At 46.1% G+C, this 421,361-nt stretch overlaps 25 protein-coding genes, 2 long non-coding RNA genes and 2 other non-coding genes across 59 annotated transcripts in view; 19 read left to right on the top strand and 10 right to left on the bottom strand.

Moving 5' to 3' along the window:
- Positions 1 to 10,426, top strand: part of hdac8 (histone deacetylase 8) — an 11,896-nt gene extending 1,470 nt beyond the window's left edge. The window contains exons 5-11 of one of the 2 annotated variants that reach the window (XM_003966848.3): positions 19 to 131; positions 204 to 281; positions 357 to 465; positions 611 to 783; positions 1,176 to 1,270; positions 5,704 to 5,809; positions 9,705 to 10,426. In XM_003966848.3, coding sequence (XP_003966897.2) covers positions 19 to 131; positions 204 to 281; positions 357 to 465; positions 611 to 783; positions 1,176 to 1,270; positions 5,704 to 5,809; positions 9,705 to 9,727 — 697 coding nt within the window. In that variant the 3' untranslated portion in view covers positions 9,728 to 10,426. The remainder of the gene's footprint in view (positions 1 to 18; positions 132 to 203; positions 282 to 356; positions 466 to 610; positions 784 to 1,175; positions 1,271 to 5,703; positions 5,810 to 9,704) is intronic. The other variant, XM_011606621.2, reaches the window with a different exon arrangement.
- A 3,328-nt stretch (positions 10,427 to 13,754) lies between these two features.
- cited1 (Cbp/p300-interacting transactivator, with Glu/Asp-rich carboxy-terminal domain, 1) lies at positions 13,755 to 18,403 on the top strand. Its single transcript, XM_011606623.2, has 2 exons — positions 13,755 to 14,144; positions 16,147 to 18,403. The coding sequence occupies exon 2, from the start codon at positions 16,197 to 16,199 to the stop codon at positions 16,716 to 16,718; it is 522 nt and encodes a 173-aa protein (XP_011604925.2). The 5' UTR covers positions 13,755 to 14,144; positions 16,147 to 16,196; the 3' UTR covers positions 16,719 to 18,403.
- A 2,091-nt stretch (positions 18,404 to 20,494) lies between these two features.
- rps4x (ribosomal protein S4 X-linked) lies at positions 20,495 to 23,380 on the top strand. The gene is made up of 7 exons (XM_003966850.3): positions 20,495 to 20,569; positions 21,100 to 21,177; positions 21,370 to 21,550; positions 22,166 to 22,263; positions 22,366 to 22,537; positions 22,614 to 22,771; positions 23,221 to 23,380. Exons 1-7 carry the CDS (start codon positions 20,567 to 20,569, stop codon positions 23,320 to 23,322), a joined length of 792 nt encoding a protein of 263 aa, XP_003966899.1. The 5' UTR covers positions 20,495 to 20,566; the 3' UTR covers positions 23,323 to 23,380.
- LOC115250873 (small nucleolar RNA SNORD61) lies at positions 22,817 to 22,889 on the top strand. The gene has a single exon (XR_003889436.1). It is a non-coding gene; the product is annotated as a small nucleolar RNA SNORD61 (small nucleolar RNA).
- Positions 23,381 to 25,380: 2,000 nt separating the features above from the next.
- Positions 25,381 to 80,232, top strand: nhsl2 (NHS-like 2). 3 transcript variants are annotated; one of them, XM_029839854.1, is made up of 10 exons: positions 25,381 to 26,213; positions 57,818 to 58,057; positions 66,690 to 66,826; positions 67,936 to 68,158; positions 71,981 to 72,172; positions 72,567 to 73,653; positions 73,737 to 74,901; positions 74,980 to 75,280; positions 75,417 to 75,534; positions 75,796 to 80,232. In XM_029839854.1, exons 1-10 carry the CDS (start codon positions 25,919 to 25,921, stop codon positions 76,127 to 76,129), a joined length of 4,092 nt encoding a protein of 1,363 aa, XP_029695714.1. In that variant the 5' UTR covers positions 25,381 to 25,918; the 3' UTR covers positions 76,130 to 80,232. The 3 variants fall into 3 exon arrangements, with proteins under 3 accessions (XP_029695714.1, XP_029695715.1, XP_029695716.1); XM_029839855.1 differs by lacking the exon at positions 25,381 to 26,213 and adding an exon at positions 44,400 to 45,059; XM_029839856.1 differs by lacking the exon at positions 25,381 to 26,213 and adding an exon at positions 48,944 to 49,196.
- On the bottom strand, positions 28,939 to 30,789 carry LOC101074118 (serine protease 27-like). Its single transcript, XM_011606624.2, has 6 exons — positions 30,699 to 30,789; positions 30,445 to 30,459; positions 30,193 to 30,355; positions 29,828 to 30,090; positions 29,575 to 29,708; positions 28,939 to 29,510 (listed from the first exon to the last, which is right to left on the bottom strand). Exons 1-6 carry the CDS (start codon positions 30,754 to 30,756, stop codon positions 29,091 to 29,093), a joined length of 1,053 nt encoding a protein of 350 aa, XP_011604926.2. The 5' UTR covers positions 30,757 to 30,789; the 3' UTR covers positions 28,939 to 29,090.
- A 1,449-nt stretch (positions 80,233 to 81,681) lies between the features above and the next one.
- Positions 81,682 to 106,871, top strand: arhgap36 (Rho GTPase activating protein 36). Of its 4 annotated transcripts, none has more exons than XM_011606626.2 (15): positions 81,682 to 82,187; positions 94,736 to 94,892; positions 97,089 to 97,157; positions 99,621 to 99,931; positions 100,498 to 100,705; positions 100,783 to 100,838; positions 101,154 to 101,304; positions 101,374 to 101,522; positions 101,686 to 101,862; positions 101,966 to 102,054; positions 102,158 to 102,375; positions 102,614 to 103,990; positions 104,102 to 104,203; positions 105,786 to 105,934; positions 106,093 to 106,871. In XM_011606626.2, the coding sequence occupies exons 1-12, from the start codon at positions 82,092 to 82,094 to the stop codon at positions 102,919 to 102,921; spliced, it is 1,989 nt and encodes a 662-aa protein (XP_011604928.1). In that variant the 5' UTR covers positions 81,682 to 82,091; the 3' UTR covers positions 102,922 to 103,990; positions 104,102 to 104,203; positions 105,786 to 105,934; positions 106,093 to 106,871. The 4 variants fall into 4 exon arrangements, with proteins under 4 accessions (XP_011604928.1, XP_029696335.1, XP_029696334.1 ...); XM_029840475.1 differs by lacking the exon at positions 81,682 to 82,187 and adding an exon at positions 83,730 to 83,825; XM_029840474.1 differs by lacking the exon at positions 81,682 to 82,187 and adding an exon at positions 83,827 to 83,913.
- usp12b (ubiquitin specific peptidase 12b) lies at positions 104,256 to 111,945 on the bottom strand. Its single transcript, XM_003966851.3, has 10 exons — positions 111,794 to 111,945; positions 109,091 to 109,171; positions 108,918 to 109,001; positions 108,200 to 108,329; positions 107,656 to 107,897; positions 107,377 to 107,453; positions 107,222 to 107,305; positions 106,941 to 107,138; positions 105,834 to 105,912; positions 104,256 to 105,388 (listed from the first exon to the last, which is right to left on the bottom strand). The coding sequence occupies exons 1-10, from the start codon at positions 111,839 to 111,841 to the stop codon at positions 105,287 to 105,289; spliced, it is 1,125 nt and encodes a 374-aa protein (XP_003966900.1). The 5' UTR covers positions 111,842 to 111,945; the 3' UTR covers positions 104,256 to 105,286.
- A 772-nt stretch (positions 111,946 to 112,717) lies between these two features.
- On the top strand, positions 112,718 to 117,471 carry rasl11a (RAS-like, family 11, member A). The gene is made up of 8 exons (XM_003966852.3): positions 112,718 to 113,273; positions 114,439 to 114,495; positions 114,623 to 114,705; positions 115,408 to 115,448; positions 115,524 to 115,653; positions 115,851 to 115,926; positions 116,143 to 116,219; positions 116,456 to 117,471. Exons 1-8 carry the CDS (start codon positions 113,114 to 113,116, stop codon positions 116,600 to 116,602), a joined length of 771 nt encoding a protein of 256 aa, XP_003966901.1. The 5' UTR covers positions 112,718 to 113,113; the 3' UTR covers positions 116,603 to 117,471.
- Positions 117,472 to 117,848: 377 nt separating this feature from the next.
- On the top strand, positions 117,849 to 130,646 carry gc2 (guanylyl cyclase 2). Of its 4 annotated transcripts, none has more exons than XM_029840472.1 (24): positions 117,849 to 120,116; positions 123,514 to 123,679; positions 123,806 to 123,934; positions 124,036 to 124,215; positions 124,324 to 124,441; positions 124,513 to 124,814; positions 124,891 to 125,022; positions 125,212 to 125,315; positions 125,389 to 125,507; positions 125,612 to 125,696; positions 125,772 to 125,868; positions 125,961 to 126,083; positions 126,205 to 126,285; positions 126,387 to 126,563; positions 126,651 to 126,807; positions 126,895 to 127,047; positions 127,296 to 127,444; positions 127,534 to 127,697; positions 127,787 to 127,979; positions 128,058 to 128,232; positions 128,373 to 128,471; positions 128,582 to 128,676; positions 128,770 to 128,855; positions 130,010 to 130,646. In XM_029840472.1, exons 1-24 carry the CDS (start codon positions 120,100 to 120,102, stop codon positions 130,152 to 130,154), a joined length of 3,246 nt encoding a protein of 1,081 aa, XP_029696332.1. In that variant the 5' UTR covers positions 117,849 to 120,099; the 3' UTR covers positions 130,155 to 130,646. The 4 variants fall into 4 exon arrangements, with proteins under 4 accessions (XP_029696332.1, XP_029696331.1, XP_011604933.2 ...); XM_029840471.1 differs by lacking the exon at positions 117,849 to 120,116 and adding an exon at positions 122,022 to 122,543 and having other exon boundaries at positions 123,251 to 123,679; XM_011606631.2 differs by lacking the exon at positions 117,849 to 120,116 and adding an exon at positions 129,089 to 129,189 and having other exon boundaries at positions 122,022 to 123,679; positions 130,010 to 130,142.
- LOC105416838 (uncharacterized) lies at positions 124,914 to 133,418 on the bottom strand. The gene is made up of 3 exons (XR_964748.2): positions 133,172 to 133,418; positions 131,330 to 131,439; positions 124,914 to 125,025 (listed from the first exon to the last, which is right to left on the bottom strand). It is a non-coding gene; the product is annotated as an uncharacterized lncRNA (long non-coding RNA).
- A 71-nt stretch (positions 133,419 to 133,489) lies between these two features.
- irs4b (insulin receptor substrate 4b) lies at positions 133,490 to 146,750 on the top strand. The gene is made up of 2 exons (XM_011606632.2): positions 133,490 to 137,960; positions 142,783 to 146,750. The coding sequence occupies exons 1-2, from the start codon at positions 133,829 to 133,831 to the stop codon at positions 142,785 to 142,787; spliced, it is 4,137 nt and encodes a 1,378-aa protein (XP_011604934.2). The 5' UTR covers positions 133,490 to 133,828; the 3' UTR covers positions 142,788 to 146,750.
- Positions 146,751 to 153,068: 6,318 nt separating this feature from the next.
- Positions 153,069 to 177,980, bottom strand: col4a5 (collagen, type IV, alpha 5 (Alport syndrome)). Of its 4 annotated transcripts, XM_029840525.1 has the most exons (52): positions 177,660 to 177,980; positions 168,938 to 168,994; positions 168,607 to 168,696; positions 168,489 to 168,533; positions 168,207 to 168,251; positions 168,026 to 168,088; positions 167,874 to 167,927; positions 167,765 to 167,791; positions 166,989 to 167,069; positions 166,803 to 166,865; positions 166,681 to 166,716; positions 166,519 to 166,560; positions 166,322 to 166,414; positions 166,052 to 166,105; positions 165,876 to 165,932; positions 165,637 to 165,681; positions 165,476 to 165,529; positions 165,360 to 165,401; positions 165,042 to 165,135; positions 164,671 to 164,955; positions 164,499 to 164,588; positions 164,330 to 164,400; positions 164,025 to 164,216; positions 163,784 to 163,952; positions 163,567 to 163,659; positions 163,371 to 163,475; positions 163,178 to 163,275; positions 162,934 to 163,084; positions 162,721 to 162,834; positions 162,090 to 162,098; positions 161,690 to 161,857; positions 161,446 to 161,535; positions 161,152 to 161,298; positions 160,951 to 161,049; positions 160,775 to 160,864; positions 160,553 to 160,692; positions 160,353 to 160,479; positions 160,056 to 160,235; positions 159,893 to 159,943; positions 159,618 to 159,803; positions 158,248 to 158,256; positions 157,441 to 157,449; positions 156,789 to 156,922; positions 156,644 to 156,716; positions 156,468 to 156,539; positions 156,235 to 156,363; positions 156,012 to 156,110; positions 155,717 to 155,929; positions 155,430 to 155,607; positions 155,234 to 155,348; positions 154,952 to 155,124; positions 153,069 to 154,864 (listed from the first exon to the last, which is right to left on the bottom strand). In XM_029840525.1, the coding sequence occupies exons 1-52, from the start codon at positions 177,732 to 177,734 to the stop codon at positions 154,783 to 154,785; spliced, it is 5,058 nt and encodes a 1,685-aa protein (XP_029696385.1). In that variant the 5' UTR covers positions 177,735 to 177,980; the 3' UTR covers positions 153,069 to 154,782. The 4 variants fall into 4 exon arrangements, with proteins under 4 accessions (XP_029696385.1, XP_029696386.1, XP_029696387.1 ...); XM_029840526.1 differs by lacking the exon at positions 162,090 to 162,098; XM_029840527.1 differs by lacking the exons at positions 157,441 to 157,449; positions 158,248 to 158,256.
- On the top strand, positions 169,959 to 171,695 carry LOC115250741 (homeodomain-interacting protein kinase 2-like). Its single transcript, XM_029840528.1, has 2 exons — positions 169,959 to 171,353; positions 171,528 to 171,695. Exon 1 carries the CDS (start codon positions 169,996 to 169,998, stop codon positions 171,325 to 171,327), a length of 1,332 nt encoding a protein of 443 aa, XP_029696388.1. The 5' UTR covers positions 169,959 to 169,995; the 3' UTR covers positions 171,328 to 171,353; positions 171,528 to 171,695.
- Positions 177,981 to 179,456: 1,476 nt separating the features above from the next.
- Positions 179,457 to 238,189, top strand: col4a6 (collagen, type IV, alpha 6). Of its 7 annotated transcripts, none has more exons than XM_011606634.2 (50): positions 179,457 to 179,564; positions 179,709 to 179,830; positions 179,973 to 180,018; positions 212,973 to 213,050; positions 219,743 to 219,877; positions 220,009 to 220,053; positions 220,176 to 220,295; positions 220,405 to 220,467; positions 220,811 to 220,846; positions 220,938 to 221,000; positions 221,084 to 221,119; positions 221,208 to 221,249; positions 222,558 to 222,647; positions 223,493 to 223,546; positions 223,641 to 223,703; positions 223,793 to 223,837; positions 224,057 to 224,110; positions 224,351 to 224,420; positions 224,506 to 224,616; positions 224,747 to 224,893; positions 225,266 to 225,292; positions 226,163 to 226,252; positions 226,342 to 226,499; positions 226,585 to 226,767; positions 226,850 to 227,033; positions 228,757 to 228,801; positions 229,746 to 229,817; positions 229,936 to 230,043; positions 230,174 to 230,392; positions 230,459 to 230,617; positions 231,007 to 231,015; positions 232,009 to 232,179; positions 232,259 to 232,402; positions 232,483 to 232,605; positions 232,677 to 232,858; positions 232,930 to 232,993; positions 233,106 to 233,180; positions 233,359 to 233,466; positions 233,535 to 233,642; positions 233,722 to 233,793; positions 233,948 to 234,067; positions 234,153 to 234,269; positions 234,348 to 234,509; positions 234,599 to 234,697; positions 234,801 to 234,947; positions 235,148 to 235,264; positions 235,356 to 235,547; positions 235,687 to 235,858; positions 235,935 to 236,049; positions 236,180 to 238,189. In XM_011606634.2, exons 2-50 carry the CDS (start codon positions 179,820 to 179,822, stop codon positions 236,438 to 236,440), a joined length of 5,112 nt encoding a protein of 1,703 aa, XP_011604936.2. In that variant the 5' UTR covers positions 179,457 to 179,564; positions 179,709 to 179,819; the 3' UTR covers positions 236,441 to 238,189. The 7 variants fall into 7 exon arrangements, with proteins under 7 accessions (XP_011604936.2, XP_029696380.1, XP_029696382.1 ...); XM_029840520.1 differs by having other exon boundaries at positions 226,169 to 226,252; XM_029840522.1 differs by lacking the exon at positions 222,558 to 222,647 and adding an exon at positions 223,134 to 223,208.
- trnan-guu (transfer RNA asparagine (anticodon GUU)) lies at positions 192,130 to 192,203 on the top strand. Its single transcript has one exon. It is a non-coding gene; the product is annotated as a tRNA-Asn (tRNA).
- Positions 238,190 to 238,323: 134 nt separating the features above from the next.
- ankrd46b (ankyrin repeat domain 46b) lies at positions 238,324 to 240,800 on the top strand. The gene is made up of 4 exons (XM_003966853.3): positions 238,324 to 238,447; positions 239,172 to 239,514; positions 239,612 to 239,770; positions 239,848 to 240,800. Exons 2-4 carry the CDS (start codon positions 239,204 to 239,206, stop codon positions 240,062 to 240,064), a joined length of 687 nt encoding a protein of 228 aa, XP_003966902.1. The 5' UTR covers positions 238,324 to 238,447; positions 239,172 to 239,203; the 3' UTR covers positions 240,065 to 240,800.
- Positions 240,801 to 240,980: 180 nt separating this feature from the next.
- Positions 240,981 to 242,829, top strand: LOC105416841 (butyrophilin subfamily 3 member A1-like). Of its 2 annotated transcripts, XM_029840530.1 has the most exons (4): positions 240,981 to 241,123; positions 241,200 to 241,559; positions 241,636 to 241,695; positions 241,777 to 242,829. In XM_029840530.1, exons 1-4 carry the CDS (start codon positions 241,036 to 241,038, stop codon positions 241,848 to 241,850), a joined length of 582 nt encoding a protein of 193 aa, XP_029696390.1. In that variant the 5' UTR covers positions 240,981 to 241,035; the 3' UTR covers positions 241,851 to 242,829. The 2 variants fall into 2 exon arrangements, with proteins under 2 accessions (XP_029696390.1, XP_029696389.1); XM_029840529.1 differs by having other exon boundaries at positions 241,636 to 242,829.
- A 119-nt stretch (positions 242,830 to 242,948) lies between these two features.
- LOC115250705 (butyrophilin subfamily 3 member A1-like) lies at positions 242,949 to 244,413 on the top strand. Its single transcript, XM_029840437.1, has 4 exons — positions 242,949 to 243,087; positions 243,159 to 243,518; positions 243,596 to 243,655; positions 243,737 to 244,413. The coding sequence occupies exons 1-4, from the start codon at positions 243,000 to 243,002 to the stop codon at positions 243,808 to 243,810; spliced, it is 582 nt and encodes a 193-aa protein (XP_029696297.1). The 5' UTR covers positions 242,949 to 242,999; the 3' UTR covers positions 243,811 to 244,413.
- A 2,017-nt stretch (positions 244,414 to 246,430) lies between these two features.
- Positions 246,431 to 250,332, top strand: tmem185 (transmembrane protein 185). Its single transcript, XM_003966854.3, has 7 exons — positions 246,431 to 246,658; positions 247,163 to 247,339; positions 247,442 to 247,649; positions 247,738 to 247,821; positions 247,928 to 248,104; positions 248,199 to 248,322; positions 248,547 to 250,332. Exons 1-7 carry the CDS (start codon positions 246,621 to 246,623, stop codon positions 248,795 to 248,797), a joined length of 1,059 nt encoding a protein of 352 aa, XP_003966903.1. The 5' UTR covers positions 246,431 to 246,620; the 3' UTR covers positions 248,798 to 250,332.
- Positions 250,333 to 250,489: 157 nt separating this feature from the next.
- mus81 (MUS81 structure-specific endonuclease subunit) lies at positions 250,490 to 254,869 on the bottom strand. The gene is made up of 15 exons (XM_003966869.3): positions 254,777 to 254,869; positions 254,364 to 254,515; positions 254,040 to 254,169; positions 253,882 to 253,964; positions 253,576 to 253,779; positions 253,388 to 253,476; positions 252,989 to 253,297; positions 252,786 to 252,913; positions 252,587 to 252,699; positions 251,640 to 251,759; positions 251,457 to 251,552; positions 251,249 to 251,377; positions 251,074 to 251,177; positions 250,823 to 250,906; positions 250,490 to 250,711 (listed from the first exon to the last, which is right to left on the bottom strand). The coding sequence occupies exons 2-15, from the start codon at positions 254,502 to 254,504 to the stop codon at positions 250,645 to 250,647; spliced, it is 1,797 nt and encodes a 598-aa protein (XP_003966918.2). The 5' UTR covers positions 254,505 to 254,515; positions 254,777 to 254,869; the 3' UTR covers positions 250,490 to 250,644.
- A 503-nt stretch (positions 254,870 to 255,372) lies between these two features.
- ovol1a (ovo-like zinc finger 1a) lies at positions 255,373 to 261,408 on the bottom strand. The gene is made up of 5 exons (XM_003966870.3): positions 261,002 to 261,408; positions 257,396 to 257,622; positions 257,135 to 257,317; positions 256,915 to 257,059; positions 255,373 to 256,824 (listed from the first exon to the last, which is right to left on the bottom strand). The coding sequence occupies exons 1-5, from the start codon at positions 261,099 to 261,101 to the stop codon at positions 256,496 to 256,498; spliced, it is 984 nt and encodes a 327-aa protein (XP_003966919.2). The 5' UTR covers positions 261,102 to 261,408; the 3' UTR covers positions 255,373 to 256,495.
- Positions 261,409 to 266,296: 4,888 nt separating this feature from the next.
- cmasa (cytidine monophosphate N-acetylneuraminic acid synthetase a) lies at positions 266,297 to 268,793 on the top strand. The gene is given in 8 exon segments (NM_001078593.1): positions 266,297 to 266,511; positions 267,063 to 267,205; positions 267,322 to 267,477; positions 267,600 to 267,736; positions 267,881 to 267,975; positions 268,093 to 268,264; positions 268,338 to 268,503; positions 268,579 to 268,793. Coding segments are annotated over 8 exon segments (1,299 nt in total).
- Positions 268,794 to 269,764: 971 nt separating this feature from the next.
- LOC101075897 (E3 ubiquitin-protein ligase TRIM21) lies at positions 269,765 to 274,849 on the bottom strand. The gene is made up of 15 exons (XM_011606636.2): positions 274,717 to 274,849; positions 273,956 to 274,097; positions 273,621 to 273,843; positions 273,353 to 273,531; positions 273,144 to 273,248; positions 272,876 to 272,965; positions 271,515 to 271,748; positions 271,290 to 271,437; positions 271,084 to 271,131; positions 270,969 to 270,995; positions 270,819 to 270,883; positions 270,629 to 270,739; positions 270,434 to 270,552; positions 270,219 to 270,315; positions 269,765 to 270,131 (listed from the first exon to the last, which is right to left on the bottom strand). Exons 2-15 carry the CDS (start codon positions 274,094 to 274,096, stop codon positions 269,979 to 269,981), a joined length of 1,740 nt encoding a protein of 579 aa, XP_011604938.1. The 5' UTR covers position 274,097; positions 274,717 to 274,849; the 3' UTR covers positions 269,765 to 269,978.
- Positions 274,850 to 277,820: 2,971 nt separating this feature from the next.
- Positions 277,821 to 283,897, bottom strand: LOC101073657 (circularly permutated Ras protein 1). Of its 5 annotated transcripts, none has more exons than XM_029840854.1 (18): positions 283,813 to 283,896; positions 283,151 to 283,202; positions 281,256 to 281,417; positions 281,099 to 281,185; positions 280,935 to 281,020; positions 280,637 to 280,834; positions 280,504 to 280,548; positions 280,318 to 280,407; positions 280,098 to 280,249; positions 279,934 to 280,015; positions 279,728 to 279,852; positions 279,478 to 279,562; positions 279,290 to 279,396; positions 279,064 to 279,176; positions 278,713 to 278,824; positions 278,487 to 278,627; positions 278,231 to 278,324; positions 277,821 to 278,130 (listed from the first exon to the last, which is right to left on the bottom strand). In XM_029840854.1, exons 2-18 carry the CDS (start codon positions 283,200 to 283,202, stop codon positions 278,026 to 278,028), a joined length of 1,836 nt encoding a protein of 611 aa, XP_029696714.1. In that variant the 5' UTR covers positions 283,813 to 283,896; the 3' UTR covers positions 277,821 to 278,025. The 5 variants fall into 5 exon arrangements, with proteins under 5 accessions (XP_029696714.1, XP_029696712.1, XP_029696710.1 ...); XM_029840852.1 differs by adding an exon at positions 282,875 to 282,973 and having other exon boundaries at positions 279,290 to 279,562; positions 283,813 to 283,876; XM_029840850.1 differs by having other exon boundaries at positions 279,290 to 279,562; positions 283,813 to 283,897.
- Positions 283,898 to 284,055: 158 nt separating this feature from the next.
- tkfc (triokinase/FMN cyclase) lies at positions 284,056 to 290,771 on the bottom strand. 5 transcript variants are annotated; one of them, XM_029839704.1, is made up of 18 exons: positions 290,634 to 290,767; positions 289,609 to 290,445; positions 289,002 to 289,191; positions 288,824 to 288,928; positions 287,236 to 287,423; positions 287,047 to 287,125; positions 286,879 to 286,968; positions 286,695 to 286,729; positions 286,544 to 286,628; positions 286,365 to 286,454; positions 286,150 to 286,266; positions 285,787 to 285,906; positions 285,342 to 285,479; positions 285,138 to 285,244; positions 284,951 to 285,057; positions 284,801 to 284,834; positions 284,609 to 284,701; positions 284,056 to 284,528 (listed from the first exon to the last, which is right to left on the bottom strand). In XM_029839704.1, the coding sequence occupies exons 2-18, from the start codon at positions 289,612 to 289,614 to the stop codon at positions 284,217 to 284,219; spliced, it is 1,896 nt and encodes a 631-aa protein (XP_029695564.1). In that variant the 5' UTR covers positions 289,615 to 290,445; positions 290,634 to 290,767; the 3' UTR covers positions 284,056 to 284,216. The 5 variants fall into 5 exon arrangements, with proteins under 5 accessions (XP_029695564.1, XP_029695565.1, XP_029695567.1 ...); XM_029839705.1 differs by having other exon boundaries at positions 289,609 to 289,728; positions 290,634 to 290,763; XM_029839707.1 differs by lacking the exon at positions 289,609 to 290,445 and having other exon boundaries at positions 290,634 to 290,771.
- On the top strand, positions 290,755 to 336,728 carry exoc6b (exocyst complex component 6B). 2 transcript variants are annotated; one of them, XM_029839702.1, is made up of 23 exons: positions 290,755 to 290,887; positions 293,718 to 293,883; positions 293,970 to 294,017; positions 294,095 to 294,185; positions 294,306 to 294,351; positions 294,923 to 295,127; positions 299,259 to 299,417; positions 300,577 to 300,645; positions 305,230 to 305,313; positions 305,546 to 305,592; positions 306,790 to 306,910; positions 306,995 to 307,066; positions 307,587 to 307,684; positions 308,502 to 308,607; positions 308,793 to 308,902; positions 311,472 to 311,583; positions 312,009 to 312,143; positions 312,286 to 312,471; positions 318,590 to 318,731; positions 321,254 to 321,327; positions 334,434 to 334,546; positions 334,714 to 334,725; positions 335,642 to 336,728. In XM_029839702.1, the coding sequence occupies exons 1-23, from the start codon at positions 290,796 to 290,798 to the stop codon at positions 335,766 to 335,768; spliced, it is 2,415 nt and encodes an 804-aa protein (XP_029695562.1). In that variant the 5' UTR covers positions 290,755 to 290,795; the 3' UTR covers positions 335,769 to 336,728. The 2 variants fall into 2 exon arrangements, with proteins under 2 accessions (XP_029695562.1, XP_029695563.1); XM_029839703.1 differs by lacking the exon at positions 334,714 to 334,725.
- A 382-nt stretch (positions 336,729 to 337,110) lies between these two features.
- LOC115250713 (uncharacterized) lies at positions 337,111 to 419,832 on the bottom strand. The gene is made up of 5 exons (XR_003889281.1): positions 419,748 to 419,832; positions 419,333 to 419,538; positions 418,590 to 418,736; positions 367,857 to 368,008; positions 337,111 to 337,161 (listed from the first exon to the last, which is right to left on the bottom strand). It is a non-coding gene; the product is annotated as an uncharacterized lncRNA (long non-coding RNA).
- Positions 342,010 to 361,114, top strand: cyp26b1 (cytochrome P450, family 26, subfamily b, polypeptide 1). 3 transcript variants are annotated; one of them, XM_029840452.1, is made up of 8 exons: positions 342,010 to 342,375; positions 342,898 to 343,188; positions 352,359 to 352,583; positions 356,587 to 356,705; positions 356,788 to 356,944; positions 357,021 to 357,176; positions 357,932 to 358,216; positions 358,352 to 361,114. In XM_029840452.1, the coding sequence occupies exons 2-8, from the start codon at positions 342,985 to 342,987 to the stop codon at positions 358,742 to 358,744; spliced, it is 1,539 nt and encodes a 512-aa protein (XP_029696312.1). In that variant the 5' UTR covers positions 342,010 to 342,375; positions 342,898 to 342,984; the 3' UTR covers positions 358,745 to 361,114. The 3 variants fall into 3 exon arrangements, with proteins under 3 accessions (XP_029696312.1, XP_003966921.1, XP_029696313.1); XM_029840453.1 differs by having other exon boundaries at positions 342,012 to 342,163; XM_003966872.3 differs by having other exon boundaries at positions 342,010 to 343,188.
- Positions 419,833 to 421,361: the final 1,529 nt, after the last annotated feature.

The raw sequence follows: 421,361 nt of genomic DNA on the forward strand, positions 1-421,361 counted from the left end.
GAAGTCCCTTGTCTGCAGGGACGAGGCTTCAGGCTTCTGTTACGTGAATGACGCCGTACTGGGAATTCTCAGACTGAGGGAAAAGTACGAGAGAGTCCTTTATGTGGACGTTGACCTGCATCATGGGGATGGTGCGCGCCTAAATAAACTCCTAATCAAATCTAGTTGACAGCTTTTGTTCTAAAACCTGTTGTCTCCTGCAGGCGTAGAAGATGCCTTCAGCTTCACATCCAAGGTCATGACCGTCTCCTTGCACAAGTTCTCTCCGGGGTTCTTCCCAGGTGAGTCTTGGGCTTAAAGATGAAAGTTTGTAGCCTTTAAAACGGTTGTAATACTGTGAATGTGTGTGTTTGTAGGTACAGGTGACGTGTGTGACACAGGGCTCGGTAAGGGCCGCTGGTACGCCGTCAACGTGCCGCTGGAGGACGGCATCAAGGATGACCGATACTACCAGATTTTTTGCAGGTACCCAGGTGTTTTATGGACCAAACCACTAGTGGCCAGAGCTGGAACTGCAGTCTCCACACGACACCCTGCGCAGTTCACGCCATCGTTAAGAAGCTCAAATGTGCACAAATCACATCGCCGCGCCTTTCTGTGCTTTCCACAGTGTGATGCAGGAAGTGTACGCACACTTCAACCCAGAGGCCGTCGTGATGCAACTGGGCGCCGACACCATGGCGGGCGACCCCATGTGCTCCTTTAACATGACCCCAGTGGGCGTGGGCAAGTGTCTGCAGTACGTCTTGGGGTGGCGGCTGCCTACGCTGCTGCTGGGTGGAGGTGAGTCTTCGAAAAACGAGCTTTAGCGAGCTCTCTAACGATTGACAATATATGTTTGTGAGGGTTTGATCCAGAGCTTTATTAAAATTACAGCTGTTAAACACACACACACACACACACACACACACACACACACACACACACACACACACACGACAAGGATCCAGACCCACCCCAGGCCTTGGCCAGATGATAGCCGTTACCTCTACGACACAATAAAGCCATTTTGTTCAAATACAATCCCAGCTCTCTTCCTACATACTTTCCCTCTATTATGTCCTCTCTTTCTTGGCTCTGTTCATCCTCTTCCTCCTTCACCATTTCCTTCACTCTGTCGCGTTGGACTTTGTCTTATCAGTGGTTTTGGGCTCATGTCTGCTCTTCGTTACCAGGGGGTTATAACCTAGCTAACACGGCGCGCTGCTGGACCTACCTGACGGCGGTGGTGCTGGGAAAGTCCCTGTCCTCTGAGATACCAGACCACGAGGTAGGATGACACACACTTCGCCGCTGTTTGAGCCAGTCACACACACGGTCCCACGCGAGCACAAGCGAGCTCATTCATGAAACGGCCAACACACATGAAAAACACAAACATACGCTCTTGTGTTCTCCGTCTGCTGAGTCACTCCGTCTAATCAAAGATGGCCGCCCGCTTCTCAATAAAGGCGTTTGTCTCTTGATGACGACCCGTGTGTGTGTGTGTGAGGGAGGAGGCTAATAGTGTTGACAATTCCTCTCAGTCGGCCTCATCCAGCACAAAGTCCCATTTATCCCCCCTTATTTGGGATTAAGGTGAACTTTTGAGACTTTGTATGTCAGTTTCATGCAGGTTTTGAATCCTGGATGAGACTCGTCTGATTCTCACCTGAAGTCAAACGATTCATCGGGGGGAGATTAAGTTATTTTCTTCATATAGACACACGTAGCAGAGAATACAATCTGCTCCAGACTGGCTAATTAAAGAAAGGAGAGGCCGTTTTCCCTCATTAAGTGAACGGCTTGATCAAATACACCATCCACGTGCACAGTGAAGGAGGGCAGGCGCCACGTGGTGCACGAAAGCGTAATAACGGTATTTACCTGGTACCCGCAGAGCTGCTGTTTCACTCAACCAACCTGTGGAAAGTTGGGTAAACGCATTGAAAAACCTCCGTTTTTTTAAGGATCTAATGTCCTTTTCAGATCCCCGATCAGTGGACCTGTCCTCTCTCTCTCTCTCACACACACACACACACACACACACATACACACACAAAGGGTCTCTTTCTTGTCTTTGTCAAATGTAATGAATAACTGTGTGTGAGTGTGTGTGAGACCACAATAAAGGTACCTCTTGTTTCTCTTCATCAGTGTCCGACGGCCCTAAATAGCCTTTAACCTCATTAAGAAGCACTCACTGAAAACAAGGCATGTATCCGTGCGGGCAGCTGCCACAGATGATGAAAACGAGAGGACACCCACACACACACGCACACACACACACACACACATGCGCGCATGCGTGCATCTACACACATACTCATATTCGGTCCCTGAAATTACTAAAGAATGACACCGTTACTCTCTTGGCTGTTCTCAGGCTTAGAATATGTTGCTCTCTGTTTGATTTTTGTGGTTAACTCTCAGTGTGTGTGTGTATGTGTGTGTGTGTGTGTGCGTGTGTACGTGCGTGTTCATGGCTCCATCTGTGCCCGTTGTGCTAGATAAGAGGGGCATTTATCCATGATGGCCAAGTAAAGCTGAAGTTCCAGCAACCCAAAAGAACAAAACCTACCTTTGTGCGCCTGTTTTCTGCCTGTGTGTGTCCCCTGCTTTGCTCCGTACCCACATGAGTGCGCACGTTCGTTTTCGGGGGCCTGTTTTACAACATTTTTCTATTTCATTGGATGATAAATTTCCTTCATTGGGGAGGAAGAAGGTCGTGTTTTTGGGAACTGGTCGGTTAGCATCTGTGCTAGCTGGTGTTGCTCAGCTCGACTTGGTTTGGGATCTTTTGTAGTTTTTCTGAGTGCGCCGGCTCCTTTTGGGGAATGCACAATTATAATATTTGTTTTCCACCTCGACAATCGTGCTGCGATATTCACTGATTACTAGACAAAATATAATAGATGTGTCAGATAACCAACACAATAGCTTTGCTCCTGTCGTGCTCGTGAAACAATATCTGAGAAAACACGGACACCTCTCGGAACGGAGCCCGCCGATCAACAGCCGCTAACCTCTCGACGCTGGTTGCATTGTCTGTTAGCGTCTAGCTGACCTCGGCCGACCTCTCATTGTGACGACGGTGGAGGTGATCTTTGTGCAAATCAGACGGCAGCCACGTAGCGCGTGCTGAAAATAACCACAGGGGTCAAAGGTTAATTGGCAGTAACCACATAGGTGTAGGAAAGAGGAAAAAAGTGATTCCCACGCCCGTGCGGCGCTAAATGTTAGCGCGCTAATCAAGAGATTGTTTCCAGCGACTACCATGCTACTCTACTAGCGCACCGATGAGTGGAAATGTAACCAGGGTGGGAAAAAAAAGCCCTAATAGGTGCGAACAGTTTTCCACGCCGGTGGTCTGTTTAACAGAGACGTCTTTGGTAAACAGCCGTCCATTTAAGCGTCTTCAGCCGCTCGCTCCGCCCCAGACACCCCTTCGCCTCTAATTTTCTCCCCCTGGCAGCTGAGTCCCTCCCAGCCGCTTTGCTTCAATAAAAAATAAACCACGGATTTAGACTTCCTGCAGCAGCCGCTGTGCTACACACACACACACACACACACCAACACACACGCACAAGCGCAGTAAATCGGACCTTCCCATCATTGTCTCGGCGGTCTTCGCGCACGGAAAACTGTTTTTCCGCCCATCCTGGATGGTTTTGCATTGTCTGTTGTGGGTCGGTTGTCCTGTCTCAGAGCTGCGGATCAGGCTCTGGTCAGAACTGCGTCACGATCTGCCCGCCGTCCAATGGCTGACAGCGCCGCCGCCCGTCTGTCATCGTAGAGGCACGTGTCCGTACAAATGCTTCCGTCTCTAAGCGGCACGGGAAGGGAGGACGTCACTGGTCCCAGATTGGCAGCGGGGAAGCGCTCCGTCTTTCTGCTTCCAACTTCCACTTTTTCCTGTCTGCAGCCACTTCCCGTCCTGCCCCTCGCCGCCGTCAGGGAGGCGTTGGCTCCCACTGCCGCGGCCTGAATGGCCGGAAACGTCAGCGCAGCCGAATGCGCTCGTCCTGGCAGAGGGAGTTGACGAGGCCCCCAAAACGCTGGAGAGTAACTGACGGCCGCGTCAGTCCAGTGTGTTTTCCAAACACCTGCTCTCGCTGGCTCCCATCTGAAATCCTGCCACCTCTCCTTCCTAAACGTTGAAATCTCCTCATCAGGCCATTTTTCACAACCCGTTGAAAATATTTACGGTCTCAGACACACATTTGTTTCCCGGGGACGTTTTCCTCTCCGCCAGGCTCCGGCATCCTTAGAGCTGTAGGTCCCTGTTCACGTCCACACATCCCACTGGGTGATCATCCTACAGTTCCGGTAGATGTTAAATGTCAAAGATGGTGCTCCTGAGGTAGATGAAGACGTGTTCCCCCTTCCCACTTCTTTAAAGAATGATGTAACGTCACCTGCGCCGTGTTTTCCATGTTAGTAGAACCAGCGACTGATCGCTGGAGCGTCCGTGTCAAAGGTCACGGGAGAAATTAGCCTTCCGTCTGTCTCCATCCCCGAGACTCTGGCACATCCCGTCCAGGCGACGCAGGCGGGCGGAGCCAAACGTCTGCTCTGATGTAATCCACGTATGTTGTGGGAATGTTGGCGTTTCTCCCCCGCGTCCTTTGGGAACGCATAGAACCTGTGTAGTACCGCGCTCTGCCTGTGGAGGCGATGGAGAGTTGCTGCTCCCGCCTTCGTTGCCCTGTTTAAACATAAACATTCCGTTTTCGGGGCGTCGGCGCCGAGTTGCTCGGCTTCTGCAACAGTCGCTGCGATTGGACTGACGCACGTGTGGTCGGGCCCGGCGTTCCAGTTTGTTTTGCCGTCACGGCGCTAAGCCGCGGCCAGACGGAGTCTGGGGGAAAGTGTTTTCTCAAGCGCCGGGCCCTCCTGTCTATCTCCCGCTCCAACTGGATTCCCACCTGTTTTTCTTATTCCGTCTGGTTTTGCTCCCTGGAATTTGCCCGATGCTGCAGGGAATGCCTTGAGGCTCTGGAATTCCAAAATCGTCCCAGACCATCCTGTGAGCGTCTTCTGTGTCGTCTTTTTACCTTTTAGGATGCGGGTTCGGCTTTGTTGCTGGGTAAATCCCCCGAGTGGAACATTTGAGGTCTGAAAACCTGCTTTTGTAGCGACTCGTTCCAGGAATGTATTTGTGGGAATCATCCACCTGGGAAACTCCCAGTTTCCTCTGCTAGCATGCGCACTGTGGGGGTACATTAGCAGCCAACAAAGATGTCTTCTCCTGCGACGGCTCCATTGTTATATGGCGTAATTACCTTGTTGTGCTAACGTCTGCAGGCCCGGAGGCCCCGCGGCTGCTCGCACATATGTGGGTTTTGCTTGATCTCTGCCCAGAGGTGGATTCATCCCTGCAGGAGGAACCGTAGCTCCCAGTTCAGGGGTGGGAGCTCGCCAAGAAAGGGGGAAGAATCCACTTTCTTTGGCTTCGTCGGGAGGAACTAAAACTCATTGTTTCCTGGTTTTGGGTGCTGTTTGAATGGGTTTGCACTTTCTGCGACCCCCGGAAGGCCAGTGTACATATTCCAAACCCATCCCGTCAGGTTCAACCGGAGTTTTCCCCATTTTGTGGGGAAACGAGTGCATTCTTCAAAAAGGAGGGAGGGAAAAAAAAAACCCCTGGAATTGCACCGAAGACTGTAGAGATGCTGCCTTCAGATGCTCCAGCTCGCCCTAAATCGCTGCCGTGTGTGCCAGTTTTTTACAGAGTACGGACCAGACTACTCGCTGGAGATCAGCCCCAGCTGCCGGCCCGACCGCAACGACCTCAAACACCTGGACCAGGTGGTCAGCACCATCAAAGGTGTGTGTCTGAGTGACGCGTCGGGACTTGCATGGATGCCCACGTGTGTGTGTGTGTGTGTGTGTGTGAGTCTCTGCATGGTTCACAGGTCCTTCCGCAGGTCCTCCCCGTCTGTTCCCTTTTTGTGCGTCCGTAGCCCGGCTGTGGGCCCGGCGCCGCCAGACCGCGGGACCCAGGAGAGATCCTCCCGCGGGGTGAAACACAGGTGAAGAACTGAGAGCTGGGGGAGTGATTCTAGGACGGTGAGGTCAGCAGCACGCGAGGGGAGGGTCTATGTTTAGGAACACGGGCTGTTTATGTGAGCAGGAGGCTGAAATCGTTGTGTTCCCCTTAAATATAGAATATGTGGAGCGTTGTGGCGTTAACCACAGGGCAACAGGAAATTCCCTTTTCTCTGCGGGTGAAACCTGATCCTGTGAGTTTGATACAGGAATTATCCTCCTCGCCTTCCTCTGTGGCATTTTTAGCAACAAGCGCTTGTTTGTTTGGCAGATTCGTCCCACTGCTGAGCGTGTTTTTACCCACAATACCTCAGATCGCCTGTACATTAGACGACGCTGATATAATCAGAGATCATCGGGAGTTTCCGATTCTCTCACCCTGCCAGGGAAAAGTTCCTGGCCCGGGCCCAAGTTGCAGCCAAACCCTGTTTTTTTTCCCATTATTCATCACAGGCATCGCTAAACTTTCCCTGCAGATTTGGATGTTATGCTAACATCCTCGCTTCGCAGGCCGAGATAAGGGCCATCTCTACTATTTCTTCTGTCAATCTGCGGTATCGGAGAAATTTGGGCTCGGCGGCTGGACTTGGACGCTCAACATTTAGCATCGGTTCTGGCCTCGGCTGCAGGTTGTAGCAGCGGTGGCTAGATGCTAAACTAAAGGCAGCTCTTGTGTGAAATTGGCCGTGTTTTCCTGAAGCCTTCCAGGTCAGGGTGAAGATATTTGGCCACAAATTTGAGCCGACACGCTATCAGTTAGCAACCGGGCCCGGATGAACTCAGACAGGCCGAAGGTCACCTCACTGTGGCCTCTAAACGGCGGTTTATCCCAACAGCATTGAGCTTTCCGCTCTGAATCCCGGGAAACAGGGGAGTTTATTTGCTGAAATTCAGTTGGTATGTTGGCTCGTATTAAATCATCACAACCAGAGGGTTCGCAACATTTTCCAGTCATATGGCTTTTATTAGAAAGGACAGGGAATAGTTGGATGGAGGAAAGGGGAGGAAAAAAAAAAACTGTCGGCTGCTCTCCGTGTGTTTTCCTCCCCGTCCGTTGATTTAAAAGCTTTATCAAGAACTTTCCTTTCGCGTTTCTGTGGCGTCCAGATCCGCGGACGCACCTGCCCGCCCACGCCAGTCACACCTTCCACATTCCTTCTTCACTCGTCCCGTCTCCCACTGGAAAAAAGACACATTTCGTCTCCTTCTCACACCCCGACTTAACGAGCGCACGCAGATGCCGTGGTAGCCTGGAACACACGCGCGCCTCCAGGCGAACATATCTGCGTGACATCATCACCAGCGCCACGTCCAAACAGCGGAGGCACGCGGCGGCGGCGGCGGCTTCCACGCCGACGGGTGCCCAGTTGCGGCGCTCGCTGCTTGGCGTGTGAGTACGTGCCCACATCTGCTGTGGGCTGACACCAACGCACTGCTGAGAGTTGTATCTTAAAGTGGTAACCCCCCCCCCCCCCCTCCCGAATCCTTCCTATGTTTCATTCTCGTTAAGCGAAGCGATGCCATATGGTTGAGCTAACACAAAACACACACACGCTGTGGCCGTGTATGAAACGCGCCCAATCTTGGGACACTTCACACGTGCTTGTATGTCTGTGCCATGATGCTGAATTCGTTAGCTGGGCGGTAGGGGCCTTATTTCCTTTCTTTGGACTCCCCTACTTTGATGACGGGTTCTTCTAGCATTCTAGCATTAACGATGCATTTTTAGACCCGTCTCTGCGCAGGTGTTGATAGGCTTCTGTCTGCTAACAATTAGCACACAAACGTTGCGTTCTTTGTCTTGATTTATACAAGTTAAATGCTGAACATGCATAAATAAATGTAGTGCTGGCTGCATTATAATGCTAAGTAATGCTAAATCCTTTCCATTTTATTGTAATGCTAACTGTGCACAGCAAGCTTAGCATGCTGTCAATAGCCTTTGTTGACAAAAGAGTAAATAATAACTTGGATCTCTCTTAAGAATTTAGTGTCTCTGCATGAGCAATAATCACATTTTTACTAAGTTCTAGCTAAAATCTGGTATTTAAGATCACATACGAGGCATCAGGTTCCATTTAAATATATTTTCCTATCAACAAAAAAGCACCAAATTGCTTGTGCACCTCCCCACGTCTACGACAAGCATTTATTCAACGCATCAGACACCTGAACGCCAAGAATTGCTCAGTGTTTCCTCAGGGTTCCTCTGTCATTCACGTGCGCCGAGGCTCGTTAAGAGGCGCGTTAATTAGAAATAGATTTTTATTGGGTGACTGGTAGCTGCGACTGCAGCCGTCTGCGTACTGTTTTTATGAGAATCTGCTGGCATGATTTCCCCAGAGGCCGCTCGTGTGTGTGTGTGTGTGTGTGTGTGTGTGTGTGTGTGTGTGTGTGTGTAGAAAGGCTGCCTTTCTGTGAGACTTCATGTTATTTGTGTCAACATGGAAATACAACCATATCTTTACACCCCCCCCCCTCCCCCGAGCTGACGCCAACGGCAGCACACAATAAATAACACACCGTCGCACACAGATATACAGCCAACGTGCGCAACAGGGGAAAATACACACACACGCGCTCACGTGGTCGCCGTGCGGGCTGTAAATATCAGACACCCTCGCGTGTCCTTGTCAGGCTGCCACAATTTACCGTCTGTAACTGTAGAACTGAGAGCTGGGCAGAGCTGATAAGGGCCGGAAGATCAAAGGAAAGTCAAAGCGGCGGAGGTGTCGCTTCAAAGATCTTTTGAACAGGTATCGGCTGGATGAAGGATGAGCAGGAAAAGCGAGGCGAGGAAGAGGAAAATGAGGAATAAAGAGTGCGCCCCCTCTTCCTCTTTTGCTGAAATAGTTTTCCTGTTTTTCCACCCGTCTTTTTTTTTCTTTCGTTTTTTTCTGTCCCGCCGTTGCCTTCAAGATCTTTGAATTTCCTGCGTAAACACGGAGACGCAGGTGACTCACGTTGCGCTGGAACTGCCGATTTCCATTGTGGCGCTGCCAGGGAAAGTCTGGGCGCAGACAAAGAGAGGATTGTGCTGAGCTGCCGTTGGCATTGTCGTGGAAAGTCCGCTTTTAGGCCGCGTTTGTGCTGCCAGTGGCGGCGAGTTCAGACTCGGTTCGGGCAAAACCGGTAATTCTTACCTGGGAGTACACGAGCGCTCCGATGAACTGATGACTCGGCTCCAAGAGCAGCAGGTTGACACGAAGGAGACGGGACGGGCGACCCTGCACCTGCCCCGATCGAGGCCCCCACGTCTGCCCCCCCCAGTCGCTGGCCGGAGGTCGCCGCCGGTGCTCCGTCGGTTTCGTGACTGCGCGGCGCGTGGACCCTAGCGCCACCTCCTGCTGCTGCCACACAGCAGGTCAGAGGTTCCGAAATAGACCGAGGTGTCCTCCAGAACCCCTCAGCGCCCCACTGGTCAACAAACAGGACATCGTCCCGCCCCTGCGTCACCTCGTCCCCGCTGCGCTCGCCGCGGATTTGCTAGCGGTTTAGTGAAGATGCTCAGCAGCATGCTAGCAGCTAAAGGTTGTAACCTCTGATGCAAAGGTTTTTATCTCCATCCGTCCACTGTTTGCCATGCCGCCATCCCCTCCTCATCTGCCCAGATGTGCTGCTGTGTCTTCAGCGTCTCCCCTCACCTCCGTCCTCTCGCTCTCTCTTGTTCACAGGGAATTTAAAGAATGTGGTTTAGCGCGGAGCCATCGGTCCCCAACCAGGTCGATGCTTCGGCGGCTTTCTAACCAGGACAATCTGGAGCGGACCCCTCCGGTCCCCCCGAGGCACGACGTGGAGGAGGGCGCAGCGGAGGCAGGAAAACCGGAGCGAGGAGACGGGGTTTGGAAAACATTAGCCGAGTGTTTCCAGGGAAAAAACAATTTAATAAGCGGAGGATGTGGTCGCTGTACAGTGGTCTTGGGGTTCAAACCTTTGTGTTTTATAGGAAAAGGTGTTGTTCGGATTGGTTTATGGCGAGTTCAGTGTCAATTAGAGTATTTTGGAACAGCAGTTGTTGGAATAAAGGGATGTGTTGTGCATCCCTGGAGTCTTTTTTTTTTTTTTTTTTTTAAATAGAAAAACAGATTTTTTCGAGGGTCTGGTTTCACATTTATAAAAGATAAAAAAAAACCAAGAGAAGAACCAGGTTTGTGCTCGTAAAAGCTCCGTGGATGAGAAACAAACCTATCACACTTGAGCAACTTGGGAATTGTCACAAATAACAATGTGTTTGTGAGGTTTGGAGACTAACAGGATGCACATTGTGGAGCTGGGATTTGGTCATCCGCACTGTTTGGACCTCTGGGCAGAGTCTGCAAATGAAGCATCTGGACAGAGTTTGGAATTTTAAATGGAAAGTATGCAGGGGGAAAATTAAAAAAGGACTTTTAAAAGATCACATAAGCCCCTTTTTTATTTTTTTTATTTTTTTGCATGTTTTTTTTCTTACGTTCCGTTAACGCAGACGTCTTAAATTGGCATGACGGGAGAAGAAAGAGGAATTCCCTGAAGGAATGGCGGCCGCCGACGTATTGTTCCCAGCTGGAGCGTCATGTGTCTTCTCATGTTTAACGGGGACTTATGGCTGAAACCTCAGGAACCTGGAGAAACAGATCATTTCCACCAAATTCACCTCAACTCGGCCATCACTTAGTCCTCTTTGATTTAGTCCCGTGGAACATCGTGTTTTATCCGGGATCTTTGGCAGCCTCCTGAAAAGAAAAACAAGGATTTCGCCACCATTTTTTTATTTATTTTTTGCTTCCAAAAGCCTGCGAACTCGGCGCGATTGGAACAAAATCATGTCCACCTGCTTTTGTCGCGCGTCCCGGCGTGGTTCTTAAGCGGTGATTTATGTCGCGCGGCCGGGTTAATAACGGGTTTAATGGAGAGTGTTTGAAAGGGGAACCGCAAATGTCGGCCGGCTTCCTTCAGAAGTGATGTCCTCCCAAATTAATGGCCTGGAAATTCACACCGAGCGCCGGAGCCGCTGGTGGGGGCCCGGCATGTGCTCGACAGAAGGATCCTCTGTGATCTGCGCGAACAGCGCTGCGGTCGCCCCGGCGGTTCCAGCCCCACGCAGCCAGAGCAAATGAAACCCATTAGGCCCTTTACGAGTCAGGAAAGGCAGAGACGATTGAAATTCTATCTCATAAACTGGGTGGAGGGAGAGGAAGGTCGGCGCGGCGGTTACACCACACCAGGCCCGCGATGGTAAACATGACAGATGTGAGAGATTTGTGTGTTTATGTAGGTTTTTTTTTTTTCCTCCTCCTCCTTCGTTTGCCTCCCTGGAGTCAAATAAGAAAAACTTTGGGGCCCCCGAGAGGCTTCAAAAGCTCTGCTGGAATTCATAGATTGCATTTTTTTGCGGGAGGTGATGGAGTTAGAGAAGCTCCCAGCCCCTTTCTCTCCAGCTGAAGCTAAGATGCCGATGAAAGCTAATGCTAATCTATTTCCTGGCTTCTGGAACCCAGATCCAGCAGGTGAGGATCCAGGTTCCTCACAGTTGGAACCCGGTGAAACGTGAGCAGGGACCGGTGCACGCTGTGAGCGCCACGCTTGAATTTGACACCAACGGGCTCTCGTTACGACCGCGGCGTTCCTTGATTATTGCCGCCGCGATGTCGCCGTCCCTTGAGGACGCCTGGTCAACAGCTCGCACCCCTTTATTTCACTTTTTCGAACCTTTGGAAGAGGAACTATTGCCCCGCGTTGCCGTTTTCTGGCCCCCGTGACCGACCGGTTTGGCGTCAGCCGAACACGCCCTTGTTGCTCTGCGGTGAAAAGATTCCAACAACTTTTAGGCAAATCAGCGCCGGTTCGGCTGCCGGGCGCGGCTCCTCTTCCTGCTTTTCTGTTTCCTCCTGTCAAGAGAGCCTGTTTGCATAAAGCGTCTGTGTGTTTAGGAAGCCCTCCAGACGCTCGCTTGTTTGGAGAGCGCCCAAACTTTCTTTTTTTCTTTCTTTCTTTAAAGAAGTCGGCGGTTTCCCAACAGTAAAAATCCAGTTTGCAGCCTCGATGGTGTCGACCAACGATCCATCACGATTTTACCTACACAGGCAGAAATCGCAAACGGTTTGTTTGATTTGCATAACGTCCCCCCCCCCCCCCCCTTCCCTTCCCCAGGGGGGAACAAAGCAGCAGGGGCCCTCCGTCTCCACACCCTCCTCCTCATCAACATGTGAAGTGTCTGCAGTCAGTGGCGGCGGGGATTTGGTTGCACAATAAAGACAGATGCGGCCTTTTATCCGCCTAACGGAAGAGGGGCCGAGCGCGTGGCACTTGACCGGGCCGCTGCGCCTTGTTGCTGCCTGATGACGTCCCCGGACTATTGAGAGAAGGGCCGCGGTTTATTTTAGACGCGGGGGTGGGGGGCAGCGCTCTTTTTGCGGGTATGAATCAATGGACTTTCCCCAACGACTCTTTTTTTTTTTTTTTCACCAAGCGGCTTCCTTATTTTTAGAAAAAGACTGAAAAAATGCTGCTTCGGTGACTTCAAACCACTCAAACAGTCATCAAATGTTTGCAATTGGGGAGTTGTAAGATTCCATTTGGGGGGGAAAGGAGGGGGTCTTACTTTTTTGTTTCAGTTTGGGGACCAATTACATCCCCCAATAAACCTAAAATTCTGTGTTTTTACACGATTTATTCTTTCAAAAGTCGGGCGAGCTTTTGTTTGAACGCAGTCCCACATAATGGCCCATTGACAGAATGCTCATCAGCCTAATCACAGGAGGACAGAAGAACCTGTAGTTATGCTAATTAGTCCCCTCTCTCTCTCTGAGTGAGAGACATCAAGCCAGAACGGGTCCATTCGGTGCCGCTGCAGAATGAGCAACATCTGCCTCACAGGGTGGCTCCAGCTAAACTCTGGAAAACGGATCCCCCCACGGACTGGAGCGGGAGAGCGAACGCTTTCTTCATGCTGCAACATTTAGCAGGCAGGCTCTTTAGCTTCCACACTCCGTATTTATCTAATTACTTTAATAAATATAATTTATTGCAAATTGCTCCTCAACACTGAGCAGGTCCCGACACAGTTGCGCAGGTTTTGACAGGCTTCTCGCTAGCTTGTAATTGCTTTAATTGCCCGGTGGTTGCAGAATCACAAATGCACCGGCTCCTTCGCCCTCATAAAATCTGGTTTCAGGAGGAATTTTTCTTCGCCACCGTACACCAAGGCTCCCACGATAATAAGAAGTGACTCGCGGTCCAGGAAGTGGTCTGTTTCCACTTTCAGTGCAGTTTTGAGGTACTTCACTTGAGTGATTCCATTGTTTCCTGGCGAATGTCTGTTCCCACTGACTTACAGGGGCATGGTCCCCAACAAATGATTCAATAAAGCAGGAAGAATTCTGCACGTATTCACTTTATATGACTGGAGAAAAATCATCCTTTCTGGGACACAAGAGAAAAGGTTCACCAAAAACCATCAACTATATTTTTATGCATCATTTTCCCTCGAAGACGCTTCTGGGAATTTTTTTTCATGCAAAATACTGTAAATGACAGCTTTTATTGTTCCTGAGATGAATGATCTGTCGAAAGTGCAGCGCTGGAATCCCCTATTTTGGAATCTCCCCAAACTTTATTAACAATACTATTATGATTAAAGTAAACGGTGGTAGCCAGTACATCCTTTCTTTAAACACACGGTAAACTAAAGTAATGGTTAATGGTTATCAACAGGGCAAATGTGCTTTAATGCGGGGGGGGGGGGGGGGTATTTATTCGGTTAAAACAACAACATCGTTTCCCGTTTTGTTTAATTCATGTCTGGCCCCGCCCACAACTGATTCCCTCTACCAATCAGATTGAACCTTGCCGGCTCGAGCTCGGATCCTCGAGATCCACATCCTGGTTTTCTGACGGAGCTCAGCCCGCTCACACACACTCACACACACGCTCGCACACACTCGCACACGCCGAACCAGATGAGTTTTAGTCGGTAACGAGCTCATCGGGGAGCGCACGCACATCCGACGCTGTCCGTCGGCTCAACAGGCTTCACTTGCCCGGCCCTCAGCGTCCTCTTTCCCCCCACATCAGGCGCCCTGTTCGGAACCGACTCATCACAGGGGTCCGCTGGTGGAGCCGCTCTTCCTCTCCAGGTTTGTCCAGTTCTGTTCATTCTGATCGAATTCTGCTGCATTTCCAGCCACTTTTCTACTCTCTTGACATGACTCGAGCGTTTCCAGACGAACTGCGTCGTTTTTGCAGCAACAAAGGTTAAAAAAAAATCACTTTTAAAGTAGATTGTTTTGGTTTTTAAACTATGCATATAGCTCCTGAAATTAGCCTCTTAGCCAAAAACTAAGAAATGTGACTTTGGAGTCAAGAAGACAGAAAAAAGAAACACTGGCAAAGCACCTGAACTGGTGTTTTTTTATTTGTATGAGTGGCGTGCTTCAGTTTCTGGACTGTTTATTTTAAATGGGAATTCCAGTTCATGAAGCGGTGCGTAAAAAGCAGGTTTCTGGGGGATTCGGTTGATAAAGAAGGGAAATCGATTGTTAAACTATACACGGAAGTGTCCCCTTTGTATTCAAACGCTGCTTTTACTCAAATGACTTCTGTTTAAGAGTAAATCCCCACAACATTTACACAGATTAATAGCAATTCAGGTCTAGTCCTGTTTAAAGAAACACTGGTAAACAATTAGAATTCTGCCATTCCGTGTCACGACAGGTCATTATTTCTGTAAATGACAATCCACAATCTCAGATATGCACATGGAGATGATCCCTAATCTGGCAGCAGCATTCAGAACGTCTGGTAATTAAAGTCAATGCAGACTCACAGGCTGCTAATGAAGTGGCCGCGGACCGATTTCGCAATCTCATCAACGCAGGAGGAGAAGACAATGAGTCAGGTCAGCTGTGAACAGGAAAAAACATTGGGCCTCCTCCAGCTCTCCAACACATGCATCCTTCCTCGGTCATGCAAGCGGAGGAGCCAACGTCCAGAGCAGCTTTGACTCCGATCCAGGCGATGAATTCGTCTTCTCCGGCAGTATTTACCCTCTCCTTGGGTTCAAGGACGCCCGGGGCTCCGTCCAGGTCACACGGAGACATGTATGTTTGGATTTTGGGGGGGGGGGGGGTGTTAAAATAAAAAAAAAAAAAGTTGATTACACCTCAGATGCGGCTGTGTTTGGGGTTTGTTTCTGTCCCCGGGGCGCGGCGTGCTGGAGAGCTGCAAACGCCGTGTGCGAGTCTGGTCCTGACAGTAATCAGTCAGTGAATAATGAACACACACACACACACAAAGACAGACACAGACCTGCCACTGACAGCTGTTTGGTATCTTTGTGCCTGTGTTAACTCTATCAACCGAGTGCAGCTGCAGGCCTGCCTGTAGCAATTATGTTCCCACTAAATAAGACCCGGTGTGTGTGCGTGCCTGTGTGTGTCTGTGTGTGTTTGGGGAATGAGAGTATTGGCAGATACCTGTGTGATGAGTGTGTGTGCATGTCTAAAGCGCACACGTTGTTTTTAACGGTCATTCGAGCCTGCTCGGGGACCCCCGCGGGGGTCTTTTTACAAGATGGTTTCAGTCTTCACTCGCACGTACTGAGTTTCACTATCCCTTTCGCCTCCGCCTCTATTCACACACACTCACACACACTCGGAGGCAGACATATGCTCTGTTCTCAAGGCCCAGTTGTATTTATCCTGCCTTGTGACCCGATCAGTCTTTAAGATCCTCAAAGGCTCAGTTGTGTGGACTCTCACACACACACACACACACACACACACGCACACACACAGGGACCTGTAAACAGTTACTAACCCCCTCAGTGCCCACGGGCCTTCTCCCCGCAGCCCCTTTCACGGTTAATTTGGTGCTCAATAGGTTAAGAGGAAAAGCAGACTTCAAATAAGCGCATGCTAAATCGCTCCCAAACGGGGCGAGTCATGCGGCCGTCCGGGGACGGAGATCAGCGGCGTCATTGTGTTTTCCCAGACAAGTCTGACTTCAGAGGTTTAATGGGTCGCTAGAAAGAATCGGAGTGGAGCCACAAGCGAGACCGACGAGGCGACTTTTTGGTGGTTAGCTTCGCCGTAGCTAACGGGCTAATGGTATGGTAACATTTCCGCTCTTTCCTTCCAGGATCTGGGCTTTCCTGGTGATGACCTCACTGTTGTTACCCTGCCAACACAATGAAGGACCTCTCTTCCTCCTCGCCTCTCAGCTCCCTGCTCCATTTCCCACCCTCCAAGACCTCCGTGGTTCCCTTCTCCCCGTCCGCCGGCGCCGTCTCCTCGCCGTCAGCGTCCCCCCTCTCCAAACCTCAGCCCTTCTGCCTGCAGACGGGGCCGCACCTCATCGCCAGCATGCAGCTGCAGAAGCTGAACTCCCACTACCAGAATCTTGCCGGTGCCTCTGCCGGACACCCGCCGCCCGGCGGCGCTCAGCGGGGCTTCGGGACCTCGCCGATGACCAACGGTAACCAGCTCCTGGGGGCGGCCGGAGGCCTGGGCGGAGCCGGGATGAACGTGGGCATCAGCGTGGGGGGCCAGGCATCAGGGGCAGGTGGGATTATTGACTTTGAACCCGTGGATGAGGAGGTTCTCATGTCGTTGGTGGTGGAACTGGGTTTGGATCGGGCCAACGAGCTGCCAGAGCTCTGGCTGGGCCAGAACGAATTTGACTTCATGTCAGACGTGCCGGCCGGATGCTGACGTCAAATCAGATCCGTCGACTTTGCGGAAATAATCAAAGAGGAGACGGAAGTTTGTTTTTCCTCCGACAGATTGATGTAAAAAGAAGAAAACGTTGATTTTTGCTTCTCGCTGGAGTCTTTAGTTCCTTTCGATCATTTTTTTTCTTTTTTTTGGATCCCTTCTGGGATGGCGAGACCCGGCCTGAGGAGACGCTCCTCCAGCCCGCTGCTGCCCGGCGAAGAGCAGGTTTTTGAGGCCCTTCTGCCTCCGGAGGAACGCGAACACGAAGGAACGTAATGGGAGATCTGCGAGGGATGACAAACAGAGCGCTTCCTGTTTTCTTAATGGACAATATTGGACTCTGGTCTCACGGGAAAGAGGCGTCTGCCCCCCCCAACAAAGAGCGAACTGTTATCTCAGCGTGCCTCCGCTGTTCTCTCCCCGCCGTCCTTAAATGAAGTCCCAACGTTGGTATTCTTAGAACATGTTATTTAAGACAGTGGCTGATTTCCATCACGGCCGGTGGACAACGGGGTCTTTTGTGGCGCGGCTGTGTAATCGGTTCTACTTTCCTGGACCTAATGAATTAGATCAAGTGATGGGGGATCATCTGGAGCATGGGACCGAGGTGGAGTAAATAGTCCGGGGGGGGCTCTGCAGCAGCTTCTGCTCCAGATCTTTTGGGTTATACAAGTCGGCGTCTTGTTATCTGGCGCAGCGTGCGACGCCGCCGAACGGCCAGAGACGCGTGGAGCCCAATCGGGTTTTAATGAAGGAGTTCTGCCACAGGATGTCTTTTGTACCAGGGATTTGCCAGGGTTGTTTCCCTCCCAGCGGCGGGGCCAAAGAAAGCCTCCTCATCGTCTCTGAATCCAGCAGACAGACGCCGATTCTTCTCCTCCTCCTCCGTCTGGCCACAGAAGTGGGTCAGAACTGCATTCCTCAGGTGGAGGGCGGCCTGGTGTTTGTTGCCATCTGCTCCACATTGTTGTCAGGTCCCCCCGTTTTTCTGCGTTCCTGGGTGAGCTCGGTCACTTCATGACAAAAAAACATGGGGCATTCTGCACGTCTCACAATCCATTTAAATGTAGATTTAGCATCCGGTTACGTCAAAACTGGGTAAAACGACCAGATTTCCTGCACCAGGAGGACGGTCTCCGGGCCAGGCGTGAGCCAGCCAGGGGACTGTTTGTGGGTTAAAAAAACATCCCTGGAACTTAATGTCAGCAGTGTAGTTCCACCAGCGTCCCAGGAGAAATGTTTCAGGAGTGGAAAAGGACAGGGTGGAAACCTGCAAAATCTGCCTAGCGACACCTCACAGATTGCCCTAATCTACACTCGGACCGACTCTTCCTGCTTGTAAACCTTTGCAGCCTGACCGTGGAAGAGGATTTGCAGTTTCCACGCGCAGGCGTCACCTCTGAGCTTCAGAGCCGTGAAAAATGTTCTACACTGATTTATGCCTTTTTTAAAAATAAGACAAAAAATTTGCCTTCTTTACTTCAAAACTTAAAATTCTTATTTTTTTCTTTTTTATGGTGAAATTAATACTATTTTCAGATAACATATTTTCCTTGTTCAGCACTTTTGCTCACCGACTGTATCTATATAAATATGTAAATGACTGAAAACATTGAAGGGGAAAAATGTATTTTTTGTTGTCATGGGGACATTGACGGTAAATAAAGACAGTGAAAACTGAACTCGAGTGAATGTTTAAGTCATGCACACTTGTATTATGATTTAATTTTTTTTTTTTTTAAAGAATAATCTCTTAAACATCGAATGATTGTACTTACGAAATTAATTGGTTCCAGAAGTTGTTTCATAACCTGAAAATTACGTAAGTAGAGACGCGCTTTCCATGTAAATGCCCTAATCCGTTCCAAGACCCCAAAAATCCGGACATATGTTTTTTTTTATAAATCATAAAAATGCATCAAAACATGTAACAAATACATGTTACAATTAGATTACCGCACAATAAATGTAGGAATTCAGTGCAAGGCTTCTCCAGGAACAAAATTAACTTTATTACAGGCTAATCTTACATTAGCCGTCATTGCTAGCAATGTTAACACTTGTGGTAACACCGCCATCTAATGGACAAACGTACGAACACCCACAGTAAACGAAAGCGACGCTGTGATACACACAGACTTTACATATTGACGTCCCTGCTAGCCAATGGGATGACAGGAAGATGCTAGGCGATAACCAATGGCAGAGTAGCTACAAGCAAGTTTGTGTTCGCTAAACTCCGCAAGCTGCGAGTAGCAGCGGTAGCGTATTTTCGTAACCTGAAATTTCCTTCGTAACAAGAGGAAATATTTTCCCTTGAGACGCTTCGTAACCTGAAAAATTCCCTGAAAAATTAGAGGTCCGCTGTATAATCTCGATGTACGAAAATTAATCCAATGCCGCCATCTGCCGGCAGATTGTTGGAATTACAAATTATGTGGATTTAATTTCAGGTTTGTCATTTTTACATTATTTATAATTTTTATTTTATTACTTAGATTGATTACGACAGATCTATTAATAAACCAATTAAAATAATTGAATTTCTTTAAAAAAAATGTTCTAACCGAAACAAGTAGGGCTCGATGCACACCTTTCCCTACTTAATCATCTGAATTGGGGCTTGCGAGTAAATCGAATCAGTGCATTTTAGTCAATCATTTTATAGGATGAATATATGGCTCAAATGGACCTTATTGTTAAAGGCTTAAAGTTTGGATTTAAAATATGACATTTTTGCAACATCAAATCAAACATTTTTTTAGTTGTACCTGTACGTGGGACGTTGTTGTGCTGCTGCCGCCTAGTGGCCATATGTATTATGGCGTATGTTTAAACAATAAAGCAAAAATACGCAACAAAACAAAATAAAAAACCCTGGAAACTCTTGTTGGTGTTTAACATTGAGCTCAGCTCAGTTCAACTCTTGTGTTACACGAGAAAAACATTTGCCATATGACAATACAAATAACCACACTTTCGGCCACGAAATTAAATTCGTGGACCTTTTTATGTGAAATACACTAGTTATTGCTCGTGCACAAACACATTAAAAACACCACAGACTGTCCCCAGCGAGTTCAGAACTGAAGCCTTCTGGATAGACGGCGAAATGTCTTCAAAAGAGAAGAAAACAGTCCAGCTGACACAGAAAACTACCTTGGACCACAGACTTGCAATTCCAGGGACGTAAAAGGAATTCAGGTGCATCCTGGGGCTGATATGAAATCCCCAGGAGGGTGGGGATGGCCTCGGGGGGAGAGGACAGTTGGTATCATTTCTCAGAGGAAGTTGAGGCCTCCAGCAAGTTTTATCTCCAGATATGTAAACAGGTCTAAGCTCTGGGTTACACTGGCATTTCCTGAAGGACAGACTGAGACAACAGACAAGAGAGCTCTGTGTCTGCAAACATGATCTGGCTCACATGAATACTAATTTACTTTTATGGATTTTGGTCTTTTAATTGGTGTTCCTAATTTCCAATCTTGACTTATTAAATTATAATATTCCATGAGGAAAAACCTAGTAACTTTTTGCATCTTTAAAACTGACTGGGGGGATCTACTCTTCTTAAACTAGCTAGAATCATCATTTCAATTGAATATTTATGCATATAATGGCCAGGAACTGTTTAAGGAACACAATTCAGGACATTTACACAGTGTAATAATTTATGAAGTCATACTTCCCACTACTTATTTACTAACTCATGTTTGAGACCAAGAAGTGGCAGAGAATTAAATGAATAAAAAGTTCGCTTTTCTTATGTCCCTCCCCGCATGCCGTAGTCCTGCTTATCATTCCATACCGGAAGCGGGGAGGTCCTTTCCCCCGCAGACTCCAACATGGTGAGCTTGTTTCCCTCACGATTCCTTTCTGAAGTCATCAATAAACATCACCTTTATGCGTGGTTATATTGAATATCTACTTAACCTGACGAGTAATTCTTCTTCTAATTGAACATTTTATGTGAATATTGAATATTACGGCAGCGATGCGCGATGTTTATCTACCACTTGAATTTGGTGCACTCGCTTCAAAATCTGTCGCTCACCGCTTGCTTGCTAATGCCTCTAGCGCCGCTAATGCAGTTAGGAGTCGGGTGTTTGCATTTGACCCGACCGATTTGATATCTCTGGTTCTGAGATAAGCTTGGAAGTATTTTAAAACTATTTAAGGGTTTACTTTGAGGCGCTGACAGTTGTGGTTAGGCCGCGGCCGGCTGTGCTCGGTCCTACGACGAGCTAGCATGCTATGCTAACGTGGTGGCGAGAATATGCTCCGTTAGAATCGCGGCACATTTCGTTTCGAAAATGCGCATTATTGGCGGACTGACGTTTTCCCCAGACGTTTACCGAGTTTGTTCTCTCCCATTCAGGCAAGAGGACCGAAGAAGCACCTGAAGCGCGTCGCAGCGCCGAAGCACTGGATGCTTGACAAGCTCACCGGAGTGTTCGTAAGTAGCACGTTTATTTCCTCAAGTTAGTCCGGGATCTTAAAGGTGGCGAGGTGTTTCAGATAGGCTCGAGGTGGCTCATCTAAAGCTACTTCAGAAACAGCTGGATCGAGACGTATATATGAGTCGTCTGGTAAATGATGATCAGGTCGACTGTTTCTGGAACCACGACATCCCCTCTGGTCCTTTCAGGCTCCCCGTCCTTCCACCGGTCCCCACAAGCTGAGGGAGTGCCTGCCCCTCATCATTTTCCTGAGGAACCGCCTCAAGTACGCCCTGACTGGGGATGAGGTGAAGAAGATCTGCATGCAGAGATTCATCAAGATCGATGGCAAGGTCCGCACCGATATCACCTACCCCACTGGATTCATGGGTGAGTGGGCCCCCGGAGAGGCGGGGACCGGGTGGATCAAGCGCAAATATATTTGACGTGGTTTAATCACCGCAGAACCGATGTTCAGTGAAACCCACTTTTGTAAATGAGACGTGAGGAACAAAACATGTTGATCATTTACATTAATGCCAGGCTGCTGGCTTTACTGGCGGGAGCCCCAGTTCTACATGTTTAACTGCTGCTTGTTAAGATATTGTTTTGTGTTGGAGTTGTTGACCCAGGCAGGTGGTGCTGTCACCTGGTTTTTAAACCCACCAGGGGTCGGTAGTTTTACAAAGTCTGGCTGCCGCAGCACATTTTTGTTCTGCGTTTACTGTCCGAGTGTGTGCTAAAGTCTGCTAAAGGTTGAAAACGGACGCTTTTTGATCCAAATTAATGTTCTGCCCGCTCCGGGACGTCATACAGTGGTGAGCTGTCCTTGGGTCAGTTTCCCCTCCAGAAGCTTCTTGTCATTGTTCGACAAATCCAGAATCAGAGGGATTTTATGTGCTCGGAACCCAATCGTTCCAAAATGGGCCGGAATGGCAGCGCGCACCAGCTTGGAGTTGTATCATTTCCATTGTTGTAAATAAAAGGAGCTTCCTCTTCCCCCAGATGTGATCAGCATCGATAAAACCGGCGAGCACTTCCGTCTGATCTACGACGTGAAGGGGCGCTTCACCGTGCATCGCATCACAGCTGAGGAGGCCAAGGTGGGGGCACTGGTGCACCTGCGGACGAGTTCGCTCCTCGCCCCAACAGAAACGGGCCATATCCGTAAAACTGAGATTTAATTGCTCCTTGTTTTTACGCAGTACAAGCTGTGCAAAGTCAAGAAGATCCTCATCGGCACCAAGGGAATCCCCCACCTGGTGACCCACGACGCCCGCACCATCCGCTACCCAGACCCCCTCATCAAGGTCAACGACACCGTCCGCATTGACCTGGACACCGGCAAGATCACCGACTTCATCAAGTTCGATACCAGTGGGTTCCTCGTCACGCCCCCCCCCCCCCCCCCTAGTGTTGCGGATGTGTTGCTGACAGGTGTTGTTCCCCTCAGGTAACATGTGCATGGTGACAGGAGGCGCTAACTTGGGCCGTATCGGCGTGATTACCAACAGGGAGCGTCACCCTGGCTCCTTCGACGTGGTGCACGTCAAGGACAGCACAGGCAACAGCTTCGCCACCAGGCTGTCCAACATCTTTGTCATCGGCAAGGTGAGCGGCTTCAGAACCAGGTCGGGCTGGTGAACGTCTGCGGGGGCAATGATGACCTTCAGGTTTTGAGGAAGTGATGAAAAAACCTCCAGCTATTCCTCTAAGAAGTTCTGAGCTCCCCGTTCAACCATCCAAACCAGTGGGAACCGGACTAACTTGGCAGGAGCAAGCGAAGCATGACTTGTTTTTCCACACTCCTGCCGAGTCCAGACTTTAAAACTCTGCTGTTCATATGGCCGCATCCTGAATATAGAACGTTTAAGGTGTGAAGGAACTTGGCGAATGTTCTCCGCAGCGCGCGGGGGCTGTAGGGACAGTTGGTGCAGCGGGGGGAGACTTTTGTTCCATTGAAATTCCTTCAGATTATCGAAATTCGCTCCCTCCAGTAGAGTTCTAAGATTGCGTAACTCGGCTCTAATTTTTTTTTTTTTCTCCATCCCCGTTTCCAGGGCAACAAGCCGTGGGTGTCCCTGCCCAGAGGAAAGGGAATCCGCCTGACCATCGCCGAAGAGAGAGACAAGAGGTTGGCCGCCAAGCAGGCCAGCAGCTAGACTGGTCAGACGTGCAGGCCGACATCTGGTTTTCAAATAAACTGTTATTTCCCAAATGCTCCCGTCTCCGTCATCAATCGGTCCATCGTCAGATCTTTTGAGTTCAGGTGAAATTGGAGCAGGTTATCACCTTCATCCTCTACGTCTAATCCCTCGTTTCCTCTCTCCCATCACCCATCTGTTTATACTGGTAATCCTCCCCTGCTGGCCTGAAAACCCATTTTCAGGTTCCCCACTTCCCCCCGGTTTCGTTCCTCCACCCTCCTCCCCTCCGTGTCCGTTACCGCGTCGTCCTCCCGTCCCCGCTCCGACTCCAGTGCCGGTCCATATGGCAGCTGCTGGGACGCAGCCTGCTCCGCTCTGCAGAAACCTGGACCGGTGCTCGCTGACGCTGTGCGTGTGTTGATGTTCTGGACGTCCTGCCGAGCCTGTGGGAGGCGGCCATGATCACCTCGCCGACCTCAGAATTACCCTGATTTTGCACCCGCCTCCGAAAAAACAGATTTTTGAGAGGTCTTTGTGCTCTGATTATTGAGACATATTAATGACCTTTGACCTCTGGCTGCGACACAATTGACACCCCCCCCCCCCCCCCACATCCCCTCCTGAGAGCAACAGCAACCTTATTTGCAGAGTTGGTTTGGGCGGTGGCAAAATAGAGAGGGGGGGGGTGGGCAGGACAACGTAAGTAAAAACTTGTTGCATGTGCCACGGCTGGCCTTTGTTTCCATGGAAACGTGATCGACAGCTTAGCCGTGCCGCCGATTGGGCGTGGTGGGGCCCTGGTTACACTGGCAGGAAGGAGGCGGAGCAACGCGCGGCGCGAGCCTCCAGCCGACGTGTGCCGAGCCGGCCAGAACAACTGAAACAAAGAAGTCAGTCTTTTTTGGGAGGGGGGGGGGGACAGCTGTTTCTCATCAATGAGTGAGTGACGCGCCGGGGGTCTACCTGCGGGAAGGTGGCCTTTTCAGGTTGAGGTTATTTAACTGGCTGTTGTCATGGCAACAGATTGACATGCTGCTCCATCGGCTAACAAGAGAACACAGAACTTTTTCTTCTTTGTGTTTAAAAGGTGCTTGTTTATCTTTAATTTCCCCCCCCTCCCCTCCCATCCCCTCTCCCCAAGACAACCAGTCTGCAGGAACAAAAACATAAAGGTAGGCCAAGTTCACTTCTGGGAGGGGTTCCTAAAGGGGGGCCCAGGGGGCGTTTTGAGGGCCAGATGTGTGTGTTTAAAGGAGGGAGGAGGGGTACGTTTCAAGAGGGAGGAGGAGAACTGGTGGTTTGCACAAAGCTCCAGAGGAACTCGAGTCCTGGAAAGTGTTAGAGCTCAAAATGGCGAAGTGTTGTTGCGCCGGCGAATGCCAAAAATGCTTCGTGTCCACATCCAAACTCTCCCAAACTGCACGACGGATGTGTTTTTCCTCATCCAGCCTTTGGGAAATCCCTCTGCAGAACAGATCAGAGATGCTCCAGGATACCCAGCGGCCCCAAAGGTCAAAGTTCAGAAACTATTCGCAGCTCCAGCTTCCCGGCCGATCGCTGGCCGACGTTCGTCGACCGTTGACTCGCCAATTCAGCGAGAACAGACGCGCGAAAACTAATAAACAACTCAGACGGGGCTCTGCAACCATCTCCATCGGGACACCCGATGTGACCTTGGGACACTCCCGCTGGCCGGGCATGATGGGATCAGATTGGGGATGCGTTCAGGGTCAGCGGTAAAGTCAGGAAAAAGGGACGGATATCTATCTGGAGCCTTGTGACCCCCGGAATGTGACATGAAGTCAGGCCATGTGAAAACAATGACATGCGAAGAAGCTTCAGAGCCTCAACGCGAGCAAGAGGGAAATCTGCCCAAATCTCAGTAGTAACCGGATTCTTTTCCCGATTTTTTTCCTGCACATTCCCCCCTCCCCCCAAAACGCGCCAACAGTGTATGATGGGAATGATATTTGTCAATCCTGTGTCGGCTCTTCCCAACATACTAATCGTGGAATTCGCGCGTCTAAAAACTCGCGGCTGGCGGGAAGAGTGAGAGAGGGAGTGTGCAAAAGTGCACGACTGGGATAACAGTCGCGCGTCAATCTCGGTAGACGTGCTCGTCTGCGCGTCCGCGTGGAGGAGACGACCGCGGAGGAGCCGCTTCCGGTACAAATAAAAGCACAGGCGACTGAAATGTCGCCGCGTTTTCCAACAAACGCAAACACCCCAGAAAAGTCGTTCAAAGGTGCGTTTGGGTGTCAAATGTTGCAGAGGAATTTGGAAATGTATCATCGTTAGCCTCGGTTATATCAAATCCGTCTCGTATTGTGAAGATTTGACCGGAAGTGCTGTGTTCAGCTCACTGGCGCAGCTTCGGTCTGCACAGCAGCAGCGGAGTCTCTCTTCTTCACCAAAAAAAGCAAGAAAATCTCGGGAAAAAACAATGACGACGCACGACGCGCAACTCGTCCCAAGCGCGTCCGGCAGCGGCGGAGTTTCCCCCCCCGGCGGAACCGTAGCATGCGTCTGTGCGCCAACCAGAGGGAGAAGGACCAGAGGAATATAACTTGAACATCTGCGGAGTTTGTTGTCGCTTTCGCCGCTCCTCGTCATGCCTTTCTGCAAACGGACGATACTTCCCAGAGATGTTTGCAAGCCCGCGGGCAGGAGGCTGCAACAGGAGGCGCAGCGGCGGGCGGCTCTGGAGGACCTGGTGGACGTGTGCGGCGTCAGCCTGTGCTCGCTGCTCCGACAGCTCTCCGATTTGTCCCGACACTCAGTGAGCATCCTGGAGGAGCTGGAGGGGGACCTGGCGACTATCTGTCACCGGTCCTGCGTGCTGGAGGGCAGAGTGGTCCGGCTGCAGAGGCGCGTCACGGACCTGATCAGCAAGCCTCCGCCGAAAGGTACCAGTGAAAGAGTATTTTAATCACGCACACGCCGGGAGTCTGCTGAGCGTGTGCGTGGTGGCGATGCAAAACTTGGTGGAAAGAATCCCTAACGCGCGGCCCCACGTGTTTATTTACGACTTTGTTTGTCGTTTGCGGTGTTTTGATGCGCAGCGGGGAGTCGGGGAATGTCGAACCGGAGAAGAGCTCTGATACTGCTGGTGGAAGTGGCAACTTTAGTCGGCTCTTGCTCTTCCGATTAATTATGTCATCAGTTAACTGTTTCTGCTTGGCGAATTTCCACAATTCGGCTTTTCCGGATTCTCCTGAAGGCAGCGCGAGCTGGGTCTGAGGACTGGAATGTGCGCTCCCAGAGTTTGTTTTTCTAAACTCGGTTCATAAACGTGTCCATCTGTGTTGTCATCTCCTTCGGTCCCGCTTTCTGCTTGGCCGTGTAGAAACCGCCTCCAGGTGTAATTGATTAAGTTTATTGAAGGTCCGAGCTGAACCTGAATGCGACACAGCCTTAATTAGCGTCACCTGAAATTCCCTGTGTTGTGCAGGGGGTTCCTGCAACAAACCAACAAACCAGCCGACCAATCACAGAGGGATTACTTTTGCTGTACCACCACCCACCGCTGGGTGGCATCGGTGTCCTGCTTTGGCTAGGCTTTTCCTCTTCTTTGGCCTCCACCGGAAACAATGGTGCTGTCAGGTTCAAGATATGCACGTTGTGCATTATTGAAACAGTAGACTGACTATCAATACCGCACCAATAGACAGGGATTGAGCGAAATTGCTTTTCAATGTGGCGCATTGTTACTTGTTCACCTCAACGTCCGCCTGACAAATTCCACTGCCCCCAGTTGCATGATGGGAGACTTTGGTAACGTGACATCTGTGGGATTCTGCGGACGTTGCGGCGCAGGATCGACGGTTCTTCCAACTTTGTCTCGCAGCTCAAGAGTAAACGAACACTGGAAAGCAAACCGCCTGTGGAGAGGTTTGTGCCAAGCCGCGTGCATGTGTGTGTGTGCTTGCACGTCTACATATTATGATAAGAGAAAGTCCCTCTAAACACAGAACAGATGTAGAGCTGGACGTAGGAGAGGAAGTGAGATAAAACACAGCTTGCTGTCTAGTTCGGTTTACAGTCAAGAACTTATCTGAGGGCCCCACCCCCAACACCACCACCTTCTTCTCCCCCCTCTCTCTCACTCTCTCACTCTCTCGCTGAAGAAACACACATGTCCATCGGCATGAAATATTCTCACTCCAACGTCTGTGTGGGTGCTCCTCTACGTCGTGGGCTAAAGCACGTGGCTAAAGTGGTCGATAGGCACTGGGCATGCTGCCGCCCTCCTCCTCCCTCTTAGGATGATGATATCTCAGTTGAGGTCAGATGAAGTCATGGCGATGACCTCCAGGGAAAATTAAACCTTAAACCTACAATGATATGAGAATACCCAGCTCATTTCACCCGCTCCTTGGACGTCCCCCTCTCCACCTGCCAAAAAAATATGGGAAACTCGGTCAGAGTTGCGTAAGACCCTGCTGAAACACATGTTCCTGGCTGGGAGCGGGGAAGGTGGGGGATTTTCCACCAGAGTATCAACTCTGGAGTCAGATCTCCGGCCTCTCCCGGACCCCAACGCAGCGAATGCTCCAGAGAGATCCCAGCGGGATTCTTCGGGGAGGAAGGTGGGGAAGCCAAGATCGGGTTGGCTTTCCTTTTGAAGCTGTCGCTCAGGGTTGCCTGAACTGGAGGAGTTTCTCCTCTGGAATTTTTTTTTGTTTGTTGAACACCATCACTAAAAATCACTAAAATCACTGAAATTTGTTTGAACTCCCGGAAATAATCTTCCAGCCGTTTACCTAAAGTTTGGTGGAAAACCAAACGTGTGGGATCTAGGTGCACACAGTTGCCTTTGGTGATGTCACTGGACCACGTGGAGATATTTAAAAATAAGCTGAAATCTGTGGGTGTGTGGTGAGAAAAAGTGAGTTTGCCAGCCCACCGTCTCTGCTTCTGTTTTCACAATGCAGCCAAATCCCTCAGAGCTTCTCCTACACTGTATTCTTTATGATTTAATTCAACACGTGTGCACAAGTGTTGCCAAGTTCCTCGACTGTTGTCTGCACACAGCAGCGTGATTAGTCCATCGTAGGACCTTTTCCTCCTTGCTTTGGTTCTCTTACTTTTAAAAAGCAAAAAAAGTTACTCATCAGCGCCCCCGGGTGGCGCGAAGTTATACCGCAATGGTGGCAACTGCACAGGACCAAACCTGGAGGTTGCTCTCCTACAGTAACTCCACTGTTGCTATAGAACAATAGCAACAGCAACCCTATGCAGAAGCCACACCCCTTAATTTGGATCTTGGTCAAACACATTACAGTGGGAGATATTAACACGACAAAAACAGAATATTTCTTGTTCTTGTGGTCTGTGTCTGCACAATCGCCTCGCAATCCCAGAAAGTTCTGGTTTTCATCCCTTGTCAGTGCAGGCTTCCTCCAATTTGCACTCGGCACACATGCACAGTGGAGACTCTATATGGCCCAGTGTGTGTGTGTGTGTTTGTATGTGCGTGCGTGCGTGCATGTGTGTCTGTGTGTGTGTGTGTGTATCTGTGTGTGTGTCCAGGTTAGGACTAAGTCGAGGCTCACAGAAGATATAAAGTTGGTTTTGGGTTTCAAATTTAAATTTCTGTACCAAGTAAGACAAAAAGGGACTCAAGATGCATTAAATATGACACATTTATAATGGTGCCAAAACATCATAGAGTTTAATACGTGCTGATTAGTCACCCTTTTGACACATTACCATGATAATCAATCAAGAGTAGATACTTGATCATTTCGAACAAGCCCCTCTTCAGATGCGGAGCGGTGCCTTTACACCTTGTCGCCGAGAACGAAGAGCAGCAGAACCAGGAAGCAGAGGGCGGTGAGGTTGGCCAAAGGGGTCACGTTTTCACTGCCGCCAAATATGCTGTCATCATCCGTGGTCATGACAGGTGGCCAGAACGTGGTCATCGGTCCTGGTCCCGGACCTTGGCTTGGCGGCGGTTGTGTTGGAGGAGGTTGTGGCGAGCAGGTGTAGGTAGCGTCGCCATCAATTCCGAAGGAGTTAAAGGCAACGAAACCTGGCTGACTGCTGCCAGTGACGCCACTGATCCAGTCCTGGAACTGGGACACACGGGCGTAGACCCCAGGAACCATGGGCAGGGCGCAGCCTATTCCAAAACTCACAACCCCAAGCTGGACCCAGACCTTATCGTCGCCGGTGGTCACCAGCGGGCCGCCAGAGTCTCCCTGTGGAGATGAGTAAGAAAAGGAGTATGCTCTTGTTTTGTCCCGGTTCCCCATAAAAACCTACCTGGCACGAATCCTTCCCTCCGGATGCATATCCAGCACAGATCATGTTCTCCGTAAGTTCAGCGTAGGTGCATCTGCACTGGTTGTTTCCCACAATTGGAACCTCCACCTCCTGAAGGATGTCTGGGAAAGTTTCTGATTTCAACAAGAAACATCAATGGGGGAGGAAAAATTACTTTAAATTCGCAGCGTACCGATGGAATAACCTGTGATGCGTGCGCACGGCAGCCCCTACCCCCCCAGTGTGAGCCTACCGTTATCAGCTTTACCCCAACCAGTGATCCAGCTCCTAGTCCTGGTGTAGACGGTGCTGTTCGCCGCGGCCAGGCAGACGGGATATATGTAATTTGTGAAATTCACAGGGGCCGACAGCTTCAGGAGGCACACGTCGTTGTCGATGGTAATCGTGTCGTACGACGGGTGACACGTTGCCTGGATGACCCTTCGGGACACTTCGTTGGGGTTGGGTCCCGCCTGGTTGATGCGACCCAGAAAAACCGTGATGGCGCTGGGGTCCCTTTTTTAACCAAAAACAGGGATTTCATTCACAATTTATGCAGATAATGTCTTCTGATAACTTTTTTGTTGTTCTCTTGAAATGTTTTTTTCGTCATCTCACCCTGTGATGCAGTGAGCGGCCGTCAGCACCCACTCACTGCTAATGAGCGACCCTCCGCAGAACTGGCCCCCTTCCCTGTTTAAACTGGCTTGCCAGGGCCAGTTTCCTGGAGCTGCGTTCTGACCACCAATAATTCTGTGTCTTACAAACACCCTGCCACAGCCTGAGAGATGGGGGAGGGTTAAGAAGTCAAGAAAGGATCGATTTGCCACCAGGCGCATTCATGATGAGTTGGTGAAGTGGGATGCTTACTTTGTGCGCGCCCTCCTGGAAATGAAAGCACCGAGAAATCCGTTAAGCCACATGACAAAAAGAACCTCACAACCGCTGCCTCAATTTTTAAACTCAATTTCACTTTGAATTAATCGTGAACATATTACAATCAATTGGTTTCTCAAGGATTTCACCCGGAACACATTAAAAAAAACAGTTGGTTGTTCACAAACGGTCTTTTTTCCAGAGCAAAAACCCAGACATCCTTCAGAGATTCCTCTTTTCCGTCTTACCTTCGGACGACAGAATGGCCACCGCGGCCAAACTGTACAAAACCTGGGAGAGAGCCATGTCACCTGTGTCTCCTTCATCTTGAACTCCACTTTAAATACTATATTTCTGACGGTCGGACTCCACCCACAGGCGCACCTGGCTCTGAAGGTGCCTCGCTCACTGACCCTTGTTCACACTTTTAAGGTATTGGTAAAGAGACATCAAGTCAAACATGTTTTTCATGTTGGCATTTTGGGATTCCACATACCTGTCTAGGAGGTAGTGTAAAAGTACATCTCTGTTGTTTTTGCCACTTAGATGCTTTGACTGGTGCTTTTGACGCATCGGTGCACCCATAAGCTGGTAAATAGCATGAGATTAAAAGGGACATTTTAGTCAAGAAGAAGTCAACGCAAGGAGTGTGTTGAGCCGAACACGGTGCTTTGTGTTGCGAAAAATGGAATTTTGTGGGGGGAGGGGGGGCAAAAAGATTGCATCAGAGAGTCCAACTTGTGCCAAAGGCCCAAACTCTTCCCACAGTAACGATGCGTTCAATACCGTTTTACAGCGAGTCCCATTTGGGCAACCTTAATTGCTTCAAACTGAGAAAATTCATTCTTTCTTCCAGCCTAAATTTTACAAATTTTATATGTGTTTTGACAGCTGTCCATTTTAGCTGTAATTTCTGTCCTGTCTGACTCTGGTCACATGACCATGTATAAGACTCTGACGAGAATAGTTTCTGTGCAGACAAGTCCTGTTTCTGACCAGTCAGTCCACCAAAGACAATGGTTCATGCATACATCTCCAACACCAGCAGGTTCCACAAATATGTTTCTGTTCAGAACTTTTTCTCCTGGACAAAAGGCTAGCTGTCAACACCAACATGCTCGACGTCTGCTAAGGCACGTTGTACTGGTGGACGCAGTCTCTTCCAGATGACAGCACGTGTGTGTGTGTGTGTGTGTGTAGCAGGTGCTGAGCCTGAATCAGAATGCGGAAATGCGGAACATCAGCTCAGAGTTATCTGGCTAATGCTACGTTTCACGATTCTATCGTCATGAACATTAAACGCAGCGCAGCCCGAACAAACAAAGCAAGGCTGAACTGATTTGAGGAAAGTTTTGTTAAACGCAGTTTCGTCTTAAGTCGGCACAGAGGGAGCTTGATCAGTTGTTGGGGATCTGTCCAAAAATGTCAGAATTTCATGGGCACCAACCTCATTGGTGGTTGAGTGAGATTTATGTGAATCCTGCGCCTCAGGTGAGGAACGTTCTCCAAGAGGCTGGTTCCGAGACAGGGCTCCTAAAGAGAATAGAGGAGGCAGAGCTGGAGGGGAGAGATGAAGATGCTGAGGTTGTCTTTGGGAGTAATGAGGTCCAGGATGGAACTGCCAGGCAGGAGTCCTAGAGGAAGACCTGAGATGAGAATATGCGCGTAGTTATCAAAGACATGACATCACTGCGGAGACACCTGAAGGAAAAAACCCAAAGTAGAGGGATTGCACTTTAAAATTCCCCTTTATATCACAAAAGTGGGGATTATGGTTGCTAGGTAACATTAGCAAATGCTAACACTTATATTTACCATCTTATAGCTAACATTTAGATTTTGGATGTTTTATATCCGACATAACTGCTTGCAACCTCAGAAACATTGTTATGACATTTTGAAATATAACAAAAGCTCAGGGAGAGAGATAAAGGGTCTGGCTGGAGTTTATCATGCTGTTAAAAAAACACAAGCAAATATGACTCCAGCCATTGGCTCCTCTTCACTGTCACTGAAGGTGAGAATTCCACCGTCAGTTTAGGTGTTGATGTTTCAAACAATGACCGTTCGCATTCCTCCGATGAAGGAACCCTGCCTGTCCTTTGGAACGACCGTATCAGCGATACCAACACTGCACGAGGGAGTGGCATCTTTAAACAAAACGCCAAACCAGAAGATCCAGTGCTGAAGTAGAAAATAAAAAAGTAGCAGAATTTGAATGCGGTATCTTTTTGTGATACTCACCACGGGCTCATTGTGCAGCCTGTTGTGGCAAAAGTTTCCCCACTCTAATTCCCCACAGCCTGTCGATGGAGGAAAGGTTGTTTCTATGGTTACAGGCTGCATATATACCTATACATATGCCATTGCTCCCAAACTTGCATAGACACTATAAAGCTTTAATTGTGTTATAACCATATTCCAAAACAAGCTTTGTGTGCTGCCTGCTAGCCAGCCTGCGTGTGTCACATCACGTCCTCTACGTGTCCTCCAGTTTCATTAGCGCCCTGCGTGAAGCTGGAACTCTGCTGCATCACACCGATGACTTGACGTTGGAGACCTCACTGTCCACACTGTCTCTTCAATTAATCCACGTCTAACATGCACTTTAAGCCACCCTGAACTGATATTTGCTCCCCCAGCTACTGTAATGTTGCAACTAGTACTGATTTTTGGCCCATTTTTTGGCATCTTTTAGGTGCTGCTCCCAGTGATGGCATGATTCCTTTTCTTTTGTGCCGATGTGAATGTTATTCATTGTTCCTGACAGAATGACTAAAGATCAGCTGGTGTTTCAGACTATTTTAGCCTGGGTCTCTCCCTCACTGACCTTTAACCTTCAAGCCGATCATAAAGTGTACCTGTTTGATCACGTTGACACGTGCGCGTTAGGTTAAATTCACTCATCGGTGGTCTTCAAGCAGGACCTACACGGCCCACAATCCAGCCGGGTTTTCTGTCCCACCAAGTTGAGCCCTGCTTTCTCCTGGGATCCCATTTTCCTTTGTAAAACATGGGTGGATCAGAAAACCCGGCAGGATAGAGGGCCTAGAAGGACTGGCTTGAGGATCCGCTCACCTATCCCCCCTCCCTGTTGGTGCAACCCTAATTGTGACTGGGAATAAACCGTCGCTTTGCTTCACCGAGTCATCTTGAAGCCTTAGAAAGTGTAGAATCGATGCGTGATTGACCTAATTTCAGTGTCCTTCTGCAGCATTTGTAAGATGGCAGACTGGAAACATGAAGGTTTGACTGCAACATCATAGATGAGAAGACTTCAGTGTTTTTATGTTTTCGAAACTGTCTGGTTCAAGCACTGAGAGTTTAATATTTAATATTTAAATATTTCATCTGCTTCACTCGGTGTGAGACTCTGATGATAAAATACATTTTCCTTTAACAGCCACCTGGCAGGTTGGTCTGGTTTGTCATGTGTTCTTCCCTCCGTCTTTGTTTTTGCCCGGTTTTTTTTCAACTCTGGTTTACATCCTCTTTCTCTGTCTTGTACTGCGAACTACTGTGTGACAAAAGAAGCCCGCCTGTCTTCGACAAAAGATGGCGGCCTAACAAAGGGCAAAAAGACAGAACTGGCATTGAAGTAGAAGTTTCCAGGTCCAATGTGTTGTTTTCAGGTCAATTCCACAGTTTTCCACCTGCTTGCACGTAGCGCAAACATTGCTGAGGATTTGCTGCAGATAAAAACCAGGCCTGTCGTAAACGTTGCATGGTTGGCAGCGATGTGACGACATCAGCGCTTCACTGCTGACTTCCTGTGACTTTCTTGTCCCACTATTTTGTCAAGAAATCTTAACCAGTCGAATAAAAACTTAAGTGAAAGTAGTGCTGAAGTCTTCTTTTTGTTTGTGTATGTCATCCAGAAAGTCAGATGTTATTTGCATGACCATTTTTTGAAGCAGCACATTGCTAATGAAAATCAAGTCAGCTTCAGAAGGCGGGACTTTTTATCATGTCCTGGCCCACCAGCAGAGGGCAGCAAAGAGGCCTTTTTGGCTCACTTTCAGAAAAGTTTCCAAATCTTGGAGGTTTTTACATTGCTTCATTTTTCAGCTTCTTTTGAAAGTCAAGACACCTTCTCTGGTTTCTTTGTTCTTTCATTAATCATGCATTAGTTGTTTAACTAAAATAGTTCTCAGAGAGTCAAATTTGGCCGCCACTGTTGTCACACACTATGATGGGACTGTGTGTGTGTGTGTGTGTGTTTGTGTGTGTAAGCGCCGGGTTCTAATCTGACCTAAATTAACTGAGGTGGACAGAGGTTATTCACAATATATCCGCCAATGGAGTGACATGTGCAGTCCGATTTAGATGCACATGTAAGTGCATTTATTGAGGAGTTTGGATCAAGTTGGAATCAGCTAAAGGACATTTTTCTGCATGTAGAACTGAAAATGTTGTTGCCAACACTTGACATGTGTGCAGCCACTTGTTCTGCAGTGCGTATGGAGTGATGTGGTCTTTTTGAGCCGTGTTAAGCTCTCTTGGATTCATGCATATTCGGAGTTCTTGCTTGTCCTTTATGCTTGTAGCAACCACTGATGACACCCACTCAGTTGGCTCAGATACCAGGATAAGACTGTTCTATAGAGACACAGGAATGTGACATGCAGCACAAACAACACGTCTCGCCTGTGACATGGAATAAGTCACAGGTAGTTTCCCAAGCTCATCTGAGAAGGCGCCGCTGGATTCCATGTGAATTTGCTGGAAAAGATCACCATCACCACCAGGGATGACCACCTTGCAACAGACAAATCTGTCCCATAATTAAACATGATAGGGATGCAATAAGACCACACTGATACCCCGCACCCCCACCTGGTCACCCGTATAAATAAGTGTTCCCCGGTACGGTGTCTGTAGTGGCTCAATAATCATCAGCAGTAACACAGTGACTGATCTACAGACAGTCATTCATTTCACAGCCTTCATCCAGAAGCTGATGTGAAGATCCTGTGCACAGGATCAGTGGTTTCTGCTCCAGTCAACATTGAGTGTTACAGTTTGGGATGTGGCCACCAGGGTGCAGCAGTGTTCAGCTGTTAGAATAGATCTGTTCACTTAATACCCTCTCGTTCATCATTCTGCCCCATCTCTCCTCAGTTTTCTTCACCACTTGCTCTGCCTTTAAATACCTTTTTGCTAAAACCATCCTATAATCTAGACCAGGGGTGCTCACAATTTTTCAGCATGCGAGCTACTTCTAAGTCAAAGTGATCTACCCACCACAAAAATGCAAAACATCTAATTAGTTTCAAATGTATTGAGGATTCTTTGTATGTACAATGTATGTTGATGTATCTTGCATAACCGAATGAGCCAATTTTGCAAAACACACATAATAATTAACTATTAGCATTTTTAGTAATTGCCTGAGTTTACTTTGATGACTTGCACTGAAGTGAATCAGCCAGGGATGCATAGGGACAGGAGCTGCTGACAGCCAGCCTCACGCACACTTCCAAATGTTCATCAGTCATGGTGGAACGGTATTTGGGCTTAATAATCTTCATTAGACCGGCTGATGAGGCAAACGCACTTCGAAAATGACATCGTGAAAATAAAGTCCACCTCCCATTCCGTATGAAAGTGATATGTTTTTGTCTTCTTGGTCCCGCTCCCTCATTCATTTTGATGACCAGAAGCTTTAGCGATGGCTTCAAATCAGAGGTGATTCGCTGAATAACTTAGCGCTTCTGACTGGCTGCCCTGTATATCAATCAAGTGATGGGACATATGATAGGCTGATAGTTTTTAATGCCACGCCGCGATCGATCAGTAGATCGCGATCGACGTAATGAGCACCCCTGATCTAGACTGATTAAGAATCTGGCAAAGATGATAAAATGATGCAACTGCATCCAAAAATTTGCTTTTAATGTACTGATAATTAGAAAGAATTAGGTTTAATCCAGTGTTGAAAGACTTTGTGGGCATCGTTGATGTCTGAAAGGGACAAATACCATGATTATTCTCAGTGAGACCAAAGCTAGCAACCAACAGGTGTGCTCCATTAAGCCTTAACATAAATGGTGTGAATCCACCCAAATTCTAATTTAGTCCACCACTGAACTCCTCAGCTGATTTAGTTGGGAGTTTGTACGTAACCATGGTGATGACAGTGTGATTTTGCTGGACTACACATGTGACTGATACAATTGGTGAGCAAAGGCTGGCCCAGGCTGAGCATCTGTGATTAACATCTCGGTGCCCCGTCCCACAGCGCCACCTTCAGGAGCCTTGTGAAGGTCACGCCGCGGTGGGTCGGGGAGGTTTGGCAGCAAAACGGGGATCAGCACCTTCCTAGGCAGGTGTTCAGTGAGAGAACATCCAAAATGGGTTATGTTGGAATTAAATGTGACCATAAGAACATGTAAACTCCTCTCTTCCTCCTCACCTTCGGTCATATTTAAACACGGCCCTCCACGCAGAAGCTCCCATATAGGGCCTTTGACACTTCCACATGCTTCCCACCCCTCATCTGGTTCTACTTTAACAAGTCAGAGCCCATTTTTCTCTTGTCACGAGAAGGTCGAGCTTGTTTTTGCTGTGTCCAAACTGTTTGTCAGACATCTGACCATCCATCCACAGCCCGTTATGACACAGGTGTCGTGGGATCCACTCGCAACACAGCAGTTCTGGACAGTTTAAAAAAAGGCTTTATTAGGTGTCAGGTAGTTTGCACTAACTTTCTGACATTTTTGGCGTTAGCAGGAAGACACCTTCCTGTCAATAAGGACCTGTGATGGGTATGGTATGGACCCAAGTGCAGTACAAAACAGGACCAAACGCATCTGTCCGTCGCCCACGGTTCTCCAAAGGTTCTCTGTATGTGACTGAAGAACTCCTGCATTAATTCATACAGTTGATGGTTTCTGGGATAAATTAAGCCTCCAAAATGTGAAATTTGGAACAGTTGGATTTGTTTGGACTGGAAGAAGATGTGAGGACGCTGGGGAGGAGATGGACTGGTCGAGTGACATTGAGGAGAGAGAGGAATACTCCTGGTTAGGAGCAGAAGAAATCAGGAGTTGGGAGGACACACACACACACACGCACACACACACACGCACACACACACAGCTTCATCTCTTCACATTTCCCTCCATTCGCAGGCTGAATGACGCTACGTAACGCTACGTTAGGGTTAGAGTGTAGCCGAGCTAAAATTGCAGCTTTTGTTGTTGGAGCAGAATTGGGTTTAGCCTGCTTCTGCACCGTTCCCACGCCTGTGAAGGTGTTCCCAAAGAAGCTTCAGTTGATGCGAACCAACATATGACTGAAGCAGGCGTTCCATCGGTCCCTCTGAAGACACAAAAGAGCAGAAACACGCAGATGGAGCGTCAGTGTTCCAGGCCAGGATGAATGCGTTTTACTCTGGAAGTCTTCGTTCGCTCTTCACCCGTAAACTTCCCGGTGTCTGACGGCAGCGCGTCCAATCAGATGAGGTTATCTGCTTCATGGGGATTAGATGATCTTATGTGGTCTGCTGCAATGTGTGAGAGCCAAGCGGCTCCGGAGGATCAGAGAGCGCTCGCGGCGCCCGACAAAGCGCAGGTTTGGAGTCAGCAAGGAGTCTATGAGTTACCATAGCAACAAAGTCTACATGCAGTGATTAACTTTAGCTGTTGCGTCTGGATTCCGGGCTGTTGTTGACATGTTTTAGACCAACATGCACACTTTAATGTGGCGTTTGGGTCTACACAAGTTCGTCTGTGCCATAATAAGTGCTCCATTCAGCCTCTCTGTCCCACTATAAACAGTCCATTTACCCTCTCTGTCCCACTATAAACAGTCCATTTACCCTCTCTGTCCCACTATAAACAGTCCATTTACCCTGTCTGTCCCACTATAAACAGTCTATTTACCCTCTCTGTCCCATTATAACTGCTCCATTCAGCCTCTCTGTCCCACTATTCAGCCTCTCTGTCCCACTATAAACAGTCCATTTACTCTCTCTGTCCCACTATAAACAGTCCATTTACCCTCTCTGTCCCACTATAAACAGTCCATTTACCCTCTCTGTCCCACTATAAACAGTCCATTTACCCTCTCTGTCCCACTATAACCAGTCCATTTACCCTCTCTGTCCCATTGCAACCATTCCATTTACCCTCTCTGACCCATTGCAACCAGTCCATTTACCCTCTCTGACCCATTGCAACCAGTCCATTTACCCTCTCTGTCCCATTGCAACCAGTCCATTTACCCTCTCTGTCCCATTGCAACCAGTCCATTTACCCTCTCTGTCCCACTATAAACAGTCCATTACGCACTAAAACCTGTCTTTTTATACATGTTATATTCTATCCTATTCGCCTTTGGTTGTGGGCCAAAACTGTTCTAATTTCCCAAAACAACAGTTTTATTTGGGTCCTTCTAAAAGTCATTTTCCTTTATTTTTTAAGTTAAATCCTTGGGCAGAGTGTCCTCCAGATTATTTTTTTTATCTTCAGACACGGTCCCCTCAGTAATGTAATGGGGATTACTCCTCACTGTGGAATTCCTTCTAAATAATGACTCCGGGCGTGACTCGGATTCCCACGCTCCTCATCTGCGGCCTCAGCGGTGTCATCAATCACCAAGCCGATGACATTGCGTGCAGGCGATGTCATCGGCTGCTGCCAGTTTGAAGTGATGCGAGCGTGTTCTTGGTCGCATGGAGCACACCACTGGCCCATGCAATTTGCAGCAGAGGATTAAAAACAAAATAAATCAGAATTCCAAGCTTTCCTTTCCAACTTTCCACAATCTTTAGCACTAGCTGGAAGTTCTCCCCACCGTAGCAACATTGCATCAAGTGTAGGGACACGTAGAGATGGAGCCTGCTGTTGCGTCAGCGTTGCCTTCGGGTTCTTCCTGCCTCAGACAGAAGAGGTGGCTTAGAATTCCGAACTCTTCGTGAAAATCCCCGTAAAGGCTCAGCTGTTTATTCCCATGCAGCCCTGTTTCCATCATCCCATCCATCCATTTTACCTCTATCTTCTCCAAGTTTTCTATCCCCTTTTCTCACCTCTTCCTCCTTATGGACATTATATAATCTAATTTCCCACCTCCTGTTGTGGCCCCTGTAGTTACGCCCCCCCCCCCCCCACACACACACACACACACACACACACCATGTCCACATTATCTGTCCCAAACCAAAGTTACATAATGCAAATGGGGCTCTGAACCACAAAATTCTTATGTAACCCCTTTTGTTTCACACCACAGCGCAGAGTCCCCAAATATGGGAAAAAATAAAACAACTTTTGAGGATGATGCGACGTATTTTTGGTGAAACTCCCCTGTCAGACTGCATCGTGCGCATTGCTATAACACCCTTATGCAACATTAGCCCAAACGTCTTGCGTTCACTCTCAAAATTAAAGCTCTTTCTGTCACTGGCAGTTGACGCTTGATTTAATATTTAGCGCTCAGAAGCATATGGTGCATCGTCCGCCTCACAGCAGGAGGGATTGGCTCTCTCTTGGGGGCGAGGTGGACTAGAGCTTGGGTGTCCACAATGTATTCCCCTGACCACTGGGTTTAGCACCACATGCTAATCTAGTCAGCAATGAGTAGAAGGTGAATAAATGATGCTAATTCTATGCATTTGGGGTAAAAATGATTTTCTTTAATGCAACACAGGTGCATTGATGTTGCCAAACTTGGTTCCACATGTTACTGTCGCCTCAAGTGTGGGAATGTTTCTGTGGAATTGCTCCCGCAGATGTTGCTATCGGTCTAACCGGGCCACCTGTTTATTCCTCACGGCGTCCAGCATCTCCGGTGTCAACACACACTGCATTGGCTGCAGATAAGGTTCATTATTGTGAGAAAATTCCGGATCCCACTGACGATTCGGACATAGCAGATGTGCGTGAGCAGCTAATGGTGGGAAAGTCCGTTGGAACGGCTCAGTCGAGCCTGTCTCCCAAAAGGGAACTGCAGTTTTAGGTATTGTTTTGCTCTCGTCATACACAACTCGCTTGGATGACAAGGTTTGGTTATAACTCTTGCCTCTGTGTGTTGTGTTGAAAAATGCCAAGCCAATGTGTCTCCGAAAAAAGTCAAGTTGTCTCCCGGAATAAATGAAATAAAGGATTTGTTTCAGCCAGACTGTAGATACCAGAGGGACACTCATATATTTAATACCTCCCACATTTTCTTATTAAACTAGCAGCAGTAATCTCTGCAGGGTCAGGATTAACAGCTTAATGGTCTCTGACAACACACACATAACAATACACACACTTACATGTGATGCATACTTTCTCACATGCAGACAGGATGGATGTCATCTCACTAATTTATATATATACTGTTTCACCAACTCAAGTTTTCAGGATGCGGGTCCATCAAGAAGTCAAATCTCTGCAATTTCTTCTGCGCTTCTTCCTCCCTGTGCGGGATTTTCCACACTCGTTTTATAATTTAAAGGCAGAAGTATCCATTAGATGGAGAGCAGCCACAATTGCGTCCATTATTGATCAATCTGCAGAAAAGTGCAGCTTCTATAAACTTGCCCAATGACACAAATCCAAAAATCTGACAGATTTCCAGACGTTGCCACAACTCAAACCTTCACCAATTCATCCAGGAATAAATTCTAGACACCCCAATGCTGAAGTGCTTACAGATATTAATCATGTCGTCATTTGTTGTTCTTCTAAAAGACAAATTTATGGCTGTGATTAAAGTTTTATGCGCTCAGACAATCAAGTATGGATTGTATGTGTGTGTGTTCGCATTTGCTACACATGAGGTACCAAAAGACTCATTCTACGAGCAAATTGAGGCCATGTTTGGGGATGTGGGGCTATTTTTATGGGCCCCACAACTTCAAAGGAAGGTTAAGACATGATTTTAAGGTTTGGTTAGGTTAAGGCTGTTCTGGACAGGATATGTATTTGTCTTAGTATTTTTCAAAGTTAGAAGGTGTGTGTGTGTGTGTGTGTGTGTGTGTGTGTGTGTGTGTGTGTGTGTGTGTCAGGCAATAAACACATTTTCTGTGAGTGTAATCCAGTCAGAAACCTCGCTCAGCTGGAATTATTAAAGGGCCGTTAATTACCCATAATCCACCTCGTACCAGATGTCTGCTCTGCTGGAGTGGACAGGAAGTTGTGTGTGTGTGTGTGTGTGTGTGTGTGTGTGTGTGTGTGTGTGTGTGTGTGTGTGTGTGTGAGTGTGTGTTCAGTGTGGCCTCTACACATCCATATGGATGCATTTGTCCTTTTTCCCATCATCTGTTGCACTTTTCTCCAAACCTGGCACTCCTCCTCTCCTCCTTTCCTCCTCTCCTCTCCTCCTCTCCTCCTCTCCTCCTTTCCTCCTCTCCTCCTCTCCACCGCTCCTCCTCTCCTCCTCTCCACCTCTCCTCCTCTCCTCTCCACCTCTCCTCCTTTCCTCCTCTCCTCCTCTCCACCTCTCCTCCTCTCCTCTCCTCTCCACCTCTCCTCCTTTCCTCCTCTCCTCCTCTCCACCGCTCCTCCTCTCCTCCTCTCCACCGCTCCTCCTCTCCTCCTCCCCACATCTCCACCTCTCCTCCTCTCCACCACTCCTCCTCTCCTCCTCTCCTCTCCACCTCTCCTCCTCTCCACCGCTCCTCCTCTCCTCCTCTCCTCCTCTCCTCCTTCCCGGCCCACAGATCTGTTCACGCCTCCCTCCCTCTCTCAGTTCAGTTCAGGATTCTGCCGCTGCCTCCACAATAATGGACAAAACCTTCTGTCTGACCCTCCTGCAGGTACCGTTTTGAATTACTACTAATTTGTGGCTTTTCTGCATTTTTCCATGGATTTTCCTTCAAAGAAAACTAGTTCAATAGAAGTTTTTGCTAATTTGTGCTCAGACTGTTATAATATTGTTTGTTTTGTTGGCCTAAAATTGACAGTATTGTGTAAATGTTGCAGTTTTTTCACTCAGTATCTCTTTAGTTTGCCAGTTTCTTTGTAGGGTTGTTCACTAACTCCATGCTTTGAAAACCCAGAGTTAAAATCAGCTGTGCTTTAACACCACTGATTTAATGATTAGCAGCACTTAACAACTGAAGACTAAATAAAAATGCACTGAAATGGCCTCCAGCGAGATTTACCAAAAGTAAGGCAAGAGTCTTCACCCCTTTTTATCTGTATATATTGTTTAAAAATGCCCAAAACCTTTTTTTTTTTTTAACATTATCTTACTTTTCTGGGGCAGGTGAATTCAGTTTAAGCGTTTAAAAAATGCACAAGTTTCATCTGAAGAACAACAGAGCGTGCATATGAGCACGTGTCGGGATTTGACGGCGGCTCTGACAGCAAATAACGGCGGCGTTATTCGGCCCGATGGCTGATGCGACGCGGCTGCTAGCGTGAAATCTTAATAGCAGCTGCCAAAGTGGCAAATCAGCAAGATAGCGAACAGGATACACTTTCATTGGCGTGGCGCGCCCTTGTGCTGCCGTTATGTAAGGGCCGGGTTTTCACGGGCAATCTTTGCGGGAGGCCCAAGGATGAACCTGGATTAGAGACAGTTAGAGGATCTTTGTCAGGAATCCCAGCAGATTTGGCATGAACGGAAAAGGAAAAGAGGGGAAATAAATTTGCAGCCTTCAATTCCCCCTCCACCTGCGGTGTTTTTGTTAGCATTGCTCTGTCAATCATCTCCTCCCTGGGACTCAAACTTCAGATTAGAAGGAAATCAGGTTCTAAATCTACCTGAACCACTCTGGTGATCTTTGGACCCACTCAGTTTACCATTTTAGCATTAGCATTTGCTGGAACCCAGCTCGTTAGTGTAGCTTTTCAAGGCGGACTAGGTTAGTGTTCTCTTTACATGACAGGGTATTTATAACTCTTTTAAAAGAACTGGAAGTTAAAAAAGAAAAAACTCATGAATTTATATGCAAGTGTGATACCTCAGTTGATGTTTTAGGTGAAAATCACCAATGGAAAGGCTGTTTCACAGGATGGGTGTGAAGAGGAGAAGTGAGACTGATTAGTGATATCAGCAGGGACGCACGCGGGGGTTATAACAGGTCAAACATTGAGCATTGAAATTCCATTACTGATGGCGGGGGAGGACCCATGCACTGGGCCAAACTCTTTAGTGTTCCTGAGACGCATCCCTGTGGTACACCGATTGACGCTCTCAAATTAAGATGACAGGTTATAGTGGATATCGCGTGTGTGCGTAGATCTAAATTAAAGGTGGTAAAAAAGAGGCAAAAGGTGGCATCACACTCGTTCTGTAGCGCGCGCTCTCTCTCTCTCTCTCTCTCTCTCTCTCTCTCTCTCTCTCTCTCTCTCTCCTCATCCTGTATTCTGTCCTCCCCCCAATCTCAGTCTCCCCAGCTCGCTTCACTCTCAGACTTCACTTTCAATTTTGTCTGCCCCGATCCCGGCCCCGCCCACTCCCACCACCTTCTTTTATGCGTTTTGCCCGACTCTCATCATCACCGGCGGACGCAGACTACTGACAGATCCTCACAAACAATGGCTGAAAACATGACGCAGCAGCATTAGAATCCTTGGATTTCACCCATGACACTTAATTGAAAGTCGCCCATGCAGAATCCGGATTAGTATCATATTTCATAGCATATGTGGCAATTAAGGAATAAAATTTTTGTTCTTTTCTCCCACTTTTTGCAGCAAAATTTCATTAAAAAAATGTACGTCACTGTTATTCGTTCTCAGCTTCGTTGTCCAAATGATGTTTTCTTCACCTCCAATTCTTCTCTGTCTCCGTCTCCCTCAGTCTTTCCAAATCTACCTCTGTCAGACGCTGGCTCCTGATTGGCTGTTTTTCTGCTTTGCTCTTTATGAATTGAACAGCAGAGGAAGGATATGACTGACTGAAAGCTCATCAACATGACAAATGGTCCCTATCCATCTCTCCCCCTTTCTCCATCTATGTCTCACACACACACTCTCTTGCTCACTCATATATTCTTTCCCATGCTCACTTGCACCAGCCTGACCTTCCATTGTAATATCCAAGTGTTCACACACACACACACACACGTTCCGTCTTTCTCTCTGTCACACATCCATACTTGCACGCTCACATCTCCCCCCACCCCCCATAAACGCTCGCTCTATAATTCACCCTCAGCCACAGTCACATGCTCTCTCTCTCTCTTACACGCACACACACACACACACACACAAGTATGCTCTGTTTTGTGAACAGCTCACGTAGCGCACTGCTCAACCCTCACATACATGGTACAGGACCCACGCTCGCTCGCTCGCTCGATAATTCACCCTCAGCCACAGTCACATGCTCTCTCTCTCTCTCTCTTACACACACACACGGCCAGACATGCAGCCAGAGCGATGGTGTGACCCACTGTCCTCTCTCTCGCTCCACACACACTCCAAGACAGTTTCTTCCTTGTCTCATCCTGCTCTAGCACACACGCATACACACACACACACACACACACACACACACACCGCCAGCCTCTCTCCGTGTCCGTCGCTCGCTCATCCAGCGCGCTTGTGCGAGTGTGTGTATGTGTGTGTGCTGGTGGAATGAAGCGGTGATGTTTTGGGACAGGAAGAATAGCATGGGCAATTCCCAGCGCCGGCCCAAAGGACGACACAGACCCAAATCGGCAACAGGTACTCTGTCGTTGTCTTGATCCTCCTTTTGTCGCATCACATTTGTCTCTCCATCATCTGCGCCTTCTCCTCGCCATCCCTCATATTCAGGTGTGTGTGTGCGTGTGTGTGTGTGCAGCCGCTCCATTCATTCACGCGCTCCCTCCATCCGCTCATTCATACATGGTATTCCTGCTGCAGTCCATCTCCTCCTCACGTCCAGTCCTCCCTCCTCTGTTTTTTAATCCAACAAACGAACAACCGGGCTCGTCTCCGTGTTTCGTGCTCTTGCAGTCCGTCCGTTAGGTCGCCTGTCCCTTTCCATTTTCAAAAACCACCGTCCTTCCCTCTGAAAAGTCATCCACGCCTCCAAACCCTCATGTCTTGTTCCCCATTCTCTTTCTTCTCTTCATCATTACGCACCAGTTTCTCCATCTCGTGATAAAAAGGGGATTATATCATCAATAACATCAAACATCAGCACGTCACGTTAGAATACTGCCGCTGATTTTCACTCCTCACGTATCTCGTTAAGTCTAATTTGTCCTTTACACATTCTTCTCTGCCAGGCACCACCCTTTTGGCACCCAGCCAACCATAATCCATTGTTTTAGCAGCTCATCCATCCATCCATCCATCCATCCATCCATCCATCCATCCATCCATCCATCCATCCATCCATCCATCCATCCATCCATCCATCCATCCATCCATCCATCCTCCAGTTAGTTGCCAAGTTGGATGAATTGGGTCAATTGGTCTTCTGCTCTTGGTGTGCAGCTGAGCTGAAAGTGTGTATATGTGTGTGTCTGTGTGCCGCCACATCCCTGCCGATACGTGCGTGTCAGAGAGTGTGACCGCTGGGCCACGGCGTCTCGACCGGTGGCCGACGGACGGGGTTACTAGCAGGCTATAATGTTGCGGTGGGCAAACGAGATAGAGATGAAGGGCAGCACCCTTAGAGAGAGCAAAGAAGGTGGAAGTCAGCACTTGTAAAACCTTGTCAGACAATAGATGGCGGGGGGGGGGGGTTGTTGGGGGCAGCAGGAGGTGAGGAATGGGGTGTGTGGAGAGCTGCAGGTACTGGAGACACATGATGGACGGCCAGGTGTGATGAAAGGGTGAAAGCAAAATCAGGGTTTCTGCTGCAGAGCTGCGCACATTTGCAACCCAGCACCAGCCTCCCTGTCCAGGTGTGTGTGTGTGTGTGTGTGTGTGTGCTGTCGTGCAGAACTCACGTAAGCTCTCACACACCTGCCATCGTGCATTGACCAGCGCAGGTCCCCGCCCTCCCGCACACTTGACCTTGACTTCAGTCGCTCATCGCCTTCAGGTGGTGGCAGTGACGTCGCCGGGGGTTACGCGGCTGTCGCTCACACAGATCACGGCTGTGGTGACGATGCGTGGCTGAGAGGCGATCCATGCAACGTCGGGCAAAACGCCAGCCCTCGTATTGCTGCTAATGATTCCTCAGCTGTGAGAATACAGGAAGGGTTCCAGCTTTTCCGTCATTGTAGCTGTCAACGAGCGATCGTTGCCTCATCTGTGCCATGATGTGCTTTGGGGAATCAAGCAGCATGTTAATGTTCGGTGTGATCCTATAAATACAACGATGACCATTTTTGTTCAGTGTTTGCTGGGTTTTGCCTTCTTCCCAGTAGCCGTGAAAACTTGAACGTGACTGTCAATTGCAGTATTTGCACATGATCACCTGGCAACGTGGAAATGTGTGGCTCACCGGATAGTGCTTGTTGACTCGTCCATTAGTTTCCTCTTATTTTAGCCCATAAATGGCAGCGAAAGGAGGTTGACAGGAAACCAGGGAGTGTTGCTGGCTGTCTGGCCTCTGTGTGTTGCTACACTGTTAACAGTTCCTCCATTAATTAGGCGGGAATTGTGCCATAAAACTCTCAAAAGCCAATTACAGCAAATGCAGCATTTTTTTAATCAACATTTATGCATCACAATTGTCACCTGCAGGATTTCTGTACAGGTGTTGAGCGCAGATTCACCCTTCTCCTGAATGTAGCGAAGCTAAATTATTTCAATCCGAATTTTAATGATACAGCTTTTTGTTCCAAAAGGAGCGCACAGACCACCAAAATGAGGTCTAAGGAGGGATTTTTGATTCCCTTTCTCCTCTTTAATGCTCTCCTTTTGCCTCTGTTAGTTTGGATTTTCAGTTTTTCCTCTTTGTGGAGGTGCTGAAACCTGCTTCCTAATTTAAATCCCTGTTATTCGCATCAAATCTATTTCAGTGCTCATCTGCTGCTATGCAACTGATGTGCTTGTCATTACCCAGTAACACTTGTCTCTTCACACTTGAAAATGCAAAAGAACCCAAACAAATCTTGTTTCTGAGACCTTCCTCCTGCGTGGTTCTTAATCCATTCCCTCGCTAAGCCTAACAGCGATGACCAGGTGCATATGCATCCGCCAACCACGTTCATTCATACATGTTCAGATGGATGATGTCATGTTCAGCAAAACCAGCAGCACTGCAGCGGGAGAGAGGGAGGAGAAGAGAGGGAAACAGGAAGTGTGTGTTGGGATAATTGGATAGAGGCAATAAGGAGGAAGGAGGGCTATACAGAGATCAGACGGAGGTTGATGATGGGAAAATAGGCGCCGGGAGAGGAGGAGTGGCGAAACGAGAAGACCGAGAGAACAAGCAGAAGTATCGGAGGAGACAGGAAACACAAGGGACATATGGCTACAGCCGCTGCCATGGTAACCATAGGTGTGGTAAAGCAAGCGGGTCAATTGATTCATAGGCATGAGCGTCCGAGTGCACGTGAGGCTGCATGTTTGTTAACAAACGGCTGGTTTTCCATTTCTTCCTTTAGGGGGCGCCATTGCGCCTGTTCTATAAAAAGCAGTCTGTTTGAAGTTCAGAGTTTCATTTTGATGACTGTTTGGATGAACGGAACATCTTCAGGTTTATCTCAACTTCAAATGCCATCGTAGCCACCGTGGAACACCTGTGTTTCTCTGTTGGATTAGAGCAGGAGAGATGTATTAAACCTTAATTCAACGCCCCCCCCCCATCAGCTTTTGTGCTTTATTCACTTTCACATCAACCCTCAAGCCATCACGACCGATTACCTCCTCCGTCAGGAATTTAGTGCCTTGCTGAGAGGAACCTCGGCATTAGCGGGAGTGGAAGGCTGATTCATTTGCTGTCTGTGCCGCAGATCTGCAAAGTCAGCACTGCTCCGACTCCGTTTGCTCCCAGACATCAGACTTTAACCCTCATTTTTGTTTTGTCAAATGATTGAAATGTTTAAAGAGGAAAATTATTCTGGTTTTATTTTATTTTATTTTGTTGGAGCCACTCATTAGGTTACGCGAGGGTGGATGCCGTTGACGTGGTCTCCTAGTTTAAGGGCTTCGGTTCAAGACTGTGTGAACCAGCAGTCGTCCAGCCTGAAGGGCTACCAGGCCCAGACCCAGCCTGGGTGCACGGAACTCCCTGTTCCTCAGGCCAACGTCCCAAACGAAACAATGGTTTTAAACCTCTGAGGTGGAGGCAGAGTGCACACACACAAAGCCGCTGCTGTGGGTCACGCTTGACACTTCCAGTGTTTACAGGAAGTCGGTGTTGAGCTGGGGAAGGAAAAGGAGGCGACCAGTGCTGACAATAGCCCCCACGGGACAGAAGGATGAAGAGTTCGAATGCACCCATGCCGAATATTAGACTAAGAAAGAGTATTACAATTTGAAATAGGTGGGTCCTCCATTTGGATGCAATCCAGGCCGCTATAAAACACATAAAATAGCTTGAACTCTGCGGCGACTCCTTTAAGGTGCGAGGTGGGGGGGTTGGGCATTGTGTTTGGAGGAAAGAGAAGGAAAAGGGGGAAGAAAAAGACCTCGCACCATCAGCTTCCTCCCCTTCTCTCCCCTCTCCCACCACCAGAGGGAAACTTCTCCCCGCGCTCCTTCTCTTTCTCGCCTTCCATCGTGTCTTCCCCTCTCCCACTCGATTTCTCCCCCTTTCGGACTCCCAGCCCGAATGAGTCACAGGCTTTACCCCGGCTGGCGAGCCGGCCTCTCCTCCTCCTCCCCTTCCTCCTTTTCCCTTCAGGATGGTGTGAGAACGTCTGTGCAGGAGGCAGTTGAGGAACACAGACATGGAGGTTTTCTGGGCCAGATCAGGTAGGACAGCCTGGGAACGGCTCACGGAAGGGGGGGTTCACAGTTGTCACAGGAGTTGGGAGTCGAGTGGTACCGAAACAAAGTGGCTTCTTATCAAGATAAGAAAGGCAGTGGAGTGTTCCTGGACATTAACGTGACTGTTGGAGGGGGGTGCTACCCTGACTGTTGCTGTAGAATCTGCAGAAACGCGCACTGCGGGGGCACCGCGCTGCTTCTGGAAGCCTCAGAAACACAGGAAATCGAGTTGATTGTCAGGAAACCGGAGCATTTCACAGGTTTGTAAAGAATCCAGGTGGAAATGCGCTTTAAAAATGTCTTCCTTTATTGGCCGTCCGTGACGGGGAAAACGATCTTGTTGCACGCTTGCTGACAGCACTGGTGTTGCAATGTTTACACTGTGAAATATTCAAGCGTGGCCGCTTGGTTTGATCAAATATTCATTTCAGTTCTCCAGAGCCTCCTGCTTCCTCATTCTTGACCCCTGTGGTTGTACGGCACTTAATAAACATGCTTCTACTGACATTTGGACTGCTGTGTGTGTGTGTGTGTGTGTGTGTGTGTGTGTGTGTGCATGTGTGTGTGTGTGTGTGTGTGTAGTGGGCTCTGAAAGGCTCTCTGTATGTTGAGTTGTACATGCAGAAAACTCAGTTTTCGCACATGTCTGTTAGTGCACACCAAGGTCAAATGAGGAGGTCAAACACACACACACACACACACAGGAATGTGTATATTGCTGAAAGTGCGTTTTGCTTCTGGTTTGGTTGCAGTGTGGTTTTGTGCTTGGCTACATTTGTTTCCACACCATTATTATAGGCCTGAGATCCAACACACACACACAGACACACACACACAAACACACACACACACACACAATTCATTCTCCAGTGTGGAAAAATGAAGGCACGTCATCCCCTGATGCAGAAACATGAGCGGCGACACGTCGCCACTGAAGTGGAGCTGTTAGATCCCCCGATTCAGTCGCGTTGTCTTGCATCATCACAGGAATAATTCTACCCCCGTCCATTCCCAATCCCCAATTCCCAAATCATCCCAATTTTTCAAATCAAACTATTCAATCCGATCTTAAAAATGAACCCCTGATTTGTTTATGCCATGCCAATGACAGACAAAGAACTTAAAATAACTATTTCTGCTTTCTGGCCCACCAATAGGGGGCGATCAAGATACTTCACTCGTTTGTCCTGATGGTTAATTTACATGTAGAAATGGGAAAGTAGCATGGACAGACAGACAGACAGATGGGGGCATTCAGGTTCCTCGGGAAACATTCAAGTCAAAACAGGCGCTTTGTCTCGTGATGACGAGGAGGAAGAAGCCGGCAGGAGCAATAAATTGTCCTCTGCTGGTAAAAGGTTCGAACAGCAACAGACTTTCCCTGCTCAGAAAGGTGTTCCAGTGGGACTAAAGTGCTCTGCTAATTGATATTCTAGGCTAATTAGAGGTAGAAGTTTCATAATCCAATCACGGAATTAAATAGAATCAACGCAAAGATGCATTTTGTTGTGTACAATAACCATGGCATGATAACCACTGTTCTTTGCTCAGAATTATTTAAACTGGACTCAGGTCCCCCCCCCCCGAGGGTGCATGCTGCCCTGTAATGCTAACACAGTAGACTAAAGGGGGGCGGGGGTGAGTCAGGTATTTCTTTGTATTAGTCATATATTTCTGATGGAACAGCTTTTTAGGTTTAATAATTATCTTGTTGTCTAAATTGTGTATTTCTTGGTGAAGATCCTGTCAGCACCCTCTGGCGGCCACTCTGCATCACTGCGGCTGTTTTAATGTCTATAAAATCAGATTTTAGCCACAGAGTCGCCCGGTGAACGGGAAATAGATGGGGCGCTGCTTCCTGCCAGAGTCTCCTGGAACTAATCTAACTGCAGCAGCGCCGTCCTCAGGGGCCAATAACGTGCGCCGTAAAGGGGAAACGGCCCGGTTGGTGTTGTGGGCAACCCAGAGCCTGGATGAAAGGCAGGATGGGGAAAAAACAGTCTTGGTTTGTGAGCAGCCTGAAACCTGTAGTAGGGCCATATTGATCTAGCTACCTGGTTCAGGGAGAAAACTAGAGGAAGTGATGTCACAATGCTAACACCTGGTGAAAATAAAAGCATGAGAGGTCCCTTCCTGTTGGTACAGTGCTGCAATTTGCTGCCTAAAATATTCATTCGCTGTCGGTTATAAAATGTTAGAGCGGCATCACGCCTACGGCTGTGTTCTTTAAAAGCACCAAGAAACCTTTGCGTGACGCTGTAGTGACCATGAACCAAGGTGCGCTGGGCTGAAGAGACACAGGGAGATGAATAAACGCGCTCAATGCGGATGACGGCGAGGTTCAAGGAGACGGAGCTCATCCGGGGAAACACAGAGATAATGAATTTGGGGGCTGCTGCAGGATGGGAAACGGGCACAGGGGTTGACCTCGGTGAGCCGGTGACATCATTTCCTGCCAGTTGGGAGGGTGGAAACCAGGTTTGTGACGGCTGGGCGATCCAGCTGAGTCAGCTCTGTGGAGTCCTGTGTTTGGACCTTAGCGCTTGACCCTAGCCGCGCGTCTGACCTTGAAAGGGTGTGTGGTTAACACCGGCGGAGAGTTTTAGAGGGGATTTTGTCGATGGAGAGGAGTAAAAATGAAGGCAGAGCTCATATTTGGGCCAAGGGGGCTCAAGTAACGCCGAGTCAGAGGCTCAACCACAGCCAGCGGTAATGACATCCAAGATTAGGAATCCTGCTTTGGCGTCCCAGTCTTTACTCTTTCTTTTTAGAAGAGGGAATCATCCTTTGGCCATTTTTGAGACCATTGAGGTTGTTTTGATATGAAACACCTCTCCTGATATCCCAGCAAATCAAAGCAGTCTGGATTTCTTCACTGTCACCCTGTGTGTGTTTTATCTGTTATCCCTGCAAGAGAACAGCGACAGTGCTCTTAGCTGCAGCTGCACATGGTGAATAAGCCCCCTGCACTTTAAATGAGGTGTTACGTATTGTGCGTTATGGATTTTAATGCTGTTTAACCACAAACACATGCTAACTGCTAATAGAGGCCAGTTTTTGCACATTAGCTGTAGACAAAGAGTTTAAGGCAATGTGTATAAACTTCAACACTAATGAGCTGTGGACCTAAATTGCTTAGTCACTCACACGGGTGATGCTGTGTGACGCTCTTGTGGCGCTGCAGATTGCCGCCAGTCTGATTCAGTTGTATCCATGACAACTGTGGGATAATTAATGCAGGTATTGAAAATAAAGGCTATTAGGTCCAAATGTACAGATGACGTGTCCATGTGGTTGTTTTGGCAAGACTGTTGCCGCGTGCATGCATGCGCACATACATGCGTGTGTGTGTGTGTGTGTGTGTGTGTGTGTGTGTGTGTGTGTAACAAGGGCCAAAATTGGTTTAGCCATGTTTGTTAAGAGGGACAAAGATCCAATTTTATGGTGATTACTGGCATGGAGATGGTTCCCTAAAGATGGTGAAGAGCACCAGTACTGGGAATATGTACACACAGACACACACACACACAGATACACACACACAAACAAACACTTGACCATATACAATTCATTTGCTCCTATTTTCTTTTCTACCTTGCATTAATACACAGGAGGAAACGTCCCTCTTCTCAACAACAAGAAGCGTGTTCTTGCGGATGGAGGGAAACTTAAATGGGATCCTGAGCACAGAGCAGGTGTGGAAGGATTTGTTTGGCTCGAGAGCAGAACCGAGTTTGCTTTGTGAGCCGTTCAGACAAAACATGCAGCCGTGTTGTTTTGTTGGCACATGGCCGCAGGGAAAGGTAGAGCGGCGTGCAAGGAAAATCAAAGTCACTCATCTGGCGTGATCCTCCAGTGTCAGTTTCTTCACCAAATGGAAAAAAGAAAGAAAGAATTCCTCACGTAGTTGGTGCCTTAATATAAATAATTAGCTCATGATCGTACTACCAATACGTGTGAAAAAAAACCAACCAACTTTCTCCCTGGCTGCAGTGGCGGGAAGCAGCCACACGGGGGCGTACAAACGTGTATATTTGGTAGTTCAAGACACATATCCAGTCTGGTAAATATAAACATCAGTAAAAATAGATTTATGTCCGTACAACCTGAGAAATCTATGTCCCCCACCCACAAAAACCCCCCAAAACAAAACAACAAAAAACCCATTTGGGACAGTGATCGTTTTGTTTGTATTCAGTTCAGTCAAAATCATCCATGGTGGAGGCTGGGGAGCAGATCGCCCTCAGATCTCAGGCACTCACACACGCATGCCAGCACTCCACCTGCTCGCCTGTCCCCCATTTTACGTGAGTGTGTGTAATGAAGGAGATATGACAGGCCTAGAGAGAATGCAAAATCTCCAGGGAACCGAGGTGACTAATGGCAGAGGGAGGGAAGAATAGAGCTCGATGGGATTTGGTGGAATAAAGGATGAAATCGGGAGAGACGTGGAAAGAAGTGGTTCAGGGGAAGCGGTAGGAGCGGGATAAACGAGTCAAAGGCAGGCGGAGGATAAATTATGGCTCACGTCGGAGCAAATCACCTCAAGGTTCTAATGAGTGCAGACAGCCGGGCCTGACTGGAGAGGGGGGGGGGTATTCATCCATTAAACTGGGTGTGTGTATTGATTTAGGAGCATATTCATGTGATGGGAAAAATCTCTTAAGATATTTAAGAGGTGACTTTAGGGTTCATTAATGTGCTGTGCATTCAGTCTTATCGCTGAATAAACATCACCTGGTCACTTTAAATCTCCAAGTTACGTTTTGAAAAGCCAGATTTAGATTTGTGTGCAGGTCTTCTGTCTTTATCTTGGGGCTACTTTGCCTGCAGGGGCAGTTCTGAGCTGCAGAGAAAGGCCTGGAGGAACCTCAACGCAGTTTAAAAACTGACCCAAACCGGGGCTAAAGCAGCAACAAATGCACCCAATCACGAATAACCTGGTGTAATAGCGCAACTATCTAATGATAAATTCAACGTTTTCAGCTCGAAGATCATGAGTTTTACAGTCTGGGACTTTAAACTTTACAGTTTCCAATGAAGCATTGTGAATTTAGTGGGATACATCTAGCTAGCTCAACCTGGTCCTGGTCTCAGGTACCAAATGGGGACCCACCAGTCAGCCCTTTCAGGACCAGCAGCAGTCGGATTCCAAACCTGACACTTTATTACTTTCACAGCAACGTGACTCAAAGGTCAGATTTGATATCCTCGCTGGCATTTGTTGTTAGCTCATCATTACTCCAAAGGTCAGAATCAGACGGTATCGGTCCTGGGTGGTATTGATAACGATGTGAAGTCGGGGCCCCGTAGTTCTTGTTTGGGTCCGGGCGCAGTCAGTAAATCTGGTTTACTGCTCTTTTAAGAGTCATGTCCCCCCACCTCAGCACACACACACCCACACACACCATTAACAAGCCCTATCATATTCATACAGTCGCCTGCTAAGTGTACTAACGTGTGTTCTCTTCCTGCTAATCCTGTTGCTAATGCTAACCTGAGAATTATCTTTAAAACAATATTTACACAAGCCTCGAAACTACTTCTGGAGTTTATTTTTTTCCCATCTGACACCGACTCACAGATGTCCAGGGGCCCATACCGACTCTCCATCTGTCTTGCTCTTCCTGTCGCCGTGGTTACATTAAGTGAAAGAGAGGGAAAGAAAGCTACGTCCCCGTGGAGGATGATGTGCTCTAGATGTATCATTGTGGCACTCTGCTCAATGCTTAATCAGGAATTAATTGTTAACGCATCCGCAGAGACTCCTGTCTCATCCCCATCAAAACAAGCTTCTTTAATTTGTTTTGTTTTTTTAAATTTCAGAAATCTTTCTGTCACTGAAGCTGGCGCTGAAAAGGAGACTATTATTTTTTCTCAAAAGGTACCCCTTGTATATTTCAAACTGGCCACGATGATCGGGAATGTGTCGATTATCTCCTTTCTAAATTGTGCCTTTATGTAACAAATAAGTGATGATGCGATTATGCCGCGGTACCATCTGATTCCAGCAGGGGGCGCTACACACCCTTTTCCCACTGCAGCGACGCAGCTCCTTGGCCAAGACTGAGGCCAAGGAGCTTCTGAAATGCCCCGTTCAAGAGGAGTAAACGGCAGGAGGTCCTCAGCCCCCTCACCCCCCCCCCCCCCATTCCCCCCGGGCATCTTGTGACTCCACAGCCTTAGCCCACAGGAACAGTCGCCCACCCGCACCAAGGCGCTCTAATTCCCACGTTGTCACTGTTTGATTTTTACCACTCGACGAGCTCTCCGCGGAAGAAGTCTGATGTTTTCATTTAACTTCAAAAGATTTTTCCAGCTGAGGGGCTTAGCCATTAAAAAAAAAAAAAAAAAAAAAGCGTGAGAGAAAGTTTTCACAAATAGAACATTTCTCGTTTAAATTTACCCTCAAACTGAACAGCCCTTTACTGGATTCATCTGTTGAAAAAGAAAATCCCCAAACCCTTTAATCGGAATGATTTTGAGCTCATTTTTCTCTCTGGAACATGTTTGTGCCACTCCGCCTGGTTCCTCTCGCTGCTCTGAGTGGCCTCAAAGGCGGGTTCTTCGTTGGAGATTAGCAGAAAAGGACGCCGGCGTTTTCTAAAGATGTTTCCACTCAACCCCATGTGACATTTCAGCCAGGACAAAACAGGTCTGCCTGGCTGGAGGACAGAAACCGTGCAGTCAGCACGGACGGGCGAAGTCGCGAACATCTGGATTTTTCAGGCCGGTCTGCTCATCGCCGCGGAAACCTTATCAGCGCTGCATATAAGGCAGTCATGGCACGATCATTGATTTCACATCTTGCGTCATAAAAAGGGCGGGAAAAGAATCCATTCGCACGGGTGAAAACCAGCGCTAGCGGACGAGCCGTTCAGAAAGTGAGGTTCGCCCGTTTTAAACGCCGTTTACTCCTCTTGAACGGGACATTTCAGAAGGTTTGACTGACGTTCAGACGCCACTGACGCAACTTCCATCCGAGGTTTAAACAGTTCTAGCCAAAGAACCCTCGAGGTGACATTTTCTCTGGTCCGATGAGCAAGAATTCCAAGGCTGGTATCTGGCAGCAACCGGAATGATGAAATCACAACATTTACGGCATAAAACATCCCAACATCAGCACCAGAGAGTCAGAAAAAGAGCAGAGGTTGTTGAGGGAGCGTCCTCAAATGGGACGTGTAGCTTGCAGCTAGAACGGTGCCACGATGGCTAAATCCTGTAAGCATTATTCCCAGGATGGAATACTTTAGGAGAAGTGGACATTGACTCAAACTAAATGAGAAGACAGGAACATAAATTCGACTCCAGATTGGGAATATAACAGGTGTATCGCGCGCACGTGGCTGCATCACGCACAGTTCCGTCTGGAGGGGAGTGATTGTGTGGAAGGAGCTCAGGAGGAACCGAGAGACGGGAAGGGTGAAATCAGGATTTCACGCAGTACGGCGGGTTCCTGGCGGGGGGAGACAAACGTGACGCCATCGTGCCGGTGGATTCTGTCTGTCTCATACAACCAGTGTCCTTAAAGCACTTTCAGTGAAGTAGGGAATCTTTCCAGATGTGTGGTAGAGTCTCGGAAATGGAAATTATTGGATGAAATTTGGTTTGTTAGTTGTGACGGAGGTCTGGATTCTACATTTTTCCTTAAGATGAAGTGTTTTTATGACTTTGGAATTCCCTGTGTTCTCCTTGTTCATCAAGTGTGTCCCCTGGTGTTTCTCCCCAGTTTTCTGCTTTGATGTCCTGTTTGTAAAATATTTTTAAAAAAATATTTATACAGCGGCGCCCCTAGTGGCAGGACGGGGCACGTCCTATCTGACTGCTCGGTTGAAGTTGTTTGGACACGTCGGGGGTGTTCGTCAGTCATGTTCTGTCAGCTGCTAACGTGCGGATCGAGCTCACCGTCGCTGAGCCAAAGCGGCTCCGCTCTCACGTCCACTCAAAATGGCTTTGATTTGCTTTGATGGGGACGGAGGGACGGTGGTTCGATGCTTCTGGGGCCAATCGGTCATCCAAACTCCCGACATGCCGCCGTCTTCCAACCTCCTCCGGTTCAACGCTTCCTTTTCCCTCCTTCCGCTCTTGCCCTAATGAAACAATTTGTCTAGTTTCCTCCCTCATACCTCCCTGCCCTAATCCCCCTCTCTCTCCCTCTCCCTTTCTCTCTCTCTCCCACTGCTTTCCCCTCCTAATTAACTGCTCCCCGGCTCTGATCCCCTTCCAAATCTCTTCTCTACCTCTCTTCATGTCTATCGTACCCTCCTTCCTCTCTAATACCCTTTTCTCTGTCCTTCCTCCTCCTGTTCCTTTCTTCCTGGGTCCTTGTTCTCCCTGACAACACTCTCTGTTATGTAACACACGTCTCTTGGTGTTAAATATGCAAATTCGTATGTTTTTCTAATCATGTGTGATCTTCCCCCCCCCCTCTCCTTTTCCCTCTCATCCCTCTCTCTTGATTTTCCACTTCCTCCATAATCTCATTCCCTTCCCTTATTTCTTCCTCTCCCTTGTCGTTCCTCTCTCCCTCCATCCATCACTTCCCCTCCACATCTTTCTCTCCCTCTCTCTCTCTCTCTCTCTCCCTCCCTCCCTCCCTCTCCCAGCCACCGGCGGTCTAGAGGCGGAGGGTGGCAGGCGTGGCGGCAGCAGCAGCAGCCACGGTGACGGCGGCCACAGCAGCGTCAGCGGCGGAGGAGGCAGCAGCAGCAGCAGCAGCGGCGGTGCGGCCCATTTCAAGTCTCCATGGCAACAGAGCGTGAACGTGTTCGGCTCGTGGAGCAGGCCGGAGTGTGTCGAGGAGCTGCACCAGCAGGCGCAGCTCAACCTCCAGAGCCTGCTGCAAGGTAAGAATGGGAAGGGGTGGGGGGGGGGGATGGAGGGTGTAGGTGTGTGTGTGGGCGAGAGTGTGCGCGTGCGGTGGTTTGAGTGGGTGGGAAAGGCGTGCAAGCAGGTGGGGATGTGTTTACGTGTGTTTAGCATCGGATGAATAGGGGAGTGTGTTGGCCACCTTAAAGGTGTGTGTTAATGTGTAGATGGAGAGTGTGTGTGTGTGTGTTCAGTGTTGCCCTGCTGCCTGGTGTTGTTGTTCTCCTGAACTAGTGTGTTTGTGTGTGTATGTGTGTGTGTGTGTGTGTGTGGGTGTGTGCGTGTGTCACAGTGTGTATCGGGTTCACCTTGATGTTATTTAAGATGATATTTGCGTGCATGGATCGGGCGGCTACTGTGTGTCTGCCCGTCCGTGTGTGTGTGTGTGTGTGTGTGTGTGTGTGTGTTTGGGGCTTTCAATGACATCTGCTTCCATTTCATTTTCAAATATTTTTGTAATAATATGGGTTTGAAGTTTCCTATCTATCTATCTATCTATCTATCTATCTATCTATCTATCTATCTATCTATCTATCTATCTATCTATCTATCTATCTATCTATCTATCTATCTATCTATCTATCCATCATTAGATTTTATGGAGATCACAGATATCTTTTTATCCGTCCATCTTAGTTTTCTGTTTATCTTTATTTATGATATATTACAATTGTTTATCATTTTTATCCAGCTTAATCATTCTGTTGCCTTCACTTCTCTCTGTGGAGCTGATTTTAAGTTCTTCTCTGATCGGCTCACCTTTGTTGTCGTTTGTTGATCGCGGGACTCGACTCTGCCCCCTAAGGTTTCTTGCGGTACTGCGATTGTTGGTCCACGCTAGTTATCTTTGCGGAAAAACAAAATGAGAAAATTTGGGCGATGTATCCATAAATCACTTTTCCAGAGGACCTGTTGATGAAAGCTCCAGCGTGAAAACACTCATTTGTTTACTTTATGATATTTTGGTCCAGTCTGATGTTTCCTCCTGTACAGTTTCCTCCTACGTCTGTTGTCCTCCACTATTGCATCTTTATTGTGTGTGTGTGTGTGTGTGTGTGTGTGTGTGTGTGTGTATAATGAGTCATATATTGTCTGAGTTGTTACAGTTGTTAAAAAGCTGATGGATGAATGCAGTTGTGGGTGGACGGCAGCAATAAACATCTCCCTCTGTGTATATGTGTTTGTGTGTGTAAGTGTGTGTACGTGTACGTGTGCTTGCGTGGTCATTCATCTCTTCTGCAGTTTGTGCCTGTTGTGCATGTGTTTGTGCGCTCTACCTGCATGTGTCCAGCTGTTTTGTTGTGCGCTTTATATAACATATCTAACACACACACACACACACATATGCACGCACCTTTTCTCCCTCTCTGGCCATCCTCGCTCTCCCACTGGTCTCCGTTCAGTAAAATATTCATACTTTTCTGCCGTTCCTTCAAACCCGGATTATAAATCTAGCAACCGTCCTCGTGCGAGACGGATCCGTCCACGAGAGGCAGCGAGATCTGTGTGAGGTTTATTCCAGCGTGGCTGTCAGGAGGTCAGCATCATGATCACAGTGGCCATCTTGTTGCCTCACCATTAGCAACTCTGCATCTGTAAAATCCCTTTCTTGGGTTTTTTTTTCCAGCATTTAACATAGCTTTAAAAAAAACCATTTACAACGACTGTTTGCTGATCGGCAGGACAGAATTCGCCAAACACAGTGGAGCGAATGATTCATTCAGTCTTTTCCAGCTAATGGTGTGTTGAAGAGAAACAGCTATTTTATTGTTTTTTTAAGAGGACCCATTCTTCATACTAGCCAAAAGAAAAGCAAGGGAAGATTATAAATATCAATATACTGCAGTTCCGGATTTTAAACTGCATTTTTGCTCTGCACTCTGGTTTTTCTGGTCCATTCTTTTGAATATTGTCACAATATTCTGAACCCTGGATTGCTTGTTTGAGTGTGGGTGGAGCGACGTCATCGTCAGGGGGGCTACTTTGAGAGAATGAACGAAAAATGTATTTTTTCATTTGTGTTGACTTTGCAAGTGTTTCAATTCAATGCAACTTTATTTATATAGCCACTGTTACAGTTATTAGGCTTTTAAATAGTATAATGGCGCCTGTCGTCTAACAGTGGCCACCAGGGGGCGAGGCTTTGGTTATTTTTCTTTTTTTTTGGTATACTGTATTTTCACTGAGATTTAAGGAGATCTGATCACGTCTTTTCCTGTTGTATTAAATATTCATGTTCAGCTATTTGCAGTAACATTTAATTAAAGCCCGATTTATGTACGGGTAGCAATTATTTTGCATTCTGTCCAGTTTTTAAAGGAAAGTTGCTCCACTTGTGTCTTTCAGCAGACTGGCTGTTGCAGTTGTTTGAAGTTTAGTGTAGTCCATGCAACCTAATTAAAGGCAAACCTTTGTTTTTGCACATTCTGCAGTAATTGATATATTTTAACACCTTTTCTTTACTGACAATTTTACTCCCGTGTGATGAGCCACAAACCAGTTAAGGCACTTTTGTCCATACCGGCCTGCTTCTTAAAGTCGAATTTTCTGTGATGCATGGAAGCGGAAGAGGAGTTTCTTCCCTATTCATGACCGTTCACGACAGTTACAACATTTAACAGCAGGAACGAGAGCAAAAAACATATTTTTGCCCAAGGGACGACTTTAAACTGTAGACAGAAACGGTCTTTGCATATCCATTAGTGGCCCAGTTTTGTTCCATTTTATGATTCTCAAGCAGGTTTATGGATAAAACCTGTTCAGGAATGCTAATATGCCAGCTGACCTCTGCTCAGTAGAAAGGAAAATGGGAAAAGTACACGACACAGGATCACTATACTACACTAGAACATTTTGGAAGATGGCTGCAGGGTTTTTTCCTCCCGTTCAGTCACGAAAGCATTAGTAAGATCAGTTGCTGTTAGCAAACCCACTGAGGTGTGACTGCAGGTCAGATCCCTCAGTTCCTATGCTTTTCGTGTGTTGCTAGCTTTGAGAACTTTGCATAAAATTTTCCCAATCAGGTAAAAATAACCCCCCTTGTGCTGTCTATTTGGCACATAATGTCGTTATCGAATATCCTTATGATTCAGCTTTTTTTTTTTTTTTAACTTTCTGTACATCTGCGGACACAGCTAATTTTCTGGACTGTGCAAGCCACATGTGAATTTATCTTTTGGCAACCACATGCAGAGAATGTCATTTAACCGAGCCACTCAATGTGTGATCAATCCATCAATGCCAGGAACGATGCAAACAGGCCGATAAAGTTCTCCTCGCTGCACGAACTCCACTTAAAGTGGGGCAGCAGCTCATTAACTGTGCCTGAAAACGGGCTGAGTCAATGCTAGCTTTCATCCTCGTGCGCTGATAAGGCTTGGAGGGGGTCAATAAACATTAACAAACAGGTTCAGTATTGATAAAGAGAACGCTGAAGAAGGAGAAACAATGTTGGCCATATAATCTGCAACTGCAAGATATCATAACAAATTAGGTCCGTTTGGCTCAAAGTGTCGGGCTTTTGCTCCGAGGAGCCTTTAGTTGGAACGGCATCCCTTTAAATCTGTCAAGACAAGCTCGTCTTCCTCGTTTCTTTCCCTTAAAGGTGCTGCCTTCATCTTTTCCAGCACCACTGAAGTGCAGGATGCCTGATTTCTATAATCCAGGGACATTTGCATTCAGGCCGACATGCTTCACATTTGGAATGAACCAGGTGCTCCTCGAACCGGCGGATGAGGCGACAGTCGCCCGAAGGTGCGACTCAAGAAGCCTCTGCTATTGAATCTGCTATAAAGCTGGAAAATTCAAGGTTCCGTGCAGCGAAGGGAATCTTGGCGGGTTTAGTCAGATTCTCTTTGATGAAAACACCCCCTGGAGAGTCAGCGAAGAAAGCAACACGTGGCTGAAAAAAGTGTCAATTTATACATTATTGACGACGTCACAAAAGTAAACGCAAAATCTTTTAAGTCTCCTAACAGGCACAGCAGTTTCTAGGTGCCCATTTTATTTAACAGGTACCAGTGCTGACGCACATGTCTGCAACATTAGCCAGCAATGCACACACCAGCTACATGAAAGCAGGTACCCTCAGCAGATTTGCTGGCTGGCGTCACTAATGGAGGACAAATTATGTGTTTTTGGACCTTTTCCAGGTTAAAATCTTGATTTAAGGGAAAGTAAATGTACTGTTCTGTTTCTTGGGAAACACCTGGGAACACTTGAGTAACATGAGCCAGGATCAGTGCTAATTGCGCCCCACAATGCAGATGAAAACTAAGGATCGGTGGCTTTTTGTGATCAGATAATCCCACAAACTCTGGAGCAGGACACACACATTGGACTCTCCGGCTTGTGTTACATTGTACATGTACAATCCTGCGTGTTTTCTTTGCGACAATGCTGCCTTTAGTCCTCAGGATCAACCCGTCAGTAAGCCAGTAAGGTGGTTCTCCCCCTCTACATTTGCCAGATCCAGTTTAAGGGCACAGGTGTCAGGAAATGTGCTGGGAATCTTTGGGATTAGCACGGAACAGAAATTACTACGTTAGCATTGAGCAGAGTGATACGTACCAGATGGGAGTTTTTGTAAAATAGCGGCTAACAGATTGCAGATTTCATCCTTTGATACTTTCCCTCTGCGAGACGAACTTTCAGACCAGCCGGACCTGACGGACCAGAGCAGAGGACTGGTTGGTCCAAAAGAATCCATCCCGCTCTCTCACAGCAGTTGCCTGCAACAACCAGCTTTGCTGAAACAACGTGGCGCTAAACAGAGGCAAAGCCAGTCGGGAAGAGTCGATATCGACGTCTCGGTGCTGGAGAGCAGCGGGGAATCGTCCCCGTGGTGTTTGTAGCAGGACAGGAGTTGGTTTATATTCACATACAGTCATTTAAAGTGGGACTGGGTTGCGCAACTCTTCTCCATATTCCGTATAGCAGGCGTTCGTCACCCTCCTCGACAGCACAGGTGTCTTAAATCTGACAGCACGGCCTGATGCTAGGCCCCCAGGTGGCTAGTCGGCTAGCACTGCTGCCTCACAACAGGCAGGTTCAGGGGTCTAAGTCTGGCTCACTGTCTGTCCAGAGAAAACCAAATTTTCCGGACGACCGCGAATTTTGAACAGATGCCGCCCGAACGATCCTCGCAACCAGGCAGCTAAACCAAGGAACCTGTCCTTCTAGGTCACAGCCATCCATTATGGCGGCGCCCACGTTCCGGCATCGGCGGCCCCTTCCTCCTGCAGTAATGGATTGATCAGTGGTGCATGTTAAATCCCAAGGACAAAGACATGGCATGCATACGGGCGCGCTCCAACACAAGCGCGCACAACAGACAAACAAACCCTGTGGCCGCGGTGAAAGAGGGGTATTGTTCACTTCCGACTCCCCCTCCTCCATCTTCCGAGAGGGGAGAAGAAAGGGTGACCCAAATTTGACACGAGCGGGGTGCGTGTTGTCAACGGCGTCCTTCTTTACCTTTTTCTTTTAACGAGTGAGCGCACAGTACGGGCACAGGCACAGGCACACCTGCGAGTGTTTCCGCAGCAGGTAACCAGTGCGTTTGCCTCACGTGCACGCACCTAACTCATGGACACGCCTCGCACCACACAAACACTCACAATGTGCAGGTTAGTGCCACATGAGTGCTTGGTCTGCTTGTCTGGCCGGAGTTAGGGGGGTGGGGGTAGGTCATGCTTAGCTGCCGGGGGAGTGACCGGCATACCTTTACAGGCCGCGCACCAATTGCATCCCTCCCCCCCTCCCCAGTCCTTTTCCCACCCCAGTAGGCTCCAGTCATGTAGCCAGGCTGCATTCAGCGGAGCCTGGCTGCTATCTGAAGCATGGATCTACGACTGTTTACCGTCCCTCCCGTTCCGCTTTAAGCGCTGCCTCATTTGGGACTCGACTCCTGCGCGGGCTCTTCCAGGCTTTTGGCTTTAAACTCTCAACTGGGGGAGATTCAAGTTCCTATCGTGAGTAAACGCAAACGCTGTCAACTTCTGGTGTGCTAACCAGAAGTTGTTGATAGTTTATTCTGGTGTCAACGCCAGGGCTTCGACCTCATCGCAGGCAAGGCAGATTAGCCTGGAGACCCTGGAGAGTGATGGGAAAATTAGAGCCTGCAGGTGGATGCTGAGGTGGTGGCAGTGATGGTGGGGCTTAAAATTAAAAAAGGAACACTCCCACAGGCCGATGTTGGGCACTGAACGGTGGGCTTTCATTCCAGGTGTTGGCTTATGTTAAGGGGAACTTAGCAGATTCTAAAGAGCACATGTATGTATGAGGCATTGCGAAGTTTGCTATAAACTTCTGTGTGGAGAAAGAACTCATCCAAGTCGGTGTTTCACACTTTTGACCTCTTTTTCCCTCCTCCTCATACGCCTGGATCATCAACACTTTACTTTTTTACTTTTCTGTAAATCCTAAAGTATTTCATCGTCCTTGTCTTCAGCTTCATCGCTTTCCTCCGCCTACGTCTGCTCCTGCTTCTCGTCGTGTTTCCTATTTCCGATCCTTTCGTCTTTCTCCTGCACCGTCTAACCTAGCGTCTGGCCCCCGTCGCTGTCCTCCTCCGCCTCACTGTCGCCTTCATCTCTTCCTTCTCCCTCTTCTGTCACTCCCTCTGCCCCCTGTTGACGCCGCCAAAGAGAAGTTTTGGCTCCCGCTTGTCGTTTGTTAACTGGCTGATCCTGCTGTGAAGGCAATACGGAAACATAGAGTTATTAGCCTTAATTACTGTACACAGCAAACAGACAGCGCTCTATCATGATCAGCAGGTGGCTAATGTGTTTCTGTTAATAAAAGTAGCAAGCTACCATGAATTGTGCTTGCTAAGTGGAAACATATAATAAACATGGGTTGCAACGGAGACGAGCAGTTATTTTTTTGCTGTTTTTCTTTTTTTCTCTACACTTTATGAAAGGCTGCGCCTGATGAGATGAGGCAGCACTACATCGGTGCCACAACAGCAGGACACCAGTGAGGGGAAGGAAGCGAGCCTTAAAAACTCGCGGGGGTGTGGATTAGCATAAATTAAACTCGCCATAAACATGTCCGTCTGAATCAGTCCGACGTCACAACTAATTTTAGAACTGAAGTGGCAAAGTTCCATGTGATGAGCAGAGATGGGACGTTGGATGCGGGTCCCCCCTCCGTGGGGACTAGACTACTGCTCCGCCATGTCTCCGCGATAGCCTGGATTTGCCAAACAGAGCATGAGGCTTTGTCATCTTCTATTTTGCAGCATTTCAATCATAAAACCTTGAGGCCTGTCTGTATCTTCTGAAGCTTTTTTCCATCCTGTTGTGCTCTTTTCTTCTAAGTTGCTTTGTTCCCATCGGAAAAGCGAAAAAAGCATCCGACATATGGTGGAAAATCGTCTCAGGGGCAGCCCAGGCTGCGCGAGGTGTAATCTTTTACTTTGATGCAATGTAATGATGTCTGGCATCCTTTGGTTTTATAAAAGCTCTTCAAACGTAACCGAATAACCTTTTAAAATTCACAGTGGCCGAGCAGAACAATTCAATCACCTTAATCCACTGAAAGGCACGTCAGAGTCGTTCTGTGCACAGAAGGCGCCCCGTGTTTCCTCTTCAGTTATGAGGTGGAATAATGCGTGTGGCGCTCGTTTTCCTGCCGTTGGCAGCTCCTGGTTTTGGCCCAAGTAGCATGCTAACAGCTGCAAACGAAATGTCTGAACAAACGGCGCTAACTCTGCCTGTGGGTTTACTTCCCGCCTTTTTTGTGTGTTTGGTTAGTTGTTTTTGGGGAACAAAATGCAGGTCGAGACCCAAAACCGGAAGATTTTCTATGAATTATTGATGCTTTAACCTTCAGTCGAATCTTTATTAGCGACATTAGCAGGAAGGTGATGCTAAAGAGGCAACAGTTCTGACATTGTGGGAGGCTAATAGGTCTGCTAACCAAAGGTCATCAACTGAAGAGTATGGAGCTTGAAACTTTATCTGACAGGAATGTAAAAACATCATTATCAATGCTCTTTGCCAGATAAGGAGGGGGTGCGATGCTATCTTGCTGCTCCTCCTTTCAAATCAGACTGTGTGGCCAGGCAACCGTGTACTACACGGAGGAATCCATATTATCTCCAGATGCAATGACTGCTCAATAAAGCTGCCAGCATGAGAGCGCTGGAGTATGGAGGCTTTGGGGATGAGTGGAAGGAGGTTCAGTCGAGTCTTTGGGGTAAGGTATTGGCTAAAGGGTATTTGGAGTGTGTGTCTGTGTGCGCGTGCATGTGAGACAAGGTGGGGGGTTAAGAATCCAGTCACAGTGCCCTGAGGGAGAGCGGCCTAAGCCGTCGGGGCGGGACAGAAAGAGCCGGATATTGAGAAGAAATGCGATGGAGGGAACCAAAGGCACAGAGTGAGCGGCGGGGGGGAGAGCCCTGCGAGGGTCCCGGGCAAACTATTTGGTCTCAAATTCCGTAGAGAGGGAAGCAGCAGATGAACTCCCTCTTTGCTCTTGTTTGTGCAAATAAAATATCTGCTCCAGATTTGTGTGTTTATGCACATGCAGGGGTTCAGATACACTGTTAAAGCCTCTTCTCCTGTGTGTGTGTGTGTGTGTGTGTGTGTGTGCGTGCGCGGGCAGACTTTGAAGAGCAGTTGTACGACACCAAGCTGACGGGTCAGACGTTCCGGCATCCGTCCTCTCAGGGCTCTGACGACACCTCTCTCAGCCATTCGCCGATCTCCCTCAACAACAAGAGGCCTGACTTCATCTTCCTGGTACGGAAGCGCACTCTGACTCCTGGACGCATCATTCGGTCCATAATTGTTTTTCATCGCCATTCAAGGATCCCAACCTTTCCGTTTGTGTGCATTTGCAAATGAAGGATAAGTCCATTTCACGCGGCTTTCCTACCGCGGCGCTACGTTAAAAATCCACTGGAAAAGCGAAGCCAACAGCCCCGCTCGCTTCTGCCGCCCCTATGTTTTTGCACAGACGACCGAGGCGCTGCACCGTGCAGCATATGCCAGTGCCGTTTTATATTTGTCAGGATTAGTCAGCATCATTTTCACACCCTCAGCAGGTTTCCATAAACAGCTGCCAGCTCTCCTATTGTCACTCGCAAACGTCGCTAATATCCGATCGGGGCCGCAGCAGCTTTGCCACTGATTGAACAGCGTGTTTTTAAGGCTTTAGTCGCGTTAATGTACGTGAATCAGTGCATCCTGTATGTGCTGCTGTTTCCCAGGGTTGTGTTATTGCAGCCGTTTTGACGGCCTCATGCTGTGATTTTACTCCAAAATGGCCGCACAGTTCCCTCAGGTGAATGCGCTGTTCCCTCAGCAAGCTGTTATAATGTCGGCTAAGGTTCCTTGCCTTGCTCTGCGGCTCCTGGCAGACACCAGCCTGCTGACAGATGCCGATCAGCTGGGATTACACCTCCTGAGAGGCAACAGGGCCTGACTGGGCATTCTGGTTCACTTCATTTAGCAGTTGTATCCTGTTTATTTTGGAGAAATGCTCTATGGGGCCTTAAATCCAACACAAAAACAGGAGCCTAAGTTAACAATAAGTGGAAATAAGTAGAGAAATCGACATATTTTCGTTTGTTGCCATAGCAATCACCCGTGTGATCCGAAACCAAACAAAATCCCAGCAGCGCATGACTGAGTTACAGGAACGGTCTGAAAGAACCACGCCAGACACGCTGACAACGAAGTCGGTCCTGTATCATCAAAGTTATATATCATGAAATAAAATAGAAATTAGAAATGGCCTTTATGCATCATTATAAATGCACACAAAGATGGATTCCACACACCATGGCTACCTGTCACTCCTTGTTGCTAGCTTAACAACAACCAAGTGTTCATTTTTTCTGTTCTAGCCGGCGTCTAAACAGCTCTACGAAGATGAAACCGCCTCCTCGGTGTTTGGCCTGAGGTCTCTGACCAACCCGTCCCCCTCTCCGACCCCATCGCCCTGCAGCTCGGACCGCCCCCTGCTGGGTTGGAGCAGCAACAACAGCAGCAGCAGCACCGCCACGTCCACCGCTGTCGGACCACCGGTGGCCGAGAAACCACGCTGGCACCACGGCCGACGCACGCCAGGTCACTTCACTCTTACCTCGTCAGATTCGTGTAGTATCACGTGTTTTAGACTTCAATTACTTCACCGATTCACGCTCGAGTCAATCCATCAACTGGAATAATAATTCCAAAACGTGAATGAGATGTGAAGCTTAAGCTGAGCTGGGGAAGGATGGATGCCTTCCAGAACTGTTTTTATTAGAATTTATGACTTTAATATGGAACTTCTTCGATAAATAACCTGAAATTGAACATTATAACTGCCGAGATGAGGCTTTATTGGAAGTAAAGTTCATTTTGCAGCTGTTTGATGGTTCTAGATACCTGAATTAAAATTCAAAATATGCACATAACTCAAAACAGGAAGTCTTATTGTCATGCAGCTGCTCAATTGTGGGAAATTATAGGACGACAATAAATCCAGGTGTTACTAATGTGGAGAAAAGGAAAATATCTGCATAATTTAGGGCCAGTTAATTGCAGGGCAGCCGCATAAATTAGAGCAGATCTACTCAATTAGAAATAAAAAGCATAGCCCTCTACCTGATGTCCCAGGGCATTATTATGGGATAGTTATTGTTCGACCCGTGCGAAGCTCGATCCCTGTTGTGAAACAAAACTGCTTCTACTTTATCACTGAAATCAGAGAAAATACAGCAGCGACGCTTTGTTCAGGGACCGTTTCTGCAGTGCAGATGTCCTGACAGAGTTAAAGCTGGATGATGTGGACGTCGGCGTGGGGGAGGGGGCGAGAACGGAGAAGCAACACGAGTGGACGTGGCGAACGTTTTCTCCTTGTGACGGCCGTCGCCGTGGCCTTCGCCCATCTCTGTCTGCGCGCTGTCAGAGCTGTTAGTATGCTGCGGTCCTCCTCAGTAACATCGCTCTGACACTCCAGCTCCCACCAGCCTCCCCCTTGTTTACTCTGCGTGCATGCGTGCTGCTGCGTGTGTTTTGGTGTTTTTTGGCATAGCAACTGCTTCGTCACTGGGCGTCGCTCCCCTCTCCGCTTTAGCATCTTCGCCTCTTCGCTCTTTCCCTCCCTCCTGTTCTCGCTCTGCCTCCCTCACCCTCCTCACCCACCATGTGGAGGAGTAGAAGGTCAGGTATGATGATGCATGCCTGTGGCGTCGCACTCAGTGGGTATTCACTTCCGTTTAACCGAAAAAAGAGGTGAGCCATCGGTGACAGACTTTTGAGATATTGATATATTATTGATATATTTAATATACATAAATAAATTCATGATTTATTTTTCCAGTAGTATTTTTTCCCATAACAAAACATGTAAAGTTACAGAATATTCATATAATTTTCTTGCAACTCAAAATTTTGTGCCTCCCATGGAGGGACTAGTTTCAGTCGTGGATTAACACGCATCTGGTGCTCTTGCCTGTTCTTCCTGCAGCTGCTGGATGCTTTATGAGGAATAAAACAATGAATCTATTAATACTAATGGAGGAGAATTGCCAGTGCGGCTCAATTGTGTCTCCTGAAATTATTTTTTACAACAAATAAGCATTCAGTCACAGCGGTTTGTGCTTTCAAGACTCTCATTAGATCACTCCACTCCTTGTTTTTGTATTTTTGTTGTATTTGTACATAGAGGAGTGTGTGTTTATTATTTTAAAAAAAAAGATGAGACAGAGAGACATCCTTCAACCTCTCTGTAACCCAGCAAACAGGTAGCTTGCAGCCAGCTTGCTGTTGCCATGGTAACACTCTACTCTTCCTCTCTGTTTCCTAAAAAAAGAAATGAAACTGGGGATGCAAGCGACGGGCACTGGGGAGCGGGGGGGTGGTCAAGGAGGAATGCATGGAGGATGATGGGAGAGCGTGCTTGTGTCAAGGCTCCCCTGGCTCCGCCCACTTCCTCTCTCGTCCCGGCAGTTATGAATGAATTTAGGCGAGTCGAAAATGGAGCGGCGGGTTATTGCAGTCAGATCAACAGGGAGGAACAGGTTAAATTGTTAAATTTTCAGCTTTACCTTTTCTATCATTGCGATTTTATTCTAGAAATCTCTGTTAGTCTGCATTTGATATAATTTTCAGACTCCCAAGTAAACGCTAAAGGTGCCTGTTCTTGCTAGTAAAAAAAAAGGAGGGGGGGTGAAGGCAAGGAGACAATAAGACAAACAAACCATCTTCATGTCTCTCCCTCGTGTGGGCTGAGGATAATTAAAATATCTTTTATTAATGATGACAGGAAAAATTCAGAGACTGAATGACAGCAGAGACGTTGTCAGACAATGTTAAATAAAAAAGGATATTCTACATTTGCCCCAACAATCTGAGCTGCAACATTTGTCTGTACGAACATAGAGAGCAGAGACATATTACAGAAGACAAGACATTGTATTTATCTCGCTCGGTGGCTGAAACATTCCTCAGTGTCTGCCGGATGACTGCACGAACCCAAACAGTCTTATTTATTTATGCACGAGGAACAGTAAGCAGTGGGTGAGCTAAACAGGCTGTCTGGAAAGGATGGATAAAGCCACGAAAAGATTAGAAGAAAGATTCTGAATTTTAAAGCTACAGGGCAATCTCCGATTTCGACTGAAGAACGTGTTTTTAAAGCCTAATTTAACTCTGAATCTCTTGTCATTCTGCGATTTGCAGCATTAATGTCTCGGTTGCGGGTACTTTTACGTCTAATGTGTGGTCTGTTTAATGGTTTTACAAAACATAAACGTAGAACTCCATTTCTAGATAGGCACACAAAACCACATTAGTGCTGGTTTTGAACTATTGGTTCAACAAAAGCGTGCTGTTTTTAGGGGTGTTTGAAGGGCAGATGATGAATTATTCATGAAACTAATATAAAGGTGAATCATAATTCAAAAGGAATCCTACTATTTACATGCTAATGGATTAAAGAACAATTTTTAGACAGCACATTGGGCTTATTAGCTGATTCTTTCATCTTCATCTCCCAAGTAGCTCAAACATTTGTAATTCTGTGTTGTTCGATGCTTGAATGTATAATTCATGCCAGTGTTGTAACAGGGGCACACTGGGAAATGAAATGGAACCAATGTGTGAAGTAGTTTTCGACAGCAAGAGACAACAAGACCAAATTTGAAGCTGAACAGTATGAGTCTATATGTTTAAGGGTATAACAGCGCATTTTGGCCCAAAAACCGGATGCAGTTTATGCCCCTTCAGCTCACAGCCACCACCTGACGTGCTACGCCATTGCTGCTAGCTACTGTTGCGATAGATCAAGCTGTAAAGGTCCCATACTAACAACCCGGACGCGAATGTCCACCTCCGCGCTTTGTGTATGCAAATACACTGGGGCTGCAATCACTCGCTGGTGCATTTATTCGTAAATCAAACCGCTTCACTGATTTTTTTGTGTTTGCTATAACTGTTTTTCTAATGGGAGACCACATCATGGCCCCACTGTGGAAAATGAAACCTCACTAAATTGGCATCATATTCATGCAGGCGACTGGTTTTGTTATTCCACTACGAGGGCTGCTAGTGGTATAAAATAATGCTGATGGCTTAACAGAAGCTGAGTCATGCAGCCACGTTAGCGATGACACTGAATGTTATTGAGGTGATCGCGGGGGTCCTGAACGCCTACTATGACACACTGGATTACTGTGTGTAAGATGGAGACATCGGAAGAACAGGGGACCGCAACAGCATCGTGGGTTGTTCCACGGCAGCTGTTGTGCATCAGTCCGAACTTCAAACACAACTGTATAACATCAAGAAGATGATTCATGGCAGTAGAAAAAGGGATGGTGTTTCATGTAAACAATAATCTGTAGGCTGGGCTCCTCCTGTGCTCCTCCTCCAACTGCTCAACTACTTTTGTCTCCCCTCCAGGTGAAGGAGAAGGTGGGGGAGGAGGCAGATTCCACGGCGTGGACCTCCTTCAGCACTCGACATCCCCATCCCCCTCTCTAGGGGACCCCTCCCCCCACCAGCCTCGCTCCTTGGAACCAGTCACGGACAATTGTCACCAGAACCTCCCCTTGAGGAAAACACACTCTGACCTCGAGAAAACTGCACCCGCAGGTGGCTCTGGCTAATTACCCAAACTTTTTTTGACCCCAAGTCTATTTCCTCTGAGTCGTACTTTACCACACATTTTGTTGCATTCCCTGTTACTGTTCCTTTTAACTCGACTCAGCAAAATACTAAAAAGTTGCAAAAGAACTGGGTCAACAAAAAAGAAGTCAATATGCATGCTTTTTAAGCTGAAATACTTTTGATCCCACCCGAACACTGTACCCCGCATAGCATGCTTTGTTTAACCCAATTTATTATATTCCTATATGCCTTTGCCACCATGGATTTAACCCATGTCCACAAGGGCCACGGCATTCTTGAACTGTCAAAGCTTTCCACTAAATTTTGTTCTGATGAGTTCATTTGAGTTAATTCTCCCTTTCTCCACCCTCTCTATCAGATCACACTTTGGAGCAGCATCCCTCTGACAAAATTCATCCAGAAAGTATGAACCACTCTGGGCTTCTGTACTCAAACACACCATCTGCTTCCTGGAACGGACCGAAGGGCTCTACCTTTTCTCCGGGAGCATGGAACGAGCATTGCAACTACGGCATAAACAAAGGGCCAGCGGTTCCTCCCAAACAGCACAGTGTCATCGGTAACGTGCGTGGAACGCAGGATGGCGTGATGCTGGTGAGCACAGGACAGCCAGCGAGCTCACATTCCAGTTCATTCACCTCAAACCTTTCCAGTAGAGACACAAATAACATGTCAGGGATTTCACTGGCAACCGTGATGAGGGGGAAGAGGCGTGAGACTGAAGGGGCTGCAGCAGATGGAATGGGAGGGGGAGCAGGGGAGACAGTTAGAGGGCGGGAGAGGTCTGCACGTTCCATAGCAGCAGCAAACGCCTTCAAATTTCGGGAGCGTTCGCTTTCCACGCCGACAGATTCGGACTCCTTCTGCTTTATGGAAGGCCAAACGGATGGCAACATCTTGTCCACGGGGAATGGCAATGCCATGGCAATAACAGACCACCAACAGCATCATAACTTCTTGGGATTGGCTCAGAACTATGCCCTTCAATACCCTCGGGGGAGCTCCGAGGACAGCGCCAGCACCACAGACACAATCTCTGTTGGAGCTTCAGACTACAGCACCGAGGGCCGCTTGCGCCTGCGCTCTCGCTCCATCTCCCTTAGGAAGTCCAAGCGCAAGCCACCGCCTCCTGTGAGAAGTGTCTCTCTCATGAAGAACCTTGGAGAAGCAGAGGGAAGAATACACAGAGAAGGCGGCCTGTACAGGGACGGCAGGCCAAAGAGCTTACACATACCCCGAGACCACTATGTGGACTTCCAGGCTGATTTTCTTTTACCCAGCCCCACGTGTACCCCAAAACCCATCGTCCAAGTGCAGGAGCCGGGTCATATGGGCACTGATGGACCTCCCAGCTTGGAGATCCAGGCACCGGATAGGGAAGGAGAAACAGAGCTGAACTTCCCCACTCACTGGCAACTTGGCGAGTGGAAGAATGACCCTTACAGGTAAAACCCGAAACTCCTGAATATTCATTTCCTTTCACATTGTTCAGTCATTTGGTAATTTGTTCTCGAACTCTATCCTCCAGGTCTCTATCAGGATCCAGCACTGCAACAGGTACCACAGTGATTGAATGTATGAAAGTCAGAGGTAGCTCAGAGTCTCTTCTCGATTCACCATCCACCTCAAGGGGGACCTCACCCTCACAGATTTGCATGGAAACCGATATTAAAGGTTCCTCACCTTTCAAACCCCCAGGTCTTATGTCCCCATCAAGTGGCTATTCCAGTCAGTCAGAGACTCCCACCCCAACTGTCCCGATTAGTCAAGCAGCAAGTCAGGGGACAACAGGGTACATGGGGACATCAGGGTGTAAGTTGCGCCCAAAGATCCCAGAAAGAAAATCATCGTTACCTTCACCTAAAGACCCAGCTGCAAGGTCAAGATTATCCTTTGAAATGCCTACAAATGCACATCTGGAGCTCTCGTCAATCAAGCCAAAGCAAAAGGCCAGCAGACGGCATTCTGACACCTCAACAGCACCAAAGCCAGGAAAAATCAGCCCCAATTCTTCACAAGCACTGCCTGTGGTCACCCAGAATGAATTGAAAACAGTTCGACTTCGCTCTGTCTCTCGTGGCGACCTGGAAGACTGCCCCGATGGAGCATCTGACACAATCCTGGAAGAACATGGACGAGCTCACGCTGACAATCCCAGCCCACCACCCATTTTACCAAAACCCAAACCACCTGTCGCTGTCAAACCCCCTTTGCCAAAGCGCCCTTTGAACCTCCTGCTCAAGTCTCCTTCCCCCTCCTCCACTTCACCTCTGTCCCTTGATTCACCTCCTGCCTCACCTGTAGAGCGTCCTGTTCCTCTTGGCAACATCTACAAAGTCATGAAAAAACCCAAACCCAAAAAACCACCACCTCAAACGTCAAACAGCCCGTGTGCTTTCCCAGATTCTGCCTCAGCTCTACACATGCCCTACGACCCTCCTTTACTCTCTCATTCCCAGTCGTTTTTCGATCTCCCACCCCTTCCAGAACCACAGCCTCTGCTTGAAGACCCAATGATGGAGCCTGAATTTGATGCCGACCCGGAGATCCAGCTTGGTACTGGAGGTGGAGGATCACTTCCTTCTCCCTGCAGTAACGAGGAAGCTCCAGAACTTGAGGACAAGAGCAAAACACTTCCGACAAGAATGACAATATCCTGTCTAGCAGAAATGTCAGATAAAAAGAAACCCAAGGTGAGGGGAAACTCCTTCCACATAATATGCTTGCCTTAGGATTATTGCCATGCTCACCTTGTTCTAAATGCTTTCCAGGTTCCCCCTCCGGTCCCAAAAAAACCAAATGTTCTGCTCCTTTCCTCATCCACCAGTCCATCCGCCAACGGCAATGCAGAACAACATATTCCCCCGGCCGATAGCCCAGTCGGTCTTCAGTCTCACGTAACATTTTCACCTGAAGATTTCTCTAGTACCAGTGTTCCCAGTATGCTGGAACCTGAGAATCACCTGGGAACTGATGGAGAGAGTTCAAATGAGTCATCACTTCAGTCTACTCTGCAGGATTCTGCCATCATGGAGCTTGAAGGGAAAATGTCCAGCACAATATTTGGAGAAGGTATAGAAAAATAAACTTCTAACTTGTTACTTGAAGGTTTTTAACACGAGGTTTCATTTGAAATACAAATTGAACCCGCGGTGAAATGAGCGAGACAGTGTTGATTTGTGGGTAATGATTCCTCCCTCCTGCTCAGATGACTTGGCAGTCGGTGAAAAGACAGAACTCCACATTTCCGAGGAAACAGATGACGACCTGTTGACGAGCACACCTCAAACACACACCACTGAAGACCTGTTCACAATTATCCACAGGTTTGCTCATGGTGCACACGTCTCCCAGTCTCTGTTGTTTCTCTCTTTCTCTCTCATCTAGTCTCTAAGCAACAAGTGTTCACAAGATCACCTTGCATGATGCTGAAAATAGCTTTAAAGATGTGGAGACGTGGTGGGAAGAACTGATGTTTTCATTCCTTATGTCATCAAATTTTTTCTTTCCTCAAACAAGATTTCTTGAAATTTCTTCTGTCAGATCGTGACCGAGAATTTTGCTAATATTCTCAACTCTTTGTTTAGGTCCAAGCGAAAGGTTCTCGGTCGTAAGGAGCCGTCGGACTCCTTCGGCAGCCGCCAGAGCCTGGTGTCCCCTGTCAAGCACAGTACCAGCGGCAGTGACCTGCGGACTTTGACCCTTGGGAGCAGCCAAAGGTCGAGCTCCCGCAACGAGAACTTCATGGCATTGCTTCAGAAGAAAGGAAGCAAGGCCTCCACCGGAGGAGCCAGAGTCTCTGCTATGGAGCTTCTGAAAAGCACAAATCCTCTGGCTCGACGGGTCACGGAGTTTTCAGCCACCCCTTCATCAACCGGGGAGGGAGGAGACACAGCCAGTGGCAAAGCCAACGATCAATGAAAGAAAATGGCTGTTGAAGATTCTTGACCAGGTCTTTTTGCCATTGACAAAGCTACCCTTCGATTCTACTACGATATCGCTACAGCGGATGGGGCCCTCTGACTAACACGTCCAACCGGATCGCTCCAACTATTGACTGACCATTTGCACTGTCCAATCAAATTGGAGCATGTTTTGGACAGAATGGCTGACCCATGGTCGAAGCACCATTTTTTTCCTAGCCAAACCGGAAAAAGATAACCCCATGGAAAGCTTATTCAGCGAAAAGGTCCTATGGAGATGCTTCAACATCCTTTACCAGGAATTCATCATGGCTGGTGACAGAAGAATGAAAAGTCAGCGTGGATGAGAAGCAGTATAGGATATTTAGTGGCTGTTTTGGTCTCAGTCTTGAAGAAAAGAGAGGAGAGGATCATCCTGATCTAGATGATGACAGCTTTGTGACCAGCTACAATCCACTGGTTTCCCACTTAGCAGAAGAAGGGATCTAGGAAGTAAATGGAATAAATACCGAAGGACATTTACAGGATTTGGTCCATGCTTATTAAACTGTAGCTCTGGAGTCAGCAATCCTGTAGAGCTAGGAGGCCATTGTCTGTGGTAAATGCAATAGTGACGGACACAAACGGAATCAGAACCCAGCGGATGAAGTATTCGTGTTTTCGTTCTTATTTTTTCCGGAAAGTCGGAATTTTTTATTTGCCACCAAAGACGGGGCATGTGTCAGATTTCGTCGCTCATGCTGTAAATTGAACTTTCCCAAAAGCATTCCACAGAAACACAAAACTTGGAAAGCGAGCACTTTTTCATTTCTCTTGGAGGTGGTTTACATTGCGTTGATAACTCTCATCAATAGTTTTATTTTTATTTAGAAGTTTTTTTCCCCATATATTTTTACATATACTAGATTGCCATATATTGTACATGTCTGATTGGATTGTACTATATGTATCATGCGTAAAGATAAATGTAAAACATCTATCGTCATCATTTTGTGGATAAACAAAGACTTCATAATTTGGCAAGCAGCTTGGACGACAAACTGCCTGCCGATGGAAAACACACAGGCGCGCACACGGAAAAACACACGAAACAAGCCGATCTACGCAAATATGTGTATGTGTGCATGCGTTCAAGCAGAAGAAATCTCGCCTGTGGAGTTTCCTTACGGAGAGCATGAAGCAGGCCTGGTTACTTAACAGGGTTTTTATTCGGTTTGGTCTCTGATGACGGGGCCAAAGGACAGTTCTAAACACACCAGAGGGGGCCGAACGGCGTGTGTGTCCGTGTGTTTGTGCAAAGAGAAGTGCCAGGAATCAAGAAAACCAGAGCATGTTTGGCATTTTCATGTCCTTGATACACCTGCATATTTGTGCATCCCATGTCCTCTTTTTTGGGTTACAAGCCTCCGCCATCTGTTCATGAGAGAACCATTAAGCATCAATAGAAGCGATGCAGGCAGTGATTTGTACACTCTGGCTCTGATGACAATCATAGGTTTTGACCTTGTCAACAAGACCGTGTGGCATCGTAGGGACAAGACATCAGGCCATGAATTGTTAAAGACAGAAAGGAAACCTCACGCATCTGATATTAAAACCTATGTATTTTGATACATTTACCAAAGCAGTAAACAGTACTACAGCGAGGACGAAACTTGGTCTGCCATATGTCATCTTATGGACAGAAAAGTTTATATTAATTACGCTGAACAGAATATCTTGCTGTCATTTGTCTTCTCTCAAAAGATAGGTGGCACCACACTCCATTTCATCATTCCTGTCGCTACTGGAGCATGAATTCCGTTTGTCAGCACGTAGTATCGTTTCTCTCTCCTAGCACATACAGCACAGTAGCACACGCTTCCTGTTTTCAATTTAAACGCGTAGCATTGCCTATCTCTCCTCTCCATCTTCATCCACCCTCCCCCACTCTTTCTCTTTCCCCTCTTCCTGCATCCAGTCTATGCATCTGAACTTGGTAGACGACACCAGATGAATGTCAACGAATGACTGTTCGAGAGCGCTAAAAGCATCTTGGGATCAACACTTTATCTCCTGCCTTTACTTATGCTTTTCCCCTTTTCTTTTTTAACATGCAAGAGTCGACATGGCGGATGGAATGAAAGGATCTGTATTCAGACATTAACGTTATCAAAGTGAAATCATAATTTTGGACTTTCCTGGAGCATCAGATAAGCAGCGATTCAGCCCTGACACCTCTCTTGTTCCCAATGGATGGATCTTATGGCGGGAACATGGTGCTATTGAACCTGAGCGCCCTCTGGTGGATGGAGATTGAAAAACGGCACTTATATCAGGAGAAAAAAACTCCCCATGCATCTTTCAGGTAGACTATCATCCTGAAAAAGAAGAGATTTTCCAAAAAAAAAGAAAAAAAAGCGTAAAATATCACCATTTATGAAGCCTAGTCCAGTGACGCTTGTTTTAAATATTTAGTGAATGAAAAAAAGAATAACCTATAAAACTGTATTTGTTTGCCTTGTACAAATTATGGGTGTCTTGCTGCAGCCCCAGCTGTATTTTTTTTAATCACGTTTTTAGTTTTATTTCAGATCTTATTATTGTACGCACACAAACATTTAAAAAATGTGGTAAAAAAAAACAATCCCAATATAAGGTACATTCTTGTATAAAGACAGAGAGAGAGTGGGACTCCAGGTTGCAAAAGTAAGCAAACATATGCCCAAATCTGCATTCATACCCTGTGAAGGAGATGACAAAGGGAAGGTTTGCTTTTAAATGTTAGGTGGTGTGTAGACAAAGAGGCTCATGGGAATACTGGATAAAGAACAACCTTTCCTGCAGTTTTTACAAGAACAGAAAACTCACGATGCCATAAATAATGTGGGTGGGTGGACTCAGTGGCTGTAACTCAAGATACACTCACTTAAGTCAGTGTTTGGAGTAATTTTAAGATAGGAGATGATACTTTGCATTTGTACAGCCTCCCCCCGATTATCAGGCTGCCTTATTGTTTGAGCAAAGTAATCAAATGTCATTTGAGTGCAATCATTTGGCTCTAAAGGAGCCTGAATCCTCGACCCACTGCTGCAAAAGCCATGCCAATGTGCTAGAGAATGGTGTTTTTAGCTGAGCTGATACTCAGGTTTGTGGTGAATTTTTAATCCACTATCCCTTCTCGAGGAGGGTGACAGGAAAGGAGGGGAGATTCAAGCGACGCTGCGGATTTTCCTCCCTGCAAAGTGACAAAAAAAAAGTTGCTGGATGGAGAAAAAGTAGAGCGCTGTTAATTAATTTCCATCCTCGGGAAAAAAAAAAAACTGTTACAGAAGTAACTTGGGATGATTCATGTTATCTCCGAGAGGTAGATGCAGAGTGCACGTGTCAGCTGTCTTATCAAGGGAAATGGTCCTGATAAGATAAGATTCTAGAAAGTTATTTTCACGCTATGTCAAAGTAAAGGTAAACATTTTAAGCAAGAACACAATCTGGGTTTTAAATTACTCAGAAGATTAAAACTGTCCTGATTTTAATTCCCAGCATTTCTGCCTATCTGTAGTTTATTATTTTAGACATTTATGTTGTGTATTTTAACCTAAAGGTACTTTAAGGTACTCTCTATAAAACTACACAAGTGGAAAAGTCACCAGCCATACATGTAACCTCAGTGAAATAATATCAGAATTAAACTATTATTGTTTATGTGTGTGTTGGCAGTCGAGCGGGATTGTTTGCAGATTTGGGCTGAGGAGTGTTGAAGTTTTGATGGCTTGGATATTGTACTTCGACAAAATGCCCTTCAACTGGCAAGAAACTCAATTCCAAAGGCTCAATTTTACCCCCAGTTTAGGTGTAGTACAGGCAGCTTTAAGAGTGTAATAATTAGAGAGAGTTTACAGAACAATTCTATTTTTTTTATTCCCAACTGAAAGAATTAAAGTAAAGTTGTGCATATCCTCGCTTCCCCTGATCCAGTGGTTTGATGAGGGGGGCTCACACACACACACACACACACGCACACACACACATACACAGACGACGCCTCCCTCTGCATCTCCGCAATGCCAATGTGATGAATTATCATTATAAATAAATTATTTTTCTTGCTTAAAAACAATATGCAAGTGTTTTGTCTGTGTGTTTGTGTTTCCAAGGTTGGCTTTTGAAGCCATGTTTTCCCCACAGAACAGCACAGCTCCAAAGATGCACGGTTTTTGAGTTTGTTGTTTTACACTGTTAATAACCTCCCAGAGAACAGACATCAGATCAAAATCTTCCCTCATATTAATCATCTCGTTGGAAATGCATCCATGTTTCTGCTTAATTAGTCATTGATTATTGTTAGCTATCATATGAAAGACACGTGTAATTAAAGGGTGGCTTATATTTGAATTAACAGTGAAGAAATGTTTACATTTTTACAGCAATGTAAGGCAGATGTAGCTCCAGGGGACGATGCTCGTGCAGCACTCAGGCTGCCCGGCAGTGTTGTGTGCTGCAGAGACTAACTCATGGTTACCCACAAGTCCATTTGGGGCTGATGTCTTTGGAAAGACAAGGGAGGTATTTTATTTTTTCTGCAATTTTTTTTCTTATGTTCTACTTCTCAAATGCCCCCCCCCCCCCCCCCCCCCCCTTCCAAAAAAACCAAACAAACAAGAAACAGCAGCTTAAAAACAGCAGATGTTTCTGTTTGAGCGCCAGGGTCACCTAGTGGAAGATCGTTGTTACTGCACCCACTTGCTAAACGAATAATACAAAGACATTACTTATTTAATTCAAATTTATAATAATTAACTAAAACCATCATAATTAAACATATTTGGATACTTGACTGGTTGCTGTTTCATATATGTACATATGAGCACAATTAGAGTCTCGTTAGAAAAACTATTAAAATAAATCAACTAAAAAGCACCTATTAGTAACACTTTTGTGTCATTTCTATGTTATTAAAGCTAAAATTATTTTGTTAACATGCTCATGTTGTATGTAAGACATGTTCTGTTGTCACACCAGCTTTGTACACGTCCATAAAGCTTATCTTTTACCTTAAATAACACCTCTTAACATTTCTGATCAAACTTTGCCCTATCATTATCATAAATCGTTGCTGAAGCTCATCACACAGCCTGCGCACATCACACGCACATCTTAACCTTTTCCCAACAGTAATTATATTCACAATACAGCAATTAAATCATAATATACTATATAGATATATAATGTAGCGTGAATAGATAGATTCAAGTCTATCAATGTGTGAGTAATGTTCACGTGGCCATTTTATCCTACACACAAACACACACACAAACACATACACATACACATACACTTACACTATCTATTTCTCTCTTCACTCTCATTCGCATCTGGGCCAAACTACCAAGATTCACTCTTCCTGTTTCTGACAACAGAAAGAACACCATGTTATCTATCACACACACACACACACACACACACACACACACACACACACACACACACACACACACACACACACACACACACACACACACACACAGTGGTGGCCTCAACTAGCACAGGAAGCACCGACAGCAATCTGCAATCAACAGCGCGTGACAGAAATTATGAGAAAATAAACAGCCGCTGCTTCAACACACTTTTATGGATTTTTAAAAAAGGAAATGAAGAAAGCTCAATCAAAAAGAGGAAGATGCAGAAGTGGGAAAGAGGATGGGCAAAGAAAGAGACATTAAATTGCACTGGACAGAGGGAGGGAAAAAAGAAAGGAAGTGGGACCAAAACAGAAAGAAAAAAAGGAGGGTGGAGGCACTGAAGTCATGTGGGCAGCAGAGCGGAGGAGGAGTAACGTCAAGTGGAGGGGAGAAGAGAGTGACACACTTGAAGAGAGGAGGAGGTGGCAGAAAGGTGGACAACTGTCCTTGCATTCAGGTTCTTTGGAGTACCCGTGAGGACCCCCCTACACACACAGGCACATCTAACCGTCCTGACTAATGATCCTGCTGGATGGACCCACTCCATCTCCTCCAACTCCAGCTGTGCATGCCGAAGATCGACCAGTTGGACTAGAAATGCATTTCTGCTATGTGGTGGGTAACGCGGCTCTGTTTATGTAACTAAATGCATGCAGGAGTGCGTGGATGCATGTGTGTTGTTGGTTGCTGTGTGATTCATAAGCTCTTTTATCGCAAGAATTTGGTGAGAGGCTGTTGCTGGAATCACAGCTGTTTCTGCTCTAAAACTGCTTTTTTTAAAAAAAATAAAAAATAAAAACCCTCACCCTGAAGAAATATAAAAATATAGTCACTAGGATGAACAAGTTTTGAACTTTTGCTTGTGCTTGTGAATTGTTTACTCCTTCTTGTTGTACATTTCCAGGTAATTGTGATTTTCTCAGATATTCAAAGGTAATTTGAAATTAGCTTTGTGTAAACATGATGAGTTGGTTTTAAATTACAACATCGTTCTAATCTTTTCAAGATCATACATCAACAACTAATCTTAGGTATTATCAGGTTCTTCAGGCTAACATTCTAAATTCTAATTATTAGCCATTGCACTGGAGCTAATGTGCATTTTACTGATCCTATAGTAACTGTTTATCTGTGACCTTACCAGCTGATGTCCTACCAGATTGGAGGGTCAGTATTGGTTTAATTCTATAGGTTCTGGTTTCTGAATTGGGATCGTTCAAGACATCAGTGTTAAGTTCACAATGCTGACTGAGAAGACCTGCAGGAAAAGATGAATGTTAAAACTAATTTCCTCTCAGAGATTAGCAAGCAATAAAGCTCCTCATATCAGACCCCATTAGGGTACACCCAGCAGAGGGATGAGGTCACTTCTGCCTATTTCTTTTTATCCGTGGCAAGTTTGCAGATATGCGAATAACTATGAGCTGCCAAATGCTTCAAGGGCCAAATCAAAAGGCTTTCCAAGAGATTTACTTTTAGTTTAAAGGTCAGGCTTTAAAAAGATCTTCCAATTTGGCATCATTTACTTATAATTCTGTGTTGTGTAAAGTAATGGCTTGGATGGGTGTTTCTTTAGGTGATTTTATCCAAAACATACAAAAAGAGGTCAATTGACAATGGATCAAAACCCACAAGCAATACAGATGGGAGTCCAGCGGAGGTTTGTGGAGCTGCTGACGTCACCTCAGGTTACAGCACTTAAGAACTCCCTGGCATCGAAGGGTGTGTCACCAGCACCTGACGTGGTGGTTTGCTCAGTGTTGGTTTCCACGCTGCATCTGCTCAGATGTCATAGAAGTGCCTCACACGAAGCCCTAGTGACGCGCTAAGGGCCTTGCTGGCACTATTTGACTGTAAATGATCACGACTGACGTCATTTGTCTGAGGTTGTTATGGATAATGTCCTGTGGGCCTATATTGGATTACGTTTAAAATTACGATTGATCTAAATCTAGGAGAGTCTAATAGGTCTGACATAAATCTTCTGACATCGTTCCACAAGTCCACATTAATGGATGGGGAAAACGCGATTTTTATTTTTATTTTTTTAACGGATAATCAATATTAACGAACAAGACCGGGCCTTCGTTTAAAAAAAAAGTAACACGCGGGCTGAACGCACTTCCGGGTTAATGCCTTTCACGAGGCACAATGAAACGACTTCCGCCCTACTGGAGCCAATCAGAGTTGACTACCTTAATCATATAAATTAATCTCACCTGGACTCGCTCGGCTTTCCTCGAACCAACGCGGGTACGTGATAAACACACTTGTTTTGGGGTGGAAACATCATATTTGTGTTCCAGCGTTACTCGATTATATCACAGAAACGTGGAAGAAGGTAATATGTGAGCAATTTCGCAACATTTCCGTCGATGTGTGCACGTGAAAGCAGTAGGTAACTCTGGTAGATTCATTTTTTCTTTACGGGTTTAATTCGTTTAATGTGTTAATTTGTTCATTTACAGTCGCCCAGGGTTTGTTTTGAATTCCTGCCCCCCCCCCCCCCCCCATATTGATTTTTGAAATTGATATTGTTCAAAAAAGAGTGGCGTGTTTCCTGTTCATCAGCTATTTATTCCCTCAGCATGTTGCAAGTTAACAAGTATTTTGTTTATAGATGTGGTGTGTGTGTGTGTGTGTGTGTGAGTGAGTGAGAGAGAGAGAGAGAGAGAGAGAGAGAGAAATAAGTAACTCTTTAATAACCAGCCCCAGTTTCATAAGAGGGTGGATGCTGTATTATTTGACAGTGTGGTGATGTAGGAAAGATGAGGAGTAACATGAGGCGCCACTTGCTCAGAATTGGAATATTCATCTCGGACCCCAGGCCACGGAGCCACTCGCGTGTCAGCACGCCGGATCAGGGCCACGTCTCCGGTGACACGTCTCCGGTCTGTCTCTGGTGTCACTCTGATGCCGTCAAAATTTGTTTTCTTTACCTCAACAAGGTCAGATTGAACACTCGGAACCTTCACAGCACAATGCAGGTCAGCGTAAAAGTGGGATGTGTAGCAGCTGCAATATCAATATAAACATATTCAGTGTGTGTTGAGTGATTTGTGTGTGCTTTGTGAACTCTCTCCTCAGTGGAGGATGAATCCAAACGTCCCCTTTATTTGCTCTGAGTACATGGCCCACTGGTGCTGCCTTCAAGGCCTCTGGTACATATGGGGGTCTTTGTTAACCAGTTCCTGTGCCTTCAGGGTGTTCTCATTCAACCACATGTAATTTCCATCATTTGTGCTCACGGTTATGTAACAAATGTACGGAAGGCACGTCCAGCTGCCGGCTGGCACTGCTGCGACGCAGAAATGTGGAAAATCGGTGTTTGTTCTGAGTCGCTGAGAGACCTTGAGGGTGACTGCTAATGGCCTTGACCCTGAGAATAAAATGACTGGTTAGTTTAGGGGGGGGGGTGGGGGGGTCCTTTATTGCTCGTAACGTATAAATAAAACCAAATATTTCTGTTTTCCTCTTCTCTCATGGGCCTATCTCTGCAGATATGTTTTTAAATCTGAAGAAATGTGTGGGGTTTAGCGTGAAATGTCACGTGACTCATGTTTGTGATTGCGGCTTCTCTTTGGTGGTTTGTGTGTTTACGGCTGGATTGATTGCTGTTAACGGGCAGCAGAGCTGCGCCGTTGCATCAAAGCAGCTCTTGATCATCTCCAGTGATTGTTGCCAAGATTGTGATGTAGCTTCCTCTGCTGATATTGCAAAATAGACAAATTCTTTCAGTCTTGCTGTGGTTTAGGCTGCGTTTGTTGTGTTTACCAAAATAAAAAAGTCAAGCTGTGGGGGGTGTCCTGAGAATGTGAATAGCTGTGTGAGGAGTGTGCATGGTTTCTCTCTTCTCAGATGACCTTTCCTGACTTATGATAGGAAAATATCAGGATTCTTACTTAGAAACCCTCAGAGTGTTCTGTCCTGTAAATCTGAAGCAAAGCGCAGGGAAAGAAAAACACTGGAATCACGGATGAGGAACTTCTTTTCACTCTTCTTGAGCTTTGTTTAACGTTGAGACCAGAGAGCCAGACCCCCCCCCCCCCCCCCCAAGAGCCGTGAGCTTGTTTCCGCTCTGTCAGGGCCGTTGCCGTCTCAATCTTCCTGTCTGCCTTCTTCTGTGTGGACGAACTTGCTAGCATCTGCTGTTTGTTTGCTGCCTTCTGGGGCTGGATAAGAGGGATTCAGAGAGTCCCACATTTCCTATAGATGTTCGGTCATCAGAAAGACGCTGATGGAATCCTGAAGGGACAGTTTCACCCCAACCTGCTCAGGAATAATCTTCTCCAGAGTCCCGACGTGCGTTGGTTTCACCTGTGAGCAGAACTGCCATTTTCTGGCAATATCTGTAAGGTGTGAAAATGCGTTACAATAATCAAACAAAACAAGTCCTCTGGTGTGTATTTACTTTCCTGATTGTTTAATCTGTTTGTCATGCAAGACATTATTAAACCAGCTCCTGACGTCATGTTTTAAGTGCTGCTTCAAGCGGCAAGTACCAATCTGAGTATTTTCTTAAGCAGATTTGTGCTGCCTCAATCATTAACTTTATCTATCTGGAAAATCCACACTGCTTAAACGGGACTTGCGTAAGCGGCAGGCAACTTGTCAGAGAAGTGGACAGGACTAGAACGTTCCAGGACCTTCTTATTTATAATTTACTGTAAAAGTGAAAGTTTGTGATTGTTTCGTAAGGCGTTTTTGAGATAAACGGCGCAGTAAAACCTATACATTCTATTTCGCCTCCATGTGTGCGGAAGCTGTCGGAGGCCTCGGAGCTCCGTTATCAAGGCATCGGCCAGTCATTTCCACTTTTCCTGTCATTTCCCTGCCGGCTAATCCCACGCAGAGGAAGGTGTGAGTCCTGTTCCTGCCCTTGAGTCAAATGTTGGAGGTGGCCCACGGCACACAAACCTGAGCCGACGTGAGGATGTCCAACACGTTGATCGCTGGTTGTCGTCATGCATCACATCTTCACGACAGCAAATGGAGGTTGCCGAGGCGCCAAAGCAGATGGCGGTTACATCACATCTCGTGCCGAGGCAGATATCGCTGTCCACTGGGACCACAGAACTGGGGGAAGGGGGTGTTCAGTTGTTCTTTGAAGAACTGCAGATGTTTCTCTGAAGGACCTGGTGATGGTCACACTGGGAGGCGGGTGTGCGTCTAGATGTCTAGTTTTGATTCTCAGCTGATCTCTGACCCTGACGAGGGGTCACAAGGTCACTTTCTGTTATTGTTGGAAGCAAGAGCTCATCTGTACTAAATATAAAATATTAGCCAATTGTGCCTTTTTAACACCCTCCTATTTTCCCCACTTGTTTCCAGGACCTAGTAGCAGCAGTACTGAGGCTCTTGATTGTTTTGGTGATGTTCTGTTCAGCAACTTTGCCCACAGGGTCTGTTGTCAGATGGGAGGAAAAAATAGCCACAGTGCCTGAGAATATTGAGTTTGGGAATTATTTGACCAGTCACAGTTGGGAATGCCAGATAGCGACTGCCAGAAAAGCCTTTGAACCCCTGCTGGTATTACCAGTCGTCAGCAAAAACAAGAAAGCAACACAGCGCAGCAGCATTCCCAGCAAGAGCCGAGCATTTTCGAACCCATGGATTGCAAATTTAGTTTATTTCCTGCTTAATTCTTTACGAAATAGAGCTTCAGATCACATCGTGCCGCTGCACTGCCGGTGCAGTTGGTGGAAACCAGCTGCGGTTGCACGTTGCCTTGACAGATATCAGTCATGATATCAAAATCCTTTTTTTTTTTTCCAGCCTTCTTCCAGACAGAGCAAAAACAACACGCATTATTTTTAATGATCCGTAGAAAATAAAAGCGAGCGGAACTGCACAGGCTGTTTTATTGTCACATTCGTTAGCTTGAATTGGAATATGTGCAAAAATGGCAGGACACAAAACTCTGCTTTGATTAATTTTTCCCTAAAACAACCTCGTCAAAGGATTCTTCAAATATTACCATCGCTTTGCTCTGCCAGCTTGCAGAGTTGAATTCAATAAAGAACAGACAACAACCGTCTAACTAAAGGCGCATAAATCAAGAATTACTTTTTTTATTTGCAGTTTTGTCAGCATGTGCACTTTTTTATTCTCTCATAATGGCCAGGAGTAAATGTCTGCTTTTATCAAGGGAGGAAATGGGCAGATAAAAGTATCAAAGAAACGGGAGGTAATGGTTGGCAGGAGAAAGGCTGCTGGTTCCAATATAAATGTCTCAACAGCTATTGCATGGCAATTAAGTTGCTCGGAAATGTCATCCCTGAAGTATGCAAAGTTTTCCTACTTAAAGCAACTCTGTCAGCCTTTCCTCTCAGATAAGCATAACACCAGAAACATTCTTAAAGAGAAAAAAATCGTATATAAAAAAAGCCACATTGAAAATCAACTCTTCCAGTACAGCAAGAGAATAACAAATGTTTATTGTTCTCCAGAAAGGTTTCACTGCCTGTTTGATGGCCAATAAAGAGCTCTGGAGGAGTAGTTCAGCGAGATGGATCCCCCATCGCTCGTTACCCGCTTCTGGTTTGGACCAGAACACATCATCCGTTTGATTAAATGTCAGAGAGACCTGGCAACCATGTCAGATTTATGTAGAACATCAGGACACTTGGGCCTGGAGTACGCTCGGTTTAGCCTCTGCAGACACCTTTCAACCTATCGGAGACCAGAAAGAGTTTTGCTGCTTTATGCGTCGCTGGGGTTCGAGTAACGTCGCTGACAATCAGAATTAAGAAAGAACGCAATGCTGTTGGACAGAAACTAGTGATTTCTTGTCATGCCAAGGCTATCTTTTTTTTCTTTTTTCTTTCAGGAACTTTAAATACGTCTGTTTCGAAAGTTGAAGGTCCGACGAGGTATCTTGTTGTTGGCCCTTCGTGCAGCATGGAAGCTCTCAGAATAGGACGGCAGTGTTGATCAGGGCAGCGGGTGTGGACGCCAACAACGTCCTGTTTTGAGAAGAGGGAGATTGAGGCAGAAGCACTTGTTCCTGATATCCTTGCTCAAATCTCGTTTCCTCTGACGTTGGCATTTCCCCCTTTATTTTTTTTTTTCCCCCCCTTCAAAGTGTGTCTGGGGAAACAAATATTCAGAAAGATGCAGGATGACGATGCAAAAGCACAGTAATCTGAGGCATGGTGTTTCAGGCTAAAGTGGGATTTATTAAACATCCCATGTAGCATTAGCCTTCAGCTAGAGGCTAAAAGTTACAGTGGTGGGTTCACACTCAAATCCTGCTGTTATGTAGCAAAAACTGTCATAACAAGTGTTTGTCAGTGTACAAGATGTATTCTGATTGGGTAACAGAGATGCCTGATATGACACTATCTGCCCTGCCTTGACTGAGTGTTGGTGCCCTGTTGACATTTCATGAAACCTAATCCACAATCTTTATATACTGCTGCTTCAGCGCACATTTTTTGAGGGTGCACATGCTAGAAAACATCTGTATTGCGTTTTTAACCTCTCCTGGGTGTAATTTACGGCACTTATCAGCTTGCATTAGAAGAGGCGTTGCAGGAATGTGCACCAAATACTATAAACAAATGCTTGGTAAAGATGTTCTAGCGCGTAAAGTGAGTTTAACTGTAAAGTGAGAGTTTTATTAGGCGTAATTCTTTGACGGCTATAGCACCTATGCATTGACAGGAGGAATAATAGGCTGTGTCTATGACCATTTCATTGTTTTTTTTTACATAAATTTGCCCAAATACTGCTGTAAACTCTGCAAATCAGTTTTTGATTTAGCCTGTAGGTGGAGCTGTTGAGACAGAAGTTGGACGTGGATATCCTAGTTTAACGGTGTGTGTGTATGGGGGGTGTTCATCATCCATCCTGTTTTGAAGCAGACAGCTGAGGTCAGCACATGGACACGCTTCGCACCATCGCCCTCATGTTACTGTACTCGACCTCTGACAGGGAAACATGGAGTTGTGCAACAGGAAGTGGGGAGGATCATAGCAGAGTGAGGGGGGAGAGCTGCACGCACTAACCTCTGTGATAATGAAAGGTGAGGGAGGTCGAAGGTCAGTGCTACAACTGTAGATATAAACACTTTCCAGTGACGCTCTTGTCAGTGGACCTCATGAGGGAAGATAAATATTGAGTTTGAGATTCTGGATTGGACTTTGAAGGGCGTTCCAGTCTTATTAGCAGTGGTACGGCAGAGTGAAAGCATAGGAGCAATGGCGAGTCTCGCCATTTAGGTCAGACCTGTCAGATCATTGAAAATGTCTCACACCGGCACACACAAGTATTAATTAGTTCCACACTGGAAAGCCATCAGCAGCCGCTTCCTCCCTCCTCATCTGATACCGGTGTAAATGAGTTAGTCCTGGAAATTGATTTCATGATTGAAGTTCCTACCTGTTTCATGGAGGTACGGCCATTAAGCATTTTCCATTAAAAGGAGGTGTTGCTATGGGGACTTTTGCTCTTCGCTCAGAGGGAGATGTGTTATCTGCTGCTGCCGCCTTCTGATGTGTTATCAAATTCCACTCTGGAGAGTTTTGCTGGATGGAAACAGCAGGCAGAGACTCGGAGCTGACTTTATGAAGGAAAACCTCAGAACAATCAATCCGTCATTTTTTGCCTGTTTTTGTCATCGGCTCACCGGCATCCTGGATTTTCATGTTTTCACACAATCTGCAACAACTGCAGCCGAGTTCCTGCTGATCTTGCAGAAAGGTGCCGTCGCTGTTACCCGTTTAGATTGTGTAATAGGAAGGATGTGGGCAATTTTAGAAAAATACCCTTTTGCGTGCTTGGTTTTTGGTTTTCAGTGTGTTTTTGCTTGCATCCAAAAATTGAGTTTTTACTTTATTCTAATGGGTGTGTGTTTTGTGTGTCCGTCTTTAATGTGGGGGTGACACATCTACAGCGTGTGAGTCTGCCCCCTAGTGGCAAAGATTAATACTCGCACACGTTAGGTGGCAGGTGTCGTGTCCCTTTGAAAGACATTTAGTCGTTTATTCGGCATTGTTTCACTTAAGAGGCTCAGATTTTGGCATTTTGTTTTTTAAATGATATTTTCTGAAACATTTCTGTCTCTTGTCCACTGTTTTGTTCTGTCCTTTATTTAGCTCTTTTATCCTGTTTTAATCCCACTCCTCCCACATCCTCTCTCTCCTTCCCTCATCCCCTGCTTCCTTCACTTCTCTCTCAGCCTCGGTTCATTCCTTGGTCATGTCAGAACTTATCCTCCCATTCTCCATTCATTCCTCCACATTTTCTGTCTTCCCTCTTGTGGTCTTTTTAATCTTCCCTCCCCAACTTGATATCAAGAACAATCCTTGAACACAGAGGTGGGGGGTCTCCTGGAAATCCTGGACCACTCTGGAAATGCAACATAAGACCATAATGTGGAAGTTTTTTGAAATGCATAGAAGAAATGGCTTTGAGCCAGGAGCAGGACTGTTTAGGCCCAAAGCGGAGGGAGACGGGAAGCCGTAGAAAAATAGCACGTACTCAACAACATATGGCTGATGCAACGTAAATGAAACCTTCAACTCGTACGTTATACAAGAGGGTCTAACCTTTTGATGACCCATTTCATGAAGGGCTGGGTCTGGCTGCTAACATGTATGAGAACAATGATTGGAAACGGCTCATCCGCCACTAATGGTACAGGGTTGTTATTTCACCGTTATTCCCGTCTTTGGGAAGCTGCTGCATTGTTACTTGCTCTCCAGGAGGGTTTTGTGAGTCCTTTTCTAGTCTGAGGATAGCTGCCAGCTTTATTTTAATCCCCACCTATTTCCCAACGTTCCCGTTATTCCTTTACCCTAATCATTTAGTAAATCCCATCGCCTCCATCCTTTACAGTTTAGTCTTGAGCTCTTCGCTGCTTGTAACCATTTCTTTTATTTACATTTTTTCCTTCCTAACTCCTTTCCTTCCGTCTTACATCCTGTACTCTGGACATGACTTTACAGTCTGTTTTGTCCACACTGTTGGGAATCTAGAACAGATATAACATCCTTGCATCCTCCCAAATCCTTTTTTCCCATCAACTTGTCTCATTCTTAAGTCTTCTCCACCGTTTTTCCATCTTGTGCACTTCTTTCCTCCCTCTTTCCCTCGTGTTTATGTTCTCAACTCCTGCGAGTAATGTTGGTAGCAGCTCCTCCTTTTTTCTCCTCCCCCTCTCTCTGTCTCTCTCTCCCCCTCTCTCTGTCTCTCTCCCTCTCTCTCCCCCTCTCTCTGTCTCTCTCCCTCTCTCGCTCTTTCTTCTTAAAGGCAGAGACTCATTTAAGTGTCTGAAAGTCCAGTGAGACGTTGTGGAGAGGTCTGTAAAGCTTGTTTGCGGTGGTGTCTAACTGAGGTGGTACAGGTATGTGTGTCTCATGTTCTTCACCATATCAGGTGTCACTTTTTACATCTTCACTGTTAAAATATCGAATGATAAATTTAGCCGCTAGCTTCAGTGATCCGTGATCATTGGGAGGATTTTATGTTTTTAGAAGTTGATAGTGAGCTTTTCAGTTGCTTGGCCTTTGAATTGTTTGTAACGTGCAAAAAAGTCATCATTCTCCGAATGAGCTCATATAGACATCTTGAATATAAACTTTTGAAAATGGCCATTTTTGAAAATTCACAGCAGTCAGAAATGTTCAAATCAGATTTGATTTTGATTCGAGACATGTTGAGCAGCATAGTTCTGAACATTTGTCTTGTCACGTGCAACAATCTCAGGATGTCTTCTCATTAGCCTACTTGTAGTTACGTTCCTCTTTGACGCGGGCATCGTATGCAAGGCTTTCTCTGGCTGGGTCTTCAGGGCTGCCCAGGGGCCTGTTACTGCCCGTCACTTTCCGTGTGTGTTCTTCTCAGTGGGCATAAATGATTAATCACCTTTGCATGCTAATGTCTCGGTTGTGTTCTTAGATCAGTGTGAGGACAGAGCTCAACAACACGGGCGAAATGTTCCCCCATTAAAACCAATCATGCTTTAATCAGCGGGTTGAACACATTTATGTTTGTGCTGGAATTAGGGGAGGACATGATGGATGTTGGGTTGTTTTGCTGGAAATAGATGGAAATGAAAGAAACGGGGGGTGGGGGGGCTTCAGAGTAGCAGAATTGTGCAGGTCAGTTTATTTTGTCACAGCTGGTATGAAAGCGCCTGCAGAAACTTATTGTTCCTCACCAATGAAGCGGCAAATCCTGGACGGCAGCATGAAGAGATTTGAATTGTTTCAGCTGACGGGAGCCTTAAGAAAACTCAGGGCTCTGTTTAACCTGTGGTAAACCTGGAATTATTCACGTGCTCTGTATTAAAGGGGGGAGTTGCCCAGGTAAACGGCACAAGAAAAACCTCAATCGATGCTTTTCGGACCATGCACTTATACCGGCAACAATTTCCAAATTTCTAGAATTTGACGAAAAATAAATGATGACCTGCACCTTAATCACGCTTGTCAGGTCAGGGACGGGTTGGGATTATTGGTGGGGAAAAAGCAATAAGCGCATGTCTGTAATCGGAGCACATCCTTATGATGCTTAGAAATGCAAGGTGGCAGGATCACACGTGGCATTTTCAGTCTTTGAGTTTGGAGTTCAGGCAGGTGCGAAGTCCCCAAATTCTGATTGAATCGGTGGCCCCATCATTGTGCTTTGCTAAACCAGACTGTTGCTAAACTTAGAGGCTAACGCTTGAAATATAATGACGCAAGTGCTGCATATACGCGTTTGTTCTCAGAGTTGATCTCAGACGCTCCTCGCCGCAACCTATTTTAATGATAAATACTTTGTGCCTGTTGGCAGATCCAGAGGTTTGGGCGTAATAGATCATTGATGCTGAGAGCGCATGGGTTTTGATGTGGTTCTGCTCGGCCGCAGAAATCAAAACCGAATGAGCCCGGTAACATCGGATGAAATAGAAAACACATTTGCTGTCGTAAGCGTAAACATTTCGATGCATGTGATGTTTTTAAAATGTGCTACTACTAAAAAAAGCTAAATTAAGAACATGTGGCCCATCAAATTCAGTGACGTGCATTTTTAAGTCTGTGTGCCAAGCCGCACCGATCTTTACGTCAATCCTGATCACCAGTAATGCTCCCAAAACCTTTGAATGAAGCTAACTCGCTAGCTGTGGCTACGCATAGCTGTTAATCTTGGTCAATGTAATAACTGGTGGTGTACTGGCTTATATCACTTCAATATTGTGTTGTATGAATTTTAAGAAGCTGGTGGTTGGGCTTTACTTTCTCTAACCAGGCCTTTCTAATTCCTGTCTTTGACTTGTCAACAAACAAACCCACTTTTTAGAATTCCTGTGACGAACGTCTGCTCTGAAACATCCATGTAGTCCATTTTAGGGAGGCAGACGGGGCCTCGGCAGCCTCTTTATGGAACGTTTACAGTTCAGCCGCCATTGTCTTACATTTGGTATTGAGGCAATTTTCTCCAGTCGGGCCTCGGAACGCAAGATGACGGAACAGGAAACACATGGCCAGCGACAATCCTACAAAGCCCAGCATTCAGCATAAATTACATAATGTTGCCATAATTATGTCTTGATGCATTAAAGAATGAGAGATGGATGTCGCTTGCTTACAAACGAGTGTGTGTCTGCGTGTGTGTATCAGGGTGTTCATTCAAGGGAGGTTCTATCATCAGTCACGGATAAATTGACATGGACTTGGTTCGAATTTAGGACGTATGCATTTGGTTTTCTATACCAAAGCTTTCTGATCAGCCTCAGCTGTACCTTCCATGTACTCTACAAGTTCATACATCTTGATTTGTGAGTGACTTTATTTGGGAAAACACTGCGTGTTGGTCTGAATAGTCCTTCAGACCTGATGTCGATAGTTTGTGGAGGAGGTTCTGCCGCTCTGCTCTCATCAAACAAACAATCTGCACGGTCGTATATTAAAAGCACATTTTTGTGTGGCTGCAGCTCTGGTGAAACAGGCCTCGGAGGACGAGATGGGGGGAATTTGTCTGGTTCTTGTTAACCTGTGGTTGCTGCGACCCTTCGTCAAATGCGGAGGATCAGGATCACCTGATTCGGATTTGTTTGGAACTTTGGTCTCTTAAAGGGAACATTGACAGAAACCTAACAGACAGACTGAATGGTTAATGGAGTCAGCATCCGCCCCGCGGCTACCGCTAACCCGTCTCTTTCTTCTTCATGGCAGGGGGACCACACGTGGGCCACCATGTTGGGTCAGAGCGTGCGATTGCAGCCGGTGCCGATCCAGAGCCTGTCCGAGCTGGAGCGGGCCAGGCTCCAGGAGGTAGCCTTGTATCACCTGGATGAGCGAGACCTGGGCTTCAAGATTAGCATCCCAAGAGGTACAACAAAATTGCAGGACAATTGAGACTGATGGGTTTGTGTTGTCCCCTGGAAACATCTGGAAACAAAGTTGCCCCAGCCGTGATTAGAAAACCCAAAAGGGGTCGTGGAATTTGTTTATTTAACCACGCGTCTCACTTGATTACTTAAATACCAGCGGCACATTTTGTATGGCTTATTTTTATAGCATTAAAGGTCCTCAGCAACACAACACATGTTTAATGTTGATGGAGATCGTTGCCATGTCTGCTGCATCTCTTGATTTTTAATTCTCCTTAGGTGCGCTGACGTCTGATCAGGAATGTTGCAGAGCATCCGTGGTGAAACTTGAAATCTAATATCAGTTATTTAGCCAGCATGAATAGTTTCTGTGTGTAATAAGTGGAATCCGCTCTTGCCTAAAAGCATGTGATCACAGAAAGGGAATATTAATATACACAGCGGTAGAGTCTCAGTCCTGAAGTCCATCCTGATGGTGGGACAGTCCACATCCGGCCGTGTCTGATCCTCACGGCCTTTGACCCAGTGATGCTCTCTAAACTGCTCAATATCTGCCATTCCTGGGTCAGTTTTATGGTTTTCCATCAGCACTAACGTGGATAATTGGAGGCACATATAGTCAGTCCCACATGACTCGCAACGTTCTTCCTGTGAGACCGCCGTCTCTGCCCTTTAAGGAAGTTCTTCTCTTGGTGCCTTTCATGTAAACAATGGAATATTTGGAGAGAAAAGTCGCTTTAGGTTTGACTCAAACCTGAGGAGTTGGTGAAACTGGGAATGATCTGACAGGTTTGGATGTGTGGTTAAGACCAGTTTATGGCAGAAACAAACTTTCCCAGTGTTTCAGGAACTTTCTCTTTGGGATTCAGAGGAAAGTGTGGGAGTATTCGTGCCCTGATGCTCCCCTGGGGAGAAATCTCTCCCATCCAGAGAGGGTTTGTGAACCACCTCCCTCTGTGCTCCCTGTTAGTCTTTGAGGAATTTTGTTTTTCTTTGGTGCTCACTTCTATTCTTTCTTTTCTCTTGCCTTTTTCCTCCCCAGCGTCCCCAAAAAAATAATTTTGCCGTATAGAACATGGAGGTTTCAGAGAGCCGGGTTGTCCGAGCAGTGACCTTGGTAGCAAAAGATTGATTAAAGCACTCTGATGCGTTTGTTTGAAGTAATAACGAAATTATAGGCTTCAGCTTACTGATTCACATGTTTCTTAACTTCATCATCCCAAATACAGATGGAATCAGCAAGAAAACATTGGCAGCTGTTGTTCTTGGGCTGTTTTCCCTTCTGTTTTTGTCTCTGTTTGTGGTTTCTAGTCTGTGTGAACTTCTATTATGTAATACACACACACACACACACGTGCACAGATCCAGGCAGCATTGCTAAGAGATAAGCCTCTGCAGAGTGTGGCGTGGATGGGAGGGCGTCTTTGGAAACAAACTTTAATTTCCTGCAGTCATGGGAATTTGACCCTTTTATCCCAACATGTCCTCACACATCCACGCTGTTAATCCCCCACTGCTCACCAGCGTGTGCCAACTGCATCCTATACTGTGGCACAATTGGCGAGCCGGTGAGCTCAGATCGTTCCTTAATAGGAGAAAGACGTAACTTTGAATTACTGATTTCTAAACAGCAGCTTTAGTAACCCAAACAATGGCATCTACCACATAAACGCAGGCATGAGGGGGGGACGGGGAGATTTTAAATGCGAGAGGCGACAAGGCTTTTGACGCAAAGCACACAAACGAGCACAGGAAGGATGTTGGAGATTCCTAAAATGCAAGAAAGAAAACCCTTTTTTTTTTTTTTTTGTTCTACACAATCTTTGACGCCGCTGTTTTCCTCAAATGTTAGTCATGTGACATTTATGCTAGCTGATGCCAATCGAGCCACTTTGGCTGGGAGAAATCACGAGGAGGAGGGGGTGTCATTTTTTTCATTTCAGGCCCCATTTATTTTAGTCTAGATTCAGAAAACAAACGCACGTATGAAACATGTCTGGGACACAGAGACAGTGGGAGAGATTCAAGCTAACAAGCGCTCAGATGATGAGGATGAGGAGGAGGAGGAGGAGGAAACATCTGTTGTGATCCTTTGCAAAAAACAGAAAAAGCCGAAATGCATAATTAAGAACTGCACATTCCTGATTTAACAAAAACCATTAATCATGTGATCTTTCTTCTTTCTTTGCTCTCAGAAGTACGCAAGCGCAGGAAATCTCTACGCAGGAGGTTCGACTCGTTTTCAAAGGAGAAGAAAGAGCGAGGTGGGTTGGTTGTGTGGTTCAGAGTGGTCACGAGTTCAGAAACTCTGAAGGCAGTTTCGAGCAGCAAATATCAAAAACAATGCCGCCGAACAGCAGGAGGACGGCATGAAAAGAATAAAAACGGATTCTGGGCTGCGAGGCCGTTGCTGGAAACTTAAATATTGACTGAAGTAGCCTGGGATTAGCTGCGCTGGCCTCGGCACAGCTGCTGTGGTGTTCCTGTTTAAATCCGCCGCTGGGGTTTAATTTGTTTTGGTCTCTTCTGATAAACATGGCAAATAAACAACACACCCTCTGATACCGTCGGTTCCTCTGAAATAGGTTTTCATGTCCAAGTTTTAAGTGACCCAGCCTGACCGGGAGGTTCGGCGGGGGGCAGGAGGTCACTGGTGACAACCGTGTGAAACCTGAATATTGAGCTCACCATTGGGTCCATTTTATTCATTTTCCTTTTCAGATGTACATTAATTTCAAAAATTGTTGCTGCACTGAGGAAAATGGATGTTGATCCCTAAACACAATGATCCTACAGTGAGAAATGCTCAGTTCTACCCCCCCCCCCAGGTATTACTGAGTCTTTGTCTTCCCAACAAAAGACTTCCAGATGAGATGTTTACCCATGTTTGCTGCGGCCTCTTTTTTAATTTCCCCTCTTAACATTCCTCCTCTTTCAAATTTATTCTCCATTTAAGTTACCTCCCACCATCTTTTCTTCTTCCGAGCCTCGTAGGTGCTCATCTGCAAAAAATGTGCCCCCCACCCCCCACCCCCTCCAGACTTCTCAGAGATTTTCTCTGCTCTCAGGTGATTATCACAGCAGTGCCAGAACAAACACACACTGGCACTCTCAGGCTGTCTGCTCAGGTCTTTAAATCCCACCTCTGGCTGGACATGGGGACTTAGCTAACGCTAACCCTGCTAATGAAAACACAGAACATCGGGACCTGGCACAGGTCTCCTGCTGGCACCGGTCTGCTCCTACCTGGAGCGTCACTGGGGCTAACTGTCGTAAACAAGTCGCACATTTAAGAGCATAATGATTGGAGATGTTTTGAGGTCGTTTTCTTGTGTTGAGTTCCTGATAATGCAGATTGGATCCCGAAACTGCCATTTTTCTGGCTGCAGTGGTGCAATCGTGAGCTCAGTCTGAGTTAACAGGATTCTCCTTTTTACTCTTGTGGTTTCAGCCATGTTAGTTTTACTCAGACCACTTGTGCTTCAACCGGTTCATATTCTCAAGTTCAGGACCATTGATTGACATTGTCTGGTTGCTGGGGTGATGAGGGGAAAATGTTTGCCACAACGCTGTGCAGGCCTCTAAATTAACTCCAGAAGGCTGAGAAATGACAGCGGAAGTGCAGCGAAGAAATTCCTCAACTGTGATCAACGGCGCTTGAAGAAAAGGCACCCTTCGGTCGATCCTGTTCACCTTTTCCCCATGTTCACCTGTTCACCTGCTCATGAATTTCCCATTAAAATGGGCTCGAGCGGAAATGCAACAACTGTAATGCGTTTGTTTAGGGGGAAAAAAAACAAGTGGCGATGGTGAATATTTACCGCCATCGACAAACTCCTCCCACAGCCTGCTGCTATTTCCAGCTGAGTCGATCTTGTTTAAGTACTCAGGTGGCGTCCTGCCATTTTGACCTCGCTGTCTGAGCTTCATGGGAAATTTCTTCCCCTGAGACCGCACGTGTCGGTGTCGGTGTCGGGGCCGTGCGTGTGTATTGTAAACGGTCACTGCTGCAGGTCTCTAAATTGTTCCAATCTAGTAAGTAAATGTGAAGCAGTTTCAGCAGCTCAATATGATGCACAATATACCAGACGTCAGTCATCATGACCCAATATTCTTATTTAAATCCCACTCTAATAAGAACTCGGGAGTTTTTCCACATTATTGGCCAATTTTCGGTCTGTACGGCGTTTATTGATGTGGAAAGTAATAAGACATTGGACTTTATTGCCAGAGAAAACGGATTAAACCCGCGAGGAGGAATGTTGACTTTGTTTCTACAACATTTTTCTAACCTTAGACGAGTAATGAAATAGTTTAGACTTGAGTGTAATTGTGTTTCTCAGTGTTGTGCACAGCAGGCGACCGCTGAGCTCCGATTGCTGCAGCTCCTGTTCAGCTCCTGATATCTCAGTACCTACGGTGATGGCGTGCAAAGACTTTGGTTGCAGCTGCCGGTCATAATGTGACGACGGCTGTCAGTCGTGTGGCCTGCAGACTGTTGCTGGACCGCTTTCAGGCCGCGTCGGTGGAGCAGCGCAGTGACTGTGGCCGCTCTAACAGGATTACCTGTTAATCCCTCATTTACCAGCTCTGCTCGTCCATTCTGTCTGTTCTTATACCACTTGTCTAAACAAACTTTTAAGCTCTTCTTTATAGAACCTTACACAACCTCTTGGTTTTGATATGTGCATACAGAATAATAAGTTAAAATTCATCTTCTTGCACAGAATCGGCCCCCATGGCCTTCGGGATCCCCCTCTCCCAGGTGATCGCCAACGATCGGGCCTTCAAACGGCGCCTGGACGCCCTGAAGGAGAGCAGGCGGGACTGCCTGGACCTGGAGGCCAGCGTCCTTCGCTTCAGGGCCGAGAAGAGGCAGTTCTTCAATGGGAACAAGCCGCTGGGCAGCTCCCCGTCCAATGCAGGAGGCTTACTCGGCTCGCCGCCTGCAAACTCTGTGGCGCCGGCGCCCGGTGTGGACGCCCAGAACAAACCGATGTCGCCCACGCTTCTGGACAACGCCGGTCGGCAGAGGAGGGTGAGACAGCTGAGAGCTGCCGATTACTGCTGGGATCTTCTTTCATCCTTTCAGCCTGTCATAAATATTTAGAATATAGATCCATATTTAGATAAAGATCAACCATAGGGGGCGCCAGCACTGATCTATTGAAGTGCAGCACTCTCAACAGGGTTTACAAACACTGGTAGCAGAGGAGGTGAAGGTTGCTTATCCATCTAAATGTCGGTCCAACTGACCTTTCAGCATCCGACTGGGCTGCAGCTCTGTTTACATACTTAACCCCCCCCCCCCCCCCCCCACACACACACACACGGCACGAGACATTAACATTAATTTTGACAGATGAGGCAATGGTGTCGTGTCCCCTACACTGACAGATGGTGCACAGGAAAGGTTAGTTATTGGACGCACAAGATAAATCTAGAGGAGCAGCGACCGTTGACACCAGACGAGCTGCAGGAGTGTGACAGTGCAGCTCACAAGAGGACGCGTGCTTATGCAGCCGGCCACCAGGGGGCAACCTGTTTGACAGTTTGAATACGTTATGATATTGTCACGTGAGGAAACGTCTCTGTCCCCATCAGGGCGGTCTGTCGGTGGACTCCATCTCTGACCTTGTAGAGAGTCAGTCTCGCCTCCTGGAGGCGCTGCAGCTCTCTCACCCGGCCGAGCTGGAGCTGAAAAAGGTGGGCTCGTCCGAGGGGAGGACCCAGTCCAAGCTGAGCCTCAACCCCATCTACAGACAGGTGCCTCGTGTGCTGGAGAGGTGCTGCAGTCACATCGAGACTCACGGTGGGGGAACCGCTCCACAATGGCAACGGTCCATACCCACCATGGAGAGACGTTTACGCTCCCTTTTGTGTTTGTAGGTTTACAGACGGTGGGAATTTTTCGAGTTGGAAGCTCCAAGAAGAGAGTGCGACAGGTGAGGTCACAGGCAGGCACTTTTTCCACTTCCTGGTTGCTCAAGGAGCCCCTCCTTTTGTGAAAAACAGCAGTCACATGACTGCGTGATGCAGGATATATTGTTTTCTCACCAGTTGGTTAAAGTTTTGGACAAAGTTGAGTTCATCCGGTCGGCAGGAACGCCGGGATGTAAAAATAATCTGGGAGTGCAGAGCCGATGATTTGTGGTATCCTGTTTTGGAGAAATTTTGATGATCAGGGGAAAACGAGCCCAGTTTGACCCATGTGCATTTGTCTTTTTCCTCTTTTTCTTTGTCCGTGTGCGCATCCTCAGCTGCGGGAGGATTTTGACATGGGGGTGGACGTCCAGCTGGATGAGGAGCACAGCGTCCACGATGTGGCTGCTCTGCTCAAAGAGTTCCTCAGAGACATACCTGACCCCCTGCTGCCCAGAGAGCTGTACCCCGCCTTCCTGCACGCCAACTGTGAGCACACACACAAGCGGTGGTCGGGACGGCGCCTGTACTCGCCATAGTAACGGTCTCTTCTTACAGTGCTGAGGGGAGCGGACCAGCTCCAGTACTTGCAGCACCTCTTGTACCTGCTGCCTCCCTGCAACTGTGACACGCTGCTGCGCCTCCTCAGCCTCTTACACACGGTGCAGAGCTTCGCACAGGACGCCATCGGAACAAACGACGAGGAGGTGGGAGGATCGCTGCACAGCCTGGATCTGTTAACTATGAACCACACAAATATCCACCTTCCTTGAGCAAATAAAAAAATGAGAAATTGCATTATGGGAAATGTAGTTGTATTTTAGAACACTTGAACATAGAGTATTTCCTCTCTACCCTTTTTTCCTTTAGATTCCAGGAAACAAGATGACCGCCGCGAACCTAGCGGTGATCTTTGGACCGAACCTGCTGCAGAGAGAACGAGGAGCGGACGCGAGTGCTCACATTTACGCCATGGGCATCGAGGACAGCACAGCGATCATCAGCGTGACGCTGGTGCTCATACAGAACTACAAGAGGCTGTTCACGGTACGGCGGCAACGCCTTAAAGTTATTCTTTAAACCAAGCCGTTACGATTGCTAGCATGCATGGTAATACAACTTTAATCAATTAGTGCATGCAACCCTTCAGGTTTCTGCAGAGCTACAACAGGAAGTCCTGATGAGCCTGATCCAGACGGATCCTGACATCATCGACTACCTGCTGCGTCGGAAACTCAGGTAAGCATCAGCCCGTGCTAAATTTAACCGCGGGTGTTTCCAAGCTGCTGCTGCTACTGCGTGCGCTTCCTCTCTGTGGCTAAGCGTGTTTCCTCTGTGGCAGCCATGTGACGGTGGAGAGCAGCGAGTCGGGAGGCCGTCGGGACACGGGGGCATCGCTGGACTCTGTGGGGGCCTCCAGCGGGAGTTTGTCTCCGCTGGAGCCGCCTTCACCACTATTCCCGCCACATGGCAGCAGCAGCGAGAGCAGCCTGACCAGCGAGGTTTTCCTCAACGTTCTCAAACTAAATCAGAACAGGAAGCGACAGGACAACAGATATGGTACTCTTCCCTTAACACCTGAGTTGGAGTCAGTCACTTTATTTTTACGTAAATAAGATTCCCGTTGTTTGAAATTGGTTGAAACTATAACCAAAATAGATCAAACCCTGAAGATCATTGACTCAAATATTATAAAGGGAGTGTGTTGGGTGATTAAAGTGGCTACAGCGCCATCTAGTGGTGATCGATAGGAAGTGGGAGATGTAGACGTTCCACTTTGCCTTATCCCATCCTTTAGGTGACGTCCCTCCAGGAAAATCCATCCGGCACATGCGTCAGTTCCACTCCCACCACAACCTCCTCAGCCTGGGCCAGCCGTCCTCCTCCAGAGACCACAGCCAGGACCACGAGGGCCACGACCGCAGGGGCAAGCTCAGCCTCTCATTGAGCGTCGGCAACAGCGGCAGCTGCTCCAGCTTGAGCGGCTCCACCGAGAGCAGCATCTGGGTGAGGCAGACGCCGCAGGAAGAGGTCAAATCCTCACCGGTCGCCAACTTCTGGGACTTCTTCACCGGAAAAGGGTCGAGCTCGGAGACCATTGTATGACAAACGATGGGGAAGTGAACGAGGTCAGAGGTCCCCGGAGAAACGGGCCATCGGACATACTAAAGTACGTGACTTTTGCTTTGTTTTGAGGACGTTGGCGATGGCTGCAAGCACAACTTGCTCAGATGAGCCGTTGAAGTAAAACAGATGAGTTTCATCTGCCTTTGAGATTATCTGGAAATGAAGACAGTAATTTTCCTGATACCTTGTGGAACTCCTGCCGCAGGCACTGGAACATGCCTTCTGTTTTCCCTCTAACCTGGAAGAAGATCCATCCATAAATCTGAAGACGCATGTCAAAGTATGAACAATGGACCTGGACTGAATTTGTGTTTAACTTTTTTAAATTTAATATCTCATCTGTCCTCTATGAAGCCATATTTTAAAGGTTAAAAAGTTGATCAGCTGAGTAAAGTAAAATCTCATTACCTCAGTTTTATTAATGGTTGAGACAAATTCTATGTTTTAAATTCAGTAATTTAAGAAGTTACATGGACTTGACTCTCTATTTTATCACGATTGAAAGCTGTTAAACTCTACAACAGGTGTTCTGCTCACTAAATGTACACAATTGAGAATAACGTCTCATTTATGAATTTAAAAGTTTCATTCCATTGGAATAACTGGAATTATAGTCGATGTAGAAATCAAATTCCAGGACACCAAAAGTTTCCACCTTTTCATCAGGAAGAAATTCCTAAAGAAAATACGACTTGTAGTTCTACCAATCAACCGCTGGAGGGCGATGATGACCAGGTTTTAACAGCTCTAATCCGGATTCTTGGACTAGTTTTCAGATTAGTGCCAAATTATAGTCAATGTTTCTGTGAATGTCTTTTGTACAGATATTTTTTATTTTGTCCCCCCGCATGGCCAAAGTTACAAGAGCTTATCTTGCCTGTTTGCATCGTTATTCTAGTAGAAATGTCTTCTTTTTTTCCCTCATGTCAATGTGTTTTTCATGGAGGTGTGTTCAGGACTTTACTAGAGAATTAAATCTCAAACTCATGTGAGGTGTCGGCGTTTGATGTTCCCCATCTGTGTGTGTTTGAGGGGGTGTCAGCATGAGGTGAGTCGGCAGATGAAACGCCCGCGATTCTGTTCTTTATAGCTCAACATAAAGTTACAGCAGCCTGTAACGTCTGTGCTCCTAAACATGTCTACGTCAATTATCTTTCAGGGGGAGACGTAGAGACGCCTCCTTCTTAAAGGACGTTCCCTCACTGCGTGACGCCATTTTTCTCTGGAGACCATCCAAACGTGGAGGGACGCCTCACTGCTGGTAAGTTCTCCCCTCCCTCCACATCTGTCAGAGCAAATCAAGCTTCGCATTATGGTGGAATGCTGCGCAACTTTATTGACAATAGTTGAGATCATTCTTAGAACAGGATGATTCTACAATTAATGACCACCCAACGGTGGAGACTCGTTCATGATAGGCCAGCTCCATCAGCGGATCCTCCTTCACCGTGCATCACAGGAGAGATCCGATTCGCAGGGTGGGAGGGGGAAAACCAAACCTGGTTCCATAAACCGAGCATCGCTCGGCCAGAGGAACGTCCAGTAACTCCGCTGGGGTGAGATCCCTGGGTGGAGGTTTTGGTTCAGAACCGCAGCTCGCGCTGCTAATATTTACCGGCCATATTTAGCCAGATTTGTGCTGTTACTTGAAACCTGTAACACAATCTGTTAAGATATTAATCAAATAATCTTAAATAGAACAATTAAAACCATTAGATTGTAGGTGATTACAGGTTTGTATTGTATTTTTTTTAAAGAAAAACAAAAAAAAAAACTTAATCGCTATCATCTTTTTTGGTGATTCTCAGTTCTGGGCTCGAAGGCAAATATTGCCAACCAGCAAACGCTTGTTTAACGGCTCTTAGCGATGGTGTTTATCCGTGCAAGGTTGAAGGTGTAATTAGGCTGTTGGTTATGGGATTGTTTGTAGACATTCTGTTCCGCAGGGCAGATGTAGCCGCTGTGTTAGCTTACAAGCTTAGAGCTGGCTGTAATATGCACACTAAACCACTGCTGACTGGCATGAGAAGGATTAGGAATCACAAGTTGCTCTTGCGTCCCGTCAGAAACGGCCGCTTGGTTGTGCCATCGTCCCACAAAGCAAATATTAGAGATTCGGTCGTCTTGGCTATGTTAAGGTGCATTTTGCAGTGTGGGCTCGCAGGACTGGCACAGGCCTAATCCAAGAGGCTGGCACGCAACCGTACGAAGCTCCGCCCACTGGGAATAAAGCCTGGATTCCTAAGTGAGCTGACTGGATGGTTCTGGTGGCAGCCTGTAAGTGCCATTCCCCTCCCGTCTGTTGAGTGACAGTCAGTCTTCCGGGGATTTGCTGCTGGCTGCTTCAGTCTCTGGATTGATAGAACAGGATGTATCCTGATTCAGAGTTCTTGGAAATGTCTGAAGTCAGTCCGTAGAACTCCTCGATTGCCTGTGCGTCAATTTTCTATGAGAAAGGGAGAGAGATAATGGGATTAATCATTAGGCCGACACCAGTTCGGAGCTAAAGTCCTTAGGAAAGAGGGGCAAACCCTTTTACTCCTGGCCCATTTTAAGACAAGAATAGGATCCGTTAAATACTTGGACTGTTGCTAAACGATCTTCCTGGCATTTTAGGGAAAAAGGGAGAGTAAATCTCTGGACCATTTATATAAAAAAAAGTGTTTCTACTCTGACAGCTGAATCCAGCAAAAACCGTCCAGATCCCTCCCCAGATGTCCCTGTGGGCCCCCTCGCTGTCAGTGGGATCCGTTTTAAACGGGCCGGCTTCAGTCGCAGCATATAGGTACCAGGTGGCTACATAAGCGTGGAGCTCTAATCAGTTTCCCTCCATCCTGTTGCAGCCACGCTGGTTCTGGATGTGACCCGAGGAGCTGGGAACGCCGACTCACCTCTACTATGTCGTCGTCAAACAGCAGCCAGAATCCGTGGCTCTTAACGATGGTGATGTAGTGTCCACGGTTGGGACCACTGCGGAGACACAGGACAGGAGGTGAGTGAGACCACAGCACCACACAGCAGGGGGGACACTGGGACGTCCACAGATCCTAAACTACACGTGTGGTGGTCGGTCCGTTACCACGGTGACCACAGAGCCAGTAAGTCGGTTAATAAGCGTTCATATGGTTTGGGTTTTTGTTTTCTTCACAGCATCACAAATCTGTCCTGGCCCACTTTAAATCTTAAAGGGATGTTACCAAGGGAACAACGGCCACCAGCGAGCCTCCATCGCTCAGATCCCTGCATGCTGACTCAGCAGGTGTGTTTATGGTCTGCTGCTGTGGCGCACCCCCCCCCCCCCCCCTTCCCGGGGCTGGCAGTGGACTTGTTGGACAGGTGCAGCAGCCTCTTCAGAACACGGGTCCAGTCACGTGATCAGCTGCTCGTGGACGGACAGGAGGACGGACAGAGGCCACAAACCAGAGTTACACCTACCGACTTTGGAAGAAAGACGTTCTGCTTGATGCAGTGTAAATACTAATATAACTAGTAATAAAATAACTAGTTCCAGTCCTGCACATCTTATTTTTAAACCCCTTTTCAATCCTCTCGCCTCCACGGGGTTTGGGAAACATGTTCCTTCCTGTGCTTGTTCTCTGGGATGGAGTGGACGTCTACATCTAACTGCAAATAGTTGACTCACGCTGAATTAATCAGAATATTTGAAAATACTTTTAGCCCTTTCAAAGATGACTCAGCTCAGGAGTCAGCTCAGGTGGCTGTGGAACTCTGCAGGACCGTCAGGGCGTCCCAGTCTCTCCTGTCCTCAGCCTGTCCACCTGGAGCTGAGGCCTGTCCAGGAATACTGGCTGCACTCAATGACTATTAAAGCCAACATCTACAAGTGGCAGGCAGAAATTACTGTCTGTTGTAATTTACATGTGATATTTCAAGTCCAAATAAACATTTACCTTTGTAATATTCTAAAAGAATGCATCTTGGATTAAAAGATGACTGCTCGTTAAGTAGCTGTGGGTTTCAAGGATCCATCATCGTACCTGCCACAGTGCACGACGACGGCCACCAGGTCGTACATGCGGTCTGGGTTGGTGGCGTCCCCAGACGTGTTGAAGAGGCGGAGCTCCAGGGGGAAGACCACACGGTAGGACAGTTTGGTGTAGCGATGGAGCTGGTCCATGTATTTAAAGCGCTTCAGGTGGAGGGCGAGGATCATGGGTAACTTCTTCACCCTCATCCTGACGGAAGGACAAGAATGTACAATCACACGAGGTGGAAGTCCAGAAAGGTCTTCGAAATAGAACCAGCGGGCCTCACCCACCTTTTCTGGGCTTCCTGTTTGCTGCGACACTGCTCGCAGTAGTACTTGTACTCGCTGCACAACGTCTCCGTGTTGCTGAAGCCCCTGTGGAGAAAACCTTAGGATGAACCTTTCTCTTTAAAGCTCACGCGATGGGGCTTCCTGGAGGATGTTACCTAAGGCAGTGCGTGATGGACGTGTTCTGCTCCACGTCCACCGACAGATCCAGGAAGTCCTCGTCTTTACTGCTCACCTGCAGGGGGAGAGAACATGAAAGTTCTGCTGGTTCAAACATCTGAAGAACAGCTGGTGTTCCCGTGAAGTCCGTATTTACTGAGGACACGTTCAGACGTTTACGCCGGTGGATTCTTTCCAAAATAAACAGATGGCTTAAATCCAGCATAATAGGAGGGGGTCTGGAGTGTTTGGTGTTGCAATGTTGGGATGTGACTCACAGCTTCACAGTTGAGGCAGCGCGTCTCATTTGTCAGGGTTCCTTGGAAAATCTCGTGAACCCACGTTTGCTGCGTCTCCTTCCCTCCGTCGCTTCCTCCTACCCCACCGCCCCCGTTCTGCACCAGTTTCCCGTTCTGCTGCCGCTCCTGGCTCTTCTCCTCCTGGAGCAGGTCTGCGATGGTGTTGAGGAGGTAGTTGAGAAACTCATGGGCGTCCTGCTGCATGTAGTTGTCAAAGAGCTCTGAGAGGAAATGAACACAGATCCTGAACGTCAGCAAGAAGCGCTAATTAGGAGCTTCTTTTCTCCGAGCTTTCCGCTGGAGCTCGGCTGACAGCTTTATTCCCTCAGCTGGGACATTCATTTCTCAGCTCAGATTGACCTCCCCTGCTTCCTGCTTTTTATTTTCTCTTCCTCCCTCTGAAGTCAACGACCTCAGCTGAACGACAGCGGTCTTCCCGAGTCTTTTCCAGGAAGTCGTATTCATACGTTTCTGTCAGAGGCAGCGTGAGATGCCGGGTTTGAAATGAAACGGCACCGCTCACCATTTTCCTTCCTTAGACGGGAGATGAATTTCTTGGGAGGGATGACCCCGACTTTCTTCTTCTGTGTGGCGATGCTGTTGAACAGGTCGGCCAGGCAGGTGAGGAGGGACTCTTTTCGACGAGGCTGCACCTTCAAAAACACAAGTTGCCTGTTAACACTTTCTTCCTTTAGAGGAAAGGAGCTATGGACCATACCCGATGATGTTCTCTAATGGGTAGGAATGATGTCATCCACACAGTAAATGTGTGCATGATCTCATGATGTACATGCAGGTCTGACTCACAACTTGAATTCTGTCTGAGCTTCATAAATCATTAAAGGAGTCTCTTATCTTGGACAGTTACTGGTATAATCTAGAAATGGTGCCGTTTCCATCAACTTTCTGTCTCTTCTTCATGGATTGTGGACAGTAAACGTGTTCAGCTCATGGTCATCAGAAAATATATAATCTTAACTTCAACGAGTAAAAGTGTTTTTGTCCTACAGTGAAAAAGTCTGATAATAAATCAGAGTCCAAGTCTTCTAACTGATTGACTGAATTTGTAAAGGTCAACTGTGGAGGATCTACAAGTAGCAAGGAGTGACTTTTTGGGCCCCTCCACTCAGAAAACCCTTGTTATGATCAACTAAAAGCTAACCCTGGGACACATCAGTCCCTTTTAAGAAGCATGTGCTTTTAGCCGGACAAATAAGGCGGCTCAGCAGACCCCTACTCACCTTGTACGCCAAAACCTTCTCCCTGAAAGGTCGACAGAAATACAGCGCCTGCAGCACCGAGTTGCAGTAGCAGGTGTTGCCGAACTAAAGAAAAGAAGGGTCGGGGTTAGGGGGAGAGTGAGTGAAGGCTGGTGACGGCAGACTGATGCTCCTCAAACGTGGCAAACACCTACGTTGACGAGTCCAAAGTAGTGTTCATTAACGGGAAACTGTTCCGGTCCAATCTCCTTTTCCAAGGCAGAGGCATTGGCGCCCTTACAGGAGGAGAAGAAGAGACAATCTTACTGGACGTGAAACAATCATCACATCATATCCAAGCACACAAAAGCATCTGGGGTCCGTTTGTCACAGCGGATCTGCTCAGGGCAGACGTTTCCGGCACTTCCAGGGTCTTATCCTCCACAGAGTTACATCCGATGAAGATGATTCACGAGTCCTGTAACCTAAAACGGCTCTTTGTTCGAAAATGTCTGTACCGTTTCAGCACATTACGGCTTTAAAGAGGTTTAAAACCTCATTAATGAGCTCAATGATGTCCTGGCAACAAGCCTTGGGGTTTGGTGAAGGGGACCAAGCTCGGTTCAGTGAAGACGGTCAACGGGTCCACTCTGAAAAGAAAGCATCGCGACCGGCAGAGCTTTGCACCTGCTACACAATCACATGTAGAAACCCGCTTTGACTCCAATTTCAGGCAATCAGCACCGACTGAGAAGTGTTTTTTAAAGTCTAAATGCAAATACAGCTCGATTGGGCCTGGACGTGGGTGCACGAACCCAATATTGTACCAATCAAAAGATGCTCAGGCCCCTCAAGTAAGCCATAAGAGTAAAGACAGAACCTTTCATCCATTTAAGCAGACGTGCTTTAAATGACCGGTGTCTAACCTCAGCAGGCCTTTTTCATTTTCCCTTTTCCCCTTCCCGGCCACAGCTTTTCCCATTTCAGCGCGTTTCCTGCAGCCACAACCGCGACCTCTGACCTCAAACCACCGGGACCATCTCCAACATCCGTCACCTCATCTGGAGGAAGCCGTCAATCCCTCATGTCAGTTCAAGTGGTCCAACACGAACAATTGGACCGATCTCTCTGAAACTACCGATACGCCACAGATTCAAAAATGAGCAACTAACATTAGCATGTCAGCTAAAACTAGCTGAGGCATTTCATGCAAAAAGGAACGGGACAATCAGGGTTAAAAGGAAAATTACAAATACAAATTGCGTATGCTTCCTCTAATAACTGTAAAATGCGCAATAACTTAATTTTTAAAAAAGGTAAACAGGCTAAAATGGACATTAGCAGGAGCTCGGCCGGTACCCTCAACGACCCAATTACGGTATCTAATTAACCAACCTTTGACCACAAAATCCAAAAAGGAGTGATGAACCAAATACGGGACAATATGAAAGCGTAACTTACATGTATATCTTTCGCGTAAACACGATATTTAGTCCAACAAAATGTCGCTCTGGAGTAAAATTCGTTAATTGAGGCGCACCTGTGCGCCGGGAACAGGAAGTGACATCACACTCTCCCGGAAATTACACACATCAATCAGCAATTTAATTTAACCAGGAAACACGAACCTTCCCTTTAAACCTTGACAACACCCCAGGTGACAATCAGCATCAACAACATATTCAATGCTTTGTTTTTCTCGGAACGAATGTATCCTAAAAGTTCCTGTATGAACAAACAACTACTGACAGTCAGTTTTACTGCTAAAACTGATTTTTCGGAGAAGCAAATAGTTTCCGGGCGGCTCCCCAGCAAACCCGGCGTGCGCGTCACAACCAACGAGCTGTGTTCATATTCGCTGCTGGTAATTTGACACAATGATGCTGCCTTTCACATATAAATGGGTTATACTGAAATGGCTTCCACTGCCTCACTACGCGCACACAAACACACGCACGGGCCAGCAAATGTAAATGGACTGCAGCCCACAACTCGGTGGCATCTGTTTGGCCGTATGTCAGCTCTAAAAGGTGCAGTGGTGGAAACGGGATAAGTTGCAGCCACGAGTTAATCTTCTGGCTTTAAGCTGCCCTTTCTGCCTCTGATCTGGTTGTGCTGCAAGAATCAAAAATTAGTGCAATCACAATCCAAAAGGAAGCGGGATGGCCATTTTAGCCTCTCTGGAACAACAAGTCGATCAGGTAGATGTCCTTCAGCTTGAGACCTCCATAATCGATACGGGAATCAACCGGACTGGCTGCTGCACAAAATATTCGCCATAAACGTGTTTGTCCGTAGTAAGAACAGTGTCTTGCTCATTTTGAATGGCCAAGTCTAGGGAAACATGTAGAGCATAACAGGAAATGTCGGATTTCTCCAACAGATTAGGCGATAAGGAGTGACATCAACTGTCTTCGCTGTTTTTTAATTCCTTCAGTCCACGTGTCTCCACTGAATTCGTGCCCATTTCATTAGAAGTAATTAATCACCAGTGTGAATATAATCAGTACATGATGCTGAACATAAATCAGAAAGACGGGTGAGCAAAGAACTTTGTCCCGAGAGCCACGGGGGGTGGGGGGTGTTATCAGGCTAAGCTAGCTAGTTTTCGACCGATGGTCAACCCTGCCCTTCTTGCATAAACAATTCCAAAGCCAGCCAAAGCTAACTGATAAGCTGTCAAACGGGCTTTGAGTGTACATAAATCGGTATGTTTAAGTAAAGAGAACGTCCAGGGAAAATGAAAATAATTTGTTAACATAATATGCCATACAACTTTCTGGAAAGCCTGTGTTATCATGTTGCCCTGTGAGGTTAGCAAACAGCTAGCGGGGCAGCTAGCGTCCTGGCTCGGCAGCCCTGCCAGTGGACAACACCGCAGCATACAAATACAACACTAAAGCAGAATTTTCACTCACCATCGTACAAATCGAGGCGATCTTTCGGACTGTCATCAGTATTTCCATCCGTAAGCCGCCATATTGGACCGAACCCCGGTGGTAAATTATCAGAGCCGATGCGGCTGCAGAGTTCCGGTAGCTTTCTGTCCGTCCCTATGTGTACTGTTAAGTCAGAGGGAATACTCATACATCATTTCCGGTAATGTACTTTCCACAATAATACGCAGGGAGTTCGACGAATAATGCCACGACTCAATGAAACTTTAACAGTCATTCTAACGATTCTCTGATTATGATGTAAATGATCTTTTTTCCTTTTGACTGACAAAGTTAATCATTAGGTTTTTTATTGGAAATCTTGACGTCAGAGCAAAAGATATCCTAAAACGCTTTCAATGTTGTATTTTACTTTGAACGTAAACACCAACTTCCGTAAACGTCAATATACCAGCGTTGTCTGACTTTGCGGTTTCTCTCGTCCAGATTGGAGAGAGAGCGTCGCCCCTTCACGATAACAGTGCGTTCGATTCCGAGCACCGGACCAATACGGCGGGCGGTGCTGTAGCGTCCCTGCGGTCCGGTGTAAGACTGTGACGCCCAGTGTACCTCATTTTAAACATTCAAACAAGCCAAAATAAGTAATTCACAAATTGTTTCGACTCTGTCGGGTACGTGCTTGTGAATGAATTGTTTGAGGGAACAGCTCCAAACGATTTTTTGCCTTAATGTATGATAAATTACAACTTGTACTGCCAAAGCACGTAATCATCTATTTTTCTTCAATGTTTATTTTATTTAAGGAGTTACACCACACGGAAAAAAGAGCCAGAGAAAGCATGAATAAAAATTCCAATCTCATCCCGTTTCTTTCATGATTGTTTTACTCAGGATGCGAGAGAGGAGCTGTCCATCTTCAACTGATCCCGTGGGAATATAATATGGGATGGTTTTAAGTTTTCCTTCCTCCCCCCTCACTCTCCGCCCGGTCCGCAGACAGGCATCTGGTGCGCACCGCAACCCGCCGATTTACAATTGTAATGCATTCAAAACTTCACATCGATAGTTTTGCCAGGAAAATAACGGCCTGTTATTACTCAAAGATCCACCGTCGACGCACTAAAAGTACGGGGAAACTCTAAACTGGATGGGATACCCCGGGAATATTTGGGAATTTTGAACTTTGTACGCACAGGACAAGGATCCAAAAAAAAGCAATCGAAATCTCGGGACATTTGACATTTCAGGTCACTCTCATTTCCAGAGATATTTCTGGGAATATCGGAATACATTTTTGAAGGTTTCTATTTTTAATCGAAGAGTGTTTCAGAGTAGAGCTAAATGAGGCTGACTGGCGACCCAGCGCCAGGAACCATGAACAGCAGCAGCGGGTCTGGCAACTTTCTGCTGGTCCCCATACCGGAGTATCCCCTGCTGGACTGTGTGCCCAACAAGACGGTGAAGATTGTGGTTCTGGGAGCGAGCAACGTCGGGAAAACCGGTATGGACGTGCACGGAGATCACTGGAGCGAGGGGGAGGAAATTATACAACAGCTTGCTATTTTTCTTTTCTAAACACAAGCTACTCCTCAACTGTGCGTTTCAGTGTTGGTTGCTGGGGTTTGACAGCAGTGTATTTATACACTCATATATCTTCATTAAGAAACTGGTCAATATATATTTGAAGACAACAATTAAGACTGTTGTAAATCTGGACAGCAGGGGGAGACATTTCACACTTTTATTATTATTTTGATTCAGTCTTTCATCCCCACTAACTAATGTACGCAATACTGTGCAGAAAAAATACAATTCAGTAAAATAAAATGAGCAAGAAAGCGTGTTTGATGCATATTCTGGTGGTGGTGGTGGTGTGTGTGTGTGTGTGTGTTTGTGTGTTGTGAGGGGGTCAGATTTGCACACTGCAGTTTTACTGCATTCTTCATGAGAACCTCCACTAAACCTGCATGTCAGCCTCCATTTTCCAAGATAGTTTTCTTTGTCTACTGGACTGTATTTCTTCTCTTTGAAATACAGTCCAGTTGACAAAGAAAACTACCTTGGATATCTATGACCTGGATGATTGAGAATCTACACAGACAACCTCCATTTTCCACATGCAAACCCTATTAGATTGAGGTCTGGGCTTTGACCTGGTCTTTAAACCATTTTTGTCATTTATTAATGGTTTTTCCTCAATGTCCCAGGGGATGTTTACTGACTAGGTACCTGGACCTTTTCAACATGTACTTGCACAATTTGTCTTGTTCAGAAGACAAATTAATCTTTGTGTGAAAAGGAACCCAAATAAAAACCCACAAACTGCAAATGTCAGGGGAAAACCTGTGCAGAAAGTCCCAACAACCAGAGGATGAGGCAATAATTAATCAGTAGAAGATGATCCCCAAGGTCTTGCAACACCAGATTCTGAGTATTTGGTGATTATTAGTGTGTGCATTAGTTCAGACTTTGAACCTATTTGTTCATCCCTCTGGTATGAAAGCAGTTAAAACAAAAACAATGTGGCACGGAAAAGGAAAATTCCAGCAACACATGTTAAATACACACGTGATATATAGGTCAACTGGCTGCAGCTGTGAAGTTTAACGCAGATTTTGCCCGGATTCTTTTGGCACCGAGGCACTGATGTCATGTTCTCTTTTCAGCTCTGATCGTCAGGTTTCTGACCAAGAGGTTCATTGGGGACTATGAAGCAAACACCGGTGAGTTTCCACTCATTTATCTCTCATACGAGGCAGAGGAAACGTGCTTTCTGTCCTCGGCTCCAGAGAAACGCCGTCATCGACCCCATTCATTCATCCGCCTGTCCTCCTCTTTCATTCTCCACAGGAGCGCTCTACTCCAGAAAGGTCACCCTGGAAGGGGAGGAAGTGTCACTTCAGATCCAGGACACTCCCTGTGTCGCTCTCCAGGTAACAAATGGGGGCACGGAAAAAGCCCACAGATGTTGTGTGTCACAGTCGAACAGCTGGATGGAAAAAGTAAACGTTGGCCGCTCACAAAACATCGCCGTCAATTCTGCCACGTAAGGTCACGCGGCCTCGCTTCTCATCAGCCAAATTCACCAAAACGGCCCCGAAACGGCGTCGTTACGAAACTCGCCGTCGTTTATCTCGTCAGGAATGCATTTGAAGTGAGGGGCAGCTCCTCGCCCATGATGAATTTAATGAGCGCAACGTGCCACACAGCTCACCCCACAGTTTACAAAACCAAAGCCTCGGCCGCTCATTTCCTCCACGCGGGAGAGATAACGGCGGGCAGAGGAAGTCCTTTCTGGAGGGATGATGAGCCTCCGAGAGATTAGAGAGAAATAATCGGCCTGTCGAGGCGCCGAGGTCAAGGCGGTCCAGAACGTCTGGTTGATTTCAAAGGCTGAAATGGTGCCGTGCCATTATTTTATAAATGTTTCCTGACAAGCGTGCAGCCGGGTTCGTCTAAGTCTCCGTGAGTGGGCGCCGGGGTGGTCCGATGGGTGAAGAGTTCAAACTGTAGCAGCAGGAGTGTGTCGGTACACGACCGCCAAACTCGGCGGCTCACACCGTGAAGGCAACGAGACTCGTCACACATCACGGCGTCCACCCGTCCAGACTAAATACAGTTGTTTTCTTTTTCAGGATGATGCTGAGGGCCTCTACTGCCAGGAGCAGATCAACAGGTCAGGTTCATCCAACGCTTGATCTCTAGAAACGAACCCCACCGTGAAACATCTCTGTTATGACCTCACTTCCAGGTCGATCTACTGGGCAGACGGTTACGTGCTGGTCTTCTCCATCACGGACCACAACAGCTACCGCACCATCCAGCCGCTATACCAACATGTCCGACGCATACACCCCTCCGGAAACATACCCGTCATACTGGTCAGTGTGCGTCAAAAACCCCAGAAAGGTCATGATTCAGCCCTCTGCATTTTTACTTTGGAGGCCTTTTTACTAGCTTAATATTACCATCTTTTCCAAATATTAATCTCCTTCAGCATTGGGTGTCTTTCTCTGTCTGAGGACCACCTGTTAACCCCTAATCCCCATAATCCAATCTATCCTGTAATCTGCTGCAGGTTGGAAACAAGAGCGACCTTCTTAGAGCCCGACAAGTGCCGGCAGATGAAGGCGAGACGTTAGCGTCTTCACTCGGTGAGGCCCGTCTCTTCTTCCCCTGCCCGACAGGCAAAATGAACGGGCACATGAAACCTCTATATTAGCCAGCAGGCTCATTTTAAAGCATTTTCACACACACATATACACACACACGCAGGCAGTGAGAATGTTTCGCTCTGATCTATATCCTGCGTGCTGCCTAATGAGTGAGGAATGTTATCAGAACGATAAGAAAAGTGCCTCTGCTCTCAGGCGGAGTTTATTTCGAGGCCTCGGCCAGAGAAAACCACGAGGGAGTCCACACCGCCTTCCTCCATCTTTGCCAGGAGGTGAGACAGATCATTAGAATTCTATCGATGTCCACGTCAACGTTCGTGGCTAAATGTTGAAGAAACTCTAATCTGTAATCATTTTTGATATTTTTTTTTATGAAATCAGGCCAGTATTTTAGTGTTTGCAGCTTGTTTTGGTGCCCCCAAGTGGCAAAACATGTAGAGGCAGCATTAAAGGAACCTCTTCCTGTCGCATTCGGTCGGGGTTGATTTGGGCGTCGTCTGTGCTTCAGGTGTTCCGAGCGCTGGGAGGAGTGAACGGGGAGAAAAGACGAGGCGGCCTCCACCTGGCCAGGCCCAAATCTCCCAACATGCAGGAGCTGAAGAGGAGGTTCAGGCAGGTCCTGTCCTCCAAAGTCAAGTCCGCCACGACCCTCTGAATGCAGGACGGAACCTCGCACAGTCACAGGCGTGTGACAACCGAAGGTCGGCCTTGAGAACAAACTCTTTCCATTAGATGAAAAATTCCAAAAAATGCCTGGATGGAAGATTAAAGTCTCGGAATTCTGGGAAATGAAGCTATTTGTGGTACAAAGTCACGATTGAGCCATTCGGTTGTGATTAAAGCATCAGGCGGACACTTCAGACATGGAGTTATGTCAGTCGGTTGAACTTCTCTCTGCTTTGCGGATGAAACTGGGGGACAACATGATAGAAACTCACAGTGAACCCCCAACAACTCATCTGGACTCAGAAACTTGATGTTGGACCATCAGACATCTCAGTCTGAGAGGCTGGAAATTCAACTTTAAAGAGCCCAGTAATAAAAGGATCTACTTTGTGTGTATTGTCCCATTATATTAGCACAAAGTCTGTTATTAAATTGGTCAAAGACTGACGTCATTAGGAACAAAAAAGGTGAGCTTCCCTGTCTGTTACCAAAACAGGAAGTGACCTCATAACTCAAATATTCCTGACTCCACTCCAAGAGCAACCCTGACATTTGGACAGCAGGAAGGGAACCCCAGAATAAAACCGACCCAGGACGGGAAGTCGGTGCTTGTGAATAACCCTGCGATCAGTTAATCCAACTAGAATACTATGCTGACCGTACATCATGAAAATAAAGACATCTTACTCCAGAACCCCAGAACCCTGAGGTACAGCCACGTGTCAAGCATTGGGAGCGGTTTAAACGATGGAAAAGGAAGTTGTGTGTGCGAATGCTGTTTGTGTTTGCTGCTGTTCTCATGACCTTTCCGCTCATTGACACACACTCAAAATTCCCAGTAAACACAAGTTCTTCGGCATCTGGAATCTCTTTTTCGACCACTAAACTACCACCCTTGGCCTTTTCAAATCTCACACACACTCACCCTTAAACAGAAAAAATTGTCTGCTGACCCCAACCCGCGACCTTTGGCCTTACAACCTCGAAAAGCCGCAGGGTTCCATTGCAGCCGGAGAAAAAATGTTGAGTCGAAGCCAGTCTCAGTCGCTGTGTATGTGGACCAGAGGGTAGTATTGGATTAAATAAAGGCAGGGCGAAAATACGTAATGTGTGGGGATAGTTTCCATTGTCCTGGTTTATTAGCATCATCTGCCTCATAAAAAACGTCCATCCACCAGGGCAGGTTTTCCTTCATTCTTAGCTGATTACTCCCTTTTTTTCATCAAAGGCCAGAGTCTGTTCTGACATGGCTGTTTAATGTGAGCCTTTTTGATAGATGCGGAGTTAATGTTACATTTTAAGAGGCCAAATTTAGAAAACAGTTTCCTTCAAGTGTTGCCTTTTTCGGTAAAGCCAAAGAGAGGCGTTTCCCTGTCAAAACTAATATGGATGACATTTACGCCGTCACTTAATTTCACATTTCTGTTTAAGTGCATTAATCATTTCATTTGTTTAAAGAGGATCGCACACTTTCATGCTCGCTAGCTGCTAAATTGTTCATTTATTGATACGCACGTTTCACTTTATGCCGTGAAAGCTAACTAGCGTGCTAACTAGCTACAAAAAGAAAACATTTTTAAATTTGAGATGTGCGAAGACATGAGCAAACATGACGTGGTCTCATTCATTTGATATCATTTTAAAGCCACAGGGTGCTACATAATCTTAAAAGTTCCTGTCAACTCAGCCTCGTCCGCTCTTGGCTAAACCTGACGAACCCTGAGGCCAGTTTGGGTTAAAGTGTCACGAAGTTTAACAGATGAGCAAAGACCCACGTCTGTCAAGCAAACAGTAAGCCCCATTAGCACTTCTACAGATGTCAAAGAGGTGAGCTGCTGCTTTTCATCAGACAACAGAATCCATTCACCAGCGATTTAGAGGGAAAACACGCTGTCCAATCAAACCAAGTAAGAAAATGTCAATATCATCCAATCTAAATGATTGTTATGTACAACAAATGACTTCACGTCTTTTTAGAATGTTGGGTTTCCGTCACGGATGTGAAGACAAAGATGAAAGAGTTGGTGTCATTAGTTTTAGTCGCTAGTTTTAGCCAGAAAGCTTTTGTGACAGACAGTTTACAGCTGAATGACAGAGCAAACACAGCCAGCAGCCAAAGGCAAACACGTGGGTGCTCTCGTTCTGCTCGCCGCTCTGAGAAAACGCTCGATTGGCGGCGGCGGCGCGAGGGATGTGAGCCAGCTGTAGCAGGAGGGAGTCAAACTCTCATCTGGGATGAAGGCGAGAGACGGGGAATCGTTAAAAAATGGAGAAATACGGCACAGAACGCTGTGTGAGAGGACTGTAATGTCACCGCACCAAAGGAATGGAGACAAAAGTGGGAGCAGGGTGGCTGTTGCAGGGAGGCTGAAGAACAACACAGAAAAAGAAAGGAAACTAGGCCATTATCAGTTGGTGTTCCCTAAGATAAAATAAATGTCAGCTTTCAGCACAATGATACTGTCTGACATGAAAAACACAGAATCCAGCGCTCCCTTCTGGCGGTAACAAAAAACGATGCTGATTTCTGAATAAAAAAGGTGACTTTTAGCCTTTTAGACTTGGTCAGATGGTAAAATGATCCCACCAGGAGGTCGTGTGATTCTTGGTCCCTACAGGACATGGTGTCTACTTTATGGGTCGCTTAAACACTTGACATGTCCAACATGCCCTGACCTTTCCCTTATAAGGTTCTGCGGCGCTGCAACAACAATCTCCTTCCAATTTTACAATTAAAAGGACACAGTTCAATAAACAGAAGAGTGTGTTCAACTGCTCTGCCTTAAATACATACGTAAACCGAAACTGGGGGACGCTATCGTGCTCGTCGCCCCTGTTAACAGTGTTTCCTCCTTTCATTTCTAACTACATGACTGGAAGTGTGGGGGTTAACACACACACACACACACACGTACACGCACACACACACACACACTCACTATCTGAGGTCTTACTCTATTTTTGACTCCAAATGTCCCAGTGGACAACCCATTTAGCCTCACATTTCCTCTCTCCCTCTCCGACTACCCCTATTCTCATATTTCCTCCAGTATTTGTTAATGCTAAGCCAGACATTCAAACCAAAGATTACACCAGACCAATCATGCCCGTGCTTACTTAAGCCGTCTGCATGGATTTCCAAACAGAATATCTGCCCGAGCCCTTTCGGTCCACACTTAAAACCTGTAGAATTGACACCATCAGCACTCAGCATTAGGACCACATGGAACACGTGAAGCGAAACAATGAGAAAGGAACATTTCTAAAACCACAGGCCTGGCCTCCCCAGATTCCAGAGGATTCAGGCGCTCTTCTTGTATTGCAGTGGGACCCCGGACAGAACACTCGTTCCACATTTCCACATGGGTTGGCCCGGCTTCATATTATTATTTGACAACAAGAAGAGTCTCAGAGTTCCGAAAATGTTGTTTACAGAGGAGTGTGTTGGAAACACGCGGCAGATGGGAGGCAGACGCAAGTCGGAGAATGAGTCACGCTCAGAGGTTTGGACGCCCGTCGTTATTGCGCAACATGTTTACCCCAAAAGCTGGTTTAATTGTCCTTGGTGAACCCTGACTTAGCCCGTCTGCGTCCAAGGATCCGTCCATCCTTTCTGACTTTTTAATTTGAGTTGCATTGTGAATTCCCGTTCAACTGCTGTCACCGCTGATGGAATCTGAAGACCTGCTCTGTCCCGTGGGTGGCCTCGGCGTGGCCTCCCAATCGCCCTTCAACCTCTGGACGCCGCGGTGCCGCTCAGTCTTGAGAATGAGGGGGCCCTCTGTCAGTGACAGCCAAGTGGCCGTTTCATAAAGATAAGTGATATCGAGAAATGAATGCACCCGTGATTGGTTCAAAGGGTGGCACATGGCGGACTGTCAACGCCTGGATATAATGAGGCCATTAGGATGTACAGTTACCTGTGGGTGAACCCTGCTGCACGCTGACAAACTTCCTTTCATCCAACAAAGTCAGACTTGACAGGAAATACACTGCTCAAAAGGGGAATTAATGTTTCCATCAAACCCACTGCAAGCTGGGTCTGAGGGTTCGCTAAAACTCGCTCGCAGTCCCCTCACAAACTGGCCCGGTTCCCATCATCCTCGTCACGGAAACATGGGAAATGCGGCTTGGTCGAAACCACCAAGGCCTAAGCCTGAGAAAGGAGGTAACGCTCTGGAAGGAGAGGGAGGGGAATGATGTGTTGTTCTTCCCGTCTTCACCTTTTCTGGGCTTTTATCTGCATTTCAAGGTTTTCACGGGAGAGCTGAAAAGACACTCTCAGAGTCATAGAGTTCATATCTGACAAATTGGAGCTCAACATCTGGACACATTTGGGGTTTTGCCTCTTTTTTTTTGATGTCAGCTGACTGTTGCTCCAAATCAAACAAAGAAGAGCGAGCACGACACATTGGCATGAAATGGGAAAAATTTAAATGAGAGAACTTCAGATCATTGTAGTCATTGTAGTTTAAAGTCTTATGAAAAATAAATCATAATGGCACCATCGTAACATCTATATTTGGACCTTTGTTTCTACACAAAGGGAGTTGCTCCATTCAGATTGGCCTCAACTTGCAGAGTCATACGTTGCCACACCGCTCGGTCTGGCGGTTACATTAATCCCAACATTTTGTATCAATTCCTGTCAAGTCATGCACTTTGGTATGCGTTGGAGGAAATGCACATAATCACATATACACATATACACATAGTTATTTTTGCCGCCTGTCTAGGACAATATTGGCAAACAGATGATCACATTGTGCAACGTGTTGTCACCAAGTGCGCTGGAGCTCTGGGATTGGGATCAACCTCTGTTTTTTCTCTTCCAGGAAACATGTCTGTATCATACTGCCCTCTAGCTTCGGGAGAAGGGGGAGGAAATATGGTTCGCATGATACGTGACAAGTCTGACTCACCTGACAGGCCTCTGTCACCCCACTGGGTCATGGCTTCCTCTCCCTCTCCTTTCCTTTCCTTTCCTTTCCTTTCCTTTCCTTTCCTTTCCTTTCCTTTCCTTTCCTTTCCTTTCCTCTCCTCTCCTCTCCTCTCCTCTCCTCTCCCTCTCCCTCTCCCTCTCCCTCTCCTCTCCTCTCCTCTCCTCTCCTCTCCTCTCCTCTCCTCTCCTCTCCTCTCCTCTTCCCCCTCCCCCGCCTTCTCCTCTCCTCTCCTCTCCTCTCCTCTCCTCTCCTCTCCTCTCCTCTCCTCTCCTCTCCTCTCCTCTCCCCCTCCCCCGCCTTCTCCTCTCCTCTCCTCTCCTCTCCTCTCCTCTCCTCTCCTCTCCTCTCCTCTCCTCTCCTCTCCTCTCCTCTCCTCTCCTCTCCTCTCAGCCATCAGCAGGAGGGTCCCCCTACATGAGCCTGGTCCTGCTCAAGGTTTCTTCCTGTTAATAGGGAGTTTTTCCTTGCCACTGTTGCTTGTCTGGGGTCAGGCCCTGGGATTCTGGAAAGCGCCTTGAAACAATTTTGATTGTATAAGACGCTATATAAATAAAGATTGATTTGACATGTTAGGCACATAGGACAGAAATGGTGAAACCATGTTTTTTGAAGACGCTTAAGAACTTCACTGCAAATGTCCATTTAAAGGTGACGTGCACCATTTTAGGGGGAACGGGAAAATGTGCACATTTATAAATGCTGTGCCCATAATTTCAGCTGAAAGTAAAGATGATCGTAAATACTTTCACTGCCTCTCTGCAAGCTTGCATTTACAGGGGCCCTGATTGGATTTGATATAATCTGGCAGGACAGGTCACACTCTTAGGTCACCTCACGCACAACCACATATGTGCTGCAGACCTTCTCTGAGATGTGTTCTGGAAGTTTTTCTTCTTTCTTTTGGATGCACGCAAAACAGGAAATGTGAAACTGTCCAACGCTGCGGTTGCTTAGAGTTAAAGGATCAATCCTTCTCCTCAACACATGGTAGGAAAATTAAAAATCAATCCATATGGGTATAAATAGTTGAATATGAGTTGTGTGTGACGATAATATAAAACACTTTGCTGCAAATTAATATAATTAAGTTATTTAAAATGTGTCTATTCTTTTAGCCGCAAGGCCAGAATCAGTCTTTAATTGAGTTGGCGTAATATTGCCTATATTCATAAGACAGGGATCAAATATAAAACAACTCAAAATTCAACTCAAAAATATAATATATATCTGATTATCATCTTGTACAATTTTATCTCTAAACCTGTATTAATATAAACTGCAAATCGTAATAATATAAAACCCAGAAGATCAGGTGACAATGCAGAATAATTGATGAACTGACCAAAACTCAAAATGAATATAAAGTTAATACAAATACATTTAGATTGTGGCAAACACACAATTGGATTTAGATAACGCAGATTTGACATGGTCGCATCAGATAATCCTGTTGTAGCTGAGTAATCCTGGTCATTTAAATTGCTATTGCAAGGATAAAGTGACTTAGCTATGTCTTAGTAAAGTTATTTCAGCTTTGCAATAGCAATTTTTCTCATGTTTAGAATATAAATATTGACATGTTTGTTTATATTTGCGTCAGGGTTTGTCAAACATGTTGGCAGTTGCTCCGCACTCATCACATCAGCTAGGACAGTAAAGGTGAACGTTTTTTCCTCATCTTTTGTTTTTTCCAGCCCCTTCAGCCCATCCTCCCCAGGGTATTTTGGCTTCTGGAGAAGGTCAATGCAGGAATGCAATCTAAGGAGTGGGCCTTCATCATCGTTCCTTGGATAATGGAAGCAGCCCCTGACCCATGACCTTTAGCTCCTGCTCGCTGCCATTTCTCTCCACCTCCACCTCCACATCACTCACCTCAGCCTCTCTCCTCTCCTCTGTTCCCCATGATCCTTTGCGACCTCCAGAGAGTCATCCTAGTTTCCCTGTGTCTCCTGCTCAGCCCCGCACAGGCCGCCTGGTTTCGGGTTGGTGTTGTAGGACCATGGGGATGTGATCCTCTCTTTGCCAAGGCCCTTCCTCATGTGGCAGCACAACTCGCAGTGAACCGCATCAACAGGGACCCCTCGTTGTCCTACGCTGCAACATTTGACTACGTTGTCCTGCAGGTAGTAAAAGCAACATGAGAGAAAACCTCTGAGATTCCATCAAAGATGGGAATACCTAGCTTAAACTAGGATCCCATGCAATATATGAGTGTGGGAATATGAGGGAAACTAACCTTTATTCTTCAGGAACCTTGTGAGACATCAAGGGCACTTGAGGCTTTCCTGGGTTTCCACACCAAGGCCACAGGGTACATTGGTCCTACCAATGCTGGATACTGTGATGCGGCTTCAATGTTGAGCAAAGGCTGGAATAAAGTATGAGGCATTTCTGTGTGAGCAGAATTGTTTAGTTTATGGGTAGATATAAGCACCAGCTTCCCATTTCCCTTTCTGATTGTCACAACTTCCACCTCCAGGCATTGTTTCCTTGGGGTTGCGTTGGCTACGAGCTAGATGACATTCGAAGCCACCCAACCTTTGCCCACTCCATGCCGAGGCCCACGTGGGTGCTGCTCAGTTTTGTAAGATACTTCAGGTGGGCCCACATTGGCATCATCTCTTCTTCTGATGAAATCTGGGTGGAGACAGCCACCAAGGTTGAAATGCTTTTTTGTCGCTGCACAATATCATAAAACTGACCAATGACAGACATACAATAAAAGATCTGAACCTAGATCAGAATGTGCAATCTTGGTGTCATCCAGGTAGCCGATGCTTTGAGAAGCCATGGGCTGGCAGTCAAGCTGGTCAGTTTTATGGAAAACACACCTCATGGCATCAGGCGAACTTTATCGAAGGTCCGCCAGATGAAAGAATTACGAGGTGAGCTTTTGTGCAAGTGTGTTTTTCAGATTAGAAACATAAAGATAGAGCTCGGTTGTGTCATCCCACAGTTGTCATCCTCTGCATGCACTCTGTGCTAATTGGTGGCGAAGTCCAGAAGCTCCTGCTGGAGACCGCCTACGACATGGAGATGATTGACGGCTCCTTGGTCTTTGTGCCCTACGACACGCTGCTCTACAGCCTGCCCTACCGCAACGTGACCTACCCGGTTTTGAAAAGCAACGGCAAGCTGCTGCGTGCTTATGATGCAGTGCTCACTGTCACTATAGATTCACCCAAGATGTCGTTCTACGAGTCATACAGAGAAGCTATGGAAAAGAGGGAGGTGGCGGGGACGTTGAAGCCACAAGAGGTGACACATGGAATGTTTGTAGGATCTTGAGGTAATTTCGAGTAAAGGAACTGAAATCCATCGGTGCCTCCTGCAGGTGTCTCCTCTCTTTGGAACCATCTACAACTCAATTTTCTTCATGGCTCATGCGGTGCATCATCTTCGTCGATCTGGGAAATGGATGTCTGGAGGGAATCTGGCGAGGCAAACTCGAAACCTAGCCGTCCAGGTACTATGGGATCATAAACAAGACACAGACAACGTACCGAACATCAGGTTCACTTGCTTTGGTCGAAGGAAACGAGACTTTAGGACACCCATTTCCAATATCAATCCAGATGATGAAATGTGACTTAAACATTGCCCCAGTTTGGAATACACACAGCAAAATAAAATAATAGGCTCATCCACTCTGCAGGGTTTCAGCCACCTGATCAAAACCAATGATTCTGGATCATCTCTGGTAGACTACGTCATCCTGGACACAGACGGACTTTCATGGGAGCTAAAACCATCTTACAGGTGCACAATAGATCTGATGAAATGTTTAATTTTTTTTTCCATTTCTTTAGCAATTCATTATAACAATTGACAGGATTGACATGGAGGGCGGCTTTGTGCATTTCCTGGGTCGGGATATTCACTTTCCTCATGGATTTGGACCCAGAAGAGACTCCTCCTGCTGGTTTACGCCTGGGGTCATCTGCTCGGGAGGTGAGGGGCACGCAGAGATATACCCCGAATCTTCCTTACATGATGAATGCATGGTTAACGTTTAGATTCCGCACACTGAAGAAATAGATTGTTTTCCACACCAGGGGTGGATCTGTTCTTGACCATCACCATCTTCTGCGGAGCACTCGCCACCACGGTCTTCGCTTTGGCTCTGATTTACTGTGTCAGGTACAATGGCCTCGAGAGCATCATCGCAAGTCGTAATGAATCTAATCTTCTATTTGTCATTGTGCTGCCGGCCAGGCGACGCATCAATCAGATTCGAATGGTTAGAGGTCCCAACAAGATCTTGCTGACTCTGGACGATGTCACATTTATCAATCCGTCGCTGAGCAACAAGGTCAGCACCTTTTTTTGTCTACAAATTGGCAACATAATTGAAGGGGTTAGGGCATTTTTCACGACTTTCACCGTGAACTCCAAATCTCACAGAAACTAAGTCTGGATGACAGCAGAGCCAGTGGTATGAGGAGCGTCTCTGAACGCAGTGTAGTGTCCCCTGTGTCCACCAAATCCCCAGCCACCCACGAGAACTCCAACATTGTCATTTATGAGGTGACTCAGCGACAACCCCAAACTCCGTAGAGTCTACCTGGAGTCTACGTAATTTAAATGACATTATTGGTCTATATTGGGCACACTTGAGCGCCCTGAACTACTCTTTTCTCTTGATCAGGGTGACTGGGCATGGCTAAAGAGACTTCCTTATGGGACATTCAGCAATATCAACCCCAAGACCAGCAATGTGTTTGAACTGGTAGGACGCAATGCAACACATCCATGCTAGTAAAAGAGATTATCATGGTGCTCCGTTAAAAAAGAGAGTCCAAACAGTAATGTAAGTGCTCGTTCCCACAGATGAAAGACATGCGTCATGAGAATATCAACCCCTTCCTGGGCTTCTTTCATGACTGTGGCGTGTTCGCCATTGTGACAGAGTTCTGCTCCAGAGGCAGTTTGGAGGATCTGCTGGAAAACGATGACGTGAAGCTGGACTGGATGTTCAAGTCCTCTCTGCTGCTGGATTTGATTAAGGTCAGCGCGAACAGAACGGGAACATTATTTCTTCAATTAAACACCCCGATATAAAGTGCTTGACTTCATGCGTGTTCCCTGTCTCAGGGGATGAAGTACCTTCACCACCGTGGCGTGTCTCACAGCCGGTTAAAGTCCCGTAACTGTGTGGTGGACGGGCGTTTTGTCCTAAAGATCACAGACTATGGCTTCAATGAGGTTCTAGATGCTCAGAGGTTCCCTTACACGGAACCACCTGTAGACGGTGAGATAGCAGCCATGTCTCAACCATGGTGGTAATCTGTTTGGCTGGTCTGTGATTAGCTTCAATGCCAGAACACTTTCTTTTCAGAGTTATTGTGGACGGCTCCAGAGATCTTGAGGATGCCGGGGCAGCCAGGTGTTTACGGCACCTTGCCTGGTGATGTGTACAGCTTTGCTATCATTATGCAGGAGGTGGTGATCAGAGGACCCCCTTTCTGCATGCTGAACCTCTCTGCCTCAGGCAAGAACACCACGATAAGTGTGACTATAGGATTACGCTACACTGCAGCTGTATTGAAATCAATATAGTGCATCTTTTAAGTCTGAGATTACAGTAATCTGGTGTGATCACATTTTTATGCTGTGTAAAGTCAATAACGTGTGCAATAAACCCAGAAGTATATTTGCGTGGATCAGAATAAACCTAATATCGCTGCAAAATGTGACAACAGGGCCAAGTGCACAACAGCCAGTGTTTTTGTCTCCTAGAGATACTTGAGAAGCTGTGTAAACCACCTCCACTGTGCAGGCCCGTCGTCAGTCCCGACTACGCACCATTAGAGTGTATCCAGCTGATGAAGCAATGCTGGAGCGAACAGCCAGACAAAAGACCGGCCTTTGACGAGATCTTCGATCAGGTAACCTGGCTTGAATCTTCATTTACTCGGATTAAACTAAAGTTGCTGTTATTGCTGTGTGCTTGAACAACTGCGTCATACCAACTCAGTTTAAGAACATCAATAAGGGCAAGAAGACCAACATCATTGACTCCATGCTAAGGATGCTGGAGCAGTACTCCTCTAACCTGGAGGAGCTCATCAGGGAGAGGACGGAGGAGCTGGAGATCGAGAAGCAGAAGACAGAGAAGCTGCTGACACAGATGTTGCCGCCGTGCGTGAACGCCTTCCCAACCAATTAAAGTTGATGATAAGTCCATGATGAGTTCGCCTGCGTGGCTCATGCTCCCGTTCTGTCTTCAGGTCTGTGGCTGAGGCCCTGAAAGTTGGCGGCATAGTTGAGCCTGAGCATTTTGACAGCGTGACCATTTACTTCAGTGACATCGTGGGCTTCACCACCATCTCGGCCAACAGCGAACCCATCGAGGTGGTCGAACTCCTCAACACTCTTTACACAATCTTCGACGCCATCATCGGCAACCACGACGTCTACAAGGTGTTGCATTTACCCTCAACATTTTTGGCAAAAAGATTACGTCACACCACTGAACGTGCGCGTCACGTCCGGATCTAGGTGGAGACCATCGGCGACGCTTACATGGTGGCGTCGGGGCTTCCTGTTTCCAATGGCAACCGTCACGCCGCGGAAATAGCCAACATGTCCCTTGACATTCTGAGCGCTGTGGGAACCTTCAAAATGAGGCACATGCCCGATGTTCCTGTCCGGATACGGATCGGATTACACACAGGCAAGAAGGGACCACAAAAAAGTTGATTTGATATTTGACCAAATAAACATCTGACATTTCTGAATACGATTTTAGCTTAAAATGTTAAAATATCCACATATTCTAAGCGGTGACACAGAAAACGTGTGGGTGTGCTGTAGGTCCCTGTGTAGCGGGCGTGGTCGGTCTGATTATGCCTCGCTACTGTCTGTTTGGTGACACGGTGAACGTCGCCTCTCGCATGGAGTCCACTGGCCTGCGTGAGTATTCATGAAAAGAAACAAAGGTTTTTCAATACATGCACGCAGCCAACAACAGGTTTTCTTATTCCGAATTGTCTGGAAATCATCGGATTGGTTTTTGGACGCAGCCTACAGAATCCACGTCCACCAGAGCACCGTAAAGGTCCTGCGGGACCTCAATCTTGGCTACAAACTTGAGCTGAGAGGCAAGACTGAGGTGAAGGTAGGACTCCTTGTCAAAGAAGGAATATTTTTTTCCATCCTTGACTCCGTCTCTGACCTTTTCCTCCTATTATTCGTTTTCCTGCTAACACAGGGAAAGGGATACGAGGAGACGTATTGGCTGGTTGGCAGGGACGGATTTACCAAACCTTTGCCTGTCCCGCCCGAAATCAAGTCTGGGTAGGAACAACCGACCTTGTTGTTTTGTTGCTGCTCTCCTGATACCTAAACGTTTTTTTTTTTTTATTAATATGCGCCTCACCTGTGGCAGTTTTATGCTCCACTATGCAACCTTTTTGGTTTTCCCGAACAAGCCTATTTCAGAGCGTTTGCTACGGCCCGAATGCTGCAGGAGCATTTGTGCGAGTGAGCGCGCAGAGGCTGTGTTGATGCTGTTCACTTCGTCCCAACAGGCAAATGGCCCACGGGCTGCAGATGGCCGAGATAGCCCAGTACAAGAAACGGAAAGCGGAGAAACAACAACAGGAACAACTTGCAAAGAAGAAAAACTGAGGTAATGTTATGCATTATAAAAAAATGTATAACATTACTCGCATGGATAGAAACATTAACCTATCACAGTCAGACACGTTAGCATGAACTGTCTCAACGTGTCGGTGAAGTTTGTTTGCATTTGGTTGAATTGGACCCAGAAAAATGGAACTAGCCACAGCAGGAAGCGGTTGGTAATGATCCTATGCTAAAAATGGCAGGATATTTGATCTTTACCAACCATTTCCCACTGTTTGCTATGAAGTCAGCATTCCTCACGAGATTCTGGCATGGCTTCCATTCATAGTATCAGCGAATGCAAATGAATGATGGTGGCATTCGAAGGCAGTTCGGGGGTCTCCTTATGGGATTTTGTTCATTTAAAAGAAGAAAAATGGGAGGATTTCTGATTTTCATTAGCTAACAAAACAAACTCAGTTCTTCTACTTTACAAGTTTTACACAAACGCTGACTGCTTGTTGCAAAAGGGGGGAAAAAACCCTTATAAAGCCAATTTCTTGATTTACAGCGTCACTGATGACATACATGAAAATTTTGCTGCATTTTAGCAGGTGGAAAAGGTCCACATTTTAGGGAAATATTCTCAAAATGTCTTCAACATGTGTTTGAATCTGGTATCCTATCACACGGGGTGAAGTATATCCTTGCCACAGGTGTGTATTTATGCTTTACACGTGTTTCTCAAATGCAACCAGGCTTCTCTCCTTAAACTGCTGAAATATCCCTTTAATGATAAACACTAAGCCCCTCCCCACCTTGACATCATTAATGTGTTCTTGCCTCTGTCCTCTCACCCCTTCTTGTCATCTCACCCCTCTCAGCACCAGCATCAGTACCCCAGCAAGTGAGACAAAGAACATGAAGCATATTTTTCACAAGGCCGTGAGGAAGATCTCTCACTTGCGTGTTGTGACTCACATGCACGCACATGACGACCACAGCAGTGTCATGCTGGCACACCACTGACTGACCTGCGGTTTGCACCTCTGGACGATGCCTACAGCTGGATTCTCACCATCCCTGTTCAGACTGAAAACAGTGTCCTGAGCCAAGGAAACGTTAAGGGTTTGAGCCTTTTTCCCAGATAAGATATATTCATATCAGCCATATTCTAGTGACGACAAGTAACGGGAACTAAGCAGAATTTATTTTTACTAGTTCTATTAAAATTCTGGGCATTTTTCTTATTACCAAGACGACCATGCAACAGAAGAAAGCCCAAAGCTAATCTCATTTGATAGATTAAGTAGACGGACTCAAAGCATTTATAATGTGTGACATACATACATTTTTGATTTCCTGTTTTGATGTCAATTTTCTTTCCCTCTTTTCTTCCAATTACTTTTCAGTCATTTGAATAAAACTAAATCCACAAACTATTAACGGAACATTACCCCCACTGCACAGGCTTCAAACGTTACAAAATGTGTGTCTTTTCAATAAATCTTTACGCCCCTTCAACCTGAAGATTTGTCAGTTCACTGTTCGTCAGCAGGGCCACAGTGCCCCCTAGTGGTCACCATGGAAACATACCGGAGTTTGACTACAGATGGCGTCGAGGAAACCGTGGATAATCCACTTTAATCCCCAACCGGTGTGCGTTCTATTTATAAATCAGACAGTTTCTAATATAGTTAGTTTTACAAACCACACATTTACAGATGTGGAAAAACAACACAGTTGAATAATTTGACATCGCTTTGTATCATATTACACTTTCTGATAATTGCAATTTGTAAAAAGAAACACTCAAAATGGATTAAAGATGCACATATCTGGACGGTTGACATCTACATTCTTACAGATTTGCAGGATTTTTTTTTTTTTTTACAAAGCTACACCCAAGCTGTAGTGATCTGAGATTATCAGAGGATTTATGCAGAGATTTGGGTGTTAATGGAAGTTTGTTTAGGGTGAGGCTATAGATTATGGTATAGTGATATAGAATAAAGAGGCGTGTGCATGGTAAAGATTACAGAATATTGAGGAATAGTTGTAGGATTACACATGGATTATACATGTACATAAACAGAGTACTTTTCAAATACACCATAAACCAAGACCCTTTAGATTACTGTGTAAAAAGAATACATTAATGTAGAATATTTGTTATGTTATGTTAATGTCTTTGGGAAACTTACATTTGTCTTTGTCTCCTTGTCCTTGGCCTCTGAAGCTTTGTGGTCCTTGGTTTGACTTTTTATATTTGAACATGTGTGGAGAAGATGGAAGGGGACTGGCAGGAGAACCACTGGGAAAAGAATTAAAGATTTTTTTTAAATAAAATGGGTGGGTTATTTTAGTGTGCCTGGTGTGTTTTCCACACAATCCGTGCAGCTCTTTTACTTATTTTCACAATTTCATTAAACTTAGGCGGTTTAAGTTACTTACCGCACTACTTTGCGCAAAGATTGTCAGGTAACATTTGTATTCAGCATTTTCACAAATGTCTGAGTTCAGTTTGAATTGAGGTGCAATGCAGCAGTACCAGCCATGTCGCAACTGTTCTGAAACAACAGACTGATTCCGTAACAAAGAGAGGCATGCTTTCCTTTGTGTGCGTGTGCGTGTTGCGCGTGAATGCGAGTGGGTGCTTTGTTGCCTGCTCCTTTGTTGCAAGTATAATTGCGGTGTGGAAGATTAAATGTAGGCAACCGTTTCAACCAGCAGAGGGCACTGTCACCTGAGGAGAAGGGAGTACACGCGTGGAAAGCTGAACCAGATGGATAAACTAAGACAATTTAGCTGCAAAAAGAGTTTTAAAAACTGGATGGGTTAATATAATTTAGAACTTTTCTACTGTGCAATATGTAAAACGTTTGATGGTATATTCAAGTGTATCTTGTGTGAAAATAAAATAATAAGGACCAACATAGACGGAAGATAAGATGGTGAAAGTTCAGGTGGGTTCACGTCTTCCCACCACAGAAAGGATAAAAGGTTCAGAAGCAGGACCAGCCTTTCTTTGAAAAGCAGCTGATATTTCCCTTGGGAAGAGTTGGGTTCCCTGTCATCTCAACTGGTAGCCGAGGCTGGTATTCTGGCTGTCACAATGTGGTCTTTTTTTTTTTTTTTGGAACAAGAGGTTAAAGGGGTGAGCTAATTTACATGAAGATAGGTTTGTCAACATTTCACACGATATTCTTCTGTCAATGCTAGCATTTCAGCAACATTACGTCCTGTGCAGGCAGTGACCAACAACAGCACATACTCTGCAGCCCTTGTGCAGGTGCACTCGTAGTAAAAGATCAGAATGTTGGACGGGGCATTCTAAGAGGTGCGTATGAACATAGATACCTCCCATGGGCAAAGAAGGTCCTCCTCAATTACCCCTTCTGTTCATGGAAAACACAGCCAGGGCATTGAAATTTGGCGGCCAATCTTGCGTTCTTGCACTTGGGGCTACCCTGACAAAAAGAGCAATCTTCCTCCAAGTTTGTCTGTCGTTGGCTAATTCCAAATATGGGGTCATTTGAATGAATGTGAACTTGATCTGAATGTTCACCTGTGTCAAATCATTCAGATTTTTTAATTCAACCCAAGAGGATGCGGGCCATGTCAGTTTGCGTCCAGCTGGCTTGACCCTCGCTGACATGGTGGTTGGCTGGCACCCAACCCACCAGAGGGTTCTCACATGACTGGAGCAGCAGTGTGTTTTAGTAAGCCTCAGTCCCCACAAGCATCCAGGCACAGATTTTTGAAATAAATGTGAGTATCTCTAATGCCTGGATGAACGATACACAAGAAATTGCATTTATTTATTTAGTGTTCATTTTAAATGTTTTTATTTGTAAATCACAGCCTTTTTCCTTTTTGGGTTTAGAAATAAAACACTGATTAAAAATGCAACAAGTAATGCGACGTTGCACTTATCTTGTAATATAAAATTAGTTTTTTTTGTCTTTTTGCCTACTCTCATCTTCGTAGTTTTATGAATTGAACTGAAAACACGTCTTGAGCAAAAGTTATTTATACTCACTTACGTAACTTATTCCAGGTGGCTGGTTAGTTGTTGGTGGTTGGTGGTTAACCAAATTGCTAAAATGCAGACAGGACTTGCAGTTATAAGCCGACTAATAGTCTCGAAAGTCACCGCCCAATTGTAACTTCAATAAAACTCGTGGCTATCCGATTGGTCGGGGCTATGAACGCAGCGCACTAATATCTTCAATCTATTGGCTTTCAGGCCTGTCAATAAATGTCACGCAGAGCAAGTGACCAATCAGCATCCGACTCTGTGGGCTGAGCTCCTCCTATTTGGCCGGTGACGCAGTAGGTCATGTGTTGTTTGTGCTCTGGCCCGTAGAGATGTGTACAGAGAAGGAACGGATTGCTACTCCAGCTAGCCGGATCCTCCCGATTATAGAAATATTGCTGAACGTGGTCATGTTGCACGCCGTAAGCTTCTGTCCATGAGAACGGGTCCACGCTAGAATACCCACTTCGCTGCTAAAACGGTAAACGGACTTGTATTTTTGACGGGATAAGTCAGCCGGTGTTTGGGGATTGCAAATCTGAGCCGTGCGAGTCAACGTTAGCTGGCCTAGCCGGACTCGGGAGCTCGTCTCCCAAAATAAGAATGGGGTCTGGGTCCACTCGGATTAGCTTGCTAGTAAAGTGACCTTTGATTGTATTCTCTGATGGCAAATTTCACAAATTACCAAGAAGGAAAGGCAGCGATGTTGATGGTGGAGACGCAGCAGAGGGACGTGGGGACGAAACCTGCGGCCGCCAGTGCAAACGGAGACGGTTCGGTCGGGGAACCCCCTTCCCCGTTAATAAATATCGGCGGCGGCGGCGGAGGAGGAGGCGGCGGCACTCGCTTCCATCAACAATTACCGCCCTCCAACCAGTTTCACAATCAACTCTTCAGCTACCAACAGCCGCCAAAGGATCAACAACACCAACACTACCAGCTGCCTCCACAACAGCATATTTCCGAAGAAAACACCGCTGGGTCCCCGGGCAGGAAACCCTCCTCCTCGTCTCTAAGCCAGGTACATGCCGCCGAAGACCCCGCCGCTTGCCCCACTACTAGCCGCAGCGGCAGCCACGTATTCGCGGCGGTGAACGTCACTAATACCTCGGACGTTGTGGATGATATTCGTAAGTGTGGCTATTTGAGAAAGCAAAAACATGGTCATAAGAGGTTCTTCGTGCTTCGTGCGGCCAGCCAGCTCGGTCCGAGCCGTCTGGAGTACTACGACAGCGAGAAGAAATTCAGGAACAGCCTTCGCTCCGCCGCTGCAGCGGCAGCCGCCGCTAGCGGCGGGGCCGTCGCACCTTCTCCCCCTAAAAGGGTTATTTACCTCTACCAGTGTTTCACGGTGAACAAAAGGGCGGATTCCAAAAACAAACACCTCATTGCCCTTTATACTAAGGACGAATACTTTGCTATTGTAGCCGAAAACGAGCAAGAGCAAGAGGACTGGTATGTAGCTGTCAGTGAGTTGATGAGCGAAGGGAAAAAAGGGCACCTGGATTCTGATGATCTAGATGATGGATACGGTACGGTCACCCCTGGTACTGTCTTTAAAGAGGTGTGGCAGGTCAATGTGAAACCTAAAGGACTGGGTCAAACAAAAAACCTCACAGGCGTCTACCGCTTATGCCTCTCAAGTAAAACCATTCACCTCGTTAAGCTAAACTCTGAAACTCCCTGCGTTAACCTCCAGCTGATGAACATCAGACGTTGTGGACATTCAGAAAGCTTTTTCTTCATTGAGGTGGGCCGCTCCTCCTCTATTGGGCCAGGTGAGATATGGATGCAGGTGGATGATTCGGTGGTAGCCCAGAACATGCACGAGACCATCTTGGAGATGATGAAAGCCCTGAAAGCTTTTGCAGAGTTTCGGCCCAGGAGTAAGAGTCAGTCGTCGGGCTCCAACCCCATGTCATTTATCACGACGCGGCGCCACCTGGGCAACCTGCCACCAAGCCAGACGGGTCTGCAGCGGCGGTCAAGGACAGAGTCGGTTGTTGGCACCCCCCCGTCGAGCAAGAGCTCTGGAGCGAGTGGCTATCGCTTTCGAACGTCCAGCGAAGGTGAGGGGACGATGAACCGACCGTTCCGCTCCACCACGGGAAGTCTGCTCCACCTCAATGCTGCACGTGCCCATCATGGACGCCAGGAAGCGGACGGCGGAAGTAGCGGCAGTGGCGTCGCCACCGGAAACGCCGGAACGAGCACCGGCGGCGGGCGCTATGTTCGGGCCATCCCTGGTTCTTCCACGTACCATGCCCGCTCCGCTTCGTTACCCGTATCTCATTTCCCCTCCACCACCAGCCCCGTGAGCGTCTCCTCCAGCAGTGGCCACGGTTCAGTCTCGGACACACTCACACGCCCATCAAGTGCCTCGATATGTGGCTCACCCTCTGACGGTGGTTTTAACTCTTCAGATGAGTATGGTTCCAGTCCCGGTGACTTCCGGTACTTCAGAGTGCGGAGCAACACCCCCGACTCTCTTGGCAACACCCCGCCAATCAGAGAAGAGAACTGTCTAAATGATTACATGGCAATGGGGTGGAACAGGGAGGTTTTTGGCACCAGCGTGTGCTCTGGAAACAGCAGTGGGTGCGACACACCACGGGAGGAGAGCCTGGTAGCAGCGGAGGATGAACGCTTTTCTTCATCGTCACTTAGGAGAAGGACTCATTCTTTCTCCAGACCAGCTGGCGGCGCAACAGGTGGATCTGGAGTGGCCGTTTACCAGAAAATGACCCAAACTAACTTTTCGTTGGACGAGGGGTCTGACGTGGCCTTACCTTTTGGCAGCGGGCTGCTCCGTGGCGGGCCATCGTCCTCATCTTCATCCCTCCGGTCCGACTACAGCTCCTGCTCCGAGCACAGCCAGCAGAGCCGTCCCTGCGCGCTCTCCCGGTTGGATCCTGGAGGCGAGCGCGCCCCTATTTCCTCTGCCAAGGAAGACAGCGGTTACATGCCAATGATGTGCGGTGTGGCTGCGTCGCCACGGGAGACTGCTCCTGACTACATGCCTATGCAACCCAGTTCTTATTCTCATCCGATTTCCCATTCCCCCCAGTTTCACAGTCCAGCTTTAGGTACGCAATCAGCACAGCGCCCCCAGTCCCAGTCCCAGTCCTCCACAGACTCTCATGGCTACATGATGATGCTCCCTGGTGGCAGCGGCAGCTCCCCTTCACCACGGCAGGGATCCCCCGGTCCTCCCAGTGGCTCCAGTGTGCCCAGTGACAGCGTGGGAGAGAGACCTGAAAACGGAGAATATATGGACATGTCGTACAGCAGTAGTGGAGGACGCAAGCTCTCAAATGAAGCGAGCGGTAGCTATTACATGCCCGGCACACCTGAAGGCACCTCAAAGTCTTACAGCCCTTATTTTTCCCTCCCTCGCTCCTATAAAGCCCCCACCAGACAGAGGGATGAGAAGGAGTACGGCGAGTACGTTCCGATGAGTTCCCCTGCCAAGCCAGTGTACGCGTCAGTGGCTACGGCTTCTGCGACGACACCGGAGAAACGGAGCGGCGGCGGCGGCGGCGGCACCTCCACGCCCTCTCACCCCCCGCCCCCTTACGGAGCACACCACGCGACCGCAGCGATGGCTGACCGGCGTGTGGTCAGGCCCAACCGGCTCCCTTTAGGCAGGAGAAGTTTCCACGGTCCGCTGCGGGTCAGTGAGCCATCCACGGCATCTGCAAACATCAACACGTCGGTTCCTGTCAGCTCATCTGAAGAGGCTTCCAGTCCAGGAGAATACATTAATATTGAGTTTGGGGAACATTACCCTCAACAACAACAACCTCCTGCGTACCATCTGTCTGGCACAGCTTCCACTAGATCAAATGACCATCGCCGTTCTCCTCCCCAGCCCCAAACTCACCAGGATTATATGAGTGTGGAAGTTGGAGCCAATCAGGACAGCGCAGAATGTTTGGAGAGAAAACAGTCTCCCAGACCCAGCCTCGTTGCCCCCTGGAACCCGCCCAGTTACATACGACCCTTGGCGAGCAATCCAGGAGCAATAAGCTCACCTGTCGTCCCTCCATCTGGTGGGCACTGGAGGTCAATGGGGGATGAATACACAGACATGACCTTTAACCTCAGCAGAAACGACAGGGCACAAACGAGCCCTACAGCCATGTTGCAGCACCTGTGTGTGATGGAAGGACATTATAGCCACGCGGCCGCCTCCTCCTCTTCATCGATTTCTCCTACTCTCCCTCCGACGAGCCCGAACAGGTTGCCGACACACCAAACGGAGCCCAAGGTGGTTCGCGCTGATCCTCAAGGCAGGAGGAGGCACAGCTCTGAGACCTTCTCCTCTACTTCCTCATCTAATTCAACTCCACCCGGGGGTGGAGACCCTTCATCATCAGTAGGCCACCACACAGCTTCGAACGGATCTTACGTGACAGAGGGCCAGGCTTCCAAATGGGCCACTTCAGCATCTTTTGACAATATGTGGATGTCGATGGAGGGTTTGGGCGATGCGGCCGCTCCTCACACGGCAGTTAGATCCTCAGAAATCAGCACGAACTCTGAGATCTCAGCATCCACGTCCTCATTGGCTGGAGCGGGTAGAACGTGTAGGAACTCTTCTGTTGGCTATCAGAATGGCCTGAACTATATTGCCTTGGAACTAAGAGAGGACGGGAGCAACGCGGCACCCGCGGCGTCAGGAGCTGGTAGCAGTAACGGGAGCTCGGCAGCAGGGGCGGCGCCTCCGCTGGAAAATGGAACCTATGCCAGTATAGACTTCACTAAATCTGATGTAGTTACCACAACAACCAAGGGTGAGTTCATACACGCTCGAGTATTGTGTCATTTTGCACTGTTTCAGTCACATTTTGCAGGAAGATCTTGTGCTTCTGGAAAACACAACAGCTCACATATTACACGATGCTTTGCGTGAACGAATTCCCGCATCTGAGTTAAGTTGAAGCAAAGATATTTTCCTCTCTTATATCAAAAAATAACACTAATTGCAGGAGGCTATTATTAGTTCGAATGTATCAATTTGCAGCTCCTTCGGTCAGTCTATTTTGGAGGAACTCTGTGATGTCGACAAGGCTGCGCGCCGGCTATCTTTGAAGGTATCTGTCCAGGAAGCTGAATTCTAGGCTAAATGGTCCCTCGTACAGGAAGTGGCACAAATATGCGGTTCATCTGGAGGTCTGTCTGCCTGCTGTTTACAAGGAGATGGGCAGACAACGCGCTTGCTGAATGAACGGAGGTTTATCTGAGGTCAAGTGTGGAGTGAAACAGCCCAAAAAGGCCCCCGTCTCCGTCTTTTGTGGCTGCTGATGTCTCCCTGTGCCTGTCTGTGCACGTGCTGCTGTTTTCTTTGTGCCAGAATGTGTGCGGAGTGTATTAATGCGTGGGCGTGTGGACGTTCAGAGTCTTTTGTATGCTGTAAAGCTGTCATTTGAGGCACTTTTCAACATCTGCGGAAAGGAAACTCTCGACAGCAGGAGCGCTCCAACGTACAGCGCCGGTTTAGAAACTGAGTTTACTGCCTGCTTGCTGCCTGCTTACTGTCCCTCCCAATGCAAAGCCGCTTCGATTAGCCCGATCTGGGCGACATGCTCAGAGCTGTAATGACATCAGTCATGATTTCTTTGTTGCCCCCGAGCTTTGCATGCATGTCCGTGCAGATTACCAGGAGGGGGTGGCAACATCAGCACACACTGATGTTACTATATACAGATGCTCAGACACAAAGTGTGTGTCATGCTGACGTTATGTCTGCGTTTTTTTGGGTTTTTTTTGCTGCAGAACAAAGACATTTTACTCATCCTAAACGCTCTCGTCCCTTCTTTGCCCCTCGCTTCCCATCCCCGTAACGTCCTGCTGCCGCCACGTGTGCAGGAGCGTGAGTTAGGGTTCTCTGACTCGTGTGTTCACGGCGGCGCTGAGTGGAGATGATGTTTTGTAGGTCTTGGGCGATGTCGGCGCGCTCGCTGATGCTCAATCACGTCCTATTGTCCGCATTTGTTCAACACGGTGACATTCAGACCGTTTAATCGGTTTAGTCGGTTTCGGGTCTGTGTCGGTGTGTTTATAGTTGCACTCTGTGCCTAGATAGGTGTGTGTGTGTGTGTGTGTTTTGCATGCTGATTCGCTGCAGGCAGGCTTTGATGTGGCGCCTTAATCGTGGCGTTAGCGTGTTGAGGCAGACAGCTGGGCCGGGAGGAAACGCATCATCATCATCTCTCAGGAATGCACTTCCTTTCAGCCGCAGTGTTGAATTGATTCAGGCACACCTGCATCATTGACCGAGCGGAGAAGGTTTCTTTCCAGCTGTCTGGGACCACAGTTGATTATCGAATTCCCGTTTGAAATGAATAGAAATTGCACCGTCGGCATAAAAAGACGAGACAAACTTGGATCCTTTTTGCCAAATGAAATAACTGTTGTGCCAGGTTCTTTTAAATCATTTTAATTAAAGCCACAGCTGACGTGCAAGCATTTTTCATCCCAGATTGTCTCCTGACAGACGGATATCAAATCCCACTTTAGTCGGCACGAAAGGGCAAAGGCAGGAGCACGGAGTAGTATTTGATCGGGGGGGGTTAAAGGTCAAAGTTGAACCTGGAGAGGAAGTTTTCTAATGCAAGTGACCGTGGTGGGAACCTGCCCTTTTCCCCCTCTTCCTCCCCCGCGTAGTGGACACGAGGTGGTAAAAAGGGTAAGGCCAAGTGCGATGGGGGGGGCAGAAGATGGTACTATACTGCCCTTTACACTTTCATTCCCACCTCCACAGCCAAGCCCTTCTAAATTTACACATCTATTTCCAGACTGACGTGAATTTATGGGTATGTTGGTAACAGGACCCCCCCCCCCCGTTTGTGTGTAGCATGTAGAAATCTTAAACTTAGATAACCACATGACATGCTAACAGTCACGCGTGCAGACGGAGCATTTTTATATAATCTGCAGCCCTTCAAAGGCCCAGAGAGGTGGGAGCTCTGTATGTCACACTCATTTAGCAGATTAATAATCTTAAAAATAACTTGCACTGTGGGATGAGCAGCTAATTCCAAGCCCTGACGTGCTATATGGGCTTTTACATGGGTGGCCTTCGCTGGGAGTCCTGGGACTCCATGAAGGCAGCAGCGCTAGCGTGCGCTAAAGAAGGACTTGAACCTTTAACCCCGGAGACGTTGGATGTAAGAGTGCTGAAACTGTGTTTTTTTATTGATTTATGTTTTGTAGACTGGAAGAGGTTTGGGTTTTTAACGGCTCATCTAACCATTTTGAAGATCTTCCCACGAAAGTAAACGGTGCGTTTGCGTGTTACGGGACCAAAGGGGCAGCGCTCCCTCGGCGGGAATCGTCTGATCAGTAATTAACGGACCCAAACACTGTGGGCTCTGCAGGCTGACTGTGGCACTCTGGGAGTTTTCATAGGTGGTCCCGAGCATGAGTCAGAGGCTCCTTTTCCTCTTTGTCATTCTTTCCCCCGTTTCTCTTGCTTTCCTTCTAAGCCGACAGTTCTTTTAAGTTTTTTTTTGAGGGGGGGGGGTATTTTCTCGCCTTCTCCCTCAAACTCACTGGAAAGACAAAGCTGGGTCTCACTGGGATGCTCCTTTACTTGAGGTGTGTGTCGAACACGCCGTTGTCGTCTTTGTTTTGATGTCGGACTCTTTCTCGCTTAAAAATCTGTGTACTTTTTTTTCATGCTCCATTTAATATTGGATTAGTGAAATTCCTTTGGTGGCTCTGCAGCACGTAATCTCCCGTCTCCATCCCGTTCCTGTCAATCTTAATCAGCAGCAGCCTGTACGGTGTCTACCCATGACTTATATTATGGGTCAGCCTTCAGCTGGGCTCAACTAGCTAGAACCAGCAGGTGCTCTTGTTTAGCCAAATGATAAAAGTTGTGCCTTAAACCAGGTTGTTGCTAGAGCAAAACTTGCAACTTGCTATTGCTCCGCGTTGCTAGGTCAACACGTTACGCCATCTCCTGAATCCCATGATTCCTTTCTCCTGTTGTCCCAGCTGGGTGGACAGTGTTTTGGGCCAGAACAGGGTTGTGTGTCTGAACACCTGCCCGCGCCTTGACCGACGCAGGTGTGTGGCGAAATGTTTTCGTAATCCGCCGTGACCGGGGCCGACTCGGGTCAGCCTGGCTCGCGTCCTGAAAGCGTTGTTTTGATCCTCGGCCCCGGCGGGCCGGGGGCTGCCCCCGCTTTCCCGGCTGCCAGGAGCGCATCTGGGGGAGCTTTTGGTTCACGACAGACAATCTTGTAAAGGAAGATCAGAAGGAACGTTTTAAGTATTCTGGGCACCTCAGGGGTGGAGCGGGCTAATCTAGTAGCATTAGCACGTTTAGCATCCAGAGGAACCGCTTTGACCACGGCGGTGGCGAGCGCAGCTGCGATCTGAAATGACCCAGGTATCGGTAACTGAGAAATATCCCAATAGCTCTGAAACGTGTATAGGTTTACAGCGGCCTGGACCGCTCCGCTGCCCCATTTGTCATCATCCCTCTACAGTTACAGCTCTTTATTTAGCCTTTTTTTTTTTTTTTTTTAAAGTAGCATTGTTTAATTTTAAAGTCGGCGCTGACCTCCATCTTGTTTCTCCCTCTTTCTGTTGGCTTTTGCCAGATTGCTTTTATTCCCCTGTAATTTCTCAGAATCCGATGATGCGTCCTCCGTCCGCCTGCGCGTCACTTTATCCCTCCATCCCTCCATCCCCGCGGCTTACAAACACAGGGGCGGCATTCCACCGGTGCCCTCTGCTAAAGCGTCTGCATTATGGCGTGTTGATGCTATTGTTGTGTCAGACAAAGCCTCTCTGTCAGTGGAATAACCCAACTGGACAGCAGCCACCGGCGGGGTCGTGCCGGGCCGCCGGGCCGCCACCAAAACAGCCGAGCTGACAGCAGGACGGGAAACAAACGTGTGCGTCTGCTGGCAGCGACTCCAAAGTTCAGCGTCCACCATGACTTATTTACCCGACAAACAGATTTTTTTGATTATTTTTTTTTTATGAGGGTGACGGATCAGATCTGCCACCGAGGTCGGACGTAACGTCCAAGCCCCGCGTTTTCCCGAACACACCTCCGCACCCGTTAATCCCGGGAGCATATCCGACATTTGTGCACATTTAGCGTTGTTTTTGTCTCCTCTGCAGTGGATTTTTTTTTTTTTGAAAGCTGATTGGTTCGAGGCAGAAAAACGCGCACCCCCCCCCCCCCCCCCCCCCCCCCCAGCTTCAGAATAGTACAGAACAATTAATATTGTCAGTGCAAAACCACTGTTGGTGAACCAGCCACATTCCAGCGTCTTTGTCTGCCAGGAGGGGTCAAACGAGGTGAATGGACAACCACAGCGGTTTTCTATCAGCCAGGTTTTTGCTTTTAGCGTGGGACATTTACTTGATACGTATTTGTGATTTTACAAGAAGGAAAATGTTTAGAGAATGTTTATGGTAAAAAGATAGTTGCTCGAATACTGAGCAGTTGGCGAGAGTTTCCACTGACTCATTTTCACCAGTTTTGGTTTACAGATTAAATATTAACTGTTGACGTTCATATTGTCCATCACATGTCTTGATAACAGCCCCATCAAAATGGTGGACTTACCGGTGTCTGATTTTCTTTCCCAGACTGAGCAAAGGGATGAAACGAGGTCCGCCGCTCTCCTCACCTCCTCTTCCTCCTCCTCGAACACCCGTCTCGCCTGTGACGTTCGTTCTCCCTCAACAGTGACCTCCTCACCCGAACTGAGAACCGGAAAACAACATGAGACAAGAATCCATGCAATTTTTAAGAAAAATGCATTTCATCGTTGTTGTTTTTTTGTTTTTTTTAAATATGCAGATCGTGATTTGTTTAAATAGAAAATGTTTGCCCCCAAATGATGCTGTGGGTTTGTGCTACTCCCCCTAGTGTTCAGCAGCCAGTCATCAGTAAGCTGAACCTTGGTTCTGCTTCAACCCAAAAGGGAGTCTGGAGTATTATAAAAGGCATTAAGGTACAGACTTTGTTTTTCATGTTTATTTAATTTTTTTTTTTGTTTTTACCCTATTCAATCAACCCGGTACCACCTAGCTTTTACGTTGTGGACAATGTTGTTTAGTTTTGGACTGAAATGGTACACCTTACGGCTGAAATCGATTTTCTCAGTATAGCACAGGTACCCTAGCTTTTCCCATTCTCTTCAGGTACGGTGACAAACGGAGCAATGGTACGACACCAGTATGGGTTTATTACACTGTAGTTACAGCAGCAAATCTTAATGCATTACTTTATTTATGTTTTATTTTAAATTGGTGTCTTTAACTCGTCATGTCAGTGGTGCAGATTGGGCTTCATCGGGCTAGGTCCAACTAAGCTTGCCAGAAATTCGCTTTATGTAACAGATGTCTTCAAAGGAAAACGCAAGGAAGGTAAAATTCAAAAGTATAATCAGCACCCATGCTAAGCTATGCTAACCAGTGACTGTCATTCAGTACATATTAATATTAAAGTTGCTTAGCAAGAGCTATATATGAACATATTATTGAGTGTCCCACCAAGAGCTTGACACGGGAAATCCCTGCATCGTTTTTCATTGTTCTCCAAGTTCACTGACCCTAAACATCACTGGCTAACATGCTTCCTAAGAGGTGCAGGAACCACCGCCATGTTTACACTGCTGAATTTTGTTTGACACTATCTGATGGAATGTCAGTCCAACAGCTGTAAATACTCTTCTCTCATACGTGTAACTAATGGCCTGGTTATTTCCGTACACATCGCCACAATCGGACAGTATTAACACACTGATTCAGATTCACAAGAGACAGCGGGGCCACGGTGACCTTTATTTCCGTTTGTTGAGACATTTTTGGGGGGGAGAAAGCAACAAGAAGTGTTGATCTGCTTTCAGCGTGACTGAAATGAATAACAAGGTCTTAATAGCTAGCAACTCGCTAGCAATAGCTCGCTAATTCCGGCCGACGTTCACGCAGACTCCGATGTGAACCGAAAAATAGGAAGGAGACGCTGAACGAGGCTCCTGTTGCAGTCGCGTGACATCTCGCATGCTTGTTTTTGTAAAGCATACGCACATACGGTGGTCATGCAACCCTTTCTAGTCGGGGGGTGTAACTCTTGTGTGACCCCGTGTCGCTTGACCCCTCGGCGTCTCGTGATGACGGTCAGCATTTCTCTTTCACGCACTCAGACCTGCGTGCGAGCATCCGTCATCAGCTCCGGGTGACGTAAAGAGGCTCCAGCGATTGGAGCTGCAGCCGCAGGTGCAGCGTGCTGGCCATACTTGCCCTGTCACAACTTCACACGCTCTCAGGCGCACGCACACACACACACACACACACACACACGCACGCGTTTGGCCAGGCATCAAACACCGACATCAATCGGTGGCAGCGACTCGCTGCCCTTTCTCTCTCGCTCACACTTTGACAGAGCGCTATGCCCACGTTTAGCATTTCAGCTAGCGTTGCTCTCCGAGGACACTTTCTCGTAGGAGGCAAACCGATACCCGTTTTTTTGTTCGGCGTTGGTGCATCATTGCGCTGGTGCTGATGCTTTTTCCCTTTTGTTGTCTCTGATTTGTTTGGAAGGACGGAGGCCCGTCAGACTCATTGGGCTTTTGTGCGGGACACGATTGTCGTTCTTCCTGCAGGGAAAGCGAGGTATCTCTAAGTAACGGTCGTGGTGGCGGGCTTCTTTTTCGGAAGAGAATCGGCAGTTCCGTGTCTGCACTGCAGTGAAAACTGGGTTCAAACAAGTATTTCATGATCACATAGGTTGAATTTTTGTTTTGTTTCTTTTACACATATATATATATATATATATATATATAAAGCGGATACCATGTCTCTTTGTATATTTTTATATTTGTTAGTTTTTTTTATGTCTGTTCCAGATATGACGTGCACCAAAGACTTTATTTGCGTTGCATCCTGATTACATTTGCTTTTCCCCAGCTCGTCGCCCATTTTCAGTATTACGACATCCGCAGTCCCAAAGATATTTAATTGATATTTATGTGAACCTGAAACTTAGTAGAACTTGCTCGATAATCATTGCATGAACGACTGGTGGAGCGTTCCTGCGTCAGTGGCACCAAGACTGCCCATCTCATTCAAATCTGCTTCTTTGCCTCTCCATCGCCTCCATTGCTCTCGTCAATCCAGCGCCAAAATTAGGCAAAGGCTCCTCGTGGACGTGACGTCGCGAACGTCCACGCCATGGAGGGTTAGCATGACAAAGCTCATCCTGTCCAGCAGCTCCAGTTTTAACAGGTTCGACTTAAACAAACACACAGGATGCTCTTCCTAGATTTTAAGCCTATGACGTGTCTTAATGTACATTACGAACAATTTCCCATGTTGTCCTCTCGCCCTAGCGAGCGAACAAAGAACCGAATTGAGTCTATTTTAAATTATTTTGGGGTTTAGGGGAAATAAAAGATTTGCTGTATTTTTTTTAAGTAATTGCAAAAAAAAAAATAGATATAGGATTCCTGATAATTTATTTGAAGAAATATTCAAAAGTGTCTAATGTTGACCCCTTTTGTTGATATTTTTGTCATGACTGAATTAATTTAGAGAATCTGTGTTTTTTTTTCTTTTTTTGGGCAACAATTCAACCTCAAAGTGTCCTCAATGATTACAATCTATCACTCTGTTGAAAATCAGCCATTACGACTCTTTGTTTTATATTCTTGGGGTGGTGAAATGAGAGCTATGTTTTTTATATACACATATATGTACCCATATATATGTATATATGTGTGTGTATATAAAAATCTATATAATCCTCACAGAGAAGACTTAGGGTACTGCATCGTTATGCAATCATTAGTTTCCCTTTCTAATCTTTTGGTTTGTTTTCTAGTTTACAGATGGAAAATAACCATTTTATTTTTGTTTTTGGTGTTGTATTGGGACAACGCGGTTTGTCCCAAAGCGACACGAGGGTAGTTTTTTTAAGAGTACATAGGTATTTTGCAGTTATTTGTATAAAGAAATGGGTTACGACCTCTGCCTAATGTTTATTTTTTGTAACTATATTACAGTTTATTTGCTGCTGTGTAGTACAGTTGGAAAAGGCCGCTGATGGCGGACGTTTGTATTTTCACCCCGTGGAATCCGAACGTTGGGGTGGGGGGGTGGGGGGGTTCAAACGGAGTGGGCAGGGAGAGCGCGTCCCTTCTTTTCCCCTGCTGTACCCGTGTTCTTAGTTAAAAAGTTGAATGCTGTCGTTGATTAGCTTTACAGGAAAGAGTTTTAAAGACAATGTACCGTGGAGGTGTGTATCCTTCGTATGTGCATTATTTTTCCAGCGCCGTACATCCCGTATATGAATAAAAAAGAAAACTGTCAGCAGTGGAAATCCTGTAAATAAGGAAAACTTGTCGCTTTTTTTTTTCATGTTATGATCGGTGCCACAGAAGGTGGCGCTTTTTTTTTTTTCTGTTTATAATTTTCTTTTCTTTCCTCATGGTGGGAAGGGGGGTAAGGAGGGGGTACCAGGAGGGGATTTGAACATCGGCATAGTGTTTATATTTATCAGAACTTTTTTGCTTTCAATAGAGCTATTGCAATAAAATGTGTTCATGTAACCGTGGTGGTCTCGGCTGTCTGTTCTTTCGAAATACAAAGCGGAGTTCTCGTCCAATAAGCACAAGAGTTTTGACGTCACTGAAGACAAATATCTGATGTAAATGGAGCAGAAATGTTAATCTTTGTGGGTGTTCAGGAGAGGGCTGTTTGCTTAACACACTAATGCCTAACTTCAAGTGTGTTTTGACACAGTAACTGTCAAATGTTTGGATTGGAGAAGGCTGACTTCAGAACTGTGAAGGGCTGAGAAGACATTTGGGAGCTACGGAATGGACACATTCTACCGAAAGAACAAAAAAAGGTCCAGTTTCTGCAGCATTAGCATGGAGGCTAATTCCAATTCAGTCCAACTGAGAGTTATTCTGTCACTTGATTCAAATGCTATATTGGCTCCTCGGTTCCAATAGATCTACACATTGCCTCAATGTAAATTTAGGTATTTTTACTGGAGGAAGTTTAATCAAACCCTAACTGACTCAAGCTTTGATAAATTTGAGCGATAGCTGTTTTATACCGATTCAACGTCCTGTTGTATACTAATCTCTCGTGTTCATTGATACCATTTACAGCCAGCCATAATGTCTTCAACAGGAAATTCATTATGTTGTCAGGGAAGCGTGTATGTTTGCAGTTCCTTCCCTTAAATTGATAATCATTTGTGGATTTTATAGCGTCTCCCTGACCCTTGGGCCTTCGGCGTGGACGAGGAAGCGAGCGCTTTCTTCTATCCGCTGACGCTTTTTCAGATGATGACGCGGGCTGTTTGTCCGGCCCAGGTGACCTGTCCAGCGTCTCAAAGTCCAACTGTCAAAACAAACCAAAGTTCATCGGAGTCATGAGAAGCAGTCAGCTGAGAGGAAGAGGCTTCGTCCATGTTAGGGGATGGTGCCGAGCCATTTTCTTCCCTCCTATCTCCTTCATCACCAGAAGTTCCACAGATTTCTTCAAGTTCTTTGGGCTAAACCACCGATCCGACACCAGCTGCAATCAGTTGTTTCATTACAGCTGAGTTCTTTTAAAGAAAGCAATCACAGAGTGTTACACTTTGCCCTCCACGTGCACTGGAACCGCCATTCAGTACCTTTGGTCTGATGAAATACAAGCTTCCTCTGTGCACGTCAGAGGGAGCCTTTTGGTTACGGTATCCGGCCTGAAAGAAAAGGTTTTTTTCCTTCTTTATTTCAGGAGACACCATTTTCCAGGATACCTTGCAGGAACTCACGCGCTGAACAAGCGCTAAAGCCGCAGTGCATAGATAAGACACGCGTCGCGGTCAACCTGAAATATTTGTTATGAAAACTGACATATCTACAGTATTTATCGGCACACACCGCAGATAAAAGACAAAGATAGCTGGTTAGAACATGGCCTAGAACCAATTCTGCTGATTCTTCCACAGCCCCCAGTGCAACATGGCAGCAGTGCTATCTAGGCTGTGTTCTGGCTTTTCTCTTATTTAATTGCACTCCCTCTCTTTTCTACATGACAAATTTCTCCGCTCTATCGCTTCCTTGCTGACTGACAGACCTCCTGGGCAAGAGACTGGCTGTTCACTGCGATAAGATGAGACTGGTGCACCAGGCGGGGGGGCATTTCAACGCCAGCATGTGACCCACTAGAGTTTCATTTCTGATGGATGAATCGGTGCGCCCACTGGGGATGTAGACTGGTGCTAGAGTTTCAAAACACCCTCCAGAATGTGGTGGCCTGAATGCGTATGCGATTGCGCGTGTTTATGTGAGCAAATTTAGGCCCGCGTTTAGAGTTCATCGCGTGGATCCTGCGTACGCGGCTTTTCGGCAATTAGCGCAGCTATTAGCATCTCTGTCAGTTAGTGCATCAGAACTCCCAGGAATCCCCCTGCCAACCGCTTGCCCATATAAACAGATGGTTTTCCTAATTAGAGAGGACGCGCAAAGGCTTTCACCTGATCCAATGAGAGGCCTGACCTCTTTGACACTCAAGAGCATCACTGTTGTGCCGAAAGAGAGGCCTTCAGCAGCAGTGACGTCACACGGTAGATGCTTTCCTACTGAGGTGGTGAGAGGCAGTGCTGTCCTCCTACCTTCCAGGGCAGAGGAATATAGGAATAGACTGCATTAAAACCGGCTTAGAGCGATCAAGAGCAAGCAAGCAAGCAAGACATGATCCATCCATGTATCCCTCATCTGTGAATAGCAGCTTGTGCAGCAGGAGGCTATATGGAAACACGAATCGACCTGAAGGGAATTTCCCACCATCCTACCAAAGATTGGCCTCAAAAACAGACGCATTTGACACTTATTATATGTAAAATGTTAAGGACAATGACTTTATAGTGTAAGTATATCTCCACATTTAGCAGACACTTATCCCGAGAGACTTATCCTGGTTGAGAAGGGATTCTGTATCTTGCCTAAGGACACGTTGGCAGGACACCCTGACCTTTGAGTGCAGGGAACACATAATCTGTTTTTTTGTAATAGAATGGGCTCGCGTAACACCAGGGAGCCTCCCAGCCGTGTGATGTAAGTCTTTGTTTTTTGGTTGTGCGTCCCAAGCTTACCTTTTGGTGGGTTGGACCGAGGCACACACATTCAAAAGATGAACGTGGAGTTCCCTGCCTACGAGAACTGGAACAAGAGGGGTGTATCCAAACACAGAGCCCACTTCACCTCTGACCTCTTGCTTCTTCAATGCAGTCTGTGAGAATCAGAAAGTAGATTATTCTTAATATACAGAGAATGGAATATTGTTACAACAGATTGTAAAATACGGGGTGCTGATCATTTTTAATTGTCCTGATTATTATTTCCAAACTGAGCATATTCTATCTTTCAGCTTATTCTGCTGAAAGATACTGCCATCTAGTGGTCTCAGTCAGTATTCAACACATGGTCCATTCAAAATTCTATTTTTTTCAAAGCCACAGTTAATACTGGCCCACTACAAAGCCTTGTGGAAAACTATCGATTAAAAATAAATATAATTTACAGCACCCATGAAAATATTGCAAAGCAAAACAAAAGCCAAGATCAAAGTTCATTACAACAATTTGGGCACATATTAAAGTGACATCATTGAAACAGAAGCCCTTGGAGGATTCTTCTCCATGATTAGAAGCAATATGAATAAGACATTGACACATTTTACACTTTTTCCAACTGTTGCAGAATATGTGTTGTGCTGGTCTTGCCTGAGGGGAAACCACTGAAAAGAAACAATAAGAAATACACTCGAAAGAAAAACTACGGAAGATGAGAGCGGCCACGCATATATTTTATCTTTTCTTTGTCATTTGATATCGTTTTTCAACGAACTTATTTCGTTATAATGAGATAAAGTTTGTTATCGTCATAACATTGATTTAGTGTAGTTCTCTCAATATAAAAAGTCCCGTGTTGTTGCCTTCTTCCTGATGCGACTTTTTGAATGGAATATATTTAAAGAAATAATGGGTTTAGACCATCGAAATAGCTTTGAGAAGTGAAAGAAAATGGTGATACTGTATTTTAAACTACGGTAGCTGGGCTAGTAATTGATTATTCAAAGCTGGTCATGGCACTGTTATAGTACTCTTTCTCATGTTTTACAAAGAACATAGGCTCAAGATTAAGAAAATTTTATGGCGTAAACCAAAAAATAAATAAAATGCCTCCAAAATACAAGAAAATCCCCTGAAAACTCCAGTTTTGTTCATAATCAACAATATATGACAGTTACATGAACATATATGAAGCTGAGAGACACTAGTAGCTGTTAGTAGATAACAGACTGACAAACGTGCTCTTGAATATTGTGATGCATTTTTGAGGCAAAAGAAAGTTTGATGTTAGATTCTCGGCACAATTAAATCTGTGACATCTATAGCATAGATTTTACAATTAAAGGCAATTCAGTTTGCATAGCCATAATAAATGATTATCCAGCAAACAAAAAAAATTAAAACAATGAACATCAGCAAAAACCTGGGAAAGGGTAATATCCACCGGTCGAAAGAAGAGAAAGATAATGAAGAAGAGGAGGAACAACATGGAGTTGAAGAAGAGGAGCAAGATGAAGAATTACTAGGAAAGCAACACTGTGTGGTCAAGGTTCTAGGGGGAGGTTTTGGTCAAGTTTTAAAATGTTGCAACCTTGAAACAGGAACCATGGAGGCCGTGAAGGTAATGAAGAGCCGCACTGGTGTTATTGAAAAGGCAAAGCATGAAATCCAAATCCTGAAGCAGCTGCGGCGCCTGGATCCCAACACACGTCACGTAGTCCGATTTAACAGCTTTTTCTTCAACATGGAAGACATCTGCCTGAGCTTTGAGTTCCTGGACGTGGACCTACACGCCTACATCTGCGAGACGAGGCTGTACGAAACGGGTCTCCCTCTACCAGAGGTCAGACCCATTACGGAACAACTCGTCATGGCTCTTCACCAGTTAAAAACCATCGGGATCATACATGTGGACATTAGACCAGGAAATGTCATGATTGTGGACCGCCATGAAAAACCACTGCGAGTAAAGTTAGTGGACTTTGGTGGGGCCCAGATGTCCGGCAATGTTGACTTTGAGACCTGCATTTTCTCCTGGGGCCTGACCCCCAACAAGCAACAGTGGCGAGGAAGAACTCCCGGGAAGAAACCTTGCGCAGTGTTAGGAGTCCCGAGTGTTTTCCCTCTCCCCTACCTTTCTGGGTCTTGTCTGTTTCCCTTGTTTGTCTGTTTCCAGGCTGGGCGGAGCAAGGCACACCTGAAGATGATCTCCTGTCATTATCCACACACGCTGTTCTCTTTAAAAGCCGATTCATTTCTCCCCTCTTCGCTGATTCGTTGTTAACTCCCCAGTGGTGCAGCCTGGCTCCTAAAACTCTGTTTGCATGTTTGTTTCCTCGAACCTGTTACCTGTCTGGAACTAATCGTTCGTCTTTCCCGAAGATCGTCTCTTGAATGCCTGCTCCAGTCTGACTGTGTTTGTCTCCCACCTGCACCCTTTGGCTCTGTCCAGAACTTGGACCTCAGTAAACTTGTTTTCAACCTCACACTATTGTGTGTGTCTGCATTTGTCTGCATTCTCGATTCGTGTCTGCAGATCGTAACAAGCAGGACCAGACTCATGTAGGGGGACCCTGCTGCTGATGGTCGGCTGGGTAGAGAGAGAGGAGAAGAGAGAGGACAGGTAGAGGAGAGAATAGGTAGAACACACAGAAATACATTATATTAATTAAAATAAGCTGCTGGTAGTCGAGTTGAGTGGGTCAGCGGGGTCGGAGGTCAGTAGGGAAGCATGCAGCTCTGAAGGCGGCGATACCTGTAGATTAATAGAGAAGGGGAAGGGGGGGGGGGGGAATACAAGAAATAACAATGCTGGTCTACTTGGTGAGGAGGAGAGGAAAACCATGACCCAGTGGGGTGACAGAGGCCTGTCAGGTGATCATGTTTCTGGACCCCGGCAGCCTTGGCCTATATCAGCATAACTAAGATATTAACCTAACGATTAGACGACCCCCTAGGTATGATAATTTGTTTATCTAGGATAGTAACTGGAACTACAGAATTAGTAACAATAAGCTTTTTCAAAGAGGTAGGTTTTAAGTCTAATCTTAAAAATAGAGATGGAGTCAGCCTCCCGTACCTGGACTGGGATCTGGTTCCACAGCAGGGGGGCCTAGTAGAATGCTCGGCCCCCCATTCTACTCCTAGAGACTCTGGGAACCACAAGTAGACCAGCGTTCTGAGAGTGGAGCGGTCTATTGGGCTGGTAAGGTGTCACTAGCTCCTCCAGGTAGGATGGAGCTAGGCCTCTGAGGACCTTGTAGGTCAGAAGAAGAATTTTTAAAATTATTCTAAATTTAATTGGCAGCCAATTCTATCATCAAAGTTTTGGGACAGCCACCAGCCCATGTTCTGGACAAGGGCCAGCAAACTGAACAATTCTTCAATAGAAAAACAAATGATCATCCAAGGTGGACAATTAAGACAGCAGAAGAGTACGGGGTCGGTGACAAAGAGGATGTCTTCAACTGTTTTGATGATGTTGCGGGGATGCATGCGACTGGTCTGGACCTGTTTATGGATCTTTTGAAAAACCTGCTGCAGGTCGACCCCAACCAGCGAATTATGCCCGTGGAGGCTCTGCAGCAACTTGATGCCCTTTTCCTCAGCTTTATAATATAAAAACATTCAATACTTTTTATTTATTGACACCATATCTGGTTAATTGATGACTATAATTCTTTTGTTTAAAAAAAAAAGCTGGTTAGTTCAACAAAGGTTCTGCAAATTAACAGTAAAGCATTGCATAGAAAGTGTCATAAAGTGTGAAGAAAGTGTTTTCCAGAGAACGAAATTTGGACATAGCATTTATTTGTTTTTAAAGTTTATAACAACTTCTGGATAACATAACATGAATTAAAAAAAAAAAAAAAAGTCAAGAGAAAAAAAATGTAATGGCACCCCAGATTGACAAAATTAGAATCCAAAAAGCAGTCTTGGAAAAAAAAAAAGATAACAAGTAAATCACAGGACAATGTTTCTTCCTGTTTCTGAAACAGCTCATGCAGACATACAGTATCGCAGGAGTCTGTCCACCTGACATGAAGAGGAAACCTGAAAGACATCAACAATGTTCCACCTGTGTGAAGAATGGGTCAGTTTTAGGTCGAAATTCAAAGTTGGGAAAGTGGATTTAAAGGTTTAGAGACATAAAAAAGCACAATATCTCAGGCCCTCTTTTTACAGCAAAGCCCAGCACCTGGGGAAAAAAAAAAAAAAAAATTGGGGGGCAAAAAGCTTTTTAAAAAAACCCATGGTTTTCTGAGGAGCCAGGATTCAATTAAAAACAACTTTTGTAACATTCCCCAATCACTAGACTACCTATATGAGTTCCCATGTATTTCCCATAGATTTGATAAATCTACATATTGAATACAAAATGTTTGTATTGATTGGTATTAAAATTCTAGACGACTCAAATGTTTTAGGGAAAATGGCTCTTTCTTTGCTCAGTAGTTAGCTTTATTTATTGGTGAAATGCCTGAACTTTGCACGTGAAAACAGCAAACATTCTTCTCCACAGCCAAATAAAGTTCATATAACTTTTATCCTCTTCTTTCAAATATATAATTATTATATATAAAATACTGTTTCATTCATAAAGCCTTTGTACAATATCTGAGTCGAGGTGTGTGTCAGTGAGTAATGAAGTGAATGAATGAATGAGTGCTTGTGTGGATGCATGTGAAATGTGTCAACGTGAGAATTTAAAAGAACCTGGAAAAATATCGCAAAACAAAGAACTGTTACAGATTTAAGATCTAATACACTAAAAACAAAAAAGTGTTTTACACAATATACACATTTAATTACTTACAAAAAAAGAAAGATAAAGTAGGTGTAGGCTATTCGTTAGAGGGCAGGCTACAGCAGGGTTAGTACCACCAATTGTAACATTAAACAACAGAAAACTGTACGGGAAAAGAGAACGTGTGATTGCTAAAAAAGAGATAGTAATAAAAAAAAGGCAGTCAGTCTCACTAAGGAAAGCTCATCGTCAGTGCATCTCTTGTATTGGATGTTCCGAAGTCAAAGTGCCGATTTGGTAACAGCGGAGTTCCTCCACTTATTATTATCATGGGTAAAAAAGGGGGAAAAAAAGTGATGGATTAATTCTGTCACATATTGTTGCACCGAAGACAGTAAAACTGAGTTTTGCTTTTGAGAGGAGTGGAAAAAAGACAGATTTCCTTTAAGGAGAGGAAGGAAAAACAATGAAAAATGCACTTTTGTCACATCCATTGTGGCACCATTTAGCGGATCTTTTTCTGCTTTCATTTTGAGGTACTTCGGAAGGAAAAACAGACTAACTGTAAGATTTATTTGTCATTTTTAAGCTGTGTTGCACAGTAGCACCATTATATTAAGTTGATTTTTTTCCCCCTAGGAAGACAATGCTCCAATGGAATTCAACCTTGACACCAAGACGACGGCCTATCCGTCGACGGGACAAACATCAAATTATCATCAGGTGTCCCCGGCAACTGTAGGTACGATGCCTTGTGCCGTTACGTCCTCCTCATGCAGACAACGCAACGGCTGACTCGTGTCCGGAGGTTACCCGCCTTGAGAGTCTCCGACTGGGGCTTCCTGTAGAGCCACAGGGAGGGTAGGAGGTTAAAATTGGCAGTTTATGTGGATGCTTGTTGAGCCTCATTGGCAGGAATCGATCTGTACCTGAACATCTCAGAGGGTTCTACAGTTGCCAGCCAGAAGCTGTAAGAGTTGCCGTAGTAGTTGCACGTCCCTCTTCCGTGGCACTCTATGAAAGGAGCACTGCGGAACTCCTCCAAGCAGGAACCAGGGGAGGCCAGAGCCTGACCGGAGCCCTCTGCACCAGCACTAGTGTGCTGTGGGGAAGAGGTTTAGTTAAACTCAGGTGGGATAACAGACGCAGCGCAGGGTGTAAACAGGCAAAGGTGACTAATTTAACATGTGTGCGTAAATATTGTGTCCTACCATCATGAAGGAATACCCGATCCATAGGGCTTCCCAATTCGCTGGACAAGTGGGAATCTGGATGGTCTGGCTGTGGACTGCAATCACCATGGCTGGAGCTTCACACACTGCACATCTACACACAAAAACCAGAACTCAGCACCCCACTTGCTGCTTCATCGAACTCTAGAATCCTGTCTTCCCCTCTGTACAGTACCTGCTGATGAAAGGCTTGATGCCCTCTCCTGTGATGGGGGCCATGGACATGGGCATAGGTTCCGGCGTGGACAGCCAATAGGAGTAGTCGTTGCGGGAGGCGAAGTTGCAGACGTTGTTTATGTTGCAGAACATGAAAGGCATGGTGCTGAACCTGCGCAGACAGCTGCCCGCCGTACCTGAAGCGCCAGATAGATCGGTTTGAGGGTACAATACCGTCACGTCTAAATCGTGTAATTGACTTTTCGGTATTGCGAAACTTCTAGGGGATTTCAAAACGCTTCATACCCAGGTCCTGGCCGTGCGCTCTCTCGTTGCCCTGCACGTAAAGCAGAGAGTATCCGTCGTAGATGAGATTAGTCCCATCAGGACAGTACGGGACATCCTGAGCCTGACTATGTCGGGTTATGAGGAAGCCATGAGCTGCAGCCACTGATCCTGGAAGACCAGGAAGACCTTGTGGACCATCAGAGCCAGGAGGACCAGGGTATCCACGCTGACCTGAGATTCAAATACACATATGTTTTACAAAAGGAATCAAATTGTGTTTCTGTTTTTAGCTTTGACGTTCAGTTCCACTTACCAGATTGACCAGCAGGTCCAATGTCTCCCTTTCTGCCAGGTGGGCCAGCAAAACCGGGAGGACCCTCCAAGCCTGGATTCCCAGGTTCACCTGGTTGGCCTGAGTGCATCAAGCAACAAAGGTTCTTTTAAAAGATGACCATGTTTTGATGTTCTTGCAGTAAGATTGCTTCTCATGGGCCGAAAGAGATGCACAGAACTTAAATTAGTCTATATTTGTGCACCTGGAAGTCCGTCACGGCCAGGAGGACCAGGAGATCCACGACTACCAGGCTGACCAGAGACACCAGGGGGTCCTCGTTCCCCCTTGACCACAATGGGAGCCGGAGATACACCTGGGTCACCAGGTGGGCCTAGAGATCAAATTCAAAGCAAAAGAGGATTCAAATTTGTATAATTTTTAATATTTTGCACCTGAAACTTAAATATTGAGAGAAATTAGAATTAGTTAACGCACCAGCAGGCCCGATATCGCCGGTATCTCCAGGAAGGCCACTTGCACCAGGAATTCCTGGGTCACCCTTTGGTCCTAACAAAATACAGATGAAACATTTTTGCTTAATTAGAGAATAAAATGAGTTCCTTTGTTGGTCCTTCCTTTCTTTTGAACCGTTTTGATTGTTTTGGACTGACCAGGGAATCCAGGTACACCAGGAAGGCCGATATCTCCCTTCAGACCTAGAGCTCCAGGAAGACCAGGGGAACCCTTGTGAGGAGGAGATCCAGGCAGTTAGGTCTCAGTTGTCATTTAATCTCGCCTAAATTGGGATAATCTTACCGGGATTCCTGGACCACCAGGATCTCCTTTCTGTCCGGTGAAGCCTGGCTGACCAGGAGCACCCGGGATACCCTTCTCTCCTTTGATGCCACCACTTCCTTGGGGCCCACGGGGGCCCTCTGGTCCAGGGGAACCTTTATACCCAGACATTGAAATGATATCTTACTATGTTATAATAATATAATCTTACACAAGAAAGAAGCAAAACATTTTGCACAAATTGAAATTCAAAGAAAAAATTGCAATTTGTAACACTTAATTAATGAATACAAACAGCAACAGTTTTTAGGTTTTTGTGCAACAAAAGACAACTATAAATTAAAGTGTAGCTGTATATAAAAATAAAACCACACAGCCAAAGTAATGAACACTTAAAGAAGCAGAAAAAGAAAATCCAAATATTATTAATACACAACCTTGTTCCTTTGGGTGACACAAAGTTTAAAATCTGTCTGCAAATAACCCAAAATCAAAAGGTGGATTAATTGTTATTGTTAAATTATAGTGTAAATATGTGTTTGAGTGATTAAATGCAGTGTTGTGTGTCCAGCCTTCTCCTGCGGGGTGAAAAAAAAAGTCTGCGGTACATAAAACATCGGCCTTCTTTTCAGCCATGGCACATGTCAAAACCATCAAACCAGTAGAATCTAACCTGGAAGACCTAGGGTTCCCAGAAATCCCGGGGAAATCCGAGCCAGGTTCACAACACGGGGTAAAAAGGAGAGGATGTTTAGACAGATGAAACCGTCTTTATAAAGTCTCACAAGTGATACTGGACAAAGACCAGCACAATTAAATCTGTCCATGTTTGTTAAATCACAGGCAAAGAGATGATGAACACCCAACAACATCCTCAAATCTTAAAAGGTCTGCACCTTTGGGCAGTTGGAGGTCAGGCCTTCCCCACCACAGTGGACAGTGAGAGTGGGTGTCATTATGTGGATGGACTGAAGGGGGCGGCAGAGTGGCCTCATGATGTCTAATTCCTATGATTATATCTTCATGGCTCTCAGAAGATAAGGACAAGCCCATTCAGATGTTGAAGATGCTGCTGGGTGTCATAACACTATGCTACACAAATGCTGTGTGTATTATTGGTGATTTAATTACAGTATTTCAATCTTGGAAACTTTAATTCAGTGTTGGGTGAGTTAGTTATGTGGTGTTCTTTTTTTTGGTGCTCTGAAATTAAAAGATTTTTGAAGGCTATGTATTTTTTTCTTCCACATTAGATGACATGCTAATGGTGCCTTTTAAATATTTGTGGTGCTTACTTGAAACAGGTGTCGTTTATTACCATCAGGGTGCAAGAAGAGTGAAAAAGGGTCGTCATTACAACGGAAATTCATTTTCAAAGAAGGAAGTTGAGATTCACTGATCAACCAGAGTGGTAACCGAATCAACAGGAGCTACTGTGAGGAACATGCAGGAGAAGAAGTCTGGACTCCGTTCATCTGACCTGTGGGACCTGCGGCAGTCGGAGGCATGATGTATCATCATGTGACGAGGCGGGGCCGCACCACAGCGGGTGAGGCCAGGCCAAAAGAAATGGGGGTAAATGTACATTTCATTTCATTACTTGGAAAAATAGAAACACGTTTGCATCTTCCTATCCGCCCGACATAACGCTGCCCTGTGGTCAGTGCTTTAATTTAAAGCTTTGCTGTCAATTTGCAGGATGAATAAATATCTTGTTTTGGCTTTTTCCAGGACTGTCCACTCATTTTCAGCGTTATGTTTGGCTTGATTTTAATCTGTGCCATTGGTGTAGTGGGCATGATCATGCAGATGATTGATTGGTAGGACAAAACACACTGAGCGCAGCTAAAAGCCAACACACTCAACAATATTCAACGTTTGCTTATTTTATGGTTATACTGGAGAGCTTCATTATACTGGAGAATTTCATACTGGAGGGCCACGTCATAAAGTGGGCAGAGCAGCGCTTCCAATATGACTCACACAGATCGTGCAGTGTATCTTAGCATTTATCGTTACACCCTGTTAGCTACTCAGTCGTTAATGTCAAACTCAGTGTTGAGTGGTTTAGACTCCTGCTACACTCAGCTGCTTTTTACCAACGTTTCTCACACACATTGTACATAGATGAGGTCGGGACGATGGATCGAGCATTCACATGAATGTGCACGTACAAACACGCAACTTCAGGGCTGTGGAGAAATGGTAGATTACTTCCCCCATGAGAGGACAAAGGGACACAAGCAGGCTGATGAGGACATAGGAGGACAGGTGGACGGATGGAGTCATCTCATGTGTGACGGTGGGATTGGTGAGTGTGTGAGAAGCTTCCCCGCCACTTGTGCACAGAAAACTTCATCATCTGTGCTCAGTGTTGCTGAAAGTGACCGGACATACGGTGCTCAAACAATGACCCCGTTGGTGGTGACTGGTGCGGTAATGTCCCATGCAAATCAACTGACAGATGGAGCATTTACATTTAAAGTGCAGGGTGGTTGTTTTTATTTTCCTTCATCTGCTGTCTGGTTTTCAGAGGCGAGATGAACCAAATCATCTTAATTTACAGTCCGTAGCTACTTTTTAGACTTTGTAGCAAATGTTGCCAGTGATTAGCTTTCCTACCCTTAAGAAAGCCAGAATCAGCACATTAGCATCTACAGTTAATTTATCTCAGCAAATTAGCTGTCAGATTCAAATTCATACTTGTAAAGTAAGGCGAGATTTCATTGAAATGTCCTATAATTTACTGTCCTGTTACTGGAATAAATGTTATCTGTTCACAGGATACCAAAAACCAGGCAGCAATGATGTTTGGTGTTTGTTAGCACATACTGAACCCAAGCACTTTACCTGGTCTTCCCAGGAGTCCAGGGGGTCCTGGGAGTCCCTTGGGGCCTTGCAAAGCTACTCCTGGAGATCCAGGTGGGCCACTGCTACCTGGTGGACCGGGAGGACCAGGGAAACCAGCCTCTCCTTTTGTGCCTGGGAAACCTGGAACACCAGATGGGCCGGGGAGACCTGGGTCTCCCTTTGCACCTTTAAGCACAATCAGAGGTAGAGTAGACATTGTGTCAGTGATGAGGCCCCAATCACAAATAAAAGGGATGTCGAAACTAGATGGTTACCTGGCGACCCTGGACGTCCAGATGGGCCGGGGCCACCATATCCTGGAAGTCCTGAAATAAAAATGGATCAACTGTGAAACAAACTCGAAACCTTAAAGTATTACCTGCCTATCAGATAAAAATATCTTATGTTAAGGAATTTCATGAGGAGATGCTGCCAAACCTGGCTCTCCTTTGATTCCAGCGGGTCCAGGGATTCCATCGCGACCTGCCTGACCCTTCTCTCCGGGCGAACCTGGTCCTCCCGGTCGGCCAGATTCTCCTGGTCTACCAGGGGCTCCATTTAGACCTGGTCCACCAGGTCCACCATCTTGACCTTTTGGACCGGGGATACCAGGGGAACCTGACAGGAAATGAAAAGTTACTTCTGCTGTTTTATGGTAGCACCTGGGGGTCGGTGTTTTAGCTCCTCTACGCAGATTTGCAGTCCACATTTAATAAGAGTTAAGGTGTCGGTTACCTTGAAATCCTGGTAAGCCAGGATCACCTTTAGCACCTGGTCCTCCTGGCAAACCTGGTAGGCCTGATGCTCCTGGTGTCCCCTTAAGTCCAGGACTTCCTGGGAATCCTGGTTGGCCTGGTTCGCCCTATGAAAATCACACATATATGAATACACTATTTCTTTTTTGTAAATGAGAATCATCAATGGCTGTTACCCACCTTGAGTCCGGGTGGTCCGGGTGGTCCAACTCCAACAGATCCTGGCTCACCTTTGGCGCCATTGAAACCAGGTGCACCTGGCTGTCCAGGTGATCCAGGTCTACCAGGCTGACCTGGGAGACCCTTTTGCCCGAGTGGTCCTGTGACATCATCAAAGTGCAATGTCAGGATTTACAGACCTGGAAGACCCAAAACATAGTTGAAGGGGGGATTCAACCGTACCAGGTAATCCCATTTCTCCCATGCCTCCTTTAAGTCCTGATGCTCCGGGACCACCTGGGCCTCCCGGAAACCCAGAATCCCCTTTAGGACCTGCACCCAGACAGAAACAGCATATCTGGCAGGTCATTCCTGTGTATCATGTCTGAATGCGTGATTGCCCTGACTTAAATCCATACCTGGTGGTCCAGGAAGTCCGGGGCGTCCATCTGATCCAGCAAGACCTGGATCACCAGGGAGACCGGAGATTCCTTTCTGACCAGGACCACCGGGTATACCTGTAGACGTGAAAGAACAAACATAACAAGTGTGCCGTTTTGTCACCAATTGTTCATATTTGGGTGTTTGGGGGCAACAGCCAGAAGTGTTTGTGGCAGTACCTGGAAGGCCGGCGTCTCCTTTGGCTCCCTTTGTAACCGATGGTGGCAGGGTGGCTCCTGGGGGTCCCTGAAGGCCAGGATCACCTCTTTCTCCTTTACCACCAGGAATGCCGGGTGTTCCATCTCTTCCAGGGAATCCAGATTCACCTAAATAGGAGGATAAGACACAAGTCAGCATTGTACCCTCAGCAAGATCATTTTTTTCTTCTCTGTCACATTCAATAATAAAGAGATATTCAATTTCTAATATTGTTTCCAGATTCATTGTTTTGAAAACTATGCTTAGGCGAGTACCTTTAAATCCAGGGCCACCAGGCAATCCTGGCCCTCCTGGTCCTCCAGGAGGGCCTGGAGGTCCAATGGGACCTGAGTCTCCTTTCTGACCTGCAGCCAGTCAAACATCATTGATTACAGCGACAGGATGTGGCATAAAATAAAAAAATGTAACATCATTCTTCTCCTTGTTATTGGCAAGTCCGGTGTTTGCATCCCATAATGACTCATGTCACAGATCAATGATTGTTGAAGCTTAGCCTACCTGCCCCTCCAGGCGCCCCATCCCGTCCAGGTCCCCCAGGAGGTCCCGGGATTCCGGTAGGTCCTGGAGAACCTGGGAAACCTGGACTTCCTCTATCTCCGGGCAGACCTGGGATATCTAATCCCGGAGGACCGGGGTCTCCCTTTGCTCCGTTTGAACCAGGGAATCCTGTAACAATTATGGTCAAACCTCAGTTTTCAGACAGAAGCAACATAGTTTCAAACACGAGAGACAATCTCGGGGAAACATTTCCATCAGCTTCTCGGAAGAAGGTCGGAGGCTCCGACGATTTGAGCCCCAAAACCAAATAACAAGTAAAAAAAACACGAACATGAAATAATGAAAGAACACGCGTCGCCACTAAATGGCCGCCAACCGCACCGGTACCGAGTCACCATACCTTTCTCGCCTTGGCATCCGAGTGTCGCAGGTAAGGGGATGGCGTGTTTCAAAGCGAAGGGCGGAGCCAAACAGGAGATGAGAACAGATTATAATGCTTTAAATGCATTAAAACATCTAGACGGAGCTCTTTCTCCCCCACACTCAACGTGCACGGAGGCTCGTGCTCAGAGTGCTTTCACTGGTTGTGTTAGTCTGCGTGTCCAAATACAGCAAGAGCAGCGTGAGGTTAAAGCCGCGACGCTTCGGGGAGCGCTGGGACAACCGCTCGTGAAGCCGAATCCGGTGCGTTCGTGAACAAAGCGTGAGATCTGGTGGTCAAGCTGTAGCCAAAAAAAAATAAAAAAGTAGTTCCCCGCGTCAGGAGACCGATACCGTTAGAGTTGATGCGCGTTTAGGACCAAAGCCCTCGACACAGTTGGGTGCTCATCTGCTTCACATGGAAAGTGTGCAAGGAACTGGTTTTGAATCCTAAAGCCAGACCTCAACCCTAAACCCACGTCACCTCCACAGGCTCAGAACATGAAGAATTGGGAGCTCATGCACGGCTCAGTTACATTCTTTTGATACAGTTCATGCAGATAATAACGTTATTATTACGTTCCGATTGCTATTGGCTCCAAGTGTCTTACCTGGTGGTCCCATTGGGCCAGGGGGTCCAGTTGGACCAGGTGGGCCCAGTGATCCAATGACAGGGGATCCAGGAGGACCACGAGCTCCAGGAATACCAGGTGTACCAGGGTCACCTGCTCACACACAGCAGGCCACCATCCAATCAGATTGTGCAGGGAGTTTAAATCATTGTTTTTGATCTTTAACACGCAGGAGTCGGGTAAAGAGGCTACCTTTGGAGCCCGGAGCACCATCAAATCCAGATCGTCCGGGTGAACCAGGGCCGCCGGGGAACCCGGGGTCTCCCTTCGGTCCAGACAAACCTTTAGGTCCAGGTACTCCTGGTATACCTGGAGGTCCAGGCAGACCAAAGCCAGGCTCTCCCTGTCACAGACAGCACCAGGTTCAATGTGCCTGATCACAGCCCCACTTCAGCCATTCTAAATAGCAAAGTTACTATCATCCATCCACGTTCACCTTGAGTCCAGGTAATCCAGGGGATCCTGGGCGCCCATCAACACCTGGTCTGCCTGGTCCTGCCGAAGCTCCAGGCTGTCCGGGGATTCCTGGGAATCCTGTGGGGAAGGAAAAAACGAAGGTAAAGATGGAAGAGGAACACAAGAGGAGAAGTAGGATTCAATTTGTGAAGAAAGTGTGGGAGTGGGTATACCTTTAAGTCCTGGGGGTCCTGGAAGTCCAATGCCTGGGAGTCCCGGTTCACCCTTGGATCCTGGTAAACCAGGGAAACCAGGCTGCCCAGGTTGACCGGGGTTACCTGATAACAGCACATTGCAAAATTAAAGTCAGACAACAGAAACTTATAGCTGGAGTTACAGGTTAGCAGGGGAATGTTATTACTCGTCTACCTGGTGAGCCTGATAGACCTGGCTCTCCATCTTGTCCTCGGGGGCCTGGCTGACCTTTCTCAGCTATCGACAGGCCTGGTTCACCTTTGGCACCTGCAAAGGTTGGTTCATTATACACCGAGTTAACGTTCCCTCCATCTTTTAGTTCATGCATCTATGTGGTCATAACCTTAACCTGTTTAATGAAAACTGTGAAATGTTGAAACTCTTCTCTTACCAGGTGCACCAGGTCCTCCGGGTCTTCCTGAGACACCCTGGACACCTTTCTCTCCTGAAGGACCTGGGGGTCCGAAGCCAGGAGGTCCTGGAGGACCTCTGTCTCCAGGAATACCGCGGACACCTGGTTCACCAGGCGATCCACGTTCGCCTTTCACTTGCAGAGATCCCTGTGGAGCCATTATTCATTACAAAATGGACTCTGAGTTGAGAGAGTAAAGAATGAGTGGAGGACCACTTACAGGAGTTCCTTTTGGTCCTGGGAGTCCAGGTTGTCCGTCACGACCAGGACGGCCGTCCAAACCAGGAAGGCCAGGTGGCCCAGGGAAGCCGGTGTCACCTTTCTCTCCTCTGGCACCGGGCACTGGGAGGGAATCACCCGGGTCTCCTTTTTCTCCAGGGAATCCCGGAGCACCTTGAGGTCCAGAAGAACCCTGAAGAAGAAACGGAATTAATTCCCTGACTTTCATCTTTTAATTTTTGGTGTAATTAATTGAGTGAGTGACCAAAAATAGGATTTCAGTCTGGGAAAGGAAAATGTTCTCACAGGAGGTCCAACAGCACCAGGAGTTCCTGGAAATCCTAATTCTCCTTTACCGCCTTTAACACCAGGAGATCCTAAAGGACCGAACACATCCAGGAAAGATTAAAAACTAGAATGCGCTCACACATCTAGAACAGCTGATTCAACACAATGTCTTGAAAGGAGCAGTTACCAGGGTATCCAGATGGTCCTGGAGGTCCTGGGGGTCCCGGGATGCCACTGCTACCACCAAAACAGTTCACACAGGTGGCGCCTTTCTCACCTGAAACAGCCGCAAGGCAGGAGCGATGTTATTTTTTAAAATCCTAAATGTAATTTAAAAACGGCCGTCCGGCATTTCACACCTTTCTGGCCCGTCTCTCCTGGGTATCCCCTCTCTCCCTGTACGCCAGGACGTCCAGGCTCTCCGGCAACACAATTCTGTCCGGTGGAAAACCCTGGAGGTCCGGGTGGGCCTTGTGGACCCGGGAAACCTGGGGGTCCAGAACGTCCAGGGGGACCTGGCAAAGAAATTGCTGGATTGCCCGGTTCTCCTTTCTGTCCCCTCTCCCCTGGGAAGCCTGGTGTTCCGGGTGGACCACCACCACCGATGGCTGGGAGTCCTGGTGGTCCTGGAGGTCCAGTAAAACCTGACGAGGACAGGCAGACAACGTTAAGATGAGTCAATCGCTGCTAATTTCTGTAAAATGAGATTAGAAACAAAACACATTCTTACCCGGTGGTCCTCTGTCTCCTTTGGATCCAGGTCCTCCAGGGAATCCAGGTTCACCTTTAGGACCCACTCGACTTCCTGTCGGTCCACCTATCACCTGGAGGAATAATAAAGCCGTCAGGACACCAAAGTGGACAATGCCTCCACCTGCTGGTCATAATCGTACACTGCACCAAAACGCTTTTTAACATCAAGGTTCACGACACATGTGGAGCTCAAATTTGCTTACTTGCAAAATATATCATCATTCATTAAGTAAAAATAAAAATATAAGAGTTTAATTGAGGCTTTAGTGAGGAAATTAATAAATTCACTACATACCACTCCTGGTGGTCCAGCGTAGCCACGGTCACCCTTTAGTCCCTAAAATCACATGAAATGTGTTAAACCTGTCAAAAATATATTCAAATGTATTAAAAATATATAGTTATTTGTACTCTTTCTCCATCTCTGCCTGGTGGGCCAGGAAGGCCTCCTTCTCCCTTTGGTCCCTGGTGACAGAGAAGTTAGAATTCCTAAGTAAAAGTCCTGGATTTTGTGGAGTCACCTTCCATGGTGAAATATTCTGGTGAAACATTAGGCCAGTGGCAGAACTCACAGGAAATCCTGGAGAACCAGGGTCGCCATCTTTGCCTGGTTTTCCCTGCAGATAGAACAAAAGAGGTGTTGAGCTCACGGTAGACCACAAACCTTTATATCATGGATCGAGCAAACGTGGGCCTGCAACAGCTTTGATATTGTGTCCTAGAAAGCAAAGTTTCTAATATGAGGATTCCAAGTTCTACTAAATGTTTTCAGAGGGATGCTGCAGCATGTTGGTGCTATTGGAGCACTCACTCGTTTGCCTGCTTCTCCTGGTTCTCCCTTCTCTCCTTTCTCTCCACCTGAGGGGCCCTGCAAAGACAAATACATGCATTATCAGCACGTATGGCTCTTGGACCCGGAGGGGTTGCCATCAGTACAGCAGAACCTTTACCGACAGGTTCCTGTGACATTAGCGGGCAGGTACTTACAGGGGGTCCTGGATATCCTGGATCGCCTCGTGGACCTGGAGCTCCAGGGTCACCCTAAAGAGAACGCACATGAGACCCAATCGAAAATGGTGCAAAGCGATGGATACGAGATTCAATTATTAACTCATAACACCAAAAGAGGAAGAAAAACTGCTTTAATCTGTTGATGAAGAGCGTGGGTTCTGCATGAATGTACTGTCAGAACAAGTATCGCACATCCTGCTATGAAAATAACCGATCTGAAGATCGGCACTTGGTTTGCAGCACTACCTTGTCCCCTCTCTGAATCTCAGTCTCAGGTGGTCTCTGTTGTTCCCCAACTTGTCCTGGAGGACCAGGAGGGCCTGCCAAACCTGGATCACCCTGATTTGGACATGAACATGGGAAAATAGTTCATGATCAATGAGGGTGGACAGAGAGCATCCTTGAAAGACAAGAGGAAGTAATAATAACTACAGGGAGCTTACCTTCTCTCCTTTAGGTCCTTGGAAGTTTAAGCCCATATTTCCCTGTTGGGGATAGTGGATCAACTCTGCATCATTAATCAAATCCATAGCAAAAAAAACCCGAGAACTTGTTGACTTGTTTCACAGAGAGACAGAATCCGTCCTTCTGGAAGACGAACTCACCTTTGGTCCGGGGAGACCGGGAGGACCTGGAGGACCCTGAAAAACGCCGGAGAAACAAAGCCGGTGGTAAAAACACCACATGAAAAATGACCCGAGGCACGCTGATCAGCAGCTATCTTTACCTCATAACCTCGAGGACCTGGAGGGCCGAGTGGACCTTGGAAACCAGAGTTGCCGGGTGGACCCTGACAAAGACACAAGACAAAAACAATTATTCCTATTCTTAGAAACATTTTTAAAATACCCCATAATGACCTTGAATTTTCTTTAAAAAAAAAAAAACAATGCTAAAATTGATGAATACTCACTGGAAGCCCTGGCAAACCAGGCAGCCCCACTGCTCCTTTCTCTCCAAAACGGTTGGTTATGAACACCTCTCCTGGGTCACCCTAGACGCATTTATATATAATTTAGTTAATAAAAAATGCACTAGTTTAAATTAAAAAAGGGGGTTCCAGAAAATCAAACAGGCATTATCATCTGACATGTAAAGTTTGAAAATCGGAATATTAATTCCACTTAGGAGCGCCCTCTTGTGGACGAATTTATTTGACACACTGTGTTGTGGCCGGCCACTCCCTGATAAAAGGGATGTAAAAATATTTTTACAAATTCATTTAAAAAATGCCAGTTTTGCCAAGAAGCGTGTGCCTCCATGCAATATGAATTAAATAAACTACATTTCCACAAAATGACTCCACTTCAGTGAGTTTCCACAGACCAACTCGCCTCATTTCCATAAGAATGCGGCATGTGTACGATTGCCAGGGCAACTTAATAAGTGTGTGGCCAATCAGGGTAGCAGAATTTTATGGTCTTGGGGTGCTAAAAAATGATCACCCTCCATGAAAATCGTGGTTGAAACAAAACTTGTAGGATGGCGGCGAAAATAAAGAGGACGGTGCTGCTTCCACCGAGTTCGGTAAGATCCTTATTTGTCTGATATTGTATTGTACCCTTCTTTTATGAAGCATGGAGCTTTAGGCAATGACATTGTTCATTAACTTGATATTGTTGAATTGTAGTTGTTGTCTGATTGTTAATTTCTTAAATGCCTTGTTTTTAAGCACCCTGACACACTCACTTTTTGTCCTGGAAGACCAGGTGGACCCTAGAAAGAAGAGAGGGGAAGAGAGACAATGATTGCCATGTTCATTACTGTGACAACACCTTCCTGCTCTAAAGAAGCCCACCAGCAGTCCTTGTGGTCCGGGGAATCCGGAATTTCCTGGCAGACCCCTGTCCCCCTTGAGAAGAAGATGAAGAATTAGCTTGCAGCATGGGCTTGCATGTCCAAGCAGTACTAGACAGGTCTGAGCTCAATATTTATGTTTTTTAAAGATACCTTTGTACCGTTGCATCCAGGAACTCCTCTTGGTCCTGGAGGTCCATCCTGGCCTGGCAGACCCTGATAATCAACAGGTTAAAAAAAAAGATACTTTAGATGCTACCCGGAGCATTGGGGGAAAGCCACAAGAGGAAAATGAGTTAAAAACAGGAAGATGTTGAGTGATGCAAAAACTCACAGGAAGCCCTGGTGTTCCTGGAAAACCTGGTAATCCAGAAGGTCCCTGTCAGGAGGTAAACAATGACGTCACTTAGTTGATTTGGCCTGCACCTTGACTATAGGCTTTAAAATAAGGTGACGCCTGCTGTTCGGGAAAGGTACTACAAGTCAGCCCTGCATTTACCTGTCCAGGTTCTCCTGCCGACCCACCATAAGGATGGATAGATGTCAAATATGAAAGTAAAAATCAAATGAGCTGAAGAAAACCCATTTATAAAAGAGGTTTCACAGAAATACTTACTCTTATTCCTTTTGGGCCACCTGGTCCTGAAGGTCCATCGCTACCCTACAATAATGAAGAGATTATCACTGATTGCAGTTGCGTTGCAAATATTATGATCGTGATTTTTAGAATCTACCTTCTCTCCTCTGGGTCCAATCTGACCTTCAGGCCCGGGGAATCCTGGAAGGCCTGGCGGTCCTGTGAGCCCTGGGAAACCCCGCTCACCCTGGGAACAGTCACAGATACACATGAAACATTACTTTAGCCATCGCTGCAGATTTCTGTAGTCTCATATGTGAGTGCACATTGTTATCACAAAGCTTTTGAGGAGAAATGGCCCTTTACAGGTTACAATGAAGACATTGAGGAGCTGGAGGTCTAAAAAATGCACAATAGACTGCCAATAAAATCAAAATATTCCACCATTTTTGCAGTTTGGACCTGTGTTGGTTCATCACGATTGTTACCTTGGCTCCTTTGACCCCACTGCAGTCACATTTGGATCCCACACATCCGTGGCATGCCTGCACGCAAACAAAGCACAAGTTGCCATTTGGATCTTTCAAAACATCAACCACGAGTGTTTGTCTTCATTGGGGCGTGAAGAAAGAAGCTGATTCTGAGGACATCTCTGTGTTTATTCCCAGTTTGTTCGGCAATGAGACACAAGATGCTCAACACCCCCTTTAAAAAAAAAAAAACAACCCACAATATCTGAAATAAAACAAACTCCTCAACAGGTGAGAACGCCATTTGGGATCATGGCGAAAGGAAGGGAGGTGTGGGAGTGTCAGGCCGCCAAGGGACTTTTCCCATGCCTGTTGACACAGCAGATGCCAGATGGGCCGGCATGCATGCCAGGCATCCAAGTTGTGTGAAAGACAGAGCAAGGACAGACAGCGCAGCGTTTTCCCAACTGTCCTTTGGGCTTATGAATAATGAGGTGAATGAATAAAAGCCTCGCGGCCAGGGGTCGAGCGAGGGGCAGGGCTTTGCGGCACTTTCCAGCTAAAGTGACGGGCGTTCCTGTGCGCTTCCCAGGCGCCTCCACAGGCAGCTGCGTGTTTAATTCCCACTGAAAGCGTGGCACAGATCTCAAAATTAGGAGCGGACACATGCATGCGTGTAGGTGTTTTCACAACCCCCCAATCTCCAGATTAGCCTCTGGTCTGCTTCAGCTCAATGCCGTCTGTTCTCCCACGCCCAGGTCGTCTCCTTCATCTTTCTTTCTGCTGCCGTTCCTTCCTGTCTTCTCCACACTCATCACAATCCGGGTGTTATTCATGCGAGCTATTCCTTTAAAGGCGTGATGCAACTCAGGCTGATCATGTCGCTGCACGGCGAGTTTAAGATCAAAGAACCTTGTTGCATCGTCAAACCCATCCACAAATGCTACATCAAAGACAATGCCGATCAAAGGCTGATAAAGCCTTTATGTCTGCAAATGTTACAAATAAAATCAACTTGTGTATCCAACTTATCCAGCAGAAAGAGGAAAAAGCAAATCTAAAACAGCAGCAAAAACATGGGAGCTTTTACAAATAAAGTTGATGTCCACCAGTCCAGAGAAGACGACTGTAAATTACTAGGAAAGCAACGCCGTGTGGTCAAGGTTCTAGGGGAAGGAGGCTTTGGTCAAGTTTTAAAATGTTGCAACCTTGAAACAGGAACCATGGAGGCCGTGAAGGTAATGAAGAGCCGCACTGGTGTTATTGAAAAGGCAAAGCATGAAATCCAAATCCTGAAGCAGCTGCGGCGCCTGGATCCCAACACACGTCACGTAGTCCGATTTAACAGCTTTTTCTTCAACATGGAAGACATCTGCCTGAGCTTTGAGTTCCTGGACGTGGACCTACACGCCTACATCTGCGAGACGAGGCTGTACGAAACGGGTCTCCCTCTACCAGAGGTCAGACCCATTACGGAACAACTCGTCATGGCTCTTCACCAGTTAAAAACCATCGGGATCATACATGTGGACATTAAACCAGGAAATGTCATGATTGTGGACCGCCATGAAAAACCACCGCGAGTAAAGTTAGTGGACTTTGGTGGGGCCCAGATGTCCGGCAATGTTGACTTTGAGACCTGCATTTGCACCCAGATGTACAGCGCTCCAGAGGTGCTCCTGCGGTCTGAGATGAACGAGGCTTTGGACATGTGGTCTTTGGGGGTTACTGCTTTCGAACTGGCTGTTGGAACACCAATGTTTCCATACAGGAGGCGTTACAGATTACTAAATTCTATCATCAAAATTTTGGGACAGCCACCAGACCATGTACTGGACAAGGGCCAGCAAACCAAACAATTCTTCAATAGAAAAACGAACGATCATCCAAGCTGGACAATTAAGACAGCAGAAGAGTACGGGGTCAGTGACAAAGAGGATGTCTTCAACTGCTTTGATGATGTTGCGGGGATGCTATCAGTTCTGCAAGAACATGCGACTGGTCTGGACCGGTTTATAGATCTTTTGAAAAACATGCTGCAGGTCGACCCCAACCAGCGAATTACGCCCGTGGAGGCTCTGCAGCATCTGTTCTTCACTGTAAAAGAGGAAAAAGCAAAAGAATTAGAAACTACTTCAAAGGAACCATGTATGGAGAACATTCCAGACATCCAGACAAACTATGCAGTGGACCAGCTGGTAAAACCAGAACATGTCCAACCAGAGACAGTTGTCTCTCAGGAGAACCCTGCAGAGGTCCAGCCAGACAACTCTGGTGAAGACCAGCTGAATGATGGGTTCCAGACAGAGGACAACACCTTGAACTATAACTGCTTTGTTAATACCCTAAGGACGGTCGGACAGATCATTTATAGGACAGATCATTTTGACTGGTTTGGCGGTTTTTAACTGTCCACCCTGAAAATTTCAATTGGGTTGGCACCACAAACCAGGATGGCTGCAAAAAATAAAAGCCCTTCTTCAGGTAACCCCAACGCCTGTGTGTAGATCAACTTGATGCCCTTTTCCTCAGCTTTATAATATAAAAACATTCAATACTTTTTATTTATTGACACCATATCTGGTTAATTGATGACTATAATTCTTTGGTTAAAAAAAGCTGGTTAGTGCAACAAAGGTTCTGCAAATTAACAGTAAAACATTGCATAGAAAGTGTAATAAAGTGTGAATAAAGTGTTTTCCAGAGAACGAAATTTGGACATAGCATTTATTTGTTTTTAAAGTTTATAACAACTCCTGGATAACATAACATGAATAATAACATGAATTTTTTTTTAAAAAGTCAAGAGAAAAAAAAATGTAATGGCACCCCAGATTGAGAATCAGGAGAACCCTGCAGAGGTCCAGCCAGACAACTCTGGAGAAGACCAGCACAATGTCCTGCATGAAGTCCAGATGGAGGACAACGCCACAAATTGTTGCTGGCCTGTGCTACAGAGATGGTTAATTTTGCCTGGTTTGAAGCATTTTAACTGAACATGTCATCAGAGTTGGCTTCAAACTTGTGGGTCATGGTGGTTGATGCGGTGCTTTTTTTCCTCTGAGGGTTATGCACCTAAAAATCATCTCTTTCTCTCTTTCGCTCCCTCCATTCTGTGCCTTCCCTCGTTCTGCCCATTCAACACTGATAAGGCCAGTAATCCACTTAGAAAGGTCAGTGAGCTGTTGGTATTTGCTCCTCTCTCCCCCTCAGCGGTTTTACCTCAGTCCATCTTTTCCATCGCGCCTTCCCAGTACTCTGCCTATGCAGTGCACGCTAAGGCGCCACTAGGTGGCAGTATCGGGCAATAATCAGTTACGTGGCGCTGCGTAATCATTGATTTATGTTAAAAAGTATTTATTTATAAAAGAAAGTATAATAAAGTATTTATAAAAGTATTTCAGTCATCAATATGAGGGAAAATATAGGTATTAAAGCAGACTGGCTGCCTATCAAAGCAGACATCAGCCTAAAGAAAGGGTTTATATTGCTGTTTGCTGAATTTATTCTTGACTCTTATAAAGTCTTCCAGAAAGTACAAAACTGATCACTGCATGCTAAGACACGCAAGATGCATCAAAGAAGCAAGCAGGAAAACATGCACGAAGGGGTTAGACTTGCAGACTGGAATTCCCCCACTCATCAAGGAATGAAAATTAGACAGCTATACATTCAGTAACCCTAACACCTGTGTGTTCCCATTGGAATAAAAATACTGCCTAGGACGTTTTCACTTAAGACACTCGCATACATGTAAAATACCCTGGGGACACGTGAGGAGAAGCGCCAGCTTTTTTGCGTGTCAATCATGAGATAATTGAGTTCCACTGAATCGGATCTATTGGCACAAAATAATGTTATAGCTCAGGGGTTTGAATTCCTTTCACCTTGAGAGCTGTGACAACCCAGCCCTGCCCTGCCCCGGCCCAGCCCTGCCCTGTCTAATGCAGGTTTGAACACGCCCGCCTCCCTCGCTGTTCCACATGCATCGCCACCATCGCTACGGGCAACAAGAAAATAAGAGACAGCGATTGTGGGGCCAGGAGGCAGCGGCTGATGCATAAAAGTTGGAAAGAAGACACAATACACCTTTGGAATGACTGTTAAATCACTGGTTTGATTGCAGTGATTCTGAAATGCATTCGGGTTGGATTAGCTTTGGAGCCAGACAGATCCAATAAAGTTAAATGGAGGAAACGTAAATGTGCCAACATTTGCATCATGAAGGTGTGTCAGTGTTTAGATGAGCTACAGCATGTCCTTAATATTTACCCAGGAGCTTTCTGGCACAGATAAATCAGGTATTTATACATTTGGAGGACATTAATCTGCTCATTTGACAATCCTCCATTTTATTTTATTTTTTTTTTACAAATGGCAATGACTTGATTCTATCAAGATTTCCTGACAAATCTCTGTTTTAATTCACTTTACCTTTAAAAATGTTTGAAAAGACACACTGACTGAAATAAACGGAGCGGAGCGAAGTTTAAAAAAAAGGGGGGTGCTGAAAACGCAACGACTTGCAGTTAGGGGTTTCCACCATCGGGTGGCGGCAGTGAGACAATAACTCGCCTTTATTCTACCTATTTTTCACAGCTGGAACTGCTTCGCCAACCCGTCAGTCCTGACGGATTTGATCAGTTCTGAGAGAGGAAGCACTTAATCTGCACTTCATCACCCTTCACCAGCCCCAAATGGGACTTGGAAAGACAAAATTCTGGGAGCTCTTACTTTCTCTATTCAAATTCACTATGTATCTTGCTCCACTGACAAAAACCAAAAGAGGACAGGTAAGCACGCCCACTCATGTGTAGTACATACAGTGTCTATCTGAATTCTCCAACATGGAAACATACACCTTGTTCTGTGCTGCACATTATCTGCATGCTAAAGGCTTAGCTGCATGCCAGTGGACAGTGGATTATCTGAGACTTTCCATCTTAGACGCACATATTCAAGAATGCAGTGGTGCTAAAAGACCTTATTTGCGACCTTATTTGCAAGTTAAGGGAAAAAAGGCATCTCATCCTGGACATTGGCTGAAAGAGTCATGTCCTTTCCCTGTGGTTTTGAGGGAAACCTCGTTTGCCCCTCAGTGCAGTGATGGAATAAACGTGTGAGAGCATTGAAAGAGGTGAGCGAAGGAGAGAAAATCAAGAAGGATGAGAGAAGCAGGCAGCTTCCGACAGTGCCCGGGGCTGAATTCCGCCGCAGCGCTCATGTTTCCACGTGTGCGGTTGTGTGAAACGCTGCAGTCATAACATCTTTTTTTTTTGGGAGGGGCCTCTACACATTTCCAGGCGTACAATCGCCTGTATCGCAGGATCCACAAACAATAAACCATAAACAACCTGTTGGTTACGGCGGGTTAGTGCTATCGTTCCTCGACATCGGCATCTTGGACAAACATGGGATTGCGGTGGTTGATGCGGGATGAAAAGATTAGGAGCCAGAGAAAGGGCACTTTGTTTTTAAAAAAAGGGTGTCTGCCCTTCAGAGAATCGGGTGAGGTCATCAAGGTGCATTCAAAGAAATCCCTGATAAAATTGTGCTTCGAAAGTTAGAACCTAAACACTGCAGGTGCATCGATTAAAACCACCTTCATCTTTGAGATAAAGCCAAAGTTCCGGCCCTCACTTCTCTTTCCCAGACAATACATGCTACATTTCTGAGTTTCGGTGCTCCAGCGGGGCCCCAGAGCAACACTGAGTTAGCTCGGCCAGGAGGAGAAAAAGGATCGGAGTAATGCTGTTTGACAAAAAGAGGTCAAACGACGACGGAAAGGGAGGGAGCTGAGGAGGACGGTGCGTCTTGTGATGTATCCGTGTCGATGGACTCAGGCATGTACGACTGGGAATGTGTGGGAAAACAGAAATGAAGTTGCCCCTAAAGGTACCCACGCATGCTTTTGAAGCTTATATGTAATCGAATTAATCTCAGGCGTCTCGTTTAGGTTGTCAAGCCTTCTGCACAAACTTCTACCACGGTGATTTGTTCCTGAAGTTGCCTGGCGACACCAATCGGTCACAGAGACCTGTCGTTGCTGTCGACAATGTACAGAGGACGCAGTGTTGCTGTTTCTGACATTTTATAATATCAATAAGATCAGCCAGCACTGGACCACCCAGGAAGTGCTTTGAGTGTCACATTCTTCGGACTGACTTCAAGCAGGACATATGCATCGCGGAGCACCCTGGTGGCTCGCTTCTGCAACTGCGCCTCTTTCCTCAGCCAAATCCCTAATGAAGCCTCTCTGACTACTGTAATGTGGAGAGGAGAGTAACTTTCAGTATGACCTCTGGATGTTGGAAGGAAAGAGATGTCAAAACAACATTATAATGGGAGAGTGAGAAAAAACACGTGTCCGAAACCTCTGACGAAACAGTTGGTAAATCAAGAAGACTCCAGCAAACACCCCATGTTTACTTTATCCTTAACTCTCAACAAGGGCAGAGAGGGAGAGAGGAAGGATAATGGAGGTGATAATGGGGTTTGAATGTAGGTGACAGAAAGATTTTAGCCCACTACTACTGCTGCTGCTCTTTACTCGGCCCTGTTATTGACTCACGATCTCCATTTTTCTGCTATTCCATGATGACTATGGAAAAGAGGATGAAGAAGAGCAGAGGGATGAGAGGGGGGAGGAGGAGGAGGAGGAGGAAGAGAGAGGAGACAGGAGTAATTAGCTGTCTAAATATCTTTTGTCAACCCCTCTGCATTTTTGTCCCCCTGTCAAGCTGCCTGACATTTCAGGTCTTTAACACCACAGTGCCACACATGCACAAACACATGCGCACGGACACACTACTGAACACTGACACTGAAACTAAAAAAGCTTGGGTCTTTTTTCAACCCAGGACTGCGGCATACAAGAGGCTCAAACTAACAGATATGTTATCTTCTCAACTGTTGCACAAAAATATGAGTAATTACAATTATTGCTATTTATCACCTATATAACATATGACGTAGGAGGGGGAGGAACGGTGAGGAAGGTGGAAAAATGTCTGCAGCTCAGTTGCTAGATTAATCTCTGTAATCTGACAATCTCAGGATGTTTTGACTACACAGAACGAGGGAGACTCAACCTAGAATGTGATCCGCATGAGTGGGGCAGGGAACCCGGGAGGCTATGGCTGGTTGTGCAAAGTGTGTGTGTATGTGTGCGCACACAAGAGGATGCATCAAATTAAATGTGTGTTTGTGGTTTGTGTGCCATGACGGCTTCAAAGGAAAAGCCCCAGGTATACATTACGGCTGAACTCCCTCACCTGGCTGCGAGGAGATTTATATGTGGAGGAGGACCATTCTCTCTCTCTCACACACACACACACACACACTAACAAAGTCATAGTTTTCTCAAGGAGGAAAACTTAATTTAAAGTGTTAAGTGACCAGTGATACAGCAGGGCGCATCTTCTGGAATTCCGGTGGGAATGTATGATTGGTATACAAGTAGTGCCCACTAGGGGGACTCAGTGAGAACTAGCATGGACATAAGCAGGACTGCTAGGAGTAAGGTGTGACTTGTATATGTTTGTGTGTGTCAAAGAGGTTTCTTTCATTCACTTCTTCCATTCTTTCCACAGGTCCTCCTCAGCTTTTCCCGACCAAAGTCAGAAAACTTGAAAAACTTTTTCAAGGACTTGAAAAAATGCCCTACAACAACCTTTCAAACTGCCCTTCCTCATCCTTGTCATCCTCCTGACTTCTCCATGGCAACAGTGAAATCCACTGTTAGGCACATAAACTGACACATCGCTCAAATCTGGACAGTTGTCTTGCACCAGAAGGATCAGATCACTGCACAAGTAACCAAAATAACAGAGTTTCTCACATCCTGAGTACCGGCTGGTTTGACACGCCCAGTTAGTGGGCGTGGCGTTCAGCAGCATGCGCTCATGAATCATTAACCAACTCATGAATATTCATAATCACATGTTAATATTTCAGGAGATTCTTATCCTAATCAATTAGAACTCTGCGGTTTGGCGATACAGCTGCGTAAAAACGTGCTGGGACAGCTGCAGCTGGAGATAAGGTTAAAGGCATGCAGGGCGCACAGGGGCCAAACGGGCTGACCCACACATTCAAATTTAATAGAAAAATGACATCTTGGTTGCAGAATGTGAGACCCTGTCAGTGATGTGTCATTTGGGCGCTTTCGCGTCAGTCGCGTAAATAAGGGAATAGATGCAACGGCAGGGTGTCGCTGCAATAAATCAAGACAGTGCAGAAATGATGCACTTTTAAGTTAGAGAAGATCTTCATCAGCAGGCGCGCAGGGCTTTGGTTTCACCTCCTTTTCTGATGGCATAAACCAGAATTTAGGACGCATCCAGGCAGTGTTTGAGAAACGTTGGGCGTCCGGGTACGAGACAAAAAAAACGTCCGGCGGCTCGAAACTGCACAGGGAGCTCGGTGGTTCCCGTCGTTGAACAGCGCAATAAAAGGCACAAATGAGTGGCTGTAACAGACTTCAGCCTGTAGTTATTATTTTCACTGCAACAACAACAAAACGGAAACGACGAGGTGATTATAATTAGAGAACAAGGATACGCACTAAAAAAAGAAGAAAAGAAGTAGCCCCTCTATTTATAAACCTGTGCTGGAAGAGCCAGCGGTGTTCCGCCGGCACCGAGTCTCCCTGGTTCTTTCTGTTCATATCTGGTTGCGCGCAACAAGTGCAAAAACGTTGGGGGAAAGCGGGGAAAGAAAGGAGAAGAACCGCACTTACCGCAGAGTCGGACTGCTGCACCGCGACGCACAGGGCGAAGACGAGCAGAGGCAGGCTCTTCAAGTTTTTATTCATCTTTGGGACAATAAATAAATGGTCCGCCTGCGTTAACACTTGAATCTACAGCTCTCTACTCGGATGCCATAACCCTGCTGCCCTCCCGGACGCACACGGGCCCTTACTGAAAAAGAACTATCAAGGGGAAAACCTCGTCTTCACGGCGTGTTGGCTGCTGTGGTGCTCACAGAGGATCCCGCTGGTCCAGGCTCTGGCACCGTGCGCCTCTGCTGTCCCCCTCTCTAAACTTTTTCTCTTCTCAACTTGCAAACCTGCCCCAGCCGGAACTACTTCCCACTCCAAGGGCGCACTGATATCAGCCCCCACGCACCTACACCTAGCGCCAATATTCCTCTAAAAAAACTCTTTTGACAAATTTCGACTACAGTAGGAGCCCAAAATACGCAGAAAGCGAACGACCTGATACCATGTCTCTGTCTACAAACACTTTAAGTAATTTGATTTACTCTGATAAAGGTGGGATTTCGCGCGCGCGGATGGATATGGGTCGTTCCTCCTGCGTTCCTACGACAAATCCTCCCCAGCGCCCTAGGCTGCCCAAAATGCGTTCACATTAAACCTTTATTTGACATCTTCTATACGCCCAGACTTGTAACATTCCTGTCAGATTATTGAAGCCCGAATGCTAGTTTTTCAGTCTTGACAGATTGGTATTGCTGGCACGGAAAAGACAAAAAAAAAAATCACCGTTGAGCCCACTTATTGAGCTTCCCCCACTCTTAAAGCATATTAAGTTAGATTGCAATTTAACTTTCCTGGCGTTAAACGTGAAAATCCCAGGGTTGGATAAAAAAAAACCTAGCATTTGTCTTTCATTCTTTTGGACTCATCATCCAGAAATCTTTGCTAAAATGGCACAGGATTAGAAATCAACTCAAATGAAGTGAGGTTAAGACCTGTTTGAAGAGATAAAAATCGCTGTCCATCCACATTCATGTGTTTTTCTAGGTTTCTTCCATCAGCATCTTTAAAAGCAAAGGATCCTCGGGGATAATGTATAAGAATGTTTGTCAATTTAATAATTGCAATTGTAATTTTGATATTGCAATTGTTTCATAATTTGAAGATGCAAAAACCCCAAATGTTACAGGTCCCAGGTCAAAGCCCTGTGGTTCACCACAGCTAAAAACAGCACCACCATAGCAACGGAGACTCAAGTTAGTTAAATCATGAGTCATGACCGTACACATGAGCTTTCAACAGGATCTGTCAAAAGATAAATTAACATGTTGTGACCAACAGACATGAAGTCTCGCTCAGGCCAACTGGAACTAAAATAGAGCATCTGTGAGCTAAAACTGGACTGTTTGCAACCCGAGTAAGCTGGTGTCTGCACCAGGTTACAGCAGTGGACAAACTGGTGGTCTATAAACAAGGTTCTTCAATTGATCTCCTTTTTTAAAAAGATAGGACCACTCAGCTGTTTGTAGCTACCCCACCACTTAAATGTTACGGGATGGTATCTCAAACAATAAGGCCATTTATTGAGTTATTTCATACAGGCTATGACTAAATTGTAACAGACTTTCATCTGATCGTTCTGTTTATGTTTATGTCATTATCGCAGGCAATAAAACTTCTCTTTCCTGAGTTTTCCCTTGTTTTTTCTCAGGTTTGAGCAAATGTCCGGCGCCTCAGCAGCAGCAGCAGCTGTCGCAGGTTCTTTATCTGCGCTCTGCTCTCAGAAACCTGTAGCAGCAGCCAGCCACAGGTCTGGAGGGATGATTGACAGGCCTTGGCCCCGCCTCCCCTGCTGCTGTGCTGCGCTGCTGAGTTGAGGCGCAACAACGCGAAGAGCGCAGCAGCGATCTCACCGCTGCAACTTTGGTGAGTTGGATAAGCTCCACTTTGTAAAGAAAGAAATCTCCCAGGAGCGGAGTTTCTGTGTTTCAGCGCCCGGTTCGGCGAGCGTGCGTGCGTGCTTGGCGGTGGGACTACTTTATCTCTCCCTTTCTCTGTGTCTCCGGGCAGTTGACAGGGGTTTTTCGGAGCCGTCGATGAGCGCGTTTGAGGTGCCCTGCTGGTGAAGCCACGGGAGTCGAGTCTCGGCCTGCGGTTCCCCCCTCTGCCAGTCGGATCAAAATGAAAATCCTGTAAGCTTCCATCCTCTTAAAATCACGCTTCAAGTCGATTTATCCAAAGTTCGTATCGAGGATAACCGCGGCTCCGAGCGACACTCAGGTTTAACACATTTTCCTTGATGTAATTACTAAGAACTATATTTTTATCTTTCAGGTTTTGCGTGCTTGCAGTCGCCCTGGCAGTTGGATCTACACGCGCAGTAAGTTCCAATTTGTGTGGTTACTATTACGCACCGCTTTCGGTGATGAGGCAACGCTGTCTTTATTTGTAAAATTGAAGATGACCATGTTAGTGATTGTTACATTTCTGGAGCTGCATTTGAACGCCTCACCTGCCGCTGGTGGACTTTATTTATGTCATAGGGTTTCTTCCTCTGCGTGTCATCAATTGTTTTAGATTTTTTTTCTTCCGCCTCTCATTATCCAGCCACCAAGGTGTCTATTTATTGATTTTTACAGGAATTGTAACTTAAAATCTTTTGCACTCTTTGACTGGCCGCTCAGGTTTGCCTTTATTGGTGCCCGAGGGACCGAAAAGCGATTCATTTTCGAGTGGGCCCGCTCACATTTGCAAAACCCAAACCCGCCCTGCTGATGAATATTCAGAATCAGGAGGATAATGAGCAAACGTGCCTATTTTCTCTAGGAGCCACGCCCCCAGGTTAGCGCAGTAGATCCTGGACCCCGTCCCAAATGGCACATCTTGTGTGGTGATCTGTAATTTGTCTAGATATGGCTACGTGTTTTTATTTGCAGGGAAATGTGTTATTGTGGTGTAAACTCTAGGAAGAGCGGAAAGATGTTGAGGTAAAACGTGAGGACATCTGTGACAACACGGGTCGTGCTACATTTTGCCGAGAGGGGTCGGTGCCGCCTTGCGCCCTTTATCTCCTGGATTTGAATAAGAAAGCTGCATTTGATGGGGCCATTCAGGGCGATGGAACTTTAATGGAGGCCAACACAAATTTTGAAACATTTCTTCAATCCTAAAATAGGACGTGCGCCAATCTGACCCCCGCTCGCGTTACAGGCTCGATCAACCTGCTGAGCGCCAGAAAGTGAGGGTAAAATGTGGTTGGCTGTGATGGAGGCGCCAATGGGGGAGGGGCATGAAAGTGAATGACCCTCAGCTTCATCTTTGTCAATAGGACTTCATTGATGGACCCACATTGACTTTGAATCGACTCCTCCACCCACTTCCCACCTCCCTGATCATTAGAGGGTTTTTTTTTGTGCGTGTCTTTTCGTGTGTGTGTGGCTGAGTGAGTGAATGTGTGTGTGAAGTGCTGATTGAGTGACAGATGAGTTCATTGGGTGGTCCGGGCTGCTCTTCCCTCAGCAACATACAGCAAACCTGGGCAACATCTGTTCCCCGTGAGATGCTGAGCCCTAACGTGACACAACGCATTGTTATATCTGATGTTGTAGTTATTTATGGAAAATTCTGTGGTCTGTTGTGGTTACACTCTGAAGTGTTTTTTTTTTTAGACCAAATGTCTGGTCTAAAGTCAGATAAGATGCTCCGAAGAACATATAATGCCATTTTTAATTCACCTTTTAAGAGTTAATACTAAGAGTAAGAAGCTATAGCTACGCTCATCACTATGCAGCATCTATGTGCTAACATTTAGCCAATTTAGCTGTTGGACATATTGTTGGAGTTCAGTAGAAGACTGTCTAATATTGCTTGGATTTTACAATTAGTTTGTCAGCTAGTTAACCTTTGTATCTGATAACTTGCTGTCTATAGTAAATTTGATTTTTTTTTAGGTGAAGAATAGCAGGTTTTCTTAGCATTGTTGTTCAAGCTAACTTAGTGGAGTGATGTGACGCTCCAAACTGAGCTGGATACAAGTGTCAAAGTAATTACAGTACCTCAGTTTTATCTCTTAACTGAAAATAGTAAATCTTTAAAGTAATTAGCATTTTTAGCACTTGGTGTTATACTTCTAGGGTTGATTCAAAAGTTAGGTTTTTCTCTTTCAACCTCCAAACATTTGTCAGTGAACATCCAGAGAGGGGTAGAAACCTTTAGATTCTGCTCCAAAATGTCGGCGAAGGTGGACAGAACTGTTGGCATAAGGAAAACATCGCACATCTGTGAGGAGAAGCGGTAAGTAGATGAGAGGAGGCTTTATGGGAAGGAGGTGAGAGGGTTTTTATACCTGCCCATTTAGGGGGATCGGCAGAAATGGTTTTTTTTTGCATTTTTTTGTACCTGTTGGAAAGAGAGATGGATGATTTGTGTCGAGCTCAATGCATTGTTTACAGTTTGGCACCTTAAATAGTTGTTGTTTAAGGTAAGGTTGTTTAAGATTTTGCCAAAAAGAAGCAATGCTTATTTAGCCTTTTGGAAAACCAAAACTAGAGTGTTGATTTTCCCATAAAATTGATCCATCGTCTGCAATTTTCAGAGGCAAATGTCTCCCGAACCGAAGCATTTGGGGGTGATGTCAGACACCAGGGCTGTTTGTTAGGCCAAAGTGATGCTGCAGACTGAGACTGAGACCCCCTCTCTCTCCTGACACCCCCCCCCCCCCTTCCCTCAGTATTCCTCAGAATTCCTGCAGAGCTTGGCAGGACTTGTCTCCCACTCCCTGCAGGTGCTACAAGCAGGAACATTCCAGAGGTGCTAAGTGAGGCAACTGATCGGGGCTTGATTTGTGGTTAGGAGACCCCTCCCTGAGTCAACCACCTCCTCTTTTCCTTTCCCTCATGTACTCCCTCTCTCACCTGATCATTATCCCCTGACACACACATACGCACAACTCTTGATATGATCACTTTTTGGTCTCACTGCCTGTAGACCTAAACCTATTACCTTGTTATCTGTGGTGAGATTTGTAAGTGGCGGCCCCCCTCACACGACCTCTTTGCCCTCCTTGTCATATCACAGCCCAGTAATCATCTTTGGATCACTCAACATGACTGATTGGTCTTTATAGATTCCCCTGCAATGCACTCTTTCTCTGCTCTCCTTCTCTTTACGTTTTCCACGAGAGTGGGTCAAGATGAGATTAGGTTAATGGCAACTCTCTGCTGGCGTTCTCAAACCTCGGTTCACCGTAAACGTTTGTGGCGCCGCCAGGCCGTCTTGCATCACCTAGACGAGAGGAGCGAGGGTGCAGGTATTTTCAGCCCTCGTTGTGTTTCATTCCCAGTCGCCCCTTGTTTTTATTGGACGTTTTAAAAGTGGAAAACTGCCCTTTTTCCTTTCCGGGTTTCACCTTTACTCTCCACGCTTCTCTCAGACAAAAGGTACTGACAGAAAATGTGTCAGTGAGTGTTGTGAGGAAGCCTATAAAGTCCATATAGCAGATTTACTGTTGAAAAGCCCCCGCCGTCTTGCTCGCACGCCCACAATTAAGACTCTGCTACCTGTGTGGCGCTTCCTCATGAAACCATACATCTCGGCTGTTGTGTCTTTTATGCAGGTGGGATCTTTTTTTTAAAGGGAAAACCCCTCTCCAGATCTATAGGAGAGGCCTCTCTGACATCCAGCTTACACTTAGTTTATACATTAATACTCCAACAGTCGGTCCATTGTTGTCAGACGAACAGATATGTGTTTAGTAAGCACAGCTAGGTTAGCGTTATCATCTACAAACAGCAATAACCTTTGCGTTATTCCCCCAGGTCACGGAGACTGTTGCATGAACCCTCTGTTATGAATCCTCTGTCATGCTTGAGTCAAGACATTTGTTCAAACATTACAGACGACAGAAAGCAAGCCGGGGTAAGCGCTGACAGATGCCGCCCTCTCTTGCCCGTCGCTGCACGTGGGTGTTGGTCTTTATCAGGAAATCCTCACCAAAGCTTTTAAATGGATTCATTCTTTTTGCGGGAAAAGGGCATTCAATTGCATTTTGTCTCCTTTATGTTGCAGTTTGTCTTCGTTTGTCTAGTTTGGGACTTAGCCCCAAGTCTTGGCAGTTGGTGACATAAACCGGGGCCCTCGCCAAGTGTTGTACTTGGTGCCGTGGGTTTAGGTAGTGAAGGGCTGTGGGAACGAATAGCGAGACAGTGCGGGGAACTGGTTCCGCATTACTGTGTCATCCCCCTTTATCTGCCGGGCCTTGGCACAGCCACCCTCGCATATCCCTCTCTTTTGACGTGCGCTGGCAGTTTGTCCCGCGATTGGTCACTGTGTCAGAGGTCGTGCTCGCACAAAGGCAGCTGGGTGGGGGGCACTCACACCCGCCGCAAAGGCTTAACATTCCGCGGCAAACTCTCCAGATTTGTTTATCGTGCTACGTCTTTTCTGCGTCTCATGAAAGGGAGATGGGCAAAAAAACAGTGGCAATAGCAGGGCGGAGGGGAGCGAAGGGTCGGGGGGGTGTTTCATCTATGTGCAGGCCCCACGGGTGTGTTTGTGAAGGTCTTTAGGCTTGTCAGAGGGGTCGGACAGTGTTTGACTGGATGCTCAGTGGGAGTGCTGTCTCTGCTTGTTCGACGTGCCTGGTCCCTTCTCCTTAATGCCATCACTCCCCTCGGGGCTGTTTGCACTTCAGAGGGATTAGAACTCCAATCTACTTCTCCTCATTTGTTGTTTTTCCTCCCCTGTTTAACATTCATTCTTCCTTTTCTCCCCTCGTTTAGTTGCTCCTGCCCTATCCGCACTTCTCACTTTGTCTTTTCATCCAACGTCTCAATGCGGATCGCCTCCACGTGTTCCACAAAATCCCTCATGTTCGGACAAATTCTGAAATATCTCAAGATGTGTCCTTGACCTATCTGCTTCTTATCCGCCCTGATTTAGTCAGCAGCTTATGCATATAGCCAAGATTAGTTTTGGAGCAATTAGCAGGTAAAGAGCCCTTGAGCTAAATCCTTGTTGGTTGGTGGACTTTGTCGCTATGATTCGCAGTTTACATTGGTTGCCTTTCTTTGCATGGATACCAACTTAAAAAGACCAGAACGTGTTGCGATATAAAGAATATACTTCTGGTTTTGGTCCATCACATGCTAACCATGATCTTCTGAAACCTTTAGTTATTGATTTTTGAGGTCCAAGCATAAAACTTTAAGCCCTCGGTGACTTTTTGTATGTTTTGTGTTCTCGGGGTCAGACAGGTTCCTGCTCCACATTAAATTCCAGTTGGAGAGCTTCAAGTCAAACATTTCCCTCTTTCACTGCAATTATTATTAGCATGCTCCTGCAGGGAGAAGACTTTTGTTTGTCAGGTAACCAAGGTGGCCATGATCTGAACAACAATTCCTGTGTGGATGACGAGGGCGTGTATGAGAATGAGTGGTTGTGAGACTTTCTAATCACTGACAAAGTCCTTTAATCGAAGCCGAAACTACTCTGTTCCACCGTGATGTCACCTGGTCTTCAGGATGCAGGTGCACAGTCATTTATTTTGGTTGCAGTCCGAAATATGCGGCTGGCGGCTAATGCGGACCTAAACAAACAGGCCTAATGTTCTGTTTACCTTTGCTGTTAGCATGGCAATGTTAGCTCTGGCTCAACAGACAACTGTGAAGTCCTATCTATAGAGACAGTGAAGTTTGTTTGTCTTTGCTTTCATTTGCTTTGAAAGTGATTTACTCAACCCAGAAAATTGCTAACGGGCTAAGAATTATTGACGCGTTGTTTCAGTGTAGACTTAAAGGGATAGGATATTTGGATAGGAAAGTAGATTTCTCAGCTTTGGAGAGAGGAGAGTTTGATATACATAGCCTTTAGCAGTCAATGTTGATCGGAGATTGTGCTCCTCATTAGAATCTCGGGACTATTTTCCCTCTGGAGATCCTTAGGACAGCGTTTCCCAACTTTCCCAACCACGCCATTTTCGAGACGCAAACGTTTGCGCGAGTTTATCCAGCTACAAGTTAATGTTCACACTCGCGGGCTTACTCATAAAAATGCCTTTGAAATAAAAATAAAAACATCAGTTCATATAATGGTGCATGATGGGTTGACTCAGGTTGATCCCAGACAGGATGTGACCTAATGCAGTGAAACGCCTCAGCCCCCTGACTTCAAGGGTTTATTTTGGGGCTTCTGTTCAAATAGCATGTCGTTTCTTAAATCCCAAAACTCCAAACCTTCCCCATCCGTCACGATCTTCAGCAAATCAGACGCGTCAGCTTCTGTACGCTATTAACCTCTGCTGTGTCTCTGCTTGTCCCTGTAATTATGGATAACTCCACTCTTTTCCCACCTCTCTGTCTCACTCATCCTTCCATCTTCTGTGCCAGCCAGGTAATCCAGATGGCCAGGTAACTACCCGCAACCATATTCCCCCCTCCCTTCCCTTCCTTTCTTCTCTGAGCACCTTATACCTTTCATACCATTGCTACATTAGATTCCTGCTTTATTGGATGTTTTCCCCGTGCTGCCAGCTTGTCTGTGTTTGTCTTACATCCTCTTTTGTAATAACTGCACTCTAACAGCTGCCAAAAGTAACAGTGCCAATGCTTTGAGGGAAATAAAGCCTTGGGCTACGTAAATGCCGAGACTTATTGCGGCACCAAGGCAATAACTTGTAGATATAATGACCTTTTTTTGTCTTGCTTGAGAGACACGTTGCACAGACACATGATTTTTCTTTCTTGCAACTGACATTTTGTTTAGTTTACAGATTAGATGTCGGATAAATAACGCTTGCTTTTGTTACTTGTTGATGGCATGAGAGAGGATTTTTGGGTGGTCAAGATTCAAGACAAGACAGGGCTGTTTGCCCTTAGCCACATTTGTCAATTTACTTGTCTCTCTAAACTTCATAAATCAGGCAAATTTCCTATTCTGTCTTCCCCACCTATCCAGTGGGGACGTATGGAGTCAGGTGTAATTTATTGTGCTATGCAGCTGAGTGGCGGGTCATGGCCAACACCTGAAACGTGCTCCAGTTGACCTTTACGCATTTGGTGATTCTATGCGTCGGTGAGCATTTTATTCATGCCTTTGCAAAGGCTTGAAGGTATCAGGAGGAAGTGCCATACAGATTCTGGTTTACGAGGGAACAAGCTCTGCAGAATTTTCAGGGATCTGGTCACGCCGTTCCCTGGCAGATGTCCACAAAACCATCACAACCTGCTGTTGGTGGCTCTGAAACACAGGTTTCTCCCACGTTTCCTCAGGCTTCTTGCCCAGCCCTATTTAGTTGTAAGTAACAGCAAGACAGCTGACAAAGAGCTATTGTTACGAGGCCTGTGCCTGGCCCAAATACTGTCAGTTCCAACAGTTCAAAGAGATTTTCCTTTTTCATGTAAGAACCTGTCTCAGATGATCACGTTTTCTTGTGCTTTTAATTTTTTTTGTGTTGACTTTTGAAACTGCACCTATAGATTGATAGATAGACGAGGACAGTTTGTCATGTTTGCATCCACAACTCGCACTTTACCTTCATGCACGTGCTCTTATTGTGCCACCTGAAATGCAGGCATCAGGGGTTATCCTGCTCATTGTAGCGCCCTGACTGAAGTGGCCTTCGGCTCAGCACAACATGGCACCATCCCCTTCACGTTGTAGCTGTACCTCCAGTTCTTTGCAGAGCGAAGGGCCTCAGCTAGTGCTCTGGCTGTGTTCCCTGTTGCCTGCTGTGGCCCCAAAGGGCAACTAATGAGGGGAGACAGATGATCATTGTGCCAAACTTTGCTGCTAAAACACATGCGGCTATCATCTCGATTCATGCCATTAGAATATCCAGGACAGTTGGGATACCCCGTGCTGCACCGCGGTCGCTTCCTTCACTGTGCGCTGGCAGCGACTCTGATCTCTGTTTGTCAACAAAGCCCAGTTGCCTGTCGTATTTATTTCCCTGGCTTTTCATGTTCCTAAAATAGCTCGCTTGCTAGCCAGCCAGAGAGCAGCTTCAGACTAATGTTGGCCGAGGGGATGAGGGTGAGGCGAGCTTTCATTACTGGGCGCAGCCTTGCAGTGTGCAGGCTTTATTTCGGCACGTTGCCGCCAATAATGTAAGACTTTAAGCTACTGATCATATGTTTTTGCCGCCACCGACACAAACGCACGAGCACTCGCGTTACATTGCGTGTCAATGTTGTAAAGAATACCTCCTTCATCATATTATATGTCTGCCCCTTGCTAGGTGAACTTCACTGACACCCAGCTTTGCAGCTTTATTAGCTTCTCTGACACCGTCTCACCTGGAGATTGATCACTCAGAAATGTTTGAATGTAAAGGCCAGGAACAATTATAAACACCCACCCGCAAACGCGTGCGTACATGACTGACAAAACCTGCAGGCCCAGAAGGCACTTAGTAAAGTAAAGGTCTTCAGTTCCTTCTTACTCCAGGGTAGAAGATGAACTGATATAAAGAGAGGATCGCGAAGTCAGGTTTGCGGTCTCGCAACAGCTTGGTGAGCAACAGGAAAAAGACTTTTTACAGAGAGAAACTCAGGATTTCTGTCTTGTCAGATACGAAAAACCTTTTCCCCATTTGAAAAGTCCAGCTAAATTGTTCTCTTAGTCAGACCGACTGCACGTGTGCCTTTGTTTTGCTCCTCTCGGTGACGCAATGGCTTGGTGATAACTCCAGCATACAGGTCATTCACCCTTTCAGCCCTGCCTAATGCCACAGCTCGGTATTTAAGCATTTTGTACACAACGTAAGCCTATTAACTGCATAATTCAAAACAATATCTCGTCTCATATGGAGCAAGAACATCTCATGGCCGCGCTGACCTTCCCACCGTACTTTGTTTCACTCTAAGTGTGGCTCCAGATGCTTTCTGTGTTCTTGCTACAGAATTATTTGGTTCCACTCCAAATCGCAGCTGGGTCTCGTCGTCTGACTCAACACGTTATCCAAGAATCAGGACATCAATCAGAATTATGGAATTTTGCCTCTGACATTTAAAAAAAAAAGATCGTTCCTCAATCTCAGTTTTTGACTTGACAAAGAGTTTTCTTGTTGCTCTAAAGTGTTGCTGGGCCTGAGGTAGGTCAGAGCATCCTGCTACGCCACAGGCTCATTCCAGCAAAGGTGAATGCTGTGTCTTTCTTTCAGGAATGCTCCAGCATTCCCAATCCTTTTGGTATTCCAGTTGACATTTTGGATTTTGGAAACTGTGACAGAACCATTGGGGGACAGGTCCAGGCTTAGGCCCCATCAGTCTACAAGGGCAGCCGGGGGCGTCAAGAACATTCCTTGTCATCTCCATAGCTACTAAACCCTCCCTCCCCCAAAAAATCTCTCCCTCGCTTGTTGCCTTCCAGCACCATGAAAGGGGTGCACACCTGTCTGCACCTCTTCTGTCCTTTCTTCACCTTCCTTCGGCGATACTCTTTTTCTTTTCACCATCTCCGGGCTGGATGGAAGTGAATTGGAGGCCATCGAAACAGTGTTTAATCTCCACGATATTGTGACTTGAAAACATTTGTCTGTTTTATCTTGCATCTGCTTTTCAGAATTTATGTTGCAAGGTCATTTGGATTGCTTTAAGGGCATCTCTCAAGGATAGAGGACCCTAAAAGCATGGATGTGTTTGATGAATGAGTAGAGACAATTTAACTCAATATAACTGGAAATGTCCCATCACTAAAGCCCATTCTTCACATCAGGTAGACTTTTCGAAAGTAAATGGCATCAAATTTTGAGGTTGTTTTGCCAAGGACATTCCTGTCCTGCTCATATGACTCCACAGTTATATTGAAGACTTCACATTGTAGCTTCCTGAGATATCCAATAACACGGATAATAACTGAGAACCTCTCAGACATTCCACAATGTCTTTTCTACTTGCCCCTTTCTTCGGCTTTACCCCTCAGCAGATGGCTCCGCGAGCGGATTGCACCCCCACCCCCGTGCTGAACAAGAAAGGAAAACATATTTTAAAATGACCACAATACCCATAAATCCTTGCATGTTTGAACTGAAATGCCTGGGCTACTGAGAAAAGCCATGACGGGTCAAAAATGAGAGCTGGAGGTCAGGGATGAGTGAGCTCCAGCAGGTAGGCTGCCCAGCCTGTAACAGACCATGCACAAAGGTCACCGCTGAGCAGGACTTTAATTTCTAAAGGTTACCTTTTGGAATTTATTAGAGGTATAAAAAGGCAAGCATTTAATGATTTGGATTTTATACGTGCTGTCATAAATGTGACCGTCCTTGACCCAGGCAGGTCAGGAAGGTCTGTTTATTTAGCAGAAGGTGTGTTTTCTCTGGTTTGTAGTTGAAAAGAGGAGGGGATGCTGGAGTGGAGCATAATCGGAAATGAAAATGGATTCACTTTTTACCTTTTCCGATATCCTGTTCCCTGCCGTTGGCTTTACTCCTGCCACTCTGGTTGTCTTGGTGCATCTCTTGTCGGGGCTTGATTTCAAGGCCCAAAAAAAGCAGACAGTAAGAACAAAATGTTTAAATTAAGAAATAGCCTAAAATGCAGAATGGGGCTGTGAAAAAGAGGGTCAGATGTAGAGATAAAAGTCAGGTCGTGGCACATTGCCGCTTAGAGGGGTGTTTAAAATAAAACACCTGGAGAAGTCTGACCTTGTGCAAGTTTTAAAAATGTCAGGCAGTGACCTTTAGCTTAGGTGGAGGAGGCTGAGAGATACCATCAGCAGAAGATGACAATAATGAGTACGAAATAATTTAAGGCATCTTCTCCCAGAGGAAACGGCTCAAGGCTCAATGAAATCATTTGGAAAGTTGTTTTTTTATTAAAGTGTGGATGTAGCACACAGCACAAGGCCAGCCGTGTCCGTATTTCAACTTAAGGTAAACCAACTGTGAATGTGTACTGAAGGTGTGCCTTTGGCCGGGGTAGATATAGCAAAACGCCGCAGGCGAAAGCAAAATTGAAGACGAAATATTGACAATTAGATAGCAAAGCGGAGCCCCAGATGCTGCATTCTAGGCCCCAACCTATAGAATCAGCACAAAAAGAGAGGCAAAGGGGCCTCTTCCCCATAACTCAGCCCCTGTTTATGACCAAATTAAAGCGATGCTATGCCGTCTGTCTTCTTAACAGACTTTCCGTGATGCTCTTTCACGCCTCAAGTTCATTGTTCGCGCTTGACGCCAGCACAGCCGTCATTCCTGTGGATGTCTGGGTGCAAACCCGCAACATTTCAGACAACAAAAAGATCTGAAAAGTGCACACTGAGTAGTATTGCTTTATTCCTTTATTACAAAAAAACGGTTATAGTTGATAGGGTACTTTTGAATCGGTGCTTGAATTTCAAAAGCTTGCAAGGACTGTGAGACCACTTAAATTTTAACCACAGAGGAGCATATATTTACTGGTTGTACATTTACTCGCCCTGTCGCTCTCTCTTTCTCCCTCCCTATACTGACCTTACCGAACATCCACTGAGCATTCCATTCCAACCACTTGTCTCGAGCTCTCCACAAATAAGGTCAGGGGTCAGCCAGGAGAAGAGCAGAGAGAAAAGGGGAAGGGGGGTGGTGATGGTTGGCAGGGAGTGTCCTTTATTTTAGCGTGGAGGCTTCTCTCTATGGTCCTGTGTTTGCCTTCAAAGGCCCCACTCGTTTTTCACACAGGGAGGAAGGGAGAATAGAGGGAGGAAGATGTTTTTCTTTTTCTGAACTCCCTGGGCATGTGTGTGCACTGACATGCACGGCTTCATAGGTAATTAAACCAAGCACGTGGATCGTCACTGATTGGCTGTCAGGATTCCTGCACAAGTTACTTGAGATTAGGTGATAACTGGGGAAGCAGCTCACTTTGAATGTACCTGTTAACCTCAGACCATGAGACATTCCTACGTCTGACAATACAATAAAATTACATGTACATCTGCCTTTCTGAACATGGCCCCCCGTCTCTCTTGTGTGTGAAGCACTTATTCCTCCATGAAGCATCTCCCACCGACCCTCTGTTGTTTCAGTGCAGTCAAATCTGAAGCGGCATCAATCTGGATGTCGGACGCCTCTGTTGTCTCCTTTGATCAGCGGCATGATGTTATTTCAGTAAAACACATTATTGTCTATGCATCTATACATCATTTTTTAATGCCCTTCCAGTCTGTGGTGATGGCCGAGCTGTTATGGCTCCCCTGCGGGACACTTAACCCCAGTACACCTGCATTATTTGTGTGGTTTGATCCAAAATGGTTACTCTTGGTCCCACGCAAACCGCTGTGCAGTTTCCTGCAGTCAAGAGGGCGTCGAGGGCCTGACAGCATGCGGCTTGTTCAGGCAGGACTCCTGTTGAGCGAGAGGCCGTGATGCCTGCCAGCTGTGTAAAGCTCAGATAAGTCCCTGCTTTTCTTTAAAAAAAAAAAAAAGACCCCCAAAAAAGCTGTCAGTGCACAATAAAAGATGTCCATCATTGTTACTGCTGCTTATTTTTTGAGACACAGATGAGTGGTGTTTCCTGTCTCTGTGGCGCAATAGGTTAGCGCGTTCGGCTGTTAACCGAAAGGTTGGTGGTTCAAGCCCACCCAGGGACGTTTTTAATCTTTAACTTCATTTGTAAGCCGTTTAATGTTTAACCACCGTGTACGACACATAAGCACTGCTGACCTTCCTTATACATTCATAAATATTTAATCGAATGTTCAATCCAGGTCAAGGTCACTGTGAAATGGCTCGTCATGCTCTAATAATGAATTTAACCTAACTATAACCCGACTTCTTTCAATGTTGAGCTACCCTGTTAGATTGTGAAAGACTTGTCCACCGCTCTCCTTGTCCATGTCCGATATTTACATTATCTCCCGTGGACCCTTCAAACATTTTGTGTGCATACAAACCATTAAGCCGTCGATGTTTATACGCCGTCACATCCAACATCTGCAATTCCAGAAACAGACCCATACGTTTTTAGGATTATCTTGAGTTCTCATGTGTTTATTAAACATGAGTTGTGACTCAGTGTATATGCAGCTCAGTGGTGTCATAGTGCGCCGCTCTTGGGTTTCCACAGGAACGTCACTGGATGATCCGTCATTGTGGTCTTGACCTCTGACCTTTCTGTGGTTGAAAAAGAGTTTAAATTAGAACTGCAAAGACAGAGGCTTTTAGAGCGCTGTGTAAATCTTCTGGTTTCAGATAGGCTGTGAATGCGCTGCTGATGATTTTACAACGAGCCATCGGTCAGCTAGAAATCGTAACTTTATTTTGAAATACGAATTCAAGAGACACAGATAAAGTCTCCTTAATCAGTTTTTAAAAAAAAAAATCTTTTTGGGAATTTAATTTAATAACATTTTTTAGTTAAAAGTTTTTAAAATTCAACTGAATTTAATATAACATGCATTTTTTCCTACTTCCTACTCACATCACATCATCGATGCGATAGCTTGAAATGGACAAATACTAGAATGAGTTGGTTAAAGAGTTACTGTTCAGCTTGCCTCAAGCGGAACCAAAAGGCAGTTTGATCAATGAGTAATCACATTTTATCACGTCTGTAACGCAGTCGATCAATGGAAACCCGTACGCCCGTGCAGCTGCCCGCTCTCGGCACGAAGACGCCGGTCTGGGTGTGGCTCAAAGAAGTATCTCTGTGGATTAAATGGATCATGGCACGTAGCAAAAACGTATCCTCCTTTTTATCACCCTGCCTGATTCTAATACCTAATATCTGGCGGAATTCTGCACCTACCTGATGTTTACTTGGCACAGCGTGCGTAGGTGAGATTGTGTATACGAGCACCCAGCGGAGTCAAAATGGGCCTTGTGTATCATGTGTTCGGGGACGGGTCTGAACAAAAAGGGATTTGTTTGCTGGGTACTACCACTCGTTTGTATCCCACTGCAAACTCTCGAACGGCCGATCTACAGGAAACGAGCTGTTTATTTCAGCATTTATACAAATAAAAGGATGCGCGAGGGGACTGAGCTGTCTCGTTTTAATTGCGATCATTTGTCTCTCGTGAGACTTTTCATCCATGTTGCACTTCACTGGGAGGTCCTGTTAGCCCAGCGTCACTCCCCTGGACCGTGTGTACACGGTTGCCGCAGCTACCGCTGACACATCCCGCGAAGGACAAGCCGAGCGACGTTTGAGAGATTCCCACCAGCTGCCTGCGGTTCGCGCACATCACGTGCATTATTTTTCCCCATTCTTCGTTGGATTCTCTCAGTCATTCGACCGTCTTCCTTGACACGCTGCTGCGACATTGTTGTGGCTTTTTGACACCTGCCAGTCAGTTTGCGCAGCTCCCACGTGGGTGCTTAAAGTGGCGCAACATGGACCTGGTTATTTGGGCAAGATTAGAAGCGAATCGTGGTAAAAGCGAGACGATGCAACATGGCAGGAGAATATTTGTATATTCTTTCATGTTCCAATATGGATCCCAAACTCTGTGAGTTTATACCTGAACATACAGTATTTGCAGCCGACAGCTGCTGATGTTGGTGGTCCATCGTTCAGTTTACATGTCGATGCTCTTGCTAATCGCTGCTGAGAACCTTCCGGTTTGTGTGTGACAGTCCAAGACATTTTAAAGACTACACAAACCAGAGAGACAAGGATGGATTGGGGGGGGGGGTGCTGTGGGTGTGAAGCATTTTGTATATGTTGTACGTTTACCTGAGGTTTGGACTGTTCTGAGGCTTTAGGTCTGTGGAATGCTGTTAAGCATATGATGATGGATGACTGTGTAACCGCAGGTATACAAATACAGTTGGACAGGAGACAGTCGCACGGCTTTGGAGGACATGGAAGGTTGTTTTTCTCCTCTTGGAAAGTTTGCTGAAAATCAACCAAAGGGAAAGGGCCTGCCATTTCACGTTCAGCCACATTAGTTCAATGCTGTAGATGTCCCACTGTAGGTCCTGTTATCGGGTTCAAGAAGCAGCTGAGTGGGATTACTCTGAATAAAAATTGCAAAACAGTATGGGCACGGTGAAAAAGTCACCGTTGAATGCAGAGCTATTAAGAAATACTGATAGCGGGGAAGCACAGGCACCGTCTTGCTCAGCGCTTTGAACCCTCTGTCAAGTCAAGGTCATGCAAATGCAACACTTACACTATGCTAGCACATGACGCTGTCAGGTAAATATAGGCATGCATACCTGCGGAATATTGTTGGAAAGGTATGCGAGAAGGTAAATTAAAGCTGACAAGCGTGACCCTGAAGCACCTTTGCTTCTTTATCTCTTCCACATATTTATGGATCAAACTCTCAGGCTGTTTGAGTAACTTTCTCTGACTTCTACCTCAATAGGCAAATTTCAGGGGAAAATCCTGGAACGACATCGACATTCAGGCCTCTACCTGCTTCTCCTTAAAGACGAGGCTTGTTTTATCCCTCGTCCTCCCTCTGAGCCAGAAGGCTGACAGCTTTACCCGGCACATGATGGCAGGAATGCAAGGAGGACAAAAGGGAAGAGGGAAAGCTTTAAGAAGACATGGGGGAGGAAGGAGGGGAGAGGGGGGAGCAGGTATTGAAAGGAGGCTGTTGTAGCTTCTTATTGACTTTCCCTGTGTTGATTTCTTTTCGCCTTGGTATCTTTGGCTCTTCGTTGCTGTTGTGCCTTCCTCCTCCGTCCCGTCCCTAACTTGACATTTTTAATCCAGATAACAGGCGGCGACTGGATATGACTCCAGAATACAGTCGCATTCCTCGGCGTTAAACATACAATCCTCCATGCCCTAACCTGGCGAGTGTCGTGGCGCTCTCTCCGGAGTGTTGCCCGGCATTTTTTACTGTCAACAAAAGACGTTTCATTAATTTCGCCCCTTCTTTTCAGAGGTAAACACGCCGCTTTTACAGTTGCCTTGTAACTGCAGGCGAATGCTTCAAACGACCCGAGACAGGAATTCCTGAAGAGAAACAGAGGGGAGGAGGAGGAAGAGGAGGAGGGGAATGAGTCAAAAAGGGGTAAATGGAAAGAAATGGATGCAGAAGAAGGAGGGAAAGAGGATATCATGGTGGAGAGTGAGACTTTTAATGATGTGATGATGGCATGAGGAGAAGCACATAAGAGCATTTTGCAGATATTGAGTGTTATTAGGCGGGAAAAAAAACAAAACAGCAAATTTGTTTCCACACAGTTATGCCTTTAAATGTGTTTTCATTGGCAGATAATCTCTCCTGATCCCTCTGGCACCTTTCCACCGCGCTATCAAGATCGGAGATACGCTCCGCGGTCCTCTGATTGGTGTGACAACACGCGCACTTGACGCAGAGAGGATTCGGCGCTAGCCGCGTTGCTATTTTTAACAAATAACATCAGACGAGCATAAGAGCTGTCCGGGTACCGAAGATAACCATTTGTAAACCGCTCCATACAACTTTCCTTCAGGGAGGTGCCACTGCATTGACTGTTGTCCCCCTGCCTGAGTGGAGGTTCTCCTTCACCTGCCCCATTCCAGACACATTAGGCTGCTGTTTGAGCGTCCTCTCCCTGCTCCGGTAACTCCGAACCCAAACCCACTCACTGAAGAAGCAGCCGGTCTTCCTGGCTGCAGTCCAGACTCATTAAAACATATTTTGATCATCCTGACACGCAGGATCCCAGGCAGAAAGTAGCCTCATGACTGCGCCGCTCGTGCCAAGCTAAGTTTACAGGCGGACGGGCTTGAGGCTATTATTTATCCCATGTGTTGAGATATTGAAGATATGAAAGTCTGTTTTATACACACAGTCCCTCTAATAACACAAGCTCGACATGAAGATATTACGTAACTATGGGTTTTAGTGGCCTCGCATCTCAGACAGATCAGCAGTTGCTGCTCTCGCTCTAGCCTTCCGCTGCTTGTTCTCGGTTATTTCGGCCCAGGGGCCGCAATTAGGCTGAGCGGGGTCATCAGCGCTGTTAAAATAGAGCTTTCTCGTCTGCGCTCTAGTGTTTAACGGATTTCTCTTGTCTGCAGCCCCGCTGCCATCAGCACCTGTTGCTCTGCGGCCGATCTTCATCTTGAGACGAACGGGGTAGCTTTAAAATTAAGGTGCAAACCGCAGTCGGGTGAACTGCACTGGCAACGTACACAATTCTTTCCATTTCCAAAGATGCTTCGCCTCATATTTTGACAGAAACCAGGCCAATCATGTCCACAGCATACCTCGCCGCATCCATCATAAATCGCTGTAACTGTCAGGTTTTATTAGGTGATTAAACCTCATGACAAATTTGTATTTTGTCATCTTTAGCACTGATGCAACAGGTGCTGGCGAACAGATGTGTAGGCCTTGGACATTTATGTGTGTTCTTTTAATAGCTTCACTCTGTTGGAGGCTTTCATGTCCTTGTCTGGTAAAGATAGAGGGGGGAAAAAGCCAAAAAGGCACTTTAATGTGGGTGGTAATGCTAAACAGAGAGAATTTAATTGACTTTGAAGGGGAAGGGGGAACTATAAACACCCACAGGTGGCGTCCATCTACCACAACAATGTAAACACCTCAAAAAAAAAGTCCAGCTCAGGTTCATACGTATTAGAATAGTAAAGATCTGTGTGTAACATGCACGGATGAAGGCACATAATTTAATCATATGTAATAAATACATTTGGTTTCTTCATGTCTCTTTGCCAACCCGGTACACTCGACATATGACCTCGGAAAGTTAGCGTGAGGGTGAGAGTCCGCGGGCAGCTTTGTGCTTGCGTGTGCTCGCGTGTGACAGTGTTTGCACATGCCTGCGCATGTGTGCGCGCGCGCGTGTGTGTCCGTGTGCGTCTTAGAAACTGTTTGCGCCTCAGCTTGTCTCCCTTTGCCAGCTGTGCATTAGCATCTTCCATTTCTCGGTGTTTGGAAAAATACCTGAGGGTTTCGCTGCTTCCGGGCTCGTGCGATAGATTCTCAATTGACGGCTTGAATGTCCTGTGATCGTTGTGGAACCTGCGGCCTTAGAGCGATGGATGCCGTGTCGTGATTTATAGCGTGTGAAGCGACGCGGCGAGCAGCTGGGCTGATGACGGACGCTGCTTAATCTCCATCCACCCGCCCGTCACCTTTTAACAGCTTTCCTCTCCTCGTTCCCTTCTTCATTTAAGAAACCTGGTGGATTATACGTTCGGGCCACACTTGTGTTGGAGGGTATTTTCTATATATCCCTTTTGGGGTCATGGGGAGGGAGCCTGTCCCAGCTTCATATGGGTAAAGGGTGCGCCCCTGAATGAGTTGCCAGATCATTGGGGCAGTTTGGGTCTCCTTGTTAAACGGTACCTTGGTGATGCTCAGAAGGTACCCTGGCACCCTACTGCTGGAACACCTTCCCTGTTTTGTCCGGGGCTAGACCCGAGAACCCTCTGATTCCCAGGACCGGTGCAGCTTCTTTGTGTATCCTCCACGAACACGGCACATTATCCCGCTTCCGGGTGAGACCCAGCACATGCTGGCAGTAAAAAAACCAAACAAACGAGCCACACAACATCTAGTGGAAGCTCGCCTATCAGTCCGTCTCCCACCGAATTGTGACAAGTGTGATTCCAAACCCACGCCGCGTTCATCATTCTTAGATTGGCAGGATTTGCCTCTAGATACACAACGACCAGCCTCAACAGGAATCTCTGTACCGCCACACGTGCGCCCATACATTACAGCGGTTTGCGTTCATCAATACACCTCAGTCAGCGAGCCCATATGTACGCTTCATCGCAGGTTTATACAGGCCCACCAGTACCAGTGTAAGACTGATTATGATTCATCTGTCTTTATCGCTTTACTTTTTCTTCTTTTGCCTTCACGTTCCTTCACTCCTCACACACCTTTATTTAGTCATACATTACTGTTATTATTCCAAGCCCATAATGTTTCCAGTCGTGTTATATTGCCAGTTTTGACTTGAGCACCTTTGTGATTTACAGCAGACCTTTATCGCTGCAGTGCGCACGGTAGGAAAGTGCCAGGGGGTAACAAGGGATCGGCGTGCCGCTGCAAGTCCGTGTTTGCACGTGGACGAGTGTGAATTCCCCAATCGCAAATGCAGCCATTTCAGCAGTTTGATGCGGAGGGTTTAAGCTAGAAAAGCGGACCTTTGCGCGTCGAAAGCGTCAGGTTGTTTGTTCAAAAGGCTGCATTCAAACAAGAGAATCTGCCCGAAACGCGGTTATTGCCGAACACTTACAAGATGTATTCTATTTTGTATAAATTCTGTTTCTAGGTTTTTTCTAAACTCATTCATGTGGTGAGTTAACCTATTTTATTACACATAAATTATGAGATCGCAAAAAAGGAAGTGTGAGCAATCGCACTGCAAGAGGCTCTTCAGAACTCTTCAGCTGATGAACGATGTTTATTGTTCCTGTTTGCTTTCTAGGGAGCGTCAAAGAATGTTCTCACCTGGTGGAAAAAACATTTTAATCTTTCATCGGTTTTCATTAAGTGATTGTGTGTTTGCTTGCGTGGAGCTCGAGGGGGGGTTGCTTGTGTTTTGGCAGAATCAGATTAGCCTAAACACTGACTAAGGGGCATCCTCTCTATTGCAGCGATCCGTTTCAACATGAGAAATGATGTGAAGATTCAATTTTATCCACACTTTATATCAAGCCTGCACATGCACACACACATGCACACACACACACACACACACACACACACACACACATGCACGCATGCAGTTCTCGCACCACCTCCCCCTTGCTCCGTGGGTGGCCGCTGTGAATCCACCCACAGCAGGGAGCTTAGCTGCAAGCAAACGCACGTTCATGCTCTCCGACACACATCGCGACTCCCGTACTGCCTTTAAGAGCACACATAGGTACCAATTTATTTCCACCCTGCAGGTGAAATGTGTTTATTCCATACATCACCATAAAATGAGTGTTTCCGATGCTCCCCCTCTATTAAAATCTACACCACTGATCTTTGTAGAGTGTTCAGTCACCATGCCAAGAGATGCTGCTTATCGAGCGCCAGAACACTGTGTTGACTCAAAATGGAATAAAACAACATGGTTCTGCCTTTGGGTCAGGGCAGGAATTTAACCCTGTGACCTATTTAAGAGTCCACGCTATGTAAATCTTCTTATTCAGGAGTTCTTCAAAAGAGCTACAAAGGCCGTTACACAAAGCTCTTTAAGATGAGTCTAGATTAAAACATGTGAAGATTTAAAGCAACCTGACACCTACTAGGACATAGGTATTACTCCTTTTTGAAAAATAGGGCCAATTAACTCTTTCCTGCCTCAGACACTGGGGCCTTCACAATGCCCAGGCCTTCTTTATGGCTACAATACCACCATTCACTCAGTACTCCAATGAGGTTAGTTTACACCTGTCACCCAATCTGTCTGGCTAAGGTTAAAGGCTAGCATCAGCCTTTTCAAAGTGAAGCTAATATTACGACTACGAATGTTTTGTCCACATTTTGCTTGCTGAGTGGTTTCAGAATTTCATATAACACACAGATTTTCAGTGTCACTATTCTTCCGATTCCTCTTTTATCTGAACACTTTAGCTAATATTCATGTAAGAAATGGGGGATGAATCGCTGTTTATTTTAAGAATGTCATAACCCTCAACCGTTTTTTCCCCATCTCGGTCCTCTTATCTCGCTTATCTTTCAGGGATGTTTTCCCTTATTTGGTTCTTTTACATCGCCAATGAAGACTTTGTTAAACAGGAGTGGAGGTCTCCCTCTTCAATCAGCCACAGCTCTTTGACCCTCAGAGTCACCAGTTTTAACTGTTCCCTTGGGATCCCTTAAGCCCCTCACATGGAACAAAGTGGTGTCTGGGGACTGTTGTGTTTGAAACCCTCAAAGTATGTGTGTGTGTGTGTGTGTGTGTGTGTGTGCACGCGCGCCTGTGTGTGCGTGTGTGTTTGTGTGGGTGTATGTGTTTAATAGAGAGAGAAGGGGACAATGTGTTTGAGCCGCCTCTGCAGCCAACAGGTTGCAACCAACTCAGCTAAGTTGCTTCTGCGCTATTATCAAGAACTCCACCCATCATCTTCTAGATTGCGCGTGTGTGTGTGTGTGTCTGTGTGGGTGTTGGACAGAGAGAGATGGACCCCCGCGGAGTAGGCTTTGGAGAGGAAGACGACCGGTGCATTGTGATGTGCGTTTTTAGCGCTGCTAAGGCCAGAATGGCATTACCATTCAAAAGGCCTCCGTTCTGATTGAAGGGCGTTTGACAGTTTTCTACTGTTCTGGTGTTTGATGTTTTTGCGGCACAATGTTGTACATCGGAATTTGAGGAAGGGGAAAAAAATTAGAAAAGGAGAACTAGTGATGGGACATGATGACAAATTTTATCATTAATACTGGTGTTTAAACAAACTGTCAAAGTAAAGAGGTGGTGGTACATCTGTTAATAGTTTCCTTCTTTGTCAAGGTCACGGTATGTGCACATACTGTGTCTGGTATGTTTGATATGTGCTAATGTGCTCATGTCCGTCAGTGTGAGCCGGTAGCGTCACATAAAGTGGATTTATTGACTCTTTTGCATCACTATGAAAAGCCGTAAATTACCAGGCTGATCCCCTCCCTCTGTATTCGCTTTTACTCCTCGCCCTCCCCCGCTGTCCATCCGTCCTTCTTGCCTTTCTTTCTTCATCTGTCTGTGTCAGAGCCCATTCGACGGGGTTCCGGCGCTACGATGGCGGGGACAAAAAGGTCACGGTAAAAAGTGAGGGCAGCAGCAAGGGGGGAATTTTCTGTCCTCACAAAAGTTTTTTTTTTTTTTTTTAAAACAATGCAGAATCAACTTAACTTGGGCTAGAGTTGACATGCAGAAAAGCTTGAAACGCGTTATGGAGCTTGACATGGAGCTGCAGGCCCCTGCAAACACTCTGGGAAAAGTTTGGCAAAAACAAAGATACCTTCTTATCTTACGTGCTCCAGATCAAGCGATGTTATTTTATTGAACCATAATGGTACAGAACTACAGCTAATCGGCCCATGAAAGACATGTTCATGCAACGAGGTGATGCTTGGCAAAGCCCTCTGAGCACATTTCGACAAATATCGTTCGAGGATTGTTCCAGCTTGCCCCTTCTTTTTCTCCGTTGTTTTAATCGTCATAGTTACGTGCAGCGGGGTGTCAATCACAACAAAAGTACTCTGAAGTGTGTGACCTGCAGGCAGGTGACCCATGTCTGGCATGTGCACACACACACACACACACACACACGCACAGGAAATTTTAAAGATAAATGCATCACATTCCCACTTTGATAGGACAACACACATGCACAGGCAGGAAATTTACCATAGCGTTTGAAATTCTGATTTTAATAAGAACGAGGGGAAAAATGATACAGTGTTACACCTGTACAAAGAAACACAGGGATGAACATCCAGGCCGGATATAAGAAAGATTTCTTATATCCGCGTGTTGCTGTCCTTGGATTTGTGTATCCATGTGTGTATGCGTGTGTCAGGAATTTCTCATGATATCCTGTTGTCTGTCACGCAGGTCGAATAAGGGGAAAAAGATGACAGAAAAAATCATGTTCACGTCATGTTTTACTGTATTTATATACCTGTGGGGACACGGCGAGCCCCGCGGGGGGGTGACGTTAAGGTGGAGAAGAGAAGACAGCCGTCACTTCATTGTTGATTGACTTTCTGGTAACAAAGGAGTATCCTGGGAATTCTCAGATCTCCCAGGCGCTGTGCCAGATAAGTAAAATTAAACAGCCCTCCTACAATTTTCCTTCAAATTCCTCAAATTCCCACTTTTTCTGAAAGTTGCGCGCTTATATGAGCTCTCTCCAGACCATTATACCCAGTGATCTTGACCCTGCCTGCGGCCGACAACAAGACATTCCTGACCTCCATGGGAACCCCTTTCTCCCCATTTTCATTCCCCCCCTCTGGAGAAAGGTTGTGCTCCAGCTTTGATGAAGTTTTAATGGAGTTTCATGTTTGGGCTATTCTAAAATAAACTGGCATCAGGAGTGTGAGGAAAGATCCGAATAATGTGGGTGGGATCCATTCACCCATCCATCAACTAACCACAACACTCACGGAGTCCATCCCTGTGGACTGCAGGCGGAAAGCCACCCCAAAGTCCTCACACACACACACACACACACACACACACACACACACACACACACACACACACACACACACACACACACACACGTCAGGCAAGATGGAGGTGGATGGACAGAGGGACAGAGGAAGGGAAATAAGGACAGTGACCATAGACTTAGTTTTACTGGGAAAGTGTGTCAGGAAAAGCAGCTGTGTGTTTTGGTGTCAGCGTTTCCCTGCTCACACACACACACACACACACACACACACACACACACACACACACACACACACACACACACCACCTACAGTGGTGAGGGACAGCTATGTATGTCTTCTGTGCTGTCTTGTAACTTGTGAAGAGATAGAGAAGACATGCTAGATAGAGGGGACACACACAACCACACACACACACCACAGGCGCACGCACACACACACGTCTGCATAGTTGGCAACAGATGAAGCGATGACTATATAGTCTGATGTATGGATGCCATGACGTATCCGGGACATTTGACAGGATATTAATTATATTTTATGTTGACAGCTGTGCAGATTTTGCACATCTCCGGGAGTCGTATAATTTTGTATAGAGCCCAAACACACAGGGAGATACTTGCTTTCTCCTGTTGTTTGTCCTCTTGGGGTTTACCTCATTTCGGGCCCATTTTGTGTGTACGTGACTTGGTGGTTGCGGGAAGACGGATGTGGTTGTGCATTTGCATTTCCATCAGTCATTTTAAACACAGAGCAGAGCTGCACACCTGGTTCAGAGCTGCCCCGTACTTCCTGGGTCCCAGCATGCATTTGTCTCTGTCTTCAGGGGGTCCACCTTCCCTTCCTTTGGCCTCCTGGGTAAAACGGACATCTGGAGGGGGGGATCTTTTTGCTTTTGATCAAGTTTTGTATCGTATATAAGAGGCTAAATAGCAAAACTCAAATGCAAGTGAACATCCTGCATGTATGTTGGTTTTTTTTGCATCATCACTGACATTCCTCAAAAGGTACAAAATGACCCTGCGAGCATCCCGTATTTAGGCTCTCATGTGCACAAACATGAGATACAGACTGTAGAAAACTGTTCACTAAATTCTTCTACTGGAGGAATTTAAGGAAAGACCAGGTTATATGTTCCTGCCGGCACAAACTCCAGATTTATTTCGCTCCAGCTCTCTCAAGACGATTAAAGCGATCATTGTTGTCAGCTTTTAATCAGTTTTCACCAGAAAAGTCCCGCAAATCCCAGATAATAGGTGATCCTGGCAATTAAAATAACTCTCAGATGTTTTGACAACCCGTAATTATTTCAGTGTTGTTGTGTAAATGGGTCATATTTTGAAATCAAGCCCTCTGGTGGGTACTAAAAGGAGTTGGATTCCATCATCCAGACCCAACTTTTGGGCTTAGAAGTCACTTCTTTGCTTCCTCATGGATACCCCAAACCCAGTGGTGGTATGCAGCTTGGATATGTAGCGCAATATATGGCCTCCGGCAGCTCCGGGTGCATGTATGGACTTTCCAATCACGCATGGCGCATGGGAAAGCAATTCTTGGATGCCGCTGGCATTGCGGTGCCCCTGGATACCAAAAGGGGGCGATGGTAAATCTCGCTCATGTAAATAAGGCGCTTCACATGTATTTATCAGTGTCCCGGTTTCCCTGCCACTCATGAAATTTCCCAACAACTTAAATCCTTTGCTGTCCTCTGTTTGCGTCACATGCGGGCGTCGACGTTGCTCCGGCCCACCGAAACACCCCGACCAAGTCTGCAGGGGCTGTTGTCCTGAACCCCACTGGAGGGGAACAGCCACATCAACACGCTTCTTTTTTATAACACCGTCTCGCCTCCGGCTGCTGAAGACATTTCCCCGCTACTTCTAACGCCCGTCTGTGGTCGACGCCGCGGCAGAATTGCATCAGCCCTGTTGCAGCATGCTGAAATATGCAAGTGGCGTGCGTGCACGTTTCACTTTTTAAGCACTGAAGGATATTGAAGATTGTGAGACGTATCAGTCTAAAAGCACATTTTCGAGCAGTAAAACACAGGAGAGGCCTTTGGAGAAAGCAAGGTAGTTTTCTATGTCAACTGGACTGGGTTTCTTCTCTTGAAGACGTTTCGCCTTCTATCCAGAAGGCTTCTTCAGCTCAGAACTGAAGAAGCCTTCTGGCTCAGAACTGAAGAAGCCTTCTGGCTCAGAACTGAAGAAGCCTTCTGGATAGAAGGCGAAACGTCTTCAAGAGAAGAAACCCAGTCCAGTTGACATAGAAAACTACCTTGGATACAATGACCTGGATGATTGAGAATCTACACAGACATCAGGCTTTGGAGAAAGTACGTCGAATCACAGCTATATACGGTATTGTGGACAGTTTAGTATTTCAGGCCCTCCGGGTGCCTCATGAGCCACAAAGCCATGTTGATAGATAAATTAGAAAAAGGCATTCATCTGCAGCATCCGCTTCCATGGTCCTTCACACTGATACAGAGTGTAAGTCAGTAAGCCACAGGAAGTGGCTGCGCCATCTATTTACACCACCTTAGAAGATGTCACATACGCCGCTTGACTTTCATCATCAGTAACCACAACCGCAGCTTTAGGTTAGCGCCTTCGCACCCACTGATTGACGCCTACATGGCCCGAGGACCCTAAGGAACGCCTCTCCCTGTATTTTGTGTTTGCGCGTGCAAGCCCACCATATCTTTAGGTGTTGACAACTGAATGATTTAGGAGAAAGAACTCCAACCGGGTTGAAAAAAATCAATAATTTTCATAATTACTTGCTTTTATTTGGCTGTTCCCATCTAAGTCTAATGTTCTGGCAACTTCTGCCAGTCCTGGAGGTTCATGCAGAACTTTGGAATACTGTGCATGCCAGGAGAAAAGAGAAAGAGGCCGGTCAGATCACAAAAGACGGAGCATCAGAGGGATATATGACCATTCCCAGTCTGCTGAAGGAGGCGGTCCTGCTGGGAGTTTGTTCTCCTGGTTGTAGGATGCCTGGAAGCAGACATGCATGTACCCTGGTTACACCATGTTTGTGTGTATGTTTGCATTTAGCTTTTCCAGACACGTATGCCTTGTATGTCTGTTGGTTTGAGACATATAAACCACAGTTACCTGTGTACAGGATGTCTTCCCATGGGACGCATGACCGTGGTCTGCTTTATAGCCACGTTACCACATTTAGATACAGATTTAATGCTTTAAGGTGGTTAGCCGAGCGTAGCTCCAGAATATCTACCTTGGCTTTTCCCTTCAGAAACCAGCTTGTACACAGAGGGAGAAGGTCATAACCGCTCTCATCAAAAGTACAGAGGAATCCAGGCTGGAAAATCAGCGAGTAACTATTTAAGCCTTCAGGGCCCACCACTTCAGACATCTTTCCCATTTTAGGACATCACAGAATGATAATATTACAGCTCACATCCCATCAGCGGAGTTATTGGCCTGTATGAGAGACAACTTCCTTATAGTGCGTAACCTTTAGTGTTAGGATCCTATTTCAAGTAACAACATAAATTTTTATGTGAGAAAACAAAGAGCCAACACAGCGCCCCCTGTTGGCAGAATCACTAAAGTCGGGTCCAGTAGATGTGGTTCAGGTATAAAAGCAGAAATACACACGCCCGGCGATGAGTCAGGGTTCTAAATTTAACTGCTGCGGTTTTGATTAATCTGTCTGGCTGCACAGTGGCCAAATCGGCAACACGGACTCAGGTGCGTGGGCGCGGAGAATGAGTCAACGGAGGGAAATTTCGTCTGTCTTAACAATCCCTGCAATCTGCTAATCAAATAGTTTCATGGGCTGTTGAAGTGTTGCTGATGAGGGATGCCGTGCTCTGGCTGCAACATACTGTGTGTTCAGTTGGGCGTTGGTGTTAGTTTCACTGAGGCCACGTGGGTTTTAAACCTAAATGAATGCATATAATAAACGCACCTTCTACCCCGCTGAGGAATAAACAGTGGAGTAACTGTAGGTTTTTCTTACTTTTAAGTTCTGAATGTTCAGAAAAAGTGGGGATTTGAGGCATCTGAAAGTTGAATGGTGCCCGCAGCAGCACACGTGCACGGATGGCAGTATTTGAGGCGGCGGTGGCGGTGGATGAGGGGGATTCCTCTTTCACCTCAGTCGGCGGAGATCCGCTTACACCTGTTGTTCGCAGGAAACCTAAAACTACCTTTTGTGTGTGCGTGCCAGCGTCCGTGCGTGCGCGCCCGGGAGCATCGCTCCAATAAGGCGACCGTGTGACATGTTTCTTTCTTCTCTCGCGGCGCGTTTCAGTGGCATCTCAGATTTCTGTCCTGCAATATGTGAGCAGTGATTGCTTCCCTATTGTCCTGCACAGACAAAACACACATGCCCCGCCCCCCCCCCCGCCCCCCCCCCCCCCCGCTTCTCTGTCCCGCACATTTGCTGGAAGGTAAAACAGTAAAGCAGGTGAGCCATTATCATTGCAGATTATTTTCACACCACCAGTCTGTCTAGTTCCCTCTCTGCCATTACTTCATGCACCTTGTCTGGATAATATTTAATCATCATTCCAGAGAACATCTGCTAGAATAAGGTTGTGACAAGCCGAGTGTGATGGTTCCTTTTATTTCTAGGCGTTGACGCGTCTTTCCGTTGTGTGTGAGGCCAACAATCTTCTGTCTGGCCTTCCTTTTCTTTCTGGTCGAATGAGCCCTGCAAGCCGAGCCCAATTTTGTGAGATTGTGATTGACAAGCTAATTTCATGTTTACAACACTGCAGCCTCTGTCTCATACTCGGCAGCTGGTGCGAATGCATCCTGGAGTATTACAGTTTAAGTATTTCCTCTAAATATTATCTTTTGCCCAATTTGTCTTATTGTCTCTTTGTTGTGGTCATTGGAATGGATCCATAGACACATCCACGTAGCGTAACAGGGAATACCGCCTTGTAATGTTGGAGGTGGCTAATTTATTACACTTCGTGTAAACTTAAAAGGTTTGCTCTGTAAACTATGGTAAGAGGAAAGGTCTCGTCTCTTTAATCCAGATGTGCTTGTGTGACTCATTTCCTTTAGTGTGTTATATTTAATGGGAGCCATCAGTTATGAAAAAGTTTTTTTGTTTTTTTTACCAGTGTTAATATTAAAGTTCAGATGTTCTGTTTTCGTTGTCTGCTCCTGGCACCCTCCGATGCCAATATTTCTTGTCTGGACGGCACTTTGCGCGTTGTCTAGGCAGCCACCTGTCTGTTTTGTTGGCTGCACATTTTAGTTTACCCACATGCAGTGTGCGTGGGGACTTCTGATGTAGTCAATTACCAACGTGATGCTACCTGCTCCTGCCTTGCCTGCTCCTGGGCTTTATGCCGAGATGCATGGCGGAGGTAACTGAAACAATGAAAACCAAAAAGCAGAGGACTCTTATTGTTGTTTAGGGCTTTAATGGTCTTGGGATGAGCTTGTCAATTGTCACATGTGTTTTTGTGCGTGTATTTTTAGCAGTGACAGGCATCGAGGGAAACTAGAGCTGTTGCGGAAGCTCGTATTCTGAAGGGGCTCTGTCTACAGCCCCGAGGAGTCCCTTTGACATCTTAATACTGTGGAAAGCAAGGAGGAAATCTGATCTGGGGACATCATCAGTTTTAAGGATCACACGCTCACATGCCTACAGGGTCAAATCAGGGGTTCCGAAACATGTGGATTAGCATTTAGCTCACTGCCGATTCTCTACCCATTTTAATTACATTTCTGTTGTTCTATTATCAGCAACTACATTATGATTGAAATTAGCCAAACTTCAACAACTCTTCGGCTTGAATAACGCTAAACTGGTAGAAGGATGCGTACATATGCTTGAGCTAATTAAACCAACGTTTTATATGACATCCCCACCTCGTTTCATGTCACTTGCCAGAGGGAATTTACATGTAAAAGTACCTCAGGTGTAGCAGGCTGCCTGTTTCTTGCTCATGTTTGGAAATTGTGTTTGCGAGCTAATCATTTAAGTTTGTCCCGGGTGACAGGAAAGATGTGGCACTCGGAAGGAGCTTAGCGCTCTAAATCATGCTTAGGGTCGCCTGGAAGGCCGCCGTGCGCAGCACAGCTGGATTTAGTTATTAACTTTATAGCATTTCGCAACATTAACACAGTCTTATCCGGATTAGAGATTGGGAAATAGCAAAGGGACAGTGTTTACCATCAGCTTCAAATAATCAACTGACTGATGTCAACATGTGTTTTTAAAGGTTTGAACGTGTTTGCAGCTTATCACGTGTGTGTTTGACCTCACTAACAAAAAATATACCGTTTCTTTGAGCAGTGTTCTGCTTTTGAGGTGCAAGTTTTATTGGAAATAACTGGTCTGCTCTGCAGTTCTATGCAAAATTTGACGTTCTTAAGTTTGATCGTGATTAAAGACTAAGATTGGGCGACATCCTGTTTGGGTCCGTTTCCACGTCTGGTCAGCTTACAGAAGTGTTGCCACGTGGGTGGCCCGTTTTGGGAAAAACGTGCAAAGCAATGCACACAAGCTTGGCTGCAATCACCCGTGTGCACGTGGCCCAGGATTGTGTACTTATATACAGTCCATAATACTCTCAGACACGCACATGCACAGCAAGTAAACTGGGAAGGCTGGAGGCCCAAACACAGCTGGTGGGTTTCCTGCGGTGGACGTAAGGGTCACAGATGGACCAGAAACCAGAGAGGGAGGATGGAGTTCCGGGGGGGGTGATGGGGGGAAATGGGGAAGAGGTGAAGAGGCTGGAGGAAAGATGAGGAGGGAGGAAGGCAAAGCATGTCCTAGATTTAAGATGACAGGGGAAAGGGATTCTTTTCCGTCCTACTCTCATGTCTACACTTTGCCGGTCCCAAGTGTTCCTTTATTTGCATGAATGCAGCATCCCTCCTGATGCCTTCACTGTCGCCCTCCCGATGCCTTCGCTGTCACTCAGCACGTTTGTCGAGCCAGCTCTCGAAACTGACAGCAGCTTTTTATTAAAGCCCTCAGCTCTTGGTGGGTTACGCCTGTGGCAGTTTGACGGGCAGTTAACGCTGCTCTTCCAGTGGATGTTACAGAGAATTAACACGCTGAATGACAGGAGGTGGATTTAACAGATTCCCATTCCCAAAAAAAAAACGAGGGTCAAATGAGGGACTCAAGTCACTTTGTGTACTTAAAAAGGTCATGCTTGGGACAGAAATGAGTCAATATAGCTTTTTACACCTACATTATGTCCAATGTGTTTTTTTAACACTGTAACACGTGTTGTTTGAGTTAAAGGGAGTATCGACTAGCCCTCATATGTCAAATCATCACCGTGTTATTAACCAAAAAGAGAAATTCCACAACAAACCGAGCATGCAGTGTTTTGTTGCCCTTTCTGCCGCATCTTGCGCTCCCATCTCAGCCATCCCGTAAACAAAACATACATCTGGCTCCAAGCAACAGCCGGATAACATCAGGCGCAATAGGAATGAACAGGCAAGTCCAGACGTCTGCCTTTACATGTGAGCTTGCAATCTGAGGAGCGTGAGCAGCCGAGGTTAAAGCGGACGGCTGCGATGGTTTTTGTAAAGGCTGAACACGCAGGAAAGTGTTTGGACAGTAAAGTATGAGCAAACAGTGGAGACTGATCAGGGAACATTAGCGGGCTAATGCCAGTATGACAGGGCGGGAGGAAGAGCGAACGGCGTTGAATTCATCCAGACAGTCACCCCGAGCCTGTTCCATCACGTTATGTCAGCTAATGATGCAAATTACCGCTGGCTTTTTTTTTCCCTTTTATTTGTCGTGCGAGTGCGGCCTAACTACAGCCGGCTGCGTGTCAGATCCTGCAGCATTCTTCCATCTTAATCTCCGTGACCTTTCGCTTGATGTAAAGGGGTCAGTTCAGACCAAACTCTTGTCACGCCTGGTGTGTTTGTGTAACGACAAGAGGAGCGGTTCGACATTTCTGTCATGGAAAAAAAGCCCCAAAAGGTTTGCTGGATGTTCAAACAACAACCTTAAATGTAGCGCATACATGTAGCGTGCACATGGTCATCCTTGGGGGGGAAAAAAGAAGATCGGAGTCTGTACCTGTGCAGTTTTACGTGTACCCACACGTCTGTGCACCCTGACGTGCCCTGTTCACGTGCTTTTCTTTATTTCTAAAGCCATGTTTTTCCTCCCGCACGACACCATATCACTCAGCCACCCCTCCCCTCAGGCTCAGGCTTATTTTGCCCAGCATCACGTTGATGTCTGGGTGTGGGCACTCCAACGGGGATCCCCGCCCTGCTGAGGTAGAGGCTGGATTAAATTCCTCAGCACTCCGATTGGCTAACACAAAAGGAGGATAATAGACAAGACACAATATAGGTAACACAATATAGTGATGTGGGAGGGGGGAAGTGTAAAGTCTTTTATTTAGCCATCTTTTTAAAATTCAGTTAAAATTCCAGGTGGATCTGGTCTTGCCATCATTGCTGGCTTCTTTTGTGTGCTATTTTTAGCTTCTTTTTCAGCCTAGTCTGCCAAAACATTTCACAGGGGTCCCTCTCTTTTTTTTTTGGTGGGGGACTTTCTCAATTTCTTTTACCTTTCATGCATCCACCCCCTCCTCCTTTCTTTCCATTAGCCCAAATTTCACCCTTTCCCCGCTCACTTTCTCCATCTATTGCCCTCCTTCTGTCATTGTGATTAGGAGAATTACAGGAGATCAGAGGGAAGAAAGCGAGACCAGCACCACTGACCTTTCCCCCTCTTTTCTTTCTCCCTTCTCTTTCTGGACCGGAATTGCTTTCTCGGTGTTTGTCCGTTTTCCCCTTTGCCATTGTTTTGTCTTCAGTTTTTACGGCTGTCACTGTTGCCTCCGGCACATAGTAGATCTTGGAAGCGTCAGCGCTTAAAGCAACAACAGTCTGTAGTAGCGAAAGATAACACAAACTCTGCCTGTCTGTGGATATGGCCTTGGAACATAGATGTTCCCTCTGCACAGACTGAAGACCAGAGTACGGGAGTCAAGCAGCACTCCCTCCCTGCACAAACGCTTGTTTTGCTTGCCCCTTTCTCTGCTGCCATTCAGTCCCAATCTAATCTCAGCTGTTGCACCAAGCCACTGAAACTATTCAACAGAATAGAACCCGTCCAGCGCGTTGACTTTTTAGCTCACTTGCTACAAACTCAATAATCGGGCCTATTTGGCAGTGATAATCATTGACGGAGAGCTAAATGGACCAAAAAAAAGGTGTAAAGTTGTTGAGAGCTCCGACCAAAATGACCCGCAGTCGAGTGGAGTAATTCCCAGCCACATGACCCCGGTCTTTCCCAGGCCCTTATTATATTTGAGCAAGACCCAGACTAGGCTAGCAGATGATTACTTCCAGGGGTCCTGGAGGGTCCTTGACCCTGATTATTGTGGATATGAAGGATCACGGGCGGTGGCAGTCACATGAAGGAAAATACCCCGTCATCCCCCCATCCAATCCCCGAACAACCATCCCACCGCCAGTCAGCGCTCTTTTGTCCCGCATGTCTCCGACTCCACCGCGCCTCAGCTCCAGCACCTTTTCCGCCGTGCTGAAATGCACGCGATGACCTTTGATTCTGACTCCGTCGAGACGTTGTTTATGTGCACAAGGAGATGATAATTAAATGCCCATCTCACACTTATACACTCATATATGCAGAGGGTAGCTCCCGCCAGGTAGTCCACTACCTCCACCATCAGAGCCCCATGCATATAAGCTTATGCCACTCAAATGTCAGCTTAAAGAAAAATCTCATTGCTGCCAATAATCGCTGCGTGATGTTGGGAACGACACAAAAGGTTAATCTGTGCTGTGTTTTTAATGTCGTAACATGAGTCACATGACTGCAAAATGGTATTGTCGTTGTTTTAAATACAGCCCCTTGTGCTACTAGGCCGCTCTACTCTTCCACTGTTGGACATGCTAAATTTCATTAGCATCAATAAGCGGATCCTTAATAATGAAAGATGCTGTAAAACAAGAGTGCGCGTGTTGACTTTCACATTCACAGCTGCACTTTTAAAAAATGTTTTTAAAATTAAATTCTTTCCTTTTCATTAGCTATAAATCTGTCAATTCCCTGATTCCACTTTTGAGTGATGTACAATGTATAGAAAGCCCGCCTGATTCTCTTTGTCTGATTGTAGGCTTTTGTTTAATTGATGGTAGCATTTAAACAAAGGCTCCCTGTGTTTCTGCACGACCTCGGGCTCTGCCGTTTAAGAGTCTTCAGCTTATCCGAGAGGAATTTTCCTGTGAGAGGAACGTCAAAATGTCTGATCTTCAATCAGCAATCCATCAATGCAGTTTCAAAACATTTTAATAACCCCCCCATCTTTTCTGCCTTTTCTTTCTCCAGGGTGCCAATATTGACGAGCCATGTGCGGGATTGGACTGCAGCGGCGGATGCCGGTGCAACCCAGAGAAAGGCAGCAGGGTGGGTTGCTGTTGCCGCGGCGCAGAGCGCTCCTCTTCGGCGGAGTCTGCAACGCGACACATGTTGAGATCGAATTGTTATTTAGCAATCGAGTAGCAACAATGTGGGCTTACTAGAGGCCAATAGTAGGGTCCATTTATTAAGATAAGAGAACATATACCAACGCCTTCCACCTGTCCGCCGTCTGATTTATGGCTTGTCTTTTCTATATTCCTGCTTTTTCCATGCACATTCCTGCACATTAAAAAGCACCCATAAATGCCTCAGCGGCATCAGGTCACAGGTGATGGCTGTAGGGTCGATCTTTACTGTACCGGTAATATGACACTGAAGGTGTCGAGGGCTCGCTGCCCTTCCCTTGTGGGAAACCCATTCTGATATCACAGCATTTAGACCCCAAATCCTGGTCACGGCTGCCTGCTTTTTTGGTTTTCTGCTGCGATAAAGCCACGATAATAAAAGCAATTCGTTTGACAAATAAAGGCAAACCTGACGTGTATGTACCACTTCAACTACAACCAGACTGACGGCAAGCTACACGCCGCAGCTCGATCTCTTCAGCCTTTAGCCAAACAGCAATTACTGTCTGACTCAGAAGGCTGCACTTACGGCCTGCCTACTGTATGCCAGGCGAGCTAAATAACACGCTATTGGGTGAGCGAGCCTGTAGGTAAATAATATAGCTCAGGTAATATACAGACCCCTGTTGAAAGCCCCCTGTTAGGTTTAAATGACACAGCTGTGGCTGCATTACTATCTTTAGCTGTTACTATGGGCAGATGTTTCAGCACTAAGGTGCCCATTTAGTGTCTCTTTCAGTTTTACTTTTGCACATAGACGTTGGTGAGGTCCATATCCCAGCTGTTAAGTGTGGGAAGAGGAGGAACAGAGAATCATATTGATAAAAAGGTTTTTCACACATAGCCCTAATTGGCCTTAATACACTGGAATACATTTGATCTTTATTTGATACATGTCTCAGGCTTGCCTGACTGTGGAAGGCGCAACATTGGAGCGTCGTCATTACTTCTCGAGACAGACGGCTGCGCTGACATGTCAAGACTTAACAGAATGATCTGAAATATTTCCTCCCAATAAATGTAGTGTGACAACAAACATCCGGTAATAATGGGTGGAACAAACACGCCTCTTGTCAATTTTGTGTCTCAAACGCGGATAAACTGAGCTTTTATTAGCAGCAGATTGATGGTGTCCCTCTGAACTCCCCCGTCAATGCCTTGGAAAGACTCCGCTCCCTGCTGGATGTTAGGTCCCGTCCCAGGGGAAACGCAGGAAAGATGGCGCGTGTTGGTTTTCATTATCAACAGCCACGGGCTCTCAGTGTGGCTTAGGCTTTAAATCCTGAGACGCTGTGTTTAGGAGCTCTTATTAACATGTTTTACTTTCCCGGCTTCATTTTTGTCTCACACTGGATCCATTAGGTCCAATAACATCCGCTCCCACCCAGTAAACCCCTGCAGGTCAAAGGGCAACGTTAGGGATGACAGGATGGTTTGTGCGTGTGCAAACAGTGGTTAGGTCAACATGTGGAAGAGCTTTTCAAGTTGCAAGAGGTCAGGAAGTATGTACTTTATTGAATTTTGCCAGAGCCCCATCTGTGTAAATCAGGCCTTCCCAGTTTGAGCTGCCAGTGGGTGACGGTTTGAAGACCAGCAGCTCTCGCCTGGCCGGCGCGTCTGCTGACGTCAGTGGCGGCATTTCGGTTGCAGAAAGCCTCCCAAAAGTCAAAGCAGGAAGAAACACAACAAGAACATGAGTAAGAATTAGCAATAATCCTAATATTATCCTATTATTCAGCACCAAATGACCAGGCGATGATCAGCTAGCACGGAATACAGGTTTCAGCAGGTCATGCAGACTCCAAAAGTTGAGTCAGAGGAGCAAGAGTCTGAAAGCAAATTGGAGGCAGGTAGTTGTCAAAAGACAGGCAGGAATATATGGGACCAGATGGATTCCAGAAGCAAGTGCCATCTGGGTCTGTTCACAACCGAAAATCTATGTGGAGCAAATATTTTAAAAAATGTGGCAGCATCTCATCAGATGATCAGATTGAGGAGTACAGACAGACACACTCAGGTTGCTCAGATAAGCTCCATCCGCAACAGCGTGACATTTACACAAGCGGGAGGTATAACTTTGCCAGCTCTCTCTCCCTCTCCTCCCTCTCTCACCCAATGCATCCTCTAATGTGTTGTGTTTTCAAGCCCGGCTAGGTTTTGCTGAGTGGGCGCTCGCCTGTGTGTTTTAGGGTTTACACGTATGGCTACTTCTGCGTGCTTCGTTTGCCACGTATGTAGGGTGATGTGCGCACCAGATGGAAGGCCAGAACATTCTTATCACCCACATCCTGGGCCCCTGCATGGCATTTAATCTACAGGCTGTCCCTCCTGTCTGAGCAGGAGTCTTAATATGGTGGTGTCCTTTGTTTGGGTTTCTTCGTAGAACAGTAGCCCTAAAATCAGCCCTAAAATCTAAAATGCCTCAAAGAAGAAGTCTGAAATGATGCATGGATGCAGGTTATATTTGAACACACACATACGTCTGCCATCCCCTGACCCTCTGGTCTATTCTGGTCTTTGTGTTGTCTGTGAACTCTGACCTTTATAGACTCAACTCTGTGCTTGTTGACTTAATAAGAGGACCAGGGTTCAGGGTGTGTGTCTGTGTGTTAGAGATGCTCTCTTTGTTCTTTTTTGAGTGTGTCTTATATCCTTTCGTGTACTACTGCAACTGCTGCATCGTTCTTAATTTTCTGGTACACGCTACTGCCCTCTGGTGGCGGGTTTCTGTCATTTTAAAAAAAATCTGCTTGCGCACTGGGCATGATGCATTATGTCTTAAAGTCTGTTTACCTTTCTTTTATTTCCAATTTGATTAACATAAAAGAAAACAAGGACTGTGAGAAGAGTATAGAAATAAGTCAAAAATCTCTGAGCACACTAATCTGATCTCGATCTAATGATTGAAACACACACATATACAAACAGACATAGAGAAATGTGCAGAACTGCTTATTAATGATTTTATAGGTTCTGCTTATTTGATGCCAGGATGACTGTAAACTCATTTATGACATTCCCCCACACAAATCTGTTGTAAATATCCTTTTCTTTCTCCCTTATAATCACAAACTCAGCAGTTAAACAGGTGTAACCTGTAAATGTGCTGCACTTTGAGAACCAGAGGGAGAATTTTAATAAGCACGTTTGGAATACTCAAATAAGTAAAAAAAACTTGCGATGGATCGAAAAGTTTAGCATCTTCAGAAATTGTGTCTTGACACTCAATTTCAGACAAAATAGAGCGTCAAGACACAATATGTGAAGATGCTAAATCTGTGCACATTTGCCCAGCACGGACGAGTGCGAGAGGAATCCAAATCCCTAGCTAACCAAACACAGCTGGACGGAGCTCGACTTCGCCCAGGTCTCCGCCGCCCATCGGGCTCGCCGCATTTTTCCGTGAAACATGTTGTTTTTGCTTGTATCTGGCATCTGGCTTTGTTTAGTCGTAGCTGATACCGACGCTGATGCGGAACCCAGTTGGTTCCAAAACACCCACGCTTTATTTCTACTGAAAATGCTCCCGGCAACCGGGCAATCTTAAACACGACCAGTGACTGCACAGTTTGCTTTACAAAACCACGATTTAGCTTTCACGCTAAAAACGTAGCTACATTAAAATAAATGGGTCGGTGTGATTGTCGTCTGCGCGGACTCGGCTGTCACATCTGTTCATTGCTCTTTAAAGGTCTTAAACGAGTCTTACGTACCAATTACATGTGCTGTTAGTGCTTGGTGCTTGTCGTCACCTGAGGCTAGTTTTTTGTTGTTGTTGTTTCAGCCTCAATTGCACTGTTTAGCTAAAGTAAAGGAAAAACGTATATTTAGGGCTGATCCGGACCAGGATCACCTGGGAAGTGATTAAAAAACCTGATTAAAAGACAACAAACTGCAGCACTCTCCCAGCTAACTTCCTGTCTGACAGCTGACCAAACAGCACGACTTTATGACATCATCACCGTGGGACAGCGGGACCCACTCCCCATTAATGGGGCTTTTACTGAAGGGGAAAGCACCTGGAGGAAAACAGAGAACAGGTTGTTTGCTTAATGGCGGCCATGGCGCGAGCAGATGAGGCGCAGAGGACGGGTGGGAATCCGTCTGAGGGAGCACAAAGGCAGTGAAAACAAAAGATTTGGGAAACTAGGAAAGAATGTTGCTGCGATGAGAAAACAGGCTCACATTTTACCCACTGATATCGTCCTTTGCTCCTTTTCAGAAAACACCACACCGAAGTCGGAACTGGTTTCTGTTTTGGGGGGTATTTTTATTTTTTTTATTTAGAAAAGGCAGAAACTTGAACAGATTTTTTTTTCAGAGTATAATTAGAACTTCAGGCTTTTCTGTTTACAATCTCCCAAAAAAGTCAGAATGGTCATGGTGGCAAAAAAATATATAAGACAAAACCTAAAAAAGGAGAATAAAACTGCAGAGAACAATGTAGATACTGGAGCTTGTTCGTCTTATACCATGTCTCTTGGATGGACCAAGAGAAATAAAGATACAATAATGTCATGATACACACACACGCACACACAGAGACACACACACAGAGTAATTAAATGTAGATCCATAGAGCCAGTGTTTCCATCCCAGCCCCCTCTGTGTAGGTCACATCAAAGTCCTCCAGTGAGCATGTGGTGTGACAGCTAAAATCTTCCCCCAGCACCCTTGATGCTGGAAACAATGCCCCCTGATAAACCCCCACAGGGCCTGAGGGTGTGTGTGTCCGTGTTTGTACTCCCGTGTGCTGGCCGACGGCGCACACACACACACACACACACACCGGTTTTTCACATGCTTGGCCACTAGAATCTGTCTGTCCAAGCACTCTCCTCTATCAGGAAATGAGGTAGGCCCGATGGGAGCAATAAGTCCAGAGAGCTTAGTGACCCAGAATAGGCTCCATTGTGCCCTTTGTACTGGAGGGGATTTGGGCCTACAAACTGACCAGTCTGCTGGAAGGTGATGTGGATGGAAGGTCTGGAAGAGATGGGCGGAGACCCGTCGGACTGGCATGAAAACAGAGCGGGACGCCAATTGGCAAGAGTTGGCTTATTGGCCGCTTCTGATCGTTTTACTTGAATCCAAACTCCCGAGCATTTGCATCCCCTCCCTCACGAGCCACCAGGCAGCCCAACCTTCAGTACCTGGCGTCACTTCCGGCCTGAAGTACTCGCAGGGCTTGACGGTACCTTTGTGCCCCGTTAGCATGAACACGTCGAGAGTACCCCTGAGCCGAGACTCGCTGCGGCGAATTATCCTCGCTGTGTTGATGCAAAGCTGGTTTAAGGTTGGCAGTTTTGCAGATTAGAGGCTGGTAAGTCCAAAAAGCATTCAGCGCTCGCTCCGCTAAGTTTACCTCGACTCACACTTCAACCTTCACCATTCGCATCATGGCAGGCTGACGAAGTGTGTGCACGGACCCCCTCCGGCCCTCTGGAAGTATGTGTACTGCTACATACAGAATCAAATAGAAGACATGTTGGGGGGCAGTTAAACGGGAAAATAGCAGGCTTTTCAGAAAGGGTGATGAGACAGAGACGGACTAGTGTGAGAGAAAGTGGAGCCGTGCATATTTTCCCCAGGTGAAACCAGGTGTGACTGCCAGTGTGAGCCAGACAGCTCCAGTAGGTCCGCCCTCAGCTACCACAGCCCTGTCATTACTATTACCTGCATGCCCTCAGGTCATGTGACACACACGGGCACGTGTGCACGCACATACACACTGTGGTCGAGGCTAATCCAGTATGATTTATCATTTGTATGACGTCGTATCAAAGAGGAGCAACTAAGAGAAGGAGCACTCCTCATTAGCTATTAAGGGCAAATGTTCTGCATGTCAATTTACGAGCACATCATATTTCTGTCTCACTTTTGTGAAATACACTTTTAGTGGGAGTTTCTGTGGTCCAGATTTTGGTTGTGTGTATGCGTGTGCATGGAACTCATAGAGGAGTATGTGATCCTTTACCTGGTGCACAATGACGGGGCCTGTTGGGCCTCTGTGCATGTGCACATGGTGTGTGCACATGTCACTATAAATACCTTGTAAATATAAAACAGCACTTGTTTATTTACCTTGTTAACATAATCATATGTTGTTGTTTTTATGCGTTTTCTTGTAAGCTGTTAATCTGTTTATAGGTCGACTTGAATGATATATTTCCCTTTGAGCTGAACATCTGCACATCTCCTACTTTTCCTGCCTTCATCTGCATCCTCATTCTCTCCCGTGTTATACTGTTGAAATAAATATTCAAATCATTGTCATTTATGAGCAATATTTTAATATTGTGTTCTGCTGTCATCCTGTGGTGAGAATCGGTAAAGCAGCATGCGCCTCACAACCGGATAAACTCTTTGCAAACAGGAAAAAAATAATCTTTTTGTTTTGAGTGATTTCTCTGGACAAAACACCAAGTTGGTGTTTGAAACAAACTGGACTTTTAGGATTAATTTAACAGTACTAAAAGTTGTATGGTGGTTTAAAATACTAGATGATCTCATCATAAAAGTATTGATTTTATTTTCAGCCTATGAACTACTTCCATGCCAGGACAACCTTTACAAAATATGAGCATGTCTGTTTTTTATGTTCTTTTGTAGGGTCGTCCAGGACTTCTTGGTGAAGGTGGTACAAGGGGAGGAGAAGGGCCATCTGGGAACCCAGGGCATCCTGGACCTAAAGGAGAAAAGGGCCACTCTGGATTAAGAGGACCATCTGGTCCGAAAGGAGACAAGGTGCGTTTTATAGACTTTATTTTTTTTTTGGCCATGTGACGCCAATAACCAAGTAGTACCATATTTCTAACACCGGGGGAGTGCTATTTATCGAATGGTAAATTAACAGTATGGATTATTTTCATCTTTAGGGTCCTATGGGTGTCCCTGGGTTTCAAGGAAATGATGGCGTGCCTGTAAGTAAAAAAATAAAGACAATATTTTATCTTAAATTCTACCTGAATTCTGGATATTTCCAGGAGGATGTTATGGAATTTAGTGCATCCTTTGCATTTCTTCCTCCGTTGATTTTTCATAGGGTCACCCTGGTCTGGAGGGTGGCAGGGGACCACCAGGTGTAGATGGCTGTAACGGGACAAGAGGAGAGCCTGGAGACCCAGGTTATGGGACAGGTGGACCTGGATATCCCGGGCCTGCTGTGAGGACAAACCTTTATTCGATTTGTTTTATTTTATGTATTTGACAGGTTGACTGTGACTGTATGCAATGGACTGAAGGGACATTATTGTCACCATTTCCTCCATTAGGGGCCTCGTGGGATAAAGGGTCAGAAAGGTGAACCTATCACCGTCTCAGATGGCAGCATCACAGTAAGATTTCCTCAGCAACATTTGCTACGTCCGCGTGTCTATAAGTTGGCTTTTTCAATATACGTCACATCTAAAAGAAATATGTTGTTTTACAGCAGACAGGGGCTTCCTGTTTTGTTGATTTTATGACAGATTTCGTGAAATAAACCCAGATGTAGACAAGATTAAGACAGCAAATATTATATCACATTTTTGTGAACTGCCATTGCAAATCAATGTAACTTCAGCATTACCGGTTCTGTACAGCAGGTGGCGCTGCAGTAGCTTGAACGCTAATCTATAAAATGACGCTTGTGTGCCTTTTTATTTTAATCAAAAGTCCCACTGTGTCTTTGTCCCGCAGGGTTTACCGGGTGCGCGAGGACAAGACGGGCAGCCTGTAAGACCTTCACTCTTCTTCTGCAACAACAGAATCAGTTTGCTTTTTGTTAAAGGTTTAAATTAATGAGACGTGCCATTGGTTTCTGCAGGGTATCCGAGGCCCTGACGGTCCACCTGGGTTTGCAGGTCCCCGAGGCCCTGAGGGATTTTCTGTATGTAATATATCACTGTCATTTCTGGCAAAAAAGATTCTCTTTGTCTTAACGTGATTTCAAACCTCTCCGTCCGTCTTCAGGGCGCACCTGGCCCCCCTGGTCCCCAGGGACAAAAGGTGTGTAACTTAACAACTGTTATAATATTGACATGACGGCAGAGTTTTGCAGTTTAAAGGTCCGTCAAATGTGTTTTTGTGTCTTCAGGGCAGCCGTAGCGACGGGTATCAAGGAGAGAAAGGAGACAAGGTACGCTTGGTTTGCTGCAGAGCTAAAGCAGCGGCATCTGTCTGTCACCCTTCACCCTCCCACGTCGCTCCTTTCTCTGGCGAATGAGTTCGTCTGCACGTTTTTTGACATGATGCGCATGTAAAGATCTGTCTGTCGGTGGCTTAACAACCTGCAACTGTGCCCGTCCAACATCCGTCCTCCATCCTTCCTCCCCTCCACCCTCCGCCCGCTGTTTGATTGACATGCCTGTTGTTACGTCTCTTCTCTGTATGATAAAAAAGGACCACCTGGTGGAACACAAGCAAGCATCCCTCAGGCCTGACATTCTGTTTTGGTTAAATCAACCTTAAAATCTAAAAAAAAAAAAGGGACTTGTTTGTGATTTACCCGGTGGCAGCACATACTTGTTTTTCCCCTCAATGTTGAGTGACAGCTCGGAGATTTCCTCCTAAAATCTCCTAAAAAAGAGAGATTTATTCGTGTAGTATCCTCTTTTGGGTCTGATAACCACCAGAAAGTTCAGCTTAGAATCCCGAGCTGTCGCTCCGGAGGACGACCTGTGGGTTGTAACCGGGTGCTGGAATCACTTGCTCCTTTTCCAACGTTACGCTCCGTTTTCCTCCCCTCACACCGTGGGCATCTGCTGCTGGTGCACTCTGGGACACGTCACCGCCTCCATCTGCTCACCCATCACATTGGAAGAGTACTAACAAGTCACACTGTTCCCACAATGCATGAAAACAACCACTGAGACCAAAGAGTCAAGGCTGGACTGAACGTGGAAAGAGATAGATTCACTGTTGAGTCTAGATTTTTGGGAAAGGAGGTTACACATCCTCAGTTTGTTTAAATGTCTGTGAATCATCCATCCTTATCACGATCAACATCACTTCCTGTTTGTTGTAAGGGTTTACATGAAAGGTTTTTTAATCCACAGATTTTTAGACTTTACTTCAACTTAATGTAACAGTTCATAACTAATACTGACGGGATGTTAAAGCAATATTATGGGATGTTAAAGCAATATTCAACATCTGTATTGGTGCGTTGGGGTGCAATAACACTCATTGCCACCAGGGTCAGTGTCTTATTATGAATCTAAAACCACTTCCTGGGCTCATTGTGGAGATCAGAATCTTAGAGATCAGAAACTTTATTCAACTGGGGGGAAAGTAACGCAGCTCTAGTGCAGTTGATGCCGTTCAAGTCAGTTCTGGTCTTTTTTTTTTGCTCTATTTTCTCTTCTCCTTTGATTTCACCTTCATCCCCCTCCCAAACAAACACTTCTAGCCGCTAATGGTATGCTATGTGTATTCTGGAATCCAGGGCGACGTGGGTCTTCCTGGACCCAGTGGTACTCCAGGCGATGGGTCACTAAGAAGTGAAAAAATTCTCACTATCCACAAAGGAGATAAGGTAACACAGCAAGGGAAGGATAGGAACGAAAGATGTAGCACCTTGACTTCACACACACACACACACACACACACACACAGGTTCAAAGAGAGTCGAATGTGACGGGGTTTATCGATGAACAATGGTGCCCATTGTAACGAGGAAGAGGAGCAGTGATTGCAGCAGATCTCGCAGCTCTGGAGGAAACATAGGAGGGAGGAGAAGAGGTTGGTCCCAAAGTCACCTGGTCGAGCTCCGATCAGGTGCTCAGAATGCTCCCATTCCGATTCCCTCCCTCATTCATGCTTAAGACCAGCCTCCTCTCCCTCGCTCCTCTCCTCAGGCTGTGCACAACAGCGCGCAGGCCTCAATGTGCGCACCCCCCCCCCCCCCCCCCCACCCCCCTCCTCCCGCGTCTTCCTGGCTGTTTTTATTCGCCTCCTTGTTCTCCCCGTCATCACCGTGACCACTTTGAACAGCTGTGTCTCCCTTGGTTACGCCGTCCAGGGCGAAGTGGGTGACCCCGGCCAGTCGATGGTCAATGGCGTGGTGGAGTTTTCGGGTTTTCCCAAAGGAACGCAGGTTTGTCGTTGCAGTGTCAAAACCAAGGAACCCCATCAGTAGCCAGCCAGCCACCCCCCCCCCCCCCTACTCGCTCAGCCCCATCACTCCTTCCTGAAACGGTTTCAAACATTGTTCCCCCCTCGTTAAAGTCTTCAACAGCAACTCAGCAGGTGTTTTTTTAAGAGATCTGTATTTGACCTTCAGTGGCCAAACCAGAACTCCAGGTACTACATGGAAAGACATTAGCATTTTTGGGGGGTTGTTCAATTGTCTGTGCTTAATTTCATTTCTTTTCTGGAAAGGGTCAACCAGGACCGAAGGGACTCAGAGGATTCCCTGGCCTTCCCGGCCGACCTGTAGGTTTTTCCTTCTTTAACAAGACCGAACAAGTAGCTTTGTATCAGTTCATCAGCTCACCCCCCCACCCCCACCCCCGTTCACTCTCGATAGGGACCTTTTGGCTACCGTGGTGAATACGGAGAGAAAGGCATTCCTGGATACCACGGGGCAAGAGTGAGTAAACTTGAGAAATCACTCCCTACTGATGATTTCTCTAATATTCCCTTGTGGTTGATGTTGGATTTAATACCCCCAAATAACAGGGTGCTCCTGGATTCAACGGGCCTCCTGGCACTCTCGGACAGCAGGTAAGATCTGGAAATATTAGAGGACAAAACACACCTGAAACCCACTACAAATCCAGAATTTGATACCTTAATAATGAAGTACATTTATCCCTTTCTTCCTTTTATAGTCACTATCATAATCTTACTTGACAGAATGCAGCTAGCCCTCTCAAATATGTTTTTTTTTTCCTGCAGAGTAAATGTCTGTCTGTGCAGTAACATATTTTGTTCATGCCGTAGGGATTTAGAGGTAATCCAGGTTTTCCCGGCCCACCAGGATACACCGGAAGAAAGGTAAGGTGGCAACGTTTCTACTGCCACCGTGTTATGTTAAGGCTATTAAAGTTTTTCTTATTACTAGTATGTCTATTGCAATTACGTTGCAATTCACCCGATTGCCAGCAGAGGGAGCCATTGTTTTCTATCTGAATTGTGTTTAAGATGATGATACAAGTGGTGGTCAGTTAATACATGATGGTTAATGTCATGGCCTATCATTGGCCTCCTAGACTAAGATTTTTTTGTTATATTTAGGGAGACCAGGGAGACCCCGGACCACCAGGACCTCCAGCATACGTCAGTAACGCGGGCACTACAGTTCAAGGTAAAATTACACAGAGTCTTAAACACTAATATAGTTAACCAAAACAGCGTCCCTGTGTTAATGTCTCTACTCTGACTGGCTGCAGGTCCACCGGGTGATCCAGGATTTAATGGTATTGCCGGAATACCTGGTGATCCAGGATTTCCAGGACTCCAAGGACCGCCGGGGCAACCAGGAATTGGTGGTTTTGGTTCAGGTAATGTCAATTCATATGAAGGGTTTAAATAAAAAGTCTTTGTGTGTTTGTAATGTATATAAAAGTTAGCAGAAGGGTAATGGATTCACATTTAACTGCCACTCAGTCATCTCCTCTGTCACATATCCAGGTTCTGGTCAGACGGGTTTTACAGGAACCCCTGGTCCAAAGGGTGAAAAGGGTAATCCGGGCGAATTAATTTATCGCTCTGAAGGTGCCCCTGGCAACCGTGGACTCCCTGGACCTGTTGGCCTTCCTGGACCTCCTGGCCCATCCAGTAAGTTCTCAGATTGAACAAACAAAAATCAGCCTCCTTCACAACAGGACAGGATGGAAAAACCTGAACTCCATCAATATTTTTAACATCATTACAGCCAAGTGAGCATGTTTTGAATTTTCGCTTCTCTTTGACAGATTGAGCTAGATTCCTTGAGGGAAAAGAACTAAACATCACATTTAACAGATTATAATTTTACGCAGCTCTTACAATCTTGACCTACAGCTGAAGTTTTGGTTTTTTCCCGTTGCCGCGAAATCCCGCTTATCACTAAAAATAAAAATAAAATACACCTTTAAAAAAAAAAAAACTAGAAAAAAAACTTAAAATCATCGCTGACTATTTTAACTGTCCTCCAATTCTTTGTCGAAGGCCCCTGCGTCATCCCTCCAGACCCAGGTAGGTATTAATAAAGGCGGCCATCTGGCAGTATGGTCGCCAGCCGAAATCAAAAAACTAAAGCGGCAGGCAACAATCTTCAGCAGGCACTAGCTTACCTGCCACAACGCTTTCTTTTGCGCTGTAGTTTATAAAGGGAGGCTGTGGTAAGTATCGCTGACAGGAGCGAAGGCTGTAACAGGCTTCAGACTTGGATGGGAGGACGTCTCTCTACTCCAAGCTGCTTTTCTTGTTTATGGCCACTAGGTGTCGCCAGCTGTCAAGATAATTCACTGATTTTACATAAACTCGGCAGCCAGTGTTCCAAGAAGGGATTTTGTGTGTGTGTGTGTGTGTGTGTGTGTGTGTGTGTGTGTGTGCAAAAAAAAATAAAAAATCCAATCTTATTTTTGAGTCTTGAGTACATATTTAATCACTGAGAGTCAAAGGTGATAAATTCTACGGTTAGTGGCTGCATGCTGCGTGTAGCTCTAAAGTCAATGTAAAATCACTGAATTCTTTTGTTTTTGGTACAATTGTTTTTTTTGTTGTTTTTTTTTTACCATGAATGCAACTTAAATGAGCGAACGCTCATACACAAATAAGCATCTGTCATCTTGCAGCAGCAGCTAAACTCTTTTATAACACATGCTAAAGAAAACACTAATCTCGATCTCACACTGCGATACCAAGCTGCACTGTGCTGGTCCAGAAGCTTGTTGACATTGAAGCAGCAACGATTGTCTTAAAAAAAAAAAAAAGGACAATGAAGTTGCCCAAAGTAACTCACCCGGCGCAGTTCAGCTTCATGCTCACGCTGTGTGAAATCCGTAAAACACAACGTTCCTGCTGTTTTGGGTTGCCGTCCTCTCATCAAACCCGTTTGCCCAGGTGCAGGTGCCACCACAAGTCAGCCTGGAAATCCAGGACCACCTGGACCAAGAGGAGCACCTGGGAACTCGGGCTATAGAGGAGACAGAGGTAGACGCCTTTCTGTTTCTGTTCACCCCAAACCCACCGTGTGGCTAATCTGAGCCATCATTCCGTTCCGTGTCCGCTCCGTCCCTCAGGTGATTCTGGGGACTGCGCCTGCCTCGGCGGAGGTACTTCAGGGTTAGCTGGGTCGGTAGGACCACAAGGAAGCAATGGAAGGCCTGGCTACCCAGGAGAAAAGGGTGAGCCTGGGGACTCAGGATCGCCTGGTTTCAATGGTATTCAAGGACCTCCTGTAAGTAGAGCCTTGATTTATTTGGCAGGCTTGGTGCACCCAGTTGAACGGAAGTCTCTTTAAAGCCGGTTCTTTCCTCCGGCAGGGTCGCGCCGGTGACAGGGGCTATTTTGGACGAAAGGGGGAGAAGGGAGCTTCGTATTACCCCAACATAGGTTTCAGGGTGAAAGGAGAGCTTGGAGATCCGGGACCTCGAGGCCCAACGGGTGAAACGGGGAAACCTGGAAGAGATGGACAGTCTGGAAACCCAGGACTCCCCGGACCCCCAGTAAGGACCAGGGTTTTTACAGAATGTCTTTTTATCTGAGAGTTTTTATCTGCAGTTTTCCAAATGAGCATCTCCCGTCCAGGGTGATGCTGGCTACGGCACGTACGGAGAGAAAGGTTTCTCTGGATTCCCTGGACCTAAGGGTGTACCTGGTGGTCCCGGTGACCCAGGCATCGGCTACGCTGGAACACCCGGTTTCCGAGGAGAGCCGGGAGAGCCCGGTATATACGGTCTACCCGGTCAGCCCGGTTTACCAGGACCAAGAGGTAAGTGAAGCCAGTTCCAGGCCTGTGTGTGTTTGTGTGTCTGTGTGTGTTTGTGTGTGTCTTTGACTAAGGTAGGGTAATAACAGCGAGCACCCAGAAGTGCTTAAACTTCAGGTTTCCTTCTGTAATCATTTTTTTTTTAAAAAGTGAATAATTAGTTTATTTAAGGTGAACTTTTGTATCTTTGTCCTATTTTAAACTGAGTGTGACCCAAAGGTCCTCTAGTGGTCAAATACGAGTCCATGCAATTTTCTCCTCCACAGAACGAGCCTAAAACCAACCTCGACATACGGTAGTTACCATAGCAACATCGTCCTAACATCTTACACCATTAGGGGACATTTTTAGGGGACAAACAGGTCCAGGTTCATCCCAACTCTCCTGACCAGATGGGACAACGTGGCCCTTGTTGGATTCTTCTTTTACCCAAAGCAGCTTCCTGCCCTTCCTGCCTCGGCCGCAGCAGTTAACTACACAATTAATGGTCTCCATTAATGTGCTTGGACACTTCCTCTGCAGCCAATAATCTGTAATCCATCAACCGCTTCCTGAGTTGAATGATTGTTGCGCAACAATGAAACGCGAATGCTGATTGCGCAACTGTGCTTCTTTTAGTCTCAGAGAAATTAAGATGAAGGGCGAAAAAGGGCCCCATAATGTTGAAAAGATCAGCATCCTTTTGTCCATGTAGAACAGTTTAGTTCGTTTATTATATCCTATATGAGGGGCAATTTCTTGCAAATTAAAAAAAAAAAATCATTTAGATGTCTGGTTTGAGATTACAGACTCGAGAATTTGATGTGGCCGAATATTTCAAAGTCCACGTTTAAGTCATGTTTAAAAGTGAAAGCAATTAGCAAAGGCAGCTCTGCCGCCTCCTTTAGACGACCTTTTGCTCTTCTCTGATACTAACGGATGCAGCAGCTGGCCTCCCCCGCGGTGCGAATGTGAGCGCTGGTTCTGTGACACAAATGCTGAACAGTTGATTCATTTTGCTCTTAATATCAAGGTTATTTTCACTCAGGGGGGTGGAGAGGCAAAAAAAGGGGGCCGAAGCAGCGGCCTCTCTTTCTTTGTCTCCTCTCGTTGAGCAGAATAACTGATTTTGATGCACTTTTACGTTGAAGCAGACGTTTTATGATGCTTTTTTTTTTTTGCCTTAACTGAATGAGCCTTGAATTAATTTTTTTGATTGCTGATAACCATTTGAAAGAAAAAAAATTAATTGCTTCATTGGCGCATGCAAATGACCCTGACTGGCTTTGTATGCTCCCTCTCTCTCTCTCTCTCTGTCTCTCTCTCTCTCTCTCTCTCTCTGTCTTCTCTCTCCCTCTCTCTCTCTCCCTCTCTCTCTCTCCCTCTCTCTCCTCTCTCTCTCTCCCTCTCCTCCTCTCTCTCCCCTCTCCTCTCTCTCTCTCCCTCTCTCTCTCTCCCCTCATCTCTCTCCTCTCTCTCTCTCTCTCCTCTCTCCTCCCTCCCTCTCTCTCTCCTCTCTCCTCTCCTCTCCTCTCTCTCTCTCTCCTCTCTCTCTCCTCTCTCTCTCCTCTCTCTCCTCCTTTCTCTCTCTCTCAGCTCTCCTCTCTCTCCTCTCTCTCCCTCTCTCTCTCTCCTCCTCCTCGCTCTCTCTGTCTGTCTCTCTCTCCCACTCCTCTCTCTTTCCTTTCTCCCCCTCCTCCCCTCTATCAATCTCTCTGACCTTCCTTGTGCATGTGTATCTGTCCAGGTGAAAACAGCTGTGGAGGGGTTATTGACGCCGGACAGGGAACGGGTGGGTAACTAACTTTTTATCCACCGGTCAGAGCGAGGAGGAGCTTTTTTTTTCCCCCTCCATCCAGCCCATCCGACCAGAGACACGGTAGAGCAGCAAGTCCAAGCAGAAGCTTGTCGTAGTTACGCATCATTTTCATTCCAGTCTTGATCTAGAAATCAGGACATTGATGTGTCCAGTGGGGTTTTTTTTATATATAATATAAGGTATATATAATATTTGTGAACATTTTATTACTGTTCAAGCTTAAATATAACCCCAAAACCCATCCGGATCGGACCCACAGCTCTAATCGAATGTAGCGCTTTAAATTGACATGGCTAGCTCACCGTCAATCATTTGTTCATGGCGATGCTGATGGAAGCCGCCTGCTCCCTGCATCTCAGGGACTCCACTCTGGCAGAGCCAGTCGATGATTGACAGTGGCGGGGGGGGGGGGGGGAGGATTCAACGTCTAACACCACTTCAGGGTAACACCAGCGCTCGTCGGACGGCCCGCAGCGAGCCGTGCTCTCCTCTTCCTCCAATCAAAGCTGCTGAAATCTGGCGCATGTTTTCCTGCCCTGCCTCTGCTAAGTGCTTTTAACCAAGGAGGGGTTGGTGGGCAGAGTTGGGAAGGCGGGGGGGGGGTAATAAAGCAAACACACCATGGAAAAATACCTTCGCAGTGAAAGATTAACCTTCGCCAGAGCAGAAATGGCGTGAATGGCAACAGACAATCAGGACTGCCAAAGACACTCATGCGTGAATTCTACAGAGAATCCTCATTAATCTGCAGCCCTCGTGCAACAGAACGCCAGACCGGAAGCCTCCATTTCACTCGTAGCTGAGTGGAATATTGGATTTATTCACGTCAGAGAGGGCCGAGAACCACAAATGTATAGATTCAGGAGATCCTGTCGTGTGTTCACGTGTCTTTGCTAACCTGTGTGTGACTCAACCAGGAGAAGTACTGCCCTGCTCCATTCCGGGTGAGATCGGAAACCCTGGTATCCCTGGGATACCCGGACGGCCCGGTATGAAACCTACACTGTAGATTTATGTGGTCGATGATTAAATACTGTTTTAACTGTGCAGATGAAATGTTTCCATGAACTTACTGCAGGTGCTTGAAGCTGTGTCTGTCTGTCTTAGGCCCCAAAGGTCAGCCAGGTTTCCCTGGAGGTTCCGGACGTCCCGGGCTGGACGGTACCAAGGGGGAAAGGGGAGACCCTGGCTTTGGTGGCCAGCCTGGACCTCAAGGTCAGGAATTCGGAATACATTTTCAACCTTTAGACCTGAGACAATCACCGTGAAGACTGAATATTTTATTATAGTTATTCATTATTATGATTGTGCTCCTTGAAATCCTGTTGCACTCTGTCCTCCCCAGGTTTCCCTGGACAAAGAGGTGATCCTGGAGTTCCTGGAATTCCAGGACAGAGTTTCGATGGTCCAAGTGGGAAGGATGGTCTTCCAGGAATTCCTGGAGCCAAGGGCCTGCCTGGAGATGTACTGGGGGCCACATCTGGAAATCCTGGAAGGGACGGTTCACCTGGATTCCCTGGAGATAAGGGTCTACCTGGGACGCCTGGAACTTCTGGATTACCCGGTGGGTAGAACAAACTATTACAATTGTTCAAAAGTTGCATTTCTGATCATTTTATTCCCTCATCAGGTGGGGATGGGCGGAGCGGTGTTCCTGGTTTAAAGGGAGAACGCGGAATTGATGGTTTTCCAGGAATTACTGGCCCACCCGGACCTCCTGGCGAGCCCACTGGCGGCATACCAGGTCGCCCTGGAGCTCCCGGAAATCGGGGACTACCAGGTTCACCAGGTGATGAGCAGGACTCCGGACTCATTTGTTTTGACCAATATCTTTAATTTGTCCACTTCTTTTTCGAGTTGTGTTTGTAAAAAAAAAAAAGAAAGTATTTTCTATTTACTCTTTCGCCACTTCCCTTTTACCAGTGTTGTTTCACTCTTCCCTGCTATCACTGCCTTTCTCTCACAATCCTCCAGTTCCAACGCACCAGTTTGTTCTCGTTGTGTACATCAGCTCGGCATCACCCAAAAGAATGTATTCTTCTCCTGTTTTGTCTCTGTTTTTGTCACCTCTCCCTTCTTCCTCCTTTCTTCCCTCCTTCTTATACTCCACCATCATTATCTGCATCCATCCTCTCATCCTTCCATCCCTATCTTGATGTGGGGTCATTCGCTGTCTAGGCTGCCCAGGTGAGATACTCCTCTCCCTCTCCCTCCATCCGTCCATCCGTCCGTCCCTCCATTCATCCAGCGCTTCTGTCCCTGCGTTATCCAGCTATTAGGCTAAATGCTTTTGCAGTTGTGCTCAGAATATCTGCCTGCTCTAATTTTTTTCATCTGTGCAGCAAAAAAAAGTCAACCTAAATTAATCTAAGTTTCCAATATCACAATATATTGTAACAACACATTCACAATATTTTTCATAAAGCAATATGAAGTGTTAAACGTGTGACTCAGTTAATTAATCCACATGAATCGACTCCGAAACGAACACTATATTTTTTAAATATTGTGATATTTGCTTTTGTTGCTCAGGTCCAAACACTAACCCCCATAGTTTATCCACGGCTGAAGAGTTCGGTTGCCCAAGCGATTTTAACAATGCCGCTTGTTAAATGAGAGAAGAGGCATTTGGTGCATTCTTAAAAGAGTTTCAAGTGTTGTGTTGTGTCAGACGAGTCAGCAGACGTGCGCTTAGCTGCATGTGCGTGTTTCCAAAGGACTCTCTTTTTAAGAATGTGGACCGTAACAAGTAGGATGCTAAACTGTAGTGCTAACGTGAGCCATGCTAATTCAGTCCGGAATTGCACTTGACTTTATTCGTAATTTTATTCCAGTGATACATCGATCATGTATGTTTGAGAAAATTAAAGGCACGCTTTGTGTCACTGCCTTCACATCCTTCATTTGGAAGTGCAATTGCAGCCTGAAGTACAACAATGTATTGGAACATGCGTAAAAACATGGTTCATTATTGTGTGTGTGGTGCTTGTGTGTACGTTTAGGTTAGCGAAGGTAAGTTTTTTGTAAGCTAGATAGGAATGTGTGCATAAAAGAATGTTGGTCTGTATTTTTAAATGCTTGTGTTACCCACAATTCCCAATTATGACTGCAGTGAAGTTCACCAGTTTTGACTGAAGTCTAACACTGTCTTTTTGTCCATCATCATCCGTTTGCCGCCAGGTTTCCCTGGCAGTAAGGGAGACAGAGGAGATCCAGGTTTTCCAGGGCCCGCTGGAATGAAGGGAACACCAGGACTACCGGGCTTCCCTGGAGGCCCAGGGCCTGCAGGACCCCCTGGACCTCCAGGACCAGGAACTAGAGACGGAATCCCAGGATTTCCAGGGCGAAAAGGTGGAGTGTTGCTATTTTTTTTGTCATTAAGAGACACATTATTTCTAACACCAGCTGATTGCTTAACTGTGTCCATCAGGGGAGAGCGGCTTTGGGGGTCTGAGGGGTTTCCCTGGTCTGCCAGGCCGTCCTGGATCCCCAGGATTCCCAGGAGGGAAGGGAGAACCTGGAGGCCCTGGAAGAAATGGACTCCTTGGTGGTCCAGGATACCCTGGACAGAAAGGTTGAGCATCAGTCACCACCCCATAACAACTTCTGACTCAAACCCATTGTCTTAACACTTCAGTGATACCTTTTCTGCAGGTGAAAGAGGGTATCCCGGTTCCCCTGGTTTGCCTTCTCCTCCATTTCCAGCAGAGTTTGTTGAGAAAGGAGAACCTGGAACCCCTGGAAGCAATGGCCTTCCTGGCTTCCCTGGACCCAGAGGTAACACTACAACTCTGTCTCTAAAACTACTAATTCATTACTGAACGTTCTCTCTCTGTGTCTGGCTCCAGGTGACAAAGGTCTGCCAGGCCTGCCTGGCCGTCAGGGTGTACCTGGACTTCCCGGTTTTGCAGAACAGGCCAAGGGGCAACCTGGACAGCCTGGGTTTCCTGGACGCCCTGGAAATCCAGGTTACCCAGGACCAAAGGGTGAGGCTGGAATCATGGGCTTCCCTGGCTCATCTGGATTAAGGGTAAGAACCTACTACAAACTGAAACATGCATAGTGATCCAGCAAGACTCAGGTTCTGATTGCATCTTTCAGGGTGATGATGGAGCTCCTGGATTACCTGGAGAACCTGGAGGTTATGGTCGACCTGGTAGCAAAGGTGAAAGCTGTGCAAATAATGCTAAACAGCCACGACACCATTAACCTTTAAGCCTTACGGATGAGTGCTCACATGCACAAATACATATTTCCATGATTGATTTGTGACTCAGGTCAACCTGGAGACTTTTATGCCTATCCTGGAGGACCAGGAGCCAAAGGCGAGCGTGGAGATCCAGGTTTCCCAGGTAAGCAACGGCATATTTAGTCTTATTAAACCTACATCTTATCTAAACCTAATAGTGAACTAACTGTTGCATCATAAGGTGCTTTTAATCACAACTTTCATTATTTGTGAATCTTATAATACACCTAGTGTATCTCTCTAGCTTTATTTCAAATAACTGGATTCATTTCCCTCCTCAGGTGGTCGCGGTAATGATGGTGCCCCTGGTGATAATGGCTTTTCAGGAAGCCCAGGTTTTCCTGGAGTGAAGGGAGGTCCTGGTGAAGGGGGACTGCCTGGAGTAACAGGTGAGAACGGAGGTGAGAAGGAGATGCTAGGATTAGATCTTAACCTATTTCCACTCTTCTCTCCACAGGCCCTGTAGGTTTTCCCGGGCCAAAGGGTCAGCCCGGTTTTCCAGGAAGAAGAGGAGCTGATGGTACCCCAGGTCTGCCTGGAGGTCCTGGATATCCTGGAGCTAAAGGTGAGACAGTGGACACAGTTTGTGTCTTCGGGTGACACAAGACCACAAACCGGCCAGAACATTTGCTCTGGTTTTGCAGGTCTAAGTGGATCCTCTGGTTTGGATGGACTTAACGGCCTCGGTGGACCCAAAGGCCTCCCTGGAACTCCAGGTACAGACTTCATTATGCCCAAAAAACTAATTGAAACTTGAACTTTCACCAGCAGCTGTTGGGATTGGGGACCACCAAATCCATACCCTAACCCCTAAGCCTGGTCATTTCCTGTTTTCCAGTGAGTCAATTTTTAAAAAAAGTTTGTTTACAGGTGGGAGTGCAGGAGGTAACCCAGGGGCCCCAGGTATTCCTGGTTTGAAAGGAGAGAGAGGTGTCTCATTCCCTGGAGGTCCAGGTTTTCCTGGATCAAAGGGAGAAAGGGGAGATTCAGGTGAAATAGACCTTGGGAGAGCGAGATTTATTGAAATGAATTAAATTGTTTAATTTAAATCATGTCTGTTTTCATCCTGGGTCAGGTCTTTCTGGACTTCCGGGATTCCCAGGTCGCCCCGGGCCTCCTGGTGAGACTGTTGGGTCAGATGTTCAAGGTCCTCCAGGAGACCCTGGCCTCCCTGGACCTGATGGACAATATGGTGAATACATCACTCTTATATGTATTGATTTGCTTTACTTTACATGATCACTTACCACTCCCATTCTTTCCATTACAGGTTTCCAGGGTCGTCCAGGACCACCGGGCCCACCTGGTCCAGGCACAGCTCAAGGAGACAGAGGTGACTCTGGCCTTCCAGGCTTTCCCGGTTCCCCTGGCAGAAAAGGAGAAGCTGGACTGCCAGCAGGCCCTGGAGTTCCTGGTAGTCCTGGTTTAAAAGGTAAAACGGTGAAATCCAAAATGAAATCCATGTTTTGGTTTTTCAACAAAGGAAGGTTGGCCAACCGTTTAACGCATTCTGCTTTTCAGGAGCACAAGGTGAAACTGGCTTCAACGGTGGTCCCGGTCTTAAAGGGTACCCTGGCGACCCTGGTTACTATGGAAACAAAGGACCCAAAGGATTTAGTGGTATGCTGACACTGAACAACTAGAGTTTTATCATGTGATTGATGGTGCCGGACATGCACAATGAAATGTTCTGCTCTTTTATCCTACTTCTTTTCCTTACCAGGACGTCCCGGTCGGAAGGGTATCCCTGGAGTCACACTTCCTCCCACAGCTTATACGCGTCAGTATGGTGATCCGGGATATCAGGGTGGAAATGGAGCTGACGGCAGCGCAGGAGAGTTTGGTCAACCTGGAATTCCAGGACGTCCAGGCAAGTACTGAAGTCACCCTGTTCAAAAAATGCTAAAACATTTCAAAAGTAACAAAAATTTGATTAAATGAAAGCATTTTCTCACAGGTTAATTGTATTTTTATTAGTTATGCAGCTGTTATTTGGCTGTTATCTTGCAGTTACCTAACATCACAGATGTTCCTAATAATCGTGTTAAAACACTGATTCCTCTTCTTCAGGTCCTAAGGGTCGTCCTGGTGATGGGGGCAAACTTGGCAGGATTGGAACTGCTGGTCTCCCCGGAGGTTCAGGTGACCCTGGACCTCCTGGTTTTCCCGGACCCACTGGAGACCAAGGTCACAACTCTCACATTCTCTCGTGCGCAGGACACATTGACCATCAGGGTACCAAGACCACTGATTGCACTAACATATGCTGATATTTTAGGCTCCCCTGGCAAAAGCGGACCCCCAGGCCCTCCTGGTGCTGTCGGCCGCAGTTACAGTATTGGCTACACTCTAGTGAAGCACAGCCAGGACTCTCAGGTCCCCATGTGTCCTCAGGGTATGGCTAAGCTCTGGGATGGATACAGTCTGCTCTATGTTGAGGGGCAGGAAAAGGCCCACAACCAGGACCTCGGTATGTTCCGCCAACACATTCATGTGGTGCATTTATTATTCTTCTTGCTCCCTATGATGAATCCATCGACACAGTTTAAGTTGAATAAAGCGGATTTTACACTCCTCTCTACAGTCCGTCTTTTCCTATTTTCCTCCAGGACAACCTGGGTCCTGCCTTCCTAGATTCAGCACCATCCCGTTCCTCTACTGCTCCCCCAACGAGGTTTGCTATTACGCCAGCCGCAACGACAAGTCCTACTGGCTGTCCACATCCGCGTCCATACCCATGATGCCTGTGGCCGACTCACAGATACAGGCTTACATTAGCAGGTACCACATGCCGCCGTAGTACTGGGCGCACTGTTACACATATGCAGATGGGTAATGCTGCTCTCCATCCCTTTAGGTGTTCAGTGTGTGAGGCTCCATCTCAGGCCGTGGCGGTCCACAGTCAGGACATGACTATTCCCACCTGTCCTCCCGGCTGGAGGAGCCTCTGGATAGGATACTCCTTCCTCATGGTAATTTAAATGCTAAAAAAGGCCATCAAGTATATAAAGAAAGAATATTAACACAACAGTTCAGCCCCGAATGGTTCAACCTTTAGTCAAATTTTCTGGGAACAAACCCATCTCCCTCTTCCCTCTCCAGCACACGGCAGCCGGCGCTGAGGGCGGCGGACAGTCCCTGGTGTCCCCCGGTTCTTGCCTGGAGGATTTCCGCGCCACACCTTTCATCGAGTGCAACGGCGCCAAGGGCACCTGCCACTACTTTGCCAACAAATACAGCTTCTGGCTCACCACTGTGGACCCCAACCAGGAGTTCATCTATTCGCCATCTCAGGAGACCTTAAAGGGAGGCCAGGAACGCTCCAAAGTCAGCCGCTGCCAAGTCTGCAGCAAGCTCTTGTAGTAGGAGGAGGTGATGATGATGTGTGGATGAGGTCTAGAATCAACAAGAACACGTGACTGACTAAGAGTCTCTCTCCTGAGTTACCGGTACTGGTGCTTTCAGAATTCAAACAGGCTCCCTTTGTAGAGCCCTCTTTAGATATTCATGTTCTGTTAAACAAATTCCTAAGGGAGGAAGTAGGAAGAGAAGGGCCGCTGTGTAAGCGCTCTTCTCTCAGCTAACACTGACAATGGTGCTATCGTTTATGTTCTTTGTGTCCGTATTACACGTGCTTTCTCGTTAAAGGCTTTGGTTGCCCTCGGCTACCTCGGAGAGTGGCGACCCTTCTGGACGGTACCGCACCACTTACACAGCAGGACCGGGCGTCCGCTTCAGACGAGTCAGCTCAGCCTGACAAGACAAACGCAACAGAAAATTCTGAACTGATCGAGCTGAAGTGGTCGTCTGCTCTTTTAAGCTTAGCTCCTCCTTTTTTTCACACCTCCTGCTGTGTTCTTGGTCTCCAAAAATGGCTCTGCACGTTCTGCATGTAAAGAAGAAAAAGAATACTTCTGATCTTTGTTCAGGTTAATTCTACAACTAGCCGTGACATTAATGTCCAGCTTGAATCATGCAAAACATGCAAACTCACCAACCATTAGTTGATATTTTCTATGCATTATTAATGTTTAACAAATTTGGGATCCCTCTGTATTTTAAATGATGACTGGTGCTTCACACAACTTTACTTCAGTCTTTAATGACACATTCATGTACACTATATTGCACTGATGTAAACTCAACTAGTTAGAAACAGGTCAAGGAGCATGTTTTTTTCTTCGCCATCACAGGCTTTCATCTTAACTTTGTGACCAAAATAGTGTTGTTGTTTTTTTAAACAGGACGCCAAACAGATTTTTAATCATTGCTGTATATATCGCGACTGCCTTTTCAAGCAAAGTATGTTTAGGTTCTGATGCTTTTCCCTCTTCATTTTCCTCTATTTTCCTCCTGCCTTTTTTTCTATTCTTGGATATGAAAGCAGATGTACATGTTGATCTTTGCAGCCAAATTTATGAATTGGGATAATTTAAAAAAAAAAAAGTTTAGATGCTTCATTTTTTTTCTGTTCTGATGATTTAAAATGTAAGAGAGATTTCTTTTGGGAAGCGATTGAAGATCAAAATGTCCAATGATAAATTTAGTTTCTTCATGGAAAATGAATCTCCTGCCCATTAAGCTTGGACAGTAAAAGCTACTGGGTGAGCTGTAACCACTATGACCACTCTGTCAAGCTCATTGCTTTCTAGTCCCTTCTTCTATCTCACTCCCCTCTTCTGGTAGCCCTGATGTTATTACATGTAACATTTTACTACTATTTTTCTCTTTTTTGCCGGCCTTTTTTTTGTAATCTAGACTGTAATTATTTTACTTAAGACATCAGACTATTTCCTGGATTATGTACTGAGATTGGAGGGAATGGGAAGATAATGATGTGTACATTAAATATTATGAAAGAATGCCTTTAGGTTTATGTTTTATATGAAAAATATATTCACCTTTAATGATATAACAGACACAGCAACTGATTTTATTGTTTGTTTGGTCCTTAGCCCATGTTCCAAACCTAAGATGCTTTAAGGAGTAAAATAAGTGCCTGGAATGACCGAAAAAGAATTACAGTTTTCCTCAAAGAGGATCCATGAAACAATAACACGTCTGTTACTGTATTGTGTTTTCTGTGCTCACTTTAAAATAAAGTCTTTAAACTGAACAGTTATGATGTACAGTTCTTTCTCATTTTTTCCCCACATCGCTAAAAAAAATATGCAATTATTTTATCAAAAGATTTTGATAAAAATCCACTTCGTACAGATTGGTGATTCCATAGTGACCGCTAGGTGGCGGTATATAGCATCACATTAGCTGTGGAAACCGGAAGTTCGACATCACAACAAAAACATAACTGCCATCGCTAGTGCTGCAGTGAAGATTTATTTTTTCTTCTAATTAGGGACATATCAACAGGTGAATGTTCTTTGTGAATATAGCACACGGGCTCACATCTACGTTTATTTCATTCTATTTCCATTACTGAACCATAGATTCATTTGTTTTAATTATTTTTCTGGAACGTCAGCTCATCCGAGCTATCGTTAGCTACGCTAGCTTTTCTGCCTTTAGAGTCTGCTAATATCGTCTACACTTTATTGTACTCGTGTACTCATGAGACGAGTCGAATATCCGAAAAGACTATGCTTACACTACACTTTATGTTGTTTTTGCGTATTTGTGCTTTGTGTTTTTTTAGCCAAGTATTGCTGGCGTTAGCCACTTTTAGGTAAACTACGTCATACATTTCAAGGCCAGGAAAGAGTCAAAACAATATTTGTGCAGCTTTCCAGGTGACTTTCATTATTGCTGTCTAAAACCGAATGAATATAACGTTATTAAAACGTGAATTTGGGTGTGAACAATTGTCAAACAATGCACTGTCATAATGCTGTTGGTTCACAACCCACATATCATAACCGCGATGGTCCTCTAATAATGAGAAATACCCCCAACGACCAGTTCGATAAACCAGCAAAGTAACTCAGTAACTGCGATTCCCACCAGTTACTTTAGAAGCCTTTTGGATAAGAGTTGAAACGTGTTCTATAAAACTAAACAAACCCAGTTCAATTTTCTCAAGCCAAGAATGGCCGAAACACTTTGCCCATATATTTAAGTCTGGTTTCCCTCTCTTCAGGTACGCTGGAATTTTCTGATACCCACTCGGACATGTCCTATGTCTTCATCAACGACTCGTCGCAGACCAACGTGCCTCTGCTGCAGGCCTGCATTGATGGAGACCTACCTTTCTCCAAGAGGCTCCTAGAAACGGGGTGTGACCCCAACATCCGTGACAACCGGGGTCGCACCGGCCTCCACCTGGCTGCCGCCCGAGGGAATGTGGACATCTGCCGCCTCCTGCACAAGTTTGGAGCTGATCTGCTGGCCACTGATTATCAAGGAAACACAGCACTGCACCTGTGTGGCCATGTCGATACCATACAGTTCCTGGTCTCCAATGGTCTGAAGATCGATATTTGGTAAGCTCTGATATTTTTCTCACCTGACAGAAATTCACAACCTGTGTTGTTTTTTTTCCTCCTCCATTGTTGTTTGACTTTAAACCCTGTTTTACAGTAACCACAATGGATCCACCCCACTGGTGCTGGCGAAGAGACGCGGCGTTAACAAAGACGCCATCCGTCTCCTTGAAGGGTTGGAGGAGCAGGAGGTGAAAGGCTTCAACAGAGGACCCCACTCCAAAATGGAGACCATGCAGATGGCTGACAGTGAGAGGTAAGTGTGGAAGAGCGTGGAGTAAGCCAACTCGTTCTGACACTGTTGTTGTTTCATGATCGCCCTGCGTGTCGCAGTGCCATGGAGAGCCACTCTCTCCTGAACCCCAACCTTCAGAGCAGTGAGGGTGTGCTGTCCAGCTTCAGGACCACTTGGCAGGAGTTTGTGGAGGACCTGGGCTTCTGGAGGGTCCTGCTGCTGCTGGTGGTCATCGCCCTGCTCTCCCTGGGCATCGCTTACTACGTCAGCGGCGTCCTGCCGTTCTCCACCAGTCAGCTGGAGCTGGTGCACTAAGGAGGAGGAGGAGGGTTGTGAAGAAGCAGCATGAGGGCGTTAGATATATATACAAATACTGCTTGCCGCTGATTTCTACCAGAACCGTTGCCAGTTTGTCTTCTTTTTTTCGTATAATTTGCAGCCCAGATTGTGATTTGGAAACACAAACACGTCTGAAACTCCAGACGGTCGTCTTTGTTATAATAACCTGTTACCGTCACCATTTCTTGCTGTTTAAATGCCTTTTCACTTCCTTTATAGCCGTCCCTTCTGTTACAAAATATATATTTTCCACTGTTTTTCTACCACGGTTTCTTTTTTGTGTTATTTATCAAATAAATGACTGTATTCATTTCCTTCATTAATGTACATTTTGATTAATCCTACAAACCCTGCACTTCATCATCTGATCACTCTCCTGTTCCGACCTTTTGTTCACCACTATCATCGTGCAAAACGCTTGTATGTCTGCATCTATACCGAACAGGAACGCACCTTGACTGCGTGCCTTTTTTGGGGAGAAATGCTTTGTGTTGCTGCCATGTTGTCAGTATCTTTGTACATAAGGTGCCCCATCTCGTTAGCCTGTAATGATCATTCCTTTTGTTGTATATTCACCTTTTTTTTGTAAACCATGTATATTTTTAAATGCTCCTTAATTCCAGTGTTGATTTTCTGTGACTGACACATTTACCATAAAACTTTATTTAATGTAAAAGATGAATAAATTGTGTTTATGTCTTGTTTTTGTGAACAGTGCGTTCTCCTTTTTTCACATTAATATTCCCAGAGTTATTTACATTGTGTGGTTTTTTTCTAGTTGGCATGGCGATCATGTGCTTTAGACTGACTCAAATTTACGCTGTTTGACCGAAAAAGACCTTCCGTTCATTTGGTTAGTTTCTACCACGAGGGGGAGTGGGGGGGTTTCCCGCGTTTGCACCTGAAGGTTTCCGTCCTGATTCACAGCTAAATGAACCTGGTTGAACATGCTACTCACTTCTAGGAAGACCAACTTTTTAAACCTCCGCTACATCTTACTTCTCACTTTGAGGCTTCTCTCCCACGCGGTCGAAGGTATAGTCCATCATTCTAGAGACTAAAGGGGGGCGGGGGGATCATCGCAAACTTCTCAACTCTCTCGCTTTTTTAGGTAAGTCTCGGGTGATCGGGTCCTCAGATCCTGTCCTGGCTGTTGAGGGTGAAGATGTGGTCCTGCCTTGTTTTGTGGAGCCGAAGGACAACGTGGTCAAATTGCCGCTGGAATGGGCCATAGTCGATTCTCATCCTCAAGACCTTCCGGAGGCAGTACACTACGTCCACGTGTACCGGGACGGCCAGGAGCTTCTGGACATGAAGGCGCCGTCATACCACGGCAGAACCACGCTGTCTGTCGAAGGCCTTCGACGCGGGGACATTTCTCTCCGAATCAGCAATGTGACTCAGATCGATAGCGGCCGTTACAGGTGTCACCTGCCGACACTGAACAGCTTCACTCTGGTCCACCTCTTGGGTGAGTTGCGCCTTATGGCTCCACCTTCAATAATTCACATTAATTGACCATTATATTAATTGACAACCCCCTCCAGTTACTCCGGAGACACCGCTGCATCCAAATAACATCCAGCCCAATGAGACATCTGCTACAGGTGAACAAATATTGGCCAAAATGCTTCGATTCAGTGACTTCTCCCCCATCAATGCTTCAAGAACACAAATTATCTTCTCAGGTGCTTCTTGCAGACAGTCCTCCATCGGTTTGTGGATCTTGTGCATTGCAGTCACAGTGCACATGTTAATTTAAAAACCACATATGAAGGTGAAGAACGGAAGTGGTATTATGCACTAGCCTCTGCGACATGCACATTTTGCACAAATGGAGAGCCACTCTCTCCTGAACCCCAACCTTCAGAGCAGTGAGGGTGTGCTGTCCAGCTTCAGGACCACTTGGCAGGAGTTTGTGGAGGACCTGGGCTTCTGGAGGGTCCTGCTGCTGCTGGTGGTCATCCCCCTGCTCTCCCTGGGCATCGCTTACTACGTCAGCGGCGTCCTGCCGTTCTCCACCAGTCAGCTGGAGCTGGTGCACTAAGGAGGAGGAGGAGGGTTGTGAAGAAGCAGCATGAGGGCGTTAGATATATATACAAATACTGCTTGCCGCTGATTTCTACCAGAACCGTTGCCAGTTTGTCTTCTTTTTTTCGTATAATTTGCAGCCCAGGTTGTGATTTGGAAACACAAACACGTCTGAAACTCCAGACGGTCGTCTTTGTTATAATAACCTGTTACCGTCACCATTTCTTGCTGTTTAAATGCCTTTTCACTTCCTTTATAGCCGTCCCTTCTGTTACAAAATATATATTTTCCACTGTTTTTCTACCACGGTTTCTTTTTTGTGTTATTTATCAAATAAATGACTGTATTCATTTCCTTCATTAATGTACATTTTGATTAATCCTACAAACCCTGCACTTCATCATCTGATCACTCTCCTGTTCCGACCTTTTGTTCACCACTATCATCGGGCAAAACGCTTGTATGTCTGCATCTATACCGAACAGGAACGCACCTTGACTGCGTGCCTTTTTTGGGGAGAAATGCTTTGTGTTGCTGCCATGTTGTCAGTATCTTTGTACATAAGGTGCCCCATCTCGTTAGCCTGTAATGATCATTCCTTTTGTTGTATATTCACCTTTTTTTTGTAAACCATGTATATTTTTAAATGCTCCTTAATTCCAGTGTTGATTTTCTGTGACTGACACATTTAACATAAAACTTTATTTAATGTAAAAGATGAATAAATTGTGTTTGTCTTGTTTTTGTGAACAGTGCATTCGAAAAAACCTTCCGTTCAATTACTCGTTTTCTGCCACGAGGGGGAGGGGGGGTCCCGTGAAGGTTTAAGGGAAGTCATTTGAATAAAACATGATAAGCAGCTAAATGAACCTGGTTGAACATGCTACTCACTTCTAGGAAGACCAACTTTTTAAACCTCCGCTACATCTTACTTCTCACTTTGAGGCTTCTCTCCCACGCGGTCGAAGGTATAGTCCATCATTCTAGAGACTAAAGGGGGGGGATCATCGCAAACTTCTCAACTCTCGCGCTTTTTTAGGTAAGTTTCGGGTGATCGGGTCCTCAGATCCTGTCCTGGCTGTTGAGGGTGAAGATGCGGTCCTGCCTTGTTTTGTGGAGCCGAAGGACAACGTGGTCGAATTGCCGCTGGAATGGGCCATAGTCGATTCTCATCCTCAAGACCTTTCGGAGAAAGTAGACTACGTCCACGTGTACCGGGACGGCCAGGAGCTTCTGGACATGAAGGCGCCGTCATACCACGGCAGAACCACGCTGTCTCTCGAAGGCCTTCGACGCGGGGACATTTCTCTCCGAATCAGCAATGTGACTCAGATCGATAGCGGCCGTTACAGGTGTCACCTGCCGACAATGAAAAGCTTCACTCTGGTCCACCTCTTGGGTGAGTTGCGCCTTATGGCTCCACCTTCAATAATTCACATTAATTGACCATTATATTAATTGACAACCCCCCTCCAGTTACTCCGGAGACACTGCTGCATCCAAATAACATCCAGCCCAATGAGACATCTGCTACAGGTGAACAAATATTGGCCAAAATGCTTCGATTCAGTGACTTCTCCCCCATCAATGCTTCAAGAACACAAATTATCTTCTCAGGTGCTTCTTGCAGACAGTCCTCCATCGGTTTGTGGATCTTGTGCATTGCAGTCGCAGTGCACATGTTAATTTAAAAACCACATATGAAGGTGAAGAACGGAAGTGGTAACCATCTGGAAAGGTCCGATCACACAGGTGGTGGCTGTGGCGTAAAAATATGTGCAACATGTGACTTAAAAATAAACCTAGAATTTCCTGCAAGAACATGTCACAGTGTTTTAGACTGCCTTTGTGTAATAATCTGATAATATAATCGGGTTTGACTGTAGTAAAATGTCCTCAGTGTGTTTAAGTTATCTTTTTGCATATCATGGATAAGAAAGTTTGAATTTTCCTTTCTTTCTTGTCATAGTCACCTCTCCATGCTCTTATTTATAATGTTAAATTATCTTTATTTAAATGACAGGATATTATGCACTAGCCTCTGAGACATGCACATTTTGCAAAAATGCACATTCAGTCTTTTAACATATTATGCAGTGAATCGACATTTCTACCTACATTGACCTGAACTCACATCTCAAGTGAAGATAATAATCCTACAGTTTACGCTGCTTCTTGTGATTTTTAAACCATGATCTTCCTCATTTAAACACAATGTCTCTGTTCTCATACGTTTCAAATTTTGTGGCTAAATAAATGAAGACACGATTAAATAAATAGACTTTGGACAGCAACTCATTTGTTTAATGTTTATGTTGTAATTGTATTTCTATATTATTCTATATTTATGTAAATATGCTTATAATTTATTCTTGTCTTTATCTCTATGCCCACGTTCTATTCTTATTTGTATTTTATTTATTCTATTTCTATACTTTGTAAATACACCTGCTGATATTTGTGTCTATAGACTATAGTTATATTCCTCCATGTGTAGGCTGCTATTACAATTCAATTACCCTACGGGGATGGACAAAGTAAATCTTGAATCCTACCCATCTTAATTATCACATTCCTCCTGTTACTGGTCGAGGAGGGGGAGTGGCAGCAATCTATCACTCCAAGTTATTAATTAATCCTAGACCAAAATATGGCTCCAGCTCATTTGAAAGCCTGACTCGTGGCATCACTCATCTGAACTGGAAGACAGAAAAGCCACTTCTGTTTGTAGTTGTATATCGGCCCCCTGCTGGGCCACATTCAGAGTTCCTGTCTGAGTTCTCTGATTTCTTATCTGACTTGGTCCTTAGAACAGACAAAGTCATTATCATTGGAGACTTTAATATTCATGTAGATGTTGTAAATGACAGCTTTAGAAATGGATTCATTTCATTACTTGAGTCAGTTGGTTTCCTCCAGCAGATAAACCAACCAACTCATAACTTCAACCACACCTTAGATTTAGTTCTGATTTATGGTGTTGAGGTAGACCATGTGTCAGTGTTCCCTCAGAACCCAGTCCTGTCAGACCATTCTTTGATCACTTTTACATTTATGATCAAGGATTCTTCTATGCTCAGAACAAAGTCTTACTATAGCAGATGTCTTTCAGATAATGCTGTAGCTAAGTTTAAGGAAGTGATCCCTGTGCTGATCCCAGGACCACTGTGTGATTCCCCAGGGATCAATCATTATAATCTTAGCCCTGCTGAGGTTGACTCTATTGCTGAAGGTGCAGCAACCTCACTGAGAATCACGCTTGATTCTGTTGCCCCCCTGAAAAAGAAAATAGTAAATCAGAGGAGGTGTACCCCCTGGTATAATTCACATATCAGGACCCTCAAGCAGAAAGTGCGAAGACTGGAAAGGAAGTGGCATTCTTGTAAAACAGACAGCTATCATGTAGCCTGGAAAGACTGTCTATTAGTTTACAAAAAGGCCCTCCGCAAGGCTAGAACAGCTTATTTTTCTTCTTTAATTGAGGAAAATAAGAGCAACCCCAGGTTTCTTTTCAGCACTGTGGCCAAATTAACTAAAAGTCACAGTGTTTTAGATCCACATATCCCTTCTTCCCTTAGTGGTGAAGACTTCATGAGCTTCTTCACTGATAAAGTTCTAGCTATCAGAGAGAAAGCTAACCAGGCCATCCCAACAACTGGACCATCACCAGATGTGCTGACTGTGGGAACATGCAGGGTCTCCAACGAGCCCTGAAACTCCTTCAGCCCTGTATATTTTTCTGAGGCGTCATCGCTAATTCAGAAATCCAAGACCACCACTTGTCTCTTAGATCCCATCCCAACACACCTGTTGAAGGATGTTTTACCATTGATAGGCAGCTCTATCCTGGACCAGATCAATGGTTCTTTAGTGTCAGGTTATGTACCCCGGTCCTACAAGGTGGCAGTGGCAGCCGGCCCCGCTGACCTGTTGTATAGTGTATTTTTGTGTGTGTTTCTGTGCTCTGTGCCTCTCCTCTCCTCTCCTCTCCTCTCCTCTCCTCTCCTCTCCTCTCCTCTCCTCTCCTCTCCTCTCCTCTCCTCTCCTCTCCTCTCCTCTCCTCTCCTCTCAGCCATCAGCAGGAGGGTCCCCCTACATGAGCCTGGTCCTGCTCAAGGTTTCTTCCTGTTAATAGGGAGTTTTTCCTTGCCACTGTTGCTTGTCTGGGGTCAGGCCCTGGGATTCTGGAAAGCGCCTTGAAACAATTTTGATTGTATAAGACGCTATATAAATAAAGATTGATTTGATTTGATTTGAATTTACGCGTCATCTTCGGAGTCGATTCGGGTATTTCCGGAAAACAAAGTCACGTGACGAGCCGAAAGGGGAGAAGAAGAAAAAAAAACAAAACACTGGTGGCGAGTAAAGAGTCGTAATGAACCTGAGTACGAAAACTCTAATTTCGCCGAAATTACTATGGAGAGGATACAGGTTCTGGGGTAAAAGCTGTTAACGTAACGGCCGATTAATGCTGTCAGGCTGAAGAGACATTTATCACACCATGAATTTAAGAGGACTCTTTCAGGACTTCAATCCCAGGTAACGTTAGCTACGATCCACCGACTTTAGCTGCTTTGTATCAAGCTAACAGCGCTCAAGGAGAACATACGGGATTCATTTAAATGCCCGTTAACGTGGGAAGATGTCTGATAATTACGATAAAGTTTACGCGAACCACGCAATAATTCAAGTAAAACAACGTGGCGAGCGTTGACGGGCCAGGCCCGGCTAACGTGCTAACTGAAACAACGTTATTTACAGAAACTCTGCATGTGTTTTCAATAATCGCAGGAAACGGCCAGGTCTAATGTGTAATCAGATTAATACAATTATGCTTCAAGAGTACAACTTGTATATAGAAACGATTTCGGTCCGCATGTAAGAAAGGAATTAAATACTTCTAGACTCTCCATTGCCGTACTATTAAGAGATTGAAGCTTGTGGACTTAAGAGTTCTTCTCCCAGAACAGTGAAGCGTTCACAACCATCCATTCGGAAAACCCTAACTTTGCTTTCAACTGTCATCATTTCTTTCTTTTCCAGTAAGTTCCTGATCTACTCCTGTCTTCTGCTCTTCTCTGTGCTGCTGTCCTTACGGCTGGATGGAGTCATCCAGTGGAGTTACTGGGCCGTTTTCACCCCAATATGGCTGTGGAAGCTTTTGGTCATCATTGGGGCTGCGGTTGGCACTGGAGTCTGGGCACACAACCCCCAGTACAGGTAGACTCAGGCACACGGCGGGCGCACACCTGGTTTGACTTGGCTTCCACACTCATTTTCTCTTGCCTGGAACGTTCTAATGTTTGAACCATGCTTTGTCAGGGCTGAAGGGGAGACGTGTGTGGAGTTCAAAGCGATGCTAATCGCTGTGGGACTACATGTGCTGCTGCTGATGTTCGAAGTGCTGGTGTGCGACCGCGTGGCGAGAGGGAACTACTTCTGGCTGCTCGTCTTTATGCCCTTGTTCTTCGTATCACCAGTCTCTGTAGCAGCGTGCGTCTGGGGATTTAGGCACGACCGATCTCTGGAGGTAACCAACCGGATGTTTGTGGAGGAAATGATCTCTGGTATGTATCAGGACTGTTTTTGGTTTGTCTAAAGATCCTCTCTCTGTTCAGCTGGAGGTGTTGTGTTCAGTGAACATTCTGCAGTTCATCTTCATTGCTCTCAGGTTGGACAGGATCATTAACTGGCCCTGGCTGGTGAGAGACACACCCAGAGTTATTGAAGACATTTTGATCTTTTTCTTCGGTGAGAGAAGAATGATGTTGTTTTTATTAAAACCAAATCCCTCTGCGTGTGCTGCAGGTGGTGTGCGTCCCACTGTGGATCCTGATGTCCTTCCTCTGCCTTGTCGTCCTCTACTACATCATCTGGTCTGTCCTTTTTCTTCGCTCCATCGACATCATCGCTGAGCAGCGGCGGACTCACATCACCATGGCGATCAGCTGGATGACCATTGTCGTGCCCCTCCTCACATTCGAGGTGAATGTTGGTGACAAATATACCATTCTTTGGATTTGGGGGAGGGGTGGTGGGGACGTCTGTCTTCGATGTGTAAAAATGTGTCCCCCCCTAGATCCTCCTGGTGCACAAGCTGGACGGCCACAACAGTCTGAGCTACGTGTGCGTGTTTGTGCCACTCTGGCTCTCTCTGCTCACACTCATGGCCACAACATTTGGGCAGAAAGGGGGGAACCACTGTGAGTATTTAAAGCTGGTAAAAGGTTTCACTGAATGTTGAGTGTTTTTGTCACCACATCTGTGTTATACACGGAAAATACTTCATTTATACCTCCTCTGATAGTTCTACTTGTTGGTATTGGTATCAATCAGCATGACTCTACTTGGGAAACATGAACGTTGCACACATCAAATGTTCTATATTATGTAAAAATATATTTCCACTGTCGTAATCATACTCCAGGGTGGTTTGGTATCCGCAAAGACTTCTGCCACTTCCTGTTGGAGCTGCTCCCCTTTCTGCGGGAATATGGCAACGTGTCCTACGATCTCCAACGCACCGAGGACCCCGAGGCAGCCGAAGAGGCCCCTGCTCCCGAACCACCGCCAAAGATCGCTCCCATGTTCCACAAGAAGACGGGTGTGGTGATCACACAGAGTCCTGGGAAATACTTTGTCCCGCCGCCGAAACTCTGCATCGACATGCCAGATTAATAAATACGGTGGGGCAGGTGTGGTCAGGTGTGTGTTTATCATAAGCTAAACAGGAAAGGACACTTTGAATGGATTTTGTCTGCTGTCCTCAAGGATTTGAGGGCTCCAGGAATGCCCGGCACGACTGGCTCGGGTGGCTTGCGAGCGCCAATATGGCGATGGAAGATTAATGGATTACATTTGAAAGCAAAGACTCCCCCCCCCCCCCCCTGCCAAATTTGAGGACGGAGCTGGGAAGTGAGAGGAAAGACGGCTGCAATTTTTCAGTGACGTTTCACCACGTTACTCCTAATTTTATCCCACGGTCTGTGGGGAGAACAGACCCCCAGCAACAAAACAGGATCCGTGTCTGTGTGGAGGGGACTATAATTTAAGATGTCTCTGAATCGGAGACCGAGTCCATCTTGCTCTGTGGTGGGGACCATTGGAACAAGCTGGAGTTTGGGATCAAATGTCCCGTTTTGCTCCTGTTCGATAATTTAACCATTCAGGCCGAGTTAAAGGGTGTGGGTTTTTTCCCAGAACTGTCTCGTGTACAACATAATACTCACATGCCCAGATGAACACTGAAAGAGCCAGCATGTTCTTGTAGTCAGTAAAGTATGTAGCAGGATATCGGACTCTAAATTCTTTGTATCTGACCATGCAAAAAAAAAAAAAAAAAAAGATATTTTACTTGAATGCTACTTGCATCGTTTTGATAACACAAGGATTCAGAGCTGGGTCTTTTTAAAGTCTTTATTTCTTTCACATTGTCCAAAATTAATGCGGAAATCAGTGCCTCCTTCAATGAACGCGCGGCATGAGAGTATTGTTTTGAGGACAGACTTTGTGACACCAGAGCTAAAAATAGAACAATGGAAATGGCACTTTGTTAAAAGTCAGGTTTTATATTCCTTTTTTGTCATTGTAAATAACAGGTGTTGTCATGATAGGGACCAGATTGGAGGTGGCTGAAGAAGGTAGGACGTTTCCGATTACTCGCTTTTGTTTATCGTCCGTGCAGGAGTCACCATGTCTACCTGAGACTGTACTCAACACTGGGGTGTAGATGTCTGTAAAATTCCCTTCATTGTTTTCAGAATCACAACTCCTAATTTTTGTCTGTCATACTTTCCTCACCCTGTCACTCCGAAAATCAAAATATCCCACCCGTTTACGATGCAGAACGCCGTTCTATGTTACTGGAGTTTGGGGTTTTACGTTTTGTTACATCTTGTCTATCCATTAAATGGTCAGATTTCCATATCAGTCTTAAAGTAAATTGTCATGCAGCTCACAGCCTCTCATCCCTTACTGTTAACAGAGCTACTTTATGTACATAAACTATGCTATTCATTCAAGTTTCATCAATCCAGTTTGATATAAAACGTGCGTTCGTCTGATATTTGAAATAAAGTACAATACTGACACCTAGCGTTCACAAGCGTTACTCCAGCTTATGCAAAAGCTGTGGTGACCAGTAGAGGGCGATAACAAACGTAAAAAAATGACTAATGGTTTAATAGCTATTTCTCTACCTCAGTGACAGTTTTTAAAAAAAAAAATCAGAACTTAACATTCTAGTCATTTTGTCTACATTGTTATTGACGGATGTGCATGTACCTCAGCTCGGCAGTGGCTCCATGTCTGTTGTTGTTTTACTCCAAACGTGTATAGTAGACAAGGCAGATACAAACTGTCATACATGTATAGATTCAAGCAAAATGTCAAACTTTATTGATGTAGCAGCATAAAGTACTCAAAATGGCATCACCGCAGACATGTAAATCCCCATCTAGAGTTTTTTAATCAAGTAAAAAAAAAAAAAAGGTTATTGTCTGAGACAATTATTTGCAACTATTTGTCTACGACAAAGCTCCTGGAGTACAATACAGCTGATACAATGTTCTGCTGAGTGCCGGACCCAAGTTTCTGAAAGAAAGGAAAGGTTGGAATCACTTGTGGTTGCACGGCTTGGAGTCTCGCGTCATCGTTGAGTTCACTAATCTATTTGCCTCGAGTTTCAAGGCTTTATCTACAAACCTTTTTAGCCTCCCGTATCGGATGCAAGACAACAATTTTTCTTTTTCTGCATCAGTGGCACAATGATCATAGGCTGTCACGAGGCTGAGGAGAGGGAAATGTTGGAAATCAAAGAACAGCCTTGGGTCTAATTTACACTGCATTGTTTGACTATTCCAAACATCTGAGACCAGATGTACATACAGGCTGCTTGTTTCAAATGGAGTCACTTTTATGTGTTAATCCCACCAGTAAAAAGACTGAAGCATTACCTTTGAGGAGTGTTGTAGTGTTCCAATATGGCAGCCGCTTTGTCTCCAGACAATCCGCTGATCTGCATCAGCTGTCTGGCAAACACTTCCTTCACAGTTTGACACTGGAAAAACATGCAAAAATCACAACTGGGCAAACGACGCACAATGCCAGCAACACAACTCGGTAGCTTACCTTGTTTTTGACGGCACCGTGATTAAACTCGGCAAACGAAATAAGCGAGCAGGAAGGGATGCCCGCCCGGTCCTCCTGCCCAACCTGGTCGCCCTCCAACTCTCTGGAGCGGCAGACCAGCGTTCGGTTCTATGGTAAAAAAAAAAACAACGCATGAAGCACGTGGGGAGAAGATCTCTGGTCCTGCTTCGGGAAGAAAGCTTATCACCTGGTACAGTTTTGTCAATTGCCGAGTCATGATGGTGAGGTAGGCGGCCGACTCTCTCACATCCTGGACTCTCTTCACGAAGAAGCCGTCGACCACCTGACGCGCAATGACATGTTCAGCACACTAAACGATGGCGCAACAAAGTAAATGATGTCCCGCCCCTTTAAAGTGAAGGAGCCCCACCTGTGTGCTGACTATGGCCTGTTGCAGGGTTTTTTCAGGTAAACTCTGGTGGGAGGCAGCATTCCCGTGCAGTTCCACCAGGTAGATGGGCTTGCGAAGACCGCACCTCTTCAGCCGGAACTGAAAATAATAATATTAAAAATGAATTTAAAATTCATTTATAGGCGCTTATCTCACCTTACAGCAGTAAATGGATACAAGAATATACAAAACATGCAGTTCTGAAGGAGGCAATGGATAAAATGTAGTCATCCCAGTCCCATATAGGTGATATAAGCCCATTGAGGCAGGATATTTATGTCGCCCCAGAGTTTCAGAGGTAGGACTGGAGTAACTGTGGCAGATTGAAGGGATGATGGAACAATGGCAGACGAGAGGAGTGAACAATGGTATTTATTAGAGGGGACAGAGAATGAATAGGTTTACCCTAAGGAGGTGGGGCGAGCCACTGATGAATATCCTCAATCTTTTGGTTTCAAAATCACATAATGGAATTGCACAAATCAGCTGAGTACACGTGTGTGTGTGTGGGGTGGGGTTGGCATGTGGGCTGAGTATTTAGTGAACCGCACCAAAGAGAATGTTTGTGAAGTCGAATTAAATCAGCATAATTGCATTTTGCAGTGGAGAGTCCTTATGAGACAGAACGTTGTGTCAGTACATGTCCCAGTGAATAGTGAGTCCAGCCTCCGCCTAGAAACGTTCTAGTCAGCTACCCCAACCCACCCCAAGGTGCATGTGGTCATAGATGGGGAAGTCATTTGCAGATAAAGTGGCAGGAATGTCCCCCAGAGTGGCAGAGTGAGTCCAAAATATGACCTTCGGAGTGGGTGGGAACATTGATAAACTGCAGCAACTCAAGGCTGTCAAAAAAGGATTTTACCTGAGCAAAGCTTGAAAGTAACTTATTTATTGAAAGCCTGAATATATAAAAGGCACACGCCAACCTTCTGTTCCCTGAAGCGGCCGTCGATAATGCTGCTGCAGAGGTCGTCTATCCTCTTCCTCTCGATGATGTAATCAAGGACGAGCTCCCTGCCTACAGGCACCTGCAGCTGACCTGGAGACGGAACAAAAGAATCCGTTTTGACCCTTGCGATTCAGGATTTTAGATGCAGACGATTAAAAAAAAAACCGGCACGCTACCTGGAACAGGTGAAACCTTTTCTCGAGCCACCCACAGGAAGTCTCCGACGTTGAGCTTCCGGACATCAAAAAGCACGCCGTTCCCCTGCAGCTCCTTGACCAGCTCCTGTTTCCGGTGATGGCTGCCGCTGCACAGACAGAGCGCCACATCACGAAGGCGTTGTTATTTTTGCAAGCACGCCTGTGACCGCAGAGCGTCCTACCCCGTCGTCTCAATGACGTCGACGCACAGTATGATTTCATAGGTTCCGGGGAGGAGGCAGCCTGCGCTGGGCTTTCCGCTCGTTCCCTGGGAATTCTTGCCATGGTCGGGTAAATTGTCAGCCTCACTACTGGCGTGGGCTTCGTCTGGGCCATCTTCACTGCCGGTGAGGTCAATAACCTCGGCGCTGGCGCCATCGTCCTCATTCTCCCCTTTATTTCGAGCTCTGTCGACCTCTGTGCTAGATTTCTTTACATGCTCCGAGTCCAGTCGCTCTGCCACTGCCAGACCATCTTCAGTCAGAGAATATCTACAGGAAGTTGAGGAGTTTTAGTGGCAAGTGCTTGAATCACAGAGACTGTTTAAAGGTGTAATTGTGCGTGTGATTTCCTGTTTTTACCTTGCAGGATTGTGAGTCTTTATCACCAGATTCTTCTGAATCAGTGTACTCACAGAGGACCAAGCCGTATACTTGCTGCCCAGATCTGGCTAAACACATGAAGAGATGAGGGAATAACACACAATACAAACCTCCATTGTGAGCCAGATCAAAAATTGTGCTCCAGGTTGTGTTGATATTTGACTTACAACAGTGAAGGACTTATCACAGAACTGCTGCGCTTCTGCCTGTAGCTCCATTTTAAACATGAAACCTTTGCTCCCAGGGTTCTGAGATTCTCTGAAGAGAGCAAGAAGTACGGCATAACCCCCCGACCTCTTCTGGGGTACATACTCCCTCTTCTTCTTCCTCCCTCCTCGCCCATTTTTATCTTGATCACCGTTTACATTTTTCTGCAAATATGATTTTTTTGAGTCCAGGAGACAGGTTATCTTACACACAAATAAACTCAAAGGACAAAAATTAGTCATGAGAATCAAAAGCTGCTGGTTTGCCTTGGCAGATGGGTCCAGGTTGTTATCCTGGCTGTTAGGAGGGGGGGCTCCTTTCGGTAAATTGTGAATGGGAGCGTCTGGACCTTGAGAAAAAGAAGGAAAGTAGTGCAGACAAGGGTGCTTTACAACAGCCCAGGCCGTGTGTCATCGTAGTTTACCGTTGTCTCTATAGTAACACTGCAGTTTTTCATCCAGTATTTTGCAGATGCCGTCCCCAAAGTTCTGGAGGATCTTTGCCTCTTTAGCGGACCTGAGTGGTAGCGGATACTTGTTCAAAGACTGGATGGCCTAAAATGGTACAAACACGCAGGGATTAGGAGAAGTGGAAAACGGGGAAGTGGCCGTTTTCCATTTCATAACATCAGGGATTTATTGGAGTGTAAAAGTCCCAAAGCACCTAAAATATCCGATATATGTTCAGCATTTGCTATTATATAGAAAATGAAATGGTTAACAAGGAATGCAAAAGCGTATTAGCGTACCTTCTGGTAGGTGTACTGGGTCTTCTGTCCCTTTTCTTTAGCCTGGTCTCGGAGCTCTGTTAGCCACTTGAGGAACAGTGGATTCGGGCAGGAGGGCAGGGTGCGTTTCCGACCCAACCGGGCTGGTTCAGAAGCTTGCATTCCCTGTCAATCTGTCAACAAGTAAGGATGATGATGATGATTACGAAATGTCTTGACGTACCATGCAGATACAGTTTATGTGCTTTTATATATACTCTAAAAAAACACACTTCAAAAAGTAAAGCTAACAAAGCTAACGTTCTTTAGCGTTTGCCAATCCTAAATCCTTAAGCTTTTGCCGACAAGCCGTTAAATGTGACTGCAACGGGAGCATTTAGAAAGCGATTTGTAAACCATTATAAAACGCATCCGTGTGAACAAATGTAAATTACCTTTGGCTCCAGATGTTACCTCCGCTGGTGGCGCCTTATATTCAAAGACACAGCGCACTTCCTTGTTGACAACAGTCACGTGACAGGAAGACGTCACACGGAAACAGGGCCACCTGGCGGCGACGGTGCAGTAAATCCTAACTGAAAGTAGCTAAAATGTATCAATGTATGAGTCATAAAATTAAATTAAATCACAATGGGTACTGCAGCACCACTGACCCTCAACAAATGTCACAATTGGTAAGGGAATTATGAAAATACGTAATTCATCTATATTTGTCAAACAAATGTAGTCGTTAATTTACATCTTATACTAAATTAAAAATAGAATGTCAGATTTCTTTACATTTATTTTATAATTAATAAAAAATGGCTGATTCTCCAACAAAATATAATTATATAAAATTGTTTAATAACGTTTCCCCCATAGACTATAATAAGTACTTTGTTATTTTTCTGCTAATGAAAAATATGATTGTCAAAATATAATAAAGATGTAGTACATTAATTTATGACAGGACTAAACTGAAAATGAATGAAAAATGTCATTTTTTGTGAAAACACAAAATAATTTACTAAATGAATGCTACAAAGAGTATGGCACATCTTTTTAATCTTAATTCATCCTAAATAGTTGAACACATGAAAAAAAATAAATGGAATTTTTTTGGGGACAGTGGGAAAGAAGAAAGCGTCTGGTTTGATCTCCAAACCGTTATCTGGCTGTCACAGGAATCCTCCTCCACATGTCCTCAGGATATAAAAGAGCAGGAATCCTCCAACAAGACCTAACAGATTCCAAGAATCCACCCTTACCCTCCCAACCTCTTTTACTAAACCCACAAAAACCAGAGATAACTGGAACACATTATAAAAGAGCGTTATAAAGTGGTGTAAGCCATACAGAACTGGTTCCAACTAGAAATTAAAAGAGGTGGGAAAGTTTGGGGGGGCACAGATGAACTTAAACATGATATAATAGTTTTCTTGCTTATATTTCCAGTCTAATGCTAATATAGATGAACAGGAGCTACACACGGAGCAGGTGTAGCTATCAAATTCTACTGGAATTGTTTACACAGAGATTATTGAGTAATCCCTAAATAACAGAACAATCAGAACGGGTACTCTGCTCTATCAGGCAGACCTAACAATTTAAATGCAATGCCTGCTGCTGTTTTAAACTCAGCTAAAAGCATGTGGTGAAGCTGAGGATCAGCTAATACTACCTGCATTTATGTTGGAACACAAGCTGGACTGTTATCGTGCAAAGATGTGATCAAAAACCCACCTCAACCATTAAAAAAGCACTAGAAAGAAAAACTCGCTGTCACTTTATATATTATTCCCTTTAATGAGTTAAGTGATTCATTTTTCATAGAAAAATGTTTTTGACGTACAAAGAAACCCACCACATGCAACAATATTCACATGCATTAGAAATAAGGATAAATGGTACAGGTGAAAGACGTGTCGATGACCTCAACCATGTTACAGTTCCAGTAAAAATATATATTAGTCAAACATATTTGGCACATTATTTCCCAAACCCATAGAGGCACAAACACACATGTACATTTACACATGTACATTCCCATCAAAGTTCATCACCTCTCCTGGATCGCTTCATCTCCATCTCATCCCTCCTTCATTCGGACCCCCCACCCCCACCCAGTCCTGGGTTCATGGAGGCAGTGGTCGTCCTGGTGACCCACTCCTCTACTGCTCTGTTGATCCACTGGAAATGTCACTTTCAGCACTCTGTGGAGACTCTAGTGCTGAGGTTAAAGCAGGTTTTCCTCCTCCTGTCCTCCTGGCCGTCTTCCCCTTCAGCAGGTGACTGTTGGGATGAAGCAAGTGCAGGTGCACGAGCAGATCATCCTGAGAGCCTGACGTGTGGCCGCACTCCTCGCACACGTACAGCTTGTTGCGGCGCTCCTTGTAGGCATACGCCTGGGTGATGCTGTGGATCTTCTTCATATGGGACTCAAGTGAGCAGCGCTGGGTGAAGGCCTTCTCACAAAGGGTACATTTGTAAGGACGGACCCCTGCATGGGGGGGGAAAAAGGCGGTCATGTGCTGTTCAGCCATCCTCGATTGTGCGTTTCTGTGTGTAAAGATGGGGGGTGCGTATATACCTGTGTGCGTGCGTACATGACGCTTGAGGTCGAAGGTGTCGTTGAAGCCTTTTCCACAGAAGCTGCAGAGGTGTCTCTTTGTATCGCTGTGACATTTGACATGTCGGTTCAACATTCGCTGGTGTAGGAAGACCTTCTGGCACACCTGCAAACAGCCGTCAAGGTCAACCACACTGCGCTAGAAATGATGGCGGAGTCCTGAGCAATTGTTATGGCGTACCTGGCACACAAACGTCACCGATGATAAATTTTGATTTTGAGCCGTCGACCTGGTCAACATGGTGGCGCCCACTGGCGCAGAGCTGGGCTTTGAGGCAGGGGCGTGCTGGTTGGAGGTGGGTGTTGCGGAGGTGGGAGTGAGAGAGGGAGGGGCAGTAACAGCTGGTAGCTCACCTGTAGTTACCTGTGCAGGAAATAGATGGGTGACATTTTTAATACTGTTGGAAGAAGCAGAATTTGAATCCACTTCCTGTTTCCTCACTTTCATTTTGGATCGGATGTAGGTCGGGCTCTCCTGGGGCGGCCTCCTCCTCATCCCTGACATTTCCCCGGGCAGAGTGGCTGGGCTCTGCACTTGTCCCAGCGTGGTGCTGGACGGCAGCTCGGCATGCGCTCGTGCATCAGAGCTCTTGGTGAGGCATAGCGGCGTGGTCTCTGCCAGGCTGGCCTCCACTTCCGTTGTCAGGACGGATGGAGGGAAGATGGAGACTGCAGGGAGGGACAGGATGAGTCAGTGCCCCTCTGGATTGTTGTCTGCAAACACCCGAGGGAAATATTCGGCGCCTCCGAAACTAGATGCTAATTTTAAGGGAGCAGGTAGTGTTTTGAGGAGGCCTGAGGTGGAAAACAGCTGTCCTCCGCAGCGTAATGTGCAAACTCTGACAGTCGCAACAGCAAAAACAACAAACTGAATCCAACGTTAAAGCTGTAGAATCAGCTGATAATTTTACACATTTTCTAACCACAGAAGAAGAAAGGAATACTATTTTAACATGAACAGGAAGGGTATCATTTTTAACACTGGAGACTAAAATTGGTTGATTGGGGAATTAACAATAAAAAAGATTTAATGATCATAAAATATTCATGTGTGTCACAATGAAAATGTCACACAAATGCTCTTATTTTTGTTATTCTTTCCTTCTCCCCTTCTAATTCTCGAGCTATGTTATTGGGTGCCTGCTGTGTGACAAACGCAGGCAGGAGAAGATGCAAAACAAAGGAGCGACCCGCCAACGTAGCCAGCGTCGATCCGTGTTTGCTCAATTTTTCAGTTAGCAAACATACAGGATCAAATATGCTTATGTATGTATGGGTGTGCACATCTTTAACCTATTGTGTAGTGCGGCTTATTTTACACACACGCCACATCACTGATGCGGTTAAACTCGTCTGACCAGACCGGCTTGCAGCAGCAACTATGAACCTTCCTCAAACAATCCGCCTCACAGGCGTGGAGGCTTCTGTGTTGGTGAGTGTGTGTCTGTGTGTAAGCTGTCAGTCGAGGAGGGTGTGGTCCTGCTCAGGTCCCGAATCACTCGACTCGGTAGGACCATAATCAGATAAAACACAAATGAATGCAAATCTCCACGCGTGTGTGTGTGAGTACCCACACATGCACGCTCACACACACACACACACACCAGATAAAACTGTTGAGGTAACGGTACATGGTGACACAGTCCCGTCGATGAAGGCTGCAGCCTTTTTCAAATTAATTGGCACAGATTTGAGAAGGAAATGAAATGCATCGCTGCTCTTGAAGGAATTCTTGTCGCATCTATAACAAATTCATTTGAGTTGAACACTCAAGTGCTTCAGCAAGTTCCTCAGAGACAAAAGTCAACATTTCCAGACAGCAGTAATTGAGTCCATACCAGAGAACGTGTCATGAACATCAATTTTGTATTCCAGACAAAGTATCAGGATCTGACCCATAAGAAACAGGAAGGACACATGGACAGTGTAGCTATTGTACCTATGTGTGTGTGTGTGTGTGTAAGATGTTTGGTCTGTGTCAACTTGCTGATGTGTACTGAGGCCTGACAGAAGATGTCATGATGTGTGATTTTAGGATTTATGCTCACTAAGGACTCCTCGGCCCTTCAATGGTTCATTTATTGCATTATGTTAATGGCGCTCAACACTGGGCTTCTTCTGCTCCGCCCCTATTTTGAATCTCTAATTACTCCAATGTGGCGATAATCGCTGTGGCGACCGGCGCTCTGGCCAGGATAAAGAGTCAACAATCGGTAGATAACTTTCTGAAACGCACAGGGTGTGAGGCAGTGTGTTTGCTTAAGGTGTATTGTCTGCAGCAACAGGCACCAAGTAGGGTCCGTTACATTTTCTCCCATCCAATAAACATTAACCTGACTCCGGAGGATGGCCCTTTCACACAGACGCTAGTTTAGATCGAGGATGATCTTGCTGAACAATTTGGTCCAACACAAATACAGAAGTACTAAAAAGTAACCACACTAATGCTGACCTTGCTAGAAATATGGGTGTTGTAATGCTCATTTTTATTATTTCATAAATTTGGAGCTCTGGCTATAAGTCGCGCTACAGTACTGCAGACAGGGCTACTTTACTGTTTTCACACAGATAAAGTGCGATATAAGTGTTTCAAATCTCAATTTTCATTTGTGAAACTGTGCTGTTGTCTATTTAGTTTATCATATTTCACTCATTGTCTTGCTTGCTTGGGGGGGGGTTGTTTGTTTTTTTAAAACAACAACAAAAAACAGCAGGTTTGTCTTAACATTTTTATCAATTAGATTAATATGAACATCAAAAGAGAGAGAGAAAATCAATCTGAACACACTTGAACGTGGATTAGGACTGATGAAACAGGCCCGGGCACATGTTTGCGGATTAGGAGACAAAAAAAAAAAATTGTCGAAACCGGTGGCATCTGGCGCCCCATAAAAGCAGCTTACCCGTCTCTTAAGGCAATTTTCATACCTCTGTGTGTGTGCGTGTGTGTGCGCGCGTGCGTGCCCGCGCGACAGCCTAACACACGTTAGGCAGGTAGGTCGAGTAACGGCGCATACCTGACCGTTCCCGCTCCTGGTTTAGTTAAAAATTTAACTGCGTCACATTTACTCGTCTCATGGGAGGTTTCAGACTTTATTTTAGTTTTTATTTTTAAAAAAGTCCTTAATTCTGTCCCAATTGGCCCACAATTTGTATGTGCGTAGAAAAAACTATTAATAATAAAAATCCCGAGTCTTAATACGCAGTAACCAAATGTTCCAGCTTTTTAAACACCGGAGAGGATGTTAAAAGTCAATGATTGAAAGTGGCGGTGCTGAGATGTGGAGAAAGAGAGACACGGGAGCGGGGTAGCGGGGGGGGGGGGGGGGGGGGGGGGGGGGGGGGGGCAGGAGAGGGTGTCGTCCGTTACTTGTTATCTGATACCGACGTGGTCTTACAATAAAAACGCTGCCGATGGCAACAATGGGGATTGTTCTCAGGAGGGGAGAGAAAAGGCTTGTTGAAATGGGGGGGGGGGCTCCTTCAACTCACCTTTTAAATGTCAAGTCGGTGGTTAACTGACAGGTAACAGTCCTCGTTCGTTTTACACAGAAATTTACCTTTACACTAGTCCCAGTAAAATGACTTTAAAAACCACGAATTCAACTTGAAGATCAGGTTTTAGTGTGAAAGCTGCTCCTGAAAACGGTTCGCGGAAGAGATCCGGGTGTCGTAGGGCGATCTTTGACATCAACTGGCGCTAAATGGACACGTTAACCTTCTGCTTCCGCCGCAACGGCAAAATGGTGAAGAAATGATTCAAATCACGACTCAAAGTTACCGACACGCTCCCGCCAGTCGGCCCCTGAGCAGTCCCTGTTCGCGGCCCGCTGTGCTTCCTTCCCGTTATTCCGGGGCCCCAGCGGGCCCTGCCCGCCCCGTTACAATCACCATCCAACCGCCGGATCAACTGATCCGATCGAAACGCGCAAAGGCGCACGCAGACGGCGACGCGATCGTGCGATTTCCTTCACAAACAACAACAAAAACAAGCCAGCCAACGGCATTGTAGCAACGGTTGGGGCTCATTAAAGCCGCATGGACTCACCTGGGATGTAGACGTCTCCGCGTTCATGATCAGACACCTCGCTCCAGTTCCGCTTTCCCGGCGAAACGTTTGCCTTCTTCACCAAAAAAGCCCTCGGCATGATCAATTGACACCGGCTCGCTTGACGGGAACTTTGGGGGAACTTAACCGCTTGTCGCGGCGCGGAGGGCAAAAGTGTCCCGAGGAGGAAACCCCGAAGTTGGAAGAGACAAGGTCCGTTCTACCTTTTTTTTTTTCACCTTTCTTCTCGTTTCGCAAGGCGCTGTTATCTCCCCCCTTTTTTTCCTCCTCCTACAACACACCTTCCCCTCAGTCGGATTTACCCTCCAGAATGTTGGGGGGGGAGAACAAAATCAAACGCGTCGGAGCAGGTGAGTCCGCTCAGGTGTGTCGCCGGACAGGTACGAGTCGAAAATCACCTAACGGTGTGTGGGAGTAGGGACGGAGAAACAAGAACGCACGGAACGCCGATCACGCACACTCATGAGTCGACATGACAGAGGTGGGTCAATAAGCAGCAGCACAGGTACTCATTTGAAAGCAGGAAACGGCAACGCGCATGCGCGGCAGAAATAACGGTGACAACAAGCCCGGGTTAGGTAGGCCTCTTATACCTGCTCAACCGGTTTACTCCTCCTTCCTCGGTTTTTGCCTCGGGTTTTTTCTTCCTCCTTTCCCTCCACCTCCATTCCGGCTCGAGGTGTGGGCCGAATGACATGCAAACGAAGGAGAGGGACCCGGGGGGGGGGGGGGGGGGGGGGGTGCAGGTGGAGCACACGGGTATGGAGGCGCACATGGAGCCCCAACAGATGCAACAGTTTTGCGCGATCTCGGCGCCTGTTCAGCGATTTAAAACAACCAGAGATTCTGCTGCCTCTCAGGGTAAAAACCAATGAAAGTTTTGAAAAATATAACGAACAAAGGCAAACAGTTGCCCCCCCCCGCCTGAGAGGGAATTGAACAAACTACCCAGCAACACAGATCCTGTTTTATTGTTTTTCTCTTAGAGGCTAAAATCATTCAAGATTCAAGAGTACTTTATTGATCCCTTTAGGGGGTGTCCATCAGGGAAATTAGCATCTCCAAAAAAACGTACAGCACTGTACAAAATTTCCCACTACCTTTACACACCATTAAACCTATTAAAGATAATAAAAATAGAATATAAATATAAAACTATAAAAATGTAAATAAATAAATCATGTCTGGCTCACAATTACAGACTCTATGTTGTGCCTCCATGCAAAAATCCAAAGGTATTCTCGTGTATGAGCAACTGTTTTCTCTTTCATGTCATTTATCTCAGCTTTAACCCAAGTTTCTCTGGTGCTTTTCCTCTTTTTCTCTGTGTTTGGCCCCTAAATGAATGGAGGGGTTTCTGTGCAGGCCCATGCTTGTCATTCAGGTAATTTGCATGACACAGTGGGCCGGGACCTTCCAAAATTAGAGCAAGTAGACAGAAACCTGCAGGAGAACAACAGCCGGAGCTTCAGCTTTGCATTAATCCCCCCCTTTTCCTACTTTTCTGTGGCGGCTGGTTTGATATAAGACCGTATGGTAAAAACTGCCAAGACATGAATGAATCACTGGAGATCTTTGTTGGCCCCACCTTTCCCTCCCTGCTGTGTGTTTACCATTCCCTCCCGTCTTTCCACTGTTCCCTTGTCTTTGTAATTACGCCCCCTCCCCAACACATACACACCCTAAAGTTCTTAAAACACCCGAAACAAACATAATATGAAAGGACAAAATGCTGGGTTTTGGGGTTTTTTTTACACTACTTTACTCTCTTGTAGATGGTGCTGAACACAAAGACGTGATAAATCAGGTGCAAATTCAGTCTAAAAATAACTGCATTTAATCTGGGCAACATTAGGGTTCACTGCACCTCAGTGTAGATGTCCAAGCCCATCTCTGACCGATGCTCTTGAAGAAATCGGAGCTGCTCTGCTTCTTTCGAAGCAGCAGCTCAGGTAGCAACACATCAGAACATTGTTTAACGCTAGCTAACATGCTTTTGGAGGAGGGGGGGCGGGGGGGGGTCAAAGATCAAAGACCCTGTCACCTGTAGACAGCTGTGGCCCAAAACAAGGCAAGTTTTGGCTCACACCATTAGAGATCAGGAGCTGCCGATTGTAAAAGCTGATCATGCGAGTTGCGGTGTGTCCTTTCATCACAGGAATTCTGGGAATTATTAGAGCCCATTAAATGACTGTATGTTTGCAAGTGTTTTGCAACTTTCAACTGCGTATATTACATACAAAAAGAACACACAAGTTAAAGAAAAAACATTTTCCACGACAAATCTGTTGCCATAATAGCGTAGCCGCTGACAGTTCCGGGTCGCTCTGTGGGGATTCCCTCCAGTCTTCCTCCTTTCTCTCATCATCAACATCTAACGAATGCTTTGATCTTGTTTTTGGATTTTCCTCACACAGGTAAAATTAATAACCTGAAGTTTTGGTCAGGAGAGGACGAGCTGGGAGAGCTTGTGTCTGATCAGGAAGGCAGCGCGTGATGAATGAATGCACGGCATGTAGCCGGGGCGGTTTAAGTGGTTTGGCTGAATCAGCCCTGGCTCTTAATTACAGGTGTCATATTCTACCTGGAACATTTTATTCTGGTGGAATATTTATATCTGTTGTGCAATGCCCTTAACCCTCTGGTAACATGAGGAGAATTCTGGAATCCAGCTGAATTCCTAAAGTTGAAAACCTGCAGAATTAAATGCACATCCAACAACAGAGCTGCCTCAGAATCCACTTTATTTTATTTTTTTACCTTTGTGAGAACAGATTGCACCCGAGCCCAAGCTCGACTGGATGGACGACTTCATCTTCTTTCCCTCTTACACATTACAGTTATTTCCCTCCGGCTTTCAGACTAACTATCTGCCATTTAAATGCACGCACCGGTTTTCAGTTGGACTTGTCAAATATTTTAAACAGGAAAGGAGACGAGGCCACAATAGCTCAGCATTGAAGCCAGAAAAGAGCTGGCAAATAGGATAAATACAGAACATGGATATATATGCTGATTACATCAAGGTTAGCTTTGCTAAAGCACACAAAGCTAATTAAAGCAGGCCTAAGCTAATTAATCAACTGCAAACACAGCAAAAATGAAAGATGGTAAAGGAAAATAGCCACCCTATTTGATACCTATTATAAGATTTGCTAACTGCCACTAAAAATAAAATACAGCTGCGAGAAGATAATCAGAGAAATCACTAGTGGATGTTAGGGCTTTACCACCAGGCTTGAATTTAAATGTTACAATGGGAGCATTTGCTACAAAGAAATAAGGCCACTTACTGTACATGAGCAATGCAACAATTTAAAAAAATAATTTTTATGAAATCTTTGGGATTTTCACAACTTTTATCAAGTCAACATTTATTTCTTCTTATAATAAGAAGCCGAGATTGAAATGGCGATACCTTGTTTTGCAGGTAGATGTTAAATGTTTGTCGTTCTTCCTTGTTTTGCAGGTAGATGTTAAATGTTTGCTGTTATTCTGTAGTGTAGAATCTGCTGCTAAACAAACTCCATGGATCACAAAGCGTTAAGTACATGCTAAACACCAGTAAACTAAATATGGCGACGACAACAATCACTGCACTCTATAGGTTTGCTGGTTACCACAAGTAGTTTCATTTATTTTACTGGATATAAACATAGTTGCTTTGACAAAATGAACAAAAACTTAATTGTGTTGTTGATGAGGGAATGAAAAGACGAAAATTAAATCCTGGAGGTAGTGTAGGATCGGTCACATGACCCAAGAGCGGTCACATGACCCGCATTACACGTTGTAGTACATGCTCCATGAGGAAAAGGTTAACTGTTTACAGCAGGAGTCGGTGATAGCTTCAAAATAGGATAGGACTTATCTGCAGAACATACGACAGGTATCACGTGACCAGATGTCATCTCAGGCCAGAACATCCAAAGGGGATATTTTGTTGTCATAGTTTGATGTTGAGTTTTGTTTTTCTTCCCTCTGTGTCATGCTTTAAAGTTTGTCTGCCTCTTTTATTATTAGAAACGGTATTGTCAGGGAAGGGCGGTAACACCGGACAGGTAGCGTGCCTTTCTGCCAGCACGTGGTTTCGTAAACATGCTACAATAATGTAACAAAAACAAAAAAAGTCCAGGATGTGTACGCATTAACTTCAGCAGCTCTAAAGAGAAAGCAAATAGAAAACTGGCGTTTTGTGATCCTGTGAAGCTGAAACAAAATCCTCCAAAGACAACAACACAACTGGCTAGAGACACGCAAAAGGAAAGGAACTAACAAGTATCACACATGAAACATATTTGACAGCTAAACAAACAGTGCCAGTCCGGTAAGGCACTCACAAGAAAGCTGGTTAACAATTAGCTGACATGGTTTTTCAGATTTGGCACAATTACGGGCGTGTCATTTCAACTTGCAGTCAGGTCAGCTGCAGTGAACACTGACATATTAAAAACTCCCTCACAGACAGACTGTGTGCAAGTGGAACAGGCTTAGGTGTAGACGCACTTAAAAGGAAATATGTAATTAATGGTTCTTTACCCTCCAGACATCGACAGTATCGTCCAGAAAAGCAAAACATCGAGGTTCAAAATGATCAACAGCTCAGAGGAACTGTTCAGTAACACTCGGGTGGATTCCCCCATATTGACTTAATCTCATAAAATATAAAGCAAAAAATAAAACGGAACTATTTAGAGACGCAATCACTAAAATGTGTCGCATTCAGACGGATCGTTGTATTTATTCTCAATGTCCACGAGGCGGCGCTGATGATCAAGTAAAGACATGCAAACGAGCAGCAACATCATGCGCAAACATAGTGTGGTTTATTTAGTTAGAAATAAATGTAACAGATTCAAAGTTGGGTAGTGAACATCCCGTTAGCGCCAAAGCAAATTTGGCACCAACGGATAATGTGCAATAAAACTTTTAATTACGAATGTATCTGCAGGTTATTTCGATTTATCGTACCACCCTAATGCATTTAAATTTAAATCTAAAAAAAGGACTAATTAAAAGACAATTTTATGTTGCAGAGCCGAGCCTGGGTCGTTACACCCCTCGGCAGCAGGTGGCGGTAATGAGCTCCGCCCGTGAAAGCGCGTCCGCCTTTATCGCAGCAGAGTTGTAGAGAAATATCCGCTATATGGACGTAGTTGACCTCGAATCGTCAAATTTCGGACGACGAGCCACCCACTTTCAGTCACACTCCGACAGCCATTTCGCCCTGTTCGGTTCGTTGTCTTCTTTGGCTGCAGATTTGCAAGCGCGGCCATGGCTTCCAGAAAAAGACGCCTGCAGGGTGATAACGGTAAACCCTGCAAGTTGGCCAAGACGGATCGTCCACCGGTCCATCGACACGTAGCTGCCTTGATTCTGGCGAGAGGCGGAAGTAAAGGGATTCCTTTGAAAAACATTAAAATGTTGGCCGGAGTTCCGCTCATCGGATGGGTTCTGAGAGCCGCAGTGGATTCTGAAATGTTTGACAGGTACCGTTAGACAATCTGTGTGATCTACGTGCAAATAGGCCACAACCATCACGCTTCGTTCAAACATCAGAAAACGTGAGACATGAAAAAAAAATGCAATTGATGCGCAAAGGAAATCTGTAGCTACATGTTTAAACGCGTTTATTGCCTCCGCCAAGGAGGCAGTGTGGCAGGGTTCAAAAAGAAACTCTTTTTGAGTTTCTTTTGAAAGGGTTTGAAAGTGTTGATAATTGGCCACAGAATAGCTCATTAAATGTTGGTGATGTTCCGGGTTCCAGAGGGGCTTTGATCTTCCAAAGCCGAGGGGCTTTGATGATCACACAATCTACTGTTAAGTAGCCTGTTTTTCTTTGTGAGTGAATGTGTGTGGAATTAACTGCTAGGTGGAGGTCTGCACACCCTGAGTGCTGTTTTCCTCGTTTAATCAAAGCCTCGTTTTGTCATTGACAAACTCATGTGTAATAGCGGCATATGTGCAATAGAAACAGCCATGTGACTAAAAGAACCGAGTTGCAAACAACAATGACAACAGTGCAATTTTGTTTCTCCAGCATATGGGTATCAACGGATCATACTGATATTGAAAATGTGGCAATAGCCTGGGGGGCCAAGGTGCACCGCAGAAGTCCTGAAGTCTCCAAAGACTCGTCTACTTCTTTGGAGACCATCCAAGAGTTTGTCACGTCACACCCAGGTACACCAACCACAGCAGGATGTAGCGACAACAGATATCGTGGGACAGCTGAGTATATAAATGTTGACAGCAATAAAAGCAGCTGATTTACACACACATCCTGTTTTGTCTTGCAGAGGTGGATGTGGTGTGTAATATTCAGGCTACTGCGCCGTGTCTCCATCCGTTCCATCTAAAGGAAGCCCTGCAGATGATCACTCAACACGGCTTCGATTCAGTCTTCTCAGTGGTCAGGAGGCATCAGTTCCGCTGGCAGGAGATCAAGAAAGGATGTAAGCAGATCATTCTGCAAATCCACTCGTTATTTTCATTTGGAGTGAATTTCTCACCATCGAGAAAAGGTCAGGTGGACCATGTGTATGAACGTTCCACTGTCTGCCACATCTCCTTGTAGCTGGTGAGCTGACCAAGCCGTTCAATCTGGACCCAGCCAACCGCCCACGCCGTCAGGACTGGAATGGAGAGCTCTGTGAGAATGGTTCATTTTACTTCACCACCAGAGACCTGATAATTAACAAAGGACTTCTGCAGGTGAACAAGGATAATATTTTAAGTGTACATAATTTTATCCCATCAATGTGTTTCTCTGTCCCACTGAGACGTGTGATTTGTGGCATGTGACCAACATCTGACTAATTTATTTGTCCTTCGATAAATATGTCTTCATCTCTCCAGGGTGGAAAGGTAGCGTACTACGAGATGCTGCCGGAGTACAGCGTGGACATAGACGTGGACATTGATTGGCCTGTGGCAGAACAGAGGGTTCTCAGGTACTTTTAAATGTAGGATTTTTATAAATAATAAACAATATTACATCAAATAAAACCCTTTTCCCAGTACCTTTATTTATCAGCTAATTGTTTCTTCAACCACGCTTCTTTCCTCAGATATGGGTACTTTGGACGAGTGACGCCAGAGGTGGTTCGCTTGATGTTCTGCAGAGTTTCTGGATGTTTAACGGATGGTCAGATCTTTGTTTCCAAATCGGGCGCGGAGATGGTCTCCTTTAACATCAGAGACATCACGGGCATCCGCATGCTGCAAGAGGAGAAAGTGGAGGTGAGAAATAAAAACCAGCCGATTGAGGTTGTCAAATAGCCTCATCGCGGTTACTTCCATGTGTCCCCGCTAGGTGGTGCTGTTGACCTCCACAGAGGACCCAGTCGTCCAGGCGCCAGCTGACAATCTGGCGAAGAGCCTGGGCTGCCAGGTGGTGCAGGTGGGAGGAGAGCCGATGGATGATTTGCTTCCGATGGTGGAGAAGAGGGAGCTGCAGTGGAAGGACGTGGCGTACATGGGTAAACCTGTCACTAATACGTAATGTAGATATTCGCGATTATTACCCATCTGAAATATATTTCCATCTCTTCTAGGTAATGACAAACCCGACGTCAAGGTTCTGAATCTAGCAGGTTTGAGCGCAGTACCAAGTGACGCTCCCGTGGTCGCTATCAATGCAGCAAAGTACACGTGTCACAGTCTCGGAGGAAAGGGGGCGATGAGGGAGTTTGCCGAACACATAGTCCTGCAGAAACAGAAAGCAAAATCCCAGATGAACCAGGACCGCATTGACAACAGCAGCTTTTAAGTTTCAAATGTGTTAAATATACATTTTATGGAAAAGGTGTAACACCTTTGGAAAAAATCAAAATTTAGGGAGAAATGATGAGTTTTACTGAAAGTGGTAGCCTTTATTAGTAGTTCCATGCTTGTTTTTAATGAATGGGGTGATACTTTCAATCTAAAATCAGTAATAAATTAAGTACTTTTTTAAGGTCTAAACTTACATTTAGCTTTTTAGAGGCAGTATTTTTGTATCATAGTAAAGCCGAAACGTGTTCTTCTTAACCCTTTTTAGGGTTACAGCAATCCAAAGCATTTGACACCAAAAATATTCTGTGTATAGTGTATTAGAAATGTGAAATATATTTTAATTTATGTCCTTACCCCTAAATGCCACAAGAGCCTCTTTACCTGACCATTTCCCACTAATTAACTACTTCACAAAACATAGGAAGTTGTTTTTACTGTTAATTCTAAGCGGAGTGGAATATTTTTCTTTCATTATTTTGTGAACAATCAGATAGATTTTGATGAATCCACAAAATGTACACAACATTCTTTGTGTTTAATGTGTCATATTTATTATTACGAGGTACCTGAAGGCATCGCTAAGCTAACCTTTTACCCTTGTGCGTGTTGGTGCTGGGCAACTTCCTGCCTCTGAGTGAGCGGGTGGATGACGATAATTCGTAGTTGCTTTTGTTTGGAGATGTGAAGGTTTCTGGTTCATTTTATTGCTATCTGGTAAAAATAAATAGGTGGAACGCTTCAAATGCTGCAATACCTGTTTCTTTTTGACTGATTTATTAAATTAATGTGATTTAGTGTGTAGTGATTTGCTTCACTTTCACTCTCGTCAAAGATGTTTGTTTAATTGAACTGACATTTACCTTTTGAACAGGATTTTGTTAATTTAATATTTTTGCACAATTAATATCTCTGATTAAAGTCTCATGAAGTTATTAGAGTAAAGTTGTTGATTTTATTCAATAAGAAGACTGTTCAGGTTCTCTTTATTAAGATTACAGTTATTGATTAATATTTAATAAATTATTCAGTAAAAGAATAAAATGAATTTCTAAACCATCACCGAACAATTCGTAATACATTAAGCTGTCAACCGCCAGTACAACATTTTAAGAAGTTATCAAAATTTACACGGAAATATGAAAAATAAATCAGGTGTTACATGCTATAAACACAAGAAAATTCACTCTATCATGTTTACTGGAGTGATTGTCAGCGGCTCATCGTTCTTTCCGTACTTATTGGAGCAGGGGCTGAAGAACGGGTAGATGGAGTCACTGAAGGAGTCGTTGAAAGTGTAGATGTGGAGTTGGGCATTAACATTGTAGAAAGACACCTGGAGGAACAGGGAGAGAAAATTGAATTTGAAACACCTGGCATAGCCATGCATGGCTACACGGAAAAGAAAGTTCCCACAATGCACCTGTCCATTTTCAAAGTCCACAAATATCCCGATCTTATGCGGCTGGAGGTTCAGGTGCACGTCTGAGGAGTGGACGGTGTGAAAGGCGTACCTCTCTCTGAATAGAGAAAAAAGGCCGACGGCACATCAAAAACAAGTGGCTCATCAAAGTTTATATGGTTGCAGTTTCCAGGAAATTCCAAACATTCAGTTTAGGGAAGAAATGGTTAACTCACTTGTCTCTAAGGCTGAGGAACCAGTATCCGTTGCCCGGAGTAACTGTGATTTTTCCCTTCCTGCTGACCGATTTTCTGGCCACCCCCAGATCCCAGTCTGTCTTCCCAGTAACATCCACCTGTTCAAAACCACATCCTGTCTTCGTATGGTCACTGGTGGACGCCCACGCTAAAGGGATGTGGAGAAGGTCTCACCTCCCAGTAGTGTCTCCCAGATGACATCATCTCCCTGCCCAACACGCAGATGATCCGGTCAAACCGCTCCTGGTTGTCGGGCAGCAGCTGGTGTTGATCCCCGCACCAGACCTGCACAAACACAAGCCCGCTCATGCGAAACCTCCCACACCATCTCAAAGCACACGCACACACACGGATCTCGTCTCACACTCTTCATGTCGTCTGATATGATCAGCCTGGGGTGGGCAGTGTTGACATCCAGCGTCACATCCACTGTTAAGACAAGACAAAAGGAAGAAACGGTTGCATTGACTCACGTACAGTATGTGTCTCAGAACACTGTGGGGAGGTGTCTAACCTGCATACTCCTGCAGCCTCTTCATCCCTGCAGAAACATGTGGCTAAAACATTAATGTGCACTTTATCATTTATTGTGTTGGATCATTTAAGGCGGTATTGGAGTGGACACTCACTGGGCTGTGGTTGCACTGGACTGAGTTCCATTGATGTCATGGGAAAACCTGCAGGAACAAATAAAGTATGCACTCTGCTATTAGCTTTTCATTTGGGACTGGGGTGTTGGGATTAACATTTCAAGGTAATGACACGTTTTATAATTCATGACATCATTTTTTTTTGCAACGTTATGGCGTTAATGTCAAGAATCGTGAAGTCAAACCTTTTTCTGCCACATTCTTCAGCTCTTGGTTGAATCGCTCCACCTGAACTGCCAGCTTTCTGTAGATATTCTTTGTTCCCAGATAGGTGCCGATGGACACTGCCGACCAGTCTTGGACAGGTGGAGGGAGGATGAGCGAGGGGAACGTCTGGAAGAGTTCCACGATTTATTCAAGGTTTTCCATAATGTTCGGTCTAACACCCACCTCACTGAAGCTTCACCAACCTTGATGCAGTGTGTGAAGTCATCTGATTGGGCGAGCTCTTCGAGGGCACTCACTCTTCTCTGCAGTTCTTTATTCTCCTGTTCCAGTTTCTTCAACGCAGCTTCAGCCTGTTTCTCCACTGCCTTTTGGCTCATTTCCATCAACTCGATCAGCTCTACCTGTGTGCGCTCGATGGCAGACATAAGCGCAGAAAACAGGCAGATGCTGCCTGCCATCTCAGTCTCCAGTTCAACCTAGGACATCATTATCAAGGAAAATCACTTAGACGAACTCCAACTAAAGGCAGTAATAACAGTTAAAACTGGCATGAATTCAATTATTACAGCCAAAATGATAGTTAAAGTAATTCTATTTGAATTTTGTTTATAGATTTTGTTTTGAAATTTGTCAAGTGAAGAAAATCCCTTAATGCACTCTTGAGGTATTGGATTACTGTGGCATGACCATGTTTGGACCAACTTCAAATTGAAAATGAAAATTCACCAAATTCGTACATTTATCATTTAGTTCATAAATTAATTTACATCAAAAATCCTTTTAAAAGTTAGGACGTATGCTATGGAAGGTGTGCAGCCATGCTTAAAAAAGACATTAAATAAGAAAACAAGCACTTCCGTATCAATCTAGGAGTGGGCGTGGCCAAACCAAACCCAAGAAATGGCTTTAGCGTATTTGTTCGTATTTTTAACTGTTGCTGCGATTTCTTTTACGCTATATACTGTAGAGTGAAATAAAACACATATTAGTAATAATGATAGAAAAGAGATTTTAAGTACACCTCGGAGTCTTTGGTAATAATGCTAATTGTCAATGGACTGTTTAAAGCGAACGAGGATGGAAACACGCCAGCAAACAGGTATGGATGGACAGCATTTTCAAGTAATTAAAGTATCTTCTCAGTATGATAGAACTATTTCTACTTTGCAAGTGCCGCTTTTGGTTGCCTGGGTAACAGCGGACTTGACAGCTGTTTCGATTTAATTGATGGTTTCTGTGGTATAGGCAGGAATTGTAACAAAATATTTGTTGAATGTTCTTGCAGATGTATAGGAAACTACCTGTTGGGTAAAAAATGTGTATAAAAACGGTAAATAAGAGGTGGTTGTATCAGTTTAATGAAGCGATTTAACGAAGTGATTTGCAAATGTGCATCGTTTACTTCTGCCCTCCGGCGGACTTAACACGCAACTACTGCGCAACCATTTTTTTAAAGTCCCAAACTGCTTCAAAATTTGAGATTATAGCCTTATTGTCATTAAAAACATTTGAGATAAAAACACAGCAGCGGGGGGGGGGGGGGGTGTTCTAATCTAATACAGGGTGGATTACAGTTTAAGAGTTAACTGTATGATTGTTCTACCTTCACGTTGGAGACGGATTCTCTGATCTCTTCCATCTTCCTGATTCTCTGTCTGATCATTTCCTGGATCATCTGCTCCGACAGACGTAGCTGGACCGGCGCACCCATTCACAAACAAGACACGGATCATTGAAATAAGTTAATTGGATGTGTTTTAGTGTCTTTGGCCAAATACTTGGTCACATAAAAGCAGCAAAAGATTTTGCAAGTTTTGAAATGACTTCAGCATGACCTGATCTCCAGTTATTTTTTTTGTCCCTGTTCCCACCTTCTTTTCCAGCCATTCTTGTTTGATTGTCACTGTATCGTGGTCGTAATGGTCTTCGGTTTCACAATCAGGACAGATGCATACTCGGTCATTCTTGCAGTAAATCTAAATTTGGTAAAAAAAATAAAAAAAAAGGAGCCTAAATAATCGACCGATCTTCCTCTAAATGGGAGGCTTGTTAAAAAGAATTGCGATCATGAAATGCGAACCAGTAATCCTCTGTGGTGGACCTGGCAGAGAGGGAGGCTGCCGGCAGCTGTGGTCAGAGTGAATCGTCTCCGTCCTCTGGAGCCCAATGTGGGAGGAGGTGGCGGAGGGGGTTTGGAGGCATGGTTCAGGGCACTGAGCGGGCTGTGGTTGGGTAGTGATGAAGCCAGTGTGGGGATAACTGTTGAGAAGGAACGGTAAAGGACTCACTGTTGGAGGAATCGGATTCTTTCAAGCATTAGTACCGGTTCAGGATGATTTGGATCTCACCACTGTCCTTCGAGGCAGGCGCAGTTAGCTTTTTCATGGACTTGGACTGTTTCATTTCTTCCACAAAAGTGCACGGATTGCCCCCGTCCCCTCTCTTCCCCGTCACCGGTCCTCCCCCTCTCCTCATGGCTTTGAACTGTTCCGTGATCTCCCGCAGCGTCCTATTGATCTGGAGGTTGGGCCTCTTCTGGAAGGTTTTTTTACACAGGGGGCACCGACACACCTGAGATGTGATGGATTGAAAAAGAGGTGGGGAATAAAAGAGCAAATTAAACATATTCCCTTGGATTATCGTCAATGATCCGATACCCAGGTGATCGAACGTCTACACACACCTTAGCGCTGCTCCAGTATTCACTGATGCATCCTAAGCAGAAGCTGTGGCCACAGGGGGTGGATGATGGGTTGGTGAACAGATCGAGGCAGATGGAGCACTGGAACTGTTCGTCGGACAATAATCTGCCTTGCAAAGACATCCTGTGGGCAAATAAGTGGACCAGCACTCAGATCAGTATCGTAGATGAGGCACACATTCCGTTAGAGGTCTCATTTATCCAGAAGTCTTCTGTTCCAGAACCCCCTTTAAAATATATTTCCTGTTGTATCCACTTTTAGAGCTTAACTGGTATCAAAAATAGCCTGAAAGTCAGAAAATATTGCGCCGAATATTATGTAACCCCTTAAAATCAGATTAGGATGGTCAAAAGACCCGAGGAATGAAGTTGGCCAGGATTTTTATCACATGCGGACGTAGCACACAACGTTTTCATGTCAGGCGTGGAAGGGCACTTGAGACGACCTCGTCCTGCTCTGCGAGAGCGATGCAGAGGCTACGAGGGGGCTGCTAGGTAGGACTGCTTCAAGGGATGTTTGCAGAATCCATCGTGAAAAGCGGAGACGTATTGATGTCATAATCTAGCTAGCAGCCAAGCACAAAACTGTCCTCAGTCAAACCAGATTTATAGATCCCATAAGTACACATGCGTATACACCACAGTACAGAACACAATCTGCTTCTGAAGCCATAAATACGTGCTGCACCTGCTGGATTCTATAATATCGAAGAAGCTCAACGTTGGATGGTAAAATGTGATACCTTAGTCGTCGGTGGGTGAGTTAAAAAAAACACTTCTGAGGTGTCGGAGGTCTTCAAAAGACACCCACTCTTCACCGCTGTCCTCTGGCGCTGCCTGTTATGAAGACAAGCACCTCTACGTGACATCTGCTTTTGTTTTTCTGCCCTGCAGAAAAAACACACCACGCCTTCTCAGGGGTAGGTGTTGGACTGGTTGAGGTGAGCACCTGTGGAAATGAGTCCCTCTCTTGCATCTTAATCGGAATGAAGTGGGTTAAAGTTGGCCAGGAAAACAGCGAGACCTGAATAAGGACATGAACCAAATGACGACTTACCTTGAATTTTAACAATGCCGTTCCGTAAAAAGGGGGTTTACTTTTTTTGCTGTATGTAATAACCAGAGAAATGTAAAGCGCATTAATTAGAAGTGATACTGGGAGATGGGGACTTAAGGTATGTCGGAGGCCTGTAATCGCGCTTGGTGAACCATTGAATCCGTCTTCTTCACCCTGAATTCCTTTGAAAATATGACAATCCAAACATTCAGAGTAGAATATTTTAGTCAACAGTGAGCTTTCATCTCCTGGTCTATCATGATGTTTCTACAGTCGGTAACACTGACTCGATCTGGTTCATGCAGGATGTGACCTCTCACATACTAAACACTGAGTAATGACACTCACGACACAATAGGAATGCTGTTTTATTAGTTCTTCAAACCTTTATCTCTCGCCCAATCTGGAAGGACAGCGGTTATTGTCGAAAACACCATTCAAACAAATAAACTTTGCTTTTATATGGTGCGAAAGCCTGGCACAAATTTCAAAACTTAGCTGATCAACATCAGGCGAAATGTGTTCAAATGTCAAGAGGAAGTCAGTAAACCTCGGTCTCATGGACTGAACTGCTTGTGTGGCTACGTGACTGAGACACGGACGATATGAAGAAAACATTTTGCTTATCTTGTTTGTCTGAGCCTGAACTCCCTGCAAACTATATAAAGTACGTCTTTGTGTCTTGTGCACTCCTTCTCTGCAGCCGTGCATGATAGACTAGTGGAATCTTTCCTCTTTCAACCTTACTGTTCCTTTTGTACATACACTTATCGGCCACTTTATTAGGGCCACCATTTGTGGTAACAATTGCTTGTTAACACAATTAGCTAAACAACCAATCGCATGGCTGCAATTCAATGGAGTTAGGTGGTCAAGACAACTTGATGAAGTTCAACCCAGTGTCAGAATGAGGAAGAAAGGGGATTTAAGTGTCTTTCAAGGTGGCCTTGTTGGTGCCAGATGGGCCAGAATTTTCATGCACCACCATCTCCTTTATGGAGAATTGTCTGAAAAAGAGGAAATATCCAACAAGGCAACTGTGTGGACGAAAATGCCTTGTTGAGACGTCAAAGGAGAATTCGCTGACTGGGTCGAAATGAAGGAAAGGCAACAGTAACTCGAATCACTACTGCTTACATGCAAGGAAGGTAGAATAGCCTTTCTGAACACACAACACACAGAACATTGAAGAAGACGGGCGGCAGCAGCAACCTTTATGACCACAGTGGACCATCTTCCAGCAGGAGAATACACCATATCACCTCAAAGTGGTATCAGGAACAGGTGGCCTCCATACCTGCCAGATCTCAATCCAACAGAGCCCCTTTAGGCTGTGGTGGAACGGCGTGATGCCATCGTTCCAATGTGGATCAAAACCTGAGGGATGGTTCCAGCAGCTTGTTGAAGGTACACTGTGAAGTTCTCCAGACAAAAGGTTATAACAAATGTTCGCTCTGGCCGTTTTAAATTGGAACTATTTTTTTATAGCTATTATTGATTAGTGACAAAATGGCTGGGAGCAACGTGACACTGTTTAAAAATTGTATAAACACCACTACAGTGCATGAATAGCACACGACTGAGTCACAAAAATAAGGTGACTAATCGCATGATTTAATACTGTCGCTTGATCCCAATAGATACTAAACCCATCCCTCCAAAATAAGCCAAAAATAGAGACAAGGAAGCATTTGAAGGAAAATATCATGACCTAGTTAGTCACTGCCTTGCTCGAGGAGATGAAGCTTCGTCAAGTGCATTTTTATCCGCTCTTGTTTTAGTAGGTCACAAGAGAGGGAACTATTTTTTTCTCAGCTGAAGCCCTCCAAACATATCAACCTTGTGATCAACAGTACAGGTCAAGTGCATTCCACAGTATCCTTTGTTGCACGTCAGGAATCTGACACACGTCGGCTAATGCCAAAGTGAAACCTGTTTCGACACCTCCCATCAGTCCTAAAGAGTGGCACCAAGGAAGGTTCTCACATTTCTGTGTATTTGTAAAGCGGAATCTGCACAGATTGTTGATCAGTATGTACTCTAGAATGGACATGTTGTACTGAGTCTGAACAAAATGTCCAACATTTGAATCCCCCTGCTTAAAGTTCGTTTTTCTCCCGGCATCCTGAGGCCAGGGGACGTCCAATAGGGGACTCCAGTGAGGTTCTTCTCGCTGTGTTTGACTCCTGTTGCCCTGGGCCTTTCTAAAGCAACTGCATTGCTATGGTTAGCTTTTGAAACATTGAAAGCTTACGTGATACTGGAGATTAAAGAAGTTTAAACTTTCTCTTGGCTGTTGCACTGTCTGTGGTGTCCTGGGGGGGGGGGGGGGGGGGGGTTCTTTACATCATTATTAAGGATAAGGAAGAACTTTATTGCCAAGTAGGTTTTTTACACATACACCATCGTTGTCTTCGGTAGGTTGAATTTCTTCAGCTGCCGCAGGAAGTGGATCCTCTGTTGAGCTCTTTTGATAACAGAGCAGATGTTCAGCTCCCACTTATTAGTTTTGACATTTGAGGCACGTTTGAAGGGAAAAGAATTTTGAAGATGGATGGACTCACTTAATAAGGTCAATGACTGCATACATATACATAAAACACGTGCCTAACCTAATTCTGAGCGCCAGTTTTGGTATGTGAAGCTCAACAGAAGCTCAACTGTACATTATCAATTAACAAAAGCATTTTTTGATCATGTTTTTGGTACGTGCATAACCATTATTTCACCATTCTCAAGATAACATTCTGCATAAGTACTGATTTCAAAAATGTCACATCCTTTCATTAGTTAGTTTTTCAATTAGTTTTTTTTAATTTTTTTGTTGGAATAAAGTAGTTAATTTAGTAAGAACAAGCATGGTTCATACAATATCAGTGGATCTAGTACAGACCAACTTAATAGGAAGTTATGAATTATTGCCAGATATACAGTCAAGTATATACTGTACATTTCATTGAAATTTATACTAAAGTGCTTCCATAAAGTTCTTGTCTTAATGCCTAGAAATCTTTTGGACTTGAGTGGTGTTGCTCTTGTCCCTGGTACTGGTGGCTCTCTTCATTTGGTATATGACTTTAGCCGCTTCATCAGACACGGCCTGCAGGGGCGAGAAGGTGATGCATAATTGTGACCCTAACCCTTCTTACAAGCAATATAAATGCTGAGCAGACAAGTATTTTTTAAAAATGTGAGCTTACCATGGATTCTGTAGTTATCTCCGCACAGATTGTGACCATAGAGTCCATCCAGTTGCTGTAGATGATCTCGTCTTTTTGGATCGGCCTCTGTTTCCTATGCAGCAGAGACATAAGAGTGTATAAAGGCGCCCAAACGGACACAAAATTAGTCGTAATTGCCTTCTATATTTTTAATTTGCGTGGGGTTCTTGCTCCGCCGTCCTCATCGCCTGATCTTGGTTTTAGCTTAAAATGAGAATAGAAGGTGCCGTGGTACCTGATTTGGTCGTGCAGGTCTTGCTGTGCATTTAAGTGCCTTTGCGCTTCCTCCACCCGACCCTCCATGGTTAAACTGGCACAGAGTTGAGCACAGTGAACGCCCAGCACCACCATGTTGAGGCTCGTCGTCGAAAGCCACCTCCAGAGTGAGCAGAGGGCAGAAACGTTTGCAGACGTGGGAGCAATCAAATGCAGCTAAACTGGAGCGTTGGGGTTCCCTCTACCTGCCAGATGTTACTGGTCGCTGCTCTGTCAGGATGCGAATGCATTTTTGTTGCTCTCTGGTCTTGAAGGTCAGTTGGAGCTGGAACGGTAGAACTTTTCTCCGCAGAAAGACTGTCAAACACACGCGCACATATTTGATTTTAATGATTTAACCTATCTTATTATGGAGTCGGACGGTGCCAGTTGTAGAATCGGCCTTGGTATGAATGCCATTCTGCTCCCTGTGCCATGTTTGGCACAGTGTTATTGAGCGTTAAGTCAAATTTCCCTGTGGGCTGGTGCTAGCGTGGAACCGGCATCTCAAAATATCGCAAACGTTGACTTTCTAAACATGGTAACGGCCATCTTACCATCCATGTATTTAGATTTTACAGCGAATTGAAACGTGATTTCCAGCCCACTGGTCACATTCCCGATCTCTCTCACGAGCTTGTGATTTCTTTCACGCTCGTATGGAAAATATCTATGAGAGGAAAAAAAATACTATGTTATTGAACTGTTGGTGCAGTTTTTTTTAAAATCATTGTTAGTTGTTACAATGCCCCCACAGCATTGTTAGTACGGCTGCCAACGTACACTCCTTTAGCTGCCAGCAAGGTTGCTGTGACATTTGTTGCAAGAACATTGTCCATGGATGCTAACTGGATCTCTGTTGCGACCGTATTGACGCTCACGATGTTCACCTGTGCATGAGGAGAGAACGCAGTCAATCTTGTTGCTAAATGGAGCCCCCTAGATGCCGTAATGATCATGACCCGTCTCACCCTTCCTCCAGTACTGTCTGCAAGTCTGCCGATGTCGGCCAGGCAACAGTCTGTCCCCTCAAATGTCATTACTGATATGATGACACTGAGAGAAAAGACATTAACTTCTCTATTTGCAGCTCAAACCCTTTTTTCTCCTACAAGGCCCGAGTCATTGTCCCAATGTACTGGTTAATATCAATTTATTGCGAGCATTGTTTCGACTTTAATTGCATAAATATCATTCTTGGGTGTGCGCATGTGTGCTCACCCACTGTCCACAGCCTGTTGCGCAACTCGTTTGTAGAAATATGGATCAATAGAGGAGGACACAGAGGGGGTGTCCTCCATCTTCCCCAATCCAATATTGGCTCTGCCATCAGTGCACAAAATGACCTGTTAAACATGGTTACAATTCAAAAACAGTGAGGGGAAAAAATGGGGGGAAAAGTATCCATTTTTTTGTAGATTACTCACCTTAGACCCTGGGTACCTGGATGCAACAGCGACTGAGGCCAATACAGCAGGACCGAGACTCGTAGCGCCCTGCTCCCTGAGGCTAGAGTGAAGATTCAAATCAATGACAACATTAGCCAACCAGCCTTCTGCCACTTCAGTCGCATTTCTTGATGCCCGCTCACTCATTCACTGCCTGTTTCAGCTGGTCACACGTCTCCGCAATACAGTGCGAGGCTCCATAAGAGACGCCCTGTTGCCAGATGTGCTCATAGTCGATCAACGCCCAGTCCCTGAGGACGAGGGGCGCTCTGATCCCATTGCCGTAAATTTCAACCTGTGAAGAAACAACAGATTGAATCCCGTGGTTCTGGATGTCGTTCAGCTTTTGGAACGCTGACTTACTTCGTTATTAAACGTAACCAGTGCCACCCGTCTCCGCGGCGACTGTTCCAGCAGGGAAGATAGAACCTTTTGGATGGCATCCTGGATGCTCTAGAAGAAGGGAACACAATTTTAGTCCGTTATGGATTTTTTTGATGGGTGTATCCAGTTTTTGTAGTAAACCAAGCTAACAACTCGGCTCCTCACCTCTAGTCTGGATATGTATGCCTTAGAAGTGCTACTTAATGTGACCTACAGGGAAACGCACGTCGTCACTTTGAACTCTTTATAGGGATTATTTTACACACGTGCACACGTGCAAGCGTGCGTTCTCTCTTACCTCTGTGGTGACACTCATGCTGCCAGAAATGTCCACACAGAACACCACCATAGCATCTTCCACATTCTGGTAGTCGTCGTCGTTCTCCGTCAGCAGGTAGAGGTCATCGCTACGCGTGCCTGCGCGTTGGCCGGCGCGCGCTCTCCGGTCGCCGGAGCTCACACTTTGCTCACAACCACAGAACTCGCATGTCCACACCTGGAGAAAGAAGCTGCTGGTTTTTATTCCCCTCTGGAATAACACATCAGAGCCCAAGAAAGGATCATTTTTAAATCAAAAGAAATACATGCCTACTCACATTTCTGGGCACAGGAATCAGACAAGACAAAGCGGCACTGCATTTCTCACAGATCACTGGGCTCTGCATGTTCTCCAGGCCGGCCGCTGCAGAGAGGGAGACGAGCAGAGGCTACGCAAAGGGTGTGTGTTTCTGTGTGCGCGTTTCCGGGTGCTTTCTCTGACCTTGGCTCATGTCGACCAGTTTCCCAATATTGAGGGAGATGACGTTGACGTTGGTCCTGGGTACGATCCCTCCCTCCTGCCTGTCCGCTGTTGAAAGTGCGGCATGGTGTGAGGGGGAGGCTAAAGCTAAACACAGAAAGGGCTGGATCGTACTCACCTCTGGGGGGGACTGGAGGAGGGAGGGAAGGAGGACTGAGTGGAGACTGGACGCTTGGAAGTGGAGGAAGCGGCAAAGATGTTGGACGGGGCTTTTTGAGCCGACGAGGCGGTAGAGGTGGAACATCCGGCTCTAGCTGTGCTACATTTTGTTGCTCTGTACCTGTACATGTGCAATAACAACAACGTTGAATCTAATCTAGATCCAAAAGGACCACTACTTCATTAAATCCAAGGTAGTTTTCTCTGTCAACTGGACTGGGTTTCTTCTCTTGAAGACGTTTCGCCTTCTATCCAGAAGGCTTCTTCAGTTCTGAAATCGCTGGGGAGAGAGCTTGAGAATATATAGCCCCTGGACCATTTGCATGCTAATGATCTGGGTGGTCACCTGAGAGTCGTTAGCAGGGTCGTTGGTCGGGTCGTTGACCTAGTTTCTGTTGAGATGTCTCCCCTTTGTCTGCTGGGTCACATGGTGATGAGTCACTGGGTCTCTTGGAATGGTGTGAATGTTTGTTTTGCTGTTGGAAGGAGTGGAGGACTGCATTGTATGTGGGTGATAGGAAGTGCCTCAGGCCACCACCCCTGTTTAAGGATGGTTTCTCCAATTTAACATGGATAGCTTCCTTGACCCCCCTTTCGAACCAGCGGTCTTCTCTGGCCAGTATCCGTACTTGGCTGTCCTCGAAGGAGTGCCCACTCTCCTTTAAGTGTAAGTGGACTGCTGAATCCTGACCCGAAGAGGTGGCACGTCTGTGTTGTGCCATTCTTCTGTGTAGAGGTTGTTTGGTTTCCCCAATGTACAAATGCAAGGAACTGTACATTGGGGAAACCAAACAACCTCTACACAGAAGAATGGCACAACACAGACGTGCCACCTCTTCGGGTCAGGATTCAGCAGTCCACTTACACTTAAAGGAGAGTGGGCACTCCTTCGAGGACAGCCAAGTACGGATACTGGCCAGAGAAGACCGCTGGTTCGAAAGGGGGGTCAAGGAAGCTATCCATGTTAAATTGGAGAAACCATCCTTAAACAGGGGTGGTGGCCTGAGGCACTTCCTATCACCCACATACAATGCAGTCCTCCACTCCTTCCAACAGCAAAACAAACATTCACACCATTCCAAGAGACCCAGTGACTCATCACCATGTGACCCAGCAGACAAAGGGGAGACATCTCAACAGAAACTAGGTCAACGACCCGACCAACGACCCTGCTAACGACTCTCAGGTGACCACCCAGATCATTAGCATGCAAATGGTCCAGGGGCTATATATTCTCAAGCTCTCTCCCCAGCGATTTCAGAACTGAAGAAGCCTTCTGGATAGAAGGCGAAACGTCTTCAAGAGAAGAAACCCAGTCCAGTTGACAGAGAAAACTACCTTGGATACAATGACCTGGATGACTGAGAATTTACACAGACTACTTCATTAAAGTTTTTTTAAACATGAGGTGTAGAAGTGTATTCAATGATATACTAGTATTATTGCTACTGCAGCTTTCTGTGGCCGAAACTGATTCTAGTGACACCACGCACGTTAAAGGAGCCGAAACTGTTACATGAGATTGATAATGTCACCCCTTCGTGGATTTCCCCATATATAACAGATTCGGTATCTTGCCTTTCTGCATTTTGCAAGTGTGCCCACACGCGCGCACACTCGTGCTTCATATGCTTTCCTGTTATTCTGCTGCAATGCTCTTGAGACGGGACCAACACGCTTGAGAGAAAAACAAACGGTTTTGCTCTTTGTTAAACTTCGCCTCCTTCCTGTTTTGCTAATTAACCTAGAAGGTACATCAAGTGATCCAGCATGAAGGGGTTCAAATAGATAGACAGGAGAAACACAATTTGAATTTTGTCTATACAAAAATCCCCTAAAAATGCTGACACTCACCGGCTCCATCGGGTCTCCAGTTACACACAACATGGCTGCAGGCAAACTCCATCTGTAGTTAAAGAAATATGGTCCCTGAAACGTTCTTATCAAGAGTTAGATGTTTGGTACTGAAACCGGGTCACACTGATCACACAGAAGCAGGTGGGCTTTCTTTTATGGTTATATCACTATAGCAACCAGCTTATCTTGACAGCTGGATGTGGAAAAGCAAGAAAACACCAATTTCCTGTTTATACGAATGTGGCAGAATGAACAGAATTGTGATGATTTTGTTTGTTTGTTAAGCACACAGAGTAATAAACGTTCATAAAAGGTTGAATTTTCACCCCGGCAGACAACCTGTCTCTGTAAATGTGCCCTCGTTAGGCCAACGGGTAACGGTTCAGATTACAGCCCAATATTTGGGTTACACACTTTAGATATAAAAGTGCTTTTGTTATAAAAAAAAGTGCTTTTGTTAAGTGTTAAGTTCTTTGCTACTTTTTTTTTTATAGCTAAATGGTCAAAGTTTCATTTTGACCTGTTAAATCTTTACTTGTCTGATAAATTAATAACATTAAACTCCATCTATTGCCTGCACGGTGGATATACTAAATTGGTATATTTTAAATGTAAGCGCTTTGCCCTTAGTTTAGCATTTATCATGAGAAACAAGTTACCTTTGGTGTAGTCTGTGCACGGAAGTGTCTTCAGAAGTGAAAACTGTGCGGCAGGTTTGTCACGCATCAGATGTGTGGGTGTGTTCTGCACGTCAGGAAATTAAAATGTTAAATGCAACCATGAATAATAAAGTGGAGCTCATTGGAGTTTTTTAAGTCCTGATGGTCACACACACAGCCAGTAATTTAAAGTATATATTCTAAATATATATTGAACTGATCAACACAATAGGATGCACAGTATTTGTTGGAAGTATCACTGTTTTATTAACATTTATTATGTGATGGAATGTAAAAGAGAGAAAGCAGCAGCTTAGTTACAGAGGTGGCAAGTTAATCAACAAGTAAAAGAAACAATGTACAATATGAAAGATGTTCAATAAAAGTAAATATCTAAACGACACTTATTGCTTGTGACTCCTGTGGTCTTTTATTGTATTTTGATTTGTGTAAAACTCAGTGATGTCACATCTTTTACAGTTGGTTACTGCAACATAATACTCTCGTCTTAATTTCAGTCTCCTGTTTCTCATCTGCTGTGACAATATTGCATTTACTAATTTACTTTTGCCCTTCCAGAGACTCCAGCACGGCTTTAAAAATGGCAGCGACAGCCACGGCACCGGGATCGGGCAGGTTGACCCGCTCGACTGCGATGTAGCTGGCACGCCCAGCTTTGGCTGTAAGGCCGCGTGTGGACTCCGCCCCTTCGGCTGCTTTCTAGGAAGACAGGTAATGTAGGCAACCCATCAGGAAACTACTGAAATTAATTTCTACAAACACAAGCAGTTTGTACCTGAGCAGCTGTCTGTAGTACAGCCATGTATCCACCAGGTGGCGGTGTGGCTAACTTCTTCAACTCTTCCACTGCAGGACATAAAGCGTCCAACTGGTGAAACAAACCGATAAGTTGTTTATGTTTTTCAAAGAGAATCATATTTGATACCTATAAGGTAAATGGAATATGTGAAGGTAGCTGAGAACTAACCATTGTTCTGTCACCAGTGTCAGCACCACCATACCTGAAGCAGTTGATTTTTGAGAGGATTTTGGTCATTTGGGCGGATAGATATTGTGACATATACAAAAATAATATAGCAAATGTGCAGTAAGAGCTGATACAGTGGTTTTGTTCAACCTTTTCATCGCCTGTGTCCCAGCAAGCATTGCATCAGCCCAGGCTGCAGCGCTACTCCGGCGTGCAGTCAGATGCCCGGCTGCTGCCGTCAAAAACAGGCTGTACAGCTGGAAGACAAAGAGAATATGTCTGTCTGTCTGTCTGTCTTTGGGGGAAAACATAGTGCAATACAAGTGTAAAAACCCACCGCTCCAGAGGACCCCCCCATTTTCTCCTGCACCAATCCAGCGAGTACTGACAACAGGTTCCCTGGGCAAGCCGGGACCGTGTGGTCTTGCAGCCACTCGCGGATTGCTGAGAATAGGTTTTGTTGCAGCTTTTAAACTTTATCAACATTTTTTTGTGTGTTAAACTTTGAAATACACTGTTTAACATGACTATTGCTACTCACCTTTAGCCGCCTGCGAATGAGTGTTGCCACAGTCCCCATCTCCGGCTGCACGGTCCAAGGAGTTTAGCTCTTCCTGCTTTTCCAAAAGCGTGGAACAAACTCTTACTAATACGTTGTGCATCACAGGACTCAGTGGTCCTGGTAGCAAAAAAAACCAACAACCCTGAATTGGTGACAGCAAGTTTCATGATAAATTGGTAATTCCTCTTGTGGCCAGAAGGGGACACTAGAGGTCTTCCACTATAATACTGGTTTTAAAATATTTTTTATTTTAACGTAGTTGTGAATAGCATTTACAGGTTTATCTTATGACTGAAAAAATATTTAAAATAATTGGAAAGTATACACAGTATACGAAACCCTAAATCCTAATAATGTTACGGCTTTGTTTGTTGCCATCCCTTTGAACACATATCTTGTAATAAAATGCAAACTGTCACTAAACCTTCAGAGGTTTTGTCGTCCTGCAGCTGTGGCCTTGTGGCTTCAGACTCGATGACGTAGCCGCGCCCGCTGACACACGTGGTGCTGAGATTTGGCCAGAAAGGGGCACTTGTCTGCGCATCTGCATGGAAAGTAAGAGGCGTTGCACGTGAGCAAAGTTGAGACGGTGGCTGGTTTTAGAGGACTAATTAGTCCCTTTCAAGATGTGTTTTTTAACTTCATATCAGGGATGCAAGAGGATGTTTTTGGGTGGAGACAATGCATCATTAATTTGGGATGTCAGTACTTTGGCAAAGGAAGCAGAACCAAATTCTGTCATTGCCAGTAATTGTCTATTAATGTAGTAATTTATCTGCACGCCCACCAAACAGTCTCAGCGTTTCTTGATTTGCCTTCATCAGGCTTATTGACACTCCTGCCATCTCCAGCGATGTCATGAAAGACCCACACATCACCCTGGCAACCACCATGCCACGGCTCTCTAATGGCAAAGGAGGCACAAATCAGGTATTATCACATCCTTGTTTGGCGCAACAAAGAAGGTGTTTGGTTATTAGTAGTGCTTAAATAATAAGTTACCCAAAGAGTTGATGGCTGCTTGAGTAACAACAGCCATCTCCAGGGAAGATAGAGCTCCCAGGTTGTTCACACACACAACCACACTGTCTCCTGCATCAAACACAAAAGGTTGCATTCAAATATGAAATGGCTGCATGCATTAAAATGTAATTTAAACAAAGCAGGGACACTTGACGGACCTGATTTAAGAGGTAGATGCGACTGGCTATCCCTGTTAGTCATGTGGTCGATCATCGTCCTCACCACTTCATCTGCAGATGCAATCTGGAAAAGGGCCATTATTCATAAAACAGATCAATAAACCAGAAAAAAATGCCTGGATTTACTCACCTTTGACCTTTTTATACCAGGTTCTCCGTGGATACCTGAGGGAAGAGGAAATATTCGGAGTTTGTTTTCATCTAAAGGGAGGAAATAGTGTCTTTCAAAAGTGCCCCTCACGTAACAGTCGGCGCTGTGTTCAGCAGTAACCTTTACTATTGAAGCCTTAACATTATTATTCAGCTTTTCTCACCCAGTCCCAGTTCCATGTCTCCTGGCGGCAGGTCAAAAGATGGCAGGCAGCCTGGCACGCTGCACGGAGAGAGACTCACCCCCAGTGTTCCTGCAGCATGAGCATTAACGGTACGTACGCTATCAGCAAAGAGCCTCTCTGCTCCTCCTCAAATCTACTGGGACTGACCGATCTCCTTCAAAACCTCGGTGACTTTCAAAACCATCTGGTCCAGCGAGCATCCTTCTTCTGCCAAGGCCCCTGCAATCTTAAGTTAAGATAACAGTGGATCAGTCTGCCACAGAAAATAGGTACATTCCTAAATGAATCTCAGCTATGTTGTTTTTTTTCTTTGTCCTCTGAGTCTTTTTGGTTTACCTTGTGAATGAAGATGGTGCCACACAAGCCCCTTCTCCCAGCCTTACTCGGGCGCTCAAAGGCGCAGTCCTCGGCCACGATCACCATGTCAGCAGCCACCCCACGATTACGGGCCTGCTCTGCCGCCAGTCCAAAGTTGAGGCGGTCGCCAGTGTAGTTTTTCACAATGAGAAGGACACCAGATGCTCCTATTGTGAGAGGGCTCTTAGTTTATTTGTCCAATCGGTGATCTTGCTCTATATATGTAATATACACTGCTCAAAAAAATTAGAGGAGGACTTCGAAAACACATCAGATCTAAATAAATTATCTTGAATATCTTTCCTGATAAAAAGTAGGTGATGTATTAGTAACAAAATGATGCCACATAATTTGATAGAAATGAAAATGATCACCCCATAGAGGGGGGAAATCAAAGACACCCCAAAAATGAAAGTGAAGAAATGATGCAGCGGACTGGTCCGTTTGGTCATTGTAGCAACTCAAAATGACTCTCAGTAGTTTGTGCTCCATGCTCCTAATGAGACCACAAATGGTGTCCTGGGGGATCTCCTCCCAGATCTGGACCAGGGCATCACTGAACTCCTGGACAGTCTGAGGATCAACCTGGCGGCGCCGGATGGACCTAAACATAATGTCCCAGAGGTTTTCTATTGGGTTTAGGTCAGGTGAACATGGGGGGCATTCAATGGTATCAATTCCTTCATCCTCCAGGAACTGGAGCCACATGAGGTCGGGCATTGTCGTGGACCAGGAGGAACCCAGGCCCCACTGCACCAGCTTAGGTTCTGACAATGGGTCTGAGGATTTCATCCTGATACCTTATAGCAGTCAGGGTGCCATTATCTAACCTGTAGAGGTCTGCGCGTCCTTCCAGGGATATGCAGACCAGACCATCACTGACCCACCACCAAACCAGTCATGCTGAATGATGTTGCAGGCAGCATAACGTTCTCCACAGCAGCTCCAGACCCTTTCAGGTCATTTTGTAGGGCTCTGGCAGTGCTCATCCTGTTCCTCCTTGCACGCAGGAGCAGATACCGATCCTGCTGAGGGTTTAAGGACCTTCTACGGCCCTGTCCAGCTCTCCTGGAGTAACTACCTGTCTCCTGGAATCTCCTCCATGCTCTTGAGACTGTGCTGGGAGACACAGCAAACCTTCTTGCAATGGCACGGATTGATGTGCCATCCAGGAGGAGTTGGACTACTTGTGCAACCTCTGTAGCGTCCAGGTACCGCACCATGCTATCAACAGAGATGTTGATCCAAGCCAAATGAATAACTACAGCAGTAAAAAGTCAGTCAGTAAAAAAATCAGCCAAGAGATGAGGAGGGGGAAAAAGTATCAGTGGCCTCAACCTGGAAAGCCATTCCTGTTTTGGGGGCCGTCTCATTGTTGCCCCTCTGATGCACCTGTTGTTGATTTCATTAACAACAAAGCAACAGAAACTGATTAACAACCCACTCTGCTACTTAACTGATCAGATCAATATCCCAGAAGTTTGACTGATAGGTTGCTATACTCTATTTAAAAAGTGTTCCTCTAATTTCTTTGAGCAGTATATATGTATGTATATGTGTGAACTACCTGCATTGTGCAGAGAGAGAATGGCAGCCAAGATACTTGCAGGCGGGGGCGATGCAAATACTCCACCTGCTACAGCTGCTGACAGCATACCTGCACCAACATAACCTTAGGGAAGCAGGAAGACCAGTGTTAAGGGATGACTCCAGGCAGGAAGTCAAGATGCTTTTGATGGTTCTACCTCCATGTGCTGGCTCATGTCCTGAGCCCCCTCCAGACAGCAGGGCCACTTTGCCCTTCAGGGAGTTTAAGTCTGAGCGAATGACGACTCGGTGGCCCTTTAGCAGAGACAAGCCCCCACTGCCTCTCACCAAGCCACAGAGAGCCTCATCCACGCAGCTGTCAGATGAGTTTATCAGCTTCTTTCTGGGCTAATAGAGAGGAATTACAAGACATTTAAAAATGCACTCGGGTGTGAAACAAGCCGGATTTAAATGTGTTCTAAACTAGCATAGAAGAGATCTGCCAAAACTGTTCACCTTCTCATTTTATAGTTGGAACTCATGTATATGGGATGCATACGTATATTCTCTGGATGTGTAATGACTCCGAGACTAACAGAGTAAAATCAGTGTTTAAAGAAGCTCTTCAATAAAGTTTTAGACGTGGAATAAAGTGGGATTTACAGCTTGACAATGCAGTGGACTCTGCACCTACTGAGCAGCAATGCTAACTTTAGCCTGCTAGCAGTAAAGCTGCGGTCACGTTAAAGTTCTGAGAAACAGAAAGTCAGAAAGGAAAATAAGCCCATCAAAGATCCAAGGGCCATATAAGAACTTGTGTTTTACCTGCATTTTCACTTGTTGCTCCTTCTTTCAAAGACGTCAGGTTGATCGTAAAGTAGATAAATTGTAACAGCGATAGCGGATGTGATGCGATGACTGAAATAAAACAATAAGCGTCCTCGTCTGTAAAAACAGATTGGTACTTCTATTTTAGTGTTATCCACCCTGCATCACCACTCAAACACACAGTTATTAATGTATTACCGTAAGTTAATCGTGAATGATGATCAATTGGTTAAAAGCATGACAGCCGGGGTATTTGGGTTTTATTTTGAAAAATTGAAAGGAAGTGCTATATACTGTTTCACATGGTCTTTGATTGAAACACTTTCAGCTCTTGCGTGACCAAACAAGCCATTTACGCGTGTTTTCTGTGTATGGCGTGTTTTAAAACAATTTTAGGACGTTACATGGAAAAGAATGTGGATTTGGTCCAACTACTCATTTAAAAACGCCCTGACAATGACGTAAAACACAAGATGAACTAATGTCGGCGGTTCTGGAGGTGAACTCCATCAACGTGTCATTAATCATTTTTAGGCCCCCAGTGAAAAGTGACATTGAAATGAGATCAACTGCAAGCGGTAACATTGCAACTTTGGCCGATTTGACCGTAGTATTGCGACCGTCTGCGCGAAGCATCAGCTGTAGATGTCAGACTGAGATGTCACCAGCTGAGGCGGCTGCACTTGCGGGGTTTCCTCTTGCCCCCATTAGAGAAAGATGCTTAATAAAGAGATTTTATAAATTAAAGTTGACGAGAATTTATTTTTCTTGGTCCGGTCCAGTAGAGGGCGATGGTGCGTCATAATTGGGTTTGTCAGCTGTCCATAAACGGAACTAGTATATTGGAAATGAATAGCATTAACGTGGAGCTATTTTATCAAAAACATACAAAACCTAGTGTGTAATGTAAAACAGGAGGAGAGTTGAATTGTGACTTACAGCGCTTGTTAAAATGTGACCTTAACTGTTGCTCATTCTTTGACTTTTGCAACAAAATTTGAAATTCCATTTGTGTCGATTACCTTCGAGACACTTTTTCCAACCAGGAAGCGCCGCTCACTGGGGCGACTCCGTAAACGACATCGAACCAACCCCCGATTCCTCCTGGGTGACGCACAGAGCAGCCGAGTCCGCTCCGCTCGCTTCTACGCTGCTCAATCTCGGAACCGTCCTGTGAAACATGCATGATGGCGAGCGTGGAGACAGCCGCCGAACACGAACGTATCCTACGGGAGATAGAAAGCACAGACACCAACTGTATCGGCCCGACTCTTCGGTAAGCTCGTCACCGGCGAATGTCCGCGTTAGCCCCGCTGAAGCAACTAAAACCACGGCGTCCCCCAGCTAAGGGGCAGCAGCTAGCCGAGAGTAGCATCAATTTAGCAGCTTCGCCAATACTCCGGGAGATTATTTAAAACTTTAAACGGACATGTCCATTATCGGACAGCTAAATGGCTGACTTTTAGGTGAAAAGCTAGCTAATTTACCCGACGGTCAGTCGCGGACATGGGCGGCCTCGGGTGTTGACACGCCGTTGCCTGTCTGTAGGTTTGTCAATTTACCTGTTGATAAAGCAGCTACTTTAGCCAGCCTTAGCTAACGCTGCTAACTCATTAGGATTCTGCTCACTCGCATCAGAGCTGACATTTGTTTATGATTACTCGGCTGACTATAGTTAGCTGTGGGGTCGATCTGTTCTGATTAGTTAGCTAACATGTTAGCAACGGCGTGGTGTCGGGAAGGAACGCCAAGTGTAGCAGCTTTATCAGTCAACATTGCACAATGAATGAGGCACATTTCACATACTGGTGTGCCATCCCGGATTAGCAACGCGCCACTCAGCGTCTGAAGACTTGTCAGTTTCCCAGGTCCAAGATCGAATGTCGGGGGGTGGAAGCTGCTTGCCTGTGAGAGTTTGGCGTGCAGAAGTATCCCTGCAGGTTGAGGCCAGCTGCAGCATTCCTTCTGACTCCAGAATAACTTGGGATAAAACAGACAACTCCCTTCTGTGAGAGTTAGTGGGAATAGCCTGTTCCAGCTGGCCTATGTCTTCCTGGTCCCGCCAGCAACCAAAAGCTCAAACATGAACACAATATGCATTCATATATAAAGACAGGGGTTTATCCTGTAGAGAATCCCTCAGCTTTACTCCCACTTTACCATTACCTCTCAAGCCAAAAGCCTTAAAAGGAGCCATCAGATGAAATCTTCAGGACAATACTGGGAGGAAATATTCGTATTAAGCTCCTTCATTAATGGCAGAATATGACCCAGTCCTCTATATTTCTTATCAGTTTTTCTGGCGCCGAGCATATTTGACGGCAGCGTTGGACAACATGCTGCACGGGTTCATCTTATCATTTAACCACAGTTATGCAGCCAGACTGAAGGCAAAGAGGAACTCCTGTCATTAACTATGAAGAGCTCCTCCTTTGTGCACGTGTTGGCTACACCCTGCGTTTAACAATATGCAGCTGGACTTTATCAGAGTTGGCTATTATGGGCGAACGGCTCTTTGGGTGGAAGTGAGGACACATCCTCCTTTTTTATTTATGTCCATGTTGCCAATGTTAATCTCGATTCATACAGGCTTTTCCACCTTGACAGGAAAGGGGCTATCTTTTAGAGAGGAGGATGAACTTGTTTCTGCGTGTTTAAAGAAAGCGCAGTGTGGCGTCAGACCTGGCCTCCATTGTACAAGTCGGCCATTTCCTTGTCAACAGGAGGAAGGGTGTTGGATACAAGTGATACACAGGTGTATATGTTTGTGTTCTGTTTTTGGACAGGAAAGAACACAGGAAGAGCTGTAATCGCGATTAAAGAGCAGCTTTGTCCACAGATACACTCGGTCTTTTCCGACACTTTTCTCACATCCCTGAATCAGGTTTGACTTTGTATAGAGAAAGTTTGTGACTGTATATCATTAAAAAAAAGTGTCATGTTTGCAGAAGGAAATGCTGCTCTGACACATTAAATAAATAATTTGAATTAAAAAAATGCTTTTCATTTCATGAAAGATCCGCCACTTCATCCTTGAATGTGAAAACATCGAGCTTGTTAAACATTTTAACGTAATAAATCCTAAATGTGTTATATATTGTGCCAGTGTTGGAAGACAATTTAGATATTGTCTTTTGGGTGATGGCCTCTGTACAGTGTGATACAGACGGAACACACGAGGAGTGAATCATCGTTTCCCTGGAAACGGTTGAAATGTCTCCCCCTCGTGGTCATCTGTGGTAGCGCCCCTTTCAACGGTGCCGGGGTCGACGACCGAAGTGAAGAATGAAAGTCAGATTAATGCCACGTTTCCAAAAAGTTTTTTTTAATGAAGGCATTATTGGACAGGGATTTTTAAACTGATTATGCAGGTAAACTCTAGGAAAATCCAGTTTTTGTCATTTGAGGGGTTTTTTTTGTTTTTTTTTAAATAAATGAAATTGGTTTGGTATTTTAAGAATTCTGATACTTTTGTGTCAACCATTTTGGACCGTGGGAAAATCCTTTTTATACTGTCTTGAACCAGGATTTCCTTGTATGCTGACAGTGTGTCCAAAATGTTGTCTTTTAACAGGATTCTAGCCATCATGTCTATTTCGCCTCACCCCACTGGCTTCCTCTTTCTTTTAGGAGTCATTTTAGGGTGTTATCGTCTTTTAAACCCTCAAATGGTTTGCCACCCACATATATTTTAGATTTCATACACATTTATGCCCCCTTGAGGTATTTTGAGATCTGCAAACCAGCGGCAACTAATCTCGTAAACAAAAACAAGGCTAAAAACAAGTATTGCTTTTTTGCAGGACTGGTCCCCAAACTATGAAACAACCTACCTCTCCTTGTTGAAATGGGCCACACCTTACAGACCTTTAAATCCTGTCTTAAAACACAAACCTTTACTCTTTGGTTTTAACTTGGAATGAGAATTGTGCAGTCTCTGTCTTTTACGGTTTTATTAACGTGTTCTATCTGGATTTATTGTGTTTATTTTATTATCTTTTATTTCAGCATTGGTGCAGCACTCAAGGACTCTCCTATTTTTAAAGATGTGCACTACAAAGTGAGCTGAATGGCAGGATTCACCATTTTTTACCTTTATGTCTCAGCTCGGTGTACGACGGTCACGAACATGGCCTCTTCATGGACAAGCTGGATGCGCGGATCAGGAACCATGACAGGGAAATTGAGAAAATGTGCAACCATCACTTCCAGGGGTTTGTGGACTCCATAACAGAGCTGCTTAAAGTACGAGGGGAGGCACAGAAACTGAAGGTAAAAAAGGATGTTAAATGGTGCAACAGGACTGTTGATTCTGGTAACATTACTGTTAGTTAAACCCCCCCCCCCCTTCCTCTCAGAGTCAGGTAATAGACACCAACAGACATCTTCAGGATGATGGCAAAGATGTAAGTCAAACACTAACCCTTGTTTTTTCTGTTGGAATTGAACTCAGGATGTTTTCACACTAACTTTAATGTTCCAGCTCATCGGCTCTATGGAGGAGCTACAGCAGTGTCGGGTGCAGCAGAGAAACATCGCAAGCACCATAGACAAACTGACCCACTGCCTCCCAGGTAATGCTGTGGAACGGGTGTGAAGTACTCAGATTAGAGTTTTCGGTTGATACATTTGACTTTTAAAACAGATTTTTACTGTGATGTTAAAATTTCTCTGTTGTTGTCTTTGCTTGCCAGTCCTGGAGATGTACAGCAGACTTCAAGAACAGATGAAAGCCAAAAGGTACCATACAAATTCTGCGTTTAACACAAGTTTGTAGGAAATAGTCGAGATCAGCCATTGCTGAATAACAGGAATATGCCGTGTTCAGCCACTGGGTGGCGCCAAAGCCTTTGGGATGAAACGCGTTTCACCTCCCTCACTGTCTTTCTCTTTAGCCACTGCCCTCGGCCTGACCTGTAGACAGAAGTCTGGCTGGTCGTAAATTTGTCATTTGTTTGTGTGTTTTTCTGCTTCTCTCTGTCCTGCGGTTGCTTGGCTCAAGGAGAGCAGGGAAAGGTCAGCCAAAAGCGACTGCTCCTAGAGAGGGAAAGTGTGTGCATGTGAGAGAAAGAGAAGCATTGGCGTGACGAGGTTGGGGAATACTGTACTGCCAGTCATCCCCGAGTCGTATCTGAATGGACTTTTCTTGCACGTGTGTTTGTGTGTACTTGTGATGGAGTTTACCTTTGCCAGTTTCCATTTACACTTCGTCACATGTCAACCAGACACGTTTTTCTGTGAGTGCGATGGCATTTCTAGGGATCATTTTCCCCCATTTTTCCATACATTTAAGAGACTATGTGTATCTTAGGTACTACCCAGCGCTGCGCACGCTGGAACAGCTAGAGCGGACTTGTCTTCCCAAAGCTGGCCAGTACCGATTCTGCTCCATCATGTCCGAAAACATTCCCAAACTGAGGACACAGATCCGGGACACGGCCATGACGCAGTTGAGGGACTTCCTGGAGAGCATCCGAAAACACTCAGACAAGATCGGAGAGACGGCCATCAAACAGGTACGAGAGAGTTAACGCTAGTGCTCTTAGCGTGCTTCATTTTTGTCTTACATTGAGATTTAGTTGCCGTGTGCCCAGACTGCAGATGCTCGGGCTTTTGCACTGCTAGTAAAGAAGCTTGCTGTCGTTGCAGGGATGCTCATGAATATGCATAAAGGCACACACCCTGCTTTTCAACACTTGCCTAATATTGGTTCTTCTTGTAAAGGTCAAGGCCGTTTTAGCAATTTCTTCTTGATGAAAGGACCAATAAAATACTAAAATGACTAAAATACATTTGAAACATTACCATTTAATTAAAGAGAATCCTGTAAAGGTAACCTTGTCCTAGAATCAAAATTTATAGCTGTAGCAGATTTATTTTCAAACTCTTTTTTTTCTTTCCGTCAATTCAGAGGGGGAACAACTTTCCAGATACTTCAGCAAGGTCATTTCTGTGTTTCCCAGCATCGCTTTTGTTTATGGAAAATACATCTGTGGCCTAAATAGCTGATGTGCACGCTTCATGTGAAGTGAACATTTTCACATTTATTGAAATAAGCTGTGAAAATGTGTCAGATTTTCTCAAAAATGTTTTGTGTATTTCACTTTTGTCCCAGTCAAAGACTTTTGAGTGTTTGTTAGAGGTTTGCAGCTCAGTATTGCCATTACTGCGAGCGCAGTCGTTTTTGGTGTCACTTCTGTCCTCTAGAGGGCACCAGAGGACCATAATTCAATCATTTCTAGACTACTTGATTTTGCTTTTTAGAAACTTAGAAAATTCAAATACTTCAGTTACAAAAGGGATCGCTGATCCAAATATGAATATGATTCATTCAACAGCTGCTACAGTTATGACACTAAATAGCATTAAAGCAAGAATTTTTTTTCCCATTGGGTTTTCCAATCTTTCAAATGGGGAAATTGTGTCTAGGATTGGTAATTCACGGTTATGTTTGAAGCCAAAGTGCAGCCGATCATTTGTGATCGACACAAAACCTTAGCCCAAAAAAACACAAAGAAGGTTTGAACTGTCTAAATTTATTTTGGAGGTTGGAGAAACAAGGCCTAAACCTTTGTTTGCATCACTCAGGAGTGGAACAGCTTCTCGATAAATACTAAAATAAAAGATGCACTGTTTTCAACCTCGGTTCCACAACATGCTGTAATTGTTATTAGGAAAGAAAAAAGGAGGCAGTGCTTCTCCAGCTCCTCAGGCAAACACATTGAACTCTTTATTGACCCTTAGTTGGAGGGCTGTTGGACCACAATTTAAGAATCACTGGCATAGAATATCCAGCTGCAGTCACTAAAGAAGCTAACCGCTAACTCCTCCAACCACTAATTACAAGGGAGATTATGGAAACCCTCAAGGTTTCACTGGTCCCGATACAGGGATTATGTTGTTGTATCATCTTTGGCTCGGAGCATTCACACTTGATCAGAAGGTTTGTCTGCTTTCCTTTGTCCCTCTTTTGCCATCTTCTTTCCTTTGCATGATTTTTTTCTTTTTTTCTCGACCCCATCGCTGCATCTCTCGCCCTCTCAGACAGCACGTCTCGCTGCTGCGCTCTGTTCCAAATTAGCTCCCACTCTGTACCCGGTCATCATTATGGTTCTCTAGGCTGAGGATGTGAAAATAAATAGATCTGGGGAAAGTGGAAGGGATAAAGGGAGGAGACGAAGGAGAGCACGGTGGCTTACAATGGACCTATTGTCTACTGCCAGAGTCTGCCGAGAAGGAGAAGTGGAAACCTTCATGGGGACAGTGACGATAAGGAAAGATAGGGAGTTTGGAAAGATGTTTTAAATTATTGAGACAAATTTAGGATGGAAATGGAGAGAGAGAATGGAAGAGTAGTGAAGAAGCATACAGGACAGGCAGAAGGAAGGAAAGGAAAGGAGGGTAGAAAGAAGTGGTGAGGGGGTCAAAACGAGGGCCGTGAGGGGGTCACGAATCTGAAGCGTTCATGTACTACACTTGGTTGTGTCCTCCGTAAGAACAACAAACAAGTTATGACTTTTTAAAATGCATCTTTGTTTCCTCAATAATTGGAGCAGGTTTCCTGCTGTGACGCCCAAAATGAGCGTGGACATGAAATGGACGCGCTCAGAGCAGCGGGACAAGATGCCGAAAAACCGTCCGAAAATGGATTAAGGATCTCTTTAATAAGCCCGGCCTGTCGTTTGTTTACCTTCCTCTCCTGCACTCTTTCCACGCGCACTTCTTTGCCTCTGTCTGTCCGTCCATCGTCCCGCCCTCGCTCCTGTTTTATTTAGCAGAGTTCAACCCCAGCTTCTGCCGTGTCGTTGGTAGTTTGACACACACGGACTGAACACACTCTAATGGGAAACAGATTTTTTGGCTCTGTGAAGTAGAAGAAGATTGATTACCTGTATCTAGTTACTGTACACACACACACACACACACACACACACACAGCCCTGTGTGCATGTTGCAGGGATGTTGGAGGGCACTGGCTGTTGTATAGACTTGTCAGAGAGAAAATGGCCATTGTGTCATTGAATGTTGGTTTTTTTGTTTCATAGTTATATTATCAGCACAGGCTCGGTGAAAGCAATCCAAAGATCGTAGAAGATCGTAACCCATCGACGCGTTCAGAGTGTACAATTATGTCAAATTGTGTAAAGGAAACCTTGGGCTGCACTCGATGCAGTTCTAAAAAGCGCCCAGCGGCGGTGGTTTGTTCGAACCTTAAATCTATTTTCCAACTCTTCCCTATTTTTGCAACGGCTTGTCTCTTTCCCATTGTGAAGCACAAAACCGCCCGTCAACAAGGGGATCGCTTCCACTCGCAATTTTCGCCTGTTGCGACACGCAGGCCAAAAATACAGACAGAAGCCGGCGAGAGGCTTCCAGCGAGGCCACGCCGTGGGTATTTATGTCGGCCGCTCCTGTGGCGTCACCGCAGTTTCACGTCAGGTTAGTTTGAAAATATTTCCAGTCAATTTGCACTAAATGAAGTGCGGCGGATTCTAGTGACGATCTTTGGCACTTTTCCCTTTTTTTTGTGTTTGTTATCATCCTATATGACCCGTTTTTCGCGTGCGTGCGTGCGTGCGTGTGTGGGCATTAGATCAAAGATGGCATTGTGTTTTCCAGCATTACTGGCATTGTGTGCTGTTGGGTATGTGCATATCCGCCCTTCTACGAACACCAGTTTTTCTCATTATCGTTGCCATCAGTCGTCTCCAATCGACTATTTTTTGACATCCTTGTCGACAGATTTGGTCCCACGGGGAAATCTACGTGCCGGCGCCGGCGATTTCAGGAAACCTTCAAAGGGACCTGAGGCAGTTTTGGGCGTGGATGGAAAGATGCACTCAGCTTGGATCTATGAAAGTTCCCTTAATAAAAAGCTCTCCCGTCGCCAGCGTTTTAGCGACCGAGCTCGGTCGGACCGCAGGAAAAGCCTTCGGCGTTCGGCGAATCTTTGGCGTGCGGAGATATCGGCAAATCTCAACCACAGATACTTTCCCATGACAGCGGTGTCCATTATCACGTCTGTTTTCATCATGTATTGGATACTAAAACTTCCTGTTTGATTCTTTTTATTTTTAGTATTCCTGTGTGCGGCGGGAGCTGAATGCATCATTTCCCACGATGCTTTTCCCCCCATATACCGAAGTTACGTAGAAACCCTGCGGGTGGGATGTCACGAAGCTCTGCATTGTTTAGTCTGAAATGATCCCATATGGACTATTTTTCTTTTTATGCTAGCTCGTTTCAGGAAACAAAATAAGTAACAATAACAGTTTTACTCCTCTACTCTTCCACTCATCATGGCATTCATAAGGATTCGCCTGGCGTGTTATTTACTTTTTTGGGGTTTGAGACTTCGTCCTTCCTGTTCTTCCCTTCCTGTCTCGCCTCTGGTGTCCTTTCAGACGTTACGGTTAATCGCATTTATAGGCTTTAGCTGCGTCCACGGCGCCAAGAAGTGGCAGGTTTCACGCACAGTTTTAGCCGATAACCTCACTGCATCATCAGCGAAAGTGTGGAGGGATACGTGCCATCGATGTTTATGCCGTTCCACATCTGCATTGAGGGACAGTTCTCATTTTCCACGCATCCCTCTGTTACCGCTTTGACGCCATGGCAACCTGATGGTCTTTCTGTCTGTCTTTCAGGCCCAGTTGCAACGCTCGCTTGACAATTCCGTCTCCGCTCAACCCCGACCCCTGATTGGACGACGCAGTCGCAAAGAGGCGCGGATTGGTGGGAGACGTTCGGCGGCGTCAGGACAGGATCCCGGGATTCTGGATGTGGAGGACGAAGAGGAAGATGAAGTGAGAAATCTGCAGTCACAAATATTAAAGTGGCAAAGCTACTGTAACCTTTTCTGTTTTAGTTCATCTCAGATGAATTTTAGCAAACAGATGCAGGAGAACATGAAGCCCAAATCAATTCGACTTTGCTTTTAATTTTTAATTATTTAGTGCTACTTTCTCCTTCATGCTTCACACTCTTTCCTTCTTTCTTTATTTGCGTAGTTTCTGAACTTTGCTTTGATATTAATGGCAAAAAGAACCTTATTTAGAGAGATAATTAGAGCTTGGCAGATTTTGGAAGGTTGTGAAATATAGAGATGCAGCTTGTTGTGGTGAGCCTGTGACTAAAATGTGGTTTTTAAGGTTTCCCAAAACCAGCATGCATCTACCTGTGTGAACTGAGGTTGATTTGACAAAAATGAGTTTGAATTGTTCACCAGCTTCAAGATCTTTTAGCTCTTTCAATGACTATATCAGACAGGATAGGTGGTGCCTGAACATGAGGTGCACGGCAGGAAATTCACCAGGAACACGCTTGCAGACTGTTCAAAAGCAGAATTTTAAGACTTTCTGTCATTGCTACAAATGAACACAAAGCCTTTTGGCAGTAAACGTTTGGAGTCGTTCCTCTGGGGATCCGACGTCTTTCTTGTCGCAGCTCTTGTTGTTTCACACTCAAGGAAAAGGCAAATACAATGAAGAGAATAGGGATGAACTTGTAACCCCTCTGCTGCTATTCTGTTTTTAAGGTCTCTGTCGTTCCCTTGGCTTATTTATGTCCTGTAAACTTGACTCAACCCTCTTCAACGGAAGACCTTGACTTGAACAAAGGCCTGACCCCCGCGACCATCGACGTTATTATCGCATTGGCGCCAATGGCTGGCATCGCCGCCTCACGCCATCCCTGCCATGTCTCTTCCTTTCCTCTCCTCATTTACAGTCCTTTGTGCTTCTGCATCCTCTTTGCTCCCCCCCCCACCACTTTAGACATTTGTGCATCTTTGACACTTTTCCATCATGATTTATTTCCATTCTATATGAAAAAGGAGTGTGATGGAGATTTTTAATTTTAAGGAGAAATCCAGATTTTACAGTCTCACTGAAAACCCCATCTCTGATTTTTTCACTTGGTTTTCAAGCAAACATAAAACACAGAACTTGTTTTGTTTCACTGCAGGTCCCAGGTGCTCCTGATTTGGTCGATTTCTCTCCAGTTTACCGCTGTCTGCACATCTATACTGTGCTGGTGAGTCACTATTATTATCATTTAAAAAAATTTTTTAGTCTGATTAGTGTTTATTCCTTTTTTTTTCCCCCAATAAATTGATCTGTAGCCACTCCAGCACATGTAGATAAGGTAATAAACTAACTCTCACTCTAATTTATATTGGTTTAAACCACCTTCAATATTTTTACCCTGACTTTGACCGTTTAAAATTGTACGACACTGTGGGGAATCGGTCTTTTGTGATGAAGACGGCACATAATGGTCAAAAGGTTGAGTGGACATAGATGTTTTAGAGATTGGACGAGGAGCTGAGACATGCAGGACGCTCATATTAGAGCTCTTTGTCCTCTGCATCACGATGAGCCAGCAAAGGTGGTTCAAGCAGAGGTTCAAAGCGTCTCCTAGATGGCCCATTGTGCATGTGTTCTGGGCATGTCTAACGTGGAGAAGACCCTTGGGCTGACCCAGTACATGCTGGAGGAATGCCATTTCCCATCTCGCTCCGAGGCAGTGTTCTCCCAGACGAGCTGGAGGAAGCGGCTGGCTTGTGGGACTAGACTGGGCTTCCTCCATAAAATTGCTATTCCCGCTACAAGACTGTAGATTCTTGTTTCATTAAAGAATTGGATTGTTTAACCTTCCGTATTCCCAATGCACTTCAATTGTATGCTTCCGTGAGTAAAATCTCCTTTTAACAGTATTTGTCTTGAGCACCCTCAGAAGATCAATGGACTTTCCACCTTAGAGTGACCTCAAACGTTGAGCAGCTGGGCTATAGCACTGTTATAGGGAAAGCCAGGGCTTTACCTTGGTATGTTTTCTAATCTCTGATGACATTTCATGGTCGTTTTATGATCGAGACCAGTAAATTTACTCCGTATAGCTGGAGATCGGGCAAGGTTGACAGTCATCTCATGGTATACATTATATGGCCATTATGAACTAGCCCTGAAGCAGGTTTGTGAACGGAGCAATATGTTGCAGTAAGATGAGGCCTCTGGATTAAGCCTGGCTGTACTCCAACCAGAATGCTGCAGCATGGGGGTTTAGTGTGTGTCTCATCTCATTTCTAGCGAAGGCGACACGGGTGGAGGTGTTGACTGGGCCGTGACTGGCTGAGTAGCACATTCGAGGTCTGTGTGCACTAACAGGCTTGTTCGTTCTGTGACCGGGCCAACGTGGCCAGAGGGCTGGCTGTTTTTGTTGAGTTAGTGTGTGTGTCTGGAGGGGGGGCTCTCTGGCAGAGGTACAGGAAGTGCATGAACTTTGACAGGAAGGAGAAAATGAACAGGCAGAAAAAAAAAAAGAGATGGGGGAGTAAAAATGGAGAGTGAGGTTATCAAAAGGATAAAAAGGGGCAACGAAGGTATGATGAAAGAAGAGGTCGAAAGAGTTGAAAGGAATTGGAACGGAAAAACGAAGAGAGAACAATTGGAAAATAGGTTTTATGAATCCTTTGTTTTGGGTGTTTTTTAACTTTGAGGAACTTTTACTGGTCTGCAGTTGTTTTTTGCTCACAACCACTTCAAGGAGTCCCATGGAGTTCAAGTAAACAAGCAAAAGCTGGTTTACATTCAGGCTTACTTCAGTTTTATTTTTCTGTAAACCTTTGCAAAGCCAATCATTAAGTACATCATACATTTTTAAAAGTAAATAACTTTATCCAGCATTCACGTGTGTCCCCTTTTATACATTTATAGTTATCTTATTGGAGCTGTATTTATGCTTCTTATGAAAACCAAACATTTCCTGTTGACACTGTTTCACATTAAAACATTCTACACACTGGCCTTTTTGTGAGGCGACCACTGGAAACGATGTGTGTTTGGTTGCTGACCACAATTGGTTATCGGTCAAGCGTGACAGCTACAAGACATGACAATTCTGTGCACTGATTTTTTTTTTTTTTTTTGACCAGCGTTTCAATCAAATCCCACTTGATCCACAAGTTGCCTTCTGTTCTTTATTACTGCTGGAGAAAATCCGACCACAACTCAGCCCAAACGGAGAAATTAAACTAACTTACCCGCAAACCATTTTCTGTCCAGTTGAAAAGCACTATATGTGCTCTGGGTTCAACATTTTTGTATATTAGTTGTATGTTGAAGGTAGAATCAGGTGGGGAAAAATATCCTGGTCCAGCTTTTCCTTATGTTCACAATTATGGTAAAAAGAGTAAAGTGTGTTATCGAACTGAGGGGGGAAAGATAGAATGAAAGTGGCACATTAAAGGGAAAAGACAGGAAGAAGAGTGAAGAAAAGAACAAGTATGAGCAAGCAATGGTAATCCAAGAGGAGCAAGGGTTAAAGGTCATGGCAGCAGCCTTTACAGGAAGGAGAAGAGAGAGGGAGAACCAGCCACGATACGATAAAGAGTGGGATAGGGCGAAGGTCAGTGTGAGGTTAAAAGGGGCAAAAACAGGAAGATGCAGGTTCAGACATCAGAGAGTGGCAGATAAGAGAGGGGGGGGTTGACGGCAGCTGTACAGGGGGTGGAAGAGCAGGACCAAAGGAGGGAATGATGGAGAAGGGGAAAGCAGCATGTTCTGCCTCAGGAAGGTGTTGAAAGGTCTGACCTCTTCACCTGTAAGGTCACTTGTTCTCTAATACACACACACACACACACACACAGTTTGTAAAATGAGAATGACTTGTGCACATATAACTTTCATTTATTTTTCTAGTAAGACTGGATGTGTCGTGTGGATTTTTCTTCCATCCATTCTCTACTTTTTTCCGTCTTTTTCCTGTACCGAAAGCGCACAATTTTCCAGCCCTGGTCGAGCACCTCCGTACTCGAACAATCCCCCTTTGTTGCACTTGCACATGTAGCGCGTGTTGACTTGTGATCAACGTAAACACAGGCCGCAAGTCCAACACGCCGAGGAAAGGGGTAACAGCTGGTCCATCACACTGGTCCAACTGGGAGTTCTGAGCTGCACCAGAGCCGGGCAGCTGGAACGCATATGGCTTTGCTAGCCAACATATTTTACATTTTTGTGGAAGAGTTGAGTCTTTTCCCTTTGAGGTGAAGTGAATTCACACTAAAGTTATGCAGTGTTATGTTTTTCCATCAGTTCGCATTTTCCAATTGGTTGGTTAATCTGTGGTATGTCGAGGTAGCTGGAATAGATTGCCATTAAATAAAGAGGACATTAATAGGCTAAAGAAAAAGGTTTCAAATTTCAAATGGTCCACATAAAAGAACGGACATCATGTTATTCACACCTGGGTTTACAGTCCACCGTGTGCAACGTATCAAAGCATTTAAGTCATTTTCTTTGCCTCTGGATGTGAATTTTTTTTCTCCCTTTCTTAAATTTCACATCACATGGCACTACAACACACACGCGCGCGCACGCACCGCTGCCCCGTGTTTCATCGATCTGGGGGCAAACAAGCATTATATAACGAGTTCATGGCCGGTTGATGGCGCTTGCTTGTTGAAAACACATTGTTCATCTGCGAATCTAAAGGGGAATTAAAACAGTTTGGTTGCCTCCTAACATCACCCGAACACATTCAAAGAACCCGGTTCAGCTGTTGATCTGTTGCGATATTTTCCTTCCACTGCCTTCAAGCTGTGTATAGAACGTTGATAGGTATGTTTGACTGCATGGTGGATGTTTTTTTCTTTTTTCTTTAATTCCTTATAAACAAAACTAATGTCACCCTCTATTTTTATTCCTCTTATCTCACTACATCCTGTGATAATGATGGCAGGGACTGGCCACCACCAGCCTGTAGATAACTGGGCTGCTGGGTAAAGGCTTGGACGCTGTTATCTGTCTAGTCCTCAGTTATCGTCTGAGTCTAAGAGATTCTGCGTCCTGGTTTCCACCATAGATAGACCACGCATTTCTTCTCCACTGACAAAAAGGAAGGGAACGGGGAGAGGTTCTGTGTAATGGAAGAGAGATAGGAGGCAGCCGAGTTTAGAGAGCTGCTCTTGTCTTTGCGTGTGGGCTCTTTTTTGGTTTGATGTCAGACAAGAGACGCCAAACAAAACTGAACAGCAACCAGCGCTCATCATGAAACACAGATGCTGTATCTCTTGCTCAATTTCACGTGCAACTTTTTTGCTACTTCAGCCATTTTCTGGTCTTAAAGTTTGGATTTTTATGTTAATAACTTCATTTTCCACTAGAATAAGCGACAGGGAACCGCCTGAAATATTTGGCAGCATGTATGTGTGCTGTCAGTGACTCACATGAGCTTCACGTCTTTGGACCACCTGCTGCGTCCAGTTCAATTATGATATATAATCTTAGTTTCCCTTCAATTCAATGTGTCAGTTTTTCTTCTTGTAAATGGAGGCACTTTGAGCAAATTTTCAGTTGGCAAAGTCTGCCAGTAAAGCAAACGGCCGTGGATATAAATGAATAAAAGGGAGCGTAAATGCGGTGAGGGGGTTTCAGAAACCCCCGCGCTCTATCATTTTTCACATATGTTTTCTTTTCTTGCCCATTTGGAATGTGAAAATACCTGCAGTCGGTTTACAAATGGGTTTTGCCAGCTTTACGTCACCACTCCAAACTTGATCCATCCACCCATCTGTCCTTCTGTCGGTCCATCCATCCAAACCTATAATTTGTCTTTTAGGGTTTGCGTGATGTGTTTGAGAACTACTACAGAAAGCAGAGGAGGAAACAGGCTCGCCTTGTGCTGCAACCCCACTCTAACATGGTATGACCCCGCACCCTCACTTTTATATATTCAATGAGGCTGCCGCACCGCTAACTGCACCTCCCCCCTCCCTGAACCCATCACGTGCACATGTGCAATCCTTAATCAACCATTTATTAGGCTGAGAAAAGGTAGGTCTTTTAACTACAAACAAAAGCAACAGTAAACGGTTGTTTTGTAGTTTTGATCGTGTAAAAGTTTATATTGTTTAACGCCTGTTTTCACGTTTCAGCATGAAACCCTGGAGGGATATAGGCGGTACTTCAATCAGATTGTTGGGTAAGACACCAAAATGATATAATCTTTTGTTCTATAATCCTTTTGAATGCCAGCGATCGGTTCAGTATCATGGTACTTTGGCTAAAGACTGATCTACCAGTCTTTACATCTCCTCTCAGCTCCAGTCTAATACTTCATCTCCTGTTTAAGTCATTTCATCCTCTCCTCACTATTGAAGTAACCATCCAATAATTGTTAAAGCTGTGTTTCTTGGCAAAAGATTCACTGAGTGAGCAAAAGCCTTATTTTAAAACAAACATTTAAAAAGACCCCATACACCTGAACTTAGGGTGCGTCTGACTAGTTGACTTGCTTTAATCCATCCTTCAACTCTTCTTCAAGCCTTTCCATTCGCACCCGCCTGCCCCCACTTGTCTTTTTCCTCTCATCCAACACCCCATCCTGGTCTTTCTCTCTCTGCCTCATATATGCAAACTGATAGAGTGAATGTGATTGGTGGTTGGCTCATTGCTATTTTTCCTTCTGCCTGAGAACACTGCATTTGCTTTGCCTGCAAGTCAGACATCCCTTTGTCCATTCGCCTGCTTTTTTTTCCTTGCACCATCCATCCATAAATGTCAGCGAGATTCTACATGGCAGAAGTTTGATTTGAACCTGTTTCAGTCGTCCTTCTTTTTCTATGCTTGGTTTAGTGTTTCATTTCAGTAAAAGCAGAAGTGGTAGAAAATAATGTATCTGGAAAGAGTCGAGTCTATCAAAAATTCCATCACAGCTTATTTACACTCCTTGATAATGACAAAAAGAAAACTAACCGCGCACAGCCGTGCCACAGAGACGACCACAGTGCGGCTTATTGCGGTCTGGCAAGTCTCAGTGGGCACTGGTTTGAGTGAGATGTGTTGTCAGGAGACATAAACCAAAGTCACTTTGCAGGCAATTTGATCCGTTATACAGTCAAGAGTGCAGCACTACACGAGTTTCAGGTCCATTGCTGAGACATCAACAGCTTTTTAATGCTTGGGTGGGTGAATGCCCAGCTGTCATGGGTACTTGTAAATGATTTTTGAACAGGATAGCCATGGCTGTTGGTTTGGAAAAGCTGTCAGAATCCAAAAGGCTGTGCAGCTGAATTCCCTGGGTTCTGGTGTATTGATTGAAGAGCTGTTTTGGGGGTGGTAGTGGTCATTAAAACTCTTGATTTGGGTATGTTTATGACTTGTTTTTCTCTTAATGTAGTTTCTTCGTTGTGGAGGATCATGTCCTTCACACCACACAGGGTTTGGTCAACAGGGCGTACGTGGAGGAGCTTTGGGAGTTGGCACTGTCCAAAATCATCGCCGCCTTAAGGACTCACTCGGTATGGCCCCACTTCCTGACTATATGATACGTGTATGTGGAATAGTGAATAAAGAACAAGAATGACACATGACTCTGTCTGCAGTCGTACTGTGACAACCCTGACCTGGTGTTAGATCTCAAGAATCTCATTGTCCTTTTTGCCGACACACTACAGGTATGTTTTAAAGTGATTAATGCTCCAATTTGAGTTTAATTTTGAATGATCTGTCTTGGAACATGCTCGTGAGATTGATGCCAGACTCCACCAGAGCCTGTTTTTAGCTTGAATCGAATGTGTAATCTTCTCAAGCCTTGTCTAATTTAGCCTCTTTGGAAATGCTTGTTAATATATCTGATGTCACTGTCTCTTTCTTCTGTTTATTCACCGTTTAATATGAGTGAGGTTGATGAGAATAATAGGGAAATTGAGGGGATGTGGGTAAAAACTGGGCCAGAGAAACATTTGTAGCTAAGTGATGGAATGAAGGACGAGATGTGCATTTCTCCAAATTTATGACATAATGAGGTGTAATTGATTTCTCTCTCAGGCAAACCTAATAAAACATCTTACAGAGACAAAAAAAAATAAAGAAAAATGTAAAATCTATGTTTCTGTCATTATCCTCAGCTACAACTAAGCTTGTCCTCCTTGAAGCGGAACACTGACCAATACGCCACCTGTCCCTCTTTCACAGGGTTATGGCTTTCCGGTGTCCCAGTTGTTTGACATGCTGCTGGAGATGAGGGAGCAATATGGCGAAATCCTGCTGAAGAGATGGAATATCACCTTCAGGTACATTCTGAGGTTCATGTAGCAAGCTGACACGAGTCCCCCTGTGTACCTGCGTGCGTGTTTCCACGTCCAACGAGGGCACAATGCACGCTGCACTGACCTTCACCTCTTTAGTCATAGGGGTGCACCATGTTTTGGGACCACTGCGCACACACACACACACACACACACACACACACACACACACAAATGCTCATGTTAGGTTGTGGGAAACTTCCTCATCCTGGTTTTGAAGTTTTACAACCAGCCAGAGAGAGGAAGTCTTTTAAAGCAGACGTCCGGAACATTCTTTACCCTTCAGAATGGGTAGTACCCTTTAAAGATTGAGTTCATTTATGTCTGTGTGTGTGTGCGTATGTGTGTGTGTTTTTGTGTGTTTGGTCTTAGATGCCATTGTTTCTCCATCACTTTTGTCCAATGACACCAGTGGGACTGGGAGTGAGAATGAACAAATAAACACACACACTCCCTTTTTCTCACACACACTTATAGACGTACACAAACACACACTAGGGAAGCCACAGGAATGTTGTGTTGTATTGTTGGAGAGGGAGCACTCTCCGGTTCACGGCCTCTCCATGGAACATTGGAACGTCCGAACTCTGGAGTGCCAGCAAGAGAGGGGGTGGTGCAATAAGGGAGGTTGTTAAGAAAACCTCACGAATAAGAATGACCCCCAATGGGTGTCTGTGTGTGTGTGTGTGTGTGTGCGTGCATGTGAGGACAGAGAGGGTGAGTGAGAATGTGTTGTTTATATCTGTCAACCTCTTAGGAAGTTGTTTACCTGATTTTGCTTTTGGTTCTTTCCGTTCTGTAGGCAGGTGCTGGACCAGGACAACTACAGTCCAATACCGGTCTCAACGGAGCAAGAGTACAGACACTATACTTCCCAGTTTCCCCTTCAAGACCCCGAATTGGAAAAGGTAGCCTGTCAGAGAGAGGTTAAAAGAACTCTGAGGCTGCTATAGAGGAGGCTGATATTTCTCCTTCTGCACTAACTGATGCAGTATTCGAGCCCTTTATGTTTTATCAATAAATCACTATGTCTTGCTTGATGGGTGACTGGTGTGTTTTGAATAAAAAGCTGATTTTCTTCTTTTTCCTTTAGCTTCCCTTCCCCAAGAAGCTTCCCTTCTCTGAGTTTGTGCCAAAAGTCTACTGCCAACTCAAAGAGTTCATCTACGCTTGTCTGAAATACTCTGAAGACCTACACCTCAGGTACACCTGCACCCAGACTCTGCTCTTGGTTTTAACCTTCTTATTCAAGTTCACGCTCAGTGAGTATTGAAATTCCAAACATTCTGGAGTAGTGGTTGCTACGTGTTGTCATATCCCTGCTCCCCAATCACTGATTTTATGCCATTTTTCCTTTTAAGTTTTCATCACTCATGCAAACAAACAAACAGACTTTCCCTGGCTGATTCTTTCCAGTCTGACAAGGGGCCTTTGTCTCATTACAACTGGCACACACAGGCAAACGCAACACTACAATACGGCAATCAAGGCCGGTTTCTGTTCCATATACCGTTGAGGTTAAACGACCTTATTAAAGTTTGTGTGTTTATCTGCGTATGTATTGGTTACGGTTGATGGAAGAATTAACTAATACAATGCAGCTACTCTTCTCAAGGAGAGATGAGCAATCAGGAAATGACTTCCGCTGTCCAGAAGGATTCCATTGAGCTTCGATTCAGCCAGACTCACACACACACAAGCCACGCACGCATGTGTGTTTATGTCTGTATAGTATAGTTACTGCACACATATATATGTATACACACATGTCATGTATGTGTATATGCATATACTGTATATAGGCTCTTCACATTTAAAGTTTTAACATCCATTCTTCAACAGGTTTGCATTTTAAATATCAGTTTCCCTTTGAACTCGTTTTTACATCTGTATTTGTGTTGATATGGACACGTGTATGTGGATTAGTGTGTTGATTCTCTGTGGGGGCTGGGAACCAGGAAGGTACCATTGATCCGTGACGGGCGGAAAAAAAGGGGAAGGAGACGGGAGGAGGAGTGATTGAAAAAGAGCTCTTCTAATCAAAGGGCAGGCATTGGCAAAATAGACAACAAAGGGTGCAAGAAAGATGCAAACAGCCTGCGTGCATGTCTGTTTGCAGATGGGATCAGATGAAAAGATTTGACCCAGGGGAGGAAATCCTGCTTTTCCTGTGTTTAATCAAAAACTGTGATTAAAGACGAGGAGCTACCTAAGACAGACCTGCTGTTTTTATGATAAATTTCAAGCGCAGAGAATATTTAAATGGAAAAACATGCTGCTGCTTAACAATAAAAAGGGAATTAATTATAAACTGTTGCATCCAAACGGCATTTTCAAACCAGAGCCTGCCAGGTGAGGCAACAGTTTGTAAACTGCTTTTAAAACGTGTCTGCCTAAAGAAAACGCCACCTGACAGATGCTTTTCATGCTACAGTTTCTCTCCGCTGCCTTTCTGACCAGACAGCACTAATCGCCCCTCTCAATCAGAGCAATGGCTCCACGATTCGACCTGCCTTGGCTTCTAAGCGACAGCTATCTGGTTACCGCAGCGGCGCACTCCTTCCTGCTTCAAACACATGTCCGGAAGTCAGCAGAATGATGGAATAGGGCTGGTTATTGATCCCTCTGATCTCTGACCTTGACCTCTGTGGCTCTGATTGGACAAAAGGGAGAGTGGGCTTGTGTATGCGTTCCCTCTCTAAGTGTAGATCAGGTGTATTGTGCTCAACAGTCGCGGGGGTGTTTCCGAGGAACTCTGTTGGAACTGGATATCTATATTGACCATCTAATTAGCTGCCAGTTCTTTGATAAGGGGTTAATTTTTTTTCCCCTTCTTAGTCTGCTGCTCCCAGTTGACACATTTATGTTGAGTGATTGTGGCATAAATGGGGATATTTAGCTTCTGGGGCATTTCTGTAGTTGCATGCAGTCAGACCTGTGTGCGTTTGGGTTCAGTGTCATCTCTGCTCTCTGCGCACACCATTTTTGTACACTCTGCACTTTTGCTTCTGCAGGATCCCCCCCCCCCCCTTCTGCTTTAAATTGTTGGAACATTTTTGGGATTCCTCTGCCTTTTTGGAAACAGAGTTTGGAATTCCAGCTCTAATTCTCCCTCGGGCGACACAAATTGTGCCTGTGTTGTGTGTTGAATTCCAGGCACAGACAATTTGCTGATTTGGTTGGAACGCTAGCCACAGGGTGTTGGAAGCTAACATCCATATGCACTAAAGCACAGTTGGAACTTCTGTATCTGTGTCATCATCCCGCACTAGAAAGCCACAGACAATTGATATTGATTTCACTCCATGTGACCTTTTCATATGTATTTTACAGTAAAATCACTTAATTTAGTCATCATTTATTGTTACGCCACACATAATGTGCCCTTTTGGCCGTCTTTTAACATACTTTGCTTTGTGGAAAATTGAACACAATGAACAATTGCAGTGTTTATCTACAATCAGGTTGACATTTGGACAAGTTAAAGAGATCATATGTGACATTTCTTTGTTCAAGACAACTTAAAGCAACGAGAGCCATGTAAGCGTTCCAGTCAGCCCCATGGGTCATACCATGCTCGTGTACTCATTTGAATTGGCTGGCGTTTTGATTTTTTCCGAATAGATTGTCAGACAGAGAACTTCACCTAAACTGTTTATATTGGCGTTGAGACACTGCAGCTTTCTTTGAGAAATGGAAGAAATCACTTCTGCATAGTCACTGGTTTTCTGCTGTTGTCTTTCTGTGTGTGTGTGTGCATGCGTGTGTACAGTTCCACTGAGGTGGATGATATGATCCGCAAGTCGACAAATCTTCTGCTGACCAGGACCCTGAGCCACTGTCTGCAATACGCCATTAAGAAGAAGAATGTGGGACTGGCAGAGGTGGGACTGTGTGTGTGTGTGTGTGTGTCTGTGTGTGTGATTAATATACAGTAGCATGAACAACTTAAGTGTGACTTGGTTGATTGGAGTTTTTCCGCTTCGACCAAATTCACAAAACCAGACATTTCCTGTTTTTTTTCAACCTGTTGTTATTATTGCGGTTGCCATAACTCCAGTTTGGTGATACCGAGCAGTGAGGCTAATTTTCCACTTCCATGGGCTGTTTGTTTCCATGACCCTACCTGGAGAACAAAGACTCACAAGAACAGAATGTAAACTATGGCATTCGAAAATCATCTTGATGTTTGTTTGTTTTTTTTTCAGTTTCTGAGGTGTTTATTTTTGGCCTCTTGACTGAAATAAAATGGATCAATTTAGACTTCACATACCCAAAGATGCTCATCAGCCTCTGTGTTTGTATCCAGTTGGTGCAGGTGATCATAAACACAACCCACTTGGAGCAGAGCTGTCACTACCTGGAGGAGTTCATATCAAACATTACCAATGTCCCACCGCACACAGTTAATGCTACCAAGCTGTACGGGACTTCAACCTTTAAGGTACTTCTCAGAACCTGCGTTTCTCAAATATATGTATATATATAAATACATAGATGTGTGTGTGTATCTATATATATTTAGATATAGATATGTATATTCCACTACTCGACCCATGCGAGTGCCGTGATCTGTCCTTTTTCAGGATGCGCGTCATTCAGCCGAGGCAGAGATTTACACCAGCCTAAATGCCAAAATTGACCAGTTTCTGCAGCTCGCCGATTATGATTGGTTGGTTTCAGCGCAAGGAGACAACGCCGAAGCCAGTGACTACCTGATTGACCTGATAGCTTTTCTGAGGAGTACCTTCAGTGTTTTCACCAATCTGCCTGTAAGTCCACGCCGACACATGTGGGCCATACCACAGATTTGTCGCTGTCATTGTGCAGATTTGTGTACACGTTTGTTTCTGCTTGTAGCAGATCTAGTCAAGTCATTTTTAAAGGTTTAATGGCCTTTACAATGAAATTAGTTTACATATTGGTCCACAAAATAAGTAATGCGTTTATGCGAAAGATCCTTTTCTCTTGAAATACAGCATGAGGGATGTTTCTGTTTCACCACAAAATACCGTAACCGGAGAGATACATATGTCGTTTCGTGTTTTTGTCTTATACGTGGTGTTTGTTTTTATCTGAAGTACGTATGTTATTCCATACATTAATGTTAATATCCCTAAAGGTGAAGGATTTTTTTAGTATAAACCATGCGCGTGCGGGGAAGAATGTAGGTTACATAAGCTCGCTCAGTGGTCTGTCTGCCTGGTAGCGTGAGGCGATGCGGGGGAAAGACAAATCGGCTTTAGTTCGTTATGTTGTATATAGACTTGTTACGGGGCAGATCATTAACATGGGGCCCTCTTAAGCTCATTAGAGAGTGAACTGGTCAGGTCAGGAGCACCAGATCATACAGAGGCTCAGGCTATTGACTCTATAGCCTCAACATAATGATGTTGGACTATGAGCCACAACATTCTATTGCATTAGGAGCAGTTTTAATAATTGATATTTAGGTTTATTTGAAATTTGCCGATAGAATCGACCACATGGAAGCAACTCATTTTTATTTTTGCAATATTAATTAGAAATTTAAAGTTAATTTGTGCATTTCAATTACTACCCAAGCTTTGTCTTGCAACCGTTCATTACTAGAATTGCCTAATTTGCCTTTGTGTTTTAACTATACTGGTCATGTTTAAGGTATAATGGGCCACCCTCATTTCTACAGCAGCCATGAGAGGAAGTCTGAGCAATTCTCACATTCTGTTCTGAGATTGTAGTCGAGCTCTCAGGCCCAAATACTTTGATACTTGGGTGTTTTGGAAATACAGCACATGAATAACCTCATTTTTGTGCAGTAACATCTACTGTATGTACCATGTGTATATAGATAATTGCACATGATCCTTAATCAGCTTTAGTATAAGATGGATTTTAGCACATAATGGAACAGTAACGCTGAAACAGACAGGAGGTTTTAAGATTGCACATGTGGGGTTGGTCAGAGCAGGTCACAAGGCCACGAGGCTACACACACAATGTGCTCAAGCTAAGTGTTTTCCAGCACTTCTAAGAAGCTTTTCCTTCACCCCCACGAGCTCCGGACATGACCCCGTCACACACGCCTCCTAAGTAGATCAAATGCCGCGGGCCTGAAAAGCTGGGTGGTATGACCCTCTAAAACAAGAGGTGATCATGTAAAAGAGTCATGTTTCACAAATGAATTTGATACTTTTACTGGACTTCTGGACTGTCAGTATTGGATGTATGGTGAATAGGTTGTAGCTTTCCAGGAAATGGGGTCCATTTATCCAAGGATGATCTTTTTTTTTTTAATTTTTCTATGAATTTATGAATCAATATAAACATAGAAACTTAATGTTCTCATAGCAGCAGGAAAATGTCTCTATCTCTTAGAGACATGCTCATATCACCCTTGTTGGCGCTGGAGAGAAAAATGGTTCTTTGTCCAAAAAGACCACTCAAAGTCGGCGTGAGCTAACTGTTCATAATCCAATTGAGCTCAAATTTAGAGATGGACCGGGAAAGCTTGAAAAAGGCCTCTTGAGTGAAAATAATTGTGGGAATTACTAGGAAAAATCTGGATTCTCTGTTGACCATAGCGTTCAAGTTTTATTCCCTTAAATCTCACTGATCTGTTTTCTGTTTTGCTCGGACTTTTGGCGGCCGCTCCTCGTCTGTCTGCTTAGGACTTACAGAATTCTCCATGGTGCTTCAGCACGTCACAACAAATTGCCAGATAAAGCCAGATTAGCATCATCTCAGGAGCAATAAATACTTTGCACACAGGGATGGAAACAGCTGCCAATGTCCTTACAGTGAAAGGATTCAGGACTTTTCTTTTCCATGCACTATTTTCTCTTTTTCATTTTCCTTCACCTTTTATTGTTCCTTCGATTGCATCCACTTAATTTCTGGGTGTATCTTTGTTACCATAGGGCACGCCTGTAGAACATGCGACTCTGCCGGTGAGTATTTGGGTTGTTGTGGTGACAGAGTGATGATAACCAGTCCCTGATCTTCCTTAACCCTACAGTTTTGACCCTAAATTGCCACTGGCGAGTTCTCCAAACCAGCATGTGAGATGAAATCCAGTGCAGATGCATGTTTGCCTGAATCTGTCATCGTACCTAACTATGTGTTTCAGCAAGAAACGACGTTTTACCAGCCAGTCGCCATCTGTTACGATGAAAGCCGTAAAGATAAAATCAGTGTCGTTTATCATTGTTGTCCCACCTCTTGACTTTTGGCTGCCCTAACCCACACTTGTTTGATTGACAGGTTTCTGGAAGGGCAGAGAGCATATTATTCACCGTGTCAAATCCCTTCCAGGAGATGCGAATCAGTGCGTTACAGCATTGTGAAATGGTGACTTAACTTAGCTGTTGTGTTTTGAACTCATCTTCCTCCTGCCGTGATGCGTTCACAGTATCTCAGAACAAACAAAGGCGAGGAAATTAGTTCTAGGGAGTATCAGGAAGCTCTCAGAAAGCATAAGATGTGGAGATATCCTCCGAATAACGTTAAACTGAACACTCGTTCATTGCAATTCAGCGCTTGTCTTGCATAACTACACATTTCAGCAAACAGGTTCAAGCCCCTGTATCTCTTTAACAGATCAGTGTGACTGACTATGGCTGAACAGATAGAGTAGAGCTGCATGTTTGTGATTCTCTTCAGCGGACTCTACATTTGCTCTGATGTACGGCTGGAAAAAGGAGTGAGTTGACTCAACAAAGCTGCAGTCTTGCGTTACGGAGAGAGCTTCCTCCATCTGGCCTCGGCACAGCTGCATGATGCCAGATCACAAAAGAAGGTTCCAAAGGCTTAAATGTGGCATAAATGAGTCTAGAGAATTTCCACCGTCTTGACCTTTTCTGACTTTTTATTAAAGGCTGTCATTTATTTGTCTATTTCTTGGATTTTCTAATCGAGTGGTGATGTCATCTCATTAGACACTCATAATTTTGAGGTTTCCACCTTTTTGTCATTGTTTTGGTTTGCACCTAATGCTAAGCAAAATTCAACAAGTGTGTTGTTCTTAATCAGAATATTTTGCTGTTAATCTGTCTGCTTTACTTTCTTTACTTACATCTTTGGCTTCATTTCCCTTCCCTTTTTCTCCCTCTCATCTGTTCCCTCCTCCTCCATTTCTTGTCCATTTGTTCAGCAGTTAGCAGCTGAGTAGTTTATAATGAGCTCTTTGAACGTCTCATTTTTTTTGGGTGGCAGGCACTGGGATGGCGAGGCGAAGATTGGGAAGAATTTGGAAGGAAAAGAGTGCATTTCTCAACACTTATCCCTTCTTTTCCTGCTCTCTTCATTAGTCACACCCCCGTTCCTTTCATCTTTACTTTATATTTACCCATTTTTTCATCTTCTCTAATAGCCTCTTACTTCTGTTTTTATTCACGCCCAAGCATTTTAATTTTTTTCCCCCTGAGCCATAAATATCTCTTTTTGCAGCCGTGGTTATTTATTTATTTATTTTTTAAAGCTTTTGGCATTTTAAGACCTGTTGCAGTTAAATTGCTGGATGTTCACAATCAGACAAAACTACCTTAATTTGTATTGCTCTTTGTGGTTTCTGTCAGGAAAAGGTTGTTTCTTTCTTTCACTGGTGCAGAAGTATAAGAAAAGGGTCTTATTCTTCAGCTGCGAGGACATTGCTGTGATTCAATGTCCAGTCTTGTCCAATCATTGCTGATTGGACAAGATTCCAAGGTTCAGAGGAATCCGCTTGGTTTTAATGACGATGTGACTCGGTAACGCAGACGACAGTCTACCCTGTCCATGCATCACCTATTTGTTTTGTTGTTAACTTTATTACTTCTTTCTTAGCTTTTCTCTTTTATATTTATTTATTTTGCTTGCTAATTTGTTTGCTGTATTAGTTTTTCTGCTGTTTTAACTATTGACAGTCAAATTCCCACAAATCTCAAGCTGGTAAGCTTTTTCAACAACAGCTTCGGCCACCAGATGGTATTTTTACATTAGGAGTCAGATTAACCTCAAAACAATGTTTCATTTTCCATTTTTCCACCCCCTACATTACTTTCCCTTCTCTTGTTCTTTCTTTGTATTTATTTTCTCCCCCTCAGCCTTTTCCCCTAAAATCCTCCTTATCCATTTCTTCTCACCTCTTTCCTTTTGACCTTTCCTTTCTTTCCTCTTCCCCCCTACCTTTACTTCCCCACATCGCGCCTCAGGTTAATTATTCCCAGTTGTCTGTACTGAACCTGGAGACGATGGAGTTTCATTCTGGCAGACCTACCTGTGTGTTTCTGTGTGTCAGTCAGCTGAAGTTCAGGACATGTAAATAGAATTAGCCTATTTCACGCTCAATCTCACCCTGTGATAACTGACCCTGGGGTTGTACAGAGTGTGTGTGTCTGCACACAGAGAGAGGCCAGCATCGACTGGAGGATATCCGGCCAGACGAAGGTGTGCATTTCTCTAACATGTGTGCTCGCACGTGGCCGCCTTGTGTGTAATTTGATTTCCCATTTTTGAGGCGAGGGCATGCTGTTGAATGAACTTTACAGCAGAACATTCCTGTGGTAGATGTAAGAAGGGAGACCAGTTTGATATAGTCGGAAAATAGCTTCTGCTGTCAGAGTTGAAAACCTTATTGAGGGATAACGTTGATGGGGAAGATCATGAGTCAGTGATGATTTTGATGGTAATTGATGTGTAGTTAAAGTTAGGTACATAATATGAAGGAATGCGCTCTTGATATTTGTCAACTCGGCAAACTGTAATATTTTTTTGGTTTCAGTTCAACAACCAGGCTCTGTACCAGGACATGCATGACCTTTCTGCTCTTTAGTTAGCAAAATGGGTCAAAAGGGCCTTTTTTAATGCTTGTAAGTTAATTTGTCACAACAAAGCTCATGCAACTGTGATAATGAAATTCATAAGAAGGAAATGAAATGGTAATGGAAGTGAAATTGAGTTAGTCTGTGATTATGTGAAAAGAAAAACATTTCTCTTTGTGGATTTCTTCAATTTCACCCTGTATTTTTTTTTCTTTTACCCTCCAGCATTTTTTTTCAAGCTTTACCACATTTTCAGCTTTTTCCTTTGTCTCCGTTTCATCTCTTTGCTTCATTCTGTAGGAATGCAGCTGTTGAGGTCAAGACCAAGGCCACGGCCAGTGACTGAGACACATGTCTGCACACACGCGCAACTAGCAAGCAAACTAGCGCAAGCACATGTTTTGTTTTCTATATTAATGTGTTGTCATGTACTTCCTCATCCGCCGCTTTTATTGTTGTTATGCTAATTCATCATTCTGACGGCACCTGTACGGGCGGCTGAATGAACTCTCGCTCCTTTTTGTGTTCTCGGAGGGAATCTGTTTTTTAAAAATGCACCCACAGTCGTCCCGATGCGTCTTCGGTGCAACCTGAGCGCCGCTTGTGTAGTCTGCATGTTTGAATGTTTGTGAACACACTTGCGTTTTGATTGCTGTGCCGGTTTTGCGTGTGGGTTTGTGGTTTGGGATTCTCGGTCTTTGAGGTTGCAACTGTTGCCGTGACATTTTTGTTAGGGAAAAACTGCTGGAGTTCTGCAACTAACTTCAGCTTTTTACTCTGAGTTGAATTTGTTTTTGCTGTGGCAGAAAATGAAGGGATTTTAAGAGTTTAATAAGCTAAGAGGAGCCATTTAGAAAGGTCACTCCTGTTCTGCTGCTGTATTCATCTTGTTGATGTAGCAGTTTAGGTTCAAATTGCCTCAGAAGAATCTGGTACATTCCATTTGGAAAAATAAGTTCCTGGTCAATGCAGAGAGAATAATCAGTCACTGTGGTCCTCCAAGTGGCCAACCTAACCTATCCACACTACGTGAATGACACACATGCTCCCACAGCGGTGGACACAAAACAAAACCCAGAGGCTTCACCTGTCTCGCCCTCTTGTCTTTCAGGGTAAAGTGGCTCAGACGGCCTGCATGTCGGCCTGTAAACACATCTCCACCTCCCTCATGCAGCTTCTCCTTGACCCAGAGGTCAGACAGATTTCCATGGGAGCTCTACACCAACTCTACATCGACATCAAAGAGTGCGAGGGTGAGTCTTGCATACCACTGATTTGGATTCATTTAATTAGACCCTATATGATTAACACACACAACATTGGCACCAAATAAAATTCCATAAACTTTCAGAGAGTGAAATGACTGTGGGACGACCATCATAAACTGTTTAGACAGCCTCCACAAACACTGATACCAAGAGACATGGCTGCAACAGTCCTCAAGAACTTTAAGCCATAAAGTTACAGATTACAAAAGCCAAATAGGCCGGGCATGCTGCAAGTTTAACTATGCTTACTTGTTTTTATTTGTTTTGACACGCATCCATGTCATGCGTGCGTGTCAAAATGTTTGGTACCTTTTGATATAAGTCGTAAAAAGGTTTCTCGCGAGATAAATTCAATTTGAAATGAAATGCGCAGTTCACATCAAGAACACTAGGGGTGCCACAGGACCAGCCTTTAAAGTGAGAGAAGGCCATCTGATACCTTTTGAGAAGGTTTACTTGCTTACGTCCTCGTCATTCTCCTGTCCTTTCCTGGGTTTTTTTGTTTTGTTTTCATTCAGAAAAGAAGCCCCCCCCCCCCCCCCCCCCCCCAAAACAAGTCACTGTTTTCTCAGACTTGCAGTTAAATAAAGTGCTGGGTAAGAAAGAAGGGGTGCAAGGCGCCGTTGTCTTGGTTTTTACACGTTCGAGGTTCTTGGAGTCAGTGTGTGTCACACAGTGTGTGTGTATACGTGTTTGTGATGTAATGTGCAGTGACATGCGTGCAGTGCTGCAGAAGGGTTAGGAGGTTAGAGTTACTCATTCAGGGCAGCCGTAGGGCTCAAAAAAGGAAAAGCGGGGACGAATGGAGAGAGTTAAGACAGGGGGTTTGGGGTAAGAAAAGAGGGACAGAGAAGAGGAGGTGAAATTTTTGACAGTTGAAGCATTCAAAGGGGGAAGGACAGAGGAAGGAAATGGGCGGTAGGAAAGAGGGATTATATCTGAAAGGAAGAAGTATGAATGAATGTAAAGGCAAGTAGGAGCAAGGGATTAAGAAAATCAATGAAAAGAGAATGCAAGGGGGATGATGGGAAAAAAGGGAAGGAATAGGGGGCACCCTTATCAATTATACTAGTTCTGACCAAACATGTCAATAGGGGGAATTTAAGGTGGTATGACACACATTATTACCACAATAGTCACCAGTACAACAGAGTGCTTGTCTTGTTTACACATGAGGATAAAAATCCAGAAAGGCTGGCATACAGATGTAGTGAAATGAGTCCTGGCAACTTGGAGATGTGAACAGTGTTTAAAAGCTGTTTAATAAACAGTTGGACATATCATATCTGGGTCTGAGCCACAGTGGACGGGAGGAATGAGCAGTGAAAAAAGGGACATTGAGAAAAGGGATTAAACGGAAAAGGGTCGTACAGAAGGATGGTGCAGAAAGAGATGAAAGAGGTCAAGGAACAAGAGGGCAGAGAAACGGGATTAAATCAAAGAGGTGTGAAATAAAAAATAAAAAAAAGTGCCCAAGAAAGAAGGCAGAGAAAGGAACAGAATACATGGATGAGTGGAAGGATTAACATGAAATAAATGGTGATTCTTAAAGGAGGAAAGAGTAAAGGGGACCTGAAGATTAGATAAAAGAAAGGGAGGATTTCTACGGATTGTGTCCGACGCACAGAAAGGGGGCCCGGATGAGATGAACAGAGTTACTGAGGTGTAAATGGCTAAAAAAATAGAGAGAGAAATTGGGCAGCGGAGGGTGAGTTGATCAGTGTGACAGATGTGGAGATGCTCACAATTATATATATTTTTTTAAATTTAAAAAAGCAGCTTCTGATGGAAGGTAAAATAAAGCGCCAATAGTGAGATACGTAAACAGTGCAGTCGACTGGTAGGACAAAACGTTAGATTAGCCGATGGCTCCGTGGTCCATAATCACGACCCTGTGTGCACGTTTGTGTCACGGGGGTCACTGAAGATGGCAGCCGTGTAATCAGTACTGTGGCGTCTATGGCCCTGTGCGAGTATCTCCTGAGGTTAAAAAGAGATTAGCTACAGGCTTTCTCCTTCTCTCCGTGGCACTCCTCTTTTCTCTCGTTCCTTTACTAAGAATACCAGTCGGCTTGTTTACGGGGGCCAACTGACGCCGGGACCCCAGCTCACACTCTGTACGACCCTGATGCACACATAAACTTGTGTATACTCACACAGGCTTCGCCCTGGGGTTTAAAATCCTCAACTGTTCTTAGACATGCAGGAGAGGTTCCGTACAAACAACAAACACACAGACTCTATGGAGGCCAATGCTTTGAAACGGCACACACACACACACACACACACAGAAACAAAACTAGGCGACATGACTCTAACACCCTGCCCTCCCCTTCCCTCCCCCTCCTCCCCAGGCTGTCATTTGTCTGCCAATCTATCCTGATGCATAGCAAATCCGACCAGGTCTTTTATTATTCCGTTTTTCACCCTCTTTTTTTCTCTCCTCCTCCTCCTCTCTTCCCTCTCTCCGGGGGTGGACTGGGGGGCGGGTTTGTATTTTCCCACAGGTTTTGCCAGAGCCGGCCCGGTCGCAGGCTTCCAGGGTGACACGTTGCTTCTGGCCTTCAGTGACTTGAGACAAGTAGGTCTTTGTCTCCCTCGTGGTCCTCTCTCCTTCGTGTTCTCCCTTTTTTCTACCTCCTCCTTGCCTCCTTCATCCTTTCTCCGATCCCCCACTCATCTTCCTCCTTCACTTTCTTTGTATTGCATTTATTTAGTTTATCTTTATTTTTGCATTCAACAAAACTGTTATCGTAAACCCCAACATGTCTGAGAAACGTCGCTAGAAATGTCTCTTAAATGATAATGTCCCATCGTTAAAACGTTGTTATTAAGGAGACGTGGCTTAAGGTTAGATACAGCAAAGCACGTATTTAAAAATGTAAAGAAATTTACATTTTTGTGATGAAAGTGTTTTGATTTTAAATTCTTTAATGAGAAAATCTTTGGTTTCTAGGTCAACACAAATAATTGGGTAAGATTCGGAACTTTATTGATAACTGGTAAAGTTTATCTTTTTTTTTTTTAAGTTTATCAAAGTTTTAAAAACTAGAAAAGATCCAGTGTTTTTGTGACACCCCCCCAAAAAAAGAAAAAGTTCCATTTGCCGTATTTAGAGCAATGAATGCGTTAAACCCGCATTTCCTAATTTCATTTCCAGGACAGTACTTTTCACGTCACTATAACTTTTCAACTAAAATAACATATTTCAAAAGGTCAAAAGTGAAGACATATAAAAATCTTTTGAAGTCGAGGTTTATTACAACGGGTAAAAGGACTAAAAGTTAGGAGCAATTCCAATAATTATATTCAGCTAAAATAATTTAAAATGCTTTACTTAAAAATAAGATTAGAGCAAAACAAACAATTTTTACCATGCAGTTTTTTTTAAAGCATCTTCTCGAATGGTCAGATTCAGATTTATATATATAAAAAAAAGTATATTAAAAAAAGAGGATTCGATTACCTGTTGAGCTGGGTCGCTGTGTTTTGGATGCGTGTTGCAGATGTTATTTATCACCGATATATTAGAACATTTCAACATGACCTGACAGCACCTGTCAGGATGCAGGTCCGTGTTCTGGAGCCGCCGAGGCCACGTTGAGAGGGCCTGGTGACAAACGAGAGGAGGCACAGAAGCACGTACCGTTCAAGTCGATCTACCTAGTGCGTGTGTGTGTGCGCGCACACGTGCAAGTTAGAGAGAGAGAGAGCGCCTGCGTGCGTTACATTTTGATTTTCCAACAAACGGTTCATAAGTGTGTGGGCTTTTTTGGTTTTCGACACTTGTTTTTGTGCGTGTTCAGTTATTGAACGCGTACACGAGGGCCGAGAGCCCGGTCGGACGCTTGCCTGACCGGCTCCATCTTTTCTGTGCGTCTCTCATCGTGGCGAGCAGGTACAAAGTGTGTGAAACAAATAGTTTTGTGTTTGCGGCGCTATCGGGCCTGGGAGTTGTGACGCTTGTTGTCGTTGCCGAGAGTGTGTGAAAATGGGTGGAAAGTGTGTGTCTATTTTTCTGTGTGTATATGTGACAGCAGATGACGGATGGGCCGGCAGGACGGAGCAGGGGACGATGAATGAGGTGACAGACAGAGACGGATAGCCCTTTATCCCTCCGTCACAATCCCTCTTTCTCTCTCCCTCTCTTCTCTTTCTCTGCCTGTCGGGATGATGCAGTGCCTCTTGTTCTCTGGCTCAGAGGAGGAGAAGGACGGGGGGAAGATGGGGAGAAGGTGAAAAGAGAAAAAAATTGCATTCATCCACAATCAATGTTTACTTCGGCCCCCTTTCCTCCTCCTCTCCTCCCATCCTTTCCTACTCTTGCTGCCACTCTTGCTCCATTTCCATCACCTCTTTTCTTGCCTCTCCTCCATCCCCGGCCCTTCCCCCCTCCTCCCTTTGCTGATCAGAATCAGTTGTCTCCATCATTCCTTTTGGAGTTATTCAGCCGCCCCCCCACTCCTTTTATTTTTCGCTGTCAGCCATTGTTTTTTGTTTTTTTTTCCACCATTCTTATCAGATCAAAAGAATTCCTCCCTCCCCGATACGCATTTTCATACCTAATTTCTGTGTGTACAGACTTGCCTGTGCGCATCTTTTTTTGTGGGCTGCATTCATTCAGGTAAATTTTTCATCGTCACGTGTCAACAGGAGCGCTTTCATACGTACGCGTATGCGATGCTTTTATAAGTGTGTTTGTGTGTGTGATCTGCTGCTGAATGGCCGATAAATCACGCTGACGGGAGGTGTTTGTTTTGCGGTCAGGTCCCGGTGTTCTGAAAGGTTCTGGGGTCCTGGGACAGGGCCGAGACATGGGTTCCCCCAGGACACACACCAACGGGGGGTGGGGGGGAGTGCGCAGGATCACACGAAAGCGTGAAAAACGAATGAAATAGAATCCCATTTTTGTGATTTAACATATTCTCTTTTATTATTAAATATGAATGTTACATTTTTGAGGCTTATCTGCTTATAGTGGTGTAAAAGATATATATTCTATTCATTTTTAATTGAACAAACAGGGGAAAAAAGAAAATAGTTCAAACAAGCCGAAGTTAGTAGAATTCTAGAAAAAGTCATTAAAATCTGGCAAAATGACGTTTTGTGTGTTGGACACAACTCGAACTCGACCCCAAAACAATTTTGGTCCACGTTCGGATGCACTTTTAAGACCAACTGTGTCAAAAGTTCTTTCCATTAAGGCAGATAACACACGCCGGCATGCCGTATTGGGAAAATTCCCAAGTTCCTATTGCAGGAGATAAACGCAGCAGGATCCCACTGACGGCAAGACTTCAAAGAGTAGCACTTGTCTGGAGTTTGGCTTTGAAATGCTGTCAGGGGTGGATTTATTTTTTGCTAATTAGTCCTTTTTTTTAATTCAGTACAATAATAAAGTGGATGGTAAATTATTCAGGAAAAATATCAAACAAAATCAACACAATCTACCTCTTAAATTTCATTATTAGGGCTTTTTACCTTTGCTCTCATCAATTTGATTAAAGTTCATCAAAGGTAGCATCAAGAAAGTGGAGTTCTTTTTCTGCCAGTGAAAACACCAGGATTAATTATAAATGAAGATATGGGCTTTTTTCCCTCCCGATTGAAACATCTCAGTTGAATCGGGGTAAGGAGCAGAAATTATTGCTTTGAAGTGTGCATTGTGAGGCCAAAAGCGCCGTGATCAAAGTTGGTGTCAGAACTGTCAGCAGGAGGTCGACTCGTTACAGACTCGACTGTTATAGATCGCCCGTTTATTGGAGTCAGAACCCCGCGCTTGGTTATTTTAGATTTGCCCTCACGCTTTCTGTAGTTTTTGAATTCTGTGGCAGGAAACTTGACAACTTGGGGCCAATATCATAAAATCATCCTGCGATATGATTTATAATATTTTTGGGGGTTGACAACTGCTTTTATTTATTTTTATACTAAGTCTTGGTTGAATTTTTTCCCCTCTCTGGGTTCTATTCTTTCAAAACGGGCAATCAGAACCCGATGGGTTCACTGAAGCAGGAGAAATCAGTTGTGCTGCTTTTTTTTTTTTTTTTTTAAACAAGAGACATTTGTGTTTAAATATATAAGTATCTAATATGGGTTTCTGTCTATTTCTAGGCATTTATTAAAAAAGAAAAGCCAAAAGAATCTTTCCTAAGCCCGAGTTTAATCGGACTATTTTGACCCACTCTTTTGGCCCATCTAGAAAAATGCTGATTCACTGTCAAACCTGAGCTGTCAGCAGCTTTCTCTCATTTTCTGCCGTTGCCAGATCATTTGGGGAGAGTAGAAGGCTGATTTTGTGTGCGTGTGTGCATGTGCTGGCCGTCTGGGTCGCCTTTCTCCACAGATCCTATCAATCCTCCTATATTTAGAGCATTTAGAAGGCTGGTTACTTCAGACCTTTGGCTGGCCCCGCGTGTGTGTTGCGGTATGGCATCCCCCCAGAAGAAAGGCTTGCAACCGTCGAGCCCCACTCATCCCCTTTCTCGACCCATTCATACGCGGGCCGTCTTCGGCCCCAGTCGTGTGTTTGTGCCTTTTGTTCATGGTCGGTCCTGGGCTCATTCCTCTGGCCGACCACAGTCAGATTCCGTCCATTCGTCATGTCATCACTTTCTCTCTTTGTCTTTTTTATTTTTCAAGGTTTTCATTTGGTTGGAGTTTTAAGGTCATTGATTTTTTTTGTTTAGATTTTTTAGATTTTTCTCATTTCACTTGGCCTTTTTTCCCCTCCCACCATCCTTTTCCCATGATCACCGACATATCTGGTTAACTTAAAGTATTTTAAAGGCCTAATTTTTGGCTTCATAGCTGGAGATGATTGTGTGTTCACAGACTTCAGGAAACCATTCCAGGGCGATCCTCAAATGGGCCGTTAAGGCTGTTGACAGGGTCCTGCAGTGTGGGTCAGATTATTCTCTAAAGATCAGGAATGATGAGATTAGATTCGAAGAGTTTAGGAATTACTGTCTCGTCTTTGCTTTTTTTTTGTGTGTGTGTGTGTGTTTGTGTCCCTCTCAGTTCCAAAACTACCAATTTTTCTTTACTTTTTACCAGTAAATTGGGACGATTTGGCTGGTTTTTAGTGCGCATTATTCTCATTAGCTGATACTGTTGCTTAGGTAACCGACCTGGGCTTCATGAGCCCCCAAACCTGACACAGATCAGCCAGCGGGGCGCTTTCTTTCCTGTGTCTGTCGCGGTTTGATGCCTTGTCTCAGATTCTGAGGGCATTAAGGACAGTTTGTGCTCTGTTGTTGGACCGACCCGCTAAGACCCGACACCAGACCTTCACAGGCCGAGACGGTCCAGCGTGATTCAGAGCTGCCCAGTTGATTTGCGGTGGTGTGCGGATCAGTTGACCAGTCCCCTCTTCTGACAGATGTTGGAGCCCTGCAGAGGCTCCCACCATGGAGTGTCTCCGTCCTCCTCGAAGGCGCAGCAGTGCAGGTTGCTTTATTGTTATAGAAAGTTTCCCGAACAAGCGTTTTTGCTTTGCTTTTTTTATTTTTTTTGCTCCCTTGTGCAGCATGATAAACAACCCGCCCGGGCCAAAGACATCCTTCAGCACAACAGGAAGAATTCACTTTATTCTGTCTGTAAATGTTTGCCGCTGTATTGTTCTCCACTCCAGCGTGGAGCTACTTAGTACATCGGGTTTCCTTTCCGCTGCCCGACTCCCGCTGAAAGAAATGATACACTGCTCTGGGAAATAATTGCTCAAAATCACATTGTCTTATTATCTGATGGCCACAATTTTCCTCAGCCGCGTCTTCTGGCAGCCGGATTGTTTCTGTCCTGGGTTCAATTTAAATGATTGCTGAGCCCAAATGTGGGCGAGGTTTTCAGCTGCTGTTTCTGGTTTGCCCAGTTAGCCTCAAATCTGTGGAGATGAGGACTTAAAAAGTAAAAAGACACAATAAAATAAAAGCGATAGAGCTGAGCGGAGAGACACTGGAAAGGAGGAAAGAAAGATATTTACAGGAGCTGAGGAAGAGGTGAGAGCGAGGACAGAACGATATAGATGAGGTCAGAGCGATAGAGGGAGAAAAATCTGCTACTGTTACATTCCTCTGGCATGGGATCACACTGGGACAGCTGCAGCATGTGTTTGGACATTATGTGACAGATAAGGTTCATGGAGAGGACTGCCGTGCAGGACGTATGTCGGGGACAAATGGCAGCTACCTCCTCAGCCACATCAGCAAAAGTTCGCTCCTCCGTCTGAGCCAAACTTGAACGAATCCAACGTCGAGTTCTTTCTATACGACTGGCAACCGCATGGAACGTGTTTAGTTAAAGACGGCGGATGTGGACGCTGGCCTCGGCTGTTGTGAGACGGGCTTGAAAATAAAACGCATTTAGGAAATGGAAAGAGCATAAAGTTAGAGGAAGGAAAGGTGGGAACGGACCATTAAAGAAAGCAGGGAATCTGTGATGACAGGAAGAGATGGAAGCCAAACAAAGTCCTTCGTGGGTCCCGAGTTGAAACGCAACATGAATGCTCTCATCGGATGGAGCGGGGCTAAAAGCGAGGGCGAAAACTGTGAAAGCGTGCAGTCAGGTGAAAATGATACGGGCACGCAGGGTGGTCCTGCTCTCTGGACGCCGCTCTTTTCCTCTGTCTCTTCACCTCTCCGCCCCTCTCTCTCCTCGGGAGGCTGACACTTCCCTTCATCCGTTTGACCGCTCACAGAAGGAGGGATGAATGGCGGCGTGGAGAGGGGTGAAAGAGCAGGATGAAGGGTGAAGGGAGGATGAGCAGCAGACGGACATCTAAATGCTCGCCTGCAGATCTATTGGAAGGGACGGAGAGGAAGGAAAAGACGGAGAGAGGCGGCGTCAATGCAGCAATATCGAACTTTTGGGTGGGGAGAAACGAAGAGTTGGTGCAACGCGAGGCAGCTTTAATCTGAAATCTGCTTTCGTCATCCAGAACCTTTGGCCTTTCTGGTCCACCACTGTACATCTGAGCGTGTTCGAGAGGGTTTGAAGCTTTTCCAGCTCTGTCAAATGAATAATATATTAGATTTAAATCAAAATGGGCCACGTGGAAATGGGAGCGCCCGCAGCTGCATATTTAAAGTTCAACGTCCCGTTCGGAGCCGCGATTTTACAAATAATCTTCAACATTTCCGTCCGTGCTCATCGCCGATCTGGTGAAAAGCCAGAAATGATATATTTGACGTAGGAGAGGAACACATGGGAGCCAGGGCCGGAGCTGTGGCCGTTACTCCTGCTCTTCCACGTGGGGACAGCGGAAGGTCAGCAGGATAAATATCAGGACGGTAACGGCTTATCTGATGGCGCTGTCTGCCGCCACATAAACACACCTGCCTCTCCACCTCCTGCCTGTGAACATATTAAAGCTGGACCTTTGCTGCACAAACACGGGAGGGCAGGAGTGTAATAAAGCAGCCGGCCATATCCTGCTGACTCGAAGATAACAACAGAAAAACACAAGAGGAATTCTGTTTTAAACGCGCGCCTGCGTATCTGCCGGATTTACGGGTCCCAGTTATTATTCGTGTGGGAGAGGTCAGCTCGGCGTCTGTGCCTTGGCCCTTCTCTCAACTTCCTGCCCCGTCTGCGGCCGGTCTTATCGGCGTGACTGCAGGTCAGGCAGTGGTCACAGCAGCGCAGCTATTCAGCAGCGTGATCGGAGGAGGCGGGGAACGCCGCTCGGGCCACTTCCGACCTGTGGTCAAACAGTGGTCAGAACGGGGGGGAGGGGGTCGGTGGTCGGTCGTGTTTAGGAATTATCGTTGCATTAATAAATACCGCTGAGTTAGAACCTCCTTCGCACACTCACATGGCTTCCTCTTTAGGACGCGGGTCTCCTTCTCAACTTCTTTCTATCTTTCTTTTCCTCTGCACGTGTTTACACACATACAGTGACCGCGCTGCGACCAGGTCAGGTCATTGTTCTGCCTTATCAGACTTGACCTCTCTGTCACTCTCCTTGATATGACCCGAATCTACACCCCTTCCTGTTCACGTGCGCGCGCGTGCGGTCAGTCCATGGTCACACAGCGAAGCAGGGACCCTAAAACCCCTCGACCTTTAGCCGCTTCCCGTTACGGACATTGTTAAAGAGACGGCGAGTGAGAGGTGCGTCTCATCACAAGCTTTGTTGGAATCATGTTAAATTCTTCACAACTTGGTTTGCAGATCTGCTTTTCATGAAAAGATCATGGTAGATAACAGCAGGTTTGGGGTTATTTAGCCTTTATTCAATCGGGTGTTTTTAACCTGGCTCCTATTTAATAGCCTAATGTAGGAAATAATGTCTTTTTTATCTGGAAGGGCATTTCTCTCTCCACTATACGAGAATATATATATTACTATATAATAGCCTTTAGTTAGTTCTGAAAATTCCATTGTTTGTAGCAAAATAATGACATTATAGAAAGTAATTCCATCTGTACCGCTTATAAAAGAGACTGAAAGTTTGAATGAATTCTGACGAACCCGAACTGAACTCCTGGCCCAGATTTGACCTTTAAAAAGTTTCTTGCACCCAAATTGACTTGAACAAAAAGTGGCTGTGGCCAAATTGACCTTTTTAAACAGTGCTGAGTCTAAATTGAGCTCATAGCAGAGCTAAAAGCTGCTGTTTTTCCAGCCCTGTTTGTTTTGGAGTATTCCGTCTTTATTTGCTTTATCAGCGTACGGAGCAGCTCCCAGCAGGCCTCTCTGGCTTTAACGTGCACTCGTTTATCGCCTCCCAGTTTCTCACTCGCTCGTTCTTCCTTCTTTATAACATCTAGTTACCCTCCGCCTGACCTCCCTCTCGCACTCCTCTCCTGTTCTCCCGCAGTCCTGTAATATTTCCACAATCATTCTTTTGGAGTTTTCCTCTCATTCTCTTCCTCTCTCTCTCCGTTCACCCTCTCTCCATCTGCGGAGTGTCTAATTGACAGTTGAGACCCCTGGTTGAACCACCAGCACGCTTTCCTTACATTTTTTTTTTTGCTTTTTTCTTTCCTCGCTCATTCACTTTCAGGATCTTTACTTTTTCATTGGGTCTGCACTTCACACACACACACCCACACACCCACACACTTTTCACCTCGGTCACTGCTGACCATAAAATGGAGAAAGATGGACTGAACACAACTGCTGACTATCAGTTATTGATGCTCTGCGTCTTCTTCGTATTGATAACCTTGGAATTATGAGACTTCTACACAAGAGTCACCACACATGGCTGCGATGTGGCAACCTAGATCAGTCCATTCCCTCGTGTGTGTGTGTGTGCGCGCGTGTGTGTGTGTGCACGCTGTGGCGCCGCGGCAGCTTCCCTGAGGAATAACAAAAATCAGTGCTATTTAGTGCTCGTAACTTCACACGTGCCAGTTTTCTTAGGGGGGAGAGTCGTGTCGTTCCTACTCCAATGACTGTGGTATTAATGGCATGTGCTGTGTAAACTGTTGGGAGAAAAAAATATTAAAATGCCAGAAAGGATAAAAGTAGCCCTTGTGAGGATGACTTATATTTCGGAATTGGTTGTCAATGCCGTCGGAGCGGTAAGGTTCAGGTGGATGTGAAGAAAGTGGTGGTTTAGCAGTTCAAATGTTGTTTTGTATGGACAGAAAAGCTGGGGAAGCTAATGTTTGTGACTGAGACAACTGGAGGACAGTGCTGCCTGATAACATCTGAATGTGACCTTTGACCTGCTGCTCTCACAGGTCAAGAGCTGACTTTTAGCTTGAGTCGAATCTTTTTTAACTGGGATTTCTGACAGCAAAACTCTGTTTTGATGGGCAACTGTCAAGCTGCTGTTTGTTTCCCGTCACAGCCTTCAGATGTTTGCTGTTATTGCTTCTGTCCTGACTAAGACATAGTCCAGGTAGAAGTCAAAAACAGGCCTGATTGACAGGTGCCAGCTTGACCTTTGACCCTCAAACTAAGCTACGGATTGAGTGACGGAAGTCAGGGACGACTGACAACAGACAGGTGTGTCAATCCATGCGAGGCGGTGCGGCAAAATGAATTTGACCATGTTTGAACACGTCATCTGTGTGATGAGACGGGTGGAATCCTTAACTGCTTCTGCTCCCAATAACCCACACGTACACGGTGGTCACAACGTGCCTTTTGTGAAATAATCAGAGCGCACGAGGATTTCTTGCAATGAATATTCTGGGGAAAGTGTCAACTTCATCTTTTGTGTGACCTGATTCTATAAAATTGCACAATGCAATGATGAGATCACATTTTCTTGGAGGTTAGAGATGGAAGTGCAAAGCAACGAGCGTCTCAATTTACTGTCCAGTATTTCCTTAAACGTGTCGCGTCAACTGGAGTAAAAGTGTTGGCGGCATTCCGTGAAGGAGATAAAGGGAGGGAGGGAGGGTTGATGGACGGCCCTCCGAGGGGACGCGGCGCAGAGACTGACAGGTGCCAAAACGGCTGCATTTCTTGATAACGGCTGAGTCCACTTTCCCTGCTTTTAGTGACCTTTGACACCACCAGCCCCCCCCCCCCCCCGCTTGCCTGTCAGATTTGAGAGGAGATTGACAGCTCAGACAGCTGAAGAAGGAGTGGAACAAGAGAGGGATGGCCGATAACGGAGGTTAAAACTGTGCAAGGGAAGAGGAATTTAGCTCCCTTCCTTCACTCAAACTTCGCACCGTGTGCACGTTTGGGAGGTGCAGACTTGAATTGTGCGTGACCCCGATGTTGGGCCACTGACAATGAGAACACCGCAGCCCCCCCCCCCCCCCCCACACACACACGGCCAGAGTAACTGTTAACTACGGCCACGGCGGCGAGAATTAGCTTTGGATGAGAGATGGGAAAATAAAAGTAAAACCGGATTGAAGGAGGGAGATAGTGAAAGCAGAGATGTGTATCAATATATTGGTTCACAGAGAAAAGGGTCGGAAAGGAGGTGAAGATGGAGCGATGGAGAGAAGGGTCACGAGGTAGAAGCTGAGCAGTGGTGGAGGTCAAGACGGACGGCCTGGACAGAAAGATCAAGTACGCTGCTGACGAGGGACAGATGGAAGGAGAGAACGAGAAAAATGGGAGAACTTTGGAGAGGTAAGAGGGACGCTAGAGGCCAACAAGGGAAAGGAGAACTTTGGGTGATTGATTAACTGGTAGTGAGAGCGAGTGAAGAAGAGAAAGAGAGAGATGCAAAAAAGAGGGGAGGAGAAGGGCCGGCGCGAGGGAGTGAACCCTATTAGCGGAGGAGGAATGAGAGCAAACAAATAAATGTGAGGGCAACACGTCACTCTGTTTTTCTGCTCGTTCCCTGGAGAAGAATACGAGGAAGCAATAATCTGAATGTGTGCGAGAGAGAGAGCGCGCGAGGGCGAGCGAGAGACGGGAGCGATAGCACGGCGGAGGTCACGGCGAGGTGAGAGAGGGGGAGCGAGACGGAGAGAGAAGTTCAGCGAGAGGTGAAGAGAAAGACCTGCCGTTTTCTCTGTGTGTTTAGGGTGAATCGCGGGTCAGGTGTGTGTGTGTGTGTGTGTGTGTGTGTGAGGAGCGGCTGGCTCGCGTGTTGCTTTTTGGAGGCCCCGCCTTCTCCCTTTTTCTTCTTCTCTTCTTCATTTTCATCAGTCTTATCTGGCTGCTCCTCCTCCCTCCTGTCCTCCCTTCAGCTTCTACTGCTTTTGCCCTCCTTCAGTCAAACTTACCTACTGACCTCAACTTAACCCAAAACCCTTTTCTCCTCCGTCTTTTACCTCGTCTTTCTCTCGTTTTCCCTCCACCTACGCTTTGATTTCAGAATTTATCTTGGTTTTTCCACCTCATCTTTAGCCTCCTGGATTGGTCCTGTTTTATTTTGAGTGAAATTGAACACCTGCATGTCCAAAACGCCAAAACCTTTCAGCCCCGATCAGCCCCTCCATCAATCATCTGTTTATAATCTTTACTTAAGTCCTCTTATCTTTTTTCCTTCTCCTGACACTGTTTACGTTGAGATCAAGCAGCCTTCTGAATGTAAACGCTGCTCTTTCAACTCTCCGTCCTCTGCTAACAGACTGTGGGCCCGTTCCTCCACAGCTCCCGTCCGCCTTCGGAAGCCTCGTATCTCCAAAGATCTGGATCCTGCCGCTTCTTCTCCCGCTCGCTTCGGACTGATAAATGGAACGCGCGTTAATCCGGAGTGAGGCCGAGTTTTAAATAAGATAACCTGACTGACGCCTCTGTACACACCAGCGCGTTGGTCTTCCTCCACTGGCTGTTTATCTTTGGGTGTTTACCTCAAACACGTACCCTTGTACACTGACAACTTCCTACACACACACACACACAGACACACACGCGTGCTGACAAACACGTTGAAAAAGCAGCTGGTGTTTGACACTTTCTCACTGTGTCAGAATCAAATGAGCTGTCTTGTTTGCTCATGTGACCTCGCAGCGGCTTTATGTAACGGCTTTCATTTGTGTGTGTGCACCTTTTATTATGTGCACATGTTGCCCCTTTTAATGCTGTGTGTGTGTGTGTGTGTGTGTGTGTTCGTATGGGGAGATTAGCGGGTCAAACCTCGGCCGTGTAAGGGTGAACTCGGGGACAAACACGGTGCTAGAGAGAGAGGGAGAGAGGGAGGGAGGGAGAGCAAGAGAGACAGAGATGAATACAGAAGCGAAAGGAGCAGAGGGTGGAAGGGAAGTGGTGGAAGGAGGAGGGAGGAAAAGATCAGGAAGTCCCAACCGGCCATTCGTCTTGTGGGTTCCCTCCAGGGCTGCGTTCAGAGGAAATATCCATGTTATTAAACCTCTGAAATATTTAGGACACTTCCTGTTTTCCTGAGTCGATGCCAGGAGGTGAATCAAGGTAAAAGATCGGAAATTGGTTTGGGAGAAACGATTCCCTCCTTTTCTCCTCAAACGTTGTCAGGGCATCCCATCATTTCTTACGTTGGCCTGAACGTGGCCGGTGATGTGGCATCCCTCCATCACCCAGCGTATCCATCCATCTTCATCTGCCCTTCCTTTAGCCCGTCTCTGCTGTTTTCCATTCCTCTTCGTCCGTGTCTCTTTCCATCCTCGCGCTTTCATTCCCCCCCCCCCACATGTGGTTTTGCTCTTCATCCCTCTGTACTCTTTCCCTCCCTCTCCTCCTCCTCTGTCATCCCTCGCTCACATATGGTTTCCCTCTGGATCTGTGTGTGTTTGGTGTTACCCAGAGTTCAGTGGGGCTCCCTGCTCATATGGATGTGTGTTTTGCAGACGGAGAGAGAGATGCCGTGTGTGTGTGTGTGTGTGTGTGTAGAGTTCAGTAGGTTATGCAACAGTTTCATTTGTGGGTCATTTCGAGAGACTTCGCCCTCGTGGTCGTCCATCTTTTTCATCCGTCCTCTGTTTATTTACCCTGAATGGCGTCGGGCGTAGCGGCAATATACAACAACAGGCTGCTGACAGATCAGCCTGTAAATGATCAGGGTCGTACCTTCTTTATGGCCAAAGAGCGCCATGTTGCAACCGCTTGTGTTACCGAAATCACCTGCGGGGGTTTGGCTGCAGCAGCAAAACAACAACAATGGCACTTCCACGTGGTCGACAGGCTCGATGTTTATTGATGCTTCCTTTCATTCAAAAACCAACTTGGACTATGACGGGGAGAGCGGCATCTGGGATTGGTGCATTCCTGGGACCGCATGAGGTCAGCAGGGTTCCAGGGACAGAGCGGCCATCTCTGACCAGCCTCGTGTCTGCTTGTCCACAGTTGCTGGACTTGTTCCTGCAGTGGGACTGGTCCACCTACCTGGCTGATTACGGCAAACCGACATGCAAGTACCTGAGGGTGAACCCCCACACGGCCCTGGCCCTCCTGGAGAAGTGAGTACTGCCGCCCCTCCGTGCACACACACACACACACACAGACAGACAGACAGGCCCCTGTTCATTTGTAAGATGCCATGATTCATGTTTAGAAATGACTCGGGACACGTTGAAGAGCTTCCAGTGGTGTGTTTTATAGAAGCTTGTTTCTGCTCTTTTGGCAGGTTAATTAAGCCGTGAGTACCAAAGTGGGCGTGGTCCTGCTGTGTGATAGAAACACCTGAGTGGAGTGTGAACAGGCTTCATGCACCCGTGTTGCTCTCTGCGTCCCCTCCTTCCTCACACCTGTCCCGGCTCACTTGTCTCTCCACTGTTTTCTTTCATTTAACCCGTTTCCACCCCTTCACTATCCTCCCCTCCTTTCTTTCTTGTCCTACCCCCTCGTCTGTCGAACCCCCTCTCCTCCCCTCCTGTATCCATCCCTTCCCCCTCGTCCAGTTCTACCTCCTTTACCATTTTCTCTGTTCTACCTGCTATCCATCCCTCCTCTCTGCTCTACCTTTTCTGTCCTCCATCCCTCAGTTCTACTCACTCTTCTATCAATACCCCCTCTATCCATCCTTCCTCTTCTGTCCTACCCTCTTGTCCAACTCCCTCTTCTCTGTCCTACTCCCTCTATCCTACCTGCTCTCCGCCCCCTCCCCCCCCCTCCTCTGTCCTACCTTCTCTCCTCTCCTCTCCTGTTCTATCCTCTTTCTTTCTTGTCCTCCTCCCTATCCTCCTCCTCTTTGCCCTACCCCCTCTTTCTTGTTCTACTTCCTACCTCCTTTCCTCTGTCCTACCCTCTTTCTTTCTTTCTTGTCCTATTTCCTCGCCTTCCTCTTCTGTTCTACCTCCTCCCCTCTTATATCATCCCTTCTACTCCATCTTCTATCCATCCCTCCTTTCCTACCCCATCTCTTCTCCTCTCCTCTCACCTACCTCCTCTCCTGGGGGAAGTGTTGTGCTTCTCAGCCTTGCTGCATGTTGGATGACTCGGCAGTGTGCAGATCTTCTATCCTGTTAAACCAAAAGGAGCATGTTGATTAAAACCCATGTAAAGAAATCTGGGAAACCACCCTCTCATCATCACCCTCTCATTCTCCTCTGCAGAATGAGGGAGAGCAACAGAAAGAACAACATGTTTGCACAGTTCAGGAAGACAGACAGAGACCGACAGAAGCTCATGGACACCATCATCAAACAGCTCCGCAACCTGATCGCACAGCACCACGCCTAGCAGCCCCCGCCTGCCCCGGGCAGCTGTGCCGACACCCACCTATGCACCTTAAGTCCAGATCTCCCGTTACCACCTGCAATAACCTGATTAAACAAGCTCACGCTTCCATCTCCTGGGTTTAACGCAGTCAACTCTTCATGTCCTCCATCTTGCACAACAGACAATAATGAATGTCTTCCTGTAAAGAATATCAATTTAGCTTGTAGCCCGAAAAAGCACTGATGAATAGCAAGATAAACAGAATGTTGCCCTGATTAAGAGGCAAACACTTGAATGGGCAACGTCTTTCAGATCTGGCAACGTCATTCCAGCGTCCATTTTTGCTGTCCCCCCTCATAGACGAGGACGTTGCCCCAACATGGCAACCAAGCCCGGGGACGTAGTTCATATAAAACTGGAGATTATCTTTGCGTGGCAACTGTGATAGAAGCTAGTTTTCTGGACTAAAAGGACTAATTGTGTAGATAGTGTTGTACTAATGCCCAACACAGTCCAATGTCTTCCATGTCCGTCTGCATTCGGGTATTATCGCACGTACGAGAACACGTCCACACGGTGGACATGGTTACAAATTACCGTCGCCATGTCCCTCCGTATTCTACGTGCTTTGGGTCAATTGACAGAAACTCTCAGCAGCTTTTCTTTGTAAATTTCCTTTCCTCAGTGTTCCGACCTTTCCCCTCCCTGCTCCCGTCTGAAACATGGACGCAGTCACAGCTTGGTTCCGTGCGCTGAACTCGTGCCACTTAATTAAAAGGGAATTAAACTGACGGTCTGCATCTGAAGGGAACATTCAGACATTCTTCCTGTTACACTCCCGGGGACGTTGGGACAAACTCCGCATTGAATCTGTCATTTTTACCTGTCAGTAAGGGAACAGGGATGTTATGATTAATGTGCCTTTGCTGTATTTTTGTCGTATTTTTCCTGCCAATAAAGGAGCATCACTGTGGTGTTAAAGTCTGGCTCTTTTCATCCGATCACCAGTGCCAGTAAAACAGTTAAACCACACAACAATGACAAACGACTTGGGAGCGTCCAAATCACGATACTAAAGAATTTTCTGAGATTTTCTTCACAAATCAACCTTTTGATGGTGCAAAGGTCAAAGATGAGCTTGTCCTCAAAAGGTGAGGGTTTCAGCATGAGTTTCCATGGCAATGGAGGCAAAACAGTAGCCTCGTTAACTCATTAATCTCACACTGTGAGAGCCACAGGAAGAAATATGATGTCACTTCCTGTATGATATTTTAGCTTTAGGAAGAGATACAAACTCCTGCAAACAGTGTTTTAAAGCCATATGTTGCTCTAGATTTGATAGGCTATTTATGGTCTCATACCTGGGGGGGGGGGGGCAGGGAGCAGGATCACTTCCTGGTTCTGGACCTGGTTCCTGTAGGACAGAGTGAGAGTTTGATTATCAGTCCATCAGAGTCTAAAACATGATGGATAAAAGGACAACACAGGGAGCAATGCTGCTGTCACACACACACACACACACACACGTCTAATGAAGATGGATGAGACAGCCCCCACACTTCTCTTCACCTCCTGGTTAATGATGAGCCCGATGGGTCAAAGGTTAGAGAAACACCATGTGTGTAACTTTTTCTTTCGCTATCATCGCTCTGCCATCTTTCATTGTTTTCCACACCTTCGATATTCACAAGTATGTTGAACTGGTTTTTCTTTTCTATTTTAAGCATTATTGGATGGAATTTATCGGGTCTCATCAGTTTTTTTGGCTTAATTATTAAATCCGTGTTGACTCACTATGAATCAGAACATTTGTCCGCATTATCAGGTCACATGACCTCTAAGCGATGCAGAACAGCACATGTGATCAGAGGAGACACAGGTCTTCCTGACAATCATTAGAAGGAATTACGTTAATATTCGATTCCAAGCAGCCGTGTCTGTGTGTGTGAGCATGAGTGTGTGTGTGTGTACTTGAGAAAAGAGAGAAAAAAAAACTACTGTAATTATCAGTTCTGAGAAGATGAAATCAAATGTGCTTGCTTCAAGTTTAGTTTAATCCTTCAGCTTCATGCTAACCTGAGCTGTGATGCCGACATGGATGTGCTCCATGAGAATCAGCCGATTCCAGCACATTCGTGACCCGTTACCAGGGTTACCATCCAACGCTGCCACACAGCAGCTGCGACAGTCTGACAACCGGGCAAACTGAGGACGACCAATGAGGCGGCGGCGCACGCCTCATCAGCTCAACAGATGTGCAACTGATGCGATTAAACACACACACACACACACACACACACACACACACACGCACCCCTTAGTCATGACTCTAATTTGCTCATTTTACAGAATTACTATTACAGTCATAAATGCTTGTAAATGATTTAATCTAAGTTTGCTTTATTACGACTGACTCACCGCACACACACAAACACACACACACACACACACACACACACGATGACCTGATGAACTCTGGTTGATGCTGGTGTCATCATGGGAAACTGATGCTACATGTGTTTTCTATAAACCTCTGATTAACATCAGTGTGTGTGTGTCAGAGAATGTGCACTAAATAAGTGTGTAAATCCATGTCTGTGGGGAATAAGCAGTTGGACGTCGGACACACACACACACGAACACACACACACACATACGCGCCCACACCAACCATATGCAGCACAGACCGAGCGCAGACGTAATAGATTTAGGATGTGTGTATCGCCGTTTTGGCACCGACAACAGAGGGCGATCCGACGCCCTGAGGACATTTCACAGAGACGGCGATGAGACGCGGCGGCGTTACGAGCTGTTTTGTTGCCGCCCAGTAAAACGCCAGCCTGCGGTGAAACCCTCTGACGTACACCTCGCACCATCCTTCAGAGATGGCTTTGAACTTTTACGGTCGCCGGTTCGAGGACTTGCCTGAATCCCCGCCGCTGCGCAGTAGGTGCGCGCCGTTGTTTTGTGTTATGGATGACGACGGCTGCTGTTGCCATTCGGAGACGTAAACTCGTAAATGTTCAAACATCTAAACAGAGGTCGGGAACAGCTGCGAGAGGAAGAGGGGAATAAAACTTAAAAGGAAAAAAATCAACACTGAACTGTAAAAAGAGTCCTGGGGGATCGTTTTGTTCAGCAGAGATATGTGCAACATGTATTTAGTGTGTGTGTGAACTAAATAACCTCAGTTATTACTGGTGAAAACAGATCAGATGTTCAGATCTGATATTGACTTTGAAATAATGTAAACTGTAAACCAAAAACACAACACACACACACACACACACAGTCTTCCCTTCATCCATATTTCCTAACAGAGTTGTGCATCTATGGTGTTTAGACAACATGTTTATACTAAACGTATTAGTCATTTGTCATATTTTAAGCTTTTTGACTTAAATGAATCACTTTAAACAATTAAAGTGATGTGAGGAGACGATCATTTAGATATTTTACAACTTAAGTAAAAGACGCAATAATCTACTTTCAATAGAAATCTTTTACTTCTGTGTGTGTGTGTGTGTGTGTGTGTGTGTGTGTGTGTGTGTGTGTGTGTGTGTTCACTTCCTGTGTCCCACTAAGCCCCCTAAAGCTTAAGCTAAACACCTCGGCTGTGAAAGGTCGTTCCAGGGTCAGAGGAAATTGAAAATACGTCTGCTAGCAAAACTCGTGCGAATCATCACACACACACACACACACTGAAGGCAGTTAAGTGTGTGTGTGTGTTTAGGTAGTGTGTTAAAAGCTTAAATGGACATCATTGTGGAATGTAAAGATAAGGCGTCTCTGCTTATACAAAGAAACACACATTTGCGCCGCGGCCGCACATAAATGGTAATTATCCAACTAACACACATGACCACGTTAACGGGCCAAATCTTCCTGCCCCTTCCTGTTGGCATGGAAACAACAAAAGTCTGACACATTATACAAGGGGTTACGACCCCGGGACGGAACAGATGAGGTCACCTAAAGCTCCGGCGGAGGATTTTCAAGAGGTTTGCTTGTGTGTTTATGAACACACGGGAGCCATTTGAATCAGCACTGGTTTGAACCTCCGCTGAACTACGGGAAAACAGTCATTACGCCGCCACAGCGCGTTCAATCAGAGGGGTTTGAGAGTCAGGTTTGAATCAGAGCTGCTTTAATCGGCGCCATCAACGTGCCCGCTTGAGGTCTGCCTGATTGGCCGGCGTCGGAGCAGCCGTCACTTCTGGACGCGCGCGAGTCAATCAAAGGCTTTAAACTTCAACCAAACTGGGGGCTTTTTCGCCGAATTAATTTTTAAGAAGATGAATAAAAATCAATAAAACCAACCGTCAATTACAGCAGGGAAGTGGTTTTAAAAAATAAAAAGGGTCTGGTTCTGGTTTGATGAGTCCATCTTCCCTCAGGACACAAGTCTTGCTTGATGGTAAATAAATGTATTTAATGATTGAAATGCGCTGTGGAGAACCACCGGGCCCGACCGCAGCTGCCAGAAGAACCGTCCACTCCATGCGATGGCGCTGCCCCTTTCAAACCTTCAATCTCTTCATTATGTTGTTTCCTGAACTAAGTTTTTTCGCTCAAATTGATTGAAAGTTCCAGGAGCAAGTCCAAAGATTCCACTTGTGCCTGGTTAAAAAGAAAACTGGAAACCATGTGGCGGATTTTGTTTTAAGCCTGTTTTGCCGATGGATTTACGTGTACGTAACATCCAGACTAAGGTTGAAAGTAATCCACAGGTCGCATACATGGTTCCCTATTATATACAGGACATTAAAGGAATCCCACTGGGCAGGGAAACAGGCTGTGACGCTTTCATCAATATTCTAAATGAAGGAATCAGTCGGCTCCCTGTTTCTGGCGGGGTGCCATGTGCTCCTGCTCCGCTAGGCGGCACCATTGAGCCGTTTGCGGAGGTCGGGATTGATGCTCAGAAAAGAGGGGAGAATAGGGGCGAAGAGAGGGATAAAACACTAAGGTACGAGGGAAAAAGTCCAAACTGTGATTAAAAATCTGGTCGCGCTGCAGCGGGGAAGGGAAAGACAAGTTGATCAAAGGGGGGGGGGGGGGGGGGGGGGGGTGAGTCATAAACGTAGAGAAACTCGGATTATTCCAAAGAAATGTGGGTGAATCAATCCAGAGAAGAGAGGAAGGAATGGGAGGAGGACAAACTGCACAGGTGCTGTGCATGTGCTGCAGCCGTGGTCGGAACCTCCTGCTCCGTCTGTCGGCTCTATACGAGCCCCTGAAATGCCCGATCACAGCCAGAGGAGCTAATTGAAGCCAGTCATGTTCTTTGGACGGGAGGTGGCTCCGCGTTCCCCCGCGTCTGCCTCCGATTGATCTGATTGTTTTCCGAAGACTTAAGGGAGTCGGGGGACACGTGGCCCGGGGACAGCAGCTGGAGTCGAACCTGTGACCTCTCGGTGAAACGGAGCCCTGAATCAGGCGGTTCATGGGGGGGGGGGGGGGGGGGGGGGGGTCTGTAGAATTTATGCGTCGGGAGATCAGAAGACAAAGAGTCTGATCAGATGGCCTCAATCAGCCACTTTGTTCAAGTCGTCATATTTATTATTTCTGTTTTATGTCCCGTGAGCTCGACTTGAACACACGCATTCATAAATAAATGGGTCGCTCGCGCTTGGAGGGTGGGGGCGACAATCGAGGAGCAGGATAAAAAGCGCCCGCGGCTCGACCGATATGTCGACCCCTGCGCAATTTGGGGAACAAAAACGAGTTCAATTTATGTCCGTGGCCAATTTCCCGTGATGCACCGAGAGAAAACACAGAAAAGCCGCGTAAGAACTTTAAAAAAGAAAAGAAAACTCGCTCCGGGCGGCGCGCGTAAAGGCGCGTCTGGAGACCAACCTGAGCAAGACGGTGGAATCTGCTTTTAAGTTAGAGTCTGTGCAAAGACGAGTAACTCCTGACGCGCGCACGCCCTGCGCGGAGACACAGGTCATAAACGTAAACTGCTGCCCCCCCCCCCCCTCCCCCCTCCCCCGTTGGCGCTCCGCCAGCGGCAGCACGCTCCAAACCTCGACTCCTCTTGCGCCGCTTGCCGCTCACTTTACGTCACCCCTCCTTCTGAGAAGCGGGAGGGAGGGGGTGGAGAGGGAGGGGGGGGGGTTCTCCAGGAGCTGAAAGAGGTGGAGCAGAGAAGAGGGATGGATGGAGGCAGGGAAGGGGAGGAGAGGGGAGGGGAGTCTCCCCACGCTCTGGAGACGACGCGGGAGCGAGGTGGGGTAAGAGGGGGGCGACGGGAGCCCTTGGCCGCCTCTCCGAGTTCCAGTTGCCTCCGCACTATATAAACACTCATTGGTGCCACACACTCGTTACGCACGTATCCACACACACACAGAGACACTGAGGTGACTTGTAGGAGAGAGAGAGAGAGAGGAGGGAGAGCTTCCACAAACTGAAAGGTACACAGAGGAGAGAGGGACGACACAAAGTAAAAAGGAGGAGAAGGAGGACGGAGGCATCTGAGCATCTCCTGCGCACCTTTTACAGCTCGCACGGATCTTAATAGTTTTGCGCTTCTTCTTTTAAAAATTATTTGCGCTGAGACAAATACTTTTTTGGAGAGAAAAAAAAAAATCAAACATTTTGATTTTCCAGGTTCAGGGAGAAAAACGTGAGTTCTGGGAGAGTTCTCCTGCTTTTCTCTCCCTCCGAACCAGGTCGTTTCATCACTAAAGATTTCAATACTGCTCCAGTCCGGCTCCGCTTTTTTTGATTTTCCACGTGTTCAAACTTCCGCGTCACCTTGAGATTTATTATTTTTTTTAAAAACCTGCCTTAAAGTCTCACGTTTAAACCCGATTTTAAGACACCCACTTAAACCAGGGAGCAAAATGAGATTTCAAACAGAACAGCCCAGATTCCCGAGTGCTGATTCCAAACCTTTAAGTTATTAAGAGTTCCGTTGGTTCATCAGCGCGACTCACCTGTAGCATCTCCGCTCCGCGCGCACGCCGATTTGCACTTTTTTAACGCAACGCAGAAGCAACTTTGTGTCTTTTAATCTCCTTTTTATGAAAGAAAAAGTGAATTTCCTCTGAGAACCATCTGTTGCCGCGTCCGCGAGACTTTAAAGCAGCGCGGCGCTTTGACAGAATTAAAGATTTGATTGAAATCAAACTTTTGCATCATTTAGATTCCTCAGCCTTGGTAGTTTTGCGCGTCTTTGCGAGCGCCTCCCAGACTCCAGAGACAGAGGGAGAACCCCGGGCTCTCCATCACCATGCTGTTCGACTCCTTCGACCTGGTCTCGGCTCTGGCCACGTTGGCCGCCTGCCTGGTGTCCATGGCCCTGCTCCTCGCCGTCTCCCAGCAGCTGTGGCAGCTCAGATGGACGGCGACGCGGGATAGAAACTGCAAGCTGCCCATGCCCAAGGGATCCATGGGATTCCCCTTCATCGGCGAGACCTGCCACTGGCTCCTGCAGGTAAGCGGGAGGGGGCTCGGGAAAGCGGGGAACGGGTCCCGGTACCCGCGCAGGGTCTTTGTCTGTGATGAAATCACTCTTGTCTGTTAACCGATGTGTGTTTAACGACTATAGAGACTTTTTTTTTTTTAAAGTCTGACTTTCTTCATCAAATATTTACTTTTTTTAATACACCGCATTGGCGACTGCGCTCGTTTAACGTGTCCGCCAGAAGTTCCGGATGCGCAGCGCTGATGCACATGAGAAAAATCTGTCTGCTCATACACATTTTCACACTTGGATGCTCAGCTGGTCCTGACAAAACCAGTCAACCTCCAGTCCGGGCGTTAAACCAGTTCATCCAAGCAGGTAAATCTCCATTTTTCCCACGAACGCGTCCTAAAGTTACGGCGATTCATTCATATCCGCGCGCGTCTCTGGAGCACAGAGCGGCTGCTGTCCGCGCACAGGCAGCCGCGGGAGCACAATTCAGACCTTCACTTCCCCTCTGATTAGTTCATGGCTCTACAATCTGTCTCCGTCGTGGCTCCAGCCGGCGATCAGATCAGCGCGGTGTTATCACCTCTGACCGGCCGCGGAGGGGCGAGAGGCCATCAGTCATATCAGATGTGGCGGCGAGCGCCTCCGCGCAGAGGTCGGACACAGTGCACCGTATAAAAGGGCCGTAATTTCCTTTAAGACTTCTAATTAAAATTCAGTGTTGAATATCCGGGGAATTCTGACGCGCGACGAGTCGCTGCGTCCTCGCTTGAGGCGCAGTGCAATTAGAGAAAAGGATCGTAAAGTTGCTGTTGGAAAATAAACTCTTTAATTAGGGGCGCTTTAAATGCCTTTATCAGCCGACTGATAAGCGGACTTTTAAATAGTCAGAACGCTGAAAGAGAGAGAAGGAGAGAGGTGGAGAGCAGCGGGGGCTGGAGGCGCGGAGGCGGCGTGCGGAGCTTGAACTCCCGGTGCTCCTCTTCGTTACATCTGACACCGAACGAGACGCGTTCCCGGAATGCACCAGAGGACCGCGGCCAAGTTTATGTTGGAGGTGGAGAGGGCGCGCGCGCGCGCGCGCGTGTGTGTGTGTGTGAGAGAGAGAGAGAGTCCTCTCAGATAGAGGAATCGAAGGAGAGGACGTCTGGTTTTATGAGGACCAAATGTCCCCAGAAGCAGAATAAAATGTGCAGGGAGCTGATGTGAAAGAACGGGGTGGGTGAAGGCCCCAGAGCCCCTCAGCTGATGTAGAAATGTGTGCTGGAGCAGCAGGGGGGCGCTTGGCTGCAGCTCAACACCCATCTAAGAAAAAGAGATGGACACGGATCTAATGGGGAGTTCCTGGCCAGGTGCTGGTCCCTGTCTGCGCTGCTGGTCTGATGGTTGAGGTGCTGCAGAAGACCTCTGAGGGCAAGTTCAAGAAGCAGCAGATGTCGGGGTTCCGGGGCCGTGTTGATCAACAGCGCCAAGGCAGATCAGACTTCTTTATTGTCTCCACAAAACCAAACCCCAAAAAAACCCACCAATGGTCAAAGGCGGCGCTTTGGTGACGTTAACGCGGGTCAGCGGGTGTCGGAGAGACACCAAACCTGGCAAAAAGCTGCACGTTGTACATTTAAAATCCCCTAAAAAGGGGCCGCGTGTGATTTGAAATTCAGCAACAGGCAGCACGGTGCTCCGTGTCCTTTAGCGGTTCTTTGCTTTGGATGTTTAATTCGGCGAGGTGGCCAGAACGCCGCCGATGGTGAAGAAGGGAGCGTTTTGTCCTGGTTGCTCTGCGGCCACATGCAAGCGCAGCATTGTCCCACGCTCATCTGATTGGGTCTTATCTCCCTCTCTGGCTTCCCTCAGCTATGTTCTCAGCTAGTTCCTACCTGTTTCCTTCTGCTCAGAATGCCAGATTACTCTTTGAAAAGGTATCTGGACAGCGCAATCGTGTGTTGAAACTCGCTTAAGCTGCTTTAAGGAAGTGTAATGATCCCCCCGACTGTGGCAAAGTATTTAAGGCGATTCGAAATGTGAACATTCCTAATTCACGTTTTCTTCATTTCTCCCCTCCGTGACTTCTTTTTCCCCTGGTTTTCTAAATAAACGCTTAAAGTGTGGCCTCCTATACCATATATTTATAACGTCACACATGTGCAGCGGCGGCGGCGGCAGCACGTTTCTTTGACGGATCCATTTTAAAGCAATCTGCAGTTTATGGTCACTCTGCCAAAGACCTGTCTGCTCTCATTAGGAGCTGCAGGAGCTTTCTGAAGGGACTGTGCCAAACAGGAGTGTTACTACTGAGCAGCGCGCGTGCACACACACGCGCACACACATACACACACAGCCACTACATGCGGATTCAAGCATATATCAACACAGCCGCATTAGTCCAGAGCAGATATTTTATATGTTTTTCTAAAAGGACGTCTACACGCACCCATTAGTCCACACATTTGAATTAAGACACTTCAAAACCAACAATACAGCTGCCAACTTCACTTTAGCTGCAGACGAACGAGGGTGTATTGAACCCTCCGTTCTTATCCAGACGCTCGGGCAAAGATGTGTCTTCAAATAGAACTGATTTGCGTAAAATATGTGCTGCAGTAAAGAGAGTTGAGGGAATTATTTGGCCATAAGTCAAATCCAGAATTCACATTAGCTTAATTGAGAACTTCAAAAATATAAACCACTACCCTCTCCAGCCACTTGGGGTCGCTAAAGTGCGAAGTTCCTTTGAGGTTTTAATAAATGGTTTTGAAGAGGTTAAAACAGGAGTGGGCCATGTTTGTACTTGTGAAGGTCATTTATACAGTCTCCCTGGCTTCAAGGGTAGTTTTTAAAACTTTAGCAAATAGCCAATTATGTATCTCATATGCTGCAAAAGCCCAACATTGGCTCTGACACATGCACCGAGTCAGGGTCAGAATGGAGGAAGACGACACAGAGACGCTTCAGTGTGTGCTCTTAAGTTGGTGAACGAGCTCCAGACACACACATGCGCTGCAGCACGTACTCACTCAAGCATCCACAACCAACAAATGGGTGAAATTGGTGAATTGACAATGTGCAATTTGATTTGCGCACCAGTGCTTTGATTAGAAGATAAGAGAAGCCGGGCAGAGATCAAAGGCCAGCACCACTCTGCCGGTGGCGGCGGCGGCATCCAAACCTGTCCGATTCCTCTGCTTTGCAGAACACACGGCATGTTGGTTTGGAGGCGGATTGCGCCTTTAAGCTGAGACAGAGCAGGGATTGTATAGCCTGGTGGCTTCATCTGCACTGAGATTCCATTACTGCGGTCCAGCGCGCCGTGTGCTACATCGCTGTGGTTACACACAAACACACACGGGCTAAATGGAAATACTATGAGTATATGATCCCATCGGCACTAGTATAGACATGTGACAGACTCCAAGAGGATTCTTTTGACATGTATTAACAGATACTCGATAATCCAAAGTGGATTTTATCGATTTGGTTTGTACATGTGCTCTTGGCGCTCCCTTAACTTTGTCCAGATTTCCATCACATTTTACACTCGCAGTTGGTTTAGGAGCGGTTTTTCTTGAAAACCTTGCTTGATTTGGAAAGCAGCTGTTGCCGAAACCCGAAAATCAGGATGATTTAATAACAGCAGATAAGGCGTGCGTCATCTCCACCAACCCAAACCAGCTTTCACAAATCAGAAAAACCTCAAAACATGCTGCAAATAATCCCGTATGAGGCGGTTGGTCACGGCGGCGTACGTTCCGATCGCTCTCTGTATTTATATCTCGGAAACATGTAAGAGGACAGACAGTGCAGCATCGTTTTAAACACAAACACGGCCGCATCAAAGATCTCAAACGCCGCGCCAGTCCCACCTTAGGAAACAGGACATGAGCCAGACAAAAAAAAGGGACATTTTCCCTTGATACCGTCTGGCCAGGTGACTCACCAGCGCGAGACAAAGGCATTCACGTCAGGGACTTTCTTTTAATTTATTTTGGGCTAAATTCTTCCTACAATTAAAGGAAGCGGAGATGGATCCCGCTGTTTAAATAATCACGCCGCAATCATCAGCTCATCTGCTGAGAGGGTTTCTCCAACCGTTGGCGTCCGCGCGTTCCTCAATAAACTGTAAACATAAGGCAACATCTTACGTTGATAGGTGATACACGTGCACAGATGTGATCGTCAGAGCGGCTCTGAAACCAGCGGTCTTACTTTCATCACGTTTGTTGGTCAGAAACCCAAGGCCGGACCAGAACCGTGTGTGTATTCACTAGCGGTGTGTGTGTGTGTGTGTGTGTGTGTGTGTGTGCCAGGGTATTAGCTGGGGTCCCGGGGTGAGTGCTTAGAGAGTTCTGAACAACCATAATCTCCCTCCCTATAATGTCCCCAGGTCAGGGGCCAACCCTCTTCCCCTCTCTCCCTCTCTGGCTGCCTCTCTCTGGGTTTTCTCGGGTTTTTGGCCGACCCGTCTGAAGGCCTCTCTCCTTAATCCGTCCTGTTTTGAAACGGGCAACCGGTCCATCTGCGCCGTCCCCCTCCGCCACGTTCTGCTGTTGGTGCTTCCCGCTATCGAACTCTCTCCTCTCCCATCCCCCCCCCCTCCATTCTTTCTTCCTCCCCTCTCTCCTTCCTTTTCTTTCTCCGCTCCTGCTTTCTTATTCCTACCCTCGCTCCTTGCCTCTCTGTCCTCCTGATGTGGCGGCGTGACCGCAAAGGGACGGGCCTCATTGTGGAGCGGAGGACCTGTTGCACCATTCAAACGCACACACAAATAACAACCCACACACTGGTGTCTTGGTGTCTCTGGCACCGGCTGAATGATTGGCAGCTGAAAAGAAAGAAGGAATTCCCTCACAGCCTTTGACCTCGTTTCCTCTCTTGCGTAGCGCTTTTGCTGCTTTTTCACTTCTCATTTTTAACCTTTTTGCTCGAGTCCCACAGCTTGAGCTGCTATCTGGGGGACGTGTTTGGTCCCTGCTTCTGAGCCGCGTTTCACCTGTTATAACGGGCGCTCTTTTGTTTTTTCTTTGCGTTTGAACGGCGTTTGGCCACAACCTTGGCGCCCTAGAGATAGACAGAAAACAGATGCTTTTGGGTCAACAATCCACCGTTTGGCCAAATTTTCCATCAAAACAAACAGCGAAGCAGCCCCACAATGACGCACTGAATCTTTTTTTTTTAAAAACGTTCACAAATGAGAATAAATATTAATCAGAACAATTGTGCTGACAAAAGCAGTTTCAGATTATCGCCTTTGATAGAGGAGATTGTCTCGGAATAAAGTCGTTCCTTCCTTGATTTGCACAAACAAAATGTTTCTTGGTTTATTTCAGCTGCAGACAAGCAATTTCTTTTTTACACGCAGAGTAAATTTCTCAAAAATAATTTGGCAAACACAAGAAAGATCACCTTTAAATCAACCACGCCGGTTACTCATGCGTAGTTCTCGCACTAGCTGTGTGTGTGTGTGTGTGTGTGTGTGTGTGTGTGGTGGGGGGTGTCTGCTCCCAGAGCTGCGACGCTGATCCGAGTAAACATTATTAGCTGTGTTTTTTTGTCTTGCCCTAATAAAAGAGTTATTTGTCGGACATTTCCACCGTGCTACAAAGGGGACATTTATAAGCCCAGGCCCAGGTTCGCCCCCAGGCCAACCCCAACAGAACAGATGGCGGTATTTTTAGCATGGCTGCTGCGTTAGCTACGTCTGCCCAGACATTGTGCGCGAAGGAGAAAGGAGGAGGAGGACATGGAGACGGAGTTTATTGTGTACAATGATGATCCGAACTGCTCTGAGAAGTGTTACATCAGTGGTGTAACGCAACAACACTAACCCGAACCCGAACCCTAACCAAACCCATTTTAACCTGCCGGGATTCTGAAACTCTGCTGTATTTGATGACGAGGACGCTGCTCTGGTTTTCGTCTAAATGAAACTCGCCCTCCGAAAAATGTACGTGGAAACTACGAGACTTTTCATTGGGGAAGTGTTGACGTTACTCATTTTAATATATTGCATTTTGTGGCTCGTTGGAGGAAAGACTACATTTAAAATTAAATAAAATAATTTTTAATTAGGTTGGACAGGAAGTTTACACCATTTCTCTCTGGGAAATAAAGTGCTTATCCTGCACAAACATTCAAAATTAAGTTAAAGTGACTTTTATTTATTAGTCCAAACCCGAGTGAAATGTCACATTTGAATTAAAACATTCTGTTTTCACAAACCTTCTGGCTCGGCTCAAACGTGCACATTTAGGATCCGTTTGCGAAGCGCAGCGCGTGATTACAGTGAAGAATCCTGCCCTGAACCTCGGAGGGAAAGCGTGCGGTTATGCATGTGTTCTCCTGCAAGGCGAGTGTGGCGTCATTACATCACCACTTTTCCATGCCCGCTCTGTGTCTGAGTGTGTTTTGCCAGATTTGGGAGTGGGCAGGGTGCACCCTTCTCACCTTTTTTGCTAAATGTCATCCAGACCAAACCCGCGACACACATATCTCAGTCTAGCCTGGCAATTTCTGACTCTTTTACTTTTTCCCTTCCTCTCGTGAGCCGAGGATGAAAGTGTTGAACAGGAAACCTCAGCGAAAGAGAGCATCGCACAATCACAAGTACACAATCAGCCCAATTGGATGCTGCATCTTGGAGTGTGAAAGGGAGCCTTGTCTGGCTGCCTGAGGAACTCCCTTCGAATTGGACTGCGTGTGTGTGTGTGTGTGTGTGTGTGTGTGTGTGTGTGTGTGTGTGTGTAGGACTGGCAGGCAGACATACTAAACCACTCGACATCCATGTGGCAGCAAAATGCAGCTTGAAAAACAACTGCACTCTTACATGCACACACCCCAAGGGCTCCAGAGGCCAGCCAGCAGCCTGGTGTGTGTCCTGGTGTGTGAGTGTGTCCATGTGTGTGTGGGTGCCAAGTAAGAAGAGGAAGTGTACAGGAACTGTGAAAAGAGTTGGGGGTCAAAAGTGGTACACAGACAGCTCGCCAGAGAAAGAAGCAAAAAATGCACGATGGAGATTAGGAATACGTACAAGTGTGGCGTTCTGCTCTAAATAGTGTCAGAAAATTGGTTTCAAATTCAAAGAAATCTCTCGCTACTTGCTAGAGACTGAAACCACACAAGCAGGATGTAGCCGAGCAGGCGAGGCGCAGGAAACCAGAACGCTAGTGTCTTCACCTCCCGACAAAGGCCTCGACATCTGAAGAAGCTTAGCGGTAGCAGTGACAAACGCCGCCTCAGAGGTGGGGCCCGTGGGCCCGAATGCTAATTAGCAGCACTTTTCATCTCCAAAACGCAGTCTGGCAATCGGACGTTTCAAAGCAACGTGAAACAGCTCACAGAGCTGCGAAGGAGCTGAAGCATCTGTGCTCAATTTAGCTCACACAGAGAAACATCGCGACGTGACGTGGAGGCGAGAGAGGGATGAGCTGCCGCCAGCGACCCCAGAAAGAGGACGAGGACGCCTCGCGGCAAGAGAAGCGACATCGGCCGCTTCTGCAGAGCCCGATGACGTCACGGTGAATCCGAAGGGTGTCCGGCGAACACCTGGGATGCCAAAAACGTTGTTCCGAGGAAGCATAGCAGCACAATATGCACAATCCACAGAAAAAGCTCCTGCAGGGAGTTAAGACCAGAAGTGTTGCATCCTGGGAAACGCAGTTGGATGAACGTCAAACTAGCCGCTCATATTTGTAAATGTACTAATCTGTCTGACATGGTTATCCAGAAATTAAACATTTGATTCAGACACACACATACGCAAGTCAACTAGAGAACCGACGATATGTCACTTGCGTATATTTACATGTTCTCGTGTGTGCGCGCTTTGCATTGGTACATTTCTATTTTCCCAGGAGTAAACTGGGGTCAGACCAGTTAGTGTTGTCGCAGTCATTCGCAGTCCGGCCTCCGCGTGTTTGTTTGCTTTGCACATTTTTGTGAATCTGCGCTATGTGCACATGCATGTGTGTTTTCACTGTAGACACATGTGAATGGTGTGTTTGTCCGCCAGCGCTAACGTTAGCGAGCGCGTGCATGTGTGTGTAACACAGTAAGCTGCCCACGGGCTGATATATATTCTTTTCACTCAAACAGCCCATTTACAGTTCTGAGGTCGACTCCCTCTAGCTCTGCTGTGACCCAGACCATTTAGGGGTCGGCGTCAAAGCTGAACTCAGGTCAGCTTGCTAACTGACTCCAGCTCTGGTCCTCTTGGGGTGCACCCACAGCCGGCAGCTCGAGCTGGAGGACGGGGGTTCAAATGTGAGCGCCAGGGTGCTTCTGGTTGGATAATTGGCTAATTGAGGACTTTTGTTTCACCGGGTTTGTTCTCTCCGCACGTCAATCAATCCCGCGATTGTTAACGAGTGTGAACGAAACAGATCCATAGTCGGCTTCATCGTGACCGTGTAATGTCTCCCAGAAGGGACCCCCACGGAGGCGGACCTCTTTAAAACACCTAATATTCTTCTTCAGGCCTCCAGAAAATAAACTCAGACGGAGCCGTGTTTGGTTAAACTGGTCACAGCCTGTAGCCATATGCAGGCCTCCAACAAGGGGGTCAAGCCTGCGTGCGTGCGTGCGTTTACGCTGTTGCTCGCTGTGTGTTCAAAGATGAGCCCTGGATACGTTTGCGCAGGATCTTTTTACATCCCCTCATGTTGGAGTAAACTTCATTTACTGTACACGACTCTGGGACGGCAGCCTTTGACCTGGAGCGTTGGTCGCTTCACGTTAAAGCTGAACTCTGATCACACCCTGAAGGCATCCCTGAGCCGTTTTCATTGAATTAACCTTGTGTACGAGGGCTCCCTAAACATCTGCGTCTCCACGTTTACTTTTGGCTCCGGGAGCCCAGATGAGGGAAATGCAAGTAACTTTTAGCATGTGGGGACTCACCCAAAACGGTCTGTTTGGGCCCCAAACCACAAAGAGAAGAAGTAGTTACTGGGGAGCTTTTAGAGGTGAACATCAAAGCTGGATCCTAAAAGGCTGGTTCAAATTTATGGCCAGCGTAAAAATCTGTCGTAAGAATCGCTGCCGAGCTGAAACTGGAAGGCCTTTTGCTTACTTTTTGTACCCATCCCATGATAGTGAGGGCGGAGACACTGATGATGCCCTGTTGGTCCCAAAAACTCTTGTTAGCATCCTAATTTTACCACCTTTTATTAAGCCCTCCTCTTCGCTTCTGTTTCTAGGGTTCAGGTTTCCACGCGTCTCGGAGGCAAAAGTACGGGAACGTGTTCAAGACCCATCTGCTGGGCCGCCCTCTGATCCGGGTGACAGGTGCCGAGAACATCCGGAAGGTGCTGATGGGCGAGCACACGCTGGTGACGGTGGACTGGCCTCAGAGCACCTCCACCCTGCTGGGGCCCAACTCGCTGGCCAACAGCATCGGAGACATCCACCGCAAGAAGAGAAAGGTCAGCAGCACGAGCGGCGTTATGTCTAAATCTGAGCCCCCGGCCCCGGAGAGGCGATCTCTCCTTTTCTGTGTTTCCTTTCTATCATTCTGTCTCACTTTTATTTCTCCTTTTCTCTTTCTCGTGCCAGGACAATTTCAGGTAATCAGCCACTTACCTCTCCCTCCTATTATCCGTTTTACCCGAGGCAAATACCTCTCCTGCTCTCTCTCTCTCTCACGCACTCACGCACTCACACACACACACACACACACACACAGCCCCAGAATCAGAAGCAGGGAATGCTGTGTTGTCCTGTAAATTAGTCTCCGGGCTTCTCTCTGTAGATCCTCCGAGAAGGAAGAAGAGGAAGGAAATCTTTTTTTAGATGGGTTTCAAAGTGAGGGGAGCGAGGTCAGGTTTCGTTCCCGAGGTGCCCGAGGACAGTGAGGGGTCGGCTGGGTCTAATCTAGGCCCTGATCCCCTGGCCTCTCCCCGGAGACCCTGGCACTAACCTCATGTAATGACCCCTGATTAGGAAGCCTGCCTCCAACACAGCACAAAGAGGGGCTTTCACACACATACACACACACACACACACACACACCTGAACATTCCTCGGCCCCTTAACACAAAAACAGCTATACAAAGAGTGATGCTGGTTGTACGCTTTACTGAAGTGTCATTGAGTAGGATTCAGATCCAGTGCTTCTTACACAGTCGTGGGGGTTGTTGATGGCTGCGTTGGGATACTTCCACAAAATCTTTGGTGAAATCTTTTATATTTAGTGAAATTCAGAAGCCCAAACCCTGATAAAAGTTTAACCCTCCTGAAGCAAGTCACAGATTAGCAGCTGTGTGTGTGTGTGTGTGTGTGTGTGTGTGTGTGTGTGTGCTGGCAGTGCTCCTTCCTGTTTTCTGGGTAATAAAAACTGCATTAACAGACAGAAGCAAAGCGGCATCAACTGAGAGAAAGAATAATTGACTGGCATGGTGTCTGACCCACTGGACCAGAACTCTTCTGTGTGGTGCGTGTGTGTGTGTGCGTACGTGCGCGTGCCTTTGCTCTCCTTGCGGTTTTTTGTACGGAAAAACAATCTTCACACAGCACATTAGCTTTTGGTGGATCAACAGAGCCAGCCAGTTTCCATATAACCCTGTGTTAAGCTAGGAAACTAACTCCCTCAAAGAGCCACAGCAGCAGCCGGGTTTTCCACGAGGGACCAATCAGAGCCAAACGGGACCAGACAGACTCACACACCATCCCTGAATGAAAGCAAAAGATCAGAAAATGCATATCCCTGATCCTACGATCTGTCACCATAGAGACAAATATCTGCAGGCACCAAATATGAGCAGAGCAGCACTAAAGATGCTCCAGCGGAGACCCGATGGCGTATGGTAACTGGAATACGAGATGTTGGCGCATCTGTGCAAGCCTAAATTCAGAGAAAGAGGAGAAGAAGGAATCAAAACTGAAGCTGTTGAGTTTTTTTTTTTTTTAAATACCGCACTCAATCCTGACGCGACCTGCGCTTCTGCTCACTGCCAGTAGAGGGCGTCGCAAAATCTGAGCCCTGGCCTGTTCTATCTGCAGCGCTCTGATGTGGAGGTTTAACACATTATCACTGCCAGGCAGTTTTCCTGTGATAGAACAATGATCTAGGTCCAAATTCTGGACACAGTCTGCAACATTAACATCAGAAAGGTCGTGCGGGCATAATTTAACTGAGCCTGTGCACCGTCTCACATTAATTCTCCCCACTGTTTTGCATATTTCCACAGTATATTTTCCCTGAAGGCAGCAGAAATTTATTTAACAGAATGAAATATAATATATTTACAGCTTGTCTGACAAAATGACACTTAATGCAACTTCGATGCATTTGTGTATCACAGGTCCTAAAGACGCTTCCTTAAAATAATGGTACATTCACCTCCTGTGCGTTAAATCCACCAGAGTTTCACACCTAAAGCGTCTCAGCGTTCACAGAGCAATCGTCTGATCCTAAGGGAAGAAAGGAATAGACTTTTTAGAAAGAAGGATGGATGAAAAGGGCAGGGAGAGACGGGAAAAGGTGGGAGTAAAGAACGAGGGAGAGAGAGGGAGGGAGAAAAGGAGGGCAGAGGGAAGAATAAAGGAGTATTTACATGTCTGTGGAACCAGCAGCTCGCAGCACTTTCACATAATTTAAGACATATGGACGTTATTAGGACGACTGTGTCTGTGTGCGCAGGAGACTGGGAGAGTGTGTGTGCGCGACAGCGTGTCTTTGCGCTGCGAGCTGGAGAAGACAGTCACGTTTTTGTGGTCTAGCAAATGACTGTTGTGCCGAACAATCTCCCACACCACAACCGCCCCCCCTCCTGCGTGGAACGTGGACTGTCCCAGAGTGACACTGCGTAAAAAAAACTTTGATTGGTAGCATGTCTGTGTGTGTGTGTGTGTCTGTGTCTGTGTGACCTGTAGTTACCTTCCAGAGTCTGTCGGACTGAAAGGCTGGGCCTGTGGTACCCGAGTCTTGCTGCTTGTGTGCGTGTGTGTGTGTGTGTGTGTGTGTGTGTGTGTGTGTTCTCAGTCAAATTGACGAGTTACAGATAATCAGAGGGGTTAAATGGCTAAATTCACGACAACACAAAGCCTTTTCTCTCTTTCTGAGATTGATCAAACGACTCATGAAAGGTCAAAAAAACGAGCGGCTGATTGAGTTGGAGTTGAACCGTATTGGTCGTATCCAAGCCAACCACAGAACTGGGGGGGGGGGGGGGTGTGTGACATAATCACCAGTGAGGCCGTAGCCAAACGAAGGCCGAACCTATGGTCAAACACCCACGCTGGCTTTAACCGGCTCCCCAAACCAGCTAAACCGACCGTCTAACAACCATGACGGCCTCGTATTTCTCGGGCTGTTCTGAGGTCACACGGTGCGTGTAATCCCCTGAGGTGAGGGGTGGCCGGCAGGTCACGTAAACCGATATGACAAGTATAGATTCTGGGTGTGGGCCGGCACGCTTCCATACTGTAGCAGCTGATCAGACTAGCGTTGAGCTAAAAACACAGAAACCTGTGCAGTTGTTGGGAAAAGAGCACATTGAAGTCAAAGTTGATGCCCGACTGATGGTTTGGTGGCTGAGACATCAACCTCAACAACCACACGAGCCCCCACTGGCCTGAGTTCAAGTCCTACTAGAAGCTGCTCCCCACGAACCCCCACCCATCCAAGGCTTGGCTACCCTGCCCCCAATTTCCAGCCGTACTGACACATTTGGTCTAGTATCAATAAGCTGTCACAAATGTACTGGAAAACTGAGGAAATGAACAAAGTAATGATAGAAGATTCTGGGCATCTGTGTAGGAATAAAAAATGAAGACAATAAATGAAGCGGGTGTCTGATCGAACAGACACTGTTTGTTCGCCTCTAATGCAACAATCGAAAAATGTTCCATTAGGAAAAATAAAATAGGAAACATGTGTATGGAAATGACAACTGCTGCAGGAGGAGAGGCCAGCGTTATAAATTCAGGAGGGTTTAGACAGTCTGCGCCCGTCAAAATCGGCGCTCAAACACTCAACGGTTACGCAACTTATTGAAAATAAGGTGAATAAATATAGAAAAACATGCACTCTCGGCCAGCCCGCTAACGCTTTCACTCATGTGAAATGTTCCTTGCTCCCTCTCTGAGGGCTGTTTTGGTGGGCAAATCTCAGACCGTTACGTGTTCAAACAGTCCTGACGACTGGTGACGGATTCCTACAAAGAAATACTGCGACAAGCAGCCAAGGCCGACTTACCCCCCCCCCCCTTTTTTTTTTTTGCTCTTTCTGCCTGTCAGTCTAATTCTGCTGACTACAGGGGAAAAGCCTCCATAACCTATAAGTCTCTGCAAAGGAGAGAGAGCGGGAGGGATTTGAGGATTAATTAATACTGAGCACAGAGAAAGAAAGAAGCAGCAAGTAAAAATCTATAGAAATGTCTGCGTGCAGAGACGTGACGCGACGTGCCTCTCGCTGTGTTTCTACAGGTGTTTGCCAAAGTCTTTAGTCACGAGGCCTTGGAGTCCTACCTGCCAAAAATCCAACAGGTCATCCAGGAGAGCCTCCGCGTTTGGAGCTCCAACCCTGAGCCCATTAACGTCTACAGGTACGCTGGGAGGGGGGAATCTGATCACAAGAGTGTAAATAAAAGCTCATCTTGGATTCTAAGTGTGCTGCCCACCCCGCAGGGAGAGCCAGCGACTGTCGTTCACCATGGCGGTGAGGGTGCTGCTGGGGTTCAGGGTGTCCGAGGAGGAGATGAAGCATCTGTTCTCAACCTTTCAGGACTTTGTGGACAACCTCTTCAGCTTGCCCATAGACCTGCCATTTAGTGGCTACAGGAAGGTAAGCGTGGAACCGCTTATATGTCGCTGTGACCAGCTTTCACTTGGATATCAACCGGGTGGCTGCCGCTTTGCAGGGCATCCGTGCACGAGACACCCTGCAGAAGAGCATAGAGAAGGCCATCAGGGAGAAGCCGCTGTGTTCCCAGGGGAAGGATTACAGCGACGCCCTGGACGTTCTGATGGAGAGCGCCAAGGAGAACGGCTCCGAACTCACCATGCAGGAACTGAAGGTAGCAGGACGCACTCGTGTTTATTTACAAGCCGTGTTTCTACGGTGACGAACCCGGCTAAACACACCTAACGTGATGTGTCAGACAAATAGCTTGCGACACGATGCGCATCCCTCTAAAATCCGCCTGCATGGATGCTAAGCCGATAGCCATCGGCAGATAGTAGCGCACACGCTCGCGGACAGGCACACCCTCTATTTACCTATTAAAGTAATTCAGTGGAATTTTGTGGAAACTCAACTCTCTGTGGTTTCTGGGTTAAGTCCAGGGCCAAAAATAAGTCGACGCTCCTCCTACGAGGAGTCTGAAAGAGGCCTCCTGTACGCACACACATACTGTATATAAATACACACTCAGAATGAACCAGGGAGCCCTGTAGCAGAGGCCCAAGCTGCAGCACTTTCCTACATCTCAAGACATGCAGACACACTGTATATACCACACGTACGTAGGCTGTGGCCAAGATGTGTTTTGACACAGATGATGGCAAATGAGAGGTTTCTAATGAGAGTCGTGCTGCCCGACCTCACTGTTATTTATTCCAATACCTTAATAATGGGTCTAGCACAGCGGGGTTGAGGTTCTTATTGGATCCCAGCGCAGGACTTTTGAGGAATTAAAAGCGGCGCACTTGTGCTAACCTGAACTGGCTTCTGGGATTTACGCTTTTGCGGTGTTGTCGTTGAACAAATGGGACGCTAGGCCTTCCATGGTCGGATCCAGCTACCGATTCTTAACGACCTCTGGTTCCATAGGAGTCCACCATCGAGCTGATCTTCGCAGCCTTCGCCACCACGGCCAGTGCCAGCACCTCCCTCATCATGCAGCTCCTCCGCCATCCTCCGGTCCTGGAGCGGCTGAGGGAGGAGCTGAGGGCCAGGGGTCTGCTCCACAACGGATGCCTGTGCCCTGAAGGAGAGCTGAGGCTGGACACCATCGTGAGCCTCAAATACCTGGACTGCGTCATCAAGGAGGTGCTGAGACTCTTCACGCCCGTGTCGGGCGCCTACCGAACAGCCATGCAGACGTTTGAACTCGATGTAAGTGGCTAAAATCTTCTCTCTTTTCCTCCCAGTAGTAATATCTCACCCACTGCAGGGATATCCCACGTGTCGCACAGTTAAAGCCCTCAAAATTTCACTGCTGACAAGTTTTCACTAACATTCTGGCTACAGGGGGTGCAGATCCCAAAGGGCTGGAGTGTGATGTACAGCATTCGGGACACCCATGACACCTCGACTGTCTTCAAGGATGTGGATGTGTTTGACCCCGATCGCTTCAGCCAGGAACGTGGGGAAGACAAAGAGGGACGTTTCCACTACCTGCCCTTCGGCGGCGGCGTCCGCTCCTGCCTGGGGAAGCAGCTAGCCACCCTCTTCCTGCGTATCTTAGCCATCGAGCTGGCCAGTACCAGTCGATTCGAGCTGGCGACCCGGCAGTTCCCCCGCGTCATCACTGTGCCTGTGGTTCACCCCGTGGATGGACTAAAGGTCAAGTTCTACGGCTTGGACTCCAACCAAAACGAGATCATGGCTAAGTCTGAAGAGCTTTTGGGGGCCGCCGTCTGAAGGGCCCTAATAGTCAGGGGGAGGGGGGGTTTAAAAAGTCTTTACGCAGAAGCTTGTGAGAATGGAAGAATTTCAAACTCTTTTTCTTCTCCAACTTTGTTCTGCACAGTTGGAGGGTCCTTTTCAGACTAAAAGAAAAAGTCTATCCTCGCAACTGGTGATGATCAGGACTTTCCTCTGAGAAACAGAAGCTGCCAAAAAGTTCTTAATCAATCTCTCGTCTGTGTATTTTTAAAGAACATTGTGTATTAAAAATAAAAGCTATGTAATATAAACTGAAAGAATAGATTGTGCACAACCGGGAGAGGGAAAGATGTATGCTAGTTTGAGGAAATGAAGGATTTAGATTAAAAAAGTAAAGGCATTTGTGAGAGGAAGGCATGATGGATGAAACAGGGTATTGGACCATCCAATATATTTTAGCAGTCGGCTTGAGCTAAATCAAACCCCGAGAACCATCCAGCAGGGTCAAAGATGGACAAAACAAACTGAAACTCTGAGTTTTAAACTGAAAGATCTGACATAAATAGCAACCGATAATTAAAAAAAAAAAAGAATTAAAGAAAAGAGACGAGATTGTTCATGGTACTGCTTGGGGGAAATTAACGTCGGAAGACGCCAACATTAAGGCCTTTCTTTTCCTCAAACTGAAAATTGTTCCCATCGTGAGGTTTACCAGTACAAAGGATTTAGAGGCATTCTACTGTGTCTTATTATATTTCTATCTATTGAAAACTTGGACCAGTCATTTCTTCCCACTTGCTGTCCGAGAGCATTAGCCTGTATCCTTAGCTTAGAGAGATTAGTGCAGCAACGCTGGTGGTGGTGTGAACTCAGGTGCAGAGTTTACTTGCTCCTTGTCGCAGCGGCACTATTTCGGCCTTTGCAAACACATTTTCGGCTTTCTGTCCCTAACTGATCCAACAGGCGGACGCACCGAGAGCAACTCGCAATTAGCGTCACATAAGCTAAAAGTTTCTGAACTGGGCTCGAATAGCAATGAGGTCTTTTTCTGCTTTGTTAACCCGAATCTGTGCGTAAGCGCTCTTGGATGGGAACTGGCTGCAAAGGGGACACGTTAGCAGCGGATTAGAAACGTCCCAGGGTTGAGGGGGAGGTGGGGAAAGAAGACCTCCATACATGCTGCTTCAGTGTTGCTCTGTCTTTGTGTTGTGTGCGTGTGTGTGTGTGTGTTGTTCTCGTTTCCTGTCTACTTGGGGCAGCAATTGTGATTTTGTGGTGAAGGAGGCCGTTGCTGCTCGGCCAGCCAATGCTCAGAATGCAAAACAAAATCGATTCCACGTTCTCGGTAACTTTATTTGCTAGAAGAGATTTATTGTCTGAGGTGATTGCACAATCAGGACTGTCAGAGCTTTGTGCGCTTCATAAATCTGGGGAGAAATGTTTGATTTCTCACGTCTCATGTTCGTGAGACTGAACTCTGGGACCCGTCGGCAGAACTTTTGGACATTCTAGAATCTCCATGTCGGGGTTGGACGCTCCGAAGAAAGACTTGAGAGAAAGAGAAGGACCATGCTGAGTTTCAGGGATGGCGCTTTTCTTATTGGACGTTTCTGTGGTCCAACAACTCTTTCTACCAACCACACCACTGATTTATTCCCTTCAAAAGAAAGAAAAACTATATAAAATTGAAGTTTTGCTGCTTTACTTATGTACATTTTTAATTAAGAGTTCTAGAATGCAATAGATCACATCGAGTGAGATTTGCCATTTCTTTTTTTTTCCTTTTATATATGAATATTAGCTGATACGGGCAGTTTGTGAGAGCAAAAAGAGCATTAATAGGTTATAATGTACATTAATTTGGATGATCTTCCTCTCTTTAGCAAGCCATGGAAAAAAATCAGCTGCGTCTACTTATAACCTAATCTTAAAGTTATTGTATGATTAATATTGATGTTATAAGATATTTGAAATGCTATTTTTTATTCTGTTACAGATTTAGAGTTTTTAGCCTAAATGAGAAGGTTTTGGTAAATATTGGATGTATTTAGAATGTTATGTATTGCAGTTATAATGTAAGCAGTGATTAAAATGTTAATATTTTTAATTTGATTACTGTATTAATTATTTGTTTTGGTATCCAGACTTATTATCAGTGCATTTTATTTGATATTAATAATGGAAAACAGAAAGCACTTGTGAGGTTTGTTTATTTTTTGAGTGCCGTGCGACTACACTTCCTCTCATCCGATGGGTTCTTTTTCTTTATAATTGTACATAATATTTGTATTTCTTTTTACAGGAAAATAATTAGACATGATACAAATGTCCTTCTACTTCCATTCCTTTTTTTGCTACTGTGATTGTTAATTGTACTCCTGTAATAAACTATAAAGATAAAAAAAACGGTCCCAAATCTCAAATACTGTAATCATCACATTATAGAATGCTTTAGCAGCTTCTACACTGAGCATTACCATGAACACCACCTTGAACTGATTAAAAAAAGGGGGGAAACTGCATCAAAACACGATGAACAAGTACTCATCTGTTTCCATAAACCACATTAAACACACAAAGACGACCATAAAAGGCTGCGCAGGCATGCAAAATGCAAATGAGACAGCTGGCAGCCAGTCTGTGCCGGCCAGATCTCAAAATATCATGTAAATCCGAACAGTTGGGACCTGTTGAGGGTGGGTGGGGCAGAGACGTGCGCCTTCTGTCAGAGGAAATAAACCGGAGCAGTAAAGATAAAAGTTCCACACATCTGATCCTTAAACGCAGAGGCTGCATGCAGGAGCGCACGCCCGCAGGGGATGTTGGGAAACACACGACAGATTCAGACCTGCGCATGACGGCCCGTCTCAGGACGGGAGGAGACCATCCAAGTCTGCCCACGGTTTAGTGGCTCCCAGCAGAAACATTTACTTATTCCCTAAATGTATCAGAAAGACACTTCCTGCCCTGCAACAAGGACTGCTATGAAATTCCCGGGATGCTCGTCATTGGGATGAATCGCTTCAGCTTGGATGACAGATCAAAGATTACGCACACGCATGTGAAAACAGGCACGTTTGTTTACGGGACTGCTTGTACTCATAATTTACTCACAGGCTTACTCATTTGGCTCCACTAATGTGCCGGCGGGAATAACGCAAGACCCCTCGTACCCGTCAGGAACTCTGTGAAAAGTCACATGTATAGATGGCAGGTCTGCTGTGGTTGTGGCAGCTGAGTTTGTGGAAGGTGATATCGTTCCGGGTCAAAAAAGGAAACCAGAAATAGCCTTTGAAGCTGGAACCGCTGTGTACTACATGTTATGACAGATATTGGTTTTCCCGCAAGTGTGTCCTTATCTGAAAGACGCAACCGTCCATTACAGGCTCCGTTTCGCTATGAGGTGTGCGACCTCTGTTGCGGTAATCCGGGGTTTCCCTGCACCCGCGAGTGCTGCCGTTGGTTGGTTACTTCCGTCCCACCTCTGTGAAAGCTGCCACCCTCTAGGGCGAAGAGCGTCCAAAATAAACAGGAATCTGGCGCTTTGGCCAGAGGAGACTTTTCCAGTCAGTGTCAAAGGCAAGGTGGGATGTTCCATCTTAGTCACCACCATTGTGTTCTGGCTTTTACTGGCTGCCCTGTCAAGCTTTGGGATCTTATCCCAACATTCCCCAATTAGCAGAAACTACAGTAGATTTCTTCAGTTCCTAACAAGTATTTACTAACAAGTGTTTACTTAGAGAAAGGAAAGCGGCAGATTTGCTGCGACTGATTGCTACTGAATGAGAGATCGGTGAGAGATTAGCAAGGACGGAACATCGGAAGGCAGGAGGAACCGGTGGGAGATAAAAATCACGTTGTAAATAAACTCCAGGGTTCTAACGCAGGTGTGAGGGCGGGGCCGTGAACTTCAGGTGAACCCGTCACCGCGCGTCAGAAGTCCAACACGCGAGTCGAACGCAGTTCACAGAGCGGGCACGGACACGTGCAGGCACACGCCAAAACGCAGCGTTTCCATACGCTGCCGAAGAACGATGAGAAAGTGTAGCTGCTTCATGCTTCCAACCCTGTTCTATGCGTTGGCACATGACATGGCTGAGGGCTGCTGTGATTTACGAGGCCCTGCAGTAATAAATGAAATTAGGAGCCACCTCAGAGATGCCGGCTATGAATTATTGATCAAGGGGGTAATTATGTATGAATTAAGGTCAAACAATCTGTGACATCACTTTACTGATTGCCGGCAGAAGCTCAGGCTATTGATTCACACAGCTCGGTGTGGATATTGAATTAAACTTCAAATCAAATTCATTTTGATGCCTAAACTCCCAGGAAAAACCAAAACCCTTTTAGGGAAAACAGAGAAACAAGAGGAGGGATCCCTCTCCCTGGGACGGAGGGATATCCAGAGAACATCCCAAAATATCAGCAACATATCTACGTTCATTATAAGTAGAGATATAGAGGCATGAAGAGAGGCATCTTCAGATGTCCTCATATGGAGCTCTGGGACACGCCACCTTCCACATCTCAGAGGGACCACATCTGGAACTGGCAAGATCAGAGGAAAACAAGACAGGCCCGGCAGTGATATGGGCGTTTATGTGAAAGTTAAGGGCAGAAGAAGTGGAGACAGGGGGAGAGGAGCTGGTGCATGACAGGGGCAGCCAGCAGTCTGAGCCGAGAGCAGCTGAACTGAGAGCATTGCTGCGTTCACCTCACTGACAAACTTATTAATCAGGAGTCACTGTGGATGGTTACAGGCTAGGCAGACCACCCAAAGGATGAAGTCCGCTTTAGGTTGGTCTGCTGGAAGGATGAGGATATTTTTTGCATTGATACAACAAATACTTGAAAGAAATGCTATGTTTTTTGGGATTTACCGAGTGTTGCCGTCGTTGTGCAGGTCACGGTCCAAAGGACCTGGTGGAACAAATATGCAGCAACTGATGACTTAAGCAGGGTCTAATTTATCAAACTGCACAACAGAGGCTCTGGATCAATATTTACAGCACGTCAGCTAAATGACACATGATCTTTTTATGCTAATTCTTTTCCACTGCTTGTCTTATGTAACTTCAGCCTCAGAGGGGAGAGCGTAGCGTAGCCTTAATCAATGAAGATTATTGATACAGAAAACCTCAAACCAGTCACGTATCAACTGATGGATGAGGTCAGTGCGGAACAAAGGAAGAGATTCATTTATATTTTATAAACCGATGCACTTTAAATAGCGGTTCATCTATGACGTCAGTTCCTTTCGGGATGAAAAATATTACGCAGATGCTGCTAAAAAAGAAAGATAGAGGAAACGGAGGGAGCATGTAATAACTTTCAATCTAAAGGGCTGACAATGGGAATGGATGGCGGGAAAGTAAACGATGGAAGGAGCCAGATTAAACAATCCTGAACAGGTAAAATGTGGAAAAAAGGACAAAGGGAGACCGTTTATCCAACATACAACAACATTTCTGAGGTGAACTATAAAAGTCATCACAGAGCGACTATTTTGACTACACTTGCCCTCCAGTTTTTGCCCTCTTATCTGTTTTTATGGAGGAACAATGGTTTCTTTCAACAAGCAGCGCTCCCTTCCCGTCCAACTCTCTCTTTTTCTCTCCTCTCCTCATCTTCAGTGTCCTCGGAATGCAGAGTTCCAACCACAGGGTTTGAAGTCGGGCTGGAGGGGGAGCTAATAATTATGGAAAAGAGAAGAGGAGAGAGGGAGTGAGGAAAAAGATAAAAAAAGAGGAGAGACAGATGTAGAGAGAGGTCTGGGAGGGGGGGGGACAGGACCGTTATTAATTAGCAGATTGAAGATAAAAACAAAAACAGTAACGTGAAACTGAGAAGCTCATTTTAAAGAAGTCTGTAATACCGAGGCTACCAGCCTCACTTTCAGACTGGGATTAGGGGCCTTCCAAAGTCATCCGAGTTATAAACTTAAAGGAAGTAGCGTTAGCATATCAAAGCATGCGCCACCGTTTGTGCCAGACAATCAACCCAAAAGGGTGTGTGGTGGTCAGCATCATCATAACAATTAAACGATAGAGTGTACCACCTGGACGCTCCCTTGACTCTACAAAGGACTCTTTTTGCTGAGGTCCCTTCTCAGGTGACCACAAGAGGTCACCTCAGGGGATGGTGATGGTTGAGGAACTGGAGAAGAAGAAGGGGGCTCTTTTTTTAAAATGAATTTTAACATGTGACACACAGTAGTGGACAGCTGAGGGACAGAAGCTGAGTATTGATCAGTAAGTAAGTGAGACCGAGTCTGAAAGTGACCCTGAAACCTGACAAGTTCCACACTCACGTGCATCATGTTCTGACACTTGAAGAGCTCCTTTTAACGACCCCAGAGAACAAATATTCAGGCAGCGCGCCCAGACAAATAAGGCCTTTTTTCTTTAGTGCGGGGAGCTTTGTGCCACTCATCAATACAGATTTCTAGCAGAGCAGATGTTAAAGCTGCCAGGGCCTCGTTGAAAGCTGGCCACCGAGTGACATGAGTGTAATTCACTTTGCTGCATCTGTGCAGTTCACAGGGCCCGAGCCAAGACAAACCTAATGGAGAGACAGTTTGAATCATAGTCTCGGTAATGAGGAGGAAGTATTTACCTAATGCTGTGCGCTGCCATTAACTAATACGGTCCTAGCAGAACCATTCAGAACCCGCAGTAACATTCAGCTGCCAACCTTTACACGCAGAAGGATTTTCCTGTTTACTGCCAGAGAGGACGGTGACATGGTTGTCAAACCGTTGACAGCGAAAGGCAGAGTCGTGGCCGTCATGTGGTGGTCCGATGAAAGCAAATCTGTCACCGAGAGCCGCGCCGTCACAAACCCAAACGAACTGAACATTGTTTGGCGTTGAAAGGTTTTAAGAAGTCTGTCAGTGAGACACCGAAATGTCAGCGGTGGGCATGAAGGACGACTGGAATGATGGAGGAAGAACAAAGTGAATCTTAGAGCAAAGAGAGGGCAAAGCCAGAGTAGCTATGGAGATAATAAAGAGTTTGTCCACCAGAAGAAATGCAGCACAGGATGCAAATAGATGCGGGTTTCACAAAGCTGAAACTCACCTTTTCATGTGACATCGCACCAATTGCTCAAAAAACAGCATCAAGAAAACCAACCTCTGTCAACAAAGTGTCAAATGTGCTTTTGGCCTTGACATTTGGCCTGAGCTTCCCCCACTGTCCTTGACTCCGAGTCCATAAAAATGTGCTGAACACAGGAGGATGGAGAGAAACAACAAGAGGTTTAAAGAAGAGGGGAAAATGTGACAGGAAGAGAAACAATGAGAGGCACGGAAAAGAAAAAGACGCTACCGAGAGCTGCCAGACTGTTTCTGTCATTGGCAAACACACCGACATGACCAAAACCAAACCGTCTTCCCACAATCACTTCAACACTCGGCCCACATGCACATCGTCCGCAAAATACATCTCTCTCCCTCCCGTCGAGCTCGGAGGGGAGGACATTTGTGGGGAGTGTCTGGTTAGAAAACAATGTGCATTCCCGTTTGCTTCCCTGTCCCTGTGGAGACAAACAAGACTGTGGTCTTCCCTAGAGACTGTGTGTGTGTGTGTGTGTGTGTGTGTGTGTGTGTGTGTGTGTGTGTGTGTGTGTGTGTGTGTGTGAGACCTCTGTGTTTGCCACAGTAATCAGACGTGCCGACGGCAGAAACGCGTCTGAAGTCTAGACGTCATGTTAGCGCCGGGACATTACCTGTCCCTGCGTTTCCATCTGAAGGCGCCCTGTGTCAGAGTTTGGCCGAGCCTAAAATGCTTTTCAACGGGCCGCAGATCTAAGACGTTATGTCACTGATTACGTCTCCAAACAGGAAATGGAAAAGCAGCGCAAAGTCCCCAATTACTGCATGTACAGGTGGATTCATAGAGCAGCACGTATGCTTTCATACCATGCTAATACTCTCCCTGAGGGAACAAAGCAGCCAAAATCAATCCCAATATGACCAACAACACCAGTATAATGCATATCCCGGGGTTCCTACAGCTTCTTCCCGTGAGAGCAGGTGGAAAGTCCCGACAACAAGGTGAACATACTTTCATGTTTGTTTCTGGCTCCTTGCGGGGGAGAGGGGGAGACATCTTCCCGCCAGTCATTACAGTTGGCTACCCAAACAGGACGGGCTGGTCGGAGACAGCTCGGAAGACGCCTCTATAGGGCTTGAGATGCAGCGCTGCACGACACACCCTCAAACACTGTCAACGCCGCGCCAACAAGAGCAAAGTGCAGAGCAAAGACGTCAGAATGAAGCCGAAAGTGAAACGTCTGCCCCAAACATGTTCCCGCGCAAAGAAATGACAGCCGAGGATTAAAACCGACCCTTCGGCTCGTTCGTGGCGCGCTAGAGTTTCACCCCTCCGGTGCCCCTTCAAACGCACGTTGCAGTTGCAGCAAAACACTAAAGTCAATCAGGCGACGGAGGACTGAGATGACACGACGACGGAAGCGAAAATGGGGTTTGCTCTTTGTGTTCTGAAAGATGCAGCTGAACCAAATTTGCATTTGGTGTCCAAATTACCATAATTATTACAAGCTGAGGCGGAGATTAAAGAAAGAGGTTCATCACGCTTCTCCGCGTGTGTGTGAGGCGCCAGAGAGTGGAGAAGACAGGATAAAAAGAGGGAATGGAAATGAAACGGCTCAAAAACGGGGTTCCTGCTGCTCGAGGTGCTTTACATAAGGGGTTCATGTGGAACTAGGAGATGGAAACACATTTGTCAAATTACGCGTGTGACGGCCATTAATGTTGCTTTCCTGAATAATTGTCTCATTGTTTCACGCGCCAGCTATTTAATGGAAACGCACCTAATTTGTTTTCATTTTCAGAAAATTCAGAGGCTGGACTTCACGTTCAGATTGAAACCAGGCTGAGGACACAATCAGGGGAATGGGAGCGCGCACCGGTCTGCTGGCATTGTTGATGCCATCAGCTTCTTCCTGGTTATGCTGGTTGCAGCGGAAACACTATACTTTTATTTAGACAGTAGATCCTCTCTCGACATGAATCACGGTGTGTTTGTGTCCCCTCAATTTTCACGGGGATAAAGCAGGATTTAGCGGAGTCATTTGACCATTAAGCTAATTATCCTCTGTCTCCACACATGCACACACTAACCTCCAATCAGCATTCCGATACCCGATCCTCTCCACCCGATAGCTTCCAGCTCCCTGTCCGGGACAGGGAGACTTAGACACACAGGGGCTGGGATGTTGCCGGGTATTTTCCTCCGCTCATTCTGAGCTCATTTGCAGAGCACGCAAAGCAGCCTGGAAAACACACAAGACGGCCTGTTTAAATACACACATACATCTGGACATTAACGCATTCGTTTGCGCGCGCGTCATTGTAAGCGGGCCATATTTCACTTTACACACACTTTACCCAAAATTAAATATATGCAAATATTTAAAAATGAATGTGAGATAATAAAGACAAGAGGCAAACGTGTATCAGAGAGATTAAAGTGTTGTTGGAGGTTCCTCTCAAACTGAAAGTGGAGGCTCCATCCTGGAACTAAATCAGTTGTTGATCAGTTGTGGCCCCCTACTGGTTAATTAAGGAACTCTCAACCATCCTCCACTCACATTTATAATGGCTATAAAAATGCTCAAAGATCTTTATTGGAACTTTAAAAAAAATGGCGATTGAGGACCTGGCAAAGGCAGCTTCATCCAGATTATATTGGTTCCTGCCTAAATGTGGGGTCTTCCTGGTTTTACACTTCAGCATTTATCCGTCATTTCCTCTCTCACAGCAGTGCCGTTGTAAACTCATTTGTCAGTGAAAAGCAGAGAGCGGGAGCTTTTGAGGAAGAACACAAGCCACGCTCAAACGCTGCGTCGGGCATCCGGAGAAGATCTTTGGTACGCACCTGAGAGCCTGGATTTTAATGCGAACTCAGAAGTAAACAGTTTTGTTTTTTTCCCAGATGCAGTAGGGATATTAACCACGCTCCCTCTCTGCCTCTGGTGACTTGGATTCCCTGCTCGACTTGGAAGGACAGCCAAAGGTTACCAGATGCTAAATAACACAATGGGTGTTATGCAACAGTTTGCCAGATATGAATCGGTGTAAACTATCATCAGGCCAACCTGGATACTAATTTCTAGCATCTTCTTGCCATATTTAGCCTAAATTAACATCATATGAGGTTCTTCGTGCCTAAATTTGTAATCATTTTTGCTCTCACACTTTGTCTCCCTGATAGCATGAATGGATAACAACCATCAAAATAGGTGCAAGGCTAAAATCTGCTGTCATGCTAATACATAATCCAGGAAAAAGAAGTACCCCCACACATGACTGGTGTATTTAGGACACCGCCGTTTGGCCGGTTCTTTTGTAAATTACAGTAGTTCCAGGATGTAACTGGAGTCAACTATCTTAGTCAATCTGCAGGTCTGAAACACATTAATTTTTGGAGCAAAAGCACACGCAGCACTGTTTGATGAAAATCTGGAGAGGGAGCCTTCGATCGGCGACCCATTGTGAAAAATAATTTCACATCACACCCAAGAATTATATCCAAGATCTCTTTCCTTTGCCAAATCAAAGTTGCTGTTCCATTTTGATTGTAACACATGCTATATAAATAAAGATTGATGATGATGATGAAGACACCATCGTGGCCTGAAGGCAACTCAGTTTGTTTTCTTGCCCTGGATGTAAAGCACTCGTGGTTGGCTAACAGATAATGTTCCTGGTTTCTATTCCAGGATATAGCCTGATCCAAAACCGCAGCAGCTGGCTGAGGATTCCCTCTTTTTTTTCTCCTCTTTTCAAAAGTTGGTTCTAATTAAGAAAAGTAGATGACATGTGAGAGAAAGGTCATAGCGAGTGAAATGCTCCAACCAGAAAACCTGATGGTTAAATTTTACTCAGCAGCCGCTAAATCAGGAAAATGGTCGTTGAAATTGTTTGAAGCCGGGACTGGAATTGGGTAGTCTGGGAAGACGAGAATAGGTTGTGCCCTGAAACGTAAATCTGGGGTTTGATGCAGCAAGTGTCACTTTCAGACGACAGACTAATCCAAAACCCCAGCAGAAGGCTGACGACTCCCTGTCCTCAGGCACCTAAAATGGGACAAAGCTGAGCCCTCTGGTGATTCCGATGGTTTTGGCCGTACAACAACTGATATTTCATACAGAAACTTTGGAACTTCGTCTTCCGTTACGAAGCTTTCAACACCAGCATTCGCCACAACGCTGCTGCAATTCAAAATGTCTGAAATCGCATTAAGGAAATCAAATGTGTCCTGACAACCTCCTTCTGCATGTCCTCAGAAACACTGTGAAAGCTTTCCTAGCTAACTAGCTAGCTATAGGCTCCGCGGGGAGAAGTGACGTCCTGATGGCTCCAAACTCTCAGGAAAGATCCCATCCGATCAACAGCGCTCATCCCAGGGGTGAAGCCCGAAGGCGCGTCGACAGACTCCGCTCACCACGGACTCTCGGGTACAGCTGAACGAATGTTTCTGGATCCAGCTTTGGGACCAACGGTGGAAGGAGCCAGGAAGAAGAATCATCGCTCTGGTCAACGGGACACATGGAAACAGGATGTGTCAAACACTTCCCATTCACTCCCCCTCTTCCTGAACCAATTTGTCCCGTGTGCGACTGTGTATAATTAATCTTTGTAGGACTTCTGAGAACTGGGATTGTGTGTGAAGCACGCGAGGGTGTACTCGGTACGCGCCTGTTTGTTTATGAAGGAGTTGTCTGATTCATTGGAAGCGGTTATTTGTTTAGCACCTTTCAAACACACAGAAAGGTCCAACAATGTGCGCAGAGCGCCGCAGCCGCACAGGGGATGCTGCTTTCCCACGTGTAAATAAACCGTTCAGTTGCCGCTAACACACCCCTCCGATGCAGCATGCTAGGCTTTCTGGATGCGTCTTTAGAAGCCACAGCGGCCCTCTGAACTCCAGTTTCCCATTACAGTGTGGGCTCGACGAGTGATGCAGCTCTCTGGCTATGCAGTGGTTTCTGCTTGAAAAATACAGTTTGGAAGCACCACTTGCACGACTATGTCCAGAGCGGCTTCCGACCAGAGTCCTTGTGAGTCCTCACCAAAAGGCTGCTGTAAACCTGAACGGGGGAATGTAGCGGTTCAGACTGTGGGAGCCGTCCCGCGGGGGCTCGCGCACGCTCGTCCGAGCGTTGCCCCAAAACTCGGCGGCTTTAACGTGTCAGCTCGTGACATCACGGCGTGTAATAAGAGGAAGCGGGCTGCTCGCCGTGAGAACCTGAGCTGGGAGGATGGTAACAAATCAGTTCAGGTCTGATAACCATTATGTTGTTGGGCTCTATATTACTGGGAGACAGAGGAGAAAGAAAAACAGAATGCTGTCATCCTGAATAAACGTTATGATCTATATCGGGGTTATAAGACTGGTCCAAACAGCGACCATTTGGCCGAGCTCACGACCAAAAAATGGATGCCTGTCCCTCACTTTGACTATCATTGACTTACTGGCTGGCAAATAAAGGAACTGAGTGTTTCAACAAACCAAACATCGATCTAAAAGCTCGCAAACTATTTCTTCCAACATCTGAGGACAATTTGGAGGTTTTAGAGGAGGTCCTATTTATAGATATTGACAGAATCCTTATTAGACAAAGGGCCGCCACAACACCGGGGCCAGATCTGAGTCATGAGTTGGGGTCAAACGACTGACCTGAGATCTGCGACATCGACCCAACAGATGCTCCACATGTTGCTACAGATGTTTACACTTGTGCGTTGTGATGTAACTGACCAGCAAACAGCAAAAAGCTTTCTAAGACCACTGCAAATGCTTTCTCACTGACTCGGAGCCACTCAGCAACCGCCTCATTTCTTGGTTGTCTGGACTACGTGACACACTGAACCTCCACACCAAATGTGGCCGTGGTCCTCCCACGCCATGACCACAGCGGGCTTCTTTTTTAAACCTGTTTTGGAACTATCTCTGTATTGGAACGCGCTCACCGTCAGGAAATAGCACGTCTTAGGTGACAGACGGGAATTCCAGCAACTGAGAATTTAAAGATCGGCAAGTGATCTAACACGGGCCTTGTGGGAATGGCTGGGAATGCCATTTATTACTTTTCCACAACTGATTCTGTTGAATGTCAGTAATGATCTTTGTGGTCAGACGGCGCTGCTGATGGCCGCGCTGGAGGGAAGATGATGGCAAAAAGAAGAGAGATGAGCTTAAAGAGGACATTTGGGAAGAATGAGGGTGGGAGGAAATGGAGTACTTACAGGGGAAAAGAGCATTGAGGTGAATAAGAGCTGCATTAGCAGTAGAAACTAAATAATCTATAAATTCATTTGGCTCACTGCTTTGCCTTTGGATGCAGCTGGAACATTACCTCCATAGCTACAGCTTCATTTATAAACTAGTGTTCCACACAGCAAAGTTCAATCAAATCCTGGTTTATTCTTTATTACAGTTTCAGAAGTTTCCACTAGCAGCAACGTCTGTAATACTTGAACGCCTCCCTGGAAGTGACTGTATTGTCCTTGTTTTGCTCAACGCTCTCTTAGCGTCAAAAAGAAGTCCAGATTTGACCACAGGAAAACGTAAACTTCAGCTCAGTGACTTCTCACTACGCCTGATTTCATCCGGAGCTCACAAACACTCACATTCCGGTGAGCAATGCTGAAGTCATCTGAACACAGCTAAACATCCTGGTTCCAGACCTCGGGTTTGTATCGTTACCATGGCGGCCCAAGTGCAACCCTGCCATGTCTCTTACAGGAGCCGAGCCGGGGTGACTGTAGGGTCAAAGCGCCGTTCGTACGTGTTGGTGTTTCGGCTTTGATGACCATTTGCCAATGTGCGTGCAGTCATTCCTTGGTGCATACGTGTTTCTGGCGTGTGAGTGACAAGCTTCAGATTATAGGTTCTTGTATGGGCTGGAAGGAATGGTGACTCGCCACCGTACAAAGTAAACGAAGACATCTGACTTTTGGCTGCCCTTCCTCTCAGTCGCATTACAGCCCAATAGTGTAATTGATCCTGATTTAGTAAAAAGGAGATGGTTAAAAGCTGTAATGGGGCCTGTACCAAATCCAAAAACATGCGCTGCAACGCTCAAAGTTTGGGTCCGTTCATGCAGAGGGCAAAAAAAAGGGGTAGCAACTAGTAGCAAATGTAGTATTGATTGAGCTTTGTGGCAAACTGGGACGCAAAACAAGGTTTTGAAATGGAGATTCAGGAGCTTCACAGAGGAAGCCTGTTTGCACCTCCGTCAAAGAGAACAGACTCTGATTGGGAAGTGCTTGTTCAGCCAAGCAGCCAAGTTAAGGAGCTCGTCTGCACACGAGCGGGCTAATCGCTGGGTTTGATGATGGACCACAGGGTGTAAGATCCAGCTCGCAGCCATGGTGTTCATTTCTCCTGATTGCCGTGGGATTGTGTTTTTCCCCCCCCACTCAGATTTCTGTATTAGAGATATTTTATTATTATCGTTTGCAGGACTTTTCCTTTGGGGAGCTTCAGGAGTACGTGCTTTCCTAGAAGACTGATGATGGCTGTGAAGGTCAGGCTTGTGCCTCACATGGAGATGTTTTCCAATGACTCACTTTAGCTGTTTATCTAAAGAAGACCCTAACCAACCGCGCCAGGTCGTTGGTGTTCAGCCCGTCTCCACATCAATGAGGTGGCACCTCAAGGAGGAGGGTAACATCTTAAATCAAGTCTAGTCTTTGCCGGATAATTTAGAGATGCTGTAACCACCAAAAGCCGACTACAAAACATACTCTGTATGACTCCACAGTCGGCCTGTTTGTCTTGGCATTTCGAAGTTAAGAGAATCCCAGATATGTCGTTTGGAGGGGAGCAACTCGGGATAAATGGGAAGTAGCTGACCTCTGGTGAAGAGCGGTTTGGCCCTGCGGTGGAGACGGCGCTGTGGGGGATCATCTAGCAGACACTGCTGGATGCTGCTCTGAGCTGATACTATTGGCAATCAGCAGAACGCGGCTGAAACTGAGACTTGAAGATGTCTTTATGTCTCCAGCAAGGGATGGAGCGCCATCAACCGCAGAAAAACGAATGTGCACGCTGGTGCTGATTTGTGACCTTTGAGCTCGGCTGAGGTTAGTCTTACGACTTCTGCTATTGACAAATAATTAAACATATTCTGGTACCTTTGAAAGTTTAAACCGCTGGCAAAGGTTAAAAGGAAACTATTGGCAGGCTAATACGCTATACAGCAATAAAACTACCTAATAGTTTATCCATATGTGTAAAGAGGACATTCCTGGGTCAGCGAGTGCCTGCCGGCTCCCTTTTATTTTGAACACTACTTGAACCTCCATCTACTCTGTCCATCAGCTGGCACAGCTCCTCTCAAGAGTTTGTTTTACAGAGGTTCGTCATTATTTTTTGTTAATTACATTAGCTGTCATCATGCCACCAGTAGTACCCTTGTTTGCCTTCATTTTAAAACTTTCAAAAAGATGGAAACCGGCTTTCAAATTCAGTTCATTCGATCGAGTCTTCAAATCTTGTAGCAGGGGAAAATACCTCCCCCATTTTAACCTCCTTCTACAATAGGCTTATTGGAAAATGTCTTTTGGGCCCAGTGTATGTCTCATAACATTATAATTACATGGTTTGTCTACGATGTCAAATTGGAATCAAAGCCCGGTGCCGTTCCAGAGACCTTGATTTGCAGTTGCCTGCCTGAGCTGGATTTTTATCCAGTGTTGACAAAGATTTATAAAGGCCCGGCTACAAGATAAATAGTAAAAAAATTTAAAAAAAGCTGCTGAAGGCTGAGCATCATAACCAAAAAACTAAAATACAGTCCCACACTATGGGACCGGAATAGAAGCAGGTAGGGAACCCTGTCTTTACTCTTTTGTTCAGACTGTTCAAGGCTGAACATCGCGATAAATACTGCTCCCGGTTTAGCCGTGAACAAGCAGCCTGAGCTGGCAGATATTTACATGAAGCTCCAGCAGGACGGCTGAGTGAGCCGTTTGATAGGAAACCAGGATGTTTTGCTTCTCCTCTCGGTGATGTGAATTCTTCAGCTGACTCGAAAGGACAGCCAAAGGTTACCAGATGCTGGATTGAAGCAAGAGTTGCTGACTCAGCAGTCTGCAAAGCCAAAACTGGTCTGAGCAGTTCACAATGCTATCCTTATTAGTGAATGCATATTCCAGTTACTGGAAATTTTTTGGTCAAACAATTATTTTCTGAATGCTCCTTGGTGCCATTTTTGCCCTTTCTTGCACATTGATTGGTGGTGGGAGAAGCTGACACGGCAGGTAAGCTCCAGCTGCACCGAGGCAGCACATCCCTGAAAGTACACCTGACGTGACAAGCGTGCACGACTACATCCAAGCCGTGAGATCTGCGATTCTCACAGTCAACACACATACAGACGGACTAATAACACCATTTGCTGTTATGTATTCGCACATGTTCTCACACACTAGCACGGAAACACGTAAATCACACACCTACTGTCAAATTCCTGGTTACTGAGCCTCCCTGGGAATTCATCTGTCTGACATGTGGGTCGCTGAGCACAAGGCAAACAGTGCAGGAGTTTATAATTGGCACATGCTTTTGGTCAGCACAGCTCTTCACAGATGACTGTAAATTTGTCATTCAGCACTGTGTGTGTGTGTGTGTGTGTGTGTGTGTGTGTGTGTGTGTGTGTGTGTGTGTGTGTGTTTTAGGATAAACACACGAAATGTATTTATCCAGGAGTTTCTGTGTTTCAAGCTTGTAATCACAATGTCCACCAAACTATTTGCACTTTAATAAACTTCAGCAAATGTCGCACCCTGACTGTCAGAAGAGCCGCCGTCCTACGGGGACCTCGAACGCATCGCAGCGTGCGAACACACTCGTACCTGCGGTTTGGGATCTCCTCTGGCTAAGGTTCCCCCGGATGAACTTTCACTGACCTGCAGTCAGCGTCAAAGATCCCGTATTCAGGCCTGAAGCGAAGTAGATGCAGAGATAGTGACAGAGAACCATCTGTGTAATGGGACCAGAACTGGAAGATCTGGTATAAGTTGACTCAAATATTCTGAAGAAGCTCCCCACTGATATGAATAAAGGAGAAAAGAAGTGATAGAACCGGTCCAGGCAAGATTGCCTGCTAAGTTTATGACAGCGATGTGCTGCTCTAAGCCGTTTTGATCCCGGACACCAACACAAAGCAGCCTATAAAAGCCCCAAAATTCACAGAAACGGAAAATTGCATCAATGTTTTCGGCCATCTGCCTGCTTCCGTTGTGTGCTTTTAGATCAGCTTGCATGTTTGTCACAGAACTGTAAAGAGGAAAACCTTTTTTTGTGGCTTGGCTTGCAAACCACGGAGCTGAGAAAGCAAACAAGAAACAGAAAATTTGCATGTTTTTGACCCGTTCTTCCACGCTGTTGCTAAAGGTCATCCAGTGTTGTTTGAGGCAAATTTACCGGAACAACAAATTCTCTAATTTTCCTTGGATCCGTATGAAAACCCAACATTCACATTGTATTTGTCAACCGTCACATTTGGCATCAATTACGGCTCTGATAAAAGAATCTAGGGAGGGGTTTGAACTGCCGCCTGGCGAGGAAACTCTGGATTTTAAGAAAGCATTGTTCTATGACCATAACTCCATTACAAGGATTTGTTTTTATTAATAAATTAAAATGATGATAATGAAACCATTATTTCCTACCTAAAAACAAGAAAAAGCCCAAACGTGGACTACTGGAAATCCTTCAGAATGCCTGAATATACTGTTCTTTATTAGATAAATGGGCCAGCTGAAGGACAGAGAGGGAAAATTCAATTATCAAAGGAGACCCAATGTCTGTGTTTTGTGTTTTAATAATTGTGCTTCAAAGTGCACTGAATATCGAAGGATGCTGACTGGCTGTTCTCAGAAATTACGCAATAAGCTCCAATGATCTTCTGGAAGTGGTTCACGGGCCCTTTGGCGGCCCTGTGTGCTAGCTCCCCTCTTAGACGGATGACAACCCGCAAAAGAGCAGCCCGGACAGATCAGGTGACAGTGTGTCCGTGCGCGCCAACGCCCCCGACGTCAGTTTCGCCCCTAAAGCCAAATGACGAACAGATGTGAAGAATAAAGACAAAACGCGTGAGTCACGGCGGGGACGCCGGCGAGGATGACCGAGAACAGCTCTGCTGTGACAGCGGAGACGACCCCACCGTGCTGCTGCCATCTGCTCGGCCGGCCTGGACTCAACTCACTTCAGTTCCTCCCTCACCTCAAGCGGTGCCCATGAGCAGCGCTGGTTCTGACACCGACGCTGTGGGAGAACGCGTCAGATCCGATGATAACAGATAAGGCAGTGTGATTCCAGTAAGCCCACTCTCCCAGTTGGCTTCGGTCTGCCACCCGGTGTGCTCCGATATAACGATCTGGGAGGACCTGGCTGGTCCTGCTCCTTTTTAGAATACTTTGATAAATGTGGCCACTTCGCTTGTTTGTAGAAGGACTCGCATCCAAGGAAAACGCGACGTTTCAAATTTCTCTCCCACATGTTGCGGTTGAAATCTCGAGTTAGCTGGTCAGCGGGAGGTCATTCTCAGAGGTGTTGAAGGTTGGATTCCCGTAATCGAGGCAATTTGGTATTTGTTCTTTAAAAGGATTTGAATGTTCTTAAAATAACCGCGACCCATTCCGATCTTTCATAACCTTAAATCTCTCCCTCTCCTCTGTCCATTGATCCCCACAAAACATTTCTCCAGAGGTCTACTTGTGTGCCTGTGTGTGTTCATGGTCCAGGCCTCTCCGGAGGTGATGACAAGTCCTCACAAAACCAAAGCTGTGTTTTTCAGGCCAGAATCTCTTCAACTTTTGTGAACTTTATGTTTTCCTTTCGGTCTCCCTCGTTCCTCTTCTCCAACATTGGCCTTTCACTGAGGTTCGTTCGCTCTCACAAAAAATGATCCATTCAAACTGTTTGGAATCAATGGACCAAGATTTTAATCATTTAGTGATGGTGGCCGTGGTGGTGGTGGTGGTGGGGGGTGGGGGGGTTACTTTTTAATGATCTGGACACCTCGATGGTCAAATGAAGAGAAATGTCATGGAAGAGGATGTAATTCACCGATGGAAAGAGGTGCTGTTGGGAGAAATCTGTCAGAGCTTCCTTTGACTGCCAGGACCAGAGTGGCTTCTTAAAAACTACTTCCTTTCAACTAGATCAAGCGGTGTTTATGGTGCTGTTGGGGGCTGGAAATCTTACAGTGCCTTTTGGACAGTAAGTGGACTTTTCACAGTAGTCATTTCAGCACTTTTCCCAGTGGCGTTTAGGAAGAACTGCCAAGATTATGGAAGTGCTGGGGAAAATTGGGGAACCAAACCATTTTTAATGTATTGTGAGGTAATAAACTCCATACATGTTATGGTTCCATCTCCTTAGTACGAATAGTAGTGCGTGGTTAACACAAAGTAAAGATCAGAATCATAACCTGGAAGAGCTGGAGCTCATGGGGAATCAACTCCTTGTGAAAGAGGTAAGAAGATGGAGCCCATAGTGAGAAACCAAAACCAGGAGGCAAATGCTAAACAGCTGGAGGAGAAAACAGAGGAGGTCCAAGTGCAAAACCAAGATCTGGCTACAAACATGAAACTGTTGGACAATGAAAAGGACAAGGTGCTGGATAAAAACAGCAAACAGCTGAAAGATGAGAAGACGACTTCCAACAGAAAACCCGCAGACAGAGAAAAATAATCAACTGTTTGAGAAAGAACACAGCTAACGCCGGTCGGTTGCACAACCGGGTCACCTATTTGCTTTCGTTGGTCCAAACATTTGGCAACTGGATGGGCAACACGTGGTAAAATGATGCAACGAGGTCCTGACCTTTGTGGAAGGTTAGCTCATCAAGCTGCTATCATCACTGACACAAAAGCAGAATTAGCGAGATTCCGACGGTAGCACTCCATCACGAGGGCTCGGGAAACTCGTCAAAATGTTCCAACAAATGCACATAATTACACAGAAGGTATCCAAGAAATATATGAACAAGATTAGAAAAGAAGACATTTTTTTCTCCCTCTGGTAAGGAGGTCAGAAACCTCAGAAAATGTGGTCATTGCATCTTTTCATCGACTTCACTTCCATTTTGAAAGACTAGGAACTTTCTTTTCCACTGGTGCAGGGTTGTTGGAGACATAAAGAGATAATGAGCTGCATGTGATCCTCTTTTCCAGAACGTCTTGTCTGACCACAGAAAACTGAGCGTACAGATTTCCACACGTTTGAACTCTCTCGCCATAATCATCCTCTAATGTCATGTTGTTTCTTCTCGTGTTCCTCTGTATGTTCAAGTAAATACCTTCAGCCTTTAAGTGATGATAAATTGCCAGTGAGATTAATGGATCAGAAGTGGAGGGATGAGGGAAAAAAGCCAAAGGAGTGAAGAGAAACGGCAAAACAAAGGATGATTGGGTAGCCGGAGGAGAGGGACGTTGCTAGCATAGCTAGCATCACGTGGATTCTTGTTTACCCTAGCCTGGGCAGTTTATTGCAATGCCATTATTCTAGGAGGCAGAAGTTGTACTTTGTCAGGCTTAATTGAGGCTGGTGTGTAACTAAGGCCACAAAACTGCTAGCCCGACTCCACGCGCTGGTCAATGCTGGCTGTGCCAAAACCTATTTTTCTTACACTTCCTCGCTTTGCATTTTTGTGGAGGTGTGAGATCCAAGCCCAGACCACCTCCTGGGTCAAACACACACACACACACACTGAGAAGACTGAGCACAACACTGGCACACAATGGACAACTTGCAGTAGTCAGTGTCTTTGACGCGAGTGTGTGCTCAGTGCATTCTTTCACACCCAGAGCGAGGAGCTGGCAGAGGGGGGATTCATTTTCCTGAGAACGCTGAGAAATTTTCATTTGTTTTGGACACCCAACAAAACCGGGACAGGGTTTGCTGTTGTCCCAGTGTGGAGACATGCGGGGTAAGATGGGCAGAAATATGGGTGTGGAAGGGGGAAAAAATGATCCCAGAAAACGGACAAAGAGGCCAACAAAGTAGCTGAAAACAACACTGAAAATGACAGTGTGAAGAATTTCAAGTGGACGGAGCTCAGTTTTAGCTGTTCTTCCATTTGTGAGAACCTTGTACAGCGAATGTCAGAAACTAGCTGAGAGTGGAGAGATTTTCCTATCTTACCCTGATCTTTTCCCGTCCCGAACCATAAAAATAATAGTCAAAGAAATGCTGGCGCTCGATGTGAAAAAGACAGAGTTGAAGGCTTTTGCCAATAGGCTGTTGAAAAGGTGGACAGAGTGACAGTGAAGATGGATTTCAGATGCTAAAGAAAGAAACTGTAATTAAAGAACTTTGGACTCGAAAGTTTCCAGCATTTAAACGTGGGATCAGTGTTAAGGTGTAAGGTATATATTTTGGTTCTTTTATTTCATATTCTACAACATAACCTGCTTAAACACACAAACTACCAGAAGCTGTAATTACTGTTGCTTCAAACTGTCATTTACTGCCTGGTTTTTGCCAAAGAACATATCTGCTGCTTGACACAACGCTTCCATTTAAGCTAAAAAACAGTTCATTTCAATGAAGAGGCTTGGTCACATTGGCGTGGTGAGATCAGATCAGGTGGGTTCTGGGACGCCTTTCCACTCAGCGCCAAACCGCGGCCGAGCGCTCTGTGCACGACCACCCCAAACAGGCGGGAGGTGTGAGAAAAGCTGCTTGTTTCAGTGTCAACTGCCCGGGCTCAGCTTTAGCACTTAGTAGAAAAGGATAAAACCGTAGCTTTTGGGGCCGCGATGCTGTAAACAAAGCTTTTGAAGTGAATGTCAGCGGGCGCAGACCTCAGACAAACACGGTTTTCTCTGCACCTTTGCGGGTGTTATGTCTGTGTGGGTTCTTGTTTGTGCGGACTTGTGAGGGCTTCATCTCTGTTTGTTTGGCTGCCATTTAAAGGAGGGCACCGGGAGGTTTGTGAGAGGCAAGCTGCTTTACTGGCCTCTAAACAGACTTAATGAAGAGGAGTCAGGCAGAGGGCAGGGGAAGGAGACCATGTGGAAGAGCAGGGGGGAATTCTCTCCTTTCGGAATTTCTTCTTTTTCTTAAAAAATTCTCAATTCTGCTTTCAAAATCTATTCTACTCTGCTCATTCCTCCGATGGCTGACAAATGTCTGAGCAGAAGGGCAAAGACAAGGAAAGGGATGATAAAAGAGAGACCATGGAGCGATGGAGGAGGAGAGGAATCCGCTCTATGGGCACTGTGGGACTGTTGAGGTGTCCCGAACGTGGTGTGAACGCAGGGAGCGAGGACGCAGCGAGGGAGGTCTGGAATCCCATTAACACAAACCAGCACACCCACCCACAGCGGTAATGGTTTCATCACAGAGCCGCCTCCCCCAGGCTTTACACACCCCTGAAGCCAGACTCTGAGGTCACCAAGACGCACCGATGTGCATAATCACCACGTAACCTTTGACTGAATCTAAAGCGATTCATGGTTTTTTAATGGAAACAGGTGCACCAACGTCTGGGGGAAGCTCGCCGCCATCCTGGCGTATGGGGGAATCCTTTTAGAGCAACGCTTGTCACACCTTGAATTCAGGATTTAAAAAAGCAACTGATAGTACTCCTTCACTTGTCTCGCCTCCAGCTGGACCACCGTGCAGTTGGCCTGCCTGTTCCTCAATGGTAGCGCGGTCTGAACGGGTTCCGAAGGGAAGGCGGTGACCTTCGCAGAGCAGCAGACCCAGCGGAGCCTGACAGATCTTTAACTCTTTCCCCGAGCTCTTTGTGTCGGTGGGTCCGGTCTAGCCCGGCTTAGCAGGCAGAATCTGGCCGAGACTCACCGAGACGGGAATGCGCCACCGTCCCAGGAACGGCCGATGGGGGGGTCAACTCCAGGGGCAAGAGAGGGGTTATGAGAAGGTGACGGACATTCCCGATGCTCTATCAGGTTAACCAGGCGTGGTGTTCTAATTATTAAAAAAAGCACCCGTGCTGGTCGACGCTTTTAAACTTTTAGCTCATTTGTTTTTCTATGAAACGCAGCCTCAGCGTGTGCTTGTTTCTAGCCCGCCTCGGCATTCTTGGGGTCATATTTGGAAACTTTTGGTATTTGATTAAGTATTGATTTTGAAAATATCTTGGGCCTGCGGCAACTTCGCCGCCTCTGGAGTCCAGCAGCAGGTTTTCCTACACAACGCACACAGCTCGTTAGCGGGACGCCACCTTGTGTGGCGAGAACCTTATACTGAGTGTGTTTCCTCGGTTAACAGCTTCTCCGGGGGCTTCTGGCTGCAGCTTTTATTTAGTTATGGTAAAATTTGAACAGTGTGATGTCATAGGCTCTGGAGCGAGCCTGTGCCCTACATCGGATTTCACTCATTCTTGCATCCTTTGTGCGTCTTGGAGTGTATAGCATCAATGCATTCGTGTGGGTGTTCTCGGCAGGCCAGTCAGCCATGAGCCAGAAGCAAAGCAAGAAGGGGCGGGCGAGAATTATGGGAAATGAAACCAAGCTGAACATGAATGACCTTTGCACACGGCAGAGCCAACAGAAGTCCAGATGCTCCAGCGCGGCCGAGAGGATCGCAAGGGACAAACTGAAAAAGATTTTACTATTTTCCTTCTTTGATATGCGATTATCCATTAACCTTCCCTCTCTCTCTTTCTCTCCTTGGCCTTGTCTCTCCATCCCACAGTCTCCTGAATGATATTAATTGGCAGGAAGCAGAATTCAGTGGACGGAGCCAACCTTTTCTACAAAGAACCAGTTCTTGCTTTAAATATCCGTGAATGGATTCAGCATCTGTCTGCACTAAAAACATGGATCGGTGCTCTGGAAGGCAAACACACACTCACTCACACACACACACACACAGGCGCGGCCTGCCTTCATTGTCCCGTAGCACATTAGCATCCACTCAGATTTGCTTTGTTCGGGGTTACATTTTACCCTCAATGCTTAAAGGTAAAAGTAATTTATACGTTATCGTACATTCCCGACAAACACGCATATGCCGCCACGATATTTGAGTCGTAAACAGCTCATAAAGGTCCATCTTTACTAATGACTCTGCTAAAGAGAGAAGCAGATCTTCGGTACGGAGAGCCTCTTTACTACTTGGCCTCTCTCTGGTCCTCTTTCTTTCCTTTTTTTAGTGGGACTACTGCGGATCGCTCCCCGGAGCTCGCTGGACTTTCATCGCCCAAGTGTGATTTATGAAGCTTTTCAACTTGCAGATTCAACATTTACAGACAGGAGGAGTTGTGGCCGGAGCTCCTAAATTGCATCTGTTTTGAAGTGCGAGCCAAGCGGAGCGCGACTTGGATAGGAGCGGCGAACAGAAGGCCCCGATATACGCGAGGTTTTGGTGGTGAGCACGCCATGCTGAAAGCACAACGTGGACCAATTATCCACTCTTTTCTGTGGGGTCGGTGGTTGATGCGTTAGCCTCCGGGGTCAGCTAATCAATTTTTCGAGTTCAGCCAGAATCCAGATTTTCCATTGTTGTTTTGTCTGTTTTTGCTGCTGGAGCTGAAAGGCAGCGGATTGGAACACTCAAGCGGCCATTTTCGGATGTGTTCACTCCAAACATCTTTCACAATATTACGAGGGGTTTTTTTTATACAACATCACAAAGTCCATCAAATTTCAGAGCCCAAGGAACAAGCTGTGATTTCTGGGAAGTCCACCGCCGAGACACATCTGAGCGGGGAGCGAGATGAATTCTGTAATTACAGTAATTGCACATCTCGTTAAATCATCACAGTCCCTCCCACTTCGCCTTTCATGCAACCACATTGTTTTAAAAGTCCTGACAAAGTGGGGGAGTCACATGGTTATCCCAAACACATGTATTCCTGCACTTTTGGTGACAGATAAAACATGTAACTTTTATGGGGCCACCAGTTTTCTTTTTCCTCTGATTGTGAAGAGGGAAATTAAAGCCTTGCTTAACTTTTCCCGCATTGCATAACGACACACAGCGAGAGCCCAAAAAAAAAAAAAAAAAGCTTTCTTGAGTCCTAGAGAGGCCACGGCGTGACGGAGAATGACAAAATCTATAAAACGAGGTAACTTCCCGGCACTCTTCTTCTATCAATCTTTCTATCCCTGGCTGATTGGTTTATTTATCTATTTATTTTCCGTGTGTTCTTTCCCCGATTCATCTATCACTGTGCAAGTTCTCGCACCCGTGCCAGGCCGGGTTCCCGTCGCCAACCATAATAATGTTGCAGGACGGGACGCACGGAGACGGCGGGGGGAGAAGAGCAGCGTATAAATACTTCCACATTGTTGGAATAGTTAAGAATTGAGAAACGGATGGCTGGAGAGGGAGGACAGATGGGTCGAGGTGTTCCAAAGGGCAAAGTGTGGACAGATGGAAGAAAAATACACTCAAGATTATTTACCACAGGTGAATAAGCCCTTTCAGCCACCACACATGCTCTCAAATCATCAAATGTTTAATTCTTCCCCACGTTTTGTTATGAATACCCCAAAATATAAATGATCCAAACCAAAGATGTGGCCCATAAAGGTGGATATAGCAAACACTGGCTGCCACTGTTTATTATTGCGAACAAATGTTTCAATTTCTAAATTCCTCCACCGCCTGTGAACCCGCCTGTCGACTAACCTGCCAGCTCGATGCCATTTTATACCCTTTTCAAAGGCATTCTTGGCAAATCCGTTCAGTCCAACACATCAAAGTTTCTGGAATTTACAGCAGATCATACCGCTACCTAACAGTAGGGGGGCCTTTTATATCAAAATGAGAGCCCTGTGAGCGGGTGCGTGCGTGCCATTAATCCTAAATCAGAAACATCGCAGTGTCCGAAAACGCATCGCTCTTGCCTCCGCGTTCACTTTTGCAATTGGAGTTGAATGTGTGCGTTTGTTCCAAACCAACATTGTAACTTTTTGTGTTGTTTTATCTATATTTATATGTTAGCTTGTTAGATCCCATGCAAGCGCGTGTTGGGATCTGATCTCCCTGTTGTTGCCGACGGCGGGGGAAAAAAACCCAACAAAACAGGGTCCTGGAAATTTCAGGGGCCGGAATTCCTCCGACTCCTTCCAAACATCACTCAATCCTGGCAAGGTCAAATCCATAAAACTCCTGCACACACGCAGACAAAAGGGTAGTCAGCGTAACGTTGGTGAACCGTGTCAGTATAAATCCGATAGTTCTAACGTAATACGGCGAGAGCCACAAAAATGTCAGCGGTCCACTTAACCCCCTGGAATGGATGTGAGGGGGAACAGCCAGTCAGGAGAATGAAAGGATGGCTAATCTGAGGGGGAGGGTAGCCAGAACCAACCATGGAGGGATAAAATGGAATAGACAAAAACCTAGATTAGTAAGAATAACAACTTGGGTACTGAGCATGTTTGACGGTTTTCAAGTCAACGATGCTTTTGGATGTCGGTGTGAACAACAGAAAAGCTTTTACCATGTTCCACTATAGCCAGTCTATTTAGCATGTATGCTCCACGAAACCAATGATGATAGTGAAGTCCCGAAAAATGCAGATCCATCAATGATCGCTCCATCTCCTTTCTATTGGTTGATCGCAAGACCTGGACTGTTGGACGGGACGTGGCTGCACTGGAGGAGATGTTATGGACTCCTCGAACCAATTAGCATGACGTGGCCAAAATCCGGTGCATTTCTTCCTCCCGATTTACACTTTCGGTCATAGTGCCTACCTTTTCCTCCTCCACTGACCCCTTTTTTGACCTGAAACTAAACTCTTCCACTGGCTGCTCCCATAACTTCTCAACCCCCCCCCACCCCCACCCCCTCGCTCTACCGTACCCTCCATCTTGTTCGGGCTTATCCCATAAACCAGACCTGATCTCCTCCCTCTTCCTGCCCTCCTAACATCAAAATCACCCCTCCCTGTTTCAACACCAAATTTCTCACCCTACCCCCCACTTCAGTACAGCCAGCTGTAACCCTAAACTTACCTTTAACCACTGTTAACCCCCCCCCCCCCCTCACCTCCACTGTGCACAGATGCGCTCACGCCTCGCCTCACCCTAAGCTGGCCCAGCGGCGCGACCTTCCTCTCAATTTGAAGTCTCCCATAACTTCACACCCAGCTGAACCTGTGTCCCTGAACGTCTCCTTTCCCACGCGTACAGATGTGCGCGCTCGCTGAGGATGCATAGAAGCTTCCAAGTTGAAGTCAGTTGCGCTGGCGCGCTCAGTTGCCGTGGAGACGAGAAAACAAGGTCCATCTGATGGTCCCCTTCTGATGGAGCGCCGACATTTGGAGGCAGGCGCCCTGATCTTCTCATCCTCCTTCCTTTAATATTCTTGGAGCGGTAAAATAAAACATCCGTCGGGCTTCTCTCCCCACGCTCAGCCGACCGCCGTCTAATATATTCTCACATTCTCTGCAGTTATCACATTCTCAGATGTTAGTCAAGAGGGCACGAGGTCTTATGGATTCAGAGAACACCGAGGTGTCAGGAACACACACACCCTGCGTTGACCCTCGTTCTTGTAACTTAATGCTTATTTTGACATCGCACGCACACAGGTAGAAAAACACTATCTCTCTCTCTCAACCCTTCGAGGCATCCGGGGTCGCTCCGTGTCAGCCCGGCAGGTTCTCTCCCTCCGTCTTCCCACTTTTATGTTTTAGCTCCTCTGCATACACAAGTCCACGAGCGCGCGCTGACCTCGGAGTAACTCGGTGAAGTCAGCCAATAAAACACGCAGGAATCGCCAGCACGTAACTTGACATTCTAGTGGTTTGTTTGGATAACCTCTTGTGCGGAACCGGCGTGCACACAATTGCGCTGCAGCACAGTATTTTACATTTACGACTCTCTCGATCCTGCGAGACCCCGCCGCCCCGCTCGGCCCCCAGCGTTGCCCTCTCATCCACCCCACCATGCGCACATATTTAGTCTACCAGCCCTCTGTTTGCCCAGCAATTATCTCCAAACTAAACAATTGCCACAAAAGAGATAACTACAGACGAGGGTTATTATAAAAAGTGCCTTTTTGGTTTTTTTCTCCTCCGAGCGATGTCACTCTAAAAATGGAGATGTCGGTCAAGTTTTGAAATCTCTCAAGAACATTCGGTTGACACTTTGAACAGGCTCTCTTGGTCCCCAGAGGTTTCATTACATTTATTGCAGGCATTCCTTTCCGTTTTGGGCTGGATCCTTTGGTCTGTAATTACCATATTGCTCAATTTCTCCAGATTGAATAGACGAATCGTTAAAGGTTACGACAATGGACGGTATCCTAGGCTCAGCGGCTCGATAACCAGGTAGCAAAACAGTCCAGAACCAAATGCAGGTAGGTGTTAAAAGTTGTGCCTTTTAATATTAATGCACCATAAGAGGTGATAACACAGACAGGCCTATAAGCGGCTCGTGTTTAGCGGTTTTCCTCAGAATAAAAAAGTAAAAAACATCTCTTTTTAATGACCTATGTATGTTTCCACACATTTATCTTTTCTCTACAGGCCTTCCAGTAACAATATGAGGTTAGTTGAACTCCCATCGCAAAGGTCAGGAACCGAGCTTATAACGTTCTCATTATTTTGCATGACAAACTGAATTGTTTTGACAGCGATTTTTTTTTTCTTTTTGCTATTTTTTTTTTGGTCTTAACCCCGTAACCGCGGGCGTTCTCAGAATTAACCATTTACAAAAGTACGGGGAATCTTCTTGTGGTTCCACTTGCTGACTTACGGATGACTTAATTGATTTATATCAATAATGTAAAAATCACTTACACATAAAACACAGCAGCTTCCCTCAACGTCTCTCCATAATAGCTCTGTATATGGCTGCGAGTCTCTAGAGTCAAGTTTATAAAATGGAAATATATTTTATACAAAACAAAAAAAGTCCTGTTTTTTTGACGAGGAACGTGCACACACACATTTGTTTGCCTTGCGTGTGTGACCTCCTCTTCCCCCTGCTGTTTGTTCCAGGTCTGTATTTATGAGCCTCCGGGCTCCACTGAAAACCAAATCTTCTTTAACATTTACCTCAACGTGACCCTCACTGCAGTATCTGTGAGCATGTATAGCTGCGTGTCTGTGCGCGTGTGCACGTGTGTACACGGTGCCAGAAGTGTCATGTGACCTCACCTCGACCTCCGTGTATGTGTGAGAGAACAAACAAAGTAAACCAGAGTCGATCTCATCTCTTTACCCACCAACTCCGACTTCCATGATGAACATGCTTTGGTCTCTGGACGTGCACGAGCGTCTCTCTTTTTTTTCCTTTTATGTGCGGACACAATTACCTTTACCTCTCACCTAATCCTGAACTTGACCCCCAACAGAAGAACCTCTCTTTCACTAAATAAAACATTGTAATGACTCCGTTTTTCACTCGGTGCTTCAAAGGAGTGAAAACTGGTACTTTTCTTTTTAAACAATCCATTTAGTTATGAGCGCACTGACACCAAAATCACCATCGATCATCATCACACCTCAGAGCACAGGAGGACTTCATGCTGGAGTAACTTTGAACTATTGTTGCATTTAAAAAAGGGAAAGATATCCTAATAGCTGACAGAGTAGCTAGCTGTGGAAGATGTCGTAATTGGGGAGCAAAAAGAGGAAAAGCGTGATAATATACGTTTAAAAAGTTAATATGTGTGCAGACAGATATAGCGGATTTCTTATTTCTGTCCAAGTGTGAAATATATCCTGCTCGGCCTTGACGGGCATTCCTCTGGGACCACGGTTAATCTGAGCGTCTCCTCCCTGTCTCCTCCGCCAGCTTCTGCCGTGGCTTCGCGGGACAATCCGACCGCGGAAATTGAACAGATATTGGAATATTGCAAACAACATTTTCACATCTGGAGTTTTCTCTTTGTCAAACGCATATGCCAGTTTTCATGAATACCTAAAAAAATGGTAGCCCTATACTAAATATTCCAAGGATCCAATATTAATATATACTTTGCCTGTGTGTGTGTGTGGCCCGACAATTTATACTCGGCAGATTGGCCCATTTTGTCATTTTCTCTCTCTGATGCGAAAAAGCAGACCATCCTTTGCACACAAGGTGCAAATTTAGGCCCTGAAACTAAATGTAATTTTGGTAAGACTTCTGGAATGCGGAGCACTTTACGGGAACTGGGAATTACTGGACTGGTGTGTGTCATCCAGTGGTCAAAGTGCAAGCAGAAGTTCACAGGAAAGTTCGGCAACAACAAACTCCAGCACTGGGAATTGGCAATTCAATGCGGTGGCTCCCTGGGGTTTCCTTCCACGCTGGTGATCCAGGAATATTTAGATTCCCATCCAGGATGAATGATTTGTCATTTAGTTGTCAAACACGTGGCTGTTACATCCTACAAAAATACGGCTAATGAGTGCACAGGCTGGGAGATTACGCCACTTTACTAGCACATAAACATAAGGAATGTGTGTGTACACTTGTTAGGCAATAAAGCAATAGAGGAATGTGCTTTCACCATTTAATGAGGTTCATCAGAACAGTCAGGAAACGAGCCTCTTCACACGCGAGGTGTGAGGGGAGGGCAGAAGGACGAAGGGGCGACTGCTTCTATACAACACCAGGAAAATTCTATTTAGGTTGCATCAATCACGGACGTGAATGCATCTGTTTTAGGTTCGCTGGAGTCCAAACTCTGCTGTAAGATTATACACATATTTGTCACGACGCGGCGCAGAAATAAGTGCACCATGCGTTACAACACGTTTCCGATATTCGCACACATTTAGCCGCAGCAGTGAGACAGACGCGTGAATGAAGAGACTATAGGGAGAAAAGCTGCGGGGTTAGACGGGAGGTCGGCGAGGAAAAGCAGCTGGATTTACAAGAATAGAGGAAGAGAAATTAGGTTAAGGAGACAGAAGACAGAAGATTGAGGCAAAACTGTTTTCTTTCCAGGCCGCCCCCACCCACAGAAGGTAAATGTTTAATCTCCAATAATAAATCTAGCCAGCAACATTGCAAATGTCTTTGCAGTGGGAAACAAAAACGAAACCGATCAATCAAACTTGGGTCTAGTTTATCCTGAAAAAAAAAATAAAAAAAATAAAGCCATACCCCAAAAACACTGAAATTCCACCAAACAAACACAGACCAAAGACATCTAAAGGCCCGTGTGTGTGTTTACATACTACTTGCGTGTACTAATGGCACATGCGTGTTTCTGCTTGCGCGTGTTTGGGTTCTCCCCAACAAACGGCACCAAAAGGGCCGAACGACCGCAGAACCAAAACAGATTTCACAGCAGTTCGAAGGGCAAAACACGGTGGGTTGTGACCTCCATCGCCTTTCTTTATCGCAGGCTCCATGTCTCGAGTGTGTGTCTAGAGACACCAGATAACATCTCGGCTCTGTTATCGCCACGCTTTTATTGTGAACGGCTGCAGATTCACCTGCCAAACAACGCCCTCATTCACGATCTGCAACCTCTCGGCCGTCACTTTGCCCACATGGCTTCCGAGGTTCCGCTGGATATCGAGAACAAAGCAGAAATGTTGTGGATCGCGTGTTCGCGCTTCATTTTAATGCCTTTCATTTCACAACACTTTTGATTGATGGAGACAAATATTACTTGTTTGTGACGCACTGGGACATTTGCGGGCAGGCCAACCACTAGAAGGACAACATTTCCGTGTCCCTCGCCGATTAAATCTGCCAGATTCCGCTGACTGATACAAGTGGGCACAATGCATTTTACATACAACAAACAAACTTTTATTATTTAGTCTACCGGCTTTTTGCCGCTGAAAGATGTTTTGTGTGAAGCTGAAATCCGTTTATTTCTGAGCTGCGCGTGTTTGCTGCGTGTGTGCGTCTGATGTGGACAGAAGCTACGATACACAGAGCAACAGTCAGGGTGTGTCAGCGCCACAAAAACGTATATCCTACCTCCGAGAGCCAGAGCCGAATCGACTCAGTAGGCCACTCAAAAAAGAGATTTATGGTTGTTTTTGGCAGACTTAAGTGTATCCAGTTCCTAGAAAGATCTATAACTGATTTAATGGAGGATAAAAGGCATAAATATCAACTGCTGAGGATTATCGAATAATTTTTTGGCTCATTTTTGTTGTGCCAGATTTTTATTTTTCCAGGCCAGTCATGGTGACAGCTCAGATAAAATGGCAGACGTTGTTCTTGAGTAATCGAGCTAACCTTTGCTGCCAGGAGTTCACCAACCGGGGGAAGGCTTATCAATCTCAAAGTGACTTCCAGTTTTGACTTGCTCATAAAAATGAGATTAATAGATTAACAGGCTTTCCAGAATAACACGAAAAAGTGCAATGTCCAACGCCAACGTGTGTGATATTGTGTCTTTTTTCCCCATCTGTTGATATTTTCTGCACATACAGGACATAACTGCCCTTTTATATCTGCTCTAGAGGATCATTCTTACATGGAACCCTCAAGGTGAGCTCTGCCGGAAGAAAATGACTCGGGTGTTTCAATATTCACACATTTGTGTGCATGTGAGTCAGTGTGTTTGTGTGCACGTGTGATGTGATCTTTCAACCTATGCATATGATTTGTGATAAAGAACCGTCTCGTGCTTCTTGGTGTGAAAATACAGCTGTGTTTGTATGCAAGGGGAAACTTTCTGTGTGTGTCAGAGAGAAAGAGAGAGAGAGAGAGAGAGAGAGAGGGAGAGAGAGAGCGACAGAGAGAGAGAGAGAGAATGAGTGTGTGTCAAGAGAGTCAGGTGTCAAGTTTACCCCCTGATCGACCCAACCTGGGAATGATCTAGTCTCAGCAGGGGAAGCCAAATCTACTTATATGTAGTTGTGTGTGTGTGTGTGTGTGTGTGTGTGTGTGTGTGTGTGTGTGTGTGTGTGTGTGTGTGTAACCCAGCAATGACTCACAAACCATCTGGAGGCCAGATGCAGGTTGGAAAACTACTTTTTCTGGCCTTTTCTTCCCTCCTTCCTTGGTCGCCCTGAGTACCCTTAGTTAACCCGTGACCTTTGCCCTCTGTGCTGTGGCATGGCTGTGTGAATTTAGGCGCGCGTGTGTGCGACCGTATAAGTGTGTATGTCTTTTCCCGGTTCAGTAAACGGCAAGGTCGCGGCTTTCCTAAATGTCACCAACGCTCCCCCGGTGACCTCTGGAGTTCAAGTTCACTAATTGACCCGCTCTCACAGCCGCCATCATTCTCCGCCTTTCCTTCTGTCAACCCCGCCTCCTGGCCATCTACATCGACAGTGATTAATTTACCCAGGCGTGACCCACAAATGTGCCAAGAGACCGTTTCCCATGTAAAGTGGACAGACGGCCACTTCTGTGCCAAGCTAATTTTGCAAGGCTAGGCTACTACCACTACTGTCAGCCAAAGCTGGTTACCATGGGGATCTAAACCCATGCAGCCAATTTGCCCAAATATCGAAGGAAACTGAGATTTCCATTGGTCCATGTGTATTTTTCCAACAGGGGGTTCTTGCTTTTGTTCTTCCTGTTTGATAATACATCAAAATTCAGTTCAGAGCTATCCCCTTCCTGGTGTCTCTCGGGTTGCTTTTGGGAAACGTCTTTCCTAAGAATAATGTCTTTAGTGGATCCACTAAAAGAACAGAACCAATACATCACAGTGCTTTCTTTGTAGATTAAACACGTGGTTATTTGCTGTCAAATACCACTCCAACGCCATACCCCTAGCCTTTACAGTAAATCATCCGAATTACCCAGCCTTTAGTCAATACGCGCCTCTCCTTCCCAGTAAACCGGCGAAACATCAACACAACATCATAACACTGCTGGAGATCTGTCTATTGTTCAGCCAAATGTTCGGTCTTCACCCCTGCCTTTTTTGAGTTTGTCCGGGGGCTGGCGAGCGACGCGAAAGCTGTTTGGCATTGATGAAGAGCTTGTACACCATATCAAAGGAGCTTAGCCCATTGGCCAATAATGATCAATCAAAGGCAGAATCTGAGAAATGATTTATCTTTCTACTTGAAGATGATGATGTGGGAGGAGAGGGAATTCATCAATTTAATTCAAGACTGTAGGAAATTCAGCCACCGGGAGTCAAGAAAGGACAAGACAGCAAAATAAGAGTTGAGTTATAGTTCAGCTGTCCCTAAAACTGTAATTCTCACTTAATTTTAGTTCTTGACTACAGTGAATCATGGTGTCCTTTCTGAGAAAAAATGTTGTGGTTTCCCTCTGATGTCCTCTGGCTGTGAACTCTGATTTACTGGGGTTCCCTGAAGCACACATGGCTCCACTTTGTTACTGTAGATGCAGCTAAATGATACTAACTGTGTCCCTGGAAAAGGTGAAGACCACGCCATGATTCAGCGACCAAATGAGTCCAGTTTGACGCAGCCGATTCCAGTAACGCGCTGGTTTTCCTGGTAGGCAGAGAGTGGAGGTCTTTGCTGTTAAAGAGCGGGTAACAACAACTGACTCAGCTGTGAATGTATTCAGATACAGCAGGAAAACCGCATCGATACTCCCTCTCATAAAACTGGCCTCTGAACAAGCTTCAAATGCTGCGTTCCCTCGCGTTCATGACATTGGAAAACGCTTTGAAAAATTACAAGTGTTCTGGGCTTTGCTTGGAACTCCCACAGATTCCAGATCAAAGACTAATTGATTGGAGAAAAAAAAATGTCCCAATAGCCGAACATTTACAGAGGAAAGAACTCCAGATAAATCCAGCGTGTGGAAGCAAAGCCCTCTCTGCCTTCCTCAAGCTCGCCGTCATGACCCTGAAGTGATGGCCAGGTTGCTTTTATTTTGGAGGACCTTTGGCGATCAGTCTCCGCAGCTGGATCGGATTCTTCAATACGCATGAAAGTTTTTCTCGCTATGCACAAATACAAACAAAAGACAAATTGAAACAAACCACAATATGGCCGCTAACTACAGCCAGACTCTCGTCACCTGCCCAGAGGAGAATGTTTGTTTCCCTGGATGCTGCTCAGGCCCGCTGGGGACGTTTTGGGCATCGCACACACATGCAGAGTGTTACCGCAACATATTACTGAACAAGAAAAATCAGGTCAGGTTCAACTATAAGCTCAGGGTTCGCGCTCATGTCCACAGGCACCTCAACAACAACACTCTTCATGTGCACTTGGGCTGTGCTGTGGCTTATTTTTCAGAAAAACCTGCACATTCCAGCACGACAGCCATCAACTCTTCAAGCTCCTAAACAAGCCTAATACAGCAGCACACGTAGGTTCCTGGGAGAGCTTGATCGGCCTTATGTACAGATAAAGAAGAGACGTCGCTAAATTAAATCGGTAACAGTGACATCAAATTAGCTGGGTTAAGCTGTTGTGGTTACCAATTCTGACGAACAACACAAGTAAAGTAGTGACAAGCCGTTCTTTTTTTCCCCCCCTAAACATTGCAGCACTTTGACATTTCCATGAACCAGATCTTGATGTTCTTCAGATGAACGCAGGAGAGGATGAGGGAGCGGATGAAAGGCGGGTTCTGTAAAGAACAACAGAAATCTGTCGGACAGATGTCTCGCTCTCTTCCCCCGCGACTCATGTGGAAACCGGGAGGGAATCGTTCCTGCGTGTGTCCGCGTGTCTCGGATATTCCCGCAGAGCGACGCCCAGCTTCAACTTTGACGCGGCGCTGTGATTCCATATCACTGAAACACACTTTGTGGTGTCAAAACCGAGTTTGAGACGGTCAATGCAAACGCACGCATCTGTTTTTATTAAACCCCCTACGTAGTGCATGAAAAAGCCCTCCCCCTGCAACGGTACTCAAAAACCCCTTTTCTGTTCAGCCTGTTGGCGCGGCAACCTGAGGCCAGGCGTGGAGTCGTGTTGACAAATATCTCTGTAATCTGACCATGTTCAGATCAGTGGAAAAAAGCGCCACTTTGGAGCCAAATGAAACATCATGCAGACGTACACCTCTGCTCGAACGACTGGATTCGGACGTGAAAGGTGAATGATGTGGTGAGATGCTCTCCGTTCTCTCCATCTTTCCACTTTCTAGCATATGGCCAGCGGCGCGATGTAAACCGCTGGCTGAAGAAGCACCTTTCTCCGTGCCAGGAGGTCAGGAGTACCGCAAGTTAGCATTGACGTCGTCGGCAGGACCAGTCTGATTCCTGACCTGCGAGATGAAACCCCTGAGCATCCACGTGCACTGTTTACATTCGAAAACAAATCCGAGATGTGAAAAAGGCTCCAGAATTAACCCAGGGATTTACCAGGCAGAGTGCAGATTGATCTTTTCCTGAGGGTTAGGCGATAAAAGTGGTTTACGCGCATTCCCGTCACAGCATTTAATTAAAAAAAAGGGAAAAGTTGCATGTGGACATCCGTCATGACAAAAAATCTCTTTAAAAAGACACAAAAATAACAGGCGGACACATCAAAACCGCAAATTCCTTCAAAACGAGTCGCTTTCCAAGTGTCTTGACAGGTAAGGTGGGTAACAGCCACAAAACCACCTCAAAGTAGAGGAAAACACTGAACCACAGAGCCCATTTTCCATTTTGTCAAACCAGCAACACACAATAGCCAGATGTCAGTATGGTTTTCCTTTTGTCTCCTAAACCTAATGGGCTTGTTTATTTGGCTCTAAATGAGCAATATGTCACTGGAGACATTCTGCCCGACCAGTTCCTGTGTGGTTAACTGAAGCTAAACATGCTCAGATCAGCATCGGGGCAGCTCTGGCACTTCTCTCAGGCGGTTTTGAACTTGATACCGCTGAGCTAAATCCAGAGAGGAAGTTTTAGGGAACGAGATTTGGGTTAAATCGCAAATACTTTGGGACGATTCGCGTTAGGACTCACATCTGTGTCTTCTTTCGATCCGCCCAGGCGCTGTATATTTTACTAATCATTTGCAAAGGAGTGTGCACATTCCTGTGACACGACAGTAGGACACACGCACAATCGCTGCTGCTAATCAGGGCATCTTGGCATCCTCGCTGTCATATGGGCTTTCCCCTTACTCGGAGCTCCCGTCCATTGTTGGTTCAGGGTCTCAGCCATGCGCAGGCTGCAGATTCTAATCTTCGGTCCCTGAAGCCCGCGGTGATTCCCACATGTGATGTGATTTAGGCAGATTTAGGCTCCGCGGCTACTGTGACCAAATCAATCGCTCAATTAAAGACGAGGACAGGACGTGCGTGTCCAGCAGTGGCGCACGGGACATTTCGTGGCTCTACGTTTGAACAACGTCAGGCCAGCGCTGCTGCAGGGGCCTTACTTGATGACGGAGCTCAAAAGGATGTGGAAAAAACCTGCACAGGAAGTGACTTTTTCTCCATTCGCCCAAAGCGGACCCTCAGACGCTTCCACCCAGCTGTTGTGTTCTGGATTTCGTACCCGCCTCTCCCAAACAAATATTCCTCTCCCACGTGATTAGCATGTCCCCGACACTAGCGTCACAATTCCCAGCCGTGCTGCAATGTTTGGTTTTAATATCCAAATATCTGCCGTCAGTGGAGAAGGGAGACGAAGTAGGTAAGAGAGAAGGAAAACAGAAATGTTCCTCGATTCATGCACGCTCGAGGGGAAGAATCAAGTAAAGCAGCCTCCGCCTTGAGCAGCACACTGATTAGCTTCGCATGCTCAGAAAAGCGAAGCATCATGGAGCTTCGATGGACATATACGTTCTGGCGATGTCAAACCCTAAGATTTGAGCTACGGAGCCGCAGATCGGAAGTGGAGCGTGCCGGTGCGCATCTTTTCTCCATGGTTCTCATTTTAAAGTGGATCACCGCGATGATCTGGTATTTTTCAGCTTCTTAGACTTTTCCTGTGCATGCAGAGAGGACTTAAAGATGTCTAACATATTAACGACTTTACGTGATGCTTTAAAGAGTTTTCATACTTCGGTTATAGAGCCTGGAATCAGCCCTCTCATAACTATCAAGGGAACATACCCTTTCTATTAAAATGAAACACAAATCCATCTGAAAGGCTCCGTTTGATTGTTATGCCCAGCTTACGGGGCTGAGCCGAAAGGCTTGCGTGTAATTTGGAGAAAATTGGTGCAGTTTCCCGTCGGCTTGGACGAGCATTGCTAACAAATGTTAATGCTGGGTGGCGACCAAATTCCCACAGATGATCTTTCTGGACATCCTCTTAAGAAACCTGTTTAGTTTACGGGGGAAAAAAGAAAAATCCCTCTCTTAGCATGCACGCACGCGTGAGAATGCATCACCGTCGTCACCATCTAACCTTGCGTCCTGCTCCCATTTCAAGCTTCAGGTATTTCTGACCTGAAACGGCCTCCAGCTACAGTCTCACTTCCCACACTGTTGTCACGGGCTCCATTTGGGCCCATCCATTTTGTCCTCTTTCATATTTCTGCCCAATCCGTCATGAACTCATTTATTAAATTCCCCTTTACAACTCCCATCCTTTTCTTGATCTCCCAGCGTTCCTTGCTAGCCATCAATTGCCTTTCAACAGCAAGCCAGTGGCCTTCGTCAATCTGTTCTGCAGACGACAGGAAGGACCTGAGCCAGGCCGGGAGAGAGACAGACGTCCAGAAGTCTAAAGTCAAGGACTGAAAAATACAAAGCAGAGCGAGGGGAACCGATATGGGGCAAAGAAGCAAAGAAAGCAAAGTAAACTAACATCTGACAACACGGATGGGCTCCCAATGGGAAATCTAGAGTAAAACCTGAACTCAAAACGTCCAGGAAGAGCAGAAGATTCAACAGGAAGTTAGCGAATCATTTGTGCCGCAGTCCCACACCGGTTAGCTGACACACCTTGGTGCCACAGGCCTGGTGAGGTTACCCATCGGCCGTTGCGATGCTCACGGATCATCAGCAACCATTTGAATGTTGGTCTGAGTTTCCCTTTGAAAAACAAGATCTTGCTTGACCCGACAGCTAACTCCCCCGTGATCGCGATCCGGCGAGAAAACTCGGTTTCCATTAGGCAGCCTTTAAAAAAAATAAAAATCTTTCATTTTGTCTGTGAAACGGAGATCACAGGGTTGGAAAGGTGGGCCCAACGATCCTTGTGTTCTCTTTTTTTTATTGATCTTTTAACAGCAGTGGCCAGGACTCAGCAACGGGCCTCCAGCATCAGATCCAAGTTCCAAGGGTCCGTTGTTCAAGAGTTTCTGCACTGAAACTATAAAAGTCAACAGCTGTGAAATTGGTGGATGCTTGAGGAATCTGGGAGAAAAAATATAAAAGCTTGAGAACAATTGTGTTCATTTCAGTACCGTATTTATTTATCAAACTGCTCTAATAGATCCACTTTGTCCCACTTACAGCTGTCAGGATCAATTTTAGTCTTTTTGCCGAATGGCTGGGTCAGCCGGACATTCCCCCACAACCTCTGAGCTGATAATGAGCATGTAAGCGCGTCGAAGATTACACATTCGTATATTTTGACCTCGACCTTGCCGCTGCCGCGATTGGCTCGTTACTTTCCAGAGTTCAGAGCGAGAGATGCAGTTATTTTCCATGGCATCGCACAGCGTTGGCCCATTGGTCTCCTCTGTGACGGTAAAGCCATGGGAACAGAACTGTAAAACACTGGTCTGGAGACACTACTGACAACCTCTGCTATTAAAGAGACCTTACAGGTATGTGAGAGTGGTGTGTGTGTGTGTCTGTGTCTGTGTCTGTGTGTGTGTGTGTGTGTGCCGGGAAGAAAATAGAGAAAAAAAGAAAACACTTGAAAAGAAGAAATATATGTAGTGTGTGTGTATACTGGAAAGGAAGCAGAGAAACAAGGTAAATTAAAATCTTGAAAGGTAGAAATATACAGATGCGTGTGTGTGTGTGTGTGTATGTGTGTGTGCTGAGAACTCATTAAAGGAGGTGCTAAAGCCTGTGGCATTTGACCTGTTAGAACATTGCTTTATGCTGGAATGCATATTAGCTGGATTTGGTGTTCCGGTGCCCCCAAGGTTGGCTAATATTTGTGTGTGTGTGTGTGGGTGTGTGTGTGTGTGTGTGTGTGTGTGTGTGTGTGACAGACAGAGAGGGAGAGACCTTAGAACTTCAGACATGTGTTCATGAAAACTGGCACAGCTTAGCCTTGAGGGAATCATTAGTGGACTATGGGAGCTGCCTTTACTGTACATGGTAGGAGACCTTTCCAGCACACGCACACGCACACACACACACAGACACACGCGCGCGTGCACACACTTGTCCTGGGTTTGCTGCAAGATGTGCGCCAACTAAAAGCTCGCTATGTACACATCTGACCATAATCGCAACACAAGAAATGTGCCCTTTAAACCTGATGTTCTGATCTTTACATCCGTGTCCGTTCAAAGAGGAAATTAACGGAATCAAAGACGAAAAGGGCCAAAACAAGGAGGACAGGCTAAGGATGAGCACGAGAGCGTTTGAAAGGAACTGTGTGTGTGTGTGTGTGGTGGGGGGAGTTCAAACACACACGCAGGATCTCTTTTTGCCAATTTAAGTGGCGTCTTTGTCCTCCTTCATGCTTCCCTTCCCTCTCCTTTCTTTTGGCCTTTTAACAGTAACCAGAGAAGCCCGAGACAATGGTGGGAGAAAGGACGGGAGAGATAGCAGGACACAGGACAGAGAGAGGGAGAGAGGGGCTTAAAGAGGGGATGTTAGGAGATAAAAACTGTCTCCTCACCGTAAGAGAATCCCTTCTTTTCCACCAGATAAGAGGGGAAAGCAGGTTTATCTCTGGATGCACAATTGAGGCCAGAGACACAGTGTGAGAGTGTGTGTGAGTGCATGGACATGTGTGTGTATGTGCATGAGTAAGAGACAGTTTCTCAGACCCCTGACGCCTATCATCCCACTCTTCCACTCTCTTTTCTCCACATTCATTCAGTCTCACAAGACGAGGTCAGTGAGACTCTTTTGGCAGGACGTCCACTCCTCATCACACACACACACACACACACACAGACACACACACACACACACAGGTTGTCTCTCAGGTATCCGTGTGTGTATGGGAAACAGACCCATCAGGGTTCAGTGGGAGGTTGGCCTGCTTGATGCAACATGGACATGAGTGAGAGCAGAAGCAGAAGAAGACGTGAAGAAAACTGGAGTAAATAAGGAAGCTGTTGCTGAGGATGTGCTCATTCTCCTGCCCACACTGGAGACTCGGAGGACCTGTCCATTTTACCCAGCCACCTTCTGGCTCACGCACGAGTTCTCCTGTCAAACGACGTTCCAATATGGGTTTAGTCATTGTTTTGCAAAGACAACTCTTTGCATCATTTGTTGCCTTTGGTTATCGAGGTTCCTGCATCTAATTAGCAACCTTGCTTTGCTAATCATCCACTTTGCCATTCTGAGGGATGGGTAACTGCACCTCTCCTGTACCATTCTGCCCTCCTCTTCACCTTCCTGCCTTACACTGTTCTTTGTGCCTTCCAGCACAAAGCACACCCCCACCACGCCGTGCTTTCACTCCCTTTACCCCGGTCAGAGCACTCCTCCGGGGACACAACAGGCAGCGAGGTGGGCCCCTCTCGGCCCGGACCAGGGATCTACTTTAAAAGGAGGAATGTGTGTAAACGGACACTTGCGCACAATAAAAGCGGAGGAGTTCACACCTACACGATCGCACAACTCTTCCCGTCCTCCCGATCCTCTGTGAAATCGTAGCGTCGAGCACGGCGAGCTAACGCAACGGTAACGACGTTTAATCCCGGCGAAGCCTGCTCTCGCTCACCGCCATCTCGTTCAGAACCTCCCACGGCGCCGCAGTCACTTTTACACTGTCCATGCAACGACTCAATTAAAACACCTGTGTGTGTGTGTGCGTGCGTGCATGTGGTCTTGAAAACATTTCTGCCATTTCCTCGAATTAACCCTGCGAAAATACCGCGTGTTTGCGTACACACGGGTGTATATTTGTGTGTCGCCTTCGGTGTCAGTCACGCCCCATTTGATTGATTGCCAAGCAACCAGTGCAAACACTCTGCTAAAACTCACCGTTTGTGTCTGCAGACACCTGTGCCACATGCTTTTACTCTCCTTTTCTCTGTTTGCCTACGTGTGGGCATTTTAGAGCCCTCACAAGGTCACCTTGAATTCCTCACGGAGGAGTTTTTGCTACGGCTAAAAAGGGAAAACGGAGCAGCGAGGCATCCCGGCCTGTAAAAAGGCTCGCTTGTCTTTATCACCACTGTCAGTGGTTGCTAACTGTTCGGGGGCTTTTCGAGAGCTGAAGACTAAACACAGCCCCAGGCCTGTGTAAAGAGGGGGATCCAGATGTGTCCCGATCCAGCAGGCAGGCGGCAGTTGGAGTCGTGCACAGAGGGCACCAGATGTGCCAGTTTAGGATCCCTCGCTGGTAGGGTGTAAACCAGTCAGTGGACAATAGCTGGTCACAGTCTGACTCTCTTCAACAAGCTAGCATGTTAGCATGGTCTCCAAACTTCAGTCACACATCTAGACTTTATTTTCGCCCAGGTTTTGTCCCTTAATCACCCCCCTCTCGATTACAGCGGCACTTGTCAATGCTATCAGCAGGCTGTAATGGTGGGTCGTTACACTCCGACTCCCTGTGGGCCTTATCAGCCTGTAATCCTGTAATCCTGGCTCCTCCACAGCTCCTCACTCACCATTTCTGTCTGGAGGGCTTTTGACTCGTCTGCCACATTGACGCGACTCACAGTTGAGTGATTGTGCCTTGAACTGTTACAAAAGCATTTAGATTTCCAATCAAATGTCTTTACTCAGAATATTTGTTTTGGCATCCAGATCATAACTAAACATTTTAGTCGCTTAGTCAAGTGGTTAATTGACATTTAAATCTGATAACTCATCTCAAAGCACTGACCAACCAAAAGCAGGAAGCATCAAACCCAGTATCCTAACACATCCCAGTTACAGGCGTCACTGGAGGGGGCTCCACTCTCCGGCCACACCTTCTACCCCCCCTAGTGGAGGAACCGAGAACACAGGTGAGCTTGCTACTGTCCTGGGAGGCTGCAAACACTCACAAAGTCTTCAATCTTTGACCCCAGTCTTATAAAAGGCAGCAGATATTTAAGACCCCCATTCCTCTGTGCGTGAGCGCGTGTGCGTGCATGTGGGTGTGCTGTTCCAGGCCAACAATGTGCTCCGTGTTCACTGGAAGCAATTGAATGCTTTAAAGGAGTGCGCAATAAAACATAATTGCAGCCATGTTAGAGCACATAAAGCACACACAGGTAGTATAAAATGATGCAAGATGGCGAATGTTGCTGAGATATAATTAATTGTTGTCGGGATGGAGCTGTTGAAAGCTTTTGAAGCTGTACATTCAGCTCAGTTGAGTTGTCGCTTCATCATGATGGATGGGTTTATTATTGGGTTCGAACTAGGAAAAACGACCAAGGGAGAGATTCCGATCTAACGAGATGAGATCTGCGCTGAATCAATCCCAATTGGTTCGGATTCAGTTTCTTTTTCAAATTAAAGTGGTTTTTTTTGTCAGCAGAAATTTCAAAATATTCAGACGTTGGTCATCTGGCCAAGTGGAGACAGCGTTAGCAACATTAGCGCACGTCTGTGGTCATTTGCGGCAAAGGAAACACCCAAGCTCGTTTTGGTTGGATCCGTCAATCCGATGGTGCCAACACACACCAACCAGCAAACAGAAGAATTCCGAGACAATAAAAGACTATTAGCTTGAATCCTCATAGATGCAACATTAAGTGGCGTTTGCTAATTAGCTGTTTTAGCAGCATACAGTAAGGGTTTTGGGGTAAAAGTTTAAAAAAGAACAGTAAAAATACAAAAAAACCAACTCTGGTTCTCCTCCCAAATTGAAAGCAGCTGGTACCCACTGGATGCCCACAGTTACCTGTATGTTCGGGGGCCCACAGCCGGAGGCTAAGTGCTTGGTATGTGCGCAGGCGAGGTATGCGTGTACCCATAATGCATTTATGTGAAGGTGTGTATTTGAACTTTGGAGGAAGGGAGGGCTGACCGGGGCGTGGAGGCCCAGACGGGAGGCCTGTCTGCCAGCTCCACCAGGCTACAGACAGGTCTGTAGCCCCCAAACATCCAGGCTGCCGCTGCTGCGGCGGCGGCCCCGCGGCGCCGCTTTGTTCACCAACCCAACGCCAAAATGCACCGGAAACGACCCACGACATCCAACATTAAAAAAAAAAAAAGTTTGAGAAAAACGGGTGCGGCAAAAGGTAACATTTGTGAACAGAGTTGGCAGCCGTGGCTCCGGCGGAGTCTTCTGGTGTCTGGCGGAGGGGCAGACTGTTGACAGATGGAGTCTGAGGTGAGCTTGGTTGAGGAAATCGGATCCCGTTTTGCGCTGAGAGAAACGCAACTGGCGACTCAGCAGAACTTCGCCTTCTTTCCTCGAGATGGAAATTCGGCCCATGTGTGGATGATAGACAAGCTTAGGGAAGCTGGACGGATCAGAACGGGGTCAGAGCGGCTGGCTAGCATGTCTGGGCAGAGAAGCCTTCAATGTAAACCCAGTTCATCGGTAAACGTATGGATAAATAACAAGATCTACGAGTCAGGACAGATGAGACATAAAACAATGATGTAAAACACACAAGCTCATATAATAAAACATTCATTAATGACCCAAAAGCCTGGACATGAAAAACACTTTATGGCTTTGGAAATGTTGGGCTTTTGAACCAAACACATCTCCAGCTTTTGAATTTTTTTTTATTTTTTTATTTTTTTTAATGAGCCCATAATTTTCCATCCAGCTGTTTCCAAAACATTTTTGGGATTAAAAACAGGCCGAGTATTATCTGTTGCTGGAGCAAGAATCACCTCATAGGGACAAATCTGGAGAACAGACTTGACCCAGTGAGGGGAGAAGGGATCGAAAACATGTCACTGTTTCCATATCATCACCAAAAACCACCATCCTGATTAATTTAAAGGCTTGACTTCGCTGTTTAACCTCCCTGTTTACATGCAGATCACAACAGTGGCACTACCGGAGGCACTGGTTTATAGAGTTATATGATAAGCTACAAGTAGATATTGTATTCATTGTAAGAGGAAGTCGAAAAATATACAATTAAAAGGTCTCAATTGGGGAAAACAACTAATCTGGTCAGTCTAACAACTGCTTCTGCATATAATAGAAATCTACATGCTATACTATTAAAAAAAGACATTCTTCAGACCACAACCCAACTTTGTCCTTTGAAATCCAATATGTTTGGGATTAAATTAGTATAAAGCAGAGTGGGACCGACCGTTCAGCTGCAGCTCTGATGTGGAAAAACGTATGTTGAACAGAAGTCTTCATGCGTAAATAAACAGATATGGTAGCAATAATTTGTGGGATTCTACATCCAAACACTGACCACTTTAAGGCCCACTCGTGTGCGCGTGCGCGTGTGCGTGTGTGTGTTTGTATGCATGATGCAGACCAGATTTTGCTTTTCTCCAGCAGCGAATTGGCAGGTTTTAAAAACGTTTTCTATCTCCCATCCAAGACGACATCAACCAGCCAAGTGTATTCAACCTCTGTGCGCACACACACACACACGCACACACACAGGAGTTGTGCAACAAATTGAACAGGAGAACATCTCTGTTTCCAGATGCAGCGATAGAGGGAAAAGGAACAGACGAGGAGTCGGAGGCCCTCCTGTTGCACTGTGATCTTGTGTAATTGACTCTTTCTGACATTTCTCATAAGCGGTTTGGGCGATTGTATAATCATGTTTTGCTCGGTGACCTCCCAGTGCAACATCAAAACATGCTGCTTCAGGTTCATTCACTCGTTTTGGATGTCTGAGCAGCATTTCCATCCAAAAAGGGTCAAAAGTTCACTCCTTAAGCCGGAACATTTCTGCAAATGGGGAAAAAACAAACTACATCTGCTGGTAAAATCCACTATTTCGCAACAACAAATATGTGTATATGGAAGATAGAACTAAAAATACAGAATTACACAGATTTTAGCGCCGCAAAGGCAAAACTCATGTCAATCACCACGTTTTCCCTGATTTTTACAGCAACAAATAATCACCCAGGAATAAAACATCCAAAACAAGAAGTAAACAGGGGAACATGTGCTATCTAGAATGGACCTCACTCAAAAAACAAACAGTAGAGAGGAAAATCAGCTGCACAGCTCAATCAGCAGATCCGAGGGCGGACCAACGACGACCCTGCTGAGCAGTGCCCAGCAGCAACCAGAGGATGTGCTCAGCAGCAGGAGAGCCTGACCTGGGAGAAGAGGAGTGACGTGAGGATGGAGCCTGGAGAGAGGGAGCCTTGGCCTCACAAGGTTGCTGACTTAAATACCTGCTAATAAACCTGTTTACGTCGCTCTTAAAGGAGCAAAACTAGACAAAACGTTACTGCTGCGGCATCAGAGGTGTGATAACGGCCTGAGGACAACGCCAAAGGACCGCAGAGACAGAACGGCCGCGGGAAACTGACAGATTAGTCGTCATGTAACCGTTGAATCGTTCTGCCTGGGGTGGTTGTTGTGCTGCGCAACATCTACAACCATCTCCGCGGAAACCTGCGTGGGGACTGAGCCGACCCGGTTTGGACGGCGACGGGATCGTGAACGGAGAAAGGCGCTTCGTTTCTCGCCATGTGTGATGTTCGGCAGCAGCTTGGCGCGGCGATGGGTTCAACACGCCGACCGCTGAGAGCCTTCTTGGCTGTGCGTCTTGTTTATAGCTTTTAATCCGGGTTCGGTTTTCCATCGTTTCCCCTCTGGAACATTTCGGTTTCCAAGCGAAACCAAAAACCTGTCGATGCTGTTGGCCTAGCGAACTCCAGGTAGGGGTCCAGATCACGGCTGTCTCGCGTCCATCAACCCAGACACGCCTTTACATCAGTGCGGGACGTACGGGACGAGCTCACCGTCTGAATATGTAGACATCTCCACTGAGTCATTGAGTTGGAAACGGGGGCCACCCTAAAGGTGGCCCCCGTTTAGGTGCTGATAATACTCCTCTGGTGGAGTTAGCATCTGAAATATGCGCAAATTAACCTGAAACTAGGTTTGAAGGAGCCATCTTTGAAGAAGGGCAAACTAAAAAGTGCACAGAGGCAGAGTCGAAGATGGGAGAGGTCATCCAAAGGACACGCGGACGAGGAGAGACGGAAGACGAGGGTGAGAAGACAGTGATGAAATGGCGTGCAACCTCCGGGCCGTCCCAGCAGAGACGCCGAGCTGCACGCCAAGGTGTGTGAAAGAGACAGAGACAGGCGTATGTTTAATGTTAGAGTGAGAATACGCGCTGCGCGTGTGTGTGTGTGTGTGTGTGTGTGTGTGTGTGTGTGTGTGTGAGGATGCGCCCTGATCACATATGTAACCGATTGTCTTCCAGTGGAGGCTTGAAAGACTCCACCACATTTTACTAACAAGATAAATGGTCCAATTATAAAGCATCACAATACACCAACAGGATATGTGTGTGTGTGTGTGTGTGTGCGTGCGTGCGTGCGTGCGTGCGTGCGTGCGCGTTGGTGCAGTCCACATCTGTGGATGTTTATCACATCATTGAAGAGAGACAGAGAAGGAAGGAATTAAGATGGAGAGAGCGAGAGAGGAGTTAATGAGGGCGATTGTGTTCTCCAAGCCGAGCGTGTCTGTCTTGGCGATGACAGCGACCGTGTTTGACTCATCTCCAAACAGCCGAAAGCCACAAATAGGAACGCGAGCAGGGAAAACCGGTCGCATCACTTGGCAGCAGCACGGGGCCGCGCGCAAAACGCAGCGTTCTGGTTTCCATCAACTCGGGTGGTGCACGTTAAGGAAATGTCCCAGAGCTTCTTCAGCTATCTCAGACCGTCACAGAGGAACACACATGAAATGCTGGGGGGGGGGGGGGCTTCCGTTGCTTAGATTTCATATTTACGGTCAAATATATCGCAGATCGGAGATTTCTTGGAGCTCCAGCCTCAAAACTTTGTCCGTCTAGGGTGGGAAGTTAGCATTAAACAACATTAAAGTGAGGAAGTTGAACTTTTAGAGCACCCTTCATGATCACAGCCCACAATACTCACTGAAGGGGGTGAAACAGACAAATGTGTACAGCTAGCCCGATGCTGAAGATATGAATGAATCATTCTCTTTAAGTACAACACAATAGATAACAGGAAATGCTAATTTACTGAAGCTAACGTAATCGGGCCTTATGAGAGCCGAATCAAGTCTGATTCAGTGTAAAACCCCTCAGACTCAGGTAGGAAAGAAACCCAGTGACAGAAGGTTGGAGCCTCTGAGCTCCAACCTGCCACAAGGGGAACGTGTGTTGAACCCGTTCTGCCTTATTGGCAGAGTATGAGGAGGGCGAACGTCTCCGACAGTGCGCTGCCGACAACAGCTGGAATTCATCGCCTGAACTTTGTCGAACTTTACATATAATTTCATCCATCTAAATAGATTCACTTTTAAATTCTGGACCAATTCAACAACTATGTTGCAGTCGACCAGAAAGTCTTGTGGGGCTGCCAGAAGTTTGATTCCACTGCTCTGTCTCTTGTCTCCTTAAGACCGAGTGTGTGTTTGAACTTAAGGGCCACCAAGAATTAAGATTTTTTTATTTTATTTTATTATTTAAATTGTATTTCTAATCTGCGCCGTCGTACGAGCCGACCGCTACGGTTCACAGAGCGCGCGGCTTTTTGCATTTTGTAATTGGCCGATTTTAAATTTGCCGTGTCATGAAGAGGTCAGGAACGTCTAAATCCAACGAACCCTCACGCGAGCGCCGCTCTTTCCATTTCAATTGTCATCGCGGCCGGGTCGGACGGAGGGAGGTGGCAGATAGCGATGGATCCTGCAGCCTTTATGTCTCTCTGGGGGCCAGTAAAATCACTGAAATGTTCGAGTCCGAACCCAATTATTTCCTTTCAAGCTTGCAAAGTCTGACATTTTGCCCACACATCGTCTCTAATTACATTTCGATGTGTGAAAAATATATTCAGTCCTTCAGATGAAATGAAATCCAGAATGTTGGGATGTAAACCCTTCGCCACTCGTGGTTTTGCGCGGCCCTTTTTAATAGAAAACACTTGGGGGGGGGGGGGGGGGAGTCAGATTAGAAACACAAAACAAAAGAGACCACATGAAACGCTGCTGCTTGTAATAAGAAATAGAAAGTCAAAAGCCCTAAATGGAACCTTTGCCCCCCCACTCCGGGATGTGAAGATGTGGGAAGACACGATGAAACGCTCGTAAACAAGTTGAGATCGGGACTTGAACTGCTGACCCCGGTGCTTTTGACCATGTGGAAAACAGTTTACAGGCCAGAGTCCTCAACAGCTAAACATCCACCCATATGGATCCAGTTGTCCATCAAAGGCCAGAGTGGGGAAAATAAACATTTATACGATTTTTTGCTTTAAAAAAAGAAGAAAAATAAAACCTCTCTTGTTACCGGCCCGAAGCAGGCAGACCTAGGTCTGAGAATAGTTACAGGTGCTCCGAGGTATCAGCAGTCGATACCGCGCCATTTCTGACCGTTACCCGGGAGCGATACCTCGCAGTTGGAGGTCTTCGACCATCTCCATCTCATCTATGAAGCATCCCTGCAGAACTTCAGCCTTGTCTCACCTCCAAGTTAGTTTTATTGACTGGATTCCGCGCGATGCGCCCGGGCCAAGCCAAACATCTGGCCGCGGCCTCGCGTTCGCCCGCGGCTTTATTGACGGAGCGGTTCAAGGGGGGAAAACAAAGGTCTGTCAGCTAAACAAGCTGCAGGCGTCGGACTCGCAATATGTTCAACATCGGCTGTGACAAAAGGAATCATCTCAGAGCATCGAGAGGCTGTGCAGACAGATGTCCCGCATGTAGAGGGGGGAGGAATATCTGAGGGGGGTGGAGCGCTGTAGCTGTTGCCCTTCAGGAACGCTGTCATACGGCCTCCGTGACCCTGACAGGAACTAACTAATGAGGGACAGCGGGGTGCGTTTGTCGTCCTGACCGTTCCTGAGGTGCCAGCACGGAAGAGCGGCAGAGCCGGGCGTCAGGTGGGACGGATGCCCGTGCCGAAGGCTAATTGATGATGGCTGGCGCCGGACGCCGCCAAACATCCGTGTCCCTCCACATGTTTGCCAGTTATTCAAATGCACATCTGCCACACGGGACGAAATGTCCAAAGAGATGACACCTTTTAAAAATCCCCGTCCTGAGTTCTGTCCCGGTATGCGAGCAGCTGGTCCAGCTAGCATTTTAGCCGTTTTCCACTTGAAAAATGCTCTCTCGCTCCTTCTCCTCAGTGGCTTTATGACACACCTTTTTTTTCCCCCTCTTCTCACCGTTCCTTCTGTTTCTATACTTACTCTCGGACACACTTTTCCCCCCGTCGCTTCACACATGCTGCTCTCATAATTTGAAGGGGAATAAAGGCTTCTTTTTTTTTTTTATTGAGTTTTAATGACGTGTTCAAACCGAGCGTCTCTGTAATTCGGACACAGAACAGAGAGCTGGCAGCGAGATCGGCCCTTAGATGGACGAATCACACCTACACACACACCTACACACACACCTACACATGTTACACTAAAGCTCTGACCCTCGTCTGACAGTCTGAGTATACGAGTGGGAAAGTCGTGTCTCTCACACTGTTAACATGGACTTCACATCCTCTGTTCTGACTTTCACACCCTCTTTGTGTGTTTGTAAAAGGAACATGCATGTAAGAAGGCTCTCTGGGCATATTAAACAGGAATGGGGGGACAGAGGAGACAGACAGGGGCACTATGGCAAACCAATTAGCTTGTAACATGGAAAAAAAATCGGTGATGTAGTCGGACAAGAGGACAGAAACGAGGCTAACCGGTGGAGAAGTGGCCCCGTCGTGGAGGTGCAGTGAACCCAGCGGAGATAACCAAATATTATTTAAGTTTCTACTTTACGACTTTTTAACCTCACAGATTCCTGCCTGTGTCCAGCTAAATGAGCTAACCTAAGCCTAACTTTAATGCTCACATGATTAGCTGCGGCTAAACCCAAGGTAATGTTGCTGAGAATGTTGATATCATATAGTCAGAATTATACGTCCGATTGCACTTGTTTTTAAGTATTTACAGCTGATTGATCGATCTAAATAAGTAGGTCAGCAAAGTGGGGTTTGGGGCCTCCCTGCTGCTTACACCAAGGTGCTGGGAAAAGGGCCAGGGTTCACCACAAGTTCATAAGGCCCTTGTAAGCTGCCGCTAAGGGGCTTGTAAGGTATTTATAGCGCGCTACCATGGAACCCCCCCACCGCTAAAACAAATCATTAGCATCCTGCAAAAATCTTATACGACTCTGAAAAGGCCATTTTTGAGGAAATGAGAAAACCTGGCTTATTTTCTCATCCCCGGTGCTGCATTTCTGACATTTTAGAAGCTGCAGTCAAAGGTCAGGCCTGGGCCCAGAGTCAGTAAAGGCACCCGTGAGAGATTCTGTCCAAGACGGTCTCAATCACGCCAACTTATTTTATTAATCCGTCCACTGTTTCGATCATGTCAGTGCTGGCGATAGAAAACGATGACATCAAAGGGTCCGACCCGGGGTCAAGGCTTATTGGGCGGCCGCTACAGAGACCGAGTCCTTGAACCTGCAGCCACAGAGCAGTTTCCAAACCACATAGCGGGCCCTCTGTTTGAAGGAGGAGAGGTTTTTGTGTCAGTTTGGGTTACAGGAGGGCTTCAGCATCCCAAGGCCTGCCTGGGAACTTAGAGTTTAAACGGTGTTCTGGGGCTCGTTAGAGTGACCGTGATGGGCTCGCGGGGAGTTCATGGCGTGGCGGCGAAGGTCCGTAATACAGCGACGAAGGTTCATTAGGCCTGTGTTACAAGCGCAGAAGGTCAGGAACTCTGCCAGGTCAATAGTTGGCGAGACTTTAGTATGTAAATTACTGAAGGACAATCTGCAGCACAGCGATTGACATTTGTTTCTGGACGCACCAGCCAACGTTCTGTGGAGAATCCAAAAGCAAGAACTTAACGGTGTTGGCATTCCAGAGTAGCATCGTAATCAAGAGGATTATTTTCCATGTTCCCTTGGCTTCTTCCCAGCCCGTCGGGTTCATCGGCCCTTCCTGTTGACAGGGAGCTTCGGGTCAGCGTGTTTAACGCACCCACAAAGGCGAGAGGGGCCCAACATGCTCGTTAATCTCAGTGGATGATCCTGTTTCCAATATTGAGTTGTACTTTTCACCTTGTTCTTCCTAAAAGAGCACATCAGTACAAAAAAAAAAAAAAACAGCCACTGGTACCGTCTGGGGCTTTCCTTTTCTCATTTCCTTCCACATACTTTTATCCCATCGCAGCCGCGTTTCTCTACCTAAATGCTCAGGGGTGCAGAGGACAGCAGCTTCGCCTTCAGAGTCACGGACAAAAGTGAGCTGCACGGTCGGAGGGAGGGAAGGGGGGGGTGGGGACGGAGGAGAGCAAAGAGTCTGGAGGAAGACCAGTGCTTAAGCTGTCTACAGGATATCGGTGCAGCTGTCAACCTCATGTTTGAGTCTTGTTGATGTCAGAGTGGCTGCATTTCTTATCAACTCCGGTCAAACCGCTCCAAACCCGTCAACCTGAGCCATCGCAGATCTTCAGGTTCCCTCAAGCGTTCAGCCCTTCGTTCGACAGCTGACACACGCTTGGACCAGCATTCATGAGGTAATCCATCCATGAACTTTGAGAGGACTTTAGGATTGCTAACCATTTGTTGGAGCCATCTTCATATCAAGTTTAGCGGGGGGGGGGTTTTGTTTCCATAAAGTGTTGGAATTGATTGAGTCCATTTTTCCCTCTCAACATGGAATATTGGCTGTGCCACTGGCTGCGACACCACCCCAATTATTTAGAAAGCTAAAGCTGGTTCTCAATACTCGGTACGCAGGCACGGACCCAAGTCTACTCTGAACCAGACCCAAAATGCAACCCCGACCGGTCACGTTGAAACAATAGTAACATCCTGCACCCCAAACCCACCTCCTGCTTCTGACCTTAAGGGACACAGTCTACCACAACCAGTTTACAAATTGATATGCTTGTTTTGCAAGATTTTAAGTTATATATACACTTCTGTATACCCTTGCTAACCCTTGTCGCTCATCAGGTGACACTATCCTTGTTGCTCTGCCACCCATGTGACCCTCTCAACCAGTATGGAAGAGTGAAGAGAGAGGCACAGGGAGCTCTCACTCCCAACCGAGCACAAACACACATTCAGAGCTTGAGCACTGAGGGCATGTTTGTGGTTAGCACAGAGGAATTGCTCTTGGATTATTCCATCATTTGCCAAAGCTTGGGGGGGTAAGCAGGATAACTCTGCCAAAACACCAAAGCCACAATAGAGCGTTTTCTGATCAGAGAGCGAAAGGGAACGAATGGAATGAAGAAGAGGGCCAACGTGCAGCAAAGCTGCTGGAAAAAATAGAGCTAGCGAATATCTGACCTCGAGTAGATGCAGGGCAGGAGCGGAGGAAGGGCGGACGCGCGCAAGTGGGGACAACACGCCCCCAGAGGCCGCTCCAGGTAAATAATGTCATGTAGGTGTTTCAATCTGGTTCAGAGTCCAGCCTTAGACCAAACACGTGCTGTTTGGGGCTGCAGAAGCAAAGAGCGGTGCGGCGTATTAGCGTTCAACTCACAAATGTGCAGAGCATCTGGACAATTTAATCCTCCCTGCCACTTCCTATATGAAAGCCTGTCAGAAAGTTGACACTAGAATAGACGTTTGTGGTTTCTGCACCCCTAAAAGTGCAACCGGCGGTAATATTAAACGTCCAGGATGATGTATGGCATTTGTGCTGCAACGGGGCTTCACGCGGGTGAAGGTTCAAGGAGCTGAAAGGGGATTCTGCAAAGGTTCAACTGGTCTGGGCAGGAAACCCGCTACTGCCTGCCAGGCTGGTGGATGAAGAGGTCATAACGGAACAAACCGCCTCAGAAGAAAATGTTGAAACAAAGGTGCGGAGAGATGGACGACGCCACGATCAAAGAGGTCGGTGGACAAGAAGAAGTCATCGCCGGGGAAGTGAAGGGAGATGAAAAGCCCCCGGTCCAATATTTGTCAGTGCTTTCCTTTAAACTCTTTCCATTTGTCCGCTCATTACCGCCGCTGCATCGTTTCCAGACGTGCTGGTATTTGTTGAGGATCCACCGACGCAGGTGAAAAAAGCGGGAGGAAAAAGGATGAGTGACACCCTGATTAAAAGGAGCTGGGCCGTGATAATGACCCATCTGTCCGCTGCACCTGACCCTAATTCCTACAGCACGGCCTGCAGGACATCTATCAGAGGGTGCATCTGTCTTTGGGTATCCATAACAGCCCTCATCCCTGGAGGAATCTGGCACGTCTTTCAATGGGGCGCTATTAAGACACCTGCGGAGGCTGGGAGCAGGCGGACCACCTGCAGGAAGATATGCCGAGGAATCAGATGGAGCTAAAAACCTTCTCTTGTTCCACCCATGAAAAAAGGTGTGGACTTTATTGGACATTACATCAGAAAAAAATGCCTGAAATCCAACAAACTCCTGCAAAAAAAAAAAAGGAGCGTCACCCTTGGAAAACTCCGGCGCTATAACTCGTGGCAAAGCTCGGTCAATTAGAAAACAGCCCCGTCCTCCATCCTGGCTTTAAAACAAGAGGTAATAAATGTTGATTAATCCATTAATTTTCCCCAAAGCCCTTATTTTAAAAAAAACCCCGACGGCACTGATTTCCATTAATACTGTAAATCTGAGCGAGTCTTTTCAGAAGCTGAGGAGGCAGCCCGTTAGTCTCCATTCATCAACCCTCCAGGCAGGGTTTACTGCCACTAATTGCACATGCGGCTACAGGTCCCGTCTCCCGGCTGAAGAACTGAGGCAGCGGAGACGAAATGGGGGAGATTTACTGTAACGCTGAGGTCAGTCCTTTTTCGGAGCTTTCAAACACACTATCAAGCCAGACAGATATGACATCATTGCGGTCAGTGATTTAATCGCCACTGGCGGCACCCGAGAGCCATGCGCATGACCGCAGCCTTGTATATCAAAGCCCCCCACGGTGAGCGTGTCTGTGCACGTCTGTGGGCTGACAGTTTTATCTTTATACTTCTGTTTTATTGTGGATCTGCTGATCTGGGTAATCTCATTCTATCAGCCGTCCCCGTGTGTCCCTGATGCACGGAGGCTCTTTAAAATAAATGGAGGTGTAAAAAGAGATATATCTGATTGGATATTAGTGGGAGTATTTTTGCACGATTAAATGGCCTGTTTATGGTGGGTGGAGGAGCTCCATGGCAACGCTCTCCGTCCCGTGGATGTGATGTCACCACGTCCGGCAGGACCTTTTGACCTCTGATGAGCTGTAAATAACAGCCAGAGAGCTTTTCGGTGTTTGTCAGGAACAAGAAGAGCTCAGTCCCTGTGATGGATGTCCAGGAGTGAATAATAAAAAGAGAGTCCGGCCCCCGACCCTTCTGTGGCTCCTGGTTGATCAATGCGCTTCCTTGAAGGTCGCTCCAGGTGACGCTTGCTCCCCCCGCCCCCCCGACTCCTGTCGTCATCAGGTATAAACTGGGAGACACCTTTGAGGGGACAAGCTTTTACCTTACATGTTTATGGGGGGATTATTTCCAGTAAAGCAATAAAAAGAATTAGTCCGCGCATTAATTCACATATCGGCGCAGTGATAAAAGTCAGCCGCGCTTATAAATCACTTAACTTTACGATGATGGCGTTTCCTTCTCATTTGCACAAACGGAAGCGCCCACGGACCAACGACAGGAAATGGCGCTCATGTGCACGTCTGAAGTGTCCGGGCAGATCTCCCAGGGTGGCCGAGCATCAGGAAGGTAAAGGGAGGGCAGGGCGGCGCACGCCGGCCGTGAACCCAGAGATGGAGGATCCCGTCTCTTCCTGCTCGTCCTTCACACACGCTCTCCTGACCTCGACGCACACATCTGGCAGATGTTCAGAGGGAGCGCCAGATTTTCGTGTTAAGGCTTCTCTTTGTAACCTAAATAGATCGATGCGCCGGAACATTCTTGAGCGGTTCTAAACAGTCCAAACGGGGCCCAGGCGCAGCGACAGGAGATGCCTACGCTCGCTGGTGCTGATGCATGTGATGATTCACACCCGCGGGACCCCATTTGTAGCCGCGCGAGGAGCTCGGGCTCGGGCTCGGGCTCGTGCGGTTCCCACGCCTTTCCTCAAGTCAAACCGCAGGACCAGTCCAACCTTGGCCTCCCCCCGCCCCCCGCATCCTTTCGTCTCCGTTTCTCACTCTCGCTTGTCCGTGGTTTTGCACTTTAATTTATTCACGGCCTTCCATGTGTTGCACAGCTGCGCCACAATGTCACCGAATCCTTGGCCCCGGCCCGACGCCGCCGTCGCAGATGTGGGCGCGCGGCCGACGTTAGCGCTCGGAGCCGCCGTCTCATCTTTGAAATGGAGACGTGACAGATAACAGGCGACGAGCGCAGGTCGGCGGGGAGCCAGTCCAAACTTCCACTTTAAAAAAAGGGAGCACTTTACAGTTGAATTTCCTCCCTAAAGTACAGAGTTCCTGTTGCATCCGCTTGGGTTTTATACCACCATTCAAAGTCGTGCAGCACTAATTACTGTCTTTTTAAATCATTTTAACCAAAAAAAGTCCTGATGGGGTGAAATTGCCATGACAGCCGACCTGAATAAGACCAAAGATCGCCCTCTGCTGGTGCTCTTATGTTCCATGGATGAGAAGGTCATGGACGCCACAAACTGACTGACGCCTGCGAGTTGTAATTTCCGCTGAACTTGTCTGCCATTCCTTTCCCTATCGCATCCTTTCTCCCTCCCTGCTCTTAAAGTGCAGCGCAGGCTGCGTGATTGAAATAGCAGCTCAGGTACAGCGCTGCGTTTTCCATTTAGCCCTCTTTCAATAACTGGAAAAAGGTTAAATTTAAGTAAACCAGGCAGTAAAACACAACAGAGTTCACTCAAATTCTAATAAAAACCCCGCTGGTACATTAATAATGATGGTCAGAGTCTGAAAGGCACGTCTGAGATTAAATTTTTCATTTTGGTGACCTTTTTTTCATTTAATTCAATATATTCCAACGGCAGCATTACCCAGCATGCCTCACTATAAATAGATAGATGTCCCACAGAAGCCCGACATCTCACAACAGCATTCGTTTCTCCTTGATGATGGTAAAGGCACAAAAAAAGGACTCCACACACGCGGGCACACAAAGGCAGAGGCGGCTCGGAGGCATTAACATCAGGGGCCGATCTGACGACTCCCGGGGGGGCTGAACTTTCTGAGTGAGATGGAAAACAAAGGCAGCACTTACACAACTGCCTCCATAAACACACATGCTCACAACAGCGTCCACCTCTGGAGTGTGATTGATCACGATAGGAGGGGGGGCGGGGGCCTCGGCCGGTCCCAAAGCAACACGCGCGTGTCAGAGACTTTATGAAATTACCTGATAAAGCTACTTAAAATACCCACTCTTCTCTTCCATTTAATCCAGATTCTCACTGTGTGCACGTTTCCCTTCACCCCTCGAGCCTCCTGATTGGCCGTTGCTGCGGGAACGCAGAAAAGCCTGTAAAATACACCTCCAGCACCCTTGGCTGTTAAATTGGCGAGGGGTTGCGATTGGCTGCTGGATATTTGCCAGCGAGCGCTACGAGGCCTCGCTGTCCTTGCGCTCCTAAAACAGCGGGAGGACGGCGCGTGTGCGCGACGACCACATGTGCTCCAGTCATAACAGCCACAGTAGGAGGTCTCCGGCCCACAATGGGCCTTGTGGTGCAACTGCTGGCGGCGGTCTAGGGCTTATTTGCCACACCTCCAGTGACACACAGTAAAAACAAGGAAGCAATAGACTCCGAGCTTTTCGTTGTCCTTGAAACTTCAGTTGCGTTCGTCTAGCTCCAGCCAGGAGGGCAAGGCTGAGCCCTGCTCTAGGTGCTGTGTCTAAAAGGCCAAAGGTCAGAACTGGTGGGTCACGAACACTCTGCCTTGATGGACGCCGATCAGATCAATCCCAGTAGGAATTTTTACAAAGAGGCACTGCAAACCCCCTGAAAACATTATTACCTTCAGAAATGAAAGAAAAACAAATAAAAACCCATTTATCATGTAGGTACCATGTGTGGAAAATACACATGCTACACACACACACACACACACACAGATTAGAGCGGACGATGCAGTTGCTGAAGTCAGGGAAATAGTCGTAACCTTTAAGTGGTCACTGGTGGAAACTGAGCGGAGCTGTGGAACAGAATTAGCACTAATGTATAGCTCTATTGTGGCCGGTGCCTTTGAAACTATTGGGATGTATCAGGAACGCGCGCATTCGTCATCGTCCCTCTGCGACAGGCCAAGAAAACACACAGTAAACCCTGTTGACATGGATTACTTTCCGCAATCTAATAATCGCGGCAGTAAAAGCAGTCTGGGCCCGCGGTTGATGCAGAGTGTGTGAAAGAAAGCAGCAAAAAATGGAGAAATTCAAAAGGTGCTTTCAAGTGAAGGAACTGAACCCTACAGGATATTATATCATGGAGCTGGCCGGCATCCCGGGATTTGATTGGCCATTTTCATTACATGTCGTCCACGCTGACAGAACTTTAACTATCCTGCTATAAGTTCTGGCTTTAGGGATTCCATATAAACTGAGCTTTTACTCAATTGAAATAGAGCACAAAGGAATGAAAGGAGGGGGGGGGGGGGGCAGGAATTACACTGCTTAAAAAAAAGAGCAGACTCAACGAAGCGAGCCAGTTATGGTTGAGATGTCGTCTGGCTGTTTCGCAGCATGCTGCACATCCTGCTAACATTTTAGGATAACCACAACATTACTAGATAAAACAGCATTCAAGCTATTCTTCTGTCACTGCTGGCACGAGATTTGTCCAGACCGAAACCAATTAGGGAGTTACAGCTATACGCTACCAGCAGGCTAGCAGGGCGGTAACTCATACGATCGCGTGTTCAGGCCTGGAAACATCTTTCATTTCCACTCATGGTGGTCTGCTGCTATAGCGACTGAGAGGTAGCACATGTAACACATGAGACACATGTAGCACGCGCTGTAGTTAGCATCCACTAACTCGCTCAGACGCCGGGATCCTGGCATCACGTGGTTCGATCTGAGCTGGTGTCCAACTAATGTAATTAGCACCGGGCTACTCTGCAACTCCGCTAGCTGCGAGTCAATATTTCCTTTGAAGAATCAATAAGAGGCACTCTCCCTCCGCGCGTGGACCAGGGCGCAGTGGCGAGACAATGAACAATGAGCTGCTCTCAGGAACCCAGCTGAGATTTACAGAGCAATCATCGCAGTATGAAGCCAGCTCTACAGAGGTTTATTGTGTAACTCCGACCACCAGGATGCACGACAAAGCCCGCACGCTTGAAAAGAGAGACAAATTCAATTCGATTCCTCTTGATTTATATAGCTACAATCGAAATGGAGTCGAGGTCCTTTACAGAAACCCGGGCCCCGACGCCCGACAAGCAACAGCTGAAAGGAAAATTCCCTTTTCACGCTAAGAAACTGAATTTTTACAGTCAACCATTAGCAATAAAAGTTTCTCCTCTAACAAGCCAAAACTGCAATTAGCGCTGATGCTAATTTGTGAACGCGGGACACTGACTTTGTAAACTTTCACCCCTAGTGAGTGCGTGAGCATAGTAAAAGCCACAAGGGCGTCACCAGACCGTACAAATGCAGGTATTGTTTGGTTGGGACTCTGGGGGGGGTAACATTGTGAAACAGGAAAAAGATTTAGAGCTCCCACAATGCACGGCGCACACAAACAGTTACGATGTGTACAGCAAAACATTAAAAATAGGACATCTTTTGATTCTTTTGTCTGTCTCAGGGTAACTTCCTGTCCTGCACAGGAAACATGACGTTTCCAGTGTCTATCTTTGACATTATGGGATGGCTGGTAAGTGTGGTGGTGTGTGTGTGTGCACGTGTGAGTGACATCTGTCAAAGACCTTTGAATGCGCGCGTGTGTCTGCAAGCTTACACTCACTGTGCTTCTCAGTGTCTCAGTTGCTTCCTTTAAAGGTCCCTTCAGAATAAGCCAGGACATCCGTTAATTTACTCTCACGCTCGTTTTCCTCCTCCGGCTCAGATCTCCACCGTGACTTGTGTGAACTCGCCCAGGAGGTCGCAGCATCTTCGATGAGGAAGAGAAACCGGACAAGAGAAAAGGATCTTAGGGGAATTTAGGAATTTGACTTATGTCAGTGCAGAATTGCTGAAAACGAAAATAGCACTTGATACTTTTTGTTTAAATGCAATGGAAATAAATAAACAATGAATCGTCTGTGATATAATACACAAGATATCTTCAGCTGCACTTCCGGGTTTGACATGTCACGTGACAGCACTCACCTGTATGCTTTTTATTTATTTAAACTGAATTAATTCGTGACTATAAAATTATATCAAACTATTTTGAGCGTTTCACACGAAGAAGAAAATCTACATCGGGTGGGAAGACTAGAGAAGAGACCTAATTAGTTAATTAAGTATGGGTGTGTCTGGGCTGAGCAATCCACAGCAGGTGCGCGAGGTTTGCCTGTAGCTAAAGTAGTGGCTAAATGGTTAATACACCACATTTACAGGACAGTTAAAAGTTATAATAAAGTTTCGTCTCTAACCTACAGCTTCTTTTCTTTATGCGAGTGAGGGAGCGTCCCATGCGCGTCATCATGAATAATGCAAATAGAACTGATGGTGAGAACCGTTAACTCCAGAATTAAAACTCACATTTGACTTACACTTTTCGGTTTCGGTAATGGGGACCGCTTATCGGCTCCAGAACAGCCGGTTTACCTCGGTCCAAACAGGGTCCACACAGGGTCCGAGTTCCACGACACCACGAAGACCTCACCAATGGAGCGCAGATGCCGAGCGTTACCCTGGCAACGGCAGACCTCGTCCGTTCTTTAACCTTGAACGGATGAGAATCAAACCTGGAGCAGATAGTCTAAAGAAACAAACAAAGTCTTCATCTGATGGATCATCCCAGTCAAAATGTTTCTGTAATGTCACAATACGTAGTAAATGATTAAATATCTCCCATATTTAGCTCAGTTAGCAATAGAGCTAACTAGCCTATGTGTTTTTATGGTCACCAGTTGAAATACCATAGAATATATATATAAATATATTGCAAATGTACCCAGCTTCTTCTCCTGGGATGTGCTACACAGCTGTAATGGAGCTCTGATGCTCAGTTTCACGGTATTCTTTAACCCAGACGCCACCCCGCCAGCTGTTAAAAGATGAATCAAAAGATGAGGTAGTGATGGAGCAGCTCCCTACCTGAGAGACGTCACCTCACACAACTACGCACTGACTCAACTCCTCAACTATTTGATGATCAATGTCTTGTTAAATTATATGGCTTTTTCCACCCGGGCTGTTCGACTACATTCCTTACCGCTAGTTAACACAAAGCCTAATGAGGGAAGCATGGCGCGTAAAAAGGCCTTTACAGCCTCGGGGGTACTCGTAAACAACACAACAACTGCAAAAGTTAAAATAAAAAAACACATATGCATTTAAATAAAGTTGAACAGCACAACATGGACAAACCTTGGGGACATCAATGACAAAATATCATGTTAGCTGTCATATCAGGTTAATCTACGTCATTGCTAGTTTCTGGACAATTGTTTTTTTGTTTTTGTTTTTTTATTTGATATTGTTGTTTGCATCTGAAACAAATAAGCAATTAACACAAATAAAAATTTCAAAATATACCTTGTGGAATTGAAGGCTATGAGAAAACGGCATCATTTATCAACCCTGGAATGAGTCAGGGCTGAATTGGGGAAGCGCATTGTGATGAGCCTCAGACGTGTTGTTGTTGTTATGCACATCTGTACGCATGTGTGCAGGTTTGTGAGTAAATAAGGTGACTTCACCGGTCTGACATTTGGCCGGGGCTCGGCACAGATGGGGCTTCTACATCTTGTTTTGCATACGAGTGCGTGTCTGCGTGCTGCTGGTGGTCGTGAAACAACTGGAATCCTGTTTGCCAGCATCCCCTCTGGTCATTATCCGTCACATCTGGCGCCCTTTGACCCCGTCCACCTTCAAAGCTGCCCCAAACTCGCACACAGAACGTGTCGCTCACACCTTCCACAACAAGAAGAAAGAAGTGACCAACATTTTTGGGGACTGGGACGCCAGCGTTGTACATTTTAATGTGTAAAGGTCCCAAAATGGATCCATGAGGGATGCCAGGGCAAAACAAACTCACCCCTTTGATGACAAACCACAAATGACTTGATGCCATTTTTATAGGGTGGGCTGTCTCTTTAAATAATGACATCATCGATGCGATTCAAAGTCAGAAAAGCACAGGAACACAAGTAGACATTTAAGGAGGAGGAGGTCACGGCAAGGTGAGGAGGGGAAGAGGTGTGTATGGTGGGGTCAAAGAAAAGGAGGCAGAGGTGGAGGCCCTAGAACGGACCACCGTTAAAGCCCACCCATACTGCACACACACACACACACACAGTGGTCAAAAGGTCACCTGCAGTTCATGTTGACCATGACAACACCCCGGAGGAAGAACTGAACACACACTGTACAAGGGGAGGAAACGGAGAGCAGGGCGATGTGGTATCAGGGGGGACGGATGCGGGGAAGGAGGGATGGAGGGAGGAAAGAGGAGAAAGTGATAATTTAGGCTTGCGGGAGCCCAGAGGAATCAGTCAGGCTTCTGCAGACGCTGCGGTTCGTGTCAAGGTCAGTGAACAACACTCACGCGTGGAATCGCACCCGC

This window comes from Takifugu rubripes, chromosome 8 (genome assembly GCF_901000725.2).
Source record: "Takifugu rubripes chromosome 8, fTakRub1.2, whole genome shotgun sequence".
Classification (NCBI taxonomy): Eukaryota; Metazoa; Chordata; class Actinopteri; order Tetraodontiformes; family Tetraodontidae; genus Takifugu; species Takifugu rubripes.

Coding starts and splice junctions, on each gene's coding strand:
- exoc6b (XM_029839702.1), top strand. CDS start 290,796: ATGATGGCGAGCGTGGAGACAGCCGCCGAACACGAACGTATCCTACGG. Junction 290,888..293,717: donor TGTATCGGCCCGACTCTTCG/GTAAGCTCGTCA, acceptor TTTATGTCTCAG/CTCGGTGTACGACGGTCACG. Junction 312,472..318,589: donor GTGTTTTCACCAATCTGCCT/GTAAGTCCACGC, acceptor CTTGTCTTTCAG/GGTAAAGTGGCTCAGACGGC.
- arhgap36 (XM_011606626.2), top strand. CDS start 82,092: ATGATCCTGCTGGATGGACCCACTCCATCTCCTCCAACTCCAGCTGTG. Junction 82,188..94,735: donor AAATGCATTTCTGCTATGTG/GTGGGTAACGCG, acceptor TCTTCATGGCAG/GGGGACCACACGTGGGCCAC. Junction 101,863..101,965: donor ACTACAAGAGGCTGTTCACG/GTACGGCGGCAA, acceptor GCAACCCTTCAG/GTTTCTGCAGAGCTACAACA.
- ovol1a (XM_003966870.3), bottom strand. CDS start 261,101: ATGCCGAGGGCTTTTTTGGTGAAGAAGGCAAACGTTTCGCCGGGAAAG. Junction 257,623..261,001: donor CGGAGACGTCTACATCCCAG/GTGAGTCCATGC, acceptor CCCTCCCTGCAG/TCTCCATCTTCCCTCCATCC. Junction 257,060..257,134: donor CGGTGACGTTTGTGTGCCAG/GTACGCCATAAC, acceptor GGCTGTTTGCAG/GTGTGCCAGAAGGTCTTCCT.
- ankrd46b (XM_003966853.3), top strand. CDS start 239,204: ATGTCCTATGTCTTCATCAACGACTCGTCGCAGACCAACGTGCCTCTG. Junction 239,515..239,611: donor GGTCTGAAGATCGATATTTG/GTAAGCTCTGAT, acceptor CCTGTTTTACAG/TAACCACAATGGATCCACCC. Junction 239,771..239,847: donor CAGATGGCTGACAGTGAGAG/GTAAGTGTGGAA, acceptor TGCGTGTCGCAG/TGCCATGGAGAGCCACTCTC.
- gc2 (XM_029840470.1), top strand. CDS start 123,458: ATGATCCTTTGCGACCTCCAGAGAGTCATCCTAGTTTCCCTGTGTCTC. Junction 127,980..128,057: donor GCAACCACGACGTCTACAAG/GTGTTGCATTTA, acceptor GTCCGGATCTAG/GTGGAGACCATCGGCGACGC. Junction 128,233..128,372: donor ACGGATCGGATTACACACAG/GCAAGAAGGGAC, acceptor GGTGTGCTGTAG/GTCCCTGTGTAGCGGGCGTG.
- cyp26b1 (XM_003966872.3), top strand. CDS start 342,985: ATGCTGTTCGACTCCTTCGACCTGGTCTCGGCTCTGGCCACGTTGGCC. Junction 352,584..356,586: donor TCCACCGCAAGAAGAGAAAG/GTCAGCAGCACG, acceptor GTGTTTCTACAG/GTGTTTGCCAAAGTCTTTAG. Junction 356,706..356,787: donor GAGCCCATTAACGTCTACAG/GTACGCTGGGAG, acceptor CCCACCCCGCAG/GGAGAGCCAGCGACTGTCGT.
- rps4x (XM_003966850.3), top strand. Junction 21,551..22,165: donor CTACCCCACTGGATTCATGG/GTGAGTGGGCCC, acceptor CTCTTCCCCCAG/ATGTGATCAGCATCGATAAA. Junction 22,772..23,220: donor ACATCTTTGTCATCGGCAAG/GTGAGCGGCTTC, acceptor CCCCGTTTCCAG/GGCAACAAGCCGTGGGTGTC.
- LOC115250741 (XM_029840528.1), top strand. CDS start 169,996: ATGGGAGCTTTTACAAATAAAGTTGATGTCCACCAGTCCAGAGAAGAC.
- LOC101075897 (XM_011606636.2), bottom strand. CDS start 274,096: ATGTCTTTGCAAGGCAGATTATTGTCCGACGAACAGTTCCAGTGCTCC. Junction 273,249..273,352: donor TCCACCACAGAGGATTACTG/GTTCGCATTTCA, acceptor TACCAAATTTAG/ATTTACTGCAAGAATGACCG. Junction 271,749..272,875: donor AATCCGTCTCCAACGTGAAG/GTAGAACAATCA, acceptor ATGATGTCCTAG/GTTGAACTGGAGACTGAGAT.
- mus81 (XM_003966869.3), bottom strand. CDS start 254,504: ATGCAAGCTTCTGAACCAGCCCGGTTGGGTCGGAAACGCACCCTGCCC. Junction 253,477..253,575: donor GTGATAAGTCCTTCACTGTT/GTAAGTCAAATA, acceptor TCATGTGTTTAG/CCAGATCTGGGCAGCAAGTA. Junction 252,914..252,988: donor GACGTCATTGAGACGACGGG/GTAGGACGCTCT, acceptor CTGTCTGTGCAG/CGGCAGCCATCACCGGAAAC.
- rasl11a (XM_003966852.3), top strand. CDS start 113,114: ATGAGGCTGACTGGCGACCCAGCGCCAGGAACCATGAACAGCAGCAGC. Junction 115,449..115,523: donor TGCCAGGAGCAGATCAACAG/GTCAGGTTCATC, acceptor CCTCACTTCCAG/GTCGATCTACTGGGCAGACG. Junction 115,654..115,850: donor GAAACATACCCGTCATACTG/GTCAGTGTGCGT, acceptor AATCTGCTGCAG/GTTGGAAACAAGAGCGACCT.
- nhsl2 (XM_029839854.1), top strand. CDS start 25,919: ATGCCTTTCTGCAAACGGACGATACTTCCCAGAGATGTTTGCAAGCCC. Junction 58,058..66,689: donor CCTCCAGAGCCTGCTGCAAG/GTAAGAATGGGA, acceptor GTGCGCGGGCAG/ACTTTGAAGAGCAGTTGTAC. Junction 72,173..72,566: donor CGAGAAAACTGCACCCGCAG/GTGGCTCTGGCT, acceptor CCTCTCTATCAG/ATCACACTTTGGAGCAGCAT.
- tkfc (XM_029839704.1), bottom strand. Junction 286,629..286,694: donor CTGGTATAAAAAGGTCAAAG/GTGAGTAAATCC, acceptor GCCCTTTTCCAG/ATTGCATCTGCAGATGAAGT. Junction 284,529..284,608: donor TACTACAGACAGCTGCTCAG/GTACAAACTGCT, acceptor CTTCCTAGAAAG/CAGCCGAAGGGGCGGAGTCC.
- col4a6 (XM_011606634.2), top strand. Junction 226,768..226,849: donor CAGGACTCCCCGGACCCCCA/GTAAGGACCAGG, acceptor TCTCCCGTCCAG/GGTGATGCTGGCTACGGCAC. Junction 233,181..233,358: donor TGGAGATCCAGGTTTCCCAG/GTAAGCAACGGC, acceptor TTCCCTCCTCAG/GTGGTCGCGGTAATGATGGT.
- LOC101074118 (XM_011606624.2), bottom strand. CDS start 30,756: ATGGCTCTCTCCCAGGTTTTGTACAGTTTGGCCGCGGTGGCCATTCTG. Junction 30,091..30,192: donor GCCGCTCACTGCATCACAGG/GTGAGATGACGA, acceptor TGGTTAAAAAAG/GGACCCCAGCGCCATCACGG. Junction 29,709..29,827: donor TTGGGGTAAAGCTGATAACG/GTAGGCTCACAC, acceptor TGTTGAAATCAG/AAACTTTCCCAGACATCCTT.
- cited1 (XM_011606623.2), top strand. CDS start 16,197: ATGAAGGACCTCTCTTCCTCCTCGCCTCTCAGCTCCCTGCTCCATTTC.
- LOC105416841 (XM_029840529.1), top strand. CDS start 241,036: ATGCTACTCACTTCTAGGAAGACCAACTTTTTAAACCTCCGCTACATC. Junction 241,124..241,199: donor TCTCTCCCACGCGGTCGAAG/GTATAGTCCATC, acceptor TCGCTTTTTTAG/GTAAGTCTCGGGTGATCGGG. Junction 241,560..241,635: donor CACTCTGGTCCACCTCTTGG/GTGAGTTGCGCC, acceptor AACCCCCTCCAG/TTACTCCGGAGACACCGCTG.
- irs4b (XM_011606632.2), top strand. CDS start 133,829: ATGGCAAATTTCACAAATTACCAAGAAGGAAAGGCAGCGATGTTGATG.
- usp12b (XM_003966851.3), bottom strand. CDS start 111,841: ATGGAAATACTGATGACAGTCCGAAAGATCGCCTCGATTTGTACGATG. Junction 107,306..107,376: donor TCCATCACGCACTGCCTTAG/GTAACATCCTCC, acceptor TTTTCTCCACAG/GGGCTTCAGCAACACGGAGA. Junction 105,389..105,833: donor TTGACGACGACATAGTAGAG/GTGAGTCGGCGT, acceptor CCTTTCTCATAG/AAAATTGACGCACAGGCAAT.
- col4a5 (XM_029840525.1), bottom strand. CDS start 177,734: ATGAATAAAAACTTGAAGAGCCTGCCTCTGCTCGTCTTCGCCCTGTGC. Junction 165,530..165,636: donor CTGGTTCTCCAGGATTTCCT/GTGAGTTCTGCC, acceptor CTCTGTCACCAG/GGACCAAAGGGAGAAGGAGG. Junction 163,953..164,024: donor CAGGACCAAAAGGAACTCCT/GTAAGTGGTCCT, acceptor ATGGCTCCACAG/GGATCTCTGCAAGTGAAAGG.
- LOC101073657 (XM_029840850.1), bottom strand. CDS start 283,202: ATGGAGTTTGCCTGCAGCCATGTTGTGTGTAACTGGAGACCCGATGGA. Junction 281,418..283,150: donor CTGGAGACCCGATGGAGCCG/GTGAGTGTCAGC, acceptor GCACATGTACAG/GTACAGAGCAACAAAATGTA. Junction 279,177..279,289: donor TTGCTGGCAGCTAAAGGAGT/GTACGTTGGCAG, acceptor TTCCTCTCATAG/ATATTTTCCATACGAGCGTG.
- LOC115250705 (XM_029840437.1), top strand. CDS start 243,000: ATGCTACTCACTTCTAGGAAGACCAACTTTTTAAACCTCCGCTACATC. Junction 243,088..243,158: donor TCTCTCCCACGCGGTCGAAG/GTATAGTCCATC, acceptor GCGCTTTTTTAG/GTAAGTTTCGGGTGATCGGG. Junction 243,519..243,595: donor CACTCTGGTCCACCTCTTGG/GTGAGTTGCGCC, acceptor ACCCCCCTCCAG/TTACTCCGGAGACACTGCTG.
- tmem185 (XM_003966854.3), top strand. CDS start 246,621: ATGAATTTAAGAGGACTCTTTCAGGACTTCAATCCCAG. Junction 247,340..247,441: donor GCACACAACCCCCAGTACAG/GTAGACTCAGGC, acceptor ATGCTTTGTCAG/GGCTGAAGGGGAGACGTGTG. Junction 247,822..247,927: donor TCATTAACTGGCCCTGGCTG/GTGAGAGACACA, acceptor CGTGTGCTGCAG/GTGGTGTGCGTCCCACTGTG.